Source organism: Anas acuta, chromosome W (genome assembly GCF_963932015.1).
Source record: "Anas acuta chromosome W, bAnaAcu1.1, whole genome shotgun sequence".
In the NCBI taxonomy this organism is placed as follows: Eukaryota; Metazoa; Chordata; class Aves; order Anseriformes; family Anatidae; genus Anas; species Anas acuta.
Window position 1 is genome coordinate 23,725,589 of NC_089016.1, and position 534,812 is coordinate 24,260,400.

Here is a 534,812-nt window from a genome sequence, read left to right on the forward strand (position 1 = left end):
TTGAAGTCTCTGATACCTGGGGGTTTCAGAACAACTGCTAACTGTTATGACTTCTGAATGGGACACTATGCAAGCCCCTGATATCTTGATATCTGGCCAGGAGATTAGGGAGAAGGGAAAAGCTGAAGGACGGCTAAAAGACAAAGCTTGCAGGGAACGCTGTGCAAGCTTTTGACATACAGCCAAGGAGTACAACGAAGAAGGACAAGAAAAAAAAAAAAAGCCTGAGAGGAAGACTATGAGCCTTCATCATGAAAGACCCCCAGAGGGAGCACCAGAGACTGATACGCATGCTCCAGTAGGAGGGTTCAGATTCCGGAACTAATTATAATAACTCCGTTGTTTGTTTTTTTTTTTAGAAATAGTAATGAATATGTATTAGTCTAGGAGCATAAAAAATCAGCATCTTGATGTAACGGGTGTGCGACCAGGTGGAGCGGAGACTCCCGGCGCACCCAGCGCTGTTTGCTTACCTCTATTCTTTTAATAAATTGTAAACTTTGATTATAATCCTATTTTGGGACTGAGCTACTTATAACATGATCCAGCTACGTGGGCAGAAGACGGATCCTGGGGCTATAGGACCCCAATATATATGCTTAATAGAATAATTAGGTTAGAAGCTGTAATAGAAATAGTTGTAAATAAAACCGGAGATGCACTTGGATTAATTGCAAGGCAAAATACTAAGATGAGGACTGCTTTGTATCAAAATCGCTTAGCTTTGGATTATTTGCGCAAGAAGGAGAAGTCTGTGGAAAATTTAACCTTAGTAATTGCTGTTTTATAGATTGGTGATGAAGGTGTTTCTTCCTAGTAGCTGGTAGAATGCTATGTTTTGGCTTAGGATGAGAAGAGTGCTGATAACATGCTGATGTTTTAATTGTTGCAGAGCAGTGCTTAGGCCAAGCCAAGGGCGTTTCAGCTTCTCACTCTGTCCTGCCAGTGATTAAGGAGGTATTGGGGAGGCATTGGGGAGGCAAGGACAATCCCCAGACATGGACTGTATATCTCGAAACAAGACACTGGAACTCATGATAAGGAAGCGGCAGACGGACAGAGAAACAAATGTAAGGACTATAAATCTCAAAATTGGACATTGGAATTCATTATAAAGATACAATAAACGGAAGAATTGGCAACAACCAGCTCTCGCAATTAAGAAACGTGCCAATTCAGCAGATTCCTGACCAAAGGTGAAAAGTACACTGTGAGGAAGACTCGGGGTCTTCCTCCCAAAGACCCCTGCCCACAATTCTTGGGAGGCTCTACGCAGGCGCAAGGTGCCAAAAGGCTAATTAGCATGAGAAGCGAGGGAAGGCGGGGATAGGTAATGCATATGTATAGGCGCTTGTAGACTATTGATAGATTGATTGTATAAATTCAAGACTGCTTTCCGCTTTGGGTATGCACGATAGGTGGAGAGATCCCCCGTGCATCCAGCGCTGCAATAAAGAATATACCACTTAAAGGAATTTCGGCTTCGATCTTTGAATCAATCTGGCACCCCAGATGGGACAACCTCTCTGCCGGTCCGCAGGACCCGCTGGGGACAGGACTCCCTAGGGTACCCCCGGGATTTCCCGGAGGGACTCCTCGACTCACCGGATCACTGCGGAGGCAGACAAGGACCCCATCATTGTAAGTGAGTATATTCTTTATTCTGGTTTGGTTTTCTGGTAGACCGGTCATCTGGGACTGTCCAGTAAGTCGGAAGGTGACTTCTGCAGGACAGTGTTTGGTATATACTTTGTGGTTAGTACCACAAGTATATTTGGGGACCTTGAGGTCCATCTGTATCTGGAACTGTCTGTAAGTCGGAAGGTGATCTTCTGCGAGGCAGTGTTTGGTATATACTTTGTGGTAAGCACCATAAGTATATTTGGACCTTAAAGTGAGCTCTTTCCTTAAGGTCCCCATCTGGAATTGTGTTGTTTATTTCGGTTTTCTGACTCATGGAGTATGGTATTTAACTCTGGTTATTGTTACTGTGATTTTGGCTATTTTTCTGGTGGTAATAGTAGGTTCGTGGCATTGTTATAAGAAAGATATCGTTATGGTGTTACACAGTTCGGTTTTCTGACTTATCGCATGTGGAATTTGACTCTGACTATTGTTATTGTGATTTTAGCAATATTGCTGGTAATAGTAGCTTTGTGACATCGCTACTGAAAGATATTGCGTGCCTGTAATTTTGTGAGCGATACGTTTTTGTGATACGCTTTTGTAAGTAACACGTGTATTCTGAAAGTGTAAACTGGAAAATGGGGGGGCGAGTAAGCAGTGAAATTCCTAAGAAAAGTGCGTTAGGATGTGTTTTGAGTCACTGGAAGGATATTGGAGGATCTGCCGGTGGAAGTGTGAACAGGAAAACATTGATAAAATATTGTAATCAATGGTGGCTGCTTTATAAGCTGGAATGTGGAGAAAAGTGGCCCCTAAATGGAACTTTAAACTCTAATGTTTTGCTACAGTTAATGTTGGTTTTGAGAAGGAGAATAGGATGAAATGTTGTATACTGATGTTGTTTCAGCATCTTGGTGGGAAAAGGTACGGAATTAAGTTGGCCCCTGACTGAGCCTTTGACGTTGGCATTAGAGAAGTACAGGCTGGAGAAAGATAAAGGAAGTGTTAAAAGGGTTGTTGAAAGTGTTAAAGGTGTTTGAAGTTGAATGAGCAGGGAAGGAGGATGTAGGAATGTTAATAGTTCTGCCTCTGCTCTAGGCAGAGATCTTAAAATCATGGGTGTTAGCCCTTTGGGGCAAATGGATCATGATGGGTCCGAGAGAGAGAGTTGTTATGGAAACAGAAAAACAGTTAACTCTTAAAACAACCTGAGTTCATGTGCGAGCTCAGATTACCGATGGGACCGCTCAGGGAACTGTGGACAACTGCATTCCCCTGACCGACTCCACTGAGACCCTAATCATCCCTAAAATTATGAACGGCTAAGTAAATACTAAAATCTGGATGAATTGGGAATTGAGAATATGCTTCCAACAAGGTCTAAAAGAAACCCCTATGGAATTTTTGGACCAACTCTGAAATGTAATGAAAATAAATAAATAAATAAATAAAACGGTTTGGACCTGGCTTCGGAGGACAAATGGACTAGCCTTTTTCTAGGGTAATCATTGGTCCCTGATTTCAACAGGAATAACGGGGACCTGGGGAATTTACCCTAGCGGATCCTCCACTGATTATAATGAAGCTAGGGGAGGAATGGAAGTGAAATTTCTTATTGATATGGGGCAACGTATTCAGTTCTAAATCAAGCATTAATGCCTTTACGGAATGATTATGTTAACGTAAAAGGGTGTAACCGAAAAGGCTTATTTTTGTGAACCTTTGAAATACAAGTTGGGGAAATGTTATATATGGAGTGGTAATTCGTGTCGAGAAAATGGTTGATATTAACAAAGAAGGGTGATTCAGGAGACTCCATGCAGTCTGGGGTTTCTTGTTCTCCAGCCGTTAAGGCATGGATGTTTCTGGGTGTTTGCTGTTGTTGTTACATTCAAAGTTGTTTGACTAATTAAACAGTTGTTTTGAAAAGAACTGCTGTGGAGAGAAGGGTATTAGAGGGGAACCTGCTTTTTTTAAAAAAAAAAAAAAAAAAAAAGCAACACTATGAAGTTACATCGGTACAGAAGCAGGAAAAAGAAGTGAAGAGGAACAGGCTGGCAGAATGGGGACTGTTAAGTTATGGAACTCAAAGGATTGTTTGTTACCTATCCTGATTGTATGTATGTATAGGCATACTCGGGTTATTATGTAAAGCAATGTTCTGTATACATGTATTTAGAACGTTTGATGTTTGTGTGTGCGTGTTGGTGGAGCGTAGACTCCCTGCACACCCAGCGCTGTTTACTTGCCTTTTATATACCTTTTAGAAATATTTGTTTTATAAATATTACAAAATTCAGACCTCATTTATAACAGGAAACAAATGGGGATACATAGGTTTTTATATCTATCTGGATCTCCAAAATCTCTATTAGGTTGAGATCTGTTAGAACAATTAGAAGCAGAAATTATCTTCGAAAAAAAGGAAAATGGAATTAAGGATAGGAGAAGAACAACTAATAAATGTGTTAAGCCTGGCACTAATACAAACCGACCCTAAAAGTGAAATACCCTTAGAGATCATAAATCAAGTATATCCAGGAGTTTGGGCCACTGAAGTCTCTGGAAGAGCTAAAAATGTGACCCCAATAATTATTAAATTAAAGCCAGGAGAGAAACCCGTTAAGGTTAAGTAATATCCTTTGAGGATAGAAGATAGGAAAGGAATTAAAGAGATAATTGATAAATTTTTACAGTATGGATTATTGATTGAATGTGAATCAGAATACAATACACCCATATTGCCAATTAAAAAGGCAGATGAAAAAAGCTATAGGTTAGTTCAGGATTTGAGGGCCATAAGTAAAATCACTGAGGATATACATCCAGTAGTGGCAAACCCTTATACTTTGCCGACTAAATTAAAGAATAGTCAAGTCTGGTTTACCGTACTGGATTTAAAAGACGCCTTCTTCTGCCTAGGCTTAGCCACAGAAAGCCAAAACCTATTTGCCTTTGAATGGGAAAATCCCAATTCAGGCAGAAAGACGCAGCTTACGTGGACATTACTACCTCAAGGATTCAAGAATAGCCCCACTATTTTTGGAAACCAATTAGCAAGGGAACTCGAAACATGGATGCCTCCGGACACTGAAGGTGCTTTGTTACAATATGTAGATGATCTCTTAATAGCTACCGAGACTAAAGGGAGCTGTATTCAATGGACTATAAGTTTTCTTAATTTTCTGGGTTTAAAATGGATATCAAGTCTCTTGACAGAAAGTCCAGCTGTCTCAACAAAGTGTGACCTATCTGGGATTTGAAATTTCGGGAGGACAACGAGAACTAGGAACTGAACATAAGGAAGTCATTTGCCGGACTCCAGAACCTCAAACGGTAAAGGAGCTACAAACCTTTCTAGGAATGACAGGTTGGTGTCGCCTTTGGATTTATAATTATGGACGATTGGTAAAGCCTCTATGTGAATTGATAAAGATTAACCAGTCAAAGTTAGTCTGGACTGGAGAAGCACAAAAAGTCTTTAAACAACTTAAACAAGAATTGATGATTTTAAAATATCAAGCAATATTGGTAGAACAGGACGATGTGGAAATTGTGATAACTAATATTGTGAATCCAGCCTCTTTTCTTAGTGATGCTCCGGCGGAACCTGTGATTCACGATTGCTTAGAAACTATGGAGACTGTGTATTCCAGCCGACCAGACCTTAAGGAGGAGCCCATGGAAGATGCAGAAGAAACTTGGTTCACGGATGGGAGCAGTTTTGTTACACAAGGACAACGTAAAGCTGGATATGCTATAACAACTACTCAACAGGTAATCGAGTCTAAACCATTACCCCCTGGGACATCCGCCCAGAAAGCAGAGATAATTGCTCTTACACGAGCACTGGAACTAGCAGCAGGAAGGAAAATAAGTATTTGGACAGACTCTAAATATGCATTCGGCGTGGTACATGCTCATGGAGCGATATGGAAAGAACGTGGATTGCTGACTGCTCAGGGAAAACAAAAAGAAAACATGCTGAAGAAATTTTAAAATTGTTACAGGCTGTAAAACAATCAGAAAAGGTAGCTATGATGCATTGCCAAGGACACCAAAAGGGAAACTCTGATTTTGAAATTGGAAATCGATTGGCAGATCAGGAGGCTAAACAGGCAGCTGAAATAACTGAGGTGAAGGCATTGTCTTTAATACCAGACGGTAAAATCCAAACTATATATATGAACCAAAAAGCCAAATTATACAAAAGAAGACTTAAAATTAATTGAAGATTTGAAAGGTAAAATGAAACCAGATAGATGAGTATATTTAAAAGATAACTGTGTAATAATACCCTCTAATTTGATATGGCCCATAGTTCTTACAGAACACAATAAAACACATCGGGGAGCTGACACATTGCATAAGAGCCTGAGTCAGACATTAGTGGAACAAAATTTATATACAACAATAAAACAAGTAACTCAACAATGTAGCATTTGCTTACACAATAACCCCAATACCAAGAATAGAATAAAATTTGGAATAATCAGTAAAGGAAATTATTCGGGGCAACTGTGGCAAATTGATTTTTCAGAACTCCCTAGAAAAGGGGGGTATTGTTATTTACTGGTTCTGACTGACATGATTTCAGGAAGGCCTGAAGCCTTTCCCTGTTGAACAAACAAAGCAAGAAGAAGTGGTTAAAGTCTTGTTAAATGAAATAATACCATGCTTTGGGATTCTAGTAGCAATGTCTTCTGATAGAGTTTCACATTTTTGTGTGCAAGTGGTACAACAGATAAGTAAGATTCTAAAGATATTCTCATTACTTAGAATTTGAGTTAAACCTAGAATAAAAGGGAATTTGAGTCCCTTTGAAATCTTATATGGAAGGCCGTATCCATTTCTATTTAGTGGAGAGGATCGAACGCAGTTAGGATTAGAATATTTATATGCATATATAACTGAACTTCAGAAATAATTAAATAAAGTACATAAATTTGTTCTCAGGACCTGGGCTAGACGGTTGGATCAACCAATCCACCCTTTTAAGCTCAGGGATTATATATATATAAAGACTTTTTCAGGACAACCCCTAGAGGAAAAACGGAAGGAAAGTGGACGGGACCATACCAGGTATTACTGACAACACACACCGCCATTAAGATTAAGGAGCAAGCAGCTTGGATCCACGATTCAAGGGTGAAGAAGGCCCTGGCGAGGATATGGACCACCACTCCAATTGGACCAACAAAATTATGGTTTTCCAGATCCTAATGATTGCAGGGGTGTGGTTCTCAGATTCAGGGTGGGCAGTTTGGGATGAGAACTTACACCTGTCCCTGATACAAACAATTTCTCAAGTAATTAATAAGACAAACTGTTGGGTATGCACCCATCTGCCACAGCATGGGAATAAGGGTGTATCGTTAATCAGGATTCCCTTGCCTGCAAACTTACCTTGGACTAATTTGTGGGAAAACACATCTTGGGGTCGAAAATATGAAGAAGTTTTGGAACTAGAAGTGAGTAGCTTTGTGCCGTTGGAATCTTACTATGTATGTGTACAAAGGTGTAACCCACCTAGGGGTATGGGAAAACAGGATTGTATAAATACGGATACTACTTATGTGGGAAATCAGACATCTTGTAATCGAACAATTGATATTAGTACGACTAGCGGCTGAGCAAATTCAACCAGCTGGCCGGTTCCAGAAGGAAAAGGGTGGTATTGGCTATGCAATGATACAGCCCGTAAGGTCTTGCCCGAGAATTGGAAGGGAACTTGCACTCTTGGAGCAGTAGTCCCCAATTTGACCATACATGATGTAGCGCCTCGAGGTTATTTCAGAAATCATATCCGGAGAATTAGACGAAAAATTAACAATCCATTGATAGGGAGACACACCGCTTTTCATAGTTTTGTTCGATGGTTTATCCCATGGTTAGGAGTGAGTGAATTGGAAAAGGCGATAGTTAATATTTCTGCAATTATAGAGAAGTTAGAAAACAAAACTCTGGATGCTATAAAGGCTCAACAAGAAGAGATACCTAGTTTATCACAGGTAGTATTACAAAATCGGATGGCCCTAGACTTGTTACTGGCCGCTCAAGGGGGAGTCTGTACAGTAATAAATACAAGTTGTTGTATGTATGTAGATCAGAGTGGAAGGATCTCTACCGACCTGGAAGAAATATGGAAGCAGACAAGGGTCCTACATGAGATCAGTAAAGATGATCTTTCATGGAGTTTTAGTGAAATATGGAATAAGTTAACCTCCTGGTTGCCCAACTTCCAATGCTTGGAACAAGTGTTCATTGCTCTAATCACATTAGTAGTGTTAGGAATATTTGTGTGCATGTTGTTTAGATGCCTGCTTTGTTGTGTTACTGTAAATAATGAAAGTATCTGATGCAAAAGAATTTGCATGGGAAAAGAAAAGGGGGGATTGATTAAGGAGGTATTCGGGAGGCATTGGGGAGGCAAGGACAGTCCCCAGACATGGACTGTATATCTCGAAACAAGACACTGGAACTCATGATAAGGAAGCGGCAGACGGACAGAGAAACAAATGTAAGGACTATAAATCTCAAAATTGGACATTGGAATTCATTATAAAGATACAATAAACGGAAGAATTGGCAACAACCAGCTCTCGCAATTAAGAAACGTGCCAATTCAGCAGATTCCTGACCAAAGGTGAAAAGTACACTGTGAGGAAGACTCGGGGTCTTCCTCCCAAAGACCCCTGCCCACGTCCCAAAGACCCCTGCCCACAATTCTTGGGAGGCTCTACGCAGGCGCAAGGTGCCAAAAGGCTAATTAGCATGAGAAGCGAGGGAAGGCGGGGATAGGTAATGCATATGTATAGGCGCTTGTAGAATATTGATAGATTGATTGTATAAATTCAAGACTGCTTTCCGCTTTGGGTATGCACGATAGGTGGAGAGATCCCCCGTGCATCCAGCGCTGCAATAAAGAATATACCACTTAAAGGAATTTCGGCTTCGATCTTTGAATCACCAGCGAGCAGGCTGGGGGTGCAGCAAGAGCTGGGAGGAGGGCTGGACTGCTCGGGGTTAGGCTGGGCATCGGACAGCGGGTGGTGAGCAATTGCATTGTGCATCACTTGTTTCATACACGTTATTATTAGTAATACTATTATCATAACGATTGTCTTTATTGTTATTGTTATTATTTATCTGTCTTTATCTCAACTCACGGGCTTCGCTTTCCCGTTTCTCTCCCCATCCCAGAGAGGGAGGGGAGAGGGTGAGCGAACGGCTGTGTGGTGTTTAGCTGCCGGCCGGGTTAAACCACAACAGAAGGAAAAGCTGTAAATGAACTTGTGAAAGAAACGAAGAAAATTGCACATGCCCCAGTTCAAACTCGCAATGGAATCGAGCTAGGAGGATTATCGGGGGGGGGGGGCTTTATGGGTGTTGATTGGCTTACTAAAAGTGGGATGGTTGTACTGGGGGGATATGTGGAGGATTTTAATAATTCCATGTTTTACCAGACCAATACACTCGGTTATACAAGGAATGCAAATACCTGCGGTACCTGTTGTGGGAATAGAAATGTTGTTTTTGCAGAGTTCCGTTGTTTAGAGGGAAGGAACTTGGTACTGAGATATGCTTGCAGTGATAAGAAGCTTAGCAGGCGACCTCGTAAAATGCAGACAACCGGACTCCTTAGGACAATTAGGTGAAAATGGCGGTGTCAAGTCAGATAAGTGAAGAAACATTACCACATCAGATAGGTTGTGAACCTGGATTACCCCCTCAGTGGGGAAACAGGGGAGGGTCCTGTCATCAAAAAGCGTATAAACTGTGTTTTGGAACTAGTAGGCGCGCTCTCCTGCTTGTGGGGCGCCCGCCATTGCAATCAATCGCGAGTAAATTACTACTTCGCTGAGATCCTCGCCTGAGCCTAAGCTATCGGCTACGGAGCGTTTCTCACCCTCCCTTCCAACCCAAGCCACGCTCTGATTCTATGAGCGGAGCGCCTGTTCTGTGGAGCTCGTTTCCCAGCCGTGCAGGGCCCAGATTCCCTCCGCGGAGCCGCCCAGCCCGTTTTCGGGCGCCCACTTCCTCCCTCCCGGTCGGCTCCCTCCGCGCCCCGAGGGCACGCGACCTCCCTGAGCGCCGATAAGCACCGGGTCGACGGGAGCGGAGCCGCCGAGAGGGCGGGGACAAGGGAAGAGGGCAGGCGAGGCAGCCAATCGAGGCGCGGGGGCGGTCGGCGGCGATCTGTCGGCCCAATGAGCGCCGCGGAGGGCCGGGCCGAGTGCGGGAAGTGAGGGGGCGTTGTACCGAGCGGGCGCCGTCATGGCCGACGGGATTGTTAGGGCGCAGGCCGCCTGGCCCGGTGGCGGCGCTGCCGCTGCTTTCGGAGAGGTCGCCTGCAAGGGCAAGGAGGTCCCCGCCAACGTTCTCCGTGAGGATGAGCGGTCGTGGACGAGGAGGTAGCCGCGGCGTTGTTGTGCGAGTCTTTCCTTCCTTTCCCTCGGCCGCTCGCAGGCCCTCTGAAACGAGGGCCCGTCGCGGGTCCCGGGAGTGCGGCAGGGCGGGTGGTGGCCTTGCTGCGGGAGGGAGGGAGGGAGGGACGGTCGGTCGGTCGGTCGGTCGGTCGGTCGGGGTCTCTCCAGCTCGTGGCGCTCTCTACTGCAGCGCCTCTAAAACGCCGCGCTTCTTCGGTGCCTGCCCCCGGGGTGCCACGGCGCGTACTGGGTCGCCGGCGCAGTCGGTCTCCTTGGGGGTTCGGACTGTATGCATATAGGCAGTGAGCATCGCAGTAGTGACCGTAATCAGTCGTTTCTGCGCTGCTGATAGCCTTGCAGAGACGCCCCGGCTCGGCTGTGCTAGGCTTTGGTTATGGCACCACCCCCACCGCGCACACGAGCGCACGCTCTCTCCAAAGTGGCTTGTGAAAGGGAAGAATTGCAGCTTTTCCTAGCTTTCTTAAACGCCTAGAAACCAGTCAATCCCGCAGGCTGCGAGAGCTTCCCAGCTCTCATTTCCGTGCTGGAGGTGGGCCGTGATAAGAGCATGCTGGCAAGGTTCACTGATGCTGGTGCGCCGCAACGTGCTAGGAGCTAAGTGAGCAGCTGCGGAGAGTTATGAAAAAGTTGCAGATGTTATCTGCAAGGTGCTAACTTTAAGTTAGTGTCCAGCATAATCGTTGTTGCTGTTCTTAAATTTGAAATGCTAAAGATAGGACAGTTAGGGATTTCCTCTGCTTCTGACGGCAGGGTTTATCTGCAGCGTGGAAAACAGGCCCTTAGTGAAAGGGGCTGCGTTGCCCGCTCTGCGTGCTGACTCGTAGAATGGTTAGGCTTGGAAGGCACCCTTAAAGATCATCTAGCCCAACCCGCCTGCCGCGGTCAGGGACGTGTTTCACTAGATCGGGTTGCTCAAAGCGTTGACGCGTTGCTTGGAACAGCGCTTTCTTAATAGGTCTCGGTAATGTTGCAGCTGCCGCCCGTTTGGAGTACTGGAAGCGTTCAACTGCTCTCCGGAAACCGTGCTTGCGGTAGCGCCCTGCCTTTACGAAAGGGCGCGTTTCCTGTCTCCTTCGTGTTGAAGGCTGCGCGAGGAGTCTGTGTGTGTGTGTGTGTGTGTGTGTGTGTGTGCGCGTGCGCACATCTGTTTTGACTTGGCCGTACTGGCTGCAGCAACGTATGTAACCTGAACGCTGTGCTTGATTGGAGAACCAGGCCGTTAACTTGAGTCTGATGAGTGACTTGAGAGCAGACAACCTACTCTGACCGCTCTTAGTGCGACACGTTTCCTGGAGGACGAATTAGTTGCAGTTTCTCGCTTGGTCTTAACTTGAGGCGGGGGGAGGGGGCGGGGGGCTTAGAACCACTTCTGGAGCGTAGTTGGCTCTAGCGAGTGGTCTTGAATTTGCTTAGCTCACTGTACCGAAGGCCTGTTTCACGGTTGAGCGATGTTATAGGGAGGAGTGTGAGGAAGGCTTATAATTCTCGATTGTCGTGCAGTGAAAGGCGATGGTGAGTAAGAAGTACAAAGCATCTGTGGAATCGAGTCTTATCGGCAGTGTTTCAGTCGCATCTAAAACAAATAAAAATAGCGGAAGTCGCTAACCTGAAGTACTCGGCTGTCTCGCTGCCCCCGTCACCTTGCGCGCTGGATCCTGCTTCTGGTGCCATATGCAGTTTCTGTCTGCTGGTGATTTGGGGAGTTCCCTCGCAATTAGTTGCGAGTTGATGGTTTCCTACAGGTCGGTGGTATTTGTGTTTCGAAGGTGATGCCTTGGCCTCGGTCTGGAGGTGTCTGACGTCAGGCCAGCCGTAACGGGCTAATTTGGAACGTTCCTTCCCCTGAGTAGGTGGCGTTCTCGAGGACGGAGAGTTAATACGGCCTCAGCCGGATTACTCCAGGTTCTTTGAAGATGCCTTCCTGCCTCTGGCCGAGGCAATATTTGGACGTAACCGAAGGACGGTTAGCCATTGTTTGCCGCTTGTGTGTCTTGTGCGTAGAAGGTAGAGAACTTTGCCTATTCAAAGCTCGCTTAAGAAGAATGGCTGTTTTGTCGTGCGCGTTTGGGGCGCCTGATAATCTGCTTTGGTAGGGCGAGTTCAGTGGGGCATAGTGATTTGCTGAAGCTGTTGCCTTTCTCTGAAGCCGACTACGTTTTAACTGTTTACTCTTCCTCCAGTGCCTTGCGTTCCGTGATAGTTCGCCTCAGGCTCCAGTGTTTTTTCCTAGTCCTTCCTGAGAAGGTAGTTGTCCGGTTATGTGAAGCAGAAGATTCTGGCGGACCCGTGAGTACTGTGGGAGCTTTCTGTTCGCTAGGCTGGCTGTACCTGTAACTGGTTTGTAACTTCCTAGACTCTTTCCCGTCCCCTCTTTTCCTCTGGATGTTGCAGAGGGGCGCACAGTAGGCTATTTGGGGTTGTCCGATGCTGTAGTCTTTCGCCTCTAGCTTGTAATGGAGCTGAGCTTTTTGACTGAGAGCAGTGATATAAAGCGATGCTCGTCTCCAGCTACGCGCTTGCAGTGCAAAAAGCAGCGTTGTTCCGACGTGCGGTCTGATGCCCGTTTTCACGGTTTCCGGACAGCGGGGGTGGTGCCTTGACTATGCAGAAGAGGGCTTGGGGTTTGGTCAGGTCAGAGGCGAGGAAAGGGAAAGCTGTTTGAGCGGCGCTTGGGTGTTTGTTTTGCTGTTAGCTATGCAAGTCAAGTTCCAAGGCTCTGTGAGCTCACGCAAGAGAAAAGGCACCGTGAAGCTTTTATTTTCCGCCAGAGCGGCTTACGTTGCCCGAAGCTATGACGGGGGCTTTAAGCCCCGAGACAAATTCAGCTTCTGTGACTGTTTTGTAGTCTGTTACTGTCTAGAGGGTAATTCAAAGAGCAGCGGTTGAATTGTGAAGGATTAGCTAACCGTGTTCTGTGGGTGGTTCTCTGCTCGCGTTCATTCTGTGTGTCGTGGCGCAGCACGTTAGGTGACGTTATTTCCTTTTTCCAGCTTCTTGGGCGTTTCGTGGTTGTTGGCAAGAAGTGTGCTGCTAACCTGGACCTGACCAATGGATTCCGGATGGCTGTGAATGCCCACCCTCGGGCCCTTCAGACTATCGCCGCCGAATAGGTTTCATATGTTGCCCATCAGTCTAGCCCCTGTTGATGTTTGATTTATTATTTTTTTTGGACGGCTGTCTATGGAGGGTAAGAAAGAGCTTTGAGCAGCGTTTGCACAATAAAGATGGAGCATGGGGATATCACCTCTGTCTTGCGTGTCTTACCGATGGAAATAGTTCCGCAAGTTAAAACGGCGTCTCCCTGGAGCGCACGTGTGTAGAATGTTTTGGTCCGTTGACAGTGTCGTGTAGGTGGTGGTTTGCCCATTCATTTGGAACGCGAAGCTAGAAGCGCTCGGCGGTCCTGTGGGTCTCCGTCTTCCTAAGACGATCTAGGATGTGCTGTGTGTTTGAGGCCTTGCTATCTTCCCCCTGCTCCCAAATAAAAGGGCACGCTTTTATTGCGAAATAGCCGTGTTGAGGACTGGCAGATGTAGAACCAGAGAAGAATAAGGTTGGAAGAAAGCTTCCAGGCATTGTCTGTTGTCTGCCCCTGTCCCGAGGAGGAGGCAGAACAAGCTCTACCGGGTGTGATTTCTGACAGGTGCTTGTCAGCCTGTTCTTGACTACCCTAGGAGTTTTGCTACCGCTTTCTTTTCAGTCCTCCTCGTGGCTTTCGCAACTTTGAGAAGGAATTCCTCCCACAGGATGTAGAAGGCTCTGGGATTCTTGAGTCGGCTTCTGATAAGTTCGAGACTCGGCTGCCGTTCTCTTTATTTTTTTTTTTTCATTTATTTTTAGTGTCTTTTTTTTTCCCCTAAACGAAGTCCGTTGTTCAGTAACTAGAAGAAGGATTAGGTAAAGGCACCATAAGGCTTTTAAATGCGATCACCTCTCGTGCTTTGTTAGACCTCTGGCTTCGCTCTGCTCCTTGTTTAATCGCGATTACATTCAAGGCTTACTGGAGGGTGGGAACGTTAAAATGCTATTAAATACTCTTAGTGTTTGAAACTTGCTAAATGAGATGATTTTTGTGACTCCGTTCCTCATAAAGAAACTTGATTCGTTAGCAGGAGAAATGATCTTTGTTACTGGATCTGTTTGCGGGGTTAACGATTGCAGCTGTGAATGACTAAAGTCTTTTGAGGAAGCTGAATGATAAAAACCAAACCAAGAAACAGCCCTTGGTCTACTCGAAATAATATAGGATTTGCCGTTTGTGGGGTCACGTGAAAATAGTCGTGCAAGTCAACTAGTTTGGGGGGGAGGGGTGGGTGAAGGTGGAGATGCTGTTGCCCTTTCAGAGAAAGCTTCTTAAGTTGGCACTTGACCAACTGTTCTATTTCCGTATTTTCCCTTGGTCTCTTTCATTGATCTGTTTTGTTGACCTAGAAGAGCCGATGGAACTGCTCAAAGAAACGTGCTCAAGTGGACCTTGAGTAAGTATTTACATGTTCAACTGTTCCCCGGTCGGTCTAGCTAATGCTATCAGCGCTTGTATTCTTTTACAAAAGATGTTTAATTCCCGAGACAGTAGAGGAGGAAGACCACTGGTAATCTCTCTGCTTAAGAGGCACTGTTAGGCAACCGCAGAAGGCGAAGAAACTTGCCCCCGAGGCACCAATCTGACCCTTCTTTTAGCCTGTATGCTTTCAAAGAGCATATCATAGAAGCATAGATTGGGCAGGGTTGCCAACCACTAGAACAGGCTGCCCAGAGCTGCATCCAGCCTGGCCTTGAACGCCTCCAGGGATGGGGCATCCACGACCTCCCTGGGCAACCCGTTCCGGTGCCTCACCACCCTCTGAGTGAAAAACTTTCTCCTAATATCTAACCTAAATCTCCCCTGTCTTAGTTTAAAACCACTCCCCCTTGTCCTATCGCTATCAACGCGTGTATTTTTACTCCTGTTTATACAGAATCACAGAATCGTAGGGGTTGGAAGGGACCTCAAGAGAGATCATCGGGTCCAACCCCCCTGCCAAAGCAGGTTCCCTAGAGCAGGCTGCCCAGGTAGGCGTCCAGACGGGCCTTGAACATCTCCAGAGAAGGAGACTCCACAACCTCCCTGGGCAGCCTGTTCCAGTGCTCCGTCACCCGCACCGTGAAGCTGTTCTTTCGCACATTGGTGCGGAACTTCCTGTGGTGGCTTTACCGTGCTAGGCAGCTAAACACCACAACCGCTCTCTCGCTCCCCCTCCTTAGATGAGGAGGGGAAGAAGTAAAGGAAAGAACAACTCACGGGTTGAGATGAGGATAATTGAATTAAAGGGAAAAAATAATAATCTTTCCTTGATAATAATAACGATTATTATTATTAACTAAACAATTTAATTAAAGGGGGAAAAAAAGGGAAAGGGAAAAAAGGAAAAAACCAAAACGAATAAAGGCTACGTGGAAGTGCAGAGGAAAGAAATTACTCTCTACTTCCCACAAATGAGCGATGCTTGACCACGTCCTTGAAGCAGGGCCTCAACGCGCGTAGCCGGTGTTCGGGAGGAAGACCAACGTTTTCACAAGGAGAGCCCAGCCTTCCCCTCTTCTTCCTGTTTCCACCTTTTGTTGCTGAGTGTGACATCGTACGGTATGGAATATCCCTTTGGTTGGTTGAAGTCAGCTGCCCTGGTGATGTTTGTCTTCTCGCTTTTTTGCCCACCCCCTAGGAGGGTTAGAGAGAGTCCTGATGCTGTGCCAGCGCTGCTCGGCAGTAGACGCAACACTGGTGTGATACCACTGCTGTTCTAGCTACAAGTGCAGAGCACAGCACTGTATGGGCTGCTGCAGGGAAAGTTAACATCCCAGCCAGACCCAGTACAGGCCGTTGCCCCTTGTCCTATCCCCACTAACCACTGCAAAGAGGGTGGCGAAATCCCACTGTCTCCCACGCTGAAGGTATTTGTAAACATTGATAAGATCCCCTCTCAGTCTTCTCTTCTCCAGGCTGAACAGACCCAGGTCTCTCAGTCTTTGCTCATAGGGAAGATGCTCCAGGCCCCGTATCATCTTTGTTGCCCTCCGCTGGACTCTTTCCAGGAGATCCTTGTCTTTTTTTGTACCGGGGAGCCCAGAACTGGACACAGTACTCCAGGTGAGGCCTGCCCAGGGCAGAGTAGAGGGGGAGGATCACCTCCCTTGACCTGCTGGCCACGCTCCTTTTAATGCACGCCAGGATCCCATTGGCCTTCTTGGCCACCAGGGCGCACTGCTGGCTCGTGGTCAACCTGTCGTCCACCAGGACCCGCAGGTCCTTCTCCGCAGAGCTCCTCTCCAGCAGGTCATCCCCCAGCCTGTACTGATACATGCGGTTGTTCCTTCCCAGGTGCAGGACTCTACACTTGCTCTTGTTAAACTTCATTTGGTTTCTTCCCGCCCAGCTCTCCAGCCCGCCCAGGTCTCGCTGAATGGCAGCACAGCCTTCTGGCGTGTCGGCCACTCCTCCCAGCTTTGTATCATGGGCGTACTTGCGGAGGGTGGACACTGTTCGCTCATCAAGGTCGTCGATGAAGATGTTGAACAAGACCGGACCCGGCACCGACCCCTGGGGAACACCGCTAGTCACAGATCTCCAGCCGGACTCTGCGCCGCCGATCGCCACCCTCTGAGCTCGGCCAGTCAGCCAGTTCTCAACCCACCTTACCGTCCACTTGTCTATCCCACGCCTTCTCAGCTTTGCTAGCAGGGTGTCGTGGGAGACAGTGTCAAAAGCCTTGCTAAAGTCAAGGTAGATGACGTCCGCTGCTCTCCCTCCATCAACCCAGCTGGTGATGCCATCATAGAAGGCTACGAGGTTGGTCGAGCACGATTTCCCCTTGGTGAATCCATGCTGACTACTCCTCATAACTTTCTTCTCTTCCAGTGGCTTGGAGATGGCATCCGGAACAAGCTGTTCCAACAGCTTTCCAGGGACAGAGGTGAGACTGACCTTTCCAAGAGCTCCACATCCTTCTTGTGCTGGGGGCCCCAGGCCTGCACGCAGTATTCCGGGTGGGGTCTCCCAAGAGCAGGGTAGAGGGGGAGAATCACCTCCCTCTCCCTGCTGGCCACCCCTTTTTTTAATGCAGCCCAGGACTTAGTTGGCCTTCCGGGCTGCAAGCGTGCGCTGCTGGCTCACGTCCAGCTTCTTGTCCGTCAGGACCCCCAAGTCCTTCTCCGCGGGGCTGCTCTGAAGTTCTTCTTCTCCCAGCCTATAGAGATACCTAGGATTGCCCCAGCCCAAGGTCAACGCCTTGCACTTATGGCATCCCTTCCCTCTATTGTATCGACTGCACCGCTCAGCTTGGTGTCATCCGCAAACTTGCGCGATTCCGTCGTCTGTGCCATTGCTAAGGATGTTGAAGAGCACCGGTCCCGAGCCCGACCCCTGAGGGACGCCACTTGTGACCGGCCTCCGCCCAGACATAGAGCCGTTGGCCACAACCCTTTGGCCGCGACCAGCCAACCAATTCTTTATCCACCCAACAGTCCATCCTTCAAATCCCTACCTCTGCAATTTAGAGAGAAGAATGTGGTGAGGGACCATATCAAAGGCTTTGCTCGGTCCAGGTAGCATATCCTATCCCAGGACTGGTTTCAGCCGTAAACAACAAACAGTTATGAAGAGAGATGTAGCTTTGTAAATGTTTTTGTTGCCTTGGGTGAATTGGTGTCTGGTCACGTTGATTGGCCCACGTGGTAGCTGGGAGATGGCCGACGGGGAGGACTGAGATGTTAAAGCTGCCTGTGGTTGCCTGCCCCCAGCCCCGTCCCCGTGGGCCATCCCGATGGCAGTAGCGCCCGCCTGGAAGCTCAAACTAAAGCGAGCGTATTCTGATGTCGTTACCCTCCAAGCCTGTCAGAGAGGCAGAAGCGCTGTGGCCTCCTCAGGCAGGAACTGCACGTGTGGGGACGGCCGCGTCCCTGCCGCCGTGTCGGGCCAGTTTGAGCTCCGCTCTCCGTGCGGCTGCAGGGCACCGCGGACCACGCTTGGGCAGCCTCGGGGGGCGCTGCCTAGTTTTCCAGAAGCTTCCTCCCCAGCTGAGCAGAAACCCAGTTGTGATGCGTCAGGGCTGAGCACAGGCTTTGTATTCCTTCCCGCCACCCCCTGCACGGGAGGTGCAGCTTTCCCCCTTGGAAACACCAGCGGTTGAAGTGGGGCTCTCAGGGAAGGTTGTGGAGCAAGTTCTGAAAAGGTAAGATTGCCGGGTTTTAAGAATTGATCCGGTAACTCTGTGCACAGACCAAGGTAAGAAATGTTAAGTATTGCCTTGGGGGTCAGGTGAGACTCTGCGTGATGTGTGATTGAGACGTACTTTTGTACGAAGCGAGTGTGGAGTCCTGATCCGCGGTTCCGTGGCTCCGCGAGGGGCGCGGCCGGAGATGGACGAAGCGTGAGATAAGGGAGAGAAAGGAAGAGTCTCGGGAAATTTGGTGTACGGTAATCCTTGCACAGGGAAGTGCTTGGAAGTACACCAGGGAATCTGGTAAATTCATAGGTGTGTGGTAGCCCTTGCAGGGGGAAGTGCTTGGCAGTACACCCCCGTTTTCCAGAATCGGAACGTTAGTGTGAGGTACCCTGCAGGAGGGAAATTTCTGTAGCAGCACACTGACAAGGGCTAGGAAAAATGGGAAATATGAGTTCCAGGGGACAGGGAGATATCCCTGGGGGAGTGCCTGTTGCCGACGGAAGGAAGACCCAGACGCTCAATATGAGTGAACAGTGAACTTCAACTTTAATGGATAGCTCAGTCGTCTTTTATCTAGTTTGAACATAATCAACTCATACATATTGCAGAAACTAAGCTCAGGATTGGTTAACACTTCCCGGGCTTTTCAGTCTGGTCCTCCTTCTTTTGGCTACCCGTCCCGCCTTAGGGACTTTCCCGATGGCCCAAGGGCATCGTGTCCTTGAGCCTGATTGGCTCTCAGCCAGCTGCATACGTGCCAAGGCTCATGTGAGTTGAGTACGGTGCTTCACCAGCCCATTGTCTCCCAACTGCTCAACATTCACATGTCCTGCCTCACTTAACGATTCCTCCACAATTCCCCCGTTTTTATTTTGCAGCAACTATAATCAATATAACTATAAGTAGAAAACGAAGTTCCTCTTTGACGAAGAAAAAACCATCCACCCATGTTCCCAAAAACAGATTTAAACCAACCTTCAAACCAACTATCTTGTACTACAATTTTTTGCGTATGATCCCTTAACCATTTCAAACATAATCAACTCATCAACGAAAGGATCAGACGCAGAAGCGAGGAATAGGGAAAATGAACTTTGTCCGGTTTGATTTGCCCAAGTGACCCACATATTGGTTTGAGGATCGATTTTGCTTAGGTTGGCACTATTACGTCCAACCGTCATTGTCAAAGATAATGCAACCAAAATCCCTTGTGCCGTTAGATCAGCCATGGTTGCTGTTATTCGTACTTGATGACTTTTTTTCAATGGCTGGTTTAACACATCGACTAGGAACCCAGGTTGGCCCTGTAGGGGAAGAGATACACACATAACCTCGCCCCATATAAATCACATCAGCAGGCCCCAGCCATTGTCCCGTTTTCATATCTCGGTACAGTACTCTCATAATACATTTATTATCATTTTCAGACTTAATGTAATGACGTGTCGCGGGTGGTTCCTCATCATCTCCAAATACACACAAATGATTGAGAACAAATAAGGTTTTATCCACCCTCTCTCTAATATCTGTAATGTCTTTAAACTTTTCCAAATACTGCTTAACTGTTCCATTAGCTCTTTCTACTATAGCTTGACCAGTTGGTGAATGTGGAATACCAGTTATATGCTTAATGTCCCACAGTTCCATAAATCGCTTAAGTGGCCCACTAACATAGGCTGGACCATTATCTGTCTTTATGGTTTGTGGTACTCCCATTACTGCAAAACAACTGGCAAGATGACGTCGTACATCCCGAACTTTTTCCCCAAGCTGCGGTGTAGCCCAAATCATGTGACTGTAAGTGTCTATCGTTACATGCAGATATCTCAATCTGCCAAATGCTGTGCCATGAGTGACGTCCATTTGCCACACTTCGTTGGTTTTAATCCCTCTCGGGTTTGTTCCGATTCCGATTCCCACTCCCGAATTGTAATGACTACACGTTGGGCAAGCTTTTACTATCGCCTGCGCATCAGCTCTAGACAGTTTGTAAGCCCGCGCAAGTCCTTTAGCGTTCTGGTGAAAAATAGCATGAGCCTCCCGAGCTCTGCAAAAGGGTGACAGTGGTGCTTCAGTAGCTGTTGCGGCGACTAGTCGGTCCGCTCGAGCGTTGCCTTCTCCCAGGCCTTCTTCCCACTGATGACTCCTTATGTGTATTACTGCGTACGGTTCACTTCTTTGAGCTATGGCGATCTGTAGACTGATTATTAATTCTGACAGCCGTTCATTTTTTAAGTCTCTTAAGGCTGAGTCTTCTATACGATTTGCTATGCCTACTACATATAAGGAATCGGATACCACATTTAACGGAACATCTCTCCATTTTATAAATGCCCATACTACTGCAAGAAGTTCTAGTGTCTGTAATGAGTCTTTATCTTGGGCTTGTAAAATTTGATGTTTCCAACCATGCTCATCCTTCCAAGTCACTGCAGCAGTTCCAGAACGTTTTCCTGCGTCAGTGAAAACTGTCACTGCATTCTTAAGTGGGATAGACGATCGTTTTGGCTTAGTTATCCATCTCTGGTTTTCCATCCATGTCAGAGCAGTTGATTGTAACGTTTTTGCTACTATAGTAGCGCCATCCTGTAGTAGTGCAGCTTGTAACTCTTCAGAGTTTTGTATATACCATTCCAAATCGCCTGGCTTCATGGGTAACCAGATAATATTTGGAGGAACCCCATCCACTTGCAATATTCGATTCCTCCCCTTCTTTACTAATTCTGCTAATGTTGCAATTTTTTCTTGAATTGTTCGTCGAGGTTGTAACGGAGGAGCTATCCATTCTAATACCACAGTTTCTCCTCCCTTCTCCCCCGTTTTTATTTTTTGCTGTGTTATGGCACCCATCAGGCATTTTGAGCCACATAGAACGGTAAGATCGAGTGGCTTGTCAGATATACGTCGATGCGTGACACTCGTTGTGATCAAAGATGCGATTTGTTGTAGTATTTCTTGTTGTTTTTCTGATAGTGTCACTTTTGAAGCAGGATCAGTTCCTTTTAATAACGGCCGAAGGGGATTTAACAGTTCATTCGGAATCCCGACTACTGGCCTGATCCATTGTAAATCTCCCAGCAGTTTTTGAGCATCATTAAGAGTTTTGATATCCGATTGGATTGTAAGTTTTTGAGGCTGAATGGTGGAATCTGTAATTTTCCAACCCCAAAACTTCCAGGGACTTGTCTCCTGAACCTTTTCCGGTGCAAGTACGAGTCCCATTTGTTTTAAGGTCAGTGTTAAGTCATTTTTCTGTTGTAGAGAAAACGGTTCCTTCTGGGCTAACAAAATATCATCCATGTAATGATAGATTATTGTCTCTGGCCATTTTCGTCGAATCGGTTGCAGAGCTGCGTCAACATAAAGCTGACATAACATAGGTGAATTACGCATTCCCTGGGGTAATACAGTCCATTCAAATCTTTGATCTGGACCTTCACGATTTATTGCCTTTAAACATACTGTGATTTTTTGTCGTGGTCTCTGCTGCATGCCAAGCGTTAATAACGCTATTTTTCCTGTGGAGCCAAATGCTCCGAGTCCTCGGTCCTTATTGACCATCGGTGGTAGAGATGCCGCAAGGTGTGGCAACGGAATTAATTGATCTATCTTTGTATTCCGCGGCACATGCATTGGAGGAAACATTGCAGAAACCATAATCTGCATTTCCCCACAATAGTCTCCATCTACAAGTCCAACCAATACCTGCAATCCATTCAAGGCAGCAGACGATCTTCCGATCAATAAAGCTCCCACAGGATCACCATTGACAACAACTGGTCCCATAACTCCTGTTCCTACCCTGGTGGGTTTAGAGTCCAATAGCGTTACATCTACTGCTGTTGCCAAATCCAAGCCGAGACTCCCTCTGGTGGCTGGTCGGAGGTAAACGGTGTCGTTCCGGCCGCTGTGGTAAATGCCGCTTTTTGTGTCGTCGCGGGGCGGTCCTTCCCGCTGCTCTGGCCGTTTCCCGACGCACCATACCGACAGATGACACCACACTGATCTCGTTTTGCACTCTCGTTTCCTATGTCCGGTGATCCCACAGCGAAAACAACGCGGTTGCAGTGAAGACCCTCGGCCCGTAGGACGGCCTCCGGGTATTTGCAAAGGAGCAAGGGCAGCGAGTACTTGATTCTGCGATTGCTGTGCAGTCTCTCTGAATACCTGTGCCTGTTCTTTCATGCTATTCCCTAGTTGTTTTATTACATCTACCAACATAGCCTGCGGACCCACGGGTACCTGAGCCATCCTTTCTAAACCCTCCTCAATTGTCCAAGTTCCCGGTAACGTAGCTAATATACTACGAGTTGAAGGGTTGCAGTTTTGAATTGCACACTGCTTTAGAATAGTGCCCTTTAGATAACCAGGTACCCCAGCCGCTTGTATTGCGTTTGCTACTCGATCAATAAACAACCCAAATGGTTCCTCCCTTCCTTGCTTGATGCCCATATAGGATGGTATCCCCCCTGGCTCTCTAATTTGGTCCAAGGCTCTTCGAGCCAATCTCATTGATTCTTTAGCTTTGTCTGGACCCAGCAACGCTTGTGTCTCTAATCTATAATATGGTCCGAGTCCCATCAATTCCTCCAACGTGACACCATACAACGGATCTCCAGGTGCCCTTATCACAGCTACTGCCTCTTGACAAACACTTTGCCAATGCGCATTAAAAAGAAGCTGTTGATGTTGTGTTAGGATCAGCTTCATTATACCACGTATGTCCCCGGGGAGCAATATATTAGTTCCCCAAATATAATCTAACATTTGCCGAGTAGGTTCCCCCTTTAAACCAGAATCATTTACTGTAGATCGTAATTGAGTTAGTAGTTTCCAGTATAAATTTGTCATATTAATGGTCACATTCCCCTGTGCATCTGGTGGCGAGTATACTACCGGAAAAGCTTGTGTTAACTGTGCTGCCGTTTCATAATTCCCTTCACGCAGTGCCTCATTTGCTATTTGCCTTCATCGCTCCTTTCCAAGGCCAATAGGGCCTGGGTCAAAAGGCACGTTCAGGTCAACAGGGGGCGTAACAGCAAAGGCCTTCGATGGCTGCAGACCTTCTCTTCCCTGCGCCCCCGTTGTGAAGGGATTTATATTTGATAGAAATGAGTTAGCACTGGTCCTTTCACTTGCTCCTTTCTCACTTTCTATTGGAGCAGTTGGAGCTGTTGGTAGTGAGAGCTCCTCCTCTGCTACAGAGGACATTGTCACAGGCACCCCCGAAATTCCCGAGGCCCCCTGTGTAATAGTAAAAGTTCTAACGGAAGGTGCCAACGGGCAATCTATTCCTTCCATATTTATTTGCTGTGGATTAACATTATTAACCCTTCTTGGTGGTCCTAACCACTCTGTTGCAGCAGCGGCAACTCTTTGTTCATCTTTATGTGTGGCTAATGCATTAGCCACTGCTCTCCATGGCCTCATCAAATCTCCCAGTAAACTTAACATCGTTCCTAACATCATCAAACAATTTATTTCCAAATTTACGCCACTCTGTTTGTTCAAAAAACTGTATCAGGATTTGTAAAACAACCCTTAGCTAGCCCATATACTAATAACCCTGGCAAAACTTTTTCTACAATCTATATCTAAAATGCTCCGCTTTTCTAAAAAGCATTTGAGCAAATAATACGCCGCTTATCTTTTCATACCTTTATATACGTCGATTGCAGCCTTTGCAAAGGCCTCGGCGGCGCTTTTCCGGCGGGACCCTAAATAGGCTCATCCCGGGTGCGGGGACTCCCTTCCACCTTCCGAGCTGCAGATCTCGGCGACGCGCGACCGGCGGGATCCGCTCCCGGGTGCGGGGGACTCCACGTCCTTTTCACCTTCCCGGCGCGGGTGCAGGGATTCTTGTCCTTTTCACCTCCTGGGCTGCGTTGCAGGACCGGCTTCTCCTTTATTCCGTCCAACCGTGGCCCTGGATCACTGCCAGCAGTGTCCAAATCCCGTTCAGACCGGTCCCTGTTCGGGCGCCAATTTGTTGCCGACGGAAGGAAGACCCAGACGCTCAATATGAGTGAACAGTGAACTTCAACTTTAATGGATAGCTCAGTCGTCTTTTATCTAGTTTGAACATAATCAACTCATACATATTGCAGAAACTAAGCTCAGGATTGGTTAACACTTCCCGGGCTTTTCAGTCTGGTCCTCCTTCTTTTGGCTACCCGTCCCGCCTTAGGGACTTTCCCGATGGCCCAAGGGCATCGTGTCCTTGAGCCTGATTGGCTCTCAGCCAGCTGCATACGTGCCAAGGCTCATGTGAGTTGAGTACGGTGCTTCACCAGCCCATTGTCTCCCAACTGCTCAACATCCACATGTCCTGCCTCACTTAACGATTCCTCCACAAGTGCCTACCAACAGTTCTTCCTGAAGAATGATAAGAAATTGGAAACATAATCCCAAAATTAGAGGAGATTGTAAAAGAAAAAAAAAAATAGAATTAAATATTGTGTATCAGTCTGGACAAAAGAACCAATTAAGGAAACAGCAGTGTTTTGGCCAAAATAGGGGTCTGATGAAAATTCAGGCTTTACATTTATGTGTAAACAATAAGCTTCCTTTTTCGGAGAAGGAGCCAAGTTATGCTCCCTATAATCCTAATACTGTACCCGTGGCAGCAGCAGTCACTCCAGGAAGGGAGACAGGGACTGTAGTTAACACTGTCCCTAAAGAAGGATCGTGCTCTAGGCTCTGTCAAGAATTAGAACAAGGTAGAAGATATGTTGAGAATTTTGCCTTCCCTGGTACTAACAGTACTAACACTAACCGTGTATCCTCTTAGGTGAACTACCCCCCGTCCTTAGCAGCAGAGAGGTTAGGACTTTTAAGAAGGAGAGGAAGTGTTTATTCGAGGACCCCAAGAGCCTAGCTGAACAATTAGACCAGTTCCTACGACCTGACTTATACTCTTGGGGAAGGGAATTATGCCTGTAAGTATGTTGTTTACAGGGAAAGAAATGGGAATGATCAGGAGGAGAGCTGCTATACAAGAATGGGAAAGAGCTCATCCTCCAGGACCAGGGGTAATACCGGCAGAGCAGAAATACCCACTTGCCAGTCCTGGCTGGAGTAACAATAGTGTGCAACACAGAAATCATATGAGAGGCTTGGGGTCAGAATGAGAAAGTACTCGGGGATGAGTCCCGAGGACCCGGTATCCCAAGGGCTCTTGAAAGTTCATTGTGTGATTAAAGCCTGGCGAGATACGCAGAAAATGCTCCAGAAGGTGGGGGGCTGTAGTGAACAGTCACTGGGGGACCCTCCTGCGGGAGGCCCTGGAGGTGTGTGTCCGGAGGGGAGATGAGAAGGAAAAGCAGAGAGCGAAACTAATGGTATTGACAGTGCAGCGGGTAGTGAGGCAGAGGGTTGGAGAAAGAGGAAGAAAATCTTCAGGGGGAGTCAGGGCCAGGATGGAAAGGAGAGGAAGAGAGATGAAGGAATGGCAGGCAAAGAAGGCTGCCTGTGTTGTGGCCTGAATCCTAGCAGGGACAGGCTTTGATAAGATGTTTTAAGTGTGACCAAGGATTCCCAGGGGATGCGATGTATGATTACATTGTACCAAGAAAAGACTGCCTGGGGAAATGAGGCCCGTAAGTCTCTCTTTGCTGTTCCTTGCGTGATAGCAACATCGCGGTTCCCCCTGCATTCTCTACAGCTATAGGTAACCATACAGCTTGCCTCTCACGGCAGGGTGTGAGTGCTGCCCAGCATCTGGGAGAATTTGCCTTGTGCTACCAAGGACTCGATGGGAAACTGCTCAAGACTTGAGATCCCCACCCAGGGCAGATCTCTGGTGGTACGGTGGAGGGAAGATCTTACGGTCCACCCTACCATATAACTGGGGAGGCACTTGTGCGCTTGTTCGATTAGCTATACCCTTCACCCTGGCATTTGAAAGAGAAACATCACAAATACCCAGAAGAAGTTAAAGAGGCTTAGGAGTATCATTCGATGACAGAGTATACATAGATTCTTTTGGGGTGCCTAGAGGAGTTTCCGATGAACAGAAAGCCAGGAATCAAATTGCTGCAGGGTTTGAGTCACTGTTCTGGTGGGTAACGATCAATAAGAATGTGGATTGGATTAATTATATTTATTCTAATCAGCAGAGAGTCATAAATTATACAAGGGATGCGATGAGAGGAATCACTGAACAACTAGATGCCACCAGCAAAATGGCTTGGGAAAACAGAACATCGTTAGATATGATGCTCGCGGAGGAAGGAGGTGGGGTGTGTGTGTGAGATACTGAGCAACCATGGTTGCACTCTTATACCCAGCAATACTGCCCCAGATGGCTCAGTAACTAGAGCATTGCAAGGGCTTACCACCCTTGCCAGTGAATTGGCAGAAAAAGTAGGCATATTTACATCCTTGATCGTAGTTGTAGGAGTTTTGACAGCCATTGGTTGCTGCATTATCCCCCGTGTAAGAGGACTAGTACAGTGGTTAACTGAAACCGCACTATTGAAACGAATGACCATGGAGCCACCACCTTACTCAGATAAGGTGACAATGAGGAGATGGAAAGCGAAGGAGAAGAAGAAATCTACCAAATTACACCTTAGAGAAAGGTTTTTCAAAAATCAACGGTTTATAAAGAAGAAAAGGGGGGAATTGTCATTTATAACGGTTGGGGGCTCGTCCGGGATGGCTTTGGTTCCTGAATTCTGATTTGATCTAGGAGAGGCGCCCCACCATTTGGTGGCTCCTGTTCGAGTCAGGTCGGGACTAATGCCATCTTGAACCTGAATAAAGGTAAGCAAAGAATTTGATTTTGTTATGAGCTCCCTTGCCGGCTGCAGCACTGTATTTTGCCCGTAATTCTGCGCGCGGAGATCCGAACGAAGACAACGGAGTCCTAAGCATTTAAGGCGTGTACCGTTCGGTTGGGTGGGATTCGGTTGCCTGTGTGTGTGAGAGTGTGACTGAGACGGAACTTAGTTCCGAAGCGAGTGTGGAGGTCTTCTAACCGCGGCTCCAGTCTCCCGCGAGGGACTTGGCCGGTGAAGGACCGAAGCGATTCCTATAGGATTCGTGGGTGGGTGATAGGTCCTAAACCCCCTGCAAGACACTCTTACTAAGGTAACCAAGGGCTGTGGGAATTGCCATAGTGAAATTCCTAGATGGTTCAGACAGAATTGAAGACCAAGGACCAGAAGAAAGGGAGCAAATTACCAGACATACCACCAGAAAGTCCATTAAGGAATAATGATTAGCGGACGCCCCTAGGTGCACCCTGAGTGTTTTGCTCGGAGGGGACTCCACTCTCGGCCGCTCACCGCAGGAGCAGACAAAGGCCTCCTGAAGCTGCGGACAAGCGGTATGTTTTCAGCTGCTGGAGGGATACTAACTGGAGTGTTAATAATTGTATGTCTTATTCTTAAACGTCCAGGTATTTTGTGTTGAAAGCATTTGTGTAAGTGTAAGGGTTTGAAACCAAGTGGAATGAGTCACTCCACGAAGAACACGGTCAGAGACAATACTCGTTTGGTTGGTTATCATTCTAAATTATATTCTTGTGGTATGAATGAGATGTGCTAGAGGCCTCTCTGTGTGATTGCATGATTGTGCTGTGGGAGTGAGACGCAGCGTCGCTGCGAAGCGAGTGCGGAGTTCCGATCCGCGGTTCCGTGTTCTCCGTGAGGGGAGGGGCCGGAGACGAGCGAAGTGCGTGACAGACCGAAAAGAAGTGCTGTTTTATCCAAGTGTTGATTGGTGGTGCCCAATATATGGGCCTGGCAGTGTATCTTGTGATCCTATTTTTGCTCTTAAATGCTTTGAGTGTGACAAGAAAAAAGGCGGGAGCATTATCTAAGTAACTAACAGTTTAGAAGCCCTGGCGGATTTGCTGTGGTGTTTGGTCAGTTTCCCAAGTACTGGAGAGGGGGAGGGGGCTGACTGATTATGGAAGCGGTAGAACGGAGAGAGTCATTTCTTTGGTGGTTCGGGTTTGAGCCCTGGGAATTCGGTAAGAAGGGGGAGAGCGAATTTATTTAGGCCTCAATACCTTTTTAAACCCCCCATATTGACGGATACACAGGAGTGATTCCTTGTTTTGTATGGGCTCACTAAGAAAGCGCATGAGAAAAATCGGCATTCGGCTTGAAATTCGGTCCTGTTGAAATGTCAATTTTGTGGAAACGGTGGTCATGTTCGTCTAGAAGACGGAAGGCTGAGTGCTTCAGCTGTTTTCCTGAAGTTCCGTGGCTTTATGATTGGAACGGGGCTCATTAATAATCTGAAATAGTAAAGTTTGTACGTGGGAAGAAGCGTTCAATCCCAGAGAATTGGGGCATTAGGGAAGAAGATTAGGAAAAGATGGTAAAAAACCCGCAGTAAAAAGGTTTGCGTGGAAATTGAAGCAAAGGACGGTAACTAGTAAGGAATAGTAATAAACAAATAAATAAAAAGGAATGGGAAATCAAGGAAACGGGTAACATCCAAAACAAAGACGTTTTAAAGAAAGCCTCCTTGGGTGCATATTGGCACATTCGAAGGATATTGTTAGAACTGGGGGCAGGGAAAGGAAGAGGACTTTCACTAAGTATTGCAATCAATGGTGGCCACTACATAAGCTAAATGGCCACTTTATGGATCAATCGACTATCTTGCAACTAATGTTTTTGAGGAGAGAAGGAAAATAGGATGAAATGTAGTATACTGATAGGTTGTTTCAGCATCTTAGAGAGAAAAGGAGTGGAATTAATTGGCCCTTGACTGAGCCTTTGGTGTTGGCATGAGAAAAGTACAGGCTGGAGAAAGATAAAAGGAAGTGTTAAAAGAGTTGTCGACGGTGTTAAAGGTGTGGCATGTAGTATTTAACAGAGCTGTTTGAAGTTGAATGAGCAGGGAAAGAGGATGTAGGAATGTTAATAGTTCTGCCTCAACAGGAGGCTGTGATCTCAAAATCACCGGTGTGAGCCCTTTGGGGCAGAGGGACCATGATGGGTCCGAGAGAGTTGTCATGGAAACAGAAGAGCAGCTAACTCTTAAAACAACCTGAGTTTATGAGTGAGCTCAGATTGCCGATGGGACCGCTCAGGGAACTGCTGACAATTGCATTCCCCTGACCGACCCCCCACTGAGACTATAGTCACCCCGGAAATAATGAACGGTAAATACCAAAATCTGGTTAAATTGGGAATGGAGAATCAGTTCCAACAAGGTCCAAAAGAAACCCCTATGGAATTTTTGGACCAACTTTGAAATGCAATGGAAAACAAAACAAAACAAACAAACGAAACAGGAGAAAATGGGGGCTAAGTTAGAACAAGGAAAATGGACGCTGCCAGACAGGCGAGAGATACGGCCAAAAGCTTATGCGAAGCAAATACTGGGACGTTTGCATGCACAAACACATTGGGGTACAAAGGTGTTAAGTGATCATTTACTAAAACAATTTGGTTGCATTGCTTGTTTTTGAAATAGCAAAGCAAATTACACCACGTTGCTTAACTTGTCAGAAGATAAATAAGAGTGTTTTGACAAGCAGCCACGGGAGGGAGAAAAACAGCTTATAGGCCTTTCGAGAGGGTACAAGTTGGTTTCACTGAATTGCCCCAGGTAGGGAGGATAAGATATCTATTGGTAATAGTAGATCACTTAACGCAATGGGTAGAAGCTTATCCCGTAGCACGAGCTACGGCACAAATGGTGGCAAAAATTCTATTAGAACACCTGATACCTAAATACGGGATAATCCAGTACATTGATTCTGTTCAGGGCACACACTTTGCTTCTAAAATAATTAAAGTATGCTGTCAATCATTGGGTATTCGGTGGGAATACCATACTCTGTGGCACCTACAAAGCTCAGGGAAAGTAGAAAGATTGAATCAAACAATAAAACAACAATTGGCTAAATCAATGATCGAGACACAAATGCCCTGGATGAAATGCTTACCATTGGCACTTCTAAACATAAGAACTAAACCACACAGTGAGACTGGATTATCGCCATATGAAATGTTATATTGTATGCCTTATTCTCAAGGGATGCCTCTAGGGAACAATGTAGTTGAGGGTCGTAGCATGCAGAAATATATAATTACTATTGGAAGGAGATTGCAAGAGCTAAGAGAAATTGGAGTGATGGCTCAGACACCACCTTTAGGATTTGCTATTCATAAGATACAACCAGGGGACAAGGTCTTAATAAAAACCTGGAGGGAAGAATCATTGAACCCCCGGTGGGAGGGACCGTACCTTGTTTTACCTGCACATCCAGAATAAAAGGACCAGTAAGTACCGAAACTTGGAGGGTTGAGTCCGCTCCTGGGGAACTGAAACTAAAGCTAGAGAAGAACTAATGTTCTGGCAGTGACGCTCTGCATGAATTAAGGACGCCAGATAAAGGGGACAAGCCTAAAGGGAGGAAAGGGAGAAGGCAAGACCGGGGCAGGACTCTCCACTGCGGTGTGTATGGTCTACCGAGGGAGGCAACCCCTATGGGTACTGACCGCCGAGTGAGAGGGCCTCGACCCGACTTCTCCCACGCTAAGGTCAGGTTGTCCCGAGAAAATAACATAAGAACCTTTTTTATAAACCCATATCAAATTGTGATTTGTTTTCCAGGAGCTGGATCACCCCGACAGGCTGAACTGAATGGTAACACAAGCCCCAATCGACCCTGAAAGCGGGCCCAACCCCTTGATTGAAGGCGACTTGCCTATTATGATCTGTGAGGAATGTTTTAACAATTCGTGTCAATGGAGAGCTTGAAGGAAAATGTATTCGTATGTTCTTTCCTTGAAGTCTCTGATACCTGGGGGTTTCAGAACAACTGCTAACTGTTATGACTTCTGAATGGGACACTATGCAAGCCCCTGATATCTGGCCAGGAGATTAAGGAGAAGGGAAAAGCTGAAGGACGGCTAAAAGACAAAGCTTGCAGGGAACGCTGTGCAAGCTTTTGACATACAGCCAAGGAGTACAAAGAAGAAGGACAAGAAAAAAAAAAAGCCTGAGAGGAAGACTATGAGCCTTCATCATGAAAGACCCCCAGAGGGAGCACCAGAGACTGATACGCATGCTCCAGTAGGAGGGTTCAAATTCCAGAACTAATTATAATAACTCCGTTGTTTGTTTTTTTTTTTTAGAAATAGTAATGAATATGTATTAGTCTAGGAGCATAAAAAATCAGCATCTTGATGTAACGGGTGTGCGACCAGGTGGAGCGGAGACTCCCGGCGCACCCAGCGCTGTTTGCTTACCTCTATTCTTTTAATAAATTGTAAACTTTGATTATAATCCTATTTTGGGACTGAGCTATTTATAACAACTTGGGGGCTCGTCCGGGATGGTTTTGGTTCCTGGATTTTAATCTAGGAGAGGCGCCCCCACCATTTGGTGGCTCCTGTCCGGAACCAATGCCATCTTGAACCTGAATAAAGGTAAGCAAAGATTTTGATTTTGTTATGAGCTCCCTTGCCGGCTGCAGCATTGTTTTTGCCCGTAATTCTGCGCGCGAAGATCCGAACGAAGACGACGGAGTCGTAAGCATTTAAGGCGTGTACCGTTCGGTTGGGTGGGATTCGGTTGCCTGTGTGTGTGTAAGAGTGTGACTGAGACGGAACGTAGTTCCGAAGCGAGTGCGGAGGTCTTCTAACCGATAAGCAAATACTGGGACGTTTGCATGCACAAACACATTGGGGTACAAAGGTGTTAAGTGATCATTTACTAAAACAATTTGGTTGCATTGTTTGTTTTTGAAATAGCAAAGCAAATTACACCACGTTGCTTAACTTGTCAGAAGATAAATAAGAAAGTGTTTTGACAAGCAGCCACGGGAGGGAGAAAAACAGATTATAGGCCTTTCAAGAGGGTACAAGTTGGTTTCACTGAATTGCCCCAGGTAGGGAGGATAAAATATCTATTGGTAATAGTAGATCACAACGCAATGGGTAGAAGCTTATCCCGTAGCACGAGCTACGGCACAAATGGTGGCAAAAATTCTATTAGAACACCTGATATCTAGATATGGGATAATCCAGTACATTGATTCTGTTCAGGGCACACACTTTGCTTCTAAAATAATAAGATTATTCTGTCAATCATTAGGTATTCAGTGGGAATATTCTAAGTGGTATTGGAATATTCTAAGTGGTATTCTTTATCTGCTAGAATATTTCCTCCGGTGTGGTAATCTAATTAGGTATTCAGTGGGAAAATTCTAAGGAGAATCTCCATCCTTTACTGGATGTGGGGGGGAAACCTTGTTACAAAAGATGAGGAAAAGGCGGAGGTGCTTATGCCTTCTTTGCCTGTCTTTAGCGGCAATACCGGTTGTTCTCTGGATACCCGGTACCCTGAGCTGGCAGAAGGGGATGGGGAGCTGAATGTGGCCCTCACTATCCATGAAGAAATGGTTGGTGACCTGGTATGGCACTTGGATGCGCGCAAGTCGATGGGGCCGGATGGGATCCACCCGAGGGTACTGAGAGAACTGGCAGAGGAGCTGGCCAAGCCGCTTACCATCATTTATCAACAGTCCTGGCTATCGGGGGAGGTCCCAGTTGACTGGCGGCTAGCAAATGTGACGCCCATCTACAAGAAGGGCCGTAGGGCAGACCCGGGGAACTATAGGCCTGTCAGTTTGACCTCAGTGCCAGGGAAGCTCATGGAGCAGATTATCTTGAGAGTCATCACGCGGCACTTGCAGGGCAAGCAGGCGATCAGGCCCAGTCAGCATGGGTTTATGAAAGGCAGGTCCTGCTTGACGAGCCTGATCTCCTTCTATGACAAAGTGACGCGCTTGGTGGATGAGGGAAAGGCTGTGGATGTGGTCTACCTTGACTTCAGCAAGGCTTTTGACACCGTTTCCCACAGCATTCTTCTCAGGAAACTGGCTGCTCTTGGCTTGGACTGGCGCACGCTTCGTTGGGTTAGAAACTGGCTGGATAGCCGGGCCCAAAGAGTCGTGGTAACTGGAGTCAAATCCAGTTGGAGGCCGGTTACTAGTGGCGTTCCCCAGGGCTCGGTGCTGGGGCCGGTCCTCTTTAATATCTTCATCGATGATCTGGATGAGGGCATTGAGGGTACCCTCAGTAAGTTCGCAGATGACACCAAGTTAGGTGCGTGTGTCGATCTGCTCGAGGGTAGGAAGGCTCTGCAGGAGGATCTGGATAGGCTGGACCGATGGGCTGAGGTCAACTGCATGAAGTTCAACAAGGCCAAGTGCCGGGTCCTGCACCTGGGGCGCAATAACCCCAAGCAGAGCTACAGGCCGGGAGAGGAATGGTTGGAAAGCTGCCAGGCGGAGAAGGACCTGGGAGTATTGGTTGATAGTCGGCTGAATATGAGCCAGCAGTGTGCTCAGGTGGCCGAGAAGGCCAACGGCATCCTGGCTTGTATAAGAAGCAGTGTGGCCAGCAGGGCTAGGGAAGTGATCGTCCCCCTGTACTCGGCTCTGGTGAGGCCGCACCTCGAGTACTGTGTTCGGTTTTGGGCCCCTCGCTACAAGAAGGACATGGAGGTGCTTGAGCGAGTCCACAGAAGGGCGACGAAGCTGGTGAGGGGTCTGGAGAACGAGTCCTACGAGGAGCGGCTGAGGGAGCTGGGCTTGTTCAGCCTGGAGAAGAGGAGGCTCAGGGGCGACCTTATCGCTCTCTACAGGTACCTTAAAGGAGGCTGTAGCGAGGTGGGGGTTGGTCTGTTCTCCCACGTGCCTGGTGACAGGACGAGGAGGGGGAATGGGCTAAAGTTGCGCCAGGGGAGTTTTAGGTTGGATGTTAGGAAGAACTTCTTTACCGAAAGGGTTGTTAGACATTGGAACAGGCTGCCCAGGGAAGTGGTGGAGTAACCATCCCTGGAAGTCTTTAAAAGATGTTTAGATGTAGAGCTTAGGGATATGGTTTAGAGGGGACTGTTAGCGTTAGGTCAGAGGTTGGACTCGATGATCTTGAGGTCTCTTCCAACCTAGAAATTCTGTGATTCTGTGAATATCATACTCCATGGCACCCACAAAGCTCAGGGAAAGTAGAAAGATTGAATCAAACAACAAAAAAAAACAACAATTGGCTAAATCAATGATCGAGACACAAATGCCCTGGATGAAATGCTTACCATTGGCACTTCTAAACATAAGAACTAAACCACACAGTGAGACTGGATTATCGCCATATGAAATGTTATATGGTATGCCTTATTCATAGGGAATGCCTCTGGGAAACAATGTAGTTGAGGATCGTAGTATCCAGAAATACATAATTACTGTTGGGAAAAGATTGCAAGAGCTAAGAGAAATTGGAGTGATGGCTCAGACACCACCTTTAGGATTTGCTATTCATAAGATACAACCAGGGGACAAGGTCTTAATAAAAACCTGGAGAGAAGAATCATTGCACCCCCGGTGGGAGGGACCGTACCTTGTTTCACTTACCACTGAAACAGCTGTGAGAACAGCAGAAAGGGGTTGGACCCATGCATCCAGAGTAAAAGGACCAATAAATACCAAAACTTGGAGGGTTGAGTCCGCTCCTGGGGAACTGAAATTAAAGCTAAAAAAGAACTAATGTTCTGGCAATAAGGCTCTGCATAAATTAAGGATGCCAGAAGAAGGGGATAAGCCTGAAGGGAAGAAAGGGAGAAGGCAAGACCGGGGCAGGACTCTCCACTGCGGTGTGTATGGTCTACCGAGGGAGGCAACCCCTATGGGTATTGACCGCCGAGTGAGAGGGCCTCGACCGGACTTCTCCCGCACTAAAGCCAGGTTGTCCCAGGAAAAAGAAACAAACAAGCTAGCAAAGATATATGTATATAATAAATAAGGTTTTTTTTTTTAACCTATTGTAATTAGTTTTCCAGGAGCTGGATCACCCTCAAAGGCTGAACAGTAACCCAAGCTCAAATAGATCCTGGAAGTGGGCCCAACCCCTTGATTGAAGGCATTTCTCACACCCCCACGATACCCCCTGGACGACGCAGAAGGATGTTATACTTCCTGGTACTATTTTTACAAGGGCAATTAAGCCATGGGAATAACTTTTTCATTCTGGGGGAGGAAGTGGCCAAGGCTTTTAACCTTAGCAATTGCTGGGTTTGTGGGGGACCAGGGGGAGCTGAAAGTTGGCCCTGGGTAGCTGGCCCGGTTGAACCTAAGGGGTGGGTTAGTAATTTGAGTGAAGTTCATAATGGTACACAATTCTGGAAAGGGGAAGAAGGCCCGTGGCAGTTGCACTCGTCAGAGAAAGGTATATACTGTTTAAACAGAACAGGAACAGTAAAGGTGGGAAAAAGCATTTGTAAATGGGCTCTGTCTCCTGGATATGAATGTACTGATCCTGAATGTGGACCTAGAAACTGTACAGCAAGTAAAGGGAAATGGAATGCTACGCATGTCCAGCTGAAAAACGGGATTTGGCTGAAATGCTCGTATAAGACGTTTTTTGGACCTGGATGTGAAGCCATGGCAAGAGCACAATCAAAGGGACAATTTGACGTTCAAATCCTGAGTTGTCAGCGTGATAACACCACTAGGGAGCAGCATGTGGTAAAGAGTCTACCGCTGGAGGTGGCAAAATGAGAATGGGACACAAGTGTTCTTTAAATGTTTATGGTCAGCTCGTAATATGACAAGTCGTGAAGGAGAACTTAGTCATAATTGTGAGTGGGAATCTAGTGCGGGAGCTTGGAGGTGTATATACATGAGTACTAATGGGGCAAACATTGTAACAGGACCACTTGGTAATGAAAACACTTTGTATTTTCACGCCCCAAGGAATAAAAGAGAACGGGACGGTCCTTTTCCAAATGGGACGTGGGCTCATTATTGGGTGTGTGGCAAACAGGCCTATAAAAGGCTACCAAAGGACTGGTCAGGAATATGCTATGTGGGGTACATAAGACCCTTGTTCTTTTTATTGTCACAAATACAAGGAAATCACTTAGGAATAAAATTATATGATGATCTGAATAGAGAAAAACGATCTATTGATGCTTCCTTAGCCGGAGGTAGTGCTCAAAAACGGAGAGAAAATGAATGGCCCCCTGAAAGAATCATACAGTATTATGGACCGGCTACCCGGAACCCGAATGAGGTAATATCTGGAGCCCGAGAACCTCTTCATAATTTGAATCGAATAATTAGGTTGCAAGCTGTCCTCGAAATAATAAGCAATCAAACAGCGACAGCTTTGGATCTTTTAGCTGACCAGTCCGCCCAGATGAGGAATGCTATTTTTCAACATAGAATGGTTTTAGACTATTTACTAGCAGAAGGGGGGGGGGGGTGTGTGTGGGAAACTAAATGATTCTAATTGTTGCTTACAAATTGACGGTAATGGGAAAGTGGTTAAACAGATAACAAGAGAAATTAGAAAATTGGCCCACGTCCCAGCACAAACTTGGAAGGGTATGGATTGGGATTTATTTTCATGGCTGCCTGGTGGACCATGGGTTAGAAGGATGTTATTTTTATTTTTATGTGCTGTAATGATGTTATTATTCATACCTTGTATGATACCTTGCTTTACATTATTGATGCGCCGGATGATAAATAGTACATTTGTAATGACTTCATTAAAAAAGGAAGTCAATTATGATGCTTAAGAATTGGACCCTCTGAGAACGGACTGATGAACTCCAGTTATTAATGACAAAAGTTGAAAAAGAGACACGAATTGAGGATATTAAAAAGAAGATAAGGGATTGTGAGGAATGTTTTAACAATGTGTGTCAATAGAGAGCTTGAAGGAAAATGTATTCGTATGTTCTTTCCTTGAAGTCTCTGATACCTGGGGGTTTCAGAACAACTGCTAACTGTTATGACTTCTGAATGGGACACTATGCAAGCCCCTGATATCTTGATATCTGGCCAGGAGATTAGGGAGAAGGGAAAAGCTGAAGGACGGCTAAAAGACAAAGCTTGCAGGGAACGCTGTGCAAGCTTTTGACATATAGCCAAGGAGTGCAAAGAAGAAGGACAAGAAAAAAAAAGCCTGAGAGGAAGACTATGAGCCTTCATCATGAAAGACCCCCAGAGGGAGCACCAGAGACTGATACGCATGCTCCAGTAGGAGGGTTCAGATTCCGGAACTAATTATAATAACTCCGTTGTTTTTTTTAGAAATAGTAATGAATACGTATTAGTCTAGGAGCATAAAAAAATCAGCATCTTGATGTAACGGGTGTGCGACTTGGTGGAGCGGAGACTCCCGGCGCACCCAGCGCTGTTTGCTTACCTCTATTCTTTTAATAAATTGTAAACTTTGATTATAATCCTATTTTGGGACTGAGCTACTTATAACATGATCCAGCTACGTGGGCAGAAGACGGATCCTGGGGCTATAGGACCCCAATATATATGCTTAATAGAATAATTAGGTTAGAAGCTGTAATAGAAATAGTTGTAAATAAAACCGGAGATGCACTTGGATTAATTGCAAGGCAAAATACTAAGATGAGGACTGCTTTGTATCAAAATCGCTTAGCTTTGGATTATTTGCGCAAGAAGGAGAAGTCTGTGGAAAATTTAACCTTAGTAATTGCTGTTTTATAGATTGGTGATGAAGGTGTTTCTTCCTAGTAGCTGGTAGAATGCTATGTTTTGGCTTAGGATGAGAAGAGTGCTGATAACATGCTGATGTTTTAATTGTTGCAGAGCAGTGCTTAGGCCAAGCCAAGGGCGTTTCAGCTTCTCACTCTGTCCTGCCAGCGAGCAGGCTGGGGGTGCAGCAAGAGCTGGGAGGAGGGCTGGACTGCTCGGGGTTAGGCTGGGCATCGGACAGCGGGTGGTGAGCAATTGCATTGTGCATCACTTGTTTCATACACGTTATTATTAGTAATACTATTATCATAACGATTGTCTTTATTGTTATTATTATTATTTATCTGTCTTTATCTCAACTCACGGGCTTCGCTTTCCCGTTTCTCTCCCCATCCCAGAGAGGGAGGGGAGAGGGTGAGCGAACGGCTGTGTGGTGTTTAGCTGCCGGCCGGGTTAAACCACAACAGAAGGAAAAGCTGTAAATGAACTTGTGAAAGAAACGAAGAAAATTGCACATGCCCCAGTTCAAACTCGCAATGGAATCGAGCTAGGAGGATTATCGGGGGGGGGGGGGCTTTATGGGTGTTGATTGGCTTACTAAAAGTGGGATGGTTGTACTGGGGGGATATGTGGAGGATTTTAATAATTCCATGTTTTACCAGACCAATACACTCGGTTATACAAGGAATGCAAATACCTGCGGTACCTGTTGTGGGAATAGAAATGTTGTTTTTGCAGAGTTCCGTTGTTTAGAGGGAAGGAACTTGGTACTGAGATATGCTTGCAGTGATAAGAAGCTTAGCAGGCGACCTCGTAAAATGCAGACAACCGGACTCCTTAGGACAATTAGGTGAAAATGGCGGTGTCAAGTCAGATAAGTGAAGAAACATTACCACATCAGATAGGTTGTGAACCTGGATTACCCCCTCAGTGGGGAAACAGGGGAGGGTCCTGTCATCAAAAAGCGTATAAACTGTGTTTTGGAACTAGTAGGCGCGCTCTCCTGCTTGTGGGGCGCCCGCCATTGCAATCAATCGCGAGTAAATTACTACTTCGCTGAGATCCTCGCCTGAGCCTAAGCTATCGGCTACGGAGCGTTTCTCACCCTCCCTTCCAACCCAAGCCACGCTCTGATTCTATGAGCGGAGCGCCTGTTCTGTGGAGCTCGTTTCCCAGCCGTGCAGGGCCCAGATTCCCTCCGCGGAGCCGCCCAGCCCGTTTTCGGGCGCCCACTTCCTCCCTCCCGGTCGGCTCCCTCCGCGCCCCGAGGGCACGCGACCTCCCTGAGCGCCGATAAGCACCGGGTCGACGGGAGCGGAGCCGCCGAGAGGGCGGGGACAAGGGAAGAGGGCAGGCGAGGCAGCCAATCGAGGCGCGGGGGCGGTCGGCGGCGATCTGTCGGCCCAATGAGCGCCGCGGAGGGCCGGGCCGAGTGCGGGAAGTGAGGGGGCGTTGTACCGAGCGGGCGCCGTCATGGCCGACGGGATTGTTAGGGCGCAGGCCGCCTGGCCCGGTGGCGGCGCTGCCGCTGCTTTCGGAGAGGTCGCCTGCAAGGGCAAGGAGGTCCCCGCCAACGTTCTCCGTGAGGATGAGCGGTCGTGGACGAGGAGGTAGCCGCGGCGTTGTTGTGCGAGTCTTTCCTTCCTTTCCCTCGGCCGCTCGCAGGCCCTCTGAAACGAGGGCCCGTCGCGGGTCCCGGGAGTGCGGCAGGGCGGGTGGTGGCCTTGCTGCGGGAGGGAGGGAGGGAGGGACGGTCGGTCGGTCGGTCGGTCGGGGTCTCTCCGGCTCGTGGCGCTCTCTACTGCAGCGCCTCTAAAACGCCGCGCTTCTTCGGTGCCTGCCCCCGGGGTGCCACGGCGCGTACTGGGTCGCCGGCGCAGTCGGTCTCCTTGGGGGTTCGGACTGTATGCATATAGGCAGTGAGCATCGCAGTAGTGACCGTAATCAGTCGTTTCTGCGCTGCTGATAGCCTTGCAGAGACGCCCCGGCTCGGCTGTGCTAGGCTTTGGTTATGGCACCACCCCCACCGCGCACACGAGCGCACGCTCTCTCCAAAGTGGCTTGTGAAAGGGAAGAATTGCAGCTTTTCCTAGCTTTCTTAAACGCCTAGAAACCAGTCAATCCCGCAGGCTGCGAGAGCTTCCCAGCTCTCATTTCCGTGCTGGAGGTGGGCCGTGATAAGAGCATGCTGGCAAGGTTCACTGATGCTGGTGCGCCGCAACGTGCTAGGAGCTAAGTGAGCAGCTGCGGAGAGTTATGAAAAAGTTGCAGATGTTATCTGCAAGGTGCTAACTTTAAGTTAGTGTCCAGCCTAACCGTTGTTGCTGTTCTTAAATTTGAAATGCTAAAGATAGGACAGCTAGGGATTTCCTCTGCTTCTGACGGCAGGGTTTATCTGCAGCGTGGAAAACAGGCCCTTAGTGAAAGGGGCTGCGTTGCCCGCTCTGCGTGCTGACTCGTAGAATGGTTAGGCTTGGAAGGCACCCTTAAAGATCATCTAGCCCAACCCGCCTGCCGCGGTCAGGGACGTGTTTCACTAGATCGGGTTGCTCAAAGCGTTGACGCGTTGCTTGGAACAGCGCTTTCTTAATAGGTCTCGGTAATGTTGCAGCTGCCGCCCGTTTGGAGTACTGGAAGCGTTCAACTGCTCTCCGGAAACCGTGCTTGCGGTAGCGCCCTGCCTTTACGAAAGGGCGCGTTTCCTGTCTCCTTCGTGTTGAAGGCTGCGCGAGGAGTCTGTGTGTGTGTGTGTGCGCGCGTGCGCGCATCTGTTTTGACTCGGCCGTACTGGCTGCAGCAACGTATGTAACCTGAACGCTGTGCTTGATTGGAGAACCAGGCTGTTAACTTGAGTCTGATGAGTGACTTGAGAGCAGACAACCTACTCTGACCGCTCTTAGTGCGACACGTTTCCTGGAGGACGAATTAGTTGCAGTTTCTCGCTTGGTCTTAACTTGAGGCGGGGGGAGGGGGCGGGGGGCTTAGAACCACTTCTGGAGCGTAGTTGGCTCTAGCGAATGGTCTTGAATTTGCTTAGCTCACTGTACCGAAGGCCTGTTTCACGGTTGAGCGATGTTATAGGGAGGAGTGTGAGGAAGGCTTATAATTCTCGATTGTCGTGCAGTGAAAGGCGATGGTGAGTAAGAAGTACAAAGCATCTGTGGAATCGAGTCTTATCGGCAGTGTTTCAGTCGCATCTAAAACAAATAAAAATAGCGGAAGTCGCTAACCTGAAGTACTCGGCTGTCTCGCTGCCCCCGTCACCTTGCGCGCTGGATCCTGCTTCTGGTGCCATATGCAGTTTCTGTCTGCTGGTGATTTGGGGAGTTCCCTCGCAATTAGTTGCGAGTTGATGGTTTCCTACAGGTCGGTGGTATTTGTGTTTCGAAGGTGATGCCTTGGCCTCGGTCTGGAGGTGTCTGACGTCAGGCCGGCCGTAACGGGCTAATTTGGAACGTTCCTTCCCCTGAGTAGGTGGCGTTCTCGAGGACGGAGAGTTAATACGGCCTCAGCCGGATTACTCCAGGTTCTTTGAAGATGCCTTCCTGCCTCTGGCCGAGGCAATATTTGGACGTAACCGAAGGACGGTTAGCCATTGTTTGCCGCTTGTGTGTCTTGTGCGTAGAAGGTAGAGAACTTTGCCTATTCAAAGCTCGCTTAAGAAGAATGGCTGTTTTGTCGTGCGCGTTTGGGGCGCCTGATAATCTGCTTTGGTAGGGCGAGTTCAGTGGGGCATAGTGATTTGCTGAAGCTGTTGCCTTTCTCTGAAGCCGACTACGTTTTAACTGTTTACTCTTCCTCCAGTGCCTTGCGTTCCGTGATAGTTCGCCTCAGGCTCCAGTGTTTTTTCCTAGTCCTTCCTGAGAAGGTAGTTGTCCGGTTATGTGAAGCAGAAGATTCTGGCGGACCCGTGAGTACTGTGGGAGCTTTCTGTTCGCTAGGCTGGCTGTACCTGTAACTGGTTTGTAACTTCCTAGACTCTTTCCCGTCCCCTCTTTTCCTCTGGATGTTGCAGAGGGGCGCACAGTAGGCTATTTGGGGTTGTCCGATGCTGTAGTCTTTCGCCTCTAGCTTGTAATGGAGCTGAGCTTTTTGACTGAGAGCAGTGATATAAAGCGATGCTCGTCTCCAGCTACGCGCTTGCAGTGCAAAAAGCAGCGTTGTTCCGACGTGCGGTCTGATGCCCGTTTTCACGGTTTCCGGACAGCGGGGGTGGTGCCTTGACTATGCAGAAGAGGGCTTGGGGTTTGGTCAGGTCAGAGGCGAGGAAAGGGAAAGCTGTTTGAGCGGCGCTTGGGTGTTTGTTTTGCTGTTAGCTATGCAAGTCAAGTTCCAAGGCTCTGTGAGCTCACGCAAGAGAAAAGGCACCGTGAAGCTTTTATTTTCCGCCAGAGCGGCTTACGTTGCCCGAAGCTATGACGGGGGCTTTAAGCCCCGAGACAAATTCAGCTTCTGTGACTGTTTTGTAGTCTGTTACTGTCTAGAGGGTAATTCAAAGAGCAGCGGTTGAATTGTGAAGGATTAGCTAACCGTGTTCTGTGGGTGGTTCTCTGCTCGCGTTCATTCTGTGCGTCGTGGCGCAGCACGTTAGGTGACGTTATTTCCTTTTTCCAGCTTCTTGGGCGTTTCGTGGTTGTTGGCAAGAAGTGTGCTGCTAACCTGGACCTGACCAATGGATTCCGGATGGCTGTGAATGCCCACCCTCGGGCCCTTCAGACTATCGCCGCCGAATAGGTTTCATATGTTGCCCATCAGTCTAGCCCCTGTTGATGTTTGATTTATTATTTTTTTTGGACGGCTGTCTATGGAGGGTAAGAAAGAGCTTTGAGCAGCGTTTGCACAATAAAGATGGAGCATGGGGATATCACCTCTGTCTTGCGTGTCTTACCGATGGAAATAGTTCCGCAAGTTAAAACGGCGTCTCCCTGGAGCGCACGTGTGTAGAATGTTTTGGTCCGTTGACAGTGTCGTGTAGGTGGTGGTTTGCCCATTCATTTGGAACGCGAAGCTAGAAGCGCTCGGCGGTCCTGTGGGTCTCCGTCTTCCTAAGACGATCTAGGATGTGCTGTGTGTTTGAGGCCTTGCTATCTTCCCCCTGCTCCCAAATAAAAGGGCACGCTTTTATTGCGAAATAGCCGTGTTGAGGACTGGCAGATGTAGAACCAGAGAAGAATAAGGTTGGAAGAAAGCTTCCAGGCATTGTCTGTTGTCTGCCCCTGTCCCGAGGAGGAGGCAGAACAAGCTCTACCGGGTGTGATTTCTGACAGGTGCTTGTCAGCCTGTTCTTGACTACCCTAGGAGTTTTGCTACCGCTTTCTTTTCAGTCCTCCTCGTGGCTTTCGCAACTTTGAGAAGGAATTCCTCCCACAGGATGTAGAAGGCTCTGGGATTCTTGAGTCGGCTTCTGATAAGTTCGAGACTCGGCTGCCGTTCTCTTTATTTTTTTTTGCATTTATTTTTAGTGTCTTTTTTTTTTCCCCTAAACGAAGTCCGTTGTTCAGTAACTAGAAGAAGGATTAGGTAAAGGCACCATAAGGCTTTTAAATGCGATCACCTCTCGTGCTTTGTTAGACCTCTGGCTTCGCTCTGCTCCTTGTTTAATCGCGATTACATTCAAGGCTTACTGGAGCGTGGGAACGTTAAAATGCTATTAAATACTCTTAGTGTTTGAAACTTGCTAAATGAGATGATTTTTGTGACTCCGTTCCTCATAAAGAAACTTGATTCGTTAGCAGGAGAAATGATCTTTGTTACTGGATCTGTTTGCGGGGTTAACGATTGCAGCTGTGAATGACTAAAGTCTTTTGAGGAAGCTGAATGATAAAAACCAAACCAAGAAACAGCCCTTGGTCTACTCGAAATAATATAGGATTTGCCGTTTGTGGGGTCACGTGAAAATAGTCGTGCAAGTCAACTAGTTTGGGGGGGAGGGGTGGGTGAAGGTGGAGATGCTGTTGCCCTTTCAGAGAAAGCTTCTTAAGTTGGCACTTGACCAACTGTTCTATTTCCGTATTTTCCCTTGGTCTCTTTCATTGATCTGTTTTGTTGACCTAGAAGAGCCGATGGAACTGCTCAAAGAAACGTGCTCAAGTGGACCTTGAGTAAGTATTTACATGTTCAACTGTTCCCCGGTCGGTCTAGCTAATGCTATCAGCGCTTGTATTCTTTTACAAAAGATGTTTAATTCCCGAGACAGTAGAGGAGGAAGACCACTGGTAATCTCTCTGCTTAAGAGGCACTGTTAGGCAACCGCAGAAGGCGAAGAAACTTGCCCCCGAGGCACCAATCTGACCCTTCTTTTAGCCTGTATGCTTTCAAAGAGCATATCATAGAAGCATAGATTGGGCAGGGTTGCCAACCACTAGAACAGGCTGCCCAGAGCTGCATCCAGCCTGGCCTTGAACGCCTCCAGGGATGGGGCATCCACGACCTCCCTGGGCAACCCGTTCCGGTGCCTCACCACCCTCTGAGTGAAAAACTTTCTCCTAATATCTAACCTAAATCTCCCCTGTCTTAGTTTAAAACCACTCCCCCTTGTCCTATCGCTATCAACGCGTGTATTTTTACTCCTGTTTATACAGAATCACAGAATCGTAGGGGTTGGAAGGGACCTCAAGAGATCATCGGGTCCAACCCCCCTGCCAAAGCAGGTTCCCTAGAGCAGGCTGCCCAGGTAGGCGTCCAGACGGGCCTTGAACATCTCCAGAGAAGGAGACTCCACAACCTCCCTGGGCAGCCTGTTCCAGTGCTCCGTCACCCGCACCGTGAAGCTGTTCTTTCGCACGTTGGTGCGGAACTTCCTGTGGTGGCTTTACCGTGCTAGGCAGCTAAACACCACAACCGCTCTCTCGCTCCCCCTCCTTAGATGAGGAGGGGAAGAAGTAAAGGAAAGAACATCTCACGGGTTGAGATGAGGATAATTGAATTAAAGGGAAAAAATAATAATCTTTCCTTGATAATAATAACGATTATTATTATTAACTAAACAATTTAATTAAAGGGGGAAAAAAAGGGAAAGGGAAAAAAGGAAAAAACCAAAACAAATAAAGGCTACGTGGAAGTGCAGAGGAAAGAAATTACTCTCTACTTCCCACAAATGAGCGATGCTTGACCACGTCCTTGAAGCAGGGCCTCAACACGCGTAGCCGGTGTTCGGGAGGAAGACCGACGTTTTCACAAGGAGAGCCCAGCCTTCCCCTCTTCTTCCTGTTTCCACCTTTTATTGCTGAGTGTGACATCGTACGGTATGGAATATCCCTTTGGTTGGTTGAAGTCAGCTGCCCTGGTGATGTTTGTCTTCTCGCTTTTTTGCCCACCCCCTAGGAGGGTTAGAGAGAGTCCTGATGCTGTGCCAGCGCTGCTCGGCAGTAGACGCAACACTGGTGTGATACCACTGCTGTTCTAGCTACAAGTGCAGAGCACAGCACTGTATGGGCTGCTGCAGGGAAAGTTAACATCCCAGCCAGACCCAGTACAGGCCGTTGCCCCTTGTCCTATCCCCACTAACCACTGCAAAGAGGGTGGCGAAATCCCACTGTCTCCCACGCTGAAGGTATTTGTAAACATTGATAAGATCCCCTCTCAGTCTTCTCTTCTCCAGGCTGAACAGACCCAGGTCTCTCAGTCTTTGCTCATAGGGAAGATGCTCCAGGCCCCGTATCATCTTTGTTGCCCTCCGCTGGACTCTTTCCAGGAGATCCTTGTCTTTTTTTGTACCGGGGAGCCCAGAACTGGACACAGTACTCCAGGTGAGGCCTGCCCAGGGCAGAGTAGAGGGGGAGGATCACCTCCCTTGACCTGCTGGCCACGCTCCTTTTAATGCACGCCAGGATCCCATTGGCCTTCTTGGCCACCAGGGCGCACTGCTGGCTCGTGGTCAACCTGTCGTCCACCAGGACCCGCAGGTCCTTCTCCGCAGAGCTCCTCTCCAGCAGGTCATCCCCCAGCCTGTACTGATACATGCGGTTGTTCCTTCCCAGGTGCAGGACTCTACACTTGCTCTTGTTAAACTTCATTTGGTTTCTTCCCGCCCAGCTCTCCAGCCCGCCCAGGTCTCGCTGAATGGCAGCACAGCCTTCTGGCGTGTCGGCCACTCCTCCCAGCTTTGTATCATGGGCGTACTTGCGGAGGGTGGACACTGTTCGCTCATCAAGGTCGTCGATGAAGATGTTGAACAAGACCGGACCCGGCACCGACCCCTGGGGAACACCGCTAGTCACAGATCTCCAGCCGGACTCTGCGCCGCCGATCGCCACCCTCTGAGCTCGGCCAGTCAGCCAGTTCTCAACCCACCTTACCGTCCACTTGTCTATCCCACGCCTTCTCAGCTTTGCTAGCAGGGTGTCGTGGGAGACAGTGTCAAAAGCCTTGCTAAAGTCAAGGTAGATGACGTCCGCTGCTCTCCCTCCATCAACCCAGCTGGTGATGCCATCATAGAAGGCTACGAGGTTGGTCGAGCACGATTTCCCCTTGGTGAATCCATGCTGACTACTCCTCATAACTTTCTTCTCTTCCAGTGGCTTGGAGATGGCATCCGGAACAAGCTGTTCCAACAGCTTTCCAGGGACAGAGGTGAGACTGACCTTTCCAAGAGCTCCACATCCTTCTTGTGCTGGGGGCCCCAGGCCTGCACGCAGTATTCCGGGTGGGGTCTCCCAAGAGCAGGGTAGAGGGGGAGAATCACCTCCCTCTCCCTGCTGGCCACCCCTTTTTTTAATGCAGCCCAGGACTTAGTTGGCCTTCCGGGCTGCAAGCGTGCGCTGCTGGCTCACGTCCAGCTTCTTGTCCGTCAGGACCCCCAAGTCCTTCTCCGCGGGGCTGCTCTGAAGTTCTTCTTCTCCCAGCCTATAGAGATACCTAGGATTGCCCCAGCCCAAGGTCAACGCCTTGCACTTATGGCATCCCTTCCCTCTATTGTATCGACTGCACCGCTCAGCTTGGTGTCATCCGCAAACTTGCGCGATTCCGTCGTCTGTGCCATTGCTAAGGATGTTGAAGAGCACCGGTCCCGAGCCCGACCCCTGAGGGACGCCACTTGTGACCGGCCTCCGCCCAGACATAGAGCCGTTGGCCACAACCCTTTGGCCGCGACCAGCCAACCAATTCTTTATCCACCCAACAGTCCATCCTTCAAATCCCTACCTCTGCAATTTAGAGAGAAGAATGTGGTGAGGGACCATATCAAAGGCTTTGCTCGGTCCAGGTAGCATATCCTATCCCAGGACTGGTTTCAGCCGTAAACAACAAACAGTTATGAAGAGAGATGTAGCTTTGTAAATGTTTTTGTTGCCTTGGGTGAATTGGTGTCTGGTCACGTTGATTGGCCCACGTGGTAGCTGGGAGATGGCCGACGGGGAGGACTGAGATGTTAAAGCTGCCTGTGGTTGCCTGCCCCCAGCCCCGTCCCCGTGGGCCATCCCGATGGCAGTAGCGCCCGCCTGGAAGCTCAAACTAAAGCGAGCGTATTCTGATGTCGTTACCCTCCAAGCCTGTCAGAGAGGCAGAAGCGCTGTGGCCTCCTCAGGCAGGAACTGCACGTGTGGGGACGGCCGCGTCCCTGCCGCCGTGTCGGGCCAGTTTGAGCTCCGCTCTCCGTGCGGCTGCAGGGCACCGCGGACCACGCTTGGGCAGCCTCGGGGGGCGCTGCCTAGTTTTCCAGAAGCTTCCTCCCCAGCTGAGCAGAAACCCAGTTGTGATGCGTCAGGGCTGAGCACAGGCTTTGTATTCCTTCCCGCCACCCCCTGCACGGGAGGTGCAGCTTTCCCCCTTGGAAACACCAGCGGTTGAAGTGGGGCTCTCAGGGAAGGTTGTGGAGCAAGTTCTGAAAAGGTAAGATTGCCGGGTTTTAAGAATTGATCCGGTAACTCTGTGCACAGACCAAGGTAAGAAATGTTAAGTATTGCCTTGGGGGTCAGGTGAGACTCTGCGTGATGTGTGATTGAGACGTACTTTTGTACGAAGCGAGTGTGGAGTCCTGATCCGCGGTTCCGTGGCTCCGCGAGGGGCGCGGCCGGAGATGGACGAAGCGTGAGATAAGGGAGAGAAAGGAAGAGTCTCGGGAAATTTGGTGTACGGTAATCCTTGCACAGGGAAGTGCTTGGAAGTACACCAGGGAATCTGGTAAATTCATAGGTGTGTGGTAGCCCTTGCAGGGGGAAGTGCTTGGCAGTACACCCCCGTTTTCCAGAATCGGAACGTTAGTGTGAGGTACCCTGCAGGAGGGAAATTTCTGTAGCAGCACACTGACAAGGGCTAGGAAAAATGGGAAATATGAGTTCCAGGGGACAGGGAGATATCCCTGGGGGAGTGCCTGTTGCCGACGGAAGGAAGACCCAGACGCTCAATATGAGTGAACAGTGAACTTCAACTTTAATGGATAGCTCAGTCGTCTTTTATCTAGTTTGAACATAATCAACTCATACATATTGCAGAAACTAAGCTCAGGATTGGTTAACACTTCCCGGGCTTTTCAGTCTGGTCCTCCTTCTTTTGGCTACCCGTCCCGCCTTAGGGACTTTCCCGATGGCCCAAGGGCATCGTGTCCTTGAGCCTGATTGGCTCTCAGCCAGCTGCATACGTGCCAAGGCTCATGTGAGTTGAGTACGGTGCTTCACCAGCCCATTGTCTCCCAACTGCTCAACATTCACATGTCCTGCCTCACTTAACGATTCCTCCACAATTCCCCCGTTTTTATTTTGCAGCAACTATAATCAATATAACTATAAGTAGAAAACGAAGTTCCTCTTTGACGAAGAAAAAACCATCCACCCATGTTCCCAAAAACAGATTTAAACCAACCTTCAAACCAACTATCTTGTACTACAATTTTTTGCGTATGATCCCTTAACCATTTCAAACATAATCAACTCATCAACGAAAGGATCAGACGCAGAAGCGAGGAATAGGGAAAATGAACTTTGTCCGGTTTGATTTGCCCAAGTGACCCACATATTGGTTTGAGGATCGATTTTGCTTAGGTTGGCACTATTACGTCCAACCGTCATTGTCAAAGATAATGCAACCAAAATCCCTTGTGCCGTTAGATCAGCCATGGTTGCTGTTATTCGTACTTGATGACTTTTTTTCAATGGCTGGTTTAACACATCGACTAGGAACCCAGGTTGGCCCTGTAGGGGAAGAGATACACACATAACCTCGCCCCATATAAATCACATCAGCAGGCCCCAGCCATTGTCCCGTTTTCATATCTCGGTACAGTACTCTCATAATACATTTATTATCATTTTCAGACTTAATGTAATGACGTGTCGCGGGTGGTTCCTCATCATCTCCAAATACACACAAATGATTGAGAACAAATAAGGTTTTATCCACCCTCTCTCTAATATCTGTAATGTCTTTAAACTTTTCCAAATACTGCTTAACTGTTCCATTAGCTCTTTCTACTATAGCTTGACCAGTTGGTGAATGTGGAATACCAGTTATATGCTTAATGTCCCACAGTTCCATAAATCGCTTAAGTGGCCCACTAACATAGGCTGGACCATTATCTGTCTTTATGGTTTGTGGTACTCCCATTACTGCAAAACAACTGGCAAGATGACGTCGTACATCCCGAACTTTTTCCCCAAGCTGCGGTGTAGCCCAAATCATGTGACTGTAAGTGTCTATCGTTACATGCAGATATCTCAATCTGCCAAATGCTGTGCCATGAGTGACGTCCATTTGCCACACTTCGTTGGTTTTAATCCCTCTCGGGTTTGTTCCGATTCCGATTCCCACTCCCGAATTGTAATGACTACACGTTGGGCAAGCTTTTACTATCGCCTGCGCATCAGCTCTAGACAGTTTGTAAGCCCGCGCAAGTCCTTTAGCGTTCTGGTGAAAAATAGCATGAGCCTCCCGAGCTCTGCAAAAGGGTGACAGTGGTGCTTCAGTAGCTGTTGCGGCGACTAGTCGGTCCGCTCGAGCGTTGCCTTCTCCCAGGCCTTCTTCCCACTGATGACTCCTTATGTGTATTACTGCGTACGGTTCACTTCTTTGAGCTATGGCGATCTGTAGACTGATTATTAATTCTGACAGCCGTTCATTTTTTAAGTCTCTTAAGGCTGAGTCTTCTATACGATTTGCTATGCCTACTACATATAAGGAATCGGATACCACATTTAACGGAACATCTCTCCATTTTATAAATGCCCATACTACTGCAAGAAGTTCTAGTGTCTGTAATGAGTCTTTATCTTGGGCTTGTAAAATTTGATGTTTCCAACCATGCTCATCCTTCCAAGTCACTGCAGCAGTTCCAGAACGTTTTCCTGCGTCAGTGAAAACTGTCACTGCATTCTTAAGTGGGATAGACGATCGTTTTGGCTTAGTTATCCATCTCTGGTTTTCCATCCATGTCAGAGCAGTTGATTGTAACGTTTTTGCTACTATAGTAGCGCCATCCTGTAGTAGTGCAGCTTGTAACTCTTCAGAGTTTTGTATATACCATTCCAAATCGCCTGGCTTCATGGGTAACCAGATAATATTTGGAGGAACCCCATCCACTTGCAATATTCGATTCCTCCCCTTCTTTACTAATTCTGCTAATGTTGCAATTTTTTCTTGAATTGTTCGTCGAGGTTGTAACGGAGGAGCTATCCATTCTAATACCACAGTTTCTCCTCCCTTCTCCCCCGTTTTTATTTTTTGCTGTGTTATGGCACCCATCAGGCATTTTGAGCCACATAGAACGGTAAGATCGAGTGGCTTGTCAGATATACGTCGATGCGTGACACTCGTTGTGATCAAAGATGCGATTTGTTGTAGTATTTCTTGTTGTTTTTCTGATAGTGTCACTTTTGAAGCAGGATCAGTTCCTTTTAATAACGGCCGAAGGGGATTTAACAGTTCATTCGGAATCCCGACTACTGGCCTGATCCATTGTAAATCTCCCAGCAGTTTTTGAGCATCATTAAGAGTTTTGATATCCGATTGGATTGTAAGTTTTTGAGGCTGAATGGTGGAATCTGTAATTTTCCAACCCCAAAACTTCCAGGGACTTGTCTCCTGAACCTTTTCCGGTGCAAGTACGAGTCCCATTTGTTTTAAGGTCAGTGTTAAGTCATTTTTCTGTTGTAGAGAAAACGGTTCCTTCTGGGCTAACAAAATATCATCCATGTAATGATAGATTATTGTCTCTGGCCATTTTCGTCGAATCGGTTGCAGAGCTGCGTCAACATAAAGCTGACATAACATAGGTGAATTACGCATTCCCTGGGGTAATACAGTCCATTCAAATCTTTGATCTGGACCTTCACGATTTATTGCCTTTAAACATACTGTGATTTTTTGTCGTGGTCTCTGCTGCATGCCAAGCGTTAATAACGCTATTTTTCCTGTGGAGCCAAATGCTCCGAGTCCTCGGTCCTTATTGACCATCGGTGGTAGAGATGCCGCAAGGTGTGGCAACGGAATTAATTGATCTATCTTTGTATTCCGCGGCACATGCATTGGAGGAAACATTGCAGAAACCATAATCTGCATTTCCCCACAATAGTCTCCATCTACAAGTCCAACCAATACCTGCAATCCATTCAAGGCAGCAGACGATCTTCCGATCAATAAAGCTCCCACAGGATCACCATTGACAACAACTGGTCCCATAACTCCTGTTCCTACCCTGGTGGGTTTAGAGTCCAATAGCGTTACATCTACTGCTGTTGCCAAATCCAAGCCGAGACTCCCTCTGGTGGCTGGTCGGAGGTAAACGGTGTCGTTCCGGCCGCTGTGGTAAATGCCGCTTTTTGTGTCGTCGCGGGGCGGTCCTTCCCGCTGCTCTGGCCGTTTCCCGACGCACCATACCGACAGATGACACCACACTGATCTCGTTTTGCACTCTCGTTTCCTATGTCCGGTGATCCCACAGCGAAAACAACGCGGTTGCAGTGAAGACCCTCGGCCCGTAGGACGGCCTCCGGGTATTTGCAAAGGAGCAAGGGCAGCGAGTACTTGATTCTGCGATTGCTGTGCAGTCTCTCTGAATACCTGTGCCTGTTCTTTCATGCTATTCCCTAGTTGTTTTATTACATCTACCAACATAGCCTGCGGACCCACGGGTACCTGAGCCATCCTTTCTAAACCCTCCTCAATTGTCCAAGTTCCCGGTAACGTAGCTAATATACTACGAGTTGAAGGGTTGCAGTTTTGAATTGCACACTGCTTTAGAATAGTGCCCTTTAGATAACCAGGTACCCCAGCCGCTTGTATTGCGTTTGCTACTCGATCAATAAACAACCCAAATGGTTCCTCCCTTCCTTGCTTGATGCCCATATAGGATGGTATCCCCCCTGGCTCTCTAATTTGGTCCAAGGCTCTTCGAGCCAATCTCATTGATTCTTTAGCTTTGTCTGGACCCAGCAACGCTTGTGTCTCTAATCTATAATATGGTCCGAGTCCCATCAATTCCTCCAACGTGACACCATACAACGGATCTCCAGGTGCCCTTATCACAGCTACTGCCTCTTGACAAACACTTTGCCAATGCGCATTAAAAAGAAGCTGTTGATGTTGTGTTAGGATCAGCTTCATTATACCACGTATGTCCCCGGGGAGCAATATATTAGTTCCCCAAATATAATCTAACATTTGCCGAGTAGGTTCCCCCTTTAAACCAGAATCATTTACTGTAGATCGTAATTGAGTTAGTAGTTTCCAGTATAAATTTGTCATATTAATGGTCACATTCCCCTGTGCATCTGGTGGCGAGTATACTACCGGAAAAGCTTGTGTTAACTGTGCTGCCGTTTCATAATTCCCTTCACGCAGTGCCTCATTTGCTATTTGCCTTCATCGCTCCTTTCCAAGGCCAATAGGGCCTGGGTCAAAAGGCACGTTCAGGTCAACAGGGGGCGTAACAGCAAAGGCCTTCGATGGCTGCAGACCTTCTCTTCCCTGCGCCCCCGTTGTGAAGGGATTTATATTTGATAGAAATGAGTTAGCACTGGTCCTTTCACTTGCTCCTTTCTCACTTTCTATTGGAGCAGTTGGAGCTGTTGGTAGTGAGAGCTCCTCCTCTGCTACAGAGGACATTGTCACAGGCACCCCCGAAATTCCCGAGGCCCCCTGTGTAATAGTAAAAGTTCTAACGGAAGGTGCCAACGGGCAATCTATTCCTTCCATATTTATTTGCTGTGGATTAACATTATTAACCCTTCTTGGTGGTCCTAACCACTCTGTTGCAGCAGCGGCAACTCTTTGTTCATCTTTATGTGTGGCTAATGCATTAGCCACTGCTCTCCATGGCCTCATCAAATCTCCCAGTAAACTTAACATCGTTCCTAACATCATCAAACAATTTATTTCCAAATTTACGCCACTCTGTTTGTTCAAAAAACTGTATCAGGATTTGTAAAACAACCCTTAGCTAGCCCATATACTAATAACCCTGGCAAAACTTTTTCTACAATCTATATCTAAAATGCTCCGCTTTTCTAAAAAGCATTTGAGCAAATAATACGCCGCTTATCTTTTCATACCTTTATATACGTCGATTGCAGCCTTTGCAAAGGCCTCGGCGGCGCTTTTCCGGCGGGACCCTAAATAGGCTCATCCCGGGTGCGGGGACTCCCTTCCACCTTCCGAGCTGCAGATCTCGGCGACGCGCGACCGGCGGGATCCGCTCCCGGGTGCGGGGGACTCCACGTCCTTTTCACCTTCCCGGCGCGGGTGCAGGGATTCTTGTCCTTTTCACCTCCTGGGCTGCGTTGCAGGACCGGCTTCTCCTTTATTCCGTCCAACCGTGGCCCTGGATCACTGCCAGCAGTGTCCAAATCCCGTTCAGACCGGTCCCTGTTCGGGCGCCAATTTGTTGCCGACGGAAGGAAGACCCAGACGCTCAATATGAGTGAACAGTGAACTTCAACTTTAATGGATAGCTCAGTCGTCTTTTATCTAGTTTGAACATAATCAACTCATACATATTGCAGAAACTAAGCTCAGGATTGGTTAACACTTCCCGGGCTTTTCAGTCTGGTCCTCCTTCTTTTGGCTACCCGTCCCGCCTTAGGGACTTTCCCGATGGCCCAAGGGCATCGTGTCCTTGAGCCTGATTGGCTCTCAGCCAGCTGCATACGTGCCAAGGCTCATGTGAGTTGAGTACGGTGCTTCACCAGCCCATTGTCTCCCAACTGCTCAACATCCACATGTCCTGCCTCACTTAACGATTCCTCCACAAGTGCCTACCAACAGTTCTTCCTGAAGAATGATAAGAAATTGGAAACATAATCCCAAAATTAGAGGAGATTGTAAAAGAAAAAAAAAAATAGAATTAAATATTGTGTATCAGTCTGGACAAAAGAACCAATTAAGGAAACAGCAGTGTTTTGGCCAAAATAGGGGTCTGATGAAAATTCAGGCTTTACATTTATGTGTAAACAATAAGCTTCCTTTTTCGGAGAAGGAGCCAAGTTATGCTCCCTATAATCCTAATACTGTACCGGTGGCAGCAGCAGTCACTCCAGGAAGGGAGACAGGGACTGTAGTTAACACTGTCCCTAAAGAAGGATCGTGCTCTAGGCTCTGTCAAGAATTAGAACAAGGTAGAAGATATGTTGAGAATTTTGCCTTCCCTGGTACTAACAGTACTAACACTAACCGTGTATCCTCTTAGGTGAACTACCCCCCGTCCTTAGCAGCAGAGAGGTTAGGACTTTTAAGAAGGAGAGGAAGTGTTTATTCGAGGACCCCAACAGCCTAGCTGAACAATTAGACCAGTTCCTACGACCTGACTTATACTCTTGGGGAAGGGAATTATGCCTGTAAGTATGTTGTTTACAGGGAAAGAAATGGGAATGATCAGGAGGAGAGCTGCTATACAAGAATGGGAAAGAGCTCATCCTCCAGGACCAGGGGTAATACCGGCAGAGCAGAAATACCCACTTGCCAGTCCTGGCTGGAGTAACAATAGTGTGCAACACAGAAATCATATGAGAGGCTTGGGGTCAGAATGAGAAAGTACTCGGGGATGAGTCCCGAGGACCCGGTATCCCAAGGGCTCTTGAAAGTTCATTGTGTGATTAAAGCCTGGCGAGATACGCAGAAAATGCTCCAGAAGGTGGGGGGCTGTAGTGAACAGTCACTGGGGGACCCTCCTGCGGGAGGCCCTGGAGGTGTGTGTCCGGAGGGGAGATGAGAAGGAAAAGCAGAGAGCGAAACTAATGGTATTGACAGTGCAGCGGGTAGTGAGGCAGAGGGTTGGAGAAAGAGGAAGAAAATCTTCAGGGGGAGTCAGGGCCAGGATGGAAAGGAGAGGAAGAGAGATGAAGGAATGGCAGGCAAAGAAGGCTGCCTGTGTTGTGGCCTGAATCCTAGCAGGGACAGGCTTTGATAAGATGTTTTAAGTGTGACCAAGGATTCCCAGGGGATGCGATGTATGATTACATTGTACCAAGAAAAGACTGCCTGGGGAAATGAGGCCCGTAAGTCTCTCTTTGCTGTTCCTTGCGTGATAGCAACATCGCGGTTCCCCCTGCATTCTCTACAGCTATAGGTAACCATACAGCTTGCCTCTCACGGCAGGGTGTGAGTGCTGCCCAGCATCTGGGAGAATTTGCCTTGTGCTACCAAGGACTCGATGGGAAACTGCTCAAGACTTGAGATCCCCACCCAGGGCAGATCTCTGGTGGTACGGTGGAGGGAAGATCTTACGGTCCACCCTACCATATAACTGGGGAGGCACTTGTGCGCTTGTTCGATTAGCTATACCCTTCACCCTGGCATTTGAAAGAGAAACATCACAAATACCCAGAAGAAGTTAAAGAGGCTTAGGAGTATCATTCGATGACAGAGTATACATAGATTCTTTTGGGGTGCCTAGAGGAGTTTCCGATGAACAGAAAGCCAGGAATCAAATTGCTGCAGGGTTTGAGTCACTGTTCTGGTGGGTAACGATCAATAAGAATGTGGATTGGATTAATTATATTTATTCTAATCAGCAGAGAGTCATAAATTATACAAGGGATGCGATGAGAGGAATCACTGAACAACTAGATGCCACCAGCAAAATGGCTTGGGAAAACAGAACATCGTTAGATATGATGCTCGCGGAGGAAGGAGGTGGGGTGTGTGTGTGAGATACTGAGCAACCATGGTTGCACTCTTATACCCAGCAATACTGCCCCAGATGGCTCAGTAACTAGAGCATTGCAAGGGCTTACCACCCTTGCCAGTGAATTGGCAGAAAAAGTAGGCATATTTACATCCTTGATCGTAGTTGTAGGAGTTTTGACAGCCATTGGTTGCTGCATTATCCCCCGTGTAAGAGGACTAGTACAGTGGTTAACTGAAACCGCACTATTGAAACGAATGACCATGGAGCCACCACCTTACTCAGATAAGGTGACAATGAGGAGATGGAAAGCGAAGGAGAAGAAGAAATCTACCAAATTACACCTTAGAGAAAGGTTTTTCAAAAATCAACGGTTTATAAAGAAGAAAAGGGGGGAATTGTCATTTATAACGGTTGGGGGCTCGTCCGGGATGGCTTTGGTTCCTGAATTCTGATTTGATCTAGGAGAGGCGCCCCACCATTTGGTGGCTCCTGTTCGAGTCAGGTCGGGACTAATGCCATCTTGAACCTGAATAAAGGTAAGCAAAGAATTTGATTTTGTTATGAGCTCCCTTGCCGGCTGCAGCACTGTATTTTGCCCGTAATTCTGCGCGCGGAGATCCGAACGAAGACAACGGAGTCCTAAGCATTTAAGGCGTGTACCGTTCGGTTGGGTGGGATTCGGTTGCCTGTGTGTGTGAGAGTGTGACTGAGACGGAACTTAGTTCCGAAGCGAGTGTGGAGGTCTTCTAACCGCGGCTCCAGTCTCCCGCGAGGGACTTGGCCGGTGAAGGACCGAAGCGATTCCTATAGGATTCGTGGGTGGGTGATAGGTCCTAAACCCCCTGCAAGACACTCTTACTAAGGTAACCAAGGTGTGGGAATAGAAATGTTGTTTTTGCAGAGTTACATTGTTTAGAAGGAGGGAATGTGGTACTGAGATATGCTTACAGTGATAAGAAAGTTTAGCAGGCGACCTAGTAAAATGCAGACAACCAGACTCCTTAGGACAATTAGGTGAAAATCACGGTATCAAGTCAAGTCAGATAAGTGAAGAAACATTACCACTTCAAGCAGTAAAAATGTCAAAAGAAATTTGAAATTTAACAGGCCGGCAACTGAAGGCCATGCATTGTTTGTGAAGCATCAGATAGATTGTGAACCTGGATTACCCACTCAGTGGGGAAACAGGGGAGGGTCCTGCCATCAAAAGGTATATAAACTGTGTTTTGGAACTAGTAGATGCGCTCTCTCCTGCTTGTGGGGCGCCCGCCATTGCAATCGCGAATAAATTACTACTTCACTGAGATCCTTGCCTGAGCCTAAGTTATTGGCTACAGAGTGTTTCTCACAATTTGGGGGCTCGTCCGGGAGCCAGTCACCTACTGGGGAGCCCCACCGCCGCAGCAGCAGGAAGGCATGCCCCGCTGATTTCAGCGGTCCTGTGCATCGACGGTGGCGGTTCTGCGGAGAGCTGACAGAGGGCCCGAGACTGGTTAAAGAGGCAGGATCCGTGAAGTAGTGGGGAAAGGAAGAAGGTAGGCACTCCGGGTTTTTAAGAATCGATCCGGTAACTCTGTGCACAGACCAAGGTAAGAAATATTAAGTATTGCCTTGGGGGTCGGGTATCTGGTGTATGGTAAGCCCTTGCACGGGGAAGTGCTGGCACTACACCAGGGGAATCTGGTGTACGGTAATCCTTGCACGGGGAAGTGCTTGGAAGTACACCAGGGAATCTGGTAAACTCAGGTGTGCGGTAACGCTGGCACGGGGAAGTGCTTGGCGGTACACCCCCATCTTTCAGTACGTTGGTGTGTGGTACACTGCAGAAGGGAAAATTCTGTAGCACATACTGGCGAGGGTTAGGAAAGATGGGAAAATATGAGTTCCAGGGGACAGGGAGATATCCCTGGGGGAGTGCCTACTAATAGTTCTTCCTGAAGAATGATAAGAAATTGGAAACATAATCCCAAAATTAGAGGGATTGTAAAAGAAAAATAATTTAAAAAGGTTAAATATTGTGTATCAGTCTGGACAAAAGAACCAATTAAGGAAACAGCAGTATTTTGGCCAAAATACGGGTCTGATGAAAATTCAGGCTTTAAATTTATGTGTAAACAAGAAGATTCCTTTTTTTTTTAGAGAAGGAGCCAAGTTATGCTCCCTGTAATCTTAATATTGAACTGGTGACAGCAGCAGTCACTCCAGGAAGGGAGACAGGGGCTGTAATTAACACTGTCCCTAAAGAAGGATCGTACTCTAGGCTCTGGCAAGAATTAGAACAAGGTAGAAGATATATTGAGAATTTTGCCTTCCCTGATACTGACAGTACTAACACTAACTGTGTATCCTCTTAGGTGAACTACCCCCTCCTCCTTACCAGCAGAGAGGTTAAGACTTTTAAGAAGGAGAGGAAGTCTTTATTCGAGGACCCCAACAGCCTAGCTGAACAATTAGACCAGTTCCTACGACCTGATTTATACTCTTGGGGGGAGGGAATTATGTCTATAAGTATGTTGTTTACAGGGAAAGAAATGGGAATGATCAGGAGGAGAGCTGCTATACAAGAATGGGAAAGAGCTCATCCTCCAGGACCAGGGGTAATACCGGCAGGGCAGAAATACCCTCTTGCCAATCCTGGCTGGAATAATAATAGTGTGCAACACAGAAATCATATGAGAGACTTGGGGTCAGAACGAGAAAGTACTTGGGGATGAGACCTGAGAACCCAGTATCCCAAGCGCTCTTGAAAGTTCATTGTGTGATTAAAGCCTGGCAAAATACGCAGAAAATGCTTCAGAAGGTGGGGGGATGTAGTGAACAGTCACTGGGGGACCCTCCTGTGGGAGGCCCTGGAGGTGTGTGTCCAGAGGGGAGATAAGAAGGAAAAAAAAAAAAAAAAAAAAAAAAAGAGAGTGAAACTAATGGTATTGACAGTGCAGCGGGTAGTGAGGCAGAGGGTCGGAGAAAGAGGAAGAAAATCTTCAGGGGGAGTTAGGGCCAGGATGGAAAGGAGAGGAAGAGAGATGAAGGAATGGCAGGCAAAGAAGGCTGCCTGTGTTGTGGCCTGAGTCCTAGCAGGGACAGGCTTTGATAAGATGTTTTAAGTGTGGCCAGGCTGGCCACTTCGAATAGGAATATCCAGAGTGGAAGAAGGAGGAAAGAAGGAAAATGGGATGAAATATGCTATATTGATATGTTGTTTATCTTGGAGGGAAAAGGCATGGAATTAAGTTGGACCCTGACTGAGCCTTTGGTGCTGGTATTAGAAAAGTACAGGCTGGAGAAAGATAAAGGAAGTGTTAAAAGGGTTGCTGAAGGGGTTAAAGGTGTGGCATGTAATATTTAACAGAGCTGTCTGAAGTTGAATGAGCAGGGAAAGGTGATGTAGGCATTATCTAAGTAACAGTCTAGAAGTTTTGGTATATTTGCATATTTGCTGTGGTGTTTGGTCAGTTTCCCAAGCATCGGGGAGGGGGGAACAGCCTGCTCCACCAGGGGCCTCTCCAGCGGCCACAGGGGGGCTTCGGCTCCAGCACCTGGAGCGCCTCCTCCCCCTCCTTCTGCACTGACTTAGGTGTCTGCGGGGGGGTTTCTCGCTCTCCCAACTGCTGTTGAGCAGCAGGCTTTTGTTTGTTTCTTTGTTTGTTTGTTTTCGTGGCTGTGCTCTCACAGAGGCACGGACTGTATTGCTCATGGCTTGGCTCTGGGCGGCAGTGGGCCCTTTTGGGGCCAGATGAAATTGTCCCTTACCTGCCACGGGGAGGCTTCTGGGTTTTTCTCACGGGGGCTGCCACTGCAGTTTCCCACGCCCCCCCCTCACAGCCCCCGAACCTTGCCATCAAACCCAATACACTGGGGAACAGCTAGGTCATTACTGACTTGTAAAGTATCAGGGATTAAATTAACTAATGAAACCCTAAAAAGTGATGGGGGCAGAAGGGGCTGGGATAACAGTGCCACTTTTGGGGGATACCAAGCTGAGACCAGGGGATAAAATGATCACTGGGTAATTATTGTATGTACCCAAGGCAGGGACTAACTTGTTGAGAAGGGATTTGATGATTAAATTGGGCATTCAAATAGTAAATTGTTAGACTGGAATAACAGTGTTATTAATGGAGTGCTCTCAGGCCCTGAGAGCAAACATACATGTATATTCACCTCTGACTGGAAAGACCCTGAAATGGGGGCGGAAGCAACAATATAGGTGGACAATTTTACCCCCAAGGGTTTACTGGGCCACCTATCTATTTGGTTAAGTTCTAAAAAAAAGATTTTGGAGCAATTACAACCTCCCAAGGAGGTATTAATGTTAACAAATATGTGGATCGTTTTCTATTGTCAGGACAGGAGAAAAGAGTTGTGAAGAAAGCTACTAACAAGCTATTCAACTTTCTGGGAAAGCAGGGCTTGGGAGTATTAAAAAAATAAATAAATTACAATATGGAGAAAGAGAAGTCAGGTATTTAAGGCATCTAATGTCTGAAGGAAAACAGAATAAATGCAGAGAGGATTCAGGGAATTGTTGAAAATTAAGAAAGAACTAAAAAGTTTTAAAAGAAAGATTTTTTTTAAGGAATCAGGAGCCATGAAGTCTGAAGGAAAATCGATACTCCCTGATGGGAGAGAAATGCTGAATAAAGTGATAATGAGGCAAATATTAACTGTTTTACATCAGAAGAGTCATTGGGAGGTGCAAGCAATATGTGATAAGAAAGTATGTCTGTGTAGGAATATACACTTTAGGGAAGCACATATGTAGAGGATGTACCATATGTCAAAAGGTAAATAAAAAGGTCTTCTGTAACCCATCTAGAGGGGGACGGGAGCCAGGGGTTTGACCTTTCCAAAGTATACAGGTAAACTTTACTGAGTTACTTGTTTGTCCTAATTGACCACGTGACTGGATGGGTGTAAAGCTTTACTGCAAGGGTTAAAGCAGGCCTTAGAGATTGAGTGGGATTTTCACAGCCCCTGGTACCCCTCCTCTTCTGGGAAGGTGGAGCGAATGAATCAGACATTAAAGAAGCAATTAACTAAACTAGTGTTAGAAACCCAACTTCCTTGGGTAAAATGCTTACTCCTACAGGTTTAAACAGCACCAAGAAAGGATATAGGAATTTCACCATATGAGATGCTGTTCAGATTGCCCTATCTGGGCAGAAGGGATGAGATACCACAATTCAAAACAAGAGAGTTTTCTTAAGAACTGTATTCTGGGTTTGTCCTCTTCTTTGTCATTTCTCAGGACCTGTGGGTTGTTGGCTCAAACCCCACCTTTGGAATTCCCCATTCACCACCATCACCCAGGAAACCGGGTCCTGATTTGGACCTGGAAAGAGTCAACTCCGGCCTGAATGGGAAGGACAATTACTAACCACTGAAACAGCCGTTAAGAACTGCGGAAAAAGGTTGGACTCACTATACTCGAGTGAAGGCATCCGTCGACGCTAGTACCTGGGATGCTGTTCCTACAAAAGACTTGTTGGAAGTTGAAATTGAAGAGAAAAATCTCATAGTGGACTCTGAGCAGGATAAGAGCTTACAATTGTAAACTAACCTTTTATTTTCACAGGTAACTAACAACTGTGACTTGTGATTGAGAGAAAGAACAGATCTATAGCGAATTGCAGTGCTCCCAAGGGGGGGTTGTTATAGTAGTAGTGTACATCTTATTTTTTTGTATTGATAATTATTTGGAAACCTAAGGTTTAAAAATAATGACAGGGAAAAAATGATTACTAATTTTGTTTTTAGTGATTCTAGGCCTCAGAGAAGGCCTTGGTCAATTGGCAACTTGGAAAAGGCATGACCAGATAATAGCAAAAACGGGATACCCCATCAAAATATGGGTGACTGTGACAGAGGGTCATGTACCACATTCTGTCACGTTTGATGTTTGTGAGGTGTTAGCTTGTGGAGATTTAAATGCCCAACAACAATTGAGCAGAGAGAACAAATAACTGGGAGAGACCCAACAGCCAGATTGAGAATAGCTGTATGGAAACAATCCTCTATTGCCATCAGAGAAAGGGAGAAACTCAAGGAGAAAACAGGAGAGAAAACAGGAGGCCCTCTGAAATGTGTCAGTTCAAACAAGGTATGGGGATGTGAATGCCTGGATAGAATGGGTCAAATATACCGTCCAGAGTCTCAACCGTAGCTACTGCTATGCTTGTGCCTCAGGATGACCGATTGCCCAGATAGTGCCCTTCCCATGGTGGTGGACCAAAGACTCCCAAGGGATGCGATGTATGATTGCATTGTACCAAGAAAAGACTGCCTGGGGAAATGAGGCCTGTAAGTCTCTCTTTGCTGTTCCTTGCATGATAACAGTATCACGGTTCCCCCTGCATTCTCTACAGCTATAGGTAACCATACAGCTTGCCTCTCACGGCAGGGTGTGAGTGCTACCTGGCATCTGGGAGAATTTGCCTTGTGCTACCAAGGACTTGATGGGAAACTGCTCAAGACTAGAGATCCCCAGGGCAGATCTCTGGTGGTACGGTGGAGGGAAGATCTTACGGTCCACCCTACCATCTAATTGGGAAGGCACTTGTGCACTTGTTCAATTAGCTATACCCTTCACCCTGGCATTTGAAAGAGAAACATCACAAATACCCAGAGGAAGTAAAAGAGGCTTAGGAATATCATTTGATGATAGAGTATACATAGATTCTATTGGGGTACCTAGAGGAGTTGCAGATGAACATAAAGCCAGAAATCAAATTGCTGCAGGGTTTGAGTCACTGTTCTGGTGGGTAACAATCAATAAAAATGTGGATTGGATTAATTATTTCTATTATAATCAGCAGAGATTCATCAATTATACCAAGGATGCGATGAGAGGAATCGCTGAACAACTAGATGCCATCAGCAAAATGGCTTGGGAAAACAGGATAGCATTAGATATGATGCTCGCAGAGGAAGGAGGTGTGTTTGTGTGTGTGTAATACTGAGCAACCATTGTTGCAATCTTATACCCAACAATAGTGTCCCAGATGGCTCGGTAACAAGAGCATTGCAAGGGCTTACCACCCTTGCCAGTGAATTGGCAGAAAAAAAAAAATAAAATAAAATAAAAAAATAGGCATATTTGCAACATTGATCGTAGTTGTAGGAGTTTTGACAGCCATTGGTTGCTGCATTATCCTCTGTGTAAGAGGACCAGTACAGTGGTTAACTGAAACTGCACTATTGAAACAAATGACCATGGAGCTACCACCTTACTCAGATAAGGAGATAATGAGGAGATGGAAAGCAAAGAAAGCAAAGAAGAAGAAGTCTATCAAATTACACCTTAGAGAAAGGTTTTGCAAAAATCAACAGTTTATAAAAAAAAGAAAAGGGGGGAATTGTGGGAATAGAAATGTTGTTTTTGCAGAGTTACATTGTTTAGAAGGAGGGAATGTGGTACTGAGATATGCTTACAGTGATAAGAAAGTTTAGCAGGTGACCTAGTAAAATGCAGACAACCAGACTCCTTAGGACAATTAGGTGAAAATCACGGTATCAAGTCAAGTCAGATAAGTGAAGAAACATTACCACTTCAAGCAGTAAAAATGTCAAAAGAAATTTGAAATTTAACAGGCCGGCAACTGAAGGCCATGCATTGTTTGTGAAGCATCAGATAGATTGTGAACCTGGATTACCCACTCAGTGGGGAAACAGGGGAGGGTCCTGCCATCAAAAGGTATATAAACTGTGTTTTGGAACTAGTAGATGCGCTCTCTCCTGCTTGTGGGGCGCCCGCCATTGCAATCGCGAATAAATTACTACTTCACTGAGATCCTTGCCTGAGCCTAAGTTATTGGCTACAAAGGGCTGTGGGAATTGCCATAGTGAAATTCCTAGATGGTTCAGACAGAATTGAAGACCAAGGACCAGAAGAAAGGGAGCAAATTACCAGACATACCACCAGAAAGTCCATTAAGGAATAATGATTAGCGGACGCCCCTAGGTGCACCCTGAGTGTTTTGCTCGGAGGGGACTCCACTCTCGGCCGCTCACCGCAGGAGCAGACAAAGGCCTCCTGAAGCTGCGGACAAGCGGTATGTTTTCAGCTGCTGGAGGGATACTAACTGGAGTGTTAATAATTGTATGTCTTATTCTTAAACGTCCAGGTATTTTGTGTTGAAAGCATTTGTGTAAGTGTAAGGGTTTGAAACCAAGTGGAATGAGTCACTCCACGAAGAACACGGTCAGAGACAATACTCGTTTGGTTGGTTATCATTCTAAATTATATTCTTGTGGTATGAATGAGATGTGCTAGAGGCCTCTCTGTGTGATTGCATGATTGTGCTGTGGGAGTGAGACGCAGCGTCGCTGCGAAGCGAGTGCGGAGTTCCGATCCGCGGTTCCGTGTTCTCCGTGAGGGGAGGGGCCGGAGACGAGCGAAGTGCGTGACAGACCGAAAAGAAGTGCTGTTTTATCCAAGTGTTGATTGGTGGTGCCCAATATATGGGCCTGGCAGTGTATCTTGTGATCCTATTTTTGCTCTTAAATGCTTTGAGTGTGACAAGAAAAAAGGCGGGAGCATTATCTAAGTAACTAACAGTTTAGAAGCCCTGGCGGATTTGCTGTGGTGTTTGGTCAGTTTCCCAAGTACTGGAGAGGGGGAGGGGGCTGACTGATTATGGAAGCGGTAGAACGGAGAGAGTCATTTCTTTGGTGGTTCGGGTTTGAGCCCTGGGAATTCGGTAAGAAGGGGGAGAGCGAATTTATTTAGGCCTCAATACCTTTTTAAACCCCCCATATTGACGGATACACAGGAGTGATTCCTTGTTTTGTATGGGCTCACTAAGAAAGCGCATGAGAAAAATCGGCATTCGGCTTGAAATTCGGTCCTGTTGAAATGTCAATTTTGTGGAAACGGTGGTCATGTTCGTCTAGAAGACGGAAGGCTGAGTGCTTCAGCTGTTTTCCTGAAGTTCCGTGGCTTTATGATTGGAACGGGGCTCATTAATAATCTGAAATAGTAAAGTTTGTACGTGGGAAGAAGCGTTCAATCCCAGAGAATTGGGGCATTAGGGAAGAAGATTAGGAAAAGATGGTAAAAAACCCGCAGTAAAAAGGTTTGCGTGGAAATTGAAGCAAAGGACGGTAACTAGTAAGGAATAGTAATAAACAAATAAATAAAAGGGAATGGGAAATCAAGGAAACGGGTAACATCCAAAACAAAGACGTTTTAAAGAAAGCCTCCTTGGGTGCATATTGGCACATTCGAAGGATATTGTTAGAACTGGGGGCAGGGAAAGGAAGAGGACTTTCACTAAGTATTGCAATCAATGGTGGCCACTACATAAGCTAAATGGCCACTTTATGGATCAATCGACTATCTTGCAACTAATGTTTTTGAGGAGAGAAGGAAAATAGGATGAAATGTAGTATACTGATAGGTTGTTTCAGCATCTTAGAGAGAAAAGGAGTGGAATTAATTGGCCCTTGACTGAGCCTTTGGTGTTGGCATGAGAAAAGTACAGGCTGGAGAAAGATAAAAGGAAGTGTTAAAAGAGTTGTCGACGGTGTTAAAGGTGTGGCATGTAGTATTTAACAGAGCTGTTTGAAGTTGAATGAGCAGGGAAAGAGGATGTAGGAATGTTAATAGTTCTGCCTCAACAGGAGGCTGTGATCTCAAAATCACCGGTGTGAGCCCTTTGGGGCAGAGGGACCATGATGGGTCCGAGAGAGTTGTCATGGAAACAGAAGAGCAGCTAACTCTTAAAACAACCTGAGTTTATGAGTGAGCTCAGATTGCCGATGGGACCGCTCAGGGAACTGCTGACAATTGCATTCCCCTGACCGACCCCCCACTGAGACTATAGTCACCCCGGAAATAATGAACGGTAAATACCAAAATCTGGTTAAATTGGGAATGGAGAATCAGTTCCAACAAGGTCCAAAAGAAACCCCTATGGAATTTTTGGACCAACTTTGAAATGCAATGGAAAACAAAACAAAACAAACAAACGAAACAGGAGAAAATGGGGGCTAAGTTAGAACAAGGAAAATGGACGCTGCCAGACAGGCGAGAGATACGGCCAAAAGCTTATGCGAAGCAAATACTGGGACGTTTGCATGCACAAACACATTGGGGTACAAAGGTGTTAAGTGATCATTTACTAAAACAATTTGGTTGCATTGCTTGTTTTTGAAATAGCAAAGCAAATTACACCACGTTGCTTAACTTGTCAGAAGATAAATAAGAGTGTTTTGACAAGCAGCCACGGGAGGGAGAAAAACAGCTTATAGGCCTTTCGAGAGGGTACAAGTTGGTTTCACTGAATTGCCCCAGGTAGGGAGGATAAGATATCTATTGGTAATAGTAGATCACTTAACGCAATGGGTAGAAGCTTATCCCGTAGCACGAGCTACGGCACAAATGGTGGCAAAAATTCTATTAGAACACCTGATACCTAAATACGGGATAATCCAGTACATTGATTCTGTTCAGGGCACACACTTTGCTTCTAAAATAATTAAAGTATGCTGTCAATCATTGGGTATTCGGTGGGAATACCATACTCTGTGGCACCTACAAAGCTCAGGGAAAGTAGAAAGATTGAATCAAACAATAAAACAACAATTGGCTAAATCAATGATCGAGACACAAATGCCCTGGATGAAATGCTTACCATTGGCACTTCTAAACATAAGAACTAAACCACACAGTGAGACTGGATTATCGCCATATGAAATGTTATATTGTATGCCTTATTCTCAAGGGATGCCTCTAGGGAACAATGTAGTTGAGGGTCGTAGCATGCAGAAATATATAATTACTATTGGAAGGAGATTGCAAGAGCTAAGAGAAATTGGAGTGATGGCTCAGACACCACCTTTAGGATTTGCTATTCATAAGATACAACCAGGGGACAAGGTCTTAATAAAAACCTGGAGGGAAGAATCATTGAACCCCCGGTGGGAGGGACCGTACCTTGTTTTACCTGCACATCCAGAATAAAAGGACCAGTAAGTACCGAAACTTGGAGGGTTGAGTCCGCTCCTGGGGAACTGAAACTAAAGCTAGAGAAGAACTAATGTTCTGGCAGTGACGCTCTGCATGAATTAAGGACGCCAGATAAAGGGGACAAGCCTAAAGGGAGGAAAGGGAGAAGGCAAGACCGGGGCAGGACTCTCCACTGCGGTGTGTATGGTCTACCGAGGGAGGCAACCCCTATGGGTACTGACCGCCGAGTGAGAGGGCCTCGACCCGACTTCTCCCACGCTAAGGTCAGGTTGTCCCGAGAAAATAACATAAGAACCTTTTTTATAAACCCATATCAAATTGTGATTTGTTTTCCAGGAGCTGGATCACCCCGACAGGCTGAACTGAATGGTAACACAAGCCCCAATCGACCCTGAAAGCGGGCCCAACCCCTTGATTGAAGGCGTCTTGCCTATTATGATCTGTGAGGAATGTTTTAACAATTCGTGTCAATGGAGAGCTTGAAGGAAAATGTATTCGTATGTTCTTTCCTTGAAGTCTCTGATACCTGGGGGTTTCAGAACAACTGCTAACTGTTATGACTTCTGAATGGGACACTATGCAAGCCCCTGATATCTGGCCAGGAGATTAAGGAGAAGGGAAAAGCTGAAGGACGGCTAAAAGACAAAGCTTGCAGGGAACGCTGTGCAAGCTTTTGACATACAGCCAAGGAGTACAAAGAAGAAGGACAAGAAAAAAAAAAAGCCTGAGAGGAAGACTATGAGCCTTCATCATGAAAGACCCCCAGAGGGAGCACCAGAGACTGATACGCATGCTCCAGTAGGAGGGTTCAAATTCCAGAACTAATTATAATAACTCCGTTGTTTGTTTTTTTTTTTAGAAATAGTAATGAATATGTATTAGTCTAGGAGCATAAAAAATCAGCATCTTGATGTAACGGGTGTGCGACCAGGTGGAGCGGAGACTCCCGGCGCACCCAGCGCTGTTTGCTTACCTCTATTCTTTTAATAAATTGTAAACTTTGATTATAATCCTATTTTGGGACTGAGCTATTTATAACAACTTGGGGGCTCGTCCGGGATGGTTTTGGTTCCTGGATTTTAATCTAGGAGAGGCGCCCCCACCATTTGGTGGCTCCTGTCCGGAACCAATGCCATCTTGAACCTGAATAAAGGTAAGCAAAGATTTTGATTTTGTTATGAGCTCCCTTGCCGGCTGCAGCATTGTTTTTGCCCGTAATTCTGCGCGCGAAGATCCGAACGAAGACGGAGTCGTAAGCATTTAAGGCGTGTACCGTTCGGTTGGGTGGGATTCGGTTGCCTGTGTGTGTGTAAGAGTGTGACTGAGACGGAACGTAGTTCCGAAGCGAGTGCGGAGGTCTTCTAACCGATAAGCAAATACTGGGACGTTTGCATGCACAAACACATTGGGGTACAAAGGTGTTAAGTGATCATTTACTAAAACAATTTGGTTGCATTGCTTGTTTTTGAAATAGCAAAGCAAATTACACCACGTTGCTTAACTTGTCAGAAGATAAATAAGAAAGTGTTTTGACAAGCAGCCACGGGAGGGAGAAAAACAGATTATAGGCCTTTCAAGAGGGTACAAGTTGGTTTCACTGAATTGCCCCAGGTAGGGAGGATAAAATATCTATTGGTAATAGTAGATCACAACGCAATGGGTAGAAGCTTATCCCGTAGCACGAGCTACGGCACAAATGGTGGCAAAAATTCTATTAGAACACCTGATATCTAGATATGGGATAATCCAGTACATTGATTCTGTTCAGGGCACACACTTTGCTTCTAAAATAATAAGATTATTCTGTCAATCATTAGGTATTCAGTGGGAATATTCTAAGTGGTATTGGAATATTCTAAGTGGTATTCTTTATCTGCTAGAATATTTCCTCCGGTGTGGTAATCTAATTAGGTATTCAGTGGGAAAATTCTAAGGAGAATCTCCATCCTTTACTGGATGTGGGGGGGAAACCTTGTTACAAAAGATGAGGAAAAGGCGGAGGTGCTTATGCCTTCTTTGCCTGTCTTTAGCGGCAATACCGGTTGTTCTCTGGATACCCGGTACCCTGAGCTGGCAGAAGGGGATGGGGAGCTGAATGTGGCCCTCACTATCCATGAAGAAATGGTTGGTGACCTGGTATGGCACTTGGATGTGCGCAAGTCGATGGGGCCGGATGGGATCCACCCGAGGGTACTGAGAGAACTGGCAGAGGAGCTGGCCAAGCCGCTTACCATCATTTATCAACAGTCCTGGCTATCGGGGGAGGTCCCAGTTGACTGGCGGCTAGCAAATGTGACGCCCATCTACAAGAAGGGCCGTAGGGCAGACCCGGGGAACTATAGGCCTGTCAGTTTGACCTCAGTGCCAGGGAAGCTCATGGAGCAGATTATCTTGAGAGTCATCACGCGGCACTTGCAGGGCAAGCAGGCGATCAGGCCCAGTCAGCATGGGTTTATGAAAGGCAGGTCCTGCTTGACGAGCCTGATCTCCTTCTATGACAAAGTGACGCGCTTGGTGGATGAGGGAAAGGCTGTGGATGTGGTCTACCTTGACTTCAGCAAGGCTTTTGACACCGTTTCCCACAGCATTCTTCTCAGGAAACTGGCTGCTCTTGGCTTGGACTGGCGCACGCTTCGTTGGGTTAGAAACTGGCTGGATAGCCGGGCCCAAAGAGTCGTGGTGAATGGAGTCAAATCCAGTTGGAGGCCGGTTACTAGTGGCGTTCCCCAGGGCTCGGTGCTGGGGACGGTCCTCTTTAATATCTTCATCGATGATCTGGATGAGGGCATTGAGGGTACCCTCAGTAAGTTCGCAGATGACACCAAGTTAGGTGCGTGTGTCGATCTGCTCGAGGGTAGGAAGGCTCTGCAGGAGGATCTGGATAGGCTGGACCGATGGGCTGAGGTCAACTGCATGAAGTTCAACAAGGCCAAGTGCCGGGTCCTGCACCTGGGGCGCAATAACCCCAAGCAGAGCTACAGGCCGGGAGAGGAATGGTTGGAAAGCTGCCAGGCGGAGAAGGACCTGGGAGTATTGGTTGATAGTCGGCTGAATATGAGCCAGCAGTGTGCTCAGGTGGCCGAGAAGGCCAACGGCATCCTGGCTTGTATAAGAAGCAGTGTGGCCAGCAGGGCTAGGGAAGTGATCGTCCCCCTGTACTCGGCTCTGGTGAGGCCGCACCTCGAGTACTGTGTTCGGTTTTGGGCCCCTCGCTACAAGAAGGACATGGAGGTGCTTGAGCGAGTCCACAGAAGGGCGACGAAGCTGGTGAGGGGTCTGGAGAACGAGTCCTACGAGGAGCGGCTGAGGGAGCTGGGCTTGTTCAGCCTGGAGAAGAGGAGGCTCAGGGGCGACCTTATCGCTCTCTACAGGTACCTTAAAGGAGGCTGTAGCGAGGTGGGGGTTGGTCTGTTCTCCCACGTGCCTGGTGACAGGACGAGGAGGGGGAATGGGCTAAAGTTGCGCCAGGGGAGTTTTAGGTTGGATGTTAGGAAGAACTTCTTTACCGAAAGGGTTGTTAGACATTGGAACAGGCTGCCCAGGGAAGTGGTGGAGTCACCATCCCTGGAAGTCTTTAAAAGATGTTTAGATGTAGAGCTTAGGGATATGGTTTAGAGGGGACTGTTAGCGTTAGGTCAGAGGTTGGACTCGATGATCTTGAGGTCTCTTCCAACCTAGAAATTCTGTGATTCTGTGAATATCATACTCCATGGCACCCACAAAGCTCAGGGAAAGTAGAAAGATTGAATCAAACAACAAAAAAAAACAACAATTGGCTAAATCAATGATCGAGACACAAATGCCCTGGATGAAATGCTTACCATTGGCACTTCTAAACATAAGAACTAAACCACACAGTGAGACTGGATTATCGCCATATGAAATGTTATATGGTATGCCTTATTCATAGGGAATGCCTCTGGGAAACAATGTAGTTGAGGATCGTAGTATCCAGAAATACATAATTACTGTTGGGAAAAGATTGCAAGAGCTAAGAGAAATTGGAGTGATGGCTCAGACACCACCTTTAGGATTTGCTATTCATAAGATACAACCAGGGGACAAGGTCTTAATAAAAACCTGGAGAGAAGAATCATTGCACCCCCGGTGGGAGGGACCGTACCTTGTTTCACTTACCACTGAAACAGCTGTGAGAACAGCAGAAAGGGGTTGGACCCATGCATCCAGAGTAAAAGGACCAATAAATACCAAAACTTGGAGGGTTGAGTCCGCTCCTGGGGAACTGAAATTAAAGCTAAAAAAGAACTAATGTTCTGGCAATAAGGCTCTGCATAAATTAAGGATGCCAGAAGAAGGGGACAAGCCTGAAGGGAAGAAAGGGAGAAGGCAAGACCGGGGCAGGACTCTCCACTGCGGTGTGTATGGTCTACCGAGGGAGGCAACCCCTATGGGTATTGACCGCCGAGTGAGAGGGCCTCGACCGGACTTCTCCCGCACTAAAGCCAGGTTGTCCCAGGAAAAAGAAACAAACAAGCTAGCAAAGATATATGTATATAATAAATAAGGTTTTTTTTTTTAACCTATTGTAATTAGTTTTCCAGGAGCTGGATCACCCTCAAAGGCTGAACAGTAACCCAAGCTCAAATAGATCCTGGAAGTGGGCCCAACCCCTTGATTGAAGGCATTTCTCACACCCCCACGATACCCCCTGGACGACGCAGAAGGATGTTATACTTCCTGGTACTATTTTTACAAGGGCAATTAAGCCATGGGAATAACTTTTTCATTCTGGGGGAGGAAGTGGCCAAGGCTTTTAACCTTAGCAATTGCTGGGTTTGTGGGGGACCAGGGGGAGCTGAAAGTTGGCCCTGGGTAGCTGGCCCGGTTGAACCTAAGGGGTGGGTTAGTAATTTGAGTGAAGTTCATAATGGTACACAATTCTGGAAAGGGGAAGAAGGCCCGTGGCAGTTGCACTCGTCAGAGAAAGGTATATACTGTTTAAACAGAACAGGAACAGTAAAGGTGGGAAAAAGCATTTGTAAATGGGCTCTGTCTCCTGGATATGAATGTACTGATCCTGAATGTGGACCTAGAAACTGTACAGCAAGTAAAGGGAAATGGAATGCTACGCATGTCCAGCTGAAAAACGGGATTTGGCTGAAATGCTCGTATAAGACGTTTTTTGGACCTGGATGTGAAGCCATGGCAAGAGCACAATCAAAGGGACAATTTGACGTTCAAATCCTGAGTTGTCAGCGTGATAACACCACTAGGGAGCAGCATGTGGTAAAGAGTCTACCGCTGGAGGTGGCAAAATGAGAATGGGACACAAGTGTTCTTTAAATGTTTATGGTCAGCTCGTAATATGACAAGTCGTGAAGGAGAACTTAGTCATAATTGTGAGTGGGAATCTAGTGCGGGAGCTTGGAGGTGTATATATATGAGTACTAATGGGGCAAACATTGTAACAGGACCACTTGGTAATGAAAACACTTTGTATTTTCACGCCCCAAGGAATAAAAGAGAACGGGACGGTCCTTTTCCAAATGGGACGTGGGCTCATTATTGGGTGTGTGGCAAACAGGCCTATAAAAGGCTACCAAAGGACTGGTCAGGAATATGCTATGTGGGGTACATAAGACCCTTGTTCTTTTTATTGTCACAAATACAAGGAAATCACTTAGGAATAAAATTATATGATGATCTGAATAGAGAAAAACGATCTATTGATGCTTCCTTAGCCGGAGGTAGTGCTCAAAAACGGAGAGAAAATGAATGGCCCCCTGAAAGAATCATACAGTATTATGGACCGGCTACCCGGAACCCGAATGAGGTAATATCTGGAGCCCGAGAACCTCTTCATAATTTGAATCGAATAATTAGGTTGCAAGCTGTCCTTGAAATAATAAGCAATCAAACAGCGACAGCTTTGGATCTTTTAGCTGACCAGTCCGCCCAGATGAGGAATGCTATTTTTCAACATAGAATGGTTTTAGACTATTTACTAGCAGAAGGGGGGGGGGTGGGGGTGTGGGAAACTAAATGATTCTAATTGTTGCTTACAAATTGACGGTAATGGGAAAGTGGTTAAACAGATAACAAGAGAAATTAGAAAATTGGCCCACGTCCCAGCACAAACTTGGAAGGGTATGGATTGGGATTTATTTTCATGGCTGCCTGGTGGACCATGGGTTAGAAGGATGTTATTTTTATTTTTATGTGCTGTAATGATGTTATTATTCATACCTTGTATGATACCTTGCTTTACATTATTGATGCGCCGGATGATAAATAGTACATTTGTAATGACTTCATTAAAAAAGGAAGTCAATTATGATGCTTAAGAATTGGACCCTCTGAGAACGGACTGATGAACTCCAGTTATTAATGACAAAAGTTGAAAAAGAGACACGAATTGAGGATATTAAAAAGAAGATAAGGGATTGTGAGGAATGTTTTAACAATGTGTGTCAATAGAGAGCTTGAAGGAAAATGTATTCGTATGTTCTTTCCTTGAAGTCTCTGATACCTGGGGGTTTCAGAACAACTGCTAACTGTTATGACTTCTGAATGGGACACTATGCAAGCCCCTGATATCTTGATATCTGGCCAGGAGATTAGGGAGAAGGGAAAAGCTGAAGGACGGCTAAAAGACAAAGCTTGCAGGGAACGCTGTGCAAGCTTTTGACATACAGCCAAGGAGTGCAAAGAAGAAGGACAAGAAAAAAAAGCCTGAGAGGAAGACTATGAGCCTTCATCATGAAAGACCCCCAGAGGGAGCACCAGAGACTGATACGCATGCTCCAGTAGGAGGGTTCAGATTCCGGAACTAATTATAATAACTCCGTTGTTTTTTTTAGAAATAGTAATGAATACGTATTAGTCTAGGAGCATAAAAAAATCAGCATCTTGATGTAACGGGTGTGCGACCAGGTGGAGCGGAGACTCCCGGCGCACCCAGCGCTGTTTGCTTACCTCTATTCTTTTAATAAATTGTAAACTTTGATTATAATCCTATTTTGGGACTGAGCTACTTATAACATGATCCAGCTACGTGGGCAGAAGACGGATCCTGGGGCTATAGGACCCCAATATATATGCTTAATAGAATAATTAGGTTAGAAGCTGTAATAGAAATAGTTGTAAATAAAACCGGAGATGCACTTGGATTAATTGCAAGGCAAAATACTAAGATGAGGACTGCTTTGTATCAAAATCGCTTAGCTTTGGATTATTTGCGCAAGAAGGAGAAGTCTGTGGAAAATTTAACCTTAGTAATTGCTGTTTTATAGATTGGTGATGAAGGTGTTTCTTCCTAGTAGCTGGTAGAATGCTATGTTTTGGCTTAGGATGAGAAGAGTGCTGATAACATGCTGATGTTTTAATTGTTGCAGAGCAGTGCTTAGGCCAAGCCAAGGGCGTTTCAGCTTCTCACTCTGTCCTGCCAGCGAGCAGGCTGGGGGTGCAGCAAGAGCTGGGAGGAGGGCTGGACTGCTCGGGGTTAGGCTGGGCATCGGACAGCGGGTGGTGAGCAATTGCATTGTGCATCACTTGTTTCATACACGTTATTATTAGTAATACTATTATCATAACGATTGTCTTTATTGTTATTGTTTTTATTTATCTGTCTTTATCTCAACTCACGGGCTTCGCTTTCCCGTTTCTCTCCCCATCCCAGAGAGGGAGGGGAGAGGGTGAGCGAACGGCTGTGTGGTGTTTAGCTGCCGGCCGGGTTAAACCACAACAGAAGGAAAAGCTGTAAATGAACTTGTAAAAGAAACGAAGAAAATTGCACATGCCCCAGTTCAAACTCGCAATGGAATCGAGCTAGGAGGATTATCGGGGGGGGGGGGGGGCTTTATGGGTGTTGATTGGCTTACTAAAAGTGGGATGGTTGTACTGGGGGGATATGTGGAGGATTTTAATAATTCCATGTTTTACCAGACCAATACACTCGGTTATACAAGGAATGCAAATACCTGCGGTACCTGTTGTGGGAATAGAAATGTTGTTTTTGCAGAGTTCCGTTGTTTAGAGGGAAGGAACTTGGTACTGAGATATGCTTGCAGTGATAAGAAGCTTAGCAGGCGACCTCGTAAAATGCAGACAACCGGACTCCTTAGGACAATTAGGTGAAAATGGCGGTGTCAAGTCAGATAAGTGAAGAAACATTACCACATCAGATAGGTTGTGAACCTGGATTACCCCCTCAGTGGGGAAACAGGGGAGGGTCCTGTCATCAAAAAGCGTATAAACTGTGTTTTGGAACTAGTAGGCGCGCTCTCCTGCTTGTGGGGCGCCCGCCATTGCAATCAATCGCGAGTAAATTACTACTTCGCTGAGATCCTCGCCTGAGCCTAAGCTATCGGCTACGGAGCGTTTCTCACCCTCCCTTCCAACCCAAGCCACGCTCTGATTCTATGAGCGGAGCGCCTGTTCTGTGGAGCTCGTTTCCCAGCCGTGCAGGGCCCAGATTCCCTCCGCGGAGCCGCCCAGCCCGTTTTCGGGCGCCCACTTCCTCCCTCCCGGTCGGCTCCCTCCGCGCCCCGAGGGCACGCGACCTCCCTGAGCGCCGATAAGCACCGGGTCGACGGGAGCGGAGCCGCCGAGAGGGCGGGGACAAGGGAAGAGGGCAGGCGAGGCAGCCAATCGAGGCGCGGGGGCGGTCGGCGGCGATCTGTCGGCCCAATGAGCGCCGCGGAGGGCCGGGCCGAGTGCGGGAAGTGAGGGGGCGTTGTACCGAGCGGGCGCCGTCATGGCCGACGGGATTGTTAGGGCGCAGGCCGCCTGGCCCGGTGGCGGCGCTGCCGCTGCTTTCGGAGAGGTCGCCTGCAAGGGCAAGGAGGTCCCCGCCAACGTTCTCCGTGAGGATGAGCGGTCGTGGACGAGGAGGTAGCCGCGGCGTTGTTGTGCGAGTCTTTCCTTCCTTTCCCTCGGCCGCTCGCAGGCCCTCTGAAACGAGGGCCCGTCGCGGGTCCCGGGAGTGCGGCAGGGCGGGTGGTGGCCTTGCTGCGGGAGGGAGGGAGGGAGGGACGGTCGGTCGGTCGGTCGGTCGGGGTCTCTCCGGCTCGTGGCGCTCTCTACTGCAGCGCCTCTAAAACGCCGCGCTTCTTCGGTGCCTGCCCCCGGGGTGCCACGGCGCGTACTGGGTCGCCGGCGCAGTCGGTCTCCTTGGGGGTTCGGACTGTATGCATATAGGCAGTGAGCATCGCAGTAGTGACCGTAATCAGTCGTTTCTGCGCTGCTGATAGCCTTGCAGAGACGCCCCGGCTCGGCTGTGCTAGGCTTTGGTTATGGCACCACCCCCACCGCGCACACGAGCGCACGCTCTCTCCAAAGTGGCTTGTGAAAGGGAAGAATTGCAGCTTTTCCTAGCTTTCTTAAACGCCTAGAAACCAGTCAATCCCGCAGGCTGCGAGAGCTTCCCAGCTCTCATTTCCGTGCTGGAGGTGGGCCGTGATAAGAGCATGCTGGCAAGGTTCACTGATGCTGGTGCGCCGCAACGTGCTAGGAGCTAAGTGAGCAGCTGCGGAGAGTTATGAAAAAGTTGCAGATGTTATCTGCAAGGTGCTAACTTTAAGTTAGTGTCCAGCCTAACCGTTGTTGCTGTTCTTAAATTTGAAATGCTAAAGATAGGACAGCTAGGGATTTCCTCTGCTTCTGACGGCAGGGTTTATCTGCAGCGTGGAAAACAGGCCCTTAGTGAAAGGGGCTGCGTTGCCCGCTCTGCGTGCTGACTCGTAGAATGGTTAGGCTTGGAAGGCACCCTTAAAGATCATCTAGCCCAACCCGCCTGCCGCGGTCAGGGACGTGTTTCACTAGATCGGGTTGCTCAAAGCGTTGACGCGTTGCTTGGAACAGCGCTTTCTTAATAGGTCTCGGTAATGTTGCAGCTGCCGCCCGTTTGGAGTACTGGAAGCGTTCAACTGCTCTCCGGAAACTGTGCTTGCGGTAGCGCCCTGCCTTTACGAAAGGGCGCGTTTCCTGTCTCCTTCGTGTTGAAGGCTGCGCGAGGAGTCTGTGTGTGTGTGTGTGTGTGTGCGCGTGCACGCATCTGTTTTGACTTGGCCGTACTGGCTGCAGCAACGTATGTAACCTGAACGCTGTGCTTGATTGGAGAACCAGGCCGTTAACTTGAGTCTGATGAGTGACTTGAGAGCAGACAACCTACTCTGACCGCTCTTAGTGCGACACGTTTCCTGGAGGACGAATTAGTTGCAGTTTCTCGCTTGGTCTTAACTTGAGGCGGGGGGAGGGGGCGGGGGGCTTAGAACCACTTCTGGAGCGTAGTTGGCTCTAGCGAGTGGTCTTGAATTTGCTTAGCTCACTGTACCGAAGGCCTGTTTCACGGTTGAGCGATGTTATAGGGAGGAGTGTGAGGAAGGCTTATAATTCTCGATTGTCGTGCAGTGAAAGGCGATGGTGAGTAAGAAGTACAAAGCATCTGTGGAATCGAGTCTTATCGGCAGTGTTTCAGTCGCATCTAAAACAAATAAAAATAGCGGAAGTCGCTAACCTGAAGTACTCGGCTGTCTCGCTGCCCCCGTCACCTTGCGCGCTGGATCCTGCTTCTGGTGCCATATGCAGTTTCTGTCTGCTGGTGATTTGGGGAGTTCCCTCGCAATTAGTTGCGAGTTGATGGTTTCCTACAGGTCGGTGGTATTTGTGTTTCGAAGGTGATGCCTTGGCCTCGGTCTGGAGGTGTCTGACGTCGGGCCGGCCGTAACGGGCTAATTTGGAACGTTCCTTCCCCTGAGTAGGTGGCGTTCTCGAGGACGGAGAGTTAATACGGCCTCAGCCGGATTACTCCAGGTTCTTTGAAGATGCCTTCCTGCTTCTGGCCGAGGCAACATTTGGACGTAACCGAAGGACGGTTAGCCATTGTTTGCCGCTTGTGTGTCTTGTGCGTAGAAGGTAGAGAACTTTGCCTATTCAAAGCTCGCTTAAGAAGAATGGCTGTTTTGTCGTGCGCGTTTGGGGCGCCTGATAATCTGCTTTGGTAGGGCGAGTTCAGTGGGGCATAGTGATTTGCTGAAGCTGTTGCCTTTCTCTGAAGCCGACTACGTTTTAACTGTTTACTCTTCCTCCAGTGCCTTGCGTTCCGTGATAGTTCGCCTCAGGCTCCAGTGTTTTTTCCTAGTCCTTCCTGAGAAGGTAGTTGTCCGGTTATGTGAAGCAGAAGATTCTGGCGGACCCGTGAGTACTGTGGGAGCTTTCTGTTCGCTAGGCTGGCTGTACCTGTAACTGGTTTGTAACTTCCTAGACTCTTTCCCGTCCCCTCTTTTCCTCTGGATGTTGCAGAGGGGCGCACAGTAGGCTATTTGGGGTTGTCCGATGCTGTAGTCTTTCGCCTCTAGCTTGTAATGGAGCTGAGCTTTTTGACTGAGAGCAGTGATATAAAGCGATGCTCGTCTCCAGCTACGCGCTTGCAGTGCAAAAAGCAGCGTTGTTCCGACGTGCGGTCTGATGCCCGTTTTCACGGTTTCCGGACAGCGGGGGTGGTGCCTTGACTATGCAGAAGAGGGCTTGGGGTTTGGTCAGGTCAGAGGCGAGGAAAGGGAAAGCTGTTTGAGCGGCGCTTGGGTGTTTGTTTTGCTGTTAGCTATGCAAGTCAAGTTCCAAGGCTCTGTGAGCTCACGCAAGAGAAAAGGCACCGTGAAGCTTTTATTTTCCGCCAGAGCGGCTTACGTTGCCCGAAGCTATGACGGGGGCTTTAAGCCCCGAGACAAATTCAGCTTCTGTGACTGTTTTGTAGTCTGTTACTGTCTAGAGGGTAATTCAAAGAGCAGCGGTTGAATTGTGAAGGATTAGCTAACCGTGTTCTGTGGGTGGTTCTCTGCTCGCGTTCATTCTGTGCGTCGTGGCGCAGCACGTTAGGTGACGTTATTTCCTTTTTCCAGCTTCTTGGGCGTTTCGTGGTTGTTGGCAAGAAGTGTGCTGCTAACCTGGACCTGACCAATGGATTCCGGATGGCTGTGAATGCCCACCCTCGGGCCCTTCAGACTATCGCCGCCGAATAGGTTTCATATGTTGCCCATCAGTCTAGCCCCTGTTGATGTTTGATTTATTATTTTTTTTGGACGGCTGTCTATGGAGGGTAAGAAAGAGCTTTGAGCAGCGTTTGCACAATAAAGATGGAGCATGGGGATATCACCTCTGTCTTGCGTGTCTTACCGATGGAAATAGTTCCGCAAGTTAAAACGGCGTCTCCCTGGAGCGCACGTGTGTAGAATGTTTTGGTCCGTTGACAGTGTCGTGTAGGTGGTGGTTTGCCCATTCATTTGGAACGCGAAGCTAGAAGCGCTCGGCGGTCCTGTGGGTCTCCGTCTTCCTAAGACGATCTAGGATGTGCTGTGTGTTTGAGGCCTTGCTATCTTCCCCCTGCTCCCAAATAAAAGGGCACGCTTTTATTGCGAAATAGCCGTGTTGAGGACTGGCAGATGTAGAACCAGAGAAGAATAAGGTTGGAAGAAAGCTTCCAGGCGTTGTCTGTTGTCTGCCCCTGTCCCGAGGAGGAGGCAGAACAAGCTCTACCGGGTGTGATTTCTGACAGGTGCTTGTCAGCCTGTTCTTGACTACCCTAGGAGTTTTGCTACCGCTTTCTTTTCAGTCCTCGTCGTGGCTTTCGCAACTTTGAGAAGGAATTCCTCCCACAGGATGTAGAAGGCTCTGGGATTCTTGAGTCGGCTTCTGATAAGTTCGAGACTCGGCTGCCGTTCTCTTTATTTTTTTTTTGCATTTATTTTTAGTGTCTTTTTTTTTTCCCCTAAACGAAGTCCGTTGTTCAGTAACTAGAAGAAGGATTAGGTAAAGGCACCATAAGGCTTTTAAATGCGATCACCTCTCGTGCTTTGTTAGACCTCTGGCTTCGCTCTGCTCCTTGTTTAATCGCGATTACATTCAAGGCTTACTGGAGCGTGGGAACGTTAAAATGCTATTAAATACTCTTAGTGTTTGAAACTTGCTAAATGAGATGATTTTTGTGACTCCGTTCCTCATAAAGAAACTTGATTCGTTAGCAGGAGAAATGATCTTTGTTACTGGATCTGTTTGCGGGGTTAACGATTGCAGCTGTGAATGACTAAAGTCTTTTGAGGAAGCTGAATGATAAAAACCAAACCAAGAAACAGCCCTTGGTCTACTCGAAATAATATAGGATTTGCCGTTTGTGGGGTCACGTGAAAATAGTCGTGCAAGTCAACTAGTTTGGGGGGGAGGGGTGGGTGAAGGTGGAGATGCTGTTGCCCTTTCAGAGAAAGCTTCTTAAGTTGGCACTTGACCAACTGTTCTATTTCCGTATTTTCCCTTGGTCTCTTTCATTGATCTGTTTTGTTGACCTAGAAGAGCCGATGGAACTGCTCAAAGAAACGTGCTCAAGTGGACCTTGAGTAAGTATTTACATGTTCAACTGTTCCCCGGTCGGTCTAGCTAATGCTATCAGCGCTTGTATTCTTTTACAAAAGATGTTTAATTCCCGAGACAGTAGAGGAGGAAGACCACTGGTAATCTCTCTGCTTAAGAGGCACTGTTAGGCAACCACAGAAGGCGAAGAAACTTGCCCCCGAGGCACCAATCTGACCCTTCTTTTAGCCTGTATGCTTTCAAAGAGCATATCATAGAAGCATAGATTGGGCAGGGTTGCCAACCACTAGAACAGGCTGCCCAGAGCTGCATCCAGCCTGGCCTTGAACGCCTCCAGGGATGGGGCATCCACGACCTCCCTGGGCAACCCGTTCCGGTGCCTCACCACCCTCTGAGTGAAAAACTTTCTCCTAATATCTAACCTAAATCTCCCCTGTCTTAGTTTAAAACCACTCCCCCTTGTCCTATCGCTATCAACGCGTGTATTTTTACTCCTGTTTATACAGAATCACAGAATCGTAGGGGTTGGAAGGGACCTCAAGAGATCATCGGGTCCAACCCCCCTGCCAAAGCAGGTTCCCTAGAGCAGGCTGCCCAGGTAGGCGTCCAGACGGGCCTTGAACATCTCCAGAGAAGGAGACTCCACAACCTCCCTGGGCAGCCTGTTCCAGTGCTCCGTCACCCGCACCGTGAAGCTGTTCTTTCGCACATTGGTGCGGAACTTCCTGTGGTGGCTTTACCGTGCTAGGCAGCTAAACACCACAACCGCTCTCTCGCTCCCCCTCCTTAGATGAGGAGGGGAAGAAGTAAAGGAAAGAACAACTCACGGGTTGAGATGAGGATAATTGAATTAAAGGGAAAAAATAATAATCTTTCCTTGATAATAATAACGATTATTATTATTAACTAAACAATTTAATTAAAGGGGGAAAAAAAGGGAAAGGGAAAAAAGGAAAAAACCAAAACAAATAAAGGCTACGTGGAAGTGCAGAGGAAAGAAATTACTCTCTACTTCCCACAAATGAGCGATGCTTGACCACGTCCTTGAAGCAGGGCCTCAATGCGCGTAGCCGGTGTTTGGGAGGAAGACCGACGTTTTCACAAGGAGAGCCCAGCCTTCCCCTCTTCTTCCTGTTTCCACCTTTTATTGCTGAGTGTGACATCGTACGGTATGGAATATCCCTTTGGTTGGTTGAAGTCAGCTGCCCTGGTGATGTTTGTCTTCTCGCTTTTTTGCCCACCCCCTAGGAGGGTTAGAGAGAGTCCTGATGCTGTGCCAGCGCTGCTCGGCAGTAGACGCAACACTGGTGTGATACCACTGCTGTTCTAGCTACAAGTGCAGAGCACAGCACTGTATGGGCTGCTGCAGGGAAAGTTAACATCCCAGCCAGACCCAGTACAGGCCGTTGCCCCTTGTCCTATCCCCACTAACCACTGCAAAGAGGGTGGCGAAATCCCACTGTCTCCCACGCTGAAGGTATTTGTAAACATTGATAAGATCCCCTCTCAGTCTTCTCTTCTCCAGGCTGAACAGACCCAGGTCTCTCAGTCTTTGCTCATAGGGAAGATGCTCCAGGCCCCGTATCATCTTTGTTGCCCTCCGCTGGACTCTTTCCAGGAGATCCTTGTCTTTTTTTGTACCGGGGAGCCCAGAACTGGACACAGTACTCCAGGTGAGGCCTGCCCAGGGCAGAGTAGAGGGGGAGGATCACCTCCCTTGACCTGCTGGCCACGCTCCTTTTAATGCACGCCAGGATCCCATTGGCCTTCTTGGCCACCAGGGCGCACTGCTGGCTCGTGGTCAACCTGTCGTCCACCAGGACCCGCAGGTCCTTCTCCGCAGAGCTCCTCTCCAGCAGGTCATCCCCCAGCCTGTACTGATACATGCGGTTGTTCCTTCCCAGGTGCAGGACTCTACACTTGCTCTTGTTAAACTTCATTTGGTTTCTTCCCGCCCAGCTCTCCAGCCCGCCCAGGTCTCGCTGAATGGCAGCACAGCCTTCTGGCGTGTCGGCCACTCCTCCCAGCTTTGTATCATGGGCGTACTTGCGGAGGGTGGACACTATTCCCTCATCAAGGTTGTCGATGAAGATGTTGAACAAGACCGGACCCGGCACCGACCCCTGGGGAACACCGCTGGTCACAGATCTCCAGCCGGACTCTGCGCCGCCGATCGCCACCCTCTGAGCTCGGCCAGTCAGCCAGTTCTCAACCCGCCTTACCGTCCACTTGTCTATCCCACGCCTTCTCAGCTTTGCTAGCAGGGTGTCGTGGGAGACAGTGTCAAAAGCCTTGCTAAAGTCAAGGTAGATGACGTCCACTGCTCTCCCTCCATCAACCCAGCTGGTGATGCCATCATAGAAGGCTACGAGGTTGGTCGAGCACGATTTCCCCTTGGTGAATCCATGCTGACTACTCCTCATAACTTTCTTCTCTTCCAGTGGCTTGGAGATGGCATCCGGAACAAGCTGTTCCAACAGCTTTCCAGGGACAGAGGTGAGACTGACCTTTCCAAGAGCTCCACATCCTTCTTGTGCTGGGGGCCCCAGGCCTGCACGCAGTATTCCGGGTGGGGTCTCCCAAGAGCAGGGTAGAGGGGGAGAATCACCTCCCTCTCCCTGCTGGCCACCCCTTTTTTTAATGCAGCCCAGGACTTAGTTGGCCTTCCGGGCTGCAAGCGTGCGCTGCTGGCTCACATCCAGCTTCTTGTCCGTCAGGACCCCCAAGCCCTTCTCCGCGGGGCTGCTCTGAAGTTCTTCTTCTCCCAGCCTATAGAGATACCTAGGATTGCCCCAGCCCAAGGTCAACGCCTTGCACTTATGGCATCCCTTCCCTCTATTGTATCGACTGCACCGCTCAGCTTGGTGTCATCCGCAAACTTGCGCGATTCCGTCGTCTGTGCCATTGCTAAGGATGTTGAAGAGCACCGGTCCCGAGCCCGACCCCTGAGGGACGCCACTTGTGACCGGCCTCCGCCCAGACATAGAGCCGTTGGCCACAACCCTTTGGCCGCGACCAGCCAACCAATTCTTTATCCACCCAACAGTCCATCCTTCAAATCCCTACCTCTGCAATTTAGAGAGAAGAATGTGGTGAGGGACCATATCAAAGGCTTTGCTCGGTCCAGGTAGCGTATCCTATCCCAGGACTGGTTTCAGCCGTAAACAACAAACAGTTATGAAGAGAGATGTAGCTTTGTAAATGTTTTTGTTGCCTTGGGTGAATTGGTGGCTGGTCACGTTGATTGGCCCACGTGGTAGCTGGGAGATGGCCGACGGGGAGGACTGAGATGTTAAAGCTGCCTGTGGTTGCCTGCCCCCAGCCCCGTCCCCGTGGGCCATCCCGATGGCAGTAGCGCCCGCCTGGAAGCTCAAACTAAAGCGAGCGTATTCTGATGTCGTTACCCTCCAAGCCTGTCAGAGAGGCAGAAGCGCTGTGGCCTCCTCAGGCAGGAACTGCACGTGTGGGGACGGCCGCGTCCCTGCCGCCGTGTCGGGCCAGTTTGAGCTCCGCTCTCCGTGCGGCTGCAGGGCACCGCGGACCACGCTTGGGCAGCCTCGGGGGGCGCTGCCTAGTTTTCCAGAAGCTTCCTCCCCAGCTGAGCAGAAACCCAGTTGTGATGCGTCAGGGCTGAGCACAGGCTTTGTATTCCTTCCCGCCACCCCCTGCACGGGAGGTGCAGCTTTCCCCCTTGGAAACACCAGCGGTTGAAGTGGGGCTCTCAGGGAAGGTTGTGGAGCAAGTTCTGAAAAGGTAAGATTGCCGGGTTTTAAGAATTGATCCGGTAACTCTGTGCACAGACCAAGGTAAGAAATGTTAAGTATTGCCTTGGGGGTCTGGTGAGACTCTGCGTGATGTGTGATTGAGACGTACTTTTGTACGAAGCGAGTGTGGAGTCCTGATCCGCGGTTCCGTGGCTCCGCGAGGGGCGCGGCCGGAGATGGACGAAGCGTGAGATAAGGGAGAGAAAGGAAGAGTCTCGGGAAATTTGGTGTACGGTAATCCTTGCACAGGGAAGTGCTTGGAAGTACACCAGGGAATCTGGTAAATTCATAGGTGTGTGGTAGCCCTTGCAGGGGGAAGTGCTTGGCAGTACACCCCCGTTTTCCAGAATCGGAACGTTAGTGTGAGGTACCCTGCAGGAGGGAAATTTCTGTAGCAGCACACTGACAAGGGCTAGGAAAAATGGGAAATATGAGTTCCAGGGGACAGGGAGATATCCCTGGGGGAGTGCCTACCAACAGTTCTTCCTGAAGAATGATAAGAAATTGGAAACATAATCCCAAAATTAGAGGAGATTGTAAAAGAAAAAAAATAAAATTAAATATTGTGTATCAGTCTGGACAAAAGAACCAATTAAGGAAACAGCAGTGTTTTGGCCAAAATAGGGGTCTGATGAAAATTCAGGCTTTACATTTATGTGTAAACAATAAGCTTCCTTTTTCGGAGAAGGAGCCAAGTTATGCTCCCTATAATCCTAATACTGTACCCGTGGCAGCAGCAGTCACTCCAGGAAGGGAGACAGGGACTGTAGTTAACACTGTCCCTAAAGAAGGATCGTGCTCTAGGCTCTGTCAAGAATTAGAACAAGGTAGAAGATATGTTGAGAATTTTGCCTTCCCTGGTACTGACAGTACTAACACTAACCGTGTATCCTCTTAGGTGAACTACCCCCCGTCCTTAGCAGCAGAGAGGTTAGGACTTTTAAGAAGGAGAGGAAGTGTTTATTCGAGGACCCCAAGAGCCTAGCTGAACAATTAGACCAGTTCCTACGACCTGACTTATACTCTTGGGGAAGGGAATTATGCCTGTAAGTATGTTGTTTACAGGGAAAGAAATGGGAATGATCAGGAGGAGAGCTGCTATACAAGAATGGGAAAGAGCTCATCCTCCAGGACCAGGGGTAATACCGGCAGAGCAGAAATACCCACTTGCCAATCCTGGCTGGAGTAACAATAGTGTGCAACACAGAAATCATATGAGAGGCTTGGGGTCAGAATGAGAAAGTACTCGGGGATGAGTCCCGAGGACCCGGTATCCCAAGGGCTCTTGAAAGTTCATTGTGTGATTAAAGCCTGGCGAGATACGCAGAAAATGCTCCAGAAGGTGGGGGGCTGTAGTGAACAGTCACTGGGGGACCCTCCTGCGGGAGGCCCTGGAGGTGTGTGTCCGGAGGGGAGATGAGAAGGAAAAGCAGAGAGCGAAACTAATGGTATTGACAGTGCAGCGGGTAGTGAGGCAGAGGGTTGGAGAAAGAGGAAGAAAATCTTCAGGGGGAGTCAGGGCCAGGATGGAAAGGAGAGGAAGAGAGATGAAGGAATGGCAGGCAAAGAAGGCTGCCTGTGTTGTGGCCTGAATCCTAGCAGGGACAGGCTTTGATAAGATGTTTTAAGTGTGACCAAGGATTCCCAGGGGATGCGATGTATGATTACATTGTACCAAGAAAAGACTGCCTGGGGAAATGAGGCCCGTAAGTCTCTCTTTGCTGTTCCTTGCGTGATAGCAACATCGCGGTTCCCCCTGCATTCTCTACAGCTATAGGTAACCATACAGCTTGCCTCTCACGGCAGGGTGTGAGTGCTGCCCAGCATCTGGGAGAATTTGCCTTGTGCTACCAAGGACTTGATGGGAAACTGCTCAAGACTTGAGATCCCCACCCAGGGCAGATCTCTGGTGGTACGGTGGAGGGAAGATCTTACGGTCCACCCTACCATATAACTGGGGAGGCACTTGTGCGCTTGTTCGATTAGCTATACCCTTCACCCTGGCATTTGAAAGAGAAACATCACAAATACCCAGAAGAAGTTAAAGAGGCTTAGGAGTATCATTCGATGACAGAGTATACATAGATTCTCTTGGGGTGCCTAGAGGAGTTTCCGATGAACAGAAAGCCAGGAATCAAATTGCTGCAGGGTTTGAGTCACTGTTCTGGTGGGTAACGATCAATAAGAATGTGGATTGGATTAATTATATTTATTCTAATCAGCAGAGAGTCATAAATTATACAAGGGATGCGATGAGAGGAATCACTGAACAACTAGATGCCACCAGCAAAATGGCTTGGGAAAACAGAACATCATTAGATATGATGCTCGCGGAGGAAGGAGGTGGGGTGTGTGTGTGAGATACTGAGCAACCATGGTTGCACTCTTATACCCAGCAATACTGCCCCAGATGGCTCAGTAACTAGAGCATTGCAAGGGCTTACCACCCTTGCCAGTGAATTGGCAGAAAAAGTAGGCATATTTACATCCTTGATCGTAGTTGTAGGAGTTTTGACAGCCATTGGTTGCTGCATTATCCCCCGTGTAAGAGGACTAGTACAGTGGTTAACTGAAACCGCACTATTGAAACGAATGACCATGGAGCCACCACCTTACTCAGATAAGGTGACAATGAGGAGATGGAAAGCGAAGGAGAAGAAGAAATCTACCAAATTACACCTTAGAGAAAGGTTTTTCAAAAATCAACGGTTTATAAAGAAGAAAAGGGGGGAATTGTCATTTATAACGGTTGGGGGCTCGTCCGGGATGGCTTTGGTTCCTGAATTCTGATTTGATCTAGGAGAGGCGCCCCACCATTTGGTGGCTCCTGTTCGAGTCAGGTCGGGACTAATGCCATCTTGAACCTGAATAAAGGTAAGCAAAGAATTTGATTTTGTTATGAGCTCCCTTGCCGGCTGCAGCACTGTATTTTGCCCGTAATTCTGCGCGCGAAGATCCGAACGAAGACGACGGAGTCGTAAGCATTTAAGGCGTGTACCGTTCGGTTGGGTGGGATTCGGTTTCCTGTGTGTGTGAGAGTGTGACTGAGACGGAACTTAGTTCCGAAGCGAGTGTGGAGGTCTTCTAACCGCGGCTCCAGTCTCCCGCGAGGGACTTGGCCGGTGAAGGACCGAAGCGATTCCTATAGGATTCGTGGGTGGGTGATAGGTCCTAAACCCCCTGCAAGACACTCTTACTAAGGTAACCAAGGGCTGTGGGAATTGCCATAGTGAAATTCCTAGATGGTTCAGACAGAATTGAAGACCAAGGACCAGAAGAAAGGGAGCAAATTACCAGACATACCACCAGAAAGTCCATTAAGGAATAATGATTAGCGGACGCCCCTAGGTGCACCCTGAGTGTTTTGCTCGGAGGGGACTCCACTCTCGGCCGCTCACCGCAGGAGCAGACAAAGGCCTCCTGAAGCTGCGGACAAGCGGTATGTTTTCAGCTGCTGGAGGGATACTAACTGGAGTGTTAATAATTGTATGTCTTATTCTTAAACGTCCAGGTATTTTGTGTTGAAAGCATTTGTGTAAGTGTAAGGGTTTGAAACCAAGTGGAATGAGTCACTCCACGAAGAACACGGTCAGAGACAATACTCGTTTGGTTGGTTATCATTCTAAATTATATTCTTGTGGTATGAATGAGATGTGCTAGAGGCCTCTCTGTGTGATTGCATGATTGTGCTGTGGGAGTGAGACGCAGCGTCGCTGCGAAGCGAGTGCGGAGTTCCGATCCGCGGTTCCGTGTTCTCCGTGAGGGGAGGGGCCGGAGACGAGCGAAGTGCGTGACAGGCCGAAAAGAAGTGCTGTTTTATCCAAGTGTTGATTGGTGGTGCCCAATATATGGGCCTGGCAGTGTATCTTGTGATCCTATTTTTGCTCTTAAATGCTTTGAGTGTGACAAGAAAAAAGGCGGGAGCATTATCTAAGTAACTAACAGTTTAGAAGCCCTGGCGGATTTGCTGTGGTGTTTGGTCAGTTTCCCAAGTACTGGAGAGGGGGAGGGGGCTGACTGATTATCGAAGCGGTAGAACGGAGAGAGTCATTTCTTTGGTGGTTCGGGTTTGAGCCCTGGGAATTCGGTAAGAAGGGGGAGAGCGAATTTATTTAGGCCTCAATACCTTTTTAAACCCCCCATATTGACGGATACACAGGAGTGATTCCTTGTTTTGTATGGGCTCACTAAGAAAGCGCATGAGAAAAATCGGCATTCGGCTTGAAATTCGGTCCTGTTGAAATGTCAATTTTGTGGAAACGGTGGTCATGTTTGTCTAGAAGACGGAAGGCTGAGTGCTTCAGCTGTTTTCCTGAAGTTCCGTGGCTTTATGATTGGAACGGGGCTCATTAATAATCTGAAATAGTAAAGTTTGTACGTGGGAAGAAGCGTTCAATCCCAGAGAATTGGGGCATTAGGGAAGAAGATTAGGAAAAGATGGTAAAAAACCCGCAGTAAAAAGGTTTGCGTGGAAATTGAAGCAAAGGACGGTAACTAGTAAGGAATAGTAATAAACAAATAAATAAAAGGGAATGGGAAATCAAGGAAACGGGTAACATCCAAAACAAAGACGTTTTAAAGAAAGCCTCCTTGGGTGCATATTGGCACATTCGAAGGATATTGTTAGAACTGGGGGCAGGGAAAGGAAGAGGACTTTCACTAAGTATTGCAATCAATGGTGGCCACTACATAAGCTAAATGGCCACTTTATGGATCAATCGACTATAAGGCTATCTTGCAACTAATGTTTTTGATGTTTTTTGTTGCCGACGGAAGGAAGACCCAGACGCTCAATATGAGTGAACAGTGAACTTCAACTTTAATGGATAGCTCAGTCGTCTTTTATCTAGTTTGAACATAATCAACTCATACATATTGCAGAAACTAAGCTCAGGATTGGTTAACACTTCCCGGGCTTTTCAGTCTGGTCCTCCTTCTTTTGGCTACCTGTCCCGCCTTAGGGACTTTCCCGATGGCCCAAGGGCATCGTGTCCTTGAGCCTGATTGGCTCTCAGCCAGCTGCATACGTGCCAAGGCTCATGTGAGTTGAGTACGGTGCTTCACCAGCCCATTGTCTCCCAACTGCTCAACATTCACATGTCCTGCCTCACTTAACGATTCCTCCACAATTCCCCCGTTTTTATTTTGCAGCAACTATAATCAATATAACTATAAGTAGAAAACGAAGTTCCTCTTTGACGAAGAAAAAACCATCCACCCATGTTCCCAAAAACAGATTTAAACCAACCTTCAAACCAACTATTTTGTACTACAATTTTTTGCGTATGATCCCTTAACCATTTCAAACATAATCAACTCATCAACGAAAGGATCAGACGCAGAAGCGAGGAATAGGCAAAATGAACTTTGTCCGGTTTGATTTGCCCAAGTGACCCACATATTGGTTTGAGGATCGATTTTGCTTAGGTTGGCACTATTACGTCCAACCGTCATTGTCAAAGATAATGCAACCAAAATCCCTTGTGCCGTTAGATCAGCCATGGTTGCTGTTATTCGTACTTGATGACTTTTTTTCAATGGCTGGTTTAACACATCGACTAGGAACCCAGGTTGGCCCTGTAGGGGAAGAGATACACACATAACCTCGCCCCATATAAATCACATCAGCAGGCCCCAGCCATTGTCCCGTTTTCATATCTCGGTACAGTACTCTCATAATACATTTATTATCATTTTCAGACTTAATGTAATGACGTGTCGCGGGTGGTTCCTCATCATCTCCAAATACACACAAATGATTGAGAACAAATAAGGTTTTATCCACCCTCTCTCTAATATCTGTAATGTCTTTAAACTTTTCCAAATACTGCTTAACTGTTCCATTAGCTCTTTCTACTATAGCTTGACCAGTTGGTGAATGTGGAATACCAGTTATATGCTTAATGTCCCACAGTTCCATAAATCGCTTAAGTGGCCCACTAACATAGGCTGGACCATTATCTGTCTTTATGGTTTGTGGTACTCCCATTACTGTAAAACAACTGGCAAGATGACGTCGTACATCCCGAACTTTTTCCCCAAGCTGCGGTGTAGCCCAAATCATGTGACTGTAAGTGTCTATCGTTACATGCAGATATCTCAATCTGCCAAATGCTGTGCCATGAGTGACGTCCATTTGCCACACTTCGTTGGTTTTAATCCCTCTCGGGTTTGTTCCGATTCCGATTCCCACTCCCGAATTGTAATGACTACACGTTGGGCAAGCTTTTACTATCGCCTGCGCATCAGCTCTAGACAGTTTGTAAGCCCGCGCAAGTCCTTTAGCGTTCTGGTGAAAAATAGCATGAGCCTCCCGAGCTCTGCAAAAGGGTGACAGTGGTGCTTCAGTAGCTGTTGCGGCGACTAGTCGGTCCGCTCGAGCGTTGCCTTCTCCCAGGCCTTCTTCCCACTGATGACTCCTTATGTGTATTACTGCGTACGGTTCACTTCTTTGAGCTATGGCGATCTGTAGACTGATTATTAATTCTGACAGCCGTTCATTTTTTAAGTCTCTTAAGGCTGAGTCTTCTATACGATTTGCTATGCCTACTACATATAAGGAATCGGATACCACATTTAACGGAACATCTCTCCATTTTATAAATGCCCATACTACTGCAAGAAGTTCTAGTGTCTGTAATGAGTCTTTATCTTGGGCTTGTAAAATTTGATGTTTCCAACCATGCTCATCCTTCCAAGTCACTGCAGCAGTTCCAGAACGTTTTCCTGCGTCAGTGAAAACTGTCACTGCATTCTTAAGTGGGATAGACGATCGTTTTGGCTTAGTTATCCATCTCTGGTTTTCCATCCATGTCAGAGCAGTTGATTGTAACGTTTTTGCTACTATAGTAGCGCCATCCTGTAGTAGTGCAGCTTGTAACTCTTCAGAGTTTTGTATATACCATTCCAAATCGCCTGGCTTCATGGGTAACCAGATAATATTTGGAGGAACCCCATCCACTTGCAATATTCGATTCCTCCCCTTCTTTACTAATTCTGCTAATGTTGCAATTTTTTCTTGAATTGTTCGTCGAGGTTGTAACGGAGGAGCTATCCATTCTAATACCACAGTTTCTCCTCCCTTCTCCCCCGTTTTTATTTTTTGCTGTGTTATGGCACCCATCAGGCATTTTGAGCCACATAGAACGGTAAGATCGAGTGGCTTGTCAGATATACGTCGATGCGTGACACTCGTTGTGATCAAAGATGCGATTTGTTGTAGTATTTCTTGTTGTTTTTCTGATAGTGTCACTTTTGAAGCAGGATCAGTTCCTTTTAATAACGGCCGAAGGGGATTTAACAGTTCATTCGGAATCCCGACTACTGGCCTGATCCATTGTAAATCTCCCAGCAGTTTTTGAGCATCATTAAGAGTTTTGATATCCGATTGGATTGTAAGTTTTTGAGGCTGAATGGTGGAATCTGTAATTTTCCAACCCCAAAACTTCCAGGGACTTGTCTCCTGAACCTTTTCCGGTGCAAGTACGAGTCCCATTTGTTTTAAGGTCAGTGTTAAGTCATTTTTCTGTTGTAGAGAAAACGGTTCCTTCTGGGCTAACAAAATATCATCCATGTAATGATAGATTATTGTCTCTGGCCATTTTCGTCGAATCGGTTGCAGAGCTGCGTCAACATAAAGCTGACATAACATAGGTGAATTACGCATTCCCTGGGGTAATACAGTCCATTCAAATCTTTGATCTGGACCTTCACGATTTATTGCCTTTAAACATACTGTGATTTTTTGTCGTGGTCTCTGCTGCATGCCAAGCGTTAATAACGCTATTTTTCCTGTGGAGCCAAATGCTCCGAGTCCTCGGTCCTTATTGACCATCGGTGGTAGAGATGCCGCAAGGTGTGGCAACGGAATTAATTGATCTATCTTTGTATTCCGCGGCACATGCATTGGAGGAAACATTGCAGAAACCATAATCTGCATTTCCCCACAATAGTCTCCATCTACAAGTCCAACCAATACCTGCAATCCATTCAAGGCAGCAGACGATCTTCCGATCAATAAAGCTCCCACAGGATCACCATTGACAACAACTGGTCCCATAACTCCTGTTCCTACCCTGGTGGGTTTAGAGTCCAATAGCGTTACATCTACTGCTGTTGCCAAATCCAAGCCGAGACTCCCTCTGGTGGCTGGTCGGAGGTAAACGGTGTCGTTCCGGCCGCTGTGGTAAATGCCGCTTTTTGTGTCGTCGCGGGGCGGTCCTTCCCGCTGCTCTGGCCGTTTCCCGACGCACCATACCGACAGATGACACCACACTGATCTCGTTTTGCACTCTCGTTTCCTATGTCCGGTGATCCCACAGCGAAAACAACGCGGTTGCAGTGAAGACCCTCGGCCAGTAGGACGGCCTCCGGGCATTTGCAAAGGAGCAAGGGCAGCGAGTACTTGATTCTGCGATTGCTGTGCAGTCTCTCTGAATACCTGTGCCTGTTCTTTCATGCTATTCCCTAGTTGTTTTATTACATCTACCAACATAGCCTGCGGACCCACGGGTACCTGAGCCATCCTTTCTAAACCCTCCTCAATTGTCCAAGTTCCCGGTAACGTAGCTAATATACTACGAGTTGAAGGGTTGCAGTTTTGAATTGCACACTGCTTTAGAATAGTGCCCTTTAGATAACCAGGTACCCCAGCCGCTTGTATTGCGTTTGCTACTCGATCAATAAACAACCCAAATGGTTCCTCCCTTCCTTGCTTGATGCCCATATAGGATGGTATCCCCCCTGGCTCTCTAATTTGGTCCAAGGCTCTTCGAGCCAATCTCATTGATTCTTTAGCTTTGTCTGGACCCAGCAACGCTTGTGTCTCTAATCTATAATATGGTCCGAGTCCCATCAATTCCTCCAACGTGACACCATACAACGGATCTCCAGGTGCCCTTATCACAGCTACTGCCTCTTGACAAACACTTTGCCAATGCGCATTAAAAAGAAGCTGTTGATGTTGTGTTAGGATCAGCTTCATTATACCACGTATGTCCCCGGGGAGCAATATATTAGTTCCCCAAATATAATCTAACATTTGCCGAGTAGGTTCCCCCTTTAAACCAGAATCATTTACTGTAGATCGTAATTGAGTTAGTAGTTTCCAGTATAAATTTGTCATATTAATGGTCACATTCCCCTGTGCATCTGGTGGCGAGTATACTACCGGAAAAGCTTGTGTTAACTGTGCTGCCGTTTCATAATTCCCTTCACGCAGTGCCTCATTTGCTATTTGCCTTCATCGCTCCTTTCCAAGGCCAATAGGGCCTGGGTCAAAAGGCACGTTCAGGTCAACAGGGGGCGTAACAGCAAAGGCCTTCGATGGCTGCAGACCTTCTCTTCCCTGCGCCCCCGTTGTGAAGGGATTTATATTTGATAGAAATGAGTTAGCACTGGTCCTTTCACTTGCTCCTTTCTCACTTTCTATTGGAGCAGTTGGAGCTGTTGGTAGTGAGAGCTCCTCCTCTGCTACAGAGGACATTGTCACAGGCACCCCCGAAATTCCCGAGGCCCCCTGTGTAATAGTAAAAGTTCTAACGGAAGGTGCCAACGGGCAATCTATTCCTTCCATATTTATTTGCTGTGGATTAACATTATTAACCCTTCTTGGTGGTCCTAACCACTCTGTTGCAGCAGCGGCAACTCTTTGTTCATCTTTATGTGTGGCTAATGCATTAGCCACTGCTCTCCATGGCCTCATCAAATCTCCCAGTAAACTTAACATCGTTCCTAACATCATCAAACAATTTATTTCCAAATTTACGCCACTCTGTTTGTTCAAAAAACTGTATCAGGATTTGTAAAACAACCCTTAGCTAGCCCATATACTAATAACCCTGGCAAAACTTTTTCTACAATCTATATCTAAAATGCTCCGCTTTTCTAAAAAGCATTTGAGCAAATAATACGCCGCTTATCTTTTCATACCTTTATATACGTCGATTGCAGCCTTTGCAAAGGCCTCGGCGGCGCTTTTCCGGCGGGACCCTAAATAGGCTCATCCCGGGTGCGGGGACTCCCTTCCACCTTCCGAGCTGCAGATCTCGGCGACGCGCGACCGGCGGGATCCGCTCCCGGGTGCGGGGGACTCCACGTCCTTTTCACCTTCCCGGCGCGGGTGCAGGGATTCTTGTCCTTTTCACCTCCTGGGCTGCGTTGCAGGACCGGCTTCTCCTTTATTCCGTCCAACCGTGGCCCTGGATCACTGCCAGCAGTGTCCAAATCCCGTTCAGACCGGTCCCTGTTCGGGCGCCAATTTGTTGCCGACGGAAGGAAGACCCAGACGCTCAATATGAGTGAACAGTGAACTTCAACTTTAATGGATAGCTCAGTCGTCTTTTATCTAGTTTGAACATAATCAACTCATACATATTGCAGAAACTAAGCTCAGGATTGGTTAACACTTCCCGGGCTTTTCAGTCTGGTCCTCCTTCTTTTGGCTACCCGTCCCGCCTTAGGGACTTTCCCGATGGCCCAAGGGCATCGTGTCCTTGAGCCTGATTGGCTCTCAGCCAGCTGCATACGTGCCAAGGCTCATGTGAGTTGAGTACGGTGCTTCACCAGCCCATTGTCTCCCAACTGCTCAACATCCACATGTCCTGCCTCACTTAACGATTCCTCCACAAGTGCCTACCAACAGTTCTTCCTGAAGAATGATAAGAAATTGGAAACATAATCCCAAAATTAGAGGAGATTGTAAAAGAAAAAAAAAATAGAATTAAATATTGTGTATCAGTCTGGACAAAAGAACCAATTAAGGAAACAGCAGTGTTTTGGCCAAAATAGGGGTCTGATGAAAATTCAGGCTTTACATTTATGTGTAAACAATAAGCTTCCTTTTTCGGAGAAGGAGCCAAGTTATGCTCCCTATAATCCTAATACTGTACCCGTGGCAGCAGCAGTCACTCCAGGAAGGGAGACAGGGACTGTAGTTAACACTGTCCCTAAAGAAGGATCGTGCTCTAGGCTCTGTCAAGAATTAGAACAAGGTAGAAGATATGTTGAGAATTTTGCCTTCCCTGGTACTGACAGTACTAACACTAACCGTGTATCCTCTTAGGTGAACTACCCCCCGTCCTTAGCAGCAGAGAGGTTAGGACTTTTAAGAAGGAGAGGAAGTGTTTATTCGAGGACCCCAAGAGCCTAGCTGAACAATTAGACCAGTTCCTACGACCTGACTTATACTCTTGGGGAAGGGAATTATGCCTGTAAGTATGTTGTTTACAGGGAAAGAAATGGGAATGATCAGGAGGAGAGCTGCTATACAAGAATGGGAAAGAGCTCATCCTCCAGGACCAGGGGTAATACCGGCAGAGCAGAAATACCCACTTGCCAGTCCTGGCTGGAGTAACAATAGTGTGCAACACAGAAATCATATGAGAGGCTTGGGGTCAGAATGAGAAAGTACTCGGGGATGAGTCCCGAGGACCCGGTATCCCAAGGGCTCTTGAAAGTTCATTGTGTGATTAAAGCCTGGCGAGATACGCAGAAAATGCTCCAGAAGGTGGGGGGCTGTAGTGAACAGTCACTGGGGGACCCTCCTGCGGGAGGCCCTGGAGGTGTGTGTCCGGAGGGGAGATGAGAAGGAAAAGCAGAGAGCGAAACTAATGGTATTGACAGTGCAGCGGGTAGTGAGGCAGAGGGTTGGAGAAAGAGGAAGAAAATCTTCAGGGGGAGTCAGGGCCAGGATGGAAAGGAGAGGAAGAGAGATGAAGGAATGGCAGGCAAAGAAGGCTGCCTGTGTTGTGGCCTGAATCCTAGCAGGGACAGGCTTTGATAAGATGTTTTAAGTGTGACCAAGGATTCCCAGGGGATGCGATGTATGATTACATTGTACCAAGAAAAGACTGCCTGGGGAAATGAGGCCCGTAAGTCTCTCTTTGCTGTTCCTTGCGTGATAGCAACATCGCGGTTCCCCCTGCATTCTCTACAGCTATAGGTAACCATACAGCTTGCCTCTCACGGCAGGGTGTGAGTGCTGCCCAGCATCTGGGAGAATTTGCCTTGTGCTACCAAGGACTCGATGGGAAACTGCTCAAGACTTGAGATCCCCACCCAGGGCAGATCTCTGGTGGTACGGTGGAGGGAAGATCTTACGGTCCACCCTACCATATAACTGGGGAGGCACTTGTGCGCTTGTTCGATTAGCTATACCCTTCACCCTGGCATTTGAAAGAGAAACATCACAAATACCCAGAAGAAGTTAAAGAGGCTTAGGAGTATCATTCGATGACAGAGTATACATAGATTCTTTTGGGGTGCCTAGAGGAGTTTCCGATGAACAGAAAGCCAGGAATCAAATTGCTGCAGGGTTTGAGTCACTGTTCTGGTGGGTAACGATCAATAAGAATGTGGATTGGATTAATTATATTTATTCTAATCAGCAGAGAGTCATAAATTATACAAGGGATGCGATGAGAGGAATCACTGAACAACTAGATGCCACCAGCAAAATGGCTTGGGAAAACAGAACATCGTTAGATATGATGCTCGCGGAGGAAGGAGGTGGGGTGTGTGTGTGAGATACTGAGCAACCATGGTTGCACTCTTATACCCAGCAATACTGCCCCAGATGGCTCAGTAACTAGAGCATTGCAAGGGCTTACCACCCTTGCCAGTGAATTGGCAGAAAAAGTAGGCATATTTACATCCTTGATCGTAGTTGTAGGAGTTTTGACAGCCATTGGTTGCTGCATTATCCCCCGTGTAAGAGGACTAGTACAGTGGTTAACTGAAACTGCACTATTGAAACGAATGACCATGGAGCCACCACCTTACTCAGATAAGGTGACAATGAGGAGATGGAAAGCGAAGGAGAAGAAGAAATCTACCAAATTACACCTTAGAGAAAGGTTTTTCAAAAATCAACGGTTTATAAAGAAGAAAAGGGGGGAATTGTCATTTATAACGGTTGGGGGCTCGTCCGGGATGGCTTTGGTTCCTGAATTCTGATTTGATCTAGGAGAGGCGCCCCACCATTTGGTGGCTCCTGTTCGAGTCAGGTCGGGACTAATGCCATCTTGAACCTGAATAAAGGTAAGCAAAGAATTTGATTTTGTTATGAGCTCCCTTGCCGGCTGCAGCACTGTATTTTGCCCGTAATTCTGCGCGCGGAGATCCGAACGAAGACAACGGAGTCCTAAGCATTTAAGGCGTGTACCGTTCGGTTGGGTGGGATTCGGTTTCCTGTGTGTGTGAGAGTGTGACTGAGACGGAACTTAGTTCCGAAGCGAGTGTGGAGGTCTTCTAACCGCGGCTCCAGTCTCCCGCGAGGGACTTGGCCGGTGAAGGACCGAAGCGATTCCTATAGGATTCGTGGGTGGGTGATAGGTCCTAAACCCCCTGCAAGACACTCTTACTAAGGTAACCAAGGGCTGTGGGAATTGCCATAGTGAAATTCCTAGATGGTTCAGACAGAATTGAAGACCAAGGACCAGAAGAAAGGGAGCAAATTACCAGACATACCACCAGAAAGTCCATTAAGGAATAATGATTAGCGGACGCCCCTAGGTGCACCCTGAGTGTTTTGCTCGGAGGGGACTCCACTCTCGGCCGCTCACCGCAGGAGCAGACAAAGGCCTCCTGAAGCTGCGGACAAGCGGTATGTTTTCTGCTGCTGGAGGGATACTAACTGGAGTGTTAATAATTGTATGTCTTATTCTTAAACGTCCAGGTATTTTGTGTTGAAAGCATTTGTGTAAGTGTAAGGGTTTGAAACCAAGTGGAATGAGTCACTCCACGAAGAACACGGTCAGAGACAATACTCGTTTGGTTGGTTATCATTCTAAATTATATTCTTGTGGTATGAATGAGATGTGCTAGAGGCCTCTCTGTGTGATTGCATGATTGTGCTGTGGGAGTGAGACGCAGCGTCGCTGCGAAGCGAGTGCGGAGTTCCGATCCGCGGTTCCGTGTTCTCCGTGAGGGGAGGGGCCGGAGACGAGCGAAGTGCGTGACAGACCGAAAAGAAGTGCTGTTTTATCCAAGTGTTGATTGGTGGTGCCCAATATATGGGCCTGGCAGTGTATCTTGTGATCCTATTTTTGCTCTTAAATGCTTTGAGTGTGACAAGAAAAAAGGCGGGAGCATTATCTAAGTAACTAACAGTTTAGAAGCCCTGGCGGATTTGCTGTGGTGTTTGGTCAGTTTCCCAAGTACTGGAGAGGGGGAGGGGGCTGACTGATTATGGAAGCGGTAGAACGGAGAGAGTCATTTCTTTGGTGGTTCGGGTTTGAGCCCTGGGAATTCGGTAAGAAGGGGGAGAGCGAATTTATTTAGGCCTCAATACCTTTTTAAACCCCCCATATTGACGGATACACAGGAGTGATTCCTTGTTTTGTATGGGCTCACTAAGAAAGCGCATGAGAAAAATCGGCATTCGGCTTGAAATTCGGTCCTGTTGAAATGTCAATTTTGTGGAAACGGTGGTCATGTTCGTCTAGAAGACGGAAGGCTGAGTGCTTCAGCTGTTTTCCTGAAGTTCCGTGGCTTTATGATTGGAACGGGGCTCATTAATAATCTGAAATAGTAAAGTTTGTACGTGGGAAGAAGCGTTCAATCCCAGAGAATTGGGGCATTAGGGAAGAAGATTAGGAAAAGATGGTAAAAAACCCGCAGTAAAAAGGTTTGCGTGGAAATTGAAGCAAAGGACGGTAACTAGTAAGGAATAGTAATAAACAAATAAATAAAAGGGAATGGGAAATCAAGGAAACGGGTAACATCCAAAACAAAGACGTTTTAAAGAAAGCCTCCTTGGGTGCATATTGGCACATTCGAAGGATATTGTTAGAACTGGGGGCAGGGAAAGGAAGAGGACTTTCACTAAGTATTGCAATCAATGGTGGCCACTACATAAGCTAAATGGCCACTTTATGGATCAATCGACTATAAGGCTATCTTGCAACTAATGTTTTTGAGGAGAGAAGGAAAATAGGATGAAATGTAGTATACTGATAGGTTGTTTCAGCATCTTAGAGAGAAAAGGAGTGGAATTAATTGGCCCTTGACTGAGCCTTTGGTGTTGGCATGAGAAAAGTACAGGCTGGAGAAAGATAAAAGGAAGTGTTAAAAGAGTTGTCGACGGTGTTAAAGGTGTGGCATGTAGTATTTAACAGAGCTGTTTGAAGTTGAATGAGCAGGGAAAGAGGATGTAGGAATGTTAATAGTTCTGCCTCAACAGGAGGCTGTGATCTCAAAATCACCGGTGTGAGCCCTTTGGGGCAGAGGGACCATGATGGGTCTGAGAGAGTTGTCATGGAAACAGAAGAGCAGCTAACTCTTAAAACAACCTGAGTTTATGAGTGAGCTCAGATTGCCGATGGGACCGCTCAGGGAACTGCTGACAATTGCATTCCCCTGACCGACCCCCCACTGAGACTATAGTCACCCCGGAAATAATGAACGGTAAATACCAAAATCTGGTTAAATTGGGAATGGAGAATCAGTTCCAACAAGGTCCAAAAGAAACCCCTATGGAATTTTTGGACCAACTTTGAAATGCAATGGAAAACAAAACAAAACAAACAAACGAAACAGGAGAAAATGGGGGCTAAGTTAGAACAAGGAAAATGGACGCTGCCAGACAGGCGAGAGATACGGCCAAAAGCTTATGCGAAGCAAATACTGGGACGTTTGCATGCACAAACACATTGGGGTACAAAGGTGTTAAGTGATCATTTACTAAAACAATTTGGTTGCATTGCTTGTTTTTGAAATAGCAAAGCAAATTACACCACGTTGCTTAACTTGTCAGAAGATAAATAAGAGTGTTTTGACAAGCAGCCACGGGAGGGAGAAAAACAGCTTATAGGCCTTTCGAGAGGGTACAAGTTGGTTTCACTGAATTGCCCCAGGTAGGGAGGATAAGATATCTATTGGTAATAGTAGATCACTTAACGCAATGGGTAGAAGCTTATCCCGTAGCACGAGCTACGGCACAAATGGTGGCAAAAATTCTATTAGAACACCTGATACCTAAATACGGGATAATCCAGTACATTGATTCTGTTCAGGGCACACACTTTGCTTCTAAAATAATTAAAGTATGCTGTCAATCATTGGGTATTCGGTGGGAATACCATACTCTGTGGCACCTACAAAGCTCAGGGAAAGTAGAAAGATTGAATCAAACAATAAAACAACAATTGGCTAAATCAATGATCGAGACACAAATGCCCTGGATGAAATGCTTACCATTGGCACTTCTAAACATAAGAACTAAACCACACAGTGAGACTGGATTATCGCCATATGAAATGTTATATTGTATGCCTTATTCTCAAGGGATGCCTCTAGGGAACAATGTAGTTGAGGGTCGTAGCATGCAGAAATATATAATTACTATTGGAAGGAGATTGCAAGAGCTAAGAGAAATTGGAGTGATGGCTCAGACACCACCTTTAGGATTTGCTATTCATAAGATACAACCAGGGGACAAGGTCTTAATAAAAACCTGGAGGGAAGAATCATTGAACCCCCGGTGGGAGGGACCGTACCTTGTTTTACCTGCACATCCAGAATAAAAGGACCAGTAAGTACCGAAACTTGGAGGGTTGAGTCCGCTCCTGGGGAACTGAAACTAAAGCTAGAGAAGAACTAATGTTCTGGCAGTGACGCTCTGCATGAATTAAGGACGCCAAATAAAGGGGACAAGCCTAAAGGGAGGAAAGGGAGAAGGCAAGACCGGGGCAGGACTCTCCACTGCGGTGTGTATGGTCTACCGAGGGAGGCAACCCCTATGGGTACTGACCGCCGAGTGAGAGGGCCTCGACCCGACTTCTCCCACGCTAAGGTCAGGTTGTCCCGAGAAAATAACATAAGAACCTTTTTTATAAACCCATATCAAATTGTGATTTGTTTTCCAGGAGCTGGATCACCCCGACAGGCTGAACTGAATGGTAACACAAGCCCCAATCGACCCTGAAAGCGGGCCCAACCCCTTGATTGAAGGCGTCTTGCCTATTATGATCTGTGAGGAATGTTTTAACAATTCGTGTCAATGGAGAGCTTGAAGGAAAATGTATTCGTATGTTCTTTCCTTGAAGTCTCTGATACCTGGGGGTTTCAGAACAACTGCTAACTGTTATGACTTCTGAATGGGACACTATGCAAGCCCCTGATATCTGGCCAGGAGATTAAGGAGAAGGGAAAAGCTGAAGGACGGCTAAAAGACAAAGCTTGCAGGGAACGCTGTGCAAGCTTTTGACATACAGCCAAGGAGTACAAAGAAGAAGGACAAGAAAAAAAAAAAGCCTGAGAGGAAGACTATGAGCCTTCATCATGAAAGACCCCCAGAGGGAGCACCAGAGACTGATACGCATGCTCCAGTAGGAGGGTTCAAATTCCGGAACTAATTATAATAACTCCGTTGTTTGTTTTTTTTTTAGAAATAGTAATGAATATGTATTAGTCTAGGAGCATAAAAAATCAGCATCTTGATGTAACGGGTGTGCGACTTGGTGGAGCGGAGACTCCCGGCGCACCCAGCGCTGTTTGCTTACCTCTATTCTTTTAATAAATTGTAAACTTTGATTATAATCCTATTTTGGGACTGAGCTACTTATAACATGATCCAGCTACGTGGGCAGAAGACGGATCCTGGGGCTATAGGACCCCAATATATATGCTTAATAGAATAATTAGGTTAGAAGCTGTAATAGAAATAGTTGTAAATAAAACCGGAGATGCACTTGGATTAATTGCAAGGCAAAATACTAAGATGAGGACTGCTTTGTATCAAAATCGCTTAGCTTTGGATTATTTGCGCAAGAAGGAGAAGTCTGTGGAAAATTTAACCTTAGTAATTGCTGTTTTATAGATTGGTGATGAAGGTGTTTCTTCCTAGTAGCTGGTAGAATGCTATGTTTTGGCTTAGGATGAGAAGAGTGCTGATAACATGCTGATGTTTTAATTGTTGCAGAGCAGTGCTTAGGCCAAGCCAAGGGCGTTTCAGCTTCTCACTCTGTCCTGCCAGCGAGCAGGCTGGGGGTGCAGCAAGAGCTGGGAGGAGGGCTGGACTGCTCGGGGTTAGGCTGGGCATCGGACAGCGGGTGGTGAGCAATTGCATTGTGCATCACTTGTTTCATACACGTTATTATTAGTAATACTATTATCATAACGATTGTCTTTATTGTTATTGTTTTTATTTATCTGTCTTTATCTCAACTCACGGGCTTCGCTTTCCCGTTTCTCTCCCCATCCCAGAGAGGGAGGGGAGAGGGTGAGCGAACGGCTGTGTGGTGTTTAGCTGCCGGCCGGGTTAAACCACAACAGAAGGAAAAGCTGTAAATGAACTTGTAAAAGAAACGAAGAAAATTGCACATGCCCCAGTTCAAACTCGCAATGGAATAATGGAATCGAGCTAGAAGGATTATCGGGGGGGGGGGGGGGGCTTTATGGGTGTTGATTGGCTTACTAAAAGTGGGATGGTTGTACTGGGGGGATATGTGGAGGATTTTAATAATTCCATGTTTTACCAGACCAATACACTCGGTTATACAAGGAATGCAAATACCTGCGGTACCTGTTGTGGGAATAGAAATGTTGTTTTTGCAGAGTTCCGTTGTTTAGAGGGAAGGAACTTGGTACTGAGATATGCTTGCAGTGATAAGAAGCTTAGCAGGCGACCTCGTAAAATGCAGACAACCGGACTCCTTAGGACAATTAGGTGAAAATGGCGGTGTCAAGTCAGATAAGTGAAGAAACATTACCACATCAGATAGGTTGTGAACCTGGATTACCCCCTCAGTGGGGAAACAGGGGAGGGTCCTGTCATCAAAAAGCGTATAAACTGTGTTTTGGAACTAGTAGGCGCGCTCTCCTGCTTGTGGGGCGCCCGCCATTGCAATCAATCGCGAGTAAATTACTACTTCGCTGAGATCCTCGCCTGAGCCTAAGCTATCGGCTACGGAGCGTTTCTCACCCTCCCTTCCAACCCAAGCCACGCTCTGATTCTATGAGCGGAGCGCCTGTTCTGTGGAGCTCGTTTCCCAGCCGTGCAGGGCCCAGATTCCCTCCGCGGAGCCGCCCAGCCCGTTTTCGGGCGCCCACTTCCTCCCTCCCGGTCGGCTCCCTCCGCGCCCCGAGGGCACGCGACCTCCCTGAGCGCCGATAAGCACCGGGTCGACGGGAGCGGAGCCGCCGAGAGGGCGGGGACAAGGGAAGAGGGCAGGCGAGGCAGCCAATCGAGGCGCGGGGGCGGTCGGCGGCGATCTGTCGGCCCAATGAGCGCCGCGGAGGGCCGGGCCGAGTGCGGGAAGTGAGGGGGCGTTGTACCGAGCGGGCGCCGTCATGGCCGACGGGATTGTTAGGGCGCAGGCCGCCTGGCCCGGTGGCGGCGCTGCCGCTGCTTTCGGAGAGGTCGCCTGCAAGGGCAAGGAGGTCCCCGCCAACGTTCTCCGTGAGGATGAGCGGTCGTGGACGAGGAGGTAGCCGCGGCGTTGTTGTGCGAGTCTTTCCTTCCTTTCCCTCGGCCGCTCGCAGGCCCTCTGAAACGAGGGCCCGTCGCGGGTCCCGGGAGTGCGGCAGGGCGGGTGGTGGCCTTGCTGCGGGAGGGAGGGAGGGAGGGACGGTCGGTCGGTCGGTCGGTCGGGGTCTCTCCGGCTCGTGGCGCTCTCTACTGCAGCGCCTCTAAAACGCCGCGCTTCTTCGGTGCCTGCCCCCGGGGTGCCACGGCGCGTACTGGGTCGCCGGCGCAGTCGGTCTCCTTGGGGGTTCGGACTGTATGCATATAGGCAGTGAGCATCGCAGTAGTGACCGTAATCAGTCGTTTCTGCGCTGCTGATAGCCTTGCAGAGACGGCTCGGCTGTGCTAGGCTTTGGTTATGGCACCACCCCCACCGCGCACACGAGCGCACGCTCTCTCCAAAGTGGCTTGTGAAAGGGAAGAATTGCAGCTTTTCCTAGCTTTCTTAAACGCCTAGAAACCAGTCAATCCCGCAGGCTGCGAGAGCTTCCCAGCTCTCATTTCCGTGCTGGAGGTGGGCCGTGATAAGAGCATGCTGGCAAGGTTCACTGATGCTGGTGCGCCGCAACGTGCTAGGAGCTAAGTGAGCAGCTGCGGAGAGTTATGAAAAAGTTGCAGATGTTATCTGCAAGGTGCTAACTTTAAGTTAGTGTCCAGCCTAACCGTTGTTGCTGTTCTTAAATTTGAAATGCTAAAGATAGGACAGTTAGGGATTTCCTCTGCTTCTGACGGCAGGGTTTATCTGCAGCGTGGAAAACAGGCCCTTAGTGAAAGGGGCTGCGTTGCCCGCTCTGCGTGCTGACTCGTAGAATGGTTAGGCTTGGAAGGCAACCTTAAAGATCATCTAGCCCAACCCGCCTGCCGCGGTCAGGGACGTGTTTCACTAGATCGGGTTGCTCAAAGCGTTGACGCGTTGCTTGGAACAGCGCTTTCTTAATAGGTCTCGGTAATGTTGCAGCTGCCGCCCGTTTGGAGTACTGGAAGCGTTCAACTGCTCTCCGGAAACCGTGCTTGCGGTAGCGCCCTGCCTTTACGAAAGGGCGCGTTTCCTGTCTCCTTCGTGTTGAAGGCTGCGCGAGGAGTCTGTGTGTGTGTGCGCGTGCGCGCATCTGTTTTGACTTGGCCGTACTGGCTGCAGCAACGTATGTAACCTGAACGCTGTGCTTGATTGGAGAACCAGGCCGTTAACTTGAGTCTGATGAGTGACTTGAGAGCAGACAACCTACTCTGACCGCTCTTAGTGCGACACGTTTCCTGGAGGCCGAATTAGTTGCAGTTTCTCGCTTGGTCTTAACTTGAGGCGGGGGGAGGGGGCGGGGGGCTTAGAACCACTTCTGGAGCGTAGTTGGCTCTAGCGAGTGGTCTTGAATTTGCTTAGCTCACTGTACCGAAGGCCTGTTTCACGGTTGAGCGATGTTATAGGGAGGAGTGTGAGGAAGGCTTATAATTCTCGATTGTCGTGCAGTGAAAGGCGATGGTGAGTAAGAAGTACAAAGCATCTGTGGAATCGAGTCTTATCGGCAGTGTTTCAGTCGCATCTAAAACAAATAAAAATAGCGGAAGTCGCTAACCTGAAGTACTCGGCTGTCTCGCTGCCCCCGTCACCTTGCGCGCTGGATCCTGCTTCTGGTGCCATATGCAGTTTCTGTCTGCTGGTGATTTGGGGAGTTCCCTCGCAATTAGTTGCGAGTTGATGGTTTCCTACAGGTCGGTGGTATTTGTGTTTCGAAGGTGATGCCTTGGCCTCGGTCTGGAGGTGTCTGACGTCAGGCCGGCCGTAACGGGCTAATTTGGAACGTTCCTTCCCCTGAGTAGGTGGCGTTCTCGAGGACGGAGAGTTAATACGGCCTCAGCCGGATTACTCCAGGTTCTTTGAAGATGCCTTCCTGCCTCTGGCCGAGGCAATATTTGGACGTAACCGAAGGACGGTTAGCCATTGTTTGCCGCTTGTGTGTCTTGTGCGTAGAAGGTAGAGAACTTTGCCTATTCAAAGCTCGCTTAAGAAGAATGGCTGTTTTGTCGTGCGCGTTTGGGGCGCCTGATAATCTGCTTTGGTAGGGCGAGTTCAGTGGGGCATAGTGATTTGCTGAAGCTGTTGCCTTTCTCTGAAGCCGACTACGTTTTAACTGTTTACTCTTCCTCCAGTGCCTTGCGTTCCGTGATAGTTCGCCTCAGGCTCCAGTGTTTTTTCCTAGTCCTTCCTGAGAAGGTAGTTGTCCGGTTATGTGAAGCAGAAGATTCTGGCGGACCCGTGAGTACTGTGGGAGCTTTCTGTTCGCTAGGCTGGCTGTACCTGTAACTGGTTTGTAACTTCCTAGACTCTTTCCCGTCCCCTCTTTTCCTCTGGATGTTGCAGAGGGGCGCACAGTAGGCTATTTGGGGTTGTCCGATGCTGTAGTCTTTCGCCTCTAGCTTGTAATGGAGCTGAGCTTTTTGACTGAGAGCAGTGATATAAAGCGATGCTCGTCTCCAGCTACGCACTTGCAGTGCAAAAAGCAGCGTTGTTCCGACGTGCGGTCTGATGCCCGTTTTCACGGTTTCCGGACAGCGGGGGTGGTGCCTTGACTATGCAGAAGAGGGCTTGGGGTTTGGTCAGGTCAGAGGCGAGGAAAGGGAAAGCTGTTTGAGCGGCGCTTGGGTGTTTGTTTTGCTGTTAGCTATGCAAGTCAAGTTCCAAGGCTCTGTGAGCTCACGCAAGAGAAAAGGCACCGTGAAGCTTTTATTTTCCGCCAGAGCGGCTTACGTTGCCCGAAGCTATGACGGGGGCTTTAAGCCCCGAGACAAATTCAGCTTCTGTGACTGTTTTGTAGTCTGTTACTGTCTAGAGGGTAATTCAAAGAGCAGCGGTTGAATTGTGAAGGATTAGCTAACCGTGTTCTGTGGGTGGTTCTCTGCTCGCGTTCATTCTGTGCGTCGTGGCGCAGCATGTTAGGTGACGTTATTTCCTTTTTCCAGCTTCTTGGGCGTTTCGTGGTTGTTGGCAAGAAGTGTGCTGCTAACCTGGACCTGACCAATGGATTCCGGATGGCTGTGAATGCCCACCCTCGGGCCCTTCAGACTATCGCCGCCGAATAGGTTTCATATGTTGCCCATCAGTCTAGCCCCTGTTGATGTTTGATTTATTATTTTTTTTGGACGGCTGTCTATGGAGGGTAAGAAAGAGCTTTGAGCAGCGTTTGCACAATAAAGATGGAGCATGGGGATATCACCTCTGTCTTGCGTGTCTTACCGATGGAAATAGTTCCGCAAGTTAAAACGGCGTCTCCCTGGAGCGCACGTGTGTAGAATGTTTTGGTCCGTTGACAGTGTCGTGTAGGTGGTGGTTTGCCCATTCATTTGGAACGTGAAGCTAGAAGCGCTCGGCGGTCCTGTGGGTCTCCGTCTTCCTAAGACGATCTAGGATGTGCTGTGTGTTTGAGGCCTTGCTATCTTCCCCCTGCTCCCAAATAAAAGGGCACGCTTTTATTGCGAAATAGCCGTGTTGAGGACTGGCAGATGTAGAACCAGAGAAGAATAAGGTTGGAAGAAAGCTTCCAGGCATTGTCTGTTGTCTGCCCCTGTCCCGAGGAGGAGGCAGAACAAGCTCTACCGGGTGTGATTTCTGACAGGTGCTTGTCAGCCTGTTCTTGACTACCCTAGGAGTTTTGCTACCGCTTTCTTTTCAGTCCTCGTCGTGGCTTTCGCAACTTTGAGAAGGAATTCCTCCCACAGGATGTAGAAGGCTCTGGGATTCTTGAGTCGGCTTCTGATAAGTTCGAGACTCGGCTGCCGTTCTCTTTATTTTTTTTTTTGCATTTATTTTTAGTGTCTTTTTTTTTTCCCCTAAACGAAGTCCGTTGTTCAGTAACTAGAAGAAGGATTAGGTAAAGGCACCATAAGGCTTTTAAATGCGATCACCTCTCGTGCTTTGTTAGACCTCTGGCTTCGCTCTGCTCCTTGTTTAATCGCGATTACATTCAAGGCTTACTGGAGCGTGGGAACGTTAAAATGCTATTAAATACTCTTAGTGTTTGAAACTTGCTAAATGAGATGATTTTTGTGACTCCGTTCCTCATAAAGAAACTTGATTCGTTAGCAGGAGAAATGATCTTTGTTACTGGATCTGTTTGCGGGGTTAACGATTGCAGCTGTGAATGACTAAAGTCTTTTGAGGAAGCTGAATGATAAAAACCAAACCAAGAAACAGCCCTTGGTCTACTCGAAATAATATAGGATTTGCCGTTTGTGGGGTCACGTGAAAATAGTCGTGCAAGTCAACTAGTTTGGGGGGGAGGGGTGGGTGAAGGTGGAGATGCTGTTGCCCTTTCAGAGAAAGCTTCTTAAGTTGGCACTTGACCAACTGTTCTATTTCCGTATTTTCCCTTGGTCTCTTTCATTGATCTGTTTTGTTGACCTAGAAGAGCCGATGGAACTGCTCAAAGAAACGTGCTCAAGTGGACCTTGAGTAAGTATTTACATGTTCAACTGTTCCCCGGTCGGTCTAGCTAATGCTATCAGCGCTTGTATTCTTTTACAAAAGATGTTTAATTCCCGAGACAGTAGAGGAGGAAGACCACTGGTAATCTCTCTGCTTAAGAGGCACTGTTAGGCAACCGCAGAAGGCGAAGAAACTTGCCCCCGAGGCACCAATCTGACCCTTCTTTTAGCCTGTATGCTTTCAAAGAGCATATCATAGAAGCATAGATTGGGCAGGGTTGCCAACCACTAGAACAGGCTGCCCAGAGCTGCATCCAGCCTGGCCTTGAACGCCTCCAGGGATGGGGCATCCACGACCTCCCTGGGCAACCCGTTCCGGTGCCTCACCACCCTCTGAGTGAAAAACTTTCTCCTAATATCTAACCTAAATCTCCCCTGTCTTAGTTTAAAACCACTCCCCCTTGTCCTATCGCTATCAACGCGTGTATTTTTACTCCTGTTTATACAGAATCACAGAATCGTAGGGGTTGGAAGGGACCTCAAGAGATCATCGGGTCCAACCCCCCTGCCAAAGCAGGTTCCCTAGAGCAGGCTGCCCAGGTAGGCGTCCAGACGGGCCTTGAACATCTCCAGAGAAGGAGACTCCACAACCTCCCTGGGCAGCCTGTTCCAGTGCTCCGTCACCCGCACCGTGAAGCTGTTCTTTCGCACATTGGTGCGGAACTTCCTGTGGTGGCTTTACCGTGCTAGGCAGCTAAACACCACAGCCGCTCTCTCGCTCCCCCTCCTTAGATGAGGAGGGGAAGAAGTAAAGGAAAGAACATCTCACGGGTTGAGATGAGGATAATTGAATTAAAGGGAAAAAATAATAATCTTTCCTTGATAATAATAACGATTATTATTATTAACTAAACAATTTAATTAAAGGGGGAAAAAAAGGGAAAGGGAAAAAAGGAAAAAACCAAAACGAATAAAGGCTACGTGGAAGTGCAGAGGAAAGAAATTACTCCTTACTTCCCACAAATGAGCGATGCTTGACCACGTCCTTGAAGCAAGGCCTCAACGCACGCAGCCGGTGTTCGAGAGGAGGACCGACGTCTTCCAAACGAGAGCCCACCCCTCCCCTCTTCTTCCTGTTTCCACCTTTTATTGCTGAGTGTGACATCACATGGTATGGAATATCCCTTTGATTGGTTTAGGCCAGCTGCCCTAGTGATGTTTCTCTCCTCACCTTTTGCCCACCCCCTAGGAGGGTTAGAGAAAGGCCTAATACTGTGCCAGTGCTGCTCAGCAGCAGACACAACACTGGTGTGATAACACTGCTGTTCCAGCTACAAGTACAGAGTACGGCACTGTATGGGCTGCTGCTGGGAAAGTTAACATTCCAGCCAGACCCAATACACACCTGCACCGTGAAGCTGTTCTTTCGCACGTTGGTGCGGAACTTCCTGTGGTGGCTTTACCGTGCTAGGCAGCTAAACACCACAACCGCTCTCTCGCTCCCCCTCCTTAGATGAGGAGGGGAAGAAGTAAAGGAAAGAACAACTCACGGGTTGAGATGAGGATAATTGAATTAAAGGGAAAAAATAATAATCTTTCCTTGATAATAATAACGATTATTATTATTAACTAAACAATTTAACTAAAGGGGAAAAAAAGGGAAAGGGAAAAAAGGAAAAAACCAAAACAAATAAAGGCTACGTGGAAGTGCAGAGGAAAGAAATTACTCTCTACTTCCCACAAATGAGCGATGCTTGACCACGTCCTTGAAGCAGGGCCTCAACGCGCGTAGCCGGTGTTCGGGAGGAAGACCGACGTTTTCACAAGGAGAGCCCAGCCTTCCCCTCTTCTTCCTGTTTCCACCTTTTATTGCTGAGTGTGACATCGTACGGTATGGAATATCCCTTTGGTTGGTTGAAGTCAGCTGCCCTGGTGATGTTTGTCTTCTCGCTTTTTTGCCCACCCCCTAGGAGGGTTAGAGAGAGTCCTGATGCTGTGCCAGCGCTGCTCGGCAGTAGACGCAACACTGGTGTGATACCACTGCTGTTCTAGCTACAAGTGCAGAGCACAGCACTGTATGGGCTGCTGCAGGGAAAGTTAACATCCCAGCCAGACCCAGTACAGGCCGTTGCCCCTTGTCCTATCCCCACTAACCACTGCAAAGAGGGTGGCGAAATCCCACTGTCTCCCACGCTGAAGGTATTTGTAAACATTGATAAGATCCCCTCTCAGTCTTCTCTTCTCCAGGCTGAACAGACCCAGGTCTCTCAGTCTTTGCTCATAGGGAAGATGCTCCAGGCCCCGTATCATCTTTGTTGCCCTCCGCTGGACTCTTTCCAGGAGATCCTTGTCTTTTTTTGTACCGGGGAGCCCAGAACTGGACACAGTACTCCAGGTGAGGCCTGCCCAGGGCAGAGTAGAGGGGGAGGATCACCTCCCTTGACCTGCTGGCCACGCTCCTTTTAATGCACGCCAGGATCCCATTGGCCTTCTTGGCCACCAGGGCGCACTGCTGGCTCGTGGTCAACCTGTCGTCCACCAGGACCCGCAGGTCCTTCTCCGCAGAGCTCCTCTCCAGCAGGTCATCCCCCAGCCTGTACTGATACATGCGGTTGTTCCTTCCCAGGTGCAGGACTCTACACTTGCTCTTGTTAAACTTCATTTGGTTTCTTCCCGCCCAGCTCTCCAGCCCGCCCAGGTCTCGCTGAATGGCAGCACAGCCTTCTGGCGTGTCGGCCACTCCTCCCAGCTTTGTATCATGGGCGTACTTGCGGAGGGTGGACACTATTCCCTCATCAAGGTCGTCGATGAAGATGTTGAACAAGACCGGACCCGGCACCGACCCCTGGGGAACACCGCTAGTCACAGATCTCCAGCCGGACTCTGCGCCGCCGATCGCCACCCTCTGAGCTCGGCCAGTCAGCCAGTTCTCAACCCGCCTTACCGTCCACTTGTCTATCCCACGCCTTCTCAGCTTTGCTAGCAGGGTGTCGTGGGAGACAGTGTCAAAAGCCTTGCTAAAGTCAAGGTAGATGACGTCCGCTGCTCTCCCTCCATCAACCCAGCTGGTGATGCCATCATAGAAGGCTACGAGGTTGGTCGAGCACGATTTCCCCTTGGTGAATCCATGCTGACTACTCCTCATAACTTTCTTCTCTTCCAGTGGCTTGGAGATGGCATCCGGAACAAGCTGTTCCAACAGCTTTCCAGGGACAGAGGTGAGACTGACCTTTCCAAGAGCTCCACATCCTTCTTGTGCTGGGGGCCCCAGGCCTGCACGCAGTATTCCGGGTGGGGTCTCCCAAGAGCAGGGTAGAGGGGGAGAATCACCTCCCTCTCCCTGCTGGCCACCCCTTTTTTTAATGCAGCCCAGGACTTAGTTGGCCTTCCGGGCTGCAAGCGTGCGCTGCTGGCTCACGTCCAGCTTCTTGTCCGTCAGGACCCCCAAGTCCTTCTCCGCGGGGCTGCTCTGAAGTTCTTCTTCTCCCAGCCTATAGAGATACCTAGGATTGCCCCAGCCCAAGGTCAACGCCTTGCACTTATGGCATCCCTTCCCTCTATTGTATCGACTGCACCGCTCAGCTTGGTGTCATCCGCAAACTTGCGCGATTCCGTCGTCTGTGCCATTGCTAAGGATGTTGAAGAGCACCGGTCCCGAGCCCGACCCCTGAGGGACGCCACTTGTGACCGGCCTCCGCCCAGACATAGAGCCGTTGGCCACAACCCTTTGGCCGCGACCAGCCAACCAATTCTTTATCCACCCAACAGTCCATCCTTCAAATCCCTACCTCTGCAATTTAGAGAGAAGAATGTGGTGAGGGACCATATCAAAGGCTTTGCTCGGTCCAGGTAGCGTATCCTATCCCAGGACTGGTTTCAGCCGTAAACAACAAACAGTTATGAAGAGAGATGTAGCTTTGTAAATGTTTTTGTTGCCTTGGGTGAATTGGCGTCTGGTCACGTTGATTGGCCCACGTGGTAGCTGGGAGATGGCCGACGGGGAGGACTGAGATGTTAAAGCTGCCTGTGGTTGCCTGCCCCCAGCCCCGTCCCCGTGGGCCATCCCGATGGCCGTCAGTAGTGCCCGCCTGGAAGCTCAAACTAAAGCGAGCGTATTCTGATGTCGTTACCCTCCAAGCCTGTCAGAGAGGCAGAAGCGCTGTGGCCTCCTCAGGCAGGAACTGCACGTGTGGGGACGGCCGCGTCCCTGCCGCCGTGTCGGGCCAGTTTGAGCTCCGCTCTCCGTGCGGCTGCAGGGCACCGCGGACCACGCTTGGGCAGCCTCGGGGGGCGCTGCCTAGTTTTCCAGAAGCTTCCTCCCCAGCTGAGCAGAAACCCAGTTGTGATGCGTCAGGGCTGAGCACAGGCTTTGTATTCCTTCCCGCCACCCCCTGCACGGGAGGTGCAGCTTTCCCCCTTGGAAACACCAGCGGTTGAAGTGGGGCTCTCAGGGAAGGTTGTGGAGCAAGTTCTGAAAAGGTAAGATTGCCGGGTTTTAAGAATTGATCCGGTAACTCTGTGCACAGACCAAGGTAAGAAATGTTAAGTATTGCCTTGGGGGTCAGGTGAGACTCTGTGTGATGTGTGATTGAGACGTACTTTTGTACGAAGCGAGTGTGGAGTCCTGATCCGCGGTTCCGTGGCTCCGCGAGGGGCGCGGCCGGAGATGGACGAAGCGTGAGATAAGGGAGAGAAAGGAAGAGTCTCGGGAAATTTGGTGTACGGTAATCCTTGCACAGGGAAGTGCTTGGAAGTACACCAGGGAATCTGGTAAATTCATAGGTGTGTGGTAGCCCTTGCAGGGGGAAGTGCTTGGCAGTACACCCCCGTTTTCCAGAATTGGAACGTTAGTGCGAGGTACCCTGCAGGAGGGAAATTTCTGTAGCAGCACACTGACAAGGGCTAGGAAAAATGGGAAATATGAGTTCCAGGGGACAGGGAGATATCCCTGGGGGAGTGCCTACCAACAGTTCTTCCTGAAGAATGATAAGAAATTGGAAACATAATCCCAAAATTAGAGGAGATTGTAAAAGAAAAAAAAATAGAATTAAATATTGTGTATCAGTCTGGACAAAAGAACCAATTAAGGAAACAGCAGTGTTTTGGCCAAAATAGGGGTCTGATGAAAATTCAGGCTTTACATTTATGTGTAAACAATAAGCTTCCTTTTTCGGAGAAGGAGCCAAGTTATGCTCCCTATAATCCTAATACTGTACCCGTGGCAGCAGCAGTCACTCCAGGAAGGGAGACAGGGACTGTAGTTAACACTGTCCCTAAAGAAGGATCGTGCTCTAGGCTCTGTCAAGAATTAGAACAAGGTAGAAGATATGTTGAGAATTTTGCCTTCCCTGGTACTAACAGTACTAACACTAACCGTGTATCCTCTTAGGTGAACTACCCCCCGTCCTTAGCAGCAGAGAGGTTAGGACTTTTAAGAAGGAGAGGAAGTGTTTATTCGAGGACCCCAACAGCCTAGCTGAACAATTAGACCAGTTCCTACGACCTGACTTATACTCTTGGGGAAGGGAATTATGCCTGTAAGTATGTTGTTTACAGGGAAAGAAATGGGAATGATCAGGAGGAGAGCTGCTATACAAGAATGGGAAAGAGCTCATCCTCCAGGACCAGGGGTAATACCGGCAGAGCAGAAATACCCACTTGCCAGTCCTGGCTGGAGTAACAATAGTGTGCAACACAGAAATCATATGAGAGGCTTGGGGTCAGAATGAGAAAGTACTCGGGGATGAGTCCCGAGGACCCGGTATCCCAAGGGCTCTTGAAAGTTCATTGTGTGATTAAAGCCTGGCGAGATACGCAGAAAATGCTCCAGAAGGTGGGGGGCTGTAGTGAACAGTCACTGGGGGACCCTCCTGCGGGAGGCCCTGGAGGTGTGTGTCCGGAGGGGAGATGAGAAGGAAAAGCAGAGAGCGAAACTAATGGTATTGACAGTGCAGCGGGTAGTGAGGCAGAGGGTTGGAGAAAGAGGAAGAAAATCTTCAGGGGGAGTCAGGGCCAGGATGGAAAGGAGAGGAAGAGAGATGAAGGAATGGCAGGCAAAGAAGGCTGCCTGTGTTGTGGCCTGAATCCTAGCAGGGACAGGCTTTGATAAGATGTTTTAAGTGTGACCAAGGATTCCCAGGGGATGCGATGTATGATTACATTGTACCAAGAAAAGACTGCCTGGGGAAATGAGGCCCGTAAGTCTCTCTTTGCTGTTCCTTGCGTGATAGCAACATCGCGGTTCCCCCTGCATTCTCTACAGCTATAGGTAACCATACAGCTTGCCTCTCACGGCAGGGTGTGAGTGCTGCCCAGCATCTGGGAGAATTTGCCTTGTGCTACCAAGGACTCGATGGGAAACTGCTCAAGACTTGAGATCCCCACCCAGGGCAGATCTCTGGTGGTACGGTGGAGGGAAGATCTTACGGTCCACCCTACCATATAACTGGGGAGGCACTTGTGCGCTTGTTCGATTAGCTATACCCTTCACCCTGGCATTTGAAAGAGAAACATCACAAATACCCAGAAGAAGTTAAAGAGGCTTAGGAGTATCATTCGATGACAGAGTATACATAGATTCTTTTGGGGTGCCTAGAGGAGTTTCCGATGAACAGAAAGCCAGGAATCAAATTGCTGCAGGGTTTGAGTCACTGTTCTGGTGGGTAACGATCAATAAGAATGTGGATTGGATTAATTATATTTATTCTAATCAGCAGAGAGTCATAAATTATACAAGGGATGCGATGAGAGGAATCACTGAACAACTAGATGCCACCAGCAAAATGGCTTGGGAAAACAGAACATCGTTAGATATGATGCTCGCGGAGGAAGGAGGTGGGGTGTGTGTGTGAGATACTGAGCAACCATGGTTGCACTCTTATACCCAGCAATACTGCCCCAGATGGCTCAGTAACTAGAGCATTGCAAGGGCTTACCACCCTTGCCAGTGAATTGGCAGAAAAAGTAGGCATATTTACATCCTTGATCGTAGTTGTAGGAGTTTTGACAGCCATTGGTTGCTGCATTATCCCCCGTGTAAGAGGACTAGTACAGTGGTTAACTGAAACTGCACTATTGAAACGAATGACCATGGAGCCACCACCTTACTCAGATAAGGTGACAATGAGGAGATGGAAAGCGAAGGAGAAGAAGAAATCTACCAAATTACACCTTAGAGAAAGGTTTTTCAAAAATCAACGGTTTATAAAGAAGAAAAGGGGGGAATTGTCATTTATAACGGTTGGGGGCTCGTCCGGGATGGCTTTGGTTCCTGAATTCTGATTTGATCTAGGAGAGGCGCCCCACCATTTGGTGGCTCCTGTTCGAGTCAGGTCGGGACTAATGCCATCTTGAACCTGAATAAAGGTAAGCAAAGAATTTGATTTTGTTATGAGCTCCCTTGCCGGCTGCAGCACTGTATTTTGCCCGTAATTCTGCGCGCGGAGATCCGAACGAAGACAACGGAGTCCTAAGCATTTAAGGCGTGTACCGTTCGGTTGGGTGGGATTCGGTTTCCTGTGTGTGTGAGAGTGTGACTGAGACGGAACTTAGTTCCGAAGCGAGTGTGGAGGTCTTCTAACCGCGGCTCCAGTCTCCCGCGAGGGACTTGGCCGGTGAAGGACCGAAGCGATTCCTATAGGATTCGTGGGTGGGTGATAGGTCCTAAACCCCCTGCAAGACACTCTTACTAAGGTAACCAAGGGCTGTGGGAATTGCCATAGTGAAATTCCTAGATGGTTCAGACAGAATTGAAGACCAAGGACCAGAAGAAAGGGAGCAAATTACCAGACATACCACCAGAAAGTCCATTAAGGAATAATGATTAGCGGACGCCCCTAGGTGCACCCTGAGTGTTTTGCTCGGAGGGGACTCCACTCTCGGCCGCTCACCGCAGGAGCAGACAAAGGCCTCCTGAAGCTGCGGACAAGCGGTATGTTTTCAGCTGCTGGAGGGATACTAACTGGAGTGTTAATAATTGTATGTCTTATTCTTAAACGTCCAGGTATTTTGTGTTGAAAGCATTTGTGTAAGTGTAAGGGTTTGAAACCAAGTGGAATGAGTCACTCCACGAAGAACACGGTCAGAGACAATACTCGTTTGGTTGGTTATCATTCTAAATTATATTCTTGTGGTATGAATGAGATGTGCTAGAGGCCTCTCTGTGTGATTGCATGATTGTGCTGTGGGAGTGAGACGCAGCGTCGCTGCGAAGCGAGTGCGGAGTTCCGATCCGCGGTTCCGTGTTCTCCGTGAGGGGAGGGGCCGGAGACGAGCGAAGTGCGTGACAGACCGAAAAGAAGTGCTGTTTTATCCAAGTGTTGATTGGTGGTGCCCAATATATGGGCCTGGCAGTGTATCTTGTGATCCTATTTTTGCTCTTAAATGCTTTGAGTGTGACAAGAAAAAAGGCGGGAGCATTATCTAAGTAACTAACAGTTTAGAAGCCCTGGTGGATTTGCTGTGGTGTTTGGTCAGTTTCCCAAGTACTGGAGAGGGGGAGGGGGCTGACTGATTATGGAAGCGGTAGAACGGAGAGAGTCATTTCTTTGGTGGTTCGGGTTTGAGCCCTGGGAATTCGGTAAGAAGGGGGAGAGCGAATTTATTTAGGCCTCAATACCTTTTTAAACCCCCCATATTGACGGATACACAGGAGTGATTCCTTGTTTTGTATGGGCTCACTAAGAAAGCGCATGAGAAAAATCGGCATTCGGCTTGAAATTCGGTCCTGTTGAAATGTCAATTTTGTGGAAACGGTGGTCATGTTCGTCTAGAAGACGGAAGGCTGAGTGCTTCAGCTGTTTTCCTGAAGTTCCGTGGCTTTATGATTGGAACGGGGCTCATTAATAATCTGAAATAGTAAAGTTTGTACGTGGGAAGAAGCGTTCAATCCCAGAGAATTGGGGCATTAGGGAAGAAGATTAGGAAAAGATGGTAAAAAACCCGCAGTAAAAAGGTTTGCGTGGAAATTGAAGCAAAGGACGGTAACTAGTAAGGAATAGTAATAAACAAATAAATAAAAGGGAATGGGAAATCAAGGAAACGGGTAACATCCAAAACAAAGACGTTTTAAAGAAAGCCTCCTTGGGTGCATATTGGCACATTCGAAGGATATTGTTAGAACTGGGGGCAGGGAAAGGAAGAGGACTTTCACTAAGTATTGCAATCAATGGTGGCCACTACATAAGCTAAATGGCCACTTTATGGATCAATCGACTATAAGGCTATCTTGCAACTAATGTTTTTGAGGAGAGAAGGAAAATAGGATGAAATGTAGTATACTGATAGGTTGTTTCAGCATCTTAGAGAGAAAAGGAGTGGAATTAATTGGCCCTTGACTGAGCCTTTGGTGTTGGCATGAGAAAAGTACAGGCTGGAGAAAGATAAAAGGAAGTGTTAAAAGAGTTGTCGACGGTGTTAAAGGTGTGGCATGTAGTATTTAACAGAGCTGTTTGAAGTTGAATGAGCAGGGAAAGAGGATGTAGGAATGTTAATAGTTCTGCCTCAACAGGAGGCTGTGATCTCAAAATCACCGGTGTGAGCCCTTTGGGGCAGAGGGACCATGATGGGTCCGAGAGAGTTGTCATGGAAACAGAAGAGCAGCTAACTCTTAAAACAACCTGAGTTTATGAGTGAGCTCAGATTGCCGATGGGACCGCTCAGGGAACTGCTGACAATTGCATTCCCCTGACCGACCCCCCACTGAGACTATAGTCACCCCGGAAATAATGAACGGTAAATACCAAAATCTGGTTAAATTGGGAATGGAGAATCAGTTCCAACAAGGTCCAAAAGAAACCCCTATGGAATTTTTGGACCAACTTTGAAATGCAATGGAAAACAAAACAAAACAAACAAACGAAACAGGAGAAAATGGGGGCTAAGTTAGAACAAGGAAAATGGACGCTGCCAGACAGGCGAGAGATACGGCCAAAAGCTTATGCGAAGCAAATACTGGGACGTTTGCATGCACAAACACATTGGGGTACAAAGGTGTTAAGTGATCATTTACTAAAACAATTTGGTTGCATTGCTTGTTTTTGAAATAGCAAAGCAAATTACACCACGTTGCTTAACTTGTCAGAAGATAAATAAGAGTGTTTTGACAAGCAGCCACGGGAGGGAGAAAAACAGCTTATAGGCCTTTCGAGAGGGTACAAGTTGGTTTCACTGAATTGCCCCAGGTAGGGAGGATAAGATATCTATTGGTAATAGTAGATCACTTAACGCAATGGGTAGAAGCTTATCCCGTAGCACGAGCTACGGCACAAATGGTGGCAAAAATTCTATTAGAACACCTGATACCTAAATACGGGATAATCCAGTACATTGATTCTGTTCAGGGCACACACTTTGCTTCTAAAATAATTAAAGTATGCTGTCAATCATTGGGTATTCGGTGGGAATACCATACTCTGTGGCACCTACAAAGCTCAGGGAAAGTAGAAAGATTGAATCAAACAATAAAACAACAATTGGCTAAATCAATGATCGAGACACAAATGCCCTGGATGAAATGCTTACCATTGGCACTTCTAAACATAAGAACTAAACCACACAGTGAGACTGGATTATCGCCATATGAAATGTTATATTGTATGCCTTATTCTCAAGGGATGCCTCTAGGGAACAATGTAGTTGAGGGTCGTAGCATGCAGAAATATATAATTACTATTGGAAGGAGATTGCAAGAGCTAAGAGAAATTGGAGTGATGGCTCAGACACCACCTTTAGGATTTGCTATTCATAAGATACAACCAGGGGACAAGGTCTTAATAAAAACCTGGAGGGAAGAATCATTGAACCCCCGGTGGGAGGGACCGTACCTTGTTTTACCTGCACATCCAGAATAAAAGGACCAGTAAGTACCGAAACTTGGAGGGTTGAGTCCGCTCCTGGGGAACTGAAACTAAAGCTAGAGAAGAACTAATGTTCTGGCAGTGACGCTCTGCATGAATTAAGGACGCCAAATAAAGGGGACAAGCCTAAAGGGAGGAAAGGGAGAAGGCAAGACCGGGGCAGGACTCTCCACTGCGGTGTGTATGGTCTACCGAGGGAGGCAACCCCTATGGGTACTGACCGCCGAGTGAGAGGGCCTCGACCCGACTTCTCCCACGCTAAGGTCAGGTTGTCCCGAGAAAATAACATAAGAACCTTTTTTATAAACCCATATCAAATTGTGATTTGTTTTCCAGGAGCTGGATCACCCCGACAGGCTGAACTGAATGGTAACACAAGCCCCAATCGACCCTGAAAGCGGGCCCGACCCCTTGATTGAAGGCGTCTTGCCTATTATGATCTGTGAGGAATGTTTTAACAATTCGTGTCAATGGAGAGCTTGAAGGAAAATGTATTCGTATGTTCTTTCCTTGAAGTCTCTGATACCTGGGGGTTTCAGAACAACTGCTAACTGTTATGACTTCTGAATGGGACACTATGCAAGCCCCTGATATCTGGCCAGGAGATTAAGGAGAAGGGAAAAGCTGAAGGACGGCTAAAAGACAAAGCTTGCAGGGAACGCTGTGCAAGCTTTTGACATACAGCCAAGGAGTACAAAGAAGAAGGACAAGAAAAAAAAAAAGCCTGAGAGGAAGACTATGAGCCTTCATCATGAAAGACCCCCAGAGGGAGCACCAGAGACTGATACGCATGCTCCAGTAGGAGGGTTCAGATTCCGGAACTAATCATAATAACTCCGTTGTTTTTTTTAGAAATAGTAATGAATACGTATTAGTCTAGGAGCATAAAAAAATCAGCATCTTGATGTAACGGGTGTGCGACTTGGTGGAGCGGAGACTCCCGGCGCACCCAGCGCTGTTTGCTTACCTCTATTCTTTTAATAAATTGTAAACTTTGATTATAATCCTATTTTGGGACTGAGCTACTTATAACATGATCCAGCTACGTGGGCAGAAGACGGATCCTGGGGCTATAGGACCCCAATATATATGCTTAATAGAATAATTAGGTTAGAAGCTGTAATAGAAATAGTTGTAAATAAAACCGGAGATGCACTTGGATTAATTGCAAGGCAAAATACTAAGATGAGGACTGCTTTGTATCAAAATCGCTTAGCTTTGGATTATTTGCGCAAGAAGGAGAAGTCTGTGGAAAATTTAACCTTAGTAATTGCTGTTTTATAGATTGGTGATGAAGGTGTTTCTTCCTAGTAGCTGGTAGAATGCTATGTTTTGGCTTAGGATGAGAAGAGTGCTGATAACATGCTGATGTTTTAATTGTTGCAGAGCAGTGCTTAGGCCAAGCCAAGGGCGTTTCAGCTTCTCACTCTGTCCTGCCAGCGAGCAGGCTGGGGGTGCAGCAAGAGCTGGGAGGAGGGCTGGACTGCTCGGGGTTAGGCTGGGCATCGGACAGCGGGTGGTGAGCAATTGCATTGTGCATCACTTGTTTCATACACGTTATTATTAGTAATACTATTATCATAACGATTGTCTTTATTGTTATTATTATTATTTATCTGTCTTTATCTCAACTCACGGGCTTCGCTTTCCCGTTTCTCTCCCCATCCCAGAGAGGGAGGGGAGAGGGTGAGCGAACGGCTGTGTGGTGTTTAGCTGCCGGCCGGGTTAAACCACAACAGAAGGAAAAGCTGTAAATGAACTTGTAAAAGAAACGAAGAAAATTGCACATGCCCCAGTTCAAACTCGCAATGGAATAATGGAATCGAGCTAGAAGGATTATCGGGGGGGGGGGGGGGCTTTATGGGTGTTGATTGGCTTACTAAAAGTGGGATGGTTGTACTGGGGGGATATGTGGAGGATTTTAATAATTCCATGTTTTACCAGACCAATACACTCGGTTATACAAGGAATGCAAATACCTGCGGTACCTGTTGTGGGAATAGAAATGTTGTTTTTGCAGAGTTCCGTTGTTTAGAGGGAAGGAACTTGGTACTGAGATATGCTTGCAGTGATAAGAAGCTTAGCAGGCGACCTCGTAAAATGCAGACAACCGGACTCCTTAGGACAATTAGGTGAAAATGGCGGTGTCAAGTCAGATAAGTGAAGAAACATTACCACATCAGATAGGTTGTGAACCTGGATTACCCCCTCAGTGGGGAAACAGGGGAGGGTCCTGTCATCAAAAAGCGTATAAACTGTGTTTTGGAACTAGTAGGCGCGCTCTCCTGCTTGTGGGGCGCCCGCCATTGCAATCAATCGCGAGTAAATTACTACTTCGCTGAGATCCTCGCCTGAGCCTAAGCTATCGGCTACGGAGCGTTTCTCACCCTCCCTTCCAACCCAAGCCACGCTCTGATTCTATGAGCGGAGCGCCTGTTCTGTGGAGCTCGTTTCCCAGCCGTGCAGGGCCCAGATTCCCTCCGCGGAGCCGCCCAGCCCGTTTTCGGGCGCCCACTTCCTCCCTCCCGGTCGGCTCCCTCCGCGCCCCGAGGGCACGCGACCTCCCTGAGCGCCGATAAGCACCGGGTCGACGGGAGCGGAGCCGCCGAGAGGGCGGGGACAAGGGAAGAGGGCAGGCGAGGCAGCCAATCGAGGCGCGGGGGCGGTCGGCGGCGATCTGTCGGCCCAATGAGCGCCGCGGAGGGCCGGGCCGAGTGCGGGAAGTGAGGGGGCGTTGTACCGAGCGGGCGCCGTCATGGCCGACGGGATTGTTAGGGCGCAGGCCGCCTGGCCCGGTGGCGGCGCTGCCGCTGCTTTCGGAGAGGTCGCCTGCAAGGGCAAGGAGGTCCCCGCCAACGTTCTCCGTGAGGATGAGCGGTCGTGGACGAGGAGGTAGCCGCGGCGTTGTTGTGCGAGTCTTTCCTTCCTTTCCCTCGGCCGCTCGCAGGCCCTCTGAAACGAGGGCCCGTCGCGGGTCCCGGGAGTGCGGCAGGGCGGGTGGTGGCCTTGCTGCGGGAGGGAGGGAGGGAGGGACGGTCGGTCGGTCGGTCGGTCGGGGTCTCTCCGGCTCGTGGCGCTCTCTACTGCAGCGCCTCTAAAACGCCGCGCTTCTTCGGTGCCTGCCCCCGGGGTGCCACGGCGCGTACTGGGTCGCCGGCGCAGTCGGTCTCCTTGGGGGTTCGGACTGTATGCATATAGGCAGTGAGCATCGCAGTAGTGACCGTAATCAGTCGTTTCTGCGCTGCTGATAGCCTTGCAGAGACGGCTCGGCTGTGCTAGGCTTTGGTTATGGCACCACCCCCACCGCGCACACGAGCGCACGCTCTCTCCAAAGTGGCTTGTGAAAGGGAAGAATTGCAGCTTTTCCTAGCTTTCTTAAACGCCTAGAAACCAGTCAATCCCGCAGGCTGCGAGAGCTTCCCAGCTCTCATTTCCGTGCTGGAGGTGGGCCGTGATAAGAGCATGCTGGCAAGGTTCACTGATGCTGGTGCGCCGCAACGTGCTAGGAGCTAAGTGAGCAGCTGCGGAGAGTTATGAAAAAGTTGCAGATGTTATCTGCAAGGTGCTAACTTTAAGTTAGTGTCCAGCCTAACCGTTGTTGCTGTTCTTAAATTTGAAATGCTAAAGATAGGACAGTTAGGGATTTCCTCTGCTTCTGACGGCAGGGTTTATCTGCAGCGTGGAAAACAGGCCCTTAGTGAAAGGGGCTGCGTTGCCCGCTCTGCGTGCTGACTCGTAGAATGGTTAGGCTTGGAAGGCAACCTTAAAGATCATCTAGCCCAACCCGCCTGCCGCGGTCAGGGACGTGTTTCACTAGATCGGGTTGCTCAAAGCGTTGACGCGTTGCTTGGAACAGCGCTTTCTTAATAGGTCTCGGTAATGTTGCAGCTGCCGCCCGTTTGGAGTACTGGAAGCGTTCAACTGCTCTCCGGAAACCGTGCTTGCGGTAGCGCCCTGCCTTTACGAAAGGGCGCGTTTCCTGTCTCCTTCGTGTTGAAGGCTGCGCGAGGAGTCTGTGTGTGTGTGCGCATGCGCACATCTGTTTTGACTTGGCCGTACTGGCTGCAGCAACGTATGTAACCTGAACGCTGTGCTTGATTGGAGAACCAGGCCGTTAACTTGAGTCTGATGAGTGACTTGAGAGCAGACAACCTACTCTGACCGCTCTTAGTGCGACACGTTTCCTGGAGGCCGAATTAGTTGCAGTTTCTCGCTTGGTCTTAACTTGAGGCGGGGGGAGGGGGCGGGGGGCTTAGAACCACTTCTGGAGCGTAGTTGGCTCTAGCGAGTGGTCTTGAATTTGCTTAGCTCACTGTACCGAAGGCCTGTTTCACGGTTGAGCGATGTTATAGGGAGGAGTGTGAGGAAGGCTTATAATTCTCGATTGTCGTGCAGTGAAAGGCGATGGTGAGTAAGAAGTACAAAGCATCTGTGGAATCGAGTCTTATCGGCAGTGTTTCAGTCGCATCTAAAACAAATAAAAATAGCGGAAGTCGCTAACCTGAAGTACTCGGCTGTCTCGCTGCCCCCGTCACCTTGCGCGCTGGATCCTGCTTCTGGTGCCATATGCAGTTTCTGTCTGCTGGTGATTTGGGGAGTTCCCTCGCAATTAGTTGCGAGTTGATGGTTTCCTACAGGTCGGTGGTATTTGTGTTTCGAAGGTGATGCCTTGGCCTCGGTCTGGAGGTGTCTGACGTCAGGCCGGCCGTAACGGGCTAATTTGGAACGTTCCTTCCCCTGAGTAGGTGGCGTTCTCGAGGACGGAGAGTTAATACGGCCTCAGCCGGATTACTCCAGGTTCTTTGAAGATGCCTTCCTGCCTCTGGCCGAGGCAATATTTGGACGTAACCGAAGGACGGTTAGCCATTGTTTGCCGCTTGTGTGTCTTGTGCGTAGAAGGTAGAGAACTTTGCCTATTCAAAGCTCGCTTAAGAAGAATGGCTGTTTTGTCGTGCGCGTTTGGGGCGCCTGATAATCTGCTTTGGTAGGGCGAGTTCAGTGGGGCATAGTGATTTGCTGAAGCTGTTGCCTTTCTCTGAAGCCGACTACGTTTTAACTGTTTACTCTTCCTCCAGTGCCTTGCGTTCCGTGATAGTTCGCCTCAGGCTCCAGTGTTTTTTCCTAGTCCTTCCTGAGAAGGTAGTTGTCCGGTTATGTGAAGCAGAAGATTCTGGCGGACCCGTGAGTACTGTGGGAGCTTTCTGTTCGCTAGGCTGGCTGTACCTGTAACTGGTTTGTAACTTCCTAGACTCTTTCCCGTCCCCTCTTTTCCTCTGGATGTTGCAGAGGGGCGCACAGTAGGCTATTTGGGGTTGTCCGATGCTGTAGTCTTTCGCCTCTAGCTTGTAATGGAGCTGAGCTTTTTGACTGAGAGCAGTGATATAAAGCGATGCTCGTCTCCAGCTACGCACTTGCAGTGCAAAAAGCAGCGTTGTTCCGACGTGCGGTCTGATGCCCGTTTTCACGGTTTCCGGACAGCGGGGGTGGTGCCTTGACTATGCAGAAGAGGGCTTGGGGTTTGGTCAGGTCAGAGGCGAGGAAAGGGAAAGCTGTTTGAGCGGCGCTTGGGTGTTTGTTTTGCTGTTAGCTATGCAAGTCAAGTTCCAAGGCTCTGTGAGCTCACGCAAGAGAAAAGGCACCGTGAAGCTTTTATTTTCCGCCAGAGCGGCTTACGTTGCCCGAAGCTATGACGGGGGCTTTAAGCCCCGAGACAAATTCAGCTTCTGTGACTGTTTTGTAGTCTGTTACTGTCTAGAGGGTAATTCAAAGAGCAGCGGTTGAATTGTGAAGGATTAGCTAACCGTGTTCTGTGGGTGGTTCTCTGCTCGCGTTCATTCTGTGCGTCGTGGCGCAGCATGTTAGGTGACGTTATTTCCTTTTTCCAGCTTCTTGGGCGTTTCGTGGTTGTTGGCAAGAAGTGTGCTGCTAACCTGGACCTGACCAATGGATTCCGGATGGCTGTGAATGCCCACCCTCGGGCCCTTCAGACTATCGCCGCCGAATAGGTTTCATATGTTGCCCATCAGTCTAGCCCCTGTTGATGTTTGATTTATTATTTTTTTTGGACGGCTGTCTATGGAGGGTAAGAAAGAGCTTTGAGCAGCGTTTGCACAATAAAGATGGAGCATGGGGATATCACCTCTGTCTTGCGTGTCTTACCGATGGAAATAGTTCCGCAAGTTAAAACGGCGTCTCCCTGGAGCGCACGTGTGTAGAATGTTTTGGTCCGTTGACAGTGTCGTGTAGGTGGTGGTTTGCCCATTCATTTGGAACGCGAAGCTAGAAGCGCTCGGCGGTCCTGTGGGTCTCCGTCTTCCTAAGACGATCTAGGATGTGCTGTGTGTTTGAGGCCTTGCTATCTTCCCCCTGCTCCCAAATAAAAGGGCACGCTTTTATTGCGAAATAGCCGTGTTGAGGACTGGCAGATGTAGAACCAGAGAAGAATAAGGTTGGAAGAAAGCTTCCAGGCGTTGTCTGTTGTCTGCCCCTGTCCCGAGGAGGAGGCAGAACAAGCTCTACCGGGTGTGATTTCTGACAGGTGCTTGTCAGCCTGTTCTTGACTACCCTAGGAGTTTTGCTACCGCTTTCTTTTCAGTCCTCGTCGTGGCTTTCGCAACTTTGAGAAGGAATTCCTCCCACAGGATGTAGAAGGCTCTGGGATTCTTGAGTCGGCTTCTGATAAGTTCGAGACTCGGCTGCCGTTCTCTTTATTTTTTTTTTTGCATTTATTTTTAGTGTCTTTTTTTTTTCCCCTAAACGAAGTCCGTTGTTCAGTAACTAGAAGAAGGATTAGGTAAAGGCACCATAAGGCTTTTAAATGCGATCACCTCTCGTGCTTTGTTAGACCTCTGGCTTCGCTCTGCTCCTTGTTTAATCGCGATTACATTCAAGGCTTACTGGAGCGTGGGAACGTTAAAATGCTATTAAATACTCTTAGTGTTTGAAACTTGCTAAATGAGATGATTTTTGTGACTCCGTTCCTCATAAAGAAACTTGATTCGTTAGCAGGAGAAATGATCTTTGTTACTGGATCTGTTTGCGGGGTTAACGATTGCAGCTGTGAATGACTAAAGTCTTTTGAGGAAGCTGAATGATAAAAACCAAACCAAGAAACAGCCCTTGGTCTACTCGAAATAATATAGGATTTGCCGTTTGTGGGGTCACGTGAAAATAGTCGTGCAAGTCAACTAGTTTGGGGGGGAGGGGTGGGTGAAGGTGGAGATGCTGTTGCCCTTTCAGAGAAAGCTTCTTAAGTTGGCACTTGACCAACTGTTCTATTTCCGTATTTTCCCTTGGTCTCTTTCATTGATCTGTTTTGTTGACCTAGAAGAGCCGATGGAACTGCTCAAAGAAACGTGCTCAAGTGGACCTTGAGTAAGTATTTACATGTTCAACTGTTCCCCGGTCGGTCTAGCTAATGCTATCAGCGCTTGTATTCTTTTACAAAAGATGTTTAATTCCCGAGACAGTAGAGGAGGAAGACCACTGGTAATCTCTCTGCTTAAGAGGCACTGTTAGGCAACCGCAGAAGGCGAAGAAACTTGCCCCCGAGGCACCAATCTGACCCTTCTTTTAGCCTGTATGCTTTCAAAGAGCATATCATAGAAGCATAGATTGGGCAGGGTTGCCAACCACTAGAACAGGCTGCCCAGAGCTGCATCCAGCCTGGCCTTGAACGCCTCCAGGGATGGGGCATCCACGACCTCCCTGGGCAACCCGTTCCGGTGCCTCACCACCCTCTGAGTGAAAAACTTTCTCCTAATATCTAACCTAAATCTCCCCTGTCTTAGTTTAAAACCACTCCCCCTTGTCCTATCGCTATCAACGCGTGTATTTTTACTCCTGTTTATACAGAATCACAGAATCGTAGGGGTTGGAAGGGACCTCAAGAGATCATCGGGTCCAACCCCCCTGCCAAAGCAGGTTCCCTAGAGCAGGCTGCCCAGGTAGGCGTCCAGACGGGCCTTGAACATCTCCAGAGAAGGAGACTCCACAACCTCCCTGGGCAGCCTGTTCCAGTGCTCCGTCACCCGCACCGTGAAGCTGTTCTTTCGCACATTGGTGCGGAACTTCCTGTGGTGGCTTTACCGTGCTAGGCAGCTAAACACCACAGCCGCTCTCTCGCTCCCCCTCCTTAGATGAGGAGGGGAAGAAGTAAAGGAAAGAACATCTCACGGGTTGAGATGAGGATAATTGAATTAAAGGGAAAAAATAATAATCTTTCCTTGATAATAATAACGATTATTATTATTAACTAAACAATTTAATTAAAGGGGGAAAAAAAGGGAAAGGGAAAAAAGGAAAAAACCAAAACGAATAAAGGCTACGTGGAAGTGCAGAGGAAAGAAATTACTCCTTACTTCCCACAAATGAGCGATGCTTGACCACGTCCTTGAAGCAAGGCCTCAACGCACGCAGCCGGTGTTCGAGAGGAGGACCGACGTCTTCCAAACGAGAGCCCACCCCTCCCCTCTTCTTCCTGTTTCCACCTTTTATTGCTGAGTGTGACATCACATGGTATGGAATATCCCTTTGATTGGTTTAGGCCAGCTGCCCTAGTGATGTTTCTCTCCTCACCTTTTGCCCACCCCCTAGGAGGGTTAGAGAAAGGCCTAATACTGTGCCAGTGCTGCTCAGCAGCAGACACAACACTGGTGTGATAACACTGCTGTTCCAGCTACAAGTACAGAGTACGGCACTGTATGGGCTGCTGCTGGGAAAGTTAACATTCCAGCCAGACCCAATACACACCTGCACCGTGAAGCTGTTCTTTCGCACGTTGGTGCGGAACTTCCTGTGGTGGCTTTACCGTGCTAGGCAGCTAAACACCACAACCGCTCTCTCGCTCCCCCTCCTTAGATGAGGAGGGGAAGAAGTAAAGGAAAGAACAACTCACGGGTTGAGATGAGGATAATTGAATTAAAGGGAAAAAATAATAATCTTTCCTTGATAATAATAACGATTATTATTATTAACTAAACAATTTAACTAAAGGGGAAAAAAAGGGAAAGGGAAAAAAGGAAAAAACCAAAACAAATAAAGGCTACGTGGAAGTGCAGAGGAAAGAAATTACTCTCTACTTCCCACAAATGAGCGATGCTTGACCACGTCCTTGAAGCAGGGCCTCAACGCGCGTAGCCGGTGTTCGGGAGGAAGACCGACGTTTTCACAAGGAGAGCCCAGCCTTCCCCTCTTCTTCCTGTTTCCACCTTTTATTGCTGAGTGTGACATCGTACGGTATGGAATATCCCTTTGGTTGGTTGAAGTCAGCTGCCCTGGTGATGTTTGTCTTCTCGCTTTTTTGCCCACCCCCTAGGAGGGTTAGAGAGAGTCCTGATGCTGTGCCAGCGCTGCTCGGCAGTAGACGCAACACTGGTGTGATACCACTGCTGTTCTAGCTACAAGTGCAGAGCACAGCACTGTATGGGCTGCTGCAGGGAAAGTTAACATCCCAGCCAGACCCAGTACAGGCCGTTGCCCCTTGTCCTATCCCCACTAACCACTGCAAAGAGGGTGGCGAAATCCCACTGTCTCCCACGCTGAAGGTATTTGTAAACATTGATAAGATCCCCTCTCAGTCTTCTCTTCTCCAGGCTGAACAGACCCAGGTCTCTCAGTCTTTGCTCATAGGGAAGATGCTCCAGGCCCCGTATCATCTTTGTTGCCCTCCGCTGGACTCTTTCCAGGAGATCCTTGTCTTTTTTTGTACCGGGGAGCCCAGAACTGGACACAGTACTCCAGGTGAGGCCTGCCCAGGGCAGAGTAGAGGGGGAGGATCACCTCCCTTGACCTGCTGGCCACGCTCCTTTTAATGCACGCCAGGATCCCATTGGCCTTCTTGGCCACCAGGGCGCACTGCTGGCTCGTGGTCAACCTGTCGTCCACCAGGACCCGCAGGTCCTTCTCCGCAGAGCTCCTCTCCAGCAGGTCATCCCCCAGCCTGTACTGATACATGCGGTTGTTCCTTCCCAGGTGCAGGACTCTACACTTGCTCTTGTTAAACTTCATTTGGTTTCTTCCCGCCCAGCTCTCCAGCCCGCCCAGGTCTCGCTGAATGGCAGCACAGCCTTCTGGCGTGTCGGCCACTCCTCCCAGCTTTGTATCATGGGCGTACTTGCGGAGGGTGGACACTATTCCCTCATCAAGGTCGTCGATGAAGATGTTGAACAAGACCGGACCCGGCACCGACCCCTGGGGAACACCGCTAGTCACAGATCTCCAGCCGGACTCTGCGCCGCCGATCGCCACCCTCTGAGCTCGGCCAGTCAGCCAGTTCTCAACCCGCCTTACCGTCCACTTGTCTATCCCACGCCTTCTCAGCTTTGCTAGCAGGGTGTCGTGGGAGACAGTGTCAAAAGCCTTGCTAAAGTCAAGGTAGATGACGTCCGCTGCTCTCCCTCCATCAACCCAGCTGGTGATGCCATCATAGAAGGCTACGAGGTTGGTCGAGCACGATTTCCCCTTGGTGAATCCATGCTGACTACTCCTCATAACTTTCTTCTCTTCCAGTGGCTTGGAGATGGCATCCGGAACAAGCTGTTCCAACAGCTTTCCAGGGACAGAGGTGAGACTGACCTTTCCAAGAGCTCCACATCCTTCTTGTGCTGGGGGCCCCAGGCCTGCACGCAGTATTCCGGGTGGGGTCTCCCAAGAGCAGGGTAGAGGGGGAGAATCACCTCCCTCTCCCTGCTGGCCACCCCTTTTTTTAATGCAGCCCAGGACTTAGTTGGCCTTCCGGGCTGCAAGCGTGCGCTGCTGGCTCACGTCCAGCTTCTTGTCCGTCAGGACCCCCAAGTCCTTCTCCGCGGGGCTGCTCTGAAGTTCTTCTTCTCCCAGCCTATAGAGATACCTAGGATTGCCCCAGCCCAAGGTCAACGCCTTGCACTTATGGCATCCCTTCCCTCTATTGTATCGACTGCACCGCTCAGCTTGGTGTCATCCGCAAACTTGCGCGATTCCGTCGTCTGTGCCATTGCTAAGGATGTTGAAGAGCACCGGTCCCGAGCCCGACCCCTGAGGGACGCCACTTGTGACCGGCCTCCGCCCAGACATAGAGCCGTTGGCCACAACCCTTTGGCCGCGACCAGCCAACCAATTCTTTATCCACCCAACAGTCCATCCTTCAAATCCCTACCTCTGCAATTTAGAGAGAAGAATGTGGTGAGGGACCATATCAAAGGCTTTGCTCGGTCCAGGTAGCGTATCCTATCCCAGGACTGGTTTCAGCCGTAAACAACAAACAGTTATGAAGAGAGATGTAGCTTTGTAAATGTTTTTGTTGCCTTGGGTGAATTGGCGTCTGGTCACGTTGATTGGCCCACGTGGTAGCTGGGAGATGGCCGACGGGGAGGACTGAGATGTTAAAGCTGCCTGTGGTTGCCTGCCCCCAGCCCCGTCCCCGTGGGCCATCCCGATGGCCGTCAGTAGTGCCCGCCTGGAAGCTCAAACTAAAGCGAGCGTATTCTGATGTCGTTACCCTCCAAGCCTGTCAGAGAGGCAGAAGCGCTGTGGCCTCCTCAGGCAGGAACTGCACGTGTGGGGACGGCCGCGTCCCTGCCGCCGTGTCGGGCCAGTTTGAGCTCCGCTCTCCGTGCGGCTGCAGGGCACCGCGGACCACGCTTGGGCAGCCTCGGGGGGCGCTGCCTAGTTTTCCAGAAGCTTCCTCCCCAGCTGAGCAGAAACCCAGTTGTGATGCGTCAGGGCTGAGCACAGGCTTTGTATTCCTTCCCGCCACCCCCTGCACGGGAGGTGCAGCTTTCCCCCTTGGAAACACCAGCGGTTGAAGTGGGGCTCTCAGGGAAGGTTGTGGAGCAAGTTCTGAAAAGGTAAGATTGCCGGGTTTTAAGAATTGATCCGGTAACTCTGTGCACAGACCAAGGTAAGAAATGTTAAGTATTGCCTTGGGGGTCAGGTGAGACTCTGTGTGATGTGTGATTGAGACGTACTTTTGTACGAAGCGAGTGTGGAGTCCTGATCCGCGGTTCCGTGGCTCCGCGAGGGGCGCGGCCGGAGATGGACGAAGCGTGAGATAAGGGAGAGAAAGGAAGAGTCTCGGGAAATTTGGTGTACGGTAATCCTTGCACAGGGAAGTGCTTGGAAGTACACCAGGGAATCTGGTAAATTCATAGGTGTGTGGTAGCCCTTGCAGGGGGAAGTGCTTGGCAGTACACCCCCGTTTTCCAGAATTGGAACGTTAGTGCGAGGTACCCTGCAGGAGGGAAATTTCTGTAGCAGCACACTGACAAGGGCTAGGAAAAATGGGAAATATGAGTTCCAGGGGACAGGGAGATATCCCTGGGGGAGTGCCTACCAACAGTTCTTCCTGAAGAATGATAAGAAATTGGAAACATAATCCCAAAATTAGAGGAGATTGTAAAAGAAAAAAAAATAGAATTAAATATTGTGTATCAGTCTGGACAAAAGAACCAATTAAGGAAACAGCAGTGTTTTGGCCAAAATAGGGGTCTGATGAAAATTCAGGCTTTACATTTATGTGTAAACAATAAGCTTCCTTTTTCGGAGAAGGAGCCAAGTTATGCTCCCTATAATCCTAATACTGTACCCGTGGCAGCAGCAGTCACTCCAGGAAGGGAGACAGGGACTGTAGTTAACACTGTCCCTAAAGAAGGATCGTGCTCTAGGCTCTGTCAAGAATTAGAACAAGGTAGAAGATATGTTGAGAATTTTGCCTTCCCTGGTACTAACAGTACTAACACTAACCGTGTATCCTCTTAGGTGAACTACCCCCCGTCCTTAGCAGCAGAGAGGTTAGGACTTTTAAGAAGGAGAGGAAGTGTTTATTCGAGGACCCCAACAGCCTAGCTGAACAATTAGACCAGTTCCTACGACCTGACTTATACTCTTGGGGAAGGGAATTATGCCTGTAAGTATGTTGTTTACAGGGAAAGAAATGGGAATGATCAGGAGGAGAGCTGCTATACAAGAATGGGAAAGAGCTCATCCTCCAGGACCAGGGGTAATACCGGCAGAGCAGAAATACCCACTTGCCAGTCCTGGCTGGAGTAACAATAGTGTGCAACACAGAAATCATATGAGAGGCTTGGGGTCAGAATGAGAAAGTACTCGGGGATGAGTCCCGAGGACCCGGTATCCCAAGGGCTCTTGAAAGTTCATTGTGTGATTAAAGCCTGGCGAGATACGCAGAAAATGCTCCAGAAGGTGGGGGGCTGTAGTGAACAGTCACTGGGGGACCCTCCTGCGGGAGGCCCTGGAGGTGTGTGTCCGGAGGGGAGATGAGAAGGAAAAGCAGAGAGCGAAACTAATGGTATTGACAGTGCAGCGGGTAGTGAGGCAGAGGGTTGGAGAAAGAGGAAGAAAATCTTCAGGGGGAGTCAGGGCCAGGATGGAAAGGAGAGGAAGAGAGATGAAGGAATGGCAGGCAAAGAAGGCTGCCTGTGTTGTGGCCTGAATCCTAGCAGGGACAGGCTTTGATAAGATGTTTTAAGTGTGACCAAGGATTCCCAGGGGATGCGATGTATGATTACATTGTACCAAGAAAAGACTGCCTGGGGAAATGAGGCCCGTAAGTCTCTCTTTGCTGTTCCTTGCGTGATAGCAACATCGCGGTTCCCCCTGCATTCTCTACAGCTATAGGTAACCATACAGCTTGCCTCTCACGGCAGGGTGTGAGTGCTGCCCAGCATCTGGGAGAATTTGCCTTGTGCTACCAAGGACTCGATGGGAAACTGCTCAAGACTTGAGATCCCCACCCAGGGCAGATCTCTGGTGGTACGGTGGAGGGAAGATCTTACGGTCCACCCTACCATATAACTGGGGAGGCACTTGTGCGCTTGTTCGATTAGCTATACCCTTCACCCTGGCATTTGAAAGAGAAACATCACAAATACCCAGAAGAAGTTAAAGAGGCTTAGGAGTATCATTCGATGACAGAGTATACATAGATTCTTTTGGGGTGCCTAGAGGAGTTTCCGATGAACAGAAAGCCAGGAATCAAATTGCTGCAGGGTTTGAGTCACTGTTCTGGTGGGTAATGATCGATAAGAATGTGGATTGGATTAATTATATTTATTCTAATCAGCAGAGAGTCATAAATTATACAAGGGATGCGATGAGAGGAATCGCTGAACAACTAGATGCCACCAGCAAAATGGCTTGGGAAAACAGAACATCGTTAGATATGATGCTCGCGGAGGAAGGAGGTGGGGTGTGTGTGTGAGATACTGAGCAACCATGGTTGCACTCTTATACCCAGCAATACTGCCCCAGATGGCTCAGTAACTAGAGCATTTGCAAGGGCTTACCACCCTTGCCAGTGAATTGGCAGAAAAAGTAGGCATATTTACATCCTTGATCGTAGTTGTAGGAGTTTTGACAGCCATTGGTTGCTGCGTTATCCCCCGTGTAAGAGGACTAGTACAGTGGTTAACTGAAACCGCACTATTGAAACAAATGACCATGGAGCCACCACCTTACTCAGATAAGGTGACAATGAGGAGATGGAAAGCGAAGGAGAAGAAGAAATCTACCAAATTACACCTTAGAGAAAGGTTTTTCAAAAATCAACGGTTTATAAAGAAGAAAAGGGGGGAATTGTCATTTATAACGGTTGGGGGCTCGTCCGGGATGGCTTTGGTTCCTGAATTCTGATTTGATCTAGGAGAGGCGCCCCACCATTTGGTGGCTCCTGTTCGAGTCAGGTCGGGACTAATGCCATCTTGAACCTGAATAAAGGTAAGCAAAGAATTTGATTTTGTTATGAGCTCCCTTGCCGGCTGCAGCACTGTATTTTGCCCGTAATTCTGCGCGCGAAGATCCGAACGAAGACGACGGAGTCGTAAGCATTTAAGGCGTGTACAGTTCGGTTTCCTGTGTGTGTGAGAGTGTGACTGAGACGGAACTTAGTTCCGAAGCGAGTGTGGAGGTCTTCTAACCGCGGCTCCAGTCTCCCGCGAGGGACTTGGCCGGTGAAGGACCGAAGCGATTCCTATAGGATTCATGGGTGGGTGATAGGTCCTAAACCCCCTGCAAGACACTCTTACTAAGGTAACCAAGGGCTGTGGGAATTGCCATAGTGAAATTCCTAGATGGTTCAGACAGAATTGAAGACCAAGGACCAGAAGAAAGGGAGCAAATTACCAGACATACCACCAGAAAGTCCATTAAGGAATAATGATTAGCGGACGCCCCTAGGTGCACCCTGAGTGTTTTGCTCGGAGGGGACTCCACTCTCGGCCGCTCACCGCAGGAGCAGACAAAGGCCTCCTGAAGCTGCGGACAAGCGGTATGTTTTCAGCTGCTGGAGGGATACTAACTGGAGTGTTAATAATTGTATGTCTTATTCTTAAACGTCCAGGTATTTTGTGTTGAAAGCATTTGTGTAAGTGTAAGGGTTTGAAACCAAGTGGAATGAGTCACTCCACGAAGAACACGGTCAGAGACAATACTCGTTTGGTTGGTTATCATTCTAAATTATATTCTTGTGGTATGAATGAGATGTGCTAGAGGCCTCTCTGTGTGATTGCATGATTGTGCTGTGGGAGTGAGACGCAGCGTCGCTGCGAAGCGAGTGCGGAGTTCCGATCCGCGGTTCCGTGTTCTCCGTGAGGGGAGGGGCCGGAGACGAGCGAAGTGCGTGACAGACCGAAAAGAAGTGCTGTTTTATCCAAGTGTTGATTGGTGGTGCCCAATATATGGGCCTGGCAGTGTATCTTGTGATCCTATTTTTGCTCTTAAATGCTTTGAGTGTGACAAGAAAAAAGGCGGGAGCATTATCTAAGTAACTAACAGTTTAGAAGCCCTGGCGGATTTGCTGTGGTGTTTGGTCAGTTTCCCAAGTACTGGAGAGGGGGAGGGGGCTGACTGATTATGGAAGCGGTAGAACGGAGAGAGTCATTTCTTTGGTGGTTCGGGTTTGAGCCCTGGGAATTCGGTAAGAAGGGGGAGAGCGAATTTATTTAGGCCTCAATACCTTTTTAAACCCCCCATATTGACGGATACACAGGAGTGATTCCTTGTTTTGTATGGGCTCACTAAGAAAGCGCATGAGAAAAATCGGCATTCGGCTTGAAATTCGGTCCTGTTGAAATGTCAATTTTGTGGAAACGGTGGTCATGTTCGTCTAGAAGACGGAAGGCTGAGTGCTTCAGCTGTTTTCCTGAAGTTCCGTGGCTTTATGATTGGAACGGGGCTCATTAATAATCTGAAATAGTAAAGTTTGTACGTGGGAAGAAGCGTTCAATCCCAGAGAATTGGGGCATTAGGGAAGAAGATTAGGAAAAGATGGTAAAAAAACCCGCAGTAAAAAGGTTTGCGTGGAAATTGAAGCAAAGGACGGTAACTAGTAAGGAATAGTAATAAACAAATAAATAAAAGGGAATGGGAAATCAAGGAAACGGGTAACATCCAAAACAAAGACGTTTTAAAGAAAGCCTCCTTGGGTGCATATTGGCACATTCGAAGGATATTGTTAGAACTGGGGGCACGGAAAGGAAGAGGACTTTCACTAAGTATTGCAATCAATGGTGGCCACTACATAAGCTAAATGGCCACTTTATGGATCAATCGACTATAAGGCTATCTTGCAACTAATGTTTTTGAGGAGAGAAGGAAAATAGGATGAAATGTAGTATACTGATAGGTTGTTTCAGCATCTTAGAGAGAAAAGGAGTGGAATTAATTGGCCCTTGACTGAGCCTTTGGTGTTGGCATGAGAAAAGTACAGGCTGGAGAAAGATAAAAGGAAGTGTTAAAAGAGTTGTCGACGGTGTTAAAGGTGTGGCATGTAGTATTTAACAGAGCTGTTTGAAGTTGAATGAGCAGGGAAAGAGGATGTAGGAATGTTAATAGTTCTGCCTCAACAGGAGGCTGTGATCTCAAAATCACCGGTGTGAGCCCTTTGGGGCAGAGGGACCATGATGGGTCCGAGAGAGTTGTCATGGAAACAGAAGAGCAGCTAACTCTTAAAACAACCTGAGTTTATGAGTGAGCTCAGATTGCCGATGGGACCGCTCAGGGAACTGCTGACAATTGCATTCCCCTGACCGACCCCCCACTGAGACTATAGTCACCCCGGAAATAATGAACGGTAAATACCAAAATCTGGTTAAATTGGGAATGGAGAATCAGTTCCAACAAGGTCCAAAAGAAACCCCTATGGAATTTTTGGACCAACTTTGAAATGCAATGGAAAACAAAACAAAACAAACAAACGAAACAGGAGAAAATGGGGGCTAAGTTAGAACAAGGAAAATGGACGCTGCCAGACAGGCGAGAGATACGGCCAAAAGCTTATGCGAAGCAAATACTGGGACGTTTGCATGCACAAACACATTGGGGTACAAAGGTGTTAAGTGATCATTTACTAAAACAATTTGGTTGCATTGCTTGTTTTTGAAATAGCAAAGCAAATTACACCACGTTGCTTAACTTGTCAGAAGATAAATAAGAGTGTTTTGACAAGCAGCCACGGGAGGGAGAAAAACAGCTTATAGGCCTTTCGAGAGGGTACAAGTTGGTTTCACTGAATTGCCCCAGGTAGGGAGGATAAGATATCTATTGGTAATAGTAGATCACTTAACGCAATGGGTAGAAGCTTATCCCGTAGCACGAGCTACGGCACAAATGGTGGCAAAAATTCTATTAGAACACCTGATACCTAAATACGGGATAATCCCGTACATTGATTCTGTTCAGGGCACACACTTTGCTTCTAAAATAATTAAAGTATGCTGTCAATCATTGGGTATTCGGTGGGAATACCATACTCTGTGGCACCTACAAAGCTCAGGGAAAGTAGAAAGATTGAATCAAACAATAAAACAACAATTGGCTAAATCAATGATCGAGACACAAATGCCCTGGATGAAATGCTTACCATTGGCACTTCTAAACATAAGAACTAAACCACACAGTGAGACTGGATTATCGCCATATGAAATGTTATATTGTATGCCTTATTCTCAAGGGATGCCTCTAGGGAACAATGTAGTTGAGGGTCGTAGCATGCAGAAATATATAATTACTATTGGAAGGAGATTGCAAGAGCTAAGAGAAATTGGAGTGATGGCTCAGACACCACCTTTAGGATTTGCTATTCATAAGATACAACCAGGGGACAAGGTCTTAATAAAAACCTGGAGGGAAGAATCATTGAACCCCCGGTGGGAGGGACCGTACCTTGTTTTACCTGCACATCCAGAATAAAAGGACCAGTAAGTACCGAAACTTGGAGGGTTGAGTCCGCTCCTGGGGAACTGAAACTAAAGCTAGAGAAGAACTAATGTTCTGGCAGTGACGCTCTGCATGAATTAAGGACGCCAAATAAAGGGGACAAGCCTAAAGGGAGGAAAGGGAGAAGGCAAGACCGGGGCAGGACTCTCCACTGCGGTGTGTATGGTCTACCGAGGGAGGCAACCCCTATGGGTACTGACCGCCGAGTGAGAGGGCCTCGACCCGACTTCTCCCACGCTAAGGTCAGGTTGTCCCGAGAAAATAACATAAGAACCTTTTTTATAAACCCATATCAAATTGTGATTTGTTTTCCAGGAGCTGGATCACCCCGACAGGCTGAACTGAATGGTAACACAAGCCCCAATCGACCCTGAAAGCGGGCCCGACCCCTTGATTGAAGGCGTCTTGCCTATTATGATCTGTGAGGAATGTTTTAACAATTCGTGTCAATGGAGAGCTTGAAGGAAAATGTATTCGTATGTTCTTTCCTTGAAGTCTCTGATACCTGGGGGTTTCAGAACAACTGCTAACTGTTATGACTTCTGAATGGGACACTATGCAAGCCCCTGATATCTGGCCAGGAGATTAAGGAGAAGGGAAAAGCTGAAGGACGGCTAAAAGACAAAGCTTGCAGGGAACGCTGTGCAAGCTTTTGACATACAGCCAAGGAGTACAAAGAAGAAGGACAAGAAAAAAAAAAGCCTGAGAGGAAGACTATGAGCCTTCATCATGAAAGACCCCCAGAGGGAGCACCAGAGACTGATACGCATGCTCCAGTAGGAGGGTTCAAATTCCGGAACTAATTATAATAACTCCGTTGTTTGGTTTTTTTTTAGAAATAGTAATGAATATGTATTAGTCTAGGAGCATAAAAAATCAGCATCTTGATGTAACGGGTGTGCGACCAGGTGGAGCGGAGACTCCCGGCGCACCCAGCGCTGTTTGCTTACCTCTATTCTTTTAATAAATTGTAAACTTTGATTATAATCCTATTTTGGGACTGAGCTATTTATAACAACTTGGGGGCTCGTCCGGGATGGTTTTGGTTCCTGGATTTTAATCTAGGAGAGGCGCCCCCACCATTTGGTGGCTCCTGTCCGGAACCAATGCCATCTTGAACCTGAATAAAGGTAAGCAAAGATTTTGATTTTGTTATGAGCTCCCTTGCCGGCTGCAGCATTGTTTTTGCCCGTAATTCTGCGCGCGAAGATCCGAACGAAGACGACGGAGTCGTAAGCATTTAAGGCGTGTACCGTTCGGTTGGGTGGGATTCGGTTGCCTGTGTGTGTGTAAGAGTGTGACTGAGACGGAACGTAGTTCCGAAGCGAGTGCGGAGGTCTTCTAACCGATAAGCAAATACTGGGACGTTTGCATGCACAAACACATTGGGGTACAAAGGTGTTAAGTGATCATTTACTAAAACAATTTGGTTGCATTGTTTGTTTTTGAAATAGCAAAGCAAATTACACCACGTTGCTTAACTTGTCAGAAGATAAATAAGAAAGTGTTTTGACAAGCAGCCACGGGAGGGAGAAAAACAGATTATAGGCCTTTCAAGAGGGTACAAGTTGGTTTCACTGAATTGCCCCAGGTAGGGAGGATAAAATATCTATTGGTAATAGTAGATCACAACGCAATGGGTAGAAGCTTATCCCGTAGCACGAGCTACGGCACAAATGGTGGCAAAAATTCTATTAGAACACCTGATATCTAGATATGGGATAATCCAGTACATTGATTCTGCTCAGGGCACACACTTTGCTTCTAAAATAATAAGATTATTCTGTCAATCATTAGGTATTCAGTGGGAATATTCTAAGTGGTATTGGAATATTCTAAGTGGTATTCTTTATCTGCTAGAATATTTCCTCCGGTGTGGTAATCTAATTAGGTATTCAGTGGGAAAATTCTAAGGAGAATCTCCATCCTTTACTGGATGTGGGGGGGAAACCTTGTTACAAAAGATGAGGAAAAGGCGGAGGTGCTTATGCCTTCTTTGCCTGTCTTTAGCGGCAATACCGGTTGTTCTCTGGATACCCGGTACCCTGAGCTGGCAGAAGGGGATGGGGAGCTGAATGTGGCCCTCACTATCCATGAAGAAATGGTTGGTGACCTGGTATGGCACTTGGATGTGCGCAAGTCGATGGGGCCGGATGGGATCCACCCGAGGGTACTGAGAGAACTGGCAGAGGAGCTGGCCAAGCCGCTTACCATCATTTATCAACAGTCCTGGCTATCGGGGGAGGTCCCAGTTGACTGGCGGCTAGCAAATGTGACGCCCATCTACAAGAAGGGCCGTAGGGCAGACCCGGGGAACTATAGGCCTGTCAGTTTGACCTCAGTGCCAGGGAAGCTCATGGAGCAGATTATCTTGAGAGTCATCACGCGGCACTTGCAGGGCAAGCAGGTGATCAGGCCCAGTCAGCATGGGTTTATGAAAGGCAGGTCCTGCTTGACGAGCCTGATCTCCTTCTATGACAAAGTGACGCGCTTGGTGGATGAGGGAAAGGCTGTGGATGTGGTCTACCTTGACTTCAGCAAGGCTTTTGACACCGTTTCCCACAGCATTCTTCTCAGGAAACTGGCTGCTCTTGGCTTGGACTGGCGCACGCTTCGTTGGGTTAGAAACTGGCTGGATAGCCGGGCCCAAAGAGTCGTGGTAACTGGAGTCAAATCCAGTTGGAGGCCGGTTACTAGTGGCGTTCCCCAGGGCTCGGTGCTGGGGCCGGTCCTCTTTAATATCTTCATCGATGATCTGGATGAGGGCATTGAGGGTACCCTCAGTAAGTTCGCAGATGACACCAAGTTAGGTGCGTGTGTCGATCTGCTCGAGGGTAGGAAGGCTCTGCAGGAGGATCTGGATAGGCTGGACCGATGGGCTGAGGTCAACTGCATGAAGTTCAACAAGGCCAAGTGCCGGGTCCTGCACCTGGGGCGCAATAACCCCAAGCAGAGCTAAAGGCCGGGAGAGGAATGGTTGGAAAGCTGCCAGGCGGAGAAGGACCTGGGAGTATTGGTTGATAGTCGGCTGAATATGAGCCAGCAGTGTGCTCAGGTGGCCGAGAAGGCCAACGGCATCCTGGCTTGTATAAGAAGCAGTGTGGCCAGCAGGGCTAGGGAAGTGATCGTCCCCCTGTACTCGGCTCTGGTGAGGCCGCACCTCGAGTACTGTGTTCGGTTTTGGGCCCCTCGCTACAAGAAGGACATGGAGGTGCTTGAGCGAGTCCACAGAAGGGCGACGAAGCTGGTGAGGGGTCTGGAGAACGAGTCCTACGAGGAGCGGCTGAGGGAGCTGGGCTTGTTCAGCCTGGAGAAGAGGAGGCTCAGGGGCGACCTTATCGCTCTCTACAGGTACCTTAAAGGAGGCTGTAGCGAGGTGGGGGTTGGTCTGTTCTCCCACGTGCCTGGTGACAGGACGAGGAGGGGGAATGGGCTAAAGTTGCGCCAGGGGAGTTTTAGGTTGGATGTTAGGAAGAACTTCTTTACCGAAAGGGTTGTTAGACATTGGAACAGGCTGCCCAGGGAAGTGGTGGAGTCACCATCCCTGGAAGTCTTTAAAAGATGTTTAGATGTAGAGCTTAGGGATATGGTTTAGAGGGGACTGTTAGCGTTAGGTCAGAGGTTGGACTCGATGATCTTGAGGTCTCTTCCAACCTAGAAATTCTGTGATTCTGTGAATATCATACTCCATGGCACCCACAAAGCTCAGGGAAAGTAGAAAGATTGAATCAAACAACAAAAAAAAACAACAATTGGCTAAATCAATGATCGAGACACAAATGCCCTGGATGAAATGCTTACCATTGGCACTTCTAAACATAAGAACTAAACCACACAGTGAGACTGGATTATCGCCATATGAAATGTTATATGGTATGCCTTATTCATAGGGAATGCCTCTGGGAAACAATGTAGTTGAGGATCGTAGTATCCAGAAATACATAATTACTGTTGGGAAAAGATTGCAAGAGCTAAGAGAAATTGGAGTGATGGCTCAGACACCACCTTTAGGATTTGCTATTCATAAGATACAACCAGGGGACAAGGTCTTAATAAAAACCTGGAGAGAAGAATCATTGCACCCCCGGTGGGAGGGACCGTACCTTGTTTCACTTACCACTGAAACAGCTGTGAGAACAGCAGAAAGGGGTTGGACCCATGCATCCAGAGTAAAAGGACCAATAAATACCAAAACTTGGAGGGTTGAGTCCGCTCCTGGGGAACTGAAATTAAAGCTAAAAAAGAACTAATGTTCTGGCAATAAGGCTCTGCATAAATTAAGGATGCCAGAAGAAGGGGACAAGCCTGAAGGGAAGAAAGGGAGAAGGCAAGACCGGGGCAGGACTCTCCACTGCGGTGTGTATGGTCTACCGAGGGAGGCAACCCCTATGGGTATTGACCGCCGAGTGAGAGGGCCTCGACCGGACTTTTCCCGCACTAAAGCCAGGTTGTCCCAGGAAAAAGAAACAAACAAGCAAGCAAAGATATATGTATATAATAAATAAGTTTTTTTTTTTTTAACCTATTGTAATTAGTTTTCCAGGAGCTGGATCACCCTCAAAGGCTGAACAGTAACCCAAGCTCAAATAGATCCTGGAAGTGGGCCCAACCCCTTGATTGAAGGCATTTCTCACACCCCCACGATACCCCCTGGACGACGCAGAAGGATGTTATACTTCCTGGTACTATTTTTACAAGGGCAATTAAGCCATGGGAATAACTTTTTCATTCTGGGGGAGGAAGTGGCCAAGGCTTTTAACCTTAGCAATTGCTGGGTTTGTGGGGGACCAGGGGGAGCTGAAAGTTGGCCCTGGGTAGCTGGCCCGGTTGAACCTAAGGGGTGGGTTAGTAATTTGAGTGAAGTTCATAATGGTACACAATTCTGGAAAGGGGAAGAAGGCCCGTGGCAGTTGCACTCGTCAGAGAAAGGTATATACTGTTTAAACAGAACAGGAACAGTAAAGGTGGGAAAAAGCATTTGTAAATGGGCTCTGTCTCCTGGATATGAATGTACTGATCCTGAATGTGGACCTAGAAACTGTACAGCAAGTAAAGGGAAATGGAATGCTACGCATGTCCAGCTGAAAAACGGGATTTGGCTGAAATGCTCGTATAAGACGTTTTTTGGACCTGGATGTGAAGCCATGGCAAGAGCACAATCAAAGGGACAATTTGACGTTCAAATCCTGAGTTGTCAGCATGATAACACCACTAGGGAGCAGCATGTGGTAAAGAGTCTACCGCTGGAGGTGGCAAAATGAGAATGGGACACAAGTGTTCTTTAAATGTTTCTGGTCAGCTCGTAATATGACAAGTCGTGAAGGAGAACTTAGTCATAATTGTGAGTGGGAATCTAGTGCGGGAGCTTGGAGGTGTATATATATGAGTACTAATGGGGCAAACATTGTAACAGGACCACTTGGTAATGAAAACACTTTGTATTTTCACGCCCCAAGGAATAAAAGAGAACGGGACGGTCCTTTTCCAAATGGGACGTGGGCTCATTATTGGGTGTGTGGCAAACAGGCCTATAAAAGGCTACCAAAGGACTGGTCAGGAATATGCTATGTGGGGTACATAAGACCCTTGTTCTTTTTATTGTCACAAATACAAGGAAATCACTTAGGAATAAAATTATATGATGATCTGAATAGAGAAAAACGATCTATTGATGCTTCCTTAGCCGGAGGTAGTGCTCAAAAACGGAGAGAAAATGAATGGCCCCCTGAAAGAATCATACAGTATTATGGACCGGCTACCCGGAACCCGAATGAGGTAATATCTGGAGCCCGAGAACCTCTTCATAATTTGAATCGAATAATTAGGTTGCAAGCTGTCCTCGAAATAATAAGCAATCAAACAGCGACAGCTTTGGATCTTTTAGCTGACCAGTCCGCCCAGATGAGGAATGCTATTTTTCAACATAGAATGGTTTTAGACTATTTACTAGCAGAAGGGGGGGGGGGGGTGTGTGGGAAACTAAATGATTCTAATTGTTGCTTACAAATTGACGGTAATGGGAAAGTGGTTAAACAGATAACAAGAGAAATTAGAAAATTGGCCCACGTCCCAGCACAAACTTGGAAGGGTATGGATTGGGATTTATTTTCATGGCTGCCTGGTGGACCATGGGTTAGAAGGATGTTATTTTTATTTTTATGTGCTGTAATGATGTTATTATTCATACCTTGTATGATACCTTGCTTTACATTATTGATGCGCCGGATGATAAATAGTACATTTGTAATGACTTCATTAAAAAAGGAAGTCAATTATGATGCTTAAGAATTGGACCCTCTGAGAACGGACTGATGAACTCCAGTTATTAATGACAAAAGTTGAAAAAGAGACACGAATTGAGGATATTAAAAAGAAGATAAGGGATTGTGAGGAATGTTTTAACAATGTGTGTCAATAGAGAGCTTGAAGGAAAATGTATTCGTATGTTCTTTCCTTGAAGTCTCTGATACCTGGGGGTTTCAGAACAACTGCTAACTGTTATGACTTCTGAATGGGACACTATGCAAGCCCCTGATATCTTGATATCTGGCCAGGAGATTAGGGAGAAGGGAAAAGCTGAAGGACGGCTAAAAGACAAAGCTTGCAGGGAACGCTGTGCAAGCTTTTGACATACAGCCAAGGAGTGCAAAGAAGAAGGACAAGAAAAAAAAAGCCTGAGAGGAAGACTATGAGCCTTCATCATGAAAGACCCCCAGAGGGAGCACCAGAGACTGATACGCATGCTCCAGTAGGAGGGTTCAGATTCCGGAACTAATCATAATAACTCCGTTGTTTTTTTTAGAAATAGTAATGAATACGTATTAGTCTAGGAGCATAAAAAAATCAGCATCTTGATGTAACGGGTGTGCGACTTGGTGGAGCGGAGACTCCCGGCGCACCCAGCGCTGTTTGCTTACCTCTATTCTTTTAATAAATTGTAAACTTTGATTATAATCCTATTTTGGGACTGAGCTACTTATAACATGATCCAGCTACGTGGGCAGAAGACGGATCCTGGGGCTATAGGACCCCAATATATATGCTTAATAGAATAATTAGGTTAGAAGCTGTAATAGAAATAGTTGTAAATAAAACCGGAGATGCACTTGGATTAATTGCAAGGCAAAATACTAAGATGAGGACTGCTTTGTATCAAAATCGCTTAGCTTTGGATTATTTGCGCAAGAAGGAGAAGTCTGTGGAAAATTTAACCTTAGTAATTGCTGTTTTATAGATTGGTGATGAAGGTGTTTCTTCCTAGTAGCTGGTAGAATGCTATGTTTTGGCTTAGGATGAGAAGAGTGCTGATAACATGCTGATGTTTTAATTGTTGCAGAGCAGTGCTTAGGCCAAGCCAAGGGCGTTTCAGCTTCTCACTCTGTCCTGCCAGCGAGCAGGCTGGGGGTGCAGCAAGAGCTGGGAGGAGGGCTGGACTGCTCGGGGTTAGGCTGGGCATCGGACAGCGGGTGGTGAGCAATTGCATTGTGCATCACTTGTTTCATACACGTTATTATTAGTAATACTATTATCATAACGATTGTCTTTATTGTTATTGTTTTTATTTATCTGTCTTTATCTCAACTCACGGGCTTCGCTTTCCCGTTTCTCTCCCCATCCCAGAGAGGGAGGGGAGAGGGTGAGCGAACGGCTGTGTGGTGTTTAGCTGCCGGCCGGGTTAAACCACAACAGAAGGAAAAGCTGTAAATGAACTTGTAAAAGAAACGAAGAAAATTGCACATGCCCCAGTTCAAACTCGCAATGGAATAATGGAATCGAGCTAGAAGGATTATCGGGGGGGGGGGGGGGGCTTTATGGGTGTTGATTGGCTTACTAAAAGTGGGATGGTTGTACTGGGGGGATATGTGGAGGATTTTAATAATTCCATGTTTTACCAGACCAATACACTCGGTTATACAAGGAATGCAAATACCTGCGGTACCTGTTGTGGGAATAGAAATGTTGTTTTTGCAGAGTTCCGTTGTTTAGAGGGAAGGAACTTGGTACTGAGATATGCTTGCAGTGATAAGAAGCTTAGCAGGCGACCTCGTAAAATGCAGACAACCGGACTCCTTAGGACAATTAGGTGAAAATGGCGGTGTCAAGTCAGATAAGTGAAGAAACATTACCACATCAGATAGGTTGTGAACCTGGATTACCCCCTCAGTGGGGAAACAGGGGAGGGTCCTGTCATCAAAAAGCGTATAAACTGTGTTTTGGAACTAGTAGGCGCGCTCTCCTGCTTGTGGGGCGCCCGCCATTGCAATCAATCGCGAGTAAATTACTACTTCGCTGAGATCCTCGCCTGAGCCTAAGCTATCGGCTACGGAGCGTTTCTCACCCTCCCTTCCAACCCAAGCCACGCTCTGATTCTATGAGCGGAGCGCCTGTTCTGTGGAGCTCGTTTCCCAGCCGTGCAGGGCCCAGATTCCCTCCGCGGAGCCGCCCAGCCCGTTTTCGGGCGCCCACTTCCTCCCTCCCGGTCGGCTCCCTCCGCGCCCCGAGGGCACGCGACCTCCCTGAGCGCCGATAAGCACCGGGTCGACGGGAGCGGAGCCGCCGAGAGGGCGGGGACAAGGGAAGAGGGCAGGCGAGGCAGCCAATCGAGGCGCGGGGGCGGTCGGCGGCGATCTGTCGGCCCAATGAGCGCCGCGGAGGGCCGGGCCGAGTGCGGGAAGTGAGGGGGCGTTGTACCGAGCGGGCGCCGTCATGGCCGACGGGATTGTTAGGGCGCAGGCCGCCTGGCCCGGTGGCGGCGCTGCCGCTGCTTTCGGAGAGGTCGCCTGCAAGGGCAAGGAGGTCCCCGCCAACGTTCTCCGTGAGGATGAGCGGTCGTGGACGAGGAGGTAGCCGCGGCGTTGTTGTGCGAGTCTTTCCTTCCTTTCCCTCGGCCGCTCGCAGGCCCTCTGAAACGAGGGCCCGTCGCGGGTCCCGGGAGTGCGGCAGGGCGGGTGGTGGCCTTGCTGCGGGAGGGAGGGAGGGAGGGAGGGACGGTCGGTCGGTCGGTCGGTCGGGGTCTCTCCGGCTCGTGGCGCTCTCTACTGCAGCGCCTCTAAAACGCCGCGCTTCTTCGGTGCCTGCCCCCGGGGTGCCACGGCGCGTACTGGGTCGCCGGCGCAGTCGGTCTCCTTGGGGGTTCGGACTGTATGCATATAGGCAGTGAGCATCGCAGTAGTGACCGTAATCAGTCGTTTCTGCGCTGCTGATAGCCTTGCAGAGACGCCCCGGCTCGGCTGTGCTAGGCTTTGGTTATGGCACCACCCCCACCGCGCACACGAGCGCACGCTCTCTCCAAAGTGGCTTGTGAAAGGGAAGAATTGCAGCTTTTCCTAGCTTTCTTAAACGCCTAGAAACCAGTCAATCCCGCAGGCTGCGAGAGCTTCCCAGCTCTCATTTCCGTGCTGGAGGTGGGCCGTGATAAGAGCATGCTGGCAAGGTTCACTGATGCTGGTGCGCCGCAACGTGCTAGGAGCTAAGTGAGCAGCTGCGGAGAGTTATGAAAAAGTTGCAGATGTTATCTGCAAGGTGCTAACTTTAAGTTAGTGTCCAGCCTAACCGTTGTTGCTGTTCTTAAATTTGAAATGCTAAAGATAGGACAGTTAGGGATTTCCTCTGCTTCTGACGGCAGGGTTTATCTGCAGCGTGGAAAACAGGCCCTTAGTGAAAGGGGCTGCGTTGCCCGCTCTGCGTGCTGACTCGTAGAATGGTTAGGCTTGGAAGGCACCCTTAAAGATCATCTAGCCCAACCCGCCTGCCGCGGTCAGGGACGTGTTTCACTAGATCGGGTTGCTCAAAGCGTTGACGCGTTGCTTGGAACAGCGCTTTCTTAATAGGTCTCGGTAATGTTGCAGCTGCCGCCCGTTTGGAGTACTGGAAGCGTTCAACTGCTCTCCGGAAACCGTGCTTGCGGTAGCGCCCTGCCTTTACGAAAGGGCGCGTTTCCTGTCTCCTTCGTGTTGAAGGCTGCGCGAGGAGTCTGTGTGTGTGTGTGTGCGCGCGTGCGCGCATCTGTTTTGACTCGGCCGTACTGGCTGCAGCAACGTATGTAACCTGAACGCTGTGCTTGATTGGAGAACCAGGCCGTTAACTTGAGTCTGATGAGTGACTTGAGAGCAGACAACCTACTCTGACCGCTCTTAGTGCGACACGTTTCCTGGAGGACGAATTAGTTGCAGTTTCTCGCTTGGTCTTAACTTGAGGCGGGGGGAGGGGGCGGGGGGCTTAGAACCACTTCTGGAGCGTAGTTGGCTCTAGCGAATGGTCTTGAATTTGCTTAGCTCACTGTACCGAAGGCCTGTTTCACGGTTGAGCGATGTTATAGGGAGGAGTGTGAGGAAGGCTTATAATTCTCGATTGTCGTGCAGTGAAAGGCGATGGTGAGTAAGAAGTACAAAGCATCTGTGGAATCGAGTCTTATCGGCAGTGTTTCAGTCGCATCTAAAACAAATAAAAATAGCGGAAGTCGCTAACCTGAAGTACTCGGCTGTCTCGCTGCCCCCGTCACCTTGCGCGCTGGATCCTGCTTCTGGTGCCATATGCAGTTTCTGTCTGCTGGTGATTTGGGGAGTTCCCTCGCAATTAGTTGCGAGTTGATGGTTTCCTACAGGTCGGTGGTTTTTGTGTTTCGAAGGTGATGCCTTGGCCTCGGTCTGGAGGTGTCTGACGTCAGGCCGGCCGTAACGGGCTAATTTGGAACGTTCCTTCCCCTGAGTAGGTGGCGTTCTCGAGGACGGAGAGTTAATACGGCCTCAGCCGGATTACTCCAGGTTCTTTGAAGATGCCTTCCTGCCTCTGGCCGAGGCAATATTTGGACGTAACCGAAGGACGGTTAGCCATTGTTTGCCGCTTGTGTGTCTTGTGCGTAGAAGGTAGAGAACTTTGCCTATTCAAAGCTCGCTTAAGAAGAATGGCTGTTTTGTCGTGCGCGTTTGGGGCGCCTGATAATCTGCTTTGGTAGGGCGAGTTCAGTGGGGCATAGTGATTTGCTGAAGCTGTTGCCTTTCTCTGAAGCCGACTACGTTTTAACTGTTTACTCTTCCTCCAGTGCCTTGCGTTCCGTGATAGTTCGCCTCAGGCTCCAGTGTTTTTTCCTAGTCCTTCCTGAGAAGGTAGTTGTCCGGTTATGTGAAGCAGAAGATTCTGGCGGACCCGTGAGTACTGTGGGAGCTTTCTGTTCGCTAGGCTGGCTGTACCTGTAACTGGTTTGTAACTTCCTAGACTCTTTCCCGTCCCCTCTTTTCCTCTGGATGTTGCAGAGGGGCGCACAGTAGGCTATTTGGGGTTGTCCGATGCTGTAGTCTTTCGCCTCTAGCTTGTAATGGAGCTGAGCTTTTTGACTGAGAGCAGTGATATAAAGCGATGCTCGTCTCCAGCTACGCGCTTGCAGTGCAAAAAGCAGCGTTGTTCCGACGTGCGGTCTGATGCCCGTTTTCACGGTTTCCGGACAGCGGGGGTGGTGCCTTGACTATGCAGAAGAGGGCTTGGGGTTTGGTCAGGTCAGAGGCGAGGAAAGGGAAAGCTGTTTGAGCGGCGCTTGGGTGTTTGTTTTGCTGTTAGCTATGCAAGTCAAGTTCCAAGGCTCTGTGAGCTCACGCAAGAGAAAAGGCACCGTGAAGCTTTTATTTTCCGCCAGAGCGGCTTACGTTGCCCGAAGCTATGACGGGGGCTTTAAGCCCCGAGACAAATTCAGCTTCTGTGACTGTTTTGTAGTCTGTTACTGTCTAGAGGGTAATTCAAAGAGCAGCGGTTGAATTGTGAAGGATTAGCTAACCGTGTTCTGTGGGTGGTTCTCTGCTCGCGTTCATTCTGTGCGTCGTGGCGCAGCACGTTAGGTGACGTTATTTCCTTTTTCCAGCTTCTTGGGTGTTTCGTGGTTGTTGGCAAGAAGTGTGCTGCTAACCTGGACCTGACCAATGGATTCCGGATGGCTGTGAATGCCCACCCTCGGGCCCTTCAGACTATCGCCGCCGAATAGGTTTCATATGTTGCCCATCAGTCTAGCCCCTGTTGATGTTTGATTTATTATTTTTTTTGGACGGCTGTCTATGGAGGGTAAGAAAGAGCTTTGAGCAGCGTTTGCACAATAAAGATGGAGCATGGGGATATCACCTCTGTCTTGCGTGTCTTACCGATGGAAATAGTTCCGCAAGTTAAAACGGCGTCTCCCTGGAGCGCACGTGTGTAGAATGTTTTGGTCCGTTGACAGTGTCGTGTAGGTGGTGGTTTGCCCATTCATTTGGAACGCGAAGCTAGAAGCGCTCGGCGGTCCTGTGGGTCTCCGTCTTCCTAAGACGATCTAGGATGTGCTGTGTGTTTGAGGCCTTGCTATCTTCCCCCTGCTCCCAAATAAAAGGGCACGCTTTTATTGCGAAATAGCCGTGTTGAGGACTGGCAGATGTAGAACCAGAGAAGAATAAGGTTGGAAGAAAGCTTCCAGGCATTGTCTGTTGTCTGCCCCTGTCCCGAGGAGGAGGCAGAACAAGCTCTACCGGGTGTGATTTCTGACAGGTGCTTGTCAGCCTGTTCTTGACTACCCTAGGAGTTTTGCTACCGCTTTCTTTTCAGTCCTCGTCGTGGCTTTCGCAACTTTGAGAAGGAATTCCTCCCACAGGATGTAGAAGGCTCTGGGATTCTTGAGTCGGCTTCTGATAAGTTCGAGACTCGGCTGCCGTTCTCTTTATTTTTTTTTTTGCATTTATTTTTAGTGTCTTTTTTTTTTCCCCTAAACGAAGTCCGTTGTTCAGTAACTAGAAGAAGGATTAGGTAAAGGCACCATAAGGCTTTTAAATGCGATCACCTCTCGTGCTTTGTTAGACCTCTGGCTTCGCTCTGCTCCTTGTTTAATCGCGATTACATTCAAGGCTTACTGGAGCGTGGGAACGTTAAAATGCTATTAAATACTCTTAGTGTTTGAAACTTGCTAAATGAGATGATTTTTGTGACTCCGTTCCTCATAAAGAAACTTGATTCGTTAGCAGGAGAAATGATCTTTGTTACTGGATCTGTTTGCGGGGTTAACGATTGCAGCTGTGAATGACTAAAGTCTTTTGAGGAAGCTGAATGATAAAAACCAAACCAAGAAACAGCCCTTGGTCTACTCGAAATAATATAGGATTTGCCGTTTGTGGGGTCACGTGAAAATAGTCGTGCAAGTCAACTAGTTTGGGGGGGAGGGGTGGGTGAAGGTGGAGATGCTGTTGCCCTTTCAGAGAAAGCTTCTTAAGTTGGCACTTGACCAACTGTTCTATTTCCGTATTTTCCCTTGGTCTCTTTCATTGATCTGTTTTGTTGACCTAGAAGAGCCGATGGAACTGCTCAAAGAAACGTGCTCAAGTGGACCTTGAGTAAGTATTTACATGTTCAACTGTTCCCCGGTCGGTCTAGCTAATGCTATCAGCGCTTGTATTCTTTTACAAAAGATGTTTAATTCCCGAGACAGTAGAGGAGGAAGACCACTGGTAATCTCTCTGCTTAAGAGGCACTGTTAGGCAACCGCAGAAGGCGAAGAAACTTGCCCCCGAGGCACCAATCTGACCCTTCTTTTAGCCTGTATGCTTTCAAAGAGCATATCATAGAAGCATAGATTGGGCAGGGTTGCCAACCACTAGAACAGGCTGCCCAGAGCTGCATCCAGCCTGGCCTTGAACGCCTCCAGGGATGGGGCATCCACGACCTCCCTGGGCAACCCGTTCCGGTGCCTCACCACCCTCTGAGTGAAAAACTTTCTCCTAATATCTAACCTAAATCTCCCCTGTCTTAGTTTAAAACCACTCCCCCTTGTCCTATCGCTATCAACGCGTGTATTTTTACTCCTGTTTATACAGAATCACAGAATCGTAGGGGTTGGAAGGGACCTCAAGAGATCATCGGGTCCAACCCCCCTGCCAAAGCAGGTTCCCTAGAGCAGGCTGCCCAGGTAGGCGTCCAGACGGGCCTTGAACATCTCCAGAGAAGGAGACTCCACAACCTCCCTGGGCAGCCTGTTCCAGTGCTCCGTCACCCGCACCGTGAAGCTGTTCTTTCGCACATTGGTGCGGAACTTCCTGTGGTGGCTTTACCGTGCTAGGCAGCTAAACACCACAGCCGCTCTCTCGCTCCCCCTCCTTAGATGAGGAGGGGAAGAAGTAAAGGAAAGAACAACTCACGGGTTGAGATGAGGATAATTGAATTAAAGGGAAAAAATAATAATCTTTCCTTGATAATAATAACGATTATTATTATTAACTAAACAATTTAATTAAAGGGGGAAAAAAAGGGAAAGGGAAAAAAGGAAAAAACCAAAACGAATAAAGGCTACGTGGAAGTGCAGAGGAAAGAAATTACTCCTTACTTCCCACAAATGAGCGATGCTTGACCACGTCCTTGAAGCAAGGCCTCAACGCACGCAGCCGGTGTTCGAGAGGAGGACCGACGTCTTCCAAACGAGAGCCCACCCCTCCCCTCTTCTTCCTGTTTCCACCTTTTATTGCTGAGTGTGACATCACATGGTATGGAATATCCCTTTGATTGGTTTAGGCCAGCTGCCCTAGTGATGTTTCTCTCCTCACCTTTTGCCCACCCCCTAGGAGGGTTAGAGAAAGGCCTAATACTGTGCCAGTGCTGCTCAGCAGCAGACACAACACTGGTGTGATAACACTGCTGTTCCAGCTACAAGTACAGAGTACGGCACTGTATGGGCTGCTGCTGGGAAAGTTAACATTCCAGCCAGACCCAATACACACCTGCACCGTGAAGCTGTTCTTTCGCACGTTGGTGCGGAACTTCCTGTGGTGGCTTTACCGTGCTAGGCAGCTAAACACCACAACCGCTCTCTCGCTCCCCCTCCTTAGATGAGGAGGGGAAGAAGTAAAGGAAAGAACAACTCACGGGTTGAGATGAGGATAATTGAATTAAAGGGAAAAAATAATAATCTTTCCTTGATAATAATAACGATTATTATTATTAACTAAACAATTTAACTAAAGGGGAAAAAAAGGGAAAGGGAAAAAAGGAAAAAACCAAAACAAATAAAGGCTACGTGGAAGTGCAGAGGAAAGAAATTACTCTCTACTTCCCACAAATGAGCGATGCTTGACCACGTCCTTGAAGCAGGGCCTCAACGCGCGTAGCCGGTGTTCGGGAGGAAGACCGACGTTTTCACAAGGAGAGCCCAGCCTTCCCCTCTTCTTCCTGTTTCCACCTTTTATTGCTGAGTGTGACATCGTACGGTATGGAATATCCCTTTGGTTGGTTGAAGTCAGCTGCCCTGGTGATGTTTGTCTTCTCGCTTTTTTGCCCACCCCCTAGGAGGGTTAGAGAGAGTCCTGATGCTGTGCCAGCGCTGCTCGGCAGTAGACGCAACACTGGTGTGATACCACTGCTGTTCTAGCTACAAGTGCAGAGCACAGCACTGTATGGGCTGCTGCAGGGAAAGTTAACATCCCAGCCAGACCCAGTACAGGCCGTTGCCCCTTGTCCTATCCCCACTAACCACTGCAAAGAGGGTGGCGAAATCCCACTGTCTCCCACGCTGAAGGTATTTGTAAACATTGATAAGATCCCCTCTCAGTCTTCTCTTCTCCAGGCTGAACAGATCCAGGTCTCTCAGTCTTTGCTCATAGGGAAGATGCTCCAGGCCCCGTATCATCTTTGTTGCCCTCCGCTGGACTCTTTCCAGGAGATCCTTGTCTTTTTTTGTACCGGGGAGCCCAGAACTGGACACAGTACTCCAGGTGAGGCCTGCCCAGGGCAGAGTAGAGGGGGAGGATCACCTCCCTTGACCTGCTGGCCACGCTCCTTTTAATGCACGCCAGGATCCCATTGGCCTTCTTGGCCACCAGGGCGCACTGCTGGCTCGTGGTCAACCTGTCGTCCACCAGGACCCGCAGGTCCTTCTCCGCAGAGCTCCTCTCCAGCAGGTCATCCCCCAGCCTGTACTGATACATGCGGTTGTTCCTTCCCAGGTGCAGGACTCTACACTTGCTCTTGTTAAACTTCATTTGGTTTCTTCCCGCCCAGCTCTCCAGCCCGCCCAGGTCTCGCTGAATGGCAGCACAGCCTTCTGGCGTGTCGGCCACTCCTCCCAGCTTTGTATCATGGGCGTACTTGCGGAGGGTGGACACTATTCCCTCATCAAGGTCGTCGATGAAGATGTTGAACAAGACCGGACCCGGCACCGACCCCTGGGGAACACCGCTGGTCACAGATCTCCAGCCGGACTCTGCGCCGCCGATCGCCACCCTCTGAGCTCGGCCAGTCAGCCAGTTCTCAACCCGCCTTACCGTCCACTTGTCTATCCCACGCCTTCTCAGCTTTGCTAGCAGGGTGTCGTGGGAGACAGTGTCAAAAGCCTTGCTAAAGTCAAGGTAGATGACGTCCGCTGCTCTCCCTCCATCAACCCAGCTGGTGATGCCATCATAGAAGGCTACGAGGTTGGTCGAGCACGATTTCCCCTTGGTGAATCCATGCTGACTACTCCTCATAACTTTCTTCTCTTCCAGTGGCTTGGAGATGGCATCCGGAACAAGCTGTTCCAACAGCTTTCCAGGGACAGAGGTGAGACTGACCTTTCCAAGAGCTCCACATCCTTCTTGTGCTGGGGGCCCCAGGCCTGCACGCAGTATTCCGGGTGGGGTCTCCCAAGAGCAGGGTAGAGGGGGAGAATCACCTCCCTCTCCCTGCTGGCCACCCCTTTTTTTAATGCAGCCCAGGACTTAGTTGGCCTTCCGGGCTGCAAGCGTGCGCTGCTGGCTCACGTCCAGCTTCTTGTCCGTCAGGACCCCCAAGTCCTTCTCCGCGGGGCTGCTCTGAAGTTCTTCTTCTCCCAGCCTATAGAGATACCTAGGATTGCCCCAGCCCAAGGTCAACGCCTTGCACTTATGGCATCCCTTCCCTCTATTGTATCGACTGCACCGCTCAGCTTGGTGTCATCCGCAAACTTGCGCGATTCCGTCGTCTGTGCCATTGCTAAGGATGTTGAAGAGCACCGGTCCCGAGCCCGACCCCTGAGGGACGCCACTTGTGACCGGCCTCCGCCCAGACATAGAGCCGTTGGCCACAACCCTTTGGCCGCGACCAGCCAACCAATTCTTTATCCACCCAACAGTCCATCCTTCAAATCCCTACCTCTGCAATTTAGAGAGAAGAATGTGGTGAGGGACCATATCAAAGGCTTTGCTCGGTCCAGGTAGCGTATCCTATCCCAGGACTGGTTTCAGCCGTAAACAACAAACAGTTATGAAGAGAGATGTAGCTTTGTAAATGTTTTTGTTGCCTTGGGTGAATTGGTGTCTGGTCACGTTGATTGGCCCACGTGGTAGCTGGGAGATGGCCGACGGGGAGGACTGAGATGTTAAAGCTGCCTGTGGTTGCCTGCCCCCAGCCCCGTCCCCGTGGGCCATCCCGATGGCAGTAGCGCCCGCCTGGAAGCTCAAACTAAAGCGAGCGTATTCTGATGTCGTTACCCTCCAAGCCTGTCAGAGAGGCAGAAGCGCTGTGGCCTCCTCAGGCAGGAACTGCACGTGTGGGGACGGCCGCGTCCCTGCCGCCGTGTCGGGCCAGTTTGAGCTCCGCTCTCCGTGCGGCTGCAGGGCACCGCGGACCACGCTTGGGCAGCCTCGGGGGGCGCTGCCTAGTTTTCCAGAAGCTTCCTCCCCAGCTGAGCAGAAACCCAGTTGTGATGCGTCAGGGCTGAGCACAGGCTTTGTATTCCTTCCCGCCACCCCCTGCACGGGAGGTGCAGCTTTCCCCCTTGGAAACGTCAGCGGTTGAAGTGGGGCTCTCAGGGAAGGTTGTGGAGCAAGTTCTGAAAAGGTAAGATTGCCGGGTTTTAAGAATTGATCCGGTAACTCTGTGCACAGACCAAGGTAAGAAATGTTAAGTATTGCCTTGGGGGTCAGGTGAGACTCTGCGTGATGTGTGATTGAGACGTACTTTTGTACGAAGTGAGTGTGGAGTCCTGATCCGCGGTTCCGTGGCTCCGCGAGGGGCGCGGCCGGAGATGGACGAAGCGTGAGATAAGGGAGAGAAAGGAAGAGTCTCGGGAAATTTGGTGTACGGTAATCCTTGCACAGGGAAGTGCTTGGAAGTACACCAGGGAATCTGGTAAATTCATAGGTGTGTGGTAGCCCTTGCAGGGGGAAGTGCTTGGCAGTACACCCCCGTTTTCCAGAATCGGAACATTAGTGTGAGGTACCCTGCAGGAGGGAAATTTCTGTAGCAGCACACTGACAAGGGCTAGGAAAAATGGGAAATATGAGTTCCAGGGGACAGGGAGATATCCCTGGGGGAGTGCCTGTTGCCGACGGAAGGAAGACCCAGACGCTCAATATGAGTGAACAGTGAACTTCAACTTTAATGGATAGCTCAGTCGTCTTTTATCTAGTTTGAACATAATCAACTCATACATATTGCAGAAACTAAGCTCAGGATTGGTTAACACTTCCCGGGCTTTTCAGTCTGGTCCTCCTTCTTTTGGCTACCCGTCCCGCCTTAGGGACTTTCCCGATGGCCCAAGGGCATCGTGTCCTTGAGCCTGATTGGCTCTCAGCCAGCTGCATACGTGCCAAGGCTCATGTGAGTTGAGTACGGTGCTTCACCAGCCCATTGTCTCCCAACTGCTCAACATCCACATGTCCTGCCTCACTTAACGATTCCTCCACAATTCCCCCGTTTTTATTTTGCAGCAACTATAATCAATATAACTATAAGTAGAAAACGAAGTTCCTCTTTGACGAAGAAAAAACCATCCACCCATGTTCCCAAAAACAGATTTAAACCAACCTTCAAACCAACTATCTTGTACTACAATTTTTTGCGTATGATCCCTTAACCATTTCAAACATAATCAACTCATCAACGAAAGGATCAGACGCAGAAGCGAGGAATAGGCAAAATGAACTTTGTCCGGTTTGATTTGCCCAAGTGACCCACATATTGGTTTGAGGATCGATTTTGCTTAGGTTGGCACTATTACGTCCAACCGTCATTGTCAAAGATAATGCAACCAAAATCCCTTGTGCCGTTAGATCAGCCATGGTTGCTGTTATTCGTACTTGATGACTTTTTTTCAATGGCTGGTTTAACACATCGACTAGGAACCCAGGTTGGCCCTGTAGGGGAAGAGATACACACATAACCTCGCCCCATATAAATCACATCAGCAGGCCCCAGCCATTGTCCCGTTTTCATATCTCGGTACAGTACTCTCATAATACATTTATTATCATTTTCAGACTTAATGTAATGACGTGTCGCGGGTGGTTCCTCATCATCTCCAAATACACACAAATGATTGAGAACAAATAAGGTTTTATCCACCCTCTCTCTAATATCTGTAATGTCTTTAAACTTTTCCAAATACTGCTTAACTGTTCCATTAGCTCTTTCTACTATAGCTTGACCAGTTGGTGAATGTGGAATACCAGTTATATGCTTAATGTCCCACAGTTCCATAAATCGCTTAAGTGGCCCACTAACATAGGCTGGACCATTATCTGTCTTTATGGTTTGTGGTACTCCCATTACTGCAAAACAACTGGCAAGATGACGTCGTACATCCCGAACTTTTTCCCCAAGCTGCGGTGTAGCCCAAATCATGTGACTGTAAGTGTCTATCGTTACATGCAGATATCTCAATCTGCCAAATGCTGTGCCATGAGTGACGTCCATTTGCCACACTTCGTTGGTTTTAATCCCTCTCGGGTTTGTTCCGATTCCCACTCCCGAATTGTAATGACTACACGTTGGGCAAGCTTTTACTATCGCCTGCGCATCAGCTCTAGACAGTTTGTAAGCCCGCGCAAGTCCTTTAGCGTTCTGGTGAAAAATAGCATGAGCCTCCCGAGCTCTGCAAAAGGGTGACAGTGGTGCTTCAGTAGCTGTTGCGGCGACTAGTCGGTCCGCTCGAGCGTTGCCTTCTCCCAGGCCTTCTTCCCACTGATGACTCCTTATGTGTATTACTGCGTACGGTTCACTTCTTTGAGCTATGGCGATCTGTAGACTGATTATTAATTCTGACAGCCGTTCATTTTTTAAGTCTCTTAAGGCTGAGTCTTCTATACGATTTGCTATGCCTACTACATATAAGGAATCGGATACCACATTTAACGGAACATCTCTCCATTTTATAAATGCCCATACTACTGCAAGAAGTTCTAGTGTCTGTAATGAGTCTTTATCTTGGGCTTGTAAAATTTGATGTTTCCAACCATGCTCATCCTTCCAAGTCACTGCAGCAGTTCCAGAACGTTTTCCTGCGTCAGTGAAAACTGTCACTGCATTCTTAAGTGGGATAGACGATCGTTTTGGCTTAGTTATCCATCTCTGGTTTTCCATCCATGTCAGAGCAGTTGATTGTAACGTTTTTGCTACTATAGTAGCGCCATCCTGTAGTAGTGCAGCTTGTAACTCTTCAGAGTTTTGTATATACCATTCCAAATCGCCTGGCTTCATGGGTAACCAGATAATATTTGGAGGAACCCCATCCACTTGCAATATTCGATTCCTCCCCTTCTTTACTAATTCTGCTAATGTTGCAATTTTTTCTTGAATTGTTCGTCGAGGTTGTAACGGAGGAGCTATCCATTCTAATACCACAGTTTCTCCTCCCTTCTCCCCCGTTTTTATTTTTTGCTGTGTTATGGCACCCATCAGGCATTTTGAGCCACATAGAACGGTAAGATCGAGTGGCTTGTCAGATATACGTCGATGCGTGACACTCGTTGTGATCAAAGATGCGATTTGTTGTAGTATTTCTTGTTGTTTTTCTGATAGTGTCACTTTTGAAGCAGGATCAGTTCCTTTTAATAACGGCCGAAGGGGATTTAACAGTTCATTCGGAATCCCGACTACTGGCCTGATCCATTGTAAATCTCCCAGCAGTTTTTGAGCATCATTAAGAGTTTTGATATCCGATTGGATTGTAAGTTTTTGAGGCTGAATGGTGGAATCTGTAATTTTCCAACCCCAAAACTTCCAGGGACTTGTCTCCTGAACCTTTTCCGGTGCAAGTACGAGTCCCATTTGTTTTAAGGTCAGTGTTAAGTCATTTTTCTGTTGTAGAGAAAACGGTTCCTTCTGGGCTAACAAAATATCATCCATGTAATGATAGATTATTGTCTCTGGCCATTTTCGTCGAATCGGTTGCAGAGCTGCGTCAACATAAAGCTGACATAACATAGGTGAATTACGCATTCCCTGGGGTAATACAGTCCATTCAAATCTTTGATCTGGACCTTCACGATTTATTGCCTTTAAACATACTGTGATTTTTTGTCGTGGTCTCTGCTGCATGCCAAGCGTTAATAACGCTATTTTTCCTGTGGAGCCAAATGCTCCGAGTCCTCGGTCCTTATTGACCATCGGTGGTAGAGATGCCGCAAGGTGTGGCAACGGAATTAATTGATCTATCTTTGTATTCCGCGGCACATGCATTGGAGGAAACATTGCAGAAACCATAATCTGCATTTCCCCACAATAGTCTCCATCTACAAGTCCAACCAATACCTGCAATCCATTCAAGGCAGCAGACGATCTTCCGATCAATAAAGCTCCCACAGGATCACCATTGACAACAACTGGTCCCATAACTCCTGTTCCTACCCTGGTGGGTTTAGAGTCCAATAGCGTTACATCTACTGCTGTTGCCAAATCCAAGCCGAGACTCCCTCTGGTGGCTGGTCGGAGGTAAACGGTGTCGTTCCGGCCGCTGTGGTAAATGCCGCTTTTTGTGTCGTCGCGGGGCGGTCCTTCCCGCTGCTCTGGCCGTTTCCCGACGCACCATACCGACAGATGACACCACACTGATCTCGTTTTGCACTCTCGTTTCCTATGTCCGGTGATCCCACAGCGAAAACAACGCGGTTGCAGTGAAGACCCTCGGCCAGTAGGACGGCCTCCGGGCATTTGCAAAGGAGCAAGGGCAGCGAGTACTTGATTCTGCGATTGCTGTGCAGTCTCTCTGAATACCTGTGCCTGTTCTTTCATGCTATTCCCTAGTTGTTTTATTACATCTACCAACATAGCCTGCGGACCCACGGGTACCTGAGCCATCCTTTCTAAACCCTCCTCAATTGTCCAAGTTCCCGGTAACGTAGCTAATATACTACGAGTTGAAGGGTTGCAGTTTTGAATTGCACACTGCTTTAGAATAGTGCCCTTTAGATAACCAGGTACCCCAGCCGCTTGTATTGCGTTTGCTACTCGATCAATAAACAACCCAAATGGTTCCTCCCTTCCTTGCTTGATGCCCATATAGGATGGTATCCCCCCTGGCTCTCTAATTTGGTCCAAGGCTCTTCGAGCCAATCTCATTGATTCTTTAGCTTTGTCTGGACCCAGCAACGCTTGTGTCTCTAATCTATAATATGGTCCGAGTCCCATCAATTCCTCCAACGTGACACCATACAACGGATCTCCAGGTGCCCTTATCACAGCTACTGCCTCTTGACAAACACTTTGCCAATGCGCATTAAAAAGAAGCTGTTGATGTTGTGTTAGGATCAGCTTCATTATACCACGTATGTCCCCGGGGAGCAATATATTAGTTCCCCAAATATAATCTAACATTTGCCGAGTAGGTTCCCCCTTTAAACCAGAATCATTTACTGTAGATCGTAATTGAGTTAGTAGTTTCCAGTATAAATTTGTCATATTAATGGTCACATTCCCCTGTGCATCTGGTGGCGAGTATACTACCGGAAAAGCTTGTGTTAACTGTGCTGCCGTTTCATAATTCCCTTCACGCAGTGCCTCATTTGCTATTTGCCTTCATCGCTCCTTTCCAAGGCCAATAGGGCCTGGGTCAAAAGGCACGTTCAGGTCAACAGGGGGCGTAACAGCAAAGGCCTTCGATGGCTGCAGACCTTCTCTTCCCTGCGCCCCCGTTGTGAAGGGATTTATATTTGATAGAAATGAGTTAGCACTGGTCCTTTCACTTGCTCCTTTCTCACTTTCTATTGGAGCAGTTGGAGCTGTTGGTAGTGAGAGCTCCTCCTCTGCTACAGAGGACATTGTCACAGGCACCCCCGAAATTCCCGAGGCCCCCTGTGTAATAGTAAAAGTTCTAACGGAAGGTGCCAACGGGCAATCTATTCCTTCCATATTTATTTGCTGTGGATTAACATTATTAACCCTTCTTGGTGGTCCTAACCACTCTGTTGCAGCAGCGGCAACTCTTTGTTCATCTTTATGTGTGGCTAATGCATTAGCCACTGCTCTCCATGGCCTCATCAAATCTCCCAGTAAACTTAACATCGTTCCTAACATCATCAAACAATTTATTTCCAAATTTACGCCACTCTGTTTGTTCAAAAAACTGTATCAGGATTTGTAAAACAACCCTTAGCTAGCCCATATACTAATAACCCTGGCAAAACTTTTTCTACAATCTATATCTAAAATGCTCCGCTTTTCTAAAAAGCATTTGAGCAAATAATACGCCGCTTATCTTTTCATACCTTTATATACGTCGATTGCAGCCTTTGCAAAGGCCTCGGCGGCGCTTTTCCGGCGGGACCCTAAATAGGCTCATCCCGGGTGCGGGGACTCCCTTCCACCTTCCGAGCTGCAGATCTCGGCGACGCGCGACCGGCGGGATCCGCTCCCGGGTGCGGGGGACTCCACGTCCTTTTCACCTTCCCGGCGCGGGTGCAGGGATTCTTGTCCTTTTCACCTCCTGGGCTGCGTTGCAGGACCGGCTTCTCCTTTATTCCGTCCAACCGTGGCCCTGGATCACTGCCAGCAGTGTCCAAATCCCGTTCAGACCGGTCCCTGTTCGGGCGCCAATTTGTTGCCGACGGAAGGAAGACCCAGACGCTCAATATGAGTGAACAGTGAACTTCAACTTTAATGGATAGCTCAGTCGTCTTTTATCTAGTTTGAACATAATCAACTCATACATATTGCAGAAACTAAGCTCAGGATTGGTTAACACTTCCCGGGCTTTTCAGTCTGGTCCTCCTTCTTTTGGCTACCCGTCCCGCCTTAGGGACTTTCCCGATGGCCCAAGGGCATCGTGTCCTTGAGCCTGATTGGCTCTCAGCCAGCTGCATACGTGCCAAGGCTCATGTGAGTTGAGTACGGTGCTTCACCAGCCCATTGTCTCCCAACTGCTCAACATCCACATGTCCTGCCTCACTTAACGATTCCTCCACAAGTGCCTACCAACAGTTCTTCCTGAAGAATGATAAGAAATTGGAAACATAATCCCAAAATTAGAGGAGATTGTAAAAGAAAAAAAAAATAGAATTAAATATTGTGTATCAGTCTGGACAAAAGAACCAATTAAGGAAACAGCAGTGTTTTGGCCAAAATAGGGGTCTGATGAAAATTCAGGCTTTACATTTATGTGTAAACAATAAGCTTCCTTTTTCGGAGAAGGAGCCAAGTTATGCTCCCTATAATCCTAATACTGTACCCGTGGCAGCAGCAGTCACTCCAGGAAGGGAGACAGGGACTGTAGTTAACACTGTCCCTAAAGAAGGATCGTGCTCTAGGCTCTGTCAAGAATTAGAACAAGGTAGAAGATATGTTAAGAATTTTGCCTTCCCTGGTACTAACAGTACTAACACTAACCGTGTATCCTCTTAGGTGAACTACCCCCCGTCCTTAGCAGCAGAGAGGTTAGGACTTTTAAGAAGGAGAGGAAGTGTTTATTCGAGGACCCCAACAGCCTAGCTGAACAATTAGACCAGTTCCTACGACCTGACTTATACTCTTGGGGAAGGGAATTATGCCTGTAAGTATGTTGTTTACAGGGAAAGAAATGGGAATGATCAGGAGGAGAGCTGCTATACAAGAATGGGAAAGAGCTCATCCTCCAGGACCAGGGGTAATACCGGCAGAGCAGAAATACCCACTTGCCAGTCCTGGCTGGAGTAACAATAGTGTGCAACACAGAAATCATATGAGAGGCTTGGGGTCAGAATGAGAAAGTACTCGGGGATGAGTCCCGAGGACCCGGTATCCCAAGGGCTCTTGAAAGTTCATTGTGTGATTAAAGCCTGGCGAGATACGCAGAAAATGCTCCAGAAGGTGGGGGGCTGTAGTGAACAGTCACTGGGGGACCCTCCTGCGGGAGGCCCTGGAGGTGTGTGTCCGGAGGGGAGATGAGAAGGAAAAGCAGAGAGCGAAACTAATGGTATTGACAGTGCAGCGGGTAGTGAGGCAGAGGGTTGGAGAAAGAGGAAGAAAATCTTCAGGGGGAGTCAGGGCCAGGATGGAAAGGAGAGGAAGAGAGATGAAGGAATGGCAGGCAAAGAAGGCTGCCTGTGTTGTGGCCTGAATCCTAGCAGGGACAGGCTTTGATAAGATGTTTTAAGTGTGACCAAGGATTCCCAGGGGATGCGATGTATGATTACATTGTACCAAGAAAAGACTGCCTGGGGAAATGAGGCCCGTAAGTCTCTCTTTGCTGTTCCTTGCGTGATAGCAACATCGCGGTTCCCCCTGCATTCTCTACAGCTATAGGTAACCATACAGCTTGCCTCTCACGGCAGGGTGTGAGTGCTGCCCAGCATCTGGGAGAATTTGCCTTGTGCTACCAAGGACTCGATGGGAAACTGCTCAAGACTTGAGATCCCCACCCAGGGCAGATCTCTGGTGGTACGGTGGAGGGAAGATCTTACGGTCCACCCTACCATATAACTGGGGAGGCACTTGTGCGCTTGTTCGATTAGCTATACCCTTCACCCTGGCATTTGAAAGAGAAACATCACAAATACCCAGAAGAAGTTAAAGAGGCTTAGGAGTATCATTCGATGACAGAGTATACATAGATTCTTTTGGGGTGCCTAGAGGAGTTTCCGATGAACAGAAAGCCAGGAATCAAATTGCTGCAGGGTTTGAGTCACTGTTCTGGTGGGTAACGATCAATAAGAATGTGGATTGGATTAATTATATTTATTCTAATCAGCAGAGAGTCATAAATTATACAAGGGATGCGATGAGAGGAATCACTGAACAACTAGATGCCACCAGCAAAATGGCTTGGGAAAACAGAACATCGTTAGATATGATGCTCGCGGAGGAAGGAGGTGGGGTGTGTGTGTGAGATACTGAGCAACCATGGTTGCACTCTTATACCCAGCAATACTGCCCCAGATGGCTCAGTAACTAGAGCATTGCAAGGGCTTACCACCCTTGCCAGTGAATTGGCAGAAAAAGTAGGCATATTTACATCCTTGATCGTAGTTGTAGGAGTTTTGACAGCCATTGGTTGCTGCATTATCCCCCGTGTAAGAGGACTAGTACAGTGGTTAACTGAAACCGCACTATTGAAACGAATGACCATGGAGCCACCACCTTACTCAGATAAGGTGACAATGAGGAGATGGAAAGCGAAGGAGAAGAAGAAATCTACCAAATTACACCTTAGAGAAAGGTTTTTCAAAAATCAACGGTTTATAAAGAAGAAAAGGGGGGAATTGTCATTTATAACGGTTGGGGGCTCGTCCGGGATGGCTTTGGTTCCTGAATTCTGATTTGATCTAGGAGAGGCGCCCCACCATTTGGTGGCTCCTGTTCGAGTCAGGTCGGGACTAATGCCATCTTGAACCTGAATAAAGGTAAGCAAAGAACTTGATTTTGTTATGAGCTCCCTTGCCGGCTGCAGCACTGTATTTTGCCCGTAATTCTGCGCGCGAAGATCCGAACGAAGACGACGGAGTCGTAAGCATTTAAGGCGTGTACCGTTCGGTTGGGTGGGATTCGGTTGCCTGTGTGTGTGAGAGTGTGACTGAGACGGAACTTAGTTCCGAAGCGAGTGTGGAGGTCTTCTAACCGCGGCTCCAGTCTCCCGCGAGGGACTTGGCCGGTGAAGGACCGAAGCGATTCCTATAGGATTCGTGGGTGGGTGATAGGTCCTAAACCCCCTGCAAGACACTCTTACTAAGGTAACCAAGGGCTGTGGGAATTGCCATAGTGAAATTCCTAGATGGTTCAGACAGAATTGAAGACCAAGGACCAGAAGAAAGGGAGCAAATTACCAGACATACCACCAGAAAGTCCATTAAGGAATAATGATTAGCGGACGCCCCTAGGTGCACCCTGAGTGTTTTGCTCGGAGGGGACTCCACTCTCGGCCGCTCACCGCAGGAGCAGACAAAGGCCTCCTGAAGCTGCGGACAAGCGGTATGTTTTCAGCTGCTGGAGGGATACTAACTGGAGTGTTAATAATTGTATGTCTTATTCTTAAACGTCCAGGTATTTTGTGTTGAAAGCATTTGTGTAAGTGTAAGGGTTTGAAACCAAGTGGAATGAGTCACTCCACGAAGAACACGGTCAGAGACAATACTCGTTTGGTTGGTTATCATTCTAAATTATATTCTTGTGGTATGAATGAGATGTGCTAGAGGCCTCTCTGTGTGATTGCATGATTGTGCTGTGGGAGTGAGACGCAGCGTCGCTGCGAAGCGAGTGCGGAGTTCCGATCCGCGGTTCCGTGTTCTCCGTGAGGGGAGGGGCCGGAGACGAGCGAAGTGCGTGACAGGCCGAAAAGAAGTGCTGTTTTATCCAAGTGTTGATTGGTGGTGCCCAATATATGGGCCTGGCAGTGTATCTTGTGATCCTATTTTTGCTCTTAAATGCTTTGAGTGTGACAAGAAAAAAGGCGGGAGCATTATCTAAGTAACTAACAGTTTAGAAGCCCTGGCGGATTTGCTGTGGTGTTTGGTCAGTTTCCCAAGTACTGGAGAGGGGGAGGGGGCTGACTGATTATGGAAGCGGTAGAACGGAGAGAGTCATTTCTTTGGTGGTTCGGGTTTGAGCCCTGGGAATTCGGTAAGAAGGGGGAGAGCGAATTTATTTAGGCCTCAATACCTTTTTAAACCCCCCATATTGACGGATACACAGGAGTGATTCCTTGTTTTGTATGGGCTCACTAAGAAAGCGCATGAGAAAAATCGGCATTCGGCTTGAAATTCGGTCCTGTTGAAATGTCAATTTTGTGGAAACGGTGGTCATGTTCGTCTAGAAGACGGAAGGCTGAGTGCTTCAGCTGTTTTCCTGAAGTTCCGTGGCTTTATGATTGGAACGGGGCTCATTAATAATCTGAAATAGTAAAGTTTGTACGTGGGAAGAAGCGTTCAATCCCAGAGAATTGGGGCATTAGGGAAGAAGATTAGGAAAAGATGGTAAAAAACCCGCAGTAAAAAGGTTTGCGTGGAAATTGAAGCAAAGGACGGTAACTAGTAAGGAATAGTAATAAACAAATAAATAAAAGGGAATGGGAAATCAAGGAAACGGGTAACATCCAAAACAAAGACGTTTTAAAGAAAGCCTCCTTGGGTGCATATTGGCACATTCGAAGGATATTGTTAGAACTGGGGGCACGGAAAGGAAGAGGACTTTCACTAAGTATTGCAATCAATGGTGGCCACTACATAAGCTAAATGGCCACTTTATGGATCAATCGACTATAAGGCTATCTTTCAACTAATGTTTTTGAGGAGAGAAGGAAAATAGGATGAAATGTAGTATACTGATAGGTTGTTTCAGCATCTTAGAGAGAAAAGGAGTGGAATTAATTGGCCCTTGACTGAGCCTTTGGTGTTGGCATGAGAAAAGTACAGGCTGGAGAAAGATAAAAGGAAGTGTTAAAAGAGTTGTCGACGGTGTTAAAGGTGTGGCATGTAGTATTTAACAGAGCTGTTTGAAGTTGAATGAGCAGGGAAAGAGGATGTAGGAATGTTAATAGTTCTGCCTCAACAGGAGGCTGTGATCTCAAAATCACCGGTGTGAGCCCTTTGGGGCAGAGGGACCATGATGGGTCCGAGAGAGTTGTCATGGAAACAGAAGAGCAGCTAACTCTTAAAACAACCTGAGTTTATGAGTGAGCTCAGATTGCCGATGGGACCGCTCAGGGAACTGCTGACAATTGCATTCCCCTGACCGACCCCCCACTGAGACTATAGTCACCCCGGAAATAATGAACGGTAAATACCAAAATCTGGTTAAATTGGGAATGGAGAATCAGTTCCAACAAGGTCCAAAAGAAACCCCTATGGAATTTTTGGACCAACTTTGAAATGCAATGGAAAACAAAACAAAACAAACAAACGAAACAGGAGAAAATGGGGGCTAAGTTAGAACAAGGAAAATGGACGCTGCCAGACAGGCGAGAGATACGGCCAAAAGCTTATGCGAAGCAAATACTGGGACGTTTGCATGCCCAAACACATTGGGGTACAAAGGTGTTAAGTGATCATTTACTAAAACAATTTGGTTGCATTGTTTGTTTTTGAAATAGCAAAGCAAATTACACCACGTTGCTTAACTTGTCAGAAGATAAATAAGAAAGTGTTTTGACAAGCAGCCACGGGAGGGAGAAAAACAGATTATAGGCCTTTCGAGAGGGTACAAGTTGGTTTCACTGAATTGCCCCAGGTAGGGAGGATAAAATATCTATTGGTAATAGTAGATCACTTAACGCAATGGGTAGAAGCTTATCCCGTAGCACGAGCTACGGCACAAATGGTGGCAAAAATTCTATTAGAACACCTGATACCTAAATACGGGATAATCCAGTACATTGATTCTGCTCAGGGCACACACTTTGCTTCTAAAATAATAAAGGTATTCTGTCAATCATTGGGTATTCAGTGGGAATACCATACTCTGTGGCACCCACAAAGCTCAGGGAAAGTAGAAAGATTGAATCAAACAATAAAACAACAATTGGCTAAATCAATGATCGAGACACAAATGCCCTGGATGAAATGCTTACCATTGGCACTTCTAAACATAAGAACTAAACCACACAGTGAGACTGGATTATCGCCATATGAAATGTTATATGGTATGCCTTATTCTCAAGGGATGCCTCTAGGGAACAATGTAGTTGAGGGTCGTAGCATGCAGAAATATATAATTACTATTGGAAGGAGATTGCAAGAGCTAAGAGAAATTGGAGTGATGGCTCAGACACCACCTTTAGGATTTGCTATTCATAAGATACAACCAGGGGACAAGGTCTTAATAAAAACCTGGAGGGAAGAATCATTGAACCCCCGGTGGGAGGGACCGTACCTTGTTTTACCTGCACATCCAGAATAAAAGGACCAGTAAGTACCGAAACTTGGAGGGTTGAGTCCGCTCCTGGGGAACTGAAACTAAAGCTAGAGAAGAACTAATGTTCTGGCAGTGACGCTCTGCATGAATTAAGGACGCCAAATAAAGGGGACAAGCCTAAAGGGAGGAAAGGGAGAAGGCAAGACCGGGGCAGGACTCTCCACTGCGGTGTGTATGGTCTACCGAGGGAGGCAACCCCTATGGGTACTGACCGCCGAGTGAGAGGGCCTCGACCCGACTTCTCCCACGCTAAGGTCAGGTTGTCCCGAGAAAATAACATAAGAACCTTTTTTATAAACCCATATCAAATTGTGATTTGTTTTCCAGGAGCTGGATCACCCCGACAGGCTGAACTGAATGGTAACACAAGCCCCAATCGACCCTGAAAGCGGGCCCGACCCCTTGATTGAAGGCGTCTTGCCTATTATGATCTGTGAGGAATGTTTTAACAATTCGTGTCAATGGAGAGCTTGAAGGAAAATGTATTCGTATGTTCTTTCCTTGAAGTCTCTGATACCTGGGGGTTTCAGAACAACTGCTAACTGTTATGACTTCTGAATGGGACACTATGCAAGCCCCTGATATCTGGCCAGGAGATTAAGGAGAAGGGAAAAGCTGAAGGACGGCTAAAAGACAAAGCTTGCAGGGAACGCTGTGCAAGCTTTTGACATACAGCCAAGGAGTACAAAGAAGAAGGACAAGAAAAAAAAAAAGCCTGAGAGGAAGACTATGAGCCTTCATCATGAAAGACCCCCAGAGGGAGCACCAGAGACTGATACGCATGCTCCAGTAGGAGGGTTCAAATTCCGGAACTAATTATAATAACTCCGTTGTTTGTTTTTTTTTTAGAAATAGTAATGAATATGTATTAGTCTAGGAGCATAAAAAATCAGCATCTTGATGTAACGGGTGTGCGACCAGGTGGAGCGGAGACTCCCGGCGCACCCAGCGCTGTTTGCTTACCTCTATTCTTTTAATAAATTGTAAACTTTGATTATAATCCTATTTTGGGACTGAGCTATTTATAACAACTTGGGGGCTCGTCCGGGATGGTTTTGGTTCCTGGATTTTAATCTAGGAGAGGCGCCCCCACCATTTGGTGGCTCCTGTCCGGAACCAATGCCATCTTGAACCTGAATAAAGGTAAGCAAAGATTTTGATTTTGTTATGAGCTCCCTTGCCGGCTGCAGCATTGTTTTTGCCCGTAATTCTGCGCGCGAAGATCCGAACGAAGACGACGGAGTCGTAAGCATTTAAGGCGTGTACCGTTCGGTTGGGTGGGATTCGGTTGCCTGTGTGTGTGTAAGAGTGTGACTGAGACGGAACGTAGTTCCGAAGCGAGTGCGGAGGTCTTCTAACCGATAAGCAAATACTGGGACGTTTGCATGCACAAACACATTGGGGTACAAAGGTGTTAAGTGATCATTTACTAAAACAATTTGGTTGCATTGTTTGTTTTTGAAATAGCAAAGCAAATTACACCACGTTGCTTAACTTGTCAGAAGATAAATAAGAAAGTGTTTTGACAAGCAGCCACGGGAGGGAGAAAAACAGATTATAGGCCTTTCGAGAGGGTACAAGTTGGTTTCACTGAATTGCCCCAGGTAGGGAGGATAAAATATCTATTGGTAATAGTAGATCACTTAACGCAATGGGTAGAAGCTTATCCCGTAGCACGAGCTACGGCACAAATGGTGGTAAAAATTCTATTAGAACACCTGATATCTAGATATGGGATAATCCAGTACATTGATTCTGTTCAGGGCACACACTTTGCTTCTAAAATAATAAGATTATTCTGTCAATCATTAGGTATTCAGTGGGAATATTCTAAGTGGTATTGGAATATTCTAAGTGGTATTCTTTATCTGCTAGAATATTTCCTCCGGTGTGGTAATCTAATTAGGTATTCAGTGGGAAAATTCTAAGGAGAATCTCCATCCTTTACTGGATGTGGGGGGGAAACTTTGTTACAAAAGATGAGGAAAAGGCGGAGGTGCTTATGCCTTCTTTGCCTGTCTTTAGCGGCAATACCGGTTGTTCTCTGGATACCCGGTACCCTGAGCTGGCAGAAGGGGATGGGGAGCTGAATGTGGCCCTCACTATCCATGAAGAAATGGTTGGTGACCTGGTAAGGCACTTGGATGTGCGCAAGTCGATGGGGCCAGATGGGATCCACCCGAGGGTACTGAGAGAACTGGCAGAGGAGCTGGCCAAGCCGCTTACCATCATTTATCAACAGTCCTGGCTATCGGGGGAGGTCCCAGTTGACTGGCGGCTAGCAAATGTGACGCCCATCTACAAGAAGGGCCGTAGGGCAGACCCGGGGAACTATAGGCCTGTCAGTTTGACCTCAGTGCCAGGGAAGCTCATGGAGCAGATTATCTTGAGAGTCATCACGCGGCACTTGCAGGGCAAGCAGGCGATCAGGCCCAGTCAGCATGGGTTTATGAAAGGCAGGTCCTGCTTGACGAGCCTGATCTCCTTCTATGACAAAGTGACGCGCTTGGTGGATGAGGGAAAGGCTGTGGATGTGGTCTACCTTGACTTCAGCAAGGCTTTTGACACCGTTTCCCACAGCATTCTTCTCAGGAAACTGGCTGCTCTTGGCTTGGACTGGCGCACGCTTCGTTGGGTTAGAAACTGGCTGGATAGCCGGGCCCAAAGAGTCGTGGTAACTGGAGTCAAATCCAGTTGGAGGCCGGTTACTAGTGGCGTTCCCCAGGGCTCGGTGCTGGGGCCGGTCCTCTTTAATATCTTCATCGATGATCTGGATGAGGGCATTGAGGGTACCCTCAGTAAGTTCGCAGATGACACCAAGTTAGGTGCGTGTGTCGATCTGCTCGAGGGTAGAAAGGCTCTGCAGGAGGATCTGGATAGGCTGGACCGATGGGCTGAGGTCAACTGCATGAAGTTCAACAAGGCCAAGTGCCGGGTCCTGCACCTGGGGCGCAATAACCCCAAGCAGAGCTACAGGCCGGGAGAGGAATGGTTGGAAAGCTGCCAGGCGGAGAAGGACCTGGGAGTATTGGTTGATAGTCGGCTGAATATGAGCCAGCAGTGTGCTCAGGTGGCCGAGAAGGCCAACGGCATCCTGGCTTGTATAAGAAGCAGTGTGGCCAGCAGGGCTAGGGAAGTGATCGTCCCCCTGTACTCGGCTCTGGTGAGGCCGCACCTCGAGTACTGTGTTCGGTTTTGGGCCCCTCGCTACAAGAAGGACATGGAGGTGCTTGAGCGAGTCCACAGAAGGGCGACGAAGCTGGTGAGGGGTCTGGAGAACGAGTCCTACGAGGAGCGGCTGAGGGAGCTGGGCTTGTTCAGCCTGGAGAAGAGGAGGCTCAGGGGCGACCTTATCGCTCTCTACAGGTACCTTAAAGGAGGCTGTAGCGAGGTGGGGGTTGGTCTGTTCTCCCACGTGCCTGGTGACAGGACGAGGAGGGGGAATGGGCTAAAGTTGCGCCAGGGGAGTTTTAGGTTGGATGTTAGGAAGAACTTCTTTACCGAAAGGGTTGTTAGACATTGGAACAGGCTGCCCAGGGAAGTGGTGGAGTCACCATCCCTGGAAGTCTTTAAAAGATGTTTAGATGTAGAGCTTAGGGATATGGTTTAGAGGGGACTGTTAGCGTTAGGTCAGAGGTTGGACTCGATGATCTTGAGGTCTCTTCCAACCTAGAAATTCTGTGATTCTGTGAATATCATACTCCATGGCACCCACAAAGCTCAGGGAAAGTAGAAAGATTGAATCAAACAACAAAAAAAAAAAAACAACAATTGGCTAAATCAATGATCGAGACACAAATGCCCTGGATGAAATGCTTACCATTGGCACTTCTAAACATAAGAACTAAACCACACAGTGAGACTGGATTATCGCCATATGAAATGTTATATGGTATGCCTTATTCATAGGGAATGCCTCTGGGAAACAATGTAGTTGAGGATCGTAGTATCCAGAAATACATAATTACTGTTGGGAAAAGATTGCAAGAGCTAAGAGAAATTGGAGTGATGGCTCAGACACCACCTTTAGGATTTGCTATTCATAAGATACAACCAGGGGACAAGGTCTTAATAAAAACCTGGAGAGAAGAATCATTGCACCCCCGGTGGGAGGGACCGTACCTTGTTTCACTTACCACTGAAACAGCTGTGAGAACAGCAGAAAGGGGTTGGACCCATGCATCCAGAGTAAAAGGACCAATAAATACCAAAACTTGGAGGGTTGAGTCCGCTCCTGGGGAACTGAAACTAAAGCTAGAGAAGAACTAATGTTCTGGCAATAAGGCTCTGCATAAATTAAGGATGCCAGAAGAAGGGGACAAGCCTGAAGGGAAGAAAGGGAGAAGGCAAGACCGGGGCAGGACTCTCCACTGCGGTGTGTATGGTCTACCGAGGGAGGCAACCCCTATGGGTATTGACCGCCGAGTGAGAGGGCCTCGACCGGACTTTTCCCGCACTAAAGCCAGGTTGTCCCAGGAAAAAGAAACAAACAAGCAAGCAAAGATATATGTATATAATAAATAAGTTTTTTTTTTTTAACCTATTGTAATTAGTTTTCCAGGAGCTGGATCACCCTCAAAGGCTGAACAGTAACCCAAGCTCAAATAGATCCTGGAAGTGGGCCCAACCCCTTGATTGAAGGCATTTCTCACACCCCCACGATACCCCCTGGACAACGCAGAAGGATGTTATACTTCCTGGTACTATTTTTACAAGGGCAATTAAGCCATGGGAATAACTTTTTCATTCTGGGGGAGGAAGTGGCCAAGGCTTTTAACCTTAGCAATTGCTGGGTTTGTGGGGGACCAGGGGGAGCTGAAAGTTGGCCCTGGGTAGCTGGCCCGGTTGAACCTAAGGGGTGGGTTAGTAATTTGAGTGAAGTTCATAATGGTACACAATTCTGGAAAGGGGAAGAAGGCCCGTGGCAGTTGCACTCGTCAGAGAAAGGTATATACTGTTTAAACAGAACAGGAACAGTAAAGGTGGGAAAAAGCATTTGTAAATGGGCTCTGTCTCCTGGATATGAATGTACTGATCCTGAATGTGGACCTAGAAACTGTACAGCAAGTAAAGGGAAATGGAATGCTACGCATGTCCAGCTGAAAAACGGGATTTGGCTGAAATGCTCGTATAAGACGTTTTTTGGACCTGGATGTGAAGCCATGGCAAGAGCACAATCAAAGGGACAATTTGACGTTCAAATCCTGAGTTGTCAGCGTGATAACACCACTAGGGAGCAGCATGTGGTAAAGAGTCTACCGCTGGAGGTGGCAAAATGAGAATGGGACACAAGTGTTCTTTAAATGTTTCTGGTCAGCTCGTAATATGACAAGTCGTGAAGGAGAACTTAGTCGTAATTGTGAGTGGGAATCTAGTGCGGGAGCTTGGAGGTGTATATACATGAGTACTAATGGGGCAAACATTGTAACAGGACCACTTGGTAATGAAAACACTTTGTATTTTCACGCCCCAAGGAATAAAAGAGAACGGGACGGTCCTTTTCCAAATGGGACGTGGGCTCATTATTGGGTGTGTGGCAAACAGGCCTATAAAAGGCTACCAAAGGACTGGTCAGGAAGAATATGCTATGTGGGGTACGTAAGACCCTTGTTCTTTTTATTGTCACAAATACAAGGAAATCACTTAGGAATAAAATTATATGATGATCTGAATAGAGAAAAACGATCTATTGATGCTTCCTTAGCCGGAGGTAGTGCTCAAAAACGGAGAGAAAATGAATGGCCCCCTGAAAGAATCATACAGTATTATGGACCGGCTACCCGGAACCCGAATGAGGTAATATCTGGAGCCCGAGAACCTCTTCATAATTTGAATCGAATAATTAGGTTGCAAGCTGTCCTCGAAATAATAAGCAATCAAACAGCGACAGCTTTGGATCTTTTAGCTGACCAGTCCGCCCAGATGAGGAATGCTATTTTTCAACATAGAATGGTTTTAGACTATTTACTAGCAGAAGGGGGGGTGTGTGTGGGAAATTAAATGATTCTAATTGTTGCTTACAAATTGACGGTAATGAGAAAGTGGTTAAACAGATAACAAGAGAAATTAGAAAATTGGCCCACGTCCCAGCACAAACTTGGAAGGGTATGGATTGGGATTTATTTTCATGGCTGCCTGGTGGACCATGGGTTAGAAGGATGTTATTTTTATTTTTATGTGCTGTAATGATGTTATTATTCATACCTTGTATGATACCTTGCTTTACATTATTGATGCGCCGGATGATAAATAGTACATTTGTAATGACTTCATTAAAAAAGGAAGTCAATTATGATGCTTAAGAATTGGACCCTCTGAGAACGGACTGATGAACTCCAGTTATTAATGACAAAAGTTGAAAAAGAGACACGAATTGAGGATATTAAAAAGAAGATAAGGGATTGTGAGGAATGTTTTAACAATGTGTGTCAATAGAGAGCTTGAAGGAAAATGTATTCGTATGTTCTTTCCTTGAAGTCTCTGATACCTGGGGGTTTCAGAACAACTGCTAACTGTTATGACTTCTGAATGGGACACTATGCAAGCCCCTGATATCTTGATATCTGGCCAGGAGATTAGGGAGAAGGGAAAAGCTGAAGGACGGCTAAAAGACAAAGCTTGCAGGGAACGCTGTGCAAGCTTTTGACATACAGCCAAGGAGTACAAAGAAGAAGGACAAGAAAAAAAAAGCCTGAGAGGAAGACTATGAGCCTTCATCATGAAAGACCCCCAGAGGGAGCACCAGAGACTGATACGCATGCTCCAGTAGGAGGGTTCAGATTCCGGAACTAATCATAATAACTCCGTTGTTTTTTTTAGAAATAGTAATGAATACGTATTAGTCTAGGAGCATAAAAAAATCAGCATCTTGATGTAACGGGTGTGCGACTTGGTGGAGCGGAGACTCCCGGCGCACCCAGCGCTGTTTGCTTACCTCTATTCTTTTAATAAATTGTAAACTTTGATTATAATCCTATTTTGGGACTGAGCTACTTATAACATGATCCAGCTACGTGGGCAGAAGACGGATCCTGGGGCTATAGGACCCCAATATATATGCTTAATAGAATAATTAGGTTAGAAGCTGTAATAGAAATAGTTGTAAATAAAACCGGAGATGCACTTGGATTAATTGCAAGGCAAAATACTAAGATGAGGACTGCTTTGTATCAAAATCGCTTAGCTTTGGATTATTTGCGCAAGAAGGAGAAGTCTGTGGAAAATTTAACCTTAGTAATTGCTGTTTTATAGATTGGTGATGAAGGTGTTTCTTCCTAGTAGCTGGTAGAATGCTATGTTTTGGCTTAGGATGAGAAGAGTGCTGATAACATGCTGATGTTTTAATTGTTGCAGAGCAGTGCTTAGGCCAAGCCAAGGGCGTTTCAGCTTCTCACTCTGTCCTGCCAGCGAGCAGGCTGGGGGTGCAGCAAGAGCTGGGAGGAGGGCTGGACTGCTCGGGGTTAGGCTGGGCATCGGACAGCGGGTGGTGAGCAATTGCATTGTGCATCACTTGTTTCATACACATTATTATTAGTAATACTATTATCATAACGATTGTCTTTATTGTTATTGTTTTTATTTATCTGTCTTTATCTCAACTCACGGGCTTCGCTTTCCCGTTTCTCTCCCCATCCCAGAGAGGGAGGGGAGAGGGTGAGCGAACGGCTGTGTGGTGTTTAGCTGCCGGCCGGGTTAAACCACAACAGAAGGAAAAGCTGTAAATGAACTTGTAAAAGAAACGAAGAAAATTGCACATGCCCCAGTTCAAACTCGCAATGGAATAATGGAATCGAGCTAGAAGGATTATCGGGGGGGGGGGGGGGGCTTTATGGGTGTTGATTGGCTTACTAAAAGTGGGATGGTTGTACTGGGGGGATATGTGGAGGATTTTAATAATTCCATGTTTTACCAGACCAATACACTCGGTTATACAAGGAATGCAAATACCTGCGGTACCTGTTGTGGGAATAGAAATGTTGTTTTTGCAGAGTTCCGTTGTTTAGAGGGAAGGAACTTGGTACTGAGATATGCTTGCAGTGATAAGAAGCTTAGCAGGCGACCTCGTAAAATGCAGACAACCGGACTCCTTAGGACAATTAGGTGAAAATGGCGGTGTCAAGTCAGATAAGTGAAGAAACATTACCACATCAGATAGGTTGTGAACCTGGATTACCCCCTCAGTGGGGAAACAGGGGAGGGTCCTGTCATCAAAAAGCGTATAAACTGTGTTTTGGAACTAGTAGGCGCGCTCTCCTGCTTGTGGGGCGCCCGCCATTGCAATCAATCGCGAGTAAATTACTACTTCGCTGAGATCCTCGCCTGAGCCTAAGCTATCGGCTACGGAGCGTTTCTCACCCTCCCTTCCAACCCAAGCCACGCTCTGATTCTATGAGCGGAGCGCCTGTTCTGTGGAGCTCGTTTCCCAGCCGTGCAGGGCCCAGATTCCCTCCGCGGAGCCGCCCAGCCCGTTTTCGGGCGCCCACTTCCTCCCTCCCGGTCGGCTCCCTCCGCGCCCCGAGGGCACGCGACCTCCCTGAGCGCCGATAAGCACCGGGTCGACGGGAGCGGAGCCGCCGAGAGGGCGGGGACAAGGGAAGAGGGCAGGCGAGGCAGCCAATCGAGGCGCGGGGGCGGTCGGCGGCGATCTGTCGGCCCAATGAGCGCCGCGGAGGGCCGGGCCGAGTGCGGGAAGTGAGGGGGCGTTGTAGCGAGCGGGCGCCGTCATGGCCGACGGGATTGTTAGGGCGCAGGCCGCCTGGCCCGGTGGCGGCGCTGCCGCTGCTTTCGGAGAGGTCGCCTGCAAGGGCAAGGAGGTCCCCGCCAACGTTCTCCGTGAGGATGAGCGGTCGTGGACGAGGAGGTAGCCGCGGCGTTGTTGTGCGAGTCTTTCCTTCCTTTCCCTCGGCCGCTCGCAGGCCCTCTGAAACGAGGGCCCGTCGCGGGTCCCGGGAGTGCGGCAGGGCGGGTGGTGGCCTTGCTGCGGGAGGGAGGGAGGGAGGGAGGGAGGGAGGGAGGGACGGTCGGTCGGTCGGTCGGTCGGGGTCTCTCCGGCTCGTGGCGCTCTCTACTGCAGCGCCTCTAAAACGCCGCGCTTCTTCGGTGCCTGCCCCCGGGGTGCCACGGCGCGTACTGGGTCGCCGGCGCAGTCGGTCTCCTTGGGGGTTCGGACTGTATGCATATAGGCAGTGAGCATCGCAGTAGTGACCGTAATCAGTCGTTTCTGCGCTGCTGATAGCCTTGCAGAGACGCCCCGGCTCGGCTGTGCTAGGCTTTGGTTATGGCACCACCCCCACCGCGCACACGAGCGCACGCTCTCTCCAAAGTGGCTTGTGAAAGGGAAGAATTGCAGCTTTTCCTAGCTTTCTTAAACGCCTAGAAACCAGTCAATCCCGCAGGCTGCGAGAGCTTCCCAGCTCTCATTTCCGTGCTGGAGGTGGGCCGTGATAAGAGCATGCTGGCAAGGTTCACTGATGCTGGTGCGCCGCAACGTGCTAGGAGCTAAGTGAGCAGCTGCGGAGAGTTATGAAAAAGTTGCAGATGTTATCTGCAAGGTGCTAACTTTAAGTTAGTGTCCAGCCTAACCGTTGTTGCTGTTCTTAAATTTGAAATGCTAAAGATAGGACAGCTAGGGATTTCCTCTGCTTCTGACGGCAGGGTTTATCTGCAGCGTGGAAAACAGGCCCTTAGTGAAAGGGGCTGCGTTGCCCGCTCTGCGTGCTGACTCGTAGAATGGTTAGGCTTGGAAGGCACCCTTAAAGATCATCTAGCCCAACCCGCCTGCCGCGGTCAGGGACGTGTTTCACTAGATCGGGTTGCTCAAAGCGTTGACGCGTTGCTTGGAACAGCGCTTTCTTAATAGGTCTCGGTAATGTTGCAGCTGCCGCCCGTTTGGAGTACTGGAAGCGTTCAACTGCTCTCCGGAAACTGTGCTTGCGGTAGCGCCCTGCCTTTACGAAAGGGCGCGTTTCCTGTCTCCTTCGTGTTGAAGGCTGCGCGAGGAGTCTGTGTGTGTGTGTGTGTGTGTGCGCGTGCGCGCATCTGTTTTGACTTGGCCGTACTGGCTGCAGCAACGTATGTAACCTGAACGCTGTGCTTGATTGGAGAACCAGGCCGTTAACTTGAGTCTGATGAGTGACTTGAGAGCAGACAACCTACTCTGACCGCTCTTAGTGCGACACGTTTCCTGGAGGACGAATTAGTTGCAGTTTCTCGCTTGGTCTTAACTTGAGGCGGGGGGAGGGGGCGGGGGGCTTAGAACCACTTCTGGAGCGTAGTTGGCTCTAGCGAGTGGTCTTGAATTTGCTTAGCTCACTGTACCGAAGGCCTGTTTCACGGTTGAGCGATGTTATAGGGAGGAGTGTGAGGAAGGCTTATAATTCTCGATTGTCGTGCAGTGAAAGGCGATGGTGAGTAAGAAGTACAAAGCATCTGTGGAATCGAGTCTTATCGGCAGTGTTTCAGTCGCATCTAAAACAAATAAAAATAGCGGAAGTCGCTAACCTGAAGTACTCGGCTGTCTCGCTGCCCCCGTCACCTTGCGCGCTGGATCCTGCTTCTGGTGCCATATGCAGTTTCTGTCTGCTGGTGATTTGGGGAGTTCCCTCGCAATTAGTTGCGAGTTGATGGTTTCCTACAGGTCGGTGGTATTTGTGTTTCGAAGGTGATGCCTTGGCCTCGGTCTGGAGGTGTCTGACGTCAGGCCGGCCGTAACGGGCTAATTTGGAACGTTCCTTCCCCTGAGTAGGTGGCGTTCTCGAGGACGGAGAGTTAATACGGCCTCAGCCGGATTACTCCAGGTTCTTTGAAGATGCCTTCCTGCTTCTGGCCGAGGCAACATTTGGACGTAACCGAAGGACGGTTAGCCATTGTTTGCCGCTTGTGTGTCTTGTGCGTAGAAGGTAGAGAACTTTGCCTATTCAAAGCTCGCTTAAGAAGAATGGCTGTTTTGTCGTGCGCGTTTGGGGCGCCTGATAATCTGCTTTGGTAGGGCGAGTTCAGTGGGGCATAGTGATTTGCTGAAGCTGTTGCCTTTCTCTGAAGCCGACTACGTTTTAACTGTTTACTCTTCCTCCAGTGCCTTGCGTTCCGTGATAGTTCGCCTCAGGCTCCAGTGTTTTTTCCTAGTCCTTCCTGAGAAGGTAGTTGTCCGGTTATGTGAAGCAGAAGATTCTGGCGGACCCGTGAGTACTGTGGGAGCTTTCTGTTCGCTAGGCTGGCTGTACCTGTAACTGGTTTGTAACTTCCTAGACTCTTTCCCGTCCCCTCTTTTCCTCTGGATGTTGCAGAGGGGCGCACAGTAGGCTATTTGGGGTTGTCCGATGCTGTAGTCTTTCGCCTCTAGCTTGTAATGGAGCTGAGCTTTTTGACTGAGAGCAGTGATATAAAGCGATGCTCGTCTCCAGCTACGCGCTTGCAGTGCAAAAAGCAGCGTTGTTCCGACGTGCGGTCTGATGCCCGTTTTCACGGTTTCCGGACAGCGGGGGTGGTGCCTTGACTATGCAGAAGAGGGCTTGGGGTTTGGTCAGGTCAGAGGCGAGGAAAGGGAAAGCTGTTTGAGCGGCGCTTGGGTGTTTGTTTTGCTGTTAGCTATGCAAGTCAAGTTCCAAGGCTCTGTGAGCTCACGCAAGAGAAAAGGCACCGTGAAGCTTTTATTTTCCGCCAGAGCGGCTTACGTTGCCCGAAGCTATGACGGGGGCTTTAAGCCCCGAGACAAATTCAGCTTCTGTGACTGTTTTGTAGTCTGTTACTGTCTAGAGGGTAATTCAAAGAGCAGCGGTTGAATTGTGAAGGATTAGCTAACCGTGTTCTGTGGGTGGTTCTCTGCTCGCGTTCATTCTGTGCGTCGTGGCGCAGCACGTTAGGTGATGTTATTTCCTTTTTCCAGCTTCTTGGGCGTTTCGTGGTTGTTGGCAAGAAGTGTGCTGCTAACCTGGACCTGACCAATGGATTCCGGATGGCTGTGAATGCCCACCCTCGGGCCCTTCAGACTATCGCCGCCGAATAGGTTTCATATGTTGCCCATCAGTCTAGCCCCTGTTGATGTTTGATTTATTATTTTTTTTGGACGGCTGTCTATGGAGGGTAAGAAAGAGCTTTGAGCAGCGTTTGCACAATAAAGATGGAGCATGGGGATATCACCTCTGTCTTGCGTGTCTTACCGATGGAAATAGTTCCGCAAGTTAAAACGGCGTCTCCCTGGAGCGCACGTGTGTAGAATGTTTTGGTCCGTTGACAGTGTCGTGTAGGTGGTGGTTTGCCCATTCATTTGGAACGCGAAGCTAGAAGCGCTCGGCGGTCCTGTGGGTCTCCGTCTTCCTAAGACGATCTAGGATGTGCTGTGTGTTTGAGGCCTTGCTATCTTCCCCCTGCTCCCAAATAAAAGGGCACGCTTTTATTGCGAAATAGCCGTGTTGAGGACTGGCAGATGTAGAACCAGAGAAGAATAAGGTTGGAAGAAAGCTTCCAGGCGTTGTCTGTTGTCTGCCCCTGTCCCGAGGAGGAGGCAGAACAAGCTCTACCGGGTGTGATTTCTGACAGGTGCTTGTCAGCCTGTTCTTGACTACCCTAGGAGTTTTGCTACCGCTTTCTTTTCAGTCCTCCTCGTGGCTTTCGCAACTTTGAGAAGGAATTCCTCCCACAGGATGTAGAAGGCTCTGGGATTCTTGAGTCGGCTTCTGATAAGTTCGAGACTCGGCTGCCGTTCTCTTTATTTTTTTTTTGCATTTATTTTTAGTGTCTTTTTTTTTCCCCTAAACGAAGTCCGTTGTTCAGTAACTAGAAGAAGGATTAGGTAAAGGCACCATAAGGCTTTTAAATGCGATCACCTCTCGTGCTTTGTTAGACCTCTGGCTTCGCTCTGCTCCTTGTTTAATCGCGATTACATTCAAGGCTTACTGGAGCGTGGGAACGTTAAAATGCTATTAAATACTCTTAGTGTTTGAAACTTGCTAAATGAGATGATTTTTGTGACTCCGTTCCTCATAAAGAAACTTGATTCGTTAGCAGGAGAAATGATCTTTGTTACTGGATCTGTTTGCGGGGTTAACGATTGCAGCTGTGAATGACTAAAGTCTTTTGAGGAAGCTGAATGATAAAAACCAAACCAAGAAACAGCCCTTGGTCTACTCGAAATAATATAGGATTTGCCGTTTGTGGGGTCACGTGAAAATAGTCGTGCAAGTCAACTAGTTTGGGGGGGAGGGGTGGGTGAAGGTGGAGATGCTGTTGCCCTTTCAGAGAAAGCTTCTTAAGTTGGCACTTGACCAACTGTTCTATTTCCGTATTTTCCCTTGGTCTCTTTCATTGATCTGTTTTGTTGACCTAGAAGAGCCGATGGAACTGCTCAAAGAAACGTGCTCAAGTGGACCTTGAGTAAGTATTTACATGTTCAACTGTTCCCCGGTCGGTCTAGCTAATGCTATCAGCGCTTGTATTCTTTTACAAAAGATGTTTAATTCCCGAGACAGTAGAGGAGGAAGACCACTGGTAATCTCTCTGCTTAAGAGGCACTGTTAGGCAACCGCAGAAGGCGAAGAAACTTGCCCCCGAGGCACCAATCTGACCCTTCTTTTAGCCTGTATGCTTTCAAAGAGCATATCATAGAAGCATAGATTGGGCAGGGTTGCCAACCACTAGAACAGGCTGCCCAGAGCTGCATCCAGCCTGGCCTTGAACGCCTCCAGGGATGGGGCATCCACGACCTCCCTGGGCAACCCGTTCCGGTGCCTCACCACCCTCTGAGTGAAAAACTTTCTCCTAATATCTAACCTAAATCTCCCCTGTCTTAGTTTAAAACCACTCCCCCTTGTCCTATCGCTATCAACGCGTGTATTTTTACTCCTGTTTATACAGAATCACAGAATCGTAGGGGTTGGAAGGGACCTCAAGAGATCATCGGGTCCAACCCCCCTGCCAAAGCAGGTTCCCTAGAGCAGGCTGCCCAGGTAGGCGTCCAGACGGGCCTTGAACATCTCCAGAGAAGGAGACTCCACAACCTCCCTGGGCAGCCTGTTCCAGTGCTCCGTCACCCGCACCGTGAAGCTGTTCTTTCGCACGTTGGTGCGGAACTTCCTGTGGTGGCTTTACCGTGCTAGGCAGCTAAACACCACAACCGCTCTCTCGCTCCCCCTCCTTAGATGAGGAGGGGAAGAAGTAAAGGAAAGAACAACTCACGGGTTGAGATGAGGATAATTGAATTAAAGGGAAAAAATAATAATCTTTCCTTGATAATAATAACCATTATTATTATTAACTAAACAATTTAACTAAAGGGGAAAAAAAGGGAAAGGGAAAAAAGGAAAAAACCAAAACGAATAAAGGCTACGTGGAAGTGCAGAGGAAAGAAATTACTCTCTACTTCCCACAAATGAGCGATGCTTGACCACGTCCTTGAAGCAGGGCCTCAACACGCGTAGCCGGTGTTTGGGAGGAAGACCGACGTTTTCACAAGGAGAGCCCAGCCTTCCCCTCTTCTTCCTGTTTCCACCTTTTATTGCTGAGTGTGACATCGTACGGTATGGAATATCCCTTTGGTTGGTTGAAGTCAGCTGCCCTGGTGATGTTTGTCTTCTCGCTTTTTTGCCCACCCCCTAGGAGGGTTAGAGAGAGTCCTGATGCTGTGCCAGCGCTGCTCGGCAGTAGACGCAACACTGGTGTGATACCACTGCTGTTCTAGCTACAAGTGCAGAGCACAGCACTGTATGGGCTGCTGCAGGGAAAGTTAACATCCCAGCCAGACCCAGTACAGGCCGTTGCCCCTTGTCCTATCCCCACTAACCACTGCAAAGAGGGTGGCGAAATCCCACTGTCTCCCACGCTGAAGGTATTTGTAAACATTGATAAGATCCCCTCTCAGTCTTCTCTTCTCCAGGCTGAACAGACCCAGGTCTCTCAGTCTTTGCTCATAGGGAAGATGCTCCAGGCCCCGTATCATCTTTGTTGCCCTCCGCTGGACTCTTTCCAGGAGATCCTTGTCTTTTTTTGTACCGGGGAGCCCAGAACTGGACACAGTACTCCAGGTGAGGCCTGCCCAGGGCAGAGTAGAGGGGGAGGATCACCTCCCTTGACCTGCTGGCCACGCTCCTTTTAATGCACGCCAGGATCCCATTGGCCTTCTTGGCCACCAGGGCGCACTGCTGGCTCATGGTCAACCTGTCGTCCACCAGGACCCGCAGGTCCTTCTCCGCAGAGCTCCTCTCCAGCAGGTCATCCCCCAGCCTGTACTGATACATGCGGTTGTTCCTTCCCAGGTGCAGGACTCTACACTTGCTCTTGTTAAACTTCATTTGGTTTCTTCCCGCCCAGCTCTCCAGCCCGCCCAGGTCTCGCTGAATGGCAGCACAGCCTTCTGGCGTGTCGGCCACTCCTCCCAGCTTTGTATCATGGGCGTACTTGCGGAGGGTGGACACTATTCCCTCATCAAGGTCGTCGATGAAGATGTTGAACAAGACCGGACCCGGCACCGACCCCTGGGGAACACCGCTAGTCACAGATCTCCAGCCGGACTCTGCGCCGCCGATCGCCACCCTCTGAGCTCGGCCAGTCAGCCAGTTCTCAACCCGCCTTACCGTCCACTTGTCTATCCCACGCCTTCTCAGCTTTGCTAGCAGGGTGTCGTGGGAGACAGTGTCAAAAGCCTTGCTAAAGTCAAGGTAGATGACGTCCACTGCTCTCCCTCCATCAACCCAGCTGGTGATGCCATCATAGAAGGCTACGAGGTTGGTCGAGCACGATTTCCCCTTGGTGAATCCATGCTGACTACTCCTCATAACTTTCTTCTCTTCCAGTGGCTTGGAGATGGCATCCGGAACAAGCTGTTCCAACAGCTTTCCAGGGACAGAGGTGAGACTGACCTTTCCAAGAGCTCCACATCCTTCTTGTGCTGGGGGCCCCAGGCCTGCACGCAGTATTCCGGGTGGGGTCTCCCAAGAGCAGGGTAGAGGGGGAGAATCACCTCCCTCTCCCTGCTGGCCACCCCTTTTTTTAATGCAGCCCAGGACTTAGTTGGCCTTCCGGGCTGCAAGCGTGCGCTGCTGGCTCACGTCCAGCTTCTTGTCCGTCAGGACCCCCAAGTCCTTCTCCGCGGGGCTGCTCTGAAGTTCTTCTTCTCCCAGCCTATAGAGATACCTAGGATTGCCCCAGCCCAAGGTCAACGCCTTGCACTTATGGCATCCCTTCCCTCTATTGTATCGACTGCACCGCTCAGCTTGGTGTCATCCGCAAACTTGCGCGATTCCGTCGTCTGTGCCATTGCTAAGGATGTTGAAGAGCACCGGTCCCGAGCCCGACCCCTGAGGGACGCCACTTGTGACCGGCCTCCGCCCAGACATAGAGCCGTTGGCCACAACCCTTTGGCCGCGACCAGCCAACCAATTCTTTATCCACCCAACAGTCCATCCTTCAAATCCCTACCTCTGCAATTTAGAGAGAAGAATGTGGTGAGGGACCATATCAAAGGCTTTGCTCGGTCCAGGTAGCGTATCCTATCCCAGGACTGGTTTCAGCCGTAAACAACAAACAGTTATGAAGAGAGATGTAGCTTTGTAAATGTTTTTGTTGCCTTGGGTGAATTGGTGTCTGGTCACGTTGATTGGCCCACGTGGTAGCTGGGAGATGGCCGACGGGGAGGACTGAGATGTTAAAGCTGCCTGTGGTTGCCTGCCCCCAGCCCCGTCCCCGTGGGCCATCCCGATGGCAGTAGCGCCCGCCTGGAAGCTCAAACTAAAGCGAGCGTATTCTGATGTCGTTACCCTCCAAGCCTGTCAGAGAGGCAGAAGCGCTGTGGCCTCCTCAGGCAGGAACTGCACGTGTGGGGACGGCCGCGTCCCTGCCGCCGTGTCGGGCCAGTTTGAGCTCCGCTCTCCGTGCGGCTGCAGGGCACCGCGGACCACACTTGGGCAGCCTCGGGGGGCGCTGCCTAGTTTTCCAGAAGCTTCCTCCCCAGCTGAGCAGAAACCCAGTTGTGATGCGTCAGGGCTGAGCACAGGCTTTGTATTCCTTCCCGCCACCCCCTGCACGGGAGGTGCAGCTTTCCCCCTTGGAAACGTCAGCGGTTGAAGTGGGGCTCTCAGGGAAGGTTGTGGAGCAAGTTCTGAAAAGGTAAGATTGCCGGGTTTTAAGAATTGATCCGGTAACTCTGTGCACAGACCAAGGTAAGAAATGTTAAGTATTGCCTTGGGGGTCAGGTGAGACTCTGCGTGATGTGTGATTGAGACGTACTTTTGTACGAAGCGAGTGTGGAGTCCTGATCCGCGGTTCCGTGGCTCCGCGAGGGGCGCGGCCGGAGATGGACGAAGCGTGAGATAAGGGAGAGAAAGGAAGAGTCTCGGGAAATTTGGTGTACGGTAATCCTTGCACAGGGAAGTGCTTGGAAGTACACCAGGGAATCTGGTAAATTCATAGGTGTGTGGTAGCCCTTGCAGGGGGAAGTGCTTGGCAGTACACCCCCGTTTTCCAGAATCGGAACGTTAGTGCGAGGTACCCTGCAGGAGGGAAATTTCTGTAGCAGCACACTGACAAGGGCTAGGAAAAATGGGAAATATGAGTTCCAGGGGACAGGGAGATATCCCTGGGGGAGTGCCTACCAACAGTTCTTCCTGAAGAATGATAAGAAATTGGAAACATAATCCCAAAATTAGAGGAGATTGTAAAAGAAAAAAAATAAAATTAAATATTGTGTATCAGTCTGGACAAAAGAACCAATTAAGGAAACAGCAGTGTTTTGGCCAAAATAGGGGTCTGATGAAAATTCAGGCTTTACATTTATGTGTAAACAATAAGCTTCCTTTTTCGGAGAAGGAGCCAAGTTATGCTCCCTATAATCCTAATACCGTACCCGTGGCAGCAGCAGTCACTCCAGGAAGGGAGACAGGGACTGTAGTTAACACTGTCCCTAAAGAAGGATCGTGCTCTAGGCTCTGTCAAGAATTAGAACAAGGTAGAAGATATGTTGAGAATTTTGCCTTCCCTGGTACTGACAGTACTAACACTAACCGTGTATCCTCTTAGGTGAACTACCCCCCGTCCTTAGCAGCAGAGAGGTTAGGACTTTTAAGAAGGAGAGGAAGTGTTTATTCGAGGACCCCAAGAGCCTAGCTGAACAATTAGACCAGTTCCTACGACCTGACTTATACTCTTGGGGAAGGGAATTATGCCTGTAAGTATGTTGTTTACAGGGAAAGAAATGGGAATGATCAGGAGGAGAGCTGCTATACAAGAATGGGAAAGAGCTCATCCTCCAGGACCAGGGGTAATACCGGCAGAGCAGAAATACCCACTTGCCAGTCCTGGCTGGAGTAACAATAGTGTGCAACACAGAAATCATATGAGAGGCTTGGGGTCAGAATGAGAAAGTACTCGGGGATGAGTCCCGAGGACCCGGTATCCCAAGGGCTCTTGAAAGTTCATTGTGTGATTAAAGCCTGGCGAGATACGCAGAAAATGCTCCAGAAGGTGGGGGGCTGTAGTGAACAGTCACTGGGGGACCCTCCTGCGGGAGGCCCTGGAGGTGTGTGTCCGGAGGGGAGATGAGAAGGAAAAGCAGAGAGCGAAACTAATGGTATTGACAGTGCAGCGGGTAGTGAGGCAGAGGGTTGGAGAAAGAGGAAGAAAATCTTCAGGGGGAGTCAGGGCCAGGATGGAAAGGAGAGGAAGAGAGATGAAGGAATGGCAGGCAAAGAAGGCTGCCTGTGTTGTGGCCTGAATCCTAGCAGGGACAGGCTTTGATAAGATGTTTTAAGTGTGACCAAGGATTCCCAGGGGATGCGATGTATGATTACATTGTACCAAGAAAAGACTGCCTGGGGAAATGAGGCCCGTAAGTCTCTCTTTGCTGTTCCTTGCGTGATAGCAACATCACGGTTCCCCCTGCATTCTCTACAGCTATAGGTAACCATACAGCTTGCCTCTCACGGCAGGGTGTGAGTGCTGCCCAGCATCTGGGAGAATTTGCCTTGTGCTACCAAGGACTCGATGGGAAACTGCTCAAGACTTGAGATCCCCACCCAGGGCAGATCTCTGGTGGTACGGTGGAGGGAAGATCTTACGGTCCACCCTACCATATAACTGGGGAGGCACTTGTGCGCTTGTTCGATTAGCTATACCCTTCACCCTGGCATTTGAAAGAGAAACATCACAAATACCCAGAAGAAGTTAAAGAGGCTTAGGAGTATCATTCGATGACAGAGTATACATAGATTCTCTTGGGGTGCCTAGAGGAGTTTCCGATGAACAGAAAGCCAGGAATCAAATTGCTGCAGGGTTTGAGTCACTGTTCTGGTGGGTAACGATCGATAAGAATGTGGATTGGATTAATTATATTTATTCTAATCAGCAGAGAGTCATAAATTATACAAGGGATGCGATGAGAGGAATCGCTGAACAACTAGATGCCACCAGCAAAATGGCTTGGGAAAACAGAACATCGTTAGATATGATGCTCGCGGAGGAAGGAGGTGGGGTGTGTGTGTGAGATACTGAGCAACCATGGTTGCACTCTTATACCCAGCAATACTGCCCCAGATGGCTCAGTAACTAGAGCATTTGCAAGGGCTTACCACCCTTGCCAGTGAATTGGCAGAAAAAGTAGGCATATTTACATCCTTGATCGTAGTTGTAGGAGTTTTGACAGCCATTGGTTGCTGCGTTATCCCCCGTGTAAGAGGACTAGTACAGTGGTTAACTGAAACCGCACTATTGAAACGAATGACCATGGAGCCACCACCTTACTCAGATAAGGTGACAATGAGGAGATGGAAAGCGAAGGAGAAGAAGAAATCTACCAAATTACACCTTAGAGAAAGGTTTTTCAAAAATCAACGGTTTATAAAGAAGAAAAGGGGGGAATTGTCATTTATAACGGTTGGGGGCTCGTCCGGGATGGCTTTGGTTCCTGAATTCTGATTTGATCTAGGAGAGGCGCCCCACCATTTGGTGGCTCCTGTTCGAGTCAGGTCGGGACTAATGCCATCTTGAACCTGAATAAAGGTAAGCAAAGAATTTGATTTTGTTATGAGCTCCCTTGCCGGCTGCAGCACTGTATTTTGCCCGTAATTCTGCGCGCGGAGATCCGAACGAAGACGACGGAGTCCTAAGCATTTAAGGCGTGTACCGTTCGGTTGCCTGTGTGTGTGAGAGTGTGACTGAGACGGAACTTAGTTCCGAAGCGAGTGTGGAGGTCTTCTAACCGCGGCTCCAGTCTCCCGCGAGGGACTTGGCCGGTGAAGGACCGAAGCGATTCCTATAGGATTCGTGGGTGGGTGATAGGTCCTAAACCCCCTGCAAGACACTCTTACTAAGGTAACCAAGGGCTGTGGGAATTGCCATAGTGAAATTCCTAGATGGTTCAGACAGAATTGAAGACCAAGGACCAGAAGAAAGGGAGCAAATTACCAGACATACCACCAGAAAGTCCATTAAGGAATAATGATTAGCGGACGCCCCTAGGTGCACCCTGAGTGTTTTGCTCGGAGGGGACTCCACTCTCAGCCGCTCACCGCAGGAGCAGACAAAGGCCTCCTGAAGCTGCAGACAAGCGGTATGTTTTCAGCTGCTGGAGGGATACTAACTGGAGTGTTAATAATTGTATGTCTTATTCTTAAACGTCCAGGTATTTTGTGTTGAAAGCATTTGTGTAAGTGTAAGGGTTTGAAACCAAGTGGAATGAGTCACTCCACGAAGAACACGGTCAGAGACAATACTCGTTTGGTTGGTTATCATTCTAAATTATATTCTTGTGGTATGAATGAGATGTGCTAGAGGCCTCTCTGTGTGATTGCATGATTGTGCTGTGGGAGTGAGACGCAGCGTCGCTGCGAAGCGAGTGCGGAGTTCCGATCTGCGGTTCCGTGTTCTCCGTGAGGGGAGCGGCCGGAGACGAGCGAAGTGCGTGACAGGCCGAAAAGAAGTGCTGTTTTATCCAAGTGTTGATTGGTGGTGCCCAATATATGGGCCTGGCAGTGTATCTTGTGATCCTATTTTTGCTCTTAAATGCTTTGAGTGTGACAAGAAAAAAGGCGGGAGCATTATCTAAGTAACTAACAGTTTAGAAGCCCTGGCGGATTTGCTGTGGTGTTTGGTCAGTTTCCCAAGTACTGGAGAGGGGGAGGGGGCTGACTGATTATGGAAGCGGTAGAACGGAGAGAGTCATTTCTTTGGTGGTTCGGGTTTGAGCCCTGGGAATTCGGTAAGAAGGGGGAGAGCGAATTTATTTAGGCCTCAATACCTTTTTAAACCCCCCATATTGACGGATACACAGGAGTGATTCCTTGTTTTGTATGGGCTCACTAAGAAAGCGCATGAGAAAAATCGGCATTCGGCTTGAAATTCGGTCCTGTTGAAATGTCAATTTTGTGGAAACGGTGGTCATGTTCGTCTAGAAGACGGAAGGCTGAGTGCTTCAGCTGTTTTCCTGAAGTTCCGTGGCTTTATGATTGGAACGGGGCTCATTAATAATCTGAAATAGTAAAGTTTGTACGTGGGAAGAAGCGTTCAATCCCAGAGAATTGGGGCATTAGGGAAGAAGATTAGGAAAAGATGGTAAAAAACCCGCAGTAAAAAGGTTTGCGTGGAAATTGAAGCAAAGGACGGTAACTAGTAAGGAATAGTAATAAACAAATAAATAAAAGGGAATGGGAAATCAAGGAAACGGGTAACATCCAAAACAAAGACGTTTTAAAGAAAGCCTCCTTGGGTGCATATTGGCACATTCGAAGGATATTGTTAGAACTGGGGGCAGGGAAAGGAAGAGGACTTTCACTAAGTATTGCAATCAATGGTGGCCACTACATAAGCTAAATGGCCACTTTATGGATCAATCGACTATAAGGCTATCTTGCAACTAATGTTTTTGAGGAGAGAAGGAAAATAGGATGAAATGTAGTATACTGATAGGTTGTTTCAGCATCTTAGAGAGAAAAGGAGTGGAATTAATTGGCCCTTGACTGAGCCTTTGGTGTTGGCATGAGAAAAGTACAGGCTGGAGAAAGATAAAAGGAAGTGTTAAAAGAGTTGTCGACGGTGTTAAAGGTGTGGCATGTAGTATTTAACAGAGCTGTTTGAAGTTGAATGAGCAGGGAAAGAGGATGTAGGAATGTTAATAGTTCTGCCTCAACAGGAGGCTGTGATCTCAAAATCACCGGTGTGAGCCCTTTGGGGCAGAGGGACCATGATGGGTCCGAGAGAGTTGTCATGGAAACAGAAGAGCAGCTAACTCTTAAAACAACCTGAGTTTATGAGTGAGCTCAGATTGCCGATGGGACCGCTCAGGGAACTGCTGACAATTGCATTCCCCTGACCGACCCCCCACTGAGACTATAGTCACCCCGGAAATAATGAACGGTAAATACCAAAATCTGGTTAAATTGGGAATGGAGAATCAGTTCCAACAAGGTCCAAAAGAAACCCCTATGGAATTTTTGGACCAACTTTGAAATGCAATGGAAAACAAAACAAAACAAACAAACGAAACAGGAGAAAATGGGGGCTAAGTTAGAACAAGGAAAATGGACGCTGCCAGACAGGCGAGAGATACGGCCAAAAGCTTATGCGAAGCAAATACTGGGACGTTTGCATGCCCAAACACATTGGGGTACAAAGGTGTTAAGTGATCATTTACTAAAACAATTTGGTTGCATTGTTTGTTTTTGAAATAGCAAAGCAAATTACACCACGTTGCTTAACTTGTCAGAAGATAAATAAGAAAGTGTTTTGACAAGCAGCCACGGGAGGGAGAAAAACAGATTATAGGCCTTTCGAGAGGGTACAAGTTGGTTTCACTGAATTGCCCCAGGTAGGGAGGATAAAATATCTATTGGTAATAGTAGATCACTTAACGCAATGGGTAGAAGCTTATCCCGTAGCACGAGCTACGGCACAAATGGTGGCAAAAATTCTATTAGAACACCTGATACCTAAATACGGGATAATCCAGTACATTGATTCTGCTCAGGGCACACACTTTGCTTCTAAAATAATAAAGGTATTCTGTCAATCATTGGGTATTCAGTGGGAATACCATACTCTGTGGCACCCACAAAGCTCAGGGAAAGTAGAAAGATTGAATCAAACAATAAAACAACAATTGGCTAAATCAATGATCGAGACACAAATGCCCTGGATGAAATGCTTACCATTGGCACTTCTAAACATAAGAACTAAACCACACAGTGAGACTGGATTATCGCCATATGAAATGTTATATGGTATGCCTTATTCTCAAGGGATGCCTCTAGGGAACAATGTAGTTGAGGGTCGTAGCATGCAGAAATATATAATTACTATTGGAAGGAGATTGCAAGAGCTAAGAGAAATTGGATTGATGGCTCAGACGCCACCTTTAGGATTTGCTATTCATAAGATACAACCAGGGGACAAGGTCTTAATAAAAACCTGGAGGGAAGAATCATTGAACCCCCGGTGGGAGGGACCGTACCTTGTTTTACCTGCACATCCAGAATAAAAGGACCAGTAAGTACCGAAACTTGGAGGGTTGAGTCCGCTCCTGGGGAACTGAAACTAAAGCTAGAGAAGAACTAATGTTCTGGCAGTGACGCTCTGCATGAATTAAGGACGCCAAATAAAGGGGACAAGCCTAAAGGGAGGAAAGGGAGAAGGCAAGACCGGGGCAGGACTCTCCACTGCGGTGTGTATGGTCTACCGAGGGAGGCAACCCCTATGGGTACTGACCGCCGAGTGAGAGGGCCTCGACCCGACTTCTCCCACGCTAAGGTCAGGTTGTCCCGAGAAAATAACATAAGAACCTTTTTTATAAACCCATATAAAATTGTGATTTGTTTTCCAGGAGCTGGATCACCCCGACAGGCTGAACTGAATGGTAACACAAGCCCCAATCGACCCTGAAAGCGGGCCCAACCCCTTGATTGAAGGCGTCTTGCCTATTATGATCTGTGAGGAATGTTTTAACAATTCGTGTCAATGGAGAGCTTGAAGGAAAATGTATTCGTATGTTCTTTCCTTGAAGTCTCTGATACCTGGGGGTTTCAGAACAACTGCTAACTGTTATGACTTCTGAATGGGACACTATGCAAGCCCCTGATATCTGGCCAGGAGATTAAGGAGAAGGGAAAAGCTGAAGGACGGCTAAAAGACAAAGCTTGCAGGGAACGCTGTGCAAGCTTTTGACATACAGCCAAGGAGTACAAAGAAGAAGGACAAGAAAAAAAAAAAGCCTGAGAGGAAGACTATGAGCCTTCATCATGAAAGACCCCCAGAGGGAGCACCAGAGACTGATACGCATGCTCCAGTAGGAGGGTTCAAATTCCGGAACTAATTATAATAACTCCGTTGTTTGTTTTTTTTTAGAAATAGTAATGAATATGTATTAGTCTAGGAGCATAAAAAATCAGCATCTTGATGTAACGGGTGTGCGACCAGGTGGAGCAGAGACTCCCGGCGCACCCAGCGCTGTTTGCTTACCTCTATTCTTTTAATAAATTGTAAACTTTGATTATAATCCTATTTTGGGACTGAGCTATTTATAACAACTTGGGGGCTCGTCCGGGATGGTTTTGGTTCCTGGATTTTAATCTAGGAGAGGCGCCCCCACCATTTGGTGGCTCCTGTCCGGAACCAATGCCATCTTGAACCTGAATAAAGGTAAGCAAAGATTTTGATTTTGTTATGAGCTCCCTTGCCGGCTGCAGCATTGTTTTTGCCCGTAATTCTGCGCGCAAAGATCCGAACGAAGACGACGGAGTCGTAAGCATTTAAGGCGTGTACCGTTCGGTTGGGTGGGATTCGGTTGCCTGTGTGTGTGTAAGAGTGTGACTGAGACGGAACGTAGTTCCGAAGCGAGTGCGGAGGTCTTCTAACCGATAAGCAAATACTGGGACGTTTGCATGCACAAACACATTGGGGTACAAAGGTGTTAAGTGATCATTTACTAAAACAATTTGGTTGCATTGTTTGTTTTTGAAATAGCAAAGCAAATTACACCACGTTGCTTAACTTGTCAGAAGATAAATAAGAAAGTGTTTTGACAAGCAGCCACGGGAGGGAGAAAAACAGATTATAGGCCTTTCGAGAGGGTACAAGTTGGTTTCACTGAATTGCCCCAGGTAGGGAGGATAAAATATCTATTGGTAATAGTAGATCACAACGCAATGGGTAGAAGCTTATCCCGTAGCACGAGCTACGGCACAAATGGTGGTAAAAATTCTATTAGAACACCTGATATCTAGATATGGGATAATCCAGTACATTGATTCTGTTCAGGGCACACACTTTGCTTCTTAAATAATAAGATTATTCTGTCAATCATTAGGTATTCAGTGGGAATATTCTAAGTGGTATTGGAATATTCTAAGTGGTATTCTTTATCTGCTAGATTATTTCCTCCGGTGTGGTAATCTAATTAGGTATTCAGTGGGAAAATTCTAAGGAGAATCTCCATCCTTTACTGGATGTGGGGGGGAAACCTTGTTACAAAAGATGAGGAAAAGGCGGAGGTGCTTATGCCTTCTTTGCCTGTCTTTAGCGGCAATACCGGTTGTTCTCTGGATACCCGGTACCCTGAGCTGGCAGAAGGGGATGGGGAGCTGAATGTGGCCCTCACTATCCACGAAGAAATGGTTGGTGACCTGGTACGGCACTTGGATGCGCGCAAGTCGATGGGGCCGGATGGGATCCACCCGAGGGTACTGAGAGAACTGGCAGAGGAGCTGGCCAAGCCGCTTACCATCATTTATCAACAGTCCTGGCTATCGGGGGAGGTCCCAGTTGACTGGCGGCTAGCAAATGTGACGCCCATCTACAAGAAGGGCCGTAGGGCAGACCCGGGGAACTATAGGCCTGTCAGTTTGACCTCAGTGCCAGGGAAGCTCATGGAGCAGATTATCTTGAGAGTCATCACGCGGCACTTGCAGGGCAAGCAGGCGATCAGGCCCAGTCAGCATGGGTTTATGAAAGGCAGGTCCTGCTTGACGAGCCTGATCTCCTTCTATGACAAAGTGACGCGCTTGGTGGATGAGGGAAAGGCTGTGGATGTGGTCTACCTTGACTTCAGCAAGGCTTTTGACACCGTTTCCCACAGCATTCTTCTCAGGAAACTGGCTGCTCTTGGCTTGGACTGGCGCACGCTTCGTTGGGTTAGAAACTGGCTGGATAGCCGGGCCCAAAGAGTCGTGGTAACTGGAGTCAAATCCAGTTGGAGGCCGGTTACTAGTGGCGTTCCCCAGGGCTCGGTGCTGGGGCCGGTCCTCTTTAATATCTTCATCGATGATCTGGATGAGGGCATTGAGGGTACCCTCAGTAAGTTCGCAGATGACACCAAGTTAGGTGCGTGTGTCGATCTGCTCGAGGGTAGGAAGGCTCTGCAGGAGGATCTGGATAGGCTGGACCGATGGGCTGAGGTCAACTGCATGAAGTTCAACAAGGCCAAGTGCCGGGTCCTGCACCTGGGGAGCAATAACCCCAAGCAGAGCTACAGGCCGGGAGAGGAATGGTTGGAAAGCTGCCAGGCGGAGAAGGACCTGGGAGTATTGGTTGATAGTCGGCTGAATATGAGCCAGCAGTGTGCTCAGGTGGCCGAGAAGGCCAACGGCATCCTGGCTTGTATAAGAAGCAGTGTGGCCAGCAGGGCTAGGGAAGTGATCGTCCCCCTGTACTCGGCTCTGGTGAGGCCGCACCTCGAGTACTGTGTTCGGTTTTGGGCCCCTCGCTACAAGAAGGACATGGAGGTGCTTGAGCGAGTCCACAGAAGGGCGACGAAGCTGGTGAGGGGTCTGGAGAACGAGTCCTACGAGGAGCGGCTGAGGGAGCTGGGCTTGTTCAGCCTGGAGAAGAGGAGGCTCAGGGGCGACCTTATCGCTCTCTACAGGTACCTTAAAGGAGGCTGTAGCGAGGTGGGGGTTGGTCTGTTCTCCCACGTGCCTGGTGACAGGACGAGGAGGGGGAATGGGCTACAGTTGCGCCAGGGGAGTTTTAGGTTGGATGTTAGGAAGAACTTCTTTACCGAAAGGGTTGTTAGACATTGGAACAGGCTGCCCAGGGAAGTGGTGGAGTAACCATCCCTGGAAGTCTTTAAAAGATGTTTAGATGTAGAGCTTAGGGATATGGTTTAGAGGGGACTGTTAGCGTTAGGTCAGAGGTTGGACTCGATGATCTTGAGGTCTCTTCCAACCTAGAAATTCTGTGATTCTGTGAATATCATACTCCATGGCACCCACAAAGCTCAGGGAAAGTAGAAAGATTGAATCAAACAACAACAAAAAAAAAAAACAACAATTGGCTAAATCAATGATCGAGACACAAATGCCCTGGATGAAATGCTTACCATTGGCACTTCGAAACATAAGAACTAAACCACACAGTGAGACTGGATTATCGCCATATGAAATGTTATATGGTATGCCTTATTCATAGGGAATGCCTCTGGGAAACAATGTAGTTGAGGATCGTAGTATCCAGAAATACATAATTACTGTTGGGAGAAGATTGCAAGAGCTAAGAGAAATTGGAGTGATGGCTCAGACACCACCTTTAGGATTTGCTATTCATAAGATACAACCAGGGGACAAGGTCTTAATAAAAACCTGGAGAGAAGAATCATTGCACCCCCGGTGGGAGGGACCGTACCTTGTTTCACTTACCACTGAAACAGCTGTGAGAACAGCAGAAAGGGGTTGGACCCATGCATCCAGAGTAAAAGGACCAATAAATACCAAAACTTGGAGGGTTGAGTCCGCTCCTGGGGAACTGAAATTAAAGCTAAAAAAGAACTAATGTTCTGGCAATAAGGCTCTGCATAAATTAAGGATGCCAGAAGAAGGGGATAAGCCTGAAGGGAAGAAAGGGAGAAGGCAAGACCGGGGCAGGACTCTCCACTGCGGTGTGTATGGTCTACCGAGGGAGGCAACCCCTATGGGTATTGACCGCCGAGTGAGAGGGCCTCGACCGGACTTTTCCCGCACTAAAGCCAGGTTGTCCCAGGAAAAAGAAACAAACAAGCTAGCAAAGATATATGTATATAATAAATAAGTTTTTTTTTTTTAACCTATTGTAATTAGTTTTCCAGGAGCTGGATCACCCTCAAAGGCTGAACAGTAACCCAAGCTCAAATAGATCCTGGAAGTGGGCCCAACCCCTTGATTGAAGGCATTTCTCACACCCCCACGATACCCCCTGGACGACGCAGAAGGATGTTATACTTCCTGGTACTATTTTTACAAGGGCAATTAAGCCATGGGAATAACTTTTTCATTCTGGGGGAGGAAGTGGCCAAGGCTTTTAACCTTAGCAATTGCTGGGTTTGTGGGGGACCAGGGGGAGCTGAAAGTTGGCCCTGGGTAGCTGGCCCGGTTGAACCTAAGGGGTGGGTTAGTAATTTGAGTGAAGTTCATAATGGTACACAATTCTGGAAAGGGGAAGAAGGCCCGTGGCAGTTGCACTCGTCAGAGAAAGGTATATACTGTTTAAACAGAACAGGAACAGTAAAGGTGGGAAAAAGCATTTGTAAATGGGCTCTGTCTCCTGGATATGAATGTACTGATCCTGAATGTGGACCTAGAAACTGTACAGCAAGTAAAGGGAAATGGAATGCTACGCATGTCCAGCTGAAAAACGGGATTTGGCTGAAATGCTCGTATAAGATGTTTTTTGGACCTGGATGTGAAGCCATGGCAAGAGCACAATCAAAGGGACAATTTGACGTTCAAATCCTGAGTTGTCAGCGTGATAACACCACTAGGGAGCAGCATGTGGTAAAGAGTCTACCGCTGGAGGTGGCAAAATGAGAATGGGACACAAGTGTTCTTTAAATGTTTCTGGTCAGCTCGTAATATGACAAGTCGTGAAGGAGAACTTAGTCATAATTGTGAGTGGGAATCTAGTGCGGGAGCTTGGAGGTGTATATATATGAGTACTAATGGGGCAAACATTGTAACAGGACCACTTGGTAATGAAAACACTTTGTATTTTCACGCCCCAAGGAATAAAAGAGAACGGGACGGTCCTTTTCCAAATGGGACGTGGGCTCATTATTGGGTGTGTGGCAAACAGGCCTATAAAAGGCTACCAAAGGACTGGTCAGGAAGAATATGCTATGTGGGGTACATAAGACCCTTGTTCTTTTTATTGTCACAAATACAAGGAAATCACTTAGGAATAAAATTATATGATGATCTGAATAGAGAAAAACGATCTATTGATGCTTCCTTAGCCGGAGGTAGTGCTCAAAAACGGAGAGAAAATGAATGGCCCCCTGAAAGAATCATACAGTATTATGGACCGGCTACCCGGAACCCGAATGAGGTAATATCTGGAGCCCGAGAACCTCTTCATAATTTGAATCGAATAATTAGGTTGCAAGCTGTCCTCGAAATAATAAGCAATCAAACAGCGACAGCTTTGGATCTTTTAGCTGACCAGTCCGCCCAGATGAGGAATGCTATTTTTCAACATAGAATGGTTTTAGACTATTTACTAGCAGAAGGGGGGGTGTGTGTGGGAAATTAAATGATTCTAATTGTTGCTTACAAATTGACGGTAATGGGAAAGTGGTTAAACAGATAACAAGAGAAATTAGAAAATTGGCCCACGTCCCAGCACAAACTTGGAAGGGTATGGATTGGGATTTATTTTCATGGCTGCCTGGTGGACCATGGGTTAGAAGGATGTTATTTTTATTTTTATGTGCTGTAATGATGTTATTATTCATACCTTGTATGATACCTTGCTTTACATTATTGATGCGCCGGATGATAAATAGTACATTTGTAATGACTTCATTAAAAAAGGAAGTCAATTATGATGCTTAAGAATTGGACCCTCTGAGAACGGACTGATGAACTCCAGTTATTAATGACAAAAGTTGAAAAAGAGACACGAATTGAGGATATTAAAAAGAAGATAAGGGATTGTGAGGAATGTTTTAACAATGTGTGTCAATAGAGAGCTTGAAGGAAAATGTATTCGTATGTTCTTTCCTTGAAGTCTCTGATACCTGGGGGTTTCAGAACAACTGCTAACTGTTATGACTTCTGAATGGGACACTATGCAAGCCCCTGATATCTTGATATCTGGCCAGGAGATTAGGGAGAAGGGAAAAGCTGAAGGACGGCTAAAAGACAAAGCTTGCAGGGAACGCTGTGCAAGCTTTTGACATACAGCCAAGGAGTACAAAGAAGAAGGACAAGAAAAAAAAAGCCTGAGAGGAAGACTATGAGCCTTCATCATGAAAGACCCCCAGAGGGAGCACCAGAGACTGATACGCATGCTCCAGTAGGAGGGTTCAGATTCCGGAACTAATCATAATAACTCCGTTGTTTTTTTTAGAAATAGTAATGAATACGTATTAGTCTAGGAGCATAAAAAAATCAGCATCTTGATGTAACGGGTGTGCGACTTGGTGGAGCGGAGACTCCCGGCGCACCCAGCGCTGTTTGCTTACCTCTATTCTTTTAATAAATTGTAAACTTTGATTATAATCCTATTTTGGGACTGAGCTACTTATAACATGATCCAGCTACGTGGGCAGAAGACGGATCCTGGGGCTATAGGACCCCAATATATATGCTTAATAGAATAATTAGGTTAGAAGCTGTAATAGAAATAGTTGTAAATAAAACCGGAGATGCACTTGGATTAATTGCAAGGCAAAATACTAAGATGAGGACTGCTTTGTATCAAAATCGCTTAGCTTTGGATTATTTGCGCAAGAAGGAGAAGTCTGTGGAAAATTTAACCTTAGTAATTGCTGTTTTATAGATTGGTGATGAAGGTGTTTCTTCCTAGTAGCTGGTAGAATGCTATGTTTTGGCTTAGGATGAGAAGAGTGCTGATAACATGCTGATGTTTTAATTGTTGCAGAGCAGTGCTTAGGCCAAGCCAAGGGCGTTTCAGCTTCTCACTCTGTCCTGCCAGCGAGCAGGCTGGGGGTGCAGCAAGAGCTGGGAGGAGGGCTGGACTGCTCGGGGTTAGGCTGGGCATCGGACAGCGGGTGGTGAGCAATTGCATTGTGCATCACTTGTTTCATACACGTTATTATTAGTAATACTATTATCATAACGATTGTCTTTATTGTTATTATTATTATTTATCTGTCTTTATCTCAACTCACGGGCTTCGCTTTCCCGTTTCTCTCCCCATCCCAGAGAGGGAGGGGAGAGGGTGAGCGAACGGCTGTGTGGTGTTTAGCTGCCGGCCGGGTTAAACCACAACAGAAGGAAAAGCTGTAAATGAACTTGTAAAAGAAACGAAGAAAATTGCACATGCCCCAGTTCAAACTCGCAATGGAATAATGGAATCGAGCTAGAAGGATTATCGGGGGGGGGGGGGGGCTTTATGGGTGTTGATTGGCTTACTAAAAGTGGGATGGTTGTACTGGGGGGATATGTGGAGGATTTTAATAATTCCATGTTTTACCAGACCAATACACTCGGTTATACAAGGAATGCAAATACCTGCGGTACCTGTTGTGGGAATAGAAATGTTGTTTTTGCAGAGTTCCGTTGTTTAGAGGGAAGGAACTTGGTACTGAGATATGCTTGCAGTGATAAGAAGCTTAGCAGGCGACCTCGTAAAATGCAGACAACCGGACTCCTTAGGACAATTAGGTGAAAATGGCGGTGTCAAGTCAGATAAGTGAAGAAACATTACCACATCAGATAGGTTGTGAACCTGGATTACCCCCTCAGTGGGGAAACAGGGGAGGGTCCTGTCATCAAAAAGCGTATAAACTGTGTTTTGGAACTAGTAGGCGCGCTCTCCTGCTTGTGGGGCGCCCGCCATTGCAATCAATCGCGAGTAAATTACTACTTCGCTGAGATCCTCGCCTGAGCCTAAGCTATCGGCTACGGAGCGTTTCTCACCCTCCCTTCCAACCCAAGCCACGCTCTGATTCTATGAGCGGAGCGCCTGTTCTGTGGAGCTCGTTTCCCAGCCGTGCAGGGCCCAGATTCCCTCCGCGGAGCCGCCCAGCCCGTTTTCGGGCGCCCACTTCCTCCCTCCCGGTCGGCTCCCTCCGCGCCCCGAGGGCACGCGACCTCCCTGAGCGCCGATAAGCACCGGGTCGACGGGAGCGGAGCCGCCGAGAGGGCGGGGACAAGGGAAGAGGGCAGGCGAGGCAGCCAATCGAGGCGCGGGGGCGGTCGGCGGCGATCTGTCGGCCCAATGAGCGCCGCGGAGGGCCGGGCCGAGTGCGGGAAGTGAGGGGGCGTTGTACCGAGCGGGCGCCGTCATGGCCGACGGGATTGTTAGGGCGCAGGCCGCCTGGCCCGGTGGCGGCGCTGCCGCTGCTTTCGGAGAGGTCGCCTGCAAGGGCAAGGAGGTCCCCGCCAACGTTCTCCGTGAGGATGAGCGGTCGTGGACGAGGAGGTAGCCGCGGCGTTGTTGTGCGAGTCTTTCCTTCCTTTCCCTCGGCCGCTCGCAGGCCCTCTGAAACGAGGGCCCGTCGCGGGTCCCGGGAGTGCGGCAGGGCGGGTGGTGGCCTTGCTGCGGGAGGGAGGGAGGGACGGTCGGTCGGTCGGTCGGTCGGGGTCTCTCCGGCTCGTGGCGCTCTCTACTGCAGCGCCTCTAAAACGCCGCGCTTCTTCGGTGCCTGCCCCCGGGGTGCCACGGCGCGTACTGGGTCGCCGGCGCAGTCGGTCTCCTTGGGGGTTCGGACTGTATGCATATAGGCAGTGAGCATCGCAGTAGTGACCGTAATCAGTCGTTTCTGCGCTGCTGATAGCCTTGCAGAGACGCCCCGGCTCGGCTGTGCTAGGCTTTGGTTATGGCACCACCCCCACCGCGCACACGAGCGCACGCTCTCTCCAAAGTGGCTTGTGAAAGGGAAGAATTGCAGCTTTTCCTAGCTTTCTTAAACGCCTAGAAACCAGTCAATCCCGCAGGCTGCGAGAGCTTCCCAGCTCTCATTTCCGTGCTGGAGGTGGGCCGTGATAAGAGCATGCTGGCAAGGTTCACTGATGCTGGTGCGCCGCAACGTGCTAGGAGCTAAGTGAGCAGCTGCGGAGAGTTATGAAAAAGTTGCAGATGTTATCTGCAAGGTGCTAACTTTAAGTTAGTGTCCAGCCTAACCGTTGTTGCTGTTCTTAAATTTGAAATGCTAAAGATAGGACAGCTAGGGATTTCCTCTGCTTCTGACGGCAGGGTTTATCTGCAGCGTGGAAAACAGGCCCTTAGTGAAAGGGGCTGCGTTGCCCGCTCTGCGTGCTGACTCGTAGAATGGTTAGGCTTGGAAGGCACCCTTAAAGATCATCTAGCCCAACCCGCCTGCCGCGGTCAGGGACGTGTTTCACTAGATCGGGTTGCTCAAAGCGTTGACGCGTTGCTTGGAACAGCGCTTTCTTAATAGGTCTCGGTAATGTTGCAGCTGCCGCCCGTTTGGAGTACTGGAAGCGTTCAACTGCTCTCCGGAAACCGTGCTTGCGGTAGCGCCCTGCCTTTACGAAAGGGCGCGTTTCCTGTCTCCTTCGTGTTGAAGGCTGCGCGAGGAGTCTGTGTGTGTGTGTGTGTGTGTGTGTGCGTGCGCGCATCTGTTTTGACTTGGCCGTACTGGCTGCAGCAACGTATGTAACCTGAACGCTGTGCTTGATTGGAGAACCAGGCCGTTAACTTGAGTCTGATGAGTGACTTGAGAGCAGACAACCTACTCTGACCGCTCTTAGTGCGACACGTTTCCTGGAGGACGAATTAGTTGCAGTTTCTCGCTTGGTCTTAACTTGGGGCGGGGGGCTTAGAACCACTTCTGGAGCGTAGTTGGCTCTAGCGAATGGTCTTGAATTTGCTTAGCTCACTGTACCGAAGGCCTGTTTCACGGTTGAGCGATGTTATAGGGAGGAGTGTGAGGAAGGCTTATAATTCTCGATTGTCGTGCAGTGAAAGGCGATGGTGAGTAAGAAGTACAAAGCATCTGTGGAATCGAGTCTTATCGGCAGTGTTTCAGTCGCATCTAAAACAAATAAAAATAGCGGAAGTCGCTAACCTGAAGTACTCGGCTGTCTCGCTGCCCCTGTCACCTTGCGCGCTGGATCCTGCTTCTGGTGCCATATGCAGTTTCTGTCTGCTGGTGATTTGGGGAGTTCCCTCGCAATTAGTTGCGAGTTGATGGTTTCCTACAGGTCGGTGGTATTTGTGTTTCGAAGGTGATGCCTTGGCCTCGGTCTGGAGGTGTCTGACGTCAGGCCGGCCGTAACGGGCTAATTTGGAACGTTCCTTCCCCTGAGTAGGTGGCGTTCTCGAGGACGGAGAGTTAATACGGCCTCAGCCGGATTACTCCAGGTTCTTTGAAGATGCCTTCCTGCCTCTGGCCGAGGCAACATTTGGACGTAACCGAAGGACGGTTAGCCATTGTTTGCCGCTTGTGTGTCTTGTGCGTAGAAGGTAGAGAACTTTGCCTATTCAAAGCTCGCTTAAGAAGAATGGCTGTTTTGTCGTGCGCGTTTGGGGCGCCTGATAATCTGCTTTGGTAGGGCGAGTTCAGTGGGGCATAGTGATTTGCTGAAGCTGTTGCCTTTCTCTGAAGCCGACTACGTTTTAACTGTTTACTCTTCCTCCAGTGCCTTGCGTTCCGTGATAGTTCGCCTCAGGCTCCAGTGTTTTTTCCTAGTCCTTCCTGAGAAGGTAGTTGTCCGGTTATGTGAAGCAGAAGATTCTGGCGGACCCGTGAGTACTGTGGGAGCTTTCTGTTCGCTAGGCTGGCTGTACCTGTAACTGGTTTGTAACTTCCTAGACTCTTTCCCGTCCCCTCTTTTCCTCTGGATGTTGCAGAGGGGCGCACAGTAGGCTATTTGGGGTTGTCCGATGCTGTAGTCTTTCGCCTCTAGCTTGTAATGGAGCTGAGCTTTTTGACTGAGAGCAGTGATATAAAGCGATGCTCGTCTCCAGCTACGCGCTTGCAGTGCAAAAAGCAGCGTTGTTCCGACGTGCGGTCTGATGCCCGTTTTCACAGTTTCCGGACAGCGGGGGTGGTGCCTTGACTATGCAGAAGAGGGCTTGGGGTTTGGTCAGGTCAGAGGCGAGGAAAGGGAAAGCTGTTTGAGCGGCGCTTGGGTGTTTGTTTTGCTGTTAGCTATGCAAGTCAAGTTCCAAGGCTCTGTGAGCTCACGCAAGAGAAAAGGCACCGTGAAGCTTTTATTTTCCGCCAGAGCGGCTTACGTTGCCCGAAGCTATGACGGGGGCTTTAAGCCCCGAGACAAATTCAGCTTCTGTGACTGTTTTGTAGTCTGTTACTGTCTAGAGGGTAATTCAAAGAGCAGCGGTTGAATTGTGAAGGATTAGCTAACCGTGTTCTGTGGGTGGTTCTCTGCTCGCGTTCATTCTGTGCGTCGTGGCGCAGCACGTTAGGTGACGTTATTTCCTTTTTCCAGCTTCTTGGGCGTTTCGTGGTTGTTGGCAAGAAGTGTGCTGCTAACCTGGACCTGACCAATGGATTCCGGATGGCTGTGAATGCCCACCCTCGGGCCCTTCAGACTATCGCCGCCGAATAGGTTTCATATGTTGCCCATCAGTCTAGCCCCTGTTGATGTTTGATTTATTATTTTTTTTGGACGGCTGTCTATGGAGGGTAAGAAAGAGCTTTGAGCAGCGTTTGCACAATAAAGATGGAGCATGGGGATATCACCTCTGTCTTGCGTGTCTTACCGATGGAAATAGTTCCGCAAGTTAAAACGGCGTCTCCCTGGAGCGCACGTGTGTAGAATGTTTTGGTCCGTTGACAGTGTCGTGTAGGTGGTGGTTTGCCCATTCATTTGGAACGCGAAGCTAGAAGCGCTCGGCGGTCCTGTGGGTCTCCGTCTTCCTAAGACGATCTAGGATGTGCTGTGTGTTTGAGGCCTTGCTATCTTCCCCCTGCTCCCAAATAAAAGGGCACGCTTTTATTGCGAAATAGCCGTGTTGAGGACTGGCAGATGTAGAACCAGAGAAGAATAAGGTTGGAAGAAAGCTTCCAGGCGTTGTCTGTTGTCTGCCCCTGTCCCGAGGAGGAGGCAGAACAAGCTCTACCGGGTGTGATTTCTGACAGGTGCTTGTCAGCCTGTTCTTGACTACCCTAGGAGTTTTGCTACCGCTTTCTTTTCAGTCCTCCTCGTGGCTTTCGCAACTTTGAGAAGGAATTCCTCCCACAGGATGTAGAAGGCTCTGGGATTCTTGAGTCGGCTTCTGATAAGTTCGAGACTCGGCTGCCGTTCTCTTTATTTTTTTTTTTGCATTTATTTTTAGTGTCTTTTTTTTTTCCCCTAAACGAAGTCCGTTGTTCAGTAACTAGAAGAAGGATTAGGTAAAGGCACCATAAGGCTTTTAAATGCGATCACCTCTCGTGCTTTGTTAGACCTCTGGCTTCGCTCTGCTCCTTGTTTAATCGCGATTACATTCAAGGCTTACTGGAGCGTGGGAACGTTAAAATGCTATTAAATACTCTTAGTGTTTGAAACTTGCTAAATGAGATGATTTTTGTGACTCCGTTCCTCATAAAGAAACTTGATTCGTTAGCAGGAGAAATGATCTTTGTTACTGGATCTGTTTGCGGGGTTAACGATTGCAGCTGTGAATGACTAAAGTCTTTTGAGGAAGCTGAATGATAAAAACCAAACCAAGAAACAGCCCTTGGTCTACTCGAAATAATATAGGATTTGCCGTTTGTGGGGTCACGTGAAAATAGTCGTGCAAGTCAACTAGTTTGGGGGGGAGGGGTGGGTGAAGGTGGAGATGCTGTTGCCCTTTCAGAGAAAGCTTCTTAAGTTGGCACTTGACCAACTGTTCTATTTCCGTATTTTCCCTTGGTCTCTTTCATTGATCTGTTTTGTTGACCTAGAAGAGCCGATGGAACTGCTCAAAGAAACGTGCTCAAGTGGACCTTGAGTAAGTATTTACATGTTCAACTGTTCCCCGGTCGGTCTAGCTAATGCTATCAGCGCTTGTATTCTTTTACAAAAGATGTTTAATTCCCGAGACAGTAGAGGAGGAAGACCACTGGTAATCTCTCTGCTTAAGAGGCACTGTTAGGCAACCGCAGAAGGCGAAGAAACTTGCCCCCGAGGCACCAATCTGACCCTTCTTTTAGCCTGTATGCTTTCAAAGAGCGTATCATAGAAGCATAGATTGGGCAGGGTTGCCAACCACTAGAACAGGCTGCCCAGAGCTGCATCCAGCCTGGCCTTGAACGCCTCCAGGGATGGGGCATCCACGACCTCCCTGGGCAACCCGTTCCGGTGCCTCACCACCCTCTGAGTGAAAAACTTTCTCCTAATATCTAACCTAAATCTCCCCTGTCTTAGTTTAAAACCACTCCCCCTTGTCCTATCGCTATCAACGCGTGTATTTTTACTCCTGTTTATACAGAATCACAGAATCGTAGGGGTTGGAAGGGACCTCAAGAGATCATCGGGTCCAACCCCCCTGCCAAAGCAGGTTCCCTAGAGCAGGCTGCCCAGGTAGGCGTCCAGACGGGCCTTGAACATCTCCAGAGAAGGAGACTCCACAACCTCCCTGGGCAGCCTGTTCCAGTGCTCCGTCACCCGCACCGTGAAGCTGTTCTTTCGCACGTTGGTGCGGAACTTCCTGTGGTGGCTTTACCGTGCTAGGCAGCTAAACACCACAACCGCTCTCTCGCTCCCCCTCCTTAGATGAGGAGGGGAAGAAGTAAAGGAAAGAACAACTCACGGGTTGAGATGAGGATAATTGAATTAAAGGGAAAAAATAATAATCTTTCCTTGATAATAATAACCATTATTATTATTAACTAAACAATTTAACTAAAGGGGAAAAAAAGGGAAAGGGAAAAAACCAAAACAAATAAAGGCTACGTGGAAGTGCAGAGGAAAGAAATTACTCTCTACTTCCCACAAATGAGCGATGCTTGACCACGTCCTTGAAGCAGGGCCTCAACACGCGTAGCCGGTGTTCGGGAGGAAGACCGACGTTTTCACAAGGAGAGCCCAGCCTTCCCCTCTTCTTCCTGTTTCCACCTTTTATTGCTGAGTGTGACATCGTACGGTATGGAATATCCCTTTGGTTGGTTGAAGTCAGCTGCCCTGGTGATGTTTGTCTTCTCGCTTTTTTGCCCACCCCCTAGGAGGGTTAGAGAGAGTCCTGATGCTGTGCCAGCGCTGCTCGGCAGTAGACGCAACACTGGTGTGATACCACTGCTGTTCTAGCTACAAGTGCAGAGCACAGCACTGTATGGGCTGCTGCAGGGAAAGTTAACATCCCAGCCAGACCCAGTACAGGCCGTTGCCCCTTGTCCTATCCCCACTAACCACTGCAAAGAGGGTGGCGAAATCCCACTGTCTCCCACGCTGAAGGTATTTGTAAACATTGATAAGATCCCCTCTCAGTCTTCTCTTCTCCAGGCTGAACAGACCCAGGTCTCTCAGTCTTTGCTCATAGGGAAGATGCTCCAGGCCCCGTATCATCTTTGTTGCCCTCCGCTGGACTCTTTCCAGGAGATCCTTGTCTTTTTTTGTACCGGGGAGCCCAGAACTGGACACAGTACTCCAGGTGAGGCCTGCCCAGGGCAGAGTAGAGGGGGAGGATCACCTCCCTTGACCTGCTGGCCACGCTCCTTTTAATGCACGCCAGGATCCCATTGGCCTTCTTGGCCACCAGGGCGCACTGCTGGCTCGTGGTCAACCTGTCGTCCACCAGGACCCGCAGGTCCTTCTCCGCAGAGCTCCTCTCCAGCAGGTCATCCCCCAGCCTGTACTGATACATGCGGTTGTTCCTTCCCAGGTGCAGGACTCTACACTTGCTCTTGTTAAACTTCATTTGGTTTCTTCCCGCCCAGCTCTCCAGCCCGCCCAGGTCTCGCTGAATGGCAGCACAGCCTTCTGGCGTGTCGGCCACTCCTCCCAGCTTTGTATCATGGGCGTACTTGCGGAGGGTGGACACTATTCCCTCATCAAGGTCGTCGATGAAGATGTTGAACAAGACCGGACCCGGCACCGACCCCTGGGGAACACCGCTAGTCACAGATCTCCAGCCGGACTCTGCGCCGCCGATCGCCACCCTCTGAGCTCGGCCAGTCAGCCAGTTCTCAACCCGCCTTACCGTCCACTTGTCTATCCCACGCCTTCTCAGCTTTGCTAGCAGGGTGTCGTGGGAGACAGTGTCAAAAGCCTTGCTAAAGTCAAGGTAGATGACGTCCACTGCTCTCCCTCCATCAACCCAGCTGGTGATGCCATCATAGAAGGCTACGAGGTTGGTCGAGCACGATTTCCCCTTGGTGAATCCATGCTGACTACTCCTCATAACTTTCTTCTCTTCCAGTGGCTTGGAGATGGCATCCGGAACAAGCTGTTCCAACAGCTTTCCAGGGACAGAGGTGAGACTGACCTTTCCAAGAGCTCCACATCCTTCTTGTGCTGGGGGCCCCAGGCCTGCACGCAGTATTCCGGGTGGGGTCTCCCAAGAGCAGGGTAGAGGGGGAGAATCACCTCCCTCTCCCTGCTGGCCACCCCTTTTTTAATGCAGCCCAGGACTTAGTTGGCCTTCCGGGCTGCAAGCGTGCGCTGCTGGCTCACGTCCAGCTTCTTGTCCGTCAGGACCCCCAAGTCCTTCTCCGCGGGGCTGCTCTGAAGTTCTTCTTCTCCCAGCCTATAGAGATACCTAGGATTGCCCCAGCCCAAGGTCAACGCCTTGCACTTATGGCATCCCTTCCCTCTATTGTATCGACTGCACCGCTCAGCTTGGTGTCATCCGCAAACTTGCGCGATTCCGTCGTCTGTGCCATTGCTAAGGATGTTGAAGAGCACCGGTCCCGAGCCCGACCCCTGAGGGACGCCACTTGTGACCGGCCTCCGCCCAGACATAGAGCCGTTGGCCACAACCCTTTGGCCGCGACCAGCCAACCAATTCTTTATCCACCCAACAGTCCATCCTTCAAATCCCTACCTCTGCAATTTAGAGAGAAGAATGTGGTGAGGGACCATATCAAAGGCTTTGCTCGGTCCAGGTAGCGTATCCTATCCCAGGACTGGTTTCAGCCGTAAACAACAAACAGTTATGAAGAGAGATGTAGCTTTGTAAATGTTTTTGTTGCCTTGGGTGAATTGGTGTCTGGTCACGTTGATTGGCCCACGTGGTAGCTGGGAGATGGCCGACGGGGAGGACTGAGATGTTAAAGCTGCCTGTGGTTGCCTGCCCCCAGCCCCGTCCCCGTGGGCCATCCCGATGGCAGTAGCGCCCGCCTGGAAGCTCAAACTAAAGCGAGCGTATTCTGATGTCGTTACCCTCCAAGCCTGTCAGAGAGGCAGAAGCGCTGTGGCCTCCTCAGGCAGGAACTGCACGTGTGGGGACGGCCGCGTCCCTGCCGCCGTGTCGGGCCAGTTTGAGCTCCGCTCTCCGTGCGGCTGCAGGGCACCGCGGACCACGCTTGGGCAGCCTCGGGGGGCGCTGCCTAGTTTTCCAGAAGCTTCCTCCCCAGCTGAGCAGAAACCCAGTTGTGATGCGTCAGGGCTGAGCACAGGCTTTGTATTCCTTCCCGCCACCCCCTGCACGGGAGGTGCAGCTTTCCCCCTTGGAAACGTCAGCGGTTGAAGTGGGGCTCTCAGGGAAGGTTGTGGAGCAAGTTCTGAAAAGGTAAGATTGCCGGGTTTTAAGAATTGATCCGGTAACTCTGTGCACAGACCAAGGTAAGAAATGTTAAGTATTGCCTTGGGGGTCAGGTGAGACTCTGCGTGATGTGTGATTGAGACGTACTTTTGTACGAAGCGAGTGTGGAGTCCTGATCCGCGGTTCCGTGGCTCCGCGAGGGGCGCGGCCGGAGATGGACGAAGCGTGAGATAAGGGAGAGAAAGGAAGAGTCTCGGGAAATTTGGTGTACGGTAATCCTTGCACAGGGAAGTGCTTGGAAGTACACCAGGGAATCTGGTAAATTCATAGGTGTGTGGTAGCCCTTGCAGGGGGAAGTGCTTGGCAGTACACCCCCGTTTTCCAGAATCGGAACGTTAGTGCGAGGTACCCTGCAGGAGGGAAATTTCTGTAGCAGCACACTGACAAGGGCTAGGAAAAATGGGAAATATGAGTTCCAGGGGACAGGGAGATATCCCTGGGGGAGTGCCTACCAACAGTTCTTCCTGAAGAATGATAAGAAATTGGAAACATAATCCCAAAATTAGAGGAGATTGTAAAAGAAAAAAAATAAAATTAAATATTGTGTATCAGTCTGGACAAAAGAACCAATTAAGGAAACAGCAGTGTTTTGGCCAAAATAGGGGTCTGATGAAAATTCAGGCTTTACATTTATGTGTAAACAATAAGCTTCCTTTTTCGGAGAAGGAGCCAAGTTATGCTCCCTATAATCCTAATACCGTACCCGTGGCAGCAGCAGTCACTCCAGGAAGGGAGACAGGGACTGTAGTTAACACTGTCCCTAAAGAAGGATCGTGCTCTAGGCTCTGTCAAGAATTAGAACAAGGTAGAAGATATGTTGAGAATTTTGCCTTCCCTGGTACTGACAGTACTAACACTAACCGTGTATCCTCTTAGGTGAACTACCCCCCGTCCTTAGCAGCAGAGAGGTTAGGACTTTTAAGAAGGAGAGGAAGTGTTTATTCGAGGACCCCAAGAGCCTAGCTGAACAATTAGACCAGTTCCTACGACCTGACTTATACTCTTGGGGAAGGGAATTATGCCTGTAAGTATGTTGTTTACAGGGAAAGAAATGGGAATGATCAGGAGGAGAGCTGCTATACAAGAATGGGAAAGAGCTCATCCTCCAGGACCAGGGGTAATACCGGCAGAGCAGAAATACCCACTTGCCAGTCCTGGCTGGAGTAACAATAGTGTGCAACACAGAAATCATATGAGAGGCTTGGGGTCAGAATGAGAAAGTACTCGGGGATGAGTCCCGAGGACCCGGTATCCCAAGGGCTCTTGAAAGTTCATTGTGTGATTAAAGCCTGGCGAGATACGCAGAAAATGCTCCAGAAGGTGGGGGGCTGTAGTGAACAGTCACTGGGGGACCCTCCTGCGGGAGGCCCTGGAGGTGTGTGTCCGGAGGGGAGATGAGAAGGAAAAGCAGAGAGCGAAACTAATGGTATTGACAGTGCAGCGGGTAGTGAGGCAGAGGGTTGGAGAAAGAGGAAGAAAATCTTCAGGGGGAGTCAGGGCCAGGATGGAAAGGAGAGGAAGAGAGATGAAGGAATGGCAGGCAAAGAAGGCTGCCTGTGTTGTGGCCTGAATCCTAGCAGGGACAGGCTTTGATAAGATGTTTTAAGTGTGACCAAGGATTCCCAGGGGATGCGATGTATGATTACATTGTACCAAGAAAAGACTGCCTGGGGAAATGAGGCCCGTAAGTCTCTCTTTGCTGTTCCTTGCGTGATAGCAACATCACGGTTCCCCCTGCATTCTCTACAGCTATAGGTAACCATACAGCTTGCCTCTCACGGCAGGGTGTGAGTGCTGCCCAGCATCTGGGAGAATTTGCCTTGTGCTACCAAGGACTCGATGGGAAACTGCTCAAGACTTGAGATCCCCACCCAGGGCAGATCTCTGGTGGTACGGTGGAGGGAAGATCTTACGGTCCACCCTACCATATAACTGGGGAGGCACTTGTGCGCTTGTTCGATTAGCTATACCCTTCACCCTGGCATTTGAAAGAGAAACATCACAAATACCCAGAAGAAGTTAAAGAGGCTTAGGAGTATCATTCGATGACAGAGTATACATAGATTCTCTTGGGGTGCCTAGAGGAGTTTCCGATGAACAGAAAGCCAGGAATCAAATTGCTGCAGGGTTTGAGTCACTGTTCTGGTGGGTAACGATCGATAAGAATGTGGATTGGATTAATTATATTTATTCTAATCAGCAGAGAGTCATAAATTATACAAGGGATGCGATGAGAGGAATCGCTGAACAACTAGATGCCACCAGCAAAATGGCTTGGGAAAACAGAACATCGTTAGATATGATGCTCGCGGAGGAAGGAGGTGGGGTGTGTGTGTGAGATACTGAGCAAGCATGGTTGCACTCTTATACCCAGCAATACTGCCCCAGATGGCTCAGTAACTAGAGCATTTGCAAGGGCTTACCACCCTTGCCAGTGAATTGGCAGAAAAAGTAGGCATATTTACATCCTTGATCGTAGTTGTAGGAGTTTTGACAGCCATTGGTTGCTGCGTTATCCCCCGTGTAAGAGGACTAGTACAGTGGTTAACTGAAACCGCACTATTGAAACGAATGACCATGGAGCCACCACCTTACTCAGATAAGGTGACAATGAGGAGATGGAAAGCGAAGGAGAAGAAGAAATCTACCAAATTACACCTTAGAGAAAGGTTTTTCAAAAATCAACGGTTTATAAAGAAGAAAAGGGGGGAATTGTCATTTATAACGGTTGGGGGCTCGTCCGGGATGGCTTTGGTTCCTGAATTCTGATTTGATCTAGGAGAGGCGCCCCACCATTTGGTGGCTCCTGTTCGAGTCAGGTCGGGACTAATGCCATCTTGAACCTGAATAAAGGTAAGCAAAGAACTTGATTTTGTTATGAGCTCCCTTGCCGGCTGCAGCACTGTATTTTGCCCGTAATTCTGCGCGCGGAGATCCGAACGAAGACGACGGAGTCGTAAGCATTTAAGGCGTGTACCGTTTGGTTGCCTGTGTGTGTGAGTGTGTGACTGAGACGGAACTTAGTTCCGAAGCGAGTGTGGAGGTCTTCTAACCGCGGCTCCAGTCTCCCGCGAGGGACTTGGCCGGTGAAGGACCGAAGCGATTCCTATAGGATTCGTGGGTGGGTGATAGGTCCTAAACCCCCTGCAAGACACTCTTACTAAGGTAACCAAGGGCTGTGGGAATTGCCATAGTGAAATTCCTAGATGGTTCAGACAGAATTGAAGACCAAGGACCAGAAGAAAGGGAGCAAATTACCAGACATACCACCAGAAAGTCCATTAAGGAATAATGATTAGCGGACGCCCCTAGGTGCACCCTGAGTGTTTTGCTCGGAGGGGACTCCACTCTCGGCCGCTCACCGCAGGAGCAGACAAAGGCCTCCTGAAGCTGCGGACAAGCGGTATGTTTTCAGCTGCTGGAGGGATACTAACTGGAGTGTTAATAATTGTATGTCTTATTCTTAAACGTCCAGGTATTTTGTGTTGAAAGCATTTGTGTAAGTGTAAGGGTTTGAAACCAAGTGGAATGAGTCACTCCACGAAGAACACGGTCAGAGACAATACTCGTTTGGTTGGTTATCATTCTAAATTATATTCTTGTGGTATGAATGAGATGTGCTAGAGGCCTCTCTGTGTGATTGCATGATTGTGCTGTGGGAGTGAGACGCAGCGTCGCTGCGAAGCGAGTGCGGAGTTCCGATCCGCGGTTCCGTGTTCTTCGTGAGGGGAGGGGCCGGAGACGAGCGAAGTGCGTGACAGACCGAAAAGAAGTGCTGTTTTATCCAAGTGTTGATTGGTGGTGCCCAATATATGGGCCTGGCAGTGTATCTTGTGATCCTATTTTTGCTCTTAAATGCTTTGAGTGTGACAAGAAAAAAGGCGGGAGCATTATCTAAGTAACTAACAGTTTAGAAGCCCTGGCGGATTTGCTGTGGTGTTTGGTCAGTTTCCCAAGTACTGGAGAGGGGGAGGGGGCTGACTGATTATCGAAGCGGTAGAACGGAGAGAGTCATTTCTTTGGTGGTTCGGGTTTGAGCCCTGGGAATTCGGTAAGAAGGGGGAGAGCGAATTTATTTAGGCCTCAATACCTTTTTAAACCCCCCATATTGACGGATACACAGGAGTGATTCCTTGTTTTGTATGGGCTCACTAAGAAAGCGCATGAGAAAAATCGGCATTCGGCTTGAAATTCGGTCCTGTTGAAATGTCAATTTTGTGGAAACGGTGGTCATGTTCGTCTAGAAGACGGAAGGCTGAGTGCTTCAGCTGTTTTCCTGAAGTTCCGTGGCTTTATGATTGGAACGGGGCTCATTAATAATCTGAAATAGTAAAGTTTGTACGTGGGAAGAAGCGTTCAATCCCAGAGAATTGGGGCATTAGGGAAGAAGATTAGGAAAAGATGGTAAAAAACCCGCAGTAAAAAGGTTTGCGTGGAAATTGAAGCAAAGGACGGTAACTAGTAAGGAATAGTAATAAACAAATAAATAAAAGGGAATGGGAAATCAAGGAAACGGGTAACATCCAAAACAAAGACGTTTTAAAGAAAGCCTCCTTGGGTGCATATTGGCACATTCGAAGGATATTGTTAGAACTGGGGGCACGGAAAGGAAGAGGACTTTCACTAAGTATTGCAATCAGTGGTGGCCACTACATAAGCTAAATGGCCACTTTATGGATCAATCGACTATAAGGCTATCTTGCAACTAATGTTTTTGAGGAGAGAAGGAAAATAGGATGAAATGTAGTATACTGATAGGTTGTTTCAGCATCTTAGAGAGAAAAGGAGTGGAATTAATTGGCCCTTGACTGAGCCTTTGGTGTTGGCATGAGAAAAGTACAGGCTGGAGAAAGATAAAAGGAAGTGTTAAAAGAGTTGTCGACGGTGTTAAAGGTGTGGCATGTAGTATTTAACAGAGCTGTTTGAAGTTGAATGAGCAGGGAAAGAGGATGTAGGAATGTTAATAGTTCTGCCTCAACAGGAGGCTGTGATCTCAAAATCACCGGTGTGAGCCCTTTGGGGCAGAGGGACCATGATGGGTCCGAGAGAGTTGTCATGGAAACAGAAGAGCAGCTAACTCTTAAAACAACCTGAGTTTATGAGTGAGCTCAGATTGCCGATGGGACCGCTCAGGGAACTGCTGACAATTGCATTCCCCTGACCGACCCCCCACTGAGACTATAGTCACCCCGGAAATAATGAACGGTAAATACCAAAATCTGGTTAAATTGGGAATGGAGAATCAGTTCCAACAAGGTCCAAAAGAAACCCCTATGGAATTTTTGGACCAACTTTGAAATGCAATGGAAAACAAAACAAAACAAACAAACGAAACAGGAGAAAATGGGGGCTAAGTTAGAACAAGGAAAATGGACGCTGCCAGACAGGCGAGAGATACGGCCAAAAGCTTATGCGAAGCAAATACTGGGACGTTTGCATGCACAAACACATTGGGGTACAAAGGTGTTAAGTGATCATTTACTAAAACAATTTGGTTGCATTGCTTGTTTTTGAAATAGCAAAGCAAATTACACCACGTTGCTTAACTTGTCAGAAGATAAATAAGAGTGTTTTGACAAGCAGCCACGGGAGGGAGAAAAACAGATTATAGGCCTTTCGAGAGGGTACAAGTTGGTTTCACTGAATTGCCCCAGGTAGGGAGGATAAAATATCTATTGGTAATAGTAGATCACTTAACGCAATGGGTAGAAGCTTATCCCGTAGCACGAGCTACGGCACAAATGGTGGCAAAAATTCTATTAGAACACCTGATACCTAAATACGGGATAATCCAGTACATTGATTCTGCTCAGGGCACACACTTTGCTTCTAAAATAATAAAGGTATTCTGTCAATCATTGGGTATTCAGTGGGAATACCATACTCTGTGGCACCCACAAAGCTCAGGGAAAGTAGAAAGATTGAATCAAACAATAAAACAACAATTGGCTAAATCAATGATCGAGACACAAATGCCCTGGATGAAATGCTTACCATTGGCACTTCTAAACATAAGAACTAAACCACACAGTGAGACTGGATTATCGCCATATGAAATGTTATATGGTATGCCTTATTCTCAAGGGATGCCTCTAGGGAACAATGTAGTTGAGGGTCGTAGCATGCAGAAATATATAATTACTATTGGAAGGAGATTGCAAGAGCTAAGAGAAATTGGATTGATGGCTCAGACGCCACCTTTAGGATTTGCTATTCATAAGATACAACCAGGGGACAAGGTCTTAATAAAAACCTGGAGGGAAGAATCATTGAACCCCCGGTGGGAGGGACCGTACCTTGTTTTACCTGCACATCCAGAATAAAAGGACCAGTAAGTACCGAAACTTGGAGGGTTGAGTCCGCTCCTGGGGAACTGAAACTAAAGCTAGAGAAGAACTAATGTTCTGGCAGTGACGCTCTGCATGAATTAAGGACGCCAAATAAAGGGGACAAGCCTAAAGGGAGGAAAGGGAGAAGGCAAGACCGGGGCAGGACTCTCCACTGCGGTGTGTATGGTCTACCGAGGGAGGCAACCCCTATGGGTACTGACCGCCGAGTGAGAGGGCCTCGACCCGACTTCTCCCACGCTAAGGTCAGGTTGTCCCGAGAAAATAACATAAGAACCTTTTTTATAAACCCATATAAAATTGTGATTTGTTTTCCAGGAGCTGGATCACCCCGACAGGCTGAACTGAATGGTAACACAAGCCCCAATCGACCCTGAAAGCGGGCCCAACCCCTTGATTGAAGGCGTCTTGCCTATTATGATCTGTGAGGAATGTTTTAACAATTCGTGTCAATGGAGAGCTTGAAGGAAAATGTATTCGTATGTTCTTTCCTTGAAGTCTCTGATACCTGGGGGTTTCAGAACAACTGCTAACTGTTATGACTTCTGAATGGGACACTATGCAAGCCCCTGATATCTGGCCAGGAGATTAAGGAGAAGGGAAAAGCTGAAGGACGGCTAAAAGACAAAGCTTGCAGGGAACGCTGTGCAAGCTTTTGACATACAGCCAAGGAGTACAAAGAAGAAGGACAAGAAAAAAAAAAAGCCTGAGAGGAAGACTATGAGCCTTCATCATGAAAGACCCCCAGAGGGAGCACCAGAGACTGATACGCATGCTCCAGTAGGAGGGTTCAAATTCCGGAACTAATTATAATAACTCCGTTGTTTGTTTTTTTTTAGAAATAGTAATGAATATGTATTAGTCTAGGAGCATAAAAAATCAGCATCTTGATGTAACGGGTGTGCGACCAGGTGGAGCAGAGACTCCCGGCGCACCCAGCGCTGTTTGCTTACCTCTATTCTTTTAATAAATTGTAAACTTTGATTATAATCCTATTTTGGGACTGAGCTATTTATAACAACTTGGGGGCTCGTCCGGGATGGTTTTGGTTCCTGGATTTTAATCTAGGAGAGGCGCCCCCACCATTTGGTGGCTCCTGTCCGGAACCAATGCCATCTTGAACCTGAATAAAGGTAAGCAAAGATTTTGATTTTGTTATGAGCTCCCTTGCCGGCTGCAGCATTGTTTTTGCCCGTAATTCTGCGCGCAAAGATCCGAACGAAGACGACGGAGTCGTAAGCATTTAAGGCGTGTACCGTTCGGTTGGGTGGGATTCGGTTGCCTGTGTGTGTGTAAGAGTGTGACTGAGACGGAACGTAGTTCCGAAGCGAGTGCGGAGGTCTTCTAACCGATAAGCAAATACTGGGACGTTTGCATGCACAAACACATTGGGGTACAAAGGTGTTAAGTGATCATTTACTAAAACAATTTGGTTGCATTGTTTGTTTTTGAAATAGCAAAGCAAATTACACCACGTTGCTTAACTTGTCAGAAGATAAATAAGAAAGTGTTTTGACAAGCAGCCACGGGAGGGAGAAAAACAGATTATAGGCCTTTCGAGAGGGTACAAGTTGGTTTCACTGAATTGCCCCAGGTAGGGAGGATAAAATATCTATTGGTAATAGTAGATCACAACGCAATGGGTAGAAGCTTATCCCGTAGCACGAGCTACGGCACAAATGGTGGTAAAAATTCTATTAGAACACCTGATATCTAGATATGGGATAATCCAGTACATTGATTCTGTTCAGGGCACACACTTTGCTTCTAAAATAATAAGATTATTCTGTCAATCATTAGGTATTCAGTGGGAATATTCTAAGTGGTATTGGAATATTCTAAGTGGTATTCTTTATCTGCTAGAATATTTCCTCCGGTGTGGTAATCTAATTAGGTATTCAGTGGGAAAATTCTAAGGAGAATCTCCATCCTTTACTGGATGCGGGGGGGGAAACCTTGTTACAAAAGATGAGGAAAAGGCGGAGGTGCTTATGCCTTCTTTGCCTGTCTTTAGCGGCAATACCGGTTGTTCTCTGGATACCCGGTACCCTGAGCTGGCAGAAGGGGATGGGGAGCTGAATGTGGCCCTCACTATCCACGAAGAAATGGTTGGTGACCTGGTACGGCACTTGGATGCGCGCAAGTCGATGGGGCCGGATGGGATCCACCCGAGGGTACTGAGAGAACTGGCAGAGGAGCTGGCCAAGCCGCTTACCATCATTTATCAACAGTCCTGGCTATCGGGGGAGGTCCCAGTTGACTGGCGGCTAGCAAATGTGACGCCCATCTACAAGAAGGGCCGTAGGGCAGACCCGGGGAACTATAGGCCTGTCAGTTTGACCTCAGTGCCAGGGAAGCTCATGGAGCAGATTATCTTGAGAGTCATCACGCGGCACTTGCAGGGCAAGCAGGCGATCAGGCCCAGTCAGCATGGGTTTATGAAAGGCAGGTCCTGCTTGACGAGCCTGATCTCCTTCTATGACAAAGTGACGCGCTTGGTGGATGAGGGAAAGGCTGTGGATGTGGTCTACCTTGACTTCAGCAAGGCTTTTGACACCGTTTCCCACAGCATTCTTCTCAGGAAACTGGCTGCTCTTGGCTTGGACTGGCGCACGCTTCGTTGGGTTAGAAACTGGCTGGATAGCCGGGCCCAAAGAGTCGTGGTAACTGGAGTCAAATCCAGTTGGAGGCCGGTTACTAGTGGCGTTCCCCAGGGCTCGGTGCTGGGGCCGGTCCTCTTTAATATCTTCATCGATGATCTGGATGAGGGCATTGAGGGTACCCTCAGTAAGTTCGCAGATGACACCAAGTTAGGTGCATGTGTCGATCTGCTCGAGGGTAGGAAGGCTCTGCAGGAGGATCTGGATAGGCTGGACCGATGGGCTGAGGTCAACTGCATGAAGTTCAACGAGGCCAAGTGCCGGGTCCTGCACCTGGGGCGCAATAACCCCAAGCAGAGCTACAGGCCGGGAGAGGAATGGTTGGAAAGCTGCCAGGCGGAGAAGGACCTGGGAGTATTGGTTGATAGTCGGCTGAATATGAGCCAGCAGTGTGCTCAGGTGGCCGAGAAGGCCAACGGCATCCTGGCTTGTATAAGAAGCAGTGTGGCCAGCAGGGCTAGGGAAGTGATCGTCCCCCTGTACTCGGCTCTGGTGAGGCCGCACCTCGAGTACTGTGTTCGGTTTTGGGCCCCTCGCTACAAGAAGGACATGGAGGTGCTTGAGCGAGTCCACAGAAGGGCGACGAAGCTGGTGAGGGGTCTGGAGAACGAGTCCTATGAGGAGCGGCTGAGGGAGCTGGGCTTGTTCAGCCTGGAGAAGAGGAGGCTCAGGGGCGACCTTATCGCTCTCTACAGGTACCTTAAAGGAGGCTGTAGCGAGGTGGGGGTTGGTCTGTTCTCCCACGTGCCTGGTGACAGGACGAGGAGGGGGAATGGGCTACAGTTGCGCCAGGGGAGTTTTAGGTTGGATGTTAGGAAGAACTTCTTTACCGAAAGGGTTGTTAGACATTGGAACAGGCTGCCCAGGGAAGTGGTGGAGTCACCATCCCTGGAAGTCTTTAAAAGATGTTTAGATGTAGAGCTTAGGGATATGGTTTAGAGGGGACTGTTAGCGTTAGGTCAGAGGTTGGACTCGATGATCTTGAGGTCTCTTCCAACCTAGAAATTCTGTGATTCTGTGAATATCATACTCCATGGCACCCACAAAGCTCAGGGAAAGTAGAAAGATTGAATCAAACAACAACAAAAAAAAACCAACAATTGGCTAAATCAATGATCGAGACACAAATGCCCTGGATGAAATGCTTACCATTGGCACTTCTAAACATAAGAACTAAACCACACAGTGAGACTGGATTATCGCCATATGAAATGTTATATGGTATGCCTTATTCATAGGGAATGCCTCTGGGAAACAATGTAGTTGAGGATCGTAGTATCCAGAAATACATAATTACTGTTGGGAAAAGATTGCAAGAGCTAAGAGAAATTGGAGTGATGGCTCAGACACCACCTTTAGGATTTGCTATTCATAAGATACAACCAGGGGACAAGGTCTTAATAAAAACCTGGAGAGAAGAATCATTGCACCCCCGGTGGGAGGGACCGTACCTTGTTTCACTTACCACTGAAACAGCTGTGAGAACAGCAGAAAGGGGTTGGACCCATGCATCCAGAGTAAAAGGACCAATAAATACCAAAACTTGGAGGGTTGAGTCCGCTCCTGGGGAACTGAAATTAAAGCTAAAAAAGAACTAATGTTCTGGCAATAAGGCTCTGCATAAATTAAGGATGCCAGAAGAAGGGGATAAGCCTGAAGGGAAGAAAGGGAGAAGGCAAGACCGGGGCAGGACTCTCCACTGCGGTGTGTATGGTCTACCGAGGGAGGCAACCCCTATGGGTATTGACCGCCGAGTGAGAGGGCCTCGACCGGACTTTTCCCGCACTAAAGCCAGGTTGTCCCAGGAAAAAGAAACAAACAAGCAAGCAAAGATATATGTATATAATGAATAAGTTTTTTTTTTTTAACCTATTGTAATTAGTTTTCCAGGAGCTGGATCACCCTCAAAGGCTGAACAGTAACCCAAGCTCAAATAGATCCTGGAAGTGGGCCCAACCCCTTGATTGAAGGCATTTCTCACACCCCCACGATACCCCCTGGACGACGCAGAAGGATGTTATACTTCCTGGTACTATTTTTACAAGGGCAATTAAGCCATGGGAATAACTTTTTCATTCTGGGGGAGGAAGTGGCCAAGGCTTTTAACCTTAGCAATTGCTGGGTTTGTGGGGGACCAGGGGGAGCTGAAAGTTGGCCCTGGGTAGCTGGCCCGGTTGAACCTAAGGGGTGGGTTAGTAATTTGAGTGAAGTTCATAATGGTACACAATTCTGGAAAGGGGAAGAAGGCCCGTGGCAGTTGCACTCGTCAGAGAAAGGTATATACTGTTTAAACAGAACAGGAACAGTAAAGGTGGGAAAAAGCATTTGTAAATGGGCTCTGTCTCCTGGATATGAATGTACTGATCCTGAATGTGGACCTAGAAACTGTACAGCAAGTAAAGGGAAATGGAATGCTACGCATGTCCAGCTGAAAAACGGGATTTGGCTGAAATGCTCGTATAAGACGTTTTTTGGACCTGGATGTGAAGCCATGGCAAGAGCACAATCAAAGGGACAATTTGACGTTCAAATCCTGAGTTGTCAGCGTGATAACACCACTAGGGAGCAGCATGTGGTAAAGAGTCTACCGCTGGAGGTGGCAAAATGAGAATGGGACACAAGTGTTCTTTAAATGTTTCTGGTCAGCTCGTAATATGACAAGTCGTGAAGGAGAACTTAGTCATAACTGTGAGTGGGAATCTAGTGCGGGAGCTTGGAGGTGTATATATATGAGTACTAATGGGGCAAACATTGTAACAGGACCACTTGGTAATGAAAACACTTTGTATTTTCACGCCCCAAGGAATAAAAGAGAACGGGACGGTTCTTTTCCAAATGGGACGTGGGCTCATTATTGGGTGTGTGGCAAACAGGCCTATAAAAGGCTACCAAAGGACTGGTCAGGAAGAATATGCTATGTGGGGTACATAAGACCCTTGTTCTTTTTATTGTCACAAATACAAGGAAATCACTTAGGAATAAAATTATATGATGATCTGAATAGAGAAAAACGATCTATTGATGCTTCCTTAGCCGGAGGTAGTGCTCAAAAACGGAGAGAAAATGAATGGCCCCCTGAAAGAATCATACAGTATTATGGACCGGCTACCCGGAACCCGAATGAGGTAATATCTGGAGCCCGAGAACCTCTTCATAATTTGAATCGAATAATTAGGTTGCAAGCTGTCCTCGAAATAATAAGCAATCAAACAGCGACAGCTTTGGATCTTTTAGCTGACCAGTCCGCCCAGATGAGGAATGCTATTTTTCAACATAGAATGGTTTTAGACTATTTACTAGCAGAAGGGGGGGTGTGTGTGGGAAACTAAATGATTCTAATTGTTGCTTACAAATTGACGGTAATGGGAAAGTGGTTAAACAGATAACAAGAGAAATTAGAAAATTGGCCCACGTCCCAGCACAAACTTGGAAGGGTATGGATTGGGATTTATTTTCATGGCTGCCTGGTGGACCATGGGTTAGAAGGATGTTATTTTTATTTTTATGTGCTGTAATGATGTTATTATTCATACCTTGTATGATACCTTGCTTTACATTATTGATGCGCCGGATGATAAATAGTACATTTGTAATGACTTCATTAAAAAAGGAAGTCAATTATGATGCTTAAGAATTGGACCCTCTGAGAACGGACTGATGAACTCCAGTTATTAATGACAAAAGTTGAAAAAGAGACACGAATTGAGGATATTAAAAAGAAGATAAGGGATTGTGAGGAATGTTTTAACAATGTGTGTCAATAGAGAGCTTGAAGGAAAATGTATTCGTATGTTCTTTCCTTGAAGTCTCTGATACCTGGGGGTTTCAGAACAACTGCTAACTGTTATGACTTCTGAATGGGACACTATGCAAGCCCCTGATATCTTGATATCTGGCCAGGAGATTAGGGAGAAGGGAAAAGCTGAAGGACGGCTAAAAGACAAAGCTTGCAGGGAACGCTGTGCAAGCTTTTGACATACAGCCAAGGAGTACAAAGAAGAAGGACAAGAAAAAAAAAGCCTGAGAGGAAGACTATGAGCCTTCATCATGAAAGACCCCCAGAGGGAGCACCAGAGACTGATACGCATGCTCCAGTAGGAGGGTTCAGATTCCGGAACTAATCATAATAACTCCGTTGTTTTTTTTAGAAATAGTAATGAATACGTATTAGTCTAGGAGCATAAAAAAATCAGCATCTTGATGTAACGGGTGTGCGACTTGGTGGAGCGGAGACTCCCGGCGCACCCAGCGCTGTTTGCTTACCTCTATTCTTTTAATAAATTGTAAACTTTGATTATAATCCTATTTTGGGACTGAGCTACTTATAACATGATCCAGCTACGTGGGCAGAAGACGGATCCTGGGGCTATAGGACCCCAATATATATGCTTAATAGAATAATTAGGTTAGAAGCTGTAATAGAAATAGTTGTAAATAAAACCGGAGATGCACTTGGATTAATTGCAAGGCAAAATACTAAGATGAGGACTGCTTTGTATCAAAATCGCTTAGCTTTGGATTATTTGCGCAAGAAGGAGAAGTCTGTGGAAAATTTAACCTTAGTAATTGCTGTTTTATAGATTGGTGATGAAGGTGTTTCTTCCTAGTAGCTGGTAGAATGCTATGTTTTGGCTTAGGATGAGAAGAGTGCTGATAACATGCTGATGTTTTAATTGTTGCAGAGCAGTGCTTAGGCCAAGCCAAGGGCGTTTCAGCTTCTCACTCTGTCCTGCCAGCGAGCAGGCTGGGGGTGCAGCAAGAGCTGGGAGGAGGGCTGGACTGCTCGGGGTTAGGCTGGGCATCGGACAGCGGGTGGTGAGCAATTGCATTGTGCATCACTTGTTTCATACACGTTATTATTAGTAATACTATTATCATAACGATTGTCTTTATTGTTATTGTTATTATTTATCTGTCTTTATCTCAACTCACGGGCTTCGCTTTCCCGTTTCTCTCCCCATCCCAGAGAGGGAGGGGAGAGGGTGAGCGAACGGCTGTGTGGTGTTTAGCTGCCGGCCGGGTTAAACCACAACAGAAGGAAAAGCTGTAAATGAACTTGTGAAAGAAACGAAGAAAATTGCACATGCCCCAGTTCAAACTCGCAATGGAATCGAGCTAGGAGGATTATCGGGGGGGGGGGGGGGGGCTTTATGGGTGTTGATTGGCTTACTAAAAGTGGGATGGTTGTACTGGGGGGATATGTGGAGGATTTTAATAATTCCATGTTTTACCAGACCAATACACTCGGTTATACAAGGAATGCAAATACCTGCGGTACCTGTTGTGGGAATAGAAATGTTGTTTTTGCAGAGTTCCGTTGTTTAGAGGGAAGGAACTTGGTACTGAGATATGCTTGCAGTGATAAGAAGCTTAGCAGGCGACCTCGTAAAATGCAGACAACCGGACTCCTTAGGACAATTAGGTGAAAATGGCGGTGTCAAGTCAGATAAGTGAAGAAACATTACCACATCAGATAGGTTGTGAACCTGGATTACCCCCTCAGTGGGGAAACAGGGGAGGGTCCTGTCATCAAAAAGCGTATAAACTGTGTTTTGGAACTAGTAGGCGCGCTCTCCTGCTTGTGGGGCGCCCGCCATTGCAATCAATCGCGAGTAAATTACTACTTCGCTGAGATCCTCGCCTGAGCCTAAGCTATCGGCTACGGAGCGTTTCTCACCCTCCCTTCCAACCCAAGCCACGCTCTGATTCTATGAGCGGAGCGCCTGTTCTGTGGAGCTCGTTTCCCAGCCGTGCAGGGCCCAGATTCCCTCCGCGGAGCCGCCCAGCCCGTTTTCGGGCGCCCACTTCCTCCCTCCCGGTCGGCTCCCTCCGCGCCCCGAGGGCACGCGACCTCCCTGAGCGCCGATAAGCACCGGGTCGACGGGAGCGGAGCCGCCGAGAGGGCGGGGACAAGGGAAGAGGGCAGGCGAGGCAGCCAATCGAGGCGCGGGGGCGGTCGGCGGCGATCTGTCGGCCCAATGAGCGCCGCGGAGGGCCGGGCCGAGTGCGGGAAGTGAGGGGGCGTTGTACCGAGCGGGCGCCGTCATGGCCGACGGGATTGTTAGGGCGCAGGCCGCCTGGCCCGGTGGCGGCGCTGCCGCTGCTTTCGGAGAGGTCGCCTGCAAGGGCAAGGAGGTCCCCGCCAACGTTCTCCGTGAGGATGAGCGGTCGTGGACGAGGAGGTAGCCGCGGCGTTGTTGTGCGAGTCTTTCCTTCCTTTCCCTCGGCCGCTCGCAGGCCCTCTGAAACGAGGGCCCGTCGCGGGTCCCGGGAGTGCGGCAGGGCGGGTGGTGGCCTTGCTGCGGGAGGGAGGGAGGGAGGGAGGGAGGGAGGGAGGGACGGTCGGTCGGTCGGTCGGTCGGTCGGGGTCTCTCCGGCTCGTGGCGCTCTCTACTGCAGCGCCTCTAAAACGCCGCGCTTCTTCGGTGCCTGCCCCCGGGGTGCCACGGCGCGTACTGGGTCGCCGGCGCAGTCGGTCTCCTTGGGGGTTCGGACTGTATGCATATAGGCAGTGAGCATCGCAGCAGTGACCGTAATCAGTCGTTTCTGCGCTGCTGATAGCCTTGCAGAGACGCCCCGGCTCGGCTGTGCTAGGCTTTGGTTATGGCACCACCCCCACCGCGCACACGAGCGCACGCTCTCTCCAAAGTGGCTTGTGAAAGGGAAGAATTGCAGCTTTTCCTAGCTTTCTTAAACGCCTAGAAACCAGTCAATCCCGCAGGCTGCGAGAGCTTCCCAGCTCTCATTTCCGTGCTGGAGGTGGGCCGTGATAAGAGCATGCTGGCAAGGTTCACTGATGCTGGTGCGCCGCAACGTGCTAGGAGCTAAGTGAGCAGCTGCGGAGAGTTATGAAAAAGTTGCAGATGTTATCTGCAAGGTGCTAACTTTAAGTTAGTGTCCAGCCTAACCGTTGTTGCTGTTCTTAAATTTGAAATGCTAAAGATAGGACAGCTAGGGATTTCCTCTGCTTCTGACGGCAGGGTTTATCTGCAGCGTGGAAAACAGGCCCTTAGTGAAAGGGGCTGCGTTGCCCGCTCTGCGTGCTGACTCGTAGAATGGTTAGGCTTGGAAGGCACCCTTAAAGATCATCTAGCCCAACCCGCCTGCCGCGGTCAGGGACGTGTTTCACTAGATCGGGTTGCTCAAAGCGTTGACGCGTTGCTTGGAACAGCGCTTTCTTAATAGGTCTCGGTAATGTTGCAGCTGCCGCCCGTTTGGAGTACTGGAAGCGTTCAACTGCTCTCCGGAAACTGTGCTTGCGGTAGCGCCCTGCCTTTACGAAAGGGTGCGTTTCCTGTCTCCTTCGTGTTGAAGGCTGCGCGAGGAGTCTGTGTGTGTGTGTGTGTGTGTGTGTGCGTGCGCGCATCTGTTTTGACTTGGCCGTACTGGCTGCAGCAACGTATGTAACCTGAACGCTGTGCTTGATTGGAGAACCAGGCCGTTAACTTGAGTCTGATGAGTGACTTGAGAGCAGACAACCTACTCTGACCGCTCTTAGTGCGACACGTTTCCTGGAGGACGAATTAGTTGCAGTTTCTCGCTTGGTCTTAACTTGGGGCGGGGGGCTTAGAACCACTTCTGGAGCGTAGTTGGCTCTAGCGAATGGTCTTGAATTTGCTTAGCTCACTGTACCGAAGGCCTGTTTCACGGTTGAGCGATGTTATAGGGAGGAGTGTGAGGAAGGCTTATAATTCTCGATTGTCGTGCAGTGAAAGGCGATGGTGAGTAAGAAGTACAAAGCATCTGTGGAATCGAGTCTTATCGGCAGTGTTTCAGTCGCATCTAAAACAAATAAAAATAGCGGAAGTCGCTAACCTGAAGTACTCGGTTGTCTCGCTGCCCCCGTCACCTTGCGCGCTGGATCCTGCTTCTGGTGCCATATGCAGTTTCTGTCTGCTGGTGATTTGGGGAGTTCCCTCGCAATTAGTTGCGAGTTGATGGTTTCCTACAGGTCGGTGGTATTTGTGTTTCGAAGGTGATGCCTTGGCCTCGGTCTGGAGGTGTCTGACGTCAGGCCGGCCGTAACGGGCTAATTTGGAACGTTCCTTCCCCTGAGTAGGTGGCGTTCTCGAGGACGGAGAGTTAATACGGCCTCAGCCGGATTACTCCAGGTTCTTTGAAGATGCCTTCCTGCCTCTGGCCGAGGCAACATTTGGACGTAACCGAAGGACGGTTAGCCATTGTTTGCCGCTTGTGTGTCTTGTGCGTAGAAGGTAGAGAACTTTGCCTATTCAAAGCTCGCTTAAGAAGAATGGCTGTTTTGTCGTGCGCGTTTGGGGCGCCTGATAATCTGCTTTGGTAGGGCGAGTTCAGTGGGGCATAGTGATTTGCTGAAGCTGTTGCCTTTCTCTGAAGCCGACTACGTTTTAACTGTTTACTCTTCCTCCAGTGCCTTGCGTTCCGTGATAGTTCGCCTCAGGCTCCAGTGTTTTTTCCTAGTCCTTCCTGAGAAGGTAGTTGTCCGGTTATGTGAAGCAGAAGATTCTGGCGGACCCGTGAGTACTGTGGGAGCTTTCTGTTCGCTAGGCTGGCTGTACCTGTAACTGGTTTGTAACTTCCTAGACTCTTTCCCGTCTCCTCTTTTCCTCTGGATGTTGCAGAGGGGCGCACAGTAGGCTATTTGGGGTTGTCCGATGCTGTAGTCTTTCGCCTCTAGCTTGTAATGGAGCTGAGCTTTTTGACTGAGAGCAGTGATATAAAGCGATGCTCGTCTCCAGCTACGCGCTTGCAGTGCAAAAAGCAGCGTTGTTCCGACGTGCGGTCTGATGCCCGTTTTCACGGTTTCCGGACAGCGGGGGTGGTGCCTTGACTATGCAGAAGAGGGCTTGGGGTTTGGTCAGGTCAGAGGCGAGGAAAGGGAAAGCTGTTTGAGCGGCGCTTGGGTGTTTGTTTTGCTGTTAGCTATGCAAGTCAAGTTCCAAGGCTCTGTGAGCTCACGCAAGAGAAAAGGCACCGTGAAGCTTTTATTTTCCGCCAGAGCGGCTTACGTTGCCCGAAGCTATGACGGGGGCTTTAAGCCCCGAGACAAATTCAGCTTCTGTGACTGTTTTGTAGTCTGTTACTGTCTAGAGGGTAATTCAAAGAGCAGCGGTTGAATTGTGAAGGATTAGCTAACCGTGTTCTGTGGGTGGTTCTCTGCTCGCGTTCATTCTGTGCGTCGTGGCGCAGCACGTTAGGTGACGTTATTTCCTTTTTCCAGCTTCTTGGGCGTTTCGTGGTTGTTGGCAAGAAGTGTGCTGCTAACCTGGACCTGACCAATGGATTCCGGATGGCTGTGAATGCCCACCCTCGGGCCCTTCAGACTATCGCCGCCGAATAGGTTTCATATGTTGCCCATCAGTCTAGCCCCTGTTGATGTTTGATTTATTATTTTTTTTGGACGGCTGTCTATGGAGGGTAAGAAAGAGCTTTGAGCAGCGTTTGCACAATAAAGATGGAGCATGGGGATATCACCTCTGTCTTGCGTGTCTTACCGATGGAAATAGTTCCGCAAGTTAAAACGGCGTCTCCCTGGAGCGCACGTGTGTAGAATGTTTTGGTCCGTTGACAGTGTCGTGTAGGTGGTGGTTTGCCCATTCATTTGGAACGCGAAGCTAGAAGCGCTCGGCGGTCCTGTGGGTCTCCGTCTTCCTAAGACGATCTAGGATGTGCTGTGTGTTTGAGGCCTTGCTATCTTCCCCCTGCTCCCAAATAAAAGGGCACGCTTTTATTGCGAAATAGCCGTGTTGAGGACTGGCAGATGTAGAACCAGAGAAGAATAAGGTTGGAAGAAAGCTTCCAGGCATTGTCTGTTGTCTGCCCCTGTCCCGAGGAGGAGGCAGAACAAGCTCTACCGGGTGTGATTTCTGACAGGTGCTTGTCAGCCTGTTCTTGACTACCCTAGGAGTTTTGCTACCGCTTTCTTTTCAGTCCTCCTCGTGGCTTTCGCAACTTTGAGAAGGAATTCCTCCCACAGGATGTAGAAGGCTCTGGGATTCTTGAGTCGGCTTCTGATAAGTTCGAGACTCGGCTGCCGTTCTCTTTATTTTTTTTTTTGCATTTATTTTTAGTGTCTTTTTTTTTTCCCCTAAACGAAGTCCGTTGTTCAGTAACTAGAAGAAGGATTAGGTAAAGGCACCATAAGGCTTTTAAATGCGATCACCTCTCGTGCTTTGTTAGACCTCTGGCTTCGCTCTGCTCCTTGTTTAATCGCGATTACATTCAAGGCTTACTGGAGCGTGGGAACGTTAAAATGCTATTAAATACTCTTAGTGTTTGAAACTTGCTAAATGAGATGATTTTTGTGACTCCGTTCCTCATAAAGAAACTTGATTCGTTAGCAGGAGAAATGATCTTTGTTACTGGATCTGTTTGCGGGGTTAACGATTGCAGCTGTGAATGACTAAAGTCTTTTGAGGAAGCTGAATGATAAAAACCAAACCAAGAAACAGCCCTTGGTCTACTCGAAATAATATAGGATTTGCCGTTTGTGGGGTCACGTGAAAATAGTCGTGCAAGTCAACTAGTTTGGGGGGGAGGGGTGGGTGAAGGTGGAGATGCTGTTGCCCTTTCAGAGAAAGCTTCTTAAGTTGGCACTTGACCAACTGTTCTATTTCCGTATTTTCCCTTGGTCTCTTTCATTGATCTGTTTTGTTGACCTAGAAGAGCCGATGGAACTGCTCAAAGAAACGTGCTCAAGTGGACCTTGAGTAAGTATTTACATGTTCAACTGTTCCCCGGTCGGTCTAGCTAATGCTATCAGCGCTTGTATTCTTTTACAAAAGATGTTTAATTCCCGAGACAGTAGAGGAGGAAGACCACTGGTAATCTCTCTGCTTAAGAGGCACTGTTAGGCAACCGCAGAAGGCGAAGAAACTTGCCCCCGAGGCACCAATCTGACCCTTCTTTTAGCCTGTATGCTTTCAAAGAGCGTATCATAGAAGCATAGATTGGGCAGGGTTGCCAACCACTAGAACAGGCTGCCCAGAGCTGCATCCAGCCTGGCCTTGAACGCCTCCAGGGATGGGGCATCCACGACCTCCCTGGGCAACCCGTTCCGGTGCCTCACCACCCTCTGAGTGAAAAACTTTCTCCTAATATCTAACCTAAATCTCCCCTGTCTTAGTTTAAAACCACTCCCCCTTGTCCTATCGCTATCAACGCGTGTATTTTTACTCCTGTTTATACAGAATCACAGAATCGTAGGGGTTGGAAGGGACCTCAAGAGATCATCGGGTCCAACCCCCCTGCCAAAGCAGGTTCCCTAGAGCAGGCTGCCCAGGTAGGCGTCCAGACGGGCCTTGAACATCTCCAGAGAAGGAGACTCCACAACCTCCCTGGGCAGCCTGTTCCAGTGCTCCGTCACCCGCACCGTGAAGCTGTTCTTTCGCACGTTGGTGCGGAACTTCCTGTGGTGGCTTTACCGTGCTAGGCAGCTAAACACCACAACCGCTCTCTCGCTCCCCCTCCTTAGATGAGGAGGGGAAGAAGTAAAGGAAAGAACAACTCACGGGTTGAGATGAGGATAATTGAATTAAAGGGAAAAAATAATAATCTTTCCTTGATAATAATAACGATTATTATTATTAACTAAACAATTTAACTAAAGGGGAAAAAAAGGGAAAGGGATAAAAGGAAAAAACCAAAACAAATAAAGGCTACGTGGAAGTGCAGAGGAAAGAAATTACTCTCTACTTCCCACAAATGAGCGATGCTTGACCACGTCCTTGAAGCAGGGCCTCAACGCGCGTAGCCGGTGTTTGGGAGGAAGACCGACGTTTTCACAAGGAGAGCCCAGCCTTCCCCTCTTCTTCCTGTTTCCACCTTTTATTGCTGAGTGTGACATCGTACGGTATGGAATATCCCTTTGGTTGGTTGAAGTCAGCTGCCCTGGTGATGTTTGTCTTCTCGCTTTTTTGCCCACCCCCTAGGAGGGTTAGAGAGAGTCCTGATGCTGTGCCAGCGCTGCTCGGCAGTAGACGCAACACTGGTGTGATACCACTGCTGTTCTAGCTACAAGTGCAGAGCACAGCACTGTATGGGCTGCTGCAGGGAAAGTTAACATCCCAGCCAGACCCAGTACAGGCCGTTGCCCCTTGTCCTATCCCCACTAACCACTGCAAAGAGGGTGGCGAAATCCCACTGTCTCCCACGCTGAAGGTATTTGTAAACATTGATAAGATCCCCTCTCAGTCTTCTCTTCTCCAGGCTGAACAGACCCAGGTCTCTCAGTCTTTGCTCATAGGGAAGATGCTCCAGGCCCCGTATCATCTTTGTTGCCCTCCGCTGGACTCTTTCCAGGAGATCCTTGTCTTTTTTTGTACCGGGGAGCCCAGAACTGGACACAGTACTCCAGGTGAGGCCTGCCCAGGGCAGAGTAGAGGGGGAGGATCACCTCCCTTGACCTGCTGGCCACGCTCCTTTTAATGCACGCCAGGATCCCATTGGCCTTCTTGGCCACCAGGGCGCACTGCTGGCTCGTGGTCAACCTGTCGTCCACCAGGACCCGCAGGTCCTTCTCCGCAGAGCTCCTCTCCAGCAGGTCATCCCCCAGCCTGTACTGATACATGCGGTTGTTCCTTCCCAGGTGCAGGACTCTACACTTGCTCTTGTTAAACTTCATTTGGTTTCTTCCCGCCCAGCTCTCCAGCCCGCCCAGGTCTCGCTGAATGGCAGCACAGCCTTCTGGCGTGTCGGCCACTCCTCCCAGCTTTGTATCATGGGCGTACTTGCGGAGGGTGGACACTATTCCCTCATCAAGGTCGTCGATGAAGATGTTGAACAAGACCGGACCCGGCACCGACCCCTGGGGAACACCGCTGGTCACAGATCTCCAGCCGGACTCTGCGCCGCCGATCGCCACCCTCTGAGCTCGGCCAGTCAGCCAGTTCTCAACCCGCCTTACCGTCCACTTGTCTATCCCACGCCTTCTCAGCTTTGCTAGCAGGGTGTCGTGGGAGACAGTGTCAAAAGCCTTGCTAAAGTCAAGGTAGATGACGTCCACTGCTCTCCCTCCATCAACCCAGCTGGTGATGCCATCATAGAAGGCTACGAGGTTGGTCGAGCACGATTTCCCCTTGGTGAATCCATGCTGACTACTCCTCATAACTTTCTTCTCTTCCAGTGGCTTGGAGATGGCATCCGGAACAAGCTGTTCCAACAGCTTTCCAGGGACAGAGGTGAGACTGACCTTTCCAAGAGCTCCACATCCTTCTTGTGCTGGGGGCCCCAGGCCTGCACGCAGTATTCCGGGTGGGGTCTCCCAAGAGCAGGGTAGAGGGGGAGAATCACCTCCCTCTCCCTGCTGGCCACCCCTTTTTTTAATGCAGCCCAGGACTTAGTTGGCCTTCCGGGCTGCAAGCGTGCGCTGCTGGCTCACGTCCAGCTTCTTGTCCGTCAGGACCCCCAAGCCCTTCTCCGCGGGGCTGCTCTGAAGTTCTTCTTCTCCCAGCCTATAGAGATACCTAGGATTGCCCCAGCCCAAGGTCAACGCCTTGCACTTATGGCATCCCTTCCCTCTATTGTATCGACTGCACCGCTCAGCTTGGTGTCATCCGCAAACTTGCGCGATTCCGTCGTCTGTGCCATTGCTAAGGATGTTGAAGAGCACCGGTCCCGAGCCCGACCCCTGAGGGACGCCACTTGTGACCGGCCTCCGCCCAGACATAGAGCCGTTGGCCACAACCCTTTGGCCGCGACCAGCCAACCAATTCTTTATCCACCCAACAGTCAATCCTTCAAATCCCTACCTCTGCAATTTAGAGAGAAGAATGTGGTGAGGGACCATATCAAAGGCTTTGCTCGGTCCAGGTAGCGTATCCTATCCCAGGACTGGTTTCAGCCGTAAACAACAAACAGTTATGAAGAGAGATGTAGCTTTGTAAATGTTTTTGTTGCCTTGGGTGAATTGGTGTCTGGTCACGTTGATTGGCCCACGTGGTAGCTGGGAGATGGCCGACGGGGAGGACTGAGATGTTAAAGCTGCCTGTGGTTGCCTGCCCCCAGCCCCGTCCCCGTGGGCCATCCCGATGGCAGTAGCGCCCGCCTGGAAGCTCAAACTAAAGCGAGCGTATTCTGATGTCGTTACCCTCCAAGCCTGTCAGAGAGGCAGAAGCGCTGTGGCCTCCTCAGGCAGGAACTGCACGTGTGGGGACGGCCGCGTCCCTGCCGCCGTGTCGGGCCAGTTTGAGCTCCGCTCTCCGTGCGGCTGCAGGGCACCGCGGACCACGCTTGGGCAGCCTCGGGGGGCGCTGCCTAGTTTTCCAGAAGCTTCCTCCCCAGCTGAGCAGAAACCCAGTTGTGATGCGTCAGGGCTGAGCACAGGCTTTGTATTCCTTCCCGCCACCCCCTGCACGGGAGGTGCAGCTTTCCCCCTTGGAAACGTCAGCGGTTGAAGTGGGGCTCTCAGGGAAGGTTGTGGAGCAAGTTCTGAAAAGGTAAGATTGCCGGGTTTTAAGAATTGATCCGGTAACTCTGTGCACAGACCAAGGTAAGAAATGTTAAGTATTGCCTTGGGGGTCAGGTGAGACTCTGCGTGATGTGTGATTGAGACGTACTTTTGTACGAAGCGAGTGTGGAGTCCTGATCCGCGGTTCCGTGGCTCCGCGAGGGGCGCGGCCGGAGATGGACGAAGCGTGAGATAAGGGAGAGAAAGGAAGAGTCTCGGGAAATTTGGTGTACGGTAATCCTTGCACAGGGAAGTGCTTGGAAGTACACCAGGGAATCTGGTAAATTCATAGGTGTGTGGTAGCCCTTGCAGGGGGAAGTGCTTGGCAGTACACCCCCGTTTTCCAGAATCGGAACGTTAGTGCGAGGTACCCTGCAGGAGGGAAATTTCTGTAGCAGCACACTGACAAGGGCTAGGAAAAATGGGAAATATGAGTTCCAGGGGACAGGGAGATATCCCTGGGGGAGTGCCTACCAACAGTTCTTCCTGAAGAATGATAAGAAATTGGAAACATAATCCCAAAATTAGAGGAGATTGTAAAAGAAAAAAAATAAAATTAAATATTGTGTATCAGTCTGGACAAAAGAACCAATTAAGGAAACAGCAGTGTTTTGGCCAAAATAGGGGTCTGATGAAAATTCAGGCTTTACATTTATGTGTAAACAATAAGCTTCCTTTTTCGGAGAAGGAGCCAAGTTATGCTCCCTATAATCCTAATACCGTACCCGTGGCAGCAGCAGTCACTCCAGGAAGGGAGACAGGGACTGTAGTTAACACTGTCCCTAAAGAAGGATCGTGCTCTAGGCTCTGTCAAGAATTAGAACAAGGTAGAAGATATGTTGAGAATTTTGCCTTCCCTGGTACTGACAGTACTAACACTAACCGTGTATCCTCTTAGGTGAACTACCCCCCGTCCTTAGCAGCAGAGAGGTTAGGACTTTTAAGAAGGAGAGGAAGTGTTTATTCGAGGACCCCAAGAGCCTAGCTGAACAATTAGACCAGTTCCTACGACCTGACTTATACTCTTGGGGAAGGGAATTATGCCTGTAAGTATGTTGTTTACAGGGAAAGAAATGGGAATGATCAGGAGGAGAGCTGCTATACAAGAATGGGAAAGAGCTCATCCTCCAGGACCAGGGGTAATACCGGCAGAGCAGAAATACCCACTTGCCAATCCTGGCTGGAGTAACAATAGTGTGCAACACAGAAATCATATGAGAGGCTTGGGGTCAGAATGAGAAAGTACTCGGGGATGAGTCCCGAGGACCCGGTATCCCAAGGGCTCTTGAAAGTTCATTGTGTGATTAAAGCCTGGCGAGATACGCAGAAAATGCTCCAGAAGGTGGGGGGCTGTAGTGAACAGTCACTGGGGGACCCTCCTGCGGGAGGCCCTGGAGGTGTGTGTCCGGAGGGGAGATGAGAAGGAAAAGCAGAGAGCGAAACTAATGGTATTGACAGTGCAGCGGGTAGTGAGGCAGAGGGTTGGAGAAAGAGGAAGAAAATCTTCAGGGGGAGTCAGGGCCAGGATGGAAAGGAGAGGAAGAGAGATGAAGGAATGGCAGGCAAAGAAGGCTGCCTGTGTTGTGGCCTGAATCCTAGCAGGGACAGGCTTTGATAAGATGTTTTAAGTGTGACCAAGGATTCCCAGGGGATGCGATGTATGATTACATTGTACCAAGAAAAGACTGCCTGGGGAAATGAGGCCCGTAAGTCTCTCTTTGCTGTTCCTTGCGTGATAGCAACATCGCGGTTCCCCCTGCATTCTCTACAGCTATAGGTAACCATACAGCTTGCCTCTCACGGCAGGGTGTGAGTGCTGCCCAGCATCTGGGAGAATTTGCCTTGTGCTACCAAGGACTCGATGGGAAACTGCTCAAGACTTGAGATCCCCACCCAGGGCAGATCTCTGGTGGTACGGTGGAGGGAAGATCTTACGGTCCACCCTACCATATAACTGGGGAGGCACTTGTGCGCTTGTTCGATTAGCTATACCCTTCACCCTGGCATTTGAAAGAGAAACATCACAAATACCCAGAAGAAGTTAAAGAGGCTTAGGAGTATCATTCGATGACAGAGTATACATAGATTCTCTTGGGGTGCCTAGAGGAGTTTCCGATGAACAGAAAGCCAGGAATCAAATTGCTGCAGGGTTTGAGTCACTGTTCTGGTGGGTAACGATCGATAAGAATGTGGATTGGATTAATTATATTTATTCTAATCAGCAGAGAGTCATAAATTATACAAGGGATGCGATGAGAGGAATCGCTGAACAACTAGATGCCACCAGCAAAATGGCTTGGGAAAACAGAACATCGTTAGATATGATGCTCGCGGAGGAAGGAGGTGGGGTGTGTGTGTGAGATACTGAGCAACCATGGTTGCACTCTTATACCCAGCAATACTGCCCCAGATGGCTCAGTAACTAGAGCATTTGCAAGGGCTTACCACCCTTGCCAGTGAATTGGCAGAAAAAGTAGGCATATTTACATCCTTGATCGTAGTTGTAGGAGTTTTGACAGCCATTGGTTGCTGCGTTATCCCCCGTGTAAGAGGACTAGTACAGTGGTTAACTGAAACCGCACTATTGAAACAAATGACCATGGAGCCACCACCTTACTCAGATAAGGTGACAATGAGGAGATGGAAAGTGAAGGAGAAGAAGAAATCTACCAAATTACACCTTAGAGAAAGGTTTTTCAAAAATCAACGGTTTATAAAGAAGAAAAGGGGGGAATTGTCATTTATAACGGTTGGGGGCTCGTCCGGGATGGCTTTGGTTCCTGAATTCTGATTTGATCTAGGAGAGGCGCCCCACCATTTGGTGGCTCCTGTTCGAGTCAGGTCGGGACTAATGCCATCTTGAACCTGAATAAAGGTAAGCAAAGAATTTGATTTTGTTATGAGCTCCCTTGCCGGCTGCAGCACTGTATTTTGCCCGTAATTCTGCGCGCGAAGATCCGAACGAAGACGACGGAGTCGTAAGCATTTAAGGCGTGTACCATTCGGTTGCCTGTGTGTGTGAGAGTGTGACTGAGACGGAACTTAGTTCCGAAGCGAGTGTGGAGGTCTTCTAACCGCGGCTCCAGTCTCCCGCGAGGGACTTGGCCGGTGAAGGACCGAAGCGATTCCTATAGGATTCGTGGGTGGGTGATAGGTCCTAAACCCCCTGCAAGACACTCTTACTAAGGTAACCAAGGGCTGTGGGAATTGCCATAGTGAAATTCCTAGATGGTTCAGACAGAATTGAAGACCAAGGACCAGAAGAAAGGGAGCAAATTACCAGACATACCACCAGAAAGTCCATTAAGGAATAATGATTAGCGGACGCCCCTAGGTGCACCCTGAGTGTTTTGCTCGGAGGGGACTCCACTCTCGGCCGCTCACCGCAGGAGCAGACAAAGGCCTCCTGAAGCTGCGGACAAGCGGTATGTTTTCAGCTGCTGGAGGGATACTAACTGGAGTGTTAATAATTGTATGTCTTATTCTTAAACGTCCAGGTATTTTGTGTTGAAAGCATTTGTGTAAGTGTAAGGGTTTGAAACCAAGTGGAATGAGTCACTCCACGAAGAACACGGTCAGAGACAATACTCGTTTGGTTGGTTATCATTCTAAATTATATTCTTGTGGTATGAATGAGATGTGCTAGAGGCCTCTCTGTGTGATTGCATGATTGTGCTGTGGGAGTGAGACGCAGCGTCGCTGCGAAGCGAGTGCGGAGTTCCGATCCGCGGTTCCGTGTTCTCCGTGAGGGGAGGGGCCGGAGACGAGCGAAGTGCGTGACAGACCGAAAAGAAGTGCTGTTTTATCCAAGTGTTGATTGGTGGTGCCCAATATATGGGCCTGGCAGTGTATCTTGTGATCCTATTTTTGCTCTTAAATGCTTTGAGTGTGACAAGAAAAAAGGCGGGAGCATTATCTAAGTAACTAACAGTTTAGAAGCCCTGGCGGATTTGCTGTGGTGTTTGGTCAGTTTCCCAAGTACTGGAGAGGGGGAGGGGGCTGACTGATTATGGAAGCGGTAGAACGGAGAGAGTCATTTCTTTGGTGGTTCGGGTTTGAGCCCTGGGAATTCGGTAAGAAGGGGGAGAGCGAATTTATTTAGGCCTCAATACCTTTTTAAACCCCCCATATTGACGGATACACAGGAGTGATTCCTTGTTTTGTATGGGCTCACTAAGAAAGCGCATGAGAAAAATCGGCATTCGGCTTGAAATTCGGTCCTGTTGAAATGTCAATTTTGTGGAAACGGTGGTCATGTTCGTCTAGAAGACGGAAGGCTGAGTGCTTCAGCTGTTTTCCTGAAGTTCCGTGGCTTTATGATTGGAACGGGGCTCATTAATAATCTGAAATAGTAAAGTTTGTACGTGGGAAGAAGCGTTCAATCCCAGAGAATTGGGGCATTAGGGAAGAAGATTAGGAAAAGATGGTAAAAAACCCGCAGTAAAAAGGTTTGCGTGGAAATTGAAGCAAAGGACGGTAACTAGTAAGGAATAGTAATAAACAAATAAATAAAAGGGAATGGGAAATCAAGGAAACGGGTAACATCCAAAACAAAGACGTTTTAAAGAAAGCCTCCTTGGGTGCATATTGGCACATTCGAAGGATATTGTTAGAACTGGGGGCACGGAAAGGAAGAGGACTTTCACTAAGTATTGCAATCAGTGGTGGCCACTACATAAGCTAAATGGCCACTTTATGGATCAATCGACTATAAGGCTATCTTGCAACTAATGTTTTTGAGGAGAGAAGGAAAATAGGATGAAATGTAGTATACTGATAGGTTGTTTCAGCATCTTAGAGAGAAAAGGAGTGGAATTAATTGGCCCTTGACTGAGCCTTTGGTGTTGGCATGAGAAAAGTACAGGCTGGAGAAAGATAAAAGGAAGTGTTAAAAGAGTTGTCGACGGTGTTAAAGGTGTGGCATGTAGTATTTAACAGAGCTGTTTGAAGTTGAATGAGCAGGGAAAGAGGATGTAGGAATGTTAATAGTTCTGCCTCAACAGGAGGCTGTGATCTCAAAATCACCGGTGTGAGCCCTTTGGGGCAGAGGGACCATGATGGGTCCGAGAGAGTTGTCATGGAAACAGAAGAGCAGCTAACTCTTAAAACAACCTGAGTTTATGAGTGAGCTCAGATTGCCGATGGGACCGCTCAGGGAACTGCTGACAATTGCATTCCCCTGACCGACCCCCCACTGAGACTATAGTCACCCCGGAAATAATGAACGGTAAATACCAAAATCTGGTTAAATTGGGAATGGAGAATCAGTTCCAACAAGGTCCAAAAGAAACCCCTATGGAATTTTTGGACCAACTTTGAAATGCAATGGAAAACAAAACAAAACAAACAAACGAAACAGGAGAAAATGGGGGCTAAGTTAGAACAAGGAAAATGGACGCTGCCAGACAGGCGAGAGATACGGCCAAAAGCTTATGCGAAGCAAATACTGGGACGTTTGCATGCCCAAACACATTGGGGTACAAAGGTGTTAAGTGATCATTTACTAAAACAATTTGGTTGCATTGTTTGTTTTTGAAATAGCAAAGCAAATTACACCACGTTGCTTAACTTGTCAGAAGATAAATAAGAAAGTGTTTTGACAAGCAGCCACGGGAGGGAGAAAAACAGATTATAGGCCTTTCGAGAGGGTACAAGTTGGTTTCACTGAATTGCCCCAGGTAGGGAGGATAAAATATCTATTGGTAATAGTAGATCACTTAACGCAATGGGTAGAAGCTTATCCCGTAGCACGAGCTACGGCACAAATGGTGGCAAAAATTCTATTAGAACACCTGATACCTAAATACGGGATAATCCAGTACATTGATTCTGCTCAGGGCACACACTTTGCTTCTAAAATAATAAAGGTATTCTGTCAATCATTGGGTATTCAGTGGGAATACCATACTCTGTGGCACCCACAAAGCTCAGGGAAAGTAGAAAGATTGAATCAAACAATAAAACAACAATTGGCTAAATCAATGATCGAGACACAAATGCCCTGGATGAAATGCTTACCATTGGCACTTCTAAACATAAGAACTAAACCACACAGTGAGACTGGATTATCGCCATATGAAATGTTATATGGTATGCCTTATTCTCAAGGGATGCCTCTAGGGAACAATGTAGTTGAGGGTCGTAGCATGCAGAAATATATAATTACTATTGGAAGGAGATTGCAAGAGCTAAGAGAAATTGGAGTGATGGCTCAGACACCACCTTTAGGATTTGCTATTCATAAGATACAACCAGGGGACAAGGTCTTAATAAAAACCTGGAGGGAAGAATCATTGAACCCCCGGTGGGAGGGACCGTACCTTGTTTTACCTGCACATCCAGAATAAAAGGACCAGTAAGTACCGAAACTTGGAGGGTTGAGTCCGCTCCTGGGGAACTGAAACTAAAGCTAGAGAAGAACTAATGTTCTGGCAGTGACGCTCTGCATGAATTAAGGACGCCAAATAAAGGGGACAAGCCTAAAGGGAGGAAAGGGAGAAGGCAAGACCGGGGCAGGACTCTCCACTGCGGTGTGTATGGTCTACCGAGGGAGGCAACCCCTATGGGTACTGACCGCCGAGTGAGAGGGCCTCGACCCGACTTCTCCCACGCTAAGGTCAGGTTGTCCCGAGAAAATAACATAAGAACCTTTTTTATAAACCCATATAAAATTGTGATTTGTTTTCCAGGAGCTGGATCACCCCGACAGGCTGAACTGAATGGTAACACAAGCCCCAATCGACCCTGAAAGCGGGCCCAACCCCTTGATTGAAGGCGTCTTGCCTATTATGATCTGTGAGGAATGTTTTAACAATTCGTGTCAATGGAGAGCTTGAAGGAAAATGTATTCGTATGTTCTTTCCTTGAAGTCTCTGATACCTGGGGGTTTCAGAACAACTGCTAACTGTTATGACTTCTGAATGGGACACTATGCAAGCCCCTGATATCTGGCCAGGAGATTAAGGAGAAGGGAAAAGCTGAAGGACGGCTAAAAGACAAAGCTTGCAGGGAACGCTGTGCAAGCTTTTGACATACAGCCAAGGAGTACAAAGAAGAAGGACAAGAAAAAAAAAAAGCCTGAGAGGAAGACTATGAGCCTTCATCATGAAAGACCCCCAGAGGGAGCACCAGAGACTGATACGCATGCTCCAGTAGGAGGGTTCAAATTCCGGAACTAATTATAATAACTCCGTTGTTTGTTTTTTTTTAGAAATAGTAATGAATATGTATTAGTCTAGGAGCATAAAAAATCAGCATCTTGATGTAACGGGTGTGCGACCAGGTGGAGCGGAGACTCCCGGCGCACCCAGCACTGTTTGCTTACCTCTATTCTTTTAATAAATTGTAAACTTTGATTATAATCCTATTTTGGGACTGAGCTATTTATAACAACTTGGGGGCTCGTCCGGGATGGTTTTGGTTCCTGGATTTTAATCTAGGAGAGGCGCCCCCACCATTTGGTGGCTCCTGTCCGGAACCAATGCCATCTTGAACCTGAATAAAGGTAAGCAAAGATTTTGATTTTGTTATGAGCTCCCTTGCCGGCTGCAGCATTGTTTTTGCCCGTAATTCTGCGCGCGAAGATCCGAACGAAGACGACGGAGTCGTAAGCATTTAAGGCGTGTACCGTTCGGTTGGGTGGGATTCGGTTGCCTGTGTGTGTGTAAGAGTGTGACTGAGACGGAACGTAGTTCCGAAGCGAGTGCGGAGGTCTTCTAAACGATAAGCAAATACTGGGACGTTTGCATGCACAAACACATTGGGGTACAAAGGTGTTAAGTGATCATTTACTAAAACAATTTGGTTGCATTGTTTGTTTTTGAAATAGCAAAGCAAATTACACCACGTTGCTTAACTTGTCAGAAGATAAATAAGAAAGTGTTTTGACAAGCAGCCACGGGAGGGAGAAAAACAGCTTATAGGCCTTTTGAGAGGGTACAAGTTGGTTTCACTGAATTGCCCCAGGTAGGGAGGATAAGATATCTATTGGTAATAGTAGATCACTTAACGCAATGGGTAGAAGCTTATCCCGTAGCACGAGCTACGGCACAAATGGTGGCAAAAATTCTATTAGAACACCTAATACCTAAATACGGGATAATCCAGTACATTGATTCTGCTCAGGGCACACACTTTGCTTCTAAAATAATAAGATTATTCTGTCAATCATTAGGTATTCAGTGGGAATATTCTAAGTGGTATTGGAATATTCTAAGTGGTATTCTTTATCTGCTAGATTATTTCCTCCGGTGTGGTAATCTAATTAGGTATTCAGTGGGAAAATTCTAAGGAGAATCTCCATCCTTTACTGGATGCGGGGGGGGAAACCTTGTTACAAAAGATGAGGAAAAGGCGGAGGTGCTTATGCCTTCTTTGCCTGTCTTTAGCGGCAATACCGGTTGTTCTCTGGATACCCGGTACCCTGAGCTGGCAGAAGGGGATGGGGAGCTGAATGTGGCCCTCACTATCCACGAAGAAATGGTTGGTGACCTGGTACGGCACTTGGATGCGCGCAAGTCGATGGGGCCGGATGGGATCCACCCGAGGGTACTGAGAGAACTGGCAGAGGAGCTGGCCAAGCCGCTTACCATCATTTATCAGCAGTCCTGGCTATCGGGGGAGGTCCCAGTTGACTGGCGGCTAGCAAATGTGACGCCCATCTACAAGAAGGGCCGTAGGGCAGACCCGGGGAACTATAGGCCTGTCAGTTTGACCTCAGTGCCAGGGAAGCTCATGGAGCAGATTATCTTGAGAGTCATCACGCGGCACTTGCAGGGCAAGCAGGCGATCAGGCCTAGTCAGCATGGGTTTATGAAAGGCAGGTCCTGCTTGACGAGCCTGATCTCCTTCTATGACAAAGTGACGCGCTTGGTGGATGAGGGAAAGGCTGTGGATGTGGTCTACCTTGACTTCAGCAAGGCTTTTGACACCGTTTCCCACAGCATTCTTCTCAGGAAACTGGCTGCTCTTGGCTTGGACTGGCGCACGCTTCGTTGGGTTAGAAACTGGCTGGATAGCCGGGCCCAAAGAGTCGTGGTAACTGGAGTCAAATCCAGTTGGAGGCCGGTTACTAGTGGCGTTCCCCAGGGCTCGGTGCTGGGGCCGGTCCTCTTTAATATCTTCATCGATGATCTGGATGAGGGCATTGAGGGTACCCTCAGTAAGTTCGCAGATGACACCAAGTTAGGTGCGTGTGTCGATCTGCTCGAGGGTAGGAAGGCTCTGCAGGAGGATCTGGATAGGCTGGACCGATGGGCTGAGGTCAACTGTATGAAGTTCAACAAGGCCAAGTGCCGGGTCCTGCACCTGGGGAGCAATAATCCCAAGCAGAGCTACAGGCCGGGAGAGGAATGGTTGGAAAGCTGCCAGGCGGAGAAGGACCTGGGAGTATTGGTTGATAGTCGGCTGAATATGAGCCAGCAGTGTGCTCAGGTGGCCGAGAAGGCCAACGGCATCCTGGCTTGTATAAGAAGCAGTGTGGCCAGCAGGGCTAGGGAAGTGATCGTCCCCCTGTACTCGGCTCTGGTGAGGCCGCACCTCGAGTACTGTGTTCGGTTTTGGGCCCCTCGCTCCAAGAAGGACATGGAGGTGCTTGAGCGAGTCCACAGAAGGGCTACGAAGCTGGTGAGGGGTCTGGAGAACAAGTCCTACGAGGAGCGGCTGAGGAAGCTGGGCTTGTTCAGCCTGGAGAAGAGGAGGCTCAGGGGCGACCTTATCGCTCTCTACAGGTACCTTAAAGGAGGCTGTAGCGAGGTGGGGGTTGGTCTGTTCTCCCACGTGCCTGGTGACAGGACGAGGAGGGGGAATGGGCTACAGTTGCGCCAGGGGAGTTTTAGGTTGGATGTTAGGAAGAACTTCTTTACCGAAAGGGTTGTTAGACATTGGAACAGGCTGCCCAGGGAAGTGGTGGAGTCACCATCCCTGGAAGTCTTTAAAAGATGTTTAGATGTAGAGCTTAGGGATATGGTTTAGAGGGGACTGTTAGCGTTAGGTCAGAGGTTGGACTCGATGATCTTGAGGTCTCTTCCAACCTAGAAATTCTGTGATTCTGTGAATATCATACTCCATGGCACCCACAAAGCTCAGGGAAAGTAGAAAGATTGAATCAAACAACAACAAAAAAAAACACAACAATTGGCTAAATCAATGATCGAGACACAAATGCCCTGGATGAAATGCTTACCATTGGCACTTCGAAACATAAGAACTAAACCACACAGTGAGACTGGATTATCGCCATATGAAATGTTATATGGTATGCCTTATTCATAGGGAATGCCTCTGGGAAACAATGTAGTTGAGGATCGTAGTATCCAGAAATACATAATTACTGTTGGGAGAAGATTGCAAGAGCTAAGAGAAATTGGAGTGATGGCTCAGACACCACCTTTAGGATTTGCTATTCATAAGATACAACCAGGGGACAAGGTCTTAATAAAAACCTGGAGAGAAGAATCATTGCACCCCCGGTGGGAGGGACCGTACCTTGTTTCACTTACTACTGAAACAGCTGTGAGAACAGCAGAAAGGGGTTGGACCCATGCATCCAGAGTAAAAGGACCAATAAATACCAAAACTTGGAGGGTTGAGTCCGCTCCTGGGGAACTGAAATTAAAGCTAAAAAAGAACTAATGTTCTGGCAATAAGGCTCTGCATAAATTAAGGATGCCAGAAGAAGGGGACAAGCCTGAAGGGAAGAAAGGGAGAAGGCAAGACCGGGGCAGGACTCTCCACTGCGGTGTGTATGGTCTACCGAGGGAGGCAACCCCTATGGGTATTGACCGCCGAGTGAGAGGGCCTCGACCGGACTTCTCCCGCACTAAAGCCAGGTTGTCCCAGGAAAAAGAAACAAACAAGCTAGCAAAGATATATGTATATAATGAATAAGGTTTTTTTTTTAACCTATTGTAATTAGTTTTCCAGGAGCTGGATCACCCTCAAAGGCTGAACAGTAACCCAAGCTCAAATAGATCCTGGAAGTGGGCCCAACCCCTTGATTGAAGGCATTTCTCACACCCCCACGATACCCCCTGGACGACACAGAAGGATGTTATACTTCCTGGTACTATTTTTACAAGGGCAATTAAGCCATGGGAATAACTTTTTCATTCTGGGGGAGGAAGTGGCCAAGGCTTTTAACCTTAGCAATTGCTGGGTTTGTGGGGGACCAGGGGGAGCTGAAAGTTGGCCCTGGGTAGCTGGCCCGGTTGAACCTAAGGGGTGGGTTAGTAATTTGAGTGAAGTTCATAATGGTACACAATTCTGGAAAGGGGAAGAAGGCCCGTGGCAGTTGCACTCGTCAGAGAAAGGTATATACTGTTTAAACAGAACAGGAACAGTAAAGGTGGGAAAAAGCATTTGTAAATGGGCTCTGTCTCCTGGATATGAATGTACTGATCCTGAATGTGGACCTAGAAACTGTACAGCAAGTAAAGGGAAATGGAATGCTACGCATGTCCAGCTGAAAAACGGGATTTGGCTGAAATGCTCGTATAAGACGTTTTTTGGACCTGGATGTGAAGCCATGGCAAGAGCACAATCAAAGGGACAATTTGACGTTCAAATCCTGAGTTGTCAGCGTGATAACACCACTAGGGAGCAGCATGTGGTAAAGAGTCTACCGCTGGAGGTGGCAAAATGAGAATGGGACACAAGTGTTCTTTAAATGTTTCTGGTCAGCTCGTAATATGACAAGTCGTGAAGGAGAACTTAGTCATAACTGTGAGTGGGAATCTAGTGCGGGAGCTTGGAGGTGTATATACATGAGTACTAATGGGGCAAACATTGTAACAGGACCACTTGGTAATGAAAACACTTTGTATTTTCACGCCCCAAGGAATAAAAGAGAACGGGACGGTTCTTTTCCAAATGGGACGTGGGCTCATTATTGGGTGTGTGGCAAACAGGCCTATAAAAGGCTACCAAAGGACTGGTCAGGAATATGCTATGTGGGGTACATAAGACCCTTGTTCTTTTTATTGTCACAAATACAAGGAAATCACTTAGGAATAAAATTATATGATGATCTGAATAGAGAAAAACGATCTATTGATGCTTCCTTAGCCGGAGGTAGTGCTCAAAAACGGAGAGAAAATGAATGGCCCCCTGAAAGAATCATACAGTATTATGGACCGGCTACCCGGAACCCGAATGAGGTAATATCTGGAGCCCGAGAACCTCTTCATAATTTGAATCGAATAATTAGGTTGCAAGCTGTCCTTGAAATAATAAGCAATCAAACAGCGACAGCTTTGGATCTTTTAGCTGACCAGTCCGCCCAGATGAGGAATGCTATTTTTCAACATAGAATGGTTTTAGACTATTTACTAGCAGAAGGGGGGGTGTGTGTGTGGGAAACTAAATGATTCTAATTGTTGCTTACAAATTGACGGTAATGGGAAAGTGGTTAAACAGATAACAAGAGAAATTAGAAAATTGGCCCACGTCCCAGCACAAACTTGGAAGGGTATGGATTGGGATTTATTTTCATGGCTGCCTGGTGGACCATGGGTTAGAAGGATGTTATTTTTATTTTTATGTGCTGTAATGATGTTATTATTCATACCTTGTATGATACCTTGCTTTACATTATTGATGCGCCGGATGATAAATAGTACATTTGTAATGACTTCATTAAAAAAGGAAGTCAATTATGATGCTTAAGAATTGGACCCTCTGAGAACGGACTGATGAACTCCAGTTATTAATGACAAAAGTTGAAAAAGAGACACGAATTGAGGATATTAAAAAGAAGATAAGGGATTGTGAGGAATGTTTTAACAATGTGTGTCAATAGAGAGCTTGAAGGAAAATGTATTCGTATGTTCTTTCCTTGAAGTCTCTGATACCTGGGGGTTTCAGAACAACTGCTAACTGTTATGACTTCTGAATGGGACACTATGCAAGCCCCTGATATCTTGATATCTGGCCAGGAGATTAGGGAGAAGGGAAAAGCTGAAGGACGGCTAAAAGACAAAGCTTGCAGGGAACGCTGTGCAAGCTTTTGACATACAGCCAAGGAGTACAACGAAGAAGGACAAGAAAAAAAAAGCCTGAGAGGAAGACTATGAGCCTTCATCATGAAAGACCCCCAGAGGGAGCACCAGAGACTGATACGCATGCTCCAGTAGGAGGGTTCAGATTCCGGAACTAATTATAATAACTCCGTTGTTTTTTTTAGAAATAGTAATGAATACGTATTAGTCTAGGAGCATAAAAAAGTCAGCATCTTGATGTAACGGGTGTGCGACTTGGTGGAGCGGAGACTCCCGGCGCACCCAGCGCTGTTTGCTTACCTCTATTCTTTTAATAAATTGTAAACTTTGATTATAATCCTATTTTGGGACTGAGCTACTTATAACATGATCCAGCTACGTGAGCAGAAGACGGATCCTGGGGCTATAGGACCCCAATATATATGCTTAATAGAATAATTAGGTTAGAAGCTGTAATAGAAATAGTTGTAAATAAAACCGGAGATGCACTTGGATTAATTGCAAGGCAAAATACTAAGATGAGGACTGCTTTGTATCAAAATCGCTTAGCTTTGGATTATTTGCGCAAGAAGGAGAAGTCTGTGGAAAATTTAACCTTAGTAATTGCTGTTTTATAGATTGGTGATGAAGGTGTTTCTTCCTAGTAGCTGGTAGAATGCTATGTTTTGGCTTAGGATGAGAAGAGTGCTGATAACATGCTGATGTTTTAATTGTTGCAGAGCAGTGCTTAGGCCAAGCCAAGGGCGTTTCAGCTTCTCACTCTGTCCTGCCAGCGAGCAGGCTGGGGGTGCAGCAAGAGCTGGGAGGAGGGCTGGACTGCTCGGGGTTAGGCTGGGCATCGGACAGCGGGTGGTGAGCAATTGCATTGTGCATCACTTGTTTCATACACGTTATTATTAGTAATACTATTATCATAACGATTGTCTTTATTGTTATTATTATTATTTATCTGTCTTTATCTCAACTCACGGGCTTCGCTTTCCCGTTTCTCTCCCCATCCCAGAGAGGGAGGGGAGAGGGTGAGCGAACGGCTGTGTGGTGTTTAGCTGCCGGCCGGGTTAAACCACAACAGAAGGAAAAGCTGTAAATGAACTTGTGAAAGAAACGAAGAAAATTGCACATGCCCCAGTTCAAACTCGCAATGGAATAATGGAATCGAGCTAGAAGGATTATCGGGGGGGGGGGGGGGCTTTATGGGTGTTGATTGGCTTACTAAAAGTGGGATGGTTGTACTGGGGGGATATGTGGAGGATTTTAATAATTCCATGTTTTACCAGACCAATACACTCGGTTATACAAGGAATGCAAATACCTGCGGTACCTGTTGTGGGAATAGAAATGTTGTTTTTGCAGAGTTCCGTTGTTTAGAGGGAAGGAACTTGGTACTGAGATATGCTTGCAGTGATAAGAAGCTTAGCAGGCGACCTCGTAAAATGCAGACAACCGGACTCCTTAGGACAATTAGGTGAAAATGGCGGTGTCAAGTCAGATAAGTGAAGAAACATTACCACATCAGATAGGTTGTGAACCTGGATTACCCCCTCAGTGGGGAAACAGGGGAGGGTCCTGTCATCAAAAAGCGTATAAACTGTGTTTTGGAACTAGTAGGCGCGCTCTCCTGCTTGTGGGGCGCCCGCCATTGCAATCAATCGCGAGTAAATTACTACTTCGCTGAGATCCTCGCCTGAGCCTAAGCTATCGGCTACGGAGCGTTTCTCACCCTCCCTTCCAACCCAAGCCACGCTCTGATTCTATGAGCGGAGCGCCTGTTCTGTGGAGCTCGTTTCCCAGCCGTGCAGGGCCCAGATTCCCTCCGCGGAGCCGCCCAGCCCGTTTTCGGGCGCCCACTTCCTCCCTCCCGGTCGGCTCCCTCCGCGCCCCGAGGGCACGCGACCTCCCTGAGCGCCGATAAGCACCGGGTCGACGGGAGCGGAGCCGCCGAGAGGGCGGGGACAAGGGAAGAGGGCAGGCGAGGCAGCCAATCGAGGCGCGGGGGCGGTCGGCGGCGATCTGTCGGCCCAATGAGCGCCGCGGAGGGCCGGGCCGAGTGCGGGAAGTGAGGGGGCGTTGTACCGAGCGGGCGCCGTCATGGCCGACGGGATTGTTAGGGCGCAGGCCGCCTGGCCCGGTGGCGGCGCTGCCGCTGCTTTCGGAGAGGTCGCCTGCAAGGGCAAGGAGGTCCCCGCCAACGTTCTCCGTGAGGATGAGCGGTCGTGGACGAGGAGGTAGCCGCGGCGTTGTTGTGCGAGTCTTTCCTTCCTTTCCCTCGGCCGCTCGCAGGCCCTCTGAAACGAGGGCCCGTCGCGGGTCCCGGGAGTGCGGCAGGGCGGGTGGTGGCCTTGCTGCGGGAGGGAGGGAGGGACGGTCGGTCGGTCGGTCGGTCGGGGTCTCTCCGGCTCGTGGCGCTCTCTACTGCAGCGCCTCTAAAACGCCGCGCTTCTTCGGTGCCTGCCCCCGGGGTGCCACGGCGCGTACTGGGTCGCCGGCGCAGTCGGTCTCCTTGGGGGTTCGGACTGTATGCATATAGGCAGTGAGCATCGCAGTAGTGACCGTAATCAGTCGTTTCTGCGCTGCTGATAGCCTTGCAGAGACGCCCCGGCTCGGCTGTGCTAGGCTTTGGTTATGGCACCACCCCCACCGCGCACACGAGCGCACGCTCTCTCCAAAGTGGCTTGTGAAAGGGAAGAATTGCAGCTTTTCCTAGCTTTCTTAAACGCCTAGAAACCAGTCAATCCCGCAGGCTGCGAGAGCTTCCCAGCTCTCATTTCCGTGCTGGAGGTGGGCCGTGATAAGAGCATGCTGGCAAGGTTCACTGATGCTGGTGCGCCGCAACGTGCTAGGAGCTAAGTGAGCAGCTGCGGAGAGTTATGAAAAAGTTGCAGATGTTATCTGCAAGGTGCTAACTTTAAGTTAGTGTCCAGCCTAACCGTTGTTGCTGTTCTTAAATTTGAAATGCTAAAGATAGGACAGCTAGGGATTTCCTCTGCTTCTGACGGCAGGGTTTATCTGCAGCGTGGAAAACAGGCCCTTAGTGAAAGGGGCTGCGTTGCCCGCTCTGCGTGCTGACTCGTAGAATGGTTAGGCTTGGAAGGCACCCTTAAAGATCATCTAGCCCAACCCGCCTGCCGCGGTCAGGGACGTGTTTCACTAGATCGGGTTGCTCAAAGCGTTGACGCGTTGCTTGGAACAGCGCTTTCTTAATAGGTCTCGGTAATGTTGCAGCTGCCGCCCGTTTGGAGTACTGGAAGCGTTCAACTGCTCTCCGGAAACCGTGCTTGCGGTAGCGCCCTGCCTTTACGAAAGGGCGCGTTTCCTGTCTCCTTCGTGTTGAAGGCTGCGCGAGGAGTCTGTGTGTGTGTGTGTGTGTGTGTGTGCGTGCGCGCATCTGTTTTGACTTGGCCGTACTGGCTGCAGCAACGTATGTAACCTGAACGCTGTGCTTGATTGGAGAACCAGGCCGTTAACTTGAGTCTGATGAGTGACTTGAGAGCAGACAACCTACTCTGACCGCTCTTAGTGCGACACGTTTCCTGGAGGACGAATTAGTTGCAGTTTCTCGCTTGGTCTTAACTTGGGGCGGGGGGCTTAGAACCACTTCTGGAGCGTAGTTGGCTCTAGCGAATGGTCTTGAATTTGCTTAGCTCACTGTACCGAAGGCCTGTTTCACGGTTGAGCGATGTTATAGGGAGGAGTGTGAGGAAGGCTTATAATTCTCGATTGTCGTGCAGTGAAAGGCGATGGTGAGTAAGAAGTACAAAGCATCTGTGGAATCGAGTCTTATCGGCAGTGTTTCAGTCGCATCTAAAACAAATAAAAATAGCGGAAGTCGCTAACCTGAAGTACTCGGCTGTCTCGCTGCCCCTGTCACCTTGCGCGCTGGATCCTGCTTCTGGTGCCATATGCAGTTTCTGTCTGCTGGTGATTTGGGGAGTTCCCTCGCAATTAGTTGCGAGTTGATGGTTTCCTACAGGTCGGTGGTATTTGTGTTTCGAAGGTGATGCCTTGGCCTCGGTCTGGAGGTGTCTGACGTCAGGCCGGCCGTAACGGGCTAATTTGGAACGTTCCTTCCCCTGAGTAGGTGGCGTTCTCGAGGACGGAGAGTTAATACGGCCTCAGCCGGATTACTCCAGGTTCTTTGAAGATGCCTTCCTGCCTCTGGCCGAGGCAACATTTGGACGTAACCGAAGGACGGTTAGCCATTGTTTGCCGCTTGTGTGTCTTGTGCGTAGAAGGTAGAGAACTTTGCCTATTCAAAGCTCGCTTAAGAAGAATGGCTGTTTTGTCGTGCGCGTTTGGGGCGCCTGATAATCTGCTTTGGTAGGGCGAGTTCAGTGGGGCATAGTGATTTGCTGAAGCTGTTGCCTTTCTCTGAAGCCGACTACGTTTTAACTGTTTACTCTTCCTCCAGTGCCTTGCGTTCCGTGATAGTTCGCCTCAGGCTCCAGTGTTTTTTCCTAGTCCTTCCTGAGAAGGTAGTTGTCCGGTTATGTGAAGCAGAAGATTCTGGCGGACCCGTGAGTACTGTGGGAGCTTTCTGTTCGCTAGGCTGGCTGTACCTGTAACTGGTTTGTAACTTCCTAGACTCTTTCCCGTCCCCTCTTTTCCTCTGGATGTTGCAGAGGGGCGCACAGTAGGCTATTTGGGGTTGTCCGATGCTGTAGTCTTTCGCCTCTAGCTTGTAATGGAGCTGAGCTTTTTGACTGAGAGCAGTGATATAAAGCGATGCTCGTCTCCAGCTACGCGCTTGCAGTGCAAAAAGCAGCGTTGTTCCGACGTGCGGTCTGATGCCCGTTTTCACAGTTTCCGGACAGCGGGGGTGGTGCCTTGACTATGCAGAAGAGGGCTTGGGGTTTGGTCAGGTCAGAGGCGAGGAAAGGGAAAGCTGTTTGAGCGGCGCTTGGGTGTTTGTTTTGCTGTTAGCTATGCAAGTCAAGTTCCAAGGCTCTGTGAGCTCACGCAAGAGAAAAGGCACCGTGAAGCTTTTATTTTCCGCCAGAGCGGCTTACGTTGCCCGAAGCTATGACGGGGGCTTTAAGCCCCGAGACAAATTCAGCTTCTGTGACTGTTTTGTAGTCTGTTACTGTCTAGAGGGTAATTCAAAGAGCAGCGGTTGAATTGTGAAGGATTAGCTAACCGTGTTCTGTGGGTGGTTCTCTGCTCGCGTTCATTCTGTGCGTCGTGGCGCAGCACGTTAGGTGACGTTATTTCCTTTTTCCAGCTTCTTGGGCGTTTCGTGGTTGTTGGCAAGAAGTGTGCTGCTAACCTGGACCTGACCAATGGATTCCGGATGGCTGTGAATGCCCACCCTCGGGCCCTTCAGACTATCGCCGCCGAATAGGTTTCATATGTTGCCCATCAGTCTAGCCCCTGTTGATGTTTGATTTATTATTTTTTTTGGACGGCTGTCTATGGAGGGTAAGAAAGAGCTTTGAGCAGCGTTTGCACAATAAAGATGGAGCATGGGGATATCACCTCTGTCTTGCGTGTCTTACCGATGGAAATAGTTCCGCAAGTTAAAACGGCGTCTCCCTGGAGCGCACGTGTGTAGAATGTTTTGGTCCGTTGACAGTGTCGTGTAGGTGGTGGTTTGCCCATTCATTTGGAACGCGAAGCTAGAAGCGCTCGGCGGTCCTGTGGGTCTCCGTCTTCCTAAGACGATCTAGGATGTGCTGTGTGTTTGAGGCCTTGCTATCTTCCCCCTGCTCCCAAATAAAAGGGCACGCTTTTATTGCGAAATAGCCGTGTTGAGGACTGGCAGATGTAGAACCAGAGAAGAATAAGGTTGGAAGAAAGCTTCCAGGCGTTGTCTGTTGTCTGCCCCTGTCCCGAGGAGGAGGCAGAACAAGCTCTACCGGGTGTGATTTCTGACAGGTGCTTGTCAGCCTGTTCTTGACTACCCTAGGAGTTTTGCTACCGCTTTCTTTTCAGTCCTCCTCGTGGCTTTCGCAACTTTGAGAAGGAATTCCTCCCACAGGATGTAGAAGGCTCTGGGATTCTTGAGTCGGCTTCTGATAAGTTCGAGACTCGGCTGCCGTTCTCTTTATTTTTTTTTTTGCATTTATTTTTAGTGTCTTTTTTTTTTCCCCTAAACGAAGTCCGTTGTTCAGTAACTAGAAGAAGGATTAGGTAAAGGCACCATAAGGCTTTTAAATGCGATCACCTCTCGTGCTTTGTTAGACCTCTGGCTTCGCTCTGCTCCTTGTTTAATCGCGATTACATTCAAGGCTTACTGGAGCGTGGGAACGTTAAAATGCTATTAAATACTCTTAGTGTTTGAAACTTGCTAAATGAGATGATTTTTGTGACTCCGTTCCTCATAAAGAAACTTGATTCGTTAGCAGGAGAAATGATCTTTGTTACTGGATCTGTTTGCGGGGTTAACGATTGCAGCTGTGAATGACTAAAGTCTTTTGAGGAAGCTGAATGATAAAAACCAAACCAAGAAACAGCCCTTGGTCTACTCGAAATAATATAGGATTTGCCGTTTGTGGGGTCACGTGAAAATAGTCGTGCAAGTCAACTAGTTTGGGGGGGAGGGGTGGGTGAAGGTGGAGATGCTGTTGCCCTTTCAGAGAAAGCTTCTTAAGTTGGCACTTGACCAACTGTTCTATTTCCGTATTTTCCCTTGGTCTCTTTCATTGATCTGTTTTGTTGACCTAGAAGAGCCGATGGAACTGCTCAAAGAAACGTGCTCAAGTGGACCTTGAGTAAGTATTTACATGTTCAACTGTTCCCCGGTCGGTCTAGCTAATGCTATCAGCGCTTGTATTCTTTTACAAAAGATGTTTAATTCCCGAGACAGTAGAGGAGGAAGACCACTGGTAATCTCTCTGCTTAAGAGGCACTGTTAGGCAACCGCAGAAGGCGAAGAAACTTGCCCCCGAGGCACCAATCTGACCCTTCTTTTAGCCTGTATGCTTTCAAAGAGCGTATCATAGAAGCATAGATTGGGCAGGGTTGCCAACCACTAGAACAGGCTGCCCAGAGCTGCATCCAGCCTGGCCTTGAACGCCTCCAGGGATGGGGCATCCACGACCTCCCTGGGCAACCCGTTCCGGTGCCTCACCACCCTCTGAGTGAAAAACTTTCTCCTAATATCTAACCTAAATCTCCCCTGTCTTAGTTTAAAACCACTCCCCCTTGTCCTATCGCTATCAACGCGTGTATTTTTACTCCTGTTTATACAGAATCACAGAATCGTAGGGGTTGGAAGGGACCTCAAGAGATCATCGGGTCCAACCCCCCTGCCAAAGCAGGTTCCCTAGAGCAGGCTGCCCAGGTAGGCGTCCAGACGGGCCTTGAACATCTCCAGAGAAGGAGACTCCACAACCTCCCTGGGCAGCCTGTTCCAGTGCTCCGTCACCCGCACCGTGAAGCTGTTCTTTCGCACGTTGGTGCGGAACTTCCTGTGGTGGCTTTACCGTGCTAGGCAGCTAAACACCACAACCGCTCTCTCGCTCCCCCTCCTTAGATGAGGAGGGGAAGAAGTAAAGGAAAGAACAACTCACGGGTTGAGATGAGGATAATTGAATTAAAGGGAAAAAATAATAATCTTTCCTTGATAATAATAACGATTATTATTATTAACTAAACAATTTAACTAAAGGGGAAAAAAAGGGAAAGGGATAAAAGGAAAAAACCAAAACAAATAAAGGCTACGTGGAAGTGCAGAGGAAAGAAATTACTCTCTACTTCCCACAAATGAGCGATGCTTGACCACGTCCTTGAAGCAGGGCCTCAACGCGCGTAGCCGGTGTTTGGGAGGAAGACCGACGTTTTCACAAGGAGAGCCCAGCCTTCCCCTCTTCTTCCTGTTTCCACCTTTTATTGCTGAGTGTGACATCGTACGGTATGGAATATCCCTTTGGTTGGTTGAAGTCAGCTGCCCTGGTGATGTTTGTCTTCTCGCTTTTTTGCCCACCCCCTAGGAGGGTTAGAGAGAGTCCTGATGCTGTGCCAGCGCTGCTCGGCAGTAGACGCAACACTGGTGTGATACCACTGCTGTTCTAGCTACAAGTGCAGAGCACAGCACTGTATGGGCTGCTGCAGGGAAAGTTAACATCCCAGCCAGACCCAGTACAGGCCGTTGCCCCTTGTCCTATCCCCACTAACCACTGCAAAGAGGGTGGCGAAATCCCACTGTCTCCCACGCTGAAGGTATTTGTAAACATTGATAAGATCCCCTCTCAGTCTTCTCTTCTCCAGGCTGAACAGACCCAGGTCTCTCAGTCTTTGCTCATAGGGAAGATGCTCCAGGCCCCGTATCATCTTTGTTGCCCTCCGCTGGACTCTTTCCAGGAGATCCTTGTCTTTTTTTGTACCGGGGAGCCCAGAACTGGACACAGTACTCCAGGTGAGGCCTGCCCAGGGCAGAGTAGAGGGGGAGGATCACCTCCCTTGACCTGCTGGCCACGCTCCTTTTAATGCACGCCAGGATCCCATTGGCCTTCTTGGCCACCAGGGCGCACTGCTGGCTCGTGGTCAACCTGTCGTCCACCAGGACCCGCAGGTCCTTCTCCGCAGAGCTCCTCTCCAGCAGGTCATCCCCCAGCCTGTACTGATACATGCGGTTGTTCCTTCCCAGGTGCAGGACTCTACACTTGCTCTTGTTAAACTTCATTTGGTTTCTTCCCGCCCAGCTCTCCAGCCCGCCCAGGTCTCGCTGAATGGCAGCACAGCCTTCTGGCGTGTCGGCCACTCCTCCCAGCTTTGTATCATGGGCGTACTTGCGGAGGGTGGACACTATTCCCTCATCAAGGTCGTCGATGAAGATGTTGAACAAGACCGGACCCGGCACCGACCCCTGGGGAACACCGCTGGTCACAGATCTCCAGCCGGACTCTGCGCCGCCGATCGCCACCCTCTGAGCTCGGCCAGTCAGCCAGTTCTCAACCCGCCTTACCGTCCACTTGTCTATCCCACGCCTTCTCAGCTTTGCTAGCAGGGTGTCGTGGGAGACAGTGTCAAAAGCCTTGCTAAAGTCAAGGTAGATGACGTCCACTGCTCTCCCTCCATCAACCCAGCTGGTGATGCCATCATAGAAGGCTACGAGGTTGGTCGAGCACGATTTCCCCTTGGTGAATCCATGCTGACTACTCCTCATAACTTTCTTCTCTTCCAGTGGCTTGGAGATGGCATCCGGAACAAGCTGTTCCAACAGCTTTCCAGGGACAGAGGTGAGACTGACCTTTCCAAGAGCTCCACATCCTTCTTGTGCTGGGGGCCCCAGGCCTGCACGCAGTATTCCGGGTGGGGTCTCCCAAGAGCAGGGTAGAGGGGGAGAATCACCTCCCTCTCCCTGCTGGCCACCCCTTTTTTTAATGCAGCCCAGGACTTAGTTGGCCTTCCGGGCTGCAAGCGTGCGCTGCTGGCTCACGTCCAGCTTCTTGTCCGTCAGGACCCCCAAGCCCTTCTCCGCGGGGCTGCTCTGAAGTTCTTCTTCTCCCAGCCTATAGAGATACCTAGGATTGCCCCAGCCCAAGGTCAACGCCTTGCACTTATGGCATCCCTTCCCTCTATTGTATCGACTGCACCGCTCAGCTTGGTGTCATCCGCAAACTTGCGCGATTCCGTCGTCTGTGCCATTGCTAAGGATGTTGAAGAGCACCGGTCCCGAGCCCGACCCCTGAGGGACGCCACTTGTGACCGGCCTCCGCCCAGACATAGAGCCGTTGGCCACAACCCTTTGGCCGCGACCAGCCAACCAATTCTTTATCCACCCAACAGTCAATCCTTCAAATCCCTACCTCTGCAATTTAGAGAGAAGAATGTGGTGAGGGACCATATCAAAGGCTTTGCTCGGTCCAGGTAGCGTATCCTATCCCAGGACTGGTTTCAGCCGTAAACAACAAACAGTTATGAAGAGAGATGTAGCTTTGTAAATGTTTTTGTTGCCTTGGGTGAATTGGTGTCTGGTCACGTTGATTGGCCCACGTGGTAGCTGGGAGATGGCCGACGGGGAGGACTGAGATGTTAAAGCTGCCTGTGGTTGCCTGCCCCCAGCCCCGTCCCCGTGGGCCATCCCGATGGCAGTAGCGCCCGCCTGGAAGCTCAAACTAAAGCGAGCGTATTCTGATGTCGTTACCCTCCAAGCCTGTCAGAGAGGCAGAAGCGCTGTGGCCTCCTCAGGCAGGAACTGCACGTGTGGGGACGGCCGCGTCCCTGCCGCCGTGTCGGGCCAGTTTGAGCTCCGCTCTCCGTGCGGCTGCAGGGCACCGCGGACCACGCTTGGGCAGCCTCGGGGGGCGCTGCCTAGTTTTCCAGAAGCTTCCTCCCCAGCTGAGCAGAAACCCAGTTGTGATGCGTCAGGGCTGAGCACAGGCTTTGTATTCCTTCCCGCCACCCCCTGCACGGGAGGTGCAGCTTTCCCCCTTGGAAACGTCAGCGGTTGAAGTGGGGCTCTCAGGGAAGGTTGTGGAGCAAGTTCTGAAAAGGTAAGATTGCCGGGTTTTAAGAATTGATCCGGTAACTCTGTGCACAGACCAAGGTAAGAAATGTTAAGTATTGCCTTGGGGGTCAGGTGAGACTCTGCGTGATGTGTGATTGAGACGTACTTTTGTACGAAGCGAGTGTGGAGTCCTGATCCGCGGTTCCGTGGCTCCGCGAGGGGCGCGGCCGGAGATGGACGAAGCGTGAGATAAGGGAGAGAAAGGAAGAGTCTCGGGAAATTTGGTGTACGGTAATCCTTGCACAGGGAAGTGCTTGGAAGTACACCAGGGAATCTGGTAAATTCATAGGTGTGTGGTAGCCCTTGCAGGGGGAAGTGCTTGGCAGTACACCCCCGTTTTCCAGAATCGGAACGTTAGTGCGAGGTACCCTGCAGGAGGGAAATTTCTGTAGCAGCACACTGACAAGGGCTAGGAAAAATGGGAAATATGAGTTCCAGGGGACAGGGAGATATCCCTGGGGGAGTGCCTACCAACAGTTCTTCCTGAAGAATGATAAGAAATTGGAAACATAATCCCAAAATTAGAGGAGATTGTAAAAGAAAAAAAATAAAATTAAATATTGTGTATCAGTCTGGACAAAAGAACCAATTAAGGAAACAGCAGTGTTTTGGCCAAAATAGGGGTCTGATGAAAATTCAGGCTTTACATTTATGTGTAAACAATAAGCTTCCTTTTTCGGAGAAGGAGCCAAGTTATGCTCCCTATAATCCTAATACCGTACCCGTGGCAGCAGCAGTCACTCCAGGAAGGGAGACAGGGACTGTAGTTAACACTGTCCCTAAAGAAGGATCGTGCTCTAGGCTCTGTCAAGAATTAGAACAAGGTAGAAGATATGTTGAGAATTTTGCCTTCCCTGGTACTGACAGTACTAACACTAACCGTGTATCCTCTTAGGTGAACTACCCCCCGTCCTTAGCAGCAGAGAGGTTAGGACTTTTAAGAAGGAGAGGAAGTGTTTATTCGAGGACCCCAAGAGCCTAGCTGAACAATTAGACCAGTTCCTACGACCTGACTTATACTCTTGGGGAAGGGAATTATGCCTGTAAGTATGTTGTTTACAGGGAAAGAAATGGGAATGATCAGGAGGAGAGCTGCTATACAAGAATGGGAAAGAGCTCATCCTCCAGGACCAGGGGTAATACCGGCAGAGCAGAAATACCCACTTGCCAATCCTGGCTGGAGTAACAATAGTGTGCAACACAGAAATCATATGAGAGGCTTGGGGTCAGAATGAGAAAGTACTCGGGGATGAGTCCCGAGGACCCGGTATCCCAAGGGCTCTTGAAAGTTCATTGTGTGATTAAAGCCTGGCGAGATACGCAGAAAATGCTCCAGAAGGTGGGGGGCTGTAGTGAACAGTCACTGGGGGACCCTCCTGCGGGAGGCCCTGGAGGTGTGTGTCCGGAGGGGAGATGAGAAGGAAAAGCAGAGAGCGAAACTAATGGTATTGACAGTGCAGCGGGTAGTGAGGCAGAGGGTTGGAGAAAGAGGAAGAAAATCTTCAGGGGGAGTCAGGGCCAGGATGGAAAGGAGAGGAAGAGAGATGAAGGAATGGCAGGCAAAGAAGGCTGCCTGTGTTGTGGCCTGAATCCTAGCAGGGACAGGCTTTGATAAGATGTTTTAAGTGTGACCAAGGATTCCCAGGGGATGCGATGTATGATTACATTGTACCAAGAAAAGACTGCCTGGGGAAATGAGGCCCGTAAGTCTCTCTTTGCTGTTCCTTGCGTGATAGCAACATCGCGGTTCCCCCTGCATTCTCTACAGCTATAGGTAACCATACAGCTTGCCTCTCACGGCAGGGTGTGAGTGCTGCCCAGCATCTGGGAGAATTTGCCTTGTGCTACCAAGGACTCGATGGGAAACTGCTCAAGACTTGAGATCCCCACCCAGGGCAGATCTCTGGTGGTACGGTGGAGGGAAGATCTTACGGTCCACCCTACCATATAACTGGGGAGGCACTTGTGCGCTTGTTCGATTAGCTATACCCTTCACCCTGGCATTTGAAAGAGAAACATCACAAATACCCAGAAGAAGTTAAAGAGGCTTAGGAGTATCATTCGATGACAGAGTATACATAGATTCTCTTGGGGTGCCTAGAGGAGTTTCCGATGAACAGAAAGCCAGGAATCAAATTGCTGCAGGGTTTGAGTCACTGTTCTGGTGGGTAACGATCGATAAGAATGTGGATTGGATTAATTATATTTATTCTAATCAGCAGAGAGTCATAAATTATACAAGGGATGCGATGAGAGGAATCGCTGAACAACTAGATGCCACCAGCAAAATGGCTTGGGAAAACAGAACATCGTTAGATATGATGCTCGCGGAGGAAGGAGGTGGGGTGTGTGTGTGAGATACTGAGCAACCATGGTTGCACTCTTATACCCAGCAATACTGCCCCAGATGGCTCAGTAACTAGAGCATTTGCAAGGGCTTACCACCCTTGCCAGTGAATTGGCAGAAAAAGTAGGCATATTTACATCCTTGATCGTAGTTGTAGGAGTTTTGACAGCCATTGGTTGCTGCGTTATCCCCCGTGTAAGAGGACTAGTACAGTGGTTAACTGAAACCGCACTATTGAAACAAATGACCATGGAGCCACCACCTTACTCAGATAAGGTGACAATGAGGAGATGGAAAGTGAAGGAGAAGAAGAAATCTACCAAATTACACCTTAGAGAAAGGTTTTTCAAAAATCAACGGTTTATAAAGAAGAAAAGGGGGGAATTGTCATTTATAACGGTTGGGGGCTCGTCCGGGATGGCTTTGGTTCCTGAATTCTGATTTGATCTAGGAGAGGCGCCCCACCATTTGGTGGCTCCTGTTCGAGTCAGGTCGGGACTAATGCCATCTTGAACCTGAATAAAGGTAAGCAAAGAATTTGATTTTGTTATGAGCTCCCTTGCCGGCTGCAGCACTGTATTTTGCCCGTAATTCTGCGCGCGAAGATCCGAACGAAGACGACGGAGTCGTAAGCATTTAAGGCGTGTACCATTCGGTTGCCTGTGTGTGTGAGAGTGTGACTGAGACGGAACTTAGTTCCGAAGCGAGTGTGGAGGTCTTCTAACCGCGGCTCCAGTCTCCCGCGAGGGACTTGGCCGGTGAAGGACCGAAGCGATTCCTATAGGATTCGTGGGTGGGTGATAGGTCCTAAACCCCCTGCAAGACACTCTTACTAAGGTAACCAAGGGCTGTGGGAATTGCCATAGTGAAATTCCTAGATGGTTCAGACAGAATTGAAGACCAAGGACCAGAAGAAAGGGAGCAAATTACCAGACATACCACCAGAAAGTCCATTAAGGAATAATGATTAGCGGACGCCCCTAGGTGCACCCTGAGTGTTTTGCTCGGAGGGGACTCCACTCTCGGCCGCTCACCGCAGGAGCAGACAAAGGCCTCCTGAAGCTGCGGACAAGCGGTATGTTTTCAGCTGCTGGAGGGATACTAACTGGAGTGTTAATAATTGTATGTCTTATTCTTAAACGTCCAGGTATTTTGTGTTGAAAGCATTTGTGTAAGTGTAAGGGTTTGAAACCAAGTGGAATGAGTCACTCCACGAAGAACACGGTCAGAGACAATACTCGTTTGGTTGGTTATCATTCTAAATTATATTCTTGTGGTATGAATGAGATGTGCTAGAGGCCTCTCTGTGTGATTGCATGATTGTGCTGTGGGAGTGAGACGCAGCGTCGCTGCGAAGCGAGTGCGGAGTTCCGATCCGCGGTTCCGTGTTCTCCGTGAGGGGAGGGGCCGGAGACGAGCGAAGTGCGTGACAGACCGAAAAGAAGTGCTGTTTTATCCAAGTGTTGATTGGTGGTGCCCAATATATGGGCCTGGCAGTGTATCTTGTGATCCTATTTTTGCTCTTAAATGCTTTGAGTGTGACAAGAAAAAAGGCGGGAGCATTATCTAAGTAACTAACAGTTTAGAAGCCCTGGCGGATTTGCTGTGGTGTTTGGTCAGTTTCCCAAGTACTGGAGAGGGGGAGGGGGCTGACTGATTATGGAAGCGGTAGAACGGAGAGAGTCATTTCTTTGGTGGTTCGGGTTTGAGCCCTGGGAATTCGGTAAGAAGGGGGAGAGCGAATTTATTTAGGCCTCAATACCTTTTTAAACCCCCCATATTGACGGATACACAGGAGTGATTCCTTGTTTTGTATGGGCTCACTAAGAAAGCGCATGAGAAAAATCGGCATTCGGCTTGAAATTCGGTCCTGTTGAAATGTCAATTTTGTGGAAACGGTGGTCATGTTCGTCTAGAAGACGGAAGGCTGAGTGCTTCAGCTGTTTTCCTGAAGTTCCGTGGCTTTATGATTGGAACGGGGCTCATTAATAATCTGAAATAGTAAAGTTTGTACGTGGGAAGAAGCGTTCAATCCCAGAGAATTGGGGCATTAGGGAAGAAGATTAGGAAAAGATGGTAAAAAACCCGCAGTAAAAAGGTTTGCGTGGAAATTGAAGCAAAGGACGGTAACTAGTAAGGAATAGTAATAAACAAATAAATAAAAGGGAATGGGAAATCAAGGAAACGGGTAACATCCAAAACAAAGACGTTTTAAAGAAAGCCTCCTTGGGTGCATATTGGCACATTCGAAGGATATTGTTAGAACTGGGGGCACGGAAAGGAAGAGGACTTTCACTAAGTATTGCAATCAGTGGTGGCCACTACATAAGCTAAATGGCCACTTTATGGATCAATCGACTATAAGGCTATCTTGCAACTAATGTTTTTGAGGAGAGAAGGAAAATAGGATGAAATGTAGTATACTGATAGGTTGTTTCAGCATCTTAGAGAGAAAAGGAGTGGAATTAATTGGCCCTTGACTGAGCCTTTGGTGTTGGCATGAGAAAAGTACAGGCTGGAGAAAGATAAAAGGAAGTGTTAAAAGAGTTGTCGACGGTGTTAAAGGTGTGGCATGTAGTATTTAACAGAGCTGTTTGAAGTTGAATGAGCAGGGAAAGAGGATGTAGGAATGTTAATAGTTCTGCCTCAACAGGAGGCTGTGATCTCAAAATCACCGGTGTGAGCCCTTTGGGGCAGAGGGACCATGATGGGTCCGAGAGAGTTGTCATGGAAACAGAAGAGCAGCTAACTCTTAAAACAACCTGAGTTTATGAGTGAGCTCAGATTGCCGATGGGACCGCTCAGGGAACTGCTGACAATTGCATTCCCCTGACCGACCCCCCACTGAGACTATAGTCACCCCGGAAATAATGAACGGTAAATACCAAAATCTGGTTAAATTGGGAATGGAGAATCAGTTCCAACAAGGTCCAAAAGAAACCCCTATGGAATTTTTGGACCAACTTTGAAATGCAATGGAAAACAAAACAAAACAAACAAACGAAACAGGAGAAAATGGGGGCTAAGTTAGAACAAGGAAAATGGACGCTGCCAGACAGGCGAGAGATACGGCCAAAAGCTTATGCGAAGCAAATACTGGGACGTTTGCATGCCCAAACACATTGGGGTACAAAGGTGTTAAGTGATCATTTACTAAAACAATTTGGTTGCATTGTTTGTTTTTGAAATAGCAAAGCAAATTACACCACGTTGCTTAACTTGTCAGAAGATAAATAAGAAAGTGTTTTGACAAGCAGCCACGGGAGGGAGAAAAACAGATTATAGGCCTTTCGAGAGGGTACAAGTTGGTTTCACTGAATTGCCCCAGGTAGGGAGGATAAAATATCTATTGGTAATAGTAGATCACTTAACGCAATGGGTAGAAGCTTATCCCGTAGCACGAGCTACGGCACAAATGGTGGCAAAAATTCTATTAGAACACCTGATACCTAAATACGGGATAATCCAGTACATTGATTCTGCTCAGGGCACACACTTTGCTTCTAAAATAATAAAGGTATTCTGTCAATCATTGGGTATTCAGTGGGAATACCATACTCTGTGGCACCCACAAAGCTCAGGGAAAGTAGAAAGATTGAATCAAACAATAAAACAACAATTGGCTAAATCAATGATCGAGACACAAATGCCCTGGATGAAATGCTTACCATTGGCACTTCTAAACATAAGAACTAAACCACACAGTGAGACTGGATTATCGCCATATGAAATGTTATATGGTATGCCTTATTCTCAAGGGATGCCTCTAGGGAACAATGTAGTTGAGGGTCGTAGCATGCAGAAATATATAATTACTATTGGAAGGAGATTGCAAGAGCTAAGAGAAATTGGAGTGATGGCTCAGACACCACCTTTAGGATTTGCTATTCATAAGATACAACCAGGGGACAAGGTCTTAATAAAAACCTGGAGGGAAGAATCATTGAACCCCCGGTGGGAGGGACCGTACCTTGTTTTACCTGCACATCCAGAATAAAAGGACCAGTAAGTACCGAAACTTGGAGGGTTGAGTCCGCTCCTGGGGAACTGAAACTAAAGCTAGAGAAGAACTAATGTTCTGGCAGTGACGCTCTGCATGAATTAAGGACGCCAAATAAAGGGGACAAGCCTAAAGGGAGGAAAGGGAGAAGGCAAGACCGGGGCAGGACTCTCCACTGCGGTGTGTATGGTCTACCGAGGGAGGCAACCCCTATGGGTACTGACCGCCGAGTGAGAGGGCCTCGACCCGACTTCTCCCACGCTAAGGTCAGGTTGTCCCGAGAAAATAACATAAGAACCTTTTTTATAAACCCATATAAAATTGTGATTTGTTTTCCAGGAGCTGGATCACCCCGACAGGCTGAACTGAATGGTAACACAAGCCCCAATCGACCCTGAAAGCGGGCCCAACCCCTTGATTGAAGGCGTCTTGCCTATTATGATCTGTGAGTAATGTTTTAACAATTCGTGTCAATGGAGAGCTTGAAGGAAAATGTATTCGTATGTTCTTTCCTTGAAGTCTCTGATACCTGGGGGTTTCAGAACAACTGCTAACTGTTATGACTTCTGAATGGGACACTATGCAAGCCCCTGATTTCTGGCCAGGAGATTAAGGAGAAGGGAAAAGCTGAAGGACGGCTAAAAGACAAAGCTTGCAGGGAACGCTGTGCAAGCTTTTGACATACAGCCAAGGAGTACAACGAAGAAGGACAAGAAAAAAAAAAAGCCTGAGAGGAAGACTATGAGCCTTCATCATGAAAGACCCCCAGAGGGAGCACCAGAGACTGATACGCATGCTCCAGTAGGAGGGTTCAAATTCCGGAACTAATTATAATAACTCCGTTGTTTGTTTTTTTTTAGAAATAGTAATGAATATGTATTAGTCTAGGAGCATAAAAAATCAGCATCTTGATGTAACGGGTGTGCGACCAGGTGGAGCGGAGACTCCCGGCGCACCCAGCACTGTTTGCTTACCTCTATTCTTTTAATAAATTGTAAACTTTGATTATAATCCTATTTTGGGACTGAGCTATTTATAACAACTTGGGGGCTCGTCCGGGATGGTTTTGGTTCCTGGATTTTAATCTAGGAGAGGCGCCCCCACCATTTGGTGGCTCCTGTCCGGAACCAATGCCATCTTGAACCTGAATAAAGGTAAGCAAAGATTTTGATTTTGTTATGAGCTCCCTTGCCGGCTGCAGCATTGTTTTTGCCCGTAATTCTGCGCGCGAAGATCCGAACGAAGACGACGGAGTCGTAAGCATTTAAGGCGTGTACCGTTCGGTTGGGTGGGATTCGGTTGCCTGTGTGTGTGTAAGAGTGTGACTGAGACGGAACGTAGTTCCGAAGCGAGTGCGGAGGTCTTCTAAACGATAAGCAAATACTGGGACGTTTGCATGCACAAACACATTGGGGTACAAAGGTGTTAAGTGATCATTTACTAAAACAATTTGGTTGCATTGTTTGTTTTTGAAATAGCAAAGCAAATTACACCACGTTGCTTAACTTGTCAGAAGATAAATAAGAAAGTGTTTTGACAAGCAGCCACGGGAGGGAGAAAAACAGCTTATAGGCCTTTTGAGAGGGTACAAGTTGGTTTCACTGAATTGCCCCAGGTAGGGAGGATAAGATATCTATTGGTAATAGTAGATCACTTAACGCAATGGGTAGAAGCTTATCCCGTAGCACGAGCTACGGCACAAATGGTGGCAAAAATTCTATTAGAACACCTAATACCTAAATACGGGATAATCCAGTACATTGATTCTGCTCAGGGCACACACTTTGCTTCTAAAATAATAAGATTATTCTGTCAATCATTAGGTATTCAGTGGGAATATTCTAAGTGGTATTGGAATATTCTAAGTGGTATTCTTTATCTGCTAGATTATTTCCTCCGGTGTGGTAATCTAATTAGGTATTCAGTGGGAAAATTCTAAGGAGAATCTCCATCCTTTACTGGATGCGGGGGGGGAAACCTTGTTACAAAAGATGAGGAAAAGGCGGAGGTGCTTATGCCTTCTTTGCCTGTCTTTAGCGGCAATACCGGTTGTTCTCTGGATACCCGGTACCCTGAGCTGGCAGAAGGGGATGGGGAGCTGAATGTGGCCCTCACTATCCACGAAGAAATGGTTGGTGACCTGGTACGGCACTTGGATGCGCGCAAGTCGATGGGGCCGGATGGGATCCACCCGAGGGTACTGAGAGAACTGGCAGAGGAGCTGGCCAAGCCGCTTACCATCATTTATCAGCAGTCCTGGCTATCGGGGGAGGTCCCAGTTGACTGGCGGCTAGCAAATGTGACGCCCATCTACAAGAAGGGCCGTAGGGCAGACCCGGGGAACTATAGGCCTGTCAGTTTGACCTCAGTGCCAGGGAAGCTCATGGAGCAGATTATCTTGAGAGTCATCACGCGGCACTTGCAGGGCAAGCAGGCGATCAGGCCTAGTCAGCATGGGTTTATGAAAGGCAGGTCCTGCTTGACGAGCCTGATCTCCTTCTATGACAAAGTGACGCGCTTGGTGGATGAGGGAAAGGCTGTGGATGTGGTCTACCTTGACTTCAGCAAGGCTTTTGACACCGTTTCCCACAGCATTCTTCTCAGGAAACTGGCTGCTCTTGGCTTGGACTGGCGCACGCTTCGTTGGGTTAGAAACTGGCTGGATAGCCGGGCCCAAAGAGTCGTGGTAACTGGAGTCAAATCCAGTTGGAGGCCGGTTACTAGTGGCGTTCCCCAGGGCTCGGTGCTGGGGCCGGTCCTCTTTAATATCTTCATCGATGATCTGGATGAGGGCATTGAGGGTACCCTCAGTAAGTTCGCAGATGACACCAAGTTAGGTGCGTGTGTCGATCTGCTCGAGGGTAGGAAGGCTCTGCAGGAGGATCTGGATAGGCTGGACCGATGGGCTGAGGTCAACTGTATGAAGTTCAACAAGGCCAAGTGCCGGGTCCTGCACCTGGGGAGCAATAATCCCAAGCAGAGCTACAGGCCGGGAGAGGAATGGTTGGAAAGCTGCCAGGCGGAGAAGGACCTGGGAGTATTGGTTGATAGTCGGCTGAATATGAGCCAGCAGTGTGCTCAGGTGGCCGAGAAGGCCAACGGCATCCTGGCTTGTATAAGAAGCAGTGTGGCCAGCAGGGCTAGGGAAGTGATCGTCCCCCTGTACTCGGCTCTGGTGAGGCCGCACCTCGAGTACTGTGTTCGGTTTTGGGCCCCTCGCTCCAAGAAGGACATGGAGGTGCTTGAGCGAGTCCACAGAAGGGCTACGAAGCTGGTGAGGGGTCTGGAGAACAAGTCCTACGAGGAGCGGCTGAGGAAGCTGGGCTTGTTCAGCCTGGAGAAGAGGAGGCTCAGGGGCGACCTTATCGCTCTCTACAGGTACCTTAAAGGAGGCTGTAGCGAGGTGGGGGTTGGTCTGTTCTCCCACGTGCCTGGTGACAGGACGAGGAGGGGGAATGGGCTACAGTTGCGCCAGGGGAGTTTTAGGTTGGATGTTAGGAAGAACTTCTTTACCGAAAGGGTTGTTAGACATTGGAACAGGCTGCCCAGGGAAGTGGTGGAGTCACCATCCCTGGAAGTCTTTAAAAGATGTTTAGATGTAGAGCTTAGGGATATGGTTTAGAGGGGACTGTTAGCGTTAGGTCAGAGGTTGGACTCGATGATCTTGAGGTCTCTTCCAACCTAGAAATTCTGTGATTCTGTGAATATCATACTCCATGGCACCCACAAAGCTCAGGGAAAGTAGAAAGATTGAATCAAACAACAACAAAAAAAAACACAACAATTGGCTAAATCAATGATCGAGACACAAATGCCCTGGATGAAATGCTTACCATTGGCACTTCGAAACATAAGAACTAAACCACACAGTGAGACTGGATTATCGCCATATGAAATGTTATATGGTATGCCTTATTCATAGGGAATGCCTCTGGGAAACAATGTAGTTGAGGATCGTAGTATCCAGAAATACATAATTACTGTTGGGAGAAGATTGCAAGAGCTAAGAGAAATTGGAGTGATGGCTCAGACACCACCTTTAGGATTTGCTATTCATAAGATACAACCAGGGGACAAGGTCTTAATAAAAACCTGGAGAGAAGAATCATTGCACCCCCGGTGGGAGGGACCGTACCTTGTTTCACTTACTACTGAAACAGCTGTGAGAACAGCAGAAAGGGGTTGGACCCATGCATCCAGAGTAAAAGGACCAATAAATACCAAAACTTGGAGGGTTGAGTCCGCTCCTGGGGAACTGAAATTAAAGCTAAAAAAGAACTAATGTTCTGGCAATAAGGCTCTGCATAAATTAAGGATGCCAGAAGAAGGGGACAAGCCTGAAGGGAAGAAAGGGAGAAGGCAAGACCGGGGCAGGACTCTCCACTGCGGTGTGTATGGTCTACCGAGGGAGGCAACCCCTATGGGTATTGACCGCCGAGTGAGAGGGCCTCGACCGGACTTCTCCCGCACTAAAGCCAGGTTGTCCCAGGAAAAAGAAACAAACAAGCTAGCAAAGATATATGTATATAATGAATAAGGTTTTTTTTTTAACCTATTGTAATTAGTTTTCCAGGAGCTGGATCACCCTCAAAGGCTGAACAGTAACCCAAGCTCAAATAGATCCTGGAAGTGGGCCCAACCCCTTGATTGAAGGCATTTCTCACACCCCCACGATACCCCCTGGACGACACAGAAGGATGTTATACTTCCTGGTACTATTTTTACAAGGGCAATTAAGCCATGGGAATAACTTTTTCATTCTGGGGGAGGAAGTGGCCAAGGCTTTTAACCTTAGCAATTGCTGGGTTTGTGGGGGACCAGGGGGAGCTGAAAGTTGGCCCTGGGTAGCTGGCCCGGTTGAACCTAAGGGGTGGGTTAGTAATTTGAGTGAAGTTCATAATGGTACACAATTCTGGAAAGGGGAAGAAGGCCCGTGGCAGTTGCACTCGTCAGAGAAAGGTATATACTGTTTAAACAGAACAGGAACAGTAAAGGTGGGAAAAAGCATTTGTAAATGGGCTCTGTCTCCTGGATATGAATGTACTGATCCTGAATGTGGACCTAGAAACTGTACAGCAAGTAAAGGGAAATGGAATGCTACGCATGTCCAGCTGAAAAACGGGATTTGGCTGAAATGCTCGTATAAGACGTTTTTTGGACCTGGATGTGAAGCCATGGCAAGAGCACAATCAAAGGGACAATTTGACGTTCAAATCCTGAGTTGTCAGCGTGATAACACCACTAGGGAGCAGCATGTGGTAAAGAGTCTACCGCTGGAGGTGGCAAAATGAGAATGGGACACAAGTGTTCTTTAAATGTTTCTGGTCAGCTCGTAATATGACAAGTCGTGAAGGAGAACTTAGTCATAACTGTGAGTGGGAATCTAGTGCGGGAGCTTGGAGGTGTATATACATGAGTACTAATGGGGCAAACATTGTAACAGGACCACTTGGTAATGAAAACACTTTGTATTTTCACGCCCCAAGGAATAAAAGAGAACGGGACGGTTCTTTTCCAAATGGGACGTGGGCTCATTATTGGGTGTGTGGCAAACAGGCCTATAAAAGGCTACCAAAGGACTGGTCAGGAATATGCTATGTGGGGTACATAAGACCCTTGTTCTTTTTATTGTCACAAATACAAGGAAATCACTTAGGAATAAAATTATATGATGATCTGAATAGAGAAAAACGATCTATTGATGCTTCCTTAGCCGGAGGTAGTGCTCAAAAACGGAGAGAAAATGAATGGCCCCCTGAAAGAATCATACAGTATTATGGACCGGCTACCCGGAACCCGAATGAGGTAATATCTGGAGCCCGAGAACCTCTTCATAATTTGAATCGAATAATTAGGTTGCAAGCTGTCCTTGAAATAATAAGCAATCAAACAGCGACAGCTTTGGATCTTTTAGCTGACCAGTCCGCCCAGATGAGGAATGCTATTTTTCAACATAGAATGGTTTTAGACTATTTACTAGCAGAAGGGGGGGTGTGTGTGTGGGAAACTAAATGATTCTAATTGTTGCTTACAAATTGACGGTAATGGGAAAGTGGTTAAACAGATAACAAGAGAAATTAGAAAATTGGCCCACGTCCCAGCACAAACTTGGAAGGGTATGGATTGGGATTTATTTTCATGGCTGCCTGGTGGACCATGGGTTAGAAGGATGTTATTTTTATTTTTATGTGCTGTAATGATGTTATTATTCATACCTTGTATGATACCTTGCTTTACATTATTGATGCGCCGGATGATAAATAGTACATTTGTAATGACTTCATTAAAAAAGGAAGTCAATTATGATGCTTAAGAATTGGACCCTCTGAGAACGGACTGATGAACTCCAGTTATTAATGACAAAAGTTGAAAAAGAGACACGAATTGAGGATATTAAAAAGAAGATAAGGGATTGTGAGGAATGTTTTAACAATGTGTGTCAATAGAGAGCTTGAAGGAAAATGTATTCGTATGTTCTTTCCTTGAAGTCTCTGATACCTGGGGGTTTCAGAACAACTGCTAACTGTTATGACTTCTGAATGGGACACTATGCAAGCCCCTGATATCTTGATATCTGGCCAGGAGATTAGGGAGAAGGGAAAAGCTGAAGGACGGCTAAAAGACAAAGCTTGCAGGGAACGCTGTGCAAGCTTTTGACATACAGCCAAGGAGTACAACGAAGAAGGACAAGAAAAAAAAAGCCTGAGAGGAAGACTATGAGCCTTCATCATGAAAGACCCCCAGAGGGAGCACCAGAGACTGATACGCATGCTCCAGTAGGAGGGTTCAGATTCCGGAACTAATTATAATAACTCCGTTGTTTTTTTTAGAAATAGTAATGAATACGTATTAGTCTAGGAGCATAAAAAAGTCAGCATCTTGATGTAACGGGTGTGCGACTTGGTGGAGCGGAGACTCCCGGCGCACCCAGCGCTGTTTGCTTACCTCTATTCTTTTAATAAATTGTAAACTTTGATTATAATCCTATTTTGGGACTGAGCTACTTATAACATGATCCAGCTACGTGAGCAGAAGACGGATCCTGGGGCTATAGGACCCCAATATATATGCTTAATAGAATAATTAGGTTAGAAGCTGTAATAGAAATAGTTGTAAATAAAACCGGAGATGCACTTGGATTAATTGCAAGGCAAAATACTAAGATGAGGACTGCTTTGTATCAAAATCGCTTAGCTTTGGATTATTTGCGCAAGAAGGAGAAGTCTGTGGAAAATTTAACCTTAGTAATTGCTGTTTTATAGATTGGTGATGAAGGTGTTTCTTCCTAGTAGCTGGTAGAATGCTATGTTTTGGCTTAGGATGAGAAGAGTGCTGATAACATGCTGATGTTTTAATTGTTGCAGAGCAGTGCTTAGGCCAAGCCAAGGGCGTTTCAGCTTCTCACTCTGTCCTGCCAGCGAGCAGGCTGGGGGTGCAGCAAGAGCTGGGAGGAGGGCTGGACTGCTCGGGGTTAGGCTGGGCATCGGACAGCGGGTGGTGAGCAATTGCATTGTGCATCACTTGTTTCATACACGTTATTATTAGTAATACTATTATCATAACGATTGTCTTTATTGTTATTATTATTATTTATCTGTCTTTATCTCAACTCACGGGCTTCGCTTTCCCGTTTCTCTCCCCATCCCAGAGAGGGAGGGGAGAGGGTGAGCGAACGGCTGTGTGGTGTTTAGCTGCCGGCCGGGTTAAACCACAACAGAAGGAAAAGCTGTAAATGAACTTGTGAAAGAAACGAAGAAAATTGCACATGCCCCAGTTCAAACTCGCAATGGAATAATGGAATCGAGCTAGAAGGATTATCGGGGGGGGGGGGGGGCTTTATGGGTGTTGATTGGCTTACTAAAAGTGGGATGGTTGTACTGGGGGGATATGTGGAGGATTTTAATAATTCCATGTTTTACCAGACCAATACACTCGGTTATACAAGGAATGCAAATACCTGCGGTACCTGTTGTGGGAATAGAAATGTTGTTTTTGCAGAGTTCCGTTGTTTAGAGGGAAGGAACTTGGTACTGAGATATGCTTGCAGTGATAAGAAGCTTAGCAGGCGACCTCGTAAAATGCAGACAACCGGACTCCTTAGGACAATTAGGTGAAAATGGCGGTGTCAAGTCAGATAAGTGAAGAAACATTACCACATCAGATAGGTTGTGAACCTGGATTACCCCCTCAGTGGGGAAACAGGGGAGGGTCCTGTCATCAAAAAGCGTATAAACTGTGTTTTGGAACTAGTAGGCGCGCTCTCCTGCTTGTGGGGCGCCCGCCATTGCAATCAATCGCGAGTAAATTACTACTTCGCTGAGATCCTCGCCTGAGCCTAAGCTATCGGCTACGGAGCGTTTCTCACCCTCCCTTCCAACCCAAGCCACGCTCTGATTCTATGAGCGGAGCGCCTGTTCTGTGGAGCTCGTTTCCCAGCCGTGCAGGGCCCAGATTCCCTCCGCGGAGCCGCCCAGCCCGTTTTCGGGCGCCCACTTCCTCCCTCCCGGTCGGCTCCCTCCGCGCCCCGAGGGCACGCGACCTCCCTGAGCGCCGATAAGCACCGGGTCGACGGGAGCGGAGCCGCCGAGAGGGCGGGGACAAGGGAAGAGGGCAGGCGAGGCAGCCAATCGAGGCGCGGGGGCGGTCGGCGGCGATCTGTCGGCCCAATGAGCGCCGCGGAGGGCCGGGCCGAGTGCGGGAAGTGAGGGGGCGTTGTACCGAGCGGGCGCCGTCATGGCCGACGGGATTGTTAGGGCGCAGGCCGCCTGGCCCGGTGGCGGCGCTGCCGCTGCTTTCGGAGAGGTCGCCTGCAAGGGCAAGGAGGTCCCCGCCAACGTTCTCCGTGAGGATGAGCGGTCGTGGACGAGGAGGTAGCCGCGGCGTTGTTGTGCGAGTCTTTCCTTCCTTTCCCTCGGCCGCTCGCAGGCCCTCTGAAACGAGGGCCCGTCGCGGGTCCCGGGAGTGCGGCAGGGCGGGTGGTGGCCTTGCTGCGGGAGGGAGGGAGGGACGGTCGGTCGGTCGGTCGGTCGGGGTCTCTCCGGCTCGTGGCGCTCTCTACTGCAGCGCCTCTAAAACGCCGCGCTTCTTCGGTGCCTGCCCCCGGGGTGCCACGGCGCGTACTGGGTCGCCGGCGCAGTCGGTCTCCTTGGGGGTTCGGACTGTATGCATATAGGCAGTGAGCATCGCAGTAGTGACCGTAATCAGTCGTTTCTGCGCTGCTGATAGCCTTGCAGAGACGCCCCGGCTCGGCTGTGCTAGGCTTTGGTTATGGCACCACCCCCACCGCGCACACGAGCGCACGCTCTCTCCAAAGTGGCTTGTGAAAGGGAAGAATTGCAGCTTTTCCTAGCTTTCTTAAACGCCTAGAAACCAGTCAATCCCGCAGGCTGCGAGAGCTTCCCAGCTCTCATTTCCGTGCTGGAGGTGGGCCGTGATAAGAGCATGCTGGCAAGGTTCACTGATGCTGGTGCGCCGCAACGTGCTAGGAGCTAAGTGAGCAGCTGCGGAGAGTTATGAAAAAGTTGCAGATGTTATCTGCAAGGTGCTAACTTTAAGTTAGTGTCCAGCCTAACCGTTGTTGCTGTTCTTAAATTTGAAATGCTAAAGATAGGACAGCTAGGGATTTCCTCTGCTTCTGACGGCAGGGTTTATCTGCAGCGTGGAAAACAGGCCCTTAGTGAAAGGGGCTGCGTTGCCCGCTCTGCGTGCTGACTCGTAGAATGGTTAGGCTTGGAAGGCACCCTTAAAGATCATCTAGCCCAACCCGCCTGCCGCGGTCAGGGACGTGTTTCACTAGATCGGGTTGCTCAAAGCGTTGACGCGTTGCTTGGAACAGCGCTTTCTTAATAGGTCTCGGTAATGTTGCAGCTGCCGCCCGTTTGGAGTACTGGAAGCGTTCAACTGCTCTCCGGAAACTGTGCTTGCGGTAGCGCCCTGCCTTTACGAAAGGGTGCGTTTCCTGTCTCCTTCGTGTTGAAGGCTGCGCGAGGAGTCTGTGTGTGTGTGTGTGTGTGTGTGCGTGCGCGCATCTGTTTTGACTTGGCCGTACTGGCTGCAGCAACGTATGTAACCTGAACGCTGTGCTTGATTGGAGAACCAGGCCGTTAACTTGAGTCTGATGAGTGACTTGAGAGCAGACAACCTACTCTGACCGCTCTTAGTGCGACACGTTTCCTGGAGGACGAATTAGTTGCAGTTTCTCGCTTGGTCTTAACTTGGGGCGGGGGGCTTAGAACCACTTCTGGAGCGTAGTTGGCTCTAGCGAATGGTCTTGAATTTGCTTAGCTCACTGTACCGAAGGCCTGTTTCACGGTTGAGCGATGTTATAGGGAGGAGTGTGAGGAAGGCTTATAATTCTCGATTGTCGTGCAGTGAAAGGCGATGGTGAGTAAGAAGTACAAAGCATCTGTGGAATCGAGTCTTATCGGCAGTGTTTCAGTCGCATCTAAAACAAATAAAAATAGCGGAAGTCGCTAACCTGAAGTACTCGGCTGTCTCGCTGCCCCTGTCACCTTGCGCGCTGGATCCTGCTTCTGGTGCCATATGCAGTTTCTGTCTGCTGGTGATTTGGGGAGTTCCCTCGCAATTAGTTGCGAGTTGATGGTTTCCTACAGGTCGGTGGTATTTGTGTTTCGAAGGTGATGCCTTGGCCTCGGTCTGGAGGTGTCTGACGTCAGGCCGGCCGTAACGGGCTAATTTGGAACGTTCCTTCCCCTGAGTAGGTGGCGTTCTCGAGGACGGAGAGTTAATACGGCCTCAGCCGGATTACTCCAGGTTCTTTGAAGATGCCTTCCTGCTTCTGGCCGAGGCAACATTTGGACGTAACCGAAGGACGGTTAGCCATTGTTTGCCGCTTGTGTGTCTTGTGCGTAGAAGGTAGAGAACTTTGCCTATTCAAAGCTCGCTTAAGAAGAATGGCTGTTTTGTCGTGCGCGTTTGGGGCGCCTGATAATCTGCTTTGGTAGGGCGAGTTCAGTGGGGCATAGTGATTTGCTGAAGCTGTTGCCTTTCTCTGAAGCCGACTACGTTTTAACTGTTTACTCTTCCTCCAGTGCCTTGCGTTCCGTGATAGTTCGCCTCAGGCTCCAGTGTTTTTTCCTAGTCCTTCCTGAGAAGGTAGTTGTCCGGTTATGTGAAGCAGAAGATTCTGGCGGACCCGTGAGTACTGTGGGAGCTTTCTGTTCGCTAGGCTGGCTGTACCTGTAACTGGTTTGTAACTTCCTAGACTCTTTCCCGTCCCCTCTTTTCCTCTGGATGTTGCAGAGGGGCGCACAGTAGGCTATTTGGGGTTGTCCGATGCTGTAGTCTTTCGCCTCTAGCTTGTAATGGAGCTGAGCTTTTTGACTGAGAGCAGTGATATAAAGCGATGCTCGTCTCCAGCTACGCGCTTGCAGTGCAAAAAGCAGCGTTGTTCCGACGTGCGGTCTGATGCCCGTTTTCACGGTTTCCGGACAACGGGGGTGGTGCCTTGACTATGCAGAAGAGGGCTTGGGGTTTGGTCAGGTCAGAGGCGAGGAAAGGGAAAGCTGTTTGAGCGGCGCTTGGGTGTTTGTTTTGCTGTTAGCTATGCAAGTCAAGTTCCAAGGCTCTGTGAGCTCACGCAAGAGAAAAGGCACCGTGAAGCTTTTATTTTCCGCCAGAGCGGCTTACGTTGCCCGAAGCTATGACGGGGGCTTTAAGCCCCGAGACAAATTCAGCTTCTGTGACTGTTTTGTAGTCTGTTACTGTCTAGAGGGTAATTCAAAGAGCAGCGGTTGAATTGTGAAGGATTAGCTAACCGTGTTCTGTGGGTGGTTCTCTGCTCGCGTTCATTCTGTGCGTCGTGGCGCAGCACGTTAGGTGACGTTATTTCCTTTTTCCAGCTTCTTGGGCGTTTCGTGGTTGTTGGCAAGAAGTGTGCTGCTAACCTGGACCTGACCAATGGATTCCGGATGGCTGTGAATGCCCACCCTCGGGCCCTTCAGACTATCGCCGCCGAATAGGTTTCATATGTTGCCCATCAGTCTAGCCCCTGTTGATGTTTGATTTATTATTTTTTTTGGACGGCTGTCTATGGAGGGTAAGAAAGAGCTTTGAGCAGCGTTTGCACAATAAAGATGGAGCATGGGGATATCACCTCTGTCTTGCGTGTCTTACCGATGGAAATAGTTCCGCAAGTTAAAACGGCGTCTCCCTGGAGCGCACGTGTGTAGAATGTTTTGGTCCGTTGACAGTGTCGTGTAGGTGGTGGTTTGCCCATTCATTTGGAACGCGAAGCTAGAAGCGCTCGGCGGTCCTGTGGGTCTCCGTCTTCCTAAGACGATCTAGGATGTGCTGTGTGTTTGAGGCCTTGCTATCTTCCCCCTGCTCCCAAATAAAAGGGCACGCTTTTATTGCGAAATAGCCGTGTTGAGGACTGGCAGATGTAGAACCAGAGAAGAATAAGGTTGGAAGAAAGCTTCCAGGCGTTGTCTGTTGTCTGCCCCTGTCCCGAGGAGGAGGCAGAACAAGCTCTACCGGGTGTGATTTCTGACAGGTGCTTGTCAGCCTGTTCTTGACTACCCTAGGAGTTTTGCTACCGCTTTCTTTTCAGTCCTCCTCGTGGCTTTCGCAACTTTGAGAAGGAATTCCTCCCACAGGATGTAGAAGGCTCTGGGATTCTTGAGTCGGCTTCTGATAAGTTCGAGACTCGGCTGCCGTTCTCTTTATTTTTTTTTTTGCATTTATTTTTAGTGTCTTTTTTTTTTCCCCTAAACGAAGTCCGTTGTTCAGTAACTAGAAGAAGGATTAGGTAAAGGCACCATAAGGCTTTTAAATGCGATCACCTCTCGTGCTTTGTTAGACCTCTGGCTTCGCTCTGCTCCTTGTTTAATCGCGATTACATTCAAGGCTTACTGGAGCGTGGGAACGTTAAAATGCTATTAAATACTCTTAGTGTTTGAAACTTGCTAAATGAGATGATTTTTGTGACTCCGTTCCTCATAAAGAAACTTGATTCGTTAGCAGGAGAAATGATCTTTGTTACTGGATCTGTTTGCGGGGTTAACGATTGCAGCTGTGAATGACTAAAGTCTTTTGAGGAAGCTGAATGATAAAAACCAAACCAAGAAACAGCCCTTGGTCTACTCGAAATAATATAGGATTTGCCGTTTGTGGGGTCACGTGAAAATAGTCGTGCAAGTCAACTAGTTTGGGGGGGAGGGGTGGGTGAAGGTGGAGATGCTGTTGCCCTTTCAGAGAAAGCTTCTTAAGTTGGCACTTGACCAACTGTTCTATTTCCGTATTTTCCCTTGGTCTCTTTCATTGATCTGTTTTGTTGACCTAGAAGAGCCGATGGAACTGCTCAAAGAAACGTGCTCAAGTGGACCTTGAGTAAGTATTTACATGTTCAACTGTTCCCCGGTCGGTCTAGCTAATGCTATCAGCGCTTGTATTCTTTTACAAAAGATGTTTAATTCCCGAGACAGTAGAGGAGGAAGACCACTGGTAATCTCTCTGCTTAAGAGGCACTGTTAGGCAACCGCAGAAGGCGAAGAAACTTGCCCCCGAGGCACCAATCTGACCCTTCTTTTAGCCTGTATGCTTTCAAAGAGCATATCATAGAAGCATAGATTGGGCAGGGTTGCCAACCACTAGAACAGGCTGCCCAGAGCTGCATCCAGCCTGGCCTTGAACGCCTCCAGGGATGGGGCATCCACGACCTCCCTGGGCAACCCGTTCCGGTGCCTCACCACCCTCTGAGTGAAAAACTTTCTCCTAATATCTAACCTAAATCTCCCCTGTCTTAGTTTAAAACCACTCCCCCTTGTCCTATCGCTATCAACGCGTGTATTTTTACTCCTGTTTATACAGAATCACAGAATCGTAGGGGTTGGAAGGGACCTCAAGAGATCATCGGGTCCAACCCCCCTGCCAAAGCAGGTTCCCTAGAGCAGGCTGCCCAGGTAGGCGTCCAGACGGGCCTTGAACATCTCCAGAGAAGGAGACTCCACAACCTCCCTGGGCAGCCTGTTCCAGTGCTCCGTCACCCGCACCGTGAAGCTGTTCTTTCGCACGTTGGTGCGGAACTTCCTGTGGTGGCTTTACCGTGCTAGGCAGCTAAACACCACAACCGCTCTCTCGCTCCCCCTCCTTAGATGAGGAGGGGAAGAAGTAAAGGAAAGAACAACTCACGGGTTGAGATGAGGATAATTGAATTAAAGGGAAAAAATAATAATCTTTCCTTGATAATAATAACGATTATTATTATTAACTAAACAATTTAACTAAAGGGGAAAAAAAGGGAAAGGGAAAAAAGGAAAAAACCAAAACAAATAAAGGCTACGTGGAAGTGCAGAGGAAAGAAATTACTCTCTACTTCCCACAAATGAGCGATGCTTGACCACGTCCTTGAAGCAGGGCCTCAACGCGCGTAGCCGGTGTTTGGGAGGAAGACCGACGTTTTCACAAGGAGAGCCCAGCCTTCCCCTCTTCTTCCTGTTTCCACCTTTTATTGCTGAGTGTGACATCGTACGGTATGGAATATCCCTTTGGTTGGTTGAAGTCAGCTGCCCTGGTGATGTTTGTCTTCTCGCTTTTTTGCCCACCCCCTAGGAGGGTTAGAGAGAGTCCTGATGCTGTGCCAGCGCTGCTCGGCAGTAGACGCAACACTGGTGTGATACCACTGCTGTTCTAGCTACAAGTGCAGAGCACAGCACTGTATGGGCTGCTGCAGGGAAAGTTAACATCCCAGCCAGACCCAGTACAGGCCGTTGCCCCTTGTCCTATCCCCACTAACCACTGCAAAGAGGGTGGCGAAATCCCACTGTCTCCCACGCTGAAGGTATTTGTAAACATTGATAAGATCCCCTCTCAGTCTTCTCTTCTCCAGGCTGAACAGACCCAGGTCTCTCAGTCTTTGCTCATAGGGAAGATGCTCCAGGCCCCGTATCATCTTTGTTGCCCTCCGCTGGACTCTTTCCAGGAGATCCTTGTCTTTTTTTGTACCGGGGAGCCCAGAACTGGACACAGTACTCCAGGTGAGGCCTGCCCAGGGCAGAGTAGAGGGGGAGGATCACCTCCCTTGACCTGCTGGCCACGCTCCTTTTAATGCACGCCAGGATCCCATTGGCCTTCTTGGCCACCAGGGCGCACTGCTGGCTCGTGGTCAACCTGTCGTCCACCAGGACCCGCAGGTCCTTCTCCGCAGAGCTCCTCTCCAGCAGGTCATCCCCCAGCCTGTACTGATACATGCGGTTGTTCCTTCCCAGGTGCAGGACTCTACACTTGCTCTTGTTAAACTTCATTTGGTTTCTTCCCGCCCAGCTCTCCAGCCCGCCCAGGTCTCGCTGAATGGCAGCACAGCCTTCTGGCGTGTCGGCCACTCCTCCCAGCTTTGTATCATGGGCGTACTTGCGGAGGGTGGACACTATTCCCTCATCAAGGTCGTCGATGAAGATGTTGAACAAGACCGGACCCGGCACCGACCCCTGGGGAACACCGCTAGTCACAGATCTCCAGCCGGACTCTGCGCCGCCGATCGCCACCCTCTGAGCTCGGCCAGTCAGCCAGTTCTCAACCCGCCTTACCGTCCACTTGTCTATCCCACGCCTTCTCAGCTTTGCTAGCAGGGTGTCGTGGGAGACAGTGTCAAAAGCCTTGCTAAAGTCAAGGTAGATGACGTCCACTGCTCTCCCTCCATCAACCCAGCTGGTGATGCCATCATAGAAGGCTACGAGGTTGGTCGAGCACGATTTCCCCTTGGTGAATCCATGCTGACTACTCCTCATAACTTTCTTCTCTTCCAGTGGCTTGGAGATGGCATCCGGAACAAGCTGTTCCAACAGCTTTCCAGGGACAGAGGTGAGACTGACCTTTCCAAGAGCTCCACATCCTTCTTGTGCTGGGGGCCCCAGGCCTGCACGCAGTATTCCGGGTGGGGTCTCCCAAGAGCAGGGTAGAGGGGGAGAATCACCTCCCTCTCCCTGCTGGCCACCCCTTTTTTAATGCAGCCCAGGACTTAGTTGGCCTTCCGGGCTGCAAGCGTGCGCTGCTGGCTCACGTCCAGCTTCTTGTCCGTCAGGACCCCCAAGCCCTTCTCCGCGGGGCTGCTCTGAAGTTCTTCTTCTCCCAGCCTATAGAGATACCTAGGATTGCCCCAGCCCAAGGTCAACGCCTTGCACTTATGGCATCCCTTCCCTCTATTGTATCGACTGCACCGCTCAGCTTGGTGTCATCCGCAAACTTGCGCGATTCCGTCGTCTGTGCCATTGCTAAGGATGTTGAAGAGCACCGGTCCCGAGCCCGACCCCTGAGGGACGCCACTTGTGACCGGCCTCCGCCCAGACATAGAGCCGTTGGCCACAACCCTTTGGCCGCGACCAGCCAACCAATTCTTTATCCACCCAACAGTCAATCCTTCAAATCCCTACCTCTGCAATTTAGAGAGAAGAATGTGGTGAGGGACCATATCAAAGGCTTTGCTCGGTCCAGGTAGCGTATCCTATCCCAGGACTGGTTTCAGCCGTAAACAACAAACAGTTATGAAGAGAGATGTAGCTTTGTAAATGTTTTTGTTGCCTTGGGTGAATTGGTGTCTGGTCACGTTGATTGGCCCACGTGGTAGCTGGGAGATGGCCGACGGGGAGGACTGAGATGTTAAAGCTGCCTGTGGTTGCCTGCCCCCAGCCCCGTCCCCGTGGGCCATCCCGATGGCAGTAGCGCCCGCCTGGAAGCTCAAACTAAAGCGAGCGTATTCTGATGTCGTTACCCTCCAAGCCTGTCAGAGAGGCAGAAGCGCTGTGGCCTCCTCAGGCAGGAACTGCACGTGTGGGGACGGCCGCGTCCCTGCCGCCGTGTCGGGCCAGTTTGAGCTCCGCTCTCCGTGCGGCTGCAGGGCACCGCGGACCACGCTTGGGCAGCCTCGGGGGGCGCTGCCTAGTTTTCCAGAAGCTTCCTCCCCAGCTGAGCAGAAACCCAGTTGTGATGCGTCAGGGCTGAGCACAGGCTTTGTATTCCTTCCCGCCACCCCCTGCACGGGAGGTGCAGCTTTCCCCCTTGGAAACGTCAGCGGTTGAAGTGGGGCTCTCAGGGAAGGTTGTGGAGCAAGTTCTGAAAAGGTAAGATTGCCGGGTTTTAAGAATTGATCCGGTAACTCTGTGCACAGACCAAGGTAAGAAATGTTAAGTATTGCCTTGGGGGTCAGGTGAGACTCTGCGTGATGTGTGATTGAGACGTACTTTTGTACGAAGCGAGTGTGGAGTCCTGATCCGCGGTTCCGTGGCTCCGCGAGGGGCGCGGCCGGAGATGGACGAAGCGTGAGATAAGGGAGAGAAAGGAAGAGTCTCGGGAAATTTGGTGTACGGTAATCCTTGCACAGGGAAGTGCTTGGAAGTACACCAGGGAATCTGGTAAATTCATAGGTGTGTGGTAGCCCTTGCAGGGGGAAGTGCTTGGCAGTACACCCCCGTTTTCCAGAATCGGAACGTTAGTGCGAGGTACCCTGCAGGAGGGAAATTTCTGTAGCAGCACACTGACAAGGGCTAGGAAAAATGGGAAATATGAGTTCCAGGGGACAGGGAGATATCCCTGGGGGAGTGCCTACCAACAGTTCTTCCTGAAGAATGATAAGAAATTGGAAACATAATCCCAAAATTAGAGGAGATTGTAAAAGAAAAAAAATAAAATTAAATATTGTGTATCAGTCTGGACAAAAGAACCAATTAAGGAAACAGCAGTGTTTTGGCCAAAATAGGGGTCTGATGAAAATTCAGGCTTTACATTTATGTGTAAACAATAAGCTTCCTTTTTCGGAGAAGGAGCCAAGTTATGCTCCCTATAATCCTAATACCGTACCCGTGGCAGCAGCAGTCACTCCAGGAAGGGAGACAGGGACTGTAGTTAACACTGTCCCTAAAGAAGGATCGTGCTCTAGGCTCTGTCAAGAATTAGAACAAGGTAGAAGATATGTTGAGAATTTTGCCTTCCCTGGTACTGACAGTACTAACACTAACCGTGTATCCTCTTAGGTGAACTACCCCCCGTCCTTAGCAGCAGAGAGGTTAGGACTTTTAAGAAGGAGAGGAAGTGTTTATTCGAGGACCCCAAGAGCCTAGCTGAACAATTAGACCAGTTCCTACGACCTGACTTATACTCTTGGGGAAGGGAATTATGCCTGTAAGTATGTTGTTTACAGGGAAAGAAATGGGAATGATCAGGAGGAGAGCTGCTATACAAGAATGGGAAAGAGCTCATCCTCCAGGACCAGGGGTAATACCGGCAGAGCAGAAATACCCACTTGCCAATCCTGGCTGGAGTAACAATAGTGTGCAACACAGAAATCATATGAGAGGCTTGGGGTCAGAATGAGAAAGTACTCGGGGATGAGTCCCGAGGACCCGGTATCCCAAGGGCTCTTGAAAGTTCATTGTGTGATTAAAGCCTGGCGAGATACGCAGAAAATGCTCCAGAAGGTGGGGGGCTGTAGTGAACAGTCACTGGGGGACCCTCCTGCGGGAGGCCCTGGAGGTGTGTGTCCGGAGGGGAGATGAGAAGGAAAAGCAGAGAGCGAAACTAATGGTATTGACAGTGCAGCGGGTAGTGAGGCAGAGGGTTGGAGAAAGAGGAAGAAAATCTTCAGGGGGAGTCAGGGCCAGGATGGAAAGGAGAGGAAGAGAGATGAAGGAATGGCAGGCAAAGAAGGCTGCCTGTGTTGTGGCCTGAATCCTAGCAGGGACAGGCTTTGATAAGATGTTTTAAGTGTGACCAAGGATTCCCAGGGGATGCGATGTATGATTACATTGTACCAAGAAAAGACTGCCTGGGGAAATGAGGCCCGTAAGTCTCTCTTTGCTGTTCCTTGCGTGATAGCAACATCGCGGTTCCCCCTGCATTCTCTACAGCTATAGGTAACCATACAGCTTGCCTCTCACGGCAGGGTGTGAGTGCTGCCCAGCATCTGGGAGAATTTGCCTTGTGCTACCAAGGACTCGATGGGAAACTGCTCAAGACTTGAGATCCCCACCCAGGGCAGATCTCTGGTGGTACGGTGGAGGGAAGATCTTACGGTCCACCCTACCATATAACTGGGGAGGCACTTGTGCGCTTGTTCGATTAGCTATACCCTTCACCCTGGCATTTGAAAGAGAAACATCACAAATACCCAGAAGAAGTTAAAGAGGCTTAGGAGTATCATTCGATGACAGAGTATACATAGATTCTTTTGGGGTGCCTAGAGGAGTTTCCGATGAACAGAAAGCCAGGAATCAAATTGCTGCAGGGTTTGAGTCACTGTTCTGGTGGGTAACGATCGATAAGAATGTGGATTGGATTAATTATATTTATTCTAATCAGCAGAGAGTCATAAATTATACAAGGGATGCGATGAGAGGAATCGCTGAACAACTAGATGCCACCAGCAAAATGGCTTGGGAAAACAGAACATCGTTAGATATGATGCTCGCGGAGGAAGGAGGTGGGGTGTGTGTGTGAGATACTGAGCAACCATGGTTGCACTCTTATACCCAGCAATACTGCCCCAGATGGCTCAGTAACTAGAGCATTTGCAAGGGCTTACCACCCTTGCCAGTGAATTGGCAGAAAAAGTAGGCATATTTACATCCTTGATCGTAGTTGTAGGAGTTTTGACAGCCATTGGTTGCTGCGTTATCCCCCGTGTAAGAGGACTAGTACAGTGGTTAACTGAAACCGCACTATTGAAACAAATGACCATGGAGCCACCACCTTACTCAGATAAGGTGACAATGAGGAGATGGAAAGTGAAGGAGAAGAAGAAATCTACCAAATTACACCTTAGAGAAAGGTTTTTCAAAAATCAACGGTTTATAAAGAAGAAAAGGGGGGAATTGTCATTTATAACGGTTGGGGGCTCGTCCGGGATGGCTTTGGTTCCTGAATTCTGATTTGATCTAGGAGAGGCGCCCCACCATTTGGTGGCTCCTGTTCGAGTCAGGTCGGGACTAATGCCATCTTGAACCTGAATAAAGGTAAGCAAAGAATTTGATTTTGTTATGAGCTCCCTTGCCGGCTGCAGCACTGTATTTTGCCCGTAATTCTGCGCGCGAAGATCCGAACGAAGACGACGGAGTCGTAAGCATTTAAGGCGTGTACCATTCGGTTGCCTGTGTGTGTGAGAGTGTGACTGAGACGGAACTTAGTTCCGAAGCGAGTGTGGAGGTCTTCTAACCGCGGCTCCAGTCTCCCGCGAGGGACTTGGCCGGTGAAGGACCGAAGCGATTCCTATAGGATTCGTGGGTGGGTGATAGGTCCTAAACCCCCTGCAAGACACTCTTACTAAGGTAACCAAGGGCTGTGGGAATTGCCATAGTGAAATTCCTAGATGGTTCAGACAGAATTGAAGACCAAGGACCAGAAGAAAGGGAGCAAATTACCAGACATACCACCAGAAAGTCCATTAAGGAATAATGATTAGCGGACGCCCCTAGGTGCACCCTGAGTGTTTTGCTCGGAGGGGACTCCACTCTCGGCCGCTCACCGCAGGAGCAGACAAAGGCCTCCTGAAGCTGCGGACAAGCGGTATGTTTTCAGCTGCTGGAGGGATACTAACTGGAGTGTTAATAATTGTATGTCTTATTCTTAAACGTCCAGGTATTTTGTGTTGAAAGCATTTGTGTAAGTGTAAGGGTTTGAAACCAAGTGGAATGAGTCACTCCACGAAGAACACGGTCAGAGACAATACTCGTTTGGTTGGTTATCATTCTAAATTATATTCTTGTGGTATGAATGAGATGTGCTAGAGGCCTCTCTGTGTGATTGCATGATTGTGCTGTGGGAGTGAGACGCAGCGTCGCTGCGAAGCGAGTGCGGAGTTCCGATCCGCGGTTCCGTGTTCTCCGTGAGGGGAGGGGCCGGAGACGAGCGAAGTGCGTGACAGACCGAAAAGAAGTGCTGTTTTATCCAAGTGTTGATTGGTGGTGCCCAATATATGGGCCTGGCAGTGTATCTTGTGATCCTATTTTTGCTCTTAAATGCTTTGAGTGTGACAAGAAAAAAGGCGGGAGCATTATCTAAGTAACTAACAGTTTAGAAGCCCTGGCGGATTTGCTGTGGTGTTTGGTCAGTTTCCCAAGTACTGGAGAGGGGGAGGGGGCTGACTGATTATGGAAGCGGTAGAACGGAGAGAGTCATTTCTTTGGTGGTTCGGGTTTGAGCCCTGGGAATTCGGTAAGAAGGGGGAGAGCGAATTTATTTAGGCCTCAATACCTTTTTAAACCCCCCATATTGACGGATACACAGGAGTGATTCCTTGTTTTGTATGGGCTCACTAAGAAAGCGCATGAGAAAAATCGGCATTCGGCTTGAAATTCGGTCCTGTTGAAATGTCAATTTTGTGGAAACGGTGGTCATGTTCGTCTAGAAGACGGAAGGCTGAGTGCTTCAGCTGTTTTCCTGAAGTTCCGTGGCTTTATGATTGGAACGGGGCTCATTAATAATCTGAAATAGTAAAGTTTGTACGTGGGAAGAAGCGTTCAATCCCAGAGAATTGGGGCATTAGGGAAGAAGATTAGGAAAAGATGGTAAAAAACCCGCAGTAAAAAGGTTTGCGTGGAAATTGAAGCAAAGGACGGTAACTAGTAAGGAATAGTAATAAACAAATAAATAAAAGGGAATGGGAAATCAAGGAAACGGGTAACATCCAAAACAAAGACGTTTTAAAGAAAGCCTCCTTGGGTGCATATTGGCACATTCGAAGGATATTGTTAGAACTGGGGGCACGGAAAGGAAGAGGACTTTCACTAAGTATTGCAATCAATGGTGGCCACTACATAAGCTAAATGGCCACTTTATGGATCAATCGACTATAAGGCTATCTTGCAACTAATGTTTTTGAGGAGAGAAGGAAAATAGGATGAAATGTAGTATACTGATAGGTTGTTTCAGCATCTTAGAGAGAAAAGGAGTGGAATTAATTGGCCCTTGACTGAGCCTTTGGTGTTGGCATGAGAAAAGTACAGGCTGGAGAAAGATAAAAGGAAGTGTTAAAAGAGTTGTCGACGGTGTTAAAGGTGTGGCATGTAGTATTTAACAGAGCTGTTTGAAGTTGAATGAGCAGGGAAAGAGGATGTAGGAATGTTAATAGTTCTGCCTCAACAGGAGGCTGTGATCTCAAAATCACCGGTGTGAGCCCTTTGGGGCAGAGGGACCATGATGGGTCCGAGAGAGTTGTCATGGAAACAGAAGAGCAGCTAACTCTTAAAACAACCTGAGTTTATGAGTGAGCTCAGATTGCCGATGGGACCGCTCAGGGAACTGCTGACAATTGCATTCCCCTGACCGACCCCCCACTGAGACTATAGTCACCCCGGAAATAATGAACGGTAAATACCAAAATCTGGTTAAATTGGGAATGGAGAATCAGTTCCAACAAGGTCCAAAAGAAACCCCTATGGAATTTTTGGACCAACTTTGAAATGCAATGGAAAACAAAACAAAACAAACAAACGAAACAGGAGAAAATGGGGGCTAAGTTAGAACAAGGAAAATGGACGCTGCCAGACAGGCGAGAGATACGGCCAAAAGCTTATGCGAAGCAAATACTGGGACGTTTGCATGCCCAAACACATTGGGGTACAAAGGTGTTAAGTGATCATTTACTAAAACAATTTGGTTGCATTGTTTGTTTTTGAAATAGCAAAGCAAATTACACCACGTTGCTTAACTTGTCAGAAGATAAATAAGAAAGTGTTTTGACAAGCAGCCACGGGAGGGAGAAAAACAGATTATAGGCCTTTCGAGAGGGTACAAGTTGGTTTCACTGAATTGCCCCAGGTAGGGAGGATAAGATATCTATTGGTAATAGTAGATCACTTAACGCAATGGGTAGAAGCTTATCCCGTAGCACGAGCTACGGCACAAATGGTGGCAAAAATTCTATTAGAACACCTGATACCTAAATACGGGATAATCCAGTACATTGATTCTGCTCAGGGCACACACTTTGCTTCTAAAATAATAAAGGTATTCTGTCAATCATTGGGTATTCAGTGGGAATACCATACTCTGTGGCACCCACAAAGCTCAGGGAAAGTAGGAAGATTGAATCAAACAATAAAACAACAATTGGCTAAATCAATGATCGAGACACAAATGCCCTGGATGAAATGCTTACCATTGGCACTTCTAAACATAAGAACTAAACCACACAGTGAGACTGGATTATCGCCATATGAAATGTTATATGGTATGCCTTATTCTCAAGGGATGCCTCTAGGGAACAATGTAGTTGAGGGTCGTAGCATGCAGAAATATATAATTACTATTGGAAGGAGATTGCAAGAGCTAAGAGAAATTGGAGTGATGGCTCAGACACCACCTTTAGGATTTGCTATTCATAAGATACAACCAGGGGACAAGGTCTTAATAAAAACCTGGAGGGAAGAATCATTGAACCCCCGGTGGGAGGGACCGTACCTTGTTTTACCTGCACATCCAGAATAAAAGGACCAGTAAGTACCGAAACTTGGAGGGTTGAGTCCGCTCCTGGGGAACTGAAACTAAAGCTAGAGAAGAACTAATGTTCTGGCAGTGACGCTCTGCATGAATTAAGGACGCCAAATAAAGGGGACAAGCCTAAAGGGAGGAAAGGGAGAAGGCAAGACCGGGGCAGGACTCTCCACTGCGGTGTGTATGGTCTACCGAGGGAGGCAACCCCTATGGGTACTGACCGCCGAGTGAGAGGGCCTCGACCCGACTTCTCCCACGCTAAGGTCAGGTTGTCCCGAGAAAATAACATAAGAACCTTTTTTATAAACCCATATAAAATTGTGATTTGTTTTCCAGGAGCTGGATCACCCCGACAGGCTGAACTGAATGGTAACACAAGCCCCAATCGACCCTGAAAGCGGGCCCAACCCCTTGATTGAAGGCGTCTTGCCTATTATGATCTGTGAGGAATGTTTTAACAATTCGTGTCAATGGAGAGCTTGAAGGAAAATGTATTCGTATGTTCTTTCCTTGAAGTCTCTGATACCTGGGGGTTTCAGAACAACTGCTAACTGTTATGACTTCTGAATGGGACACTATGCAAGCCCCTGATTTCTGGCCAGGAGATTAAGGAGAAGGGAAAAGCTGAAGGACGGCTAAAAGACAAAGCTTGCAGGGAACGCTGTGCAAGCTTTTGACATACAGCCAAGGAGTACAACGAAGAAGGACAAGAAAAAAAAAAAGCCTGAGAGGAAGACTATGAGCCTTCATCATGAAAGACCCCCAGAGGGAGCACCAGAGACTGATACGCATGCTCCAGTAGGAGGGTTCAAATTCCGGAACTAATTATAATAACTCCGTTGTTTGTTTTTTTTTAGAAATAGTAATGAATATGTATTAGTCTAGGAGCATAAAAAATCAGCATCTTGATGTAACGGGTGTGCGACCAGGTGGAGCGGAGACTCCCGGCGCACCCAGCGCTGTTTGCTTACCTCTATTCTTTTAATAAATTGTAAACTTTGATTATAATCCTATTTTGGGACTGAGCTATTTATAACAACTTGGGGGCTCGTCCGGGATGGTTTTGGTTCCTGGATTTTAATCTAGGAGAGGCGCCCCCACCATTTGGTGGCTCCTGTCCGGAACCAATGCCATCTTGAACCTGAATAAAGGTAAGCAAAGATTTTGATTTTGTTATGAGCTCCCTTGCCGGCTGCAGCATTGTTTTTGCCCGTAATTCTGCGCGCGAAGATCCGAACGAAGACGACGGAGTCGTAAGCATTTAAGGCGTGTACCGTTCGGTTGGGTGGGATTCGGTTGCCTGTGTGTGTGTAAGAGTGTGACTGAGACGGAACGTAGTTCCGAAGCGAGTGCGGAGGTCTTCTAAACGATAAGCAAATACTGGGACGTTTGCATGCACAAACACATTGGGGTACAAAGGTGTTAAGTGATCATTTACTAAAACAATTTGGTTGCATTGTTTGTTTTTGAAATAGCAAAGCAAATTACACCACGTTGCTTAACTTGTCAGAAGATAAATAAGAAAGTGTTTTGACAAGCAGCCACGGGAGGGAGAAAAACAGCTTATAGGCCTTTCGAGAGGGTACAAGTTGGTTTCACTGAATTGCCCCAGGTAGGGAGGATAAGATATCTATTGGTAATAGTAGATCACTTAACACAATGGGTAGAAGCTTATCCCGTAGCACGAGCTACGGCACAAATGGTGGCAAAAATTCTATTAGAACACCTAATACCTAAATACGGGATAATCCAGTACATTGATTCTGCTCAGGGCACACACTTTGCTTCTAAAATAATAAGATTATTCTGTCAATCATTAGGTATTCAGTGGGAATATTCTAAGTGGTATTGGAATATTCTAAGTGGTATTCTTTATCTGCTAGATTATTTCCTCCGGTGTGGTAATCTAATTAGGTATTCAGTGGGAAAATTCTAAGGAGAATCTCCATCCTTTACTGGATGCGGGGGGGGAAACCTTGTTACAAAAGATGAGGAAAAGGCGGAGGTGCTTATGCCTTCTTTGCCTGTCTTTAGCGGCAATACCGGTTGTTCTCTGGATACCCGGTACCCTGAGCTGGCAGAAGGGGATGGGGAGCTGAATGTGGCCCTCACTATCCACGAAGAAATGGTTGGTGACCTGGTACGGCACTTGGATGCGCGCAAGTCGATGGGGCCGGATGGGATCCACCCGAGGGTACTGAGAGAACTGGCAGAGGAGCTGGCCAAGCCGCTTACCATCATTTATCAGCAGTCCTGGCTATCGGGGGAGGTCCCAGTTGACTGGCGGCTAGCAAATGTGACGCCCATCTACAAGAAGGGCCGTAGGGCAGACCCGGGGAACTATAGGCCTGTCAGTTTGACCTCAGTGCCAGGGAAGCTCATGGAGCAGATTATCTTGAGAGTCATCACGCGGCACTTGCAGGGCAAGCAGGCGATCAGGCCCAGTCAGCATGGGTTTATGAAAGGCAGGTCCTGCTTGACGAGCCTGATCTCCTTCTATGACAAAGTGACACGCTTGGTGGATGAGGGAAAGGCTGTGGATGTGGTCTACCTTGACTTCAGCAAGGCTTTTGACACCGTTTCCCACAGCATTCTTCTCAGGAAACTGGCTGCTCTTGGCTTGGACTGGCGCACGCTTCGTTGGGTTAGAAACTGGCTGGATAGCCGGGCCCAAAGAGTCGTGGTAACTGGAGTCAAATCCAGTTGGAGGCCGGTTACTAGTGGCGTTCCCCAGGGCTCGGTGCTGGGGCCGGTCCTCTTTAATATCTTCATCGATGATCTGGATGAGGGCATTGAGGGTACCCTCAGTAAGTTCGCAGATGACACCAAGTTAGGTGCGTGTGTCGATCTGCTCGAGGGTAGGAAGGCTCTGCAGGAGGATCTGGATAGGCTGGACCGATGGGCTGAGGTCAACTGTATGAAGTTCAACAAGGCCAAGTGCCGGGTCCTGCACCTGGGGAGCAATAATCCCAAGCAGAGCTACAGGCCGGGAGAGGAATGGTTGGAAAGCTGCCAGGCGGAGAAGGACCTGGGAGTATTGGTTGATAGTCGGCTGAATATGAGCCAGCAGTGTGCTCAGGTGGCCGAGAAGGCCAACGGCATCCTGGCTTGTATAAGAAGCAGTGTGGCCAGCAGGGCTAGGGAAGTGATCGTCCCCCTGTACTCGGCTCTGGTGAGGCCGCACCTCGAGTACTGTGTTCGGTTTTGGGCCCCTCGCTCCAAGAAGGACATGGAGGTGCTTGAGCGAGTCCACAGAAGGGCGACGAAGCTGGTGAGGGGTCTGGAGAACAAGTCCTACGAGGAGCGGCTGAGGAAGCTGGGCTTGTTCAGCCTGGAGAAGAGGAGGCTCAGGGGCGACCTTATCGCTCTCTACAGGTACCTTAAAGGAGGCTGTAGCGAGGTGGGGGTTGGTCTGTTCTCCCACGTGCCTGGTGACAGGACGAGGAGGGGGAATGGGCTACAGTTGCGCCAGGGGAGTTTTAGGTTGGATGTTAGGAAGAACTTCTTTACCGAAAGGGTTGTTAGACATTGGAACAGGCTGCCCAGGGAAGTGGTGGAGTCACCATCCCTGGAAGTCTTTAAAAGATGTTTAGATGTAGAGCTTAGGGATATGGTTTAGAGGGGACTGTTAGCGTTAGGTCAGAGGTTGGACTCGATGATCTTGAGGTCTCTTCCAACCTAGAAATTCTGTGATTCTGTGAATATCATACTCCATGGCACCCACAAAGCTCAGGGAAAGTAGAAAGATTGAATCAAACAACAACAAAAAAAAAAACAACAATTGGCTAAATCAATGATCGAGACACAAATGCCCTGGATGAAATGCTTACCATTGGCACTTCTAAACATAAGAACTAAACCACACAGTGAGACTGGATTATCGCCATATGAAATGTTATATGGTATGCCTTATTCATAGGGAATGCCTCTGGGAAACAATGTAGTTGAGGATCGTAGTATCCAGAAATACATAATTACTGTTGGGAGAAGATTGCAAGAGCTAAGAGAAATTGGAGTGATGGCTCAGACACCACCTTTAGGATTTGCTATTCATAAGATACAACCAGGGGACAAGGTCTTAATAAAAACCTGGAGAGAAGAATCATTGCACCCCCGGTGGGAGGGACCGTACCTTGTTTCACTTACCACTGAAACAGCTGTGAGAACAGCAGAAAGGGGTTGGACCCATGCATCCAGAGTAAAAGGACCAATAAATACCAAAACTTGGAGGGTTGAGTCCGCTCCTGGGGAACTGAAATTAAAGCTAAAAAAGAACTAATGTTCTGGCAATAAGGCTCTGCATAAATTAAGGATGCCAGAAGAAGGGGACAAGCCTGAAGGGAAGAAAGGGAGAAGGCAAGACCGGGGCAGGACTCTCCACTGCGGTGTGTATGGTCTACCGAGGGAGGCAACCCCTATGGGTATTGACCGCCGAGTGAGAGGGCCTCGACCGGACTTCTCCCGCACTAAAGCCAGGTTGTCCCAGGAAAAAGAAACAAACAAGCTAGCAAAGATATATGTATATAATGAATAAGGTTTTTTTTTTTAACCTATTGTAATTAGTTTTCCAGGAGCTGGATCACCCTCAAAGGCTGAACAGTAACCCAAGCTCAAATAGATCCTGGAAGTGGGCCCAACCCCTTGATTGAAGGCATTTCTCACACCCCCACGATACCCCCTGGACGACGCAGAAGGATGTTATACTTCCTGGTACTATTTTTACAAGGGCAATTAAGCCATGGGAATAACTTTTTCATTCTGGGGGAGGAAGTGGCCAAGGCTTTTAACCTTAGCAATTGCTGGGTTTGTGGGGGACCAGGGGGAGCTGAAAGTTGGCCCTGGGTAGCTGGCCCGGTTGAACCTAAGGGGTGGGTTAGTAATTTGAGTGAAGTTCATAATGGTACACAATTCTGGAAAGGGGAAGAAGGCCCGTGGCAGTTGCACTCGTCAGAGAAAGGTATATACTGTTTAAACAGAACAGGAACAGTAAAGGTGGGAAAAAGCATTTGTAAATGGGCTCTGTCTCCTGGATATGAATGTACTGATCCTGAATGTGGACCTAGAAACTGTACAGCAAGTAAAGGGAAATGGAATGCTACGCATGTCCAGCTGAAAAACGGGATTTGGCTGAAATGCTCGTATAAGACGTTTTTTGGACCTGGATGTGAAGCCATGGCAAGAGCACAATCAAAGGGACAATTTGACGTTCAAATCCTGAGTTGTCAGCGTGATAACACCACTAGGGAGCAGCATGTGGTAAAGAGTCTACCGCTGGAGGTGGCAAAATGAGAATGGGACACAAGTGTTCTTTAAATGTTTCTGGTCAGCTCGTAATATGACAAGTCGTGAAGGAGAACTTAGTCATAACTGTGAGTGGGAATCTAGTGCGGGAGCTTGGAGGTGTATATACATGAGTACTAATGGGGCAAACATTGTAACAGGACCACTTGGTAATGAAAACACTTTGTATTTTCACGCCCCAAGGAATAAAAGAGAACGGGACGGTTCTTTTCCAAATGGGACGTGGGCTCATTATTGGGTGTGTGGCAAACAGGCCTATAAAAGGCTACCAAAGGACTGGTCAGGAATATGCTATGTGGGGTACATAAGACCCTTGTTCTTTTTATTGTCACAAATACAAGGAAATCACTTAGGAATAAAATTATATGATGATCTGAATAGAGAAAAACGATCTATTGATGCTTCCTTAGCCGGAGGTAGTGCTCAAAAACGGAGAGAAAATGAATGGCCCCCTGAAAGAATCATACAGTATTATGGACCGGCTACCCGGAACCCGAATGAGGTAATATCTGGAGCCCGAGAACCTCTTCATAATTTGAATCGAATAATTAGGTTGCAAGCTGTCCTTGAAATAATAAGCAATCAAACAGCGACAGCTTTGGATCTTTTAGCTGACCAGTCCACCCAGATGAGGAATGCTATTTTTCAACATAGAATGGTTTTAGACTATTTACTAGCAGAAGGGGGGGGGTGTGTGTGGGAAACTAAATGATTCTAATTGTTGCTTACAAATTGACGGTAATGGGAAAGTGGTTAAACAGATAACAAGAGAAATTAGAAAATTGGCCCACGTCCCAGCACAAACTTGGAAGGGTATGGATTGGGATTTATTTTCATGGCTGCCTGGTGGACCATGGGTTAGAAGGATGTTATTTTTATTTTTATGTGCTGTAATGATGTTATTATTCATACCTTGTATGATACCTTGCTTTACATTATTGATGCGCCGGATGATAAATAGTACATTTGTAATGACTTCATTAAAAAAGGAAGTCAATTATGATGCTTAAGAATTGGACCCTCTGAGAACGGACTGATGAACTCCAGTTATTAATGACAAAAGTTGAAAAAGAGACACGAATTGAGGATATTAAAAAGAAGATAAGGGATTGTGAGGAATGTTTTAACAATGTGTGTCAATAGAGAGCTTGAAGGAAAATGTATTCGTATGTTCTTTCCTTGAAGTCTCTGATACCTGGGGGTTTCAGAACAACTGCTAACTGTTATGACTTCTGAATGGGACACTATGCAAGCCCCTGATATCTTGATATCTGGCCAGGAGATTAGGGAGAAGGGAAAAGCTGAAGGACGGCTAAAAGACAAAGCTTGCAGGGAACGCTGTGCAAGCTTTTGACATACAGCCAAGGAGTACAACGAAGAAGGACAAGAAAAAAAAAGCCTGAGAGGAAGACTATGAGCCTTCATCATGAAAGACCCCCAGAGGGAGCACCAGAGACTGATACGCATGCTCCAGTAGGAGGGTTCAGATTCCGGAACTAATTATAATAACTCCGTTGTTTTTTTTAGAAATAGTAATGAATACGTATTAGTCTAGGAGCATAAAAAAGTCAGCATCTTGATGTAACGGGTGTGCGACTTGGTGGAGCGGAGACTCCCGGCGCACCCAGCGCTGTTTGCTTACCTCTATTCTTTTAATAAATTGTAAACTTTGATTATAATCCTATTTTGGGACTGAGCTACTTATAACATGATCCAGCTACGTGAGCAGAAGACGGATCCTGGGGCTATAGGACCCCAATATATATGCTTAATAGAATAATTAGGTTAGAAGCTGTAATAGAAATAGTTGTAAATAAAACCGGAGATGCACTTGGATTAATTGCAAGGCAAAATACTAAGATGAGGACTGCTTTGTATCAAAATCGCTTAGCTTTGGATTATTTGCGCAAGAAGGAGAAGTCTGTGGAAAATTTAACCTTAGTAATTGCTGTTTTATAGATTGGTGATGAAGGTGTTTCTTCCTAGTAGCTGGTAGAATGCTATGTTTTGGCTTAGGATGAGAAGAGTGCTGATAACATGCTGATGTTTTAATTGTTGCAGAGCAGTGCTTAGGCCAAGCCAAGGGCGTTTCAGCTTCTCACTCTGTCCTGCCAGCGAGCAGGCTGGGGGTGCAGCAAGAGCTGGGAGGAGGGCTGGACTGCTCGGGGTTAGGCTGGGCATCGGACAGCGGGTGGTGAGCAATTGCATTGTGCATCACTTGTTTCATACACGTTATTATTAGTAATACTATTATCATAACGATTGTCTTTATTGTTATTATTATTATTTATCTGTCTTTATCTCAACTCACGGGCTTCGCTTTCCCGTTTCTCTCCCCATCCCAGAGAGGGAGGGGAGAGGGTGAGCGAACGGCTGTGTGGTGTTTAGCTGCCGGCCGGGTTAAACCACAACAGAAGGAAAAGCTGTAAATGAACTTGTAAAAGAAACGAAGAAAATTGCACATGCCCCAGTTCAAACTCGCAATGGAATCGAGCTAGGAGGATTATCGGGGGGGGGGGGGGCTTTATGGGTGTTGATTGGCTTACTAAAAGTGGGATGGTTGTACTGGGGGGATATGTGGAGGATTTTAATAATTCCATGTTTTACCAGACCAATACACTCGGTTATACAAGGAATGCAAATACCTGCGGTACCTGTTGTGGGAATAGAAATGTTGTTTTTGCAGAGTTCCGTTGTTTAGAGGGAAGGAACTTGGTACTGAGATATGCTTGCAGTGATAAGAAGCTTAGCAGGCGACCTCGTAAAATGCAGACAACCGGACTCCTTAGGACAATTAGGTGAAAATGGCGGTGTCAAGTCAGATAAGTGAAGAAACATTACCACATCAGATAGGTTGTGAACCTGGATTACCCCCTCAGTGGGGAAACAGGGGAGGGTCCTGTCATCAAAAAGCGTATAAACTGTGTTTTGGAACTAGTAGGCGCGCTCTCCTGCTTGTGGGGCGCCCGCCATTGCAATCAATCGCGAGTAAATTACTACTTCGCTGAGATCCTCGCCTGAGCCTAAGCTATCGGCTACGGAGCGTTTCTCACCCTCCCTTCCAACCCAAGCCACGCTCTGATTCTATGAGCGGAGCGCCTGTTCTGTGGAGCTCGTTTCCCAGCCGTGCAGGGCCCAGATTCCCTCCGCGGAGCCGCCCAGCCCGTTTTCGGGCGCCCACTTCCTCCCTCCCGGTCGGCTCCCTCCGCGCCCCGAGGGCACGCGACCTCCCTGAGCGCCGATAAGCACCGGGTCGACGGGAGCGGAGCCGCCGAGAGGGCGGGGACAAGGGAAGAGGGCAGGCGAGGCAGCCAATCGAGGCGCGGGGGCGGTCGGCGGCGATCTGTCGGCCCAATGAGCGCCGCGGAGGGCCGGGCCGAGTGCGGGAAGTGAGGGGGCGTTGTACCGAGCGGGCGCCGTCATGGCCGACGGGATTGTTAGGGCGCAGGCCGCCTGGCCCGGTGGCGGCGCTGCCGCTGCTTTCGGAGAGGTCGCCTGCAAGGGCAAGGAGGTCCCCGCCAACGTTCTCCGTGAGGATGAGCGGTCGTGGACGAGGAGGTAGCCGCGGCGTTGTTGTGCGAGTCTTTCCTTCCTTTCCCTCGGCCGCTCGCAGGCCCTCTGAAACGAGGGCCCGTCGCGGGTCCCGGGAGTGCGGCAGGGCGGGTGGTGGCCTTGCTGCGGGAGGGAGGGAGGGAGGGAGGGAGGGACGGTCGGTCGGTCGGTCGGTCGGTCGGGGTCTCTCCGGCTCGTGGCGCTCTCTACTGCAGCGCCTCTAAAACGCCGCGCTTCTTCGGTGCCTGCCCCCGGGGTGCCACGGCGCGTACTGGGTCGCCGGCGCAGTCGGTCTCCTTGGGGGTTCGGACTGTATGCATATAGGCAGTGAGCATCGCAGTAGTGACCGTAATCAGTCGTTTCTGCGCTGCTGATAGCCTTGCAGAGACGCCCCGGCTCGGCTGTGCTAGGCTTTGGTTATGGCACCACCCCCACCGCGCACACGAGCGCACGCTCTCTCCAAAGTGGCTTGTGAAAGGGAAGAATTGCAGCTTTTCCTAGCTTTCTTAAACGCCTAGAAACCAGTCAATCCCGCAGGCTGCGAGAGCTTCCCAGCTCTCATTTCCGTGCTGGAGGTGGGCCGTGATAAGAGCATGCTGGCAAGGTTCACTGATGCTGGTGCGCCGCAACGTGCTAGGAGCTAAGTGAGCAGCTGCGGAGAGTTATGAAAAAGTTGCAGATGTTATCTGCAAGGTGCTAACTTTAAGTTAGTGTCCAGCCTAACCGTTGTTGCTGTTCTTAAATTTGAAATGCTAAAGATAGGACAGCTAGGGATTTCCTCTGCTTCTGACGGCAGGGTTTATCTGCAGCGTGGAAAACAGGCCCTTAGTGAAAGGGGCTGCGTTGCCCGCTCTGCGTGCTGACTCGTAGAATGGTTAGGCTTGGAAGGCACCCTTAAAGATCATCTAGCCCAACCCGCCTGCCGCGGTCAGGGACGTGTTTCACTAGATCGGGTTGCTCAAAGCGTTGACGCGTTGCTTGGAACAGCGCTTTCTTAATAGGTCTCGGTAATGTTGCAGCTGCCGCCCGTTTGGAGTACTGGAAGCGTTCAACTGCTCTCCGGAAACTGTGCTTGCGGTAGCGCCCTGCCTTTACGAAAGGGTGCGTTTCCTGTCTCCTTCGTGTTGAAGGCTGCGCGAGGAGTCTGTGTGTGTGTGTGTGTGTGTGTGTGCGTGCGCGCATCTGTTTTGACTTGGCCGTACTGGCTGCAGCAACGTATGTAACCTGAACGCTGTGCTTGATTGGAGAACCAGGCCGTTAACTTGAGTCTGATGAGTGACTTGAGAGCAGACAACCTACTCTGACCGCTCTTAGTGCGACACGTTTCCTGGAGGACGAATTAGTTGCAGTTTCTCGCTTGGTCTTAACTTGGGGCGGGGGGCTTAGAACCACTTCTGGAGCGTAGTTGGCTCTAGCGAATGGTCTTGAATTTGCTTAGCTCACTGTACCGAAGGCCTGTTTCACGGTTGAGCGATGTTATAGGGAGGAGTGTGAGGAAGGCTTATAATTCTCGATTGTCGTGCAGTGAAAGGCGATGGTGAGTAAGAAGTACAAAGCATCTGTGGAATCGAGTCTTATCGGCAGTGTTTCAGTCGCATCTAAAACAAATAAAAATAGCGGAAGTCGCTAACCTGAAGTACTCGGCTGTCTCGCTGCCCCTGTCACCTTGCGCGCTGGATCCTGCTTCTGGTGCCATATGCAGTTTCTGTCTGCTGGTGATTTGGGGAGTTCCCTCGCAATTAGTTGCGAGTTGATGGTTTCCTACAGGTCGGTGGTATTTGTGTTTCGAAGGTGATGCCTTGGCCTCGGTCTGGAGGTGTCTGACGTCAGGCCGGCCGTAACGGGCTAATTTGGAACGTTCCTTCCCCTGAGTAGGTGGCGTTCTCGAGGACGGAGAGTTAATACGGCCTCAGCCGGATTACTCCAGGTTCTTTGAAGATGCCTTCCTGCTTCTGGCCGAGGCAACATTTGGACGTAACCGAAGGACGGTTAGCCATTGTTTGCCGCTTGTGTGTCTTGTGCGTAGAAGGTAGAGAACTTTGCCTATTCAAAGCTCGCTTAAGAAGAATGGCTGTTTTGTCGTGCGCGTTTGGGGCGCCTGATAATCTGCTTTGGTAGGGCGAGTTCAGTGGGGCATAGTGATTTGCTGAAGCTGTTGCCTTTCTCTGAAGCCGACTACGTTTTAACTGTTTACTCTTCCTCCAGTGCCTTGCGTTCCGTGATAGTTCGCCTCAGGCTCCAGTGTTTTTTCCTAGTCCTTCCTGAGAAGGTAGTTGTCCGGTTATGTGAAGCAGAAGATTCTGGCGGACCCGTGAGTACTGTGGGAGCTTTCTGTTCGCTAGGCTGGCTGTACCTGTAACTGGTTTGTAACTTCCTAGACTCTTTCCCGTCCCCTCTTTTCCTCTGGATGTTGCAGAGGGGCGCACAGTAGGCTATTTGGGGTTGTCCGATGCTGTAGTCTTTCGCCTCTAGCTTGTAATGGAGCTGAGCTTTTTGACTGAGAGCAGTGATATAAAGCGATGCTCGTCTCCAGCTACGCGCTTGCAGTGCAAAAAGCAGCGTTGTTCCGACGTGCGGTCTGATGCCCGTTTTCACGGTTTCCGGACAACGGGGGTGGTGCCTTGACTATGCAGAAGAGGGCTTGGGGTTTGGTCAGGTCAGAGGCGAGGAAAGGGAAAGCTGTTTGAGCGGCGCTTGGGTGTTTGTTTTGCTGTTAGCTATGCAAGTCAAGTTCCAAGGCTCTGTGAGCTCACGCAAGAGAAAAGGCACCGTGAAGCTTTTATTTTCCGCCAGAGCGGCTTACGTTGCCCGAAGCTATGACGGGGGCTTTAAGCCCCGAGACAAATTCAGCTTCTGTGACTGTTTTGTAGTCTGTTACTGTCTAGAGGGTAATTCAAAGAGCAGCGGTTGAATTGTGAAGGATTAGCTAACCGTGTTCTGTGGGTGGTTCTCTGCTCGCGTTCATTCTGTGCGTCGTGGCGCAGCACGTTAGGTGACGTTATTTCCTTTTTCCAGCTTCTTGGGCGTTTCGTGGTTGTTGGCAAGAAGTGTGCTGCTAACCTGGACCTGACCAATGGATTCCGGATGGCTGTGAATGCCCACCCTCGGGCCCTTCAGACTATCGCCGCCGAATAGGTTTCATATGTTGCCCATCAGTCTAGCCCCTGTTGATGTTTGATTTATTATTTTTTTTGGACGGCTGTCTATGGAGGGTAAGAAAGAGCTTTGAGCAGCGTTTGCACAATAAAGATGGAGCATGGGGATATCACCTCTGTCTTGCGTGTCTTACCGATGGAAATAGTTCCGCAAGTTAAAACGGCGTCTCCCTGGAGCGCACGTGTGTAGAATGTTTTGGTCCGTTGACAGTGTCGTGTAGGTGGTGGTTTGCCCATTCATTTGGAACGCGAAGCTAGAAGCGCTCGGCGGTCCTGTGGGTCTCCGTCTTCCTAAGACGATCTAGGATGTGCTGTGTGTTTGAGGCCTTGCTATCTTCCCCCTGCTCCCAAATAAAAGGGCACGCTTTTATTGCGAAATAGCCGTGTTGAGGACTGGCAGATGTAGAACCAGAGAAGAATAAGGTTGGAAGAAAGCTTCCAGGCATTGTCTGTTGTCTGCCCCTGTCCCGAGGAGGAGGCAGAACAAGCTCTACCGGGTGTGATTTCTGACAGGTGCTTGTCAGCCTGTTCTTGACTACCCTAGGAGTTTTGCTACCGCTTTCTTTTCAGTCCTCCTCGTGGCTTTCGCAACTTTGAGAAGGAATTCCTCCCACAGGATGTAGAAGGCTCTGGGATTCTTGAGTCGGCTTCTGATAAGTTCGAGACTCGGCTGCCGTTCTCTTTATTTTTTTTTTTGCATTTATTTTTAGTGTCTTTTTTTTTTCCCCTAAACGAAGTCCGTTGTTCAGTAACTAGAAGAAGGATTAGGTAAAGGCACCATAAGGCTTTTAAATGCGATCACCTCTCGTGCTTTGTTAGACCTCTGGCTTCGCTCTGCTCCTTGTTTAATCGCGATTACATTCAAGGCTTACTGGAGCGTGGGAACGTTAAAATGCTATTAAATACTCTTAGTGTTTGAAACTTGCTAAATGAGATGATTTTTGTGACTCCGTTCCTCATAAAGAAACTTGATTCGTTAGCAGGAGAAATGATCTTTGTTACTGGATCTGTTTGCGGGGTTAACGATTGCAGCTGTGAATGACTAAAGTCTTTTGAGGAAGCTGAATGATAAAAACCAAACCAAGAAACAGCCCTTGGTCTACTCGAAATAATATAGGATTTGCCGTTTGTGGGGTCACGTGAAAATAGTCGTGCAAGTCAACTAGTTTGGGGGGGAGGGGTGGGTGAAGGTGGAGATGCTGTTGCCCTTTCAGAGAAAGCTTCTTAAGTTGGCACTTGACCAACTGTTCTATTTCCGTATTTTCCCTTGGTCTCTTTCATTGATCTGTTTTGTTGACCTAGAAGAGCCGATGGAACTGCTCAAAGAAACGTGCTCAAGTGGACCTTGAGTAAGTATTTACATGTTCAACTGTTCCCCGGTCGGTCTAGCTAATGCTATCAGCGCTTGTATTCTTTTACAAAAGATGTTTAATTCCCGAGACAGTAGAGGAGGAAGACCACTGGTAATCTCTCTGCTTAAGAGGCACTGTTAGGCAACCGCAGAAGGCGAAGAAACTTGCCCCCGAGGCACCAATCTGACCCTTCTTTTAGCCTGTATGCTTTCAAAGAGCATATCATAGAAGCATAGATTGGGCAGGGTTGCCAACCACTAGAACAGGCTGCCCAGAGCTGCATCCAGCCTGGCCTTGAACGCCTCCAGGGATGGGGCATCCACGACCTCCCTGGGCAACCCGTTCCGGTGCCTCACCACCCTCTGAGTGAAAAACTTTCTCCTAATATCTAACCTAAATCTCCCCTGTCTTAGTTTAAAACCACTCCCCCTTGTCCTATCGCTATCAACGCGTGTATTTTTACTCCTGTTTATACAGAATCACAGAATCGTAGGGGTTGGAAGGGACCTCAAGAGATCATCGGGTCCAACCCCCCTGCCAAAGCAGGTTCCCTAGAGCAGGCTGCCCAGGTAGGCGTCCAGACGGGCCTTGAACATCTCCAGAGAAGGAGACTCCACAACCTCCCTGGGCAGCCTGTTCCAGTGCTCCGTCACCCGCACCGTGAAGCTGTTCTTTCGCACGTTGGTGCGGAACTTCCTGTGGTGGCTTTACCGTGCTAGGCAGCTAAACACCACAACCGCTCTCTCGCTCCCCCTCCTTAGATGAGGAGGGGAAGAAGTAAAGGAAAGAACAACTCACGGGTTGAGATGAGGATAATTGAATTAAAGGGAAAAAATAATAATCTTTCCTTGATAATAATAACCATTATTATTATTAACTAAACAATTTAACTAAAGGGGAAAAAAAGGGAAAGGGAAAAAAGGAAAAAACCAAAACAAATAAAGGCTACGTGGAAGTGCAGAGGAAAGAAATTACTCTCTACTTCCCACAAATGAGCGATGCTTGACCACGTCCTTGAAGCAGGGCCTCAACGCGCGTAGCCGGTGTTTGGGAGGAAGACCGACGTTTTCACAAGGAGAGCCCAGCCTTCCCCTCTTCTTCCTGTTTCCACCTTTTATTGCTGAGTGTGACATCGTACGGTATGGAATATCCCTTTGGTTGGTTGAAGTCAGCTGCCCTGGTGATGTTTGTCTTCTCGCTTTTTTGCCCACCCCCTAGGAGGGTTAGAGAGAGTCCTGATGCTGTGCCAGCGCTGCTCGGCAGTAGACGCAACACTGGTGTGATACCACTGCTGTTCTAGCTACAAGTGCAGAGCACAGCACTGTATGGGCTGCTGCAGGGAAAGTTAACATCCCAGCCAGACCCAGTACAGGCCGTTGCCCCTTGTCCTATCCCCACTAACCACTGCAAAGAGGGTGGCGAAATCCCACTGTCTCCCACGCTGAAGGTATTTGTAAACATTGATAAGATCCCCTCTCAGTCTTCTCTTCTCCAGGCTGAACAGACCCAGGTCTCTCAGTCTTTGCTCATAGGGAAGATGCTCCAGGCCCCGTATCATCTTTGTTGCCCTCCGCTGGACTCTTTCCAGGAGATCCTTGTCTTTTTTTGTACCGGGGAGCCCAGAACTGGACACAGTACTCCAGGTGAGGCCTGCCCAGGGCAGAGTAGAGGGGGAGGATCACCTCCCTTGACCTGCTGGCCACGCTCCTTTTAATGCACGCCAGGATCCCATTGGCCTTCTTGGCCACCAGGGCGCACTGCTGGCTCGTGGTCAACCTGTCGTCCACCAGGACCCGCAGGTCCTTCTCCGCAGAGCTCCTCTCCAGCAGGTCATCCCCCAGCCTGTACTGATACATGCGGTTGTTCCTTCCCAGGTGCAGGACTCTACACTTGCTCTTGTTAAACTTCATTTGGTTTCTTCCCGCCCAGCTCTCCAGCCCGCCCAGGTCTCGCTGAATGGCAGCACAGCCTTCTGGCGTGTCGGCCACTCCTCCCAGCTTTGTATCATGGGCGTACTTGCGGAGGGTGGACACTATTCCCTCATCAAGGTCGTCGATGAAGATGTTGAACAAGACCGGACCCGGCACCGACCCCTGGGGAACACCGCTGGTCACAGATCTCCAGCCGGACTCTGCGCCGCCGATCGCCACCCTCTGAGCTCGGCCAGTCAGCCAGTTCTCAACCCGCCTTACCGTCCACTTGTCTATCCCACGCCTTCTCAGCTTTGCTAGCAGGGTGTCGTGGGAGACAGTGTCAAAAGCCTTGCTAAAGTCAAGGTAGATGACGTCCACTGCTCTCCCTCCATCAACCCAGCTGGTGATGCCATCATAGAAGGCTACGAGGTTGGTCGAGCACGATTTCCCCTTGGTGAATCCATGCTGACTACTCCTCATAACTTTCTTCTCTTCCAGTGGCTTGGAGATGGCATCCGGAACAAGCTGTTCCAACAGCTTTCCAGGGACAGAGGTGAGACTGACCTTTCCAAGAGCTCCACATCCTTCTTGTGCTGGGGGCCCCAGGCCTGCACGCAGTATTCCGGGTGGGGTCTCCCAAGAGCAGGGTAGAGGGGGAGAATCACCTCCCTCTCCCTGCTGGCCACCCCTTTTTTTAATGCAGCCCAGGACTTAGTTGGCCTTCCGGGCTGCAAGCGTGCGCTGCTGGCTCACGTCCAGCTTCTTGTCCGTCAGGACCCCCAAGCCCTTCTCCGCGGGGCTGCTCTGAAGTTCTTCTTCTCCCAGCCTATAGAGATACCTAGGATTGCCCCAGCCCAAGGTCAACGCCTTGCACTTATGGCATCCCTTCCCTCTATTGTATCGACTGCACCGCTCAGCTTGGTGTCATCCGCAAACTTGCGCGATTCCGTCGTCTGTGCCATTGCTAAGGATGTTGAAGAGCACCGGTCCCGAGCCCGACCCCTGAGGGACGCCACTTGTGACCGGCCTCCGCCCAGACATAGAGCCGTTGGCCACAACCCTTTGGCCGCGACCAGCCAACCAATTCTTTATCCACCCAACAGTCAATCCTTCAAATCCCTACCTCTGCAATTTAGAGAGAAGAATGTGGTGAGGGACCATATCAAAGGCTTTGCTCGGTCCAGGTAGCGTATCCTATCCCAGGACTGGTTTCAGCCGTAAACAACAAACAGTTATGAAGAGAGATGTAGCTTTGTAAATGTTTTTGTTGCCTTGGGTGAATTGGTGTCTGGTCACGTTGATTGGCCCACGTGGTAGCTGGGAGATGGCCGACGGGGAGGACTGAGATGTTAAAGCTGCCTGTGGTTGCCTGCCCCCAGCCCCGTCCCCGTGGGCCATCCCGATGGCAGTAGCGCCCGCCTGGAAGCTCAAACTAAAGCGAGCGTATTCTGATGTCGTTACCCTCCAAGCCTGTCAGAGAGGCAGAAGCGCTGTGGCCTCCTCAGGCAGGAACTGCACGTGTGGGGACGGCCGCGTCCCTGCCGCCGTGTCGGGCCAGTTTGAGCTCCGCTCTCCGTGCGGCTGCAGGGCACCGCGGACCACGCTTGGGCAGCCTCGGGGGGCGCTGCCTAGTTTTCCAGAAGCTTCCTCCCCAGCTGAGCAGAAACCCAGTTGTGATGCGTCAGGGCTGAGCACAGGCTTTGTATTCCTTCCCGCCACCCCCTGCACGGGAGGTGCAGCTTTCCCCCTTGGAAACGTCAGCGGTTGAAGTGGGGCTCTCAGGGAAGGTTGTGGAGCAAGTTCTGAAAAGGTAAGATTGCCGGGTTTTAAGAATTGATCCGGTAACTCTGTGCACAGACCAAGGTAAGAAATGTTAAGTATTGCCTTGGGGGTCAGGTGAGACTCTGCGTGATGTGTGATTGAGACGTACTTTTGTACGAAGCGAGTGTGGAGTCCTGATCCGCGGTTCCGTGGCTCCGCGAGGGGCGCGGCCGGAGATGGACGAAGCGTGAGATAAGGGAGAGAAAGGAAGAGTCTCGGGAAATTTGGTGTACGGTAATCCTTGCACAGGGAAGTGCTTGGAAGTACACCAGGGAATCTGGTAAATTCATAGGTGTGTGGTAGCCCTTGCAGGGGGAAGTGCTTGGCAGTACACCCCCGTTTTCCAGAATCGGAACGTTAGTGCGAGGTACCCTGCAGGAGGGAAATTTCTGTAGCAGCACACTGACAAGGGCTAGGAAAAATGGGAAATATGAGTTCCAGGGGACAGGGAGATATCCCTGGGGGAGTGCCTACCAACAGTTCTTCCTGAAGAATGATAAGAAATTGGAAACATAATCCCAAAATTAGAGGAGATTGTAAAAGAAAAAAAATAAAATTAAATATTGTGTATCAGTCTGGACAAAAGAACCAATTAAGGAAACAGCAGTGTTTTGGCCAAAATAGGGGTCTGATGAAAATTCAGGCTTTACATTTATGTGTAAACAATAAGCTTCCTTTTTCGGAGAAGGAGCCAAGTTATGCTCCCTATAATCCTAATACCGTACCCGTGGCAGCAGCAGTCACTCCAGGAAGGGAGACAGGGACTGTAGTTAACACTGTCCCTAAAGAAGGATCGTGCTCTAGGCTCTGTCAAGAATTAGAACAAGGTAGAAGATATGTTGAGAATTTTGCCTTCCCTGGTACTGACAGTACTAACACTAACCGTGTATCCTCTTAGGTGAACTACCCCCCGTCCTTAGCAGCAGAGAGGTTAGGACTTTTAAGAAGGAGAGGAAGTGTTTATTCGAGGACCCCAAGAGCCTAGCTGAACAATTAGACCAGTTCCTACGACCTGACTTATACTCTTGGGGAAGGGAATTATGCCTGTAAGTATGTTGTTTACAGGGAAAGAAATGGGAATGATCAGGAGGAGAGCTGCTATACAAGAATGGGAAAGAGCTCATCCTCCAGGACCAGGGGTAATACCGGCAGAGCAGAAATACCCACTTGCCAATCCTGGCTGGAGTAACAATAGTGTGCAACACAGAAATCATATGAGAGGCTTGGGGTCAGAATGAGAAAGTACTCGGGGATGAGTCCCGAGGACCCGGTATCCCAAGGGCTCTTGAAAGTTCATTGTGTGATTAAAGCCTGGCGAGATACGCAGAAAATGCTCCAGAAGGTGGGGGGCTGTAGTGAACAGTCACTGGGGGACCCTCCTGCGGGAGGCCCTGGAGGTGTGTGTCCGGAGGGGAGATGAGAAGGAAAAGCAGAGAGCGAAACTAATGGTATTGACAGTGCAGCGGGTAGTGAGGCAGAGGGTTGGAGAAAGAGGAAGAAAATCTTCAGGGGGAGTCAGGGCCAGGATGGAAAGGAGAGGAAGAGAGATGAAGGAATGGCAGGCAAAGAAGGCTGCCTGTGTTGTGGCCTGAATCCTAGCAGGGACAGGCTTTGATAAGATGTTTTAAGTGTGACCAAGGATTCCCAGGGGATGCGATGTATGATTACATTGTACCAAGAAAAGACTGCCTGGGGAAATGAGGCCCGTAAGTCTCTCTTTGCTGTTCCTTGCGTGATAGCAACATCGCGGTTCCCCCTGCATTCTCTACAGCTATAGGTAACCATACAGCTTGCCTCTCACGGCAGGGTGTGAGTGCTGCCCAGCATCTGGGAGAATTTGCCTTGTGCTACCAAGGACTTGATGGGAAACTGCTCAAGACTTGAGATCCCCACCCAGGGCAGATCTCTGGTGGTACGGTGGAGGGAAGATCTTACGGTCCACCCTACCATATAACTGGGGAGGCACTTGTGCGCTTGTTCGATTAGCTATACCCTTCACCCTGGCATTTGAAAGAGAAACATCACAAATACCCAGAAGAAGTTAAAGAGGCTTAGGAGTATCATTCGATGACAGAGTATACATAGATTCTCTTGGGGTGCCTAGAGGAGTTTCCGATGAACAGAAAGCCAGGAATCAAATTGCTGCAGGGTTTGAGTCACTGTTCTGGTGGGTAACGATCGATAAGAATGTGGATTGGATTAATTATATTTATTCTAATCAGCAGAGAGTCATAAATTATACAAGGGATGCGATGAGAGGAATCGCTGAACAACTAGATGCCACCAGCAAAATGGCTTGGGAAAACAGAACATCGTTAGATATGATGCTCGCGGAGGAAGGAGGTGGGGTGTGTGTGTGAGATACTGAGCAACCATGGTTGCACTCTTATACCCAGCAATACTGCCCCAGATGGCTCAGTAACTAGAGCATTTGCAAGGGCTTACCACCCTTGCCAGTGAATTGGCAGAAAAAGTAGGCATATTTACATCCTTGATCGTAGTTGTAGGAGTTTTGACAGCCATTGGTTGCTGCGTTATCCCCCGTGTAAGAGGACTAGTACAGTGGTTAACTGAAACCGCACTATTGAAACAAATGACCATGGAGCCACCACCTTACTCAGATAAGGTGACAATGAGGAGATGGAAAGTGAAGGAGAAGAAGAAATCTACCAAATTACACCTTAGAGAAAGGTTTTTCAAAAATCAACGGTTTATAAAGAAGAAAAGGGGGGAATTGTCATTTATAACGGTTGGGGGCTCGTCCGGGATGGCTTTGGTTCCTGAATTCTGATTTGATCTAGGAGAGGCGCCCCACCATTTGGTGGCTCCTGTTCGAGTCAGGTCGGGACTAATGCCATCTTGAACCTGAATAAAGGTAAGCAAAGAATTTGATTTTGTTATGAGCTCCCTTGCCGGCTGCAGCACTGTATTTTGCCCGTAATTCTGCGCGCGAAGATCCGAACGAAGACGACGGAGTCGTAAGCATTTAAGGCGTGTACCATTCGGTTGCCTGTGTGTGTGAGAGTGTGACTGAGACGGAACTTAGTTCCGAAGCGAGTGTGGAGGTCTTCTAACCGCGGCTCCAGTCTCCCGCGAGGGACTTGGCCGGTGAAGGACCGAAGCGATTCCTATAGGATTCGTGGGTGGGTGATAGGTCCTAAACCCCCTGCAAGACACTCTTACTAAGGTAACCAAGGGCTGTGGGAATTGCCATAGTGAAATTCCTAGATGGTTCAGACAGAATTGAAGACCAAGGACCAGAAGAAAGGGAGCAAATTACCAGACATACCACCAGAAAGTCCATTAAGGAATAATGATTAGCGGACGCCCCTAGGTGCACCCTGAGTGTTTTGCTCGGAGGGGACTCCACTCTCGGCCGCTCACCGCAGGAGCAGACAAAGGCCTCCTGAAGCTGCGGACAAGCGGTATGTTTTCAGCTGCTGGAGGGATACTAACTGGAGTGTTAATAATTGTATGTCTTATTCTTAAACGTCCAGGTATTTTGTGTTGAAAGCATTTGTGTAAGTGTAAGGGTTTGAAACCAAGTGGAATGAGTCACTCCACGAAGAACACGGTCAGAGACAATACTCGTTTGGTTGGTTATCATTCTAAATTATATTCTTGTGGTATGAATGAGATGTGCTAGAGGCCTCTCTGTGTGATTGCATGATTGTGCTGTGGGAGTGAGACGCAGCGTCGCTGCGAAGCGAGTGCGGAGTTCCGATCCGCGGTTCCGTGTTCTCCGTGAGGGGAGGGGCCGGAGACGAGCGAAGTGCGTGACAGACCGAAAAGAAGTGCTGTTTTATCCAAGTGTTGATTGGTGGTGCCCAATATATGGGCCTGGCAGTGTATCTTGTGATCCTATTTTTGCTCTTAAATGCTTTGAGTGTGACAAGAAAAAAGGCGGGAGCATTATCTAAGTAACTAACAGTTTAGAAGCCCTGGCGGATTTGCTGTGGTGTTTGGTCAGTTTCCCAAGTACTGGAGAGGGGGAGGGGGCTGACTGATTATGGAAGCGGTAGAACGGAGAGAGTCATTTCTTTGGTGGTTCGGGTTTGAGCCCTGGGAATTCGGTAAGAAGGGGGAGAGCGAATTTATTTAGGCCTCAATACCTTTTTAAACCCCCCATATTGACGGATACACAGGAGTGATTCCTTGTTTTGTATGGGCTCACTAAGAAAGCGCATGAGAAAAATCGGCATTCGGCTTGAAATTCGGTCCTGTTGAAATGTCAATTTTGTGGAAACGGTGGTCATGTTCGTCTAGAAGACGGAAGGCTGAGTGCTTCAGCTGTTTTCCTGAAGTTCCGTGGCTTTATGATTGGAACGGGGCTCATTAATAATCTGAAATAGTAAAGTTTGTACGTGGGAAGAAGCGTTCAATCCCAGAGAATTGGGGCATTAGGGAAGAAGATTAGGAAAAGATGGTAAAAAAACCCGCAGTAAAAAGGTTTGCGTGGAAATTGAAGCAAAGGACGGTAACTAGTAAGGAATAGTAATAAATAAATAAAAGGGAATGGGAAATCAAGGAAACGGGTAACATCCAAAACAAAGACGTTTTAAAGAAAGCCTCCTTGGGTGCATATTGGCACATTCGAAGGATATTGTTAGAACTGGGGGCACGGAAAGGAAGAGGACTTTCACTAAGTATTGCAATCAATGGTGGCCACTACATAAGCTAAATGGCCACTTTATGGATCAATCGACTATAAGGCTATCTTGCAACTAATGTTTTTGAGGAGAGAAGGAAAATAGGATGAAATGTAGTATACTGATAGGTTGTTTCAGCATCTTAGAGAGAAAAGGAGTGGAATTAATTGGCCCTTGACTGAGCCTTTGGTGTTGGCATGAGAAAAGTACAGGCTGGAGAAAGATAAAAGGAAGTGTTAAAAGAGTTGTCGACGGTGTTAAAGGTGTGGCATGTAGTATTTAACAGAGCTGTTTGAAGTTGAATGAGCAGGGAAAGAGGATGTAGGAATGTTAATAGTTCTGCCTCAACAGGAGGCTGTGATCTCAAAATCACCGGTGTGAGCCCTTTGGGGCAGAGGGACCATGATGGGTCCGAGAGAGTTGTCATGGAAACAGAAGAGCAGCTAACTCTTAAAACAACCTGAGTTTATGAGTGAGCTCAGATTGCCGATGGGACCGCTCAGGGAACTGCTGACAATTGCATTCCCCTGACCGACCCCCCACTGAGACTATAGTCACCCCGGAAATAATGAACGGTAAATACCAAAATCTGGTTAAATTGGGAATGGAGAATCAGTTCCAACAAGGTCCAAAAGAAACCCCTATGGAATTTTTGGACCAACTTTGAAATGCAATGGAAAACAAAACAAAACAAACAAACGAAACAGGAGAAAATGGGGGCTAAGTTAGAACAAGGAAAATGGACGCTGCCAGACAGGCGAGAGATACGGCCAAAAGCTTATGCGAAGCAAATACTGGGACGTTTGCATGCACAAACACATTGGGGTACAAAGGTGTTAAGTGATCATTTACTAAAACAATTTGGTTGCATTGTTTGTTTTTGAAATAGCAAAGCAAATTACACCACGTTGCTTAACTTGTCAGAAGATAAATAAGAAAGTGTTTTGACAAGCAGCCACGGGAGGGAGAAAAACAGATTATAGGCCTTTCGAGAGGGTACAAGTTGGTTTCACTGAATTGCCCCAGGTAGGGAGGATAAAATATCTATTGGTAATAGTAGATCACTTAACGCAATGGGTAGAAGCTTATCCCGTAGCACGAGCTACGGCACAAATGGTGGCAAAAATTCTATTAGAACACCTGATACCTAAATACGGGATAATCCAGTACATTGATTCTGCTCAGGGCACACACTTTGCTTCTAAAATAATAAAGGTATTCTGTCAATCATTGGGTATTCAGTGGGAATACCATACTCTGTGGCACCCACAAAGCTCAGGGAAAGTAGAAAGATTGAATCAAACAATAAAACAACAATTGGCTAAATCAATGATCGAGACACAAATGCCCTGGATGAAATGCTTACCATTGGCACTTCTAAACATAAGAACTAAACCACACAGTGAGACTGGATTATCGCCATATGAAATGTTATATGGTATGCCTTATTCTCAAGGGATGCCTCTAGGGAACAATGTAGTTGAGGGTCGTAGCATGCAGAAATATATAATTACTATTGGAAGGAGATTGCAAGAGCTAAGAGAAATTGGAGTGATGGCTCAGACACCACCTTTAGGATTTGCTATTCATAAGATACAACCAGGGGACAAGGTCTTAATAAAAACCTGGAGGGAAGAATCATTGAACCCCCGGTGGGAGGGACCGTACCTTGTTTTACCTGCACATCCAGAATAAAAGGACCAGTAAGTACCGAAACTTGGAGGGTTGAGTCCGCTCCTGGGGAACTGAAACTAAAGCTAGAGAAGAACTAATGTTCTGGCAGTGACGCTCTGCATGAATTAAGGACGCCAAATAAAGGGGACAAGCCTAAAGGGAGGAAAGGGAGAAGGCAAGACCGGGGCAGGACTCTCCACTGCGGTGTGTATGGTCTACCGAGGGAGGCAACCCCTATGGGTACTGACCGCCGAGTGAGAGGGCCTCGACCCGACTTCTCCCACGCTAAGGTCAGGTTGTCCCGAGAAAATAACATAAGAACCTTTTTTATAAACCCATATAAAATTGTGATTTGTTTTCCAGGAGCTGGATCACCCCGACAGGCTGAACTGAATGGTAACACAAGCCCCAATCGACCCTGAAAGCGGGCCCAACCCCTTGATTGAAGGCGTCTTGCCTATTATGATCTGTGAGGAATGTTTTAACAATTCGTGTCAATGGAGAGCTTGAAGGAAAATGTATTCGTATGTTCTTTCCTTGAAGTCTCTGATACCTGGGGGTTTCAGAACAACTGCTAACTGTTATGACTTCTGAATGGGACACTATGCAAGCCCCTGATTTCTGGCCAGGAGATTAAGGAGAAGGGAAAAGCTGAAGGACGGCTAAAAGACAAAGCTTGCAGGGAACGCTGTGCAAGCTTTTGACATACAGCCAAGGAGTACAACGAAGAAGGACAAGAAAAAAAAAAAGCCTGAGAGGAAGACTATGAGCCTTCATCATGAAAGACCCCCAGAGGGAGCACCAGAGACTGATACGCATGCTCCAGTAGGAGGGTTCAAATTCCGGAACTAATTATAATAACTCCGTTGTTTGTTTTTTTTTAGAAATAGTAATGAATATGTATTAGTCTAGGAGCATAAAAAATCAGCATCTTGATGTAACGGGTGTGCGACCAGGTGGAGCGGAGACTCCCGGCGCACCCAGCGCTGTTTGCTTACCTCTATTCTTTTAATAAATTGTAAACTTTGATTATAATCCTATTTTGGGACTGAGCTATTTATAACAACTTGGGGGCTCGTCCGGGATGGTTTTGGTTCCTGGATTTTAATCTAGGAGAGGCGCCCCCACCATTTGGTGGCTCCTGTCCGGAACCAATGCCATCTTGAACCTGAATAAAGGTAAGCAAAGATTTTGATTTTGTTATGAGCTCCCTTGCCGGCTGCAGCATTGTTTTTGCCCGTAATTCTGCGCGCGAAGATCCGAACGAAGACGACGGAGTCGTAAGCATTTAAGGCGTGTACCGTTCGGTTGGGTGGGATTCGGTTGCCTGTGTGTGTGTAAGAGTGTGACTGAGACGGAACGTAGTTCCGAAGCGAGTGCGGAGGTCTTCTAAACGATAAGCAAATACTGGGACGTTTGCATGCACAAACACATTGGGGTACAAAGGTGTTAAGTGATCATTTACTAAAACAATTTGGTTGCATTGTTTGTTTTTGAAATAGCAAAGCAAATTACACCACGTTGCTTAACTTGTCAGAAGATAAATAAGAAAGTGTTTTGACAAGCAGCCACGGGAGGGAGAAAAACAGCTTATAGGCCTTTTGAGAGGGTACAAGTTGGTTTCACTGAATTGCCCCAGGTAGGGAGGATAAGATATCTATTGGTAATAGTAGATCACTTAACACAATGGGTAGAAGCTTATCCCGTAGCACGAGCTACGGCACAAATGGTGGCAAAAATTCTATTAGAACACCTAATACCTAAATACGGGATAATCCAGTACATTGATTCTGCTCAGGGCACACACTTTGCTTCTAAAATAATAAGATTATTCTGTCAATCATTAGGTATTCAGTGGGAATATTCTAAGTGGTATTGGAATATTCTAAGTGGTATTCTTTATCTGCTAGATTATTTCCTCCGGTGTGGTAATCTAATTAGGTATTCAGTGGGAAAATTCTAAGGAGAATCTCCATCCTTTACTGGATGCGGGGGGGGAAACCTTGTTACAAAAGATGAGGAAAAGGCGGAGGTGCTTATGCCTTCTTTGCCTGTCTTTAGCGGCAATACCGGTTGTTCTCTGGATACCCGGTACCCTGAGCTGGCAGAAGGGGATGGGGAGCTGAATGTGGCCCTCACTATCCACGAAGAAATGGTTGGTGACCTGGTACGGCACTTGGATGCGCGCAAGTCGATGGGGCCGGATGGGATCCACCCGAGGGTACTGAGAGAACTGGCAGAGGAGCTGGCCAAGCCGCTTACCATCATTTATCAGCAGTCCTGGCTATCGGGGGAGGTCCCAGTTGACTGGCGGCTAGCAAATGTGACGCCCATCTACAAGAAGGGCCGTAGGGCAGACCCGGGGAACTATAGGCCTGTCAGTTTGACCTCAGTGCCAGGGAAGCTCATGGAGCAGATTATCTTGAGAGTCATCACGCGGCACTTGCAGGGCAAGCAGGCGATCAGGCCCAGTCAGCATGGGTTTATGAAAGGCAGGTCCTGCTTGACGAGCCTGATCTCCTTCTATGACAAAGTGACACGCTTGGTGGATGAGGGAAAGGCTGTGGATGTGGTCTACCTTGACTTCAGCAAGGCTTTTGACACCGTTTCCCACAGCATTCTTCTCAGGAAACTGGCTGCTCTTGGCTTGGACTGGCGCACGCTTCGTTGGGTTAGAAACTGGCTGGATAGCCGGGCCCAAAGAGTCGTGGTAACTGGAGTCAAATCCAGTTGGAGGCCGGTTACTAGTGGCGTTCCCCAGGGCTCGGTGCTGGGGCCGGTCCTCTTTAATATCTTCATCGATGATCTGGATGAGGGCATTGAGGGTACCCTCAGTAAGTTCGCAGATGACACCAAGTTAGGTGCGTGTGTCGATCTGCTCGAGGGTAGGAAGGCTCTGCAGGAGGATCTGGATAGGCTGGACCGATGGGCTGAGGTCAACTGTATGAAGTTCAACAAGGCCAAGTGCCGGGTCCTGCACCTGGGGAGCAATAATCCCAAGCAGAGCTACAGGCCGGGAGAGGAATGGTTGGAAAGCTGCCAGGCGGAGAAGGACCTGGGAGTATTGGTTGATAGTCGGCTGAATATGAGCCAGCAGTGTGCTCAGGTGGCCGAGAAGGCCAACGGCATCCTGGCTTGTATAAGAAGCAGTGTGGCCAGCAGGGCTAGGGAAGTGATCGTCCCCCTGTACTCGGCTCTGGTGAGGCCGCACCTCGAGTACTGTGTTCGGTTTTGGGCCCCTCGCTCCAAGAAGGACATGGAGGTGCTTGAGCGAGTCCACAGAAGGGCGACGAAGCTGGTGAGGGGTCTGGAGAACAAGTCCTACGAGGAGCGGCTGAGGAAGCTGGGCTTGTTCAGCCTGGAGAAGAGGAGGCTCAGGGGCGACCTTATCGCTCTCTACAGGTACCTTAAAGGAGGCTGTAGCGAGGTGGGGGTTGGTCTGTTCTCCCACGTGCCTGGTGACAGGACGAGGAGGGGGAATGGGCTACAGTTGCGCCAGGGGAGTTTTAGGTTGGATGTTAGGAAGAACTTCTTTACCGAAAGGGTTGTTAGACATTGGAACAGGCTGCCCAGGGAAGTGGTGGAGTCACCATCCCTGGAAGTCTTTAAAAGATGTTTAGATGTAGAGCTTAGGGATATGGTTTAGAGGGGACTGTTAGCGTTAGGTCAGAGGTTGGACTCGATGATCTTGAGGTCTCTTCCAACCTAGAAATTCTGTGATTCTGTGAATATCATACTCCATGGCACCCACAAAGCTCAGGGAAAGTAGAAAGATTGAATCAAACAACAACAAAAAAAAAAACAACAATTGGCTAAATCAATGATCGAGACACAAATGCCCTGGATGAAATGCTTACCATTGGCACTTCGAAACATAAGAACTAAACCACACAGTGAGACTGGATTATCGCCATATGAAATGTTATATGGTATGCCTTATTCATAGGGAATGCCTCTGGGAAACAATGTAGTTGAGGATCGTAGTATCCAGAAATACATAATTACTGTTGGGAGAAGATTGCAAGAGCTAAGAGAAATTGGAGTGATGGCTCAGACACCACCTTTAGGATTTGCTATTCATAAGATACAACCAGGGGACAAGGTCTTAATAAAAACCTGGAGAGAAGAATCATTGCACCCCCGGTGGGAGGGACCGTACCTTGTTTCACTTACCACTGAAACAGCTGTGAGAACAGCAGAAAGGGGTTGGACCCATGCATCCAGAGTAAAAGGACCAATAAATACCAAAACTTGGAGGGTTGAGTCCGCTCCTGGGGAACTGAAATTAAAGCTAAAAAAGAACTAATGTTCTGGCAATAAGGCTCTGCATAAATTAAGGATGCCAGAAGAAGGGGACAAGCCTGAAGGGAAGAAAGGGAGAAGGCAAGACCGGGGCAGGACTCTCCACTGCGGTGTGTATGGTCTACCGAGGGAGGCAACCCCTATGGGTATTGACCGCCGAGTGAGAGGGCCTCGACCGGACTTCTCCCGCACTAAAGCCAGGTTGTCCCAGGAAAAAGAAACAAACAAGCTAGCAAAGATATATGTATATAATGAATAAGGTTTTTTTTTTTAACCTATTGTAATTAGTTTTCCAGGAGCTGGATCACCCTCAAAGGCTGAACAGTAACCCAAGCTCAAATAGATCCTGGAAGTGGGCCCAACCCCTTGATTGAAGGCATTTCTCACACCCCCACGATACCCCCTGGACGACGCAGAAGGATGTTATACTTCCTGGTACTATTTTTACAAGGGCAATTAAGCCATGGGAATAACTTTTTCATTCTGGGGGAGGAAGTGGCCAAGGCTTTTAACCTTAGCAATTGCTGGGTTTGTGGGGGACCAGGGGGAGCTGAAAGTTGGCCCTGGGTAGCTGGCCCGGTTGAACCTAAGGGGTGGGTTAGTAATTTGAGTGAAGTTCATAATGGTACACAATTCTGGAAAGGGGAAGAAGGCCCGTGGCAGTTGCACTCGTCAGAGAAAGGTATATACTGTTTAAACAGAACAGGAACAGTAAAGGTGGGAAAAAGCATTTGTAAATGGGCTCTGTCTCCTGGATATGAATGTACTGATCCTGAATGTGGACCTAGAAACTGTACAGCAAGTAAAGGGAAATGGAATGCTACGCATGTCCAGCTGAAAAACGGGATTTGGCTGAAATGCTCGTATAAGACGTTTTTTGGACCTGGATGTGAAGCCATGGCAAGAGCACAATCAAAGGGACAATTTGACATTCAAATCCTGAGTTGTCAGCGTGATAACACCACTAGGGAGCAGCATGTGGTAAAGAGTCTACCGCTGGAGGTGGCAAAATGAGAATGGGACACAAGTGTTCTTTAAATGTTTCTGGTCAGCTCGTAATATGACAAGTCGTGAAGGAGAACTTAGTCATAACTGTGAGTGGGAATCTAGTGCGGGAGCTTGGAGGTGTATATACATGAGTACTAATGGGGCAAACATTGTAACAGGACCACTTGGTAATGAAAACACTTTGTATTTTCACGCCCCAAGGAATAAAAGAGAACGGGACGGTTCTTTTCCAAATGGGACGTGGGCTCATTATTGGGTGTGTGGCAAACAGGCCTATAAAAGGCTACCAAAGGACTGGTCAGGAATATGCTATGTGGGGTACATAAGACCCTTGTTCTTTTTATTGTCACAAATACAAGGAAATCACTTAGGAATAAAATTATATGATGATCTGAATAGAGAAAAACGATCTATTGATGCTTCCTTAGCCGGAGGTAGTGCTCAAAAACGGAGAGAAAATGAATGGCCCCCTGAAAGAATCATACAGTATTATGGACCGGCTACCCGGAACCCGAATGAGGTAATATCTGGAGCCCGAGAACCTCTTCATAATTTGAATCGAATAATTAGGTTGCAAGCTGTCCTTGAAATAATAAGCAATCAAACAGCGACAGCTTTGGATCTTTTAGCTGACCAGTCCACCCAGATGAGGAATGCTATTTTTCAACATAGAATGGTTTTAGACTATTTACTAGCAGAAGGGGGGGGGTGTGTGTGGGAAACTAAATGATTCTAATTGTTGCTTACAAATTGACGGTAATGGGAAAGTGGTTAAACAGATAACAAGAGAAATTAGAAAATTGGCCCACGTCCCAGCACAAACTTGGAAGGGTATGGATTGGGATTTATTTTCATGGCTGCCTGGTGGACCATGGGTTAGAAGGATGTTATTTTTATTTTTATGTGCTGTAATGATGTTATTATTCATACCTTGTATGATACCTTGCTTTACATTATTGATGCGCCGGATGATAAATAGTACATTTGTAATGACTTCATTAAAAAAGGAAGTCAATTATGATGCTTAAGAATTGGACCCTCTGAGAACGGACTGATGAACTCCAGTTATTAATGACAAAAGTTGAAAAAGAGACACGAATTGAGGATATTAAAAAGAAGATAAGGGATTGTGAGGAATGTTTTAACAATGTGTGTCAATAGAGAGCTTGAAGGAAAATGTATTCGTATGTTCTTTCCTTGAAGTCTCTGATACCTGGGGGTTTCAGAACAACTGCTAACTGTTATGACTTCTGAATGGGACACTATGCAAGCCCCTGATATCTTGATATCTGGCCAGGAGATTAGGGAGAAGGGAAAAGCTGAAGGACGGCTAAAAGACAAAGCTTGCAGGGAACGCTGTGCAAGCTTTTGACATACAGCCAAGGAGTACAACGAAGAAGGACAAGAAAAAAAAAGCCTGAGAGGAAGACTATGAGCCTTCATCATGAAAGACCCCCAGAGGGAGCACCAGAGACTGATACGCATGCTCCAGTAGGAGGGTTCAGATTCCGGAACTAATTATAATAACTCCGTTGTTTTTTTTAGAAATAGTAATGAATACGTATTAGTCTAGGAGCATAAAAAAGTCAGCATCTTGATGTAACGGGTGTGCGACTTGGTGGAGCGGAGACTCCCGGCGCACCCAGCGCTGTTTGCTTACCTCTATTCTTTTAATAAATTGTAAACTTTGATTATAATCCTATTTTGGGACTGAGCTACTTATAACATGATCCAGCTACGTGAGCAGAAGACGGATCCTGGGGCTATAGGACCCCAATATATATGCTTAATAGAATAATTAGGTTAGAAGCTGTAATAGAAATAGTTGTAAATAAAACCGGAGATGCACTTGGATTAATTGCAAGGCAAAATACTAAGATGAGGACTGCTTTGTATCAAAATCGCTTAGCTTTGGATTATTTGCGCAAGAAGGAGAAGTCTGTGGAAAATTTAACCTTAGTAATTGCTGTTTTATAGATTGGTGATGAAGGTGTTTCTTCCTAGTAGCTGGTAGAATGCTATGTTTTGGCTTAGGATGAGAAGAGTGCTGATAACATGCTGATGTTTTAATTGTTGCAGAGCAGTGCTTAGGCCAAGCCAAGGGCGTTTCAGCTTCTCACTCTGTCCTGCCAGCGAGCAGGCTGGGGGTGCAGCAAGAGCTGGGAGGAGGGCTGGACTGCTCGGGGTTAGGCTGGGCATCGGACAGCGGGTGGTGAGCAATTGCATTGTGCATCACTTGTTTCATACACGTTATTATTAGTAATACTATTATCATAACGATTGTCTTTATTGTTATTATTATTATTTATCTGTCTTTATCTCAACTCACGGGCTTCGCTTTCCCGTTTCTCTCCCCATCCCAGAGAGGGAGGGGAGAGGGTGAGCGAACGGCTGTGTGGTGTTTAGCTGCCGGCCGGGTTAAACCACAACAGAAGGAAAAGCTGTAAATGAACTTGTAAAAGAAACGAAGAAAATTGCACATGCCCCAGTTCAAACTCGCAATGGAATCGAGCTAGGAGGATTATCGGGGGGGGGGGGGGGGGCTTTATGGGTGTTGATTGGCTTACTAAAAGTGGGATGGTTGTACTGGGGGGATATGTGGAGGATTTTAATAATTCCATGTTTTACCAGACCAATACACTCGGTTATACAAGGAATGCAAATACCTGCGGTACCTGTTGTGGGAATAGAAATGTTGTTTTTGCAGAGTTCCGTTGTTTAGAGGGAAGGAACTTGGTACTGAGATATGCTTGCAGTGATAAGAAGCTTAGCAGGCGACCTCGTAAAATGCAGACAACCGGACTCCTTAGGACAATTAGGTGAAAATGGCGGTGTCAAGTCAGATAAGTGAAGAAACATTACCACATCAGATAGGTTGTGAACCTGGATTACCCCCTCAGTGGGGAAACAGGGGAGGGTCCTGTCATCAAAAAGCGTATAAACTGTGTTTTGGAACTAGTAGGCGCGCTCTCCTGCTTGTGGGGCGCCCGCCATTGCAATCAATCGCGAGTAAATTACTACTTCGCTGAGATCCTCGCCTGAGCCTAAGCTATCGGCTACGGAGCGTTTCTCACCCTCCCTTCCAACCCAAGCCACGCTCTGATTCTATGAGCGGAGCGCCTGTTCTGTGGAGCTCGTTTCCCAGCCGTGCAGGGCCCAGATTCCCTCCGCGGAGCCGCCCAGCCCGTTTTCGGGCGCCCACTTCCTCCCTCCCGGTCGGCTCCCTCCGCGCCCCGAGGGCACGCGACCTCCCTGAGCGCCGATAAGCACCGGGTCGACGGGAGCGGAGCCGCCGAGAGGGCGGGGACAAGGGAAGAGGGCAGGCGAGGCAGCCAATCGAGGCGCGGGGGCGGTCGGCGGCGATCTGTCGGCCCAATGAGCGCCGCGGAGGGCCGGGCCGAGTGCGGGAAGTGAGGGGGCGTTGTACCGAGCGGGCGCCGTCATGGCCGACGGGATTGTTAGGGCGCAGGCCGCCTGGCCCGGTGGCGGCGCTGCCGCTGCTTTCGGAGAGGTCGCCTGCAAGGGCAAGGAGGTCCCCGCCAACGTTCTCCGTGAGGATGAGCGGTCGTGGACGAGGAGGTAGCCGCGGCGTTGTTGTGCGAGTCTTTCCTTCCTTTCCCTCGGCCGCTCGCAGGCCCTCTGAAACGAGGGCCCGTCGCGGGTCCCGGGAGTGCGGCAGGGCGGGTGGTGGCCTTGCTGCGGGAGGGAGGGAGGGAGGGAGGGAGGGACGGTCGGTCGGTCGGTCGGTCGGTCGGGGTCTCTCCGGCTCGTGGCGCTCTCTACTGCAGCGCCTCTAAAACGCCGCGCTTCTTCGGTGCCTGCCCCCGGGGTGCCACGGCGCGTACTGGGTCGCCGGCGCAGTCGGTCTCCTTGGGGGTTCGGACTGTATGCATATAGGCAGTGAGCATCGCAGTAGTGACCGTAATCAGTCGTTTCTGCGCTGCTGATAGCCTTGCAGAGACGCCCCGGCTCGGCTGTGCTAGGCTTTGGTTATGGCACCACCCCCACCGCGCACACGAGCGCACGCTCTCTCCAAAGTGGCTTGTGAAAGGGAAGAATTGCAGCTTTTCCTAGCTTTCTTAAACGCCTAGAAACCAGTCAATCCCGCAGGCTGCGAGAGCTTCCCAGCTCTCATTTCCGTGCTGGAGGTGGGCCGTGATAAGAGCATGCTGGCAAGGTTCACTGATGCTGGTGCGCCGCAACGTGCTAGGAGCTAAGTGAGCAGCTGCGGAGAGTTATGAAAAAGTTGCAGATGTTATCTGCAAGGTGCTAACTTTAAGTTAGTGTCCAGCCTAACCGTTGTTGCTGTTCTTAAATTTGAAATGCTAAAGATAGGACAGCTAGGGATTTCCTCTGCTTCTGACGGCAGGGTTTATCTGCAGCGTGGAAAACAGGCCCTTAGTGAAAGGGGCTGCGTTGCCCGCTCTGCGTGCTGACTCGTAGAATGGTTAGGCTTGGAAGGCACCCTTAAAGATCATCTAGCCCAACCCGCCTGCCGCGGTCAGGGACGTGTTTCACTAGATCGGGTTGCTCAAAGCGTTGACGCGTTGCTTGGAACAGCGCTTTCTTAATAGGTCTCGGTAATGTTGCAGCTGCCGCCCGTTTGGAGTACTGGAAGCGTTCAACTGCTCTCCGGAAACTGTGCTTGCGGTAGCGCCCTGCCTTTACGAAAGGGTGCGTTTCCTGTCTCCTTCGTGTTGAAGGCTGCGCGAGGAGTCTGTGTGTGTGTGTGTGTGTGTGTGCGCGCGCATCTGTTTTGACTTGGCCGTACTGGCTGCAGCAACGTATGTAACCTGAACGCTGTGCTTGATTGGAGAACCAGGCCGTTAACTTGAGTCTGATGAGTGACTTGAGAGCAGACAACCTACTCTGACCGCTCTTAGTGCGACACGTTTCCTGGAGGACGAATTAGTTGCAGTTTCTCGCTTGGTCTTAACTTGGGGCGGGGGGCTTAGAACCACTTCTGGAGCGTAGTTGGCTCTAGCGAATGGTCTTGAATTTGCTTAGCTCACTGTACCGAAGGCCTGTTTCACGGTTGAGCGATGTTATAGGGAGGAGTGTGAGGAAGGCTTATAATTCTCGATTGTCGTGCAGTGAAAGGCGATGGTGAGTAAGAAGTACAAAGCATCTGTGGAATCGAGTCTTATCGGCAGTGTTTCAGTCGCATCTAAAACAAATAAAAATAGCGGAAGTCGCTAACCTGAAGTACTCGGCTGTCTCGCTGCCCCTGTCACCTTGCGCGCTGGATCCTGCTTCTGGTGCCATATGCAGTTTCTGTCTGCTGGTGATTTGGGGAGTTCCCTCGCAATTAGTTGCGAGTTGATGGTTTCCTACAGGTCGGTGGTATTTGTGTTTCGAAGGTGATGCCTTGGCCTCGGTCTGGAGGTGTCTGACGTCAGGCCGGCCGTAACGGGCTAATTTGGAACGTTCCTTCCCCTGAGTAGGTGGCGTTCTCGAGGACGGAGAGTTAATACGGCCTCAGCCGGATTACTCCAGGTTCTTTGAAGATGCCTTCCTGCTTCTGGCCGAGGCAACATTTGGACGTAACCGAAGGACGGTTAGCCATTGTTTGCCGCTTGTGTGTCTTGTGCGTAGAAGGTAGAGAACTTTGCCTATTCAAAGCTCACTTAAGAAGAATGGCTGTTTTGTCGTGCGCGTTTGGGGCGCCTGATAATCTGCTTTGGTAGGGCGAGTTCAGTGGGGCATAGTGATTTGCTGAAGCTGTTGCCTTTCTCTGAAGCCGACTACGTTTTAACTGTTTACTCTTCCTCCAGTGCCTTGCGTTCCGTGATAGTTCGCCTCAGGCTCCAGTGTTTTTTCCTAGTCCTTCCTGAGAAGGTAGTTGTCCGGTTATGTGAAGCAGAAGATTCTGGCGGACCCGTGAGTACTGTGGGAGCTTTCTGTTCGCTAGGCTGGCTGTACCTGTAACTGGTTTGTAACTTCCTAGACTCTTTCCCGTCCCCTCTTTTCCTCTGGATGTTGCAGAGGGGCGCACAGTAGGCTATTTGGGGTTGTCCGATGCTGTAGTCTTTCGCCTCTAGCTTGTAATGGAGCTGAGCTTTTTGACTGAGAGCAGTGATATAAAGCGATGCTCGTCTCCAGCTACGCGCTTGCAGTGCAAAAAGCAGCGTTGTTCCGACGTGCGGTCTGATGCCCGTTTTCACGGTTTCCGGACAGCGGGGGTGGTGCCTTGACTATGCAGAAGAGGGCTTGGGGTTTGGTCAGGTCAGAGGCGAGGAAAGGGAAAGCTGTTTGAGCGGCGCTTGGGTGTTTGTTTTGCTGTTAGCTATGCAAGTCAAGTTCCAAGGCTCTGTGAGCTCACGCAAGAGAAAAGGCACCGTGAAGCTTTTATTTTCCGCCAGAGCGGCTTACGTTGCCCGAAGCTATGACGGGGGCTTTAAGCCCCGAGACAAATTCAGCTTCTGTGACTGTTTTGTAGTCTGTTACTGTCTAGAGGGTAATTCAAAGAGCAGCGGTTGAATTGTGAAGGATTAGCTAACCGTGTTCTGTGGGTGGTTCTCTGCTCGCGTTCATTCTGTGCGTCGTGGCGCAGCACGTTAGGTGACGTTATTTCCTTTTTCCAGCTTCTTGGGCGTTTCGTGGTTGTTGGCAAGAAGTGTGCTGCTAACCTGGACCTGACCAATGGATTCCGGATGGCTGTGAATGCCCACCCTCGGGCCCTTCAGACTATCGCCGCCGAATAGGTTTCATATGTTGCCCATCAGTCTAGCCCCTGTTGATGTTTGATTTATTATTTTTTTTGGACGGCTGTCTATGGAGGGTAAGAAAGAGCTTTGAGCAGCGTTTGCACAATAAAGATGGAGCATGGGGATATCACCTCTGTCTTGCGTGTCTTACCGATGGAAATAGTTCCGCAAGTTAAAACGGCGTCTCCCTGGAGCGCACGTGTGTAGAATGTTTTGGTCCGTTGACAGTGTCGTGTAGGTGGTGGTTTGCCCATTCATTTGGAACGCGAAGCTAGAAGCGCTCGGCGGTCCTGTGGGTCTCCGTCTTCCTAAGACGATCTAGGATGTGCTGTGTGTTTGAGGCCTTGCTATCTTCCCCCTGCTCCCAAATAAAAGGGCACGCTTTTATTGCGAAATAGCCGTGTTGAGGACTGGCAGATGTAGAACCAGAGAAGAATAAGGTTGGAAGAAAGCTTCCAGGCATTGTCTGTTGTCTGCCCCTGTCCCGAGGAGGAGGCAGAACAAGCTCTACCGGGTGTGATTTCTGACAGGTGCTTGTCAGCCTGTTCTTGACTACCCTAGGAGTTTTGCTACCGCTTTCTTTTCAGTCCTCCTCGTGGCTTTCGCAACTTTGAGAAGGAATTCCTCCCACAGGATGTAGAAGGCTCTGGGATTCTTGAGTCGGCTTCTGATAAGTTCGAGACTCGGCTGCCGTTCTCTTTATTTTTTTTTTTGCATTTATTTTTAGTGTCTTTTTTTTTTCCCCTAAACGAAGTCCGTTGTTCAGTAACTAGAAGAAGGATTAGGTAAAGGCACCATAAGGCTTTTAAATGCGATCACCTCTCGTGCTTTGTTAGACCTCTGGCTTCGCTCTGCTCCTTGTTTAATCGCGATTACATTCAAGGCTTACTGGAGCGTGGGAACGTTAAAATGCTATTAAATACTCTTAGTGTTTGAAACTTGCTAAATGAGATGATTTTTGTGACTCCGTTCCTCATAAAGAAACTTGATTCGTTAGCAGGAGAAATGATCTTTGTTACTGGATCTGTTTGCGGGGTTAACGATTGCAGCTGTGAATGACTAAAGTCTTTTGAGGAAGCTGAATGATAAAAACCAAACCAAGAAACAGCCCTTGGTCTACTCGAAATAATATAGGATTTGCCGTTTGTGGGGTCACGTGAAAATAGTCGTGCAAGTCAACTAGTTTGGGGGGGAGGGGTGGGTGAAGGTGGAGATGCTGTTGCCCTTTCAGAGAAAGCTTCTTAAGTTGGCACTTGACCAACTGTTCTATTTCCGTATTTTCCCTTGGTCTCTTTCATTGATCTGTTTTGTTGACCTAGAAGAGCCGATGGAACTGCTCAAAGAAACGTGCTCAAGTGGACCTTGAGTAAGTATTTACATGTTCAACTGTTCCCCGGTCGGTCTAGCTAATGCTATCAGCGCTTGTATTCTTTTACAAAAGATGTTTAATTCCCGAGACAGTAGAGGAGGAAGACCACTGGTAATCTCTCTGCTTAAGAGGCACTGTTAGGCAACCGCAGAAGGCGAAGAAACTTGCCCCCGAGGCACCAATCTGACCCTTCTTTTAGCCTGTATGCTTTCAAAGAGCATATCATAGAAGCATAGATTGGGCAGGGTTGCCAACCACTAGAACAGGCTGCCCAGAGCTGCATCCAGCCTGGCCTTGAACGCCTCCAGGGATGGGGCATCCACGACCTCCCTGGGCAACCCGTTCCGGTGCCTCACCACCCTCTGAGTGAAAAACTTTCTCCTAATATCTAACCTAAATCTCCCCTGTCTTAGTTTAAAACCACTCCCCCTTGTCCTATCGCTATCAACGCGTGTATTTTTACTCCTGTTTATACAGAATCACAGAATCGTAGGGGTTGGAAGGGACCTCAAGAGATCATCGGGTCCAACCCCCCTGCCAAAGCAGGTTCCCTAGAGCAGGCTGCCCAGGTAGGCGTCCAGACGGGCCTTGAACATCTCCAGAGAAGGAGACTCCACAACCTCCCTGGGCAGCCTGTTCCAGTGCTCCGTCACCCGCACCGTGAAGCTGTTCTTTCGCACGTTGGTGCGGAACTTCCTGTGGTGGCTTTACCGTGCTAGGCAGCTAAACACCACAACCGCTCTCTCGCTCCCCCTCCTTAGATGAGGAGGGGAAGAAGTAAAGGAAAGAACAACTCACGGGTTGAGATGAGGATAATTGAATTAAAGGGAAAAAATAATAATCTTTCCTTGATAATAATAACGATTATTATTATTAACTAAACAATTTAACTAAAGGGGAAAAAAAGGGAAAGGGAAAAAAGGAAAAAACCAAAACAAATAAAGGCTACGTGGAAGTGCAGAGGAAAGAAATTACTCTCTACTTCCCACAAATGAGCGATGCTTGACCACGTCCTTGAAGCAGGGCCTCAACGCGCGTAGCCGGTGTTTGGGAGGAAGACCGACGTTTTCACAAGGAGAGCCCAGCCTTCCCCTCTTCTTCCTGTTTCCACCTTTTATTGCTGAGTGTGACATCGTACGGTATGGAATATCCCTTTGGTTGGTTGAAGTCAGCTGCCCTGGTGATGTTTGTCTTCTCGCTTTTTTGCCCACCCCCTAGGAGGGTTAGAGAGAGTCCTGATGCTGTGCCAGCGCTGCTCGGCAGTAGACGCAACACTGGTGTGATACCACTGCTGTTCTAGCTACAAGTGCAGAGCACAGCACTGTATGGGCTGCTGCAGGGAAAGTTAACATCCCAGCCAGACCCAGTACAGGCCGTTGCCCCTTGTCCTATCCCCACTAACCACTGCAAAGAGGGTGGCGAAATCCCACTGTCTCCCACGCTGAAGGTATTTGTAAACATTGATAAGATCCCCTCTCAGTCTTCTCTTCTCCAGGCTGAACAGACCCAGGTCTCTCAGTCTTTGCTCATAGGGAAGATGCTCCAGGCCCCGTATCATCTTTGTTGCCCTCCGCTGGACTCTTTCCAGGAGATCCTTGTCTTTTTTTGTACCGGGGAGCCCAGAACTGGACACAGTACTCCAGGTGAGGCCTGCCCAGGGCAGAGTAGAGGGGGAGGATCACCTCCCTTGACCTGCTGGCCACGCTCCTTTTAATGCACGCCAGGATCCCATTGGCCTTCTTGGCCACCAGGGCGCACTGCTGGCTCGTGGTCAACCTGTCGTCCACCAGGACCCGCAGGTCCTTCTCCGCAGAGCTCCTCTCCAGCAGGTCATCCCCCAGCCTGTACTGATACATGCGGTTGTTCCTTCCCAGGTGCAGGACTCTACACTTGCTCTTGTTAAACTTCATTTGGTTTCTTCCCGCCCAGCTCTCCAGCCCGCCCAGGTCTCGCTGAATGGCAGCACAGCCTTCTGGCGTGTCGGCCACTCCTCCCAGCTTTGTATCATGGGCGTACTTGCGGAGGGTGGACACTATTCCCTCATCAAGGTCGTCGATGAAGATGTTGAACAAGACCGGACCCGGCACCGACCCCTGGGGAACACCGCTGGTCACAGATCTCCAGCCGGACTCTGCGCCGCCGATCGCCACCCTCTGAGCTCGGCCAGTCAGCCAGTTCTCAACCCGCCTTACCGTCCACTTGTCTATCCCACGCCTTCTCAGCTTTGCTAGCAGGGTGTCGTGGGAGACAGTGTCAAAAGCCTTGCTAAAGTCAAGGTAGATGACGTCCACTGCTCTCCCTCCATCAACCCAGCTGGTGATGCCATCATAGAAGGCTACGAGGTTGGTCGAGCACGATTTCCCCTTGGTGAATCCATGCTGACTACTCCTCATAACTTTCTTCTCTTCCAGTGGCTTGGAGATGGCATCCGGAACAAGCTGTTCCAACAGCTTTCCAGGGACAGAGGTGAGACTGACCTTTCCAAGAGCTCCACATCCTTCTTGTGCTGGGGGCCCCAGGCCTGCACGCAGTATTCCGGGTGGGGTCTCCCAAGAGCAGGGTAGAGGGGGAGAATCACCTCCCTCTCCCTGCTGGCCACCCCTTTTTTTAATGCAGCCCAGGACTTAGTTGGCCTTCCGGGCTGCAAGCGTGCGCTGCTGGCTCACGTCCAGCTTCTTGTCCGTCAGGACCCCCAAGTCCTTCTCCGCGGGGCTGCTCTGAAGTTCTTCTTCTCCCAGCCTATAGAGATACCTAGGATTGCCCCAGCCCAAGGTCAACGCCTTGCACTTATGGCATCCCTTCCCTCTATTGTATCGACTGCACCGCTCAGCTTGGTGTCATCCGCAAACTTGCGCGATTCCGTCGTCTGTGCCATTGCTAAGGATGTTGAAGAGCACCGGTCCCGAGCCCGACCCCTGAGGGACGCCACTTGTGACCGGCCTCCGCCCAGACATAGAGCCGTTGGCCACAACCCTTTGGCCGCGACCAGCCAACCAATTCTTTATCCACCCAACAGTCAATCCTTCAAATCCCTACCTCTGCAATTTAGAGAGAAGAATGTGGTGAGGGACCATATCAAAGGCTTTGCTCGGTCCAGGTAGCGTATCCTATCCCAGGACTGGTTTCAGCCGTAAACAACAAACAGTTATGAAGAGAGATGTAGCTTTGTAAATGTTTTTGTTGCCTTGGGTGAATTGGTGTCTGGTCACGTTGATTGGCCCACGTGGTAGCTGGGAGATGGCCGACGGGGAGGACTGAGATGTTAAAGCTGCCTGTGGTTGCCTGCCCCCAGCCCCGTCCCCGTGGGCCATCCCGATGGCAGTAGCGCCCGCCTGGAAGCTCAAACTAAAGCGAGCGTATTCTGATGTCGTTACCCTCCAAGCCTGTCAGAGAGGCAGAAGCGCTGTGGCCTCCTCAGGCAGGAACTGCACGTGTGGGGACGGCCGCGTCCCTGCCGCCGTGTCGGGCCAGTTTGAGCTCCGCTCTCCGTGCGGCTGCAGGGCACCGCGGACCACGCTTGGGCAGCCTCGGGGGGCGCTGCCTAGTTTTCCAGAAGCTTCCTCCCCAGCTGAGCAGAAACCCAGTTGTGATGCGTCAGGGCTGAGCACAGGCTTTGTATTCCTTCCCGCCACCCCCTGCACGGGAGGTGCAGCTTTCCCCCTTGGAAACGTCAGCGGTTGAAGTGGGGCTCTCAGGGAAGGTTGTGGAGCAAGTTCTGAAAAGGTAAGATTGCCGGGTTTTAAGAATTGATCCGGTAACTCTGTGCACAGACCAAGGTAAGAAATGTTAAGTATTGCCTTGGGGGTCAGGTGAGACTCTGCGTGATGTGTGATTGAGACGTACTTTTGTACGAAGCGAGTGTGGAGTCCTGATCCGCGGTTCCGTGGCTCCGCGAGGGGCGCGGCCGGAGATGGACGAAGCGTGAGATAAGGGAGAGAAAGGAAGAGTCTCGGGAAATTTGGTGTACGGTAATCCTTGCACAGGGAAGTGCTTGGAAGTACACCAGGGAATCTGGTAAATTCATAGGTGTGTGGTAGCCCTTGCAGGGGGAAGTGCTTGGCAGTACACCCCCGTTTTCCAGAATCGGAACGTTAGTGCGAGGTACCCTGCAGGAGGGAAATTTCTGTAGCAGCACACTGACAAGGGCTAGGAAAAATGGGAAATATGAGTTCCAGGGGACAGGGAGATATCCCTGGGGGAGTGCCTACCAACAGTTCTTCCTGAAGAATGATAAGAAATTGGAAACATAATCCCAAAATTAGAGGAGATTGTAAAAGAAAAAAAATAAAATTAAATATTGTGTATCAGTCTGGACAAAAGAACCAATTAAGGAAACAGCAGTGTTTTGGCCAAAATAGGGGTCTGATGAAAATTCAGGCTTTACATTTATGTGTAAACAATAAGCTTCCTTTTTCGGAGAAGGAGCCAAGTTATGCTCCCTATAATCCTAATACCGTACCCGTGGCAGCAGCAGTCACTCCAGGAAGGGAGACAGGGACTGTAGTTAACACTGTCCCTAAAGAAGGATCGTGCTCTAGGCTCTGTCAAGAATTAGAACAAGGTAGAAGATATGTTGAGAATTTTGCCTTCCCTGGTACTGACAGTACTAACACTAACCGTGTATCCTCTTAGGTGAACTACCCCCCGTCCTTAGCAGCAGAGAGGTTAGGACTTTTAAGAAGGAGAGGAAGTGTTTATTCGAGGACCCCAAGAGCCTAGCTGAACAATTAGACCAGTTCCTACGACCTGACTTATACTCTTGGGGAAGGGAATTATGCCTGTAAGTATGTTGTTTACAGGGAAAGAAATGGGAATGATCAGGAGGAGAGCTGCTATACAAGAATGGGAAAGAGCTCATCCTCCAGGACCAGGGGTAATACCGGCAGAGCAGAAATACCCACTTGCCAATCCTGGCTGGAGTAACAATAGTGTGCAACACAGAAATCATATGAGAGGCTTGGGGTCAGAATGAGAAAGTACTCGGGGATGAGTCCCGAGGACCCGGTATCCCAAGGGCTCTTGAAAGTTCATTGTGTGATTAAAGCCTGGCGAGATACGCAGAAAATGCTCCAGAAGGTGGGGGGCTGTAGTGAACAGTCACTGGGGGACCCTCCTGCGGGAGGCCCTGGAGGTGTGTGTCCGGAGGGGAGATGAGAAGGAAAAGCAGAGAGCGAAACTAATGGTATTGACAGTGCAGCGGGTAGTGAGGCAGAGGGTTGGAGAAAGAGGAAGAAAATCTTCAGGGGGAGTCAGGGCCAGGATGGAAAGGAGAGGAAGAGAGATGAAGGAATGGCAGGCAAAGAAGGCTGCCTGTGTTGTGGCCTGAATCCTAGCAGGGACAGGCTTTGATAAGATGTTTTAAGTGTGACCAAGGATTCCCAGGGGATGCGATGTATGATTACATTGTACCAAGAAAAGACTGCCTGGGGAAATGAGGCCCGTAAGTCTCTCTTTGCTGTTCCTTGCGTGATAGCAACATCGCGGTTCCCCCTGCATTCTCTACAGCTATAGGTAACCATACAGCTTGCCTCTCACGGCAGGGTGTGAGTGCTGCCCAGCATCTGGGAGAATTTGCCTTGTGCTACCAAGGACTTGATGGGAAACTGCTCAAGACTTGAGATCCCCACCCAGGGCAGATCTCTGGTGGTACGGTGGAGGGAAGATCTTACGGTCCACCCTACCATATAACTGGGGAGGCACTTGTGCGCTTGTTCGATTAGCTATACCCTTCACCCTGGCATTTGAAAGAGAAACATCACAAATACCCAGAAGAAGTTAAAGAGGCTTAGGAGTATCATTCGATGACAGAGTATACATAGATTCTCTTGGGGTGCCTAGAGGAGTTTCCGATGAACAGAAAGCCAGGAATCAAATTGCTGCAGGGTTTGAGTCACTGTTCTGGTGGGTAACGATCAATAAGAATGTGGATTGGATTAATTATATTTATTCTAATCAGCAGAGAGTCATAAATTATACAAGGGATGCGATGAGAGGAATCACTGAACAACTAGATGCCACCAGCAAAATGGCTTGGGAAAACAGAACATCGTTAGATATGATGCTCGCGGAGGAAGGAGGTGGGGTGTGTGTGTGAGATACTGAGCAACCATGGTTGCACTCTTATACCCAGCAATACTGCCCCAGATGGCTCAGTAACTAGAGCATTGCAAGGGCTTACCACCCTTGCCAGTGAATTGGCAGAAAAAGTAGGCATATTTACATCCTTGATCGTAGTTGTAGGAGTTTTGACAGCCGTTGGTTGCTGCATTATCCCCCGTGTAAGAGGACTAGTACAGTGGTTAACTGAAACCGCACTATTGAAACGAATGACCATGGAGCCACCACCTTACTCAGATAAGGTGACAATGAGGAGATGGAAAGCGAAGGAGAAGAAGAAATCTACCAAATTACACCTTAGAGAAAGGTTTTTCAAAAATCAACGGTTTATAAAGAAGAAAAGGGGGGAATTGTCATTTATAACGGTTGGGGGCTCGTCCGGGATGGCTTTGGTTCCTGAATTCTGATTTGATCTAGGAGAGGCGCCCCACCATTTGGTGGCTCCTGTTCGAGTCAGGTCGGGACTAATGCCATCTTGAACCTGAATAAAGGTAAGCAAAGAATTTGATTTTGTTATGAGCTCCCTTGCCGGCTGCAGCACTGTATTTTGCCCGTAATTCTGCGCGCGAAGATCCGAACGAAGACGACGGAGTCGTAAGCATTTAAGGCGTGTACCGTTCGGTTGCCTGTGTGTGTGAGAGTGTGACTGAGACGGAACTTAGTTCCGAAGCGAGTGTGGAGGTCTTCTAACCGCGGCTCCAGTCTCCCGCGAGGGACTTGGCCGGTGAAGGACCGAAGCGATTCCTATAGGATTCGTGGGTGGGTGATAGGTCCTAAACCCCCTGCAAGACACTCTTACTAAGGTAACCAAGGGCTGTGGGAATTGCCATAGTGAAATTCCTAGATGGTTCAGACAGAATTGAAGACCAAGGACCAGAAGAAAGGGAGCAAATTACCAGACATACCACCAGAAAGTCCATTAAGGAATAATGATTAGCGGACGCCCCTAGGTGCACCCTGAGTGTTTTGCTCGGAGGGGACTCCACTCTCGGCCGCTCACCGCAGGAGCAGACAAAGGCCTCCTGAAGCTGCGGACAAGCGGTATGTTTTCAGCTGCTGGAGGGATACTAACTGGAGTGTTAATAATTGTATGTCTTATTCTTAAACGTCCAGGTATTTTGTGTTGAAAGCATTTGTGTAAGTGTAAGGGTTTGAAACCAAGTGGAATGAGTCACTCCACGAAGAACACGGTCAGAGACAATACTCGTTTGGTTGGTTATCATTCTAAATTATATTCTTGTGGTATGAATGAGATGTGCTAGAGGCCTCTCTGTGTGATTGCATGATTGTGCTGTGGGAGTGAGACGCAGCGTCGCTGCGAAGCGAGTGCGGAGTTCCGATCCGCGGTTCCGTGTTCTCCGTGAGGGGAGGGGCCGGAGACGAGCGAAGTGCGTGACAGACCGAAAAGAAGTGCTGTTTTATCCAAGTGTTGATTGGTGGTGCCCAATATATGGGCCTGGCAGTGTATCTTGTGATCCTATTTTTGCTCTTAAATGCTTTGAGTGTGACAAGAAAAAAGGCGGGAGCATTATCTAAGTAACTAACAGTTTAGAAGCCCTGGCGGATTTGCTGTGGTGTTTGGTCAGTTTCCCAAGTACTGGAGAGGGGGAGGGGGCTGACTGATTATGGAAGCGGTAGAACGGAGAGAGTCATTTCTTTGGTGGTTCGGGTTTGAGCCCTGGGAATTCGGTAAGAAGGGGGAGAGCGAATTTATTTAGGCCTCAATACCTTTTTAAACCCCCCATATTGACGGATACACAGGAGTGATTCCTTGTTTTGTATGGGCTCACTAAGAAAGCGCATGAGAAAAATCGGCATTCGGCTTGAAATTCGGTCCTGTTGAAATGTCAATTTTGTGGAAACGGTGGTCATGTTCGTCTAGAAGACGGAAGGCTGAGTGCTTCAGCTGTTTTCCTGAAGTTCCGTGGCTTTATGATTGGAACGGGGCTCATTAATAATCTGAAATAGTAAAGTTTGTACGTGGGAAGAAGCGTTCAATCCCAGAGAATTGGGGCATTAGGGAAGAAGATTAGGAAAAGATGGTAAAAAACCCGCAGTAAAAAGGTTTGCGTGGAAATTGAAGCAAAGGACGGTAACTAGTAAGGAATAGTAATAAACAAATAAATAAAAGGGAATGGGAAATCAAGGAAACGGGTAACATCCAAAACAAAGACGTTTTAAAGAAAGCCTCCTTGGGTGCATATTGGCACATTCGAAGGATATTGTTAGAACTGGGGGCACGGAAAGGAAGAGGACTTTCACTAAGTATTGCAATCAGTGGTGGCCACTACATAAGCTAAATGGCCACTTTATGGATCAATCGACTATAAGGCTATCTTGCAACTAATGTTTTTGAGGAGAGAAGGAAAATAGGATGAAATGTAGTATACTGATAGGTTGTTTCAGCATCTTAGAGAGAAAAGGAGTGGAATTAATTGGCCCTTGACTGAGCCTTTGGTGTTGGCATGAGAAAAGTACAGGCTGGAGAAAGATAAAAGGAAGTGTTAAAAGAGTTGTCGACGGTGTTAAAGGTGTGGCATGTAGTATTTAACAGAGCTGTTTGAAGTTGAATGAGCAGGGAAAGAGGATGTAGGAATGTTAATAGTTCTGCCTCAACAGGAGGCTGTGATCTCAAAATCACCGGTGTGAGCCCTTTGGGGCAGAGGGACCATGATGGGTCCGAGAGAGTTGTCATGGAAACAGAAGAGCAGCTAACTCTTAAAACAACCTGAGTTTATGAGTGAGCTCAGATTGCCGATGGGACCGCTCAGGGAACTGCTGACAATTGCATTCCCCTGACCGACCCCCCACTGAGACTATAGTCACCCCGGAAATAATGAACGGTAAATACCAAAATCTGGTTAAATTGGGAATGGAGAATCAGTTCCAACAAGGTCCAAAAGAAACCCCTATGGAATTTTTGGACCAACTTTGAAATGCAATGGAAAACAAAACAAAACAAACAAACGAAACAGGAGAAAATGGGGGCTAAGTTAGAACAAGGAAAATGGACGCTGCCAGACAGGCGAGAGATACGGCCAAAAGCTTATGCGAAGCAAATACTGGGACGTTTGCATGCCCAAACACATTGGGGTACAAAGGTGTTAAGTGATCATTTACTAAAACAATTTGGTTGCATTGTTTGTTTTTGAAATAGCAAAGCAAATTACACCACGTTGCTTAACTTGTCAGAAGATAAATAAGAAAGTGTTTTGACAAGCAGCCACGGGAGGGAGAAAAACAGATTATAGGCCTTTCGAGAGGGTACAAGTTGGTTTCACTGAATTGCCCCAGGTAGGGAGGATAAAATATCTATTGGTAATAGTAGATCACTTAACGCAATGGGTAGAAGCTTATCCCGTAGCACGAGCTACGGCACAAATGGTGGCAAAAATTCTATTAGAACACCTGATACCTAAATACGGGATAATCCAGTACATTGATTCTGCTCAGGGCACACACTTTGCTTCTAAAATAATAAAGGTATTCTGTCAATCATTGGGTATTCAGTGGGAATACCATACTCTGTGGCACCCACAAAGCTCAGGGAAAGTAGAAAGATTGAATCAAACAATAAAACAACAATTGGCTAAATCAATGATCGAGACACAAATGCCCTGGATGAAATGCTTACCATTGGCACTTCTAAACATAAGAACTAAACCACACAGTGAGACTGGATTATCGCCATATGAAATGTTATATGGTATGCCTTATTCTCAAGGGATGCCTCTAGGGAACAATGTAGTTGAGGGTCGTAGCATGCAGAAATATATAATTACTATTGGAAGGAGATTGCAAGAGCTAAGAGAAATTGGAGTGATGGCTCAGACACCACCTTTAGGATTTGCTATTCATAAGATACAACCAGGGGACAAGGTCTTAATAAAAACCTGGAGGGAAGAATCATTGAACCCCCGGTGGGAGGGACCGTACCTTGTTTTACCTGCACATCCAGAATAAAAGGACCAGTAAGTACCGAAACTTGGAGGGTTGAGTCCGCTCCTGGGGAACTGAAACTAAAGCTAGAGAAGAACTAATGTTCTGGCAGTGACGCTCTGCATGAATTAAGGACGCCAAATAAAGGGGACAAGCCTAAAGGGAGGAAAGGGAGAAGGCAAGACCGGGGCAGGACTCTCCACTGCGGTGTGTATGGTCTACCGAGGGAGGCAACCCCTATGGGTACTGACCGCCGAGTGAGAGGGCCTCGACCCGACTTCTCCCACGCTAAGGTCAGGTTGTCCCGAGAAAATAACATAAGAACCTTTTTTATAAACCCATATAAAATTGTGATTTGTTTTCCAGGAGCTGGATCACCCCGACAGGCTGAACTGAATGGTAACACAAGCCCCAATCGACCCTGAAAGCGGGCCCAACCCCTTGATTGAAGGCGTCTTGCCTATTATGATCTGTGAGGAATGTTTTAACAATTCGTGTCAATGGAGAGCTTGAAGGAAAATGTATTCGTATGTTCTTTCCTTGAAGTCTCTGATACCTGGGGGTTTCAGAACAACTGCTAACTGTTATGACTTCTGAATGGGACACTATGCAAGCCCCTGATTTCTGGCCAGGAGATTAAGGAGAAGGGAAAAGCTGAAGGACGGCTAAAAGACAAAGCTTGCAGGGAACGCTGTGCAAGCTTTTGACATACAGCCAAGGAGTACAACGAAGAAGGACAAGAAAAAAAAAAAGCCTGAGAGGAAGACTATGAGCCTTCATCATGAAAGACCCCCAGAGGGAGCACCAGAGACTGATACGCATGCTCCAGTAGGAGGGTTCAAATTCCGGAACTAATTATAATAACTCCGTTGTTTGTTTTTTTTTAGAAATAGTAATGAATATGTATTAGTCTAGGAGCATAAAAAATCAGCATCTTGATGTAACGGGTGTGCGACCAGGTGGAGCGGAGACTCCCGGCGCACCCAGCGCTGTTTGCTTACCTCTATTCTTTTAATAAATTGTAAACTTTGATTATAATCCTATTTTGGGACTGAGCTATTTATAACAACTTGGGGGCTCGTCCGGGATGGTTTTGGTTCCTGGATTTTAATCTAGGAGAGGCGCCCCCACCATTTGGTGGCTCCTGTCCGGAACCAATGCCATCTTGAACCTGAATAAAGGTAAGCAAAGATTTTGATTTTGTTATGAGCTCCCTTGCCGGCTGCAGCATTGTTTTTGCCCGTAATTCTGCGCGCGAAGATCCGAACGAAGACGACGGAGTCGTAAGCATTTAAGGCGTGTACCGTTCGGTTGGGTGGGATTCGGTTGCCTGTGTGTGTGTAAGAGTGTGACTGAGACGGAACATAGTTCCGAAGCGAGTGCGGAGGTCTTCTAAACGATAAGCAAATACTGGGACGTTTGCATGCACAAACACATTGGGGTACAAAGGTGTTAAGTGATCATTTACTAAAACAATTTGGTTGCATTGTTTGTTTTTGAAATAGCAAAGCAAATTACACCACGTTGCTTAACTTGTCAGAAGATAAATAAGAAAGTGTTTTGACAAGCAGCCACGGGAGGGAGAAAAACAGATTATAGGCCTTTCGAGAGGGTACAAGTTGGTTTCACTGAATTGCCCCAGGTAGGGAGGATAAAATATCTATTGGTAATAGTAGATCACTTAACGCAATGGGTAGAAGCTTATCCCGTAGCACGAGCTACGGCACAAATGGTGGCAAAAATTCTATTAGAACACCTGATACCTAAATACGGGATAATCCAGTACATTGATTCTGCTCAGGGCACACACTTTGCTTCTAAAATAATAAAGGTATTCTGTCAATCATTGGGTATTCAGTGGGAATACCATACTCTGTGGCACCCACAAAGCTCAGGGAAAGTAGAAAGATTGAATCAAACAATAAAACAACAATTGGCTAAATCAATGATCGAGACACAAATGCCCTGGATGAAATGCTTACCATTGGCACTTCTAAACATAAGAACTAAACCACACAGTGAGACTGGATTATCGCCATATGAAATGTTATATGGTATGCCTTATTCTCAAGGGATGCCTCTAGGGAACAATGTAGTTGAGGGTCGTAGCATGCAGAAATATATAATTACTATTGGAAGGAGATTGCAAGAGCTAAGAGAAATTGGAGTGATGGCTCAGACACCACCTTTAGGATTTGCTATTCATAAGATACAACCAGGGGACAAGGTCTTAATAAAAACCTGGAGGGAAGAATCATTGAACCCCCGGTGGGAGGGACCGTACCTTGTTTTACCTGCACATCCAGAATAAAAGGACCAGTAAGTACCGAAACTTGGAGGGTTGAGTCCGCTCCTGGGGAACTGAAACTAAAGCTAGAGAAGAACTAATGTTCTGGCAGTGACGCTCTGCATGAATTAAGGACGCCAAATAAAGGGGACAAGCCTAAAGGGAGGAAAGGGAGAAGGCAAGACCGGGGCAGGACTCTCCACTGCGGTGTGTATGGTCTACCGAGGGAGGCAACCCCTATGGGTACTGACCGCCGAGTGAGAGGGCCTCGACCCGACTTCTCCCACGCTAAGGTCAGGTTGTCCCGAGAAAATAACATAAGAACCTTTTTTATAAACCCATATAAAATTGTGATTTGTTTTCCAGGAGCTGGATCACCCCGACAGGCTGAACTGAATGGTAACACAAGCCCCAATCGACCCTGAAAGCGGGCCCAACCCCTTGATTGAAGGCGTCTTGCCTATTATGATCTGTGAGGAATGTTTTAACAATTCGTGTCAATGGAGAGCTTGAAGGAAAATGTATTCGTATGTTCTTTCCTTGAAGTCTCTGATACCTGGGGGTTTCAGAACAACTGCTAACTGTTATGACTTCTGAATGGGACACTATGCAAGCCCCTGATTTCTGGCCAGGAGATTAAGGAGAAGGGAAAAGCTGAAGGACGGCTAAAAGACAAAGCTTGCAGGGAACGCTGTGCAAGCTTTTGACATACAGCCAAGGAGTACAACGAAGAAGGACAAGAAAAAAAAAAAGCCTGAGAGGAAGACTATGAGCCTTCATCATGAAAGACCCCCAGAGGGAGCACCAGAGACTGATACGCATGCTCCAGTAGGAGGGTTCAAATTCCGGAACTAATTATAATAACTCCGTTGTTTGTTTTTTTTTAGAAATAGTAATGAATATGTATTAGTCTAGGAGCATAAAAAATCAGCATCTTGATGTAACGGGTGTGCGACCAGGTGGAGCGGAGACTCCCGGCGCACCCAGCGCTGTTTGCTTACCTCTATTCTTTTAATAAATTGTAAACTTTGATTATAATCCTATTTTGGGACTGAGCTATTTATAACAACTTGGGGGCTCGTCCGGGATGGTTTTGGTTCCTGGATTTTAATCTAGGAGAGGCGCCCCCACCATTTGGTGGCTCCTGTCCGGAACCAATGCCATCTTGAACCTGAATAAAGGTAAGCAAAGATTTTGATTTTGTTATGAGCTCCCTTGCCGGCTGCAGCATTGTTTTTGCCCGTAATTCTGCGCGCGAAGATCCGAACGAAGACGACGGAGTCGTAAGCATTTAAGGCGTGTACCGTTCGGTTGGGTGGGATTCGGTTGCCTGTGTGTGTGTAAGAGTGTGACTGAGACGGAACATAGTTCCGAAGCGAGTGCGGAGGTCTTCTAAACGATAAGCAAATACTGGGACGTTTGCATGCACAAACACATTGGGGTACAAAGGTGTTAAGTGATCATTTACTAAAACAATTTGGTTGCATTGTTTGTTTTTGAAATAGCAAAGCAAATTACACCACGTTGCTTAACTTGTCAGAAGATAAATAAGAAAGTGTTTTGACAAGCAGCCACGGGAGGGAGAAAAACAGATTATAGGCCTTTCGAGAGGGTACAAGTTGGTTTCACTGAATTGCCCCAGGTAGGGAGGATAAAATATCTATTGGTAATAGTAGATCACTTAACGCAATGGGTAGAAGCTTATCCCGTAGCACGAGCTACGGCACAAATGGTGGCAAAAATTCTATTAGAACACCTGATACCTAAATACGGGATAATCCAGTACATTGATTCTGCTCAGGGCACACACTTTGCTTCTAAAATAATAAGATTATTCTGTCAATCATTGGGTATTCAGTGGGAATACCATACTCTGTGGCACCCACAAAGCTCAGGGAAAGTAGAAAGATTGAATCAAACAATAAAACAACAATTGGCTAAATCAATGATCGAGACACAAATGCCCTGGATGAAATGCTTACCATTGGCACTTCTAAACATAAGAACTAAACCACACAGTGAGACTGGATTATCGCCATATGAAATGTTATATGGTATGCCTTATTCTCAAGGGATGCCTCTAGGGAACAATGTAGTTGAGGGTCGTAGCATGCAGAAATATATAATTACTATTGGAAGGAGATTGCAAGAGCTAAGAGAAATTGGAGTGATGGCTCAGACACCACCTTTAGGATTTGCTATTCATAAGATACAACCAGGGGACAAGGTCTTAATAAAAACCTGGAGGGAAGAATCATTGAACCCCCGGTGGGAGGGACCGTACCTTGTTTTACCTGCACATCCAGAATAAAAGGACCAGTAAGTACCGAAACTTGGAGGGTTGAGTCCGCTCCTGGGGAACTGAAACTAAAGCTAGAGAAGAACTAATGTTCTGGCAGTGACGCTCTGCATGAATTAAGGACGCCAAATAAAGGGGACAAGCCTAAAGGGAGGAAAGGGAGAAGGCAAGACCGGGGCAGGACTCTCCACTGCGGTGTGTATGGTCTACCGAGGGAGGCAACCCCTATGGGTACTGACCGCCGAGTGAGAGGGCCTCGACCCGACTTCTCCCACGCTAAGGTCAGGTTGTCCCGAGAAAATAACATAAGAACCTTTTTTATAAACCCATATAAAATTGTGATTTGTTTTCCAGGAGCTGGATCACCCCGACAGGCTGAACTGAATGGTAACACAAGCCCCAATCGACCCTGAAAGCGGGCCCAACCCCTTGATTGAAGGCGTCTTGCCTATTATGATCTGTGAGGAATGTTTTAACAATTCGTGTCAATGGAGAGCTTGAAGGAAAATGTATTCGTATGTTCTTTCCTTGAAGTCTCTGATACCTGGGGGTTTCAGAACAACTGCTAACTGTTATGACTTCTGAATGGGACACTATGCAAGCCCCTGATTTCTGGCCAGGAGATTAAGGAGAAGGGAAAAGCTGAAGGACGGCTAAAAGACAAAGCTTGCAGGGAACGCTGTGCAAGCTTTTGACATACAGCCAAGGAGTACAACGAAGAAGGACAAGAAAAAAAAAAAGCCTGAGAGGAAGACTATGAGCCTTCATCATGAAAGACCCCCAGAGGGAGCACCAGAGACTGATACGCATGCTCCAGTAGGAGGGTTCAAATTCCGGAACTAATTATAATAACTCCGTTGTTTGTTTTTTTTTAGAAATAGTAATGAATATGTATTAGTCTAGGAGCATAAAAAATCAGCATCTTGATGTAACGGGTGTGCGACCAGGTGGAGCGGAGACTCCCGGCGCACCCAGCGCTGTTTGCTTACCTCTATTCTTTTAATAAATTGTAAACTTTGATTATAATCCTATTTTGGGACTGAGCTATTTATAACAACTTGGGGGCTCGTCCGGGATGGTTTTGGTTCCTGGATTTTAATCTAGGAGAGGCGCCCCCACCATTTGGTGGCTCCTGTCCGGAACCAATGCCATCTTGAACCTGAATAAAGGTAAGCAAAGATTTTGATTTTGTTATGAGCTCCCTTGCCGGCTGCAGCATTGTTTTTGCCCGTAATTCTGCGCGCGAAGATCCGAACGAAGACGACGGAGTCGTAAGCATTTAAGGCGTGTACCGTTCGGTTGGGTGGGATTCGGTTGCCTGTGTGTGTGTAAGAGTGTGACTGAGACGGAACGTAGTTCCGAAGCGAGTGCGGAGGTCTTCTAAACGATAAGCAAATACTGGGACGTTTGCATGCCCAAACACATTGGGGTACAAAGGTGTTAAGTGATCATTTACTAAAACAATTTGGTTGCATTGTTTGTTTTTGAAATAGCAAAGCAAATTACACCACGTTGCTTAACTTGTCAGAAGATAAATAAGAAAGTGTTTTGACAAGCAGCCACGGGAGGGAGAAAAACAGATTATAGGCCTTTCGAGAGGGTACAAGTTGGTTTCACTGAATTGCCCCAGGTAGGGAGGATAAAATATCTATTGGTAATAGTAGATCACTTAACGCAATGGGTAGAAGCTTATCCCGTAGCACGAGCTACGGCACAAATGGTGGCAAAAATTCTATTAGAACACCTGATACCTAAATACGGGATAATCCAGTACATTGATTCTGCTCAGGGCACACACTTTGCTTCTAAAATAATAAAGGTATTCTGTCAATCATTGGGTATTCAGTGGGAATACCATACTCTGTGGCACCCACAAAGCTCAGGGAAAGTAGAAAGATTGAATCAAACAATAAAACAACAATTGGCTAAATCAATGATCGAGACACAAATGCCCTGGATGAAATGCTTACCATTGGCACTTCGAAACATAAGAACTAAACCACACAGTGAGACTGGATTATCGCCATATGAAATGTTATATGGTATGCCTTATTCTCAAGGGATGCCTCTAGGGAACAATGTAGTTGAGGGTCGTAGCATGCAGAAATATATAATTACTATTGGAAGGAGATTGCAAGAGCTAAGAGAAATTGGAGTGATGGCTCAGACACCACCTTTAGGATTTGCTATTCATAAGATACAACCAGGGGACAAGGTCTTAATAAAAACCTGGAGGGAAGAATCATTGAACCCCCGGTGGGAGGGACCGTACCTTGTTTTACCTGCACATCCAGAATAAAAGGACCAGTAAGTACCGAAACTTGGAGGGTTGAGTCCGCTCCTGGGGAACTGAAACTAAAGCTAGAGAAGAACTAATGTTCTGGCAGTGACGCTCTGCATGAATTAAGGACGCCAAATAAAGGGGACAAGCCTAAAGGGAGGAAAGGGAGAAGGCAAGACCGGGGCAGGACTCTCCACTGCGGTGTGTATGGTCTACCGAGGGAGGCAACCCCTATGGGTACTGACCGCCGAGTGAGAGGGCCTCGACCCGACTTCTCCCACGCTAAGGTCAGGTTGTCCCGAGAAAATAACATAAGAACCTTTTTTATAAACCCATATAAAATTGTGATTTGTTTTCCAGGAGCTGGATCACCCCGACAGGCTGAACTGAATGGTAACACAAGCCCCAATCGACCCTGAAAGCGGGCCCAACCCCTTGATTGAAGGCGTCTTGCCTATTATGATCTGTGAGGAATGTTTTAACAATTCGTGTCAATGGAGAGCTTGAAGGAAAATGTATTCGTATGTTCTTTCCTTGAAGTCTCTGATACCTGGGGGTTTCAGAACAACTGCTAACTGTTATGACTTCTGAATGGGACACTATGCAAGCCCCTGATTTCTGGCCAGGAGATTAAGGAGAAGGGAAAAGCTGAAGGACGGCTAAAAGACAAAGCTTGCAGGGAACGCTGTGCAAGCTTTTGACATACAGCCAAGGAGTACAACGAAGAAGGACAAGAAAAAAAAAAAGCCTGAGAGGAAGACTATGAGCCTTCATCATGAAAGACCCCCAGAGGGAGCACCAGAGACTGATACGCATGCTCCAGTAGGAGGGTTCAAATTCCGGAACTAATTATAATAACTCCGTTGTTTGTTTTTTTTTAGAAATAGTAATGAATATGTATTAGTCTAGGAGCATAAAAAATCAGCATCTTGATGTAACGGGTGTGCGACCAGGTGGAGCGGAGACTCCCGGCGCACCCAGCGCTGTTTGCTTACCTCTATTCTTTTAATAAATTGTAAACTTTGATTATAATCCTATTTTGGGACTGAGCTATTTATAACAACTTGGGGGCTCGTCCGGGATGGTTTTGGTTCCTGGATTTTAATCTAGGAGAGGCGCCCCCACCATTTGGTGGCTCCTGTCCGGAACCAATGCCATCTTGAACCTGAATAAAGGTAAGCAAAGATTTTGATTTTGTTATGAGCTCCCTTGCCGGCTGCAGCATTGTTTTTGCCCGTAATTCTGCGCGCGAAGATCCGAACGAAGACGACGGAGTCGTAAGCATTTAAGGCGTGTACCGTTCGGTTGGGTGGGATTCGGTTGCCTGTGTGTGTGTAAGAGTGTGACTGAGACGGAACGTAGTTCCGAAGCGAGTGCGGAGGTCTTCTAAACGATAAGCAAATACTGGGACGTTTGCATGCCCAAACACATTGGGGTACAAAGGTGTTAAGTGATCATTTACTAAAACAATTTGGTTGCATTGTTTGTTTTTGAAATAGCAAAGCAAATTACACCACGTTGCTTAACTTGTCAGAAGATAAATAAGAAAGTGTTTTGACAAGCAGCCACGGGAGGGAGAAAAACAGCTTATAGGCCTTTCGAGAGGGTACAAGTTGGTTTCACTGAATTGCCCCAGGTAGGGAGGATAAGATATCTATTGGTAATAGTAGATCACTTAACGCAATGGGTAGAAGCTTATCCCGTAGCACGAGCTACGGCACAAATGGTGGCAAAAATTCTATTAGAACACCTAATACCTAAATACGGGATAATCCAGTACATTGATTCTGCTCAGGGCACACACTTTGCTTCTAAAATAATAAGATTATTCTGTCAATCATTAGGTATTCAGTGGGAATATTCTAAGTGGTATTGGAATATTCTAAGTGGTATTCTTTATCTGCTAGATTATTTCCTCCGGTGTGGTAATCTAATTAGGTATTCAGTGGGAAAATTCTAAGGAGAATCTCCATCCTTTACTGGATGCGGGGGGGGAAACCTTGTTACAAAAGATGAGGAAAAGGCGGAGGTGCTTATGCCTTCTTTGCCTGTCTTTAGCGGCAATACCGGTTGTTCTCTGGATACCCGGTACCCTGAGCTGGCAGAAGGGGATGGGGAGCTGAATGTGGCCCTCACTATCCACGAAGAAATGGTTGGTGACCTGGTACGGCACTTGGATGCGCGCAAGTCGATGGGGCCGGATGGGATCCACCCGAGGGTACTGAGAGAACTGGCAGAGGAGCTGGCCAAGCCGCTTACCATCATTTATCAGCAGTCCTGGCTATCGGGGGAGGTCCCAGTTGACTGGCGGCTAGCAAATGTGACGCCCATCTACAAGAAGGGCCGTAGGGCAGACCCGGGGAACTATAGGCCTGTCAGTTTGACCTCAGTGCCAGGGAAGCTCATGGAGCAGATTATCTTGAGAGTCATCACGCGGCACTTGCAGGGCAAGCAGGCGATCAGGCCCAGTCAGCATGGGTTTATGAAAGGCAGGTCCTGCTTGACGAGCCTGATCTCCTTCTATGACAAAGTGACACGCTTGGTGGATGAGGGAAAGGCTGTGGATGTGGTCTACCTTGACTTCAGCAAGGCTTTTGACACCGTTTCCCACAGCATTCTTCTCAGGAAACTGGCTGCTCTTGGCTTGGACTGGCGCACGCTTCGTTGGGTTAGAAACTGGCTGGATAGCCGGGCCCAAAGAGTCGTGGTAACTGGAGTCAAATCCAGTTGGAGGCCGGTTACTAGTGGCGTTCCCCAGGGCTCGGTGCTGGGGCCGGTCCTCTTTAATATCTTCATCGATGATCTGGATGAGGGCATTGAGGGTACCCTCAGTAAGTTCGCAGATGACACCAAGTTAGGTGCGTGTGTCGATCTGCTCGAGGGTAGGAAGGCTCTGCAGGAGGATCTGGATAGGCTGGACCGATGGGCTGAGGTCAACTGTATGAAGTTCAACAAGGCCAAGTGCCGGGTCCTGCACCTGGGGAGCAATAATCCCAAGCAGAGCTACAGGCCGGGAGAGGAATGGTTGGAAAGCTGCCAGGCGGAGAAGGACCTGGGAGTATTGGTTGATAGTCGGCTGAATATGAGCCAGCAGTGTGCTCAGGTGGCCGAGAAGGCCAACGGCATCCTGGCTTGTATAAGAAGCAGTGTGGCCAGCAGGGCTAGGGAAGTGATCGTCCCCCTGTACTCGGCTCTGGTGAGGCCGCACCTCGAGTACTGTGTTCGGTTTTGGGCCCCTCGCTCCAAGAAGGACATGGAGGTGCTTGAGCGAGTCCACAGAAGGGCTACGAAGCTGGTGAGGGGTCTGGAGAACAAGTCCTACGAGGAGCGGCTGAGGAAGCTGGGCTTGTTCAGCCTGGAGAAGAGGAGGCTCAGGGGCGACCTTATCGCTCTCTACAGGTACCTTAAAGGAGGCTGTAGCGAGGTGGGGGTTGGTCTGTTCTCCCACGTGCCTGGTGACAGGACGAGGAGGGGGAATGGGCTACAGTTGCGCCAGGGGAGTTTTAGGTTGGATGTTAGGAAGAACTTCTTTACCGAAAGGGTTGTTAGACATTGGAACAGGCTGCCCAGGGAAGTGGTGGAGTCACCATCCCTGGAAGTCTTTAAAAGATGTTTAGATGTAGAGCTTAGGGATATGGTTTAGAGGGGACTGTTAGCGTTAGGTCAGAGGTTGGACTCGATGATCTTGAGGTCTCTTCCAACCTAGAAATTCTGTGATTCTGTGAATATCATACTCCATGGCACCCACAAAGCTCAGGGAAAGTAGAAAGATTGAATCAAACAACAACAAAAAAAAAAACAACAATTGGCTAAATCAATGATCGAGACACAAATGCCCTGGATGAAATGCTTACCATTGGCACTTCGAAACATAAGAACTAAACCACACAGTGAGACTGGATTATCGCCATATGAAATGTTATATGGTATGCCTTATTCATAGGGAATGCCTCTGGGAAACAATGTAGTTGAGGATCGTAGTATCCAGAAATACATAATTACTGTTGGGAGAAGATTGCAAGAGCTAAGAGAAATTGGAGTGATGGCTCAGACACCACCTTTAGGATTTGCTATTCATAAGATACAACCAGGGGACAAGGTCTTAATAAAAACCTGGAGAGAAGAATCATTGCACCCCCGGTGGGAGGGACCGTACCTTGTTTCACTTACCACTGAAACAGCTGTGAGAACAGCAGAAAGGGGTTGGACCCATGCATCCAGAGTAAAAGGACCAATAAATACCAAAACTTGGAGGGTTGAGTCCGCTCCTGGGGAACTGAAATTAAAGCTAAAAAAGAACTAATGTTCTGGCAATAAGGCTCTGCATAAATTAAGGATGCCAGAAGAAGGGGACAAGCCTGAAGGGAAGAAAGGGAGAAGGCAAGACCGGGGCAGGACTCTCCACTGCGGTGTGTATGGTCTACCGAGGGAGGCAACCCCTATGGGTATTGACCGCCGAGTGAGAGGGCCTCGACCGGACTTCTCCCGCACTAAAGCCAGGTTGTCCCAGGAAAAAGAAACAAACAAGCTAGCAAAGATATATGTATATAATGAATAAGGTTTTTTTTTTTAACCTATTGTAATTAGTTTTCCAGGAGCTGGATCACCCTCAAAGGCTGAACAGTAACCCAAGCTCAAATAGATCCTGGAAGTGGGCCCAACCCCTTGATTGAAGGCATTTCTCACACCCCCACGATACCCCCTGGACGACGCAGAAGGATGTTATACTTCCTGGTACTATTTTTACAAGGGCAATTAAGCCATGGGAATAACTTTTTCATTCTGGGGGAGGAAGTGGCCAAGGCTTTTAACCTTAGCAATTGCTGGGTTTGTGGGGGACCAGGGGGAGCTGAAAGTTGGCCCTGGGTAGCTGGCCCGGTTGAACCTAAGGGGTGGGTTAGTAATTTGAGTGAAGTTCATAATGGTACACAATTCTGGAAAGGGGAAGAAGGCCCGTGGCAGTTGCACTCGTCAGAGAAAGGTATATACTGTTTAAACAGAACAGGAACAGTAAAGGTGGGAAAAAGCATTTGTATATGGGCTCTGTCTCCTGGATATGAATGTACTGATCCTGAATGTGGACCTAGAAACTGTACAGCAAGTAAAGGGAAATGGAATGCTACGCATGTCCAGCTGAAAAACGGGATTTGGCTGAAATGCTCGTATAAGACGTTTTTTGGACCTGGATGTGAAGCCATGGCAAGAGCACAATCAAAGGGACAATTTGACGTTCAAATCCTGAGTTGTCAGCGTGATAACACCACTAGGGAGCAGCATGTGGTAAAGAGTCTACCGCTGGAGGTGGCAAAATGAGAATGGGACACAAGTGTTCTTTAAATGTTTCTGGTCAGCTCGTAATATGACAAGTCGTGAAGGAGAACTTAGTCATAACTGTGAGTGGGAATCTAGTGCGGGAGCTTGGAGGTGTATATATATGAGTACTAATGGGGCAAACATTGTAACAGGACCACTTGGTAATGAAAACACTTTGTATTTTCACGCCCCAAGGAATAAAAGAGAACGGGACGGTTCTTTTCCAAATGGGACGTGGGCTCATTATTGGGTGTGTGGCAAACAGGCCTATAAAAGGCTACCAAAGGACTGGTCAGGAATATGCTATGTGGGGTACATAAGACCCTTGTTCTTTTTATTGTCACAAATACAAGGAAATCACTTAGGAATAAAATTATATGATGATCTGAATAGAGAAAAACGATCTATTGATGCTTCCTTAGCCGGAGGTAGTGCTCAAAAACGGAGAGAAAATGAATGGCCCCCTGAAAGAATCATACAGTATTATGGACCGGCTACCCGGAACCCGAATGAGGTAATATCTGGAGCCCGAGAACCTCTTCATAATTTGAATCGAATAATTAGGTTGCAAGCTGTCCTTGAAATAATAAGCAATCAAACAGCGACAGCTTTGGATCTTTTAGCTGACCAGTCCACCCAGATGAGGAATGCTATTTTTCAACATAGAATGGTTTTAGACTATTTACTAGCAGAAGGGGGGGGGTGTGTGTGGGAAACTAAATGATTCTAATTGTTGCTTACAAATTGACGGTAATGGGAAAGTGGTTAAACAGATAACAAGAGAAATTAGAAAATTGGCCCACGTCCCAGCACAAACTTGGAAGGGTATGGATTGGGATTTATTTTCATGGCTGCCTGGTGGACCATGGGTTAGAAGGATGTTATTTTTATTTTTATGTGCTGTAATGATGTTATTATTCATACCTTGTATGATACCTTGCTTTACATTATTGATGCGCCGGATGATAAATAGTACATTTGTAATGACTTCATTAAAAAAGGAAGTCAATTATGATGCTTAAGAATTGGACCCTCTGAGAACGGACTGATGAACTCCAGTTATTAATGACAAAAGTTGAAAAAGAGACACGAATTGAGGATATTAAAAAGAAGATAAGGGATTGTGAGGAATGTTTTAACAATGTGTGTCAATAGAGAGCTTGAAGGAAAATGTATTCGTATGTTCTTTCCTTGAAGTCTCTGATACCTGGGGGTTTCAGAACAACTGCTAACTGTTATGACTTCTGAATGGGACACTATGCAAGCCCCTGATATCTTGATATCTGGCCAGGAGATTAGGGAGAAGGGAAAAGCTGAAGGACGGCTAAAAGACAAAGCTTGCAGGGAACGCTGTGCAAGCTTTTGACATACAGCCAAGGAGTACAACGAAGAAGGACAAGAAAAAAAAAGCCTGAGAGGAAGACTATGAGCCTTCATCATGAAAGACCCCCAGAGGGAGCACCAGAGACTGATACGCATGCTCCAGTAGGAGGGTTCAGATTCCGGAACTAATTATAATAACTCCGTTGTTTTTTTTAGAAATAGTAATGAATACGTATTAGTCTAGGAGCATAAAAAAGTCAGCATCTTGATGTAACGGGTGTGCGACTTGGTGGAGCGGAGACTCCCGGCGCACCCAGCGCTGTTTGCTTACCTCTATTCTTTTAATAAATTGTAAACTTTGATTATAATCCTATTTTGGGACTGAGCTACTTATAACATGATCCAGCTACGTGAGCAGAAGACGGATCCTGGGGCTATAGGACCCCAATATATATGCTTAATAGAATAATTAGGTTAGAAGCTGTAATAGAAATAGTTGTAAATAAAACCGGAGATGCACTTGGATTAATTGCAAGGCAAAATACTAAGATGAGGACTGCTTTGTATCAAAATCGCTTAGCTTTGGATTATTTGCGCAAGAAGGAGAAGTCTGTGGAAAATTTAACCTTAGTAATTGCTGTTTTATAGATTGGTGATGAAGGTGTTTCTTCCTAGTAGCTGGTAGAATGCTATGTTTTGGCTTAGGATGAGAAGAGTGCTGATAACATGCTGATGTTTTAATTGTTGCAGAGCAGTGCTTAGGCCAAGCCAAGGGCGTTTCAGCTTCTCACTCTGTCCTGCCAGCGAGCAGGCTGGGGGTGCAGCAAGAGCTGGGAGGAGGGCTGGACTGCTCGGGGTTAGGCTGGGCATCGGACAGCGGGTGGTGAGCAATTGCATTGTGCATCACTTGTTTCATACACGTTATTATTAGTAATACTATTATCATAACGATTGTCTTTATTGTTATTATTATTATTTATCTGTCTTTATCTCAACTCACGGGCTTCGCTTTCCCGTTTCTCTCCCCATCCCAGAGAGGGAGGGGAGAGGGTGAGCGAACGGCTGTGTGGTGTTTAGCTGCCGGCCGGGTTAAACCACAACAGAAGGAAAAGCTGTAAATGAACTTGTAAAAGAAACGAAGAAAATTGCACATGCCCCAGTTCAAACTCGCAATGGAATCGAGCTAGGAGGATTATCGGGGGGGGGGGGGGGGCTTTATGGGTGTTGATTGGCTTACTAAAAGTGGGATGGTTGTACTGGGGGGATATGTGGAGGATTTTAATAATTCCATGTTTTACCAGACCAATACACTCGGTTATACAAGGAATGCAAATACCTGCGGTACCTGTTGTGGGAATAGAAATGTTGTTTTTGCAGAGTTCCGTTGTTTAGAGGGAAGGAACTTGGTACTGAGATATGCTTGCAGTGATAAGCAGCTTAGCAGGCGACCTCGTAAAATGCAGACAACCGGACTCCTTAGGACAATTAGGTGAAAATGGCGGTGTCAAGTCAGATAAGTGAAGAAACATTACCACATCAGATAGGTTGTGAACCTGGATTACCCCCTCAGTGGGGAAACAGGGGAGGGTCCTGTCATCAAAAAGCGTATAAACTGTGTTTTGGAACTAGTAGGCGCGCTCTCCTGCTTGTGGGGCGCCCGCCATTGCAATCAATCGCGAGTAAATTACTACTTCGCTGAGATCCTCGCCTGAGCCTAAGCTATCGGCTACGGAGCGTTTCTCACCCTCCCTTCCAACCCAAGCCACGCTCTGATTCTATGAGCGGAGCGCCTGTTCTGTGGAGCTCGTTTCCCAGCCGTGCAGGGCCCAGATTCCCTCCGCGGAGCCGCCCAGCCCGTTTTCGGGCGCCCACTTCCTCCCTCCCGGTCGGCTCCCTCCGCGCCCCGAGGGCACGCGACCTCCCTGAGCGCCGATAAGCACCGGGTCGACGGGAGCGGAGCCGCCGAGAGGGCGGGGACAAGGGAAGAGGGCAGGCGAGGCAGCCAATCGAGGCGCGGGGGCGGTCGGCGGCGATCTGTCGGCCCAATGAGCGCCGCGGAGGGCCGGGCCGAGTGCGGGAAGTGAGGGGGCGTTGTACCGAGCGGGCGCCGTCATGGCCGACGGGATTGTTAGGGCGCAGGCCGCCTGGCCCGGTGGCGGCGCTGCCGCTGCTTTCGGAGAGGTCGCCTGCAAGGGCAAGGAGGTCCCCGCCAACGTTCTCCGTGAGGATGAGCGGTCGTGGACGAGGAGGTAGCCGCGGCGTTGTTGTGCGAGTCTTTCCTTCCTTTCCCTCGGCCGCTCGCAGGCCCTCTGAAACGAGGGCCCGTCGCGGGTCCCGGGAGTGCGGCAGGGCGGGTGGTGGCCTTGCTGCGGGAGGGAGGGAGGGACGGTCGGTCGGTCGGTCGGTCGGGGTCTCTCCGGCTCGTGGCGCTCTCTACTGCAGCGCCTCTAAAACGCCGCGCTTCTTCGGTGCCTGCCCCCGGGGTGCCACGGCGCGTACTGGGTCGCCGGCGCAGTCGGTCTCCTTGGGGGTTCGGACTGTATGCATATAGGCAGTGAGCATCGCAGTAGTGACCGTAATCAGTCGTTTCTGCGCTGCTGATAGCCTTGCAGAGACGCCCCGGCTCGGCTGTGCTAGGCTTTGGTTATGGCACCACCCCCACCGCGCACACGAGCGCACGCTCTCTCCAAAGTGGCTTGTGAAAGGGAAGAATTGCAGCTTTTCCTAGCTTTCTTAAACGCCTAGAAACCAGTCAATCCCGCAGGCTGCGAGAGCTTCCCAGCTCTCATTTCCGTGCTGGAGGTGGGCCGTGATAAGAGCATGCTGGCAAGGTTCACTGATGCTGGTGCGCCGCAACGTGCTAGGAGCTAAGTGAGCAGCTGCGGAGAGTTATGAAAAAGTTGCAGATGTTATCTGCAAGGTGCTAACTTTAAGTTAGTGTCCAGCCTAACCGTTGTTGCTGTTCTTAAATTTGAAATGCTAAAGATAGGACAGCTAGGGATTTCCTCTGCTTCTGACGGCAGGGTTTATCTGCAGCGTGGAAAACAGGCCCTTAGTGAAAGGGGCTGCGTTGCCCGCTCTGCGTGCTGACTCGTAGAATGGTTAGGCTTGGAAGGCACCCTTAAAGATCATCTAGCCCAACCCGCCTGCCGCGGTCAGGGACGTGTTTCACTAGATCGGGTTGCTCAAAGCGTTGACGCGTTGCTTGGAACAGCGCTTTCTTAATAGGTCTCGGTAATGTTGCAGCTGCCGCCCGTTTGGAGTACTGGAAGCGTTCAACTGCTCTCCGGAAACTGTGCTTGCGGTAGCGCCCTGCCTTTACGAAAGGGCGCGTTTCCTGTCTCCTTCGTGTTGAAGGCTGCGCGAGGAGTCTGTGTGTGTGTGTGTGTGTGTGCGCGTGCGCGCATCTGTTTTGACTTGGCCGTACTGGCTGCAGCAACGTATGTAACCTGAACGCTGTGCTTGATTGGAGAACCAGGCCGTTAACTTGAGTCTGATGAGTGACTTGAGAGCAGACAACCTACTCTGACCGCTCTTAGTGCGACACGTTTCCTGGAGGACGAATTAGTTGCAGTTTCTCGCTTGGTCTTAACTTGAGGCGGGGGGAGGGGGCGGGGGGCTTAGAACCACTTCTGGAGCGTAGTTGGCTCTAGCGAATGGTCTTGAATTTGCTTAGCTCACTGTACCGAAGGCCTGTTTCACGGTTGAGCGATGTTATAGGGAGGAGTGTGAGGAAGGCTTATAATTCTCGATTGTCGTGCAGTGAAAGGCGATGGTGAGTAAGAAGTACAAAGCATCTGTGGAATCGAGTCTTATCGGCAGTGTTTCAGTCGCATCTAAAACAAATAAAAATAGCGGAAGTCGCTAACCTGAAGTACTCGGCTGTCTCGCTGCCCCCGTCACCTTGCGCGCTGGATCCTGCTTCTGGTGCCATATGCAGTTTCTGTCTGCTGGTGATTTGGGGAGTTCCCTCGCAATTAGTTGCGAGTTGATGGTTTCCTACAGGTCGGTGGTATTTGTGTTTCGAAGGTGATGCCTTGGCCTCGGTCTGGAGGTGTCTGACGTCGGGCCGGCCGTAACGGGCTAATTTGGAACGTTCCTTCCCCTGAGTAGGTGGCGTTCTCGAGGACGGAGAGTTAATACGGCCTCAGCCGGATTACTCCAGGTTCTTTGAAGATGCCTTCCTGCTTCTGGCCGAGGCAACATTTGGACGTAACCGAAGGACGGTTAGCCATTGTTTGCCGCTTGTGTGTCTTGTGCGTAGAAGGTAGAGAACTTTGCCTATTCAAAGCTCGCTTAAGAAGAATGGCTGTTTTGTCGTGCGCGTTTGGGGCGCCTGATAATCTGCTTTGGTAGGGCGAGTTCAGTGGGGCATAGTGATTTGCTGAAGCTGTTGCCTTTCTCTGAAGCCGACTACGTTTTAACTGTTTACTCTTCCTCCAGTGCCTTGCGTTCCGTGATAGTTCGCCTCAGGCTCCAGTGTTTTTTCCTAGTCCTTCCTGAGAAGGTAGTTGTCCGGTTATGTGAAGCAGAAGATTCTGGCGGACCCGTGAGTACTGTGGGAGCTTTCTGTTCGCTAGGCTGGCTGTACCTGTAACTGGTTTGTAACTTCCTAGACTCTTTCCCGTCCCCTCTTTTCCTCTGGATGTTGCAGAGGGGCGCACAGTAGGCTATTTGGGGTTGTCCGATGCTGTAGTCTTTCGCCTCTAGCTTGTAATGGAGCTGAGCTTTTTGACTGAGAGCAGTGATATAAAGCGATGCTCGTCTCCAGCTACGCGCTTGCAGTGCAAAAAGCAGCGTTGTTCCGACGTGCGGTCTGATGCCCGTTTTCACGGTTTCCGGACAGCGGGGGTGGTGCCTTGACTATGCAGAAGAGGGCTTGGGGTTTGGTCAGGTCAGAGGCGAGGAAAGGGAAAGCTGTTTGAGCGGCGCTTGGGTGTTTGTTTTGCTGTTAGCTATGCAAGTCAAGTTCCAAGGCTCTGTGAGCTCACGCAAGAGAAAAGGCACCGTGAAGCTTTTATTTTCCGCCAGAGCGGCTTACGTTGCCCGAAGCTATGACGGGGGCTTTAAGCCCCGAGACAAATTCAGCTTCTGTGACTGTTTTGTAGTCTGTTACTGTCTAGAGGGTAATTCAAAGAGCAGCGGTTGAATTGTGAAGGATTAGCTAACCGTGTTCTGTGGGTGGTTCTCTGCTCGCGTTCATTCTGTGCGTCGTGGCGCAGCACGTTAGGTGACGTTATTTCCTTTTTCCAGCTTCTTGGGCGTTTCGTGGTTGTTGGCAAGAAGTGTGCTGCTAACCTGGACCTGACCAATGGATTCCGGATGGCTGTGAATGCCCACCCTCGGGCCCTTCAGACTATCGCCGCCGAATAGGTTTCATATGTTGCCCATCAGTCTAGCCCCTGTTGATGTTTGATTTATTATTTTTTTTGGACGGCTGTCTATGGAGGGTAAGAAAGAGCTTTGAGCAGCGTTTGCACAATAAAGATGGAGCATGGGGATATCACCTCTGTCTTGCGTGTCTTACCGATGGAAATAGTTCCGCAAGTTAAAACGGCGTCTCCCTGGAGCGCACGTGTGTAGAATGTTTTGGTCCGTTGACAGTGTCGTGTAGGTGGTGGTTTGCCCATTCATTTGGAACGCGAAGCTAGAAGCGCTCGGCGGTCCTGTGGGTCTCCGTCTTCCTAAGACGATCTAGGATGTGCTGTGTGTTTGAGGCCTTGCTATCTTCCCCCTGCTCCCAAATAAAAGGGCACGCTTTTATTGCGAAATAGCCGTGTTGAGGACTGGCAGATGTAGAACCAGAGAAGAATAAGGTTGGAAGAAAGCTTCCAGGCGTTGTCTGTTGTCTGCCCCTGTCCCGAGGAGGAGGCAGAACAAGCTCTACCGGGTGTGATTTCTGACAGGTGCTTGTCAGCCTGTTCTTGACTACCCTAGGAGTTTTGCTACCGCTTTCTTTTCAGTCCTCCTCGTGGCTTTCGCAACTTTGAGAAGGAATTCCTCCCACAGGATGTAGAAGGCTCTGGGATTCTTGAGTCGGCTTCTGATAAGTTCGAGACTCGGCTGCCGTTCTCTTTATTTTTTTTTTGCATTTATTTTTAGTGTCTTTTTTTTTTCCCCTAAACGAAGTCCGTTGTTCAGTAACTAGAAGAAGGATTAGGTAAAGGCACCATAAGGCTTTTAAATGCGATCACCTCTCGTGCTTTGTTAGACCTCTGGCTTCGCTCTGCTCCTTGTTTAATCGCGATTACATTCAAGGCTTACTGGAGCGTGGGAACGTTAAAATGCTATTAAATACTCTTAGTGTTTGAAACTTGCTAAATGAGATGATTTTTGTGACTCCGTTCCTCATAAAGAAACTTGATTCGTTAGCAGGAGAAATGATCTTTGTTACTGGATCTGTTTGCGGGGTTAACGATTGCAGCTGTGAATGACTAAAGTCTTTTGAGGAAGCTGAATGATAAAAACCAAACCAAGAAACAGCCCTTGGTCTACTCGAAATAATATAGGATTTGCCGTTTGTGGGGTCACGTGAAAATAGTCGTGCAAGTCAACTAGTTTGGGGGGGAGGGGTGGGTGAAGGTGGAGATGCTGTTGCCCTTTCAGAGAAAGCTTCTTAAGTTGGCACTTGACCAACTGTTCTATTTCCGTATTTTCCCTTGGTCTCTTTCATTGATCTGTTTTGTTGACCTAGAAGAGCCGATGGAACTGCTCAAAGAAACGTGCTCAAGTGGACCTTGAGTAAGTATTTACATGTTCAACTGTTCCCCGGTCGGTCTAGCTAATGCTATCAGCGCTTGTATTCTTTTACAAAAGATGTTTAATTCCCGAGACAGTAGAGGAGGAAGACCACTGGTAATCTCTCTGCTTAAGAGGCACTGTTAGGCAACCGCAGAAGGCGAAGAAACTTGCCCCCGAGGCACCAATCTGACCCTTCTTTTAGCCTGTATGCTTTCAAAGAGCGTATCATAGAAGCATAGATTGGGCAGGGTTGCCAACCACTAGAACAGGCTGCCCAGAGCTGCATCCAGCCTGGCCTTGAACGCCTCCAGGGATGGGGCATCCACGACCTCCCTGGGCAACCCGTTCCGGTGCCTCACCACCCTCTGAGTGAAAAACTTTCTCCTAATATCTAACCTAAATCTCCCCTGTCTTAGTTTAAAACCACTCCCCCTTGTCCTATCGCTATCAACGCGTGTATTTTTACTCCTGTTTATACAGAATCACAGAATCGTAGGGGTTGGAAGGGACCTCAAGAGATCATCGGGTCCAACCCCCCTGCCAAAGCAGGTTCCCTAGAGCAGGCTGCCCAGGTAGGCGTCCAGACGGGCCTTGAACATCTCCAGAGAAGGAGACTCCACAACCTCCCTGGGCAGCCTGTTCCAGTGCTCCGTCACCCGCACCGTGAAGCTGTTCTTTCGCACATTGGTGCGGAACTTCCTGTGGTGGCTTTACCGTGCTAGGCAGCTAAACACCACAACCGCTCTCTCGCTCCCCCTCCTTAGATGAGGAGGGGAAGAAGTAAAGGAAAGAACAACTCACGGGTTGAGATGAGGATAATTGAATTAAAGGGAAAAAATAATAATCTTTCCTTGATAATAATAACGATTATTATTATTAACTAAACAATTTAATTAAAGGGGGAAAAAAAGGGAAAGGGAAAAAAGGAAAAAACCAAAACAAATAAAGGCTACGTGGAAGTGCAGAGGAAAGAAATTACTCTCTACTTCCCACAAATGAGCGATGCTTGACCACGTCCTTGAAGCAGGGCCTCAATGCGCGTAGCCGGTGTTTGGGAGGAAGACCGACGTTTTCACAAGGAGAGCCCAGCCTTCCCCTCTTCTTCCTGTTTCCACCTTTTATTGCTGAGTGTGACATCGTACGGTATGGAATATCCCTTTGGTTGGTTGAAGTCAGCTGCCCTGGTGATGTTTGTCTTCTCGCTTTTTTGCCCACCCCCTAGGAGGGTTAGAGAGAGTCCTGATGCTGTGCCAGCGCTGCTCGGCAGTAGACGCAACACTGGTGTGATACCACTGCTGTTCTAGCTACAAGTGCAGAGCACAGCACTGTATGGGCTGCTGCAGGGAAAGTTAACATCCCAGCCAGACCCAGTACAGGCCGTTGCCCCTTGTCCTATCCCCACTAACCACTGCAAAGAGGGTGGCGAAATCCCACTGTCTCCCACGCTGAAGGTATTTGTAAACATTGATAAGATCCCCTCTCAGTCTTCTCTTCTCCAGGCTGAACAGACCCAGGTCTCTCAGTCTTTGCTCATAGGGAAGATGCTCCAGGCCCCGTATCATCTTTGTTGCCCTCCGCTGGACTCTTTCCAGGAGATCCTTGTCTTTTTTTGTACCGGGGAGCCCAGAACTGGACACAGTACTCCAGGTGAGGCCTGCCCAGGGCAGAGTAGAGGGGGAGGATCACCTCCCTTGACCTGCTGGCCACGCTCCTTTTAATGCACGCCAGGATCCCATTGGCCTTCTTGGCCACCAGGGCGCACTGCTGGCTCGTGGTCAACCTGTCGTCCACCAGGACCCGCAGGTCCTTCTCCGCAGAGCTCCTCTCCAGCAGGTCATCCCCCAGCCTGTACTGATACATGCGGTTGTTCCTTCCCAGGTGCAGGACTCTACACTTGCTCTTGTTAAACTTCATTTGGTTTCTTCCCGCCCAGCTCTCCAGCCCGCCCAGGTCTCGCTGAATGGCAGCACAGCCTTCTGGCGTGTCGGCCACTCCTCCCAGCTTTGTATCATGGGCGTACTTGCGGAGGGTGGACACTATTCCCTCATCAAGGTTGTCGATGAAGATGTTGAACAAGACCGGACCCGGCACCGACCCCTGGGGAACACCGCTGGTCACAGATCTCCAGCCGGACTCTGCGCCGCCGATCGCCACCCTCTGAGCTCGGCCAGTCAGCCAGTTCTCAACCCGCCTTACCGTCCACTTGTCTATCCCACGCCTTCTCAGCTTTGCTAGCAGGGTGTCGTGGGAGACAGTGTCAAAAGCCTTGCTAAAGTCAAGGTAGATGACGTCCACTGCTCTCCCTCCATCAACCCAGCTGGTGATGCCATCATAGAAGGCTACGAGGTTGGTTGAGCACGATTTCCCCTTGGTGAATCCATGCTGACTACTCCTCATAACTTTCTTCTCTTCCAGTGGCTTGGAGATGGCATCCGGAACAAGCTGTTCCAACAGCTTTCCAGGGACAGAGGTGAGACTGACCTTTCCAAGAGCTCCACATCCTTCTTGTGCTGGGGGCCCCAGGCCTGCACGCAGTATTCCGGGTGGGGTCTCCCAAGAGCAGGGTAGAGGGGGAGAATCACCTCCCTCTCCCTGCTGGCCACCCCTTTTTTTAATGCAGCCCAGGACTTAGTTGGCCTTCCGGGCTGCAAGCGTGCGCTGCTGGCTCACATCCAGCTTCTTGTCCGTCAGGACCCCCAAGCCCTTCTCCGCGGGGCTGCTCTGAAGTTCTTCTTCTCCCAGCCTATAGAGATACCTAGGATTGCCCCAGCCCAAGGTCAACGCCTTGCACTTATGGCATCCCTTCCCTCTATTGTATCGACTGCACCGCTCAGCTTGGTGTCATCCGCAAACTTGCGCGATTCCGTCGTCTGTGCCATTGCTAAGGATGTTGAAGAGCACCGGTCCCGAGCCCGACCCCTGAGGGACGCCACTTGTGACCGGCCTCCGCCCAGACATAGAGCCGTTGGCCACAACCCTTTGGCCGCGACCAGCCAACCAATTCTTTATCCACCCAACAGTCCATCCTTCAAATCCCTACCTCTGCAATTTAGAGAGAAGAATGTGGTGAGGGACCATATCAAAGGCTTTGCTCGGTCCAGGTAGCGTATCCTATCCCAGGACTGGTTTCAGCCGTAAACAACAAACAGTTATGAAGAGAGATGTAGCTTTGTAAATGTTTTTGTTGCCTTGGGTGAATTGGTGGCTGGTCACGTTGATTGGCCCACGTGGTAGCTGGGAGATGGCCGACGGGGAGGACTGAGATGTTAAAGCTGCCTGTGGTTGCCTGCCCCCAGCCCCGTCCCCGTGGGCCATCCCGATGGCAGTAGCGCCCGCCTGGAAGCTCAAACTAAAGCGAGCGTATTCTGATGTCGTTACCCTCCAAGCCTGTCAGAGAGGCAGAAGCGCTGTGGCCTCCTCAGGCAGGAACTGCACGTGTGGGGACGGCCGCGTCCCTGCCGCCGTGTCGGGCCAGTTTGAGCTCCGCTCTCCGTGCGGCTGCAGGGCACCGCGGACCACGCTTGGGCAGCCTCGGGGGGCGCTGCCTAGTTTTCCAGAAGCTTCCTCCCCAGCTGAGCAGAAACCCAGTTGTGATGCGTCAGGGCTGAGCACAGGCTTTGTATTCCTTCCCGCCACCCCCTGCACGGGAGGTGCAGCTTTCCCCCTTGGAAACACCAGCGGTTGAAGTGGGGCTCTCAGGGAAGGTTGTGGAGCAAGTTCTGAAAAGGTAAGATTGCCGGGTTTTAAGAATTGATCCGGTAACTCTGTGCACAGACCAAGGTAAGAAATGTTAAGTATTGCCTTGGGGGTCTGGTGAGACTCTGCGTGATGTGTGATTGAGACGTACTTTTGTACGAAGCGAGTGTGGAGTCCTGATCCGCGGTTCCGTGGCTCCGCGAGGGGCGCGGCCGGAGATGGACGAAGCGTGAGATAAGGGAGAGAAAGGAAGAGTCTCGGGAAATTTGGTGTACGGTAATCCTTGCACAGGGAAGTGCTTGGAAGTACACCAGGGAATCTGGTAAATTCATAGGTGTGTGGTAGCCCTTGCAGGGGGAAGTGCTTGGCAGTACACCCCCGTTTTCCAGAATCGGAACGTTAGTGTGAGGTACCCTGCAGGAGGGAAATTTCTGTAGCAGCACACTGACAAGGGCTAGGAAAAATGGGAAATATGAGTTCCAGGGGACAGGGAGATATCCCTGGGGGAGTGCCTACCAACAGTTCTTCCTGAAGAATGATAAGAAATTGGAAACATAATCCCAAAATTAGAGGAGATTGTAAAAGAAAAAAAATAAAATTAAATATTGTGTATCAGTCTGGACAAAAGAACCAATTAAGGAAACAGCAGTGTTTTGGCCAAAATAGGGGTCTGATGAAAATTCAGGCTTTACATTTATGTGTAAACAATAAGCTTCCTTTTTCGGAGAAGGAGCCAAGTTATGCTCCCTATAATCCTAATACTGTACCCGTGGCAGCAGCAGTCACTCCAGGAAGGGAGACAGGGACTGTAGTTAACACTGTCCCTAAAGAAGGATCGTGCTCTAGGCTCTGTCAAGAATTAGAACAAGGTAGAAGATATGTTGAGAATTTTGCCTTCCCTGGTACTGACAGTACTAACACTAACCGTGTATCCTCTTAGGTGAACTACCCCCCGTCCTTAGCAGCAGAGAGGTTAGGACTTTTAAGAAGGAGAGGAAGTGTTTATTCGAGGACCCCAAGAGCCTAGCTGAACAATTAGACCAGTTCCTACGACCTGACTTATACTCTTGGGGAAGGGAATTATGCCTGTAAGTATGTTGTTTACAGGGAAAGAAATGGGAATGATCAGGAGGAGAGCTGCTATACAAGAATGGGAAAGAGCTCATCCTCCAGGACCAGGGGTAATACCGGCAGAGCAGAAATACCCACTTGCCAATCCTGGCTGGAGTAACAATAGTGTGCAACACAGAAATCATATGAGAGGCTTGGGGTCAGAATGAGAAAGTACTCGGGGATGAGTCCCGAGGACCCGGTATCCCAAGGGCTCTTGAAAGTTCATTGTGTGATTAAAGCCTGGCGAGATACGCAGAAAATGCTCCAGAAGGTGGGGGGCTGTAGTGAACAGTCACTGGGGGACCCTCCTGCGGGAGGCCCTGGAGGTGTGTGTCCGGAGGGGAGATGAGAAGGAAAAGCAGAGAGCGAAACTAATGGTATTGACAGTGCAGCGGGTAGTGAGGCAGAGGGTTGGAGAAAGAGGAAGAAAATCTTCAGGGGGAGTCAGGGCCAGGATGGAAAGGAGAGGAAGAGAGATGAAGGAATGGCAGGCAAAGAAGGCTGCCTGTGTTGTGGCCTGAATCCTAGCAGGGACAGGCTTTGATAAGATGTTTTAAGTGTGACCAAGGATTCCCAGGGGATGCGATGTATGATTACATTGTACCAAGAAAAGACTGCCTGGGGAAATGAGGCCCGTAAGTCTCTCTTTGCTGTTCCTTGCGTGATAGCAACATCGCGGTTCCCCCTGCATTCTCTACAGCTATAGGTAACCATACAGCTTGCCTCTCACGGCAGGGTGTGAGTGCTGCCCAGCATCTGGGAGAATTTGCCTTGTGCTACCAAGGACTCGATGGGAAACTGCTCAAGACTTGAGATCCCCACCCAGGGCAGATCTCTGGTGGTACGGTGGAGGGAAGATCTTACGGTCCACCCTACCATATAACTGGGGAGGCACTTGTGCGCTTGTTCGATTAGCTATACCCTTCACCCTGGCATTTGAAAGAGAAACATCACAAATACCCAGAAGAAGTTAAAGAGGCTTAGGAGTATCATTCGATGACAGAGTATACATAGATTCTCTTGGGGTGCCTAGAGGAGTTTCCGATGAACAGAAAGCCAGGAATCAAATTGCTGCAGGGTTTGAGTCACTGTTCTGGTGGGTAACGATCGATAAGAATGTGGATTGGATTAATTATATTTATTCTAATCAGCAGAGAGTCATAAATTATACAAGGGATGCGATGAGAGGAATCGCTGAACAACTAGATGCCACCAGCAAAATGGCTTGGGAAAACAGAACATCGTTAGATATGATGCTCGCGGAGGAAGGAGGTGGGGTGTGTGTGTGAGATACTGAGCAACCATGGTTGCACTCTTATACCCAGCAATACTGCCCCAGATGGCTCAGTAACTAGAGCATTTGCAAGGGCTTACCACCCTTGCCAGTGAATTGGCAGAAAAAGTAGGCATATTTACATCCTTGATCGTAGTTGTAGGAGTTTTGACAGCCATTGGTTGCTGCGTTATCCCCCGTGTAAGAGGACTAGTACAGTGGTTAACTGAAACCGCACTATTGAAACAAATGACCATGGAGCCACCACCTTACTCAGATAAGGTGACAATGAGGAGATGGAAAGTGAAGGAGAAGAAGAAATCTACCAAATTACACCTTAGAGAAAGGTTTTTCAAAAATCAACGGTTTATAAAGAAGAAAAGGGGGGAATTGTCATTTATAACGGTTGGGGGCTCGTCCGGGATGGCTTTGGTTCCTGAATTCTGATTTGATCTAGGAGAGGCGCCCCACCATTTGGTGGCTCCTGTTCGAGTCAGGTCGGGACTAATGCCATCTTGAACCTGAATAAAGGTAAGCAAAGAATTTGATTTTGTTATGAGCTCCCTTGCCGGCTGCAGCACTGTATTTTGCCCGTAATTCTGCGCGCGAAGATCCGAACGAAGACGACGGAGTCGTAAGCATTTAAGGCGTGTACCGTTCGGTTGCCTGTGTGTGTGAGAGTGTGACTGAGACGGAACTTAGTTCCGAAGCGAGTGTGGAGGTCTTCTAACCGCGGCTCCAGTCTCCCGCGAGGGACTTGGCCGGTGAAGGACCGAAGCGATTCCTATAGGATTCGTGGGTGGGTGATAGGTCCTAAACCCCCTGCAAGACACTCTTACTAAGGTAACCAAGGGCTGTGGGAATTGCCATAGTGAAATTCCTAGATGGTTCAGACAGAATTGAAGACCAAGGACCAGAAGAAAGGGAGCAAATTACCAGACATACCACCAGAAAGTCCATTAAGGAATAATGATTAGCGGACGCCCCTAGGTGCACCCTGAGTGTTTTGCTCGGAGGGGACTCCACTCTCGGCCGCTCACCGCAGGAGCAGACAAAGGCCTCCTGAAGCTGCGGACAAGCGGTATGTTTTCAGCTGCTGGAGGGATACTAACTGGAGTGTTAATAATTGTATGTCTTATTCTTAAACGTCCAGGTATTTTGTGTTGAAAGCATTTGTGTAAGTGTAAGGGTTTGAAACCAAGTGGAATGAGTCACTCCACGAAGAACACGGTCAGAGACAATACTCGTTTGGTTGGTTATCATTCTAAATTATATTCTTGTGGTATGAATGAGATGTGCTAGAGGCCTCTCTGTGTGATTGCATGATTGTGCTGTGGGAGTGAGACGCAGCGTCGCTGCGAAGCGAGTGCGGAGTTCCGATCCGCGGTTCCGTGTTCTCCGTGAGGGGAGGGGCCGGAGACGAGCGAAGTGCGTGACAGACCGAAAAGAAGTGCTGTTTTATCCAAGTGTTGATTGGTGGTGCCCAATATATGGGCCTGGCAGTGTATCTTGTGATCCTATTTTTGCTCTTAAATGCTTTGAGTGTGACAAGAAAAAAGGCGGGAGCATTATCTAAGTAACTAACAGTTTAGAAGCCCTGGCGGATTTGCTGTGGTGTTTGGTCAGTTTCCCAAGTACTGGAGAGGGGGAGGGGGCTGACTGATTATGGAAGCGGTAGAACGGAGAGAGTCATTTCTTTGGTGGTTCGGGTTTGAGCCCTGGGAATTCGGTAAGAAGGGGGAGAGCGAATTTATTTAGGCCTCAATACCTTTTTAAACCCCCCATATTGACGGATACACAGGAGTGATTCCTTGTTTTGTATGGGCTCACTAAGAAAGCGCATGAGAAAAATCGGCATTCGGCTTGAAATTCGGTCCTGTTGAAATGTCAATTTTGTGGAAACGGTGGTCATGTTCGTCTAGAAGACGGAAGGCTGAGTGCTTCAGCTGTTTTCCTGAAGTTCCGTGGCTTTATGATTGGAACGGGGCTCATTAATAATCTGAAATAGTAAAGTTTGTACGTGGGAAGAAGCGTTCAATCCCAGAGAATTGGGGCATTAGGGAAGAAGATTAGGAAAAGATGGTAAAAAACCCGCAGTAAAAAGGTTTGCGTGGAAATTGAAGCAAAGGACGGTAACTAGTAAGGAATAGTAATAAACAAATAAATAAAAGGGAATGGGAAATCAAGGAAACGGGTAACATCCAAAACAAAGACGTTTTAAAGAAAGCCTCCTTGGGTGCATATTGGCACATTCGAAGGATATTGTTAGAACTGGGGGCACGGAAAGGAAGAGGACTTTCACTAAGTATTGCAATCAATGGTGGCCACTACATAAGCTAAATGGCCACTTTATGGATCAATCGACTATAAGGCTATCTTGCAACTAATGTTTTTGAGGAGAGAAGGAAAATAGGATGAAATGTAGTATACTGATAGGTTGTTTCAGCATCTTAGAGAGAAAAGGAGTGGAATTAATTGGCCCTTGACTGAGCCTTTGGTGTTGGCATGAGAAAAGTACAGGCTGGAGAAAGATAAAAGGAAGTGTTAAAAGAGTTGTCGACGGTGTTAAAGGTGTGGCATGTAGTATTTAACAGAGCTGTTTGAAGTTGAATGAGCAGGGAAAGAGGATGTAGGAATGTTAATAGTTCTGCCTCAACAGGAGGCTGTGATCTCAAAATCACCGGTGTGAGCCCTTTGGGGCAGAGGGACCATGATGGGTCCGAGAGAGTTGTCATGGAAACAGAAGAGCAGCTAACTCTTAAAACAACCTGAGTTTATGAGTGAGCTCAGATTGCCGATGGGACCGCTCAGGGAACTGCTGACAATTGCATTCCCCTGACCGACCCCCCACTGAGACTATAGTCACCCCGGAAATAATGAACGGTAAATACCAAAATCTGGTTAAATTGGGAATGGAGAATCAGTTCCAACAAGGTCCAAAAGAAACCCCTATGGAATTTTTGGACCAACTTTGAAATGCAATGGAAAACAAAACAAAACAAACAAACGAAACAGGAGAAAATGGGGGCTAAGTTAGAACAAGGAAAATGGACGCTGCCAGACAGGCGAGAGATACGGCCAAAAGCTTATGCGAAGCAAATACTGGGACGTTTGCATGCCCAAACACATTGGGGTACAAAGGTGTTAAGTGATCATTTACTAAAACAATTTGGTTGCATTGTTTGTTTTTGAAATAGCAAAGCAAATTACACCACGTTGCTTAACTTGTCAGAAGATAAATAAGAAAGTGTTTTGACAAGCAGCCACGGGAGGGAGAAAAACAGATTATAGGCCTTTCGAGAGGGTACAAGTTGGTTTCACTGAATTGCCCCAGGTAGGGAGGATAAGATATCTATTGGTAATAGTAGATCACTTAACGCAATGGGTAGAAGCTTATCCCGTAGCACGAGCTACGGCACAAATGGTGGCAAAAATTCTATTAGAACACCTGATACCTAAATACGGGATAATCCAGTACATTGATTCTGCTCAGGGCACACACTTTGCTTCTAAAATAATAAAGGTATTCTGTCAATCATTGGGTATTCAGTGGGAATACCATACTCTGTGGCACCCACAAAGCTCAGGGAAAGTAGAAAGATTGAATCAAACAATAAAACAACAATTGGCTAAATCAATGATCGAGACACAAATGCCCTGGATGAAATGCTTACCATTGGCACTTCTAAACATAAGAACTAAACCACACAGTGAGACTGGATTATCGCCATATGAAATGTTATATGGTATGCCTTATTCTCAAGGGATGCCTCTAGGGAACAATGTAGTTGAGGGTCGTAGCATGCAGAAATATATAATTACTATTGGAAGGAGATTGCAAGAGCTAAGAGAAATTGGAGTGATGGCTCAGACACCACCTTTAGGATTTGCTATTCATAAGATACAACCAGGGGACAAGGTCTTAATAAAAACCTGGAGGGAAGAATCATTGAACCCCCGGTGGGAGGGACCGTACCTTGTTTTACCTGCACATCCAGAATAAAAGGACCAGTAAGTACCGAAACTTGGAGGGTTGAGTCCGCTCCTGGGGAACTGAAACTAAAGCTAGAGAAGAACTAATGTTCTGGCAGTGACGCTCTGCATGAATTAAGGACGCCAAATAAAGGGGACAAGCCTAAAGGGAGGAAAGGGAGAAGGCAAGACCGGGACAGGACTCTCCACTGCGGTGTGTATGGTCTACCGAGGGAGGCAACCCCTATGGGTACTGACCGCCGAGTGAGAGGGCCTCGACCCGACTTCTCCCACGCTAAGGTCAGGTTGTCCCGAGAAAATAACATAAGAACCTTTTTTATAAACCCATATAAAATTGTGATTTGTTTTCCAGGAGCTGGATCACCCCGACAGGCTGAACTGAATGGTAACACAAGCCCCAATCGACCCTGAAAGCGGGCCCAACCCCTTGATTGAAGGCGTCTTGCCTATTATGATCTGTGAGGAATGTTTTAACAATTCGTGTCAATGGAGAGCTTGAAGGAAAATGTATTCGTATGTTCTTTCCTTGAAGTCTCTGATACCTGGGGGTTTCAGAACAACTGCTAACTGTTATGACTTCTGAATGGGACACTATGCAAGCCCCTGATTTCTGGCCAGGAGATTAAGGAGAAGGGAAAAGCTGAAGGACGGCTAAAAGACAAAGCTTGCAGGGAACGCTGTGCAAGCTTTTGACATACAGCCAAGGAGTACAACGAAGAAGGACAAGAAAAAAAAAAAGCCTGAGAGGAAGACTATGAGCCTTCATCATGAAAGACCCCCAGAGGGAGCACCAGAGACTGATACGCATGCTCCAGTAGGAGGGTTCAAATTCCGGAACTAATTATAATAACTCCGTTGTTTGTTTTTTTTTAGAAATAGTAATGAATATGTATTAGTCTAGGAGCATAAAAAATCAGCATCTTGATGTAACGGGTGTGCGACCAGGTGGAGCGGAGACTCCCGGCGCACCCAGCGCTGTTTGCTTACCTCTATTCTTTTAATAAATTGTAAACTTTGATTATAATCCTATTTTGGGACTGAGCTATTTATAACAACTTGGGGGCTCGTCCGGGATGGTTTTGGTTCCTGGATTTTAATCTAGGAGAGGCGCCCCCACCATTTGGTGGCTCCTGTCCGGAACCAATGCCATCTTGAACCTGAATAAAGGTAAGCAAAGATTTTGATTTTGTTATGAGCTCCCTTGCCGGCTGCAGCATTGTTTTTGCCCGTAATTCTGCGCGCGAAGATCCGAACGAAGACGACGGAGTCGTAAGCATTTAAGGCGTGTACCGTTCGGTTGGGTGGGATTCGGTTGCCTGTGTGTGTGTAAGAGTGTGACTGAGACGGAACGTAGTTCCGAAGCGAGTGCGGAGGTCTTCTAAACGATAAGCAAATACTGGGACGTTTGCATGCACAAACACATTGGGGTACAAAGGTGTTAAGTGATCATTTACTAAAACAATTTGGTTGCATTGTTTGTTTTTGAAATAGCAAAGCAAATTACACCACGTTGCTTAACTTGTCAGAAGATAAATAAGAAAGTGTTTTGACAAGCAGCCACGGGAGGGAGAAAAACAGCTTATAGGCCTTTTGAGAGGGTACAAGTTGGTTTCACTGAATTGCCCCAGGTAGGGAGGATAAGATATCTATTGGTAATAGTAGATCACTTAACACAATGGGTAGAAGCTTATCCCGTAGCACGAGCTACGGCACAAATGGTGGCAAAAATTCTATTAGAACACCTAATACCTAAATACGGGATAATCCAGTACATTGATTCTGCTCAGGGCACACACTTTGCTTCTAAAATAATAAGATTATTCTGTCAATCATTAGGTATTCAGTGGGAATATTCTAAGTGGTATTGGAATATTCTAAGTGGTATTCTTTATCTGCTAGATTATTTCCTCCGGTGTGGTAATCTAATTAGGTATTCAGTGGGAAAATTCTAAGGAGAATCTCCATCCTTTACTGGATGCGGGGGGGGAAACCTTGTTACAAAAGATGAGGAAAAGGCGGAGGTGCTTATGCCTTCTTTGCCTGTCTTTAGCGGCAATACCGGTTGTTCTCTGGATACCCGGTACCCTGAGCTGGCAGAAGGGGATGGGGAGCTGAATGTGGCCCTCACTATCCACGAAGAAATGGTTGGTGACCTGGTACGGCACTTGGATGCGCGCAAGTCGATGGGGCCGGATGGGATCCACCCGAGGGTACTGAGAGAACTGGCAGAGGAGCTGGCCAAGCCGCTTACCATCATTTATCAGCAGTCCTGGCTATCGGGGGAGGTCCCAGTTGACTGGCGGCTAGCAAATGTGACGCCCATCTACAAGAAGGGCCGTAGGGCAGACCCGGGGAACTATAGGCCTGTCAGTTTGACCTCAGTGCCAGGGAAGCTCATGGAGCAGATTATCTTGAGAGTCATCACGCGGCACTTGCAGGGCAAGCAGGCGATCAGGCCCAGTCAGCATGGGTTTATGAAAGGCAGGTCCTGCTTGACGAGCCTGATCTCCTTCTATGACAAAGTGACACGCTTGGTGGATGAGGGAAAGGCTGTGGATGTGGTCTACCTTGACTTCAGCAAGGCTTTTGACACCGTTTCCCACAGCATTCTTCTCAGGAAACTGGCTGCTCTTGGCTTGGACTGGCGCACGCTTCGTTGGGTTAGAAACTGGCTGGATAGCCGGGCCCAAAGAGTCGTGGTAACTGGAGTCAAATCCAGTTGGAGGCCGGTTACTAGTGGCGTTCCCCAGGGCTCGGTGCTGGGGCCGGTCCTCTTTAATATCTTCATCGATGATCTGGATGAGGGCATTGAGGGTACCCTCAGTAAGTTCGCAGATGACACCAAGTTAGGTGCGTGTGTCGATCTGCTCGAGGGTAGGAAGGCTCTGCAGGAGGATCTGGATAGGCTGGACCGATGGGCTGAGGTCAACTGTATGAAGTTCAACAAGGCCAAGTGCCGGGTCCTGCACCTGGGGAGCAATAATCCCAAGCAGAGCTACAGGCCGGGAGAGGAATGGTTGGAAAGCTGCCAGGCGGAGAAGGACCTGGGAGTATTGGTTGATAGTCGGCTGAATATGAGCCAGCAGTGTGCTCAGGTGGCCGAGAAGGCCAACGGCATCCTGGCTTGTATAAGAAGCAGTGTGGCCAGCAGGGCTAGGGAAGTGATCGTCCCCCTGTACTCGGCTCTGGTGAGGCCGCACCTCGAGTACTGTGTTCGGTTTTGGGCCCCTCGCTCCAAGAAGGACATGGAGGTGCTTGAGCGAGTCCACAGAAGGGCGACGAAGCTGGTGAGGGGTCTGGAGAACAAGTCCTACGAGGAGCGGCTGAGGAAGCTGGGCTTGTTCAGCCTGGAGAAGAGGAGGCTCAGGGGCGACCTTATCGCTCTCTACAGGTACCTTAAAGGAGGCTGTAGCGAGGTGGGGGTTGGTCTGTTCTCCCACGTGCCTGGTGACAGGACGAGGAGGGGGAATGGGCTACAGTTGCGCCAGGGGAGTTTTAGGTTGGATGTTAGGAAGAACTTCTTTACCGAAAGGGTTGTTAGACATTGGAACAGGCTGCCCAGGGAAGTGGTGGAGTCACCATCCCTGGAAGTCTTTAAAAGATGTTTAGATGTAGAGCTTAGGGATATGGTTTAGAGGGGACTGTTAGCGTTAGGTCAGAGGTTGGACTCGATGATCTTGAGGTCTCTTCCAACCTAGAAATTCTGTGATTCTGTGAATATCATACTCCATGGCACCCACAAAGCTCAGGGAAAGTAGAAAGATTGAATCAAACAACAACAAAAAAAAAAACAACAATTGGCTAAATCAATGATCGAGACACAAATGCCCTGGATGAAATGCTTACCATTGGCACTTCGAAACATAAGAACTAAACCACACAGTGAGACTGGATTATCGCCATATGAAATGTTATATGGTATGCCTTATTCATAGGGAATGCCTCTGGGAAACAATGTAGTTGAGGATCGTAGTATCCAGAAATACATAATTACTGTTGGGAGAAGATTGCAAGAGCTAAGAGAAATTGGAGTGATGGCTCAGACACCACCTTTAGGATTTGCTATTCATAAGATACAACCAGGGGACAAGGTCTTAATAAAAACCTGGAGAGAAGAATCATTGCACCCCCGGTGGGAGGGACCGTACCTTGTTTCACTTACCACTGAAACAGCTGTGAGAACAGCAGAAAGGGGTTGGACCCATGCATCCAGAGTAAAAGGACCAATAAATACCAAAACTTGGAGGGTTGAGTCCGCTCCTGGGGAACTGAAATTAAAGCTAAAAAAGAACTAATGTTCTGGCAATAAGGCTCTGCATAAATTAAGGATGCCAGAAGAAGGGGACAAGCCTGAAGGGAAGAAAGGGAGAAGGCAAGACCGGGGCAGGACTCTCCACTGCGGTGTGTATGGTCTACCGAGGGAGGCAACCCCTATGGGTATTGACCGCCGAGTGAGAGGGCCTCGACCGGACTTCTCCCGCACTAAAGCCAGGTTGTCCCAGGAAAAAGAAACAAACAAGCTAGCAAAGATATATGTATATAATGAATAAGGTTTTTTTTTTTAACCTATTGTAATTAGTTTTCCAGGAGCTGGATCACCCTCAAAGGCTGAACAGTAACCCAAGCTCAAATAGATCCTGGAAGTGGGCCCAACCCCTTGATTGAAGGCATTTCTCACACCCCCACGATACCCCCTGGACGACGCAGAAGGATGTTATACTTCCTGGTACTATTTTTACAAGGGCAATTAAGCCATGGGAATAACTTTTTCATTCTGGGGGAGGAAGTGGCCAAGGCTTTTAACCTTAGCAATTGCTGGGTTTGTGGGGGACCAGGGGGAGCTGAAAGTTGGCCCTGGGTAGCTGGCCCGGTTGAACCTAAGGGGTGGGTTAGTAATTTGAGTGAAGTTCATAATGGTACACAATTCTGGAAAGGGGAAGAAGGCCCGTGGCAGTTGCACTCGTCAGAGAAAGGTATATACTGTTTAAACAGAACAGGAACAGTAAAGGTGGGAAAAAGCATTTGTAAATGGGCTCTGTCTCCTGGATATGAATGTACTGATCCTGAATGTGGACCTAGAAACTGTACAGCAAGTAAAGGGAAATGGAATGCTACGCATGTCCAGCTGAAAAACGGGATTTGGCTGAAATGCTCGTATAAGACGTTTTTTGGACCTGGATGTGAAGCCATGGCAAGAGCACAATCAAAGGGACAATTTGACGTTCAAATCCTGAGTTGTCAGCGTGATAACACCACTAGGGAGCAGCATGTGGTAAAGAGTCTACCGCTGGAGGTGGCAAAATGAGAATGGGACACAAGTGTTCTTTAAATGTTTCTGGTCAGCTCGTAATATGACAAGTCGTGAAGGAGAACTTAGTCATAACTGTGAGTGGGAATCTAGTGCGGGAGCTTGGAGGTGTATATACATGAGTACTAATGGGGCAAACATTGTAACAGGACCACTTGGTAATGAAAACACTTTGTATTTTCACGCCCCAAGGAATAAAAGAGAACGGGACGGTTCTTTTCCAAATGGGACGTGGGCTCATTATTGGGTGTGTGGCAAACAGGCCTATAAAAGGCTACCAAAGGACTGGTCAGGAATATGCTATGTGGGGTACATAAGACCCTTGTTCTTTTTATTGTCACAAATACAAGGAAATCACTTAGGAATAAAATTATATGATGATCTGAATAGAGAAAAACGATCTATTGATGCTTCCTTAGCCGGAGGTAGTGCTCAAAAACGGAGAGAAAATGAATGGCCCCCTGAAAGAATCATACAGTATTATGGACCGGCTACCCGGAACCCGAATGAGGTAATATCTGGAGCCCGAGAACCTCTTCATAATTTGAATCGAATAATTAGGTTGCAAGCTGTCCTTGAAATAATAAGCAATCAAACAGCGACAGCTTTGGATCTTTTAGCTGACCAGTCCACCCAGATGAGGAATGCTATTTTTCAACATAGAATGGTTTTAGACTATTTACTAGCAGAAGGGGGGGGGGGTGTGTGGGAAACTAAATGATTCTAATTGTTGCTTACAAATTGACGGTAATGGGAAAGTGGTTAAACAGATAACAAGAGAAATTAGAAAATTGGCCCACGTCCCAGCACAAACTTGGAAGGGTATGGATTGGGATTTATTTTCATGGCTGCCTGGTGGACCATGGGTTAGAAGGATGTTATTTTTATTTTTATGTGCTGTAATGATGTTATTATTCATACCTTGTATGATACCTTGCTTTACATTATTGATGCGCCGGATGATAAATAGTACATTTGTAATGACTTCATTAAAAAAGGAAGTCAATTATGATGCTTAAGAATTGGACCCTCTGAGAACGGACTGATGAACTCCAGTTATTAATGACAAAAGTTGAAAAAGAGACACGAATTGAGGATATTAAAAAGAAGATAAGGGATTGTGAGGAATGTTTTAACAATGTGTGTCAATAGAGAGCTTGAAGGAAAATGTATTCGTATGTTCTTTCCTTGAAGTCTCTGATACCTGGGGGTTTCAGAACAACTGCTAACTGTTATGACTTCTGAATGGGACACTATGCAAGCCCCTGATATCTTGATATCTGGCCAGGAGATTAGGGAGAAGGGAAAAGCTGAAGGACGGCTAAAAGACAAAGCTTGCAGGGAACGCTGTGCAAGCTTTTGACATACAGCCAAGGAGTACAACGAAGAAGGACAAGAAAAAAAAAGCCTGAGAGGAAGACTATGAGCCTTCATCATGAAAGACCCCCAGAGGGAGCACCAGAGACTGATACGCATGCTCCAGTAGGAGGGTTCAGATTCCGGAACTAATTATAATAACTCCGTTGTTTTTTTTAGAAATAGTAATGAATACGTATTAGTCTAGGAGCATAAAAAAGTCAGCATCTTGATGTAACGGGTGTGCGACTTGGTGGAGCGGAGACTCCCGGCGCACCCAGCGCTGTTTGCTTACCTCTATTCTTTTAATAAATTGTAAACTTTGATTATAATCCTATTTTGGGACTGAGCTATTTATAACAACTTGGGGGCTCGTCCGGGATGGTTTTGGTTCCTGGATTTTAATCTAGGAGAGGCGCCCCCACCATTTGGTGGCTCCTGTCCGGAACCAATGCCATCTTGAACCTGAATAAAGGTAAGCAAAGATTTTGATTTTGTTATGAGCTCCCTTGCCGGCTGCAGCATTGTTTTTGCCCGTAATTCTGCGCGCGAAGATCCGAACGAAGACGACGGAGTCGTAAGCATTTAAGGCGTGTACCGTTCGGTTGGGTGGGATTCGGTTGCCTGTGTGTGTGTAAGAGTGTGACTGAGACGGAACGTAGTTCCGAAGCGAGTGCGGAGGTCTTCTAAACGATAAGCAAATACTGGGACGTTTGCATGCACAAACACATTGGGGTACAAAGGTGTTAAGTGATCATTTACTAAAACAATTTGGTTGCATTGTTTGTTTTTGAAATAGCAAAGCAAATTACACCACGTTGCTTAACTTGTCAGAAGATAAATAAGAAAGTGTTTTGACAAGCAGCCACGGGAGGGAGAAAAACAGCTTATAGGCCTTTTGAGAGGGTACAAGTTGGTTTCACTGAATTGCCCCAGGTAGGGAGGATAAGATATCTATTGGTAATAGTAGATCACTTAACACAATGGGTAGAAGCTTATCCCGTAGCACGAGCTACGGCACAAATGGTGGCAAAAATTCTATTAGAACACCTAATACCTAAATACGGGATAATCCAGTACATTGATTCTGCTCAGGGCACACACTTTGCTTCTAAAATAATAAGATTATTCTGTCAATCATTAGGTATTCAGTGGGAATATTCTAAGTGGTATTGGAATATTCTAAGTGGTATTCTTTATCTGCTAGATTATTTCCTCCGGTGTGGTAATCTAATTAGGTATTCAGTGGGAAAATTCTAAGGAGAATCTCCATCCTTTACTGGATGCGGGGGGGGAAACCTTGTTACAAAAGATGAGGAAAAGGCGGAGGTGCTTATGCCTTCTTTGCCTGTCTTTAGCGGCAATACCGGTTGTTCTCTGGATACCCGGTACCCTGAGCTGGCAGAAGGGGATGGGGAGCTGAATGTGGCCCTCACTATCCACGAAGAAATGGTTGGTGACCTGGTACGGCACTTGGATGCGCGCAAGTCGATGGGGCCGGATGGGATCCACCCGAGGGTACTGAGAGAACTGGCAGAGGAGCTGGCCAAGCCGCTTACCATCATTTATCAGCAGTCCTGGCTATCGGGGGAGGTCCCAGTTGACTGGCGGCTAGCAAATGTGACGCCCATCTACAAGAAGGGCCGTAGGGCAGACCCGGGGAACTATAGGCCTGTCAGTTTGACCTCAGTGCCAGGGAAGCTCATGGAGCAGATTATCTTGAGAGTCATCACGCGGCACTTGCAGGGCAAGCAGGCGATCAGGCCCAGTCAGCATGGGTTTATGAAAGGCAGGTCCTGCTTGACGAGCCTGATCTCCTTCTATGACAAAGTGACACGCTTGGTGGATGAGGGAAAGGCTGTGGATGTGGTCTACCTTGACTTCAGCAAGGCTTTTGACACCGTTTCCCACAGCATTCTTCTCAGGAAACTGGCTGCTCTTGGCTTGGACTGGCGCACGCTTCGTTGGGTTAGAAACTGGCTGGATAGCCGGGCCCAAAGAGTCGTGGTAACTGGAGTCAAATCCAGTTGGAGGCCGGTTACTAGTGGCGTTCCCCAGGGCTCGGTGCTGGGGCCGGTCCTCTTTAATATCTTCATCGATGATCTGGATGAGGGCATTGAGGGTACCCTCAGTAAGTTCGCAGATGACACCAAGTTAGGTGCGTGTGTCGATCTGCTCGAGGGTAGGAAGGCTCTGCAGGAGGATCTGGATAGGCTGGACCGATGGGCTGAGGTCAACTGTATGAAGTTCAACAAGGCCAAGTGCCGGGTCCTGCACCTGGGGAGCAATAATCCCAAGCAGAGCTACAGGCCGGGAGAGGAATGGTTGGAAAGCTGCCAGGCGGAGAAGGACCTGGGAGTATTGGTTGATAGTCGGCTGAATATGAGCCAGCAGTGTGCTCAGGTGGCCGAGAAGGCCAACGGCATCCTGGCTTGTATAAGAAGCAGTGTGGCCAGCAGGGCTAGGGAAGTGATCGTCCCCCTGTACTCGGCTCTGGTGAGGCCGCACCTCGAGTACTGTGTTCGGTTTTGGGCCCCTCGCTCCAAGAAGGACATGGAGGTGCTTGAGCGAGTCCACAGAAGGGCGACGAAGCTGGTGAGGGGTCTGGAGAACAAGTCCTACGAGGAGCGGCTGAGGAAGCTGGGCTTGTTCAGCCTGGAGAAGAGGAGGCTCAGGGGCGACCTTATCGCTCTCTACAGGTACCTTAAAGGAGGCTGTAGCGAGGTGGGGGTTGGTCTGTTCTCCCACGTGCCTGGTGACAGGACGAGGAGGGGGAATGGGCTACAGTTGCGCCAGGGGAGTTTTAGGTTGGATGTTAGGAAGAACTTCTTTACCGAAAGGGTTGTTAGACATTGGAACAGGCTGCCCAGGGAAGTGGTGGAGTCACCATCCCTGGAAGTCTTTAAAAGATGTTTAGATGTAGAGCTTAGGGATATGGTTTAGAGGGGACTGTTAGCGTTAGGTCAGAGGTTGGACTCGATGATCTTGAGGTCTCTTCCAACCTAGAAATTCTGTGATTCTGTGAATATCATACTCCATGGCACCCACAAAGCTCAGGGAAAGTAGAAAGATTGAATCAAACAACAACAAAAAAAAAAACAACAATTGGCTAAATCAATGATCGAGACACAAATGCCCTGGATGAAATGCTTACCATTGGCACTTCGAAACATAAGAACTAAACCACACAGTGAGACTGGATTATCGCCATATGAAATGTTATATGGTATGCCTTATTCATAGGGAATGCCTCTGGGAAACAATGTAGTTGAGGATCGTAGTATCCAGAAATACATAATTACTGTTGGGAGAAGATTGCAAGAGCTAAGAGAAATTGGAGTGATGGCTCAGACACCACCTTTAGGATTTGCTATTCATAAGATACAACCAGGGGACAAGGTCTTAATAAAAACCTGGAGAGAAGAATCATTGCACCCCCGGTGGGAGGGACCGTACCTTGTTTCACTTACCACTGAAACAGCTGTGAGAACAGCAGAAAGGGGTTGGACCCATGCATCCAGAGTAAAAGGACCAATAAATACCAAAACTTGGAGGGTTGAGTCCGCTCCTGGGGAACTGAAATTAAAGCTAAAAAAGAACTAATGTTCTGGCAATAAGGCTCTGCATAAATTAAGGATGCCAGAAGAAGGGGACAAGCCTGAAGGGAAGAAAGGGAGAAGGCAAGACCGGGGCAGGACTCTCCACTGCGGTGTGTATGGTCTACCGAGGGAGGCAACCCCTATGGGTATTGACCGCCGAGTGAGAGGGCCTCGACCGGACTTCTCCCGCACTAAAGCCAGGTTGTCCCAGGAAAAAGAAACAAACAAGCTAGCAAAGATATATGTATATAATGAATAAGGTTTTTTTTTTTAACCTATTGTAATTAGTTTTCCAGGAGCTGGATCACCCTCAAAGGCTGAACAGTAACCCAAGCTCAAATAGATCCTGGAAGTGGGCCCAACCCCTTGATTGAAGGCATTTCTCACACCCCCACGATACCCCCTGGACGACGCAGAAGGATGTTATACTTCCTGGTACTATTTTTACAAGGGCAATTAAGCCATGGGAATAACTTTTTCATTCTGGGGGAGGAAGTGGCCAAGGCTTTTAACCTTAGCAATTGCTGGGTTTGTGGGGGACCAGGGGGAGCTGAAAGTTGGCCCTGGGTAGCTGGCCCGGTTGAACCTAAGGGGTGGGTTAGTAATTTGAGTGAAGTTCATAATGGTACACAATTCTGGAAAGGGGAAGAAGGCCCGTGGCAGTTGCACTCGTCAGAGAAAGGTATATACTGTTTAAACAGAACAGGAACAGTAAAGGTGGGAAAAAGCATTTGTAAATGGGCTCTGTCTCCTGGATATGAATGTACTGATCCTGAATGTGGACCTAGAAACTGTACAGCAAGTAAAGGGAAATGGAATGCTACGCATGTCCAGCTGAAAAACGGGATTTGGCTGAAATGCTCGTATAAGACGTTTTTTGGACCTGGATGTGAAGCCATGGCAAGAGCACAATCAAAGGGACAATTTGACGTTCAAATCCTGAGTTGTCAGCGTGATAACACCACTAGGGAGCAGCATGTGGTAAAGAGTCTACCGCTGGAGGTGGCAAAATGAGAATGGGACACAAGTGTTCTTTAAATGTTTCTGGTCAGCTCGTAATATGACAAGTCGTGAAGGAGAACTTAGTCATAACTGTGAGTGGGAATCTAGTGCGGGAGCTTGGAGGTGTATATACATGAGTACTAATGGGGCAAACATTGTAACAGGACCACTTGGTAATGAAAACACTTTGTATTTTCACGCCCCAAGGAATAAAAGAGAACGGGACGGTTCTTTTCCAAATGGGACGTGGGCTCATTATTGGGTGTGTGGCAAACAGGCCTATAAAAGGCTACCAAAGGACTGGTCAGGAATATGCTATGTGGGGTACATAAGACCCTTGTTCTTTTTATTGTCACAAATACAAGGAAATCACTTAGGAATAAAATTATATGATGATCTGAATAGAGAAAAACGATCTATTGATGCTTCCTTAGCCGGAGGTAGTGCTCAAAAACGGAGAGAAAATGAATGGCCCCCTGAAAGAATCATACAGTATTATGGACCGGCTACCCGGAACCCGAATGAGGTAATATCTGGAGCCCGAGAACCTCTTCATAATTTGAATCGAATAATTAGGTTGCAAGCTGTCCTTGAAATAATAAGCAATCAAACAGCGACAGCTTTGGATCTTTTAGCTGACCAGTCCACCCAGATGAGGAATGCTATTTTTCAACATAGAATGGTTTTAGACTATTTACTAGCAGAAGGGGGGGGGTGTGTGTGGGAAACTAAATGATTCTAATTGTTGCTTACAAATTGACGGTAATGGGAAAGTGGTTAAACAGATAACAAGAGAAATTAGAAAATTGGCCCACGTCCCAGCACAAACTTGGAAGGGTATGGATTGGGATTTATTTTCATGGCTGCCTGGTGGACCATGGGTTAGAAGGATGTTATTTTTATTTTTATGTGCTGTAATGATGTTATTATTCATACCTTGTATGATACCTTGCTTTACATTATTGATGCGCCGGATGATAAATAGTACATTTGTAATGACTTCATTAAAAAAGGAAGTCAATTATGATGCTTAAGAATTGGACCCTCTGAGAACGGACTGATGAACTCCAGTTATTAATGACAAAAGTTGAAAAAGAGACACGAATTGAGGATATTAAAAAGAAGATAAGGGATTGTGAGGAATGTTTTAACAATGTGTGTCAATAGAGAGCTTGAAGGAAAATGTATTCGTATGTTCTTTCCTTGAAGTCTCTGATACCTGGGGGTTTCAGAACAACTGCTAACTGTTATGACTTCTGAATGGGACACTATGCAAGCCCCTGATATCTTGATATCTGGCCAGGAGATTAGGGAGAAGGGAAAAGCTGAAGGACGGCTAAAAGACAAAGCTTGCAGGGAACGCTGTGCAAGCTTTTGACATACAGCCAAGGAGTACAACGAAGAAGGACAAGAAAAAAAAAGCCTGAGAGGAAGACTATGAGCCTTCATCATGAAAGACCCCCAGAGGGAGCACCAGAGACTGATACGCATGCTCCAGTAGGAGGGTTCAGATTCCGGAACTAATTATAATAACTCCGTTGTTTTTTTTAGAAATAGTAATGAATACGTATTAGTCTAGGAGCATAAAAAAGTCAGCATCTTGATGTAACGGGTGTGCGACTTGGTGGAGCGGAGACTCCCGGCGCACCCAGCGCTGTTTGCTTACCTCTATTCTTTTAATAAATTGTAAACTTTGATTATAATCCTATTTTGGGACTGAGCTACTTATAACATGATCCAGCTACGTGAGCAGAAGACGGATCCTGGGGCTATAGGACCCCAATATATATGCTTAATAGAATAATTAGGTTAGAAGCTGTAATAGAAATAGTTGTAAATAAAACCGGAGATGCACTTGGATTAATTGCAAGGCAAAATACTAAGATGAGGACTGCTTTGTATCAAAATCGCTTAGCTTTGGATTATTTGCGCAAGAAGGAGAAGTCTGTGGAAAATTTAACCTTAGTAATTGCTGTTTTATAGATTGGTGATGAAGGTGTTTCTTCCTAGTAGCTGGTAGAATGCTATGTTTTGGCTTAGGATGAGAAGAGTGCTGATAACATGCTGATGTTTTAATTGTTGCAGAGCAGTGCTTAGGCCAAGCCAAGGGCGTTTCAGCTTCTCACTCTGTCCTGCCAGCGAGCAGGCTGGGGGTGCAGCAAGAGCTGGGAGGAGGGCTGGACTGCTCGGGGTTAGGCTGGGCATCGGACAGCGGGTGGTGAGCAATTGCATTGTGCATCACTTGTTTCATACACGTTATTATTAGTAATACTATTATCATAACGATTGTCTTTATTGTTATTATTATTATTTATCTGTCTTTATCTCAACTCACGGGCTTCGCTTTCCCGTTTCTCTCCCCATCCCAGAGAGGGAGGGGAGAGGGTGAGCGAACGGCTGTGTGGTGTTTAGCTGCCGGCCGGGTTAAACCACAACAGAAGGAAAAGCTGTAAATGAACTTGTAAAAGAAACGAAGAAAATTGCACATGCCCCAGTTCAAACTCGCAATGGAATCGAGCTAGGAGGATTATCGGGGGGGGGGGGGGCTTTATGGGTGTTGATTGGCTTACTAAAAGTGGGATGGTTGTACTGGGGGGATATGTGGAGGATTTTAATAATTCCATGTTTTACCAGACCAATACACTCGGTTATACAAGGAATGCAAATACCTGCGGTACCTGTTGTGGGAATAGAAATGTTGTTTTTGCAGAGTTCCGTTGTTTAGAGGGAAGGAACTTGGTACTGAGATATGCTTGCAGTGATAAGAAGCTTAGCAGGCGACCTCGTAAAATGCAGACAACCGGACTCCTTAGGACAATTAGGTGAAAATGGCGGTGTCAAGTCAGATAAGTGAAGAAACATTACCACATCAGATAGGTTGTGAACCTGGATTACCCCCTCAGTGGGGAAACAGGGGAGGGTCCTGTCATCAAAAAGCGTATAAACTGTGTTTTGGAACTAGTAGGCGCGCTCTCCTGCTTGTGGGGCGCCCGCCATTGCAATCAATCGCGAGTAAATTACTACTTCGCTGAGATCCTCGCCTGAGCCTAAGCTATCGGCTACGGAGCGTTTCTCACCCTCCCTTCCAACCCAAGCCACGCTCTGATTCTATGAGCGGAGCGCCTGTTCTGTGGAGCTCGTTTCCCAGCCGTGCAGGGCCCAGATTCCCTCCGCGGAGCCGCCCAGCCCGTTTTCGGGCGCCCACTTCCTCCCTCCCGGTCGGCTCCCTCCGCGCCCCGAGGGCACGCGACCTCCCTGAGCGCCGATAAGCACCGGGTCGACGGGAGCGGAGCCGCCGAGAGGGCGGGGACAAGGGAAGAGGGCAGGCGAGGCAGCCAATCGAGGCGCGGGGGCGGTCGGCGGCGATCTGTCGGCCCAATGAGCGCCGCGGAGGGCCGGGCCGAGTGCGGGAAGTGAGGGGGCGTTGTACCGAGCGGGCGCCGTCATGGCCGACGGGATTGTTAGGGCGCAGGCCGCCTGGCCCGGTGGCGGCGCTGCCGCTGCTTTCGGAGAGGTCGCCTGCAAGGGCAAGGAGGTCCCCGCCAACGTTCTCCGTGAGGATGAGCGGTCGTGGACGAGGAGGTAGCCGCGGCGTTGTTGTGCGAGTCTTTCCTTCCTTTCCCTCGGCCGCTCGCAGGCCCTCTGAAACGAGGGCCCGTCGCGGGTCCCGGGAGTGCGGCAGGGCGGGTGGTGGCCTTGCTGCGGGAGGGAGGGAGGGAGGGACGGTCGGTCGGTCGGTCGGTCGGTCGGGGTCTCTCCGGCTCGTGGCGCTCTCTACTGCAGCGCCTCTAAAACGCCGCGCTTCTTCGGTGCCTGCCCCCGGGGTGCCACGGCGCGTACTGGGTCGCCGGCGCAGTCGGTCTCCTTGGGGGTTCGGACTGTATGCATATAGGCAGTGAGCATCGCAGTAGTGACCGTAATCAGTCGTTTCTGCGCTGCTGATAGCCTTGCAGAGACGCCCCGGCTCGGCTGTGCTAGGCTTTGGTTATGGCACCACCCCCACCGCGCACACGAGCGCACGCTCTCTCCAAAGTGGCTTGTGAAAGGGAAGAATTGCAGCTTTTCCTAGCTTTCTTAAACGCCTAGAAACCAGTCAATCCCGCAGGCTGCGAGAGCTTCCCAGCTCTCATTTCCGTGCTGGAGGTGGGCCGTGATAAGAGCATGCTGGCAAGGTTCACTGATGCTGGTGCGCCGCAACGTGCTAGGAGCTAAGTGAGCAGCTGCGGAGAGTTATGAAAAAGTTGCAGATGTTATCTGCAAGGTGCTAACTTTAAGTTAGTGTCCAGCCTAACCGTTGTTGCTGTTCTTAAATTTGAAATGCTAAAGATAGGACAGCTAGGGATTTCCTCTGCTTCTGACGGCAGGGTTTATCTGCAGCGTGGAAAACAGGCCCTTAGTGAAAGGGGCTGCGTTGCCCGCTCTGCGTGCTGACTCGTAGAATGGTTAGGCTTGGAAGGCACCCTTAAAGATCATCTAGCCCAACCCGCCTGCCGCGGTCAGGGACGTGTTTCACTAGATCGGGTTGCTCAAAGCGTTGACGCGTTGCTTGGAACAGCGCTTTCTTAATAGGTCTCGGTAATGTTGCAGCTGCCGCCCGTTTGGAGTACTGGAAGCGTTCAACTGCTCTCCGGAAACTGTGCTTGCGGTAGCGCCCTGCCTTTACGAAAGGGTGCGTTTCCTGTCTCCTTCGTGTTGAAGGCTGCGCGAGGAGTCTGTGTGTGTGTGTGTGTGTGTGTGCGCGCGCATCTGTTTTGACTTGGCCGTACTGGCTGCAGCAACGTATGTAACCTGAACGCTGTGCTTGATTGGAGAACCAGGCCGTTAACTTGAGTCTGATGAGTGACTTGAGAGCAGACAACCTACTCTGACCGCTCTTAGTGCGACACGTTTCCTGGAGGACGAATTAGTTGCAGTTTCTCGCTTGGTCTTAACTTGGGGCGGGGGGCTTAGAACCACTTCTGGAGCGTAGTTGGCTCTAGCGAATGGTCTTGAATTTGCTTAGCTCACTGTACCGAAGGCCTGTTTCACGGTTGAGCGATGTTATAGGGAGGAGTGTGAGGAAGGCTTATAATTCTCGATTGTCGTGCAGTGAAAGGCGATGGTGAGTAAGAAGTACAAAGCATCTGTGGAATCGAGTCTTATCGGCAGTGTTTCAGTCGCATCTAAAACAAATAAAAATAGCGGAAGTCGCTAACCTGAAGTACTCGGCTGTCTCGCTGCCCCTGTCACCTTGCGCGCTGGATCCTGCTTCTGGTGCCATATGCAGTTTCTGTCTGCTGGTGATTTGGGGAGTTCCCTCGCAATTAGTTGCGAGTTGATGGTTTCCTACAGGTCGGTGGTATTTGTGTTTCGAAGGTGATGCCTTGGCCTCGGTCTGGAGGTGTCTGACGTCAGGCCGGCCGTAACGGGCTAATTTGGAACGTTCCTTCCCCTGAGTAGGTGGCGTTCTCGAGGACGGAGAGTTAATACGGCCTCAGCCGGATTACTCCAGGTTCTTTGAAGATGCCTTCCTGCTTCTGGCCGAGGCAACATTTGGACGTAACCGAAGGACGGTTAGCCATTGTTTGCCGCTTGTGTGTCTTGTGCGTAGAAGGTAGAGAACTTTGCCTATTCAAAGCTCGCTTAAGAAGAATGGCTGTTTTGTCGTGCGCGTTTGGGGCGCCTGATAATCTGCTTTGGTAGGGCGAGTTCAGTGGGGCATAGTGATTTGCTGAAGCTGTTGCCTTTCTCTGAAGCCGACTACGTTTTAACTGTTTACTCTTCCTCCAGTGCCTTGCGTTCCGTGATAGTTCGCCTCAGGCTCCAGTGTTTTTTCCTAGTCCTTCCTGAGAAGGTAGTTGTCCGGTTATGTGAAGCAGAAGATTCTGGCGGACCCGTGAGTACTGTGGGAGCTTTCTGTTCGCTAGGCTGGCTGTACCTGTAACTGGTTTGTAACTTCCTAGACTCTTTCCCGTCCCCTCTTTTCCTCTGGATGTTGCAGAGGGGCGCACAGTAGGCTATTTGGGGTTGTCCGATGCTGTAGTCTTTCGCCTCTAGCTTGTAATGGAGCTGAGCTTTTTGACTGAGAGCAGTGATATAAAGCGATGCTCGTCTCCAGCTACGCGCTTGCAGTGCAAAAAGCAGCGTTGTTCCGACGTGCGGTCTGATGCCCGTTTTCACGGTTTCCGGACAACGGGGGTGGTGCCTTGACTATGCAGAAGAGGGCTTGGGGTTTGGTCAGGTCAGAGGCGAGGAAAGGGAAAGCTGTTTGAGCGGCGCTTGGGTGTTTGTTTTGCTGTTAGCTATGCAAGTCAAGTTCCAAGGCTCTGTGAGCTCACGCAAGAGAAAAGGCACCGTGAAGCTTTTATTTTCCGCCAGAGCGGCTTACGTTGCCCGAAGCTATGACGGGGGCTTTAAGCCCCGAGACAAATTCAGCTTCTGTGACTGTTTTGTAGTCTGTTACTGTCTAGAGGGTAATTCAAAGAGCAGCGGTTGAATTGTGAAGGATTAGCTAACCGTGTTCTGTGGGTGGTTCTCTGCTCGCGTTCATTCTGTGCGTCGTGGCGCAGCACGTTAGGTGACGTTATTTCCTTTTTCCAGCTTCTTGGGCGTTTCGTGGTTGTTGGCAAGAAGTGTGCTGCTAACCTGGACCTGACCAATGGATTCCGGATGGCTGTGAATGCCCACCCTCGGGCCCTTCAGACTATCGCCGCCGAATAGGTTTCATATGTTGCCCATCAGTCTAGCCCCTGTTGATGTTTGATTTATTATTTTTTTTGGACGGCTGTCTATGGAGGGTAAGAAAGAGCTTTGAGCAGCGTTTGCACAATAAAGATGGAGCATGGGGATATCACCTCTGTCTTGCGTGTCTTACCGATGGAAATAGTTCCGCAAGTTAAAACGGCGTCTCCCTGGAGCGCACGTGTGTAGAATGTTTTGGTCCGTTGACAGTGTCGTGTAGGTGGTGGTTTGCCCATTCATTTGGAACGCGAAGCTAGAAGCGCTCGGCGGTCCTGTGGGTCTCCGTCTTCCTAAGACGATCTAGGATGTGCTGTGTGTTTGAGGCCTTGCTATCTTCCCCCTGCTCCCAAATAAAAGGGCACGCTTTTATTGCGAAATAGCCGTGTTGAGGACTGGCAGATGTAGAACCAGAGAAGAATAAGGTTGGAAGAAAGCTTCCAGGCATTGTCTGTTGTCTGCCCCTGTCCCGAGGAGGAGGCAGAACAAGCTCTACCGGGTGTGATTTCTGACAGGTGCTTGTCAGCCTGTTCTTGACTACCCTAGGAGTTTTGCTACCGCTTTCTTTTCAGTCCTCCTCGTGGCTTTCGCAACTTTGAGAAGGAATTCCTCCCACAGGATGTAGAAGGCTCTGGGATTCTTGAGTCGGCTTCTGATAAGTTCGAGACTCGGCTGCCGTTCTCTTTATTTTTTTTTTTGCATTTATTTTTAGTGTCTTTTTTTTTTCCCCTAAACGAAGTCCGTTGTTCAGTAACTAGAAGAAGGATTAGGTAAAGGCACCATAAGGCTTTTAAATGCGATCACCTCTCGTGCTTTGTTAGACCTCTGGCTTCGCTCTGCTCCTTGTTTAATCGCGATTACATTCAAGGCTTACTGGAGCGTGGGAACGTTAAAATGCTATTAAATACTCTTAGTGTTTGAAACTTGCTAAATGAGATGATTTTTGTGACTCCGTTCCTCATAAAGAAACTTGATTCGTTAGCAGGAGAAATGATCTTTGTTACTGGATCTGTTTGCGGGGTTAACGATTGCAGCTGTGAATGACTAAAGTCTTTTGAGGAAGCTGAATGATAAAAACCAAACCAAGAAACAGCCCTTGGTCTACTCGAAATAATATAGGATTTGCCGTTTGTGGGGTCACGTGAAAATAGTCGTGCAAGTCAACTAGTTTGGGGGGGAGGGGTGGGTGAAGGTGGAGATGCTGTTGCCCTTTCAGAGAAAGCTTCTTAAGTTGGCACTTGACCAACTGTTCTATTTCCGTATTTTCCCTTGGTCTCTTTCATTGATCTGTTTTGTTGACCTAGAAGAGCCGATGGAACTGCTCAAAGAAACGTGCTCAAGTGGACCTTGAGTAAGTATTTACATGTTCAACTGTTCCCCGGTCGGTCTAGCTAATGCTATCAGCGCTTGTATTCTTTTACAAAAGATGTTTAATTCCCGAGACAGTAGAGGAGGAAGACCACTGGTAATCTCTCTGCTTAAGAGGCACTGTTAGGCAACCGCAGAAGGCGAAGAAACTTGCCCCCGAGGCACCAATCTGACCCTTCTTTTAGCCTGTATGCTTTCAAAGAGCATATCATAGAAGCATAGATTGGGCAGGGTTGCCAACCACTAGAACAGGCTGCCCAGAGCTGCATCCAGCCTGGCCTTGAACGCCTCCAGGGATGGGGCATCCACGACCTCCCTGGGCAACCCGTTCCGGTGCCTCACCACCCTCTGAGTGAAAAACTTTCTCCTAATATCTAACCTAAATCTCCCCTGTCTTAGTTTAAAACCACTCCCCCTTGTCCTATCGCTATCAACGCGTGTATTTTTACTCCTGTTTATACAGAATCACAGAATCGTAGGGGTTGGAAGGGACCTCAAGAGATCATCGGGTCCAACCCCCCTGCCAAAGCAGGTTCCCTAGAGCAGGCTGCCCAGGTAGGCGTCCAGACGGGCCTTGAACATCTCCAGAGAAGGAGACTCCACAACCTCCCTGGGCAGCCTGTTCCAGTGCTCCGTCACCCGCACCGTGAAGCTGTTCTTTCGCACATTGGTGCGGAACTTCCTGTGGTGGCTTTACCGTGCTAGGCAGCTAAACACCACAACCGCTCTCTCGCTCCCCCTCCTTAGATGAGGAGGGGAAGAAGTAAAGGAAAGAACAACTCACGGGTTGAGATGAGGATAATTGAATTAAAGGGAAAAAATAATAATCTTTCCTTGATAATAATAACGATTATTATTATTAACTAAACAATTTAACTAAAGGGGAAAAAAAGGGAAAGGGAAAAAAGGAAAAAACCAAAACAAATAAAGGCTACGTGGAAGTGCAGAGGAAAGAAATTACTCTCTACTTCCCACAAATGAGCGATGCTTGACCACGTCCTTGAAGCAGGGCCTCAACGCGCGTAGCCGGTGTTTGGGAGGAAGACCGACGTTTTCACAAGGAGAGCCCAGCCTTCCCCTCTTCTTCCTGTTTCCACCTTTTATTGCTGAGTGTGACATCGTACGGTATGGAATATCCCTTTGGTTGGTTGAAGTCAGCTGCCCTGGTGATGTTTGTCTTCTCGCTTTTTTGCCCACCCCCTAGGAGGGTTAGAGAGAGTCCTGATGCTGTGCCAGCGCTGCTCGGCAGTAGACGCAACACTGGTGTGATACCACTGCTGTTCTAGCTACAAGTGCAGAGCACAGCACTGTATGGGCTGCTGCAGGGAAAGTTAACATCCCAGCCAGACCCAGTACAGGCCGTTGCCCCTTGTCCTATCCCCACTAACCACTGCAAAGAGGGTGGCGAAATCCCACTGTCTCCCACGCTGAAGGTATTTGTAAACATTGATAAGATCCCCTCTCAGTCTTCTCTTCTCCAGGCTGAACAGACCCAGGTCTCTCAGTCTTTGCTCATAGGGAAGATGCTCCAGGCCCCGTATCATCTTTGTTGCCCTCCGCTGGACTCTTTCCAGGAGATCCTTGTCTTTTTTTGTACCGGGGAGCCCAGAACTGGACACAGTACTCCAGGTGAGGCCTGCCCAGGGCAGAGTAGAGGGGGAGGATCACCTCCCTTGACCTGCTGGCCACGCTCCTTTTAATGCACGCCAGGATCCCATTGGCCTTCTTGGCCACCAGGGCGCACTGCTGGCTCGTGGTCAACCTGTCGTCCACCAGGACCCGCAGGTCCTTCTCCGCAGAGCTCCTCTCCAGCAGGTCATCCCCCAGCCTGTACTGATACATGCGGTTGTTCCTTCCCAGGTGCAGGACTCTACACTTGCTCTTGTTAAACTTCATTTGGTTTCTTCCCGCCCAGCTCTCCAGCCCGCCCAGGTCTCGCTGAATGGCAGCACAGCCTTCTGGCGTGTCGGCCACTCCTCCCAGCTTTGTATCATGGGCGTACTTGCGGAGGGTGGACACTATTCCCTCATCAAGGTCGTCGATGAAGATGTTGAACAAGACCGGACCCGGCACCGACCCCTGGGGAACACCGCTGGTCACAGATCTCCAGCCGGACTCTGCGCCGCCGATCGCCACCCTCTGAGCTCGGCCAGTCAGCCAGTTCTCAACCCGCCTTACCGTCCACTTGTCTATCCCACGCCTTCTCAGCTTTGCTAGCAGGGTGTCGTGGGAGACAGTGTCAAAAGCCTTGCTAAAGTCAAGGTAGATGACGTCCACTGCTCTCCCTCCATCAACCCAGCTGGTGATGCCATCATAGAAGGCTACGAGGTTGGTCGAGCACGATTTCCCCTTGGTGAATCCATGCTGACTACTCCTCATAACTTTCTTCTCTTCCAGTGGCTTGGAGATGGCATCCGGAACAAGCTGTTCCAACAGCTTTCCAGGGACAGAGGTGAGACTGACCTTTCCAAGAGCTCCACATCCTTCTTGTGCTGGGGGCCCCAGGCCTGCACGCAGTATTCCGGGTGGGGTCTCCCAAGAGCAGGGTAGAGGGGGAGAATCACCTCCCTCTCCCTGCTGGCCACCCCTTTTTTTAATGCAGCCCAGGACTTAGTTGGCCTTCCGGGCTGCAAGCGTGCGCTGCTGGCTCACGTCCAGCTTCTTGTCCGTCAGGACCCCCAAGCCCTTCTCCGCGGGGCTGCTCTGAAGTTCTTCTTCTCCCAGCCTATAGAGATACCTAGGATTGCCCCAGCCCAAGGTCAACGCCTTGCACTTATGGCATCCCTTCCCTCTATTGTATCGACTGCACCGCTCAGCTTGGTGTCATCCGCAAACTTGCGCGATTCCGTCGTCTGTGCCATTGCTAAGGATGTTGAAGAGCACCGGTCCCGAGCCCGACCCCTGAGGGACGCCACTTGTGACCGGCCTCCGCCCAGACATAGAGCCGTTGGCCACAACCCTTTGGCCGCGACCAGCCAACCAATTCTTTATCCACCCAACAGTCAATCCTTCAAATCCCTACCTCTGCAATTTAGAGAGAAGAATGTGGTGAGGGACCATATCAAAGGCTTTGCTCGGTCCAGGTAGCGTATCCTATCCCAGGACTGGTTTCAGCCGTAAACAACAAACAGTTATGAAGAGAGATGTAGCTTTGTAAATGTTTTTGTTGCCTTGGGTGAATTGGTGTCTGGTCACGTTGATTGGCCCACGTGGTAGCTGGGAGATGGCCGACGGGGAGGACTGAGATGTTAAAGCTGCCTGTGGTTGCCTGCCCCCAGCCCCGTCCCCGTGGGCCATCCCGATGGCAGTAGCGCCCGCCTGGAAGCTCAAACTAAAGCGAGCGTATTCTGATGTCGTTACCCTCCAAGCCTGTCAGAGAGGCAGAAGCGCTGTGGCCTCCTCAGGCAGGAACTGCACGTGTGGGGACGGCCGCGTCCCTGCCGCCGTGTCGGGCCAGTTTGAGCTCCGCTCTCCGTGCGGCTGCAGGGCACCGCGGACCACGCTTGGGCAGCCTCGGGGGGCGCTGCCTAGTTTTCCAGAAGCTTCCTCCCCAGCTGAGCAGAAACCCAGTTGTGATGCGTCAGGGCTGAGCACAGGCTTTGTATTCCTTCCCGCCACCCCCTGCACGGGAGGTGCAGCTTTCCCCCTTGGAAACGTCAGCGGTTGAAGTGGGGCTCTCAGGGAAGGTTGTGGAGCAAGTTCTGAAAAGGTAAGATTGCCGGGTTTTAAGAATTGATCCGGTAACTCTGTGCACAGACCAAGGTAAGAAATGTTAAGTATTGCCTTGGGGGTCAGGTGAGACTCTGCGTGATGTGTGATTGAGACGTACTTTTGTACGAAGCGAGTGTGGAGTCCTGATCCGCGGTTCCGTGGCTCCGCGAGGGGCGCGGCCGGAGATGGACGAAGCGTGAGATAAGGGAGAGAAAGGAAGAGTCTCGGGAAATTTGGTGTACGGTAATCCTTGCACAGGGAAGTGCTTGGAAGTACACCAGGGAATCTGGTAAATTCATAGGTGTGTGGTAGCCCTTGCAGGGGGAAGTGCTTGGCAGTACACCCCCGTTTTCCAGAATCGGAACGTTAGTGCGAGGTACCCTGCAGGAGGGAAATTTCTGTAGCAGCACACTGACAAGGGCTAGGAAAAATGGGAAATATGAGTTCCAGGGGACAGGGAGATATCCCTGGGGGAGTGCCTACCAACAGTTCTTCCTGAAGAATGATAAGAAATTGGAAACATAATCCCAAAATTAGAGGAGATTGTAAAAGAAAAAAAATAAAATTAAATATTGTGTATCAGTCTGGACAAAAGAACCAATTAAGGAAACAGCAGTGTTTTGGCCAAAATAGGGGTCTGATGAAAATTCAGGCTTTACATTTATGTGTAAACAATAAGCTTCCTTTTTCGGAGAAGGAGCCAAGTTATGCTCCCTATAATCCTAATACCGTACCCGTGGCAGCAGCAGTCACTCCAGGAAGGGAGACAGGGACTGTAGTTAACACTGTCCCTAAAGAAGGATCGTGCTCTAGGCTCTGTCAAGAATTAGAACAAGGTAGAAGATATGTTGAGAATTTTGCCTTCCCTGGTACTGACAGTACTAACACTAACCGTGTATCCTCTTAGGTGAACTACCCCCCGTCCTTAGCAGCAGAGAGGTTAGGACTTTTAAGAAGGAGAGGAAGTGTTTATTCGAGGACCCCAAGAGCCTAGCTGAACAATTAGACCAGTTCCTACGACCTGACTTATACTCTTGGGGAAGGGAATTATGCCTGTAAGTATGTTGTTTACAGGGAAAGAAATGGGAATGATCAGGAGGAGAGCTGCTATACAAGAATGGGAAAGAGCTCATCCTCCAGGACCAGGGGTAATACCGGCAGAGCAGAAATACCCACTTGCCAATCCTGGCTGGAGTAACAATAGTGTGCAACACAGAAATCATATGAGAGGCTTGGGGTCAGAATGAGAAAGTACTCGGGGATGAGTCCCGAGGACCCGGTATCCCAAGGGCTCTTGAAAGTTCATTGTGTGATTAAAGCCTGGCGAGATACGCAGAAAATGCTCCAGAAGGTGGGGGGCTGTAGTGAACAGTCACTGGGGGACCCTCCTGCGGGAGGCCCTGGAGGTGTGTGTCCGGAGGGGAGATGAGAAGGAAAAGCAGAGAGCGAAACTAATGGTATTGACAGTGCAGCGGGTAGTGAGGCAGAGGGTTGGAGAAAGAGGAAGAAAATCTTCAGGGGGAGTCAGGGCCAGGATGGAAAGGAGAGGAAGAGAGATGAAGGAATGGCAGGCAAAGAAGGCTGCCTGTGTTGTGGCCTGAATCCTAGCAGGGACAGGCTTTGATAAGATGTTTTAAGTGTGACCAAGGATTCCCAGGGGATGCGATGTATGATTACATTGTACCAAGAAAAGACTGCCTGGGGAAATGAGGCCCGTAAGTCTCTCTTTGCTGTTCCTTGCGTGATAGCAACATCGCGGTTCCCCCTGCATTCTCTACAGCTATAGGTAACCATACAGCTTGCCTCTCACGGCAGGGTGTGAGTGCTGCCCAGCATCTGGGAGAATTTGCCTTGTGCTACCAAGGACTTGATGGGAAACTGCTCAAGACTTGAGATCCCCACCCAGGGCAGATCTCTGGTGGTACGGTGGAGGGAAGATCTTACGGTCCACCCTACCATATAACTGGGGAGGCACTTGTGCGCTTGTTCGATTAGCTATACCCTTCACCCTGGCATTTGAAAGAGAAACATCACAAATACCCAGAAGAAGTTAAAGAGGCTTAGGAGTATCATTCGATGACAGAGTATACATAGATTCTCTTGGGGTGCCTAGAGGAGTTTCCGATGAACAGAAAGCCAGGAATCAAATTGCTGCAGGGTTTGAGTCACTGTTCTGGTGGGTAACGATCGATAAGAATGTGGATTGGATTAATTATATTTATTCTAATCAGCAGAGAGTCATAAATTATACAAGGGATGCGATGAGAGGAATCGCTGAACAACTAGATGCCACCAGCAAAATGGCTTGGGAAAACAGAACATCGTTAGATATGATGCTCGCGGAGGAAGGAGGTGGGGTGTGTGTGTGAGATACTGAGCAACCATGGTTGCACTCTTATACCCAGCAATACTGCCCCAGATGGCTCAGTAACTAGAGCATTTGCAAGGGCTTACCACCCTTGCCAGTGAATTGGCAGAAAAAGTAGGCATATTTACATCCTTGATCGTAGTTGTAGGAGTTTTGACAGCCATTGGTTGCTGCGTTATCCCCCGTGTAAGAGGACTAGTACAGTGGTTAACTGAAACCGCACTATTGAAACAAATGACCATGGAGCCACCACCTTACTCAGATAAGGTGACAATGAGGAGATGGAAAGTGAAGGAGAAGAAGAAATCTACCAAATTACACCTTAGAGAAAGGTTTTTCAAAAATCAACGGTTTATAAAGAAGAAAAGGGGGGAATTGTCATTTATAACGGTTGGGGGCTCGTCCGGGATGGCTTTGGTTCCTGAATTCTGATTTGATCTAGGAGAGGCGCCCCACCATTTGGTGGCTCCTGTTCGAGTCAGGTCGGGACTAATGCCATCTTGAACCTGAATAAAGGTAAGCAAAGAATTTGATTTTGTTATGAGCTCCCTTGCCGGCTGCAGCACTGTATTTTGCCCGTAATTCTGCGCGCGAAGATCCGAACGAAGACGACGGAGTCGTAAGCATTTAAGGCGTGTACCATTCGGTTGCCTGTGTGTGTGAGAGTGTGACTGAGACGGAACTTAGTTCCGAAGCGAGTGTGGAGGTCTTCTAACCGCGGCTCCAGTCTCCCGCGAGGGACTTGGCCGGTGAAGGACCGAAGCGATTCCTATAGGATTCGTGGGTGGGTGATAGGTCCTAAACCCCCTGCAAGACACTCTTACTAAGGTAACCAAGGGCTGTGGGAATTGCCATAGTGAAATTCCTAGATGGTTCAGACAGAATTGAAGACCAAGGACCAGAAGAAAGGGAGCAAATTACCAGACATACCACCAGAAAGTCCATTAAGGAATAATGATTAGCGGACGCCCCTAGGTGCACCCTGAGTGTTTTGCTCGGAGGGGACTCCACTCTCGGCCGCTCACCGCAGGAGCAGACAAAGGCCTCCTGAAGCTGCGGACAAGCGGTATGTTTTCAGCTGCTGGAGGGATACTAACTGGAGTGTTAATAATTGTATGTCTTATTCTTAAACGTCCAGGTATTTTGTGTTGAAAGCATTTGTGTAAGTGTAAGGGTTTGAAACCAAGTGGAATGAGTCACTCCACGAAGAACACGGTCAGAGACAATACTCGTTTGGTTGGTTATCATTCTAAATTATATTCTTGTGGTATGAATGAGATGTGCTAGAGGCCTCTCTGTGTGATTGCATGATTGTGCTGTGGGAGTGAGACGCAGCGTCGCTGCGAAGCGAGTGCGGAGTTCCGATCCGCGGTTCCGTGTTCTCCGTGAGGGGAGGGGCCGGAGACGAGCGAAGTGCGTGACAGACCGAAAAGAAGTGCTGTTTTATCCAAGTGTTGATTGGTGGTGCCCAATATATGGGCCTGGCAGTGTATCTTGTGATCCTATTTTTGCTCTTAAATGCTTTGAGTGTGACAAGAAAAAAGGCGGGAGCATTATCTAAGTAACTAACAGTTTAGAAGCCCTGGCGGATTTGCTGTGGTGTTTGGTCAGTTTCCCAAGTACTGGAGAGGGGGAGGGGGCTGACTGATTATGGAAGCGGTAGAACGGAGAGAGTCATTTCTTTGGTGGTTCGGGTTTGAGCCCTGGGAATTCGGTAAGAAGGGGGAGAGCGAATTTATTTAGGCCTCAATACCTTTTTAAACCCCCCATATTGACGGATACACAGGAGTGATTCCTTGTTTTGTATGGGCTCACTAAGAAAGCGCATGAGAAAAATCGGCATTCGGCTTGAAATTCGGTCCTGTTGAAATGTCAATTTTGTGGAAACGGTGGTCATGTTCGTCTAGAAGACGGAAGGCTGAGTGCTTCAGCTGTTTTCCTGAAGTTCCGTGGCTTTATGATTGGAACGGGGCTCATTAATAATCTGAAATAGTAAAGTTTGTACGTGGGAAGAAGCGTTCAATCCCAGAGAATTGGGGCATTAGGGAAGAAGATTAGGAAAAGATGGTAAAAAACCCGCAGTAAAAAGGTTTGCGTGGAAATTGAAGCAAAGGACGGTAACTAGTAAGGAATAGTAATAAATAAATAAAAGGGAATGGGAAATCAAGGAAACGGGTAACATCCAAAACAAAGACGTTTTAAAGAAAGCCTCCTTGGGTGCATATTGGCACATTCGAAGGATATTGTTAGAACTGGGGGCACGGAAAGGAAGAGGACTTTCACTAAGTATTGCAATCAATGGTGGCCACTACATAAGCTAAATGGCCACTTTATGGATCAATCGACTATAAGGCTATCTTGCAACTAATGTTTTTGAGGAGAGAAGGAAAATAGGATGAAATGTAGTATACTGATAGGTTGTTTCAGCATCTTAGAGAGAAAAGGAGTGGAATTAATTGGCCCTTGACTGAGCCTTTGGTGTTGGCATGAGAAAAGTACAGGCTGGAGAAAGATAAAAGGAAGTGTTAAAAGAGTTGTCGACGGTGTTAAAGGTGTGGCATGTAGTATTTAACAGAGCTGTTTGAAGTTGAATGAGCAGGGAAAGAGGATGTAGGAATGTTAATAGTTCTGCCTCAACAGGAGGCTGTGATCTCAAAATCACCGGTGTGAGCCCTTTGGGGCAGAGGGACCATGATGGGTCCGAGAGAGTTGTCATGGAAACAGAAGAGCAGCTAACTCTTAAAACAACCTGAGTTTATGAGTGAGCTCAGATTGCCGATGGGACCGCTCAGGGAACTGCTGACAATTGCATTCCCCTGACCGACCCCCCACTGAGACTATAGTCACCCCGGAAATAATGAACGGTAAATACCAAAATCTGGTTAAATTGGGAATGGAGAATCAGTTCCAACAAGGTCCAAAAGAAACCCCTATGGAATTTTTGGACCAACTTTGAAATGCAATGGAAAACAAAACAAAACAAACAAACGAAACAGGAGAAAATGGGGGCTAAGTTAGAACAAGGAAAATGGACGCTGCCAGACAGGCGAGAGATACGGCCAAAAGCTTATGCGAAGCAAATACTGGGACGTTTGCATGCCCAAACACATTGGGGTACAAAGGTGTTAAGTGATCATTTACTAAAACAATTTGGTTGCATTGTTTGTTTTTGAAATAGCAAAGCAAATTACACCACGTTGCTTAACTTGTCAGAAGATAAATAAGAAAGTGTTTTGACAAGCAGCCACGGGAGGGAGAAAAACAGATTATAGGCCTTTCGAGAGGGTACAAGTTGGTTTCACTGAATTGCCCCAGGTAGGGAGGATAAAATATCTATTGGTAATAGTAGATCACTTAACGCAATGGGTAGAAGCTTATCCCGTAGCACGAGCTACGGCACAAATGGTGGCAAAAATTCTATTAGAACACCTGATACCTAAATACGGGATAATCCAGTACATTGATTCTGCTCAGGGCACACACTTTGCTTCTAAAATAATAAAGGTATTCTGTCAATCATTGGGTATTCAGTGGGAATACCATACTCTGTGGCACCCACAAAGCTCAGGGAAAGTAGAAAGATTGAATCAAACAATAAAACAACAATTGGCTAAATCAATGATCGAGACACAAATGCCCTGGATGAAATGCTTACCATTGGCACTTCTAAACATAAGAACTAAACCACACAGTGAGACTGGATTATCGCCATATGAAATGTTATATGGTATGCCTTATTCTCAAGGGATGCCTCTAGGGAACAATGTAGTTGAGGGTCGTAGCATGCAGAAATATATAATTACTATTGGAAGGAGATTGCAAGAGCTAAGAGAAATTGGAGTGATGGCTCAGACACCACCTTTAGGATTTGCTATTCATAAGATACAACCAGGGGACAAGGTCTTAATAAAAACCTGGAGGGAAGAATCATTGAACCCCCGGTGGGAGGGACCGTACCTTGTTTTACCTGCACATCCAGAATAAAAGGACCAGTAAGTACCGAAACTTGGAGGGTTGAGTCCGCTCCTGGGGAACTGAAACTAAAGCTAGAGAAGAACTAATGTTCTGGCAGTGACGCTCTGCATGAATTAAGGACGCCAAATAAAGGGGACAAGCCTAAAGGGAGGAAAGGGAGAAGGCAAGACCGGGGCAGGACTCTCCACTGCGGTGTGTATGGTCTACCGAGGGAGGCAACCCCTATGGGTACTGACCGCCGAGTGAGAGGGCCTCGACCCGACTTCTCCCACGCTAAGGTCAGGTTGTCCCGAGAAAATAACATAAGAACCTTTTTTATAAACCCATATAAAATTGTGATTTGTTTTCCAGGAGCTGGATCACCCCGACAGGCTGAACTGAATGGTAACACAAGCCCCAATCGACCCTGAAAGCGGGCCCAACCCCTTGATTGAAGGCGTCTTGCCTATTATGATCTGTGAGGAATGTTTTAACAATTCGTGTCAATGGAGAGCTTGAAGGAAAATGTATTCGTATGTTCTTTCCTTGAAGTCTCTGATACCTGGGGGTTTCAGAACAACTGCTAACTGTTATGACTTCTGAATGGGACACTATGCAAGCCCCTGATTTCTGGCCAGGAGATTAAGGAGAAGGGAAAAGCTGAAGGACGGCTAAAAGACAAAGCTTGCAGGGAACGCTGTGCAAGCTTTTGACATACAGCCAAGGAGTACAACGAAGAAGGACAAGAAAAAAAAAAAGCCTGAGAGGAAGACTATGAGCCTTCATCATGAAAGACCCCCAGAGGGAGCACCAGAGACTGATACGCATGCTCCAGTAGGAGGGTTCAAATTCCGGAACTAATTATAATAACTCCGTTGTTTGTTTTTTTTTAGAAATAGTAATGAATATGTATTAGTCTAGGAGCATAAAAAATCAGCATCTTGATGTAACGGGTGTGCGACCAGGTGGAGCGGAGACTCCCGGCGCACCCAGCGCTGTTTGCTTACCTCTATTCTTTTAATAAATTGTAAACTTTGATTATAATCCTATTTTGGGACTGAGCTATTTATAACAACTTGGGGGCTCGTCCGGGATGGTTTTGGTTCCTGGATTTTAATCTAGGAGAGGCGCCCCCACCATTTGGTGGCTCCTGTCCGGAACCAATGCCATCTTGAACCTGAATAAAGGTAAGCAAAGATTTTGATTTTGTTATGAGCTCCCTTGCCGGCTGCAGCATTGTTTTTGCCCGTAATTCTGCGCGTGAAGATCCGAACGAAGACGACGGAGTCGTAAGCATTTAAGGCGTGTACCGTTCGGTTGGGTGGGATTCGGTTGCCTGTGTGTGTGTAAGAGTGTGACTGAGACGGAACGTAGTTCCGAAGCGAGTGCGGAGGTCTTCTAAACGATAAGCAAATACTGGGACGTTTGCATGCACAAACACATTGGGGTACAAAGGTGTTAAGTGATCATTTACTAAAACAATTTGGTTGCATTGTTTGTTTTTGAAATAGCAAAGCAAATTACACCACGTTGCTTAACTTGTCAGAAGATAAATAAGAAAGTGTTTTGACAAGCAGCCACGGGAGGGAGAAAAACAGCTTATAGGCCTTTTGAGAGGGTACAAGTTGGTTTCACTGAATTGCCCCAGGTAGGGAGGATAAGATATCTATTGGTAATAGTAGATCACTTAACACAATGGGTAGAAGCTTATCCCGTAGCACGAGCTACGGCACAAATGGTGGCAAAAATTCTATTAGAACACCTAATACCTAAATACGGGATAATCCAGTACATTGATTCTGCTCAGGGCACACACTTTGCTTCTTAAATAATAAGATTATTCTGTCAATCATTAGGTATTCAGTGGGAATATTCTAAGTGGTATTGGAATATTCTAAGTGGTATTCTTTATCTGCTAGATTATTTCCTCCGGTGTGGTAATCTAATTAGGTATTCAGTGGGAAAATTCTAAGGAGAATCTCCATCCTTTACTGGATGCGGGGGGGGAAACCTTGTTACAAAAGATGAGGAAAAGGCGGAGGTGCTTATGCCTTCTTTGCCTGTCTTTAGCGGCAATACCGGTTGTTCTCTGGATACCCGGTACCCTGAGCTGGCAGAAGGGGATGGGGAGCTGAATGTGGCCCTCACTATCCACGAAGAAATGGTTGGTGACCTGGTACGGCACTTGGATGCGCGCAAGTCGATGGGGCCGGATGGGATCCACCCGAGGGTACTGAGAGAACTGGCAGAGGAGCTGGCCAAGCCGCTTACCATCATTTATCAGCAGTCCTGGCTATCGGGGGAGGTCCCAGTTGACTGGCGGCTAGCAAATGTGACGCCCATCTACAAGAAGGGCCGTAGGGCAGACCCGGGGAACTATAGGCCTGTCAGTTTGACCTCAGTGCCAGGGAAGCTCATGGAGCAGATTATCTTGAGAGTCATCACGCGGCACTTGCAGGGCAAGCAGGCGATCAGGCCCAGTCAGCATGGGTTTATGAAAGGCAGGTCCTGCTTGACGAGCCTGATCTCCTTCTATGACAAAGTGACACGCTTGGTGGATGAGGGAAAGGCTGTGGATGTGGTCTACCTTGACTTCAGCAAGGCTTTTGACACCGTTTCCCACAGCATTCTTCTCAGGAAACTGGCTGCTCTTGGCTTGGACTGGCGCACGCTTCGTTGGGTTAGAAACTGGCTGGATAGCCGGGCCCAAAGAGTCGTGGTAACTGGAGTCAAATCCAGTTGGAGGCCGGTTACTAGTGGCGTTCCCCAGGGCTCGGTGCTGGGGCCGGTCCTCTTTAATATCTTCATCGATGATCTGGATGAGGGCATTGAGGGTACCCTCAGTAAGTTCGCAGATGACACCAAGTTAGGTGCGTGTGTCGATCTGCTCGAGGGTAGGAAGGCTCTGCAGGAGGATCTGGATAGGCTGGACCGATGGGCTGAGGTCAACTGTATGAAGTTCAACAAGGCCAAGTGCCGGGTCCTGCACCTGGGGAGCAATAATCCCAAGCAGAGCTACAGGCCGGGAGAGGAATGGTTGGAAAGCTGCCAGGCGGAGAAGGACCTGGGAGTATTGGTTGATAGTCGGCTGAATATGAGCCAGCAGTGTGCTCAGGTGGCCGAGAAGGCCAACGGCATCCTGGCTTGTATAAGAAGCAGTGTGGCCAGCAGGGCTAGGGAAGTGATCGTCCCCCTGTACTCGGCTCTGGTGAGGCCGCACCTCGAGTACTGTGTTCGGTTTTGGGCCCCTCGCTCCAAGAAGGACATGGAGGTGCTTGAGCGAGTCCACAGAAGGGCGACGAAGCTGGTGAGGGGTCTGGAGAACAAGTCCTACGAGGAGCGGCTGAGGAAGCTGGGCTTGTTCAGCCTGGAGAAGAGGAGGCTCAGGGGCGACCTTATCGCTCTCTACAGGTACCTTAAAGGAGGCTGTAGCGAGGTGGGGGTTGGTCTGTTCTCCCACGTGCCTGGTGACAGGACGAGGAGGGGGAATGGGCTACAGTTGCGCCAGGGGAGTTTTAGGTTGGATGTTAGGAAGAACTTCTTTACCGAAAGGGTTGTTAGACATTGGAACAGGCTGCCCAGGGAAGTGGTGGAGTCACCATCCCTGGAAGTCTTTAAAAGATGTTTAGATGTAGAGCTTAGGGATATGGTTTAGAGGGGACTGTTAGCGTTAGGTCAGAGGTTGGACTCGATGATCTTGAGGTCTCTTCCAACCTAGAAATTCTGTGATTCTGTGAATATCATACTCCATGGCACCCACAAAGCTCAGGGAAAGTAGAAAGATTGAATCAAACAACAACAAAAAAAAAAACAACAATTGGCTAAATCAATGATCGAGACACAAATGCCCTGGATGAAATGCTTACCATTGGCACTTCGAAACATAAGAACTAAACCACACAGTGAGACTGGATTATCGCCATATGAAATGTTATATGGTATGCCTTATTCATAGGGAATGCCTCTGGGAAACAATGTAGTTGAGGATCGTAGTATCCAGAAATACATAATTACTGTTGGGAGAAGATTGCAAGAGCTAAGAGAAATTGGAGTGATGGCTCAGACACCACCTTTAGGATTTGCTATTCATAAGATACAACCAGGGGACAAGGTCTTAATAAAAACCTGGAGAGAAGAATCATTGCACCCCCGGTGGGAGGGACCGTACCTTGTTTCACTTACCACTGAAACAGCTGTGAGAACAGCAGAAAGGGGTTGGACCCATGCATCCAGAGTAAAAGGACCAATAAATACCAAAACTTGGAGGGTTGAGTCCGCTCCTGGGGAACTGAAATTAAAGCTAAAAAAGAACTAATGTTCTGGCAATAAGGCTCTGCATAAATTAAGGATGCCAGAAGAAGGGGACAAGCCTGAAGGGAAGAAAGGGAGAAGGCAAGACCGGGGCAGGACTCTCCACTGCGGTGTGTATGGTCTACCGAGGGAGGCAACCCCTATGGGTATTGACCGCCGAGTGAGAGGGCCTCGACCGGACTTCTCCCGCACTAAAGCCAGGTTGTCCCAGGAAAAAGAAACAAACAAGCTAGCAAAGATATATGTATATAATGAATAAGGTTTTTTTTTTTAACCTATTGTAATTAGTTTTCCAGGAGCTGGATCACCCTCAAAGGCTGAACAGTAACCCAAGCTCAAATAGATCCTGGAAGTGGGCCCAACCCCTTGATTGAAGGCATTTCTCACACCCCCACGATACCCCCTGGACGACGCAGAAGGATGTTATACTTCCTGGTACTATTTTTACAAGGGCAATTAAGCCATGGGAATAACTTTTTCATTCTGGGGGAGGAAGTGGCCAAGGCTTTTAACCTTAGCAATTGCTGGGTTTGTGGGGGACCAGGGGGAGCTGAAAGTTGGCCCTGGGTAGCTGGCCCGGTTGAACCTAAGGGGTGGGTTAGTAATTTGAGTGAAGTTCATAATGGTACACAATTCTGGAAAGGGGAAGAAGGCCCGTGGCAGTTGCACTCGTCAGAGAAAGGTATATACTGTTTAAACAGAACAGGAACAGTAAAGGTGGGAAAAAGCATTTGTAAATGGGCTCTGTCTCCTGGATATGAATGTACTGATCCTGAATGTGGACCTAGAAACTGTACAGCAAGTAAAGGGAAATGGAATGCTACGCATGTCCAGCTGAAAAACGGGATTTGGCTGAAATGCTCGTATAAGACGTTTTTTGGACCTGGATGTGAAGCCATGGCAAGAGCACAATCAAAGGGACAATTTGACATTCAAATCCTGAGTTGTCAGCGTGATAACACCACTAGGGAGCAGCATGTGGTAAAGAGTCTACCGCTGGAGGTGGCAAAATGAGAATGGGACACAAGTGTTCTTTAAATGTTTCTGGTCAGCTCGTAATATGACAAGTCGTGAAGGAGAACTTAGTCATAACTGTGAGTGGGAATCTAGTGCGGGAGCTTGGAGGTGTATATACATGAGTACTAATGGGGCAAACATTGTAACAGGACCACTTGGTAATGAAAACACTTTGTATTTTCACGCCCCAAGGAATAAAAGAGAACGGGACGGTTCTTTTCCAAATGGGACGTGGGCTCATTATTGGGTGTGTGGCAAACAGGCCTATAAAAGGCTACCAAAGGACTGGTCAGGAATATGCTATGTGGGGTACATAAGACCCTTGTTCTTTTTATTGTCACAAATACAAGGAAATCACTTAGGAATAAAATTATATGATGATCTGAATAGAGAAAAACGATCTATTGATGCTTCCTTAGCCGGAGGTAGTGCTCAAAAACGGAGAGAAAATGAATGGCCCCCTGAAAGAATCATACAGTATTATGGACCGGCTACCCGGAACCCGAATGAGGTAATATCTGGAGCCCGAGAACCTCTTCATAATTTGAATCGAATAATTAGGTTGCAAGCTGTCCTTGAAATAATAAGCAATCAAACAGCGACAGCTTTGGATCTTTTAGCTGACCAGTCCACCCAGATGAGGAATGCTATTTTTCAACATAGAATGGTTTTAGACTATTTACTAGCAGAAGGGGGGGGGTGTGTGTGGGAAACTAAATGATTCTAATTGTTGCTTACAAATTGACGGTAATGGGAAAGTGGTTAAACAGATAACAAGAGAAATTAGAAAATTGGCCCATGTCCCAGCACAAACTTGGAAGGGTATGGATTGGGATTTATTTTCATGGCTGCCTGGTGGACCATGGGTTAGAAGGATGTTATTTTTATTTTTATGTGCTGTAATGATGTTATTATTCATACCTTGTATGATACCTTGCTTTACATTATTGATGCGCCGGATGATAAATAGTACATTTGTAATGACTTCATTAAAAAAGGAAGTCAATTATGATGCTTAAGAATTGGACCCTCTGAGAACGGACTGATGAACTCCAGTTATTAATGACAAAAGTTGAAAAAGAGACACGAATTGAGGATATTAAAAAGAAGATAAGGGATTGTGAGGAATGTTTTAACAATGTGTGTCAATAGAGAGCTTGAAGGAAAATGTATTCGTATGTTCTTTCCTTGAAGTCTCTGATACCTGGGGGTTTCAGAACAACTGCTAACTGTTATGACTTCTGAATGGGACACTATGCAAGCCCCTGATATCTTGATATCTGGCCAGGAGATTAGGGAGAAGGGAAAAGCTGAAGGACGGCTAAAAGACAAAGCTTGCAGGGAACGCTGTGCAAGCTTTTGACATACAGCCAAGGAGTACAACGAAGAAGGACAAGAAAAAAAAAGCCTGAGAGGAAGACTATGAGCCTTCATCATGAAAGACCCCCAGAGGGAGCACCAGAGACTGATACGCATGCTCCAGTAGGAGGGTTCAGATTCCGGAACTAATTATAATAACTCCGTTGTTTTTTTTAGAAATAGTAATGAATACGTATTAGTCTAGGAGCATAAAAAAGTCAGCATCTTGATGTAACGGGTGTGCGACTTGGTGGAGCGGAGACTCCCGGCGCACCCAGCGCTGTTTGCTTACCTCTATTCTTTTAATAAATTGTAAACTTTGATTATAATCCTATTTTGGGACTGAGCTACTTATAACATGATCCAGCTACGTGAGCAGAAGACGGATCCTGGGGCTATAGGACCCCAATATATATGCTTAATAGAATAATTAGGTTAGAAGCTGTAATAGAAATAGTTGTAAATAAAACCGGAGATGCACTTGGATTAATTGCAAGGCAAAATACTAAGATGAGGACTGCTTTGTATCAAAATCGCTTAGCTTTGGATTATTTGCGCAAGAAGGAGAAGTCTGTGGAAAATTTAACCTTAGTAATTGCTGTTTTATAGATTGGTGATGAAGGTGTTTCTTCCTAGTAGCTGGTAGAATGCTATGTTTTGGCTTAGGATGAGAAGAGTGCTGATAACATGCTGATGTTTTAATTGTTGCAGAGCAGTGCTTAGGCCAAGCCAAGGGCGTTTCAGCTTCTCACTCTGTCCTGCCAGCGAGCAGGCTGGGGGTGCAGCAAGAGCTGGGAGGAGGGCTGGACTGCTCGGGGTTAGGCTGGGCATCGGACAGCGGGTGGTGAGCAATTGCATTGTGCATCACTTGTTTCATACACGTTATTATTAGTAATACTATTATCATAACGATTGTCTTTATTGTTATTATTATTATTTATCTGTCTTTATCTCAACTCACGGGCTTCGCTTTCCCGTTTCTCTCCCCATCCCAGAGAGGGAGGGGAGAGGGTGAGCGAACGGCTGTGTGGTGTTTAGCTGCCGGCCGGGTTAAACCACAACAGAAGGAAAAGCTGTAAATGAACTTGTAAAAGAAACGAAGAAAATTGCACATGCCCCAGTTCAAACTCGCAATGGAATAATGGAATCGAGCTAGAAGGATTATCGGGGGGGGGGGGGGGCTTTATGGGTGTTGATTGGCTTACTAAAAGTGGGATGGTTGTACTGGGGGGATATGTGGAGGATTTTAATAATTCCATGTTTTACCAGACCAATACACTCGGTTATACAAGGAATGCAAATACCTGCGGTACCTGTTGTGGGAATAGAAATGTTGTTTTTGCAGAGTTCCGTTGTTTAGAGGGAAGGAACTTGGTACTGAGATATGCTTGCAGTGATAAGAAGCTTAGCAGGCGACCTCGTAAAATGCAGACAACCGGACTCCTTAGGACAATTAGGTGAAAATGGCGGTGTCAAGTCAGATAAGTGAAGAAACATTACCACATCAGATAGGTTGTGAACCTGGATTACCCCCTCAGTGGGGAAACAGGGGAGGGTCCTGTCATCAAAAAGCGTATAAACTGTGTTTTGGAACTAGTAGGCGCGCTCTCCTGCTTGTGGGGCGCCCGCCATTGCAATCAATCGCGAGTAAATTACTACTTCGCTGAGATCCTCGCCTGAGCCTAAGCTATCGGCTACGGAGCGTTTCTCACCCTCCCTTCCAACCCAAGCCACGCTCTGATTCTATGAGCGGAGCGCCTGTTCTGTGGAGCTCGTTTCCCAGCCGTGCAGGGCCCAGATTCCCTCCGCGGAGCCGCCCAGCCCGTTTTCGGGCGCCCACTTCCTCCCTCCCGGTCGGCTCCCTCCGCGCCCCGAGGGCACGCGACCTCCCTGAGCGCCGATAAGCACCGGGTCGACGGGAGCGGAGCCGCCGAGAGGGCGGGGACAAGGGAAGAGGGCAGGCGAGGCAGCCAATCGAGGCGCGGGGGCGGTCGGCGGCGATCTGTCGGCCCAATGAGCGCCGCGGAGGGCCGGGCCGAGTGCGGGAAGTGAGGGGGCGTTGTACCGAGCGGGCGCCGTCATGGCCGACGGGATTGTTAGGGCGCAGGCCGCCTGGCCCGGTGGCGGCGCTGCCGCTGCTTTCGGAGAGGTCGCCTGCAAGGGCAAGGAGGTCCCCGCCAACGTTCTCCGTGAGGATGAGCGGTCGTGGACGAGGAGGTAGCCGCGGCGTTGTTGTGCGAGTCTTTCCTTCCTTTCCCTCGGCCGCTCGCAGGCCCTCTGAAACGAGGGCCCGTCGCGGGTCCCGGGAGTGCGGCAGGGCGGGTGGTGGCCTTGCTGCGGGAGGGAGGGAGGGAGGGAGGGAGGGACGGTCGGTCGGTCGGTCGGTCGGTCGGGGTCTCTCCGGCTCGTGGCGCTCTCTACTGCAGCGCCTCTAAAACGCCGCGCTTCTTCGGTGCCTGCCCCCGGGGTGCCACGGCGCGTACTGGGTCGCCGGCGCAGTCGGTCTCCTTGGGGGTTCGGACTGTATGCATATAGGCAGTGAGCATCGCAGTAGTGACCGTAATCAGTCGTTTCTGCGCTGCTGATAGCCTTGCAGAGACGCCCCGGCTCGGCTGTGCTAGGCTTTGGTTATGGCACCACCCCCACCGCGCACACGAGCGCACGCTCTCTCCAAAGTGGCTTGTGAAAGGGAAGAATTGCAGCTTTTCCTAGCTTTCTTAAACGCCTAGAAACCAGTCAATCCCGCAGGCTGCGAGAGCTTCCCAGCTCTCATTTCCGTGCTGGAGGTGGGCCGTGATAAGAGCATGCTGGCAAGGTTCACTGATGCTGGTGCGCCGCAACGTGCTAGGAGCTAAGTGAGCAGCTGCGGAGAGTTATGAAAAAGTTGCAGATGTTATCTGCAAGGTGCTAACTTTAAGTTAGTGTCCAGCCTAACCGTTGTTGCTGTTCTTAAATTTGAAATGCTAAAGATAGGACAGCTAGGGATTTCCTCTGCTTCTGACGGCAGGGTTTATCTGCAGCGTGGAAAACAGGCCCTTAGTGAAAGGGGCTGCGTTGCCCGCTCTGCGTGCTGACTCGTAGAATGGTTAGGCTTGGAAGGCACCCTTAAAGATCATCTAGCCCAACCCGCCTGCCGCGGTCAGGGACGTGTTTCACTAGATCGGGTTGCTCAAAGCGTTGACGCGTTGCTTGGAACAGCGCTTTCTTAATAGGTCTCGGTAATGTTGCAGCTGCCGCCCGTTTGGAGTACTGGAAGCGTTCAACTGCTCTCCGGAAACTGTGCTTGCGGTAGCGCCCTGCCTTTACGAAAGGGTGCGTTTCCTGTCTCCTTCGTGTTGAAGGCTGCGCGAGGAGTCTGTGTGTGTGTGTGTGTGTGTGTGTGCGTGCGCGCATCTGTTTTGACTTGGCCGTACTGGCTGCAGCAACGTATGTAACCTGAACGCTGTGCTTGATTGGAGAACCAGGCCGTTAACTTGAGTCTGATGAGTGACTTGAGAGCAGACAACCTACTCTGACCGCTCTTAGTGCGACACGTTTCCTGGAGGACGAATTAGTTGCAGTTTCTCGCTTGGTCTTAACTTGGGGCGGGGGGCTTAGAACCACTTCTGGAGCGTAGTTGGCTCTAGCGAATGGTCTTGAATTTGCTTAGCTCACTGTACCGAAGGCCTGTTTCACGGTTGAGCGATGTTATAGGGAGGAGTGTGAGGAAGGCTTATAATTCTCGATTGTCGTGCAGTGAAAGGCGATGGTGAGTAAGAAGTACAAAGCATCTGTGGAATCGAGTCTTATCGGCAGTGTTTCAGTCGCATCTAAAACAAATAAAAATAGCGGAAGTCGCTAACCTGAAGTACTCGGCTGTCTCGCTGCCCCTGTCACCTTGCGCGCTGGATCCTGCTTCTGGTGCCATATGCAGTTTCTGTCTGCTGGTGATTTGGGGAGTTCCCTCGCAATTAGTTGCGAGTTGATGGTTTCCTACAGGTCGGTGGTATTTGTGTTTCGAAGGTGATGCCTTGGCCTCGGTCTGGAGGTGTCTGACGTCGGGCCGGCCGTAACGGGCTAATTTGGAACGTTCCTTCCCCTGAGTAGGTGGCGTTCTCGAGGACGGAGAGTTAATACGGCCTCAGCCGGATTACTCCAGGTTCTTTGAAGATGCCTTCCTGCTTCTGGCCGAGGCAACATTTGGACGTAACCGAAGGACGGTTAGCCATTGTTTGCCGCTTGTGTGTCTTGTGCGTAGAAGGTAGAGAACTTTGCCTATTCAAAGCTCGCTTAAGAAGAATGGCTGTTTTGTCGTGCGCGTTTGGGGCGCCTGATAATCTGCTTTGGTAGGGCGAGTTCAGTGGGGCATAGTGATTTGCTGAAGCTGTTGCCTTTCTCTGAAGCCGACTACGTTTTAACTGTTTACTCTTCCTCCAGTGCCTTGCGTTCCGTGATAGTTCGCCTCAGGCTCCAGTGTTTTTTCCTAGTCCTTCCTGAGAAGGTAGTTGTCCGGTTATGTGAAGCAGAAGATTCTGGCGGACCCGTGAGTACTGTGGGAGCTTTCTGTTCGCTAGGCTGGCTGTACCTGTAACTGGTTTGTAACTTCCTAGACTCTTTCCCGTCCCCTCTTTTCCTCTGGATGTTGCAGAGGGGCGCACAGTAGGCTATTTGGGGTTGTCCGATGCTGTAGTCTTTCGCCTCTAGCTTGTAATGGAGCTGAGCTTTTTGACTGAGAGCAGTGATATAAAGCGATGCTCGTCTCCAGCTACGCGCTTGCAGTGCAAAAAGCAGCGTTGTTCCGACGTGCGGTCTGATGCCCGTTTTCACGGTTTCCGGACAGCGGGGGTGGTGCCTTGACTATGCAGAAGAGGGCTTGGGGTTTGGTCAGGTCAGAGGCGAGGAAAGGGAAAGCTGTTTGAGCGGCGCTTGGGTGTTTGTTTTGCTGTTAGCTATGCAAGTCAAGTTCCAAGGCTCTGTGAGCTCACGCAAGAGAAAAGGCACCGTGAAGCTTTTATTTTCCGCCAGAGCGGCTTACGTTGCCCGAAGCTATGACGGGGGCTTTAAGCCCCGAGACAAATTCAGCTTCTGTGACTGTTTTGTAGTCTGTTACTGTCTAGAGGGTAATTCAAAGAGCAGCGGTTGAATTGTGAAGGATTAGCTAACCGTGTTCTGTGGGTGGTTCTCTGCTCGCGTTCATTCTGTGCGTCGTGGCGCAGCACGTTAGGTGACGTTATTTCCTTTTTCCAGCTTCTTGGGCGTTTCGTGGTTGTTGGCAAGAAGTGTGCTGCTAACCTGGACCTGACCAATGGATTCCGGATGGCTGTGAATGCCCACCCTCGGGCCCTTCAGACTATCGCCGCCGAATAGGTTTCATATGTTGCCCATCAGTCTAGCCCCTGTTGATGTTTGATTTATTATTTTTTTTGGACGGCTGTCTATGGAGGGTAAGAAAGAGCTTTGAGCAGCGTTTGCACAATAAAGATGGAGCATGGGGATATCACCTCTGTCTTGCGTGTCTTACCGATGGAAATAGTTCCGCAAGTTAAAACGGCGTCTCCCTGGAGCGCACGTGTGTAGAATGTTTTGGTCCGTTGACAGTGTCGTGTAGGTGGTGGTTTGCCCATTCATTTGGAACGCGAAGCTAGAAGCGCTCGGCGGTCCTGTGGGTCTCCGTCTTCCTAAGACGATCTAGGATGTGCTGTGTGTTTGAGGCCTTGCTATCTTCCCCCTGCTCCCAAATAAAAGGGCACGCTTTTATTGCGAAATAGCCGTGTTGAGGACTGGCAGATGTAGAACCAGAGAAGAATAAGGTTGGAAGAAAGCTTCCAGGCATTGTCTGTTGTCTGCCCCTGTCCCGAGGAGGAGGCAGAACAAGCTCTACCGGGTGTGATTTCTGACAGGTGCTTGTCAGCCTGTTCTTGACTACCCTAGGAGTTTTGCTACCGCTTTCTTTTCAGTCCTCCTCGTGGCTTTCGCAACTTTGAGAAGGAATTCCTCCCACAGGATGTAGAAGGCTCTGGGATTCTTGAGTCGGCTTCTGATAAGTTCGAGACTCGGCTGCCGTTCTCTTTATTTTTTTTTTTGCATTTATTTTTAGTGTCTTTTTTTTTTCCCCTAAACGAAGTCCGTTGTTCAGTAACTAGAAGAAGGATTAGGTAAAGGCACCATAAGGCTTTTAAATGCGATCACCTCTCGTGCTTTGTTAGACCTCTGGCTTCGCTCTGCTCCTTGTTTAATCGCGATTACATTCAAGGCTTACTGGAGCGTGGGAACGTTAAAATGCTATTAAATACTCTTAGTGTTTGAAACTTGCTAAATGAGATGATTTTTGTGACTCCGTTCCTCATAAAGAAACTTGATTCGTTAGCAGGAGAAATGATCTTTGTTACTGGATCTGTTTGCGGGGTTAACGATTGCAGCTGTGAATGACTAAAGTCTTTTGAGGAAGCTGAATGATAAAAACCAAACCAAGAAACAGCCCTTGGTCTACTCGAAATAATATAGGATTTGCCGTTTGTGGGGTCACGTGAAAATAGTCGTGCAAGTCAACTAGTTTGGGGGGGAGGGGTGGGTGAAGGTGGAGATGCTGTTGCCCTTTCAGAGAAAGCTTCTTAAGTTGGCACTTGACCAACTGTTCTATTTCCGTATTTTCCCTTGGTCTCTTTCATTGATCTGTTTTGTTGACCTAGAAGAGCCGATGGAACTGCTCAAAGAAACGTGCTCAAGTGGACCTTGAGTAAGTATTTACATGTTCAACTGTTCCCCGGTCGGTCTAGCTAATGCTATCAGCGCTTGTATTCTTTTACAAAAGATGTTTAATTCCCGAGACAGTAGAGGAGGAAGACCACTGGTAATCTCTCTGCTTAAGAGGCACTGTTAGGCAACCGCAGAAGGCGAAGAAACTTGCCCCCGAGGCACCAATCTGACCCTTCTTTTAGCCTGTATGCTTTCAAAGAGCATATCATAGAAGCATAGATTGGGCAGGGTTGCCAACCACTAGAACAGGCTGCCCAGAGCTGCATCCAGCCTGGCCTTGAACGCCTCCAGGGATGGGGCATCCACGACCTCCCTGGGCAACCCGTTCCGGTGCCTCACCACCCTCTGAGTGAAAAACTTTCTCCTAATATCTAACCTAAATCTCCCCTGTCTTAGTTTAAAACCACTCCCCCTTGTCCTATCGCTATCAACGCGTGTATTTTTACTCCTGTTTATACAGAATCACAGAATCGTAGGGGTTGGAAGGGACCTCAAGAGATCATCGGGTCCAACCCCCCTGCCAAAGCAGGTTCCCTAGAGCAGGCTGCCCAGGTAGGCGTCCAGACGGGCCTTGAACATCTCCAGAGAAGGAGACTCCACAACCTCCCTGGGCAGCCTGTTCCAGTGCTCCGTCACCCGCACCGTGAAGCTGTTCTTTCGCACATTGGTGCGGAACTTCCTGTGGTGGCTTTACCGTGCTAGGCAGCTAAACACCACAACCGCTCTCTCGCTCCCCCTCCTTAGATGAGGAGGGGAAGAAGTAAAGGAAAGAACAACTCACGGGTTGAGATGAGGATAATTGAATTAAAGGGAAAAAATAATAATCTTTCCTTGATAATAATAACGATTATTATTATTAACTAAACAATTTAACTAAAGGGGAAAAAAAGGGAAAGGGAAAAAAGGAAAAAACCAAAACAAATAAAGGCTACGTGGAAGTGCAGAGGAAAGAAATTACTCTCTACTTCCCACAAATGAGCGATGCTTGACCACGTCCTTGAAGCAGGGCCTCAACGCGCGTAGCCGGTGTTTGGGAGGAAGACCGACGTTTTCACAAGGAGAGCCCAGCCTTCCCCTCTTCTTCCTGTTTCCACCTTTTATTGCTGAGTGTGACATCGTACGGTATGGAATATCCCTTTGGTTGGTTGAAGTCAGCTGCCCTGGTGATGTTTGTCTTCTCGCTTTTTTGCCCACCCCCTAGGAGGGTTAGAGAGAGTCCTGATGCTGTGCCAGCGCTGCTCGGCAGTAGACGCAACACTGGTGTGATACCACTGCTGTTCTAGCTACAAGTGCAGAGCACAGCACTGTATGGGCTGCTGCAGGGAAAGTTAACATCCCAGCCAGACCCAGTACAGGCCGTTGCCCCTTGTCCTATCCCCACTAACCACTGCAAAGAGGGTGGCGAAATCCCACTGTCTCCCACGCTGAAGGTATTTGTAAACATTGATAAGATCCCCTCTCAGTCTTCTCTTCTCCAGGCTGAACAGACCCAGGTCTCTCAGTCTTTGCTCATAGGGAAGATGCTCCAGGCCCCGTATCATCTTTGTTGCCCTCCGCTGGACTCTTTCCAGGAGATCCTTGTCTTTTTTTGTACCGGGGAGCCCAGAACTGGACACAGTACTCCAGGTGAGGCCTGCCCAGGGCAGAGTAGAGGGGGAGGATCACCTCCCTTGACCTGCTGGCCACGCTCCTTTTAATGCACGCCAGGATCCCATTGGCCTTCTTGGCCACCAGGGCGCACTGCTGGCTCGTGGTCAACCTGTCGTCCACCAGGACCCGCAGGTCCTTCTCCGCAGAGCTCCTCTCCAGCAGGTCATCCCCCAGCCTGTACTGATACATGCGGTTGTTCCTTCCCAGGTGCAGGACTCTACACTTGCTCTTGTTAAACTTCATTTGGTTTCTTCCCGCCCAGCTCTCCAGCCCGCCCAGGTCTCGCTGAATGGCAGCACAGCCTTCTGGCGTGTCGGCCACTCCTCCCAGCTTTGTATCATGGGCGTACTTGCGGAGGGTGGACACTATTCCCTCATCAAGGTCGTCGATGAAGATGTTGAACAAGACCGGACCCGGCACCGACCCCTGGGGAACACCGCTGGTCACAGATCTCCAGCCGGACTCTGCGCCGCCGATCGCCACCCTCTGAGCTCGGCCAGTCAGCCAGTTCTCAACCCGCCTTACCGTCCACTTGTCTATCCCACGCCTTCTCAGCTTTGCTAGCAGGGTGTCGTGGGAGACAGTGTCAAAAGCCTTGCTAAAGTCAAGGTAGATGACGTCCACTGCTCTCCCTCCATCAACCCAGCTGGTGATGCCATCATAGAAGGCTACGAGGTTGGTCGAGCACGATTTCCCCTTGGTGAATCCATGCTGACTACTCCTCATAACTTTCTTCTCTTCCAGTGGCTTGGAGATGGCATCCGGAACAAGCTGTTCCAACAGCTTTCCAGGGACAGAGGTGAGACTGACCTTTCCAAGAGCTCCACATCCTTCTTGTGCTGGGGGCCCCAGGCCTGCACGCAGTATTCCGGGTGGGGTCTCCCAAGAGCAGGGTAGAGGGGGAGAATCACCTCCCTCTCCCTGCTGGCCACCCCTTTTTTTAATGCAGCCCAGGACTTAGTTGGCCTTCCGGGCTGCAAGCGTGCGCTGCTGGCTCACGTCCAGCTTCTTGTCCGTCAGGACCCCCAAGCCCTTCTCCGCGGGGCTGCTCTGAAGTTCTTCTTCTCCCAGCCTATAGAGATACCTAGGATTGCCCCAGCCCAAGGTCAACGCCTTGCACTTATGGCATCCCTTCCCTCTATTGTATCGACTGCACCGCTCAGCTTGGTGTCATCCGCAAACTTGCGCGATTCCGTCGTCTGTGCCATTGCTAAGGATGTTGAAGAGCACCGGTCCCGAGCCCGACCCCTGAGGGACGCCACTTGTGACCGGCCTCCGCCCAGACATAGAGCCGTTGGCCACAACCCTTTGGCCGCGACCAGCCAACCAATTCTTTATCCACCCAACAGTCAATCCTTCAAATCCCTACCTCTGCAATTTAGAGAGAAGAATGTGGTGAGGGACCATATCAAAGGCTTTGCTCGGTCCAGGTAGCGTATCCTATCCCAGGACTGGTTTCAGCCGTAAACAACAAACAGTTATGAAGAGAGATGTAGCTTTGTAAATGTTTTTGTTGCCTTGGGTGAATTGGTGTCTGGTCACGTTGATTGGCCCACGTGGTAGCTGGGAGATGGCCGACGGGGAGGACTGAGATGTTAAAGCTGCCTGTGGTTGCCTGCCCCCAGCCCCGTCCCCGTGGGCCATCCCGATGGCAGTAGCGCCCGCCTGGAAGCTCAAACTAAAGCGAGCGTATTCTGATGTCGTTACCCTCCAAGCCTGTCAGAGAGGCAGAAGCGCTGTGGCCTCCTCAGGCAGGAACTGCACGTGTGGGGACGGCCGCGTCCCTGCCGCCGTGTCGGGCCAGTTTGAGCTCCGCTCTCCGTGCGGCTGCAGGGCACCGCGGACCACGCTTGGGCAGCCTCGGGGGGCGCTGCCTAGTTTTCCAGAAGCTTCCTCCCCAGCTGAGCAGAAACCCAGTTGTGATGCGTCAGGGCTGAGCACAGGCTTTGTATTCCTTCCCGCCACCCCCTGCACGGGAGGTGCAGCTTTCCCCCTTGGAAACGTCAGCGGTTGAAGTGGGGCTCTCAGGGAAGGTTGTGGAGCAAGTTCTGAAAAGGTAAGATTGCCGGGTTTTAAGAATTGATCCGGTAACTCTGTGCACAGACCAAGGTAAGAAATGTTAAGTATTGCCTTGGGGGTCAGGTGAGACTCTGCGTGATGTGTGATTGAGACGTACTTTTGTACGAAGCGAGTGTGGAGTCCTGATCCGCGGTTCCGTGGCTCCGCGAGGGGCGCGGCCGGAGATGGACGAAGCGTGAGATAAGGGAGAGAAAGGAAGAGTCTCGGGAAATTTGGTGTACGGTAATCCTTGCACAGGGAAGTGCTTGGAAGTACACCAGGGAATCTGGTAAATTCATAGGTGTGTGGTAGCCCTTGCAGGGGGAAGTGCTTGGCAGTACACCCCCGTTTTCCAGAATCGGAACGTTAGTGCGAGGTACCCTGCAGGAGGGAAATTTCTGTAGCAGCACACTGACAAGGGCTAGGAAAAATGGGAAATATGAGTTCCAGGGGACAGGGAGATATCCCTGGGGGAGTGCCTACCAACAGTTCTTCCTGAAGAATGATAAGAAATTGGAAACATAATCCCAAAATTAGAGGAGATTGTAAAAGAAAAAAAATAAAATTAAATATTGTGTATCAGTCTGGACAAAAGAACCAATTAAGGAAACAGCAGTGTTTTGGCCAAAATAGGGGTCTGATGAAAATTCAGGCTTTACATTTATGTGTAAACAATAAGCTTCCTTTTTCGGAGAAGGAGCCAAGTTATGCTCCCTATAATCCTAATACCGTACCCGTGGCAGCAGCAGTCACTCCAGGAAGGGAGACAGGGACTGTAGTTAACACTGTCCCTAAAGAAGGATCGTGCTCTAGGCTCTGTCAAGAATTAGAACAAGGTAGAAGATATGTTGAGAATTTTGCCTTCCCTGGTACTGACAGTACTAACACTAACCGTGTATCCTCTTAGGTGAACTACCCCCCGTCCTTAGCAGCAGAGAGGTTAGGACTTTTAAGAAGGAGAGGAAGTGTTTATTCGAGGACCCCAAGAGCCTAGCTGAACAATTAGACCAGTTCCTACGACCTGACTTATACTCTTGGGGAAGGGAATTATGCCTGTAAGTATGTTGTTTACAGGGAAAGAAATGGGAATGATCAGGAGGAGAGCTGCTATACAAGAATGGGAAAGAGCTCATCCTCCAGGACCAGGGGTAATACCGGCAGAGCAGAAATACCCACTTGCCAATCCTGGCTGGAGTAACAATAGTGTGCAACACAGAAATCATATGAGAGGCTTGGGGTCAGAATGAGAAAGTACTCGGGGATGAGTCCCGAGGACCCGGTATCCCAAGGGCTCTTGAAAGTTCATTGTGTGATTAAAGCCTGGCGAGATACGCAGAAAATGCTCCAGAAGGTGGGGGGCTGTAGTGAACAGTCACTGGGGGACCCTCCTGCGGGAGGCCCTGGAGGTGTGTGTCCGGAGGGGAGATGAGAAGGAAAAGCAGAGAGCGAAACTAATGGTATTGACAGTGCAGCGGGTAGTGAGGCAGAGGGTTGGAGAAAGAGGAAGAAAATCTTCAGGGGGAGTCAGGGCCAGGATGGAAAGGAGAGGAAGAGAGATGAAGGAATGGCAGGCAAAGAAGGCTGCCTGTGTTGTGGCCTGAATCCTAGCAGGGACAGGCTTTGATAAGATGTTTTAAGTGTGACCAAGGATTCCCAGGGGATGCGATGTATGATTACATTGTACCAAGAAAAGACTGCCTGGGGAAATGAGGCCCGTAAGTCTCTCTTTGCTGTTCCTTGCGTGATAGCAACATCGCGGTTCCCCCTGCATTCTCTACAGCTATAGGTAACCATACAGCTTGCCTCTCACGGCAGGGTGTGAGTGCTGCCCAGCATCTGGGAGAATTTGCCTTGTGCTACCAAGGACTCGATGGGAAACTGCTCAAGACTTGAGATCCCCACCCAGGGCAGATCTCTGGTGGTACGGTGGAGGGAAGATCTTACGGTCCACCCTACCATATAACTGGGGAGGCACTTGTGCGCTTGTTCGATTAGCTATACCCTTCACCCTGGCATTTGAAAGAGAAACATCACAAATACCCAGAAGAAGTTAAAGAGGCTTAGGAGTATCATTCGATGACAGAGTATACATAGATTCTCTTGGGGTGCCTAGAGGAGTTTCCGATGAACAGAAAGCCAGGAATCAAATTGCTGCAGGGTTTGAGTCACTGTTCTGGTGGGTAACGATCGATAAGAATGTGGATTGGATTAATTATATTTATTCTAATCAGCAGAGAGTCATAAATTATACAAGGGATGCGATGAGAGGAATCGCTGAACAACTAGATGCCACCAGCAAAATGGCTTGGGAAAACAGAACATCGTTAGATATGATGCTCGCGGAGGAAGGAGGTGGGGTGTGTGTGTGAGATACTGAGCAACCATGGTTGCACTCTTATACCCAGCAATACTGCCCCAGATGGCTCAGTAACTAGAGCATTTGCAAGGGCTTACCACCCTTGCCAGTGAATTGGCAGAAAAAGTAGGCATATTTACATCCTTGATCGTAGTTGTAGGAGTTTTGACAGCCATTGGTTGCTGCGTTATCCCCCGTGTAAGAGGACTAGTACAGTGGTTAACTGAAACCGCACTATTGAAACAAATGACCATGGAGCCACCACCTTACTCAGATAAGGTGACAATGAGGAGATGGAAAGTGAAGGAGAAGAAGAAATCTACCAAATTACACCTTAGAGAAAGGTTTTTCAAAAATCAACGGTTTATAAAGAAGAAAAGGGGGGAATTGTCATTTATAACGGTTGGGGGCTCGTCCGGGATGGCTTTGGTTCCTGAATTCTGATTTGATCTAGGAGAGGCGCCCCACCATTTGGTGGCTCCTGTTCGAGTCAGGTCGGGACTAATGCCATCTTGAACCTGAATAAAGGTAAGCAAAGAATTTGATTTTGTTATGAGCTCCCTTGCCGGCTGCAGCACTGTATTTTGCCCGTAATTCTGCGCGCGAAGATCCGAACGAAGACGACGGAGTCGTAAGCATTTAAGGCGTGTACCATTCGGTTGCCTGTGTGTGTGAGAGTGTGACTGAGACGGAACTTAGTTCCGAAGCGAGTGTGGAGGTCTTCTAACCGCGGCTCCAGTCTCCCGCGAGGGACTTGGCCGGTGAAGGACCGAAGCGATTCCTATAGGATTCGTGGGTGGGTGATAGGTCCTAAACCCCCTGCAAGACACTCTTACTAAGGTAACCAAGGGCTGTGGGAATTGCCATAGTGAAATTCCTAGATGGTTCAGACAGAATTGAAGACCAAGGACCAGAAGAAAGGGAGCAAATTACCAGACATACCACCAGAAAGTCCATTAAGGAATAATGATTAGCGGACGCCCCTAGGTGCACCCTGAGTGTTTTGCTCGGAGGGGACTCCACTCTCGGCCGCTCACCGCAGGAGCAGACAAAGGCCTCCTGAAGCTGCGGACAAGCGGTATGTTTTCAGCTGCTGGAGGGATACTAACTGGAGTGTTAATAATTGTATGTCTTATTCTTAAACGTCCAGGTATTTTGTGTTGAAAGCATTTGTGTAAGTGTAAGGGTTTGAAACCAAGTGGAATGAGTCACTCCACGAAGAACACGGTCAGAGACAATACTCGTTTGGTTGGTTATCATTCTAAATTATATTCTTGTGGTATGAATGAGATGTGCTAGAGGCCTCTCTGTGTGATTGCATGATTGTGCTGTGGGAGTGAGACGCAGCGTCGCTGCGAAGCGAGTGCGGAGTTCCGATCCGCGGTTCCGTGTTCTCCGTGAGGGGAGGGGCCGGAGACGAGCGAAGTGCGTGACAGACCGAAAAGAAGTGCTGTTTTATCCAAGTGTTGATTGGTGGTGCCCAATATATGGGCCTGGCAGTGTATCTTGTGATCCTATTTTTGCTCTTAAATGCTTTGAGTGTGACAAGAAAAAAGGCGGGAGCATTATCTAAGTAACTAACAGTTTAGAAGCCCTGGCGGATTTGCTGTGGTGTTTGGTCAGTTTCCCAAGTACTGGAGAGGGGGAGGGGGCTGACTGATTATGGAAGCGGTAGAACGGAGAGAGTCATTTCTTTGGTGGTTCGGGTTTGAGCCCTGGGAATTCGGTAAGAAGGGGGAGAGCGAATTTATTTAGGCCTCAATACCTTTTTAAACCCCCCATATTGACGGATACACAGGAGTGATTCCTTGTTTTGTATGGGCTCACTAAGAAAGCGCATGAGAAAAATCGGCATTCGGCTTGAAATTCGGTCCTGTTGAAATGTCAATTTTGTGGAAACGGTGGTCATGTTCGTCTAGAAGACGGAAGGCTGAGTGCTTCAGCTGTTTTCCTGAAGTTCCGTGGCTTTATGATTGGAACGGGGCTCATTAATAATCTGAAATAGTAAAGTTTGTACGTGGGAAGAAGCGTTCAATCCCAGAGAATTGGGGCATTAGGGAAGAAGATTAGGAAAAGATGGTAAAAAACCCGCAGTAAAAAGGTTTGCGTGGAAATTGAAGCAAAGGACGGTAACTAGTAAGGAATAGTAATAAACAAATAAATAAAAGGGAATGGGAAATCAAGGAAACGGGTAACATCCAAAACAAAGACGTTTTAAAGAAAGCCTCCTTGGGTGCATATTGGCACATTCGAAGGATATTGTTAGAACTGGGGGCACGGAAAGGAAGAGGACTTTCACTAAGTATTGCAATCAATGGTGGCCACTACATAAGCTAAATGGCCACTTTATGGATCAATCGACTATAAGGCTATCTTGCAACTAATGTTTTTGAGGAGAGAAGGAAAATAGGATGAAATGTAGTATACTGATAGGTTGTTTCAGCATCTTAGAGAGAAAAGGAGTGGAATTAATTGGCCCTTGACTGAGCCTTTGGTGTTGGCATGAGAAAAGTACAGGCTGGAGAAAGATAAAAGGAAGTGTTAAAAGAGTTGTCGACGGTGTTAAAGGTGTGGCATGTAGTATTTAACAGAGCTGTTTGAAGTTGAATGAGCAGGGAAAGAGGATGTAGGAATGTTAATAGTTCTGCCTCAACAGGAGGCTGTGATCTCAAAATCACCGGTGTGAGCCCTTTGGGGCAGAGGGACCATGATGGGTCCGAGAGAGTTGTCATGGAAACAGAAGAGCAGCTAACTCTTAAAACAACCTGAGTTTATGAGTGAGCTCAGATTGCCGATGGGACCGCTCAGGGAACTGCTGACAATTGCATTCCCCTGACCGACCCCCCACTGAGACTATAGTCACCCCGGAAATAATGAACGGTAAATACCAAAATCTGGTTAAATTGGGAATGGAGAATCAGTTCCAACAAGGTCCAAAAGAAACCCCTATGGAATTTTTGGACCAACTTTGAAATGCAATGGAAAACAAAACAAAACAAACAAACGAAACAGGAGAAAATGGGGGCTAAGTTAGAACAAGGAAAATGGACGCTGCCAGACAGGCGAGAGATACGGCCAAAAGCTTATGCGAAGCAAATACTGGGACGTTTGCATGCCCAAACACATTGGGGTACAAAGGTGTTAAGTGATCATTTACTAAAACAATTTGGTTGCATTGTTTGTTTTTGAAATAGCAAAGCAAATTACACCACGTTGCTTAACTTGTCAGAAGATAAATAAGAAAGTGTTTTGACAAGCAGCCACGGGAGGGAGAAAAACAGATTATAGGCCTTTCGAGAGGGTACAAGTTGGTTTCACTGAATTGCCCCAGGTAGGGAGGATAAAATATCTATTGGTAATAGTAGATCACTTAACGCAATGGGTAGAAGCTTATCCCGTAGCACGAGCTACGGCACAAATGGTGGCAAAAATTCTATTAGAACACCTGATACCTAAATACGGGATAATCCAGTACATTGATTCTGCTCAGGGCACACACTTTGCTTCTAAAATAATAAAGGTATTCTGTCAATCATTGGGTATTCAGTGGGAATACCATACTCTGTGGCACCCACAAAGCTCAGGGAAAGTAGAAAGATTGAATCAAACAATAAAACAACAATTGGCTAAATCAATGATCGAGACACAAATGCCCTGGATGAAATGCTTACCATTGGCACTTCTAAACATAAGAACTAAACCACACAGTGAGACTGGATTATCGCCATATGAAATGTTATATGGTATGCCTTATTCTCAAGGGATGCCTCTAGGGAACAATGTAGTTGAGGGTCGTAGCATGCAGAAATATATAATTACTATTGGAAGGAGATTGCAAGAGCTAAGAGAAATTGGAGTGATGGCTCAGACACCACCTTTAGGATTTGCTATTCATAAGATACAACCAGGGGACAAGGTCTTAATAAAAACCTGGAGGGAAGAATCATTGAACCCCCGGTGGGAGGGACCGTACCTTGTTTTACCTGCACATCCAGAATAAAAGGACCAGTAAGTACCGAAACTTGGAGGGTTGAGTCCGCTCCTGGGGAACTGAAACTAAAGCTAGAGAAGAACTAATGTTCTGGCAGTGACGCTCTGCATGAATTAAGGACGCCAAATAAAGGGGACAAGCCTAAAGGGAGGAAAGGGAGAAGGCAAGACCGGGGCAGGACTCTCCACTGCGGTGTGTATGGTCTACCGAGGGAGGCAACCCCTATGGGTACTGACCGCCGAGTGAGAGGGCCTCGACCCGACTTCTCCCACGCTAAGGTCAGGTTGTCCCGAGAAAATAACATAAGAACCTTTTTTATAAACCCATATAAAATTGTGATTTGTTTTCCAGGAGCTGGATCACCCCGACAGGCTGAACTGAATGGTAACACAAGCCCCAATCGACCCTGAAAGCGGGCCCAACCCCTTGATTGAAGGCGTCTTGCCTATTATGATCTGTGAGGAATGTTTTAACAATTCGTGTCAATGGAGAGCTTGAAGGAAAATGTATTCGTATGTTCTTTCCTTGAAGTCTCTGATACCTGGGGGTTTCAGAACAACTGCTAACTGTTATGACTTCTGAATGGGACACTATGCAAGCCCCTGATTTCTGGCCAGGAGATTAAGGAGAAGGGAAAAGCTGAAGGACGGCTAAAAGACAAAGCTTGCAGGGAACGCTGTGCAAGCTTTTGACATACAGCCAAGGAGTACAACGAAGAAGGACAAGAAAAAAAAAAAGCCTGAGAGGAAGACTATGAGCCTTCATCATGAAAGACCCCCAGAGGGAGCACCAGAGACTGATACGCATGCTCCAGTAGGAGGGTTCAAATTCCGGAACTAATTATAATAACTCCGTTGTTTGTTTTTTTTTAGAAATAGTAATGAATATGTATTAGTCTAGGAGCATAAAAAATCAGCATCTTGATGTAACGGGTGTGCGACCAGGTGGAGCGGAGACTCCCGGCGCACCCAGCGCTGTTTGCTTACCTCTATTCTTTTAATAAATTGTAAACTTTGATTATAATCCTATTTTGGGACTGAGCTATTTATAACAACTTGGGGGCTCGTCCGGGATGGTTTTGGTTCCTGGATTTTAATCTAGGAGAGGCGCCCCCACCATTTGGTGGCTCCTGTCCGGAACCAATGCCATCTTGAACCTGAATAAAGGTAAGCAAAGATTTTGATTTTGTTATGAGCTCCCTTGCCGGCTGCAGCATTGTTTTTGCCCGTAATTCTGCGCGTGAAGATCCGAACGAAGACGACGGAGTCGTAAGCATTTAAGGCGTGTACCGTTCGGTTGGGTGGGATTCGGTTGCCTGTGTGTGTGTAAGAGTGTGACTGAGACGGAACGTAGTTCCGAAGCGAGTGCGGAGGTCTTCTAAACGATAAGCAAATACTGGGACGTTTGCATGCACAAACACATTGGGGTACAAAGGTGTTAAGTGATCATTTACTAAAACAATTTGGTTGCATTGTTTGTTTTTGAAATAGCAAAGCAAATTACACCACGTTGCTTAACTTGTCAGAAGATAAATAAGAAAGTGTTTTGACAAGCAGCCACGGGAGGGAGAAAAACAGCTTATAGGCCTTTTGAGAGGGTACAAGTTGGTTTCACTGAATTGCCCCAGGTAGGGAGGATAAGATATCTATTGGTAATAGTAGATCACTTAACACAATGGGTAGAAGCTTATCCCGTAGCACGAGCTACGGCACAAATGGTGGCAAAAATTCTATTAGAACACCTAATACCTAAATACGGGATAATCCAGTACATTGATTCTGCTCAGGGCACACACTTTGCTTCTTAAATAATAAGATTATTCTGTCAATCATTAGGTATTCAGTGGGAATATTCTAAGTGGTATTGGAATATTCTAAGTGGTATTCTTTATCTGCTAGATTATTTCCTCCGGTGTGGTAATCTAATTAGGTATTCAGTGGGAAAATTCTAAGGAGAATCTCCATCCTTTACTGGATGCGGGGGGGGAAACCTTGTTACAAAAGATGAGGAAAAGGCGGAGGTGCTTATGCCTTCTTTGCCTGTCTTTAGCGGCAATACCGGTTGTTCTCTGGATACCCGGTACCCTGAGCTGGCAGAAGGGGATGGGGAGCTGAATGTGGCCCTCACTATCCACGAAGAAATGGTTGGTGACCTGGTACGGCACTTGGATGCGCGCAAGTCGATGGGGCCGGATGGGATCCACCCGAGGGTACTGAGAGAACTGGCAGAGGAGCTGGCCAAGCCGCTTACCATCATTTATCAGCAGTCCTGGCTATCGGGGGAGGTCCCAGTTGACTGGCGGCTAGCAAATGTGACGCCCATCTACAAGAAGGGCCGTAGGGCAGACCCGGGGAACTATAGGCCTGTCAGTTTGACCTCAGTGCCAGGGAAGCTCATGGAGCAGATTATCTTGAGAGTCATCACGCGGCACTTGCAGGGCAAGCAGGCGATCAGGCCCAGTCAGCATGGGTTTATGAAAGGCAGGTCCTGCTTGACGAGCCTGATCTCCTTCTATGACAAAGTGACACGCTTGGTGGATGAGGGAAAGGCTGTGGATGTGGTCTACCTTGACTTCAGCAAGGCTTTTGACACCGTTTCCCACAGCATTCTTCTCAGGAAACTGGCTGCTCTTGGCTTGGACTGGCGCACGCTTCGTTGGGTTAGAAACTGGCTGGATAGCCGGGCCCAAAGAGTCGTGGTAACTGGAGTCAAATCCAGTTGGAGGCCGGTTACTAGTGGCGTTCCCCAGGGCTCGGTGCTGGGGCCGGTCCTCTTTAATATCTTCATCGATGATCTGGATGAGGGCATTGAGGGTACCCTCAGTAAGTTCGCAGATGACACCAAGTTAGGTGCGTGTGTCGATCTGCTCGAGGGTAGGAAGGCTCTGCAGGAGGATCTGGATAGGCTGGACCGATGGGCTGAGGTCAACTGTATGAAGTTCAACAAGGCCAAGTGCCGGGTCCTGCACCTGGGGAGCAATAATCCCAAGCAGAGCTACAGGCCGGGAGAGGAATGGTTGGAAAGCTGCCAGGCGGAGAAGGACCTGGGAGTATTGGTTGATAGTCGGCTGAATATGAGCCAGCAGTGTGCTCAGGTGGCCGAGAAGGCCAACGGCATCCTGGCTTGTATAAGAAGCAGTGTGGCCAGCAGGGCTAGGGAAGTGATCGTCCCCCTGTACTCGGCTCTGGTGAGGCCGCACCTCGAGTACTGTGTTCGGTTTTGGGCCCCTCGCTCCAAGAAGGACATGGAGGTGCTTGAGCGAGTCCACAGAAGGGCGACGAAGCTGGTGAGGGGTCTGGAGAACAAGTCCTACGAGGAGCGGCTGAGGAAGCTGGGCTTGTTCAGCCTGGAGAAGAGGAGGCTCAGGGGCGACCTTATCGCTCTCTACAGGTACCTTAAAGGAGGCTGTAGCGAGGTGGGGGTTGGTCTGTTCTCCCACGTGCCTGGTGACAGGACGAGGAGGGGGAATGGGCTACAGTTGCGCCAGGGGAGTTTTAGGTTGGATGTTAGGAAGAACTTCTTTACCGAAAGGGTTGTTAGACATTGGAACAGGCTGCCCAGGGAAGTGGTGGAGTCACCATCCCTGGAAGTCTTTAAAAGATGTTTAGATGTAGAGCTTAGGGATATGGTTTAGAGGGGACTGTTAGCGTTAGGTCAGAGGTTGGACTCGATGATCTTGAGGTCTCTTCCAACCTAGAAATTCTGTGATTCTGTGAATATCATACTCCATGGCACCCACAAAGCTCAGGGAAAGTAGAAAGATTGAATCAAACAACAACAAAAAAAAAAACAACAATTGGCTAAATCAATGATCGAGACACAAATGCCCTGGATGAAATGCTTACCATTGGCACTTCGAAACATAAGAACTAAACCACACAGTGAGACTGGATTATCGCCATATGAAATGTTATATGGTATGCCTTATTCATAGGGAATGCCTCTGGGAAACAATGTAGTTGAGGATCGTAGTATCCAGAAATACATAATTACTGTTGGGAGAAGATTGCAAGAGCTAAGAGAAATTGGAGTGATGGCTCAGACACCACCTTTAGGATTTGCTATTCATAAGATACAACCAGGGGACAAGGTCTTAATAAAAACCTGGAGAGAAGAATCATTGCACCCCCGGTGGGAGGGACCGTACCTTGTTTCACTTACCACTGAAACAGCTGTGAGAACAGCAGAAAGGGGTTGGACCCATGCATCCAGAGTAAAAGGACCAATAAATACCAAAACTTGGAGGGTTGAGTCCGCTCCTGGGGAACTGAAATTAAAGCTAAAAAAGAACTAATGTTCTGGCAATAAGGCTCTGCATAAATTAAGGATGCCAGAAGAAGGGGACAAGCCTGAAGGGAAGAAAGGGAGAAGGCAAGACCGGGGCAGGACTCTCCACTGCGGTGTGTATGGTCTACCGAGGGAGGCAACCCCTATGGGTATTGACCGCCGAGTGAGAGGGCCTCGACCGGACTTCTCCCGCACTAAAGCCAGGTTGTCCCAGGAAAAAGAAACAAACAAGCTAGCAAAGATATATGTATATAATGAATAAGGTTTTTTTTTTTAACCTATTGTAATTAGTTTTCCAGGAGCTGGATCACCCTCAAAGGCTGAACAGTAACCCAAGCTCAAATAGATCCTGGAAGTGGGCCCAACCCCTTGATTGAAGGCATTTCTCACACCCCCACGATACCCCCTGGACGACGCAGAAGGATGTTATACTTCCTGGTACTATTTTTACAAGGGCAATTAAGCCATGGGAATAACTTTTTCATTCTGGGGGAGGAAGTGGCCAAGGCTTTTAACCTTAGCAATTGCTGGGTTTGTGGGGGACCAGGGGGAGCTGAAAGTTGGCCCTGGGTAGCTGGCCCGGTTGAACCTAAGGGGTGGGTTAGTAATTTGAGTGAAGTTCATAATGGTACACAATTCTGGAAAGGGGAAGAAGGCCCGTGGCAGTTGCACTCGTCAGAGAAAGGTATATACTGTTTAAACAGAACAGGAACAGTAAAGGTGGGAAAAAGCATTTGTAAATGGGCTCTGTCTCCTGGATATGAATGTACTGATCCTGAATGTGGACCTAGAAACTGTACAGCAAGTAAAGGGAAATGGAATGCTACGCATGTCCAGCTGAAAAACGGGATTTGGCTGAAATGCTCGTATAAGACGTTTTTTGGACCTGGATGTGAAGCCATGGCAAGAGCACAATCAAAGGGACAATTTGACATTCAAATCCTGAGTTGTCAGCGTGATAACACCACTAGGGAGCAGCATGTGGTAAAGAGTCTACCGCTGGAGGTGGCAAAATGAGAATGGGACACAAGTGTTCTTTAAATGTTTCTGGTCAGCTCGTAATATGACAAGTCGTGAAGGAGAACTTAGTCATAACTGTGAGTGGGAATCTAGTGCGGGAGCTTGGAGGTGTATATACATGAGTACTAATGGGGCAAACATTGTAACAGGACCACTTGGTAATGAAAACACTTTGTATTTTCACGCCCCAAGGAATAAAAGAGAACGGGACGGTTCTTTTCCAAATGGGACGTGGGCTCATTATTGGGTGTGTGGCAAACAGGCCTATAAAAGGCTACCAAAGGACTGGTCAGGAATATGCTATGTGGGGTACATAAGACCCTTGTTCTTTTTATTGTCACAAATACAAGGAAATCACTTAGGAATAAAATTATATGATGATCTGAATAGAGAAAAACGATCTATTGATGCTTCCTTAGCCGGAGGTAGTGCTCAAAAACGGAGAGAAAATGAATGGCCCCCTGAAAGAATCATACAGTATTATGGACCGGCTACCCGGAACCCGAATGAGGTAATATCTGGAGCCCGAGAACCTCTTCATAATTTGAATCGAATAATTAGGTTGCAAGCTGTCCTTGAAATAATAAGCAATCAAACAGCGACAGCTTTGGATCTTTTAGCTGACCAGTCCACCCAGATGAGGAATGCTATTTTTCAACATAGAATGGTTTTAGACTATTTACTAGCAGAAGGGGGGGGGTGTGTGTGGGAAACTAAATGATTCTAATTGTTGCTTACAAATTGACGGTAATGGGAAAGTGGTTAAACAGATAACAAGAGAAATTAGAAAATTGGCCCACGTCCCAGCACAAACTTGGAAGGGTATGGATTGGGATTTATTTTCATGGCTGCCTGGTGGACCATGGGTTAGAAGGATGTTATTTTTATTTTTATGTGCTGTAATGATGTTATTATTCATACCTTGTATGATACCTTGCTTTACATTATTGATGCGCCGGATGATAAATAGTACATTTGTAATGACTTCATTAAAAAAGGAAGTCAATTATGATGCTTAAGAATTGGACCCTCTGAGAACGGACTGATGAACTCCAGTTATTAATGACAAAAGTTGAAAAAGAGACACGAATTGAGGATATTAAAAAGAAGATAAGGGATTGTGAGGAATGTTTTAACAATGTGTGTCAATAGAGAGCTTGAAGGAAAATGTATTCGTATGTTCTTTCCTTGAAGTCTCTGATACCTGGGGGTTTCAGAACAACTGCTAACTGTTATGACTTCTGAATGGGACACTATGCAAGCCCCTGATATCTTGATATCTGGCCAGGAGATTAGGGAGAAGGGAAAAGCTGAAGGACGGCTAAAAGACAAAGCTTGCAGGGAACGCTGTGCAAGCTTTTGACATACAGCCAAGGAGTACAACGAAGAAGGACAAGAAAAAAAAAGCCTGAGAGGAAGACTATGAGCCTTCATCATGAAAGACCCCCAGAGGGAGCACCAGAGACTGATACGCATGCTCCAGTAGGAGGGTTCAGATTCCGGAACTAATTATAATAACTCCGTTGTTTTTTTTAGAAATAGTAATGAATACGTATTAGTCTAGGAGCATAAAAAAGTCAGCATCTTGATGTAACGGGTGTGCGACTTGGTGGAGCGGAGACTCCCAGCGCACCCAGCGCTGTTTGCTTACCTCTATTCTTTTAATAAATTGTAAACTTTGATTATAATCCTATTTTGGGACTGAGCTACTTATAACATGATCCAGCTACGTGAGCAGAAGACGGATCCTGGGGCTATAGGACCCCAATATATATGCTTAATAGAATAATTAGGTTAGAAGCTGTAATAGAAATAGTTGTAAATAAAACCGGAGATGCACTTGGATTAATTGCAAGGCAAAATACTAAGATGAGGACTGCTTTGTATCAAAATCGCTTAGCTTTGGATTATTTGCGCAAGAAGGAGAAGTCTGTGGAAAATTTAACCTTAGTAATTGCTGTTTTATAGATTGGTGATGAAGGTGTTTCTTCCTAGTAGCTGGTAGAATGCTATGTTTTGGCTTAGGATGAGAAGAGTGCTGATAACATGCTGATGTTTTAATTGTTGCAGAGCAGTGCTTAGGCCAAGCCAAGGGCGTTTCAGCTTCTCACTCTGTCCTGCCAGCGAGCAGGCTGGGGGTGCAGCAAGAGCTGGGAGGAGGGCTGGACTGCTCGGGGTTAGGCTGGGCATCGGACAGCGGGTGGTGAGCAATTGCATTGTGCATCACTTGTTTCATACACGTTATTATTAGTAATACTATTATCATAACGATTGTCTTTATTGTTATTATTATTATTTATCTGTCTTTATCTCAACTCACGGGCTTCGCTTTCCCGTTTCTCTCCCCATCCCAGAGAGGGAGGGGAGAGGGTGAGCGAACGGCTGTGTGGTGTTTAGCTGCCGGCCGGGTTAAACCACAACAGAAGGAAAAGCTGTAAATGAACTTGTAAAAGAAACGAAGAAAATTGCACATGCCCCAGTTCAAACTCGCAATGGAATAATGGAATCGAGCTAGAAGGATTATCGGGGGGGGGGGGGGGCTTTATGGGTGTTGATTGGCTTACTAAAAGTGGGATGGTTGTACTGGGGGGATATGTGGAGGATTTTAATAATTCCATGTTTTACCAGACCAATACACTCGGTTATACAAGGAATGCAAATACCTGCGGTACCTGTTGTGGGAATAGAAATGTTGTTTTTGCAGAGTTCCGTTGTTTAGAGGGAAGGAACTTGGTACTGAGATATGCTTGCAGTGATAAGAAGCTTAGCAGGCGACCTCGTAAAATGCAGACAACCGGACTCCTTAGGACAATTAGGTGAAAATGGCGGTGTCAAGTCAGATAAGTGAAGAAACATTACCACATCAGATAGGTTGTGAACCTGGATTACCCCCTCAGTGGGGAAACAGGGGAGGGTCCTGTCATCAAAAAGCGTATAAACTGTGTTTTGGAACTAGTAGGCGCGCTCTCCTGCTTGTGGGGCGCCCGCCATTGCAATCAATCGCGAGTAAATTACTACTTCGCTGAGATCCTCGCCTGAGCCTAAGCTATCGGCTACGGAGCGTTTCTCACCCTCCCTTCCAACCCAAGCCACGCTCTGATTCTATGAGCGGAGCGCCTGTTCTGTGGAGCTCGTTTCCCAGCCGTGCAGGGCCCAGATTCCCTCCGCGGAGCCGCCCAGCCCGTTTTCGGGCGCCCACTTCCTCCCTCCCGGTCGGCTCCCTCCGCGCCCCGAGGGCACGCGACCTCCCTGAGCGCCGATAAGCACCGGGTCGACGGGAGCGGAGCCGCCGAGAGGGCGGGGACAAGGGAAGAGGGCAGGCGAGGCAGCCAATCGAGGCGCGGGGGCGGTCGGCGGCGATCTGTCGGCCCAATGAGCGCCGCGGAGGGCCGGGCCGAGTGCGGGAAGTGAGGGGGCGTTGTACCGAGCGGGCGCCGTCATGGCCGACGGGATTGTTAGGGCGCAGGCCGCCTGGCCCGGTGGCGGCGCTGCCGCTGCTTTCGGAGAGGTCGCCTGCAAGGGCAAGGAGGTCCCCGCCAACGTTCTCCGTGAGGATGAGCGGTCGTGGACGAGGAGGTAGCCGCGGCGTTGTTGTGCGAGTCTTTCCTTCCTTTCCCTCGGCCGCTCGCAGGCCCTCTGAAACGAGGGCCCGTCGCGGGTCCCGGGAGTGCGGCAGGGCGGGTGGTGGCCTTGCTGCGGGAGGGAGGGAGGGAGGGAGGGACGGTCGGTCGGTCGGTCGGTCGGGGTCTCTCCGGCTCGTGGCGCTCTCTACTGCAGCGCCTCTAAAACGCCGCGCTTCTTCGGTGCCTGCCCCCGGGGTGCCACGGCGCGTACTGGGTCGCCGGCGCAGTCGGTCTCCTTGGGGGTTCGGACTGTATGCATATAGGCAGTGAGCATCGCAGTAGTGACCGTAATCAGTCGTTTCTGCGCTGCTGATAGCCTTGCAGAGACGCCCCGGCTCGGCTGTGCTAGGCTTTGGTTATGGCACCACCCCCACCGCGCACACGAGCGCACGCTCTCTCCAAAGTGGCTTGTGAAAGGGAAGAATTGCAGCTTTTCCTAGCTTTCTTAAACGCCTAGAAACCAGTCAATCCCGCAGGCTGCGAGAGCTTCCCAGCTCTCATTTCCGTGCTGGAGGTGGGCCGTGATAAGAGCATGCTGGCAAGGTTCACTGATGCTGGTGCGCCGCAACGTGCTAGGAGCTAAGTGAGCAGCTGCGGAGAGTTATGAAAAAGTTGCAGATGTTATCTGCAAGGTGCTAACTTTAAGTTAGTGTCCAGCCTAACCGTTGTTGCTGTTCTTAAATTTGAAATGCTAAAGATAGGACAGCTAGGGATTTCCTCTGCTTCTGACGGCAGGGTTTATCTGCAGCGTGGAAAACAGGCCCTTAGTGAAAGGGGCTGCGTTGCCCGCTCTGCGTGCTGACTCGTAGAATGGTTAGGCTTGGAAGGCACCCTTAAAGATCATCTAGCCCAACCCGCCTGCCGCGGTCAGGGACGTGTTTCACTAGATCGGGTTGCTCAAAGCGTTGACGCGTTGCTTGGAACAGCGCTTTCTTAATAGGTCTCGGTAATGTTGCAGCTGCCGCCCGTTTGGAGTACTGGAAGCGTTCAACTGCTCTCCGGAAACTGTGCTTGCGGTAGCGCCCTGCCTTTACGAAAGGGTGCGTTTCCTGTCTCCTTCGTGTTGAAGGCTGCGCGAGGAGTCTGTGTGTGTGTGTGTGTGTGTGTGTGCGTGCGCGCATCTGTTTTGACTTGGCCGTACTGGCTGCAGCAACGTATGTAACCTGAACGCTGTGCTTGATTGGAGAACCAGGCCGTTAACTTGAGTCTGATGAGTGACTTGAGAGCAGACAACCTACTCTGACCGCTCTTAGTGCGACACGTTTCCTGGAGGACGAATTAGTTGCAGTTTCTCGCTTGGTCTTAACTTGGGGCGGGGGGCTTAGAACCACTTCTGGAGCGTAGTTGGCTCTAGCGAATGGTCTTGAATTTGCTTAGCTCACTGTACCGAAGGCCTGTTTCACGGTTGAGCGATGTTATAGGGAGGAGTGTGAGGAAGGCTTATAATTCTCGATTGTCGTGCAGTGAAAGGCGATGGTGAGTAAGAAGTACAAAGCATCTGTGGAATCGAGTCTTATCGGCAGTGTTTCAGTCGCATCTAAAACAAATAAAAATAGCGGAAGTCGCTAACCTGAAGTACTCGGCTGTCTCGCTGCCCCTGTCACCTTGCGCGCTGGATCCTGCTTCTGGTGCCATATGCAGTTTCTGTCTGCTGGTGATTTGGGGAGTTCCCTCGCAATTAGTTGCGAGTTGATGGTTTCCTACAGGTCGGTGGTATTTGTGTTTCGAAGGTGATGCCTTGGCCTCGGTCTGGAGGTGTCTGACGTCGGGCCGGCCGTAACGGGCTAATTTGGAACGTTCCTTCCCCTGAGTAGGTGGCGTTCTCGAGGACGGAGAGTTAATACGGCCTCAGCCGGATTACTCCAGGTTCTTTGAAGATGCCTTCCTGCTTCTGGCCGAGGCAACATTTGGACGTAACCGAAGGACGGTTAGCCATTGTTTGCCGCTTGTGTGTCTTGTGCGTAGAAGGTAGAGAACTTTGCCTATTCAAAGCTCGCTTAAGAAGAATGGCTGTTTTGTCGTGCGCGTTTGGGGCGCCTGATAATCTGCTTTGGTAGGGCGAGTTCAGTGGGGCATAGTGATTTGCTGAAGCTGTTGCCTTTCTCTGAAGCCGACTACGTTTTAACTGTTTACTCTTCCTCCAGTGCCTTGCGTTCCGTGATAGTTCGCCTCAGGCTCCAGTGTTTTTTCCTAGTCCTTCCTGAGAAGGTAGTTGTCCGGTTATGTGAAGCAGAAGATTCTGGCGGACCCGTGAGTACTGTGGGAGCTTTCTGTTCGCTAGGCTGGCTGTACCTGTAACTGGTTTGTAACTTCCTAGACTCTTTCCCGTCCCCTCTTTTCCTCTGGATGTTGCAGAGGGGCGCACAGTAGGCTATTTGGGGTTGTCCGATGCTGTAGTCTTTCGCCTCTAGCTTGTAATGGAGCTGAGCTTTTTGACTGAGAGCAGTGATATAAAGCGATGCTCGTCTCCAGCTACGCGCTTGCAGTGCAAAAAGCAGCGTTGTTCCGACGTGCGGTCTGATGCCCGTTTTCACGGTTTCCGGACAGCGGGGGTGGTGCCTTGACTATGCAGAAGAGGGCTTGGGGTTTGGTCAGGTCAGAGGCGAGGAAAGGGAAAGCTGTTTGAGCGGCGCTTGGGTGTTTGTTTTGCTGTTAGCTATGCAAGTCAAGTTCCAAGGCTCTGTGAGCTCACGCAAGAGAAAAGGCACCGTGAAGCTTTTATTTTCCGCCAGAGCGGCTTACGTTGCCCGAAGCTATGACGGGGGCTTTAAGCCCCGAGACAAATTCAGCTTCTGTGACTGTTTTGTAGTCTGTTACTGTCTAGAGGGTAATTCAAAGAGCAGCGGTTGAATTGTGAAGGATTAGCTAACCGTGTTCTGTGGGTGGTTCTCTGCTCGCGTTCATTCTGTGCGTCGTGGCGCAGCACGTTAGGTGACGTTATTTCCTTTTTCCAGCTTCTTGGGCGTTTCGTGGTTGTTGGCAAGAAGTGTGCTGCTAACCTGGACCTGACCAATGGATTCCGGATGGCTGTGAATGCCCACCCTCGGGCCCTTCAGACTATCGCCGCCGAATAGGTTTCATATGTTGCCCATCAGTCTAGCCCCTGTTGATGTTTGATTTATTATTTTTTTTGGACGGCTGTCTATGGAGGGTAAGAAAGAGCTTTGAGCAGCGTTTGCACAATAAAGATGGAGCATGGGGATATCACCTCTGTCTTGCGTGTCTTACCGATGGAAATAGTTCCGCAAGTTAAAACGGCGTCTCCCTGGAGCGCACGTGTGTAGAATGTTTTGGTCCGTTGACAGTGTCGTGTAGGTGGTGGTTTGCCCATTCATTTGGAACGCGAAGCTAGAAGCGCTCGGCGGTCCTGTGGGTCTCCGTCTTCCTAAGACGATCTAGGATGTGCTGTGTGTTTGAGGCCTTGCTATCTTCCCCCTGCTCCCAAATAAAAGGGCACGCTTTTATTGCGAAATAGCCGTGTTGAGGACTGGCAGATGTAGAACCAGAGAAGAATAAGGTTGGAAGAAAGCTTCCAGGCATTGTCTGTTGTCTGCCCCTGTCCCGAGGAGGAGGCAGAACAAGCTCTACCGGGTGTGATTTCTGACAGGTGCTTGTCAGCCTGTTCTTGACTACCCTAGGAGTTTTGCTACCGCTTTCTTTTCAGTCCTCCTCGTGGCTTTCGCAACTTTGAGAAGGAATTCCTCCCACAGGATGTAGAAGGCTCTGGGATTCTTGAGTCGGCTTCTGATAAGTTCGAGACTCGGCTGCCGTTCTCTTTATTTTTTTTTTTGCATTTATTTTTAGTGTCTTTTTTTTTTCCCCTAAACGAAGTCCGTTGTTCAGTAACTAGAAGAAGGATTAGGTAAAGGCACCATAAGGCTTTTAAATGCGATCACCTCTCGTGCTTTGTTAGACCTCTGGCTTCGCTCTGCTCCTTGTTTAATCGCGATTACATTCAAGGCTTACTGGAGCGTGGGAACGTTAAAATGCTATTAAATACTCTTAGTGTTTGAAACTTGCTAAATGAGATGATTTTTGTGACTCCGTTCCTCATAAAGAAACTTGATTCGTTAGCAGGAGAAATGATCTTTGTTACTGGATCTGTTTGCGGGGTTAACGATTGCAGCTGTGAATGACTAAAGTCTTTTGAGGAAGCTGAATGATAAAAACCAAACCAAGAAACAGCCCTTGGTCTACTCGAAATAATATAGGATTTGCCGTTTGTGGGGTCACGTGAAAATAGTCGTGCAAGTCAACTAGTTTGGGGGGGAGGGGTGGGTGAAGGTGGAGATGCTGTTGCCCTTTCAGAGAAAGCTTCTTAAGTTGGCACTTGACCAACTGTTCTATTTCCGTATTTTCCCTTGGTCTCTTTCATTGATCTGTTTTGTTGACCTAGAAGAGCCGATGGAACTGCTCAAAGAAACGTGCTCAAGTGGACCTTGAGTAAGTATTTACATGTTCAACTGTTCCCCGGTCGGTCTAGCTAATGCTATCAGCGCTTGTATTCTTTTACAAAAGATGTTTAATTCCCGAGACAGTAGAGGAGGAAGACCACTGGTAATCTCTCTGCTTAAGAGGCACTGTTAGGCAACCGCAGAAGGCGAAGAAACTTGCCCCCGAGGCACCAATCTGACCCTTCTTTTAGCCTGTATGCTTTCAAAGAGCATATCATAGAAGCATAGATTGGGCAGGGTTGCCAACCACTAGAACAGGCTGCCCAGAGCTGCATCCAGCCTGGCCTTGAACGCCTCCAGGGATGGGGCATCCACGACCTCCCTGGGCAACCCGTTCCGGTGCCTCACCACCCTCTGAGTGAAAAACTTTCTCCTAATATCTAACCTAAATCTCCCCTGTCTTAGTTTAAAACCACTCCCCCTTGTCCTATCGCTATCAACGCGTGTATTTTTACTCCTGTTTATACAGAATCACAGAATCGTAGGGGTTGGAAGGGACCTCAAGAGATCATCGGGTCCAACCCCCCTGCCAAAGCAGGTTCCCTAGAGCAGGCTGCCCAGGTAGGCGTCCAGACGGGCCTTGAACATCTCCAGAGAAGGAGACTCCACAACCTCCCTGGGCAGCCTGTTCCAGTGCTCCGTCACCCGCACCGTGAAGCTGTTCTTTCGCACGTTGGTGCGGAACTTCCTGTGGTGGCTTTACCGTGCTAGGCAGCTAAACACCACAACCGCTCTCTCGCTCCCCCTCCTTAGATGAGGAGGGGAAGAAGTAAAGGAAAGAACAACTCACGGGTTGAGATGAGGATAATTGAATTAAAGGGAAAAAATAATAATCTTTCCTTGATAATAATAACGATTATTATTATTAACTAAACAATTTAACTAAAGGGGAAAAAAAGGGAAAGGGAAAAAAGGAAAAAACCAAAACAAATAAAGGCTACGTGGAAGTGCAGAGGAAAGAAATTACTCTCTACTTCCCACAAATGAGCGATGCTTGACCACGTCCTTGAAGCAGGGCCTCAATGCGCGTAGCCGGTGTTTGGGAGGAAGACCGACGTTTTCACAAGGAGAGCCCAGCCTTCCCCTCTTCTTCCTGTTTCCACCTTTTATTGCTGAGTGTGACATCGTACGGTATGGAATATCCCTTTGGTTGGTTGAAGTCAGCTGCCCTGGTGATGTTTGTCTTCTCGCTTTTTTGCCCACCCCCTAGGAGGGTTAGAGAGAGTCCTGATGCTGTGCCAGCGCTGCTCGGCAGTAGACGCAACACTGGTGTGATACCACTGCTGTTCTAGCTACAAGTGCAGAGCACAGCACTGTATGGGCTGCTGCAGGGAAAGTTAACATCCCAGCCAGACCCAGTACAGGCCGTTGCCCCTTGTCCTATCCCCACTAACCACTGCAAAGAGGGTGGCGAAATCCCACTGTCTCCCACGCTGAAGGTATTTGTAAACATTGATAAGATCCCCTCTCAGTCTTCTCTTCTCCAGGCTGAACAGACCCAGGTCTCTCAGTCTTTGCTCATAGGGAAGATGCTCCAGGCCCCGTATCATCTTTGTTGCCCTCCGCTGGACTCTTTCCAGGAGATCCTTGTCTTTTTTTGTACCGGGGAGCCCAGAACTGGACACAGTACTCCAGGTGAGGCCTGCCCAGGGCAGAGTAGAGGGGGAGGATCACCTCCCTTGACCTGCTGGCCACGCTCCTTTTAATGCACGCCAGGATCCCATTGGCCTTCTTGGCCACCAGGGCGCACTGCTGGCTCGTGGTCAACCTGTCGTCCACCAGGACCCGCAGGTCCTTCTCCGCAGAGCTCCTCTCCAGCAGGTCATCCCCCAGCCTGTACTGATACATGCGGTTGTTCCTTCCCAGGTGCAGGACTCTACACTTGCTCTTGTTAAACTTCATTTGGTTTCTTCCCGCCCAGCTCTCCAGCCCGCCCAGGTCTCGCTGAATGGCAGCACAGCCTTCTGGCGTGTCGGCCACTCCTCCCAGCTTTGTATCATGGGCGTACTTGCGGAGGGTGGACACTATTCCCTCATCAAGGTCGTCGATGAAGATGTTGAACAAGACCGGACCCGGCACCGACCCCTGGGGAACACCGCTGGTCACAGATCTCCAGCCGGACTCTGCGCCGCCGATCGCCACCCTCTGAGCTCGGCCAGTCAGCCAGTTCTCAACCCGCCTTACCGTCCACTTGTCTATCCCACGCCTTCTCAGCTTTGCTAGCAGGGTGTCGTGGGAGACAGTGTCAAAAGCCTTGCTAAAGTCAAGGTAGATGACGTCCACTGCTCTCCCTCCATCAACCCAGCTGGTGATGCCATCATAGAAGGCTACGAGGTTGGTCGAGCACGATTTCCCCTTGGTGAATCCATGCTGACTACTCCTCATAACTTTCTTCTCTTCCAGTGGCTTGGAGATGGCATCCGGAACAAGCTGTTCCAACAGCTTTCCAGGGACAGAGGTGAGACTGACCTTTCCAAGAGCTCCACATCCTTCTTGTGCTGGGGGCCCCAGGCCTGCACGCAGTATTCCGGGTGGGGTCTCCCAAGAGCAGGGTAGAGGGGGAGAATCACCTCCCTCTCCCTGCTGGCCACCCCTTTTTTAATGCAGCCCAGGACTTAGTTGGCCTTCCGGGCTGCAAGCGTGCGCTGCTGGCTCACGTCCAGCTTCTTGTCCGTCAGGACCCCCAAGTCCTTCTCCGCGGGGCTGCTCTGAAGTTCTTCTTCTCCCAGCCTATAGAGATACCTAGGATTGCCCCAGCCCAAGGTCAACGCCTTGCACTTATGGCATCCCTTCCCTCTATTGTATCGACTGCACCGCTCAGCTTGGTGTCATCCGCAAACTTGCGCGATTCCGTCGTCTGTGCCATTGCTAAGGATGTTGAAGAGCACCGGTCCCGAGCCCGACCCCTGAGGGACGCCACTTGTGACCGGCCTCCGCCCAGACATAGAGCCGTTGGCCACAACCCTTTGGCCGCGACCAGCCAACCAATTCTTTATCCACCCAACAGTCAATCCTTCAAATCCCTACCTCTGCAATTTAGAGAGAAGAATGTGGTGAGGGACCATATCAAAGGCTTTGCTCGGTCCAGGTAGCGTATCCTATCCCAGGACTGGTTTCAGCCGTAAACAACAAACAGTTATGAAGAGAGATGTAGCTTTGTAAATGTTTTTGTTGCCTTGGGTGAATTGGTGTCTGGTCACGTTGATTGGCCCACGTGGTAGCTGGGAGATGGCCGACGGGGAGGACTGAGATGTTAAAGCTGCCTGTGGTTGCCTGCCCCCAGCCCCGTCCCCGTGGGCCATCCCGATGGCAGTAGCGCCCGCCTGGAAGCTCAAACTAAAGCGAGCGTATTCTGATGTCGTTACCCTCCAAGCCTGTCAGAGAGGCAGAAGCGCTGTGGCCTCCTCAGGCAGGAACTGCACGTGTGGGGACGGCCGCGTCCCTGCCGCCGTGTCGGGCCAGTTTGAGCTCCGCTCTCCGTGCGGCTGCAGGGCACCGCGGACCACGCTTGGGCAGCCTCGGGGGGCGCTGCCTAGTTTTCCAGAAGCTTCCTCCCCAGCTGAGCAGAAACCCAGTTGTGATGCGTCAGGGCTGAGCACAGGCTTTGTATTCCTTCCCGCCACCCCCTGCACGGGAGGTGCAGCTTTCCCCCTTGGAAACGTCAGCGGTTGAAGTGGGGCTCTCAGGGAAGGTTGTGGAGCAAGTTCTGAAAAGGTAAGATTGCCGGGTTTTAAGAATTGATCCGGTAACTCTGTGCACAGACCAAGGTAAGAAATGTTAAGTATTGCCTTGGGGGTCAGGTGAGACTCTGCGTGATGTGTGATTGAGACGTACTTTTGTACGAAGCGAGTGTGGAGTCCTGATCCGCGGTTCCGTTGAGAGCAGCTCTGAGGAGAAGGGCCTGGGGGCGTTGGTTGATGAGAAGCTCGTCAACTGGAGCCGGCAATGCAACGTGCGCTTGCAGCCCGGAAAGCCAACCGTATCCTGGGCCGCATCAAAAGGAGGGTGGCCGGCAGGTGGAGGGAGGTGACTCTCCCTCTCTGCTGCTGTGCTCTTGTGAGGCCCCACCTAGAGTAAGTGCTGTGTTCAGCTCTGGGGTCCCTAGCACAAGAAGGACGTGGACGTACTAGAACGTGTCCAGAGGAGGGCCACGAAGATGACCGGGGGCTGGGGCACCTCTCCTAGGAAGGCAGGCTGAGGGAGTTGGGGTGGTTCGGCCTGGAGAAGAGAAGGCGCTGGGGAGACCTTGGAGGGGCCTTCCAGTACCTAAAGGGGGGGGCCCTACAGGAAAGCTGGGGAGGGACTCTTTGCCAGGGAGAGGAGCGATAGGGCCAGGAGTAATGGTTTTGGAGTCAGAGAGGGTAGACTTAGGTTAGATAGTTGGAAGCGATTCTCTCCTGAGAGTGGGGTGAGGCACTGGAACGGGTTGCCCAGAGAAGTGGTGGATGCCCCGTCCCTGGACATGTTTAAGGCCAGGTTGGATGGGGCTTTGAGCAACCTGGTCTAGTGGAAGGTGTCCCTGCCCGGGGTGGGGGGTGGGGTTGGAATTAGGTGACCTTTAAGTAAGGTCCCTGGATTACCCCCTCAGTGGGGAAACAGGGGAGGGTCCTGCCATCAAAAAGCATATAAACTGTGTTTTGGAACTAGTAGGCACACTCTCCTGCTTGTGGGTACCCGCCATTGCAATCAATCGCGAGGAAATTACTACTTCACTGAGATCCTCGCCTGAGCCTAAGTTATTGGCTACGGAGTGTTTCTCGCAATTTGGGGGCTCGTTCAGGATCCAGTCACCTACCGGGGAGCCCCACCGCCGCAGCAGGAGGAAAGCATGCCCCGCTGATTTCAACGGTCCTGTGCATCGATGGTGGCGGTACTGCGGAGAGCTGACAGAGGGCCCGAGACTGATTAAAGAGGCGGGATCCGTGAAGTACTTGGAAAGAGAAGAAGGTAGGCACTCCGGGTTTTAAGAATTGATCCGGTAACTCTGTGCACAGACCAAGGTAAGAAATGTTAAGTATTGCCTTGGGGGTCAGGTGAGACTCTGCGTGATGTGTGATTGAGACGTACTTTTGTACGAAGCGAGTGTGGAGTCCTGATCCGCGGTTCCGTGGCTCCGCGAGGGGCGCGGCCGGAGATGGACGAAGCGTGAGATAAGGGAGAGAAAGGAAGAGTCTCGGGAAATTTGGTGTACGGTAATCCTTGCACAGGGAAGTGCTTGGAAGTACACCAGGGAATCTGGTAAATTCATAGGTGTGTGGTAGCCCTTGCAGGGGGAAGTGCTTGGCAGTACACCCCCGTTTTCCAGAATCGGAACGTTAGTGTGAGGTACCCTGCAGGAGGGAAATTTCTGTAGCAGCACACTGACAAGGGCTAGGAAAAATGGGAAATATGAGTTCCAGGGGACAGGGAGATATCCCTGGGGGAGTGCCTACCAACAGTTCTTCCTGAAGAATGATAAGAAATTGGAAACATAATCCCAAAATTAGAGGAGATTGTAAAAGAAAAAAAAAATAAAATTAAATATTATGTATCAGTCTGGACAAAAGAACCAATTAAGGAAACAGCAGTGTTTTGGCCAAAATAGGGGTCTGATGAAAATTCAGGCTTTACATTTATGTGTAAACAATAAGCTTCCTTTTTTGGAGAAGGAGCCAAGTTATGCTCCCTATAATCCTAATACCGTACCCGTGGCAGCAGCAGTCACTCCAGGAAGGGAGACAGGGACTGTAGTTAACACTGTCCCTAAAGAAGGATCGTGCTCTAGGCTCTGTCAAGAATTAGAACAAGGTAGAAGATATGTTGAGAATTTTGCCTTCCCTGGTACTGACAGTACTAACACTAACCGTGTATCCTCTTAGGTGAACTACCCCCCGTCCTTAGCAGCAGAGAGGTTAGGACTTTTAAGAAGGAGAGGAAGTGTTTATTCGAGGACCCCAAGAGCCTAGCTGAACAATTAGACCAGTTCCTACGACCTGACTTATACTCTTGGGGAAGGGAATTATGCCTGTAAGTATGTTGTTTACAGGGAAAGAAATGGGAATGATCAGGAGGAGAGCTGCTATACAAGAATGGGAAAGAGCTCATCCTCCAGGACCAGGGGTAATACCGGCAGAGCAGAAATACCCACTTGCCAGTCCTGGCTGGAGTAACAATAGTGTGCAACACAGAAATCATATGAGAGGCTTGGGGTCAGAATGAGAAAGTACTCGGGGATGAGTCCCGAGGACCCGGTATCCCAAGGGCTCTTGAAAGTTCATTGTGTGATTAAAGCCTGGCGAGATACGCAGAAAATGCTCCAGAAGGTGGGGGGCTGTAGTGAACAGTCACTGGGGGACCCTCCTGCGGGAGGCCCTGGAGGTGTGTGTCCGGAGGGGAGATGAGAAGGAAAAGCAGAGAGCGAAACTAATGGTATTGACAGTGCAGCGGGTAGTGAGGCAGAGGGTTGGAGAAAGAGGAAGAAAATCTTCAGGGGGAGTCAGGGCCAGGATGGAAAGGAGAGGAAGAGAGATGAAGGAATGGCAGGCAAAGAAGGCTGCCTGTGTTGTGGCCTGAATCCTAGCAGGGACAGGCTTTGATAAGATGTCTTAAGTGTGACCAAGGATTCCCAGGGGATGCGATGTATGATTACATTGTACCAAGAAAAGACTGCCTGGGGAAATGAGGCCCGTAAGTCTCTCTTTGCTGTTCCTTGCGTGATAGCAACATCGCGGTTCCCCCTGCATTCTCTACAGCTATAGGTAACCGTACAGCTTGCCTCTCACGGCAGGGTGTGAGTGCTGCCCAGCATCTGGGAGAATTTGCCTTGTGCTACCAAGGACTTGATGGGAAACTGCTCAAGACTTGAGATCCCCACCCAGGGCAGATCTCTGGTGGTACGGTGGAGGGAAGATCTTACGGTCCACCCTACCATATAACTGGGGAGGCACTTGTGCGCTTGTTCGATTAGCTATACCCTTCACCCTGGCATTTGAAAGAGAAACATCACAAATACCCAGAAGAAGTTAAAGAGGCTTAGGAGTATCATTCGATGACAGAGTATACATAGATTCTTTTGGGGTGCCTAGAGGAGTTTCCGATGAACAGAAAGCCAGGAATCAAATTGCTGCAGGGTTTGAGTCACTGTTCTGGTGGGTAACGATCGATAAGAATGTGGATTGGATTAATTATATTTATTCTAATCAGCAGAGAGTCATAAATTATACAAGGGATGCGATGAGAGGAATCGCTGAACAACTAGATGCCACCAGCAAAATGGCTTGGGAAAACAGAACATCGTTAGATATGATGCTCGCGGAGGAAGGAGGTGGGGTGTGTGTGTGAGATACTGAGCAAGCATGGTTGCACTCTTATACCCAGCAATACTGCCCCAGATGGCTCAGTAACTAGAGCATTGCAAGGGCTTACCACCCTTGCCAGTGAATTGGCAGAAAAAGTAGGCATATTTACATCCTTGATCGTAGTTGTAGGAGTTTTGACAGCCATTGGTTGCTGCATTATCCCCCGTGTAAGAGGACTAGTACGGTGGTTAACTGAAACCGCACTATTGAAACGAATGACCATGGAGCCACCACCTTACTCAGATAAGGTGACAATGAGGAGATGGAAAGCGAAGGAGAAGAAGAAATCTACCAAATTACACCTTAGAGAAAGGTTTTTCAAAAATCAACGGTTTATAAAGAAGAAAAGGGGGGAATTGTCATTTATAACGGTTGGGGGCTCGTCCGGGATGGCTTTGGTTCCTGAATTCTGATTTGATCTAGGAGAGGCGCCCCCACCATTTGGTGGCTCCTGTTCGAGTCAGGTCGGGACTAATGCCATCTTGAACCTGAATAAAGGTAAGCAAAGAACTTGATTTTGTTATGAGCTCCCTTGCCGGCTGCAGCACTGTATTTTGCCCGTAATTCTGCGCGCGAAGATCCGAACGAAGACGACGGAGTCGTAAGCATTTAAGGCGTGTACCGTTCGGTTGCCTGTGTGTGTGAGAGTGTGACTGAGACGGAACTTAGTTCCGAAGCGAGTGTGGAGGTCTTCTAACCGCGGCTCCAGTCTCCCGCGAGGGACTTGGCCGGTGAAGGACCGAAGCGATTCCTATAGGATTCGTGGGTGGGTGATAGGTCCTAAACCCCCTGCAAGACACTCTTACTAAGGTAACCAAGGGCTGTGGGAATTGCCATAGTGAAATTCCTAGATGGTTCAGACAGAATTGAAGACCAAGGACCAGAAGAAAGGGAGCAAATTACCAGACATACCACCAGAAAGTCCATTAAGGAATAATGATTAGCAGACGCCCCTAGGTGCACCCTGAGTGTTTTGCTCGGAGGGGACTCCACTCTCGGCCGCTCACCGCAGGAGCAGACCAAGGCCTCCTGAAGCTGCGGACAAGCGGTATGTTTTCAGCTGCTGGAGGGATACTAACTGGAGTGTTAATAATTGTATGTCTTATTCTTAAACGTCCAGGTATTTTGTGTTGAAAGCATTTGTGTAAGTGTAAGGGTTTGAAACCAAGTGGAATGAGTCACTCCACGAAGAACACGGTCAGAGACAATACTCGTTTGGTTGGTTATCATTCTAAATTATATTCTTGTGGTATAAATGAGATGTGCTAGAGGCCTCTCTGTGTGATTGCATGATTGTGCTGTGGGAGTGAGACGCAGCGTCGCTGCGAAGCGAGTGCGGAGTTCCGATCCGCGGTTCCGTGTTCTCCGTGAGGGGAGGGGCCGGAGACGAGCGAAGTGCGTGACAGGCCGAAAAGAAGTGCTGTTTTATCCAAGTGTTGATTGGTGGTGCCCAATATATGGGCCTGGCAGTGTATCTTGTGATCCTATTTTTGCTCTTAAATGCTTTGAGTGTGACAAGAAAAAAGGCGGGAGCATTATCTAAGTAACTAACAGTTTAGAAGCCCTGGCGGATTTGCTGTGGTGTTTGGTCAGTTTCCCAAGTACTGGAGAGGGGGAGGGGGCTGACTGATTATCGAAGCGGTAGAACGGAGAGAGTCATTTCTTTGGTGGTTCGGGTTTGAGCCCTGGGAATTCGGTAAGAAGGGGGAGAGCGAATTTATTTAGGCCTCAATACCTTTTTAAACCCCCCATATTGACGGATACACAGGAGTGATTCCTTGTTTTGTATGGGCTCACTAAGAAAGCGCATGAGAAAAATCGGCATTCGGCTTGAAATTCGGTCCTGTTGAAATGTCAATTTTGTGGAAACGGTGGTCATGTTCGTCTAGAAGACGGAAGGCTGAGTGCTTCAGCTGTTTTCCTGAAGTTCCGTGGCTTTATGATTGGAACGGGGCTCATTAATAATCTGAAATAGTAAAGTTTGTACGTGGGAAGAAGCGTTCAATCCCAGAGAATTGGGGCATTAGGGAAGAAGATTAGGAAAAGATGGTAAAAAACCCGCAGTAAAAAGGTTTGCGTGGAAATTGAAGCAAAGGATGGTAACTAGTAAGGAATAGTAATAAACAAATAAATAAAAGGGAATGGGAAATCAAGGAAACGGGTAACATCCAAAACAAAGACGTTTTAAAGAAAGCCTCCTTGGGTGCATATTGGCACATTCGAAGGATATTGTTAGAACTGGGGGCAGGGAAAGGAAGAGGACTTTCACTAAGTATTGCAATCAATGGTGGCCACTACATAAGCTAAATGGCCACTTTATGGATCAATCGACTATAAGGCTATCTTGCAACTAATGTTTTTGAGGAGAGAAGGAAAATAGGATGAAATGTAGTATACTGATAGGTTGTTTCAGCATCTTAGAGAGAAAAGGAGTGGAATTAATTGGCCCTTGACTGAGCCTTTGGTGTTGGCATGAGAAAAGTACAGGCTGGAGAAAGATAAAAGGAAGTGTTAAAAGAGTTGTCGACGGTGTTAAAGGTGTGGCATGTAGTATTTAACAGAGCTGTTTGAAGTTGAATGAGCAGGGAAAGAGGATGTAGGAATGTTAATAGTTCTGCCTCAACAGGAGGCTGTGATCTCAAAATCACCGGTGTGAGCCCTTTGGGGCAGAGGGACCATGATGGGTCCGAGAGAGTTGTCATGGAAACAGAAGAGCAGCTAACTCTTAAAACAACCTGAGTTTATGAGTGAGCTCAGATTGCCGATGGGACCGCTCAGGGAACTGCTGACAATTGCATTCCCCTGACCGACCCCCCACTGAGACTATAGTCACCCCGGAAATAATGAACGGTAAATACCAAAATCTGGTTAAATTGGGAATGGAGAATCAGTTCCAACAAGGTCCAAAAGAAACCCCTATGGAATTTTTGGACCAACTTTGAAATGCAATGGAAAACAAAACAAACAAACGAAACAGGAGAAAATGGGGGCTAAGTTAGAACAAGGAAAATGGACGCTGCCAGACAGGCGACAGATACGTCCAAAAGCTTATGCGAAGCAAATACTGGGACATTTGCATGCACAAACACATTGGGGTACAAAGGTGTTAAGTGATCATTTACTAAAACAATTTGGTTGCATTGTTTGTTTTTGAAATAGCAAAGCAAATTACACCACGTTGCTTAACTTGTCAGAAGATAAATAAGAAAGTGTTTTGACAAGCAGCCGCGGGAGGGAGAAAAACAGCTTATAGGCCTTTCGAGAGGGTACAAGTTGGTTTCACTGAATTGCCCCAGGTAGGGAGGATAAGATATCTATTGGTAATAGTAGATCACTTAACGCAATGGGTAGAAGCTTATCCCGTAGCACGAGCTACGGCACAAATGGTGGCAAAAATTCTATTAGAACACCTGATACCTAAATACGGGATAATCCAGTACATTGATTCTGATCAGGGCACACACTTTACTTCTAAAACAATAAAAGTATTCTGTCAATCATTGGGTATTCAGTGGGAATACCATACTCTGTGGCACCCACAAAGCTCAGGGAAAGTAGGAAGATTGAATCAAACAATAAAACAACAATTGGCTAAATCAATGATCGAGACACAAATGCCCTGGATGAAATGCTTACCATTGGCACTTCTAAACATAAGAACTAAACCACACAGTGAGACTGGATTATCGCCATATGAAATGTTATATGGTAACCCTTATTCTCAAGGGATGCCTCTAGGGAACAATGTAGTGAGGGTCGTAGCATGCAGAAATATATAATTACTATTGGAAGGAGATTGCAAGAGCTAAGAGAAATTGGAGTGATGGCTCAAACGCCACCTTTAGGATTTGCTATTCATAAGATACAACCAGGGGACAAGGTCTTAATAAAAACCTGGAGGGAAGAATCATTGAACCCCCGGTGGGAGGGACCGTACCTTGTTTTACCTGCACATCCAGAATAAAAGGACCAGTAAGTACCGAAACTTGGAGGGTTGAGTCCGCTCCTGGGGAACTGAAACTAAAGCTAGAGAAGAACTAATGTTCTGGCAGTGACGCTCTGCATGAATTAAGGACGCCAAATAAAGGGGACAAGCCTAAAGGGAGGAAAGGGAGAAGGCAAGACCGGGGCAGGACTCTCCACTGCGGTGTGTATGGTCTACCGAGGGAGGCAACCCCTATGGGTATTGACTGCCGAGTGAGAGGGCCTCAACCCGACTTCTCCCACGCTAAGGTCAGGTTGTCCCGAGAAAATAACATAAGAACCTTTTTTATAAACCCATATAAAATTGTGATTCGTTTTCCAGGAGCTGGATCACCCCGACAGGCTGAACTGAATGGTAACACAAGCCCCAATCGACCCTGAAAGCGGGCCCAACCCCTTGATTGAAGGCGTCTTGCCTATTATGATCTGTGAGGAATGTTTTAACAATTCGTGTCAATGGAGAGCTTGAAGGAAAATGTATTTGTATGTTCTTTCCTTGAAGTCTCTGATACCTGGGGGTTTCAGAACAACTGCTAACTGTTATGACTTCTGAATGGGACACTATGCAAGCCCCTGATATCTGGCCAGGAGATTAAGGAGAAGGGAAAAGCTGAAGGACGGCTAAAAGACAGCTTGCAGGGAACGCTGTGCAAGCTTTTGACATACAGCCAAGGAGTACAAAGAAGAAGGACAAGAAAAAAAAAAGCCTGAGAGGAAGACTATGAGCCTTCGTCATGAAAGACCCCCAGAGGGAGCACCAGAGACTGATACGCATGCTCCAGTAGGAGGGTTCAGATTCCGGAACTAATTATAATAACTCCGTTGTTTCTTTTAGAAACAGTAATGAATATGTATTAGTCTAGGAGCAGAAAAAAATCACCTGATACCTAGATATGGGATAATACAGTACATTGATTCTGCTCAGGGCACACACTTTGCTTCTAAAATAATAAGATTATTCTGTCAATCATTAGGTATTCAGTGGGAATATTCTAAGTGGTATTGGAATATTCTAAGTGGTATTCTTTATCTGCTAGATTATTTCCTCCGGTGTGGTAATCTAATTAGGTATTCAGTGGGAAAATTCTAAGGAGAATCTCCATCCTTTACTGGATGCGGGGGGGAAACCTTGTTACAAAAGATGAGGAAAAGGCGGAGGTGCTTATGCCTTCTTTGCCTGTCTTTAGCGGCAATACCGGTTGTTCTCTGGATACCCGGTACCCTGAGCTGGCAGAAGGGGATGGGGAGCTGAATGTGGCCCTCACTATCCACGTTGGTGACCTGGTACGGCACTTGGATGCGCGCAAGTCGATGGGGCCGGATGGGATCCACCCGAGGGTACTGAGAGAACTGGCAGAGGAGCTGGCCAAGCCTCTTACCGTCATTTATCAACAGTCCTGGCTATTGGGGGAGGTCCCAGTTGACTGGCGGCTAGCAAATGTGACGCCCATCTACAAGAAGGGCCGTAGGGCAGACCCGGGGAACTATAGGCCTGTCAGTTTGACCTCAGTGCCAGGGAAGCTCATGGAGCAGATTATCTTGAGAGTCATCACGCGGCACTTGCAGGGCAAGCAGGCGATCAGGCCCAGTCAGCATGGGTTTATGAAAGGCAGGTCCTGCTTGACGAGCCTGATCTCCTTCTATGACAAAGTGACGCGCTTGGTGGATGAGGGAAAGGCTGTGGATGTGGTCTACCTTGACTTCAGCAAGGCTTTTGACACCGTTTCCCACAGCATTCTCCTCAGGAAACTGGCTGCTCTTGGCTTGGACTGGCGCACGCGTCGTTGGGTTAGAAACTGGCTGGATAGCTGGGCCCAAAGAGTCGTGGTAACTGGAGTCAAATCCAGTTGGAGGCCGGTTACTAGTGGCGTTCCCCAGGGCTCGTTGCTGGGGCCGGTCCTCTTTAATATCTTCATCGATGATCTGGATGAGGGCATTGAGGGTACCCTCAGTAAGTTCGCAGATGACACCAAGTTAGGTGCGTGTGTCGATCTGCTCGAGGGTAGGAAGGCTCTGCAGGAGGATCTGGATAGGCTGGACCGATGGGCTGAGGTCAACTGCATGAAGTTCAACAAGGCCAAGTGCCGGGTCCTGCACCTGGGGCGCAATAACCCCAAGCAGAGCTACAGGCCGGGAGAGGAATGGTTGGAAAGCTGCCAGGCGGAGAAGGACCTGGGAGTATTGGTTGATAGTCGGCTGAATATGAGCCAGCAGTGTGCTCAGGTGGCCGAGAAGGCCAACGGCATCCTGGCTTGTATAAGAAGCAGTGTGGCCAGCAGGGCTAGGGAAGTGATCGTCCCCCTGTACTCGGCTCTGGTGAGGCCGCACCTCGAGTACTGTGTTCGGTTTTGGGCCCCTCGCTCCAAGAAGGACATGGAGGTGCTTGAGCGAGTCCACAGAAGGGCGACGAAGCTGGTGAGGGGTCTGGAGAACAAGTCCTACGAGGAGCGGCTGAGGGAGCTGGGCTTGTTCAGCCTGGAGAAGAGGAGGCTCAGGGGCGACCTTATCGCTCTCTACAGGTACCTTAAAGGAGGCTGTAGCGAGGTGGGGGTTGGTCTGTTCTCCCACGTGCCTGGTGACAGGACGAGGGGGAACGGGCTAAAGTTGTGCCAGGGGAGTTTTAGGTTGGATGTTAGGAAGAACTTCTTTACCGAAAGGGTTGTTAGACATTGGAACAGGCTGCCCAGGGAAGTGGTGGAGTCACCATCCCTGGAAGTCTTTAAAAGATGTTTAGATGTAGAGCTTAGGGATATGGTTTAGAGGGGACTGTTAGCGTTAGGTCAGAGGTTGGACTCGATGATCTTGAGGTCTCTTCCAACCTAGAAATTCTGTGATTCTGTGAATATCATACTCCATGGCACCCACAAAGCTCAGGGAAAGTAGAAAGATTGAATCAAACAACAAAAAAAAACCACAACAATTGGCTAAATCAATGATCGAGACACAAATGCCCTGGATGAAATGCTTACCATTGGCACTTCGAAACATAAGAACTAAACCACACAGTGAGACTGGATTATCGCCATATGAAATGTTATATGGTATGCCTTATTCATAGGGAATGCCTCTGGGAAACAATGTAGTTGAGGATCGTAGTATCCAGAAATACATAATTACTGTTGGGAAAAGATTGCAAGAGCGAAGAGAAATGGGAGTGATGGCTCAGACACCACCTTTAGGATTTGCTATTCATAAGATACAACCAGGGGACAAGGTCTTAATAAAAACCTGGAGAGAAGAATCATTGCACCCCCGGTGGGAGGGACCGTACCTTGTTTCACTTACCACTGAAACAGCTGTGAGAACAGCAGAAAGGGGTTGGACCCATGCATCCAGAGTAAAAGGACCAATAAATACCAAAACTTGGAGGGTTGAGTCCGCTCCTGGGGAACTGAAATTAAAGCTAAAAAAGAACTAATGTTCTGGCAATAAGGCTCTGCATAAATTAAGGATGCCAGAAGAAGGGGACAAGCCTGAAGGGAAGAAAGGGAGAAGGCAAGACCGGGGCAGGACTCTCCACTGCGGTGTGTATGGTCTACCGAGGGAGGCAACCCCTATGGGTATTGACCGCCGAGTGAGAGGGCCTCGACCGGACTTCTCCCGCACTAAAGCCAGGTTGTCCCAGGAAAAAGAAACAAACAAGCAAGCAAAGATATATGTATATAATAAATAAGATTTTTTTTAACCTATTGTAATTAGTTTTCCAGGAGCTGGATCACCCTCAAAGGCTGAACAGTAACCCAAGCTCAAATAGATCCTGGAAGTGGGCCCAACCCCTTGATTGAAGGCATTTCTCACACCCCCACAATACCCCCTGGACGACGCAGAAGGATGTTATACTTCCTGGTACTATTTTTACAAGGGCAATTAAGCCATGGGAATAACTTTTTCATTCTGGGGGAGGAAGTGGCCAAGGCTTTTAACCTTAGCAATTGCTGGGTTTGTGGGGGACCAGGGGGAGCTGAAAGTTGGCCCTGGGTAGCTGGCCCGGTTGAACCTAAGGGGTGGGTTAGTAATTTGAGTGAAGTTCATAATGGTACACAATTCTGGAAAGGGGAAGAAGGCCCGTGGCAGTTGCACTCGTCAGAGAAAGGTATATACTGTTTAAACAGAACAGGAACAGTAAAGGTGGGAAAAAGCATTTGTAAATGGGCTCTATCTCCTGGATATGAATGTACTGATCCTGAATGTGGACCTAGAAACTGTACAGCAAGTAAAGGGAAATGGAATGCTACGCATGTCCAGCTGAAAAACGGGACTTGGCTGAAATGCTCATATGAGACGTTTTTTGGACCTGGATGTGAAGCCATGGCAAGAGCACAATCAAAGGGACAATTTGACGTTCAAATCCTGAGTTGTCAGCGTGATAACACCACTAGGGAGCAGCATGTGGTAAAGAGTCTACCGCTGGAGGTGGCAAAATGAGAATGGGACACAAGTGTTCTTTAAATGTTTCTGGTCAGCTCGTAATATGACAAGTCGTGAAGGAGAACTTAGTCGTAATTGTGAGTGGGAATCTAGTGCGGGAGCTTGGAGGTGTATATACATGAGTACTAATGGGGCAAACATTGTAACAGGACCACTTGGTAATGAAAACACTTTGTATTTTCACGCCCCAAGGAATAAAAGAGAACGGGACGGTCCTTTTCCAAATGGGACGTGGGCTCATTATTGGGTGTGTGGCAAACAGGCCTATAAAAGGCTACCAAAGGACTGGTCAGGAAGAATATGCTATGTGGGGTACGTAAGACCCTTGTTCTTTTTATTGTCACAAATACAAGGAAATCACTTAGGAATAAAATTATATGATGATCTGAATAGAGAAAAACGATCTATTGATGCTTCCTTAGCCGGAGGTAGTGCTCAAAAACGGAGAGAAAATGAATGGCCCCCTGAAAGAATCATACAGTATTATGGACCGGCTACCTGGAACCCGAATGAGGTAATATCTGGAGCCCGAGAACCTCTTCATAATTTGAATCGAATAATTAGGTTGCAAGCTGTCCTTGAAATAATAAGCAATCAAACAGCGACAGCTTTGGATCTTTTAGCTGACCAGTCCGCCCAGATGAGGAATGCTATTTTTCAACATAGAATGGTTTTAGACTATTTACTAGCAGAAGGGGGGGGGGGGGGTGTGGGAAACTAAATGATTCTAATTGTTGCTTACAAATTGACGGTAATGGGAAAGTGGTTAAACAGATAACAAGAGAAATTAGAAAATTGGCCCACGTCCCAGCACAAACTTGGAAGGGTATGGATTGGGATTTATTTTCATGACTGCCTGGTGGACCATGGGTTAGAAGGATGTTATTTTTATTTTTATGTGCTGTAATGATGTTATTATTCATACCTTGTATGATACCTTGCTTTACATTATTGATGCGCCGGATGATAAATAGTACATTTGTAATGACTTCATTAAAAAAGGAAGTCAATTATGATGCTTAAGAATTGGACCCTCTGAGAATGGACTGATGAACTCCAGTTATTAATGACAAAAGTTGAAAAAGAGACACGAATTGAGGATATTAAAAAGAAGATAAGGGATTGTGAGGAATGTTTTAACAATGTGTGTCAATAGAGAGCTTGAAGGAAAATGTATTCGTATGTTCTTTCCTTGAAGTCTCTGATACCTGGGGGACACTATGCAAGCCCCTGATATCTTGATATCTGGCCAGGAGATTAGGGAGAAGGGAAAAGCTGAAGGACGGCTAAAAGACAAAGCTTGCAGGGAACGCTGTGCAAGCTTTTGACATACAGCCAAGGATACAAAGAAGAAGGACAAGAAAAAAAAAGCCTGAGAGGAAGACTATGAGCCTTCATCATGAAAGACCCCCAGAGGGAGCACCAGAGACTGATACGCATGCTCCAGTAGGAGGGTTCAGATTCCGGAACTAATCATAATAACTCCGTTGTTTTTTTTAGAAATAGTAATGAATACGTATTAGTCTAGGAGCAGAAAAAAATCAGCATCTTGATGTAACGGGTGTGCGACTTGGTGGAGCGGAGACTCCCGGCGCACCCAGCGCTGTTTGCTTACCTCTATTCTTTTAATAAATTGTAAACTTTGATTATAATCCTATTTTGGGACTGAGCTACTTATAACATGATCCAGCTACGTGGGCAGAAGACGGATCCTGGGGCTATAGGACCCCAATATATATGCTTAATAGAATAATTAGGTTAGAAGCTGTAATAGAAATAGTTGTAAATAAAACCGGAGATGCACTTGGATTAATTGCAAGGCAAAATACTAAGATGAGGACTGCTTTGTATCAAAATCGCTTAGCTTTGGATTATTTGCGCAAGAAGGAGAAGTCTGTGGAAAATTTAACCTTAGTAATTGCTGTTTTATAGATTGGTGATGAAGGTGTTTCTTCCTAGTAGCTGGTAGAATGCTATGTTTTGGCTTAGGATGAGAAGAGTGCTGATAACATGCTGATGTTTTAATTGTTGCAGAGCAGTGCTTAGGCCAAGCCAAGGGCGTTTCAGCTTCTCACTCTGTCCTGCCAGCGAGCAGGCTGGGGGTGCAGCAAGAGCTGGGAGGAGGGCTGGACTGCTCGGGGTTAGGCTGGGCATCGGACAGCGGGTGGTGAGCAATTGCATTGTGCATCACTTGTTTCATACACGTTATTATTAGTAATACTATTATCATAACGATTGTCTTTATTGTTATTATTATTATTTATCTGTCTTTATCTCAACTCACGGGCTTCGCTTTCCCGTTTCTCTCCCCATCCCAGAGAGGGAGGGGAGAGGGTGAGCGAACGGCTGTGTGGTGTTTAGCTGCCGGCCGGGTTAAACCACAACAGAAGGAAAAGCTGTAAATGAACTTGTGAAAGAAACGAAGAAAATTGCACATGCCCCAGTTCAAACTCGTAATGGAATAATGGAATCGAGCTAGGAGGATTATCGGGGGGGGGGGGGGGCTTTATGGGTGTTGATTGGCTTACTAAAAGTGGGATGGTTGTACTGGGGGGATATGTGGAGGATTTTAATAATTCCATGTTTTACCAGACCAATACACTCGGTTATACAAGGAATGCAAATACCTGCGGTACCTGTTGTGGGAATAGAAATGTTGTTTTTGCAGAGTTCCGTTGTTTAGAGGGAAGGAACTTGGTACTGAGATATGCTTGCAGTGATAAGAAGCTTAGCAGGCGACCTCGTAAAATGCAGACAACCGGACTCCTTAGGACAATTAGGTGAAAATGGCGGTGTCAAGTCAGATAAGTGAAGAAACATTACCACATCAGATAGGTTGTGAACCTGGATTACCCCCTCAGTGGGGAAACAGGGGAGGGTCCTGTCATCAAAAAGCGTATAAACTGTGTTTTGGAACTAGTAGGCGCGCTCTCCTGCTTGTGGGGCGCCCGCCATTGCAATCAATCGCGAGTAAATTACTACTTCGCTGAGATCCTCGCCTGAGCCTAAGCTATCGGCTACGGAGCGTTTCTCACCCTCCCTTCCAACCCAAGCCACGCTCTGATTCTATGAGCGGAGCGCCTGTTCTGTGGAGCTCGTTTCCCAGCCGTGCAGGGCCCAGATTCCCTCCGCGGAGCCGCCCAGCCCGTTTTCGGGCGCCCACTTCCTCCCTCCCGGTCGGCTCCCTCCGCGCCCCGAGGGCACGCGACCTCCCTGAGCGCCGATAAGCACCGGGTCGACGGGAGCGGAGCCGCCGAGAGGGCGGGGACAAGGGAAGAGGGCAGGCGAGGCAGCCAATCGAGGCGCGGGGGCGGTCGGCGGCGATCTGTCGGCCCAATGAGCGCCGCGGAGGGCCGGGCCGAGTGCGGGAAGTGAGGGGGCGTTGTACCGAGCGGGCGCCGTCATGGCCGACGGGATTGTTAGGGCGCAGGCCGCCTGGCCCGGTGGCGGCGCTGCCGCTGTTTTCGGAGAGGTCGCCTGCAAGGGCAAGGAGGTCCCCGCCAACGTTCTCCGTGAGGATGAGCGGTCGTGGACGAGGAGGTAGCCGCGGCGTTGTTGTGCGAGTCTTTCCTTCCTTTCCCTCGGCCGCTCGCAGGCCCTCTGAAACGAGGGCCCGTCGCGGGTCCCGGGAGTGCGGCAGGGCGGGTGGTGGCCTTGCTGCGGGAGGGAGGGAGGGAGGGAGGGACGGTCGGTCGGTCGGTCGGTCGGGGTCTCTCCGGCTCGTGGCGCTCTCTACTGCAGCGCCTCTAAAACGCCGCGCTTCTTCGGTGCCTGCCCCCGGGGTGCCACGGCGCGTACTGGGTCGCCGGCGCAGTCGGTCTCCTTGGGGGTTCGGACTGTATGCATATAGGCAGTGAGCATCGCAGTAGTGACCGTAATCAGTCGTTTCTGCGCTGCTGATAGCCTTGCAGAGACGGCTCGGCTGTGCTAGGCTTTGGTTATGGCACCAACCCCACCGCGCACACGAGCGCACGCTCTCTCCAAAGTGGCTTGTGAAAGGGAAGAATTGCAGCTTTTCCTAGCTTTCTTAAACGCCTAGAAACCAGTCAATCCCGCAGGCTGCGAGAGCTTCCCAGCTCTCATTTCCGTGCTGGAGGTGGGCCGTGATAAGAGCATGCTGGCAAGGTTCACTGATGCTGGTGCGCCGCAACGTGCTAGGAGCTAAGTGAGCAGCTGCGGAGAGTTATGAAAAAGTTGCAGATGTTATCTGCAAGGTGCTAACTTTAAGTTAGTGTCCAGCCTAACCGTTGTTGCTGTTCTTAAATTTGAAATGCTAAAGATAGGACAGCTAGGGATTTCCTCTGCTTCTGACGGCAGGGTTTATCTGCAGCGTGGAAAACAGGCCCTTAGTGAAAGGGGCTGCGTTGCCCGCTCTGCGTGCTGACTCGTAGAATGGTTAGGCTTGGAAGGCACCCTTAAAGATCATCTAGCCCAACCCGCCTGCCGCGGTCAGGGACGTGTTTCACTAGATCGGGTTGCTCAAAGCGTTGACGCGTTGCTTGGAACAGCGCTTTCTTAATAGGTCTCGGTAATGTTGCAGCTGCCGCCCGTTTGGAGTACTGGAAGCGTTCAACTGCTCTCTGGAAACTGTGCTTGCGGTAGCGCCCTGCCTTTACGAAAGGGCGCGTTTCCTGTCTCCTTCGTGTTGAAGGCTGCGCGAGGAGTCTGTGTGTGTGTGTGTGTGTGTGTGCGCGTGCGCGCATCTGTTTTGACTTGGCCGTACTGGCTGCAGCAACGTATGTAACCTGAACGCTGTGCTTGATTGGAGAACCAGGCCGTTAACTTGAGTCTGATGAGTGACTTGAGAGCAGACAACCTACTCTGACCGCTCTTAGTGCGACACGTTTCCTGGAGGCCGAATTAGTTGCAGTTTCTCGCTTGGTCTTAACTTGAGGCGGGGGGAGGGGGCGGGGGGCTTAGAACCACTTCTGGAGCGTAGTTGGCTAGCAGTTTCTGTCTGCTGGTGATTTGGGGAGTTCCCTCGCAATTAGTTGCGAGTTGATGGTTTCCTACAGGTCGGTGGTATTTGTGTTTCGAAGGTGATGCCTTGGCCTCGGTCTGGAGGTGTCTGACGTCGGGCCGGCCGTAACGGGCTAATTTGGAACGTTCCTTCCCCTGAGTAGGTGGCGTTCTCGAGGACGGAGAGTTAATACGGCCTCAGCCGGATTACTCCAGGTTCTTTGAAGATGCCTTCCTGCCTCTGGCCGAGGCAATATTTGGACGTAACCGAAGGACGGTTAGCCATTGTTTGCCGTTTGTGTGTCTTGTGCGTAGAAGGTAGAGAACTTTGCCTATTCAAAGCTCGCTTAAGAAGAATGGCTGTTTTGTCGTGCGCGTTTGGGGCGCCTGATAATCTGCTTTGGTAGGGCGAGTTCAGTGGGGCATAGTGATTTGCTGAAGCTGTTGCCTTTCTCTGAAGCCGACTACGTTTTAACTGTTTACTCTTCCTCCAGTGCCTTGCGTTCCGTGATAGTTCGCCTCAGGCTCCAGTGTTTTTTCCTAGTCCTTCCTGAGAAGGTAGTTGTCCGGTTATGTGAAGCAGAAGATTCTGGCGGACCCGTGAGTACTGTGGGAGCTTTCTGTTCGCTAGGCTGGCTGTACCTGTAACTGGTTTGTAACTTCCTAGACTCTTTCCTGTCCCCTCTTTTCCTCTGGATGTTGCAGAGGGGCGCACAGTAGGCTATTTGGGGTTGTCCGATGCTGTAGTCTTTCGCCTCTAGCTTGTAATGGAGCTGAGCTTTTTGACTGAGAGCAGTGATATAAAGCGATGCTCGTCTCCAGCTACGCGCTTGCAGTGCAAAAAGCAGCGTTGTTCCGACGTGCGGTCTGATGCCCGTTTTCACGGTTTCCGGACAGCGGGGGTGGTGCCTTGACTATGCAGAAGAGGGCTTGGGGTTTGGTCAGGTCAGAGGCGAGGAAAGGTAAAGCTGTTTGAGCGGCGCTTGGGTGTTTGTTTTGCTGTTAGCTATGCAAGTCAAGTTCCAAGGCTCTGTGAGCTCACGCAAGAGAAAAGGCACCGTGAAGCTTTTATTTTCCGCCAGAGCGGCTTACGTTGCCCGAAGCTATGACGGGGGCTTTAAGCCCCGAGACAAATTCAGCTTCTGTGACTGTTTTGTAGTCTGTTACTGTCTAGAGGGTAATTCAAAGAGCAGCGGTTGAATTGTGAAGGATTAGCTAACCGTGTTCTGTGGGTGGTTCTCTGCTCGCGTTCATTCTGTGCGTCGTGGCGCAGCACGTTAGGTGACGTTATTTCCTTTTTCCAGCTTCTTGGGCGTTTCGTGGTTGTTGGCAAGAAGTGTGCTGCTAACCTGGACCTGACCAATGGATTCCGGATGGCTGTGAATGCCCACCCTCGGGCCCTTCAGACTATCGCCGCCGAATAGGTTTCATATGTTGCCCATCAGTCTAGCCCCTGTTGATGTTTGATTTATTATTTTTTTTGGACGGCTGTCTATGGAGGGTAAGAAAGAGCTTTGAGCAGCGTTTGCACAATAAAGATGGAGCATGGGGATATCACCTCTGTCTTGCGTGTCTTACCGATGGAAATAGTTCCGCAAGTTAAAACGGCGTCTCCCTGGAGCGCACGTGTGTAGAATGTTTTGGTCCGTTGACAGTGTCGTGTAGGTGGTGGTTTGCCCATTCATTTGGAACGCGAAGCTAGAAGCGCTCGGCGGTCCTGTGGGTCTCCGTCTTCCTAAGACGATCTAGGATGTGCTGTGTGTTTGAGGCCTTGCTATCTTCCCCCTGCTCCCAAATAAAAGGGCACGCTTTTATTGCGAAATAGCCGTGTTGAGGACTGGCAGATGTAGAACCAGAGAAGAATAAGGTTGGAAGAAAGCTTCCAGGCGTTGTCTGTTGTCTGCCCCTGTCCCGAGGAGGAGGCAGAACAAGCTCTACCGGGTGTGATTTCTGACAGGTGCTTGTCAGCCTGTTCTTGACTACCCTAGGAGTTTTGCTACCGCTTTCTTTTCAGTCCTCCTCGTGGCTTTCGCAACTTTGAGAAGGAATTCCTCCCACAGGATGTAGAAGGCTCTGGGATTCTTGAGTCGGCTTCTGATAAGTTCGAGACTCGGCTGCCGTTCTCTTTATTTTTTTTTTGCATTTATTTTTAGTGTCTTTTTTTTTTCCCCTAAACGAAGTCCGTTGTTCAGTAACTAGAAGAAGGATTAGGTAAAGGCACCATAAGGCTTTTAAATGCGATCACCTCTCGTGCTTTGTTAGACCTCTGGCTTCGCTCTGCTCCTTGTTTAATCGCGATTACATTCAAGGCTTACTGGAGCGTGGGAACGTTAAAATGCTATTAAATACTCTTAGTGTTTGAAACTTGCTAAATGAGATGATTTTTGTGACTCCGTTCCTCATAAAGAAACTTGATTCGTTAGCAGGAGAAATGATCTTTGTTACTGGATCTGTTTGCGGGGTTAACGATTGCAGCTGTGAATGACTAAAGTCTTTTGAGGAAGCTGAATGATAAAAACCAAACCAAGAAACAGCCCTTGGTCTACTCGAAATAATATAGGATTTGCCGTTTGTGGGGTCACGTGAAAATAGTCGTGCAAGTCAACTAGTTTGGGGGGGAGGGGTGGGTGAAGGTGGAGATGCTGTTGCCCTTTCAGAGAAAGCTTCTTAAGTTGGCACTTGACCAACTGTTCTATTTCCGTATTTTCCCTTGGTCTCTTTCATTGATCTGTTTTGTTGACCTAGAAGAGCCGATGGAACTGCTCAAAGAAACGTGCTCAAGTGGACCTTGAGTAAGTATTTACATGTTCAACTGTTCCCCGGTCGGTCTAGCTAATGCTATCAGCGCTTGTATTCTTTTACAAAAGATGTTTAATTCCCGAGACAGTAGAGGAGGAAGACCACTGGTAATCTCTCTGCTTAAGAGGCACTGTTAGGCAACCGCAGAAGGCGAAGAAACTTGCCCCCGAGGCACCAATCTGACCCTTCTTTTAGCCTGTATGCTTTCAAAGAGCGTATCATAGAAGCATAGATTGGGCAGGGTTGCCAACCACTAGAACAGGCTGCCCAGAGCTGCATCCAGCCTGGCCTTGAACGCCTCCAGGGATGGGGCATCCACGACCTCCCTGGGCAACCCGTTCCGGTGCCTCACCACCCTCTGAGTGAAAAACTTTCTCCTAATATCTAACCTAAATCTCCCCTGTCTTAGTTTAAAACCACTCCCCCTTGTCCTATCGCTATCAACGCGTGTATTTTTACTCCTGTTTATACAGAATCACAGAATCGTAGGGGTTGGAAGGGACCTCAAGAGATCATCGGGTCCAACCCCCCTGCCAAAGCAGGTTCCCTAGAGCAGGCTGCCCAGGTAGGCGTCCAGACGGGCCTTGAACATCTCCAGAGAAGGAGACTCCACAACCTCCCTGGGCAGCCTGTTCCAGTGCTCCGTCACCCGCACCGTGAAGCTGTTCTTTTGCACGTTGGTGCGGAACTTCCTGTGGTGGCTTTACCGTGCTAGGCAGCTAAACACCACAGCCGCTCTCTCGCTCCCCCTCCTTAGATGAGGAGGGGAAGAAGTAAAGGAAAGAACATCTCACGGGTTGAGATGAGGATAATTGAATTAAAGGGAAAAAATAATAATCTTTCCTTGATAATAATAACGATTATTATTATTAACTAAACAATTTAACTAAAGGGGAAAAAAAGGGAAAGGGAAAAAAGGAAAAAACCAAAACAAATAAAGGCTACGTGGAAGTGCAGAGGAAAGAAATTACTCTCTACTTCCCACAAATGAGCGATGCTTGACCACGTCCTTGAAGCAGGGCCTCAACGCGCGTAGCCGGTGTTCGGGAGGAAGACCGACGTTTTCACAAGGAGAGCCCAGCCTTCCCCTCTTCTTCCTGTTTCCACCTTTTATTGCTGAGTGTGACATCGTACGGTATGGAATATCCCTTTGGTTGGTTGAAGTCAGCTGCCCTGGTGATGTTTGTCTTCTCGCTTTTTTGCCCACCCCCTAGGAGGGTTAGAGAGAGTCCTGATGCTGTGCCAGCGCTGCTCGGCAGTAGACGCAACACTGGTGTGATACCACTGCTGTTCTAGCTACAAGTGCAGAGCACAGCACTGTATGGGCTGCTGCAGGGAAAGTTAACATCCCAGCCAGACCCAGTACAGGCCGTTGCCCCTTGTCCTATCCCCACTAACCACTGCAAAGAGGGTGGCGAAATCCCACTGTCTCCCACGCTGAAGGTATTTGTAAACATTGATAAGATCCCCTCTCAGTCTTCTCTTCTCCAGGCTGAACAGACCCAGGTCTCTCAGTCTTTGCTCATAGGGAAGATGCTCCAGGCCCCGTATCATCTTTGTTGCCCTCCGCTGGACTCTTTCCAGGAGATCCTTGTCTTTTTTTGTACCGGGGAGCCCAGAACTGGACACAGTACTCCAGGTGAGGCCTGCCCAGGGCAGAGTAGAGGGGGAGGATCACCTCCCTTGACCTGCTGGCCACGCTCCTTTTAATGCACGCCAGGATCCCATTGGCCTTCTTGGCCACCAGGGCGCACTGCTGGCTCGTGGTCAACCTGTCGTCCACCAGGACCCGCAGGTCCTTCTCCGCAGAGCTCCTCTCCAGCAGGTCATCCCCCAGCCTGTACTGATACATGCGGTTGTTCCTTCCCAGGTGCAGGACTCTACACTTGCTCTTGTTAAACTTCATTTGGTTTCTTCCCACCCAGGTCTCGCTGAATGGCAGCACAGCCTTCTGGCGTGTCGGCCACTCCTCCCAGCTTTGTATCATGGGCGTACTTGCGGAGGGTGGACACTGTTCGCTCATCAAGGTCGTCGATGAAGATGTTGAACAAGACCGGACCCAGCACCGACCCCTGGGGAACACCGCTAGTCACAGATCTCCAGCCGGACTCTGCGCCGCTGATCGCCACCCTCTGAGCTCGGCCAGTCAGCCAGTTCTCAACCCACCTTACCGTCCACTTGTCTATCCCACGCCTTCTCAGCTTTGCTAGCAGGGTGTCGTGGGAGACAGTGTCAAAAGCCTTGCTAAAGTCAAGGTAGATGACGTCCGCTGCTCTCCGTCCATCAACCCAGCTGGTGATGCCATCATAGAAGGCTACGAGGTTGGTCGAGCACGATTTCCCCTTGGTGAATCCATGCTGACTACTCCTCATAACTTTCTTCTCTTCCAGTGGCTTGGAGATGGCATCCGGAACAAGCTGTTCCAACAGCTTTCCAGGGACAGAGGTGAGACTGACCTTTCCAAGAGCTCCACATCCTTCTTGTGCTGGGGGCCCCAGGCCTGCACGCAGTATTCCGGGTGGGGTCTCCCAAGAGCAGGGTAGAGGGGGAGAATCACCTCCCTCTCCCTGCTGGCCACCCCTTTTTTAATGCAGCCCAGGACTTAGTTGGCCTTCCGGGCTGCAAGCGTGCGCTGCTGGCTCACGTCCAGCTTCTTGTCCGTCAGGACCCCCAAGCCCTTCTCCGCGGGGCTGCTCTGAAGTTCTTCTTCTCCCAGCCTATAGAGATACCTAGGATTGCCCCAGCCCAAGGTCAACGCCTTGCACTTATGGCATCCCTTCCCTCTATTGTATCGACTGCACCGCTCAGCTTGGTGTCATCCGCAAACTTGCGCGATTCCGTCGTCTGTGCCATTGCTAAGGATGTTGAAGAGCACCGGTCCCGAGCCCGACCCCTGAGGGACGCCACTTGTGACCGGCCTCCGCCCAGACATAGAGCCGTTGGCCACAACCCTTTGGCCGCGACCAGCCAACCAATTCTTTATCCACCCAACAGTCCATCCTTCAAATCCCTACCTCTGCAATTTAGAGAGAAGAATGTGGTGAGGGACCATATCAAAGGCTTTGCTCGGTCCAGGTAGCATATCCTATCCCAGGACTGGTTTCAGCCGTAAACAACAAACAGTTATGAAGAGAGATGTAGCTTTGTAAATGTTTTTGTTGCCTTGGGTGAATTGGTGTCTGGTCACGTTGATTGGCCCACGTGGTAGCTGGGAGATGGCCGACGGGGAGGACTGAGATGTTAAAGCTGCCTGTGGTTGCCTGCCCCCAGCCCCGTCCCCGTGGGCCATCCCGATGGCAGTAGCGCCCGCCTGGAAGCTCAAACTAAAGCGAGCGTATTCTGATGTCGTTACCCTCCAAGCCTGTCAGAGAGGCAGAAGCGCTGTGGCCTCCTCAGGCAGGAACTGCACGTGTGGGGACGGCCGCGTCCCTGCCGCCGTGTCGGGCCAGTTTGAGCTCCGCTCTCCGTGCGGCTGCAGGGCACCGCGGACCACGCTTGGGCAGCCTCGGGGGGCGCTGCCTAGTTTTCCAGAAGCTTCCTCCCCAGCTGAGCAGAAACCCAGTTGTGATGCGTCAGGGCTGAGCACAGGCTTTGTATTCCTTCCCGCCACCCCCTGCACGGGAGGTGCAGCTTTCCCCCTTGGAAACGCCAGCGGTTGAAGTGGGGCTCTCAGGGAAGGTTGTGGAGCAAGTTCTGAAAAGGTAAGGCCTGCCCTGGCAAAAGCGGGGATTTGCTTGCAGGGAGCAGCGCCCAAAAGCCACCAGCGCGTTTGGGGTGGAGCTGATAGGGTCGTAAATAATGCTTGGGGCTACGAGCGTGAGGTCCCACATCTGTTCCGGGGCAATCCTAAGCACGAATCCAGGCTGGGCGGAGAATGGATTGAGAGCAGCTCTGAGGAGAAGGGCCTGGGGGCGTTGGTTGATGAGAAGCTCGTCAACTGGAGCCGGCAATGCAACGTGCGCTTGCAGCCCGGAAAGCCAACCGTATCCTGGGCCGCATCAAAAGGAGGGTGGCCGGCAGGTGGAGGGAGGTGACTCTCCCTCTCTGCTGCTGTGCTCTTGTGAGGCCCCACCTAGAGTAAGTGCTGTGTTCAGCTCTGGGGTCCCCAGCACAAGAAGGACGTGGACGTACTAGAACGTGTCCAGAGGAGGGCCACGAAGATGACCGGGAGCTGGGGCACCTCTCCTAGGAAGGCAGGCTGAGGGAGTTGGGGTGGTTCGGCCTGGAGAAGAGAAGGCGCCGGGGAGACCTTGGAGGGGCCTTCCAGTACCTAAAGGGGGGGGCCCTACAGGAAAGCTGGGGAGGGACTCTTGGCCCTATCGCTCCTCTCCCTGGCAAAGAGTAATGGTTTTGAAGTCAGAGAGGGTAGACTTAGGTTAGATAGTTGGAAGCGATTCTCTCCTGAGAGTGGGGTGAGGCACTGGAACGGGTTGCCCAGAGAAGTGGTGGATGCCCCGTCCCTGGACGTGTTTAAGGCCAGGTTGGATGGGGCTTTGAGCAACCTGGTCTAGTGGAAGGTGTCCCTGCCCGGGGTGGGGGGTGGGGTTGGAATTAGGTGACCTTTAAGTAAGGTCCCTGGATTACCCCCTCAGTGGGGAAACAGGGGAGGGTCCTGCCATCAAAAAGCATATAAACTGTGTTTTGGAACTAGTAGGCACACTCTCCTGCTTGTGGGGTACCTGCCATTGCAATCAATCGCGAGGAAATTACTACTTCACTGAGATCCTCGCCTGAGCCTAAGTTATTGGCTACGGAGTGTTTCTCGCAATTTGGGGGCTCGTTCAGGATCCAGTCACCTACCGGGGAGCCCCACCGCCGCAGCAGGAGGAAAGCATGCCCCGCTGATTTCAACGGTCCTGTGCATCGATGGTGGCAGTACTGCGGAGAGCTGACAGAGGGCCCGAGACTGATTAAAGAGGCGGGATCCGTGAAGTACTTGGAAAGAGAAGAAGGTAGGCACTCCGGGTTTTAAGAATTGATCCGGTAACTCTGTGCACAGACCAAGGTAAGAAATGTTAAGTATTGCCTTGGGGGTCAGGTGAGACTCTGCGTGATGTGTGATTGAGACGTACTTTTGTACGAAGCGAGTGTGGAGTCCTGATCCGCGGTTCCGTGGCTCCGCGAGGGGCGCGGCCGGAGATGGACGAAGCGTGAGATAAGGGAGAGAAAGGAAGAGTCTCGGGAAATTTGGTGTACGGTAATCCTTGCACAGGGAAGTGCTTGGAAGTACACCAGGGAATCTGGTAAATTCATAGGTGTGTGGTAGCCCTTGCAGGGGGAAGTGCTTGGCAGTACACCCCCGTTTTCCAGAATCGGAACGTTAGTGTGAGGTACCCTGCAGGAGGGAAATTTCTGTAGCAGCACACTGACAAGGGCTAGGAAAAATGAGAAATATGAGTTCCAGGGGACAGGGAGATATCGCTGGGGGAGTGCCTACCAACAGTTCTTCCTGAAGAATGATAAGAAATTGGAAACATAATCCCAAAATTAGAGGAGATTGTAAAAGAAAAAAAAATAAAATTAAATATTGTGTATCAGTCTGGACAAAAGAACCAATTAAGGAAACAGCAGTGTTTTGGCCAAAATAGGGGTCTGATGAAAATTCAGGCTTTACATTTATGTGTAAACAATAAGCTTCCTTTTTCGGAGAAGGAGCCAAGTTATGCTCCCTATAATCCTAATACTGTACCCGTGGCAGCAGCAGTCACTCCAGGAAGGGAGACAGGGACTGTAGTTAACACTGTCCCTAAAGAAGGATCGTGCTCTAGGCTCTGTCAAGAATTAGAACAAGGTAGAAGATATGTTGAGAATTTTGCCTTCCCTGGTACTAACAGTACTAACACTAACCGTGTATCCTCTTAGGTGAACTACCCCCCGTCCTTAGCAGCAGAGAGGTTAGGACTTTTAAGAAGGAGAGGAAGTGTTTATTCGAGGACCCCAAGAGCCTAGCTGAACAATTAGACCAGTTCCTACGACCTGACTTATACTCTTGGGGAAGGGAATTATGCCTGTAAGTATGTTGTTTACAGGGAAAGAAATGGGAATGATCAGGAGGAGAGCTGCTATACAAGAATGGGAAAGAGCTCATCCTCCAGGACCAGGGGTAATACCGGCAGAGCAGAAATACCCACTTGCCAGTCCTGGCTGGAGTAACAATAGTGTGCAACACAGAAATCATATGAGAGGCTTGGGGTCAGAATGAGAAAGTACTCGGGGATGAGTCCCGAGGACCCGGTATCCCAAGGGCTCTTGAAAGTTCATTGTGTGATTAAAGCCTGGCGAGATACGCAGAAAATGCTCCAGAAGGTGGGGGGCTGTAGTGAACAGTCACTGGGGGACCCTCCTGCGGGAGGCCCTGGAGGTGTGTGTCCGGAGGGGAGATGAGAAGGAAAAGCAGAGAGCGAAACTAATGGTATTGACAGTGCAGCGGGTAGTGAGGCAGAGGGTTGGAGAAAGAGGAAGAAAATCTTCAGGGGGAGTCAGGGCCAGGATGGAAAGGAGAGGAAGAGAGATGAAGGAATGGCAGGCAAAGAAGGCTGCCTGTGTTGTGGCCTGAATCCTAGCAGGGACAGGCTTTGATAAGATGTTTTAAGTGTGACCAAGGATTCCCAGGGGATGCGATGTATGATTACATTGTACCAAGAAAAGACTGCCTGGGGAAATGAGGCCTGTAAGTCTCTCTTTGCTGTTCCTTGCGTGATAGCAACATCGCGGTTCCCCCTGCATTCTCTACAGCTATAGGTAACCATACAGCTTGCCTCTCACGGCAGGGTGTGAGTGCTGCCCAGCATCTGGGAGAATTTGCCTTGTGCTACCAAGGACTTGATGGGAAACTGCTCAAGACTTGAGATCCCCACCCAGGGCAGATCTCTGGTGGTACGGTGGAGGGAAGATCTTACGGTCCACCCTACCATATAACTGGGGAGGCACTTGTGCGCTTGTTCGATTAGCTATACCCTTCACCCTGGCATTTGAAAGAGAAACATCACAAATATCCAGAAGAAGTTAAAGAGGCTTAGGAGTATCATTCGATGACAGAGTATACATAGATTCTTTTGGGGTGCCTAGAGGAGTTTCCGATGAACAGAAAGCCAGGAATCAAATTGCTGCAGGGTTTGAGTCACTGTTCTGGTGGGTAACGATCAATAAGAATGTGGATTGGATTAATTATATTTATTCTAATCAGCAGAGAGTCATAAATTATACAAGGGATGCGATGAGAGGAATCGCTGAACAACTAGATGCCACCAGCAAAATGGCTTGGGAAAACAGAACATCGTTAGATATGATGCTCGCGGAGGAAGGAGGTGGGGTGTGTGTGTGAGATACTGAGCAACCATGGTTGCACTCTTATACCCAGCAATACTGCCCCAGATGGCTCAGTAACTAGAGCATTGCAAGGGCTTACCACCCTTGCCAGTGAATTGGCAGAAAAAGTAGGCATATTTACATCCTTGATCGTAGTTGTAGGAGTTTTGACAGCCATTGGTTGCTGCATTATCCCCCGTGTAAGAGGACTAGTACGGTGGTTAACTGAAACCGCACTATTGAAACGAATGACCATGGAGCCACCACCTTACTCAGATAAGGTGATAATGAGGAGATGGAAAGCGAAGGAGAAGAAGAAATCTACCAAATTACACCTTAGAGAAAGGTTTTTCAAAAATCAACGGTTTATAAAGAAGAAAAGGGGGGAATTGTCATTTATAACGGTTGGGGGCTCGTCCGGGATGGCTTTGGTTCCTGAATTCTGATTTGATCTAGGAGAGGCGCCCCACCATTTGGTGGCTCCTGTTCGAGTCAGGTCGGGACTAATGCCATCTTGAACCTGAATAAAGGTAAGCAAAGAACTTGATTTTGTTATGAGCTCCCTTGCCGGCTGCAGCACTGTATTTTGCCCGTAATTCTGCGCGCGAAGATCCGAACGAAGACGACGGAGTCGTAAGCATTTAAGGCGTGTACCGTTCAGTTGGGTGGGATTCGGTTGCCTGTGTGTGTGAGAGTGTGACTGAGACGGAACTTAGTTCCGAAGCGAGTGTGGAGGTCTTCTAACCGCGGCTCCAGTCTCCCGCGAGGGACTTGGCCGGTGAAGGACCGAAGCGATTCCTATAGGATTCGTGGGTGGGTGATAGGTCCTAAACCCCCTGCAAGACACTCTTACTAAGGTAACCAAGGGCTGTGGGAATTGCCATAGTGAAATTCCTAGATGGTTCAGACAGAATTGAAGACCAAGGACCAGAAGAAAGGGAGCAAATTACCAGACATACCACCAGAAAGTCCATTAAGGAATAATGATTAGCGGACGCCCCTAGGTGCACCCTGAGTGTTTTGCTCGGAGGGGACTCCACTCTCGGCCGCTCACCGCAGGAGCAGACCAAGGCCTCCTGAAGCTGCGGACAAGCGGTATGTTTTCAGCTGCTGGAGGGATACTAACTGGAGTGTTAATAATTGTATGTCTTATTCTTAAACGTCCAGGTATTTTGTGTTGAAAGCATTTGTGTAAGTGTAAGGGTTTGAAACCAAGTGGAATGAGTCACTCCACGAAGAACACGGTCAGAGACAATACTCGTTTGGTTGGTTATCATTCTAAATTATATTCTTGTGGTATAAATGAGATGTGCTAGAGGCCTCTCTGTGTGATTGCATGATTGTGCTGTGGGAGTGAGACGCAGCGTCGCTGCGAAGCGAGTGCGGAGTTCCGATCCGCGGTTCCGTGTTCTCCGTGAGGGGAGGGGCCGGAGACGAGCGAAGTGCGTGACAGGCCGAAAAGAAGTGCTGTTTTATCCAAGTGTTGATTGGTGGTGCCCAATATATGGGCCTGGCAGTGTATCTTGTGATCCTATTTTTGCTCTTAAATGCTTTGAGTGTGACAAGAAAAAAGGCGGGAGCATTATCTAAGTAACTAACAGTTTAGAAGCCCTGGCGGATTTGCTGTGGTGTTTGGTCAGTTTCCCAAGTACTGGAGAGGGGGAGGGGGCTGACTGATTATCGAAGCGGTAGAACGGAGAGAGTCATTTCTTTGGTGGTTCGGGTTTGAGCCCTGGGAATTCGGTAAGAAGGGGGAGAGCGAATTTATTTAGGCCTCAATACCTTTTTAAACCCCCCATATTGACGGATACACAGGAGTGATTCCTTGTTTTGTATGGGCTCACTAAGAAAGCGCATGAGAAAAATCGGCATTCGGCTTGAAATTCGGTCCTGTTGAAATGTCAATTTTGTGGAAACGGTGGTCATGTTCGTCTAGAAGACGGAAGGCTGAGTGCTTCAGCTGTTTTCCTGAAGTTCCGTGGCTTTATGATTGGAACGGGGCTCATTAATAATCTGAAATAGTAAAGTTTGTACGTGGGAAGAAGCGTTCAATCCCAGAGAATTGGGGCATTAGGGAAGAAGATTAGGAAAAGATGGTAAAAAACCCGCAGTAAAAAGGTTTGCGTGGAAATTGAAGCAAAGGATGGTAACTAGTAAGGAATAGTAATAAACAAATAAATAAAAGGGAATGGGAAATCAAGGAAACGGGTAACATCCAAAACAAAGACGTTTTAAAGAAAGCCTCCTTGGGTGCATATTGGCACATTCGAAGGATATTGTTAGAACTGGGGGCAGGGAAAGGAAGAGGACTTTCACTAAGTATTGCAATCAATGGTGGCCACTACATAAGCTAAATGGCCACTTTATGGATCAATCGACTATAAGGCTATCTTGCAACTAATGTTTTTGAGGAGAGAAGGAAAATAGGATGAAATGTAGTATACTGATAGGTTGTTTCAGCATCTTAGAGAGAAAAGGAGTGGAATTAATTGGCCCTTGACTGAGCCTTTGGTGTTGGCATGAGAAAAGTACAGGCTGGAGAAAGATAAAAGGAAGTGTTAAAAGAGTTGTCGACGGTGTTAAAGGTGTGGCATGTAGTATTTAACAGAGCTGTTTGAAGTTGAATGAGCAGGGAAAGAGGATGTAGGAATGTTAATAGTTCTGCCTCAACAGGAGGCTGTGATCTCAAAATCACCGGTGTGAGCCCTTTGGGGCAGAGGGACCATGATGGGTCCGAGAGAGTTGTCATGGAAACAGAAGAGCAGCTAACTCTTAAAACAACCTGAGTTTATGAGTGAGCTCAGATTGCCGATGGGACCGCTCAGGGAACTGCTGACAATTGCATTCCCCTGACCGACCCCCCACTGAGACTATAGTCACCCCGGAAATAATGAACGGTAAATACCAAAATCTGGTTAAATTGGGAATGGAGAATCAGTTCCAACAAGGTCCAAAAGAAACCCCTATGGAATTTTTGGACCAACTTTGAAATGCAATGGAAAACAAAACAAACAAACGAAACAGGAGAAAATGGGGGCTAAGTTAGAACAAGGAAAATGGACGCTGCCAGACAGGCGAGAGATACGGCCAAAAGCTTATGCGAAGCAAATACTGGGACATTTGCATGCACAAACACATTGGGGTACAAAGGTGTTAAGTGATCATTTACTAAAACAATTTGGTTGCATTGTTTGTTTTTGAAATAGCAAAGCAAATTACACCACGTTGCTTAACTTGTCAGAAGATAAATAAGAAAGTGTTTTGACAAGCAGCCGCGGGAGGGAGAAAAACAGCTTATAGGCCTTTCGAGAGGGTACAAGTTGGTTTCACTGAATTGCCCCAGGTAGGGAGGATAAGATATCTATTGGTAATAGTAGATCACTTAACGCAATGGGTAGAAGCTTATCCCGTAGCACGAGCTACGGCACAAATGGTGGCAAAAATTCTATTAGAACACCTGATACCTAAATACGGGATAATCCAGTACATTGATTCTGATCAGGGCACACACTTTACTTCTAAAACAATAAAAGTATTCTGTCAATCATTGGGTATTCAGTGGGAATACCATACTCTGTGGCACCCACAAAGCTCAGGGAAAGTAGGAAGATTGAATCAAACAATAAAACAACAATTGGCTAAATCAATGATCGAGACACAAATGCCCTGGATGAAATGCTTACCATTGGCACTTCTAAACATAAGAACTAAACCACACAGTGAGACTGGATTATCGCCATATGAAATGTTATATGGTAACCCTTATTCTCAAGGGATGCCTCTAGGGTACAATGTAGTGAGGGTCGTAGCATGCAGAAATATATAATTACTATTGGAAGGAGATTGCAAGAGCTAAGAGAAATTGGAGTGATGGCTCAGACGCCACCTTTAGGATTTGCTATTCATAAGATACAACCAGGGGACAAGGTCTTAATAAAAACCTGGAGGGAAGAATCATTGAACCCCCGGTGGGAGGGACCGTACCTTGTTTTACCTGCACATCCAGAACAAAAGGACCAGTAAGTACCGAAACTTGGAGGGTTGAGTCCGCTCCTGGGGAACTGAAACTAAAGCTAGAGAAGAACTAATGTTCTGGCAGTGACGCTCTGCATGAATTAAGGACGCCAGATAAAGGGGACAAGCCTAAAGGGAGGAAAGGGAGAAGGCAAGACCGGGGCAGGACTCTCCACTGCGGTGTGTATGGTCTACCGAGGGAGGCAACCCCTATGGGTATTGACTGCCGAGTGAGAGGGCCTCGACCCGACTTCTCCCACGCTAAGGTCAGGTTGTCCCGAGAAAATAACATAAGAACCTTTTTTATAAACCCATATAAAATTGTGATTCGTTTTCCAGGAGCTGGATCACCCCGACAGGCTGAACTGAATGGTAACACAAGCCCCAATCGACCCTGAAAGCGGGCCCAACCCCTTGATTGAAGGCGTCTTGCCTATTATGATCTGTGAGGAATGTTTTAACAATTCGTGTCAATGGAGAGCTTGAAGGAAAATGTATTTGTATGTTCTTTCCTTGAAGTCTCTGATACCTGGGGGTTTCAGAACAACTGCTAACTGTTATGACTTCTGAATGGGACACTATGCAAGCCCCTGATATCTGGCCAGGAGATTAAGGAGAAGGGAAAAGCTGAAGGACGGCTAAAAGACAAAGCTTGCAGGGAACGCTGTGCAAGCTTTTGACATACAGCCAAGGAGTACAACGAAGAAGGACAAGAAAAAAAAGCCTGAGAGGAAGACTATGAGCCTTCATCATGAAAGACCCCCAGAGGGAGCACCAGAGACGGATACGCATGCTCCAGTAGGAGGGTTCAGATTCCGGATCTAATTATAATAACTCCGTTGTTTCTTTTAGAAACAGTAATGAATATGTATTAGTCTAGGAGCAGAAAAAAATCACCTGATACCTAGATATGGGATAATACAGTACATTGATTCTGCTCAGGGCACACACTTTGCTTCTAAAATAATAAGATTATTATGTCAATCATTAGGTATTCAGTGGGAATATTCTAAGTGGTATTGGAATATTCTAAGTGGTATTCTTTATCTGCTAGATTATTTCCTTCGGTGTGGTAATCTAATTAGGTATTCAGTGGGAAAATTCTAAGGAGCATCTCCATCCTTTACTGGATGTGGGGGGGAAACCTTGTTACAAAAGATGAGGAAAAGGCGGAGGTGCTTATGCCTTCTTTGCCTGTCTTTAGCGGCAATACCGGTTGTTCTCTGGATACCCGGTACCCTGAGCTGGCAGAAGGGGATGGGGAGCTGAATGTGGCCCTCACTATCCACGAAGAAATGGTTGGTGACCTGGTACGGCACTTGGATGTGCGCAAGTCGATGGGGCCGGATGGGATCCACCCGAGGGTACTGAGAGAACTGGCAGAGGAGCTGGCCAAGCCGCTTACCATCATTTATCAACAGTCCTGGGTATTGGGGGAGGTCCCAGTTGACTGGCGGCTAGCAAATGTGACGCCCATCTACAAGAAGGGCCGTAGGGCAGACCCGGGGAACTATAGGCCTGTCAGTTTGACCTCAGTGCCAGGGAAGCTCATGGAGCAGATTATCTTGAGAGTCATCACGCGGCACTTGCAGGGCAAGCAGGCGATCAGGCCCAGTCAGCATGGGTTTATGAAAGGCAGGTCCTGCTTGACGAGCCTGATCTCCTTCTATGACAAAGTGACGCGCTTGGTGGATGAGGGAAAGGCTGTGGATGTGGTCTACCTTGACTTCAGCAAGGCTTTTGACACCGTTTCCCACAGCATTCTCCTCAGGAAACTGGCTGCTCTTGGCTTGGACTGGCGCGCGCTTCGTTGGGTTAGAAACTGGCTGGATAGCCGGGCCCAAAGAGTCGTGGTAACTGGAGTCAAATCCAGTTGGAGGCCGGTTACTAGTGGCGTCCCCCAGGGCTCGGTGCTGGGGCCGGTCCTCTTTAACATCTTCATCAATGATCTGGATGAGGGCATTGAGTGTACCCTCAGTAAGTTTGCAGATGACACCAAGCTAGGTGCGTGTGTCGATCTGCTCGAGGGAAGGAAGGCTCTGCAGGAGGATCTGGATAGGCTGGACCGATGGGCTGAGGTCAACTGCATGAAGTTCAACAAGGCCAAGTGCCGGGTCCTGCACCTGGGGCGCAATAACCCCAAGCAGAGCTACAGGCTGGGAGAGGAATGGTTGGAAAGCTGCCAGGCGGAGAAGGACCTGGGAGTATTGGTTGATAGTCGGCTGAATATGAGCCAGCAGTGTGCTCAGGTGGCCAAGAAGGCCAACGGCATCCTGGCTTGTATAAGAAGCAGTGTGGCCAGCAGGGCTAGGGAAGTGATCGTCCCCCTGTACTCGGCTCTGGTGAGGCCGCACCTCGAGTACTGTGTTCGGTTTTGGGTCCCTCGCTCCAAGAAGGACATGGAGGTGCTTGAGCGAGTCCACAGAAGGGCGACGAAGCTGGTGAGGGGTCTGGAGAACAAGTCCTACGAGGAGCGGCTGAGGGAGCTGGGCTTGTTCAGCCTGGAGAAGAGGAGGCTCAGAGGCGACCTTATCGCTCTCTACAGGTACCTTAAAGGAGGCTGTAGCGAGGTGGGGGTTGGTCTGTTCTCCCACATGCCTGGTGACAGGACGAGGGGGAATGGGCTACAGTTGCGCCAGGGGAGTTTTAGGTTGGATGTTAGGAAGAACTTCTTTACCGAAAGGGTTGTTAGACATTGGAACAGGCTGCCCAGGGAAGTGGTGGAGTCACCATCCCTGGAAGTCTTTAAAAGATGTTTAGATGTAGAGCTTAGGGATATGGTTTAGAGGGGACTGTTAGCGTTAGGTCAGAGGTTGGACTCGATGATCTTGAGGTCTCTTCCAACCTAGAAATTCTGTGATTCTGTGAATATCATACTCCATGGCACCCACAAAGCTCAGGGAAAGTAGAAAGATTGAATCAAACAACAAAAAAAAAACACAACAATTGGCTAAATCAATGATCGAGACACAAATGCCCTGGATGAAATGCTTACCATTGGCACTTCGAAACATAAGAACTAAACCACACAGTGAGACTGGATTATCGCCATATGAAATGTTATATGGTAACCCTTATTCATAGGGAATGCCTCTGGGAAACAATGTAGTTGAGGATCGTAGTATCCAGAAATACATAATTACTGTTGGGAAAAGATTGCAAGAGCGAAGAGAAATGGGAGTGATGGCTCAGACACCACCTTTAGGATTTGCTATTCATAAGATACAACCAGGGGACAAGGTCTTAATAAAAACCTGGAGAGAAGAATCATTACACCCCCGGTGGGAGGGACCGTACCTTGTTTCACTTACCACTGAAACAGCTGTGAGAACAGCAGAAAGGGGTTGGACCCATGCATCCAGAGTAAAAGGACCAATAAATACCAAAACTTGGAGGGTTGAGTCCGCTCCTGGGGAACTGAAATTAAAGCTAAAAAAGAACTAATGTTCTGGCAATAAGGCTCTGCATAAATTAAGGATGCCAGAAGAAGGGGACAAGCCTGAAGGGAAGAAAGGGAGAAGGCAAGACCGGGGCAGGACTCTCCACTGCGGTGTGTATGGTCTACCGAGGGAGGCAACCCCTATGGGTATTGACCGCCGAGTGAGAGGGCCTCGACCGGACTTCTCCCGCACTAAAGCCAGGTTGTCCCAGGAAAAAGAAACAAACAAGCAAGCAAAGATATATGTATATAATAAATAAGATTTTTTTTAACCTATTGTAATTAGTTTTCCAGGAGCTGGATCACCCTCAAAGGCTGAACAGTAACCCAAGCTCAAATAGATCCTGGAAGTGGGCCCAACCCCTTGATTGAAGGCATTTCTCACACCCCCACGATACCCCCTGGACGACGCAGAAGGATGTTATACTTCCTGGTACTATTTTTACAAGGGCAATTAAGCCATGGGAATAACTTTTTCATTCTGGGGGAGGAAGTGGCCAAGGCTTTTAACCTTAGCAATTGCTGGGTTTGTGGGGGACCAGGGGGAGCTGAAAGTTGGCCCTGGGTAGCTGGCCCGGTTGAACCTAAGGGGTGGGTTAGTAATTTGAGTGAAGTTCATAATGGTACACAATTCTGGAAAGGGGAAGAAGGCCCGTGGCAGTTGCACTCGTCAGAGAAAGGTATATACTGTTTAAACAGAACAGGAACAGTAAAGGTGGGAAAAAGCATTTGTAAATGGGCTCTGTCTCCTGGATATGAATGTACTGATCCTGAATGTGGACCTAGAAACTGTACAGCAAGTAAAGGGAAATGGAATGCTACGCATGTCCAGCTGAAAAACGGGACTTGGCTGAAATGCTCATATGAGACGTTTTTTGGACCTGGATGTGAAGCCATGGCAAGAGCACAATCAAAGGGACAATTTGACGTTCAAATCCTGAGTTGTCAGCGTGATAACACCACTAGGGAGCAGCATGTGGTAAAGAGTCTACCGCTGGAGGTGGCAAAATGAGAATGGGACACAAGTGTTCTTTAAATGTTTCTGGTCAGCTCGTAATATGACAAGTCGTGAAGGAGAACTTAGTCGTAATTGTGAGTGGGAATCTAGTGCGGGAGCTTGGAGGTGTATATACATGAGTACTAATGGGGCAAACATTGTAACAGGACCACTTGGTAATGAAAACACTTTGTATTTTCACGCCCCAAGGAATAAAAGAGAACGGGACGGTCCTTTTCCAAATGGGACGTGGGCTCATTATTGGGTGTGTGGCAAACAGGCCTATAAAAGGCTACCAAAGGACTGGTCAGGAAGAATATGCTATGTGGGGTACATAAGACCCTTGTTCTTTTTATTGTCACAAATACAAGGAAATCACTTAGGAATAAAATTATATGATGATCTGAATAGAGAAAAACGATCTATTGATGCTTCCTTAGCCGGAGGTAGTGCTCAAAAACGGAGAGAAAATGAATGGCCCCCTGAAAGAATCATACAGTATTATGGACCGGCTACCCGGAACCCGAATGAGGTAATATCTGGAGCCCGAGAACCTCTTCATAATTTGAATCGAATAATTAGGTTGCAAGCTGTCCTTGAAATAATAAGCAATCAAACAGCGACAGCTTTGGATCTTTTAGCTGACCAGTCCGCCCAGATGAGGAATGCTATTTTTCAACATAGAATGGTTTTAGACTATTTACTAGCAGAAGGGGGGGGGGGGTGGGAAACTAAATGATTCTAATTGTTGCTTACAAATTGACGATAATGGGAAAGTGGTTAAACAGATAACAAGAGAAATTAGAAAATTGGCCCACGTCCCAGCACAAACTTGGAAGGGTATGGATTGGGATTTATTTTCATGGCTGCCTGGTGGACCATGGGTTGAAAGGATGTTATTTTTATTTTTATGTGCTGTAATGATGTTATTATTCATACCTTGTATGATACCTTGCTTTACATTATTGATGCGCCGGATGATAAATAGTACATTTGTAATGACTTCATTAAAAAAGGAAGTCAATTATGATGCTTAAGAATTGGACCCTCTGAGAACGGACTGATGAACTCCAGTTATTAATGACAAAAGTTGAAAAAGAGACACGAATTGAGGATATTAAAAAGAAGATAAGGGATTGTGAGGAATGTTTTAACAATGTGTGTCAATAGAGAGCTTGAAGGAAAATGTATTCGTATGTTCTTTCCTTGAAGTCTCTGATACCTGGGGGTTTCAGAACAACTGCTAACTGTTATGACTTCTGAATGGGACACTATGCAAGCCCCTGATATCTGGCCAGGAGATTAAGGAGAAGGGAAAAGCTGAAGGACGGCTAAAAGACAAAGCTTGCAGGGAACGCTGTGCAAGCTTTTGACATACAGCCAAGGAGTACAAAGAAGAAGGACAAGAAAAAAAAAAGCCTGAGAGGAAGACTATGAGCCTTCATCATGAAAGACCCCCAGAGGGAGCACCAGAGACTGATACGCATGCTCCAGTAGGAGGGTTCAGATTCCGGATCTAATTATAATAACTCCGTTGTTTTTTTTTAGAAATAGTAATGAATATGTATTAGTCTAGGAGCAGAAAAAAATCAGCATCTTGATGTAACGGGTGTGCGACTTGGTGGAGCGGAGACTCCCGGCGCACCCAGCGCTGTTTGCTTACCTCTATTCTTTTAATAAATTGTAAACTTATGTCCTGGTTTCAGTTAGAACAGAATTAATTTTCTTCCTAGTAGCTGGTGGAATGCTGTGTTTTGGCTTAGGATGAGAAGAGTGCTGATAACACCCCAATGCTTTAATTGTTGCAGAGCAGTGCTTATACTAAGCCAAGGACATCTCAGCCTTTTGCTCTGTCCTGCCAACGGACAGGCTCGGGGTGCAGTAAGAGCTGGGAGGGGACAGACAGACCCGGGACAGGTGACCCAAACTAGCCAAAGGGGTATTCCATACCATCTGACGTCATGCTAAACAATATATAGGGGTGGCTAACCAGGGGAAGGGGGCCGGACTGCCCGGGGTTAGGCTGGGCATCGGTCAGCGAGTGGTGAGCAATTGCATTGTGCATCACTTGTTTGTACGTATTATTATTATTTCCCTATTATCACCATATTGTTATTATTATTTTGTTATTATTATTTTCCTGTCTTATTTAAACTGTCTTTATCTCAACTCACGGGCTTCACTTTCCATTTCTCTCCCCCGTCCCAGAGAGGGAGGGGGGAGGGTGAGCGAACGGCTGCGTGGTGTTTAGCTGCCGGCCGGGTTAAACCACGACAACTTAGTGTGATAAATTAGTAGGGGTTTGTTCGTTGTCCTTGAGAATTTAAAGAATCCACGGAGGAGATAAGGTTTCACAACTCACAGCATTGTAACATGGGGACAAATGGGGAAGGGGGGTTGGGTAAACATCCCTGTTAAAACAAAGATTCTGTATGATACCACCCATCCACCACAAGACATCTTGTTTTGCCCCCACCTGAACACAAGCACAACGCATGGTCACTGGAGGAAGAATAATGACCTCCGACAACAGACTGTGCAGCCTCAGAACAAGTCTCGACAAGGCGACAGGTCTCGACAAGCCGGAACTTCAATGCTATAAAACAGCAACACTGGAAAGGGGAAGTTGTGTGCCGTGGTGGAGCAGAGACTCCCCAGCCGCCCAGCGCTGTTTTGCTTGTGTCTGCTTGCTTAATTAATAAAATAATTTCAATAGACCAGTAAATTGTGTGGTCTAACTTATAACAATTTGGTGCTGTGACTCGGATGAAGGCAATCTGATTGAAAGACCTTCGGAGGGGGCGCCCCGCTGATTTCAGCGGCCTTCGCTAGGACTACTTTCATTCAAATCCTTCACCGACGAACCCAAAATTAGACGCAAGCAAATAAAACCGGTAAACTCCAGGCAACCTTTGTGCACGAAGCCTGAACGAAGACCCACGGGATGGGTAAGTATAGGCTGGTGATCCGTTCGGTTGGGGTTGGGTATCCCAGAACACAACAAACGAGACGTCCAATTGCGGACGAAGCGAGTGTGGACCCCTCGGTAGTGCGGTTCCCACATCCCGCGAGGGACTGGGCCACAAAAAGGGGGAAGCGATCCGTGTGTGTGTGTGTATGAAGGTGTTCCGGAAGATGGGACAGAAGAAGAGTAAGCCTTCTGGTCCCATGGGTGGGGTAACGTCTGATGTTAGGTTACCCCGGCATTAATGATTAAAAATTGGCAGGATTCCCCTTTTAGGCGGGGAAGGAATAAAGTAAAAATGATACTTTATTGTGTTGAAGTTTGGGGTGGTAAACAGATTCGAGGAGACCACCTTTACTGGCCTGTATTTGGGTCTTTTGAAGATTGGGTTTGTCAGGCCTAAATATTTATGTAAACTCAAAGGAACCCTTTAGTCTGGAAGAAAGTGAGTATGCGCGCGCGCCTCTGGATAAATTCAGATACGAGGACGCACCTATAGCCTCTAAAAGAAAAAGGAGGGCGGGATAAAAAGAGAAAGGACTTGGAAGTCCCGACACCGCCCCCACCCTATATTCCACCGCCCGCACCAACGGCTCCCGTCCTTAATGGACTCCCCAAATTAGCTAATCCAGGAGAATCGGAATTGGATCATGAAACACAGGGGCCGGTAACCAGAAGCAGGGCAAGAAATCAGAAATCTGCTTTAAGGGAGGGATTATATCCCCTACGAGAAATAGAGATGGGGGGACCCCAGCCAGGAATGGAATATGTGGCCATCCCCATTAACTCCGGGGACATCTGAGATTTTAAGAAAAGGACAGGAGGAGGGTAAGCGAGCTTTAATGGCAACTGGCATAATGTTTGCAGCCGCTGAGGAATAATTCTAACTGGAATAATAACTGTACATTGTATATTGTATATATAAAAGCCCGGGCATTTTTTGTTAAAGTGTTCTTTTATACATATGTTAATATGTAAATATGTAAATATAAGGACTGCCATTGAGGTGTATGTCTATGGGAACAAAATTTGCCCAGGCATATCATCGGCTCATCAGGTTTAAATGTCCTCAGTGTAATTGTCAAGAGGCAGTTAATTTACAGTGGTCTGATTTTATTTGTGTATCTATATATTGTGGATTTTGGAGGGATTGGGACTGACTAGTAAAGAGCTTCTAGGAAAACAGTGGAATATTAACCACTGTAGATTACAATAGGAAAAGTTCAAAGCAAAGAAATCCCGAGGAAAAGCCCTCTAGGATGTATACTAACACATTGGAGGGATATAGTGGGGTAAGAGGGTACAGAAAGTAAAAGAACTCTTATCAAATATTGTAATCAATGGTGGCCACTTTATAAACTAGAGGATGGAGCGGAGTGGCCCCTAAATGGAACTATTAATTATAACACCATATTACAGTCAATGTTGTTTCTGTGGAAAGAAGAAAAATGGGATGAAATATGGTATATTGATTGATATGTTGTTTCAGTATCTTGGAGGGAAAAGGTATGGAATTAAGTTGGACTCTGACTGAGCCTTTGGTGCTGGTATTAGAAAAGTACAGGCTGGAGAAAGATAAAGGAAGTGTTAAAAGGGTTGCTGAAGGTGTTAAAAGTGTGACATGTAGTATTTAACAGAGCTGTTTGAAATTGAATGAGCAGGGAAAGGTGATGTAGGCATTATCTAAGTAACAGTCTAGAAGTTTTGGTATATTTGCATATTTGCTGCGGTGTTTGTTCAGTTTCCCAAGCATCGGGGAGGGGGGAACAGCCTGCTCCACCAGGGGCCTCTCCAGTGGCCGCAGGGGGGCTTCGGCTCCAGCGCCTGGAGCGCCTCCTCCCCCTCCTTCTGCACTGACTTAGGTGTCTGCGGGGGGGGTTCTCGCTCTCCCAACTGCTGTTGAGCGGCAGGTTTTTGTTTGTTTCTTTGTTTGTTTGTTTTCGTGGATGTGCTCTCACAGAGGCACGGACTGTATTGCTCATGGCTTGGCTCTGGGCAGCAGTGGGCCCCTTTGGGGCCAGATGAAATTGTCCCTTATCTACCACGGGGAGGTTTCTGGGTTTTTCTCACGGGGGCTGCCACTGCAGTTTCCCACCCCCACACCCCTCACACACCCCCCCCCCCCCCCCGAACCTTGCCATCAAACCCAATACACTGGGGCAGCTAAGTGATTACTGACTTGTAAAGTATCAGGGATTAAATTAACTAATGAAACCCTAAATGTGATGGGGGTAGAAGGGACTGGGATAACAGTGCCACTTTTGGGGAATACCAAGCTGAGACCAAGGGATAAAATGATCACTGGGCAATTATTGTATGTATCCAAAGCGGAAACTAACTTGTTGGGAAGGGGTTTGATGATTAAATTGGGCATTCAAATAGTAAATTGTTAGACTGGAATAACAGTGTTATTAATGGAGTGCTCTCAGGCCCTGAGAGCAAACGTATATTCACCTCTGACTGGAAAGACCCTGAAATGGGGGCGGAAGCAACAATATAGGTGGACAATTTTACCTCAGGGGTTTACAGGGCCACCTATCTATTTGGGTAAATTCTAAAAAAGATTTTGGAGCAATTACAAATATGTGGAAAATCGATACTCCCTGATGGGAGAGAAATGCTGAATAAAGTGATAATGAGGCAAATATTAACTGTTTTACATCAGAAGAGTCATTGGGAGGTGCAAGCAATGTGTGATGTTCTAAGAAAGCATGTCTGTGTAGGAATATATACTTTAGGGAAGCACACATGCAGAGGATGTACCATATGTCAAAAGGGTAAATAAAAAGGTCTTCTGTAACCTATCTAGAGGGGGACGGGAGCCAGGGCTTTGACCTTTCCAAAGTATACAGGTAGACTTTACTGAGTTGCTTGTTTGTCCTAATTGACCACGTGACTGAATGGGTGTAAAGCTTTACTGCAAGGATTAAAGCACGTCTTAGAGATTGAGTGGGACTTTCACAGCCCCTGGCACCCCTCCTCTTCTGGAAAGCTAGAGCGAATGAATGGTGAAATTAAGAAACAACTAACAAAACTTATGCTGGAAACTAAGGCTTCTTGGGTAAAATGCTTACCCCTTGCACTGTTAAACATATGGATGCAGCCCAGAACTGATGTAGGAATTTCTCCTTTTGAAATGCTATAGGGTATGCCCTATGACTTGGAATTACCACTTGATCACCCTCAATTCTAATTAAGACTTGGAAAGAGACTTTTTTAACACCACGATGGGGAAGGCCCCTATGTTGTTTTGCTTACTACAGAAACAGTCGTCTGGACTGCGGAGAAAGGATGGACACATGCCAGCCGTGTTAAAGGACCCATCTGTGATGAGAAGTGGGAGATCGCTCCAGGAAACAAAGACCTGAAGCTCACATTGCGACGAACTCGATAGGTACCGTGGGTTAAGGTAGAGGCTCTCCCCTGAAGAACACTACTGCTGCCGAGAAGAACTAAAACCTCGTAGTTGGCTGCAACCCAACTGACGAGTGAGGCAGAGGAGTGAATAAGTGGGGAAAGAAATGGGCCTCAGCCATTCCTATTGGTATTTGGGGGTTCTCGCAGTGATTTCATCCTGCATAGCGACTCAACACCACCCCCACCAACCTTTTAAATGGACTTTAAGTCAATTCGAAGATCAACAGGTTATTGCAACCCAGATAACATCGGGGGGGGGCAAGCTTTACTTCTACACTATGTCAGCTGATCTCGAGGCCCCAGTGCTGGGAATATATGGGATTTTATTTCTGCCCAAGTTCTAACCCGGGAAAGGGGTACTGTAAATGCCTGAACGTGTATTATTGTGCATACCGGGGGTGTGAAACCATTGCTACAGACTGGACACTCGGGGCTGGTCGGGATAAATTCTTACAAGTGGGATATGGGCTGCAAGGTTGTAACCGACAATTGGATCCCTGTTACAGGTGGCGAGGGCATGGTATAGGGTATACAGGAACCTTCCACAGAAATAAGGAAATTTGCAAGGTTCTATATATAAATATAACAAACTCGGACGATACTAGCTGGGTACTAGGAAAAATGTCAGATTTTACGAACACGGAACAGATAGGGGAGGACTCATACTAATAAAGAAGGAAAAACCCGAGACTTCCAAGGTAGTCGGGACTAATAAAGAGTTAATAGGGGAAGGTTTGGTTGTCCAGACTGTAAAGATACCTGGGACTGCCCAACCTACTACAGTGTTTTCTAATAAGTCGACAGAGTTATCCTTTCCCACACTGCTTCCAAGCACTGTGAATAAAGAAAGGGGTTGTACCCGAGAGTAGTATGTGGAAAGTTATAAATGCTAGTTTCCAGGTACTAAATCAAACTAATTCTGAGATAACTGAAGGGTGCTGGCTATGTGTAAGTGTTAAGCCCCCATATTATGAAGCTATAGGAGATATGGGGAGGTCTGAATATTCAAACGAGTCAAATCCTTCCAAGTGCAGTTGGGGTCAGGAAATCGGGATAACTTTGACTCAAGTTACGGGAAAAGGTAGATGTATCGGCACAGTTCCAAGAGATAAAAATGATATGTGCCATGCCACTGAAAAAAAAAAAATAAAAAAAAATGGACCAAACACACAAATGGTTAATTCCTGCAAATAACACTAGGTGGGTATGTTCATCATTGGTAGTCACTCCTTGCCTATCTTTAAAATTGTTTAGCACATCTCATGATTTTTGTGTAAAGGTGGTCATTATACCAAGGATTCTATACCACACTGAAGAGTATATGTATACCCATCACACAGTGGCTGAATACCATCTGGTAAAGAGGGAGCCTATTACGGCCGTCACCTTAGCCACTTTAATGGCCCTCGGGGCTGCAGGTGCAGGACTAAATTGCGGGAAGGATTAGAAAAATGCAAAAGGGAAAAAGAGGCTCGTCAGAATTGGTATGAATCCTGGTTTAATTACTCACCTTGGCTTACTACCCTGCTATCAACCATAGCGGGGCCCTTGTTGTTACTTATATTAACACTGACTTTTGGACCATGTATATTCAATCGAGTAATCGCAATTGTGAAATGTCGATTAGAAGCTGCTCATCTTATGCTTGTGCGTGCTAAGTATGAATCTCTTGAGCAGGAGGAGGACGACGCTGATTAAGGAGGTATTGGGGAGGCATTGGGGAGGCAAGGACAATCCCCAGACATGGACTGTATATCTCGAAACAAGACACTGGAACTCATGATAAGGAAGCGGCAAACGGACAGAGAAACAAACGTAAGGACTATAAATCTCAAAATTGGACATTGGAATTCATTATAAAGATACAACAAACGGAAGAATTGGCAACAACCAGCTCTGGCAATTAAGAAACGTGCCAATTCAGCAGATTCCTGACCAAAGGTGAAAAGTACACTGTGAGGAAGACTCGGGGTCTTCCTCCCAGAGACCCCTGCCCACGTCCCAAAGACCCCTGCCCACAATTCTTGGAAGGCTCTACGCAGGCGCAAGGTGCCAAAAGGCTAATTAGCATGAGAAGCGGGGGAAGGCGGGGATAGGTAATGCATATGTATAGGTGCTTGTAGACTATTGATAGATTGATTGTATAAATTCAAGACTGCTTTCCGCTTTGGGTATGCACGATAGGTGGAGAGATCCCCCGTGCATCCAGCGCTGCAATAAAGAATATACCACTTAAATGAATTTCGGCTTCGATCTTTGAATCAATCTGGCACCCCAGATGGGACTACCTCTCTGCCGGTCCGCAGGACCCGCTGGGGACAGGACTCCCTAGGGTACCCCCGGGATTTCCCGGAGGGACTCCTCGACTCACCGGATCACTGCGGAGGCAGACAAGGACCCCATCATTGTAAGTGAGTATATTCTTTATTCTGGTTTAGTTTTCTGGTAGACCGGTCAGCTGGGACTGTCCAGTAAGTCGGAAGGTGATCTTCTGCGGGACAGTATTTGGTATATACTTTGTGGTTAGTACCACAAGTATATCTGGGGACCTTGAGGTCCATCTGTATCTGGAACTGTCTGTAAGTCGGAAGGTGATCTTCTGCGAGGCAGTGTTTGGTATATACTTTGTGGTAAGCACCATAAGTATATTTGGGGACCTTAAGGAAAGAGCTCGCTTTAAGGTCCATCTGGAATTGTGTTGTCTACTTCGGTTTTCTGACTCATGGAGTATGGTATTTAACTCTGGTTATTGTTACTGTGATTTTGGCTATTTTTCTGGTGGTAATAGTAGGTTCGTGGCATTGTTATAAGAGAGATATCGTTACGGTGTTACACAGTTCGGTTTTCTGACTTATCGCATGTGGAATTTGACTCTGACTATTGTTATTGTGATTTTAGCAATATTGCTGGTAATAGTAGCTTTGTGACATCGCTACTGAAAGATATTGCGTGCCTGTAATTTTGTGAGTGATACGTTTTTGTGATACATTTTTGTAAGTGATATGTTGTAGTGGGTTTACGTGGCAAGGTTTGGTAGCAGGGGGCCATAGGGGTGGTTTCTGTGAGAAAGATCTAGAAGCCGCCCCATGTTTGGGAAGGGCCCCGTTGTTTTCCAGATCTGAGCCAATAAGCGATGTTGTTTTGCGCCTCTGTGAGAGCATATTTAAGACAGGGAAAAAAACGCTGCGCCACACAGCAGCCGGGAGAGTCAAGGGAGTGAGAAACAGCCTTGCAGGTGCCAAGGTCAGTGTAGAAGGAGGGGGAGAGGTGCTCCAGGCGCCGGAGCAGAAGTCCCCTGCGGCCTGTGGTGAGGACCATGGTGAAGCAGGATGTCCCCCTGCAGCCCATGGAGTACCACGGTGGAGCAGGGTTTCACGCTGCAGCCCGTGGAGGAGACCACGGTGGAGCAGGTGGCCCTGCACCGACGGAGGCTGCCGCCTGTGGAAGACCCCTGCCGGAGCAGATTCCGGGCCGGACCTGTAGCCCGTGGAGAGGAGACCACGCAGGAGCAGGTGATCTGGCAGGAGCTGCTGCCCGTAGGGGAGCCAGGTTGGAGCAGTTTTCTCCTGAGGGATGGACCCCGTGGTACGGACCCATATCTGGAGCAGTTCTGGAAGAGCTGCTGCCTGTGGGAAGCCCACGCCGGATCAGTTCGTCAAGGACTGCATCCCGTGGGTGGGACCCCACAGCACAGGGGACGAGAGTGACCGAGAAGGAGCGGCAGAGAAGAAGTGCTGTAGACTGACCATAACCCCCATTCCCCCGTTCCCCTGCGCCGCTCGGGGGGAGGAGGTGGAAGAGGGTGGATGGGGGGGAAGGTGCTTTTGGTTTCTTTCCTTTGTTTCTCACTTCTCTAGCTTGTTAGTAATGAGCAATAAATCTTACTATCTGTCTTCTTATGCTGAGTCTGGTTTGCCCGTTACACTAATTATTGCGTGATTTTCTCGTCCTTATCTCAGTCCTTGAGCCCCTTTCACGTATTTTCTCCCCATTCCTCTTTGAGGAGGGGGAGTGAGAGAGCGGCTGTGGTGGAGCTCGGCTGCCCACTCGAGCGGAACCACGACATATGTGTATTCTGAAAGTGTGAACTGGAAAATGGGGGGGCACACAAGCAGTGAAATTTTAAAGAAAAGTGCGTTAGGATGTGTTTTGAGTCACTGGAAGGATATTGGAGGATCTGCCGGCGAAAGTGTGAACAGGAAAACATTGATAAAATATTGTAATCAATGGTGGCCGCTTTATAAGCTGGAATGTGGAGAAAAGTGGCCCCTAAATGGAACTTTAAACTCTAATGTTTTGCTACAGTTAATGTTGGTTTTGAGAAGGAGAATAGGATGAAATGTTGTATACAGATGTTGTTTCAGCATCTTGGTGGGAAAACGTACGGAATTAAGTTGGCCCCTGACTGAGCCTTTGATGTTGGCATTAGAGAAGTACAGGCTGGAGAAAGATAAAGGAAGTGTTAAAAGGGTTGTTGAAAGTGTTAAAGGTGTTTGAAGTTGAATGAGCAGGGAAAGAGGATGTAGGAATGTTAATAGTTCTGCCTCTGCTCTAGGCAGAGATCTTAAAATCATGGGTGTTAGCCCTTTGGGGCAAAGGGATCATGATGGGTCCGAGAGAGAGTTGTTATGGAAACAGAAAAACAGTTAACTCTTAAAACAACCTGAGTTCATGTGCGAGCTCAGATTACCGATGGGACCGCTCAGGGAACTGTGGACAACTGCATTCCCCTGACCGACCCCACTGAGACCCTAATCATCCCGAAAATTATGAACGGCTAAGTAAATACTAGAATATGGACGAATTGGGAATTGAGAATATGCTTCCAACAAGGTCTAAAAGAAACCCCTGTGGAATTTTTGGACCAACTCTGAAATGTAATGGGGAAGAAAGAAAGAAAAAACAAACAAACAAACAAACAAAAAAAAACTGTTTGGACCTGGCTTCAGAGGACAAATTGACTAGCCTTTTTTTCTAGGGTAATCATCGGCCCCTGATTTCAACAGGTCTAATGGGGACCTGGGGAATCTACCCTAGTAGATCCTCCACTGATTATAATGAAGTTAGGAGAGGAACAGAAGTGAAGTTTCTTATTGATATGGGGGCAACGTATTCAGTTCTAAACCAAGCATTAATGCCTTTACAGAATGATTATGTTAGGGTAAAAGGGTGCAACCAAAAAGGCTTATTTTTGTGAACCTTTTAAGTACAAGTTGGGGAAATGTTATATCTGGAGTGGCAATTCGTGTCGAGAAAATGGTTGATATTAACAAAGAAGGGTGATTCAGGAGACTCCATGCAGTCTCCGGTTTCTTGTTCTCCAGGTGGTTTCTTGTTCTCCAGCCGTTAAGGCATGGATGTTTCTGGGTGTTTGCTGTTGTTGTTACATTCAAAGTTGTTTGACCAATTAAAAAGTTGTTTTGAAAAGAACTGCTGTGGAGAGAAGGGTATTAGAGGGGAGCCTGCCCTCAAGAAAAAAAAAAAAGAGCAAAAAAAAAAAAAAAGCAGCACTATGAAGTTACATCAGTACAGAAGCAGGAAAAAGAAGAGGAACAGGATGACAGAATGGGGACTGTTAAGTTATGGAACTTAAAGGATTGTTTGTTACCTATCCTGATTGTATGTATGTATAGGCATACTCGGGTTATTATGTAAAGCAATGTTCTGTATACATGTATTTAGAACGTTTGATGTTTGTGTGTGCGTGTTGGTGGAACATAGACTCCCTGCACACCCAGCGCTGTTTACTTGCCTTTTATATACCTTTTAGAAATATTTGTTTTATAAATATTACAAAATTCAGACCTCATTTATAGCAGGAAACAAATGGGGATACATAGGTTTTTATATCTACCTGGATCTCCAAAATCTCTATTAGGTTGAGATTTGTTAGAACAATTAGAAGCAGAAATTATCTTTGAAAAAAGGAAAAATGGAATTAAGGATAGGAGAAGAACAACTAATAAATGTGTTAAGCCTGGCACTAATACAAACCGACCCTAAAAATGAAATACCCTTAGAGATCATAAATCAAGTATATCCAGGAGTTTGGGCCACTGAAGTTCCTAGAAGAGCTAAAAATGTGACCCCAATAATTATTAAATTAAAGCCAGGAGAAAAACCTGTTAAGGTTAAGCAATATCCTTTGAGGACAGAAGATAGGAAAGGAATTAAAGAGATAATTGATAGATTTATACAGTATGGATTATTGATTGAATGCGAATCAGAATACAATACACCCATATTGCCAATTAAAAAGGCAGATGGGAAAAGATATAGGCTAGTTCAGGATCTGAGGGCCATAAATAAGATCACTGAGGATATACATCCAGTAGTGGCAAACCCTTATACTTTGCTGACTAAATTAAGGAATAGTCAAGTCTGGTTTACCGTACTGGATTTAAAAGATGCCTTCTTCTGCCTACCTTTAGCCACTGAAAGCCAAAACCTATTTGCCTTTGAATGGGAAAACCCTGACTCAGGCAGAAAGACACAGTTAACGTGGACAGTGCTACCACAAGGATTCAAGAATAGCCCCACTATTTTTGGAAACCAATTAGCAAAGGAACTTGAAACATGGATACCTCCGGACACTGAAGGGGCTTTGTTACAATATGTAGATGATCTCTTAATAGCTACCGAGACTAAAGAGAGTTGTATTCAATGGACTGTAAGTCTCTTTAATTTTCTGGGTTTAAATGGATATCGAGTCTCTCAACAGAAAGTCCAGCAGGTTCAACAACACGTGACCTACTTGGGATTTGGAATTTCGGGAGGTCAGCGAGAACTAGGAACTGAACGTAAGGAAGTCATTTGCCGGACTCCAGAACCTCAAACGGTAAAGGAGCTACGAACCTTTCTAGGAATGACAGGTTGGTGTCGCCTTTGGATTTATAATTATGGACTAATGGTAAAGCCTCTATATGAATTGATAAAGAGTAATCAGTCAAAGTTAGTCTGGACTGGAGAAGCACGAAACGCCTTTAAAAAAACTTAAACAAGAATTGATGCAAGCTCCAGCTTTGGGATTACCGGATCTCTCGAAACCCTTTTGGTTGTTTTCTCATGAGAGACAAGGGATAGCTTTGGGAGTACTAGCACAAAGACTGGGTCCCTATAAACGAGCAGTAGCTTACTTCTCTAAACAATTAGATGAAGTAAGTAAAGGATGGCCCGGATGCCTTCGAGCTGTTGCAGCTGTTGTTATCAATATACAAGAAGCTCGGAAGTTTACAATGGGACAGAAAATGACAGTGTTAGTCTCCCATACGGTCTCAACAGTTTTGGAACAAAAAGGAAATCATTGGCTTTCACCACAAAGATTTTTAAAATATCAAGCAATATTAGTAGAACAAGATGATGTGGAAATTGTGGTCGCTAACGTCGTAAATCCAGCTTCTTTCCTTAGCGGAACTCTGGATGAACCTATAACTCATGATTGTATAGAAACAATAGAGACTGTGTATTCTAGTCGACCCGATCTTAAGGAAGAACCTTTAGAAGATGCTGACGAATCTTGGTATACTGATGGGAGCAGCTTTGTAAAACAAGGACAACGTAAGGCAGGATATGCTGTTACAACTGCTCAACAGGTAATCGAGTCTAAACCATTACCCCCTGGGACATCCGCCCAGAAAACAGAGATAATTGCTCTTACACGAGCACTGGAACTAGCAGCAGGTGATTCAAAGATCGAAGCCGAAATTCCTTTAAGTGGTATATTCTTTATTGCAGCGCTGGATGCACGGGGGATCTCTCCACCTATCGTGCATACCCAAAGCGGAAAGCAGTCTTGAATTTATACAATCAATCTATCAATATTCTACAAGCACCTATACATATGCATTACCTATCCCCGCCTTCCCTCGCTTCTCATGCTAATTAGCCTTTTGGCACCTTGTGCCTGCGTAGAGACTCCCAAGAATTGTGGGCAGGGGTCTTTGGGACGTGGGCAGGGGTCTTTGGGAGGAAGATCTCGAGTCCTCCTCACAGTGTACTTTTCACCTTTGGTCAGGAATCTGCTGAATTGGCACGTTTCTTAATTGCGAGAGCTGGTTGTTGCCAATTCTTCCGTTTGTTGTATCTTTATAATGAATTCCAATGTCCAATTTTGAGATTTATAGTCCTTACATTTGTTTCTCTGTCCGTCTGCCGCTTCCTTATCATGAGTTCCAGTGTCTTGTTTCGAGATATACAGTCCATGTCTGGGGATTGTCCTTGCCTCCCCAATACCTCCTTAATCACAGGAAGGAAAATAAGTATTTGGACAGACTCTAAATATGCATTCGGCGTGGTACATGCTCATGGAGCGATATGGAAAGAACGTGGATTGCTGACTGCTCAGGGAAAACAAAAAGAAAACATGCTGAAGAAATTTTAAAATTGTTACAGGCTGTAAAACAATCAGAAAAGGTAGCTGTGATGCATTGTCAAGGACACCAAAAGGGAAACTCTGATTTTGAAATTGGAAATCGATTGGCAGATCAGGAGGCTAAACAGGCAGCTGAAATAACTGAGGTGAAGGCATTGTCTTTAATACCAGACGGTAAAATCCAAACTATATATATGAACCAAAAAGCCAAATTATACAAAAGAAGACTTAAAATTAATTGAAGATTTGAAAGGTAAAATGAAACCAGATAGATGAGTATATTTAAAAGATAACTGTGTAATAATACCCTCTAATTTGATATGGCCCATAGTTCTTACAGAACACAATAAAACACATCGGGGAGCTGACACATTGCATAAGAGCCTGAGTCAGACATTAGTGGAACAAAATTTATATACAACAATAAAACAAGTAACTCAACAATGTAGCATTTGCTTACACAATAACCCCAATACCAAGAATAGAATAAAATTTGGAATAATCAGTAAAGGAAATTATTCGGGGCAACTGTGGCAAATTGATTTTTCAGAACTCCCTAGAAAAGGGGGGTATTGTTATTTACTGGTTCTGACTGACATGATTTCAGGAAGGCCTGAAGCCTTTCCCTGTTGAACAAACAAAGCAAGAAGAAGTGGTTAAAGTCTTGTTAAATGAAATAATACCATGCTTTGGGATTCTAGTAGCAATGTCTTCTGATAGAGTTTCACATTTTTGTGTGCAAGTGGTACAACAGATAAGTAAGATTCTAAAGATATTCTCATTACTTAGAATTTGAGTTAAACCTAGAATAAAAGGGAATTTGAGTCCCTTTGAAATCTTATATGGAAGGCCGTATCCATTTCTATTTAGTGGAGAGGATCGAACGCAGTTAGGATTAGAATATTTATATGCATATATAACTGAACTTCAGAAATAATTAAATAAAGTACATAAATTTGTTCTCAGGACCTGGGCTAGACGGTTGGATCAACCAATCCACCCTTTTAAGCTCAGGGATTATATATATAAAGACTTTTTCAGGACAACCCCTAGAGGAAAAACGGAAGGAAAGTGGACGGGACCATACCAGGTATTACTGACAACACACACCGCCATTAAGATTAAGGAGCAAGCAGCTTGGATCCACGATTCAAGGGTGAAGAAGGCCCTGGCGAGGATATGGACCACCACTCCAATTGGACCAACAAAATTATGGTTTTCCAGATCCTAATGATTGCAGGGGTGTGGTTCTCAGATTCGGGGTGGGCAGTTTGGGATGAGAACTTACACCTGTCCCTGATACAAACAATTTCTCAAGTAATTAATAAGATGAACTGTTGGGTATGCACCCATCTGCCACAGCATGGGAATAAGGGTGTATCGTTAATCAGGATTCCCTTGCCTGCAAACTTACCTTGGACTAATTTGTGGGAAAACACATCTTGGGGTCAAAAATATGAAGAAGTTTTGGAACTAGAAGTTAGTAGCTTCGTGCCATTGGAATCTTACTATGTATGTGTACAAAGGTGTAACCCGCCTAAGGGTATGGGAAAACAGGATTGTATAAATACGGGTACTACTTATGTGGGAAATCAGACATCTTGTAATCAAACAATTGATATTAGTACAACTAGCAGTTGGGCAAATTCAACCAGCTGGCCGGTTCCAGAAGGAAAAGGGTGGTATTGGCTATGCAATGATACAGCCCGTAAGGTCTTGCCCGAGAACTGGAAGGGAACTTGCACTCTTGGAGCAGTAGTCCCCAGTATGACAGTACATGATGTAGTGCCTCGAGGTTACTTGAGAAATCATATCTGGAGAATCAGACAAAAAATTAACAATCCATTGATAGAGAGACACACCGCTTTTCATAGTTTTGTTCGATGGTTTATCACATGGTTAGGAGTGAGTGAATTGGAAAAGGCAATAGTTAATATTTCTGCAATTATAGAGAAGTTAGAAAACAAAACTCTGGATGCTATAAAGGCTCAACAAGAAGAGATATCTAGTTTGTCACAGGTAGTATTACAAAATCGGATGGCCCTAGACTTGTTACTGGCCGCTCAAGGGGGAGTCTGTACAGTAATAAACACAAGTTGTTGTGTGTATGTAGATCAGAGTGGAAGGATCTCTACCGACCTGGAAGAAATATGGAAGCAGACAAGGGTCCTACATGAGATCAGTAAAGATGATCTTTCATGGAGTTTTAGTGAAATAAGGAATAAGATAACCTCCTGGTTGCCCAATTTCCAATGTTTGAAACAAGTGTTCATTGCTCTATAACATTAGTAGTGTTAGGAATATTTGTGTGCATGTTGTTTAGATGCCTGCTTTGTTGTGTTACTGTAAATAATGAAAGTATCTGATGCAAAAGAATTTGCATGGGAAAAGAAAAGGGGGGATTGATTAAGGAGGTATTGGGGAGGCATTGGGGAGGCAAGGACAATCCCCAGACATGGACTGTATATCTCGAAACAAGACACTGGAACTCATGATAAGGAAGCGGCAGACGGACAGAGAAACAAATGTAAGGACTATAAATCTCAAAATTGGACATTGGAATTCATTATAAAGATACAATAAACGGAAGAATTGGCAACAACCAGCTCTGGCAATTAAGAAACGTGCCAATTCAGCAGATTCCTGACCAAAGGTGAAAAGTACACTGTGAGGAAGACTCGGGGTCTTCCTCCCAGAGACCCCTGCCCACGTCCCAAAGACCCCTGCCCACAATTCTTGGAAGGCTCTACGCAGGCGCAAGGTGCCAAAAGGCTAATTAGCATGAGAAGCGGGGGAAGGCGGGGATAGGTAATGCATATGTATAGGTGCTTGTAGACTATTGATAGATTGATTGTATAAATTCAAGACTGCTTTCCGCTTTGGGTATGCACGATAGGTGGAGAGATCCCCCGTGCATCCAGCGCTGCAATAAAGAATATACCACTTAAAGGAATTTCGGCTTCGATCTTTGAATCAACGCAGAAACTTTGATGCTCAGCAAGCAAATATTGCAAAAATTCAATGAACAAAATATGTTAGAAAAAGAAAAAGGAGGGATTGTGATAAATTAGTAGGGGTTTGTTCATTGTCCTTGAGAATTTAAAGAATCCACGGAGGAGATAAGGTTTCACAACTCACAGCATTGTAACATGGGGACAAATGGGGAAGGGGGGTTGGGTAAACATCCCTGTTAAAACAAAGATTCTGTAAGATACCACCCATCCACCACAAGACATCTTGTTTTGCCCCCACCTGAACACAAGCACAACGCGTGATCACTGGAGGAAGAATAACGACCCCCAACAACAGACTGCGCAGCCTCAGAACAAGTCTCGACAAGTCGACAGGTCTCGACAAGTCAACAAGTCTCGACAAGCCGGAACTTCAATGCTATAAAACAGCAACACTGGAAAGGGGAAGTTGCGTGCCGTGGTGGAGCGGAGACTCCCCAGCCGCCCAGCGCTGCTTTGCTTGTGTCTGCTTACTTGATTAATAAAATAATTTCAATAGACCAGTAAATTGTGTGGTCTAACTTATAACACTTAGGATTATAATCAATTTTGGGACTGAGCTACTTATAACATGATCCAGCTACGTGGGCAGAAAACGGATCCTGGGGCTATAGGACCCCAATATATATGCTTAATAGAATAATTAGGTTAGAAGCTGTAATAGAAATAGTTGTAAATAAAACCGGAGATGCACTTGGATTAATTGCAAGGCAAAATACTAAGATGAGGACTGCTTTGTATCAAAATCGCTTAGCTTTGGATTATTTGCGCAAGAAGGAGAAGTCTGTGGAAAATTTAACCTTAGTAATTGCTGTTTTATAGATTGGTGATGAAGGTGTTTCTTCCTAGTAGCTGGTAGAATGCTATGTTTTGGCTTAGGATGAGAAGAGTGCTGATAACATGCTGATGTTTTAATTGTTGCAGAGCAGTGCTTAGGCCAAGCCAAGGGCGTTTCAGCTTCTCACTCTGTCCTGCCAGCGAGCAGGCTGGGGGTGCAGCAAGAGCTGGGAGGAGGGCTGGACTGCTCGGGGTTAGGCTGGGCATCGGACAGCGGGTGGTGAGCAATTGCATTGTGCATCACTTGTTTCATACACGTTATTATTAGTAATACTATTATCATAACGATTGTCTTTATTGTTATTATTATTATTTATCTGTCTTTATCTCAACTCACGGGCTTCGCTTTCCCGTTTCTCTCCCCATCCCAGAGAGGGAGGGGAGAGGGTGAGCGAACGGCTGTGTGGTGTTTAGCTGCCGGCCGGGTTAAACCACAACAGAAGGAAAAGCTGTAAATGAACTTGTGAAAGAAACGAAGAAAATTGCACATGCCCCAGTTCAAACTCGCAATGGAATCGAGCTAGGAGGATTATCGGGGGGGGGGGGGGGGGGGGGGAGGGGGCTTTATGGGTGTTGATTGGCTTACTAAAAGTGGGATGGTTGTACTGGGGGGATATGTGGAGGATTTTAACAATTCCATGTTTTACCAGACCAATACACTCGGTTATACAAGGAATGCAAATACCTGCGGTACCTGTTGTGGGAATAGAAATGTTGTTTTTGCAGAGTTCCGTTGTTTAGAGGGAAGGAACTTGGTACTGAGATATGCTTGCAGTGATAAGAAGCTTAGCAGGCGACCTCGTAAAATGCAGACAACCGGACTCCTTAGGACAATTAGGTGAAAATGGCGGTGTCAAGTCAGATAAGTGAAGAAACATTACCACATCAGATAGGTTGTGAACCTGGATTACCCCCTCAGTGGGGAAACAGGGGAGGGTCCTGTCATCAAAAAGCGTATAAACTGTGTTTTGGAACTAGTAGGCGCGCTCTCCTGCTTGTGGGGCGCCCGCCATTGCAATCAATCGCGAGTAAATTACTACTTCGCTGAGATCCTCGCCTGAGCCTAAGCTATCGGCTACGGAGCGTTTCTCACCCTCCCTTCCAACCCAAGCCACGCTCTGATTCTATGAGCGGAGCGCCTGTTCTGTGGAGCTCGTTTCCCAGCCGTGCAGGGCCCAGATTCCCTCCGCGGAGCCGCCCAGCCCGTTTTCGGGCGCCCACTTCCTCCCTCCCGGTCGGCTCCCTCCGCGCCCCGAGGGCACGCGACCTCCCTGAGCGCCGATAAGCACCGGGTCGACGGGAGCGGAGCCGCCGAGAGGGCGGGGACAAGGGAAGAGGGCAGGCGAGGCAGCCAATCGAGGCGCGGGGGCGGTCGGCGGCGATCTGTCGGCCCAATGAGCGCCGCGGAGGGCCGGGCCGAGTGCGGGAAGTGAGGGGGCGTTGTACCGAGCGGGCGCCGTCATGGCCGACGGGATTGTTAGGGCGCAGGCCGCCTGGCCCGGTGGCGGCGCTGCCGCTGCTTTCGGAGAGGTCGCCTGCAAGGGCAAGGAGGTCCCCGCCAACGTTCTCCGTGAGGATGAGCGGTCGTGGACGAGGAGGTAGCCGCGGCGTTGTTGTGCGAGTCTTTCCTTCCTTTCCCTCGGCCGCTCGCAGGCCCTCTGAAACGAGGGCCCGTCGCGGGTCCCGGGAGTGCGGCAGGGCGGGTGGTGGCCTTGCTGCGGGAGGGAGGGAGGGAGGGAGGGAGGGAGGGAGGGAGGGACGGTCGGTCGGTCGGTCGGTCGGGGTCTCTCCGGCTCGTGGCGCTCTCTACTGCAGCGCCTCTAAAACGCCGCGCTTCTTCGGTGCCTGCCCCCGGGGTGCCACGGCGCGTACTGGGTCGCCGGCGCAGTCGGTCTCCTTGGGGGTTCGGACTGTATGCATATAGGCAGTGAGCATCGCAGTAGTGACCGTAATCAGTCGTTTCTGCGCTGCTGATAGCCTTGCAGAGACGGCTCGGCTGTGCTAGGCTTTGGTTATGGCACCACCCCCACCGCGCACACGAGCGCACGCTCTCTCCAAAGTGGCTTGTGAAAGGGAAGAATTGCAGCTTTTCCTAGCTTTCTTAAACGCCTAGAAACCAGTCAATCCCGCAGGCTGCGAGAGCTTCCCAGCTCTCATTTCCGTGCTGGAGGTGGGCCGTGATAAGAGCATGCTGGCAAGGTTCACTGATGCTGGTGCGCCGCAACGTGCTAGGAGCTAAGTGAGCAGCTGCGGAGAGTTATGAAAAAGTTGCAGATGTTATCTGCAAGGTGCTAACTTTAAGTTAGTGTCCAGCCTAACCGTTGTTGCTGTTCTTAAATTTGAAATGCTAAAGATAGGACAGCTAGGGATTTCCTCTGCTTCTGACGGCAGGGTTTATCTGCAGCGTGGAAAACAGGCCCTTAGTGAAAGGGGCTGCGTTGCCCGCTCTGCGTGCTGACTCGTAGAATGGTTAGGCTTGGAAGGCACCCTTAAAGATCATCTAGCCCAACCCGCCTGCCGTGGTCAGGGACGTGTTTCACTAGATCGGGTTGCTCAAAGCGTTGACGCGTTGCTTGGAACAGCGCTTTCTTAATAGGTCTCGGTAATGTTGCAGCTGCCGCCCGTTTGGAGTACTGGAAGCGTTCAACTGCTCTCTGGAAACTGTGCTTGCGGTAGCGCCCTGCCTTTACGAAAGGGCGCGTTTCCTGTCTCCTTCGTGTTGAAGGCTGCGCGAGGAGTCTGTGTGTGTGTGTGTGTGTGTGTGTGTGTGTGTGTGCGTGCGCGCATCTGTTTTGACTTGGCCGTACTGGCTGCAGCAACGTATGTAACCTGAACGCTGTGCTTGATTGGAGAACCAGGCCGTTAACTTGAGTCTGATGAGTGACTTGAGAGCAGACAACCTACTCTGACCGCTCTTAGTGCGACACGTTTCCTGGAGGATGAATTAGTTGCAGTTTCTCGCTTGGTCTTAACTTGGGGCGGGGGGCTTAGAACCACTTCTGGAGCGTAGTTGGCTAGCAGTTTCTGTCTGCTGGTGATTTGGGGAGTTCCCTCGCAATTAGTTGCGAGTTGATGGTTTCCTACAGGTCGGTGGTATTCGTGTTTCGAAGGTGATGCCTTGGCCTCGGTCTGGAGGTGTCTGACGTCGGGCCGGCCGTAACGGGCTAATTTGGAACGTTCCTTCCCCTGAGTAGGTGGCGTTCTCGAGGACGGAGAGTTAATACGGCCTCAGCCGGATTACTCCAGGTTCTTTGAAGATGCCTTCCTGCTTCTGGCCAAGGCAACATTTGGACGTAACCGAAGGACGGTTAGCCATTGTTTGCCGCTTGTGTGTCTTGTGCGTAGAAGGTAGAGAACTTTGCCTATTCAAAGCTCGCTTAAGAAGAATGGCTGTTTTGTCGTGCGCGTTTGGGGCGCCTGATAATCTGCTTTGGTAGGGCGAGTTCAGTGGGGCATAGTGATTTGCTGAAGCTGTTGCCTTTCTCTGAAGCCGACTACGTTTTAACTGTTTACTCTTCCTCCAGTGCCTTGCGTTCCGTGATAGTTCGCCTCAGGCTCCAGTGTTTTTTCCTAGTCCTTCCTGAGAAGGTAGTTGTCCGGTTATGTGAAGCAGAAGATTCTGGCAGACCCGTGAGTACTGTGGGAGCTTTCTGTTCGCTAGGCTGGCTGTACCTGTAACTGGTTTGTAACTTCCTAGACTCTTTCCCGTCCCCTCTTTTCCTCTGGATGTTGCAGAGGGGCGCACAGTAGGCTATTTGGGGTTGTCCGATGCTGTAGTCTTTCGCCTCTAGCTTGTAATGGAGCTGAGCTTTTTGACTGAGAGCAGTGATATAAAGCGATGCTCGTCTCCAGCTACGCGCTTGCAGTGCAAAAAGCAGCGTTGTTCCGACGTGCGGTCTGATGCCCGTTTTCACGGTTTCCGGACAGCGGGGGTGGTGCCTTGAGTATGCTGTCGCGTTAAAGGGGTGTAGCTGATTAACCGTTACGGGCCCGGTTGGATTCAGAGTACTGAACCAGTCGGACATTCACCAAAAACTGGGGGTCCGCTCAGACATTCACCAAAAACGTATTAACCACCTGGGGGTCCGTTCAGACATTCACCAAAAATGCATTAACCGTCTGGGGGTCTGGTTAGATTCAGAACACTGAACTATCACGGATAACCACCCTCACCCTAGTTGCATTAATGAGAGCTATCACAATGCAATCAAGTATGGTTTATTACAGCAACAGATAATCAGGTTCTTTTGGATTGCCGGTGATAGTGACTATCTGCAAAAGCAAGCTAGTATGCATGAAATACACAGGTGTCATAGGTGTTACAGATGTTATACAGGTGTTATAGGTGTTGTAGGTGTTACAGATGTTATAGATGTTATAAGTGTTACAGATGTTATAGGTGTTACAGGTGCGCAGCCTAGAAATAAACGCGTTAAAAGGATCAAAGACTCTATAGAGATTTATAAGCAAATATTCAGATCTCACCCAAAGGTGTCCCAATGGGGGGGGAAGAGAGGCTCAGCCCGTTGACTGATCCCAGGAGTCAGGAGGTCCTAAGGATGTTGTATTTTCTCGGGATGGTATCTTCCCTAACATCCCCTCCCTCTTGGGCCAATTTATATTATTTTCTATCTTTTCGGTGGAGCTTGAGTGGCTCTAGTCAAGCATATCTTAGTTATGATTGGTGTAAAGTTTTCCCGTCTCCGTTTAAAGTAATAGGCTCCGAGAAATTCAGAGCGCATGCTCAGTGAGGTGTGGTCGCACCTTGGAGGCGGGTAGCTTTTGGGATGGAGGTGTGTTTTGGTATTATAATGATATTATAATGAGCAAAAAGTACACTAGGGTACAGCATTTGTCAAAACATGACAGGTCTTTGGCTTAGGGTGGCAAAAAGTGCAGCTTTGTGCACAAGAACAATCGAGGCCTCACCTGATTACAGAGCCTAGCCGTGGTGACTCCACTCCACGCTCCGTGGTGTTCCTTAGAGCTAGCACACCAAGTTTCCCCAGCGCGATAGCATCTAAGGTTGGGAGCCTAGGGAACGCTCAGGTAATGCAGTTATGCCCTACCCTGAAAGCCTCTTCAATGCTGTACCTTTTCCTTAAAAACATGAATGTTAGTTTTATTTTCCTAGTTACTTCAGGCATTTACACCACATATGCAGAAGAGGGCTTGGGGTTTGGTCAGGTCAGAGGCGAGGAAAGGGAAAGCTGGTTGAGCGGCGCTTGGGTGTTTGTTTCGCTGTTAGCTATGCAAGTCAAGTTCCAAGGCTCTGTGAGCTCACGCAAGAGAAAAGGCACCGTGAAGCTTTTATTTTCCGCCAGAGCGGCTTACGTTGCCCGAAGCTATGACGGGGGCTTTAAGCCCCGAGACAAATTCAGCTTCTGTGACTGTTTTGTAGTCTGTTACTGTCAAGAGGGTAATTCAAAGAGCAGCGGTTGAATTGTGAAGGATTAGCTAACCGTGTTCTGTGGGTGGTTCTCCGCTCGCGTTCATTCTGTGCGTCGTGGCGCAGCACGTTAGGTGACGTTATTTCCTTTTTCCAGCTTCTTGGGCGTTTCGTGGTTGTTGGCAAGAAGTGTGCTGCTAACCTGGACCTGACCAATGGATTCCGGATGGCTGTGAATGCCCACCCTCGGGCCCTTCAGACTATCGTGTACATCTACGTATTCTGGGTGGCGGTCAGTTGGGCCGGCCTCCCGGCTAAGGTTTTTGCACCGCAGGCGTCACTGCACGCGTACAGGTCGCCGCCGAATAGGTTTCATATGTTGCCCATCAGTCTAGCCCCTGTTGATGTTTGATTTATTATTTTTTTTGGACGGCTGTCTATGGAGGGTAAGAAAGAGCTTTGAGCAGCGTTTGCACAATAAAGATGGAGCATGGGGATATCACCTCTGTCTTGCGTGTCTTACCGATGGAAATAGTTCCGCAAGTTAAAACGGCGTCTCCCTGGAGCGCACGTGTGTAGAATGTTTTGGTCCGTTGACAGTGTCGTGTAGGTGGTGGTTTGCCCATTCATTTGGAACGCGAAGCTAGAAGCGCTCGGCGGTCCTGTGGGTCTCCGTCTTCCTAAGACGATCTAGGATGTGCTGTGTGTTTGAGGCCTTGCTATCTTCCCCCTGCTCCCAAATAAAAGGGCACGCTTTTATTGCGAAATAGCCGTGTTGAGGACTGGCAGATGTAGAACCAGAGAAGAATAAGGTTGGAAGAAAGCTTCCAGGCGTTGTCTGTTGTCTGCCCCTGTCCCGAGGAGGAGGCAGAACAAGCTCTACCGGGTGTGATTTCTGACAGGTGCTTGTCAGCCTGTTCTTGACTACCCTAGGAGTTTTGCTACCGCTTTCTTTTCAGTCCTCCTCGTGGCTTTCGCAACTTTGAGAAGGAATTCCTCCCACAGGATGTAGAAGGCTCTGGGATTCTTGAGTCGGCTTCTGATAAGTTCGAGACTCGGCTGCCGTTCTCTTTATTTTTTTTTGCATTTATTTTTAGTGTCTTTTTTTTTTCCCCTAAACGAAGTCCGTTGTTCAGTAACTAGAAGAAGGATTAGGTAAAGGCACCATAAGGCTTTTAAATGCGATCACCTCTCGTGCTTTGTTAGACCTCTGGCTTCGCTCTGCTCCTTGTTTAATCGCGATTACGTTCAAGGCTTACTGGAGCGTGGGAACGTTAAAATGCTATTAAATACTCTTAGTGTTTGAAACTTGCTAAATGAGATGATTTTTGTGACTCCGTTCCTCATAAAGAAACTTGATTCGTTAGCAGGAGAAATGATCTTTGTTACTGGATCTGTTTGCGGGGTTAACGATTGCAGCTGTGAATGACTAAAGTCTTTTGAGGAAGCTGAATGATAAAAACCAAACCAAGAAACAGCCCTTGGTCTACTCGAAATAATATAGGATTTGCCGTTTGTGGGGTCACGTGAAAATAGTCGTGCAAGTCAACTAGTTTTGGGGGGGGAGGGGTGGGTGAAGGTGGAGATGCTGTTGCCCTTTCAGAGAAAGCTTCTTAAGTTGGCACTTGACCAACTGTTCTATTTCCGTATTTTCCCTTGGTCTCTTTCATTGATCTGTTTTGTTGACCTAGAAGAGCCGATGGAACTGCTCAAAGAAACGTGCTCAAGTGGACCTTGAGTAAGTATTTACATGTTCAACTGTTCCCCGGTCGGTCTAGCTAATGCTATCAGCGCTTGTATTCTTTTACAAAAGATGTTTAATTCCCGAGACAGTAGAGGAGGAAGACCACTGGTAATCTCTCTGCTTAAGAGGCACTGTTAGGCAACCGCAGAAGGCGAAGAAACTTGCCCCCGAGGCACCAATCTGACCCTTCTTTTAGCCTGTATGCTTTCAAAGAGCATATCATAGAAGCATAGATTGGGCAGGGTTGCCAACCACTAGAACAGGCTGCCCAGAGCTGCATCCAGCCTGGCCTTGAACGCCTCCAGGGATGGGGCATCCACGACCTCCCTGGGCAACCCGTTCCGGTGCCTCACCACCCTCTGAGTGAAAAACTTTCTCCTAATATCTAACCTAAATCTCCCCTGTCTTAGTTTAAAACCACTCCCCCTTGTCCTATCGCTATCAACGCGTGTATTTTTACTCCTGTTTATACAGAATCACAGAATCGTAGGGGTTGGAAGGGACCTCAAGAGATCATCGGGTCCAACCCCCCTGCCAAAGCAGGTTCCCTAGAGCAGGCTGCCCAGGTAGGCGTCCAGACGGGCCTTGAACATCTCCAGAGAAGGAGACTCCACAACCTCCCTGGGCAGCCTGTTCCAGTGCTCCGTCACCCGCACCGTGAAGCTGTTCTTTCGCACATTGGTGCGGAACTTCCTGTGGTGGCTTTACCGTGCTAGGCAGCTAAACACCACAACCGCTCTCTCGCTCCCCCTCCTTAGATGAGGAGGGGAAGAAGTAAAGGAAAGAACAACTCACGGGTTGAGATGAGGATAATTGAATTAAAGGGAAAAAATAATAATCTTTCCTTGATAATAATAACCATTATTATTATTAACTAAACAATTTAACTAAAGGGGAAAAAAAGGGAAAGGGAAAAAAGGAAAAAACCAAAACAAATAAAGGCTACGTGGAAGTGCAGAGGAAAGAAATTACTCTCTACTTCCCACAAATGAGCGATGCTTGACCACGTCCTTGAAGCAGGGCCTCAACGCGCGTAGCCGGTGTTTGGGAGGAAGACCGACGTTTTCACAAGGAGAGCCCAGCCTTCCCCTCTTCTTCCTGTTTCCACCTTTTATTGCTGAGTGTGACATCGTACGGTATGGAATATCCCTTTGGTTGGTTGAAGTCAGCTGCCCTGGTGATGTTTGTCTTCTCGCTTTTTTGCCCACCCCCTAGGAGGGTTAGAGAGAGTCCTGATGCTGTGCCAGCGCTGCTCGGCAGTAGACGCAACACTGGTGTGATACCACTGCTGTTCTAGCTACAAGTGCAGAGCACAGCACTGTATGGGCTGCTGCAGGGAAAGTTAACATCCCAGCCAGACCCAGTACAGGCCGTTGCCCCTTGTCCTATCCCCACTAACCACTGCAAAGAGGGTGGCGAAATCCCACTGTCTCCCACGCTGAAGGTATTTGTAAACATTGATAAGATCCCCTCTCAGTCTTCTCTTCTCCAGGCTGAACAGACCCAGGTCTCTCAGTCTTTGCTCATAGGGAAGATGCTCCAGGCCCCGTATCATCTTTGTTGCCCTCCGCTGGACTCTTTCCAGGAGATCCTTGTCTTTTTTTGTACCGGGGAGCCCAGAACTGGACACAGTACTCCAGGTGAGGCCTGCCCAGGGCAGAGTAGAGGGGGAGGATCACCTCCCTTGACCTGCTGGCCACGCTCCTTTTAATGCACGCCAGGATCCCATTGGCCTTCTTGGCCACCAGGGCGCACTGCTGGCTCGTGGTCAACCTGTCGTCCACCAGGACCCGCAGGTCCTTCTCCGCAGAGCTCCTCTCCAGCAGGTCATCCCCCAGCCTGTACTGATACATGCGGTTGTTCCTTCCCAGGTGCAGGACTCTACACTTGCTCTTGTTAAACTTCATTTGGTTTCTTCCCACCCAGGTCTCGCTGAATGGCAGCACAGCCTTCTGGCGTGTCGGCCACTCCTCCCAGCTTTGTATCATGGGCGTACTTGCGGAGGGTGGACACTGTTCGCTCATCAAGGTCGTCGATGAAGATGTTGAACAAGACCGGACCCAGCACCGACCCCTGGGGAACACCGCTAGTCACAGATCTCCAGCCGGACTCTGCGCCGCCGATCGCCACCCTCTGAGCTCGGCCAGTCAGCCAGTTCTCAACCCGCCTTACCGTCCACTTGTCTATCCCACGCCTTCTCAGCTTTGCTAGCAGGGTGTCGTGGGAGACAGTGTCAAAAGCCTTGCTAAAGTCAAGGTAGATGACGTCCACTGCTCTCCCTCCATCAACCCAGCTGGTGATGCCATCATAGAAGGCTACGAGGTTGGTCGAGCACGATTTCCCCTTGGTGAATCCATGCTGACTACTCCTCGTAACTTTCTTCTCTTCCAGTGGCTTGGAGATGGCATCCGGAACAAGCTGTTCCAACAGCTTTCCAGGGACAGAGGTGAGACTGACCTTTCCAAGAGCTCCACATCCTTCTTGTGCTGGGGGCCCCAGGCCTGCACGCAGTATTCCGGGTGGGGTCTCCCAAGAGCAGGGTAGAGGGGGAGAATCACCTCCCTCTCCCTGCTGGCCACCCCGTTTTTAATGCAGTCCAGGACTTAGTTGGCCTTCCGGGCTGCAAGCGTGCGCTGCTGGCTCACGTCCAGCTTCTCGTCCGTCAGGACCCCCAAGCCCTTCTCCGCGGGGCTGCTCTGAAGTTCTTCTTCTCCCAGCCTATAGAGATACCTAGGATTGCCCCAGCCCAAGGTCAACGCCTTGCACTTGGCCTTGTCGAACCTCATTATGTTCTCATGGGCTCAGTTCTCCAGCCTGTCCAGGTTCCTCTTGAACCTGGGATACGAAGATAGAAGTGTTTCCCTGTAGGGAAGGTTGTGGAACAACTTCTGAATAGGTCGTAGCTTGGACACCATATTGCCTGTAGTTTTAATGGGGTATTAAACCCCTGAGAGTAATTTAGCTTCTGTGACTGAGTGGGGAAAAAAAAAAGAGGAAAAAAAAAAAAAGCAATAACAACAACCAGTGTTCTACTTGAAATAATATAGCTCGTTTCCCCTCGCAGTTTTTGAGCTGTGCAGGGCCAAGATTCCCCCTGCGGTGCTGACCAGCCGTTATTTAGGGAGCTTATTTCCACTGTAGGTTGTGAAATGTCCATGGTTGGGCTCAGGGACTAGGAATAGATTGGATATTCCTCATTGTATTTAATCCCCAAATTGATGGCTTGGTTTAGAGAATGAATGGAATGTTCAAGGAACAGTTTCAAAAGTTAACCAGTACTAAAACTTTACGGCATTGGAGTTCACGTGTTACTGAAGCAGGGTTTTGTTTTGCTTTTTGTTAAACAACTGGAATATTCATAATCACCCATCTTATGATTATATCATAACTCCTGCAGTTTAGATAATATCGAGGGTTGAAATTCCTCTGCATGGTCTTTCCCAAAGATATTAACCACTTGGGAAATCAAGTTTTTACACTGACCTATTGTGTGGTTGGATGGCAACATATTATTCTAGTTGTGAAAATTAATATAATAGCCCCTGAGAATGCAGTATGGTTCCTCTTTACCTCTCTGCGGTATAGCTACTCTAAATTCTTCCCGTATTTTACATCCTCTGTTAATATCAGATTCTTAAGTTCTTGTATGTCAGCTATCTTAAATTAATAGTTGTGTCTTATCTAGGATAGGTAGCACTGAAATCACGTTATTGGTGTTGCAAATCCAACATCAAATTTACTTTCATTCTCAAAAATTGGAAGCCATAGCTCTTCTGTCTGTCTGGGCCATCACCCCATCTCAAGTTACCATGCCCAGAGTAATATTCACTGAAGGAGCTGGAGCAATGGTGTATGTATTACTAGAAGGAGATGACACTCCTGTTTTTTCCTCCCTTATCACAGGCTGGTTCATAACACTTTGTTGTCTTGCACTACAAGCACATACTCCAGATACATTTCTGCAAGATCAATATGGAAATACTTGGGTTTCTAATTCATCAGTTGGAGAGCTAATTTGGCATTTAATTATGTAATTTGTAATTGGGAGCTAATTCATCAATTGGAGAGCCAAGGAGTGATCAGCAAGACTTTTAATAGTCCCATAGGGCCAGTGTGAAAGTCTAATGGTGAGCGGAGACTAACAGTGGACTATCGCGGCCTGAATGAAGTCACGCCACCACTGAGTGCTGCAGTACCGGACATGCTGGAACTCCAGTACAAACCGGAATCAAAGGCAGCTAAGTGGTATGCCACAATTGACATCGCTAATGCATTTCTCTCCATCCCTCTAGCAGCAGAGTGCAGGCCACAGTTTGCTTTCTCTTGGAGGGGAGTCCAATATACCTGGAATTGGCTGCCCCAGGGGTGGAAACACAGCCCTACCTTTTGCCATGGACTGATCCAGTCTGCGCTGGAGCAGGGGGGGAGCTCCTGAACACCTGCAGTACATCGATGACATTATTGTGTGGGGTGACACAGCAGAGGAAGTTTTCGAGAAAGGGAAGAAAATAGTCCAAATCCTTCTGAAAGCCGGTTTTGCCATAAAACAAAATAAAGTCAAAGGACCTGCACGAGAGATCCAGTTTTTAGGAATAAAATGGCAAGATGGACGTCGTCAAATCCCAATGGATGTGATCAACAAAATAACAGCTATGTCTCCACCAACTAGAAAAAAAGAAACACAGACTTTCCTAGGTGTTGTGGGGTTTTGGAGAATGCACATCCCAAATTACAGTCTGATTGTAAACCCGCTCTACCAAGTAACCCGTAAGAAGAATGATTTCGAATGGGGCCCTGAGAAACAACAAGCCTTTGAACAAATTAAGCAGGAAATAGTTCATGCAGTAGCCCTTGGGCCAGTTCGAACAGGACCAGATGTAAAGAATGTGCTCTACACTGCAGCTGGGGAGAACGACCCCACCTGGAGCCTCTGGCAGAAAGAACCTGGGGAAACTCGAGGTCGGCCCCTGGGGTTTTGGAGTCAGGGATACAGAGGATCTGAGGCCCGCTATACTCCAACTGAAAAGGAGATATTGGCAGCATATGAAGGAGTTTGATCTGCTTTGGAAGTGGTCGGTACTGAAGCGCAGATCCTCCTGGCACCCTGACTGCAGGTACTAGGCTGGATGTTTCAAAGGAATGGTCCCCTCTACACATCATGCAACTGATGCTACATGGAGTAAGTGGCTCATGTTGATTGCAAAACAGACTTGAATAGGAAACCCCAGTCACCCAGGAATATTGGAAGTGATTATGGACTGGCCAGAAGGCAAATACTTTGGGATATCACTGGAGGAGAAGGTGGCCCATGCTGAAGAAGCCCCACTGTATAACAAGCTACCAGAAAATGAGAAGCAATATGCCCTGTTCACTGATGGGTCCTGTCATATCGTGGGAAAGCATCGGAGATGGAAAGCTGCTGTACGGAGTCCTACATGACGAGTTGCAGAAGCTGCTGAGGGAGAAGGTGAATCGAGTCAGTTTGCAGAAGTGAAGGCCATCCATCTGGCTTTAGATATTGCTGAACGAGAAAAGTGGCCAGTCCTCTACCTCTATACTGATTCATGGATGGTAGCAAATACCCTGTGGGGATGGTTACAGCAATGGAAGCAAAACAACTGGCAGTGCAGTTGCAAACCCATCTGGGCTGCTGCATTGTGTCAAGATATTGCTGCTCGGATAGAGAACCTGGCTGTAAAGGTATACCATGTAGATGCTCATGTGCCCAAGAATCGGGCTACTGAAGAACATCAAAACAACCAGCAGGTGGATCAGGCTGCTAAGACTGAAGTGGCTCAGGTGGACCTGGACTGGCAACATAATTATTTATGGGTTTTGTGAGATATGTTCATCTGATTCGTGTCAGTATGGAACAGTGCTAGGGCCGCATGGTATGATGAATGTGACCTTCTGTCTTACATACCCTTGTATAACCACAAGTCTAAGAAAAACAGAATGGTTAATGTATATAGTTCTTGTACCTTGCAAAGGAATGTTTTAACAATTTGTGTCACTAGAGAGCAGTTCTGTCTGTCTCTGGGTCCTGCACTGGTAATTTAATTCTTCCACATATGTGGTTTCTTCCCTTTCTTCCCAGTGTCCCAGTCTCCCTCTCATTATAGTCAATTTATCAAATCTTCAGAAATATTCCTCAAATCCATGAGCCTATTTGCTTTTTTATTCCGAACTCTTATTCCTAACAGTTACAGCCTTTTTGCCTTCTTTGTGGTTGATTTAGCACTGCTATAGGTGTGACTGGAGTGTCCCTGTGAATGGCCTGTGAGGAATGTTTTAACTACTCATGAAGTGTCAATAAGAGAGCTATTTGTGTTTGTATGTTCTTTCTTTGAAGTCTCTGATGTCTGGGGGTTTCAGAACAACTGCTAACAACTAGTGGCTGTTATGGCTTCTGAATGGGACACTATGCAAGCTCCTGATATCTGGCCAGGTGGCCAGGAGATTAAGGAGAAGAAAGAAGCTGAAGGACGGCTAGAAGACAAAACTTGCAGGGAACGCTGTGTAAGCTTTTGACATGCTGCCAAGGAGTACAAAGGGGAAGGACAAGAAAAAAAGCTTGAGAGGAAGACTATGATCCTTCAGCATGAAAGACCTTCAGAGGGAGCACCAGAGACTGATGCGCATACTCCAGTAGGAGTGTTTGGATCCCGGAAGCTAATTATAGTAACCTGTTTTTTTTTTTTTTTTTTTTTTTTTTTTTTTTTTTTTTTTTTTTTTTTTTTTATAGAATCATAGAATATCCTGAGCTGGAAGGGACCCTTAAGGATCATCAAGTCCAACTCTTGACACCGCACAGGTCTACCCAAAAGTTCAGACCATGTGACTAAGTGCACAGTCCAATCTCTTCTTAAATTCAGACAGGCTCGGTGCAGTGACCACTTCCTTGGGGAGCCTGTTCCAGTGTGCAACCACCCTCTCTGTGAAGAACCCCCTCCTGATGTCAAGCCTAAATTTCCCCTGCCTCAGCTTAACCCCGTTCCCGCGGGTCCTGTCACTGGTGTTAATGGAGAAAAGGTCTCCTGCCTCTCGACACCCCCTTACGAGGAAGTTGTAGACTGCGATGAGGTCTCCCCTCAGCCTCCTCTTCTCCAGGCTGAACAGGCCCAGTGCCCTCAGCCGTTCCTCGTACGTCTTCCCCTCCAGGCCTTTCACCATCTTCGTAGCCCTCCTCTGGACACTCTCCAACAGTTTCATGTCCTTTTTATACTGTGGTGCCCAGAACTGCACACAGTACTCGAGGTGAGGCCGCACCAGCGCAGAGTAGAGCAGGACAATCACCTCCCTTGACCTACTAGCGATGCCGTGCTTGATGCACCCCAGGACACGGTTGGCCCTCCTGGCTGCCAGGGCACACTGCTGGCTCATATTCAACTTGCTGTCTACCACGACCCCCAGATCCCTCTCTTCTAGGCTGCTCTCCAGCGTCTCATCGCCCAGTCTGTACGTGCAGCCAGGGTTTCCCCGTCCCAGGTGCAGGGCCCGGCACTTGTTCTTATTGAACTTCATGCGGTTGGTGATCGCCCAGCTCTCCAACCTATCCAGATCCCTCTGCAGGGCCTTTCCACCCTCATTCGAGTCCACAGCTCCTCCAAGTTTGGTGTCATCAGCAAACTTGCTCAAAATACCTTCTATTCCTACATCCAATGTAGGAATAGAATCCTAATGCATATTAGGATTTGGTTCTGGGGATTCATAAGGCTTTCCATACATAATTTTGTATGGGCTTACTGACATTCCACTCCTTGGCTTTATCCTTATTCTCAATAAAGCTATAGGCAAAGCTTGTGACTATTGTATTTTGGCTTCCTGGCAGATTTTACTAATCGGTCCCTTTAGTGTTTGGTTCATCCTCTCTACCTGTTCACTAGATTAGGGTCTCCATGTAGTATGTAAATTCCAAGAAATTCCTAATAGCCAGTTTACGTCTTTAACCACAGATGCAATAAAGTGCGGTCCCCTATCCAAGGCTATTCCTAATGGTACCCCAAACCTCGGAATAATTTCCCGCAATAGCCACTTTACTGTCTCTTTAGCTTGATTGGTGCAACAGGGAAGGGTTTCTGGCCATCCAGAAAAGGTATCAACCTCTACTAACAGATACCTATATCCCCTAGTCCTAGGTAACTCTACAAAATCAACTTGCCAGTAATCTCCCGGTTCTATTCCTATTCTGACTCTTCCCATTTCAGCATGTTTTCTTGCTACTGGATTATTTTTCAGACAAATCTCACACTTCAACATTACTGATTTTGCCATTGTTAACAAATGTGTAGAGATAATGCTACGTTTTAAAAATATTACCTTTGCCTCTGCGCCCCAGTGACACTCATTATGTCTTGTCTGAAGTATTTCTCACATCACCAAGGGGGGTATTACTACCTGGCCCGTAGCGGTTACATACCATCCATCAGAGTTCTTTTGGGCCTTTAGGAGATTAGCTAATTTCTCATCCTCTGGCGAATACCTTGGTTCCTTGGGAAGATTAAGACGAGTGGGGCCTACCTTAAGTGGTACCAAAGCTAGGTACATTCTACACCTTCCAAGCAATTTGTTGAGCTGCTCGATCTGCCAACCGATTCCCTTCTGATATCTTCAAGGTTCCTCCTTGATGGGCTTTACAGTGCATAATAGCCACTTGTTTTGGTTTTTGTACCTCATTTATCAAATTTAACACCTCTGCTCTTGATATCTTATATCGGTCCCTTGTGAGGGCAACAACCCTCTTTCTTTCCATAATGCTCCGTGAACGTGGAACACTCCAAAGGCATACTTTGAATCGGTCCAAATATTTACCATCTTCCCTTTACTCAGTTCCAGTGCTCGAGTTACAGCTATCAGTTCCGCTCGCTGTGCCGATGTTCCAGGTGGTAAAGGTTTTGCTTTGATTACTGTTTTCAAGGTTGTTACTGCGTACCCTGCATATCGTGTTCCATTCTCCACACAACTACTACCATCAGTAAAAAGTTCCCGGTCATACCTTTCAAGGGGTACGTCCTTCAAATCTTCGTGGCTGGCATGAGTATGTTCAATTATTTCCACACAATTGTGTTCCAATGGTCCTTCATCTGGAACAGTTCCTAGAAATACTGCTGGATTTAACAGGTTAGTCGTTTTCAAGGTTACATCATCTTGTTCAGTTAGTATTGCCTGATATTTCATCATCCAGCTGGGTGGCCCCCCTTTTGCTCTAAAATGGTTGTTACCATATGTGGTACAAAAACTTCAATATGTTTTCCCAAGGTAAGTTTTCTTGCTTCCTGGATTAAGAGAAATGTTGTTGCTACTGCCCGCAAACATGAGGGCCATCCTGCACTTACAGCATCCAACTGTTCGGAAAAGTATCCCACAGGTCTTTTCCAGCTTCCCAGTCGCTGAGTTAGTACCCCTAATGCTAGTTGTTGACTTTCACGTACAAATAACTGGAAATATTTTGATAAATCTGGTAGACCCAAAGCTGGTAACTTCATTAGAGTGTCTTTAAGTTTCTTAAAAGCTTCTTTCTGTATTTTTCCTCAAATAAAATTCTGTGCCTTCTGAGCTTCATAAAGGGGCTTAGCTATGAGTCCGTAATCCATTATCTATAGTCTGCACAACCCAGCCATTCTAAGGCGGCCCTTAGCTCATGGAGATTTTGAAGTTCCGGGATAGCGCATATAGCTTTTATCCTGTTGATGCCCAGACTTCTTTGTCCCTGAGAAATCTTACACCCCAAATATGTTACAGTTGAACAAACTATTTGTGCTTTTTCTTTTGAAACTTTATAGCCACCCATTCCTAAATGATTTAAAATCTCGATGGTTATTTGGGTGCAGAGCGATTCATTCTCTGTGGCAATCAAAATATCATCTACGCATTGTAACAACAAATACTGACTTCTGGGTACTTGTAATTGTCCTTGCATTGTCCAGACCTCCAGTTCCTTGGCCAGCTGGCTTCCGAAGAGGGTCGGACTATTCTTGAAGCCTTGTGGAAGTCTTGTCCAAGTTAATTGTGTCTTTTGTCCACTCTGTGGGTTTTCCCATTCAAAGGCAAATAATTTTCTACTATCTTTATTAAGAGGTATACAAAAGAAGGCATCCTTTAAATCTGTCACAGTAAACCATTTATATTTCTCTCTCACAGATGTTAACAATGTGTAAGGATTAGCTACTACCGGGTGAATGTCCTTTGTTATTTCATTTATTGCTCTAAGATCTTGTATCAATCTATATTCGCCATTCAGCTTCTTTACTGGAAAAAATTGGAGTATTATATTCCGATTTACATTCTTCCAAAATCTGATATTTAAGAAATTTGTCAATAATTTTCACTATCCCCTGCCTAGCTTCTATCTTAAGTGGATATTGTTTGATTCGAACAGGTTTGGCTCCTTCCTTTAATTCCACCTTTACCGGTTGTGCCAGTTTTGACTTCCCTGGTACATCTGTTTCCCATACTATTGGTATAACTGCATTTTCTACCTCTCTTGGAACATTAACAAAGCGTTTATCTTTGATCATCAGGATTTGTCCTATTTTGGACTCAGGTACCTTCATTATTAATTCTCTATCCTCAAAGGTTATTATTGCATCTAATTTAGCTAAAAGATCCCATCCCAAGAGTGAAATCGGGCATTCTGGTACATCCAAAAATTCATGAGTTAGTTCCTTACCTCCAAAACGCAAATCAAGGGGTTGTAAGAATGTCCGTTCCTCCTCCTTCCCTGTGGCTCCAATTATTGCAGTTGTCTTAGTTCCTAATTGTCCTTTTAAACTATTTAACACTGAATATGTTGCTCCTGTATCTATCAAGAACCTTACTTCCTTATCCCCTAATTGAATCTTTACTAAAGGTTCTTTGGCTGCTTTATGTTCTGTATCTAGTCAGCTACTAAAATCTCCTAGCACCATTGCCTTAACAGCCTCCTGATTCTGAAATGAATTTCCCAAGAATTGGTCTCTTCTAAACGGGCACTCATTTTTCCAACAACCTTCCTTTTTACAATAAGCACACTGATTCAATCCTAATCTTCCTCCTGGATTTCCACTAAAATCTTCGCGATCCCTTCCCATACTAACTCCCTATCCTCTAGCAAATCCTCTTCCTCTCCCTCTGAATCCTTGGTTTCCTCTACCTTGAATTACTGCTAACAGATTCTGTTGCTGCCTCCTAGTGGATCCTTTTTCTCTATTGTTGTATACTTTCCAAGCTATTTCTAACATCCTATCCATATTTCTCAGGTCTCCTCCTTCCAGTTTCTGTAATTTCTTCTGAATATCCTCCTGTGATTGTCCTAAAAGATAAGAGCTAACTGTGCTTTAGCTTGTTCTGTTTCTATAGCTAGGTCAGTATGTTTCTTTGTGGTTTCCTTAAGCCTTTCCAAAAATGCGGAGGGAGATTCGGTTTTCTCCTGCCTAACATTAAACAATTTGGACCAATTTATAGTTTTGGGCATGGCACTCCGCACCCCTATTTGGACCTAATCCTGATACCTTTTCAATCTCCTCATACCTTCCCCTGTGTTATAGTCCCATTGTGGGTCTTCCATCGGGAAGTTCTGATCTATGTTTCCCAGGACTAATCCATTTCGGATATCCTCTCTTGCTCTTTCTCTAGCTGCCCTTAATAGCATATCTTTTTCTGTTGAATCCATTAATGTATCTAATATTACTTGAAGATCATCCCAGTCCGGATTCTGGGTTTTAATTATCACTTTCATTACCCTAGCTACTTTAACTGGGTTTTCCCGATATGTTCCTGCTGCTTGTTTCCAAATTACTAGGTCTCCTGGAGTAAACGGTACTTTAACATATACTGGCCCTTCTGTCCCTACTCTTTGTCTAAGTGGAGCAATTATGTTTTTCTTTTGTCTTATTCCGTCTTTCTCTCTTATCATGCATTCGGCAGCATCTTTCTGGCCTCGTCGTCGGGTTCAATACGATACCGGGGTAGCCGAAGCTACCGCTCCTTTTTCTTCTCCCTCCTCCCCCTCGCTATCCTCGCTTTCTTCCCTGACAGCCTGCCCTTGTTCTAATGGGGCTGATGATGCTACTTCTAAATCTATATTTCCATCATCCCATTTTTAATACCTATCATCTCTACACTTGATGCCCTATACAGCGCTTTTCTCCTGTGCATGCTTTACATTGCTCATCAACAGTTATTTTAGCCACCATTATCCTGAAAGCGCGTTGCCACTCAGGCTTATCTCGCAAATAGAAAAATAGCACTACATATGGAATCTCATCCCACTTGCCTTCTTGCTTACAAAATAACATTAATTATAAGATAGTATTGTATTGCAAGGTTCCATTTTCTGGCCAACTCTCTTGATCTTCTAGTTCATACTGTGGCCACCAAACGTTACAGTAATCAACTAGTTTACCTTTTCGTAACTCCTGTCCAAAGCCCCCCTCCTTCCAGCGTGCTAGTAAACAGCCCAAAGGGGAAGATCGTGGTACGGGAGTATTGCCACCTTTAAGTTTTTCCATTTGTTATAGCTATAACCTTTCACCAAACCAGACCGCTGATGCTGAACCTGCAGCTTTACAGATGACGCCTAGGCTTACCCCGGGAATTCCCTAGCCCAGCTGTGCGTAGCTTTCGCCGTGTCTGACCGGCAGGCTCCCAGACCAGATCGGTACCGATTACCAGAAAGCACCTTTTCTCTTACCCTTCCAGAGGTACGTTGTGAGCAGGGGGGTCGGTCGCGGCCGATGGCTCCCTGAGAAACTCCTCGGTGCCGGCTGGAGCATGATCAGTTCGCGAGCCGCCTCAGCAATGCCCATGAGGTCCCATCTGGGTCGCCAAAATGTTAGCATTTGCAAAGACACTTAACCACAAAGCGATTATATTAAGGTGCTTTTATTGGGCGCCGGAAGTTAGGGGCATGTCTGCCCAAATCTAGCTTCATTCGATTTGTTTACACAACAAACATTTATACTATTCAGAAACATACATTTGCATAATATAATCATCAGTTATCTTCATATTCATTGGATAAATGTGTAATAAATATTGTAAAATAGGTTTGTTAATCAAACCGGTGGGGAAGCTTTAGGGGGCATTAACATTAATTATAAGGTAGTATTGTGAGGATGTGTTCACCTGGGCGTCGACCATAATCCTTTCGTATTTCTCGCAACTCACTCAGGGATAGGGATCGAGTGGTTTCTGATTCCTTTATGATTTCCATCTCTTCTTCCTGCTGTTTTTGCGATGGCTCTGCTTTAGAGGTGCCTGCCATTTCCCCTTCTCCCTCCTCCTTAGGAGAGGCTTCTTCCCTTACTAAATGAGCTGACTTCCGTTTCCATTGCTTTGCCTTGCCTATGGGGGCGACTGATACCATAGCTGGTTGGTCCTCTGGGTCAGCCACAGCATGTGTTATCTGGTCATCAGACTCAGAAACTTCCTTCCTCTCTTCAAGGTGATGGATGATGTTAAACAGTGTTTGATAGGAGTAAGCCAGGACCCAGCACAATGCTGCAAGCTGTCGTTCTCCGGCATTATCAGGGTCAGGACATACAACTCTCAAACAATCCATCAGGTTTTTAGGATTTTGCACTTGTTCAGGGGTGAAGTTCAAAACTATTGGAGGAGACACCCGTGACAGGTACCTGCCTATATCCTCCCACACACCTTGCCACCTGCCATCAGACTGTTTCAGGACAGATTCCCGGGTAAGCTTTCTAAACAATCAACTGATCTTAGAGAGAAGAGGAAACCCGTTATTCAGAATTAGAAATAGCAATATATGGGTTATACATGGATATTCAAAATACTCAAAAACTGTTGTAATTAGCCCACTGTGAAAGGACGAGGTACCATTCCTGATATTATTCATAAACTGACATCTAGATGAGGAAAGGAAGGCAGTGCAATTCTGAATATTCTCTAAAAGATAGTTTCCATGAGACCCAAATGATAACAGTGCAGAGCCTGAATGCCAGATTAAACTCGAGGCCAGTGCTTGGCAGCACAGGGAATTAAAAAAAACAAACAAACACGAACACAGATTGTAGCACATTCTCGGATCAAATTTAGAGGAGAAAGGAGAACATGACACAGATTGCATGACATATGATCAAACAAGCCAATATTAACAGGACACTAAACATGGTGACTAGCAAGTAAGCGTGTTAGTTGTAAGCATTTTAATCAATTCTATTGTTATCTCAACCCTTCGAGCCCCACGTTGGGCACCAAAAAGGACTGTGGTGGTTTTACCATGCTAGGCAGCTAAACACCACAATCGCTCTCTCTCCCCCTCCTTAGATAAGGAGGGGAAGAAGTAAAGGAAAGAACAACTCACAGGTTGAGATGAGGATAATTTGATTAAAGGGAAATAATAATAATAATAATGGAAAGATTATTATGAACTAAACAATTTAACTAAAGGGAAAAAAATGGGAAAAGGAAAAAGGGAGGGGGAAAGGGAAAAAAGGGAGGAAAGCAAACAAATAAAACAAATAAAGGCTATGTGGAAGTGCAGAGGAAAGAAATTACTCTCTACTTCCCACAAATGAGCAAAGCTTGACCACGTCCTTGAAGCAGGGCCTCAACGCGCGTAGCCGGTGTTCGGGAGGAAGACCGACGTTTTCACAAGGAGAGCCCAGCCTTCCCCTCTTCTTCCTGTTTCCACCTTTTATTGCTGAGTGTGACATCGTACGGTATGGAATATCCCTTTGGTTGGTTTAAGTGTGTGATGTTGGATTGTCACACATTGAAGCCTGTTCTCGTTCCATCACATCTCTGTCCTTGTCCATTTCTATCAAAATTCATTCGTTATTTTCTGCATGGCTGTTACTGTGATATCATCAATAAGACATTGACATATAGCAACCATGGTAGTGATGACATACAATATTATATAATAATTAACATGATACAATTCAACTCATGGGCTATTCTCACCCAGTATTAAATCCCCTGGAGGTACACACCGGACCTCTCTGTTCTTTTACATTACCCACCAAATGCATCCAGGTCCCTGAGTAAAAGAAATCCCACAAATGGGTTTGCCTATTTCTGAGGCAGGAATAGCCCAGACTGTCTTACCCAGCATGTTTCTTACGTGCACTACAGGAACTTTATCCCCTTCTACAGTACGTCACTGTACAGTACAGTTAATCACCGCAGCAAATACACCGACACTTCTCAACTGTTAGTTACTTAGATAATGCTCCCGCCTTTTTCTTGTCACACTCAAAGCATTTAAGAGCAAAAATAGGATCACAAGATACACTGCCAGGCCCATATATTGGGCACCACCAATCAACACTTGGATAAAACAGCACTTCTTTTCGGTCTGTCATGCACTTTGTTCGTCTCCGGCCGCTCCCTCACAGAGAACACGGATTTGTTTACACAACAAACATTTATACTATTCAGAAACATACATTTGCATAATATAATCATAATCATCAGTTATCTTCATATTCATTGGATAAATGTGTAATAAATATTGTAAAATAGGTTTGTTAATCAAACTGGTGGGGAAGCTTTAGGGGGCTGTGACAACCCTATATAGCTGGAAAGTCTCCATCTGCCCATCCTGATAAGAACATGTATAGTGCTTGCTCAGCAAGATTGCAACCTGCAACGCAGAGGAAGACTACGGCCTTCATCGTCATGACCACCAGGAGGTCCAAGGCTACCCCCTAACAACAGAACGCGCAACCACAGGACATACCAGGATATGCCACGTACACCCAGAACAACCAAGCTATAAAAACAGGGACTCTGGCGGGGGTGAGGTGTGCGTCTTGGTGGAGCAGAGACTCCCAGTGCACCCAGCGCTGTTTGCTTACCTCTATTCCTTTAATAAATTGTAAACTTTGATTGTAACCCTATTTGGGACTCAGTCATTTATAACAGTTGGGTGCTCGTCCGGGATGGCTTTGCTTCCTGAATTCTGATTTGATCTAGGAGAGGCGCCCCACCATTTGGTGGCTCCTGTTCGAGTCAGGTCGGGACTAATGCCATCTTGAACCTGAATAAAGGTAAGCAAAGAACTTGATTTTGTTATGAGCTCCCTTGCCGGCTGCAGCACTGTATTTTGCCCGTAATTCTGCACGCGAAGATCCGAACGAAGACGATGGAGTCGTAAGCGTTTAAGGCGTGTACCGTTCGGTTGGGTGGGATTCGGTTTCCTGTGTGTGTGAGAGTGTGACTGAGACGGAACTTAGTTCCGAAGCGAGTGTGGAGGTCTTCTAACCGCGGCTCCAGTCTCCCGCGAGGGACTTGGCCGGTGAAGGACCGAAGCGATTCCTATAGGATTTGTGGGTGGGTGATAGGTCCTAAACCCCCTGCAAGACACTCTTACTAAGGTAACCAAGGGCTGTGGGAATTGCCATAGTGAAATTCCTAGATGGTTCAGACAGAATTGAAGACCAAGGACCAGAAGAAAGGGAGCAAATTACCAGACATACCACCAGAAAGTCCATTAGGAATAATGATTAGCGGACGCCCCTAGGTGCACCCTGAGTGTTTTGCTCGGAGGGGACTCCACTCTCGGCTGCTCACTGCAGGAGCAGACAAAGGCCTCCTGAAGCTGCGGACAAGCGGTATGTTTTCAGCTGCTGGAGGGATACTAACTGGAGTGTTAATAATTGTATGTCTTATTCTTAAACGTCCAGGTATTTTGTGTTGAAAGCATTTGTGTAAGTGTAAGGGTTTGAAACCAAGTGGAATGAGTCACTCCACGAAGAACACAGTCAGAGACAATACTCGTTTGGTTGGTTATCATTCTAAATTATATTCTTGTGGTATGAATGAGATGTGCTAGAGGCCTCTCTGTGTGATTGCATGATTGTGCTGTGGGAGTGAGACGCAGCGTCGCTGCGAAGCGAGTGCGGAGTTCCGATCCGCGGTTCCGTGTTCTCTGTGAGGGGAGCGGCCGGAGATGAGCGAAGTGCGTGACAGGCCGAAAAGAAGTGCTGTTTTATCCAAGTGTTGATTGGTGGTGCCCAATATATGGGCCTGGCAGTGTATCTTGTGATCCTATTTTTGCTCTTAAATGCTTTGAGTGTGACAAGAAAAAAGGCGGGAGCATTATCTAAGTAACTAACAGTTTAGATGCCTTGGTGTATTTGCTGTGGTATTTGGTCAGTTTCCCAACACTTCCTATCTTTCTCCAGCCTGTACTTTCACCAAAGTCTCAGTCATTGGCCAACTTAATTCCATACCTTTCTCCCTCCAGGATGCTCTATACCGTATTTCATCCCATTTTCCTTCTCTCTTCCTTATTTCACTCCGGATATTCCTATTTGAAGTGGCCAGCCTGGCCACACTTAAAACATCTTATCAAAGCCTGTCCCTGCTAGGATTCAGGCCACAACACAGGCAGCCTTCTTTGCCTGCCATTCCTTCATCTCTCTTCCTCTCCTTTCCATCCTGGCCCTGACTCCCCCTGAAGATTTTCTTCCTCTTTCTCCAACCCTCTGCCTCACCACCAGCTACACTGTCAGTACCATTAGTTTCACTCTCTGCCTTTCCCTCCCATCTCCCTTCCTGACACTCACCTTCAGGCCTCTTTGCCATTTTTGTGTAGCAGCACTCCTCCTGATCATTCCCATCTCTTTCCTTGTAAACAACATACTTATAGACATAATTCCCCCCCCAAGAGTATAAGTTAGGTCCTAGGAACTGGTTTAGTAGTTCAGCTAGGCTGTTGGGGTCCTCAGTTAAAGACTTCATCTCCTTCTTAAAACTCCTAACCTCTCTGTTGGTAAGGAGCAGGGAGGAGTTCTCCTAAGAGGGGACACAGTTAGTGTTAGTACTGACAGTATCATGAAAAGCAAAATTCTCAATATTTTCTCAATATTCTCAATATTCGCTCCACAAGCAGGAGAGCGCGTCTACTAGTTCCATAACACAGTTTATATACTTTTTTTTTTTTTTCTTTTGAGGAACAGGACCCTCCCCTGTTTCCCCATTGACTGGGTAATCCAGGTTCACAATCTATCTGGTGCTTCACAGACAATAGATGGCTTTCAGTTGCCAGCCTGTTAAATTTCAAATTTCTTTTGACTTTTATACTCTTTGAGGTGGTAATTTTTCTTACACAGTGATTTCCGTCTAATTGCTCTAAGGATTCTGGTTGTCTACATTTTACAAGGTCGCCTGTTAAGCTTTCTTATCGTTGTAAGCATATCTCAGTACCACGTTCCTTCCCTCTAAACAATGTACCCTTTGTTCCCTCTAAACTCTTACATTCCTGATGTTCTCATCAACCATGGGGCTTGCTGACCCCCCATGGCCACACTCCCACATCTCCCCCTTCTTTATTAATATCAACCATCTTCTTGACATGAATTACTACTCCATATATCACATGAATCTTGAAAGACTGATTCATTCTTTCTACTCTGACACAAGACTGGGGCCTGGGGGGGAGGGGGGGGTATGCAGATCCCAACTAATACCTAATAGTCTGATTATCTCAGTAACTATCTTGGCTGTTAATTGTGGACCTCTGTCTGATGACATTCCCAAATGTGATATATGTTGTCCACCGATCCTTCTGCTACACCACTGGTCCCCCTGCCGCTACTGCCATCACAGGCCTTTGCTGTTACACCCCCTGGTGACCTGAACGTGCCTTTTGATCCAGGCCCTATTGGCCTTGAAAAGGAGATGGATATGTTTCCCTTTGATCCAGGAAGAATAGGATACATAAGGCCTGAAGGCCGAGTTGCTTAACAACTTAAAGTGAGACATATCGTTCCCACGACTAGCCCTGGAATTCTCCGGTGTTTGTAATCAAGAAAAGGAATGGAAAATGGAGACTGTTATATGATCTGAGAAAAATTAATGAAGTCATGGAAGACATGGGAGCACTTCAACCAGGATTACCAACTCCAACTATGCTCCCCCAGTCATGTATATTAATAGTAATAGACTTAAAGGATTGTTTGTTAAACACTTGCCAGAATTCGGAAAACTTTGCCATGTTTATGTTTCAATTGATACCTTTTCTGATTGTACATAGGTATAGGCATACTCGGGTTTCTTATGAATACGTAAAAGCAATGTTCTGTATATTTAGAAAGTTCGATGTTAGTGTGTGCTTGTTGGTAGTGCATAGACTCCCCGCACACCCAGCGCTGTTTACTTGCCTTTTATAAATATTACTAAATTCAGATTGAGTTGTATCTTCATTTATAACACCAAAGGTATTCCAAATCTCAGGATTACCTCTTTTAACAAAGCTTTTACTACTTTTGCCCTATTGGTAGTGACTTGCGGAAAACGGACTCCACAGTCAGTAAGATTGTAAAGTAGGTATGTTTATTCAGTGCTGGGAAGCACGGGGGGTAGTCACACCAAAGTTGTGGGCACCTGACGCGTCAACTTGCCTTGTTTTTATGCAGTAAAGAGTTACATACATGTATGCATGAAGTTTCCCAATATACCTATACATATTCATAACATGTCCCCGCTTCATATTAAAATTAGCTCCAAGGAGTCATTTCCATAAACTCCTCCCATCTGCACTTGCGCAGTGTATTCTGGTGGTGGTCTTCGGGGGTCATGGGGATGAAGATTGATGATTCTTCCTCGTCACCGCTAGTTGACCTCTTGTCTTTGCGCAGACTCCGTTGCTCCTTGGCTCTTGTCCATCCACAGGACCAGTTTCTACCAGTTTCTTAAGATAGGCTCACACTCTTATTAGGAGACTGACCTTGGTAAGGGGCCCAAGGCTTCTTGCTTTAGTTAATTTGCACAATGCACCATAGTTAGCAAAGCCACTAAGTAGCATCCTAATTTAATGCTCTCAGCGCTCTATCGCTACTTGATAAGATTCTCCTAACTCCCTCTCTCAGTATGACATGGAAAAGCCTCAGGCCAACCTGTGTATGTGTCCAACAAATACTTTAGCCCCCCCCCTTTTCCTGGCATTTTGGTAAAGTCTATTTGCCAATACTCTCCAGGTGCCTTTCCCTCAGTAGTTTTTCCAAATTGAATATTATTCTGTGGTTTTGGATAATTCCTACAACATATTTCACACCTCTCTGTGACTGGCCTAATAGTCTTTGCAATATTCCTGCTAATAAATAACTTCTGTAAATGCTTTAGCAAATTTTCTGTTTCCCAGTGCACAGCATTATGTCCTTCTTTCACTAGACTATTCATAAGGGAATAGGATACCACTACTAGACCTGAGGGTGCAACTGCCCATCCATTCTGCCAGTTTTCTGTAGGAAAGGAATTCGCAGGTGGCTTCACGCTGTTTCACACGTCCCTGAATTAGAGATAATGAGGAAACAAGCGGTAGAAACAAAAACTTGAGCAAGGTTGAGATAAAGTAAATTGGCTACAGTGTTAAAGATGAGCTTTGAGCAGTGGTCAATTGCTGGCTGGCTCAAGGCATGTGTCTGAGGGTCTCTAACCAATTGTATGAAAGATTCGGGCAAGTGGACATTGCTTGGGGCTACAGGGAAAGTATACGTAGTAGTGAAAAAGGGCAATAAACGTCTCCTGTTCAAGAGCCATCAGGAGTCACTTCCAGGGATGGGGCATCTGCAACTTCTCTGGGCAACCTGTTCCAGTGCCTTACCACCCTCACAGTAAAGAATTTATTTATAATATCTAATCTTAACCTACCCTTTTTTAGTTTAAAAACATTGCTCCTTGCCGTATCCCTCCCCAGATTTCCTGTAGGGCCCCCTTTAGGTACTGGAAGGCCCCTCTAAGGTCTTCCCAGAGCCTTCTCTTCTCCAGGCTGAACAACCCCAACTCCCTCAGCCTGCCTTCCTAGGAGAGGTGTTCTAGCCCCTTGATCATCTTTGTGGCCCTCCTCTGGACTTGTTCTAATACTTCCATGTCCTTATGTTCTTGTTCTGGGGGATCCAGAGCTCATGTTGAAGGTTGAAGTAATTGTGAATGATGTCCAATTAGCCATTATAAGCCTCGTTCAACGTACAGATCACGATTATGGATTCACAAACAACATAATATACCCTCAGTCTTCGCATTCCATGAACTACCACAGCCACACTTAAAAGAGTTTGGTCATGTTCAATGAGAAATACCACAGCTAGATTTACTGAGTAGTGCAATTTATTAAAGCAACGGGTACACAGGTTCTTTGAATTGCAGGTGATAAATTCACTGTCTGTAAAGCACATACAAATATCAAAAGTATGAGTAACACAGCCTGGCTATAAACATGTTAAAAGATATGAAGCTCCTCTATAGAGATTTTTAAGTTTCCTGGGGATGCACTTGGTATAACCAATTGTTCAAATCTTACCCAAAGGCGTCCCAATGCAGGGGAAGAGAGGCTCAGCCCGTTGACTGATCCCAGAAGTCAGAAGGGATCTTTCCTTGCATTATGGTATCTTCCCTAACATCCTCTCTCCCTTAAGCTAATTTATATACCATTTTCTATCTTTTAGGTGGAGCTTGAGTGTGACTCTAGTCATGCATACCTTTGTTATGATTGGTGTTAAATTTTCTTGCTTTGCTTTTATAGACTAGAAAAAATTTAAAGTGCATGCTCAGTGAGGTGTGGTTACACCTTGGAGGTGGGTAGCTTTTGGGGTGGAGGTGTGTTTTGGTATTATAATGATATTATAATGGGCAAATGTTGGGAATTGGCATACAGGGCGTGGACATGACTCTGTGGAACAATTGTTCGATCTGAGCTTGCCTTAAGCAACCAGGAGTAGGCCTTAGAAAATCTCATGGCCTGCTGTAGCTGAGCAAACCAAGCAACCAGAATAACCATGAGAAGCTCCCACGACAATAATTCCCACATCGCCCAATTGAGGAATTCAGAAAAATATTGTTACCAGCAGCTGGCTTCAAGGACAAGATCTACTTGACTGCTAATCACAAGGGGGGTAGTTTTCTTGCAGGTGGGGTTGTTTTCTTCTAGTTGTTTGTCTGAGTGCTTTTGACCAATAATCTTGTGTGAAACACTGTCCGCCCCTGTTAAGTTCACTATAAAAGTTAGGCTATTCGGGCAATAAAATGGAGCATGATCTGACTCTGCTGGTGTCTGTCGTGCTTTCGGCCGTACTTCTTCCAACAGGCAAAGTTCACCAAAAGTACAGCATTTTGTCAAAAACATGACAGGACGTTGGCTCAGGGTAGCAAATGTGCAGCTTATTGGTTCCAGTGTGCACAAGAACAGTCAAGTTCCCATCTTATCACAGAGCCTAGCTGTGGTGTCTCCACTCTGCTCCACACTCCATACCATTCCTCTTAGAATCAGTACACCAAGTTCCCTTGGTGAGGTCAACATCTATGGTTGGAGGTCAAGGGAGCTTCTATGTAGTGCAGCTACGCTCCACCCTGAAAGCTTCTTCAGTGCTGTACCTTTTCTTTATAATGTAAATATCAGATTAATTTCCAAGTCACCTCAGGCAATTATTCCACACCATCTCATGAGAGCAGAGTAGAGGGAGAATCACCTCCCTCAACCTGCTGGTCACACCTCATTGATGCAGCCCAGGATACAGTTGTCTTTCGTCTACTACATCCTACTAGCCTTCACACTGCTACTAAGGATGTGGGTCTCCTATGTCATGTTTATCTGCCTCATCTGAACATCTACAGTGTCCCAGAGCATTTCAGGGGATGTTTAGATACCTATGTTTATCTCTTAGTTGATATATTCAGTGAAGCCAGGGGGAGGAAATGATTGTCATATTTGAGACTTCTGAATGGAGCTGGCAGATATGACAGGATCCACACATTTTCATGTATTTCTAGAGAGGTAACTAGATGCCAGCTGCATTATCCTATGGTATCTCAAATGACAAAAAAAGTTTGGCTTAGTCTGTGACTAAATAAGTCTCATGTCTATTCACTATAATGGAAATTCAGACATCTAGCTGACAGACAGATCATTCATATTGATATCTAGATTTAAGTTACAATATTAAAATGTACTCTTACTCAATGGGCTAGATTAATTTGTTTTATTGTATAAATAAATGATGCCTTTCCAAACACCAAAGGTTGTGTACCCTAGCATCCAAATGACACTCCAGATAAGGCATAGGTCTCCCACAAAATTCCCATGCTATATAAGCCTTCCCCATATAGGGATCTTGGATACCTATTGAGACAGGGAACAAGATAAAGGATGTTGATTTTGCAGGTCTTAGCTAACACATCTGTATGTTAACCACAAGGACAGGATGGCACTAAAGATAAGGGAGTAAAAGACTGTATGCACATAGATAATAGAAGCAGCAAGAACTGGCTTGGACTGCTGAAGTCTGTCAAAGAAATAAAGGGTCAGAAGTTTAGCAGCAAGGAAGACTTCTGGCCTTCATTAAAACACCACCAGAGTACGCCTGATGACCACCCAAGGAATCTAGTACACATGCGAAAAGGGGAGGTGTTGCAGGAAGAACAGCCGAAAGCACGACAGACACTAGTATGGTCAGATCATGCTCCCTCTTATTACCCGAATAGCCTGACTTTTATAGCAAATTTAACAGGGGCGGATAGTGTCTCACAAGATTATTGATCAAAAGCACTCAGACAAACAACTGCACGAAAACAACCCCACATGCAAGAAAACAACCCCCTTGTGATTAGCAGTGTAGACCTTGTCCTTGAAGCCAGCTGCTGGCAACAATATTTCTCTAAATTCTTCAATTGGGCGATGTGGGAACACTGCCATGGGAACTTCTTGTAGTCGTCCTGGTAGCTTGGTTTACTCAGCTGCAGCAAGCCATGGGATCTTTGCTGTTTCAAAAATCCCTCAACAATTCCCCCTTTTTCTTTTTGAGCAAACCAAGCCTGATGTAACAGTTTTGCAAGTAACCTTTAACCACATTTATTACAATACAATACGCAATGATGATTAACACCACAACAAACAGAATCCTTAATCCCTCTTTGACTAATCCCAGTAGCCATCTATGCATCATTTCAAACAAATCAGTGAACCACTGATTGAAAGGATTGATATCATATTGAATCTTTCTCATGTGCTCTTTCAGGAAAGTAATGGATTTGTGAATTGACTCACTATGATCAAAAGGGTTTAAACAGCACATTCCCTCAAAGTCCTCACACCCATGCCCTTGAGCCAAGAGCAAGAAGTCAATAGCAGCTCGATCCTGTAAGAGCGCATGTTGCAGACTATTTTGATCTGGTAACATCTCCTCAAGTATCTCTGTCGTGGCATGGGCTTGCTTCTCGGCCCAGCATACCAATTTTTCTAAGTTGTTAACTGTGGCTGCAGATGCCACTCCAGGCACTAAAATTGCCAATGCCACTCTAGCTGCAACACCAAGCAATTCAACATTATCATTGCAATCCGGTGCGAGCAATGCCCATTTATGTCTGGTGATCTCACACAACTGTGACAAGCTAGTGTTGAGGGATTTCTTGAAACAGCAAAAATCCCATGACTTGCTGTAGCTGAGCAAACCAAGCTACCAGGGCAACTATGAGAAGTTCCCATGACAGTGTTCCCACATCGCCCAATTGAGGAATTCAGAAAAATATTGTTACCAGTAGCTGGCTTCAAGGACAAGGTCTATGTGACTGCTAATCACAAGGGGTTGTTTTCTTGCAGGTGGGGTTGTTTTCTTATAGTTGTTTGTCTGAGTGCTTTTGACCAATAATCTTGTGTGAAACACTGTCCACCCCTGTTAAGTTCTCTATAAAAGTTCGGCTATTCGGGCAATAAGATGGAGCATGATCTGACTCTACTGGTGTCTGTCGTGCTTTCGGCCGTGCTTTCTGCAACATATGGCGCCCGAACAGGCTGAGACCCGAACAGGCTGAGGCCGGGACATGGGAGCGGCGCCGGGACATGGGAGCGGCGCCGTGAGATCCGAGGCACACGGCAAGCCGACCACCTCACAGAGAGAAGCATTGAAACACCCTACTAACTGACCTGGGCAACGGCCTCGGGGTGAGAAACGGGACTCGGAATCGCGGTGGGACGCGGGAAACGGAATCGCGGTGAGACGCGGAAAAGGGAATCGCGGTAAGACGCGGAAAAGGGAATCGCGGTGGGACGCGGAAAAAGGAATCGCGGTGGGACGCGGAAAAGGGAATCGCGGTGGGACGCGGAATCGCGGTGGGACGCAGAAAAAGGAATCGCGGTGGGACGCGGAAAAGGGAATCGCGGTAAGACGCGGAAAAGGGAATCGCGGTGGGACGCGGAAAAAGGAATCGCGGTGGGACGCGGAAAAGGGAATCGCGGTGGGACGCGGAAAAAGGAATCGCGGTGGGACGCGGAAAAAGGAATCGCGGTGGGACGCGGAAAAGGGAATCGCGGTGGGACGCGGAATCGCGGTGGGACGCGGAAAAAGGAATCGCGGTGAGACGCGGAAAAGGGAATCGCGGTAAGACGCGGAAAAGGGAATCGCGGTAGGACGCGGAATCGCGGTGGGACGCAGAAAAAGGAATCGCGGAGAGACGCGGGAAATTTGAAGTAATTGCATGAAGTTGAAGTAATCGCGGTGCGATGCGGGACATCCGAGATCGAGTTGCTACGGGAGACCAGAGGCGTCAGCGGACAACGGCAGCCGACCCTCACCGTGTGGCGAGTCGGCACAGAGCAGAGGGGCGGACATCAGGACCCTGCAGCCTGTCTGACGTAACCATGGAGGCAGCAGCAGCTGTGCTGCTTCTCTCTGGCATTCTTTTTTAAGAGGTTTATCTTGCAATGCAAAAAGGACTATTCGTCCCCAGATTGGTGTTATAACTTGGTTTCTGGATAACATTCAGTGGGGTTGCCTCATTCTACGGACTATTAATGACGATTTAGCTCTATTGCAGGGCAGGAGTGCAGAGACGCAGATTACACTGCCAAATGACCACCGGCAGGCTCGTTCACAAACAGCTTCTAGGATTGCAGCTGGCACAACCTGCAGCCGTATAGCAGACGTTACACTCTCTTTCCTAACTAGTAATCATGTGTCTTATCCATTTGTGGTGAATGGTCAGTGGCAAAAAGAAAAGGGGGAGAGTAAGGGACGGCAAAGACAGAAACGGTACCAGGAGGATGCCACTGACACTGACAGCACGGGTAATAGGAGTAGTATAAGTGACACTGGTGCAGAGCTGCGGCGGGCGCTGCTGCGCTGTGGGGCATTCTGCCTGCTGCTCGCCCTCGCCTGCCTGTGCACTGCTGCCGACAGTGCTAGAGCAAAATGTGAAGACTGCTCAGATGGCAGTGATGAGAGTGCTTGTGTGAAGAAGACGTGTGCTGAATCTGACTTTGTGTGCAACAGTGGTCAGTGTGTGCCAAATAGATGGCCGTGTGATGGGGATCCGGACTGTGAAAATGGGTCTGATGAGAGTGCTGATCTGTGTCATATGAGAACATGTCGGGTAAATGAAATTAGCTGTGGTCCTCAGTCAACCCAGTGTATCCCAGTGTCCTGGAAATGTGATGGTGAAAAGGACTGTGACAGTGCAGAAGATGAAGAGAATTGTGGCATTGTGACTTGTAGTGCAGCAGAATTCACATGCAGTAGTGGGCAATGTATTTCCAAAAGCTTTGTCTGCAATGGTCAAGATGACTGCAGTGATGGTAGCAATGAGCTGGAGTGTGCACCTCCTACCTGTGGTGTTCATGAGTTTCAGTGCAAGAATTCTACCTGCATCCCTATCAGCTGGGTGTGTGATGATGATGCTGACTGCTCCGACCACTCGGATGAATCTTTGGAGCAGTGTGGCAGCCAGCCTGCACCTCCAGTGAAGTGTTCTGCGAGTGAGGTGCAGTGCATCTCAGGTGAATGTATCCACAAGAAGTGGCGATGTGACAGAGATCCTTATTGCAAGGATGGAAGTGATGAAATTAACTGCCCTTCTCGGACCTGCAGGCCAGACCAGTTCAGATGTGTAGATGGGAACTGTGTCCACGGAAGAAGGCAGTGCAGTGGTGTGAGAGACGGTCTGGATGGCACTGATGAAGCAAACTGTAACAATGTTATTCAGTGCTCTGGACCTGGCAAATTCAAGTGCAGAAGTGGAGAATGCATAGATACCAATAAAGTGTGTAACCAGCAGAAAGACTGCAAGGACTGGGGTGATGAGCCCCTGAAGGAATGCAACATAAATGAATGTGACTGTCCAGCTGGGTTTGACTTTGTAGAAAAGAGAAACTGTGGAATTGATGAATGTCAAAACCCTGGTATCTGTAGTCAAATCTGTATCAACCTGAAAGGTGGCTACAAATGTGAACGTAGCCGTGGCTATCAGATGAATCCTGCTACAGGAACTGGGAAAGGGCCATACTGATACAAAACCACAAATAACACCTGTGATTACAATGACGCTGCTAAGCAGGGTTTAGGAGTTTATAGCATGGAGACAAGGGGTAACAACTACAGTGTTTGGAACAATTGTACAGCTTTGGCCTTGCCTCCTGATGTGCTTCTGATTTGTGGGGATGGGGCCTGGCATGGTATCCCTGCAAATGCTGTCAGATGTCCATGTTACTTAGATAAACTCATTGTATTTGCTCCTAGCTTGCTACAGTTGCGTGAGATCACCAGACATAAATGGGCATTGCTTGCATCGGATTGCAATGATAATGTTGAATTGTGTGGGGTTGCAGCTAGAGCGGCATTAGCAATTTCAGTGCCTGGAGTGGCATCTGCGGCCGCACGTAACAACTTAGAAAAATTGGTATGCTGGGCCAAGAGGCAAGCCTATGCCACGACAGAGATACTTGAGGAGATGTTACCAGATCAAAATAGTCTGCGACATCTGCTTTTACAGGATCAAGCTGCTATTGACATCTTGCTTTTGGCTCAAAGGAATGGGTGTGAGGACTTTAAGGGAATGTACTGTTTAAACCTTTCTGATCATAATGAGTCAATTCACAAATCCATTACTTTCCTGAAAGAGCATATGAGAAAGATTCAATATGGTATCAATCCTTTCAATCAATGGTTCACTGACTTGTTTGAAACAAGGTGTAGATGGTTGCTGGGTTTAGTCACAAGGGGATTAAGGATTTGGTTTATGGTGGTGGTAATCATCGTTGTGTGTTGTAAGTATAGCTAAAGAGTCACTTGTAAAACTGCTGTGTCGGGCTTGGTTTGCTCAAAAGAAGAAGGGGGAATTGTTGAGGGATTTCTTGAAACAGCAAAAATCCCATGGCTTGCTGTAGTTGAGCAAACCAAGCTACCAGGGCAACTATGAGAAGTTCCCATGACAGTGTTCCCACATTGCCCAATTGAGGAATTCAGAAAAATATTGTTACCAGTAGCTGGCTTCAAGGACAAGGTCTATGTGACTGCTAATCACAAGGGGTTGTTTTCTTGCAGGTGGGGTTGTTTTCTTATAGTTGTTTGTCTGAGTGCTTTTGACCAATAATCTTGTGTGAAACACTGTCCACCCCTGTTAAGTTCTCTATAAAAGTTAGGCTATTCGGGCAATAAAATGGAGCATGATCTGACTCTACTGGTGTCTGTCGTGCTTTCGGCCGTGCTTTCTGCAACAAGCTAGGAGCAGATATAGTGAGTTTATCTAAGTAACATGGACCTCCGATAGCATTTGCAGAGATACCTTGCCAGGCCCTATCCCTGCAAATCAGAAAAACATCAGGAGGTAAGGCCATAGCTGTATGATTGTTCCAAACGCTATAGTTGTTACCCCTTGTCTCCGTGCCATAAGCCCCTAAACCCTGCCTAGTGTCATTGTAATCACAGGTATTATTTGTATTTCTGTACCCGTATGGCCCTTCCAAGTTCCTGTAGCAGGATCTCGGTAATTCATTCTTATTTGTGGTAACACATTTGGTGCTCCTCTATTTATTTTTTGAAAATAAATACTCGCAGGAGGCTCTTCTCGGTCACTAGTCAAACATAAGTGATTCAAGACAACCAATGCCGCGGACAATCGCTCATCGATGTTCTTGATTTCTTTTAATCTCACTAATTGCTCCTTTAAAACCTGGTGTGATCGTTCAACCATCACTTGGCCTGTGGGAAAATATGTGTGAGATATGTTCATCTGATTCGTGTCAGTATGGAACAATGCTAGGGCCGCATGGTATGATGAATGTGACCTTCTGTCTTACATACCCTTGTATAACCACAAGTCTAAGAAAAAAAGAGTGGTTAATGTATATAGTTCTTGTATCTAGCAAAGGAATGTTTTAGCAATTCGTGTCAATAGAGAGCTTGAAGGGAAATGTCATTGTAGGCTTTTCCTTGAAGTCTCTGATATCTGGGGGTTTCAGAATAACTGCTAACTATTATGACTATTGCATGGGACACTATGCAAGTCTCTGATATCTGGCCAGGAGATTAAGGAGACGGGGAGAGCTGAAGAACAACTAAAAGGCAAAGCTTGCAGGGGATGTTGCACAAGTCTCTGACATACAGACAAGTTGGACAAAGGAGAAGGACAAGAGGGAGGAAGACTATGAGCCTTCAGCACCAGAGACCCCCAGAGACCCCCAGGGGGACCACCGGAGACTGATACGCATGCTCCAGTAGGAGGGTTTGGATTCTGGAAACTAATTATAATAACCCTGTTTTTTTTAGAAGTAGTAATGAATATGTATCAGCCTAGGAGCATAAAAATCAGCTGCTTGATGTAACTGGTGTGTGTCTTGGTGGAGCAGAGACTCCCGGTGCACCCAGAGCTGTTTGCTTACCTCTATTCCTTTAATAAATTGTAAACTTTGATTATAGTCCTATTTTGAAGACTAAGCCATTTATTACATATGGAACACTTGTTTTTGGCTGAATCAGTAGGAAAATCCATTCCAGAACTCGAAAATGCTGCCCTAGCATTCCACCCTTGCCATGAATGTGTCACTTATACTATTCCTATTACCCGTGCTAGTAGTGTCAGTGGCATCCTCCTGATACCGTTTCTGTCTTTGTTGCCCCTTACTCTCCCCCTTTTCTTTTTGCCACTGACCAATCACCGCAAATGGATGAGACACGATTGCTAATTAGGAAAGAGAGTGCAATGTCTGCTATACGTCTGCAAGCAGTGCCGGCTGCAACCTTAGAAGCTATTTGTGAAAGAGCCTGCCGGTGGTGATTTGGTAGTGTAATCTGCGGCTCTGCACTCCTGCACTGCAATAAAGGTAGTAATATAGCTAAGTCGTCATTAGTAATCCGTACAATGTGGCAACCCCACTGAATATTATCCAGGAACATTTGTACATTTATCAAATTATGTAACAGCATAGTTATATCACCTATCTGGGGACGAATAGTAGAGTCTGATATTTTCCATCCCAAGTATAGCCATGGCTGTTTCTGTTGAACCTTCTCTGGGGCTATCTTCAACCCTTTTGCTTCCAAAGCATCCCAAATAAACTTTAAATCTGAATCCTGGAAGCATTCTGGCCTACCAAAACGAATGTTATCCATATAATGGTAAATAATTACGTCACACCATGCTGTCCAAATTGGTTGTAGTGCCCAGGCCACATACAATTGACATAATGTAGGGGAATTCCTCATCCCCTGTAGAAGCACTAGCCATTCATAGTGCCTTGCCGGGGCCTGTTTGTTAATGGAGGGTACCGTAAAAGCAATTCTTTGACAGTCCTGCACCACCACATCTGGTTGCCTGGACTGACCGATAAATTTAGCATATGGTTCCCCAGGGGCCTGTTCTACAGATGTGAATGGAGGTGCTTTCTTTTCCCCTGGGAGACTAAGAAGAGCCCTCAGTGCGAGCTGTGCAGCTGTTTGGTGAATAATTGCAGGAAACTGCAACTGAATCTGGGTATTGAGAGAAGGACCCGTTCCCATTAACATCTCTGCAGTAATCCCATACAGAGCGTCCCCTGGTTGACGCAGTTGACCCGCTTCCCCCTGTGGTAACTGCAACCATTCCCTTTCAAACAATAACAATGGGGAAGGAGTTAACAATAAGCGTGCCAAGTTTCGACAGTCAAGTGGACACATTGTTTTTGCCTGAAAAATCCATTGAATTATCTGTCGAGCTGCCTGGGATTGTAATCCATAGTCCAAAATCATTTTTCGATCTTGTAGAAGCTTGCAGTCATGTGGCTGCCACAACCCAGTGCCTTGCACAGGGTCGATAATAATAGGGCAGGCCAAGGATGTAGCATGCCTATACCCTTCTATGAAAGCATCACGTATGACGTTGGAGCACCTGTCCCTCCTTGGAGAGATGGAACCTGCTGTAACAGCCGATGTTGACACGGCCAGGGGTGGCCCAGCAGTCTGGAGGGTGCCCTCAAGCATGCTCATTATTTCTCCTGAGGAAGTGGAATCCAGGTGGTGGGAACGGAACCTGGCACTCAGATCCTCAGAGGAGCCGGCTCCGTCCAAAGACACTTGTTGCAAGGTGCTCACAGTGCAATGGTTTCCCTCTAGTGAAGACCGGAAAGTCAAAGCCTCAAGGATTTTTGTGGGCTCAGCTGGAGGGTCCAGAGACACAGGATCAGAGCACCCTAACCTGTGTTATCATAGAATATCATAGAATATCATAGAATATCCTGAGTTGGAAGGGACCCTTAAGGATCATCAAGTCCAACTCTTGACACCGCACAGGTCTACCCAAAAGTTCAGACCATGTGACTAAGTGCACAGTCCAATCTCTTCTTAAATTCAGACAGGCTCGGTGCAGTGACCACTTCCTTGGGGAGCCTGTTCCAGTGTGCAACCACCCTCTCTGTGAAGAACCCCCTCCTGATGTCAAGCCTAAATTTCCCCTGCCTCAGCTTAACCCCGTTCCCGCGGGTCCTGTCACTGGTGTTAATGGAGAAAAGGTCTCCTGCCTCTCGACACCCCCTTACGAAGAAGTTGTAGACTGCGATGAGGTCTCCCCTCAGCCTCCTCTTCTCCAGGCTGAACAGGCCCAGTGCCCTCAGCCATTCCTCGTACGTCTTCTCCTCCAGGCCTTTCACCATCTTCGTAGCCCTCCTCTGGACACTCTCCAACAGTTTCATGTCCTTTTTATACTGTGGTGCCCAGAACTGCACACAGTACTCGAGGTGAGGCCGCACCAGCGCAGAGTAGAGTGGGACAATCACCTCCCTTGACCTACTAGCGATGCCGTGCTTGATGCACCCCAGGACACGGTTGGCCCTCCTGGCTGCCAGGGCACACTGCTGGCTCATATTCAACTTGCTGTCTACCACGACCCCCAGATCCCTCTCTTCTAGGCTGCTCTCCAGCGTCTCATCGCCCAGTCTGTACGTGCAGCCAGGGTTTCCCCGTCCCAGGTGCAGGACCCGGCACTTGCTCTTATTGAACTTCATGCGGTTGGTGATCGCCCAGCTCTCCAACCTATCCAGATCCCTCTGCAAGGCCTTTCCACCCTCATTCGAGTCCACAACTCCTCCAAGTTTGGTGTCATCAGCAAACTTGCTCAAAATACCTTCTATTCCTACCCTTTGGGCCCTGCCCGTTAGCCAATTGCTCACCCATCGTATGATGTTTTTATTTAGCTGTATGGTGGACATTTTGTCCAGTAGGATCCTATGGGAAACGGTGTCAAAAGCCTTGCTGAAGTCCAAAAAAATCACGTCAGCTGGTTTCCCTTGGTCCACCATACGGGTGATCTTATCATAAAAGGAAATCAGGTTAGTTAGGCAGGACCTACCCTTCACAAACCCATGCTGGCTGGGACCAATGACTGCTTTGTCCCCCAGGTGCACCTCAATAAGTTCGAGAACCATCTTCTCCATGATTTTACCAGGCACTGACGTGAGACTGACAGGCCTGTAATTGCTAGGGTCTTCTTTCTGACCCTTCTTGAAAATCGGCACAACATTTGCCAGCTTCCAGTCTACCGGGACCTCTCCAGATTCCCAGGATCGTTGAAAAATAATTGAGAGAGGTTCCGCGATGACGTCCGCCAGCTCTTTCAGCACCCGGGGATGAATCCCATCCGGACCCATGGACTTGTAGGGATCCAGGTGGAGTAGCAAATCCCGCACACGTTCAGGGTCGGTTGGGAGTTTGTCATCCCCACCGTCCCGGTCCTCCAGCTCAGGGCACCCTGGGTCCCGAAGCCCATCATCGGCATTGAAGACAGAGGCAAAGAAGGCGTTAAGCGTCTCTGCTTTGCCTATGTCATTGTCTGTGAGGAGACCTTCCCTATCAAGGAGCGGCCCTATGTATTCTTTAGTTCTCCTTTTTCCATTCACATATCTAAAAAAAAACTTTTTATTTTCTCTCACAGACACAGCCAGCTTCAACTCTAGGTGTGCTTCGGCCACACGAATTTTCTCCCTACAAACACGAACAGCATCCCTGTATTCTTTCCATGACACCTGGCCCTCCTTCCAGTAGCGAAACACTCTCTGTTTCCGCCTAATCTCCATTAGAATGTTCCTCGTATGGAATGTTCAGAGCTTATGGTTGAAAATATGTCTTTTTCTGCAGAGAGATTCCAGCTTGATGGGTCAGACATGAGCTTCAGTGTGTTCTGAGAAAGCAGAGATTTGTCCTCTCCATCCTCAGTGAAGGTGTCATTGGCAAGGATGATGCTTGTTGTAGAGAAGACATGTTTAGTAGGTCTTGTTTGACATAGCTGCCTGAAACCAGGTGCAAGAAGCATAGATTTCTGTTCTATCTTCTCAGGTAAAGAAGTCTGTGTTGCTGTGGACTTCAGAGAATTACAGCTCCAAAGAGATTTGAAGGGAGAAATGCTGGTCATACCTTGCAATGTATCCTGGAGCTCCGTCAGCCTCTGATTACAGTTTTTCAGGTGGTAGTTTTCTAGCTCAAGCTCTCTCAGCTTAGATGTTACCCACTCCTTGATCTTGGCAGCTTCCTCTTGAACAATTTTGACTTGCTCAGTCCTCAGCTGTTTCTGTTTTGCTAGCTGAGTCTCCAGTCTGTTAATCAGGTCTTGTTTTCTTTGCAGTGTACCCATCAGCTCCTTCAGTGAAGGTCGATTTTCACAAGCTGCTGCTGCACCTCTCATTGGCGAAGCATCCCAAGTGGATTTATTGCTGCCTGGCAGTGGCACAGATGCTGGCAGCACAGCTTTATCAAGATTTTCTGGCGTGGGGGGTGGGGAGGGCAGCCCCCACTCCCCATCAGCACTTTGCTTCGATAGTCCCTTAGTTATTTCTGCCGCTGATTGATTTATTGGAGAGGCCATAACCGGAGTGGGTGCAGGAACCGATGATAAAAATCGTGTCAGCCACATTCCTGAGGTCTCAGGTTTCATACTCGGCGGTCTGTCAGTACCAGACAGTACTGAGAAAGCTTGCACCGCTGCCATAGCCGGCTGCCGTTTGGTTTTTATACCGCACAGCGCATTAAGCACTGCAAGCCAGGTCGTACATAAATCTTTATCGAACTTTCCGCTTGTGATGGTTGTATCCCGTAAATGATCTCCTACGAGCCGCCACTCATCTGGGCTAAAAATTAGAAGGATTTCCTTTAGAAAACCCTCCTTCTGGGCCCAGTGTACCAAGGATTTGATCTTTTTTGCACTGCAAGATACGCCTCTCTTAGAGAGAATGCTAGAGAGAAGCTGCACAGCCGCTTCCTCCGTGGTTACGTCAGATGGGCTGCAGGGTCGTGATCTCCACCCCTCTGCTATATGCCAACTCGCCACACGGTGGTGGTCGTCTGCCGTTGTTCACTGACGCCTCTGGTCTCCCGTAGCAACTCGATCCCGGATGTCCCGCGTTTCACCGCGATTACGTCACTTTTCCACGTCCCACCGCGATTCCTTTGTTCCTGCGTCTCACGGCGATCTCTTTATCAATCAATTAATCTCATCGTCTCACCGCGATCTTTATCAATCAATTAATCTCCGCGTCTCACCGCGATCTCTATCAATCAATCTCCGCGTCTTACCGCGATTCCTTTGTTCCCGCGTCTCACCGCGATCATCTATGTCCAAGTCGGTGCTTGGAGTTTCTCAGCGTCTCTCGGGTGTTTCGGCTTCTGTCAGGTCTCTCCATATCTCTCAGGGCTGTCCGCGTCTCTAAAGCGTCTCTCAGGGCTCTCCGTGTCTCTGAAGTCTCTCAGATTCTCTCAGTGTCTCTCAGGTCTCTCAGCGTCTCTCAGTGTCTCTCAGCGTGTCTGGGTTTCAGACTGTTCGGGTCTCAGCCTGTTCGAGCACCATATGTTGCAGGAAGAACGGCCAAAAGCACGACAGACACTAGTATGGTCAGATCATGCTCCCTCTTATTACCCAAATAGCCTTGTTATAAGTGAGACCACGCAAACTTTCTGGTCTATCAAAAGTGTTTTATTAATTAATCAATTAAGTAAGCAGGCACAAGCAAAACAGCGCTGGGCGGCTGGGGAGTCTCCGCTCCACCACGACACGCAACTTCCCTTTCCAGTGTCGCTGTTTTATAGCATTCAAGTTCCAGCTTGTCGAGACTTGTTGACTTGTCGAGACTTGGCAACTTGTCGACTTGTTCTGAGGCTGCACAGTCTGTTGTTGGGGGTCATTATTCTTCTCCGGTGATCACGCGTTGTGTTTGTGTTCAGGTGGGGGAAGTGAAGCGGCAAAACAGGATGTAACAAGGATGTTTACCCAACCCCCCTTCCCCATTTGTCCCCATGTCACAATGCCGTGAGTTGTGAAACCTTATCTCCTCAGTAGATTCTTTAAATTTCTCAAGGACAATGAATAAACCCCTACTAATTTATCACAGCCTGACTTTTATAGCAAACTTAACAGGGGCGGATAGTGTCTCACAAGATTATTGGTCAAAAGCACTCAAACAACTGCATGAAAACAACCCCACCTGCAAGAAAACAACCCCCTTGTGATTAGCAGTCATGTAGACCTTGTCCTTGAAGCCAGCGGCTGGCAACAATATTTCTCTAAATTCCTCAATTGGGCGATGTGGGAACACTGTCATGGGAACTTCTCGTAGTCGTCCTGGTAGCTTGGTTTGCTCAGCTACAGCAAGCCATGGGATCTTTGCTGTTTCAAAAATCCCTCAACAGGGAGGGAATCTATGTTAATGATTCTTTGGAGACCTGAAGAATATGTAAGAGACTTACAGGGAAGAAAGATGAATGTGTATATATCCCATTAATATAAGCACACTGCCAGTAACCCTTGGTGTGTCTGTGTGTGTTAGGCGGATTGATCCTCCCCATACCCGGCACCATAATAAAGAATACCTGCTTAATAACTTTGGTTATTACATTTTGATCGTGTCAATTTGGCGACCCAGGTGGAGCTCTTTCTGTCCAGCTTTGGGGGCCGCTGAGACATGGAACTCTTTAGGCACGCCCCGGGAAATTCTTGCAGGGACTCCTCACCTTAGCTGGCTCACAGTGGGGACAGACAAGGACCATCTTTTGCAAAGGTATTCTTTTTGGAATTTGGTTTGGTTGGTGCAGAACTTCTTTCACATGTTAGTGCAGAACTTCCTGTGCTCCATTTTTGTGGCCATTGCCCCTTGTCCTATCCCCACAAACCACCAAAAATAGGTTGGCCAAATCCCTCTTTCTCCCACACTTCAGGTATTTATAAACATTATAAACATTAATAAGATCTCCTCTCAATCTTCTTTTCTCAAGGCTGAACTGACACAGGTCTCAGCCTTTATTCATAGAGAAGATGCTCCAGGCCCCGTATCATCTTTGTTGCCCTCCGCTGGACTCTTTCCAGGAGATCCTTGTCTTTTTTTGTACCGGGGAGCCCAGAACTGGACACAGTACTCCAGGTGAGGCCTGCCCAGGGCAGAGTAGAGGGGGAGGATCACCTCCCTTGACCTGCTGGCCACGCTCCTTTTAATGCACGCCAGGATCCCATTGGCCTTCTTGGCCACCAGGGCGCACTGCTGGCTCGTGGTCAACCTGTCGTCCACCAGGACCCGCAGGTCCTTCTCCGCAGAGCTCCTCTCCAGCAGGTCATCCCCCAGCCTGTACTGATACATGCGGTTGTTCCTTCCCAGGTGCAGGACTCTACACTTGCTCTTGTTAAACTTCATTTGGTTTCTTCCCGCCCAGCTCTCCAGCCCGCCCAGGTCTCGCTGAATGGCAGCACAGCCTTCTGGCGTGTCGGCCACTCCTCCCAGCTTTGTATCATGGGCGTACTTGCGGAGGGTGGACACTGTTCGCTCATCAAGGTCGTCGATGAAGATGTTGAACAAGACCGGACCCAGCACCGACCCCTGGGGAACACCGCTAGTCACAGATCTCCAGCCGGACTCTGCGCCGCTGATCGCCACCCTCTGAGCTCGGCCAGTCAGCCAGTTCTCAACCCACCTTACCGTCCACTTGTCTATCCCACGCCTTCTCAGCTTTGCTAGCAGGGTGTCGTGGGAGACAGTGTCAAAAGCCTTGCTAAAGTCAAGGTAGATGACGTCCACTGCTCTCCCTCCATCAACCCAGCTGGTGATGCCATCATAGAAGGCAATGAGGTTGGTCGAGCACGACTTCCCCTTGATGAATCCATGCTGACTACTCCTTATAACATTCTTCTCTTCCAATTGCTTGGAGAAGGCATCCAGAACAAGCTATTCTGGATAATATAAATATAATATATATAGTCTCTCTCTATATATAAATATATATGTATATATATAATATATATAATAATAATGTTCTGGATAATATAAATATTCATATAAATGGGTTCTGCCTCTTTATAGCTTGATGACATTGCAGTACATTGTGCATCAGTGTCTACTAAAGCTTTATACTTCTGTGGATATGATGTGCCAGGCCATCGAATCCACACTGTCCAATAAACCTGATTGTCCCTTTCCTCCCCCTGTCTCGGCTCTGGCTAGCAGTGGGGCTCTTTGGAGCTGGCTGAAACTAGCCCTTATGGGGCCTTATGGGGCCTGCCATGGGGCAGCTTCTCTACTCTTTTCACAGAAGCCACCCCTGAATTCCCCTGCTACCGAAACCTTGCCACGTAAACCCACTACATCTTTGAAGTACCCTCTCCTGAGGTAGTCTATGCCAAGGATGCTTGGAGCATCTGGACCAGTCACAATGGTGTGTTTTTGCCACTCAGTCTGTTAGATTCACTTCAGCCTCCAATACAGTTAACTGCTGGGATCCCCCTGTCACTCCAGAAATGCAGATGGGTTCTGCCCCTCGGTAGCCTGATGGCATTAGGGTACACTACATGCAGATATCTACTAAAGCCTTATACTTCTGTGGATCTGATGTGCCAGGCCATCAGATACACACAGTCCAGTAAATCTGGTTATCCCTTTCCTCTGGCTGGCCAGAGGCAGGGCCCCTCTAGTCCTGGTCATAGTATCCATAAGTGTGTCTGGGGGACTGCCCGCTGGAAACTGAAGCAGTAATTTTTTCTGAAGACCCCCCCCTTTTCCAATTGTTTTTCCTTGCAACTCACCTACCCGTGCCTCTAGGGTCGAGGTAGATTTTCTATTCCATTTTCTTATGTTCTCTCCATGGTCATGTAGGTAAAACCACAGGGTGGCATAGAGTGTGTATCCACTATATCGTCTTTCTTGAACAGAAGGACTCTTACTCCTGATATCCGAGACATTGGTTCGTACAGGTGGGGAGGAAGATATATTCTCTTTAAGGTGGTGGATCTTTGGAGAAAGTTTCTCCACAGCCGAGATGAAAGCCCGTAAGGAAGAAGAGAAACTTTCTTCATACTGCTGGAGTTGTTTAGCCATTTCATCCACCATGGGTTCCTCATGGTCTTTCCAAGTTATTACTGCCAATGAGCTGGCATATGATGATGGTGTGCTCTGTACAAAACTCTGCCATATGGGTCATGTACACCTGGCTTCATGTGGATCTTTGAATATCTGTTCGTTGTCCTGGTCATCATAAATCACCTCCAGCATAGCTAATTCCCTCAGGTACTGGATACCCCTCTCCATGGTGGTCCACTTGCCTGGATGACACTAATCTTCCTTGAAAGAATAACCTTCCCTTCACACCTGACAGGAGATGCCTCCAGAGGGTGAGGCTTTGTGCTCCTTTTCCAATTGCTTTGTCAATGCCCCCTTCCCTAGCGATGAATCCCAGCTGCCTGGCTTCCCTGCCCTCTAATTCCAGGCTATTGGCCCCATTACCCCAGCAGCAGAGCAGGCAGGTGACAATGGACAACTACTGAAATCTTTTTGCATATTTTATAGCACACCTTGAGATAGGGATTGGGTAGTTATTGATGCTTTTATATCTTCCTCTTTGTCCTCCTGTTCCTCTGATGGCCTGGCCATGTTGGAGCAGCCTGTCTTGTCTTCTTCCTCCTCTGTCCCTGTCTGAGTAGGAGTTCCTTTCCTTTCTAAATAACCTGACTTCCTCATCCATTGCTTCATCTTGCATATAGGGGTGACAGATACTGGTACGGGTTGGTTCTCTGGCCCAGACATGGGGCCTGTTGCAGGGCTTGGAGTGGCCACAGGGCCCAACTCAGGGGTTGGAGTGGCTGCAGGGTCTGTCACTGGGGTTATAGTGACATTGCAGCTCTGTAAGCATAGGCCAAGCCCCAGCTTGTTGCAGTGATCTGTGTCTCTTAGGAATTGCCAGTGTGATGACACACCTTTTTCAAGCATTCTGCCAGTTTTTTAGGATTTTGCAGTTGTTCAGGGGTGAATTTCCAAAGCACTGGAGGTGCCCACTGCTCTAGATTCCTGCCCATATCCTCCCACACTCCCTGCCACTCACAACTATCCTGCCTCAGGACAGATCTCTGGGTGGCATTCCTAAGTAGTTGTATAACCTTAAACAAAACCTGAAGTGCATTCAGGAGACATAACAACAGGAACATTCTGGTTTGAACATCCCAAGGATATTCAAAGTCTTGAAGAGCTATCATAACTCGCCTGGAGGAGAAGAAGGAGGCGAAGGAGAAAGAGAGAATGAACAAGTGGGGAAAAGTATTACCCCTTGTCTCCCCCATAGATTGGCTCCCTAAAGAAAAAGGGTAAAAGGTGTAATTATGAATAGTTTCTGAGATATGGTTTCCGAAATATGGAGGTAATGGCAATGCTGAGTACAAATACCAGATTAGTCTCATGACTAGTAATTTTATCATATCATAAGCCAGTGTTACACAATAAAAAGCCCCTGTAAATGATAAACAGCATGGCAGGGAACACATACAGTAAGTAATGGGCTATATAATGCATTTTGAAAAACAGGCACAGCAAACCTGAGATAAAAAAAAAATAACATTGTGATTAGTAGCTATTAAACTGATCTGATGCTTATAACAATTTTGTTTTAACACGCTCTGGTCAGATCTGTCATTACCTCAACCCTTTGTGTCCCGCATTGGGTGCCAAAAGGACTGTAGTGTAGACCCACCATTCGCTCACCTTCTCCCCTCTGTGGGATTGGGGAGGGAATCGAAAAAAAGTAAACGCTTGTGGGTTGAGATAAAGACAGTTTAATAGGACAAAAAAAAAGAAGAGAAATAATAATAATAACAATTATAATAGTGATAATATATATACAAAGCAAGTGATTTCCAATGCAATGGCTCACCACCTGCTGACTGATGCCTAGCTTGTCCTGGAGCAGTGGTCCCCCATAACTCTGGCCTGACACCCTATATAATTGTTTAGCATGACATCACATGGTATAGAATATCCCTTTGGCTAGTTTGGGTCAGCTGTCCTGGGTCTCTCCCCTCCCATCTTGTGCACCCCCAGCCTCCTCACTGGCAGGTCTGTATGAGAAGCTGAAAAGTCCTTGACTTAGTATAAGCACCACTCTGCAACAACTAAAACATCAGTGTGTTATCATCATTATTCTCATCCTAAACCCAAAATACAGCACTATATCAGCTCCTATGAGGAAAATGAAGTCTATCCTAACTGAAAACAGGACAGTGCTGTAAAATATCTCTAGTCTTCCTCTCTATGTTCGCTGCTTGAACCCAGTTCTTGTGCATGCTCAGACCATCTCCTTCTTTCTTACCTTGTTGTTCCAACTTAGCCATGAATACTAAACTAAGTCATTTACACATGGAAAGATGTGCATATCATGAGTTCCTCACCTATTCTTTACAGGCACATCCTCCAGGCTTAGGTTATCTTGTCCCCCTTCCCCCATTCTGGGATACAATTCTGTATGGCCTTACAGATAAGGCTGATTCTTTAGCGAGTAAGGTAGCATTAGACATACAAAGTTTCTAGTCTTCCTTCTATCTGACTAAACATAGTAAAATATTTCAAATTTGGTTCTATTATTCTCTCAGGAAGAGAACCATATGTCCTTCTGACTTGGTATCACCATAACCACGAACATTCCCCCCTTCCTTTTCTGTAATAAATGACTGAGTCCCAAATAGGATTGCAATTAAAGTTTACAATTTATTAAATGAATAGAGGCAAGCAAACAACACTGGGTGCGCCGGGAGTCTCTGCTCCACCAAGATGCACACAAGTTACATGAGGCAGTTGGTTTTTATGCTCCTAGGCTAATACATATTCATTACTACTTAGAAAAGGCAGGGTTATTATAATTAGTTCCCGGAGTCCGAACCCTCCCACTGGCGCATGTGTATCAGTCTCCGGTGGTCACTCTGGGGGTCCATCATGTTGAAGGCTCATAGTCTTCCTCCCATGCTTTGTCCTTCAGTTTCCCTTCTCTCCTTATTTGGTAGTCTCTGGGCCGGATGTCAGAGACTTGTGCAGCGTCTCATGCAGTAGTCAGCAGTTATCTCAAAAACTCCCCTTTATTCTCTTATCTCCCAGACCCAGACTTGGGCCTCAATGTTAACCCTTCAAATCCCCTACTGACACGAATTGCTAAAACATTCCTTTGCTAAATACAAGAACTATATACATTAACCACTCTGTTTTTCTTAGACTTGTGGTTATACAAGGGTATGTAAGACAGAAGGTCACATTCATCATACCATGCGGCCCTAGCATCGTTCCATATTGACACGAATCAGATGAACATATTTCACATTCTCCTTTCCCTGACTTTTTATTGCTGAGCACAATTTTATATGTTATGGAATATCCCTTTCACCAATTTGGATCAGTTGTCCTGGCTGTATCCCCTCCCAATTTCTTTTGCATCCCCTACCTACTTGCTGAGGGGCAGAGTGGGAAAAAGAAAAACTCAACACTGCAAGCACTGTTAAGCAACAGCCAAAAGACTGCTGTCTTATTAGCCCATTGTTTTAGTCACAAATCCCAAACACAGCACAATACATGCTGCTAGGAAGAAAATTTTCCAACATTCACTGTGCAATTCAGGGATGACAAAATATCCAAACTATGGGCAGGGATGTCATGGAGTTCTTCCTTCTTCTCTGCTTGTTCTCTGGGATGACTGAGAATGCCATAATCCTGAATTTCAAGGAACTGTAAACTGTAGAACCATATGTCCTTCTAACTTGGTAACACTGTGTACATTTTTTTTAGTTTGCTGTGCTGTAAAGCACTGGTCTTAGTATTCAGGCCCTGCATTGTTATCATT

General features: G+C 48.1%; 19 protein-coding genes, 2 long non-coding RNA genes and 1 pseudogene across 22 annotated transcripts; all 22 read left to right on the forward strand.

Moving 5' to 3' along the window:
- The first annotated feature begins 925 nt into the window (after nt 1-925).
- Nucleotides 926-484,482, forward strand: LOC137846788 (uncharacterized). 2 transcript variants are annotated; one of them, XR_011090646.1, is made up of 3 exons: nt 926-2,315; nt 477,292-480,838; nt 481,405-484,482. It is a non-coding gene; the product is annotated as an uncharacterized lncRNA (long non-coding RNA). The 2 variants fall into 2 exon arrangements; XR_011090645.1 differs by lacking the exon at nt 926-2,315 and having other exon boundaries at nt 476,163-480,838.
- LOC137847277 (adenosine 5'-monophosphoramidase HINT1-like) lies at nt 9,888-13,231 on the forward strand. The gene is made up of 3 exons (XM_068665568.1): nt 9,888-10,040; nt 12,257-12,362; nt 13,067-13,231. Exons 1-3 carry the CDS (start codon nt 9,904-9,906, stop codon nt 13,184-13,186), a joined length of 363 nt encoding a protein of 120 aa, XP_068521669.1. The 5' UTR covers nt 9,888-9,903; the 3' UTR covers nt 13,187-13,231.
- Nucleotides 39,230-42,551, forward strand: LOC137847251 (adenosine 5'-monophosphoramidase HINT1-like). Its single transcript, XM_068665542.1, has 3 exons — nt 39,230-39,382; nt 41,577-41,682; nt 42,387-42,551. Exons 1-3 carry the CDS (start codon nt 39,246-39,248, stop codon nt 42,504-42,506), a joined length of 363 nt encoding a protein of 120 aa, XP_068521643.1. The 5' UTR covers nt 39,230-39,245; the 3' UTR covers nt 42,507-42,551.
- Nucleotides 75,494-78,812, forward strand: LOC137847253 (adenosine 5'-monophosphoramidase HINT1-like). Its single transcript, XM_068665544.1, has 3 exons — nt 75,494-75,646; nt 77,845-77,950; nt 78,655-78,812. Exons 1-3 carry the CDS (start codon nt 75,510-75,512, stop codon nt 78,772-78,774), a joined length of 363 nt encoding a protein of 120 aa, XP_068521645.1. The 5' UTR covers nt 75,494-75,509; the 3' UTR covers nt 78,775-78,812.
- LOC137847245 (adenosine 5'-monophosphoramidase HINT1-like) lies at nt 103,162-106,601 on the forward strand. Its single transcript, XM_068665535.1, has 3 exons — nt 103,162-103,307; nt 105,491-105,596; nt 106,301-106,601. Exons 1-3 carry the CDS (start codon nt 103,171-103,173, stop codon nt 106,418-106,420), a joined length of 363 nt encoding a protein of 120 aa, XP_068521636.1. The 5' UTR covers nt 103,162-103,170; the 3' UTR covers nt 106,421-106,601.
- On the forward strand, nt 121,364-124,660 carry LOC137847252 (adenosine 5'-monophosphoramidase HINT1-like). Its single transcript, XM_068665543.1, has 3 exons — nt 121,364-121,509; nt 123,693-123,798; nt 124,503-124,660. Exons 1-3 carry the CDS (start codon nt 121,373-121,375, stop codon nt 124,620-124,622), a joined length of 363 nt encoding a protein of 120 aa, XP_068521644.1. The 5' UTR covers nt 121,364-121,372; the 3' UTR covers nt 124,623-124,660.
- LOC137847288 (adenosine 5'-monophosphoramidase HINT1-like) lies at nt 145,518-149,813 on the forward strand. The gene is made up of 3 exons (XM_068665578.1): nt 145,518-145,670; nt 147,869-147,974; nt 148,679-149,813. The coding sequence occupies exons 1-3, from the start codon at nt 145,534-145,536 to the stop codon at nt 148,796-148,798; spliced, it is 363 nt and encodes a 120-aa protein (XP_068521679.1). The 5' UTR covers nt 145,518-145,533; the 3' UTR covers nt 148,799-149,813.
- On the forward strand, nt 175,589-178,911 carry LOC137847286 (adenosine 5'-monophosphoramidase HINT1-like). Its single transcript, XM_068665575.1, has 3 exons — nt 175,589-175,729; nt 177,944-178,049; nt 178,754-178,911. The coding sequence occupies exons 1-3, from the start codon at nt 175,593-175,595 to the stop codon at nt 178,871-178,873; spliced, it is 363 nt and encodes a 120-aa protein (XP_068521676.1). The 5' UTR covers nt 175,589-175,592; the 3' UTR covers nt 178,874-178,911.
- On the forward strand, nt 199,052-202,348 carry LOC137847287 (adenosine 5'-monophosphoramidase HINT1-like). The gene is made up of 3 exons (XM_068665576.1): nt 199,052-199,197; nt 201,381-201,486; nt 202,191-202,348. The coding sequence occupies exons 1-3, from the start codon at nt 199,061-199,063 to the stop codon at nt 202,308-202,310; spliced, it is 363 nt and encodes a 120-aa protein (XP_068521677.1). The 5' UTR covers nt 199,052-199,060; the 3' UTR covers nt 202,311-202,348.
- LOC137847300 (adenosine 5'-monophosphoramidase HINT1-like) lies at nt 222,473-225,793 on the forward strand. Its single transcript, XM_068665589.1, has 3 exons — nt 222,473-222,618; nt 224,826-224,931; nt 225,636-225,793. The coding sequence occupies exons 1-3, from the start codon at nt 222,482-222,484 to the stop codon at nt 225,753-225,755; spliced, it is 363 nt and encodes a 120-aa protein (XP_068521690.1). The 5' UTR covers nt 222,473-222,481; the 3' UTR covers nt 225,756-225,793.
- On the forward strand, nt 245,939-249,232 carry LOC137847290 (adenosine 5'-monophosphoramidase HINT1-like). The gene is made up of 3 exons (XM_068665579.1): nt 245,939-246,081; nt 248,265-248,370; nt 249,075-249,232. Exons 1-3 carry the CDS (start codon nt 245,945-245,947, stop codon nt 249,192-249,194), a joined length of 363 nt encoding a protein of 120 aa, XP_068521680.1. The 5' UTR covers nt 245,939-245,944; the 3' UTR covers nt 249,195-249,232.
- Nucleotides 269,378-272,669, forward strand: LOC137847294 (adenosine 5'-monophosphoramidase HINT1-like). The gene is made up of 3 exons (XM_068665584.1): nt 269,378-269,520; nt 271,702-271,807; nt 272,512-272,669. The coding sequence occupies exons 1-3, from the start codon at nt 269,384-269,386 to the stop codon at nt 272,629-272,631; spliced, it is 363 nt and encodes a 120-aa protein (XP_068521685.1). The 5' UTR covers nt 269,378-269,383; the 3' UTR covers nt 272,632-272,669.
- On the forward strand, nt 292,806-296,115 carry LOC137847293 (adenosine 5'-monophosphoramidase HINT1-like). The gene is made up of 3 exons (XM_068665583.1): nt 292,806-292,948; nt 295,148-295,253; nt 295,958-296,115. The coding sequence occupies exons 1-3, from the start codon at nt 292,812-292,814 to the stop codon at nt 296,075-296,077; spliced, it is 363 nt and encodes a 120-aa protein (XP_068521684.1). The 5' UTR covers nt 292,806-292,811; the 3' UTR covers nt 296,078-296,115.
- On the forward strand, nt 316,253-319,558 carry LOC137847292 (adenosine 5'-monophosphoramidase HINT1-like). Its single transcript, XM_068665581.1, has 3 exons — nt 316,253-316,395; nt 318,591-318,696; nt 319,401-319,558. Exons 1-3 carry the CDS (start codon nt 316,259-316,261, stop codon nt 319,518-319,520), a joined length of 363 nt encoding a protein of 120 aa, XP_068521682.1. The 5' UTR covers nt 316,253-316,258; the 3' UTR covers nt 319,521-319,558.
- Nucleotides 346,558-349,862, forward strand: LOC137847256 (adenosine 5'-monophosphoramidase HINT1-like). Its single transcript, XM_068665547.1, has 3 exons — nt 346,558-346,700; nt 348,895-349,000; nt 349,705-349,862. The coding sequence occupies exons 1-3, from the start codon at nt 346,564-346,566 to the stop codon at nt 349,822-349,824; spliced, it is 363 nt and encodes a 120-aa protein (XP_068521648.1). The 5' UTR covers nt 346,558-346,563; the 3' UTR covers nt 349,825-349,862.
- On the forward strand, nt 375,972-379,269 carry LOC137847295 (adenosine 5'-monophosphoramidase HINT1-like). Its single transcript, XM_068665585.1, has 3 exons — nt 375,972-376,114; nt 378,302-378,407; nt 379,112-379,269. Exons 1-3 carry the CDS (start codon nt 375,978-375,980, stop codon nt 379,229-379,231), a joined length of 363 nt encoding a protein of 120 aa, XP_068521686.1. The 5' UTR covers nt 375,972-375,977; the 3' UTR covers nt 379,232-379,269.
- LOC137847285 (adenosine 5'-monophosphoramidase HINT1-like) lies at nt 399,412-402,721 on the forward strand. Its single transcript, XM_068665574.1, has 3 exons — nt 399,412-399,554; nt 401,754-401,859; nt 402,564-402,721. The coding sequence occupies exons 1-3, from the start codon at nt 399,418-399,420 to the stop codon at nt 402,681-402,683; spliced, it is 363 nt and encodes a 120-aa protein (XP_068521675.1). The 5' UTR covers nt 399,412-399,417; the 3' UTR covers nt 402,684-402,721.
- Nucleotides 422,865-426,169, forward strand: LOC137847307 (adenosine 5'-monophosphoramidase HINT1-like). The gene is made up of 3 exons (XM_068665595.1): nt 422,865-423,010; nt 425,202-425,307; nt 426,012-426,169. Exons 1-3 carry the CDS (start codon nt 422,874-422,876, stop codon nt 426,129-426,131), a joined length of 363 nt encoding a protein of 120 aa, XP_068521696.1. The 5' UTR covers nt 422,865-422,873; the 3' UTR covers nt 426,132-426,169.
- LOC137847280 (adenosine 5'-monophosphoramidase HINT1-like) lies at nt 446,664-449,681 on the forward strand. The gene is made up of 3 exons (XM_068665569.1): nt 446,664-446,800; nt 448,714-448,819; nt 449,524-449,681. Exons 1-3 carry the CDS (start codon nt 446,664-446,666, stop codon nt 449,641-449,643), a joined length of 363 nt encoding a protein of 120 aa, XP_068521670.1. The 3' UTR covers nt 449,644-449,681.
- A 2,330-nt stretch (nt 484,483-486,812) lies between the features above and the next one.
- Nucleotides 486,813-491,268, forward strand: LOC137846934 (adenosine 5'-monophosphoramidase HINT1-like). The gene is given in 4 exon segments (XM_068665038.1): nt 486,813-486,975; nt 488,902-489,007; nt 490,924-491,002; nt 491,005-491,268. Coding segments are annotated over 4 exon segments (402 nt in total). The 5' UTR covers nt 486,813-486,838; the 3' UTR covers nt 491,085-491,268.
- Nucleotides 491,269-494,431: 3,163 nt separating this feature from the next.
- Nucleotides 494,432-506,980, forward strand: LOC137847072 (uncharacterized). Its single transcript, XR_011090779.1, has 2 exons — nt 494,432-494,956; nt 496,414-506,980. It is a non-coding gene; the product is annotated as an uncharacterized lncRNA (long non-coding RNA).
- Nucleotides 506,981-511,011: 4,031 nt separating this feature from the next.
- Nucleotides 511,012-520,898, forward strand: LOC137846935 (very low-density lipoprotein receptor pseudogene; annotated as a pseudogene).
- The last annotated feature ends 13,914 nt before the right edge of the window (nt 520,899-534,812 follow it).

Bases quoted from the DNA above. Each gene is read 5' to 3' on its own strand.
- LOC137847252 (XM_068665543.1), top strand. From the start codon at position 121,373: ATGGCCGACGGGATTGTTAGGGCGCAGGCCGCCTGGCCCGGTGGCGGC. The intron at 121,510-123,692 runs GTAGCCGCGGCG...CTCTTCCTCCAG, and splicing joins GAGCGGTCGTGGACGAGGAG to TGCCTTGCGTTCCGTGATAG. The intron at 123,799-124,502 runs GTGAGTACTGTG...TCCTTTTTCCAG, and splicing joins CAGAAGATTCTGGCGGACCC to CTTCTTGGGCGTTTCGTGGT.
- LOC137847300 (XM_068665589.1), top strand. From the start codon at position 222,482: ATGGCCGACGGGATTGTTAGGGCGCAGGCCGCCTGGCCCGGTGGCGGC. The intron at 222,619-224,825 runs GTAGCCGCGGCG...CTCTTCCTCCAG, and splicing joins GAGCGGTCGTGGACGAGGAG to TGCCTTGCGTTCCGTGATAG. The intron at 224,932-225,635 runs GTGAGTACTGTG...TCCTTTTTCCAG, and splicing joins CAGAAGATTCTGGCGGACCC to CTTCTTGGGCGTTTCGTGGT.
- LOC137847290 (XM_068665579.1), top strand. From the start codon at position 245,945: ATGGCCGACGGGATTGTTAGGGCGCAGGCCGCCTGGCCCGGTGGCGGC. The intron at 246,082-248,264 runs GTAGCCGCGGCG...CTCTTCCTCCAG, and splicing joins GAGCGGTCGTGGACGAGGAG to TGCCTTGCGTTCCGTGATAG. The intron at 248,371-249,074 runs GTGAGTACTGTG...TCCTTTTTCCAG, and splicing joins CAGAAGATTCTGGCGGACCC to CTTCTTGGGCGTTTCGTGGT.
- LOC137847294 (XM_068665584.1), top strand. From the start codon at position 269,384: ATGGCCGACGGGATTGTTAGGGCGCAGGCCGCCTGGCCCGGTGGCGGC. The intron at 269,521-271,701 runs GTAGCCGCGGCG...CTCTTCCTCCAG, and splicing joins GAGCGGTCGTGGACGAGGAG to TGCCTTGCGTTCCGTGATAG. The intron at 271,808-272,511 runs GTGAGTACTGTG...TCCTTTTTCCAG, and splicing joins CAGAAGATTCTGGCGGACCC to CTTCTTGGGCGTTTCGTGGT.
- LOC137847277 (XM_068665568.1), top strand. From the start codon at position 9,904: ATGGCCGACGGGATTGTTAGGGCGCAGGCCGCCTGGCCCGGTGGCGGC. The intron at 10,041-12,256 runs GTAGCCGCGGCG...CTCTTCCTCCAG, and splicing joins GAGCGGTCGTGGACGAGGAG to TGCCTTGCGTTCCGTGATAG. The intron at 12,363-13,066 runs GTGAGTACTGTG...TCCTTTTTCCAG, and splicing joins CAGAAGATTCTGGCGGACCC to CTTCTTGGGCGTTTCGTGGT.
- LOC137847251 (XM_068665542.1), top strand. From the start codon at position 39,246: ATGGCCGACGGGATTGTTAGGGCGCAGGCCGCCTGGCCCGGTGGCGGC. The intron at 39,383-41,576 runs GTAGCCGCGGCG...CTCTTCCTCCAG, and splicing joins GAGCGGTCGTGGACGAGGAG to TGCCTTGCGTTCCGTGATAG. The intron at 41,683-42,386 runs GTGAGTACTGTG...TCCTTTTTCCAG, and splicing joins CAGAAGATTCTGGCGGACCC to CTTCTTGGGCGTTTCGTGGT.
- LOC137847292 (XM_068665581.1), top strand. From the start codon at position 316,259: ATGGCCGACGGGATTGTTAGGGCGCAGGCCGCCTGGCCCGGTGGCGGC. The intron at 316,396-318,590 runs GTAGCCGCGGCG...CTCTTCCTCCAG, and splicing joins GAGCGGTCGTGGACGAGGAG to TGCCTTGCGTTCCGTGATAG. The intron at 318,697-319,400 runs GTGAGTACTGTG...TCCTTTTTCCAG, and splicing joins CAGAAGATTCTGGCGGACCC to CTTCTTGGGCGTTTCGTGGT.
- LOC137847253 (XM_068665544.1), top strand. From the start codon at position 75,510: ATGGCCGACGGGATTGTTAGGGCGCAGGCCGCCTGGCCCGGTGGCGGC. The intron at 75,647-77,844 runs GTAGCCGCGGCG...CTCTTCCTCCAG, and splicing joins GAGCGGTCGTGGACGAGGAG to TGCCTTGCGTTCCGTGATAG. The intron at 77,951-78,654 runs GTGAGTACTGTG...TCCTTTTTCCAG, and splicing joins CAGAAGATTCTGGCGGACCC to CTTCTTGGGCGTTTCGTGGT.
- LOC137847288 (XM_068665578.1), top strand. From the start codon at position 145,534: ATGGCCGACGGGATTGTTAGGGCGCAGGCCGCCTGGCCCGGTGGCGGC. The intron at 145,671-147,868 runs GTAGCCGCGGCG...CTCTTCCTCCAG, and splicing joins GAGCGGTCGTGGACGAGGAG to TGCCTTGCGTTCCGTGATAG. The intron at 147,975-148,678 runs GTGAGTACTGTG...TCCTTTTTCCAG, and splicing joins CAGAAGATTCTGGCGGACCC to CTTCTTGGGTGTTTCGTGGT.
- LOC137847256 (XM_068665547.1), top strand. From the start codon at position 346,564: ATGGCCGACGGGATTGTTAGGGCGCAGGCCGCCTGGCCCGGTGGCGGC. The intron at 346,701-348,894 runs GTAGCCGCGGCG...CTCTTCCTCCAG, and splicing joins GAGCGGTCGTGGACGAGGAG to TGCCTTGCGTTCCGTGATAG. The intron at 349,001-349,704 runs GTGAGTACTGTG...TCCTTTTTCCAG, and splicing joins CAGAAGATTCTGGCGGACCC to CTTCTTGGGCGTTTCGTGGT.
- LOC137847307 (XM_068665595.1), top strand. From the start codon at position 422,874: ATGGCCGACGGGATTGTTAGGGCGCAGGCCGCCTGGCCCGGTGGCGGC. The intron at 423,011-425,201 runs GTAGCCGCGGCG...CTCTTCCTCCAG, and splicing joins GAGCGGTCGTGGACGAGGAG to TGCCTTGCGTTCCGTGATAG. The intron at 425,308-426,011 runs GTGAGTACTGTG...TCCTTTTTCCAG, and splicing joins CAGAAGATTCTGGCGGACCC to CTTCTTGGGCGTTTCGTGGT.
- LOC137847287 (XM_068665576.1), top strand. From the start codon at position 199,061: ATGGCCGACGGGATTGTTAGGGCGCAGGCCGCCTGGCCCGGTGGCGGC. The intron at 199,198-201,380 runs GTAGCCGCGGCG...CTCTTCCTCCAG, and splicing joins GAGCGGTCGTGGACGAGGAG to TGCCTTGCGTTCCGTGATAG. The intron at 201,487-202,190 runs GTGAGTACTGTG...TCCTTTTTCCAG, and splicing joins CAGAAGATTCTGGCGGACCC to CTTCTTGGGCGTTTCGTGGT.
- LOC137847285 (XM_068665574.1), top strand. From the start codon at position 399,418: ATGGCCGACGGGATTGTTAGGGCGCAGGCCGCCTGGCCCGGTGGCGGC. The intron at 399,555-401,753 runs GTAGCCGCGGCG...CTCTTCCTCCAG, and splicing joins GAGCGGTCGTGGACGAGGAG to TGCCTTGCGTTCCGTGATAG. The intron at 401,860-402,563 runs GTGAGTACTGTG...TCCTTTTTCCAG, and splicing joins CAGAAGATTCTGGCGGACCC to CTTCTTGGGCGTTTCGTGGT.
- LOC137847286 (XM_068665575.1), top strand. From the start codon at position 175,593: ATGGCCGACGGGATTGTTAGGGCGCAGGCCGCCTGGCCCGGTGGCGGC. The intron at 175,730-177,943 runs GTAGCCGCGGCG...CTCTTCCTCCAG, and splicing joins GAGCGGTCGTGGACGAGGAG to TGCCTTGCGTTCCGTGATAG. The intron at 178,050-178,753 runs GTGAGTACTGTG...TCCTTTTTCCAG, and splicing joins CAGAAGATTCTGGCGGACCC to CTTCTTGGGCGTTTCGTGGT.
- LOC137847245 (XM_068665535.1), top strand. From the start codon at position 103,171: ATGGCCGACGGGATTGTTAGGGCGCAGGCCGCCTGGCCCGGTGGCGGC. The intron at 103,308-105,490 runs GTAGCCGCGGCG...CTCTTCCTCCAG, and splicing joins GAGCGGTCGTGGACGAGGAG to TGCCTTGCGTTCCGTGATAG. The intron at 105,597-106,300 runs GTGAGTACTGTG...TCCTTTTTCCAG, and splicing joins CAGAAGATTCTGGCGGACCC to CTTCTTGGGCGTTTCGTGGT.
- LOC137847280 (XM_068665569.1), top strand. From the start codon at position 446,664: ATGGCCGACGGGATTGTTAGGGCGCAGGCCGCCTGGCCCGGTGGCGGC. The intron at 446,801-448,713 runs GTAGCCGCGGCG...CTCTTCCTCCAG, and splicing joins GAGCGGTCGTGGACGAGGAG to TGCCTTGCGTTCCGTGATAG. The intron at 448,820-449,523 runs GTGAGTACTGTG...TCCTTTTTCCAG, and splicing joins CAGAAGATTCTGGCGGACCC to CTTCTTGGGCGTTTCGTGGT.
- LOC137847293 (XM_068665583.1), top strand. From the start codon at position 292,812: ATGGCCGACGGGATTGTTAGGGCGCAGGCCGCCTGGCCCGGTGGCGGC. The intron at 292,949-295,147 runs GTAGCCGCGGCG...CTCTTCCTCCAG, and splicing joins GAGCGGTCGTGGACGAGGAG to TGCCTTGCGTTCCGTGATAG. The intron at 295,254-295,957 runs GTGAGTACTGTG...TCCTTTTTCCAG, and splicing joins CAGAAGATTCTGGCGGACCC to CTTCTTGGGCGTTTCGTGGT.
- LOC137847295 (XM_068665585.1), top strand. From the start codon at position 375,978: ATGGCCGACGGGATTGTTAGGGCGCAGGCCGCCTGGCCCGGTGGCGGC. The intron at 376,115-378,301 runs GTAGCCGCGGCG...CTCTTCCTCCAG, and splicing joins GAGCGGTCGTGGACGAGGAG to TGCCTTGCGTTCCGTGATAG. The intron at 378,408-379,111 runs GTGAGTACTGTG...TCCTTTTTCCAG, and splicing joins CAGAAGATTCTGGCGGACCC to CTTCTTGGGCGTTTCGTGGT.